Source organism: Phyllostomus discolor, chromosome 7 (assembly GCF_004126475.2).
Source record: "Phyllostomus discolor isolate MPI-MPIP mPhyDis1 chromosome 7, mPhyDis1.pri.v3, whole genome shotgun sequence".
Classification (NCBI taxonomy): Eukaryota; Metazoa; Chordata; class Mammalia; order Chiroptera; family Phyllostomidae; genus Phyllostomus; species Phyllostomus discolor.
Window position 1 is genome coordinate 74,009,171 of NC_040909.2, and position 484,938 is coordinate 74,494,108.

Below are 484,938 nucleotides of genomic sequence, written 5' to 3' on the forward strand. Positions count from 1 at the left end.
AAAGTTTCTAGGATTTCTTACTGGTTGTGGTTAGGTATTGCTCACTCATATGTTAGGGTGGATTGAAAAGTTCTTTCATTTCTAGAATTACGCTATGGAAGAATGGGTGCTAGTCCCTGTTTTTTTTAATCCTCACTGAGGATATGTTTATTAATTTTAGAGAAAGAAAGGAGGAGAGAGAGAGAGAGAGGGAGAGAAAGAGAGAGAGAGAATTGATTGCCTCCCATTCATGCTCTGACCAGGGATTGAACTTTCAACCTAGGTATGTGCCCTGACCAGGGAACAAACCTGCAACCTTTTAGTGTATGGGATGACACTCCAACTAACCGAGCCAGCCACCCAATGGGGGCAAGTCTCTGTTTTTTGTTTTGTAAACTGCCTTTTTATTTTGCACCCAAATGTAAATCATTACAATGGAGATCTTATTTAAAGTCATCTTTTTTTTTTTTAATTGTTGTTCAAGTACAGCTGTCTCCATTTTCCCTCCATCCTCTCTATCCCACGTATCCCCACCTCCCACCCTCAATTCTACCCACCTTTGGCCAGGGCTATTATTTTTTCTTTTTCTCTTTCTCACTCTTTTCAACCCTATGGGTGGAACTCAAAGTACAGTCTGTTATATTTTTTAAAAATAAAATCTATAATGTTCTCAAGATATTAAACTCAATAGTGTAATGCATTTTATAAAATGCATCTCTTAAAATTTGCATCTCCTCTTTAATATACTGTGGTCCAATTCCATTTTTTTTACCTTATCTTTTTATTGTTGTCATTGCCAAGTGATAAATAATAATAGCTAATATTAATTGAGCATCTTCCACATACATCAGTTAATACTGAATATTTTCCATGTGAAATGGGTAAGAATCTCATTTAAACATGCAAGCAATATTTTATACCTTTGTTTTAAATAAATCAATTAAAAATTATTTAACACCCATACCTCTGGCTGGCAGGAAACAGTTTTAGGCAGTGTTGGGCTTTCTCTCCGACCAGCCCTAGAATTTTGATACTGAACCAAGGAAATGGAGTGGGGACCCTTGCTCATCAAGCATATATTTTGACAGGTTCCCTCTGAAACTTGGAGTATCCTCCCAACCCAACTGGCTTCTCAGCTCTAACACTGCTCAGCTGCTTCCAGGCTAGTTTTGGGCCACAAGGAGCCATTGTGGGGTTTCCTGGAATGTCATCAGCCTGCACCCACCCTGCAGCCATTCCTCTCTGGGGTGTTGCTTCCCCAATGGACACTTCCAGAGAGCAGCATGAACATCACCTACATTCAGAATCCATTGATTTCTTTGCTACTCTGGCAGTTGCAAGGTATTGTTGTTTATCAAGGGAAATGCTTCTTCCTCCAAATTTTTTTGGATCCTTTCCTTGTCCACACCATTTCCTCCTCTCCCCTTTATAAAACTTTTCAGTTCTTGTAGGAGCTTATGTTTTTGGAAGAATAAGTCTAGGTAGAGTTGCTGGCTACTTCTGCTTCATTCCTTCCTCACCTGCCAGGCTGCCAAGTGAGCCTACCACTGTGGGAAAGGGAAGCGGGATGAGGAGGTAAAGGTCAGGACACAACCAAGGGGGAAAAGTTAGCATCTCAAAATATCCAGTTTATTATCTAGTCAACCCTAGAATCCAATGAAACATGTGTTACCACCTCAATTTTATAAACAGCAAAACTGAAATTCAGAGTGGTTACCTGGGTCCCATGACTATTCAACAACAAAGTGGGACTATGACTAGGTCCAAATGCCCCCCATAGATTCCACCCACCTAGTGGAATTCTTTGTAAGTGGGCTTTATCATAGAATGGTAGAGTATATTTATTTATAAGTATTTAATTTATTTGGATTATTATAACTGTCTAAATAGTTTTATTATTTTTATTTTATTCAATACTTTTGAATTTTATTGTTGTTCAAGTACAGTTTTCTGCCTTTCCCCCTGACCCGTTTCCATCAACCCAGCCATCCTCACCTCCCTCCCCTGTTTCCACCCACCTTGTTTTTGTCCATGTGTCCTTTTCCTGTAAACCCTTCACCCTTTTATTACTATGGGAGAGAAACTTCTTCAACATTGTTTGAAACTGACATATAAAAGTATATGTTAAATCTTTTGATTTAAAATTTTTTTCCTTATGTACTTGATGAAGATTGTATTAATTCTACTAGATCAACCCAAGAACAACTGCTTGACAAGTTTTCATACTCAGAAGATTTGAATAAGAACAATTACTCAGTGGGGTATTGCTTGCCATGGCTCTCCTGCCTGCTGGGTTTCTGGCTTTCAGGCTGTTTGACAATATGTAGCATTTAATTGACCTCTTTGCAAACCTTCTCCTCACTTTTGGCATTAATTGCTAACTAATAAAAGCATGAAAATGTCAGTATGTCAGCATATGAACTAGTACCTTGATGCTGAGGAAAAACACAGCATTTAGATTTGGAATAGTAAAAATAAAAAAAGTCAAAAGATTCCAGCATCCCTTCTTTTAAAATAATTTTATTATTTTTAATTGAATTTATTGGGTTGACACTCGTTCACAAAACCATACAGGTTTCAAGTCTACAACTCAACAAAATAGCACCTGCACACTGCATCATGCGCCCACTGTCCAAAGTAAAGTCTCTTTCCAACATCCCTTCTTTAAACTTACCCCAAGTGCTTCCCCAGGATCCTCGGGGCCTTTCCTTCCCCAACAAACTTGGATCAGATGGTTCTGGATAACCAAGATGCCACACAAGCCACATACCCACACACCATGGGAAGTAAGGGGAGATTTGTTTGACCTGAAATCGTTGTTGAATTTGGGGTACTTTAGGCACAAATATAAATACATACATGTCACACTTGAGTGTTCTAGTTACTTCAATTTCTTACCTGGGGTAAGATTTGAGCTTGGCCTTAAAATGGGGGAGAAGCTTTCCCCTGGGACATTAGCCTAAGCTGCTGTTCCAGCCCCAGTTCTCAAAGAGCTTTGAATGGCAGTTATGAACAGGAGCCCTTCTGGAAGGAAGGGGCCCTCCAAATTCTCCAAATTCCCACTTGCTAGCATATGGACTATAATTATATCCCTTGGAACCTCATGAGGAAGGATAGGCTTGGAAATATTTCTCTTCACTGAAGTCCACTAAAATATCAGGATGTGGCATCATTGTGAGTTCAGAATGTAAAAATTAGGAAGAGGTTCTGAACAAGAACAATTTCCCACAGCCCTTTTTCCCACTATTCAAAAGCGTCTGTTAAGCAACAAATAGTAAAATACACCTACACACAAAAATAAAAACTGTAAATTAAAATGGGAACAGAGGGTCTGGCATTTCCTGAATATGGTAGGTATTCTAAAAACATTGATTTGCAAGGGGCTTACTTTTATTATCCTGCTTCAAGCACACCCCACCTGCAGGTATCAGGCAGATGAAGACATTATCACTATTGCAAAGGATAATGGGCAGGGGCAGAGATCATTGTCTCAATTCTCTAGTTCTCTCTTTATTTTTTTTTAAGATTTTATTTATTTATTTGTAGGGAGGGAAGGAAGGGAGAGAGAGAGAGAGAGAGAGAGAGAGGGAGAGAGAGAGAGAGAAACATCAAAGTGCGGTTGCTGGGGGTTATGGCCTGCAACCCAAGAATGTACCCTGGCTGGGAATCGAACCTGGGACACTTTGGTTCCCAGCCCGCGCCCAATCCACTGAACTACGCCAGCCAGGGTCTAGTTCTCTCTTTTAAAAAATATATTTATTTGAGAATATTTTTACAGTATGATTTTACGGTATGATTGTCAAAACTAAGAAACCACTGTTGGTACATATTTTTAACTAACTTTCTACTTCTCTACTTTCTACTTTTTAACTAAATTTCTACTTCAAACTTAATTATGACATCACTATCTTTTCCATTAATGAACTTCTGTTCCAGAATCTAATCCAGGTGCCTTGTTTAGTTCTCATGTCTCCTTAGTCTTCTCTGCTCTGTGACACTATCTAAGTCTCCTTGTTTTCATGACTTTGACAGCTTTGAGGAGTAATAGGTATTTTGTAGAATGACTCTCAATTAGGGTTTGTATGATATCTTTTCTTAACTAGACTTTTAACCTCCCCCACCATATACTGCAGATAAATTTAAGTAGTATTAGAAAAATAGTTAAACTCTGTATTTTTTAAATGCAAAGAAAAAAGTCATTTCTACCTCATGCGATTACATGTGTGAATTTAAAGGAGACAACACATTTAAAGGCTTTAGTAAATGGTAAGTTTGGAATAAATACTGGCTGTTACTACTACAAATAATAACCCAAAATGTTAAAATGGAATTATTTATAAATTTATATTCTAAAAATGTAATTTTCTCCTCTACATAAGAACCTGAGGCTCTCATTTAGAACCAACTGGAAATAGGCTTTGAGACCAGAATGGTAGGGATGGTCAAGCTGGCAAGCCAGTGTAGAGACAAAATGCTGCAGTGAGGTCAGGATTCTACTGCTGCACTACCCTTCATGTCTCCCCCTAATATAAGTAGGCCTGAGACTTATGTGAAACCTTATGTTTTCACTAAACAGAAGTTCAGTAAGTACAATTCAGGAGTTAAAGGAACCCTCAAAAATTAAGCCCAGCACCAATGAAGACAGCCCAAGCACAGCTTACTAAAGATAAAAAGAGGAGTCTTATTTTTTAAAAATAGAGGGGACTATCTCCCACTCAGCAGTGTGCAAATGCAAAAAGCCAAAGATATAAGAAAGATTAAAATATAACCACAGGAGATGAAAAACAAGAGCAGATAAGACACAAAGCCTTGAACAGCATTTTGTCTTCTGTGAGTGAGGCTGCAAAGACCCCACAGCCAAAGACTCTAGATATTTTGTCTGAAGCTCAGTGATTCTAAAAGTATGGTTAGTGGTTCCCTGCTGTGAGGGTGTTGTAATAGGCTGAGAACTGATACCAAATGAAAATTCTTTCTTTAGTTTGAATCAGCTAGATGATATACATTTTTATAGATGTTTGTTTTTACATACAATTAAATCACTTCCAAGGAGCTTATTGGGTAAAGATTACATAAACTAACAGCACATTCTTAGAGTTTAGTCTGGCTTCCACAAAAAGCTTGGCAATGTTGAAAATTTCCTCCAGTGTACATCCACATCTGGATAGTTGGATTTTACAATTGATCATTTTCTAAAAGGATCATTCATTTGGAGTTGATCATGGATGCTGCATGAAGGGTAGCAGAATATGCCACCTCAAAAAGTGCTATTTCATCGTGTGACTTACTGAGCTTAAGGCAGTTAATATCCAGCAGATATTAACTCAAGCAAAGCTTTTTACCTGCTCTTTAACTATCTAAAAGAATTTAGAAAGGGGCCCTATATCAGGAAGAGAGCTATTGGCAGAAATAACTTTTTTTTATGTGGCTTAGCTGCATGTCAGTGAAAACATTTGTTTACCAAACATTTCCTTTTCTTGTCTTCCTGTGAATTGTTTTCCTTCCCTCTGAAGTCTTGGCTGCTTTTGAGTCTCAAGTCTTTGTGGGGCTCTCATATGTACAAAATTAAATATGTTTCTTCTCTATTAATCTATCTTTATTATTAGTAATTTCAGTCAAGAACCTATAAGGGTAGATGTAAAATGATTTTTCCTCCCCAACATGTCTTAAATTGATCATGCTTTATTTTTTTAAAGTATATTTTATTGATTATGCTATTACAGTTGTCTCAATTTTCCCCCCTTTGACCATCTCTGCCTGGTTCCCCCCTTCCTTCCAGCAATCCTCCCCACTAGTTCATGTCAATGGGTTATACATGTAAGTTCTTTGGTTTCTCCATTGCCTGTATTGTTCTTATCATCACCCCATCTATTTTGTACCTACCCAATTATGTGTCTAAATCCTTATACCCTTTCCCTCATCTCCCCTTTCTCCTTCCCAGCTGATAACGCTCCAAATGATCTCCATATCTATTATTCTATTTCTGTTCTAGTTGTTTGTTTAGTTTGTTTTTTAGATTCAGTTTTCTCAGTTGTGAGTTTGCTGTCATTTTAATGTTCATAGTTTTGATCATCTTCTTTTTCCTAAATAAGTCCCATTAACATTTCATATAATAAGGGCTTGGTGATGAATTCCTTTAGCCTTACCTTATCTGGGAATCACTTTATCTGTCCTTTAATTCTAAACGATAGCTTTGCTGGTAGAGTAATCCTGGATGCAGGTCCTTGCCTTTCATGACTTTGAATACTTCTTTCCAGCCCCTTCTTGCCTGAAAAATTTCTTGTGAGAAATCAGCTGATAGTCTTATGAGAACTCCTTCATAAGTAACTCTCTGCCTTTCTCTTGCTGCTTTTAAGATTCTCTATCTTTAATCTTTGACATTTTAATTATGATGTGTCTTGGTGTGGACCTCTTTGGGTCTAAATTCTTTGGGACTCTCTGTTCTTCCTGGACTTGTATGTCTATTTCCTTCACCAAATTAGGGATGTTTTCTTTCGTTATTTTTTCAAATAAGTTTTCAATTTCTTGCCCTTTCTCTTCTCCTTCTAGCATCCCTATGATTCAGATGTTGGCCCTTAGAGTATAAGAGTCTTCTTATACTCTATTCATTTTTCGTTATTTTGTTCTGGTTGAATGTTTATTTATTCCTTATATTCCACATCACTGATTTGAATCCCAGCTTCCTTTCCTTCACTGTTGGTTTCCTGTGGATTTTTCTCTTTTTTTCAATTTTATTTTAATTGTTTTTCAAATACAGTTTTCTGTCTTTTACTCCCATCCCAGCTGACCCACCCAGTCCTTCCCACCTCCCTCCAATTTCCACCCCCCGTAGTTTTTGTCCATGTGTTCCTTATATTTGTTCCTGTAAACCCTTCCCCTTTTCCCCTGAAATTCCCTCCTCTCTCCCCTCTGGTCACTGTCAGCCTGTTCTCTGTTTCAGTGTTTTTGGTTATATTTTGCTTTTTTTTTTTTAAATTTTAATCAGTGTTCAAATACAGTTTTCTCCTTTTTACTCCCAATCCAGTCCCCCTCCCAACCTCCCCACTTCCCTACCATTACCACCCTCCCCTTAGTTTATGACTATGTGTCCTTTAAGTTTGTTCCTGTGAACCCTTCTCACTGCCCCCTTAAATTCCCTCTTCTCTCCCCTCCGGTCACCATCATCCTGTCCTCTATTTCAGTGTCTTTGGGTATATTTTGCTTGTTTCTTTGTTTTGTTACTTGCGTTCCTGTTAAAGGTGAGATCATATGGTATTTGTCATTCACTACCTGGCTTGTTTCGCTTAGCATAATGCTTTCCAGCTCCATCCACGCTGTTGCAAAGGGTAGGAGCTCCTTCTTTCTTTCTGCTGCATAGAATTCCATTGTGTAAATGTACCATAGTTTTTTGATCCATTCATTTACTGATGGCACCCAGGTTGCTTCCAGCATCTAGCTATTGTAAATTGTGCTGCTATGAACATTGGGATGCATAGGTTCTTTTGTATTGGTGTTTTAGTATTCTTAGGATAGAGTCGCAGCAGTGGAATCGCAGGGTCAAAAGGCAGATCCATTTTTAGTTTTCTGAGGAAGTTCCATACTGCTTTCCATAGTGGTTGTACCAGTCTGCAGTCCCACCAACAGTGCACTAGGGTCCCCTTTTCTCCACAACCTCTCCAACACTTGTTGTTTGTTGCTTTGTTTATGATGGCCATTCTGTCTGGTGTGAAGTAGTATCTCATTGTGGTTTTAATTTGCATCTCTCTGATAGCTAGTGATATTGAACATCGTTTCATGTGTCTTTGGATTTTCTGTATGTCCTCCTTGGAGAAGTGTCTGTTCAAGTCCTTTGCCCACTTTTTAATTGGATTCCTTGTCTTCTTAGAGTGCAGTCTTGTAAGTTCTTTATATATTTTGGAGATTAAACCCTTGTCTGAGGTATCATTGGCAAATATGTTTTCCCATACAGTTGGTTCTCTTTTAATTTTGATACCGGTTTCTTTAGCTGTGCAGAAGCTTTTAATTTTGATGAGGTCCCATTTGTTTATTCTTTCCTTTATGTCCCTTGCTCTAGGGGACACGTCAGTAAAAAAGTTTCTGCGTGAAATATCTGAGATTTTCCTACCTATGTTCTCCTCTAGGACTTTAATGGTGTCATCTTTTATATTTAAGTCTTTTATCCACCTTGAATTTATTTTTGTATATGGTGTAAGTTGGTGCTCAAGTTTCATTTTTTTGCATGTGGCTGTCCAGTTCTCCCAACACCATTTGTTGAAGAGGCTATTTTTATTCCATTTTATGTTGCTGTCTCCTTTGTCAAATATTAATTGACCATAGAGACTTGGGCTTATTTCTGGGCTCTCTGTTCTGTTCCACTGGTCTATATGCCTGATTTTATGCCAGTACCAGGCTGTTTGAATTACAGTGGCCTTGTAGTATAGTTTTGGTGTCGGGTATTGTGATCCCTCCTACTTTACTCTTCTTTGTCAAAATTGCAGCAGCTATTCGGGGTCGTTTATAATTCCATATAAATTTTTGAAGTGTTTGTTCTATGTCTGTGAAATATGCCATTGGTACTTTAATAGGAATTGCATTGAATGTGTAAATAGCTTTGGGTAGTATGGACATTTTGATGATATTAATTCTTCCAATCCATGAACACGGTATATGTTTCCATTTGTTTGTGTCTTCCTTGATTTCTTTCTTCAGTGTTGTGTAGTTTTCTGAGTACAGGTCTTTTACCTCTTTGGTTAAGTTTATTCCTAGATATTTTATTTTTCTTTTTGCTATTTCAAATGGGATTTCTTTCCTTGATCTCTGCTTCTGCTGTTTCATTGTTGGTGTACAGAAATGCCTTTGATTTCTGGATATTGACTTTGTATCCCGCTATTTTGCCAAATTCATTTATTAGGTCAAGCAGTTTTTTGGTAGAGTCTATAGGATTTTCTACGTATACTATCATGTCATCTGCACACAGTGACAGTTTTGTTTCCTCCTTTCCGATTTGAATGCCTTTTATTTCTTTTTCTTGTCTGATTGCTTTGGCTGAAACTTCCATTACTATATTGAATAGAAGTGGTGAAAATGGACAGCCTTGTCTTCTTCCTGATCTTAATGGAAAAGATTTTAATTTTTCCCATTGAGAATGATGTTGGCTGAAGGTCTCTCATATATGGCCTTTATTATGTTGAGGAATGCTCCCTCTATTCCCACTTTGCCACGTGTTTGTGTAATGAATGGGTGCTGTACCTTGTCAAATGCTTTTTCTGCATCAATTGATATGATCATGTGGTTTTTGTCTTTGCTTTTGTTTATGTGATATATTACATTTACTGACTTGTGAATATTGTACCATCCTTGCATCCCTGGAATGAATCCCACTTGGTCATGGTGTATGATCTTCTTAATCTACTGTTGGATGCGGTTTGCCAGTATTTTGTTGAGGATTTTAGCGTCAATGTTCATCAGTGATATTGGCCTGAAGTTTTCTTTCTTTGTTGTGTCTTTATCTGGTTTTGGAATTAGGATGATGTTGGCCTCATAAAAAGAGTTTGGGAGACTCCCATCTTTTGGGATTTTTTGGAATAGTCTGTGAAGGATAGGGGTTAGCTATTCCTTAAATGCTTTGTAGAATTCTCCTGTGAAACCATCTGGTCCAGGGCTTTTGTGTGTTGGGAGTTTTTTGATTACTGCTTCAATTCCTTTGTTGTTATTGGTCTGTTCAGGCTTTCTGCTTCTTTTTCATTGAGTTTTGGAAGATTATATTTTTCTAGAAAGTTGTCCATTTCATCTAGGTTTTCAAATTTCTTGGCATACACCTCTTTGTAGTAATTTCTTACAATCCTTTGTATTTCTGTGGTATCTGTTGTAATCTCTCCTGTTTCATTTCTGATTGTGTTTATTTGGGTCTTCTCTCTTTTTTTCTTGATGAGTCTGCTTAAAGGCTTGTCGATTTTGTTTATCTTTTCAAAGAACCAGCTCTTGGATTCATTGATCCTTAGAATTGTGCTTTTAGTCTCTATGCCATTTAATTCTGCTCTGATCTTGGTTATTTCCTTCCTTCTGCTTGCTCTGGGCTGTCTTTGTTGTTGTTCCTCCAGTTCTTGTAGACATAGGGTTAGGTTGTTTGTTTGGAATGTTTCTTACCTTTTTAGGAGGGCCTGTATTGCTATGAACTTCCCTGTCAGGACTGCCTTGGCTGTGTCCCATAAGTGTTGGGTTGTTGTGAGTTCGTTGTCATTTGTTTCCAGAAACCTTTTGATTTCTTCCCCAATATCATTCTTGACCCATTCATTGTTTAATACCATGCTATTTAATCTCCATGATTTTGAGTGTTTTTGGTTTTTTCCCTTGGGGTTGGTTTCTAGCTTCAGTCCCTTGTGGTCTGAGAAAATGCTTGGTATGATTTCAATTTTCTTGAAATTCTTGAGTCTTGTTTTGTGTCCTATCATGTGGTCTATCTTTGAGAATGTTCCATGTAGATTTGAAAAGAATGTATATTTAGCTTCTTTTGGGTGGAGGGCTCTGTAAATATCAGTAAAGTCCATTTCATAAAGGGTTTTGTTCAATGCCACATCTTTGTTGAGATTTTGTTTAGAAGTTCTGTCCATTTTTGATAGTGGGGTGTTAAAATCTCCCACTATAATTGTGTTGTTGTCCATATCTTTCTTGAAGTCCTCTAAGATTTTCTTTATGTATTTGGGTGCTCCTATGTTGGGTGCATATATATTTACAATATTTATGTCTTCTTGATGGATTCTTCCCTTAAGTATTATGAAGTGACCTTCTGGGTCTCTCTTTATGGACCTTTTTTGGAACCCTATTCTGTCTGATATGAGTATTGCTACCCCGGCTTTTTTTCCCTGTCGGTTTGCTTGGATGACTTGTTTCCGGCCCTTCACTTTCAGCCTGTGTAGGTCTTTTATCCTGAGGTGGGTCTCTTGAAGACAGCATATATGTGGGTCATTTTTCCTTATCCAATCAGGTATTCTATGTCTTTTGATTAGAGCATTTAATCCATTTATGTTTAAGGTTATTACTGATAGGTACTTATTCATTGTCTTTTATGTACATGTGTTCCTCTCTCTCTGTCTCTCTTTCTTCTCTCCTCCTTAAAGCAGTCCTTTTAGGATCTCTTGCAGCGCTGGTTTGGTGGAGGTATATTCTTTTAGACTTCTTTTGTCTGGGAAGCTTCTTATTTGGCCTTCTATCTTGATCGAGAGCCTTGCTGGATATAGTAGCCTTGGTTGCAGCCCTCTGGTTCTCATTACCTGGAGTATTTCTTGCCATTCTCTTCTGGCTTGAAGTGTTTCCATTGTGAAGTCAGCTGTTAGCCTTATTGGGGCTGCCTTGTATGTTACTTCCTTTTTCTCCCTTGCTGCCTTTAAGATTCTCTCTTTGTCTTGAAATTTTGTCATTTTAATTATGATGTGCCTTGGGGTGAGTCTCTTTGGGTTCCTCTTGATTGGGACTCTCTGTGTTTCCTGGATTTGTGTGACCTCTTCTCTCATCAAATTAGGGAAGTTCTCCTTCATTACTTGTTCAACTAGGTTTTCGATCCCTTGTTCTTCTTCTTCTCCTTCTGGTATCCCTATTATATGGATATTATTACGTTTCATATTGTCTTGCATTTCTTTTAATCCCTCTTCATTCTTTCTGAGCCTCTTTTCCTTTTCTTGCTCTTTCTGGGTGTTGTTTTCTACTTTGTCCTCTAGCTTGCTAATCAAATCTTCTGCTTCATCGATCCTGCTTTTCATTCCTTCTACTGTGTTCTTCAGTTCAGAAATTGTATTCTTCATTTCCTCTTGACCTTTGTTGAGAGTTTCTATTTCCTTTTTCATGTTTATATAGTTTGCAGTGATATTGATGTAGTTTCTCTCTGATTTCTGAAAGCTCATTTTGAGTTCATTGAACTTCCTGGTAATCATTGTTTTGAACTCACTATCTGATAGTTGAGTTGCCTCTATTTCATTTAGCATTTTTCCTGAGGCATCCTCGTTTCCCTTCAATTGGGGGTTGTTTCTTTCTTTTCTCATTGTTCGTGGTTTTCTTCTTTTTTCTTCTTGTTTGTTAGTTTGAACTGTTCTGATTCCCTCTAATTATGGTGTGAACTTCTGTGGTAGAATACTTGTGCGTTTCAGTGGTGCAATCTCCTTCTTGTATCCAGGTGTTCACAGCTTCCCCTTACTGTTTTTTTGTGATCAGTTGGAGGAGTAATGCAAAATGGTTTAAAACAGCAAGACAGTATACTGTGATATTTACTTTAGCAGCCAGTAGAGAAGAGATGGGTTATCCTTTGGCTTCTTATAGTGTTAACCGTGATCCTCCACCCCACTATCCACGTTTTAGAAAGGATGGAAAGAAGGTAAGACTCTTATTGAGGATGAGGATTGTTAGTTGGATCTAGAAAGGTGTGAGGCCGTGGGAGGTCAGCTTCTAAGGTAGGGTTGGACTAAAGAATAGTATATAGGAGTAGTGAGTAAAAGAATAGAGACAACCCCCACAATAGTATAGTTCATAAAATGGCAAAGTGGGCTGAGATCAGGTAGGGGTATTGAGAAGCATTTACAATTGTATAGACTAGGTCTTACTAGCAGTAATAGTAAAGTGACAGTCTTGTGGCAGAATCGAAGAGGTCTAGATAACAAGAATAAAGAGTATAGAACCTTGAGAGGTGTATTCATGGAACACAGATGAAGGATAGTAAATTATCAACACACTGTGACTGAGATACCAGGGGGAACCTATTGAATGACAGTATAACTAGCCAAGCAAAGAAGATTGTACAGAAAGAAAAAGAATACCAAAATATTATTAAAATAAAAAAATGTCGGAAAAGTGAGAAAAAGATAATACAAATTTACAGTAACTTGTAAGATTAAAAAAAAAAAGGAAAGAAAAGCAGAAGATGTAGTGCCGGAGAGATAAATTTGGAGTGGAAAGAATAATATTAGGTTGAATGGAAGAGGAACATAAGGGATTGAGAGATAAAAATATAAAAGTTGAAAAAAAGTTACATAAAACACAAGATAAAATCAATCAACCAACAACAGCCAGAGAAACCACACAAAACCAAACAGAAAAAAAAAAAAAAACAACCAAACAAACAAACAAAAATCTCTTGTTGGTTTCTAACTGGCCAGACCAGTTTTTCTGATCTTGCTGGCTTCAGCTGGCTGAGGGGCCTTTGAAATGCTTCTTTCTCTCTGAGCCAGATCTCAGATCTCAGCAAATCTGTCAGGTACCCTGGGCGCTCCGGAACACACTGGCGCATGAGAGTCAGTCTTGCAACGGTGTGCGAGTCCAGCCGTTTCCAGCTCCATGTTCCCCTCCGAACCGCACTCCGACTGGGTGTTGGCGCCTTTCCCAGCTCCCCCGGTCGGGCTGGCTGGAAATTTCTGAGCCACTACTGTAGGAATGCACCCAGCGCCACGTCCCTCCCGGGATCGCAGCGCGCGATTCCGGCCTCCCTAAGGAGAACAACGAGCGAGGCCCGGCTCATAGTCTCCACCGAACTGCACTTCCACCGGGCTAGGGGTGCAGGCGCTTTTCCAGGCTGCCACTGGTCCTGTCGGCTAGAGGCTCTCACTTCCCTGGGCGATTTTTTCTCAGTCCAACTGGCCAATCTGTTCCTTCTAGCAACACGTTCTCCCCTGGAGTTGCTCCCCACCGTATTCTGGGGAGGGAGAGAGCAGCGACTTCCCTCTCCGGGGAGCCCTGGGGCAGACCCCGGAGCACCGGGCGGGCCTGGGGCCTGCACACCCCTAGACCCTGCGCTGATCCCTGTGCCCCTTTTGTCCTATATCAAACTGCTTACCGTCTGGTTTTCCAGTGAGTGCAATAATTTTTGATGTCCTGCTTTCGAAAGAGGTTCGGTAACCTAGCCCACTTGCTCTGTTTCTCCACTGATCCCTGTTTCCCCCCTCTTCACAGAAGCCGAGAAAAATGCTGCCTAGAATTAAGCCGCCATCTACCTGTTGTAATCGCTTGTTTGTTTATTTTGTTGTTTAGGTTCCTGTTAATGGTGAGATCATATGATATTTGTCTTTTACCACCGCTTATTTCGCTTTATTTCCTTTAGTAGAGCCTTCATTTCTTCTCTTATGCTTTTCCTGTATTCAATGAAATCTTTGAGCATTCTGACCACCAGTGTTTTAAACTCTGCATCTGATAGGCTAGCTATCTTCACGTAGCTTAGTTCTTTTTCTGGGGTTCTCTTTGGTTTCTTCATTTGGGCCATAATTCTTTGCCTTCTGATTTTGGCAGCCTCCCTGTGTCTGTGTACTAGCTAGAGCTCCTTTGATTCCATTTTGTTGCACTGTCAAGTCACATGGGGAAGAACCTTGGGTATACGCCAGAGTGGGACAACCATGGCTTCTTGTGTGGGGGAGGGATTGAAGAAGGGATAATGCTAGTGTGGCTGACTTCTGGGGGGCTTGCCTGGCCCTTGCCCTGTTTCCAGTCAGTTCACCCACTTCCTGTATGCAACTGGTGACCATCTAGCTGCTGTTTTGTTTGTGGTTCCCAGGGTGGGTGTGTTTGCATATGTACTGGCAGTTTCTTCCACTGCTCCAACCACCACTGGGTTTACAGCCAGAAGTTATGAGGCTTTCTTTTTCCCCAGCACTGGAGCCCTGGGCTGTGCAGTCTGGCCTGGGGCTGGGCTCACTCACTCACAAGGTATATCCCTGATTTCTATCACCATACCTGAATGTGGGGCTGCCCATTCCTCTGGCTCCCACTGCCTGGCCACCTCTCCATCTCTCTGTCCTAGGCTCACCACCACACTGAGTCCTCTCTGCCCCAACTCCCTGTCTTTGCACTTGCTACCTGTCTGAATGAATATAGCTTCTTTAAATCCTTGGTTGTTGGACTTCTGTGCAAGGTGTTTGTTGTTTTTAAGTTAGTTGTGCTCCTTCTTATGGTTGTGCAATGAGGCAAGTCATGTCTACCTGCCTCCATCTTGACTGGAAGCCTCTATTGAGAGCTGATCTTGCTTTCTATTCACAGCTACTCTTGTTTCTTAATTAGAAACACTCAGTTTAGTTTCTTCATTAAAATTTTAGTTAGGATTTATTAGGTTAATCTTGCAAAGGAGTACTACATGCTTACATAAAAATTATTTAAGACCTATAATTCATGTTTGCATTGTTATTTAACCATAAATCTATCATCTCATATTATTGAATAAAAAATACTCAATAGTTGCCAATATTGACTCCCTAACAGAAAAGATGTGCTTTGACCATGAAACTTGTTTCCACATAGTATATATATATTTTTTTTCTAAATTAAAAGTGGAAATAGGTGACGTGGTGAGTTTTTTTTTTTTTTACACTAAATTAATGGGCTGGATGAAAATAAGTGAGGTGGTATTGGTGAACTGCATTTCTACTTCATAAATTACATTTTTGCTATGAATGTGTTATAAGTCTGTCAATAGCTGATCATACAGTATTTTTATGATTCTTTCCAATGTTTATTCATAATCAAATTTCAAATGAAGGAAATTTATGTAAGTTATATGAAAGTAGAAACCAAACTATAACCAAGTAGTCCCATAGAACACTTTGGTGATAATCAGAGTCACCAGGCGTGGAGCTCCTTGACTGTATGTCTTGTTCTGACTGATGATGAAGAGTCTTGCCAGGTTCATCTTATAGAAATAGATGGCCTTTTCCTGATATTCAATACCACTTCTTGTTGGAAATAGCTTTTTTCTTTTCTTTTACTCTCACCCAAGGACATTTTTTATTGCTTTCAAAGAGAGAGGAATGGGGGTTGAGAGACAAAGGGAGGGAGTGAAAGAAGGAGGGAGGGAGGGAAAAGGAGGGACAGGGAGAAAGAGAGAGAAACATCAATGTGAGAAACATCATTTGGTTGCATTCTTGTACACACCCCAATCAGGGATTGAACTTGCAACCTGGGTATTTCCCTGACTGGAATCAAACCTGTGACCCATGGGTCTATGGGTCAACACCCCAACCACCTGAGCAACCATGACCATGGCACAAATAGTTTTAAACTTCACAATCTCTCCAATTGACTTTTGTTTTAGAGAGAAAACTGAAAGTTTAAACATGATGTTTTTCTGCCTTTTATCTGTTCCTGTGTGTTCCTGTGTCCTTTTCTTCTCAATTTGATCTCTTAAATGAAAAATTTTAATTTCAATATATATATATATATATATATCATTCTCTAATTTAGATTTTTCAAAAATTAGAGGATCTGAGCACGATAACTTCTGAATCTACTGGAATATTTCAGTTGTGACCGATAAAACTATGTTATAACAAAATCTTAGTTCACATTCTTCCCCCAAATTGAGCCTGAGGCAAGAACTCAGATGCAGGTGCTTTGGAAGTAGGCTGGTGATCCCAGGAAACAAGAATGAGAGAGAGGAGAGGAGGGTGAGATGGATAAGCAGGAAAAGCCATAAAAAAAGACTAGTTATCTGCTGAAAGCATATCCCTCTGGAACCTCTGAAAAGTCAGTCCAAAGGATAGGAAGTGGGGCTCAACCACAGGTTCTGGAACCCATTGGTTGAAGGTTGCCCCCAGAGATATCACTGTCCTCCCACTTCTGGATGAGAAGGCTCCCATGGATTTGGGGAAGACCTGAAGGCAGCAAGCAAGAGATGCTGAGGCTAGGCTAGAGGTGGCAGCTGTCTTCTGAGTCTACTACAAACGTACAGAGAGTGCTCTCTGTCATTTCACGGAGCTGGAATTATTTTACTGTAATTGTTACTTTTGTCCTCCTTTTAGGATGGCTTACTTGTTTTATTCTCACATTCAAGTAGCTAAACAGACCAATATATTACAAAGATAAAGAGAGTATCAGGTAATATTGTATCTTCCTATTTTTTAGATTATGTATCCTATCAATTTTAAAAAGTTGAGAAGATAACCCAGATATATGTAGATTAGTTATAAATGATGCACAGGTACTGCCACACTAATTTATAAATAGTGCAGAATATATTTGAGGTCTGTGCAGAAGGTATCAAGCCATGCAATATGAAAAATAGAGACATTTATTAAAGAAGATGCAAGATACAAGAAACATTGTACAAAGGACAAGGACGCCTTAGTCCCATCCAAAATGGGCACCTTGGGACCTTACGCAGTTCTCCCAATTGCCATCAACTGCCCCATTGTATTTTCCTGAATCTCATCAACAGTCTGAAATATCTTCCTCTTAAAAGGTGATTTTACTTTTGGAAAAAGCCAGAAGTCACAGGGCACCAAATCTGGGCTGTAGGGGGACTGAGCGACCTGGGCGATTTGATGTTTCATCAAAAAACTCTGCATGAGATGTGATGCATGAGAGGGCGCCTAGTCATGATGAGGTGGCCAATCACCAGCTGCCCACAGCTATGGCCTTTTGAATCATCTGAATAGTTTCCAGGGAAGAATGTTCAAGCTTAATGCAAAATTTGATATGGATTCATTGCTGTACTCACTCAGTCATTTTGAACATGACAACCACACATTACTCATGCTTACTCAATGGTGTCTACCATTCCCACTGACTAGTACAGTAAAGTCATCATTGGTCATGCATGTGCATTCCAGTCCATTCTCTTTGGCTGCCAGGTTACATAGATGTTGTGCAAACCATTCTCATTATATTAATATGATTGGACTTTTTCTGGACAGACCTTGTAAATTAAATTAATGAAGTTTAAATACATAGAAATTCTAATCATGTTTTCCAACCTTAATATGTTATCTTATACTATAGTTTTGGAGAGTAGAGATTTTGATATTTATGTTTATGTACACATCTTTTTTCATCATTCAAGTCTAAAATAAGGAAGTTGAGGTTACAAGGAAGTTGAGTATTTAATTTCTATTTATATTTGTGTCTGGTTACTAAAGATCACCAATAAATTTCATTTACATGAGGCTCATTAATGTTATAAGCTCCATAAATATATCCTAATTTTTTAACTCTCTGGTAAGACTATACTGGTAAAGGGAAGTATATTCTTATATTCATTAGATTTACTATCTACCCTGAAGCCAAGCCATTTCCATTAATCAGACATTCTCTTCTTAATGTATGAATGTAATGAAAGCATACTATTTATATCTTTGGAATGTCACCAATGTCTGTGGGTAATAATAATTAAATACTTCGTTCAGGCCTCAGAAGCAAGTTTTAGCATTTCCAGACATACTGAAAATAGTCACTAACATTCAAGCTTATAAGAGGTGAATTCCCACGTTTTTGTAAAGAAAGTAGTATGTGAGCAATGAACATGAATTGTTCTCTTTATATAACTACACCTTACTGAGAGATGAAAACTGCTGATTGAGCTTTTTTGTAGAAGTCAACTCTAAAACATAAACTTATCTGATGGAGAGTTGATGGGAAGTATCATCTGACCTTGCTAATTATTTTATAATCAGCTTTTAGGGAGACCTTTTACTACCCATCCTTAATCTCAAAATTAGTATTTTTTAAAATGTATTGTTTATATTAGGTCATGTGACTGTTTTGTCCTAGTCTGCTTTGTTTAATTTTTTTCTATCTGTTGGTATTTAGCATAGACTTAAGCATGATGTTTCCCTTGGCATCTCATTTTTAAAGGTTATTTAGGAAATGAACAATGTATCATATTTATTTTTTTATATCTTTAGCACTTTTGATTATGAGAGATAATTAATGTTCATTCACTCTCTTGTGGAATAAAACACATTCCACAAACCATGAAACATATTTGTCCTAAAACATATTCACAGGGCTCACTTCCCTTTCTTTTCAAGCTAGTAGTCTGTGTTAGCTGATGGCTGGATTCTCCAACATTTAGATGTGTCATCATTGAAAATTTTCACAAAAATAATTTAAATTATGAATTTATAGTTAAGTCAATGATAATAAAGCAATATTTATACTGATTTAAAGCAAATGTTCCATATTGTTAGGTGAGATAAGTTAATCAGGTATTATGAAATAAGAAGAATGAGAAGGAAGAAGATACTGGGGAGTTAGTATACAGCAGAAGTCTTTATTAGTTAAATTTCCCTTTATTTTTATCACTTTTCCATTCAAACACAAATATGCACACCATGGTTATTGCTTTTGTCCATCATCCTTCTGGAAGAGAGGTATTAATAGGGAGAGCGGGTTCAAGTAGAGACTGAAAGGACCACATGTGTACTAGAGGAAGAGAAGAGGCTGCTCCTGGACATGTGAGGGCCAAAAAAAGGCAAACCACATCTACTGCTTGTTCCCTGAGGATTCTGCAAAACCCTGGAAATTATCTAGGTCACAGGTGGCAAACACAAGGCCCACGGGCCGAATCCAGCCCTAAACCTTGTTTTATCTGGCCAGCACCTTGTTTCTACCTGGTGGCAGTGCTGAGCTCTCACTTATCTGTTAAGGGTAGTTATATTTACACAGTCCTAAAATTACAGTTGGCCCTTTGAAGGCAACTTCAAGGCCAATGAGGTCCCCAGTGAAAATGAGTTTGACATCCCTGATCTAGGCCATGGATGTTAGGTTGCTTAAAAACATGGAGCTTGACTCCCAGGGAGTGTGTAGTGAATCCCAAAACATCACGGGTGCGTCCTGAGATCACAGAGCTGGAAGTCTGCAGGAACCCTGGAGTCTGGAAGAACGTGGCAGTGAGCTCCGGAGAGCGAGTGTGCTTGGGAGTGCCCAGGGTTTCTGAGAGACTTGCTGAGATCTGGCTGGGAAGAGAGAGAAGCATTTCAAAGGTCCCTCAGCCAGCTGAAGCCAGCAAGATCAGATAAACTGGTCTGGCCAGTTAGAAACAACAAGAGGTTTTTTTTATTTTATTTTGTTTGGTTTGGTTTTTTTTGGTTTGGTTTTTGTGGCTGCTGTTGGATGATTGATTTTATCTTGTGTTTTAAGTGACATTTTATTTTTCAATTCTTACTATTTTTATATCTCACAATCCCTTATGTTTCTTTTCCATTCATCCTAATAATATTCTTTCAAATCCAAATTTATCTCTCCGACACTACATCTTCTGCTTTTCTTTCCGTTTTTTTAAAATCTTGCAAGTTACTGTAAATTTGTATTATCTTTTTCTCACCTTTCCGACATTTTTTATTTTAATAATATTTTGGTATTCTTTTTCTTTTTGTATAATCTTCTTTGCTTGGCTGGTTATACTGTCATTTGACAGGTTCCCCCTGGTATCTCAGTCACAGTGTGTTGATAATTTACTATCCTTCATCTGTGTTATATTAATACACCTCTCAAGGTTCTATACTCTTTATTCTTGTTATCTAGACCTCTTCGATTCTGCCACAAGACTGTCACTTTACTATTACTGTTAATAAGACCTAGTCCATACAATTGTAAATACTTCTCAATACCCCTACCTGATCTCAGCCCACTTTGCCATTTTATGAACTATACTATTGTGAGGGTTGTCTCTATTCTTTTACTCACTACTCCTATACACTATTCTTTAGTCCAACCCTACCTTAGAAGCTGACCACCCACGGCCTCACAGCTTTCAAGATCCAACTATCAATCCTCTTGTCCCCAATAAGAGTCTTACCCTCTTTCCATTCTTTCTAAAACGTGGATAGTGGGGTGGAGGATCACAGTTAACACTATAAGGAGCCAAAGGATAACCCATCTCTTCTCTACTGGCTGCTAATGTAAATATCATAGTACACTGTCTTGCTGTCTTAAACCATTTTGCCTTACTCCTCCAACTAATCACAAAAAAAGAGTAGGGGGAAGCTGTGAACACCAGGATACATGAAGGAGATTGCACCAATGAATGCCACAAATATTCTACCACAGAAGTTCACACCATAATTACAGGGAACCAGAACAGATCAATTTAAGAAACAGAGGCTAACAAGAAGAAACCCACGAACAATGAGAAAACAAAGAAACAATTCCCAATTGAAGGGAAAGGAGGAAGCCTCAGGAAAAATGCTAAATGAAATAGAGGCAACTCAACTATCAGATAGTGAGTTCAAAACAATGATTATCAGGAAGTTCAATGAACTCACAATGAGCTATCAGAAATTAGAGGGAAACTACATCAATCTCACTGCAAACTATATAAACATGAAAAAGGAAATAGAAACTCTCAACAAAGGTCAAGAGGAAATGAAGAACACAATTTCTGAACTGAAGAACACAGTAGAAGGAATGAAAAGCAGGGTCAATGAAGCAGAAGATTTGATTAGCAACTAGAGAACAAAGTAGAAAACAACACCCAGAAAGAGCAAGAAAAGGAAAAGAGGCTCAGAAAGAATGAAGAGGGATTAAGAGAAATGCAAGACAATATGAAACGTAATAATATCCGTGTAATAGGGATACCAGAAGGAGAAGAAGAAGAACAAGGGATCTAAAACTGAGTCGAAAAAGTAATGAAGAAGAACTTCCCTAATTTGATGAGAGAAAAAGCCACACAAATCCAGGAAACACAGAGAGTCCCAATCCAGAGGAACCCAAAGAGGCCCACCTCAAGACACATCATAATTAAAATGACAAAATTTCAAGACAAAGAGAGAATCTTAAAGGCAGCAAGGGAGAAAAAGGAAGTAACATACAAGGGAGCCCCAATAAGGCTAACAGCTGACTTCTCAATGGAAACACTTCAAGCCAGAAGAGAATGGCAAGAAATACTCCAGGTAATGAGAACCAGAAATCTCCAACCAAGGCTACTTTATCCAGCAAGGCTCTCAATCAGGATAGAGGGCCAAATAAGAAGCTTCCCAGAAAAAAGAAGTCTAAAAGAATATACCTCCACCAAACCAGCGCTGCAAGAGATTCTAAAGGGACTGCTTTAAGGAAGGGAAGGAAAAGAGAGAGAGAGAGAGAGGAACACACGTACATAAAAGACAATGAATAAGTACCTATCAATAATAACCTTAAATGTAAATGGATTAAATGCTCTAATCAAAAGACATAGAATAGCTGAATGGATAAGAAAAAATGACCCACATATCTGCTGTCTTCAAGAGACCCACCTCAGGATAAAAGACCTACACAGGCTGAAAGTGAAGGGCTGGAAACAAATCTTCCAAGCAAATGGACAGGAAAAAAAAGCCGGGGTAGCAATACTCATATCAGACAGAATAGACTTCCAAAAAAGGTTCATAAAGAGAGACCCAGAAGGTCACTTCATAATACTCAAGGGAAGAATCCACCAAGAAGACATAAATATTGTAAATATATATGCACCCAACATAGGAGCACCCAAATACATAAAGAAAATCTTAGAGGACTTCAAGAAAGATATGGACAACAACACAATTATAGTGGGAGATTTTAACACCCCACTATCAAAAATGGACAGAACTTCTAAACAAAATATCAACAAAGATATTGTGGCATTGAGCAATACCCTTGATGAAATGGACTTTACTGATATTTACAGAGCCCTCCACCCAAAAGAAGCTAAATATACATTCTTTTCAAATCTACATGGAACATTCTCATAGACCACATGATAGGACACAAAACAAGCCTCAAGAATTTCAAGAAAATTGAAATCATACCAAGCATTTTCTCAGACCACAAGGGACTGAAGCTAGAAACCAACCCCAAGGGAAAAAACCAAAAACACTCAAAATCATGGAGATTAAATAGCATGGTATTAAACAATGAATGGGTCAAGAATGATATTGGGGAAGAAATCAAAAGGTTTCTGGAAACAAATGACAACGAACTCACAACAACCCAACACTTATGGGACACAGCCAAGGCAGTCCTGACAGGGAAGTTCATAGCAATACAGGCCCTCCTAAAAAGGTAAGAAACATTCCAAACAAACAACCTAACCCTATGTCTACAAGAACTGGAGGAACAACAACAAAGACAGCCCAGAGCAAGCAGAAGGAAGGAAATAACCAAGATCAGAGCAGAATTAAATGGCATAGAGACTAAAAGCACAATTCTAAGGATCAATGAATCCAAGAGCTGGTTCTTTGAAAAGATAAACAAAATCGACAAGCCTTTAAGCAGACTCATCAAGAAAAAAAGAGAGAAGACCCAAATAAACACAATCAGAAATGAAACAGGAGAGATTACAACAGATACCACAGAAATACAAAGGATTGTAAGAAATTACTACAAAGAGGTGTATGCCAAGAAATTTGAAAACCTAGATGAAATGGACAACTTTCTAGAAAAATATAATCTTCCAAAACTCAATGAAAAAGAAGCAGAAAGCCTGAACAGACCAATAACAACAAAGGAATTGAAGCAGTAATCAAAAAACTCCCAACACACAAAAGCCCTGGACCAGATGGTTTCACAGGAGAATTCTACAAAGCATTTAAGGAATAGCTAACCCCTATCCTTCACAGACTATTCCAAAAAATCCCAAAAGATGGGAGTCTCCCAAACTCTTTTTATGAGGCCAACATCATCCTAATTCCAAAACCAGATAAAGACACAACAAAGAAAGAAAACTTCAGGCCAATATCACTGATGAACATTGACGCTAAAATCCTCAACAAGATACTGGCAAACCGCATCCAACAGTAGATTAAGAAGATCATACACCATGACCAAGTGGGATTCATTCCAGGGATGCAAGGATGGTACAATATTCGCAAATCAGTAAATGTGATACATCACATAAACAAAATCAAAGAGAAAAACCACATGATCATATCAATTGATGCAGAAAAAGCATTTGACAAGGTACAGCACCCATTCATTACACAAACACGTGGCAAAGTGGGAATAGAGGGAGCATTCCTCAACATAATAAAGGCCATATATGAGAGACCTTCAGCCAACATCATTCTCAATGGGCAAAAATTAAAATCTTTTCCACTAAATCAGGAAGAAGACAAGGCTGTCCACTTTCACCACTTCTATTCAATATAGTAATGGCAGTTTTAGCCAAAGCAATCAGACAAGAAAAAGAAATAAAAGGCATTCAAATCGGAAAGGAGGAAACAAAACTGTCACTGTGTGCAGATGACATGATAGTATACGTAGAAAATCCTATAGACTCTACCAAAAAACTGCTTGACCTAATAAATGAATTTGGCAAAATAGCGGGATACAAAGTCAATATCCAGAAATCAAAGGCATTTCTGCACACCAACAATGAAACAGCAGAAGCAGAGATCAAAGAAAAAATCCCATTTGAAATAGCAAAAAAAAAAAAAAAAGTATCTAGGAATAAACCTAACCAAAGAGGTAAAAGACCTGTATTCAGAAAACTGCATAACACTGAGGAAAGAAATCAAGGAAGACACAAACAAATGGAAACACATACCATGTTCATGGATTGGAAGAATTAATACCATCAAAATGTCCATACTACCCAAAGCTATTTACACATTCAATGCAATTCCTATTAAAGTACCAATGGCATATTTCACAGACATAGAACAAACACTTCAAAAATTTATATGGAATTATAAACGACCCCGAATAGCTGCTGCAAGTTGGAGAAAGAAGAGCAAAGTAGGAGGGAGCACAATACCCGACACTAAACTATACTACAAGGCCACTGTAATCAAGGCCACTTGTGCCTGACATAAAAACAGGCACATAGAACAGAACAGAGAGCCCAGAAATAAGCCCAAGTCTCTATGGTCAATTAACATTTGACAAAGGAGACAGCAACATAAAATGGAGTAAAAATAGCCTCTTCAACAAATGGTGTTGGGAGAACTGGACAGCCACATGCAAAAAAATGAAACTTGAGCACCAACTTACACCATATACAAAAATAAATTCAAGGTGGATAAAAGACTTAAATATAAAAGATGACACCATTAAAGTCCTAGAGGAGAACATAGGTAGGAAAATCTCAGATATTTCACGCAGAAACTTTTTACTGACGTGTCCCCTAGAGCAAGGGACATAAAGGAAAGAATAAACAAATGGGACCTCATCAAAATTAAAAGCTTCTGCACAGCTAAAGAAACCGGTATCAAAATTAAAAGAGAACCAACTGTATGGGAAAACATATTTGCCAATGATACCTCAGACAAGGGTTTAATCTCCAAAATATATAAAGAACTTACAAGACTGCACTCTAAGAAGACAAGGAATCCAATTAAAAAGTGGGCAAAGGACTTGAACAGACACTTCTCCAAGGAGGACATACAGAAAATCCAAAGACACATGAAACGATGTTCAATATCACTAGCTATCAGAGAGATGCAAATTTAAAACCACAGTGAAATACCACTTCACACCAGTCAGAATGGCCATCATAAACAAAGCAACAAACAACAAGTGTTGGAGAGGTTGTGGAGAAAAGGGGACCCTAGTGCACTGTTGGTGGGACTGCAGACTGGTACAACCACTATGGAAAGCAGTATGGAACTTCCTCAGAAAACTAAAAATGGATCTGCCTTTTGACCCTGCGATTCCACTGCTGCGACTGTATCCTAAGAACACTAAAACACCAATCCAAAAGAACCTGTGGATCCCAATGTTCATAGCAGCACAATTTACAATACCTAGATGCTGGAAGCAACCTGGGTGCCATCAGTAAATGAATGGATCAAAAAATATGGTACATTTACACAATGGAATTCTATGCAGCAGAAAGAAAAAGGAGCTCTTACCCTTTGCAACAGCATGGATGGAACTGGAAAACATTATGCTAAGCGAAACAAGCCAGGCAGTGAAAGACAAATACCATATGATCTCACCTTTAACAGGAACCTAAACAACAAAACAAAGAAGGAAGGAAAATATAACCAAAGACACTGAAATAGAGGACAGGCTGACAGTGACCACAGGGGAGAGTAGAGGGAATTTCAGGTGACATTGGGAAGAGTTCACGGGAACAAACTTAAAGGACACATGGTCAAAAACTAGGGGGAGGGTAGTAATGGGAAGGAAGTAGGGAGGGGTGTGAGGGGGACTGGCCTGGGAGTAAAAAGGAGAAAAGTGTATTTCAACAATGATTAAAATAAAATTAAAAAAGAAAACAAACAAACAAAAAACATGGAGCTCCATTACTTACGGCTCAGTGACTTTAGGCAAGTTACCAAATCACTTTGTTCCTCAGTTTCCTCTTTTGTAGAATGAAAATAGTAGGAGTACTTATCCTGTAGGGTTATAAATTATATATTTACAAATGTTTCACAAATGCCTGCTATATTTTAAATTTAGAGGCTCAATAAGTAAAACATTACTCTTCTTCTTAAAACCTTCTAATTCTTCTCATTTCACTCAGAATAAAACTCAGTCTTTCTAACATTCTATCCCATGTGATCCGTCCCCTGGTCCTCTCTGACTTCTTTTCCTCTGTTCCAGCACTCAGCTGGCTTACATTTTCGAAGTCCCATGGCATTATGTGAGGTCATGCAGATCAGGTGACTTCTGGCAATGGCTTGTACCACTTTCAGGCAAATGGGCATTCAGATACCCTAACTGTGGCCTGTAAAAACCTCTTCTGATTCTTTATACTCTCTTCAACTGCATACTGGATAACAGTGTTCAGGGTAACCTTGAAAAATCACGTGTTGAAGATGACAGAGCTGGCATCAGCCTGAGCTTTTGAATGAAGGAGTTAATGCCTCTCCTCCCATTAGACTTTATATAAGTATATATAAATTCCTGCTCTGATTAACCATTCAGATTTCATTGCATTAGCTTAACCAATAAACTAATTACCATGCTGGTCATTCTGGTCTCCTCCCTGTTCCCTGAATATCATAAGCTTTCACTGACAGTTTTCCCTGCTCAGAATGCTCCTTTCCAGGCATCTGCATGGCCAACTCCCTCACTTCAACCATTCTTTGCTTAATTTTTGTTTTCTATGGCACCTAATTGACCAATTTACTCAAAATATCAGTGAATTGACTTGCTGTCCTCTTCTTTTTTCCCCGCAGAGTATCATCACCTTCTAACTTATACTGTGTTATTTACTCTCATTTCTTATGTTTACTGTTCATTGTCTGTCTTGCCCCCCCTCAGAATATAAGCTGTGCAAGGGATGAGAACTCATTTTGATTACTGTATATCTCAAGAGTCTAGAGCATTGTCTGACACACAATGGGTGCTCAATAAATATTTGTTAAGTGAATTTCAGAATTTGACAAAAGCATAATTAAATCTTATAATGACTTTCTCCCAAGAAGTAACATTTACAGAACTTCAAAATGATTCCTTCCTCTCATTTCCAGAATATTATTACAGATTTTAGAAATTATTCACAGAATAATCATGCTATTTATTGTATTATTTCACAGTAAGATTTGCTTTCCAATTTCTTGAAAACCAAGAATGTAAATTGAATAGTCTAGCCCTGGCCAGGTGTCTCAGTTGGTTGGAACATTGCCTCATATACCAAAAGGGTTGCAAATGCCATCTCCTGTTAGGGCATATACCTAGGTTGCTCATTCTATCCCATTTGGGGTGTGTTTGGGAGGCAATCTATAGATGTTTGTCTCTCTCTCTCTCTCTCTCTCTCTCACTCTCTTGCTCCCTGATATCAATGAAAATATCCTTGGGTGAGGATTAAAAATAATAAATCAAATAGTCTAAAATCAAATATTTAAGTCAATCAGTAACTATCTTAATACTGATTAGACTTGGCTGTGCCCCAAATCATGTTTCCTACCTTTCTAATGCTGTAGTGATAGTTTACTTTTCATACTTCATCTCTTTCTGCCTTTCTGTACTCACAACAGTGTTTGCTTATCTTAGTAATTTTCTGTGTTTCAGAGAGTGTTAGAGACTTCTCTCATATGTACCTTTATAAATTGTAAACTCTTCTACAAGTTGGAGGCACTGTATCTTTGAGTAAGGTTTGGCTCCCCTATTGTTTTGTTATCCAAAAGTAAAGAACATATTTGTCATATTTAATTTCTTGCTTAGAGAAGGTATTGTGTATCCATCTTTTATGGCAATAATTATAATACAGAGATCCACAGGTCACAGCTTGTGTCTTCTTTTCAACAAACAGAACACAGGGTATCACCTGGTCCATGAGAACTCTTTTTGGTCTAAGTTTCCAGCTAATCAGGATTTGGATTTGGCAGGAATAGCAAACCTGAGTGATTCTTTTCAGAGTGCCCAGAGCTTTTGTGTTCAAGGGAATGTTACAGTGGAGAAAGTCCTCCATGCACTGATATGATTGGTATGATTCCCATTATTTATTTATATACCTCTGAGAATGGTTTTAGAACTGCTGTTATCACTGAAAGGTGCCTCTTCAGAGAAGCTACCTAATGAGGGATAAGGTTTGAATAACTAGTTATAGCTGATACAATCAAAATATTTCAGACTTTTTATTTATTTCAAATTTATTTGCCTATGCACATTTTCAATCAACCTGAAAACTGAGTATGCATCAGGAACTGGGCCATATGATGAACAAGACTCTGTGTCCTCAAGGAGCTCATGGGCCAGAGGCCATGATAGGAGGAATGAACAGGAGAGTATAATTCAATGCCTTTGCATGGTGTGAAAGGGGAAGTGCTGAGCACCATAACCCAGGTTTGGCTTGCTAGAGGAGATCAGTGGGTGGCAGGTAGTCGAGGTGACCAAGCATCTTGTGTGTCAGGGAAACTGCAAATAGTTCATGGTGGTAGTTTCTACTGGGGAGGGAGTGAAGGACATGTGACCAAAGAGATGGAAATGGGGCTTGAGAGGTAAGATACTGTCCACTGTACAAAGCAGTTTGAACTATATTTGAATACAAAGAAAGCCACTAAGGTTGTTAGCAGAGGAGAAACACTCTCTAATGTTCCTCTTAGAAAGTTCACTCATCTGTACAGGGGTAGGGATTGTGAATGGTTAGAAATTTAAAGTCAGGTGGCTTTACTTGAAAATGATACTGGTGACATAAAACGTCAAGTAGTGGCTAAGATAATGGAGGGAAACAATAATAAGCCGGGTGTATGGGTTGGCAGAGCCACTCAGCAAGCCTGGGAACATGGGAAGTCTTCTGAAAATCAGTTTGGGAGATGTGAACATTTCATTATTCGTAGGACAGCTGAATAGACACCCAACCTCTTTGTGTCTGATTCACACCTCCTAGTCTTGTTAGAAGGCCTGCCAATAGGACAAAATGATTTCTTACTTCACAGGCTTTCAAAAATGTTAGTGCAATCCACAATAAGAATTATATTTTACATTGTTATACATATAAACACAGAAATGGAAACAAAAATATCCACAAAACAGCAATTATACTCATTATATGGAAAAGCACTGTGATACTTTCTAGCCTGCTGCCATTTTTCTTGTCTCTTCACAACATAATATGTTTCATGATCATGAATATAAAAGTTCAACTTACATACCAAGAAATGCTCTGAGCACATTTCCTTTGAACTCAAGGCTTACATGGGAAAATATACTGGAAAAATACCTGGACTTTGAAATTAGTCCTGCGTTCAACAATTTACTAATTATGCTGCCTATTATCTCCCTCTAGAGGGCATATGGTAATGCTACCAACTATCACTTACTAAGTATTTTCTCCATACCAAGCATTGTAGTAATCTACACCACCAAAAACAAAAATAAAAAACATAGTAAGGATGCAATAATAATACCAAATAGGAGGATTATTGTCCTAATTAAATTAGATAAGCCCTAACACAGGACCTGAAATCTAGTTGTTTAAAAAAATGAATAAATGAAAAAATATATAATGGAAAGTGTTTATTAAAACCCTTATTAAGCAGAAATTGTTTGATCAGTTTTTTACTTGTTAGAATGTAATAATGACTTCCAAGCTTTTTACGTGCTGGACTGAAAACTGAAAATTCAGACATCTATTATTACTACTAGATAAATCATATGGTATTTATCAATTTACCTATGGATGCTATTTTCATTTTCTGGAGATGCAATCCTATTATCTGTTAACATGATCAGTTTTTTTCCTTCCACAATCTTTTATTTTTCTTGTTTTATTGCACTGGCTAAGAACTTGATTGAGTACACTGTTAAACAGAAATGATGGTATTAAATATGATTGTCTTTTTAAAAAATCTTAAAGAGAATGCTTCCAATGCTGCATCATAGACAAAAATGTTTGCACCCTATTCTTATTTTACTAAGAAGTTGCTTTTTTGTATGAATAAATATGTCTGTTATGCATGTTTTGAAATCTCATATGATTTTTCTCCTTCAATCTGTTAATACAATAATTGATAAAGAATTTCTAATGTTTAGACATCTTTGAAGTCCAGGAATAAACCCAGCTGAGTTATGGCATACAATATTTTATGTATCACTAGCTTGCTATTATTTTATTTAGGATTTTTATATTTTTATATTTTATTGTATTTTTCCATTACCATCTGTCCCTCTTATATCCTTCCCACAATCACCACACTATTGTCCATGTCCATAAGTCCTTTTTCCTTTCTGCTCCATCCCTCCACTCCCAAGGCACCCCCCCTCCAGAACTGTCATCCTGCTCTCTATGAATCTGTCTCTAATTTGCTTGTTAGTTCAGTTTGTTTAGTAGATTCCACATATGAGTGAAATCAATGGTATTTGTCTTTCTCTGGATGGCTTATTTCACTTAGCTTAATTTTCTCCAGGTCCATCCATACTGTCACAAAGAGTAGAACTGTCCTCTTTTTTATGGCTAAATAAGTATTCCATTGTGTAAATGTCCCATAGTTATTTTATCCACTCATCTATTGATGGCACTTGGGCTACATTCATATCTTGGTCATTATAAATAATGCTACAATGAACATAGGTGTGCTTATCTTCTTTTGAATTAGTGTTTTGGATTTCTTTGGAAATATTCCCAGGAGTGGGATCACTGGGTCAAAAGACAGATTTATTTTCAATTTTTTGATATATCTGCATACTGCTTTCCACAGTGGCTGCACCAAACTGCATTCCCATCAATAGTGCAAAAGGGTGCCCCTTTCTCTACATCCTCACCAGCACTTGTTGTTTGTTGATTTATTGATGGTAGCCATTCTGACAGGTGTGAGGTGATATCTCATTGTGGTTTTAACTTACATTTCTCTGATGATTAGAGACATTGAGCATCTTTTCATATGTCTATTAACCATCTGTACGTTCTATTTAGAGAAGTGTCTATTCAGGTTGTCTGCCCATTTTTTAATTGGGTTGTTTGTCTTTTTGCTGTTGAGTTTTATGAGTTCTTTAGAAAATTTGGATATTAACCTGTTATCAGATGTATTGGTGAATATAATCTCCCATTCCTTGGTTTGTCTTTTTAAATTGTTGATGGTTTCCTTTGCTGTACAAAAAGTTTTTAGTTTCATGTAGTCCTACTTATGTTTTATTTCCCTTGCCTGAGGACACAGCAGATAAAATATTCCTATGAGCAATGTCCAAGATTTCACTGCCTATGTTTTCTTCTAGGATTTTTATGGTTTGGGGTTCAACATATAAGTGTTTTATCCATTTTGAATTTATTCTTGTGTGTGGCATAAGTAAGTAGTCTAATTTCACTTTTCTGCACATATGTGTCCAATTTTCCAAATACCATTTATTGAATAAACTATCTTTACCTCATTGTGTGTGCTTGCTTCCTTTGTCAAATATTAATTGACTGTAAATGTGTGGGTTTATTTCTGGGCTATCTGTTCTGTTCCATTGATCTATGTGTCTGTTTTTAGGCCAGTACAATGCTGTTTTGATTACTTTGGCCTTACAGTATAGTTTGATATTAGGTAGTGTGATTCCTCCAACTTTGTTCTTCTTTCTCAGAATCACTGTTTCTGTGTGGGGTCCTCTGTGGTTCCTTATAAATTTTTGAAATATTTGTTCTAGTTCTGTGAAATATATCATTGATATCTTGATAGGAGTTGCACTGAATCTATGGATTGCTTTGAGGAGTACAGACATTTTAATGATACTAATTCTTATCCACAAACACAGTAACTGTTTCCACTTATTTGTATTTTCTTCAATTGCTTTCTCCAGTGTCTTATAATTTTCTGTGTACAGATCTTTTACATCCTTAATTAAATTTACTTCTAGATATTTTATTCCTTTTGAAGCAATTATGAATGTGATTATTTTTTAATTTCCCTTTCTGATAATTCATTATTGGCATATAAAATACAAATGATTCCTGGATATTAATTTTGTAGCCTGCTACTCTGCTGAATTCATTTATCACTTCTAGTAGTTTCTTGGTAGAATCTTTAGGATTCTCTATCATGTCATCTACAAATAAAGGCAGTTATAATTTTTCCTTTCCAATATTGATGCCTTTTATTTCTTCTTCTTTTCGTGTGATTGCTATGGCTAGGAATTTTAGTACTATGTTGTATAAGAGAGGTATAAGCAGACATTCCTTTCTTGTTCCCGATCTCAAGGGGAATGTTTGTAGTTTTTGCCCAATGAGTATGATGCTGGCAGTGATTGTCATATATGGCCTTTATCATTTAGGTATGTTCTCTCTATTCCCACTTTGCTGAGAGATTTTTATCATAAATGGGTGCTGAATTTTATCAAATGCTTTTTCTGCATCTATTAATGTGATCATGTTGTTTTTTATCCTTCAATTTGTTTAGATGGTGTATGACATTTTTTTTTTTTTGATTTGTGAAAGCTGTACCAGGCTTGCATTCCCTAAATAAATTCCACTGGATCATGGTATGTCCTCTTTTTAATGTATTGTAGTATTCAGTTTGCTAAAATTTTGTTGAGGATTTTAGCATCTATGTTCACCAGGGATATTAGTCTATAATTTTCTTTTTTTGTAGTGTCTTTATCTGGTTTTGGAATCAACATAATGCTGGTTTCATAAAATAAGTTGGGAGTCTTTCCTTCTCCTGAAGTTTTTGAAATAGTTTGAGAAGGAGAGGTGTTAGTTCTTCTCAGAATGTTTGGTGAAATTCGCCTGTTAAGCCATCTGGTCAAGGGCTTTTGTTTATTGGGAGTTTTTTGATTATTGCTTCAATTTCACTAGTTCTAATCTGTCTATTCAGATTCTCTGATTTAGTTTTGGAAGATCATATGTTTCTAGAATTTACCCATTTCATCCTGGTTGTCCAGTTTGTTGGCTTATAGTTGTTCATAGTATTTTCTTACAATCCTTTGCATTTCTTTGGTGTTAGTTATTATTTCTCCTTTGTAATTTCTAATTTCATTTATTTGGATACTCTCTCTTTTTTTCTTGATGAGTCTGGTTAAAAGTTTGTCAATCTTGTTTATCTTTTTAAAGAACCAGGTCTTGTATTCATTGATCTTTTGTATCATTTTAAGACTATTTTATTTGTTTTTACTGTGATCTTTATTATTTCCTTCATTCTTTTTCATGTTCTTTTTAGTGTAAAGTTAGATTGTTTGAACTTTGTTTCTTAAGCTATGCCTGTAATGCTATGAATTTCTCTCTTAGGATTGCTTTCCCAGTGTCCCACCAATTTTGGGTTGTTGTGTTCTCACTTTCAATTGTTTCAAGGTATCCTGTGGGTTCTTCCTTGATCTCGTTGTTGACCTATTCATTATTTAATAACATGTTATTTAGCTTCCATGCCTTTGTGTATTTTTCAGTTTTCTTCTTGTGATTGATTTCTAGTCAGAGAGAAGGCTTGATATGATAAATGTAAGAATTTATTTTAAAGAAATTATTGTAATGCTAAATTATTTTAGAATTTGTTGCAGTCCTGGTTTAGTGTTAACAAACTCATTTTGCTTTTTCTTGTCTGGAAAGACCATTTTTTCTCCTTCAATTTTATTTATTTGTTTGCTTGTTTATTTATTTATTTAAATTGTTGTTCAAGCACAGTTGTCTCCATTCACCCCATACCCCCCCATGTCCCACACATCCCCACCTCTCACCATCGATTCTAACCCCCTTTGGCTTTGTCCTTTATACATGTCCATGTGTCCTTTATACATGCTCTTTGACCATCATTCTTCCCCGCTGTTATCCCCTCCCCTCACCCCTCCTGGTTACTATTAGTTTGTTCTTTATTTCCATGTCTCTGGTTATATTTTACTTACTTGTTTGTTTTGTTGATTAGGTTCCACTTATAGGTGAGATCATATAGCATTTGTTTTTCACTCCCTGGCTTATTCAGCTTAGCATAATGCTCTTCAGATACATCCATTCTGTCACAAATGGTAGGAGTTCCTTCTTTTGCTGCGTACTATTCCATTGTGTAAATGTACCACAAATTTTTGATACATTCATTTACTGATGGGAACTTAGGTTGCTTCCATTACTTGGATATTATAAATTGTGCTGCTATGAAGATTGGGGTGCATAGGTTCTTTTGAATTGGTGTTTCAGGATTCTTAGGGTATAATCCCAGCAGTGGAATTTCCAGGTCAAAAGGCAGACATCATAATGCACATAGGAAACCCTACAGACTCCACCAAAAAACTATTTGACCTAATAAGTGAATTTGGTAAAACAGCAGGATACAAAGTCAATATTCAGAAATCAAAGACCTTTTTGTACATCGACAATGAAATATCAGAAACAGAAATCAGAAAAAAAATCTTATTTGATACAGCAACAACAAAAATAAAGTATCTAGGAATAAACCTAACTAAGGAGGTAAAAGACCTGTACTCAGCAAACTACACAACACTGAAGAAAGAGATCAAGGAAGACACAAACAAATGGAAGCATATACTGTGTTCATGGATTGAAAGAATTAACATCATCAAATGTTCATACTACCCAAAGCAATTTATAGATTCAGTGCAATCTCTATTAAAGTACCAATGGCATATTTCACAGATAGAGAACAAACATTTCAAAAATTTATATGGAACCATAAATGACCCCAAATAGCAGCAGCAACTTTGAGAAAGAAGAACAAAGTAGGAGGGATCACAATACTTGACTTTAATTTTAAATGATAACCTTGCTGGGTAAAGCAGCCTTGGTTGTAGGTTCTCACTTACCATGACCTTAAAAATTTCATGCCAGTTCCTTCTGCCTTGAAATATTTCTGTTGAGAAACCAGATAACAATCTAATTGGAGCTCCCTCATAGGTAAATACCTGCTTTTCTCTTGCAGCTTTTAGGAGTCTTTCCTTGCCTTTAAGCTTTGCCATTTTAATTATGGTGTGTCTTGGTGTAGGTCTCTTTGGGTCCATCTTGTTTGGGACTCTCTGAGCTTTCTGGACCAGTGTGTCTTTTTCATCACCAGATTAGGGAGGTTTCAGTCAAATAGGTTCTCAATCTTTTGTTCACTCTCTTTTCCTTCTGGTATTCTTATGATGTGGATGTTGTTGCCCTTCATTTTGTCCCAGAGGTTTCTTAAGCTGTCCTCATTTTTTAAAAAGTATTTTTTATTTATGCCACTCTGCTTGGGCATTTTTTAACCTTGTCTTTCAAACAAACCACTGCTTTGATCCTCTGCTTCATATAACCTATTGTTTATTCTTTCCAATGTATTATTTATTTAAGATATTGCATTATTTGTTTCTGATGGGCCCCTTTTTTTATGTTTTCTGTGTCTTTTTTCATGCTATTGAGTATTTTTTTCTTTTAAAAAATATATTTTATTGATTATGCTATTACAGTTGTCCCATTTTCCCCCTTCACTCCCCTCCACCCTGCATACCCTCTCCCACCCACATTCCCCCCTTTAGTTCATGTCCACAAGTCATACATATAAGTTCTTGGGCTTCTACATTTCCTATACTATTCTTACCCTCCCCCTTTCTATTTTCTACCTACCATCTATGCTACATATGCTCCATACCTTTTCCCCCTCTCTCCCCCTCCCACTCCCCTGTTGATAACCCTCCATGTGATCTCCATTTCTCTGTTTCTGTTTCTGTTCTAGTTGTTTGCTTAGTTTGTTTTTGTTTTTGTTTTTGTTTTAGGTGTGGTTGTTAATGATTGTCAGTTTGCTGTCATTTTACTGTTCATATTTTTTTATCTTTTTTTCTTAGATAAATCCCTTTATCATTTCATATAATAAGGGCTTGGTGATCATGAACTCCTTTAACTTGACCTTATCTGAGAAGCACTTTATCTGCCCTTCCATTCTAAATGAAAGCTTTGAATAGAGCTTTCATTTAGGATAGAGCAATCTTGGATGTAGGCCCTTGCTTTTCATGACTTGGAATACTTCTTTCCAGCCCCTCCTTCCTGTAAGATCTGTTTTGAGAAATCAGCTGACAATGTTGTGGGAACTCCTTTGTAGGTTACTGTCCCCTTATCTCTTGCTGCTTCTAGGCTTCTCTCCTTCATTTTTACCTCGGCTAATGTAATTATGATGTGCCTTGGTGTGTTCCTCCTTGGATTCAACTTCTTTGGGACTCTCTGAGCTTCTTGGACTTCCTGGAAGTCTATTTTCTTTGCCAGATTGGGGAAGTTCTCCTTTATTATTTGTTCAAATAACTTTTCCACTTGTTGCTCTTCCTCTCCTCCTTCCGGTACCCCTATACTTTGGATGTTGGAACATTTAAAGATATCCTGGAGGTTCCTAAGCCCCTCCTCATTTTCTTGTTCTTTCATTCTTTTCTGGTTGGATGTTTCTTTCTTCCTTCTAGTCCACAGTGTTGATTTGAGTCCCAGTTTCCTTCCCATCACTATTGGTTCCCTGTACATTTTCTTTTATTTCAGTTAGTGTAGCCTTCATTTTTTCATCTAATTTGTGACCACATTCAACCAATTCTGTGAGTATCCTGTTTACCAGTCTTTTGAACTGTGCATCTGATATGTTGGCTATCTATTCATCACTTAGTTGTATTTTTTCTGGAGCTTTGATCTGTTCTTTTGTGTGGGGCTTTTTTTTTTTTTTTTGTATTGACATGCCTGTTACATAGTGAGAGGTGGAGCCTTAGGTGTTCACCTGGGTGGGGTAACCCACTTCACTGGGTTGTGACCTGTATGTGGGCAAGGGGTCTGAGAGGGAACAATGGTGCTTTCTCCACTCTCTACAGGATTTCAGTCTCTTCCCTTGCTACCCACAAGCAAACTGGACCCTTTTGGTGTTGATTCCCGGGTGCGTTGGCTTGTGTATGTTCCAGGACCCTGTGGGTCTCCAGTGAATTCTCCTGTGAGGCTGGGAGTTTCTCCTGCTGCCTCAAACCCCACAGGTGTTTTCAGTCAGTGATTTGAGGCTTTATTTCCCTTTGCTGGGATCCTGGGTTGTGCAGTCCCATTCCCCAGTTGTTTCTCCCGGTTTATCTGCTCATGCACGTGGGACCACCCAGTCCACAATTTGCCACCTTGCTGGGTCCTCCCACTGCTGCCTTGCTGGCCAGCTGCAGCCCAGCATGTCCTGCTCTACAATCCACCTCCTTACTGGGTCTGCCAGCCACTGCCTTGCTGCAAGTCCTCTCTGCCTGGCTGCCCCAGTCTGCCTCTTCTAGCGGTCTGGATGAATATGTCTTCTTTAACTCCTTGATTGTCGGACTTCACACAGTTCAGTTTTCTATCAGTTCTGGGGTTTTTTGTTTGTTTGTTTTTAAATTGTTGCTGTCCATCTTTTGGTTGTGTGACGAGGCACAGTTTGACTACCTATGCCTCCATCTTGTCCAGAAGTCGAGTATTTTTATAATCATTACTCTAAACTGTCTGGTAACTTGTTTGCTTCTATTTCATTTAGTTCTTCTTCCGGGGAATTCTGTTGTTGTTTCATTTGTTGTCTTCTATTTTGGCTGCTGGTCTGTCTTAGTTTCTATGTAATAGGTAGATCTGTAAAGATTCTGGTACAGGCCTTCGTCAGACACTGCTGTGACTGGCCCTGCACAACCTGTTTGGAACTATCAGTGATCCATAGCTTGTGGATCCTTCTCCTGGGTTGGGTGTGTACAGAAAGCCAGATGCCCACCAAGGAAAGCTTTTACTAGCATTGTGCCCAGGGGATGGTCAGCAAAAATCTCAGAGCTCCCAGAGCACTGTTCCTACAAGCTTTCTGTTAGCCTTGCTTTCCAAAATAGGCTCCCACTGTCCAACTTAAGCTCCACAGGGTAGCAAGGAGTAATTCCTGTGGGAAAGGCTATTGCTTCCCTTCAGGTTAATATCACTTGGGGTGTATTGCTGTACCTGATAAAGATCGCCTCTTCAGTATGAGGAATGACTCAGCATAGGCATCCTGGCAGTTGTTCCTTCAGTTCCCTCCCCAGAACCACCAAACCACCAAACCCAGACTCTTTTTACATGTCTCTAGTCCACTCAATTTTCCCTCTGCCAGAGCTCAGGGCAAGTGGCTACAAACACAATTTTGTGCATTGGCCCTTTAAAAGGCTCTCTGCATCTCCATCCATCTCTTCCTGGTGGTCAGAAATCCTGCTACTTTTCACAGCCATTATGTTATTTGGGTTCCTTTCTTGGTTCTGGTACTCTAGGCTAGAGAGCCCAGCTTGAGGTTTAGACCCCACAGTTCTCAGGAGAACCCCCTGGCTGCTGAGATATTTCTCTGGCACTTCAGCTGCCACCTGTTGGAGCCCAACTAGCCTGCTTGTGCCTCCTCTGCACTCTGTACCAGTCTTGCTGTGGTGATGTTGTTTCTTCTGTAAGTCCTTGGCTATAAGACTTCTATCCAGCTAGTGTTCAGTTGGTTATTCAGGATGATTTTTCTTTAATTTAGTTGTAATTCCAGTGTGGTTCTGGGAGGAGGTTAGTGTAGCTTCCACTTACTCCTCTGCCATCTTTGGTCTGTCTCTGCATTTATATTAATAATAAAATTTTGCTATATATTTCAATTCTATTGTGCTGTCAATGTATTTCAAGATTACACTATCCCATAGAATGAGTTGAAAAGTGTGTTAGTCAGTATGTTTTGGTAACAAATAACCCCAACAAGGATGACAAATATCAAATATTTACTTCATTTTCAAGGGTCTGAAGACCAGCTTCAGTAAATCTGGGCTAGGATGTGCACAACTGGGTTCCACTTGTTTTCTCATTCCAGGGCTCAGGCTGAGCAGCCATTCCCTGGAAATGTTCACAGAGCCAAGTTCAAAGTCAATTGGAAACCTGCATGAATATAGTGGAGATGTATTATCTTATTCCTGGGAAAGAGGGACAGGTGAGGAGCAATACTACCTCTACCTAAGGGAGTTTCCCCTTTTTCTGTGTTTTAGAAAACCTTGTGAACAATTACAATAATCAGTTTCTTGAATGTATGGTGGTGATTATCCATAAAAACATCTGAACCTACCATTTTCTTTATAAGGAATTTTACATAGCAATTCAATTTCTTTAATGGCTATGTGTATTTTCACATTTTCTATTCCCTCTTGAATCTCTTTAGGTAAGTTACATTTTTCTAGAATTATACAAATTCCATTTAGCTTTGCAAATTTGGAATAAATTATTTTCAATGTTATTGGTTTTTTAAACTTCACTGGATACATAGCTATGCATGCTTGGTCATATCTAATATTATTTGTCTTTATTTACTGCTGCATATCACAGTAAGTTTGTATTTTATTAATTTTTCAAATAAACAACATTATTAGGCTGATCCTTTTGATATTATCTTTATTTCTCATTACAGTGAATCTTGACCTCAATTTCTAAAAAATGTTTAAAGTTATCCTATATATGATGAGAAGCATTAATTTTACTTCTATTTTCTCTGTATAAAAAATAATGCTCAATTAAAACAAGTATCCTTTTATAGTTATTTCAAGGATTGGAAAAGTTGTTAGTAGATTGAATGCAAATATTTACAGTACAAATTGCCTGCAGTTAATCATCTTTCATGCAGCCTGCAATAAAATTGGCAAATTTAGGTAAGTCCTTAGACTAATTAAAAGATCCCAAATAGCATTTTTCTTAGATAAATATTTACCTATTACAGAGATGTTTCTATCTATAGTGCTTGGAGCTTAATATAGTCTTACACATGCTAACACATATAGAGGTATGCTTCTTTTGTTATAGTAAATGTCACTTCTCTATATCAGGGCTGCACATTATGAAAAATGCATGAAGCAAGAATATTTATTGAAAGTATGTGATGAGGATAATTATTTTGAGATTTTTAAAAAACATCATTGTCTACATTAATAGTTGTGTTGCATCAGAGAGAACATTGCAAATCATACAGCCATCACTAAAAATTATTTTAAAAACCATTTAAATATTTCATGGTTTTATATTCATTATTCATATTTTTGTATATTTAAAATTATCACACTCTTATCATGGCTTACTAGTCTAGTTTCTCTTCTTCATTATATGGGCTTACTTGTGTGCTATACCGTTCTAGCTTGTTCTCACTCTTTCAGATAAAATATTTACATTAAAGTATCTCTTTTTTCAGTTCCCTAAAGTGTATAGTAACTTCAATTAGCATTCTTGAGTTTTACAAACTATAGAAAATAAGAAAGGAATACAAATATACAGAAGTGTTACAATTGGTAATTTTCTACCTTATGCATAAGACAATATGATTTCCTTTCTGTTTTGCCTGGAAAAGCAGGAAGCATAGGACATGTAATTGTGAGTATTTCATATAATATTTCTAAGATCTACGTATATTGTGGGTAAAAGAACTCGGTATTTCTCAGCTTAGTTTATTTTATTGCTAAAATCTGATTATAATCATCAATTGATTCATTAAGGATTACTAACATGTAAATAAACAATGAAATTTATATGATGTTTTCTTCTACATCTATAAAATAATGTTCAAAACTCATAGGAGAATTTTTCATTTCTGTCACATATTGAAAATTGCAAAATTTAGATGCACAAGGTTGAGAAAATTTTTCTGAACTAATTAGTAATTTGGTCCCATCAGAAAGGAACAAAAATGAGATGGCATATGTGAATAGATGAATTTAAGATCCTTGAAGATTTTCTTCTTTTACTCAGGGTAAACCTTCTTTTCCCAATACAAAACATACAAATTAAACTCCTAAAAATAAAATAATACAATGTAGAGTATTTTAAAGAAGTACATTAGATTGTATAAAAAAAGTTAATTAGATATTTCAAAAGGAAAGATTGGTGAACTTGAAGACATAGCAATAGAAAGTATTAAAAAAATTTAAAAGTCTCAAAAAGAAATGAAATGAGCATATGCAAACTGTGAACATTTCCATCAGGGTACAAGCAACAGTTCCACTAAATCTAAAGCAAGATTATTACCATTCATTTTGCCATGAGGGTAGACCAAGATATAAAAGCTTTTTAAATTTTTGACTAGAAGGTGAAAAGCAAAGAATGATGAGGTGGGATGTAATGGAAAGAGACTTCTGCAGGTATCTACAGATTTTGGTTCTCGTCCAACACTTCGAGGTCCTCATGCTGATAGATCAGAAAGCAAGTATGCTTACCAAGCAATCAGCCATGAAAATTATGATAAGCGAAGGGTGTTGATATATAATGGGGTCAGTGGACATATGCCTGAACCATGGTAGATTAACCAAAACATCTCTTGTTATTGCCATATGTGTTACAACACCAAGTAGGTAATGGCCACAGACACAGCTGATCAAGGCAAGCTAACCAAAAGCTCAGAGTCCTCAGGGATAAAAGTCTATCTTCTTACACCAGACAATAAAAATAGACCAGAGTAGTCTACGAAGTCAAAAATGAAGAACTTATAAAATGGGCGATAAAAAAGGGAGATAATGGAATATAGCTATGGCTTCTCTGGACCAACTGCAACAGTAGGGACTACAGATTTTCCAATTAATCCTTCTGTCCTAAGCTGTTGTTTTTTAAAAGAGGAATTATGACCCCTTTGAAGAGTCAATGACAGATGGAAATTAATGTGGAGCATAAAATGATACAAGGAACTGACGTATGAGGGTTTTAGGCCCACCCTAAATCCAATGACTGGTATCCTTATAAGAGGAACGAGAGGGAAATTTGAGACACAAAGACACTGAGGAAAGAAGCTATGTAAAGACAGAAGAGAGTGTGGCATGATGCTGCCACAAACCATAGAATACCTGCAGTCACTAGAGGCTGGAAGAGGAGGGAAAGATTCTTCCCAAAAGCCTTCTGAGGGAGCATGGCCCATGGACACCTTAATTTCAGACTTTTGACCTCCAGAGACTGTGAGAAAATAAATTTTTGCTGTTTTGAGCTTATGGGAATTGGTTGCAGTAGCCTAGGAACCTAGTACAGGGGGAAGAAGACGAACAAGTTTCTTCTAGTCCAGAACATTCATGGGTCTATAAAGATGTTGCACCAAGACATTATCTGCTCTATTTTGAAGGAATGAAGGGAAGATGAGCAACAGTGATTCTGATGTGTGCCCTTAGCCATGCTACATGCAGTGCAGGATGAGTATACTGGTTAGGTAGATCTTTGTTCCAGTAATGGAAGTAAGAAAGTTTCCTTGGCATTGTTTAGTGAAGAATATGAAGGAAATTGCCCTGCAAAAACTCAGTGAAGACTACTTGACTCAAAATAGTTAACACAATTTTAAAATATATAGGATAAAGAAAACAGATTTTAGTTTAGTCTTAATGTAGCAGAGATAGAAGACAATGGAAAATACTGATGAGTGTAATTCAAGTATAAAATATAAAGAGAAATGAACTTAATAAACAAATTGGCCTCCAGCCATAATATCAGTTTTCAGTTCTGTAGGTAGAATAATTATGTAAAAATCTTTTTTACTTACTCCTAAACATATTTGATTCTTCATTTTGTTAATCAAGCAGGAAAAGTGGATGTAAAAACTTATTTTACTGGTTCTTAGGCAGAAATGTACAATAATGAACAGGTTTAGAATTTGCATCAGAAACTCAAATACAGAGAAAAACAGATGTTCTAATATTTTTTTTGAACGTTGACATTCAGGTGTAAGATAAGTCCCCTTGCTTATTTATGATTTTATTAACTACACTGTTTTGCTATCCATAATCATTCCCTGGTGAGCTCATCTAGTTTCATGGCCTTAAATATAATCTTGCTGCTTATAACTCCCAAATTTATGTCCCCAGCCCAGACTTCTGCTCTGAAATCCAGACTCATAAACCCACTGCCTCTTGACCTCTACACAAGTGAGCTGAATAAATATCTCAAACTTAACATGTCCCAAATTCCTGATTGTCTCCTTATGCCAGCTGCAACTGCTCCCCTCTGTTTCATTGCCAGTACCTGCATTCTTATTACTGTTTTTCCTCTCATGTCCCACACCCTGTCCTTCATGCAATTTGATTGCCTCTCCCTTTGTAATACATTCAGATACTTATCACTCCCAACATTTCAGCCCTAGGCAATTTCCATCATCTGAACTGGATGTAATAATCTTTCAACTGATAATTTTGCTGCCACCTCTGCACCCCCCCCCCCACAATGTAATTTTCAAGTAGCTGCAGGAAAGATCCTTTTAAAACTGAAGTTGGATCATGTTATCCCTTTCCTCATAATCCTGCAGTTTCTTCCCTTCTCACTTGGAGTAAAGAACCCCTATTTACCTACCCCCGACCTTGCCTGCTTCTACCAGTCCTTACCGCTGCCTCCCCCACTACACTGGTTTTCTTTCTTTTTGTTTACCATTTTTGAATTAATGTTCGAATACAGTTGTCTCCATTTTCCCACCACTACTTTCCCCCACCCCATCCACCCCCACCTCCCACCCTCAGTCCTACCCCCGCTTTGGCTTTGTCTATGGGTCCTTTATATATGTTCTCTTACAACCCTTTCCCTTCTTTCCCATGTTATTTCTGCCACACCCCCCACCTCTGGTTACCTTGCAACCAGAGTACAGCAGGGAAGCCTCCTCTCAAGGCTCTTGCTACTTCTTTTCCCTCACCTGGAATGTTCTTTTCCCAAATTCCATCATGGCCTACTCTCTCCATCTCCTTCCTGTCTTTGCTCAAACATCACCTTTCCACTTAGGGCTTCCTCAACCACCTCTATTCATCTGGATCCTCCAAGAAGTGGACACCAAGAAGGGAGCAGGTGCGCAAGGATTTCATTAAGAGAAATACCTGTGAGGGGAGTTTGGGAAGGCCGAGGGAACCAACTCAGCCCCAAAGGAAGTAGAGAAAGAAGAACATTGGGGTGGAAATGTCCAAGACTACCCTGGCTTGTGGGTAAAGGGCTTTTGCAGCATCTTCAGCAAAACTGAAGTGCTAGTTTTGATTAAGAAAGAGTGGGCTATGTCTGTAAGCCCATAGATTCTGGAGAAAGAGGGTTGTATCCATCACATGTTTCAGGATCCCTTGACTGATGCATGGACCTGCCTTGACCAAGCTTTCAAACATTGCTGTAGCTCTAACAATGATGTCTCCAGCCTTCCTTCAACTGTGTCTTCCCTGCACTATAGGAGGTAAAAGCCTCCTTGTAAGCTATGGAATAGGCCCTATCATCACACTGTTGACAGCCTCATTTTGTTATTGTCCTTCTGTATGGTGTGAATACAACTTAGCAATAACTGACCAACTCTGATGTCATTGTAGGTACAATTGCTTCTACAGTATTTTACAAAAGCCTCTATGTTACAACTGCTATAGCCTTCCCATTCCCACCAGGACATGGTAGCAAGTCACCACAGGTGAAATCTTCAGGAATGGATAGTCCTTTGTGTCATAGACTACTCGTGTCCCATCTGTAAACCAACACAGATAGCATCCTCTCCACCTGCTCTTGGGCAGTGGGTGAGCCAGGTCCAAATGCCCAAGGAAATACTGGTCTATTTTCTTGGACCACTGGTGGTACCACTTTCATTAGTCCAGGTCTTCATTTGGCAGATGCCAAGATGGGACTAAATGTGCATGGATTTTTATTAGGGGAAACTTCTATGATTCAAGCCTGATGCTAGCGAAGGGCACAGGGAAGGAAAGTTGGGTGGAAAGATCTAGACTACCATGCAGGAAGGTTCCACGAAGCCCTCAAAGAATCCTCCCACCAAAGACAGCTGTCTGATGAGTCCCATATGTCCCAGAAATGGGCCTGCCTTGCTGCAGCATCTGGGGCCTTTAAACTTTGTGATAGGCAGAATGTCCCCCCAGAGATATCCACATCCTTATCCTTAAACCTATACATTTTACATTATATAGGAAAAAGAGATTTGCCAATGAAATTAAGGTCAGAGACCTTAAAGCAGTAAGATTAGGCACCACTCTAACACCATAAACCCTTAAAAGCAAAGAAATTTCTCTGGCTAAAGGCAGAACTGTGACAGAAAGATAAGAAGCAGAGAAATTCAGAGCATGAAAAGGGCTTGTTCTGTTGTTACAGGAATGCATGTGGCCTTTATGAGCTGAGAGAAACTCTAACTGATGGCCAGCATGGAAATGAGGATTTCAGTCTCACAACTGCAAAGAACTGATTCTGCTGAGACCTGAATCAGCTGGGAGGCGAATCCTCCTCCAGAGCCACAGTTAAGAGTCTGGGCCTTCCTGTAACAAAATTTCAGCCCTGTGAGACCCAGAGTAGAGAAACCAGACAAGCCCACCCACACTGCTGACATACAGAAACTGTGAGATAGTAAGTTTGCATTGTTTGCACTGCAAGGTTTGGAATAACTTATTACAGGAGCAATAGAAAACAAACACACACTTCCATGAAAGTCTGTGAGGCACCCTGTCCAGTCCTCCACACCACCCTGTTTAAAGGCTCAGCCCAACTCTTTCTTCCCTTGCCCTTGTCCCCGCCTCATTACTCTCCATAGCACATATCACTTTCTGATAGTCTGTGTAGTTTCTGCATTGGTTTGGTTTATTGCCACTTTCCTTCCACAAGGACAAGAACATTCATCTACTCATCCATGTGCTCACTGCTAGGCCTCTAACAGTGCCTGGGGCATACTAAAATGCTTTATAAAATTGAGTGTGTGAATGACTATTAATGCTGCCCATTTTCATTTGGTTTGGAGTGAGGCAATATGCAGTTGAATGCATGAGGCATAGGGCAAGAAGTCTAATAGAAGAATCATTGACTTGCGGCCTTCTTATCCAGGATTTATGTGGTCATAGATCATTTGAGGAGCAGCATGTCCTATGTGCATGCTCACAGATTGATTAATAATTTGTTGAGTCCTTGAAGGATATGGTTAGACCCTTTTTCCTCCTCACACTTTGGATATATACTGGAGATGCCCAGGTAGTTTAAGAAACCTGGTAAACCCTTCCTTTGACATTTTATAGCTTACAAATCATATGAACACCTGTAATCTGATTATTCAAGTGAGGTCATTCATCTGAGGCCCAGGTGACATAATTTTCAATTCAGAGTTAAACTGAGTCTCAGAAAGAGACTCATTTGCTGAAAATATGCACCTAATTAGAAGTGGAGCTTACACGCATACCCATGGTTTTCAATTTCAAATCACTTGTTACTCACATTGTGACATGCTGCCTTTGGCTTTATTGGTTTAAAAATGATGAATGAGAAAGAAGCCATGAGAAAAAGGATGAAGTCCTTTAAGAAATCTGATCATGGGTAGAGTGAGAAGATTTTGAGAGGAGAAAAAATTAGAGCATAATAAATTTAGGAAGAGTAGCAAATAGCTTTATTTTTGAACATGCCTAAAAACAGACCTCATGCATTAAATATTTACATAATCACCGATGGTGATTCACCCAAATATTTCATTAACCTGGATGTAACCCTGGGAAAGTTATAATGAAAACCATGACTCTAGTTGCTCTTTTCTCAGTATGCTCAGTATAAAATAAGGGGAGTTGTAAGTATTGCTGAAGTCAAAGCATCTTAAATTATCTGTCCTCAAGCCCATGGTGGCTTTTAGCTGACTAGAGAAGAGCACTAGGTATTGATGATCAGACTTTCCTCATGTTCCATGCTGACCACCATTCAGTTTTCTCTCTAAAATGGAGCTGTCGTGATTGTTCCTATAACAAGGTGGTTTAAAAAATGGGATGCAGGGGGCTGTGATTATAAAAGTAATACTTGGTGATTTTAGAAAATTTGAGAAATGGAGAAAAATCTAAAGAATAGGAAAACTATTGCCCAAAGTAACACCCTGCAGATTTGCTGTCTATAAACATTGTAGTATTCTCGGTCCAATTCACTTTTGTGGGGTTTTGCACACATTATAAATAAAATATTATAAATAAATTGAACTACTTTAAATTCTCCCTCCTCAGATTCATATTCCTCACCCCCTCTGAGCCAAACACTTTAAAAAATGTGACACATCCTTCAAGTCAATATTTTAGGTTTTTGTTACACATGCATTTGCATTACATTTTCTGTTTCTATTTTTTAAATAAATGCTACCATACTTCTTTAAAGTCTCTTCAACTCAGTTTTTTTCACTTAACCTATTTTTAATCTATCCTATTGTCAAAAGTGGATGCATTGCTCATGAATTTTAACTGCTAGATAATATTTTATTATAAGACTAGACCACAATTTCATTCCCTCTGAGTAACATTTAGTTCTTTTCATTTTTTCCCTTACAATTAAAAAACACTACAATGAATAATCTTGAAATATGACTTCCTGGAGCACATTTGCAAGAATTTATTTGGACAATATTTTTAGAGGAAAAATTGCTGGATTATAGGTATTCATAATAGGTATTTATAATGCCAAATTACTGTCCCTGTAATGGCTGTGCCAATTCATCAGTAGTGTATGAGAGGACTTTCTTCACATACCTGCCAACATTTGGTACACACACACCTACACATACATATATATGTTTGGAATATGAATTCTCAACTATTTTTTCTTTCAATCTGATATTTGCCATTTAAACTGAATTAGCATACAGGTCTTAAATTTGACCATAGTCAAATTTATCAATCTTTTCCTCTAAGAGTTGTTCTCATTTAGGCCTTATTCCAAAAAGCCCTCCCTTGGCAGTCACTGTGTTGGGTATTCACTGTTTGCCCTTCCTAATTTCCCTCCACCCTTCTCTACTCTGTGCTGTCAAAACCCACTTCTATAGACTGTAAGCTGGGCTCCCTTGGCCTGGGAGCCAGGCCAGTTGGGTTGGGCCAGTGGGAGGCATCTTTGGGAAACCACAAGACAGGAAGCAAGGAAAGTCTTGCTGTCTAGATTCCTGACTTCTCTCCCTGCTGTGTGAAGATTTGGCAATGACTGCATTCCCGTACTATGGTCAGTTCAGCTCTGCTGAGAGGCCCTTTTCTGTAGCTGTAGGTCTCTCTCCATCACCACTCCTTTCCCCTTCCTCCTCCAGCATAGGGACTGTAACAGTTACCACTGATTGCTGTTGCCAGCCCCAGAATGTTCTGTCATCCCATGTTGGTTTTCTGTTATAATCCCTACAACTTTGTAAATGGACTAGTCATTAACTCTCTTGAGTTGGTACTTTTGACTGACCACCTGTTTCTTGTCCAGACCCTGATTGATAAATATAGTCATCAATATTTTTCATACATATTCATCTAACAATTTTCAGTGTTTCTTTAGAATGTGTTTATGTATAGGGTACAAGGTCAGAAGCTAATTTTACTTCTTCCCATGTGGAAAACCATGTGTCTAACACCATTTATTGAACAGTCCAGTCTTTGCCCACTGACTTGGAATGCCATCTCTGTCACACACCAACATAGCACAATGGGTCTGTTTTAAGCTACTCATTTCCAGAGAGGCAAGACACTTAACATCTTCATGCAGATAGTACTAGTATGTACTTCACATTGTGATTGTTGTGAGGATTAAGTAAGTTAATATTTACCTGTTACTCTGATCAGTACAAGGCATATAGTAAAAAATTCAGCTATTGTTTTTATTAATATTTGCAGATCTTTGTATAAATTCTGCATTATTTTAATGACTCAACCTTTATAACATATGTTGATATCTGCCAGACCAAGTATTTTTTTCTGTGTTCTTTAAATTAAAAATTCCTTAAATATTTTAAGTATTTTCTTTAAAATTACAAATATTTTCCCATGTCATTAGAAATTGTTGGTAAAATAAATTTTAATGATTATATAATATTCCATCACGTATATATGCTCTTTTTTACCTCTTCATTTCTCTGATTTTGAACATTATAATTACCAAAATGACAATTTTCACTATTGTTAGTAATGTTATTACAAACATTTTTATAGAAAATGTGTGTGTTTTGTCTTATTACTTTAGGGTAGTGCTCTTCAGTAGAAACACTGAATTGAAGTGGGTGGAACTCAGGGAGCTAAGGGCATTGAAGACCAGATATTCTTTATACTTTTGAAATAACAAACTGTTAAAGGAAATATCTGTCAGTCTAGTAGCTTCTGTAGTATTATGAGGTGTGAGTCATGGATCTCATAATTATACCCCACAGCTGTACCACCTTTTCTATAAAAGTTGGAGGCAATGATATATGAAATTCTATGATTTGTCAGTAAACTGGATACTCTACAAGTCCTAGGATTGATCATACAGGCTAAGACAATGCATAGGGAAAAGGAAAATTCATACCTGTAATGAAATTCAATTACAATAAGGAAAAATTATTGAGAGTCTTTTCAGGATAGAAGAGTTCTTTTCAGGGTAATCAACTTGTCACCTAGTGGCTCATTAGTTTCCCCAAAGATGGTAATGTATTAGAGGCTTAAAGTCAGTCTTTGTGGCTCATGAGTTGGACATCTAGCAGCAGTAGTAAATTATTGACCTTAGTAAGAGAGAGCACCCATGGTGGTGAGTCTATGTACACCCTCCTTTTCACCATGGCTACTCCACTGGTGAACCCTCTGCACAGCACTGGGGTAGCCAACAACAAAAGTTGACTCAAAATTGGACTAATTATTCAGTCCACCTGTAGACTAGTGTCTCTTCTGCCTTGGATGCTCTCCAGTGTGTGTTAACATGTGATACCAAAATTCTTAAAATCATACCTACTCCCAGTGGTCTATTGACATGCCTCTTCATATACCTCCTTGTGCCCAATCTTCCAATCTTACTCCTCTGGCCTCCTAAACAACGAGCTAAGCCATTCACCACCACCTGTAGGTGCAACTCAATTCTCACCACAGGCACTTTTATTTCAGCACAGGGTGGATGACCAAATGGCATATAAGAGGCTTCCACTCACCATTATCTTATAGTAGCATCCCTAAGTGGAACTATATTGCAATAGCATTGCATTTTCCATTTTCACCAAAATACTATGCCATGAATCAAGCTGAACTCTTTCCCACCATCAAGTGTATGGCCCCCATTGGGCCACAGACACAGGCTGGGGGAGAAGCACTGGTGCAAGTGATGGGTCTTGGGACTCCTTAAGCCTGAACTCAGACCTGTCACCTTTGTTATACAAAAGTGGACTGCAACTGAGCCCTCCAGCCTTAAGTCTTGGTGGATCTGCAGCACCCATCTCATAACAGCAAGCCTGGGCCACACAGTCACAGGATGTCCCATGGTTCAGACACTCCATCTCTACCAGGGTCTAGAATAATATCACGAGCAGTTTTTCAAATGTTGTATTGTTTCTGCTGCAGATGACATGGTCTTGTTCAGAACCCAAGGGTCTGTGCTGTGACACTCTGATTGTGGCTTCCCAGAGACTCCATGTGGAATTTTTATCTCAAAACTGATCCTTCCTGCATCTTGAGACCTTCCATGTTCTAGGGCCCAAATGACAAACAAAGATGTGATTTCGGAGGGCAATCCCCAAGCTCAGCCTAATCCTGTAGGGAGGTCTAAAGTGTAAATAACAGCATAAAGTCTGTTATGGGGTGGGCTGGAATGGGAATAGGGGGGAGAAAACTGTACTTGAACAATGATTAAAATAAAAAAAAGTCTGTTCTGTTTTGAAGAAGAAAGATATTCTTTGATATTTATGTTTCAGTAATTGGGCTGCTCTAGCTGGTGGGTAGAGTGGTTAAGTTCCCAGGCACTTCTATCTCTAAGACGTCCAGGTGAAACAACTTGAGTTCCTAGTTATGGTTTATTTTTTTTTTAGTTAGTTTTGTATTGTTGTTCAAATACATTGTCTCCATTTCCTCCCCTCATTCCCCACCCCCAACCATCCTCACCTCCCACCCTTGAATCCACCCGCCCCCCCCCCCCGCCCCCCACACTGGCTCTATGTGTCCTTTATAGATGTTCCTGAAAACCCTCCCCTCCTTTTCCCCCATTATCCCCTCCCACTTCCCCTCTGGTTACTGTCAGTTTGTTGTTCATTTCAGTGTCTCTGGTTATATTTTACTTCCTTGTTTGTTTTGTTGATTAGGTTCAACTTATAGGTGAGATCATATGATGTTTGTATTTCACTGCCTGGCTTATTTCACTTAGCATGATGCTCTCTGGTTCCATCCATATTGTTGTGAATGGTAGAAGCTTCTTTCTGCCATGCAGTATTCTATTGTGTAAATGTACCACAGTTTTTTGATCCACTCATTTACTAATGAGCACTTAGGTTGCTTCCAACACGTGGCTATTATAAATTCTGCTACTATGAAGATTGGGATGCATAGATTCTTTTGAATTGGTGTTTCAGGAGTCTTAGGGTAGAGTCCCAGCAGTGGAATTTCTGGATCAAAAGACAGTTCCATTTTTAGTTTTCTGAGGAAATTCCATACTCTTTTCCATAGTGGCTGCACCAATCCACATTCCCACCAACAGTATACAGGGCTCCTGTTTCTCCACAACCTCTCCAACACTTATTGCTTGTTGATTTGTTTATGATGGCCATTTTGACTGATGTGAAGTGGTATCTCATTGTGGTTTTAATTTGCATCTCTCTGATGGCTAGTGATGCTGAGCATCTTTTCATGTGTCTCTGGGCCCTCTGTATGTCCTCCTTATAGAAGTGCCTGTTTAGGTCCTTTGCCCATTTTTTAATGGGTTGTTTGTCTTCCTGGAGTGGAGTCATGTGGATTCTTTATGTATTTTGGAGATCAAACCCTTGTCCGAGGTGTTATTTGCAAATATGTTTCCCCATACAGTTGGTTCTCTTTTTATTTCAATGTTGTTTTGTTTAGCTGTGCAGAAGCTTTTTCTTTTGATGAGATTCCATTTGTTTATTCTTTCCTTTATGTCCCTTGCTCTAGTGGACATATAGGTGAAAATATTGCTCCATGGAATATCTGAGATTTTCTTGCCTATATTCTCCTCTTGGACTTTTATGGTGTCATGATTCACACTTAAGTCTTTTATCCATCTTGAATTTATTTTTGTGTATGGTGTAAGTTGGTAATTGCATTTCATTTTTTTTGCATGTAGCTGACCAGCTCTCCCAGTACCATTTGTTGAAGAGGCTATTTTTACTCCATTTTATGTTTCTTTCCCCTTTGTCACATATTTATTGACCATAGAAACTTGGGTTTATTTCTGGGCTCTCTGTTCTGTTCCATTGGTCTATGTGTCAGTTCTTATGCCAGTACCAGGTTGTTTTGATTACAGTTGCTTTGTAACACAGTTTGATATCAGGTATTGTGATCTCTCCTACTTTGTTCTTCTTTCTCAAAGTTGCTGCAGCTATTTGGATCATTTATGGTTCCATATACATTTTCAAAGTGTTTGTTCTATGTGAAATATGTCATTGGTACTTTAATAGGGATTGTGCTGAATCTATAAATTGCTTTGGGTAGTATAGACATTTGATGATATTAATTCTTCCAATACATGAACATGGTACATGCTTCCATTTGTTTGTGTTTTCCTTGATCTCTTTCTTCAGTGTTGTGTAGTTTTCTGAGTATAGGTCTTTTACCTCCTTGGTTAGGTTTATTCCTAGGTACTTTATTAGGTTTATTCCTAGGTACTTTATTCCTAGGTACTTTATTCTTCCTGTTGCCATATTAAATGGGATTTCTTTCCTGATTTCTATTTCTGATATCTCATTGTTGGTACACAAAAATGCATTTAATTTCTGAATATTGACTTTGTATCCCACTGTTTCACCAAGTTTGCTTATTAGATCGAGTAGTTTTTTGGGGGGAAGTCTATAGGGTTTTTTCTGTACACTATCATGTCATCAGCATGACAGTTTTTCTTCCTCCTTTCTGATTTTTGTGTCTTTTATTTCTTTTTCTAGTCTGATTGCTGTGGCTAGAACTTCCAATACTATGTTGAATAGAAATGGTGAAAGTGGACATACTTGTCTTGTTCCTGATTTAAGGGGAAAGCTTTTAGTTTTTGTCCATTGAGTGTGATGTTGGCTGTAGGTTTTTCATATATGGCCTTTATTATGTTGAGGAATTCTCCCACTATTCTTACTTTGCTAAGTGTTTATATCATAAATGGATGTTGTTCCTTATCAAATGCTTTTTCCACATCTATTGATATGATCATGTGATTTTTTGTCTTTCCTTTTGTTTATGCAATGTATTATATTTATCGATTTGTGAATAGTGTACCATTCTTGCATCCTGGGATGAATCCTACTTGATCATGATATGATATTTTTAATGTATTGCTAGATGGAGATTGCCAATATTTTGTCAAGGATTTTTTGCATCTGTATTCATCAGCAATACTGGCCTGAAGTTTTCTTTCTTTGTTGTGTCTTCATCTGGTTTTGGGATTAGGGTGATGCTGGCTACATAAAAAGAGTTTGGGAGTCTTCCATCTTCTTGGGCTTTTTGGGATAGTCTGTGAAAGAAGAATAAGGGTTAGCTCTTCCTTAAGTGTTTTGTAACATTTTCCTGTGAAACTCTCTAGTCCAGAGCTTTTGTGTGCTGGGAGTTTTTTGATCACTGATTTGATTTTCTCAACTGCTGTTGGTCTGTTCAGGCTTTCAGCTTCTTCTTCATTCAGTTTTGGAAGATTATGTTTTTCTAGAAATTTGTCCATTTCACCTAGGCTTTCAAATTTCTTGGCACATAGTTCTTCATAGTAATTTCTTACAGTCCTTTGTATTTCTGTGATATCAGTTGTAATCTCTCCTCTTTCATTTCTGATTGTGTTTATTTGGGTCCCTCTCTCTTTTTCTTGATGAGTCTGCTTAAAGGCCTAGTTATGATTCCTGAAGAAAGTTGTAAGACCAATCAAGTAGGAGCTAGGCACACTGAAGCAGGAAGATGCTGAAGAGGGTCCAGGGGGATCTGAGTGGAGCTGCAACATAGCCCATCCCAGCAGGGCCAAGCATGGAATCACTGAAGGCATGAGTTGGGGCCCAAAGTCCCAGGAAATGTCAGGTAGCACAGCAAACCCCTCCAGCTAAATCCCTCCAGCTAAATCCAACTCTTGATACCAATAAAAATATATATTATACCCCAAATAATGCCCAACCAGTTTCATATTTTGTTATTGGATGTATATATAGATACATATAATATTTATTAATTCCCTCAGTTCTTATACTTTTCTTTTTTTGAGTTCATCTTTACAGAGGAATTTTCCAAGTTCTAAATGCATTTCCTTTATGCATGGAGTTCATTTTCCTTATTATAATTTAACAGATGACATTTTGTACTAGACTTATTATTATTTAAAACTTTTAGGCCCCATGCTATTACATATTCTAGGTTTAAACCTAATATTCTGGAATAAAGTTGAAATTAATTATGGTATTTTCACCAAAAAACCCTTGTGATCATGGTTGATGTTATGAAGAATTTACAGTGTATGGCTCTGGTTTTAGAATGCTGTTGGGTACTTGGGTGCCATAATAAGAAACTATTTGCGGTGATGGTAACCATGAAGAGAAGGAATATGTGAGCATGATGTCATTATAGGGGGATGAAGTCTAGTTTCATAAAAATAGGACAAACCAATTTGTTAAGTGTAATGGATTCAAATAAATAAAAATAAATAAAATTTTGGTACTAGTGATTTTAACACCTAGAAAGGAAGGAATTCTCTATTTTCATATAACTTGGAGGCAATTATGTTGTTTTAAGGCTCATATACTCAGAAAGGGTATGATAAATATTATGACATTTTAAAAATATTGTTAGTTGTTGGGCCAATTTCAAGTGAATTGAAGTTATTTGTTCCATTAGACCCAAGAGATGACAAAAATCTAATTATTCCATTGCTTCCTCAGGTGTAATCTTCGTGTCTGTTGTGTTAAGAAGCTAATTCTCTGAGGATGCTACTACTAACTCACTTCTGCCCTTTTTGTACCACACTGGAGGTAGTGCAGTTATTATAAATGTCATTGTGTTTCCAAAGCATGAACCTCCATTAATCATTTATATTTATAGTTTATCAGGAAATAATGTCACTAAGTGGTAATTGAATATAATTAGGAGATGGTAAAGAGGGTATTGAGGATACCTTAAGAACAGTGTGTACTTTCATGCCTATGTGCCTTAGTGTGTGCTATTTCCTTGGCCCAGGATCCTCTTTACCTTTTTCTGCTGTTGAATTTGTGTTTGTATTCAATGCCCAGATCAAATATTAGCTCTTCTAAAGTAAGCCTTTATTCTCCCCAGTAAAAAGCATTCTCTCCCTCCCCTTTGCTTATATAAGTATTTTTAACCAATATAATTAACTGCATACTTATCAGACTCTCATTGTGTGTTTCTCTCTAATTCTGTACCTGGTTCTTGACTATCTACTCTTAAAATGGATCCTTCTCATCTTTGTTTTCCCAATACTCAGAAAAATGCTTGACACACAGTAGGCACTCACTGAATGCCTACACCACATGTTGTTTTTTTTTTCTGAAGGGTTCCTTCACTCCACTCATGCCTTCATTAGTACCTGTCAATATGGAATCCTCTTTGCAAATCTTTGTAGAATCAAATAAAATCTATTTGCATATAAGAGAAAAAATTTATTATTTCAATTTTCTTTTTTTTTTAAAGATTTTACTTATTTATTTTTTAGAGAGGGAAGGGATGGAGGGGGAGAGAGAAAGAGAGAGAGAGAGAGAGAGAGAGAGAGAGAGAGAGAGAGGAGAGAGAGAGAGAGAGAGAGGGAGAGAAACATCAATGTGCGGTTGCTGGGGGTTATGGCCTGCAACCCAGGAATGTACCCTGGCTGGGAATCGAACCTGGGACACTTTGGTTCCCAGCCCACACTCAATCCACTGAGCTACACCAGCCAGGGCTCAATTTTCTTAACATTCTCCAAATAGCACTAATAATAGTATTGAAATATACCAATGCTTATTGCTTTTGCTACAGAATATCCATAATGGCACTGAATTAATAATTGGCTTCACCTTTCTTCAATAAAAGCCTATAAACTGAAACCACTATACATGTGTACCGAAACTGGACAATTAAGTAAATGGATAGCAGAAGGTGAGAGCCAGCTTTCTCACTGATGGAATGGGACTTTACAGACAAGCAAGGGTAAAAGCCCAGAATGATTTAAGTTGATAATAGATTAGAATTGGAGACATCAGTATGAAATTAATGTTTAGCATAATATAAATACAGGTAGGTATATAGATACATTTGTATGTGAATAGATATATATTTGTTTGCACAAATGTATTCCTTACTCTGTCAACTGAGAGGTCCTAGAGGTAACAATACCCAGTAGCTACAGGCATACCTAGTGCCCAGATCTTAATTTCCCTGCTTCCATAATACATAAAAGGAACCAGGGAACCTTGGAGAAATGGCCGACTCTAGGAGTGGGACAGAAAATGTGTAAGATGAGCCCAGAGTATCTTCTTGTAGTGCCAGAGACTAAGAAAGTGCTCAGAAGAATCAACAGTGAAAGGGGTGTGCCAAAAAAAATACAGGAGTCAATTGAAACAGCTCCCAATGGCCATAGCTGCAACAATTTGATCAAAAAAGTAAATAAATATTTTATTATAAAATGAGTATGTATGAGTCCATACTGACACAAAATGAATGAATAAATAAGTAGGGAGAAACCCTGGCTGGGTAGCTCAGTTGGTTAGAGCATTGTCCCAATATGCCAAGGTTACAGGTTCAACCCCCAGTCAGAGCACATACAAAAGTCAAGAAATGAATGCACTTAAAATAAGTGAAACAGCAAATCCACAATCCTCTTGTTTTCTCTATTACTTACTCTCTCTGTCTAAAATCAATAAAAAATATAAAAGTATGGATCAGAGACAAATTTCCATTGCAGAATTCAAATAATTTACATAACTACTTCACCCTCAAGATGGTGGAGCATAATACCTTATTCTGTAAGTGTGGGCTCTGCACAGTGACTGCTTTCCAAAGAGTACAGTATGGAAAGGTGAGAAAAGAGTAGCTTTATAGTGTAAAAATTTACAAACACTATTTCCATTAGGTGATTGAGATTCACTTCAACAGTGATGTTGAAGTCATGTTGATATTATGATATGATGAGAATGGTTCTTCTTTAATTTGTTTTGAAGTCCTCTTTACCAAAACCCATAACCCCAGTATAATAATGAAAAAACACCAGAAAATCTCAATAGAGGTACCTTATACAAAATACTCAACCAGAACCCTTCAAATCTTTCAAGATAATCAAAAATAAGGAACTGTCAGAGGCCAGAGGAACCTAAGAGGACCTGACATTTAAAAATAATGCAGCATCCTGGATGGAATCCTGGAACAGAAAAGGGACATCAGGTAAAATCTAGGAAAATTTTAATTTTTAAAAAAGTCCTATAAGAACATAATGTAAATAGTACAACCACAATGTAGGGTATGGACTGGAGTGTATGAACATTTAATATGCATTAGATAGAGTGTGGGAATAACTGGCCCCTCCTTACATTACCCTTCTTCACCTAAATGCATAAGGACCATAATCCTATAAACATATATATTTATATCCATGTATGTCTGTATATAGATATAAACACTAATAAAATAGACAAACAATTATATGCATTTTTGACTGGTGTGAAAAAACACCTGGGGCACCAGCCAGAAGCAAATGCACAACCACTCTTCAGCAAGCTTAAGCCCAAAGTACACATGATTCTCACAGAAAGAAACATTGTCACTAATAATAAACTCACCTTCCAAAATTATAAGATGTACAAGGAAATGATCTGCCTTATGCAACAGCAAATAGAAAGTAGAAAGAGATAGGATAGATTTTCAGAATGTCAGTAGGTATAAAGTCATACAAGTAGTTATATCTAGAATGTTAAAAGTTTTTTAATGAAAACATTATAAAAAGCAGCACATTATGAGAAAATAAAACATTTTCTTAAATACTGAAAAAGTATATTTAGATATGAAAATTTCAATTATTTTTTATTGACAACTTAGTGAATAAATCAGACTGCAGTTGAAACATAGCAGAAGAGAGAATTTGTGAACTAGAATATCATTAAGGAATCTTATTGCAATACAACACAGTAAGAAAATAGATGAAAGTATGAAACAGCTATTAAGAGACATGGATGAAAGAATCAAGAATGATAGTATGAAAATAATGGGAATATTAAAAGAAATGATGACTAATAAATTTCCAGAACATATGTAAAACAAAAACTCTCAGATTAAAGAAAACACACTCAATTTACTTAGTTTGAATAAAAATAAATTTGCACCTGGAAAACTAATAGTCAAAGTATAAAACATAAAAACACTAAGAAGACTGTTAAAAATCAACCAGAGTTGAAATCAAGATTTTCAACAAAAATCATTTGTGTTGATAGCTTTCTTCTCAATGACAACAGAGGCTAAAAACAAAAGGTATGGATATCAAGCTACTGAGAGAAAATAGTGCTCATTTTTGATTTTAAAAATTATCTAAATTATCATTTAAGAATTAGATTTAAAAAGTAAATACATTTTAAGATAAATATTTTTAAATACTAGTGGATGTATTTTAGGAATAAGTAAATTGACATGGAGGGAAGGGGATATAACAAACAGGGACAAACCAAGGCATTAGAAAACATCTAGGTAAATCTAAGTAAACATTAACTATAAGAACAATAGTAAAGACTAATTTGGAGTCAGAAGATTTAGAAAGGGGATGAAACTGAATTATTTCATAGCTATGATATAGAAGATAGGAAGAGCTGTAATTCAAGTCCAAGTATTCTAAGATGCTTCTATTGTTCAAGATGAGGTCAGACCTTTGATTATTGTTAACTATTTAGAGTCAAACATGCATATTTAAATTTTAAGAATAGTTATTGAATGAATAAATAAGAAAAGATTTGATAACACTAACACAGTTGAGGAATAAAATAGTGGAGATAAATACTTTATCTATTCAATTCTAATTGTGAACCTACAATTCCACTTCTGGCTACACAAACTACAGAGACTGGCACATGCCTACAAGAATATATAAAGAATAATATTCATTGCATAATTCATCTCCATCAATGGTAGAATAAAGAAAGTGTGATATGGTTATACAATAGAACATTACAGCAAATTAAAATGAATTAACTACATCAACATGGATAATGCTGGAAAAGAATGTTGAATATAAAAACAAATAGCAGAATGACAGATAAAAATGATACCATATATGTCAACTTAGACACATAAAAAGAGACCTCAGTTGTTTATTAATGCATATATTCACAAGTAAACTATAAAATCATACACAGGAAGGACTCATCTCCATGTGAAGACAGTGATTACCTCTGGGGAAAGTGGGAACAGGGATGTGGGTGAAATGGTTTTAGCTCTGTCTATGACACTTTCTTCCTTTGGTAAAAAGAGAGCTAGAGCAAACATGTCAAAATATTGACATTTGCTATACTAAGTGATGGGTAGACAGGTGTGTCAGTTATATTTTCTCTTATTTTTCACATATTAAAGTTGTTAAAGATATTTTTAAAATTCAATATGACCATTTAATATCTCCATATTTTTATTTTGCTTATGCAAGAATATATACATATATATTTAAATTTTATCATGTTATTCTGGAACTTGCTTGTGACTCAGTAAAGGTACTGAGTCAGTACCTTTCAAGGTACTGACAGTTTCTTTCAAGTCAACACATGCAGATTACCCAATTCTTTGTATTTTTCTGCACTATGGATGTATACTTTGATCCCCTGATTCCCATATTAACTAGATCTTCAGGATGTTTTATTTGCTTGCTGTTTGTTTGTTTGTTGAGAAATTACTACTAAAATGATTCCATAACAAATTGCTCTACTTTTGTTTCTCTCAGATAAATTCCCAGAAGTGAGATTTCTGGGTCAAATAATAAATTCATTCTACATATTAATAACAATTACCAATTTGCTTGCACTAACAGTTGTAATATTTTATAGTCCCACAAATTGTGTATGAGAATGCCAGTTGCATTGTATACTGGACAGCACTAGGAGTTATTAATCTTTTACATCTTTGGCATTCTAAATTATTATTATTTTTAATGTTTTTTGTATTTCCCTAACAATTTATAAATTTGAGCATCTTCATGTCTTTTTAAGATTTATTTATTTATTTTTAGAGAGGGAAGGGAGGGGGAGAGAGAGGGGGGAGAGAGAGAGAGAGAGAGAGAGAGAGACATCAATGTGTGGTTGCTGGGGGCCATGGCCTGCAACCCAGGCATGTGCCCTGACTGGGAATCGAACCTACGACACTTTGGTTTGCACCCTGTGCTCAATCCACTGAGCTACGCCAGCCAGGGCGCATCTTCATATGTTTACTGACCATTTGTGTTTCTTCCTCTAAGAATTGCCTATTAATATTTTTGGTCTTACTAAAAATAATTTGATATATTGTACATAACTCACTCATTTGCTCAATAAACATTTATGAAACAGATAGTGAGGGCCTGGGAATAAGTGAGAATGGCAAGTAAGATACAGATTGTACCTTCTAGGGACTTACAACCTAGTAGAAGAATTTGAGTAATAGACTGTTAGAGGCACAAGAAATGTCTGTTTACACAGAGCACAATGAACTGCCCTTGGGAACCCAGGAAGGACTGGAAATCTATGTTGAGCATGTGAGGCTTCTGATGTTGGGTCTTGCAAATGAGTAGGTATTTGCCAGGTATTTCCTACAGCTAGGACCTGTGTGAGAAAGACAAGTCAAGTAGAGAAAACTGCATAAGCCCATGCAGATGTGAACAGTGCAGATAGAGACCAGGAATTGTGCCACTGGGAGAGGAAATCAGGAGGAATGCAGCTTTCAAAAGAGAATGCAGATGAGGAATTGAAGTGCCTGTAGAATACCCAGCTGGAGACATTCCATGGGTAATTAAGTAAGTATGTCTAGAGCACAGAAGAATGGTTGGAATGAGAAATCTAGATTTGAGACTCATCAACCTATAGGTTGCAATTTGTTATTAGCTATAGCGGTATTGAAGCTGTACCATCTCTCAGGGGTTTCTGGTCTGTGGGGCAGTTTGTCAACAAACTAAATGGCCTCCAATGACTATTTTTTAAAGCTCTTGAAGCTGTTTAATTCTGTTTTTTTTTATGTCTCTTCTCTTGCTTTTAGTAGTCATTCTTGATGATGTCAAATATCTCCTATTACACTCCCCTTCCTGCCTACTTTTTAAAGAATTCTGTGCATACAGATTGGCTAAGTCACACTCCCTATTAAGGATTGTGTATATACATTAATATCAATATTAATCATACATATCTAACAGGAGGGGTCAAAAAGCTTTCTGGGTAAAATACTGAGACTTGGAGATTTTGTCTTTTAAGAAGTTTGTAGTTCATATCCTGATTCTGGTGTGTTTCCAGGATAGATTAAGGGGTCAGACACTTGGGTTCTGGATCAGTAAAATTTTACTATGTTCATAAACTCAGACATAAGCTCAGAATTTTTAACTGCTTTCACTTTACAAATAAACTACTTAGGAACTGAATTTTTAAAGAAAATAATTTAATCAAATGACTTACATTTTAATTTCAGACAGGCTTTCAGATGAGTCTTTATAGCCCTCCATCCATCACTTTGGCTTCAAGACCTTCATCAAGCAGTTCATGCTCGTGGACTAACAATGAAATTCAGATGGCACCTTCACCATTTAAAGAAGCTTATCACTGAATCTCTAGTAAATTAAGTAATATTTTGTAATCAAACCAGTACCATAAATTATTCTGATATATATGCTCTAATCTGATCTTATATCTTCTTTTTATTTGGCATTATATTTTGCATTTTATTTTGTACTATCAGAACAAGATATGCATGTAGCTGAAAATCAAACAGAAGTGCTTATAATGAAGTGTCTGCTACTCCATCATTTCAACCCACTAGTTTGTTCTTTGAGACACAACCCTTTAAAAATGTTTCTTACTCTTTTGAGATGTCTCAACAATCTCTTTAGTTGCTCACTAGTGCTCATCGCTCATCAGTTTGTGGTCTTATAACTTTTTAAGACAGTGTCTACTGACTTCCTAATACTCATCTATATCTCCCTATGCCACCTCCCCTTTTTTCTCACTGCCCCATGCTTTATCACTATTCACATTTCTGTTGGATACCTCTGCAATTTTAAATGGCTCGTTCGTTAAACCTCTACTTCCTAGCCCAACAACCACAGCCAATATCTCTTGACCTCTATTCTGAAAGATCAAGATACTGATATAACAGTTTGCCTCCATCTCTTCAATTTTAACCCCATCTCCTAATTTCTTACATTTTATATTATTAAGGTGGGTAACATTTATATCCTTTCTTATAATACAACTAAGTATCATATTTGTCTATAGGTAAATTTTTGTGATTATAATTTCATTGCTCTAGGGTATATATGGCTGCATGAAATAACTGAGATTTTCCTGCCTATGTTCTCTTCTAGGACTTTTATGGTGTTGTGACTTATATTTAAGTCATTTATCCACCTTAAATTTATTTCCATGTATGATGTAAGTTGGTGATGGAGTTTCATATTTATTTGCATGTAGCTGCCCAGATCTCCCAAAACCATTTGTTGAAGAGGCTATCTTTACTCCATTTTATGCTTCTTTCCCCTTTGTCAAATATCAATTGATCATAAAGACTTGGGTTTATTTCTGGGCTATCTATTCTGTTCCATTGATCTATGCATCGGTTCTTATGCCAGTACCAGACTGTTTTGATTGTAGGGGCCTTGTAGTACAGTTTGATATCAAGTATTATGATCCTCCCTACTTTGTTCTTCTTTCCCAAATTGCTGCAGCTAACAGGGTCATTTATGGTGCCATAAATATTTTTGAAATGCTTGTTCAATATCTGTGAAATATGTCACTGGTATTTTAATAGGGATTACATTGAATTTATAAATTTCTTTGGGTGATATGGACATTTTGATGATGTTAATTCTTCCAATCCATGACCATGTTATATGGTGTATGCCCTGGGGCAAGGGACATAAGGAAAGAATAAACAAATGGAATCTCATCAAAATAAAAAACTGCATTGCTAAAGAAAACATCAGCAAAATGAAAATTGAACCAACTGTAATGGAAAATATATTTGCAAATGATACCTTGTACAAGGGTTTGATCTTCAAAATATATAAAGAATTCACAAAACTCCATTTCAGGAAGACAAGCAACCCAATTGAAAAATGGGCAAAGGACCTAAACAGACACTTCTCTAAGGAGGACATACAGAGGACCCAGAGACACATGAAAAGATGCTCAGCATCACTAGTCATCAAAGAGATGCAAATTAAAACCACAATTAGATACCACTTCACACCAGTCAGAATGGCCATCATAAACAAATCAACAAACAATAAGTGCTGGTGAGGCTATAGGGAAAAGAGAACCCTAGTACACTGTTGGTGGGAATGTGGACTGGTGCAGCCACTATGGAAAAGAGTATGGATCTTGCTCAGAAAACTCAAAATGGATCTCCCTTTTGATCCAGCAATTCCACTGCTAGGATTATATCCTAAGAACCATGAAACACCAATCCAAAAGAACCTATGAACCTCAATGTTCATAGCAGCACAATTTCCAATAGCCAAGTGCTGGAAGCAACCTAGGTGCCCATCAGAAAATGAATGGATTAAAAAGCTATGGTCCATTTACACAATGGAATTCTATGCAGCAGAAAGAAAGAAGGAGCTCCTACCTTTTGCAACAGCATGGATGGAGCTGGAAAACATTATGCTAAGTGAAATAAGTCAGGCAATGAAAGACAAACACCAGATGATGTTACCTTTAGCAGGAACCTAATCAACAAAACAAACAAACAAGCAAAATATAACCAAAGACACTGAAATAGAGAACAGGCTGACCAGAGGGGAGAGGGGAGGGAATTTCAGGGGAAAAGGGGAAGGGTTTACAGGAACAAATATAAAGAAAACATGGACAAAAACTAGGGTGGGGGGATGGAAATAGGAGGGAGGTGGGAGGGAAGGGTGGGTGGGCTGGGATGGGAATAATGGACAGAAAACTGAACTTGAAAAATGATTAAAATAAAATTAGAAAAAAAGAACAGCAAAGAAAGAAAACAATGATTAAAATAAAATTAGAAAAAAAGACACAGCAAAGAAAGAAAACTACAGGTCATCTATTCTGATGAATATAGATGCTAAAATCCTCAACAAAATACTGGCAAACCAAATCCAGCAATACATCAAAAAGATCATACACCATGATTAAGTGGGATTCATTCCAGGCATGCAAGGATGGCACAATATACTCAAATCAATGAATGTAATACACCACATAAACAAAATGAAAAACAAAAGTCACATGATCATATCAATAGATGCTAAAAAAGCATTTGATAAGGTACAGCACCCATTTATGATAAAAACACTCAGCAAAGTGGGAATAGAGGGATGATACCTCAATATAATAAAGGCCATATATGAAAAACCTACAGCCAACAGCATACTCAATGGGCAAAACTAAAAGCTTTCCCCTTAAGATCAGGAACAAGACAAGTGTGTCCACTTTCACCACTTCCTTCAACATAGTATTGGAAGTTCTAGCCACAACAATCAGACAAGAAAGAGAAATAAAAGGCATCCAAATTGGAAAGGAGGGGGTAAAACTGTCATTGTTTGCAGATGACATGATAGTGTACATATTAAACCCTATAGGCTCCACCAAAAATGTCTACTCAGCCTAATAGGTGAATTTGGCAAAACAGCGGGATACAAAGTCAATATTCAGAAATTGAAGGCTTTTTTGTATTCCAACAATGAAATATCAGAGGTAGAAATTAGGAAAAAAAACATTTACTATAGCAAGAAGAAAAACAAAGTACATAGGAACTTAACCTAACCAAGGATATAAAGGACCTATACTCAGAAAAATACACAACACTGAAGAAAGAAACTAAGGAAGACACAAATAAGTGGAAGCATATACTGTGTTCATGGATTGGAAGAATGAATGTCATTAAAATGTCCATATTACCCAAAGCAATCTAGAGATTCAACTGAATCTCTAGAAAACCAATGGCATATTTCACAGATCTAGAACAAATATTTCAAAAATTTATATGGAACAAAACATGACCTCAAAGAGCCTCAGCAATCTTGAGAAAGAGAAAGAAGTAGGAGGGATCACAACACTTTTTATAAAACTATATTACAAGGCCACTGTAATCAAAACAGTCTGGTACTGGCATAAAAACAGGCACATAGACCAATGGAACAGAATAGAGGCCCAGAAATAAACCCATGTCTCTACTGTCAATTAATGTTCAAGAACAGGGGTAGGAGCATAGAATGGAGCAAAAAAGCCTCTTCAACAAATGGTGTTGAGATATCTGGACAGGCACATGCAAAAAAGAAAGAAAGAGAGAAAGAAACTTAGGCCACCAATTTACACCATACACCAGAATAAACTCAAGATGGATAAAAGACTTAAATATAAGTCATGACACCATAACAATCTTGGAGAACATAGGCAGAAAAATCTCAGATATTCCATGCAGCAATATTCTTACTCATATGTCTCCTAGATATAAAGGAACCAATAAACAAATACATCAAATTAAAAACTTCTGCATGGCTAAGGAAAATATCACCAAAATGAAAAGGGAACCAGCCATATGTGAAAACATATTTCCCAATGATACCTTGGAGAAGGGTATGATCTCCAAAATATATAAAGAGCTCAAACAACTCCACTCCATGAAGACAGTCCGATGAGAAAATGAGTATAGGACCTGGTCAGACACTTCTCTAAGGAGGACATACAGAGGACCCAGAGACACATGAAAAGATGCTCAGCATCACTAGCCATCAGAGAGATGCAAATTATAACCACAATGAGATACCACTTCACACCAGTCAGAATGGCCATCATAAACAAATCAACAAACAATAAGTGTTGGAGAGGTTGTGGGGAAAAGAGAACCCTAGTACACTGTTGGTGGGAATGCAGACTGGTGCAGCTACTATGGAAAAGAGTATGGAATTTCCTCAGAAAAGCAAAAGTGAAATTGTCTTTTGATCCAGCAATTCCAATGCTGGGACTCTACCCTAAGACTCCTGAAACACAAATGGAAAAGAACCTATGCACCCCAATCTTTATAGCAGTACAATTAACAATAGCCAAGTGCTGGGAGCAACTTAAGTAAATGAATGCATTACCCACCAGTAAACGAATAGATCAAAAAACTTTGGTACATTTACATGATGCAATACTACTCAGTAGAAAGAAAGAAGGAGCTCCTATCCTTTGCAACAGCATAGATGGAACTGGAGAGCATTATGCTAAGTGAAATAAGCCAGGCAGTGAAAGACAAATACCATATGATCTTACCTATAAGTGGATCCTAATCAACAAAGGAAACAAGCGAGCAAAATATAACCAAAGATATTGAAATTAAGAATAAAATAACAGTAACCAGAGGGGAGGTGGGAGGGGATAAGGGAGAGAAAAGGGGGAAGGGTTGTCAAGGAACATGTATAAAGGATATATGGACAAAGCAAAGTGGGGTAGGATCAAGGGTGGAAGGTGGGTTGGCTGGGGTGGGTGGGAGTGGTGGGGGGGAAATGAAGACAACTGTACTTAAACCACAATAAAAAATTTCAAAAAATATTCTAGGTAAAAAATATTTAACTATGTTATTTTGGGACATGGTAGAACTAAGGATTCTTGGTTAGATTCGAGTCCCTTCTCTGTGATGTATTTGTGTTGTATAATAATAAGTAAATTTTACCAAGGCATTAGTTCATGTCAAGCACAGGGCTAATTTTTTTACAGGGATTAGATAATTTAATCTTTATAATGGTTCTATGGATGTTCTAAGATACTATGGGTATTATTCCAGCTAATAAAGAAAGTAAAAGAACTACAGAGAATTTAAATTATCTATTATTAAATTTAATTTTAAATTACTGGCAGAATTGGAATTTGACCTAAGACAGTGTGACCTTAAAATTTTAGACTAGATTTCCTCTACCTTACCTCACACTGGTAACATTTTTCTTCCTATTTCACTAAATTGTCTCAAGTTCATATAAGGAAATACTGTATAAAATATTTTTTTGAATTTTTAGGATGGAAATCTGGTATGGATAAATGTGGGACTTGCCAAAGACAAGCTACAAAAAAAAAAAAAAAAAAAAAAAAAGAGAAGAAGAAAGAAAGAAAGAATTTGTTGCAGGTCCTGAAGAAGAATGGAGACATGCCCCTTTTGTTTGCCAACAGGTAGATTGACACTGATCCACCCACACCCCTCACCAGTTTTCTGCATGACATTTGTCTAAGATTTGACCTGATAAATATGGGCATGTTTGGGATGAGGCATTTGACCATGGACTAGAATGAAGACTTGCTGGTTACATAGAGAAGGTGCCTGTGTGGACATGATCCAAACAAGGACTAAACAGCTCTGGATTGTGAATATACCACTAGCACAGTGGATCAGAACACTACTGGGTCTCTCAGAATAAGCACATTCTGGGGCTTTTAGAATAATCTCAGTTTTGGATAAATAGCTGGAAATGGATAATCGCCAACAGTAGAGGAAATGCAACCAGTTTCAAGTGAAGGAGCCCTCTTTGCAAATAACAGGGCATTGCAAATGTGGGGCATTATTCTCAGCCCCACATTTCACTTCATTATAAAGCAAAAAGTGGATATAGTGATATAACATGTTCCTCCTGATATAACATGTCCCACTGGACAATGACTTTGCCTGTCAGAAGCCAAGATCACAGCCTCAGTATGCAAAATTAAATTAGTCACCCACAGTCTGTTCTGAGAAATTTCCAAGTGAACCCAGGACTCAACAAAGGAATTGGGTTTAAATTGTGGCAGATAATCTATTAGGGCCTCTGTTCCCTTCTGAGAATGAACCCTGAATTGCCAATGCATTCAACACAGACATATTTCTACGAGGGCCAGCAGTTCTCAGAATGATGACAAAATAATGCTGCCTTTTTTCTTGGTCTTCCTTGTAGTTGGCACTCTCGTGCCTTTAAAGTCTTCTTTGCAATATCAAGCGGGAATATTGATCATTACTAGGATCCATAACGTCATACATATTATTTCTAAGTACTAATTAAAGTTGTGCTTTAAATTTGTTCTAAAGTATATGATGGTAATAAATATAAAATCAGAGCTTTTTAATAGTACCCTGGCATTGTACAGTCATTAAATTTATATCAAGAACTTAACATAGTAGTTATTGAAAAGCATTTGGTATTAAAGATGACTAAATGTGAATGACTAGTCAAAATTGATAAACACAAATAGGAAGGCATACAAACTCGAAAATAAGCACATTTTGCTTATTTTTGAAATGAAACAATGCTATTTTTTTCAATAACACCAACTTTTAGGTTGCTTAAATACTACCAACAAATTTTCAGTTTATGGAATTGAATATGTATGCTAATTATTACACTCATTCAATATTTTACTTTATGTAATATATATTATATAATTTATATTATTTGAGGTAAAATACTTTCAATGTGCATTTTAGGTGTTAGGTTCTGTTTGTTAATTATTCATTTTTAATAAAAAATCAATAAACACAGGTATGCATTTTAGAATACAAGGACAGGTGATTTTGACTGGAATTTATAATACAAAAATGAAATTTTTGAAATGACGATTTCTTACTCTCCCACTTCTACCTTATGCATAGCTAATCCAGACCCAATTTGATTTTAGAATCTATCATATTTTACATTTGACCTAGCAAGTTTACATTTGATCTGTCACTCACAGTGATAACCAGATACGGAAAAAAGGAATCAAACATGGAAAGTTGCCTATTAAATGAGTGCAATTAGCATGAAAGCCATCTAATTGGACTTTCTGTTCTGCTATCAAAGAAATCCTCAAGCTGTCTCAACAATTGATTAGGTCACATGGCACTGTGTTGACAAAAATGTTGGTGTCACTAAAGAAGCCAACCTTCATGATCTCTAAGTTAGCCATGACTCATGCTGTCATATTTTTTCCACCACATAAAAAAATGAGTTCATTAGAAAACTGACCTCTCCTAGGAACAGCAACAAAAATCAAAACCACATCCCTTCTGTGGTTAATGCTAATTGCAGTAGGGGCTTCAAATCTCACTTATATTAGATTTCTCTTTTTTCCTTTTTCACTATTCCTATTTACCTTCAAAACCAGCTCCTGAAATTAGCTGTGGGTGTGCATCACTGGTACCAGAAAGGTTAGCTAGTTATAGCACACACAAAGAGAGTGGCATTCTCTTCTACTGTTTTTAAATGACTGAATGCAACAATTGTGATAATTATTATTTAATAATAATTGGCAGAAAGGAAATCTGATGTAAGCCCCATTGTATTCACTATCATCAATTGCATTGTTTTATAACATTTCTTGTATTCCTATAAGAACGCTTTAAAATTCAGCCTTTTACAGATAATTCATTTGAAAATTTGAAGGGCACCATATACAATATAATGAAATTCTTGTTTGGAGAAGAGTGTGTTCCTTTATAATACACAAAATGAAATTTATCTTTTAAGAACTATAAGCTCAAGAGAGTTTCCAGACATAAGACTTACAACACATTGTCAGCTTATTGGCTTATATAATTTTTTATATCACCCATGGCAATTACCAATGGTTATAGAACTGGAAACTAATGCAAACACAAGTTAACAACAACAACAACAAAAATGGAGTGACTAAATTAAGTTAGTTAAATAGCAAATGTGGAGAAAGGAAGAAACACTTTTCCTGCCTCTTTACAAACTCTCAGTTTATTCCCTGAAGCAGGAGATTTAAGTTTCCATAGACGATGTCAATGCTTGGCTTACTGAGCTGTAAAATATTCCTGGCAACCCTCTTTAAAAAATGTGACTGTTGACATTTAAATGACTCTGTTAAGATTTGACCAGGAAAATTACAGTCGATTCTGTACACTTTATTACCAGAAGAATGTGGCCAGATTAGAGGAAATTTAGAAAAGATTAACACAAATGATTAAAGAGGAAGGTAGGCTCAAAAAATGTTACAATTTTACAACTAGAATAGTAACAAGGAAACATAGTTACAGAAATCTTGTGCCTAAAGAATGATGATGTAAATAGGACTGGAGGTAACATTAAAATTATATTCAATGACTTAAATACAATAAAAGAGTGAGATTAAGTATAATCAAATTTTCTATTTTTAAAACATCTACTTTATAAGATATGAAAAGTTGTTTTAAGTAGCAAATATAGCAAGCCTCCCTTTAAAACAAAACAAAACAAAACAAAACAAAAAAAGAGACTTAGACTTAAAGAATATAACCTGCTCATGATAAAGAGCTACTTTTCCCATACTCTCAAGAAAAATAATGCACATTAGCACATTTTTCCTGATAATACTTGCTAATGTAATGAGCACCTAGGAAATGTGATATTTTATTTGATCATTTCAATAACATGGTACATTATATAATATATACTGGGCCCTCATTTTATTTTGAAAATATATAGTCATATCAAGTCAGAAACATTAATGTTATGAAATACTTGGACTGCCTATTGCTATATCCTAGAGTTATTTATGATTTAGAGAATTAAAATTCTAATAAGCCCTATATCTAAATGAAAATTTACCTATCTCAGAGTAAATGATTTCTGTACAAAGTCATGAATTTTTTCCTTAAGAATTTGCAGATTCAGCAAAATTTAAAGGGAAATGTCCCTTCTTCAACACTTTATCAACAATTTTATATCCAAAAGAGCTAAAGTGGCAGTTTTACTAGCTAAAAAATGCAATTATTTCCACCACAAGTTAGGTTCCCCCTTAGAAAGTTTCATGGAAATAATAAAATTAGGAAAGCCAGAATCAGGGTCGACCACACACTCCTCCCTGATGCTCCTGTCTTTTTCTCCCTTGGTGACCAGTCATTCACCTACGTGCAGATGACTCCCGAAACCACACTTTTTAACCCTTGATAATTGCAATTTATGTTACATTTCCAATTCTTCACTGGATCTTTTCATCTGGATATTCTGCCATCACCTCAAATTAATTCATCTGAAATAGTACCTCTTCTTGATCACTTTGCTGGCTAATGGACCCACTATTCTTTCCTTGTTCTGCATTAAAACCTCGGCAGCCATCTTAACTCATTCTCAGCTCCTTCCCACATTTAGTTACTACCAAATCTTGCTGACTTTTCTTTCATGTCTCCTAACCCAGTCTTGTGAGCACACACAACACACACACAAACATATACACATACTGCCTCATAGTTTGTCTAATTCCCACAGTTCCCTCCAGTGTCAATTTGCTCCCACCCATGTTTACCTTCCCAAAACATTACTATCATCCTGTCACACCTGGGTTTTAAAAATGATTCCCTTCTGCCTATAGAATAAATCCCTAACCCCTTAGCCTGAGGTTCAATCCTTTTCATGGTTGACTCTATCCCATATTTCACACTCATTCCTCACACATATTCCTATAATCACCATCCCTCAGAGAGACTTGGCCTTTCCTGGGTCCACACTGTCAAACACACCATGTTCTCATCTTGAAATGTCCTCTCCTTCCTTCTCCACCAATCTGAATTCCTAAAAATCCCACTTACTCCCTGAAGCCTTCCTTGACTAGTATAAGCAGAGAGTTTCTGTTTTCTCCTCACTGTAACACATCCTCAGCTACTCATTTATCCTAGAAAATGGTAGCATTTAAACTAGACATACTCTCATATATCATGTATTATATTTGACTTCTAGTATAACATATATGTATTAAATTCTATCTCATAATTAGTTTTCATAGAGAGTTTCTCTAATTAGGTGACCAACAACTTGAGAAAAATTTGGTAAAAAACAAATAAAAACCACTACCCTCAAATTTATAATAATCTATGAAATTCAAAATAAGCTCCAGACATTTCCATGTGAATGGGCAAATTACTTATTTTCTTTAAGCCCATGTTTCTTATTTGTAAAAAAGACTAGGATATACCCATCTTTGAGGTCATTTTAAAGATTAGTTGAAACAATATATGTAATAATATCAACCACAGAAGGCACTGCATAAATGTGAGTTCTTTTCCCTTTGTGTCCTCTAGGTAGCTTACCCATAGTGAAGACTGGTCAAAATTAATCAAAAAGTGTTTGTAATTATTTACATTTTAACATTTCTTAGAAAATAAGTTGCTCAGTCTTACCAGAGCAAAGAGGCACACAAGAGATCAGAAAATAACAGGGTTGACATTGTAAGTTGATGCAACGCTGAAGAAAAATTTTATTATCAAGCTATGGACTATTTTTTTCATTTAATATTTAATAAGACATGCTAAAACATTTGACCTGAAGGTCATGTGACTTGTTGCTCTCTTTTTAATTTGTTGCCTTTATAATATATGTGAAATAACCAGTGGGGAGAGTAGGTGCTAGATATTTGCAAAAGCAAGGACTTGGTTTCAGAAGGCTGGGCTAACGTCTTGACCTTGACAGTGAATAGCTGTGTGATCCTAGGCAAATTCCTTTACATCTCTGAACCTCTGTTTTCTAATCTGTAAAATAGAATTAATAATTACCTTCACACAATTTATTTGGGGATTGAATGTGACTAAATATATAAAATATAATTTATAAGATACGAAGTACCAAGTGAATGTAAAATACTAGAAATAACATATTTCTTATTTCATAGATAATAGTGTGCAGTCAGATTTGGTGAAATATACCATATGGCTTGTACCTCTCCACAAGGCAAAGAAAAATTAAGATGCAGGTCTATGTTTATGGTGGAATGGGAGTTTAACAATAAAGTAATGTCAGAGTTGACTCCATTTGAGAGGAGGGCTGACTGCAGCTAGAAAGAAAATAACAAATGCAGTTGATCCTTCTAAGATGGGCTCATGCAACTCTTACTTGTCCTTTTCTTCTTTTTCTGGTCCCAGTACTGGAAGATTTCAAATACCATAAAACAAAATAATGTAATTTGACTCTTTATTAAATGTAGAATACAACATTGACTGCTGGAAAAAAGTAATAGCATTACATCAAGTTAAACTAAATCCAGTAGGCAGAAAATTCAACAGAATGAGGCAAAACAAAAGCATGCATTTTGCCTTGAGCCTAAGGACCAACAAGGGAATGATAACAAGGATGACCCCATGTGGAAATGTTGCTTTGTGTTTTTATATTCAGGTATGGAAACAGTTGACAGTGACACCCTAGCCGGCTTGGCTGCTGGAATGTGGATGCAAAGGTTATTAGGCACCAAGTCTTGTGCGGCTTTAAGGAGCAAAGATAATTCAACTCAAATTCAGATATCAGACATCTGAAATTACCCACAAACATAAAAAAATAAGAAAGAAGTAATCATCATTAATACTGTTTATGGTTCTTGGTATCATTTAAGGGACAGTCATCATTGACTTTTTGGTTGCAGAAAAGATTATGTTTCTTTGGTAACAAAAAGTAAGGCAAAAGAAGTACTGTCTAAAGAAATAAGCTTACAGATGTCTAAACTGCAATGTCTAGTATGTCCATAGAACATTTAACTTCAAAACAAAGGCCATAAAAGAGACAAAGACGATAACTACATAATACTTAAGGGAATGGGCCATCAAGAAGATAGAGCCCTTGTAAACATATATGCACCCACAATAAGAGCACCTAAATATATAAGGAAAATATTGGAGGGCTTCAAGAAGATAGATGGCAGCACCCTTACAGTAGGGGATTTTAACACCTCACTGTCAATAATGGACAGATCTTCCAAGCAAAGAATCAACAAGGATATTGTGGCACCAAACAACATTGGAGATCAAATGGACTTAATCAATATATACAGAACTTCTACCATAAAGAGTCAATATATGTATTCTTTTAAAATTCACATGGAATATTCACTTATTGTGGTGTAGGATATATGAAATTTCACTGCTTGTATTTTCCTCAAGGACTTTTATGGTGTCATGACTTATATTTAAGTCTTTTATCCATCTTGAGTTTATTCTGGTGTATGGTGTAAATTGGTGGCCTAAGTTTCTTTCTCTCTTTCTTTCTTTTTTGCATGTGCCTGTCCAGATATCTCAACACCATTTGTTGAAGAGGCTTTTTTGCTCCATTCTATGCTCCTACCCCTGTTCTTGAACATTAATTGACAGTAGAGACATGGGTTTATTTCTGGGCCTCTATTCTGTTCCATTGGTCTATGTGCCTGTTTTTATGCCAGTACCAGACTGTTTTGATTACAGTGGCCTTGTAATATAGTTTTATAAAAAGTGTTGTGATCCCTCCTACTTCTTTCTCTTTCTCAAGATTGCTGAGGCTCTTTGAGGTCATGTTTTGTTCCATATAAATTTTTGAAATATTTGTTCTAGATCTGTGAAATATGCCATTGGTTTTCTAGAGATTCAGTTGAATCTCTAGATTGCTTTGGGTAATATGGACATTTTAATGACATTCATTCTTCCAATCCATGAACACAGTATATGCTTCCACTTATTTGTGTCTTCCTTAGTTTCTTTCTTCAGTGTTGTGTATTTTTCTGAGTATAGGTCCTTTATATCCTTGGTTAGGTTAAGTTCCTATGTACTTTGTTTTTCTTCTTGCTATAGTAAATGTTTTTTTTCCTAATTTCTACCTCTGATATTTCATTGTTGGAATACAAAAAAGCCTTCAATTTCTGAATATTGACTTTGTATCCCGCTGTTTTGCCAAATTCACCTATTAGGCTGAGTAGACATTTTTGGTGGAGCCTATAGGGTTTAATATGTACACTATCATGTCATCTGCAAACAATGACAGTTTTACCCCCTCCTTTCCAATTTGGATGCCTTTTATTTCTCTTTCTTGTCTGATTGTTGTGGCTAGAACTTCCAATACTATGTTGAAGGAAGTGGTGAAAGTGGACACACTTGTCTTGTTCCTGATCTTAAGGGGAAAGCTTTTAGTTTTGCCCATTGAGTATGCTGTTGGCTGTAGGTTTTTCATATATGGCCTTTATTATATTGAGGTATCATCCCTCTATTCCCACTTTGCTGAGTGTTTTTATCATAAATGGGTGCTGTACCTTATCAAATGCTTTTTTAGCATCTATTGATATGATCATGTGACTTTTGTTTTTCATTTTGTTTATGTGGTGTATTACATTCATTGATTTGAGTATATTGTGCCATCCTTGCATGCCTGGAATGAATCCCACTTAATCATGGTGTATGATCTTTTTGATGTATTGCTGGATTTGGTTTGCCAGTATTTTGTTGAGGATTTTAGCATCTATATTCATCAGAATAGATGACCTGTAGTTTTCTTTCTTTGCTTTGTCTTTATCTGGTTTTGGGATTAGGATAATACTGGCCTTGTATAAACAGTTAGGAATATTCCCTCTTCTTGAACTTTTGGGAATAGTTTGAGAAGTATAGGAGTTAGTTCTTCTTTAAATGTTTGGTGAAATTCACTTGTGAACCCATGTAGTCCACAGCTTTTGCGTACCAGGAGTTTTTTGGTTACTTCTTTGGTTTCACTAGTTGTTATTGGTCTATTCAGGCTTTCTGTTTCTTCTCCATTCAGTTTAGGAAGATTATATGTTTCTAGAAATTTGTCCATTTTCACCCAGGTTGTCCAATTTCTTTGCATATAGTTGTTCATAGTCATTTCTTACAATCCTTTGTATTTCTCTTGTATTGGTTGTAATTCCTACTCTTTTTTTCTGATTTTATTTATTTTGGCCTTCTCTCTTTTCTTTCTTGATGAGTCTGCCTAAAGGACTCTCAATCATGTTTATCTTTTCAAAGAAGCAGCTCCTGGATTCATTGATTCTTTGAATTGTTTTCTTAAGTCTATGTCATTTAATTCTGCTCTGATCTTGATTATTTCCTTCCTTCTACTCACTCTGGGCTTTGTTTATTGTTGTTCCTCCAGTTCTTGTAGAAATAGGGTTAGGCTGTTTATATGAAAATTTTCTATGTTTTTTTAAGTAAGCTGGTATTGCTATGAACTTCCTTCTCAGGACTGCCTTTGCTGTGTCCCATAGGTTTGGGATTGTTGTGTGTTTCTTTTCTTTTTTTTTTTCAGAAAATTGGATTTTTTCCTTGATCTTATTGTTAACTAATTAATTGTTTAATAACATGTTATTCAGTCTCCATGAATTTGACTGTTTTTGAATTTTTCCTTGAGTTTGGTTTCTAATTTTGGGCCATTTTGATACAAAAAGGTGCTTGATATGATTTCAATTTTTTTGAGTGTGTTGAGGTTTGTTTTGTATCCTATCATGTGGTCTCTTTGAAAATATTCCATATGCACTTGAAAAGAATGTGTATTTTGCTTCTTTGGGTTGAAAGTTTCTGTATGTATCAATTAAGTCCATTTGATATAGAGCATCATCCAGTGCCACAATATCTTTGTTTATTCTTTTTTTTTTTTTTTTTTTTTGGCAGTGGGGTTTTAAATCTATCCATTGTTGACAGTGGGGTGTTAAAATTCCCTACTATAAACATGCTGCTGTCTATATCTTTCTTGAAGTCCTCCAAGATTTTCCTTATGTATTTGAATGCTCCTATGTTGGGTGCATATGTGTTTATAATGTTTATGTCTTCTTGATGGATTCCACCCTTGAGTATTATTAAGTGTCCTTCTCTGTCTCTCTTTATGGCCTTTGTTTTGAATTTTTTTTGTCTGATATAAGTATTGCTAACCTGGCTTTCCCCCCCTGTCCTTTTGTTTGGAATATTTTTTCCCCTACCATTCACTTTCTGTCTGTGTAGGTCTTTTGTTCTGAGGTGGATCTCTTGTAGGCAGCATATATGCTGGCCATATTTTCTTATCCATTTAGCAGTTGCTTTCTTGTATGATGATAAACACCATAGTGTTTGCTCCTATAAAAAGAAGTGTAGTGTGGATCTACATATATATTTGGTTTACCATTAAAAATGTAGTGTTCTCATGGTGCTGATACTTAATAAAGATTAATATTTACCCATTTTTTTGTATAACCAGGTTATACCAAATAAAACAGAACCTGCTTTCCAACTTTTTAAAAAAAATTGTTGTTCAAGGAGTTATCAGTCTTTTACTTTCATCCCAGCCCACCCCCCCAACCCTCCCCACCTCCCTCCCATTTCCACCCCCCCAGCTTTTGTCCATGTGTCTTTTATACTTGTCCCTGTAAACCCTTCCCCTTTTCCCCTGAAATTCCCTCCCCTCTCCCCTCTGGTCACTGTCAGCCTGTTCTCTATATCAGTATCTTTGGTTATATTTTACTTGTTTGTTTGTTTTGTTGATTAGGTTCCTGTTAAAGGTGAGATCATATGGTATTTGTCTTTCACTGCCTGGCTTATTTCGCTTAGCATAATGCTTTCCAGTTCTATCCATGCTGTTGCAAAGGGTAGGGGCACTTTCTTTCTTTTTGCTGCATAGAATTCCATTGTGTAAATGTACCATAGTTTTTTGATCCATTCATTTACTGATGGGCACCAACCCTCAGAAATTACTCTTTTAGCTTGTTAATGTATGTACTTCTCAACTACACACCACCCACATTTACATGTATGTTTATATATTTTTCCTTTAATGAAGTTTGAATCATTTTTGACTACTCAGACATGTATTTAATAGTTGTAAAAATCCAAAAGAAGCTGAGCATTAAATCTCAAGAAGATGAGTGAACTGCCTTTGGTGACTTGGCTTTACCAGGCTGGGTATGCTCCAGTCTTCCCTCTGACCCACTGAGGCTGCCTTGACCAGCTTGGGAATGGGGGTCTGATAACTTGTCCAACTTCCACATTCTCTCAATTTCATTTATTGTGCTATGTGTTTGTTTTCAATAACGCATTTGTGGCAATGGCTCTGGAGCTCAGAGTCATGCTAAAGGGATGTATAGGGATTCCTAGTAAGGTGTGGGCCTACATGGAAGACCAATTCTTGGGAGAGAAAAGTCATTGGGCCACTATGGCTAAAAAGCTGGACCCTTCTTCTTTGTCTTGGAACCACGACAGTCTCTTGCTCTCCATGTGGGAGAGGCAAGGAGCTTTCAATCAGGAGATTTCAGTGAACGAGCAACATTGCACTGCCATTTCTGATCCCTTCATCTAGGTGTTGTGAAAGATGAGACAAAGGAGGCCACTGAGCAAGAAAACACTTAGTCTGGCAGACAAGAGAATGGCAGTCCTGCCCTTATTTGCACAAGTCATGACAGTTCCTGACAACTTTTATATGCCATGCTCCTTTTTGATTCACTTCCCTCTGTAGATGTAGTTCTGGATCTAGAATCAAACAATTCTAAACTTCAGCCTCTATGATGCTTGAGATTTCAGGTTGCGTTTGAGATCACACCAACTACTAACAAGGCTGTAACAGTGTGGTTTGCAAGGGTCCACCTTGTATATTGGCAATTGGCAAGTTAATGCTCTAAAGTCAAGGCAAGGATCTTGGACTATCCCTATCTTATGAAGCCACATAAACTGGGCAGGACTCCACAGAAATTGTCCAAGACCCTCATGACTATGAGATTTCTATCTGTGGGCCATGAACCTGTCTCCATGAAAGATTCTATACTCTGTCTGAGAGATAGTCAATTCTGGTATGTGTTCTATTCTCTCAGGACATTATAAGGGGAGCAAAATGATGGAAAGGAAAGAAAGGATACCAGAGTGGAAGTTCAGCTTTCTTAAACTAGCTGGGAGACCATAAGCAAGTCATAGAATGCCTCAATTTTCTCATCTGCAAATGTTCTATTGGATTTGATAGTCTTGAAGTCTTTTTTTGAGATTTTATATGTCATTAAATGTCTGAATATCTGGGGTCCTTCAGGAAATAGGTATGCCCCTCTGTCCCATTTAGGCTAGATTTGCTCAGTATGGTATACCCCTAATCCTCAATAGCACACTCCCTCCTCATCTGCCCCAGATACCCAGGGAACAATGAAAGAAAGGGTTTGTGGCATACAAAAGTATAAATGTAGTAACATCTGACCACTTAGTAGACGTGAGCCTTGCTTTTACATAGTTTTGTATAACAACTAGAAAAGGCTATGTGTTTTCTTCTCCCCGTTTCCAAGCCTATTCCTTTAGGCATGCAGGTTTTTTCCTCTCCCCACCTCCTACTTCTTAGGTCACCAGGGAACCCTAAGGAACAAAGAAACCCTACCAAAAGAAAGTCTCAAGTACCCATCAGCAGCCATTTGAGGTTGCAAGTAGGTCTGATGCTAAGAAAGGGTTGTGTCCAGCAGAACCCACTTCCATAGGAATCCAAGCTCCAAGGCTGGGAGGCAGCAGGTGTTAAGGACAAGCTCACTGCTGATCAGTTTCCCACTGGAGAATATTGTGGCTACACAAACCCAGACCACATTGTTGTAGATGGTGATCATGCTGGTGCAGAGGGGCTGGCTGCATCTCTGTCACCTGGCATGCCACCAGCCTGCCAGCCACATGGCAGCAACTTCAGTACAACTCAGGACCATGTGTGTTTCCAGGGCCCAGAGCTGGACTTTGATTGCTGGGCCCCATTTGTTTGCTTCTCAGGTTTCTTCTCTGCTCTTGCTTAGATGCTTTGATGATACCATACTCCTCTCTATGCTCGCTCCCATAGCACAGTTCCTGCTCCCCAGTCTCCTGGGCTTACTGCTTTGCCTGCTTCTTCTTTGCCTCTGGCTCTAATTCAGCCACTGTGGCCTCTTCAGCCTTCCTGTGCTGTAATTGCTGTCTTCACGCTGTGGACTCTCCCTCTCATCCAAGCAATCCCCTGCCACTTTGGCCAGGATAGGATCCAGGGAGTTGTCCTTCAGTCCAACCACTTCAGGCCCTTGAGCTGAGCAAAGCTGCCAGACAGGTGACCAATCTGCTGTTTAGGACATCCAAGTGCTGGAGGTTAACCAGACAGCCAAAGTCATGGCAGTTGCTGTTTGTTTTAGTCTGGTCCAGCTGTACCGGGCATGCAAGGCCACAGAAATATGACAGTGAAGTAGGCAGTTTATGGCAGGACAGATCCAGTTTATGGTGGACTTTGGGAGAGCAGCCAGCTCCTTGACTGGTAGCTCATTCAGGTCTTTGAGGCTCAGGTGTAGTTCATGCCCAGACAGCTTGTTGTGGAGGTTCATGCCCTTACTATGGGCCCTGGTCATGTTGTCTCTGGCTAAGCAGGTTCCAACTCTGGGACTCTACTGTCAGGAGGTGCACCCAACAGACGATGCCTGTGCTCTCTGCCTGCCACACCTTGTGGAAAACCCTGCCACCTTCCACCTACCACCGCACTCTGATCCCAACGTCCCACTCCTAGTGTTGCCCTCTAGTCATTCTTAAATAATCCTTTTAAAACTGGCTTTTGTTTTTTGTTTGGTTTTACTTAATGTGCCATACCTTTCCTTTCATTTGACTTTTAAAAGTATTCAAATCCATCTCTAATTTTTGAGCCTTCAAAAATTTATAAATTCTTACTTTTATGCTTTTAACATTTAATATATATTCATCCCCTTGCCTTTACTACTTTGTTTTAATCTAGACCACCTCTCTCTGTAAGTCCAATTGCCAGTGAAAATTCCAGCCTGATAAATTAAAGCATAATTCATAATGATATTATTTAGAATATAATAAATAATTTTTTAATATTTTATTCAACAAAAAATTCCAAAAACCTATTATGCTTGATGTTGTGTATGTACATCCACATATATTCCAACACACCAACATTATGATGTATGAGGAAACACATTCTTCATCTAAACTGTATCTACTTATATGCATAAGAGCATTTCAGGTTAAATTTATATTAAATTTGTGTATTTTACCAAGCATTACAAGCAAAGCATTTTGATATACTAAGCAGACATTTCTCCCCTTTATATTAATATAATTTCATAAAATCTAAAGGTAAATCTGGGAAATTGAAATACAAGGAAAAGGAACATTTCTATAAATATCAGTAAAGGTTTTAAAAAGATGGCTTAAAGGAGCAATGCAAAAACATGTCTGTCTTTTCAGCTAGATCATTTTAATTTTTCCTTTGAAGAACAATGGAAAATATGAAATTATACATACAAAGGCAGTGGAACCACATGCTGCTAATCAACACAAAAGTCTTTGAAGGTATCTGGAATTCAAGCTGTGCATAGCTGTACTCAGCTATTTCAAACAATTTGTACACTAAGGGTTATTCTCTGTAACCCATTTGATCTGTAAGTAATTTAGTAAATGGAAGTGGAGTTTATTTATAAAGACTATTTTTCCATATCATCGCATGCTTACAGACACACTTAGGTGTTATGAATAATCTACTCATAACACCCTGCTTTCCAGATCTGGAGATAGCAGTAATGTCTTTTAGTCAACAGATATTATGCTCTCTTAACTAGTGTCCACTCCCTAGGAAAATGGATTCAGATTTCCAAACTCTAGTGGAAATTTAAGGTAAAAACATTTTTTTAAACAAATACTTGTCAAACAATTAAGTTCTCAATAAAGTGATCAGTAATGTTAATGTTTGGCTAGTAAAGAGAGGGGATTTCACCATACATAAAATTAATGAGAGATCATGCTCCTTAAATTCTGGCACAGCTTAAGTTAATCTTAAGTAGTCTGTCTAGACTTTAATTATTTTGTAAATTCCATTCATATAATAAATATTGTGTGCCTGTGAAAGGTTTGATATTTGAATAGGTACCTTTTAACCACATGTGTGGCTCTGGGTTAGAGGTAAGGAATGTAAACAAAGTGATATGGAATCCATCCTGGAGGAATTTATTTAAAGCTGTAAGGCATTTACAAAGAAAGATCATATTCTGTAGAAAGATAGTTCCCATGATGTGCAATAGAGGCCAAAGGGGTGCAGGGTGACTGAGGTTGAGTATGAAGTGGGCCTCAAAGTGCTGGAATGATTTGCACATGAGGCCTGGAGAGGAGCTTTCCAGGAGAGGCTCAGTCAAGTGTGCAGGGGCCACTGGTAGGGAATGGGAAGCAGGCAAATATGCGTGAACAAAGAAATGATATGGAGAGGGTTGTGGTTAGGAGAGAGTAATCTGCAGGAAGTATGTGAAATGAATGAGAGGGTGGAAGGACTGGAGTTGTAGGAGGGGACATCCTGCAGGTCCCTGGAACTGTGGAGCTGAAGCTTGGAAATAGGTCTGGGAATTTGGAAGTTATCTTCCTCTTCATAGTATTCAAGCTACAAAAGCTCCAAGGACTGCAGAGGACCAGAATGGTTCCTGAGCAGTGAAGGCCGATGGCATCTGAGGGCCATCTTCTATACTAAACATCAGGCCCAACTTCTGGTATCTGAAAAAACCACCCAGCACAAAGTAAGGCCCACAGGGAGGCAGGAAGTCAAGGTGTTGAGAACCCTCCATGATAGCACTTTCCAGTGCATGTCAGGGCTGAAAAGAGTGTATTTGGACCTTTTTCAATAGCCACCTTTCTTGACCTAAAGAAACTCAGAAGGGAGCCCCAGCTGTAAATAACAGGGCCTATGTTCTTTTTCAAAAGGTGTTTCAAGTTACTTTGTTTTCCTGAAAGCTGTGCCTGCTGTCTCTACCTTGTACCTGTTGGAGAGCACACAGGTCAGGAGCCTGGAGAGCCCAATGATGTTATTTCAAGTTCATCTTGTGTTTACTGCACCCTAAAGGTGGGGAAAGGTCTGGGTGTCCACGGGAGGCCGAGCCAGGGAGGAACTTGGCACAGTTCTCCAGGTGTTAGGGAGGACCAGCAAAGCAAAGAGAGCCTGAGTATGAATAGCGCCCCCGTGGGAAGCAAGAATTAAGGCTCCCACCGACCTGATTTTTCCCGTAGACGCAGGAAAGTGGGGTTACTGGACTGGCAACGTCCCTGAGCAGAGGTAGAGGTGCTTGGAGGAAAGTCAGGTCCTCTTTTCGTTCCTTGTTTCCCCTGCTCCCTGCAGGAAAATCCTCCGGGCCCTATCACTCAGGAGCGAACTCTTCTCACTGCAATTCCAGGGTCCAGCAGAGGCCCCTTCGTTGAGGTCTTGAAGGGGCTCACGCGGGAGAGCCCACCACTGGAAGCCGAAGGACCCTGGCAATCCTGGGGAACAGTTGGAGCGCATGTCGGTGGGGCACCTTGGGCTTTCCCAGCCGCCTTGTGCGCAGCGCCCGCCTGACAGGCTGCGGACCCTCTTGCTTCCAAGAGCAAGGGCCACACCGGGAAGCAGGTGGGTGTGGAGCGGGGTTGGGGCAGCAGGGAGCAGCAGGCGAGCTGGTGGAGAGGGAGGTGCCCCCGAGGTGTGGGCGGTGCCCTATGGGCCGCGCCCTGAGCTCGGAGGCGCTGTCCTCGGTCCAGCGTGCAGCTCTTGTGCTGCCTGGCTCAGCCCAGGCGTCCCTAGCAGTGCCCGGCCTCCCGCACTGCCTGGCCACAAGGGCCCGCCGCCCACCTCGAGAGCCCAGAGTTCCCTGGAAGAGGAGAAGGAGAAGAAGGCGGTGGCCGCTTCAGCGGGAGGGTGCGCGGAGCTAGGGAGGAGGCGGAGCACTAGGTGGGGTGGTGGCAGGCGGGTGTGCGCCAGGCCGGCGCCCCCAGCGCCCCGCCTCGCCTCCTGAGCCCAGCCTCTTCTGGGCTCCGCCACAGGCACACACCCACCAAGCACCCACCACCCTCCGCCTCCGTCCCACCGCCCCGCGGGCCCAGCAGGAGAGCGTTAACTCCCGGCTGGCGCGTGGAGCTCAGCCCGGCGTGATTTTTCCCGTTCCATCCCAGCCGTCTCTGGCTGGGCGGCGGTGGCAGCGGCAGCAGGGGGAGGGGGACCCGCGTGGGAAAGGGACTGAAGATCGATGAAGATTATTGTTCTTAAGGATTCCTTAGCATACTCCTGCTGTCTCTCCTTTGAGCCTTCCTAGTGGATACCATCAACCAGAGTCAGGGATGTAAGAGGAGGGAAGACGCCGGGAGCTCCAGCCAGCCTGGGAGACCCTCCTCTCAGTGGAGGGGAGGGGGATTTCCAGCGACACATCATTGGCGAAGGGAATCGTCGCAGGGAGAGGAGCCCCAGTGGGAGCGGGGAATCCCACAGCCCTTTGTGGTGCCCGTGCCGTGTCGCCTTCTGAGCGGGTCTGTGGGAGCTAGGTAAGTGGGGGGACTGGGGTGGCATTTCTGCTCCCCAAAGGGGTCTCCCTTTAATAACGAATCATCGCAGGCAGCCTAGCCATATTTGAGTTGCTAAAGGAATTGGAAACTGCCGTATGGCGTCCAGTGGACTTAACACACAAAGATGACTTAGCCCTGAGAGGTGTATTCATGTAAGGCTTCGTCCCCTAGAGGAAGGCGCTCAAGTGTTAGCCCCTTCAGAGCAGCCTGCCTGGGAAATGTTATTTCTAGGAGATGAGCTCTGTTGCCTTCTGTTCATTTGTTGGTAAATGCCACACTCACATGGACACACTTGTGGGACCGGATTTAGGAAATGTGATGTCTCTGATTTATGAACAGCCTTCAGAACACAGAGCCATGCGTGCATTTTATTCTTCAAGCAGTGCACGCTCTGCATTCTGTAGCAGGGTTCCTAGGAGAGAGAAGGAGTCTCTAAGGAAAGAACCCACGGCTGTTTCCAACACACTGGGCTAGGGGACTAGGGAATACAGTCCCAAATGGCACCAACCATTTGCCTCATCATTTGCTTCCAGTACTTCATGACCATTTTCAAAATGATGTACTGCCATCCTTTTCTCGAATTATGAGCGTTTTGTGTATTCATTCATAAAAATTGTCCGTGTGCAATATGCACAAGCATGCCTTTTATATATACATCCTTTATGACTATACAAATGTTATAATAATGGATGTAAGATTACACTGGAAAATTTAGGGTATGCAGATGTACCCTGGCTTAATTTTATGCAGGTTCAAAATTCCTTCTAATCAAGTTATGCAATAATGTCAATATCTTAAATAGCACCTCGCATTTCTGTTTTTTGCAGTGATTGGTTTTTGGATTTTGTTGGGCATTTGATTTTGTAATCTCAGCTCAAAGGAAAAGTAAGAATTTGTTATTGTTTTAAAATATGTAGTATTGTGTAAGACAGAGGTCTCTTGGCATATTTACTAATAAGTATCAGTAGAGATATTACATTTCACAGGACAAAAGAAAGGTAAATTCCAGTTAAAGATCTAAAGTCCAACTTGTCAGTACTAAGAAACTTAGAGGAAAGATTTTGAAAAAGAGGGTAACATTTAAAAAATATATTATATAAAATAAAGTTTTACTTTATCTCACTCTTCAGAGACCTGTGTGTATGTGTTTGTGTGTGTGTCTGCAAATATAAAGTTGTTCACAGCTCACTTGTAATATATAAATACCATCTATAGACATCTAGACCAGAGAGTTCTTGGTTCTTAAATTAACCAAAACTTAAACAGTTCAGTAATTTGGCACATTATGCATATATAATGCATTAATTGTTGCCAGAGGTGATGATTTTTAGTGTGGGTCATATAGTATATGCTTGCTTATGTGGCTCCACAGACTTTCTGAAAAATTGGCATGCATAAATAACTTTTTTCCATACTGAATGAAAATTGTCCTCTTCACTTAAAAGAATTAATATGCCTTCCCAAAGTAAATACTATGATCCTTTCTCTCTGTCAGGATCAGACCAATTGTTCCTCATCACCAATAGAATTCTGTTTTATGTCCTCTTTTGCCTTTCCTGGTTCTGTTCAGACTCTTGGAGAAAGGAGTGAATCACTTGGCAGTTGTCTTTGTTTCTTCTCCCTTTTCACCTTCACCTTTACCTCTCCTTGTTAGTGTTCCCAAATCTCCCTCATACACAAACACACATGGACTCCAGAAGATAACTTTATTGCATGCCACTTTGAGAATGTTAGTGTCTCTTTTCTTTTTCTCCTGATTTTCTAGAATCAACCCAGGCATCAGTTGAAATGATTTCCAATTTCAGATTTCTCCAAATACCACAGTTCACCTTTTTAAGCATATGTGTTTTCTGAATATTCCGAAAGGATTAGCAGAAATTATTTTCTACTCAATCCTTTCTGTTTGGCTTTTAAAGTTTCATTGTGGATGCTTTGGAATCATGGTGAACATGAACTCACCCTTCTAATTTCTAGTATGGTAAGAAAAGTGAGACTTCTAGAAAAACAAAACAACAGGTTATGGGTTCAGTCACATTTGGCCATTTAAAAGCATATCTGTCCAGGTTTTCTGCTTACCTGTTTGCACATCAGTGGAAAATTTTGGTTAAACATAGAAAAAATATATTTCTTGAATTTATAACTGAGATTTTGAAATGGTATTTTGAGAGATTGGCATACATGCATATATATTGTGAAAGTAGACCAAATTACTGATAAAATCTAAGAAACCTACAAGATATATGTTTCATTCTGACCTAACACATTTTTTTTGATAAATTACAAGGAATTAATTAGTTCCTTGAAATCTTCTATCCCATAGAGACTAGTCCTAAGGAACATCCTTAAAGTTGACAGGACATCTTCTTATGTACATTTGATAATAAATATATAAGGTTCAGACATTCTGTTTACTTTAGAATGAAATATTGTTTGAGATTTGCTTTATTTGTCAGGTGGATTTTGCATACAGTTGTGATGCCTCTATAATTTTCACAGGGGCTTCAAAAAAGTGAAGAATATACATGCTTTGTATGTAATTTTTTTAAAGTTTAGAGTATTTTTTAAGGCAAGAGTTTATGGCTTTTTAGTCTCAAAATAATGAAGTCAACTTTATGTAGGAGCACAGTTTTCAATCTTTTACTCATATGCTACAAGTATCTTCATAATCTAGATCTCTAGCCCATTCTTGCTCATTGCTTATTTTCACTTGTGTTTCTTTAATATGTATTTCCACCAACTTTTTACTGCAAGCGCAGGTTGTCAGGCAGAAGGTCAAGTGTGCAAGGCCAAGGGCTCCCATGGTAAGCCAAACACTGCTGTATTATCTTTAAGGGAAGAGTGACTGTTCCTGTAGGTTAAGTGGTATATATCTGTGCTGTCTGGTTTAATGTCATGTATCCACTCATTCATTAATTCATTTATTACTCATTAGTATGTATAAAGAGAAGAGTGCTTGATGAGACTGTAACAAATGCAAAATGGGTAGAAGACATAGTGATTGCCCCTCAAGGATTTTTTATAGTATAGAGAGTAAAACTTGAATAACTATTTAAAGAATCACATACATAGTTTAAAATCTGGGGTCTCTTGCATACAGAAGTGCATTTAACAATGTCATAGTTGATAAATTATTTAAGGCAGATTCATGAGGAGGATCATGAAAATTCATCACAGTCTATGCATTTGGGGAATTATTAGAAAACAATAATAATGATAACTTATTAAAGTTTAAATTGAAACATTGTTTTAAATATTTATGTTATATTTTAATATTATATTTATGTGAATAAATTAATTTATCATTATTATTGTAAAATGTTTTATGTGTTTTACAAATACTAAATATTTTAGTTCTCGTAAACACCCTACAATGCAGCTATCACTAATAGTCTTATACAGGTAGGAAAATTAAAGTACAAAGACTTGTCTAAAGTCACATAGGAAATAAATGGTGCAGTCAAGCTTGAACTCACACTCAGGTGTTCTGGCTCTATTTCACCACTATGATATTAAGAAGTATTAATAAACATGATCCCAGGCAGAATAAGAAAAGATTTGTGCAGCTTTTAGATTTATTTGGAGCTATATCTTCCCATTAAAAGATACCATGGTTATTATTAGAGGGAATACTTGGGAAAGGTCAAAAGGTCAAAAGGGGCTTTATTTTAAATAGGAGAAAAAATCCAAATTTTCAACATGAATTAGAAATAAGAAGGTAGTTTAGTTAGAGGCTGATTTTTAAAAGAGAGGTGAGCTTTTATCAGAATGCTAAGATGTGAGTAAGCATGACCCTTATAGTGACCATGGAGAGCAAGGGTGGCTGAGACAGATGATCTGACTGATCATTTTCTAATGATAGTTGATTTTATTTTCATTTAAAATTTTTTAAAAATGTTGTGCTTACTTTGAACAGAGTACAATATTATAAAATTTTTAAAGTTTATTATTTTTAGAATTATATTTTTACATATAAAGAGAAAATTATTAGTTTTGCAACATAATTTTCTTTTCCTCATGTCCTCATTTTTTCCCTCTGGAAAAAAGTATCCTTGATACATTAATAGAAATTGGAATAGTTACTTAACATATTTATTTCTAGTATATTGTCTAAAATACATTTATTTTATTAAATGACAGCTATAACAAAGTCATATAAGGATAAATCAAATAATTATTGAGCTTTTCATCAAGAAGTCAAGTTCCTTGTAAATAGCTATTGCTGCTTCTTTTTATGCGAAAAATACCATGTGTATTAAATTTAGAAGGTAAAATGGCCAAATATTACCTGCAGGATGCCTTACAATAAAATATTTAGATACAACCTCATAACAGATGACATTTTATTTTTTTTTCGCAGATACTACTAAGTCTCATAGGTTGTCACATTTCATAGACAACTCTCAACCTACAATTGTCTTGCAGCATAAAAGTTGATTTTAATGGCTTGTTCTCTTGGAACTTGTAATGCATTTATAGAAACAGAACTTTAAATGATGTTTAAATCACCAGGCCAATCTACAAATGCCATTTTAATCAATAATATATCTGAAGTACAGTGCTATTAGTATTGAAAATACAACAATTATATATAGCAATATTCCTGGGGAATAATTTGATTTAAATAATACTTATTTCCTGCTTCTTCTGTGCCTGAGTATGGAGGTGACCACAGTAATGCCTGGGCCCACAAGGAGGAGAGTAAACAGAGTTTGGATGTAACTGACTCTGATATTAGGCAGAATGGAAAAAGCTTTATAATATTGGTATAGGCAAAATGTTGAATAACTGATTCAGAGTTCTATCATGAGAGGTGGGGTCTGCATATCTTTCCAGGATTCAAGCCCTCAACTAGGTGTTGGAAACATAATTCTGAGTAAGACATCTGCACTCACTGCCTACACGCATAGACAAATAAATCATAACATGTCGTAAATGCTATTGGAGAAGCAGAAAGGCAATTCAACTGAGTAGTTGCCTAACAGCAACATCCTGTGAGAAAAAAAATGGTCTCTTTGAGTTCCCAGGTATATTCAGTCCTGATCCTCTGCCCAGTCAGACCCAGTGACTCCTTTTCATAAGCAGTGCTTTGTAATATCCCTTTTACTTTTCTGAAATGATTTTGTAGATAATATAACCTATCTACATATGTAATGTTTTAAAGATCAATGCACATGCTCCATCTGTAATAGAAGAAATAAAGGAGAGCAGTAATGAAAACTGTAAGCATAATAGCATGTGTACATTTGAGGATAACTGCACTAAAAGTTGTAATAAAGTAGTCAGATGCTTGCTACTGAATATGTGTAAATTTGGGTTAAGAGAAACTAACTGAATAGTGGTGACACTTTTGTATTTGGCTTTTTGTTACAAGAACAAAGTAAATACATTCATTGAGTGTATGTTGTGTTAGTGAATGAGCAGTTATCTTGAGCAGTGTTATAGTTGGTGATGTGACTTTCCAAAACGGTGGGTAAATCTTGGTGAAGTTCCAAGTATGGTAGTTATATTCCTAGAAAATTCCTATGTACAACAGGGTTAGGATCTAGTTGCAAATAATAATTTTTTCATTTACATACATTTGGTGAGAAGTGTAAAAATCATGTAGGACACAGAATTTCTATCCACATTGTAGAGTTTCTTGCATTCCTGGACCTTGCCTTCCAAATACTTAACAATTTTAGAAAACTCACTCAAATGGGCTGTGTTAATTTCATTCAGCAACACTGATTATGGTTATATCCTCCCATTGAAGGAAGCCAATCTAATTCTAATGTATAATTGGACAATTCTGAAAAGGAAGAGCTCTTAAGTACATAAGATACAAGTAAGTAAGGAAATAAATTTAGAGGCTGACTAAATAATAAAATAAACAGCAACAAAATTAAGCCACATAGATCACTAAACATTAGAAATATCCTAATAGTAGACCTAGTATGTGAGGCTGGCTAATCAGATCATAACTGTTAAAAGTTTCGTTTTCTGTGTGGGAGTGACAGATGAGACTTCACAGATGAAGTGACACCTAAAATAATTTTTAAGAGAATAGTGCACATTCTTGAGGCTAAAAAGGAGGTAGAGGGATGATATTCTAGATAGAGGGAACAGCGTTGGCAAAGCAGTATTACACAATACAAAGGGTGTGGTAGGTAATTAGGGAAGTGAAGGGAGATCAGACCAAAGAAGAAGGTTGGGGATCAAATGTGAAAGGTGATGTACTCAATGCAAAGTCATTTGAAGTTTATCCTGTAAGACAGGCAATAGGGTCAACTGCAATTTTAAATAGTGTGACATGATCTGCTTTAATTGGGGTACAGTCTCTGAGCTGGCATGAGAAAGACAGATTATAAGAATAGAAAAGATTGATGCCTGGGACGCTAGTTGAGAGACCATTGAGGGACATAGGTGGATAAGACACCAGGATTGACATCCAATGAGAAAAGTAAATACCCCAAGTATCTCTAACTCTTCCAGCCCCTAACATGAGTCATAATAGCAGGCTTTAAGCCTCCTTCTTTCTTCTTCAAAGATCATTGTATTAGTTGAGATAACTCCAGCCTCTCTAAAAGGGCCTTTACATTTCAGTGGTTAACAGAGTAGAAGTTTAGTTTTTGCTCATATGAGAGTCCAGTGTGTATGTTCCATGCAGTGATTTGGGGACCCAAATTTTGATTACACTAAGGACGTGGAGTTCTCTGCATTTAGCTGGCAGCTGTGGAAGAAATGAACATAGGGAAGGCACATCCAGGAGGTGCCACACCTTGCTTTTTGTTGGGCAGATAATGATATTGCTCCATCTACATACAAAGAGGGACCTATGTAACCCCTGGCTGGTTAGCCACTTCTCAGCAACATTTTTATATCACAGAAGGAGGAGAACAAATTTTGCTAAAAAGCTATTTCTATCATATTCTCCCTATCTGGCCACATGTAGGAAAACCTCAGTGCCAGGAAACTATCTGAATTTCCCTTGGTCACAGCATGCATCTCAAAAGTCCAAGTTCTATGGGTGATGCTGAATTCTGCATCCCACTCCCACCATTAAATCTGGATATGGCCCCTTGTTGTCCGGAAACCTTTATACTAAAAGGCAGGTTATTGCCCTTCCATCATACAATGATGACCAGATACAGAATAATTGCATTCAAAATTCCAATTTGGAAAAGGGAAGAATGGAGACACAGCAGTCTTTGGTTTATAACATGGAAGAAATCCCAGTAGACATTGCTACAGACCTTTGGCTCTGACAGTGAGGGAAAGTTTTTATTATACCCAGGTTTTGCTGTCTTGGAGGAACCCTTCTGTTCTTTGTTCTTGGTAGCCCTGGCCACCCTGTGGGAGCTTCTTTCTTTTCCATTATACTCCATAGCCACATCCCAAGTGAATATTGGAAAGTATGTCCTTCATGGGAGTTATATAACTTTCCTAGCCCACTGCTCACTGGTCTAAGTTTGGATGCCTTGAGGTTGTTTTATAGTCACTTTTCTGTTCTTTTTTTTTTTCTTAGCTAGGGTCCCAATTTCCTTGTCAATACAATTCCCTCAAAAATTTTTGTAAGTTTCTTACCTATTTGCTGTCAGTTATTCTACTTACTACTATTCATAATTCTTGGACCTGGTCCATTTCTTTGCTTGTGTTTCAATTACCCGTGTCTCAACTTGTAATTTTGCAGTCACCTGTAACAACAGGGTGGGGTGGCATGGTAGGGTAACTTCATTAATCATATTTTTGCTGCAAGGTGGAGTTACTTCATCTAACTGTGAAGTCTTCATGGACATCTGCTATTCAAAGCTTCTTGCAGTGTTATTTATTCCTCAGCATTAGATTCCCTTAAGCAGTGGACTGTTCCAACTTGATAGTCATGCCTTTATAGCATTTGGCTATTCTCCTTTATTTTTGTTCTTAAAGTAGCAAATTCTTTCCTGAGCTCCATCCATTTTCTTGTAATACTTTGATATAGTCAGTGAGGAGCAATCATCACATACTAGTATGCTAGCTCTTGCTAGCCATTTCCTAGGACTATAGATCTACCCTTTAAATTAGTGCAGTTTTTCCAGGGCATAATAGGGTTTCAGACCTCTGGTCTTTTACATCCATTTCCTTGCCAATGGCCACCACCGCATATTTAGATTTTTGTAAAGTCAGCACCCTGTTTAAGGTATCAATTTCAGAACAAGTTAGGATGATGATAGCTGCTGTAATAAACTGAACTACCAGTGGCTTCAAATAATAAAAGCATATTTCTCTCACATGACAATTAGATGGAGAGAGAGCGAGAAGGAGAAAGGTATGTGTGGAGAGAAAGGGAATAAAAAGACATATCTTCTTAAACATCTTGGCTCATAAGTGATGACAACAACATTTCTGCTTATATTCTACTGATAAAAGCTGGTCAAATGCCCACATAGATGCAGAGGGGCTGGGAGATGTCATCCTTGGCTTAACAGGAGCTTCTCAGTGACAACTTTCTCTCACAAAGGTGAAGCATACATTTAGGTAGACATTGAGCCATCCCTGTTGTAGTCATCTTCCTCTAGAATAGATTAGGGGGAAAAAAGGTTTGAATTCCATTCACTGGCTGGTTAATCTGTGCTATGATGGCAGCTACCCTGCTTCATTCCTGCCTCCTCTTTTGCTCTCCACCCAGACTTCTGGGACTACCACACATCTCCTTCATTCGTTGAGTGTCACTTATAGCTCTTGCATGTAACAGACTCTGGCTAAGTGCTTTGGGATAAAGGATGGTAATTATACTATAAACCAGAAGCTAATTCTAATTGAGCGTTAGATGTCACTGCTCCTAGAAATGTGTTTTCCATTTTTCACTGTAATGGTTTGCTCACTGGCCCAAATCTCCTTGGGGATCTAGTCATGTGCTCAGAGTCTCCCTTCCTCTAGACTTTTGCTCACATCCCTTCAATTAGGATTTTCTCTGTACCCTTTTCAAGGTGCCAGTGGACTTGGTGCACAAGCACACAGAGGGGCTTGCCCATAATAGCCAAACAGTACATTATATTTTTCTGAAACAAAGCAGCAGTTATTTGGCTAAGAGGAAGTAATGCTTTGTCATACATAGCCTAACTGGCTAGAAATTGTAGCCAACTTTTTTTTTTAAAAAAAGACATGCACATATTTGTTAAGTATTTTCATATATAAAGCACTCTTCTTGGTCACCAGGTAAACAAAATTGGTCTTGACCCTCACAGGACGTAAAATGTCTCTGAAAGCAAACATAGAACCTCAGTAGCCAAGTGGAGTGGGTCTACCCTAAGCCCAGACAGTCAATTATTCTTTATGAACTATTTGGAAAGGAAAGGTGATGGACAAAGTCAAGGCTGCTGCTAGAAGTGAAAGACAGGAGCATGTGGGCTGTGGTGTGCTAAATTGGGGGAATTGGGGCATTATGCTTCTGGTCACCTGGTTTATTTTTTAAAGACTTCAGGACTTGAACCATTTGGGTTATTTTTTCACTTTTTCCTTTTATTTTTCTAACAGTGGGTACTCAGCAATGTCAGGATAAACTGGTCTTAAATGGAGGAGATCAGCCAGGTAGGCAAACATAGTATCTCAGGAGAATGGAAATGGGGCAGATGGTAATTTAAGGAGGCAGGAAATTAGATTTGAGGAGTATTGGGGTGGGGGAGTCCTGGCTAAATATGGGGAGAGGAGTCTGGGATCAAGCAGTATTTGGAGATTTAGACAGGAAGGGTCAGGTGGGACAGGCAGAATTAGGATGATCCAGCTTCGTAGGCTGAAATGCTATAGTTTGTGGACACTAGAGTTTAGGAAGGTATCTACCCTCAGTAACTAGCAGGGGCCTGTTTTAAGGAAAACTGCATGATGGTGACATTTTCAACACAGGAATTCAGACACGGGGGACAGGCCCCTTCCCTGTGCAAGTACCAAACTACCATCACCAGTTTCTGGACATCCATGAAAGCTTACTAACTGGACTTTTAGCTTCTTTTCTTATTCTCTTAGTCCATCTGCCCTTTGTTTTTGTTTTTACAAAAGGCAAATTTGATTATATTCCTCATCTATCCTGAAATGATTTCCCACTCTTCTTGGAGTAAGGCCTAAATCTTTATTTTGAGGGTTACCATATTTCTTTTTCATTTTCCAAAGCTTCACTAGTGCAAAGGTGTTGTTCATAACAGGCTCTGGTCAGTCTGGCCCTGCTCATCTAAGGCACACTTGCCCTTCGTTTTCTGCTACAATTTCTGGCATTCTTTTAGTTACCTAAGATTCACTTGCCATAAGGCTTGTACATGCACATAGTTGATTGAGATACCCTCTCTTCCCAGTTTCATCTATTTAACTTAATCATGCCTCTGATATCAGGTCAACTGTCACTTGCTAAAAGAAGCCTTCCTGGGCACCTAGAATAGGGCGGGCCTCTTCATTATTCTCATCTCCTAGCATCCTACGTTATCTCTTGCAGCACTTACCCCAATTCTAACTTTAAATTGTAGGTAATTATTTATTTGCTGACATTTTCCTGTGTGTGAATATAAGCTCAGTAAACGAAGGGACTGTCCTTGCTCACTACTTTATCCACCACTTGATGCACATAGCGAATGCTCATTGTATTTGTGGAATCAGTGAGTGAAGGAATGGATGGAGCGGGGACCTATGTCAGGTCCCAGGTTATAATGCAGCACTTGGAGTGCAGTTACCAACAATAGCAGGTGGAGTGGGGTGGAGGAAGGCCAGAGCAAGTTTCCCTGATGCTGGAGTGCCAGGCCATGGCCCTGAACCATTTACACTCACACACTCTTTGCATTCTTCTTGACAAGGGCCAGGATAGTCCTAGATTCTGCAATGAAGCAGAGTTTGTAAGTGCAAGTCCAGGGGCTACCAATGTCAGAATGGAAGCAGCTGGTAGAATGATGTACAGACAAGGCATAACATGGTGCATCCAGTAGAATTTTCCTCCCACATCCCTGTTTCAGAATAGAATCCAGCTTCACAACTTGACAGGAAGGCTGTCTAGGCCTATGCATTCTGACATAATTTAATGTAATGACAGAAAAGTTTCTACGTCTGTGCTCCCCAGTGCAGTAGTCACTACCCATATAAGCTGTTGAACTTGTGAGACTGAGGAATTAAATTTTAAATTTGATTTAAATTTAAATAGACATCTGTGGCTAGGGGTTGTAATACCAGACAGTGAAGATCTGGACTATTACTAACATGAATTACTTTAGGAAGCCCTATGTTTCAAAAGCAGAATGGTGTAAATTCTAGAAATCCACTTATGGCCAATGTTTGCCTCCAATTAACCATATATAAGCATGTAAGCTATCTCTGGAGTCCAAGGCTTATTTTGACTCTGATGAGTATCTCCTAGGAACATTCTAGTGAAGAGATCTGTATGAACTGTGTCTTATTTCTATCCATAGGAATTACTCTTTATTGAAGGCATTTCTTTCTTTATAAGAACTGTACAAAATGTAAAATACACAAATGTAGAACATTATCTTTGCTAATGTGACCTTAAATGCTTTCCCATGCCCACTTTCCCCAAACGGTTTTTAAAAATTTTTCTTTGTTCCCTTTCTCCTCTCTCACCTTCTTCCTCTATTCTTGTTTCCTTTCTAACCTCTACAATAACATGAACCCAACACTGTGTTCTTTTACAACTTCCTATTCTTATGCATATTGATTTCTTTTCTTTTGTGCTTATTTAGAAAAGCTGTTTTATCAGAGCAGATCATTAACAAAAACCAAAAAATTCTCTGAAATGATGATAGCTTTTGACCTGTCAACTGATACATTTTTGGAGATTTATCAAATAAAATAATTTCAATACTTATATAAAGAATGTAAAGTGAAGTATTATATTGTTTTTTAGATAAGTTATCACCAAGATAACATCATGGTTGCTTTTAAGCCTTTGAAAGTTACCCTATCTAGACCTCTTGAATTCTTTGTTTTGCTTTTCACAAATGAAAGGGTTTCCATTCAGTAAGATAATACCAGAATGAGAAAGTGGAGTTTAGAAGGCAAAATTCTGAAATATAACATTAAAGTCACATTTGAAAGAAGGTGGTTCATCTTTAGTCTTTTTCTCTGGTCTGTATAGTTTAGAGCAAATGTGTCTTGGGGCTTTCATGCTAAATGTCTCCAGTTCATCAAATCACAACGATTAATCAGGCTATCATTAAATTTTAATTTACCTTTGAGATAAATGGCATTTTAAATTTGGAATCCTACTTTTTTCTAAATCTAAGGAGAGTATTTTCATTAGGGCCTGCGGAAAGAGTGCACACAGAAAGCTTAGAAACTACTGAAAAGCTACTTTATAACCTTGGCTTTGGTTTCATTCAAACCCAGCAAAATACTTGGTTTTCTGCATAATTAACATAGTTTGTAATCAATATATACAGCTGAATTAGAGCATTATAATAAGGATTTTTGCCAATTTTTTAAAACCTAGGGAGACATTTATTTTTAAATTTTAATTTATTTAAATTTAAGTACTCCATGTAGCTAGTGGGTGCCACATTGGACAACACAACTCTAAACTCTTAGGCATTATTTATGCAACTAATACATTAAAACACAAATTTATCAGGTTAAAGTTTTAGAGACAAATATGTTGATTACAAAAATACTTAATCAGTTTCTTCTAAATATTTATAAAAATTAAATGCTTATATATCATATTTGAAAATGAGCTTTAAATACCTTAAAATCAGGAAAAAGACACAAGAATTACCAAAGTTCTTATGACTTATTTTTATACTTATACTTTATACTTATTATTAAATGAATTATAGAGGTATTTATTATGTGAATTTAAGTTGGCTGCTTTATTAACATTCTTCTTTTCTTCTTCTCCTTCTCCTCTTCCTCCTTGTTCTTGTTATATCTTCCTTCCTAGGTTACAATCCCATCTTGAACATTCTTAGATTATAGGTTCTGAATCATCAAACAACCACTTTTTTAAATTGAGGCATTGAATTATTAGCTTTTAGAGTTCAGTTGTAATTTTTAGACTTATGATGACATGTTCTGACCTGGGTCCCATTTTAATAGAAATAAGCCTGCTATGTCAGTGGGGCTTTCTAAGTTCACTGTATGCTATTTTATATTGCCTTTAGTTGTTTGGATCTTTTTCCTCCAAATGGTATGTTCTTTAAGGTCCATTTAGACAATGTTATATACATTCTCCTGAAATCGATATATTTTGACCTCCTTTGCAACATTGCTAGAAAATTATACATAATATTTATCACCTTATTTTAATTTGTAAGGCCATTGAGTTTTCCTCTCCCAGGAGAAAAGGATAAAGCCTACATAAAAACATCTCCTTTTTAGTGTTCTTGGCCAGTCCAGCACCTTGAAACACAGTTACTCTGTATATGACCAGTGATTCTAATTGACTTTGGCTCCTCTTTCTACCTGGTTATTGGATGTGACCACTTGTGATGGCTTACTCCAATTTCTTGTATCCACTCTCCCTACATAGTACATTTGCATATGTTCATTTGCATAGTTTATATATTTAACAAAGCAGAATACTCACATATATTAACAATTCTCTCCATGTTAAAAATAATACAAAGCAATTTATTCTGTTAGGATCACTTTGCTTCTGTAGTTTTATGTAAATTGTCTCCTTTTAAAATAAAATAATGGATATGTAATTGCTCAATTTGTACTAACTGACTAGCTCTTCTTTGCTATTGGATACTCAAGTAGTTGCCAGTTGGCCATGGGAGTAGGCTCTCTTTAAGCCCTTCAATGTCACAAAGACTTTGAAAATGTTCTTACGTTTTTAACCACAACAAGATGCTACATTCTGTTTATCACAATTTGCTCAGGATTAGTCACCTTGTTCTTTTTGATGGAAAGAAGTGTGTATGAATGTTGATGATGAGCAAACAGTTTGAGTTGGGGTGCTTACAATGATAGAAATGCATGTATAAATATACATATTTATACATATATTTCTATTTAAGGTCTTGGGTTCACACTGTTTTTTCCCCCATTTTAACAATTGTTATTAAATTCTTTAAATTTCATGTCTAACATAAACTTTTTCTTTTTTTTTTAAGATTTTATTTATTTATTTTTATAGAGGGAAGGGAGGGAGAAAGAGAGAGAGAGAGAAACATCAATGTGCGATTGCTGGGGGTCATGGCCTGTAACCCAGGCATATACCCTGACTGGGAATCGAACCTGCGACACTTTGGTTCGCAGCCTGCGCTCAACCCACTGAGCTATGCCAGCCAGGGCTTAACTTTTTCTTTACAATATGCCTTTAGATTTTTAGCCTCTAATTTAAACTGAAATGTACTCTCTTTTTATTGAAAATTTTTGCCTCATTAACTACCATTTTGAATAGGTAGAAGAAAGGGATCTAACTTGAGGAGTCACAGAATGTTGTAGCTGGCAGGGGTTTTAGTTATCATTAGTGTGTTCCTTTTGTTTTACAGGTTTAAAAAAATCAGCTGTTCAGACAGACTGGACAACTTGACCTAAGTTGGATGTATGTGTATATGTGTGCGTGTGCACACACACACACCCTTCTTAAATTGTTAAAACTTATTAGTCATATCTCCTAGGGATTGGGCTTTGATGAGTTCCTTATAAAGTATTTTTGGGATTCTCAGACAGAGTTAGAGATGGATCAGAATGTCTTGGGTTCTGGTTTAGAACTTGATTCTTTTCCCCCAGGATACTCCTCTGAGGCCATAACTGAGTGTAGGAATTAAATCAGGCCTTGCTCAGACCAACCTCAATCAGTTTAGAAACCCAAGGGATTATCAAACCACCCCATAGTTAGAATGGGGAAAAATATGATGTCACAGGGACAGTCCAAGTCTTGGGTTACTCTGAGTTCATACAATCTGTGTGTCTACCATGATTATTCTGTAATTTAAGAAATTTCCAGGATAAATGGTATGCCTATGGCTGAATTCCAGCATGAAAATTAGGTAAATCAGTAGATACTCTGAGAATCTTAGAAGTCATTTATTTCAATTTATTTATTTACAGAACAGTAAAACAAACCTGGTTTAAGTTTTCTTGAATATTAAATTATTGTGGCATCAGAATACATATTTGCTAACATTTTTCAGAGTTAGAAGAAAAATAAGCAACAGTATACTTTAATTAGATATAAAACAGTTTTCTGATTAAAGTATTTTTGGATTACTAGAGTTAAAGCTTTCCACCTGATATTTTAAGCCATTTTAATTGAAATAGAAGTCAGAAAAACATAATATGTGTGCTACATTCATTAAAAACACATCTTGTAATTTTGCTACACAGTGAAAGCTAAGGGTGAACATTCATTATCATTACCATCTTATATCTAATAAGACAAGTTTAACATAGTAATCTAAAATTGTAAGACTGTTATTCTTCATCTATGAAGCCATTTTTTAGGCATTTTATAAGACTTGGAACCTAGTGTTTGACATGTAGTGGGTGCTCAATAAATATTTTTGAACAAATTCATGGAATAATTCATTCAATTCATTAATTCATTTAATTTCTCAAAGAGCTTTTAACATTCAAAGTGGTAGCTAAGGCTGTAGCTCTCATAAATGAGGATTATATTCTACAAAGCCCCCGAATTCAGGCATCTGCATCATTTATTGGTACTTTATCCCTCTCTGTTCCTTTACATCAGGGAGAATGCTTTACATAGGTGCACAAATCTAAAAATTTCTATAATATTCTTTGTAGTATTTCTTTTTTTTCTAAGCATTTTTAATTGTCATTCAAATACAGTTGTCTCCACTTTCACCCCACCAGGCCCCCCCCCCCCGCTCCACCCATCCCTGCCTTCTACCTTCAAACCTACCCCCTTTGGCTTTGATCAGGTGTCCTTTATACATGTTCTTTGATGGCCCTTCCCCTATTATCCCTCTCCGCCTCCTCTGTGGTAACTGTCAGTTTGTTCTTTATTTCAATGGTTGTATTTTGCCACCTTGTTTGTTTTGTTGATTAGGTTCCACTCATATGGTATTCCTCTTTTACTGCCTGGCTTATTTCACTTAGCATAAGGCTCTCTAGTTCCATCCATGTTGTCACAAAGGGTAGGAGCTCCTTATTTCTTTCTACTGTGTAGTATTCCATTCTGTAAATGTACCACAGTTTTTTTATCCCCTCATTTACTAGGTTGCTTCCAGCATTTGGCTATTGTAAATTGTGCTGCTATGAAAAATGAGGTGCATAGGTTCTTTTGGATTGGCGTTTCAGGGTTCTTAGGATATAGTCCCATCAGTGGAATTGCGGGTCAAAAGGCAGATCCATTTTTAGTTTTCTGAGGAAATTCCACACTGTTTTCCACAGTGGCTGTACCAATCTGCATTCCCACCAACAGTGCACTAGGGTTCCCTTTTCCCCACAGCCTCACCAGCACCTGTTGTTTCCTAATTTGTTTATGATGGCCATTCTGACCAGTGTGCAGTGGTATCTCATTGTGGTTTTAATTTGCATCTCTCTGATGGCTAGTGATGCTGAACATCTTTTCATATGTCTCTGGGCCCTTCATATGTCTCCTTTGTAGTATTTCTGTAGGTTCCTTGAGAGCAAGAGCTGCTTTACCCAATTTTGTATCCTCTGTACTTAATGTACAATATAATCATGGCCAAGTAATGCATTGTTTCAGAAGGAAGAGAGGGAATGAGAAAGGAATAATGGCTCTGAATCAGTATGTGTTATTTATAGTTCGTGATCTTTTTCCATTCTGGCCCTTACTGGAATAGCAGAAACTACAGACTGTGGTGCAGTCAGGAATCATTAATAATTAGGTTCAACTCTTCAGTATTTATAGGTTTAACTGGATTTGAGATACAGGTGTCCCCCACTATCTGAGAATAGAGCATTTCTGTGAAGCCTTTTGTAATTCAAAATGGTGTAAAATGAAGGAGCAATCACCTTAGGACACATTTGCTAACAAATACAAAAAATAAATTGAGATAAAGGACAGCTGCTCTCAGACAGTTCAGAGATCCAGTGGCTTGCAAAGTGCATTTTAGGAAAGTAGGGGATACCTGTAGCTCGATTGCTCTTGCTTCACATTTTTTCCTCTTCCATTGTTTTAATTTTATATTTATTTTTGATGCCCTGAGGTGCCAAGGGCTACTGGGAAGAACATGGTTTCAGAAATAGGAGATCTGGTTTCTAGCCCTAATGCTGAATGGACCCTGGGAAGATCATTTGAATCTTCCAGTGTTGTCCTTTCAAATACTGTGAATTTTATATTTTCAACATTTAAAAAGTACTATTTAAGCATGTATCTTTACTATAAATCTCTAATACTGAGGCTAATAGCATTAGTTTTGAAAGTCACATACTAGCATTTATTAGTTTAGTTTAAAAAATTTAGAATTGCCAAAAGAGTTCCCAATGGTACCATCTCTATCCACAGAAAATTATGACCTTTAATATATTTTATGCATGCCACACAGGCCAAGGAATGGATGTAATGGTACAGGAATTAATTAGGTTCATTCTTTCCTTCTATAGCACGCTAAAAAGATTGCTCAATATTGGTGCCATATTTCCATTTATTTATCATTCTGAGGCCTCTAGAATCCTGCCATTCGAGGGAAATTGTCAGCATTATAGGAGGTTAAAAACATGGTCTTTGAATTAAGATAGTGCTGGATTGGATCCTGGAACTGGTACTTCCTAGTTGTGTCATCTTGAGCAAGGAACTTACCTTTCTGATCCTCAGTTTCTTTTCTGTAAATGAAAAACAAAATACTGACCCCCAGGTGGTTGAGAATTAATGAGCATTCTAGTTATGAGGATTAAATGGAATAAGCCCAGTGGCTGTATGCTGTACTAATCATTCATTACGTTGTAGATGGTAAAAATGGTAATTATTAACAAAATTCACAAAGATCACAACTTTGGCTCTCCTTTAGATACAACTCCAGGACTATCCCTACCTTCTAGGAAATATAATTTCTAGTTGTGGACATTTTGATCTTAAGCTGAAGTAAAGTTCAGATCGCAAATCTGAATCCCATAGCCATGGCTTTCATTATGTAGACATGTTCTTTTATTAGAATCCTGACTACAGAGGGCTTGCAGAGTTGAATGCTTCAGATATCACCTTCTCCAAATCTAGAAGAATTTCTCTAAAGAAAAAAAATAAATAGTATAACAGCATTAAAGAAGAACTGAAAAAAAGGAGGAAACATCCATGATTTCTCTGTCTTTAATGAAGCTACTTCTTTCAATGAAAACAATAGCTCTTTTTTATTTCTGAATATTTTCACGTAAGGTCCAAAATAACATTCCCTGTTATACTATTGTAATCATAATTTTTATGATTCTTTCTCAATGTTTTTTGAATTATTTATTTCAAGCCTGTATCATCTGGTACAAGTCACATGAACTTGGGGCTTTAGTCAGTCCATCTGTGGTCCCTAATTTTCACATTTTTATTTTAGAAAATGTTGATGGAATACACTGAGCTCATTTTCCTTATCAAATGCTTTTCTATTTGCTTATCAAATTGTGCTAAATTAGATTATTAGCAGTAAATTTTAACATTCTAAGATTCATAGATGCCAGTAGGTCATCTTATCCATCTGCCTTAATGTTCTTACCATCAATTATTTATTATCATTGTAGTTTCCTAGCATTTTGTCCAACAGAGACACATGGTAGATTAAGAAGGGGGCAGTGATGAGAGGAGGAATATTTATAAAGTGCCATTCACGGATGGATGCTAATAAATGTTGTTTAATGATCCTCATTGATGACAGGGTGAGTGAAAAACATTGTTCCTGAGGGACGTGGAGTTGGATGTCTATAGTTCAGTGAACCTCTTCCCTTTTCTCCTTAATGAACCAAAAAAATATCAAGCGTACAAATACTTGTGACATATTCTGATATTTTAAATTAGTTCCATTAATGAAGGAGCCCATTGGTTTGTTAGACACTATATTTTTTCATGCTGGAATCTAGAAACCATTTTTTTTAAAATATGCTCAGTCAGGAAAGGTACCAATGGATGTGACTACACTGATTATCTTGGGGTAAGTTTTGTCAGCAGTCTGCTTTGAGTCTGAAGATGTGGCCACCTACTTATTGTGATTTGAATGCAGTGGGAAAAATTTCTGCCCTTCACCTTAAGTTATTTTCCTGACCCAAATACTGCTCTGTTTGTATTTCCATTACTGTAGGGTCATTCCTTTGACAACTTTGCTCTTCTTTTAAGGTCTTCATACAGCAATACTTATATTATTTAGAAAAAGAAAAGGTCATTGTTGAAAGATATAAGCTCATCTTTTAAAAAATATTTGGATTCACTAACTTTGACAGTTTTTCTTTATTCTTTTATTGGTAGAAATTTTATCATATTGGCTTTGCTGGCTTGAATATTTTTCCTAGGAGTGAGTAGAAGCTGTGAAATAGAAATTCACTCTTGTCAAATTTTAAATTTAAGAAATTTATAGGCTTGAACTTTTTCCTGTTTGTCATCTTTCCAAGGGAATGTGTAGATATGAGGTATTCATACAAAAATCTCATTGACCCTTAAAATTTCAGTGATAGAAGGGACTTTGGAGGCAATCTTGCCAATATCTTAACAGGGAAGAAGTTGCTTCTGTGCCTCCCTGTCAGTGGTTACCTGGGATCCACTAGAATATTACTGGGTCCAATAGTGTTTTGAGGCAACATATTTCATTTTGGGTCAGCAAGTAATTATTGGAGAGATATAATTCATCACTTCTTCCCTATGTTGTTCCAGTAAATCTAGCTCTTATTTTGAACACAGGCCTTGTTAAAATGGGCAAATCAGGGCCAGCAGAACTAAGCAAATTAGAAGTCACCACAATAAACTGATATTTGATGATATTAACCAAAACAAAGAGGATAATAGTGCTTTGAAATTCATTATTCACTCAATCACTTGTTCTTCTGGGTAGTCCACAAATATTTCTTAAGCACTTGTGTACCAAAGATGCAAATATGGACAAGACATGTTCATCACTTTTAAGTACTCACAGCCAAGAATGTGTTTTCAGTTAAAGCTCACGTGTACCTCCTTCTCCATTGTAGCTGTTGTGAGTCATACTTTGTTGCTGGTATATTTGTATATAGAATGTTTATCTACCTCCATTAGAAAATAAATTTCGTGATGTCAGAGACTGTTCTTCCAGCAGAGTAAGGCTTCATAAATATTTGCAGAATGAACAAATAGGAAAGAATTCTAAGTGAATAGTTATGCTACAATGAGAAAAACACTATAATGGATAGAACAAACTTCTAGCCTATTGTGGCAGAAGAGATTAATTCTCCCTAGACAAGATATTTGTTCTTGACCTTGAGTAATGAGTAAGAGTTCAACATATGGAGAATATAGAAAAGAGCATTTTATATATGAAAGTCATATTGGATTTTGGGAGTGGCGTGTAATGTGAGGTAGCTGGGATGAGAGGAAAATGATTTTTAAGTAAAATAGAAATCTGATCATTTACTTTTTCATTCAACTAATATTTATTGTGTGTCTATTGTATGCCAGGCACTTGGGATAAAATAAGGAATAAGATCAAATGTGATCCGTGCCCTCAAAGAATTTAAAGTCTAGTGGGGAGATTGGATATTAACCAAATAATCAAAATGCTCATCTCCAAAAATATAAAACTACTGTTGTGACAAGTGCTCCAGGTAAAAGGCAGCTGATATTATGAATATATCAGTTCTTAAAACAGGAGAATTATTATATAATCAAGGAAATCAGGGGACTATCTAAGATGTGATCCCTGTTATATCAGCAGATGAAGAGGGGGGAATATAGGTATGCAGATTCCCTATGGTGGGGAGAGCCTGGAACATGCAAAGAAAGAAAAAACTAAAACAGAGAGAGTGAGAGGGAGCAAAGTAGGTGATAGAACTGCAGAAGTAAGTAGAGGACAGACTTTACAAGTCTTTGAATTGTGTCTTTATCCTGAGAGAAGGCAGTGTGGGAGTGTCTTCTACAGGAGATGGCCCTGATCTGCTGGTGTTGGGGCTGCAATGTGCAGAAGTGACTGGAGGGATCAGGAGCAGAAGGAGGGAGCTACCATAAACACTGGTACTAGGGAAGTGGAGGTCATGAAAACAATTCTATGAAGTGCACCTTTCTTCATAAAATGGTCAAGTTGCCGGCCTGCAGCCATTGCTCTTTAAAGAAACAAACAGTATATAGGAAACAATGAAGTTTAATGTGTATAGTTGGAATCAATATTTTAACATGGGGGTACACAAATAAATAAAGCTTTCAAAATTTTTGACTAGAAGGTGAAAAGCAAAGAATAGTAATGGGGTATAATGGAAAGAGACTTCTATAGGCATCTACAGATCTGGTTCCAGTTCAAGTTCAGTAACTACCAGAGGTCAGCCAAGTCACGTGACCTCAGTTCTTAAAGCTGTAAATAAGGAAAGATTAGATACTGGCTTCCTTCTGCCATGATCTGTGACTCTACTTTTCAAAAATGGGGATATGTAAAGCATGGTATAATGTTTAAGTCACAGAGACTAATCTCAAATCAGACTTCAGTATTTGAGCTTCTAAAAAGCCACATGGCCTATAATGTGTTGATTATGGAGAAGGAAGGGGCTGGAATGCAAATGGAAACTGTATGTTTACTGTTAAATGGAACTAAACTGAGAATCATCCCTTGTCAAGAATCCTACTACTGAATGTTCCAGACCAATCATCCCATGATCTAAAAGCTAATTTTATTGGAAGAAACCCAACAAAATGTTCAAATCCTATCCAAACTTCATAAATATTTTTTATTTGGTTTCATAGAGGCCTAATCTAACTAATATGACAAGACATCCAGAAGAATATGAAATTTAAGTTAATTACACAAATAGAAGATTGTGTTATCCACATAGAACACCAGGTAGCAAGCGAAGCTTGTGATTTTTTTTTAATCAGGATATTATAGGGTGGCCCAGTCTTGTTTCACATCCCTTGCAGTGGCACCAATAGTTCCTCTCTTCATTGCTTTTTCCCCTTTTGTCTCATCACCTTTCATCTGTATTTACCCCCTTCACTCCATTGTGACACTGGGAAGACTTTTGCAAAAGGAGACAGTGAAAAGAACACTTCTTGGGCCCCCATGTAAAGGGCACGTTCACCTTCAGAATAGAAAACCCTCCAGCAGCCGAATGGCTGAATGCTCATATAAAAGTTTGAGCTTTTTTGTGTGTGTTTTGAAACAGACTGAAAATTTTCAGTGACAGCTATATTTGGTAGTTTATAAATGTGTAAGATGCATTATAACATCAGAATTATATTTTTCAGAGTACAGAAGGATTTTTTTGTTGGTTATGTCTTATAAAGGTCATTTTTCAAAAGACAAACTGAATGTTTTATTCTGTAATTATAGCAAACACATATAGGATCTAACTCTTTATATAGTTCTCTGTTCTAATGAATAAAAATTATATAATGTATCCAAATAAAATAGTTTATTTATAAATTTGGTTGTTTGGAGACATCTATGCTATTGAAAGATACTCATATTACATATTCTACTTATTACTTGTCATCTTCTCTTCTTACTGCAACACAATGCTTCCTTTGACCACCGAAAGCAAAGCTTTTAGGATTTTGTTTGAGTGTATCTAAAAAAAGCATCGGTTATGTCAAGGATAAAAGTCCTGGACTTTTTTTTTAATCTAAGGAGTAAACAGTTGTGCTAAAATCGAGGAACACATTGATATTAGCAGCCTTTGACTGCAGAAAAATACCACCTACCACCTTTCTGAAGACATGGACAATGTTTTAGTTATCACTAGAATTTGACATGTTAAAAACAATGCACAGTATAAAATTCATTAATATTTTTAATTGAATTTATTAGAGTGACACTGGATAATAAAATTATGTAGGTTTCATATGTACAGTTCTATAATACATCATCTCTGTATTGTATCATGTGCTTACCACCCCAAGTCAAGTTTCCTTCCATCACCATTAATCCCCCTTTACCCTCTTTCACCTCCCCCTTCCCTCTCATAATTACCATGCTGTTCTGATCAGGTTCTAAAGTAATTCAGCAGGTTTGTTGAATTTCTTAGGACAGCTAAAAGTTTCTAAAGCCTTACTTTATGTTTTTAAAGCCTTACTTTAAAATAATACCTACCTTTTTCAAATACATGTGCTTGTTTTTCACTTGTTATAATTTTATAGTTTTTTATTAGTAAATTCTGGAGGTGCTTTTTAAAATTTCAGTGAGTACTTTGTTTAAAACATTGATTGATTATCCAACTAACAGTTTCAGTGCCTTACTCTCCACATATTTACTGCAAATAATCTTTGTGGCTCTCTGAAACAAAAATAGCTGTTAGAAAAAAGATGCATTTACTACTTAAAACCATACATGAAAATTTAAAGAAATACACAGAGTGACTTAGACTTAAAGGTCTCAGAGCTGCTTGTTTGCAAATACTGTTCAGTGTGTATTAGCAACAGAGAAAGGAAATGTTAAACACTTAGATCTTTAGAAAGATCCACTTTTCATCTTTACAGGATCATACATGGGACTTATCCCGCCTTGCCACACTAAGGAAGTGTCAAGTATATGACATAATGGTAGTATTTTTGAGATTATATTACTCCCCTCCCCCTGCTGCCTTCAAACCTGCAGTCTCAAGCTGTAATTATGGTGCCATGATCAGAAAGTTGTGTTTTGTCAGGTTTGGCCCTAAATGGGTGGCAGCATAATTTCACACTGCTGGTAGGAGCATGGTGCAGCTGTGCAAATTCAGAATGTTTGTTGTTGTTTATTGTTTAAGGAGTGGTATTTTTCTCTAACTGCCTAACGAAGGAATGTTTACGCAATTGCACTGGACTCTTGAAAGCTTGACTTTGCATTTCAATGGATCAAATGAAGTGAAATAAATCAACAAACTGCCCAAAGAAAAGAGTTACTGAGATTCTTCCCTTGACATAAAAATGTGTGTTCTATTTATAACTGACTTTATTTATATAAATTCTACAAGTTGTATAACATCTACACAGTGAATTACTACTTTTTGTATTATACTTATGTACTAAATTGAATTACATGATTAATGCTTATGGAATTCGCTTATAAAACTATATGTGAGAAAATACAGCAGTATACCCAGTTTTACTACTAAAATTAAAAACATAATTTTTTCAAGCACTTAAGAATGGCAAGTCATGATACCTAACCCAGCAGAAGCTGACAGATTTGTTGTTAGAAGTAAAATTAGTATGACAGAAAGAACATATATTAAACGTGAAAAGTTAAAATATAGAAAAGCAACTAAATACTAAGTAAAATAAATGAAACTTTTATGATGTTTTAAAGGTAGTCTGTTTCGAACCCTGATAAATTTCAAAGGGTTCTCAAAATGAAATATGAAAACCACCTTTTTTTAAGAAACTACACTCAAAAGAATGTTTTCATGTGCTTTGAGATAGCATGATGTTTATTTCTATCTAAATGAGGATGGTGATTGGTGGGACAGGGTGGTAAAGGCCACAGAATCATAGGGAGGAAAGAATTCAGCAAGTGTCATAGCAAAGCACAGGATTGCAGACATGGAAATGCCCTTGTTTAATGGGTTAGGGAACTGAAGTTCAATCACAAAAGAGACATGGAGGCAGAGGTCAGTCCACCTGGATCCAGGGTCCTGAGCCTCAGAGCAGAGCTCCCTTTTGTGATCTCATATGACCACTCATGAAAAAAGATCTCAGTTTAGATGTTTCTCTCTTTTTCTGGAGAGAGACATGGTATTTTCAGCTCAGGAGGTTTTCATGACAAGGATATAGAGAACTTTATGAAGTATGTATAAGTTTGAATGAATAGAGTTTGGTTTTGTGGCTGGTTAAGGGACTGTGAGGATAGAAAGATTTAGGGAACAGGATAAGAGAGGGAGAGGAATGGAAGAAAGATAAGCAGTGTGTGAAGAAATAGAGACAGGGTAAAGTGGGAGGAAAAAACCACAGGCGAAGAGAGAGAAGGGAGAATAATGACAGGCAGGCAGGTGGAAAAGCCCAGTGAGTTTCAAAGGTACTACTGATCTGGGCTTATGCTGTGGAGCTGTTCACAGCTCTTCAACTGCTCAAGAACTTATGCCTTTGAGCCTCTACTTCTTATCAGGTAACAAGCAGAACATTCTGCCAAGGGAGAATAAGAAAATTTTAGCTACAATAATCAGAGCACATCATCATTAGGTTTTAGGAAAATCAAATCAACAGGCCATATTCTCTTATTCTGAGTTTCTCTACCCTTGCTTTGTAGAAAGGGCATTGAATTTCAGTCTGTCTTTTACTGTGGGTTTTGTAATCAACACTGGATTTCTTATAATAGAAAGTTCTTGATCAGTAAAGAAGATATTTTGAAATTTAACTCTTATGACCTCTCTTCTCTTGAAACACATGCTCTACAGAAAGGAAAATTCACTATAAGTCATGAATGTGAAATTATTTGAGAGAAAGGGTGACCTACCAGTGACTATGATGTAGCATTTATACTTTTAGTAATGACTTATAAGAAAGCAAGTCACACTAAGCCCTTGAGCACAGACATGAGGTGTTTGTATCACATTGGAGATTATTCTCACTTTTTCTGGAAAAACTCTCATCTGATAATATAATCAATTCAAAAACCATTTGTGTTCTTTACATTAGTATAAGATGTGATATTCCTTAAAGAGTAAATTCATTTTATATTTATTTGTAGCCAAGTTAAAATGGATTGGCCTTCTTGCTTACTGTTCACAGAGACTGTTCACATAATTTATAGGGATTGCTGAGATGTTATTGGCACCTACAACCAAGTTATTTAATGGCAGAGAGACATTCAGATTCATCACTGGAATTGCCACCTTTCTAATAGTTTCATCAGTTTTGCCTGACCCTAAAAAAACCTCAGTTTAGAGGTCTATTGCTACTTAATTTTGTTTTAATATATATAGTGCATTGTCACCTGAATACATGGGGATCGGTGGCATTAGAGATGCATGATATGAGGCACCTATTATGTGTAGGTACAGTGCTCAGCAAAGAAAAGGTGGGAACAACAGTTCTTGGCATCAGAGGTTTATAATTCACTTGAGAAGATAGAACATACACATAAGGAAAAGTGTAATGCTAGCATTTATTGACTAGATACTAGTATCACTTTTAACCTCAGTTTTCTGCCAGTGATTAGAAACCAAACTTAAAGGAGAAAGAATTTTCTTATTCTGTTCTGATATACCTCTCTGTGGTGAGCACTGCACATAAACTATCTCATTTAATTGTCATAATATTGCCCGTGAAGTACATACTATTACCCTCATTTTCTAGATTTAGAAATTGAGATTCAGAGAATTTAAGTTACTCAGTCATTGTAATTCTATTTTGTAAAAATAGGCATCTCTGCAACAAACTCTGAATGTATATGCTTAAAATATTTCTGCAAATATTTAGTTGAAAAAACTCCCAATTCGAGTGTATGTATTAACCATATTTGAAGTACTTCTTATATAGTCCATCTATATTTTTCTCATAAATTTGACTTACATTCACTTGAGAGGATACTTGGTTTCTAGATGGAGAAATAACTAGGAGTGGAGAAACCAGAAACAAGCAGAAATTGGCGTGTATCTTAAAAGAGAGTTCTAATTATAAGGAACTCTTAAATCTAAAAACTTTTTCCCTTTGGTATAAGCCATTGACTGTGAAACATTGTGTTTTCATTAAAAGTGGTGTTTTGGATGAACTGCTTGAAGCTCTTTGAATTTCTTTAAAAACCTGTAGGGGAAGACCACATAAGAAGATGCTTTCTGCTATAGATTAGAATAAGGAACATTGGACCAACAAGAGGGAATATTAGAGCAGTAATACCTTAAAGAATTGGTACAAGGTCAAAAGAACTTTGGAGCAAAAAATACACACACACACACACACAGATGCTGACATCCTAAATCCACACAGACATATAAACACAGATGGTTTTTAGGCAAGTTATCCAAATAATTCCATTTATGTGTTTTTCTGACTACATACATTAGTCCTACTAGATATTTTGTCAGCTGTATTCTGGAAAACAAAGAATGGATTCATTATTTAAGATTTATTAACCCCTCACAATATGTAAGTACTGTGCTTAATGATAAGGATATAATAAAACAGAAGATAGTCTTTGTCTTCAAGAGCACTGAGCATCATGTGAGAAAGGGGTTATTGCAGTGGCATGATGAAATAGAAGACACATTCACAGAGAATTTCTAGTGGAGGGATATCATGGAGAGCTTTCTGGAGGAGGTGATGTCTGAGCTGAGTCTGGAAGAGCAAGCAACAGATAGTCATAAAGAGAGGTCAGGAGCTTGAGACAGAATCATGTGCATAGTCTGGGGTGGCTGGCATATAGTGATGAGGGAAGATAAGAGAGAGGGTGGAGAGGTAGGCCTGATCTTATAAGGCTAAGTGGACTTTACACTGCCAGTAATGATTAGCCTTTGCAGGATTTAAAGCATGGTAAGATCAAGTTTGTATCTTAATCATTCTAGTAGTTGTATGAACAATGGGCTTTAGGTAGACAAAACCTGGGTTTGGGATCCAGTTTAGAGGCTGATGTAAAAATGCAGGTGAGAGATGCTGAGAGTTTGAATCGGCATCATGGTTCAAGGGTAACAGGAACTGGGCAGTGGTGGTGGAGGGCTTACCCACTTAGGAGATACAGTTAGCTAACACCTGTTGCTGATTTGGATGTGGATGGCTGAATGGCTCAGGATTTCTCAGGGTTTTGTCTTGGGTGGTTGGGCATGGGGGTGCAGAGGACCATATCTGTGGTGAAGAAGGAAGAGAAACTGGTGTAGCCAGTTTGGAGGTGTGGTTAGTTTAGTTTAAGGTATCTGGTTTATCTAGAAAGAGGTGATCAGCACATGGATATTTTAGTATGGAGCTTGAGAAAGGGGTCTCTGGTGACAAATTTGGGAATTGTCAACCTATAGGTTCATTTAATTGAATACAGCCTGTTCTGCATAGTACATTGTGTTGTCTTTCCCATCTGTCTTGTATCTTAAAACAAAGATTGAGATCCTCATAAGTGCACAATATTATATTATACCTCCTGGTTGTGCATAAATGACAGAGTGATCACATAGAAGAGGAAATGCTTTAGGAAAATTGCGAGTAACCAAATCGTGGTTGTTTTTTTCCAGTGTGGCTGTGGAAATGCCTGCCTCAGAGGGATGTCACTTTCTCTGACTTTCCCACGGCTCATTCTGTGGAAGACGCTGGCTCCGCAGCTGTGTTCAGCTCAAAATGGCTGAAAAGGCTCCCACCGGCTTAAATAGGAAGGCTTCAAGGTCAACACTCTCCCTTCCACCAGAACCTGTAGACATTATTCGGAGCAAAACGTGCTCACGGAGAGTTAAAATCAACGTGGGAGGCCTGAACCATGAGGTCCTGTGGAGAACGTTGGACCGCCTGCCCAGGACACGCTTGGGGAAGCTGCGAGACTGCAACACGCACGAGAGCCTCCTGGAGGTGTGCGATGACTACAATCTGAACGAAAATGAGTATTTCTTTGATCGGCATCCAGGCGCCTTCACTTCCATTTTAAATTTCTACCGGACAGGGAAACTCCACATGATGGAAGAAATGTGTGCTCTGTCTTTTGGTCAGGAGCTTGATTACTGGGGTATCGATGAGATCTACCTAGAGTCCTGTTGCCAAGCCAGGTATCACCAAAAGAAAGAGCAAATGAACGAAGAACTGAGGCGCGAGGCAGAGACCATACGAGAGCGGGAGGGAGAAGAGTTCGATAACACCTGCTGCCCTGAGAAAAGGAAGAAGCTATGGGACTTGCTGGAGAAACCCAACTCCTCAGTGGCTGCAAAGGTAAGAGAAACGTCGCGTTGCTTTCCTGTGTGTGGCCAGGAAAGGTGTTGACTGCATTCTGGAGGGTGTGATCTTCACTGAAGATGTTTTGGTAAGACAGAACAAAATGGTGGCTACAGAGACAGGGAAAGATTCTTTCTAAAATCTTTAGTCACACAGAGTTATTCTGCCTGTGTAATGTCATCAAATGGCATTAGTCTTCCATATGTATTATTATGTAGGAAGAGGTCTGGGCAACAAGTGTTGGGGAGTCTGGGTTCCCCGCACTGTGTGTTGATAACTTGGAGGCACAGAAGTTACCAGCTCATATCTATCAGGCATGGAGTCTTGCAGAGGGTTGGAGCCTGGGCCCCACCCTGAGTAAAGGCAAGGTGATGTCTTTGAAAGTGGAGGAGGTGCCTCCTGGGTTGGTTCTCTAGAGATGCAGGGAGGGAGAGGGTCCTGTAGCTCAGAGGGCTGGTAGCCCATCACAGGAGCAAGGGGCAGCCTTATTGAGCTATGTAGGGCATGAGTCAATGTCCAGACGTTCCCATTGACCTCTCCTTGTGAGGACTAGTCTGACATTATTTCCGCTGTTGGGGTAAAGTTGTTTCCACAGTTGACATATCACAGTATCTCGGAGTTCATAAAGTATTTGCCTGAAATGAAGGTATTAACTTCGTATGCTTTCATTGTGCCTGCATATATCCAAATCTCAGAGTAAATTGTTTTGCTGGTAATTTCAGTATTTAATTAAACTGTGTGATTCTGCTTATCTAACTTTATTTGGAGCTTTGGGAGTTAGCTTAAACTGAGTTTTCATCCCATACATTTAGTTCTACATTGCAATACAAATTATTAGAAAAAGTAAAAAGAGTCACTGTTAGCTGAGAAATATAGTATTGCTATTTTGTGCAGATTATATGAAAATGGAATATAAAGAGTGTGTCATCATATGAATTCTTTAAATTATGGTTTCTTCAATTAATTAATTAATCATTCTTATAAACAGTAAAGATTACAGCACTATAATATGCATTATATACTTTTGGCTACAAATTAAGATTTCACATAATAACCTGGGACAAACAAGTCATGGAAATAGATGATCATAAAACTTCTTGTTTGACATGTCTGATTTTGCATCTTGTCGACTTCTAGACTTCTAATTTTACAATATCCAGCCAGGACATAGAACTAAATGAAATAAACTGTATTTCTGTTATACCAAATAAGGAAATGCACATTTTGCAGCAAATGAAAGATTTTAATCAGGTCTTTTTGTAGCTATGAATAATTTGTTTCCCTGTGTTTTACCTGTAAGAAAGAGATAGATGTACTACATTTGTGGGGTTTGGTTTGAAGGTTACTGCTCTTTCCAATGTCAAGTGTTGAGTTGTATATTTGAGTTACTCTTAAAAATATGGAGTGAATTTTGAAGATGAATAAGATAAGCTGTGGATTTAAAGGAATATTCTGGGTGTTAAATTAATTCTCTTAGCCATTAGGCGGATGAGGGATAAATCATTGTTCCACCAAATGTTCCAGAGGGAGTTAGCCAAATATGTGAAAATAAGCAGCTAAATAAAAGAAAACTGGAAAGGTTAATGTGGTTTATTTGCCTATAACAGCATTGTTAACATATATTTAAAATTAAGTACTATTATAGAAAAAATTTTAAAACGTACATGTATTTTTTCTGAAGAATTTCTAGTAAGGATGGACTATGGTCAATAACTTGATTTCCAGACGAGGGAGTTCATTTAATCCAGAAGTTTTAGAAGAAGCAGCTATCTCTTGATATCTAAGAAGGTAATATTGATAATTGGTTGTTACAATATATCATTATATACCCCTATGCATCAGACAGGTGATTCAAATTGCCTTCAAATTATGTATGCACAAATATCTACCTACAAACTATACCCAGCAGTTAAGGATAGTAGGTTGGAAAATTTTATGTAGTTATATAATTAATAAATTTGTTTCCAAGCTATTAATTGAGATAAGCAAATCTTTGCTAGCATAATTAGAGCCTTTACTAAGTTTTCATGCAGGATTTGTGTGTTTACTTGAGAATCTGAATTTTTCTTTCTGTTTGAATGGTGAATTATTTTGGAAATTATTTACATTTGATTATATAGTAGTTTAGTGAAAGCGCTGTTCATTTGTCTGAGATTTGGAACCTTTTAAAAACAGCTCTGTATGGTGCCTTCTATAATCTACTACCTTTTCCTGTATGCTCTCAAGTCCCATAACTTGGTATTTCTCCAGAATAATTCTTGGTGATGGGGGAGCTAACGCTAGGTTTGTGTGAGTAGTCTTTTTACAATTTAGGAACAATTGGAACAATTGTGGGATGATACTCTAGCCCCCACTATTAATGTTATGGCCACATCAGGATCCTACTTACACTGTAAAGCTCTTGTGCTGGAATGCTTGTAATCTCTGTGTTTTCTTAACCTGCTTAGGACATAAGGTCACTGGAGGAGAATTTTGTTTATTTTGCCCTTTCAATTATTGCTCATTCAATTTGGTAGTTCAGAGGAACATACATAGAATGCTCTCTGTGCACTGCAGACATTAATGTATGCATGTAGAAAGACACTCCCTTCTCTCCAGAATTTAAAAAATATTCTTTTAGCTTAAACAGGGATTTTATGTCCTTGAAAATATTTGCTGCTTTTCTCTTTTGGCTTTTCTGTATTTTATAATTTACCTATAATATCTCTGTAATAAAGTATAAAAGTTATGAGATTACTTGCCAAATCCTTTGCATAGGAAGAAAAACTTCATTATCATTACTCAGTACTCAGTAATCAATTAAGTAATAATTCTTTGGCCATGCTGTGTGCATCCACTATGATACCCAAAGTTATTGCAAGGCTCATTGGCCTGTCATACTTTGTCTTTGGGTGTGATCTTGACAATAACAGTTTGGCTCTTAGAGAACATGTTTCTGGATGTCACTTCTATTGATTGAACTTTCTGGTATATTAGTAACTGAAAAAATCCCAAAACAGAGTTTAAAGTTTGATATATTTGAAATGTCTATATTTAACAAAATAACATTTTTATATAGACAAAATACCATAAAATCTACTTTTTAAACAAAATAATGACAGGGCTATAATAGGAATTGTTATTTCATAATTTTCTGTGGTTTAGTATGATCTGGTTATGTGACACCAGTTTATGTCTGTGTGATAGATAGACTTTGATCCTCACTTCTGTGTGACTGTGTATATTCTGTATATATACCCTCATGTAGAGGTCATGTGCAGAGTTTAAACTTGACTGGCACAGATTTCTGGGTTACCATGACATGGCATTGCTGGCTGTGGTGTGCCTTTCCTGGGAACGTGCAAGGGCAGGAGATGGGCTTACCCGGCTGCCAGTTTCCTAGGCAGTGAGCTAGAATTTGACTCAATTCTGTGAGTCTTCCAGCCCAGGGCAATTTAGTCAGCCTCTGGACTGGAAACATTTTTCTCTCTTTTCTTTGGCCTCTGCCCAAAGGAACAGCAGTAGCTGTTTGTCTTTGAATATTGCCCACAGAGATGTTAGTCCACCAGGTGTTTGAAAGCATATGAGAGGCTGAGCACCATGGCATGCAGTATGATCAACTTGCGTGAGGACACAATTGCCAGGAGGGGCACATCCACCTGAGAACTACAAGGAACTGGACTCCTCGGTATCATACATCACCCTCACTCTGGATCTCTGAAGGTCAAGAACAAAGGAAGTCATCCGGTCTTTAAGCAAATCCAGTTAGGATCCTGGGCACATAAATGGACATGATGTTCAGGACAGTGCCAGCCAAGAGGCCTATGCCAAGTGTCAGATTAGACTATAAGCAGCTCTTACTGGATAAGTACCATATGAGGCAAAATCTACAGAAAGACATTTCTGTTCATCTGAGCCAGTACAGTGAAGGCCACCCAGCTCCTGTGGGCCAGGGGCCAGGGTTCAGTGGGGGGCATTGTTTATTATCTGCTTCCCTCTCCCCAGTCTCCCTGTTTATCCATAGCTACTGCTTATTTACCTAAGGACTCAACTTCCTACATATTTCCCCATTCTCTCTCCCTCTGTCCCTCTCTGTCCCCTCCCTCACTCAGGAAGGGGGCAAAGATTGATAGAGAATTATTTCTCATCTTTTATTCATTAATGGCCCCCTAAGAATAAAAATTAAGTTAAACTTAAATTCTCTCTAAAGAGAGAAACTAAATACTAAGGAAAAAGATTTGTCAGGTGGGGTGGAGTTTGGAGGGCTTCCAACTATTGTAGTATCTAAGATTTTTTTCACCCCTCCCCACAAGAACCAGTTTACTTTCCTTGGCAGGAACAGTCTGTGGAAAATGCATAGAGTGGGCAGGGAGGAATGACCGGGTTTCATACCTCTGGCTCATCACCTCCACACACCCACATGTTCACCACTGGCACAGTGCGGTACAGTACCTAAAGCAAGTGTGGGAAGATGACTAAGGGTTGGAGACCTTAGTCATCTTTGGATCAAGAGGGAAGCTGGTGATGGCAGATGTACAGACTCTGTCCCTGGAACTACAGCTTTCTGAGAGCCAGAGGTCAATGCTGTGAGTTTCCCAGGTCATGGTGCCTGCTTGGGTACCCAACTGAGAACCACACTCCCTCTTCTAACTAAATTAGAGTATGTGCCTTTCAAGTCACCAAAATAGTAAAATGAAAATGAATCCAAATAAAACAAGAGCTCCTGTGTGCTCACCAACAGGAAAAGAATGCAGAACATTCCCATTCTATTTATAGTTAGTGGATCAGTTATTCTAATGCTTTGTGTGAAAAAAGAAAGGTATTGCAACAGAGCCATAAATTATTTCCTTTTAGTCCAAGAACAGAACTTTCACATGTTGTGCATATATATACACACACTGTGAAGCAAGGATGCTGCCCAGTTGAGCTTTCTGATGACTTTCTTAGTGATAAACAATAATGGTAGCCATTAAAACCATAATGGCTCCCCCAAATGAGCCAATACAGAGATGAGCGCTCACTGAGATCTCCCTCTGTTGAGGCACCTCTGGGCTGAGCAGTACCCCAGCTCTTGTCTAGGACTGCCAGTGGCCTAGTGTGTGTGCCAGTCATGCTGTTTCTATGCTGTTTATTGCCTTTCCATCTTGCTCCTTCCTTTCTATAGTCCAGGTGTATAGATTAGGTTATTTATACTCTTTCCATAACATGAGACATGGGTGGCATAATAGTCTAGAGGTGCTCACAGGGCATAGAGTAAAAGGACTGGGCCAGTCTGTGGAGGTTTATTTAGTTTAGAGATTTTTTTCTTTCTAAAGTATGTAATCCATGCAGAAAACTGGTTGAAAGCTTGGAAGAAAGCAAGTATAAAAAATAAAACAGAAAACATAGAAAACATTGGGTTTTGATTAAAATGCCTCAAATATTCTGTTCTTTAGCTCCTGTGGTCCTCTTTCTAGATCCATGCCTCTCTGCTTTCCCTGAATGGCATCCTGAAAATGCACCACTCTGTGCACTTGGCCTTGTGTGATCAGGGAAAGGTGAGGAAAGAGGAAGAAATTGACGAAAAGCTCACCTAGAATGTCCTATTACACAGGGTACCATACATCCTGATTTTACTGATGATGCCCTGGTTAATGCCATTTGTCCCACACTAATTATTAGCAATATTTCCTTTCACTCTCAGAAAGTGTCCCACTTTGGACAATAAGCTATATGATCACCTTAGATGTAGAAAAAAAAAGAATCTATCCAATAATCATGCAGTTTTTATTTCCTCTTTGCTTTTTGGTTACATTTGAAAGGGCCAGTCTTAATTTTCAAGCAATTTTTCCATCTCTGTTAAAAAATCTTAGGTTTTCATTAATATTAAAAGAAGATGTTAATATTCTTTTAAAGCTTGATGTTTAGATCTCAATAAATTATCATTTTCAAAGTAATAAACTAAGGAGTTCTTTCTGTCATCTACTGTTACCACAAAACAGAGTATATTGGCAGTATTGAAGTATTCTGGTTATGAAAATGCATGTACACTGCTTGGGTTATTAACAGATTTGTTTTCTTTATTTCAAGTGAGAAACTTATTAAATGAATAATGTACTATTTTAGGTAAGCATAAGTATTATGAAGAAACAGTCACAATATTTAACACTCTACTTTGGAAAACTCTAGAAGGGTTTGAATAATGTTTTAGATTAAGTGTTCATATCATTATTTCCCATTTTTTAAAAAGAAGAAAACCAAATGCTTTCCAAATTCTAAGAGTTTATAAAAGAAAATTCCCATGATGTGTATGCCTTGACCTTACATCTCAATATTATTAACTTGGATGAATTTGTGTTGTTGAATAGAAATTTGTCCTATAAATTTTGTCTAATAATTGCATGAAAAGTACAGTCTTCTAACTGCTTTGATTATTCAGGGAGATGGTTCATCATTGCCTTATCTGTATTTATTTATATTGTTACTATTTAACTTTCCCCCGACATGTTAGAGAGTATCAGGACACCCTTCTAACTGTCAGTTAGCATTGTAATGTAGTTAGGTGTAGCAGTTAGTTGCATTGGAACTGAACCTGAGAAGATGCTATTTTGAATGCCACTGATCTTTTTCCTTTTACTAGTGCTTTTATACTTTACAGAAATACTTGATATATAGAATGAAATGAAATAATATTTTCCTGTAGAACCTGTTAATATAAAATTATTTGTTATGGAATGTCAAATTAGCCAATTTTATTGAGTATTAAATATTACATACAAAATATTGAATATTGAATGATAAATATTACATGCACTGAATCATCAAGAATAAAAAGCTTTGGGCATTCTCACCCTGGCTGGTCTGGCTTAGCTGATTGGAGCATCACCCCATAACTGAATGGTTGCAGGTTTAGTCCCTGGTCCAGGCACATAGTATCTGCAGTCTAGGTGCTTTGGGAGGCAACCAATTGATATTTCTCTCACACTGGTGTTTCTCTCTCCCCCTTCCTCTCTCACTAAAAGCAATAAAAAATGTTTTCACTCAGGTGAGGATAAAAAAAATAAGCTTTGGGTATTGCATTTATTTTTTATTCTTCTACACTTTTACTTTGTTCCAAAATAGGCAACTCACTAAAAATATTTATACTAATAATTCAAATAAAATAACAGTAGAAGGATTCAAAGCAAAAATTAGAACTAGAAGAAATACATTTTATATTGTCATAGTAATACTAGGGAATAAATTATTTTCTGCAAAATGTTTTGAATAATTTTAATTAAGAATAACAATCTTGCAATTTAAAATGAAGTTGAAATTCATAACAAAGATATATTCATGAATGAAAAAATTTACCTCTTTGCTAACTTTAGTAAACTTTGCTAACTGACACAAGGTAAGAGTCTTCTTTAACGTAGAGAGTCAATTTGTATATCCTTGTGAATTGACCATTCTGATGAAGAATGACATTTTCAAAACAGTTAACAAAGTTGATGTTAAAAGAATTGCTGGAGTAAAAATTCCTTTTTGATCAATGCATGATTACATAGGAAAAAACTCCACTGACTAATATATAATTCATGAAGTATCCTTAGACTACAATAGGCATTTTGGTTTATGCATTGATTTAGCATAAATGGTTTTATTGTATTTGAGAATAACCCCAGAGTTTCTTGACATTCGATAATCTGTAATGTCCTAAGGCATCAATCTGAATTCTGTATAGTGTAGGGTTGGTCAGTAGGAGTCAGTAACTTTGACAGTGAGTAAGCCTAGCTGGCCATCCAGCAGTGTTAGCCTAACCTGATTTGTTGTTTGCTCATTATTGACACATATACCAACTTTCATTAAGTATTTCTGTATTTTATCAGGGAGATTATATGGTATGGTAGAGATTGGTAAAACTCTCAGGGTACACCCATTATTAAAAATATCCTATTTAGATATGCTATGGGTGAGAAAAGTTTTTTCAGGTAGCAGTCAGCCTGAAAATTATTTTTGCCCCTCCCACCAACACCCTGGTGTTTATTCATTCTTTATCCTTCTCTGCAGAGGGACAGAGAAGGATAAAGAGTTCCCATGCTGTGACAGCCAGCATGTTCCACATATGGACACCGTAGGCATGCTGCACTTTCTGTATCTCAGCAATATTCAGTCCTTCACCCAACTTACCTCTTTCCCCTATCCCCTCAAATATAGTTGATGATGACTTCATAGTTTACAATCAGAACTTTGAAGGACTTGAGGGACCAAGACTTCTCTTTACTTGTTAGATAAGCCTTGATACACAGGTATAAACAACCTAGAATAAAGAAGGAGACATGGACCAGTTGGAACATAGAAATATAGTGACCAGCACAGTAGCAGGTAATGGAAAAGTAGAAGAGGAAGATGTTTGCTTTTATCCCTCTAAAACAATTCTAGGAAGCACTAAATGCTAACATCAGAAGTATACCAGATTTGCACATATGTATATTTAGTTTTGTCTCTGCATATATTTATGTTTATATTAAGTCCTTTGCTAATGCATAAAATGAATGGATTTTTTTGGCCTTAAATCATCCCCTTTAATGTCTTTATAAAGCTTTAACTGAAAGGACTCTGGATAGTGCTAAAGCCAGGTATCTGAAGTAGATAGATCTAACTAATAGTATATGTAGTCAAGTTTCTGTGTCTAGTATGGGTGAACCAGGTAGCGGCAGACCTCACAGAGTGGTACTGAACTAGCTCTGTTCCTGTGTGTGCATGTGTGTGTGCGTGTGTGTGTGTAAAATACATGTTACTCATATGCACTGTGTGAGATGCATGCTATTCATACATACTGCCACCTCTCCATTACAGCATATTATATTATTATAACCACCCTGGACAAAAATGCAATGAATTGAAACCTGTGTTTGCTAATTCAGGGTTGATGCGATTTTGTCATCCAAATAAGACAGCTCATTCAGAATATAAACTTTTGGGAGAACCTGTTCAGACATGAAGTCCATGGAAAGTGCTCTAATAGTGCAAAATAGCAGGAAGAAGTATTTTCATTCATCTTCTGGATTTTGTTTCAGGATGCTAGAGGTCATTGCCACTCTCAATTTAAGACTTTTACTTACATCTTATTGAGTCACTCCTGATACAACCACAAGTGTTGAATGCCACTTTTAATAGCTTCTCTAGCTGATACCACAGGAATGCCAAGGACAGCCAAGCAATCCACACAGCTCTGAGTGGGGTTTCTCAGTTGTGCCATCCTTCACCAAAGCCAACCTTGGGATATCTACACCTGACTCAAAGCCAGCCTTTTAATCACTGTTACATCTTTAACTAATACGAAACCTAGAATGCAGTTTTGGTTATTGAAGTGAAGTTGTCTAACTGGTGTCATTTAAATTAAATCCTCAACCAAATTGTGCCTCAAATTGGATTTTTTAATAAAAATTCAAATTTTAGTTTAATTCTTAGAGATGCATTTGTCTCTGGTAACATTTTGTATGGAGCTATCTAATTTGAGCATTGATGTCTGAACATGCAGTTTCAACCAGAATTTGATTGATATGAAAAATAACTTGATACCACTATCTATAAAGAATAGTAGCAGAGTTGTGCTATGATAAATTACAGGTATTTCATCAATACAATGGGAATTTCCAGTTTGGGAGACTAGCAAGCAGCCTTGTACAATATTCTTAAGGTGAGCAACCTATTACATTTCAATGCAGTTTTTAGTATAGAGGCAAAAAAACATTGGTAGGCAACAATGTTTTTTAAAAGGTGGTAATTTGCTATGCCACATATGAAATGAACTATAAATGTAATGAAAGAAAATATGAAATAGTAGGTTAGAATTTAGTACAACATAAATTTGCTGTTACATACTTGCTATGTAAAAAAGCTACCACATTTTACTATATTTCTTAAATGAATTGTGCAAGTATGAAAATTATTGCATTATATAAGTAAAGTAATTGCATTGTGAGTAATGTTAAAATCCGAAGCAGAAGTCTGTTTTATGCACTGCTCTTAATTTTTCAAACTCATGTCTAGCTCATGTGCCATTATAAATATTTTAAGTTGCATGGAGTATTTACAAAGTGTTAATCACACACACTTGTTTTGAAAGTTTTGCATATAGATTATGCATGAGGTATCTTAAAGGTTAGCAAATTGTTAAGTATATTTGAACAATATATGTGCTTAAGGAAAGAAATAAAAAAAATTGTTTGGGGCCCTGGCTGGTGCAGTGCAGTGAATTGAGTGCTGGCCTGCGAACCAAAGGATCACTGGTTCAATTCCCAGTCAGGGCACACGCCTGAGTTGTGGGCCAGGTTTCCAGTAGGGGAAGCTCAAGTGGCAAGCACACATTGAAGTTTCTCTCCCTTTCTTTCTCCCCCCTTCCCCTGTCTCTAAAAATAATTAAAATCTTTAAAAAAATTGTTTTGGGTTTGTGTTTATCTGACATATGCCATTGTGTTGACAAACTTGCCTACCCTGCTTGAACTTTGATGCACACATCTAAAGTTGAGTCTGGAGGTTAGATGACAGGGCTCTGCTGTTTATCAGACATGCTGTCCTAGCTGTGATGGGATGGCCTCATGGAATACTTCTAGTGCAGAAGAGGTTGTACGGGGCATCATACTGATACCAGTGGGTACTTGGAAAATGCCTTTCTTCTTGTAACTCAGCCCAAAATGAAGAAATACTTTTATTACTTCTTCAAGCTCTTCTTTTCTGTCTGTGTGAGGAGGCCCACCTCCTGTTTTTCTCTCCACATCTGTTTTTCAACTCCTTCATCTGGGTCAGCCCTTCCAGAGGATGCAAAAGAAACCCTATCCCACTTCACATACAACCCTCCTTTTCCCTCAAGAGCCCTCCCCATCAGGGAATGTTTTGGTTACACTTCATTGAACAACTTGTTTTTTTTTTAGGTATAACTGAGCTACAATCTTACATTAGTTTCAGGTGTACAACATAATGATTCAGTATTTGTATGTATTTGTTTCAAAATGATCACTATAATAAGTCTAGTTAATATCCATTGCCATATATAGTTATAAAACATGTTTTTCTTATTTTGAAAATTTTCAAGAGCTAGCCTTTTAGCAACTTTTAAATATGCAATGCAGTATTACTAACTATAGTTACCATGCTATATATGAGCAACTATTGATTGTCCATTGAATTTCTTTGGCTCCAACTGGATTTCACATTTGTTTTTAGCCTGGTTCTAAAAATTTTCATGAGATGCTATCTATTTGAATTTCAGTGAAATTGAATATAGTGAAGAGTCCAAATCAGAGAAGGTAAATAAACCTAAAAATCGGATTTTATTTTCACTTTAACTTATAAATAGCCATTTGCTTTTCTTTACCCCAAAGCGTTAGAGTCTAAGAGTAGGTAGACTTTTTTATTCTAGACTCTAAAATCAGTATCTAACTAGTACTTTTCCTCTCCATTTGAAAACATCTGATTCTTTACCCACTGTCATGGATTAAAGGATCCATGAGCTCTGGCTGTGACAATTAAGACAGTTCTGCTTCCCAGACCCTCATAGCTGTCATTATCCCCAGATCCTTCTGTTTTGAGCAGAAATTTGACTCTGGGAAAAGAGACTGTGGTTAATTGATACCTGATACAGTGACAGATGCTTTTCACAAGGCTATATTAGCTTTTGTCTTCAAAGTCCTCTGTGAGGTATAGACATAACTTCCTAACATCATCAGAGTGTTCTCACTCTGTCTTCTGATTCTAAGAGATGTTCTTGTCAAGCAAGATTGCTTCCTTCACAACCTGGAAAAAATGAACTTGTTTTCTGCAGTTCAGAGTCATGAAATAAGAGGCCCATTTTCTTGTCCTTTCTATAAGTAGTATGACCTTCGTAAAAGAGCAGGAGGGAAAGAATTTATATTGAGCATCTGCTGTGTGACATCGATTAAACTTGGGGGTTTTCATATTGACCCTTTACAGCAGAGGTCAGCAAACATTTCCTATAACCTAGGTAGTAAATATTTTCAACTCTGTGGGCCATAAGGTTACTGTTTCAACCACTTAGCTGTACTGTTATACCATGAGTGCAGCCATAGACCACACAGAAACAATGGGTACAGCTGGGTTCCAGTATACCTGGACAGCCGTCTGGATCTGGCCCAGGGGCCATGTTTGGCCTACCACTACTTTCTATCAACTTTTTGAAAAAGACATCATTAATCACATTTTGCAGATTAGAGAGATGATACCCAGAAATATCAAATTCATATCTATTGTCTGTCACTATATGGCATATTGGGGTTTGTGTACACTAGTCTCTCCAAAGCCTGGATTTCCCACAGTTCTTTTCCTCCAGTTGTGTTTAGCATTCCTTTATCATCATTGTCCAATATTCCTGTCACTATCCAGTGTTCACTGCAGACTTTGGTTTATGACTGAAAATCTTCTTACTCCAGTACCCCCTTGCTGTCACACAGGACAATGACCAATCATAAATTCCAGCCTAAGTGTTTTCCATCTTGAACTTAGCACATAGATGAAAGCACCTTTGGAATCTTAAACTCTGATGACAGCCACTGAGCTTCCATTTCCCACTAAATCTGTACTTTGTCTCTGTTGCAGCCTCTTTTGTTTTACTTACCCCATTCTTTTTCTACTCAGTGGGGACTGCTGGATCCCCTGCTGTGATCTAGGTCTTGATCATCCCACAACTGGATTGCAGCAATGTCACTAACTGGAATTTCTCACTTAATTTGCCCCCCCCCCAATTCTAATCTATCCCCCCATGAAGCCAAGAGAATTACCTTTCACAGACATGCCTCTAATTGGGTCACTTCTAAACTATAAAGCTCAGTGATTTCCCATTCCCTGCAGTCTGGTTCAGACTCCTCAGAACTGCATGTAAGACTCTTTGCAACCTTCATGGCCAACCATGTGCCTTATCACTCTTCATACAGCAGGTCCCTGTGTGAGCCATTTTGTCCAATGTTGTTTCATTACAGTGTTGGTGAGAGGCTGTAGGAACTTAACTCTTGTTTATATCAATGAGCCTATGGTAAAAATTTTTTTCATTATATGTTGTTTCACTGCAGTTCTAAAGACCTATTGACAACATTCAGTGAGGACTTACTGTACATAACTCTCCAGTTTTTCTAGATTATCCTGAAGACAGGATTCTGCTTATTTACTATATTCAACAAGCAGTCTTTTCATGAGGTTTTAGCTATACAGAGAGGACATCTTTTTGTCCAATTTGCATCAGGGTACCTTGTAAACTGACTGCAGCCACACCTGCACACAGCTGGCACATACGCAGCTCTGTGGCCACCACTGCTTTCCTGACCTGGATCACCCTTTGCCCCTTTTCTGCCCTTCCTGTCTCTCAGCTCATGTGTCCCTCCTCTATGGTGTCCACCTGATTCTCCTTCTCTGTCTTTACCTAGCTCTTGGTTCAGATTTATAATCTAGAGATTCTCTCTGTGCTCTGCTCATCTCCCCATCTAGGCTGTTACTCTTGAAGGTGCAGACCACGTCTCTTTGTCTTCAATTCCTGCCACTGAGTGCAATTCCTGGAACACACCAAAACAGACACTTAGCACCTGCCATGGAATGGCACCAGAAGGCAGGTGTCACAGCAAGACCAAATCTTTCACAGTATTTCTGTTTCCCAGTGAAAATTAAACAATGTAGGTAGAGGTTGAATATGTCATCCCACTGGTTAGACCTCAGTTTGTTTTAGGCAGTTTAAGGATAGCTTACCCATTTAAAATGGCTTTATGTTTCTGAAATAGGCTGAGAGCCATACATGTGGGTTTTCCATGTTTCCATTGTATAAATTCTCCCTCTAGAGTCTCATGTCGGCTGCTCTGTGTGCCGCAGAGTTTATGCAAAGAAAGGCCAGGTGCTGCTGAAAGGCAAGCTTCAGATGCTGTGTTTTACTAAAATTGCTCATTTTCTCAGAGCTGTGGGTTCTAGGAACTCTTTTTTTAAATTGAATTTATTGGGGTAAAACACTTAATGAACTAGCGTGTACAAATTTTTCAGTTACATACCCACAAGACGCATTGCTGCATCATATGGTAGCTCACAGGTGAAATGTAGCCTGTGTGTCAGTGTGGGGGGAGAAGGGCTCAGTCTGGCCCCCAGGCATGAGCAGTCTTTCTGTCTTCCCTGGAGGATGGACGGGTCATTTCTTCACATTCAACCAGCCACCTTTTGGAGGACCTTGGGCCCAAGTATTGTTATCCCATTAGTCAGCAAAAGTAACAAAATGTGCATAAATCCAAGATTTGAATCAAGACAGATCTACAACAGGGTGTCATTATGTAGAAATAGCATGAGAGTCTGAAAAAATGAATTCTCAATGGCATAATGTAAAAAAGAGAGCTCAGGAACCTTTATTTTTACTACAAAAGCTAAAGAATCATAATTGTATCAACTTACAGGAACCGACTTTTATTGTAACCCAAAGGATATTTTCTGGAAATTTCTAAATTGAGCTTTTTAAATGGAAATGAGGCACTTCTTTTTATCTCAAAATTGCTTGCTATTAGCATGCCAGTTGGTCATCAGGTGTTTTCAGATATTATTCTGATATTTCAAACTGTACTGATGGAATTTTCTAGTGTGATTTTCAGAAAGAGCCTTAGTCAACCCCTTTTAAAATTGCCCAGTTACTTAGGAGGCATTTTTGACATATCAATTTAAAAATTCATAAAATTGCTGTTTGAAGAGCTACTTGGTATGTAAGAAAACTTCAAGCCTTGTATGCATCTTCTAAGAATTTTAATGAGATAACTGCTAAGACTAAAAGAATTTTCCATTCTTAAATCCTTTGATCTTACTATATCTCAGTTTTTAAGAGGTTTCAGTAACATTATAGTATGATTTAATTATACTTTAATTTAATTCTTTTAATTCTACTGCAAAAGGAAATTGTCAAGTTAAAATATATTTTCAGTTTTGCTGTTAATTATTTGTGCATCCACCAGAGGAAAAATAATCTTTGAAGAGATCACAAGATTTTATAGAAGAAATTGATAGATTTAAAATGGTCAGAAAATATTCTTGATACATCCACAAATTTAACTAAGCTTCCATTTTGTGTGTCATTTAGAATTTCAGAGGAGTGATCTAATTATGTGAATTTTTAACAGGTAGGGAAAGCTTTGTAAACAAGAGGGAATCAAATAGGAGAAATAGAAAAACATTTTGAGAAGAGGGAAGAGATATAAACAAAGGCAAAAAGAAAGAGATTCAGTTGCCTGATGCATGCTTGGGATGTTGGGAAGCTATCAGCAGTGGGAATGAGTTGGGAGGGTGAGGGAGGGCCATGTACCACTGGCCCAGCTTGGTGCCTGCCTGAGAGTCTGCACTCCCACAGAAGGTCATAGGTGGGTGACCTTTGGGTTTGTACCTGTCAGTTGCTAGTAGGAAGTTACTAGGGAGATGGGGCAACACAGTGGCGAGGAGCATAGGCTCAGGATTAAGACAAACTTGGAGTGGAGGGCTGGCTTTGCTACTTCACCAATTTGGTGACTTTGCTGAACCTTAGATTCTTAGGGGAAGAGTGGGGAGGATCCTAATCTGCACTCAATACAGTTATTGTGAGGATTAAACAAGCTAGTTAGCTGAATCTCTGTTATACAGCATGTGTGGAAAATACCACATATTAGTGTTATAATTATTATTACCATCGTTACTCAAAATAATTTATTTTAACTATTGCCAAGACTATTTTTCAAATATATTTACTATTCTTTTGTACTTTAAATAATTTAATTAGACTATGAAGATAACATCTATTATAGGTAACAAACTATTTCCATCTTATTTCTAGAACTAAAACACCTTAAAAGCAACTAATTAATGTTTATTCATTTGTCCAAATTTTTGTGACAGTGATACATTACATAAATGGAAGTTGAATACAAATGAAAATTTAAATCTTAAAAATGCCAAATTTTAGGAAATAGATTCTATTAATGGAAACAATGAAATTAAAGAACAAATAGACCATTCCAAAACTTGATTACAGTATAGCATTTGTATTTATTGCTCTTTCCTGATGGCCGCCTTTATGTTAATCACTGATATTACAGTAATTTAACTGCCTGGAGGTTGAGCAGCTATAAATAGCTCTATTCTCGTTCACAAACAGTGCCTTTGCCTTGGCAGAGGGAAGTGATCAAACTATCACCTTGCACTTTCCGGTTGGTCTCATTGGCTCATATTTCTTATCTAAGTATCTATTAGTGGGGTAAGAAATTGAACACAGATCATTGATTTTCTAAATCCCTGTCATTATGATGCATTAACAGTAATGTGTATGATAGTAAATAATTATTTGTCTCAGGAAGAATTGGATTCAAAGTAAATGTAGTTTCAGCTATAATACTTTCCATGCTGGACTTTAAAAACTCTCAAGTTTGTTAGAAATGCTGTAACTTGGAAGTGATTAGAAGAATGTTCTTGCTCATAGAAAACAGGTTTTATTACTAGAGTTTCACAAATAACCACATTTTCTGAACTTAAGATCGAGACAAGTATTTGGCACAGCATTTGTTTCCTGATGTATACATTTTAAAGAAATAAAAGTTCTTGCAAAATCAAAATATCTGATATTTAAAACTGAGATAAGCATTTAAAATTTCTTCTTGACTAAGAACATGTATTACCAAGTATCATGTCTCCTATATTATTTAATGCATCTTACAGAGGTATATAACATGGCAGGATATTAAATGACTGACTGAATTGTAGATAGATAGGCAGACAGACAGGCTACATGGAAAGATAGACTAAATAGGTAGATAGATTAGATAGATGATAGCTAGATGGTAGATGGATAGATTGGTGGATAGACAGATTAATTGATACATAAAAGATGAAAAGTATGGATAGAAAAATAAAGAGGAAATGAGATATTAGCATATAAATTGGACACAAGTGCCTATCATTGGTTGAGGAAGGAAACAGGCTTTGAGCATTCTTTTTTTAAAATTTTATTTTAATCATTGTTCAAGTACAGTTTTCTGTCCTTTACTCCCATCCCAGCCCACCCACCTATCTCTCCCCACCTCCCTCTCATTTCCTCCCATGTGCCCTTTATATTTGTTCCTGCAAACCCTTCCTCTTTTCCCCTGAAATTCCCCTGAAATTCTCTCCCCTCTCCCCTCTGGTCACTGTCATTCTTAATGTTGAAGCAAGTAGGAAGACAGATAAAAAGAACAAAATTACATAAAATCTGAACTTTGCAGGCAAGACTTAAGGTCCTTCACTAGCTAGAGTCCTTTGCAAAAGGAGGAGGTGTGTATGGTCAGCTCTTTAGATGAGCTGGGAATCAAACCTTAAACAGAATAGACACAACCTAGTGCCACCATGGAATTTACATTCTAGAGGGAGGACAGTTAAACAAAACAATTAATAACTGTAACATATTAAAAAGTGATCAATGATATAGAGGAAAATCAAGCAAGAGACAAGGTTAGGTAGTGCTTGAGGACTGTTTGCATTTTAAGTGGGCTTTACATGGAAGGCTTCACAGAAAAGTTTGTTTTTGAGCAAAGTTCTCAAGACGTGAATGTGTCCTGTGGGTGTCTAGGGAGAGGGTTTCAAGCAGTGACGAAAGCTTGACTGGCAGTCAACTTGAGCGATTTTGGCCTTCAGGGAACATTTGCCAGTGTCAAGAGAAGTTTTGGGGGTCAACTTTGGGGGAGGGGTGCTGCTTTCTTCTAGTGGGTAGAGGCCAGAGATGCCACTGATATCCTACAGTGCACAGAAAAGTCCCCATGATAAGGAATCATCTAAGTCCAAAACATCAGTAGTGCCAAGGTAGAGAAACCCTGGTCTACTGAAGGAGGCCACAGTGTAATGAATGTGGGGGCCACAGAGGGGCATCTGGATCCTGGGAGACCTTGTTACCTCTTAGCCAGGCTTGCAACTTTTCCCTGGGAGAGAAGGGGAACCAGGGACGAGTTCTGAGCACTAGTGATCTGACTCAGTGTAATAGGCTCACCCAAGCTCTGGTGTTGAAATAGACTTTAGCAAGAGGAAGAGGTGACACTGGAGACTATTGTAATAATTATGGAGAGAGTCTGAATCATAGTCAGTGGTAAAATTATATAGGATGAATGAGTATCTATTCAACAAAATATTTGGAAGATTTACTTATTGTGCCTTTCATCTTAAAACTAGGGTTTATGGATACATTTTTCTAGCTACCCATTTTTGTAAATTATGGAAAAAATGGCTATCTGTCAATATTTAGGTTTCATCAGTTAATAGATATCATAGAAAAAAAAAAACCCAAACCTCTTTGATAAGTATATACCATTAAAGAATGCTAGTTGTGGTAGATTTGTCTTCAGCAGTCCTTATAATTAATTAACTTGTGTGGAGCTGTCTAAAAAAAGAAGAGTATTTAGAAAAAAATTTAAAAAAACAGGTACATACAACTTCAGATATCTTTTTTTATGGGCATCTAAAAAGGATTGTTAAAAAAAAGTCAATCATTTAAGATAGTCAAGTGCAGGATAAAAAAGAAAAGCAAATTCAGATATAGACAAACATGAGGAACTCAATGAACACAGGAAATAAAATCCAAAATCAAGGAATTTCTGGACCTTATTTGACTCTGGTTCTTAGAGTAAGGCTCTAGGCTTACATGCCAAAAGGCCTCCTCCCACCTCACTCCCAGGACTAAATTTTATTCAAATGGAGGATAAATTTGTTATCTTTTTACATTTATTATAAATAAGTAGAATATATATTTATATTTTTGTATATAAATATACATATTTATAATACTTCACTAATTACAAATAGCAGTAATGATTTACAGGAAGTGAGAAAATATGTTTTTAAAATTCAACTAGATTGAGGCTATCTTGTGAAGGGCCACCTACTGACAATATGATAAGCCACCCCTGCTCACTATAAGGGAGCACGGATCATCTCAAAGGAAAGCCACAGCAAGTATCTGAAGTGTCCGTGTCACCTTGATTCACCAAGCAAGTGAAATATCACTGTTTCTACTGTATAAAAAAGGCATGGTCTTTTACATTTAGTGTTTCAAATTATGAGACACACTTGGTGTTTGCTTTGTGGTCTCTGGCTCTTGACAAAAACTACCATTGGGAGCTCCAGGTTGGAATTGTTGAAGACACAAAAGCTGTGGCCCCTTGTTTCTTGGCACCTACTCTGTATTATTAGAAGGGTGAGCTGGTAATGAGGAGCCTCTGCAGCCTCACCCTTGAAATCATAGCTCTGGGACTCAAGGACTTGTGGGGCCTTCTTGGGAGTAAGCACCTCATGCCTCTTTGCTCCTCATCTGGTGTTGCAGTCATGCTCATGGGGTGTTGCTGGGTCTTGAATGGCTTCATCCATAGACTGTGGCTTTGCAGAATTTGAGGCAGAAAGTAAGCACTCAATAAGGGGGTTTGTTGTCATTGTTATTGTTGGTTTGTGTCCCTGGCCAAGTGGGGTATGATCAAGCTTTGTAATCAACTGCCATGTAAAGAGGAGGAAAGTTGCAAGTGATCCCCTAGGAATGGTGCATAATATTTAAATCAATAAAGTTTCAAGGAATCATCATGCATTTAGTTAATCTGTTTTCTTAATTGAATCTTCTGTCAATATGTGTTTGTATCCCCAGTTAGATTTTGAACTGAGCCCTGTGAGGGATGGAGCTCATGTTGCATATTCTTCTCTCTCTGTAATACTCAAATTACGGTTATAGTGTGGCAAGGTGTTAAGCACATGATCAATTTTTTTAAAACTAAGATTTTTATATGTGAACAGTTATGATAGAATATGATTTCTTATAACAGAGACTTACTGGGTTTTCCTGAGCAGGTTTGGAAGATACCTTATTTCAGCCAAATAAGCTGATATTTGTTTGAATTTGTCATTTGATACTTATTAAATATATATTTTTTAAAAGAAAGGAAACTAACAGTTTGAAAGGCAGTAGTTTGAAACATTGAAAAGCGCATGACATTTCTATCTAGTCATACCTCTTAACCCAGCATTCCTGAAGAGCAGCATACCGATGTTTCTCTGTGTGGAGCATGAGAGTGGTCCACACCACCAGATGCCTTAGGCTTAGCAGCTGAACTCCTACATTTCTGTCCCCTCCCTCCTCACTGCAGAACAAAAAAAAAACTTAAAAAAATTAACTGCTTAGAAATAGCACCCCTATGATCATTGCAGCTTTATTCACAGTGGCCAAGATATAGAAACAACCAAAGTGTCCTTTGATAGATGATTGGATAAAGAAGATGTGTACAAATATACAATGGAGCACTACTCAGCCATAAGAAAAGATGAAACATTGCCATTTGCAATATTTGAAATGGACACAGACAACAGTATAGTGCTTACCAGAGGGAAGGGAGTTGGAGAGCTGGTAAGGGTGGTCAAATATATGGTGATGGAAGGAGATTTGACTATAGGTGGTGCACACAATATGCATCATACAGATGATGTATCATAGAATTGTACACTTAAAACCTATATAATTAGGTTTTAAGTAATCCTGAGAAATGTATCATTTACTTATTACTTATTGATTTGAGAGAGAGAGAGAAACATCACTTTGTTGTTACACTTATTGATACATTCTTTGGTTGTCTCTTGTATGTACCCTGACTGGGGATTGAACCTACAACTTTGACATATGGAGATGATACTCTAGCCAGCTGAGCTACCCAGCCAGGCCCACCTCAATGAATTTAACTAAAAGAAAGAAGAAATACTAGGTGGGACTAATTACCAATGCAGAGCCCATTGCTGTGGTTCTATTCTACTTTGAAAGCCTGTCTTTGAGGAATGGCTCTATTCTATTTGTAGTTTCTTTCTTATTGTTGAGGTTCTGGATGGAGTTCCAGGTAGTACTCAAATTGAGATTTCTGTTTTTGCATATAAGCTGTAAGGTAATTTAACTAGTTCTTCAAAATGATAAAATTTTATGAAATGATAGTGTTTTTGAAACAAATGTGTGTGTTGAGTGTTTTGTGATTTTTACACTCAGTTAAAAAAGTATTGATAGAGAAAACTATGCAAATTGAGGGTCATGATGACATGATAATTCAGAAATAAGAGATGTCTGGGAAATATGCAGGCATTGATTATCTACCATAATACTTTTCACATTCTTTTATTTTAGCCATACAATAATCCTATGAGTTGGATGCTCTTATTCTGACTTTTGAAGATGAAAAAATAAAGCCCAGAGAGTACAAGAAATGAAACTAAAGGCATTTCCAAACTTCAAATCCTGGTTTGAGTGACCCATGCTGTCCACAGAGTATAAATGACCATTGAACACAGAGGCAGACTGTAGTCAACAGTCCGATCATGTCACATTGATTTAAAGTCTCCTTGACTCCTGGGGCTAGGGTCACTTCTACTGGTCACTTGTTTAATTTTCTAGCCATCAGGAATTACCACCCTTATACTCTATAGAATAGGTAACAAGTATCATCCTCTCAAAGGTTGTGGGTACTCTCACTCCTTACTAGACTATGATCTATGGATAGTAAAGATAAAATATTAAATTTTCTACTTGACTAAGGACTGCAGTGCATTGCCTTGAAGAAAGAAACAGTTCTTATTTCTGGAATTTACTCAGTATGTACAGAGTGAACAATGAAGAAATAACAAATCTTGATTTTGTAACCTTGAAAACAGCTCATCGGCATAGCTGCAGTTCTGTATTTCCTAGGTCACATTGTTTTTCACACTGACTGACAGCCTATGTGTGAGAGCCTGTCTGTCTCCAGAGACTGAGGGCTTCTTGAAGACAGGGTTTGTATCTTTTAGTGTATGATTTCCAGCTCCTGCTACAGTGACAAGAAAATGGTAGGTTCTTCATAAAGGTTGACTCAGTGAAAGAATGAATGAATTTGTTACATCTAATACACCCTTTTAGCATTTAGTATATTGAAAATGTAAACCCCCAAAGAGAATGAAACTTTATTTTGAAGTTATTTTGCATTTGCTAAAATTGTTACAATTACAGTAAGAAAAATAGGACTGAATATTATTTTTAGTAAGCTTGTATATATAAGCTAGAGCAGAAGTTAACTTTATTAAAATGGTTCATTTAAAACCCAAAAGAAACCTTGGCCAGTGTAGCTCAGTTGGTTGGAACATCATCCTATAGACTGAAAGGCCGCAGGTTCAATTCCTGGTCAGGGTACATGCCTAGGTTTTGGGTTCAGTCCTGTGTTTCCTATTGAGGCACATCCTGTAAACTCAATAAACATGTCCTCAGGTGAGGATAAAAAAATTAAAACCCAAAAGAGAGTGAATTTTAAAATCCGTCCACATTCAAGAAGGTCCGTGTTATGCTTCATGTGGCTACTTTCCTGGTTACTGGGTTAGAACAGAACTGTCGCTGTGAAACACAGTCACATCTTTTAAACCTGAAAGGTGTTTGTTATAAATTTTCATAATGGAACACATTACAGTTTATGATTTTAAATTTCTAAGTTTTCTTCCAGTCTAAGGTTTCTGAGATCCTCAGGTTTATTAGGCATTAACCTGGACCACGGGACCAGTGATGACAGAGCACTTACTCTCTCCTAGGCACTACATTAAGCACTTGAATGGATTAAGTCACTTAGTCTTCACAACAAGCCTAAGACATTGGTATTTTTTTAAACTTCATTTTATAGGTGAGGGAACAGAGGCACAAAGTAAGAAAATGCCTCAACTCACATAAGAGGTAAATGGTTAAACTGAGGTCTGAACCAATAGTCTGATTCCAGATTCTGTGGACCGCATTACTGTGTGTATTGCCCTACTTAGGGGTCAATGGGAAATCATGAAGACAACATACCCCAAAATAGAGGGCAATAAACTCTAGAAAGGAAGGGTAGCTAAATGGAGTGGTCAGCCAGGGTCAGCACCCTTATTTTATTACCTATAGGCAGCAACAAGATTAGGGAACTCTGAATGTATGAGTAGAGAGTGTTCCTTCCTCAGAATGTATGGAATGGATCAGGTAAATAAATCAATGGACTTGATTCCCTTAGAAGGTTTATTTGTAATTTGGACTGTGTATGTGTCTTTCATCTGCTTTAAGTCAAAAATCTGTGGTATGATAAGCCCTGGAATGTAATATATAGTATGTGAATATAGTTAGTACTGTATTTTATACTTGCAAATTGCTAAAGAAATATATCTTAAGAAGTTTTCCTCACAATGGAATACTACACAGCAGAAAGAAAGAAGGAGCTCCTACCCTTCACAAGAGCATGGATGGAATGGGAGAGTATTATGCTAAGTGAAATAAGCCAGGTGATGAAAGAGAAATACCATATGAATTCACCTACAAGTGTAACCTAGTCAACAAAACAAGTGAGAAAAATATAATCAGAGACGTGGAAATAAAGAACAAACTGCCAGTAACCAGATGGGCGGGGGGAGGGAGATAACAGGGTAAAGAAGGGGAAGGGTCATCAAGGAACATGTATAAAGGACCCATGGACAAAGCCAAAGGGGGGAAGGATTGAGGGTGGGAGGTGGGGGAAAGTGGTGGTGGGAAAATAGAGACAATTGTGTTCAGACAACAATAAAAAATGATTAAAAAAAGTTTCATCACAGAAAAAAATTTAGCAACTATGTATGGTGATGGATGTTACCTAGTCTTACTGTGGTTGTCATTTCACATGTTGTTTCCTTGAAACTAATGTTATATGTCAATTATATCTAAATTTTTTTAAAGTTTGTGGTATGGAAAGACTTCTGAAATATATACTTTTAGCTTTTTAATATATGCTGTCTTTTAATTTCTATGTAATTTAGAGCCATGGTTTTCAATAGGGGAAACCCCTCTCCCTAAGAGGGCGGTGTTGTTGGGGGAGGTTGTGTCAATGACTTTGACTCTGTTGGCACTGAGTAGGTGGGGCTGGGATCCTTTGCCAGACTGGGGAAGCTCTCCTTCTTTACTTTTTCAAATAAGTTTTCAATTTGTTGTCTTCCTCTTCTTCTTCTGGCACTCCTATGATTCGGATGTTGGAATGTTTAAAGTTGTCTCAGAGGTTCCCAAGCATCTCCTCACTTTTTAAAATTCTTGTTTCTTTATTCTATTCTGGTTGAATGTTTATTTCTTCCTGTTGTTCTAAATTGTTGATTTGAATCCCAGTTTCCTTCCCTTCACTGTTGGGTACCTGTATATTTTTCTTTACTTCACTTTACAAAGCCTTCACTTTTTCCTCTATTTTGCAACCATACTCAACCATTTCTGTGAGCATCCTGATTATCAGTGTTTTGAACTCTGCACCTGGTAGGTGGGCTGTCTCTTCATTATTCTCTTCTATTTTTGGAATTTTGATCTATTCTTTTATTTGGGCCATATTTTTTTTTGTCTCAGTGCACCTGTTATGTTGTAAGGGGAAGAGCCTCAGGTATTCACCAGGGCAGGGCAACCCAGGTGGCTGCATTGTGGGGGAGGGGTCCGAGAAGGAACAATGCCACTTGCTCAGCTCTCTGCTGACTTTCAGTCACTCACCCTACTGTCCACAAACAAATTGGGCCCTTCTGGTGTTGATTCCCAGGTGGCTGAGCTTGTGTACTTTTTAGGACCCTGTAAGCCTCTCTAATGAATTCTCCTGTGAGGCTGAGAGTTTTTCCTGCTGCTGCTACCCCCACAGATTTTTATAGCCAGAAGTTTTGAGGCTTTATTTCTCTATGCTGGAACCCCGGGTTGTGTGGCCTGTCTCTCTCCCCAGTTGTTTTTCCTGGTTTATCCAAATGCAAATGTGGGACTGCCTGTGTTCTCTGGCTATTGTCTTGCCACACATCCTCTCCACCCTGGCTGCCTGTCTCCGCCCCTCCTACCAGTTTGGATAAATGTTTCTTCTTTAACTCCTTGGTTGTCAGACTTCCAAACAGTTAGATTTTCTGGCAGTTCTAATTTTTTTGTTTTTAAATTTGTTGTTGTCCTTCTTTTGGTTGTTCAAGGAGGCAAAGTATATCTACCTTCACCTCCATCTTGGCCAGAAGCATGTTGGCACATTTTTAAACCCAGGTTTGTAGGAAAATTTTATTTAAGTTGAGAGAAAGGAAGAGAGAGAGTAGGAAGGGACAAGAGGAGAGAGAGGGAGACATTGGTATGAGAGAAAAACATCAATTTGTTGCCTCCTGCACATGCCCTGATCAGGGTAATGAACCCACAGTCCAGACATGTGCCCTGATTAGGAATCAAACCCGTGACTTTGGTATATGAGACAAGGCTCCAATCAACTGAGCCACACTGACCAGAGCAAACCTTGTTTTACTAAATGTTGAATTTTTCAGAAATACAATGAAGTATAAATCTATATAACTGTACTTTCTTTTGCTCTGAATTTTATAAGAGATGTTCAACACTTCTTCAGGCCCTTGTAACACAGATTTGTAGTTATTGCTTTGATGGTGATTATTCAAGTAAATGCAGGCACATGCCTGTCTCATTCTAGTTGTCCAGCGTGAGCATTTACCTTATAGAAACACAGATTACTTTGTCATAAATTAGTTTCCTTGTGTCTCTTGTAGATTACAGTTGAGTTCTTACAGTGCTTTTTTTAAGTAAATGTGTAAGTAAGTTAAATTACCCATGAATTTTATTTCAGTATTGTAAATTAGGCCACACAAAATGATGTTTCTCAAAGTAGGTGTTTGTGAGTGATAGAATTGAGAATCCTAGGATTAAATTCCAGTATGAGCCATAACTACCCAGTCATTAATTTTACTCTTCAAAGTTTTATAGCAATTTTAACTTTAATATAATCATGTGAGAATTATCTGCTTTTTGAGTATCATGTGGTACAATGTCAGCAGAGTTCAGTTCTATGTTTAGATAATTGAGAATCTATTTTATTATTAGTCTGAATTTCACTAAATCCAAAAGCAATAGAAGAACAGAGGTGTCTGTCTTAGATGGTTTCATTTCCTGCTGCTTTCATTTTCTAGCTCTTATCTGAAACAACATTGGAATCAGAATGGAACTAATACCATTGAGAAAAAGGGCACTGTTATTTCTCTTAAAAGAAAAGCTCATTTTCACCATGGTAACCAGCATATCATGTGACATACACACCACACGGCCCAAGAAATATGCATCCTTTCAGAAATCATTTTCTACCAGAGCATAATGAGCTCCACGTTCATGTAGCAAAGACTAGAATAAGGTAACAATTTAGGTTGATTTGTGTCATATGATTCCTTTGATATCTTTTGGCATTTTCCTTGCAGTTTGTAAGAGATAACATTAACTTTTCATTTTTTTAAAAAAAAGCTTAATGAAAGTGAACCACTTGCTATGGATAAAAGATAAATGCATTTTTATGAAGTCCTAGAAATGGCATGTTCTTAATTCCTGTAAATGTTAGGATCAAGAAAAAACCTTGAGGTTTCATCTTCCATCTGGTTTTCAGGATGTGTATTTGTAGATACTGATATATTCAAGTGAAACCAAAAACAAACATCAAAAACTGCAGCTTAGCATAACATGCCCATCACAATTGCTCTTTATTTATGGTAGCTAAAATCTTTGGTTCTTATATTTAAAGTTAGGATGTTTTTCAAAGGACTAATAAAGAAAAGGAAGAGGAAAACCTTTGGTAAGTATGCATCACATACTTGGGAGGGGTAAAATGAAAATGTTTCACTCAACTTTCAAATAATATCCTTTTGCCTTTTTGCTTAAAAACACTTTTTGTTCAGTTAACTTTTTAGTTAACTTCTCTGACAATCTTCTAACCATTGTACTTCCTAAGTATACTTCTCCAGTGTGAGAAAATTTTATATTCAGTAGGCCTAATTTGGTAAGTGTTCAGAGATTGAGCAGGTCCCTAGGCTGGGTGGTTTCAGATCTGATGACTCACATATGCACACGTTTTATTGCCAGATACTCAACTGTTCCTTTTAGGGCATCCAGTGGGGCAGTAGTAGTTTTGGAACTCAAAGGTTTCTTTATAAGTGTATAAAACAACCTAAAATATCTTCATAGTCTGGAACTGAGCTACAAGTTGCTGGGCATGTAGAACAAGCCTCTTTAGGAGCTTACTGAGAAATGTAATAGAATTAAATATGTTTGTTACTTGCTATGGAAGTGAAAGTTATTTTAGTAACTCTAATAAAAAAAACAGAATCCCATCATATGTATAGTCATCAGTGAAAAGTCAGCAGTTTTGTTTCTATTTCTTGATCCACTTCTTCCTCTTCAAATTTCCCTGTTTGCATAGACTTGAATTGACAAGTTTTTAAGGAGAAGATACAAGAAAGGTAAGAGTCTTATATACAGTGGAAAAAATTCAGTAATGGGTAATTAGACCTGACAAGCAATGGATTGATCATAGTCCTATTTCATTCAATGTTGGACTCCTTGTAGGTAGCATGGAGCTTAGTAGATACTCAGTAGATGTTTGGTGAAATAAAATTATTTTGGTTATTATTTCATGTAAAGCCTTTTCTATTCTAAGGTTAGCCTTTAAATTATAAGAATAGTATCACTGAGAATAATCTTACATAAGTTTATGTAACTAAGAACAAGATAATCTCTTAAAATGAATATTTAGCTACATCAAAGTATATGTCTTAAAACTTAGAGCATAAGGAATTTACATTTTGGCTTAAGAGATTCACATTATTATTGAATTATGCTATGTCCATCTGCTCAAGTACTGGATATATTTAGAGGCTAGTGAGCCAAAGTAAAAGATTCAATGGATTATTCATCTGCCTCTTACTCTGGTATATAGAAATCTTCTGATTTGTAAAATTTACCCAAAAGTCATCTCTCTTTTTTTCATGGTAAGGAAATTATGACATGCATACTTGGGTTAAGAGAGAACCCTGTTTTTATTATTCACTTTAAAAGAGAGAAAATAGAGTTAATAGTAAAGTGAGTGCTTACACTGATACATAATTTGAGAGTGATATTTCTGTTTCTTACACTAATACTGTAATATATGTGTATATGCACACAGTGGGGGGCTGAAGGGAAGAGAGATAGAGAGAGAGAGATTGAGACTGATTTTATTTTTGGTCTACCTAAGATTATGATAGTCATTAGGTCTGTTCACAAATATTTCTTTCAAGTGATCCACGACTGTATGACTTGCATTGGGTGATGAAATGTGCACATTGAAGTGGGCGTCACTTCTGGGCAGACACTGTGCAATATGTGCATTTCCTTTTTGCTGTCTTAGTGAGTATGGAGATGTGTAGTGAGTGAGTCTCACACCAGCCAGGGTCTTTCAGTGACTTTGCTGAGCAGAACACCTTGAAGGCCATGTAAGTCCCATGCAATGACACTTCTGTATTAACCTTCTGAGATTCTGTTGTTTTATTAAGCTTCTGAGATTTCATTGGTTTGGTTTGGTTTTTGTTATAGCAGCATAAGCTAACATACTGAGGCAAGTAGCCACAAAGGTCATTTTTGTCTTGTATTCTTGAAGGAAAATGCAGTTTCTGTCTGTTAATAAGCATTTATAAGAATCTGAAGGAACAAAACTAAATAAAAGAGGTTTTGAATTTGAGCTACTTTGAAATTTATAGATTTTTATTTTAGGCTTCTTTTATAAAGTTGTCAGAAGAGAAGCCAACATGTTATCAAAGGAAGTTCCCTTTGATTGCATTGAGTATTTGGCATGGTTGACAGTTGGTGGTTGTAATTTAAATTAAACAATGACAGCTACTATATTTAGTATTCATGGTTGTTGATATCTTTTAAAGTTTGTATAATATTTCCATTTAGAAAGATGCATATGCTGAGCCCTAAATATCTGTGGCGAAGGAGAAGTACTTTAAAGGGCAAAACACTGAAAGAAATATGACTTATGGAATGGAAACAGTTTCATTAAGTTCTTTAAGTGCATCCTCAAGGTAAACTGGGAAGAAAAAGCATATTACATATATGTGTGTATGTGTGTGCATGTGTATCTATATTTGGCTGTGGAAAGGCAAAAATGGCATCTGTAGTTTATAATGATGAAAAGGAAATATGTTAAAAATTCAATTCAATGGGAGAAAAGATGGACTTTTAAAGAATGTGTTGCTTCTGAGCTGGGTATTAGCAAAAACTAAGGTAGCTGCTTTCTGCTCCTATTTCTATTTTAATTCCTGGACAACTGCAGGGAAATAGTTGAGAATTGACGTGGGGATGGGACTGTGCTCTGACAACTCTGTCATCTGGGTGATCCTTCAGGGGATGGTGTCAGATGTGGGGCCATAGGGGTCAGGGACCACTTCAGGTCTGAGTGAATTTCTAATAACCCCTTCCTGATCTGGAGCCATGATATTCTTCTACCAAGGCTGAACTGATTGTGTGGTGATCAATTGTGAAGACATCTAAAATGATCGAATCTGCTGGGTTATGGTTAATTTCATAAATATTGAATGAGCTACAGGCTGCCAAATGGCTTTGCTCTGTTTATTGGCTTTATAGGAAGCAAATGGAAACTTGTTCTTTTTTTTTATATTGAAGGGAAAAAGAAACCGCTGTGCATAATGTTAGTTAATACAAATGTTTCAGTAAGTTTTCATGAAAATTGTTTCACTTATCTCTACTCCACAGTAATTAATTGAGCAAGATATTATGCCAGACACTGTAGGAAATAGAAAAATAAATAAAATTCACCTTGCTTTTAAGGAATTTAGAGTTTAACTAAGGAAACTATAATCTAGTTATATACTTCATATTGATATTGCATATGACTCAGCTTCACTGATACTTAATAGCCTGCAAAGAATTTGAAAGTGGAAATAAAAAGATAAAATGCATTTCTTATTATTAAAAATTTAAGGTGTTTTCAATTTGAAAACAGTTCAAAATTTAAGTCTATCACAAGAAGCTAAGCCATTTAGTCTCCTTTATCCCTGCTCCCACTGTCATTCAAATGTATATATCCTTTGGTCCACGTTACCAAGAATACATTTTCTAAACCACATATAGTTAGGCAGAAAAAAAAATTTAACTGTTTTGGCTTATGATGAATAGTCTTGGATGTTATGCCTGGGTAGTTGACATTTCAGATATATTTTCATGATTATAGAAATAAGAAAGTATAGTAATTGAGTTTGGTGGTTGAAGCACAGAATTTTCTTTTGATAATGACCAAAATTTCTGGACGAATATGTCAGTAGAACATGTGTACAGATATCACGAAGCTATATATTCTTAACACTGCAGTATTTTTCTTTACCTGAGGATCACTGACTCAGCGATTCTAACTAAGGTAAGAGGATAGAAGTCCTCCATCCCTGCCCTGCATAGTACTTACAAAAGAATTCATTCAGCCAATTTACTTACTCTTTATTTTTTACTTTTATTATTATTTTTAATCTTCACTCAAGGACATTTTTTCATTGCCTTGAGAGAGAGAGAGAGAGAGAGAGAGAGAGAGAGAGAGAGAGAGAGAGAAACATTGATTGGTTGCCTCCTATATGCACCCCACCTGGGGATCAAGCCTGCAGTCTATATATGTGCCCTGAGTAGAGATCAAACCCACAACCTTTCAGTTTAAGGGGCAATGCTCCAACCAAATGAGCCACACCAGTCAGCATTACTTAGTCTTTTTTAAAATAAAAAATTTTAAGTATTTGAATAAATAGTCATCCAGACTAGAAACAGAAAATTAGAAATTAGAAAAAAGTTTCCTCACTGTATGCACATTATGGAGAAGTGATGGTTGACAAACACCTGGACAACAGAGGAGACAGAAAAACTATGAAAAGCTTAGCAACCTGGGACCATTTAACGAAAGGGGGTTGTTCTTTATAGCCCAAAAGCCCCTAAGGGGGCTGCTATTTCACAGAACAATGATTCAGTTTCATCTTGTCATTGTCCTGGATAAATACCACCCTCTTCCCATTAGCATCAATTCCAGATTCCCTGATGCAGACTTCCTGTATTGGCCTGTCATTGCCCACCCTGCTCCAGCCCTTACTAGGTCGTCCTCAAAAGGATCATGTGCTTCTCTTGTATCTGGGCCTTTTTTTTTCTTGTTCCTGAAGTACTTCTCACTAACTTTTGCTCATACTCAGATCCTTACCTCGTATGTCATTCATTCTGAGAAACCTTCACTGGCCTCCCAGAGACTGTGCAGTGTCCCTGCTGTTTGTGTGCCCATAACATTCTGTATATCCAGTGTCTGGCCCATTTCACATTACACTGGAATTGCTTGTTTAACAGTCTTGAGTAGGGGTTGGCCAACAATGGCCCGTGTACCAAATTCAGCTCCCATCTGTTTCTGTAAATTAGGTTTTGTTGGAATCTAGCCGTACTATGTTTATGTTTCCTTTTGCATTGTGATGGCAGAATTGAGTAGTTGAGACAGATACTCTATGTCCCACAAAACCAAAACTGTTTGCTATCAGGGCTTTTCCAGGAAGTTTGCTGTTCCTGGTCCAAGGAATAAGCAATGTGTCTATTTTACTCACCACGGAATCTCTAATATTTGGCACCTGCGTAGTATTACGTATACGGGTGCCTCAAAGCCATTGCTAATAAGCTCAAGAAATTTCATTCTATTTATAACTTATAGTTACCTTAGTTCAAAGAGGATTTTCAGTAGTATTTTGCCTTATGCTCTGCAAACTCAATTCATAAAGATAAAGAAGCAGTCCAAAACGTAGGTTATTAAAAGCAACACAAAGTGTTATGTATTCTCTTCTGTTGGGCTAAGGAACTCATCTGCTCTTGCGATTAGCTGTGCCTGCTTTCTGGAATTTTCCAAGTATTACATACATGATGTTCAGGTATGATGCCAGAATCAGCATGTATGGTAGTTTGCCTCCTGAGGACTTCCTGCTGGTGTTACTGCCTGCACCATTGGCCCCGGCATTGCAGGAACACTTTGATGCAGCCCAAGCTTCCATTCACATTGCCTGCAGTTGGCATGTTTTCCCTTTTATCAATGACAATATTAAGCCACTTCATACAAAATACAGAAGTCTAGAATCTCTTTATTGTTTTTTTTTAGTTAAAGCAGTAACATATTATTAGGGCACCATGAGAAAGTTTTGTGAACATTTTTTAAAAACAAAGATATTTTTAAATGACTCAATGAAAATATCTTTGCCCATGCAATATAGAAATTGGCTTTGCTGTCTTGATTAACATCTGTCCTAGCTCCTTGAATGTTAAACCTAACAGAGAGTTAGACCATTTTCTTCATCAAATCACTGTTAAGCAAGGAATTAACTATATTGGACAGAAAGGTCGAGCTCGGCCCTAATAATATGGTTAGGTTGTTTGTTCTGGTCTCATATGAGAAGATTAAGTTGTGCTGGATCCAGGGTTCTAGAATTCATCCCTAACTTTGCCAACCTGTAGGACTAACCCATAAACACCAAAACACATACACATACAACACACACATGCACACAAGAAACCCAAAGAATATGTTCTAGTCACAACAGATCCTTTATTTTGGTTTTAAAACTGTATTAATGCCTATAAAGAAAAAGTATCAGCAAACTTGTTAATTATTCTATGTATGTTTTAGCTGGGAAATTATTAAGGGCATTTTATTTAATGTTTTTGAATCATAATTTTATCTCTCAATAGGAGTCGATGTACTTGAATTTCACATTTTGTGTCACTTACATTGGCCTTATATTTTACCAGCAAGCAATTGTCCTTAGTCAGCATTTTCTAAATAAAATGACCCAAAGATAAAACTTTGAAAATTAAGTCATCAATTTGCATTCCAGTGGAAGGTACAAGAACTACTGTCATTAGACTTCTGTCATTAGCATTTTACCTCCTGTGACTTAGAGAAAGGAAAAATTGTGAGCCATGTAAGTTTGGAAAAGGAAGCAAAATTGGAGACACAGACATTTTAATATATAGGGAGTTCTGAATATGAACTTCACTGGCTTCTTTTTAGTGGCGATATCTACATGGAACATTAAAGTTCTGTAGGTTGAAAATCTAACCACTTTTGTGTGGAGTTGAAGATTAAACCTTGCATTGATTGTTAGATAATGATTGCACTCATTATAACTTGACTGTTGACTTAACTTCCACTGCTAAGTGTTTAAGGGCAATATTCAGACATCATGCTACATCAGTACCAAATACTGGAAATAGGAGTATTATCCTAGCAAGGTGTAAATCTTAACTCTTGAAATAGATGCCAATGTGGTTGTTGACCTGGGTAGCTGGAAATGGCTGTTCAGTGCAGGATGCTATAACACAAAAACAGTTCTGATCACTCTGTGTGTGTGTGGGCAGAAGCACTGGGAAAGCTTTGTTATCATTCCTGAAATGCAAAATGTTCTATTTAGCTTAGAAGCTCTGTTCTTTGTACTAATAGCTGATATTAGGCAGCTCCAGCCATTTGAAAAACTATCACGAGAAAATGAACCTTGGCATTCAATTCTCAGAATATCCATATCAGAAACCAAGTGGTCTGTTATGATTGTGCCAGACTAACTTTGGGGAGGTACCCTCAATTTTGTCTCTACCCCATCCCTTCCTTTGGGTGGTATAACACAAGAAATAGATTTTTTTCCATTGATACCCATTACTGAATCACTAGTAGAATATTTGCTACCCTACTGAATTTTAATCAAGGGATGAATGTGCATTTTGAGTTACTTAATTTATGTCACCCTTATCAATATTTCTTCATTTTGATTTACATAACATCTGTGAAAGATAATTAAATGAATGATGCTACCTCGTTCTATGGGTTGGTTCCAGCTATCTTTTTCAAACTACCCTCAAATGTATTGGCTTCAGGAATAACCATTTTACTATGACTCACAATTTTGTGGGTTGGCAGTTCAGGCAGGACATGGCTTGGTTTCTTCATTGTCAGGTAATGTAAACTGAGGTCAACTGGTAGAATTTAGCTGGGGACTGGCTAAATTCATTGCTCGTAAGTCTGGCACGTTTGTGTGAGCAGCTAGAAGGCAGGCCTCATGTATTCTTCTCTCCTTTGCCACGTAATCTCTGAGTCTTGCCATATTCTCTATCTAGAGAGAGAGATTGAGATCTCTTTTCTAATAGATCTTAGAAGGCTCACTCCTGGAAACCTGAGTTGCCACATAAAAAGTCCAATTATCCTACTGGAATAGAGATCCTACTGGAAGAGACCCAAGTGGAAGCCACAAAGCCTTTAGTGACCTTCCAGAGCCCCTTTCCAGAATGTCATGGAACACACCAAGGAAAGGAGACAAAAATATTGCCTATCTGTAGATGACAAAGAATTTATGGGCATCTTTAATCTGCCACATATGGGTTTGTCAGCTGAGTTTCCTCTGAGGTCAAGTGTATCAAACAAAGCCAGTATGCTAGTCACTGACTATGATGCCACATCTCCTACAAACCTAATATATATCCCATTCTTCCCTTACTCCTACAGCCAACCAAATGACCATCTTGAGTTTGGCCTCTCAAACTTAGCTTGTGGATATCCTTTCGGTAGCTTCCTGACTGGTGTCCCTATCTTGACCGCATCCTTGCCACCACTACCAAAAGCACACGTCATGTATCACTTCTCATTGATGGCTTCCAGTGCTCTGTAAGGCAAAGTCCAAATGCTTCAGCTTGATACACAGACCCTCCATCATTTGGGCCCACAATCCTTCCAACCACAGCACCCGCCACTCCCTTTGCAGCTCTCCCCCACCCCGGCATCACCTGCTTGTTTCATTGTGCCCCAGGCATGCTGTTTCCCAGGGGCTGCACGCCCTATCTGACTATGTACCTTACTTAACAGTTCTGTTTTCCTCAAGTATGATTCCTTCTTCCCATATCTGCCTAAAAGTAGATGTTCTATTCATCTTTCAAGATTCCATTCCAATGTCACTGGCCCCACACTCCCATAACACTGCCAACTTGGCAGCATTGAAATGCCTTTGCTGATATTCATTCCTGTGTGGTTGCGATGGTGTTGGAGCACAGTGGTCATGAACACAGACCCTGAGCCAGAGGGAATCCGGTTTCACAACTGACTCACTGTGCAGGGTCCAGTAGTGTCATTTCAAAATCCACATCCTTCTGGAACTTCAAATTGTGACCTTATTAGGGAATAGGGTTGTTGCAGATATAATTAGTTAAGATGGGATCATACTGGTGTAGAATGGGCCCTTGATCCAGTATGACCAGTGTCCTTATAAGAAGAGGAGACATAGAGACAGATGAGCACAAGGGAGGACAATGTGAAGAGACACAGAGAGAACCCCATGTGGCAATGGAGACAGAGACAAGACAAGGACTGCCAAGGATTGTGGCAGCATCAGAAGCTAAGATAAACTCATGGAACAGATTTTTCTCCAGAGTATGGTCCCACCATACTCTGACACCTTGATTTAGGACTTCTAGCCTCTAGAACTGTGAGAGAATCAATATTTGTTGCTTTAAGCCACCTGGTTTGTGGTGCTCTGTTAGGGCCTCCCTAGGAATTAACACATTAGCTCTAAGGCCTTGGGCAAATTGCCTCCCTTGTCTCTGTACCTCAGTTTTCTCATCCTTAAAATGGACATAATAATCAACCTTACTTAGTAGAGGGTTTGTGTGAATTAAATGAGTCAAGATGTAGTAACTGCTTAAAACATCACCTGCACACAATAAGTTCTCCAGTCTACTGTCTATAAGCTATTTTGAATGTTTATGTGTGTGTCTTCCCCTGGGCTGGAGATCATGTCCTGCTTAGTTTTTATACCTTACTTTGAGAAACCCTGTGACATAGCAGAGAAAACAAAAACATTGAATTCAAGTTCAAGATGTGACATTTAAGAGCCACTGTGTGATTTTCAGCTTTAGACTCCTCAACTATAAAACATATAAGACATGGCAAATAATAGCAATTTTGCAGGGTTGTTGTGGAAATTAGAATTCATATTTGTCTTACACATTAAATAGGTCCTCAAAAAATGACAGAAGCATGTACTTTTCCTGAAAATCACCCAACAAAGAGCCATGAGTATACTAATTGCTCAAAAGTGGTTTTCAATTGGATGTATTAAGTAATCCCTTAGTACTTGTTTAAATGAACATTTTTGGCAATTAATTTTGTATTTTTTCTCTAAAGTATTTTTGTGGTTTTGATTCTCTGTCTTTTCACTTAAACTCCAAAAGTCAACCCTATCAGGGTTTGGAATGTTGAGTAGAAGCACACATTTTTAAAAAATTGTACCTTTCACTATTTTATGAACTAGCATTCAATCACACCTTCTCTTTGTTTTGTGAATGGGGGAGAAAATGACTTTAACTTTCTTGACCAGCTTTCCATAACTGCATTTTGATACCAAATGGATTTTCTCTTATTCTTATAACTCAGCAGTCTTGCTTAGAATGTTTTATTTCTCTTGGCTGTGTTGTTCCTTTTGAGATAGCCAGTCACCCTATGTGTGGTTCACCATGTGCATGCCTCTGAAATGTGCAGTAAGGAAGTCTTTGCAGCACAAGACTAGGAGATGAAGGTAATTAATAGAAGGAGGCTGTACAAAGTTGTTTGGGGGAAATGTCAGGAAGAAATGCATCACCCTGTCATATTGCTGCTGTGCTTGTTAGCAAGGCTGACACAGCACAGTGGGGATGTGCAGGTAACAGCATTGCCCACACAGTCGTCTGGCTATTAAGTAGCTGACCAGTGTCTCAGCTACAGTGGGGATTCCGCCACATGACATCATTAAGGGTTTTGTGGTGGTGGCAGCTTTTGATTTTGTTCTTTGGGCCCATTTCTGTTATTACTGTATGTCTGAGATGTAAATAATTTTTAAATGTGCAGAGAACTACTGCACAGCCTTAAACACCTTTCTTAGGAAAAGAAGAGAAAAGGATTTCCAGAAAGCCATGTAGTCTTATAAGGACAGCTTTCTTAGACATTGCTAAAGAAAGGAGCATCTTTAAGCAGTTAGATGCTGTGTCCATACACAAAGAGAGATGTATTTTAGTAGAGTATTTTCTAATGCTTTGGGAAATGCTTTAAGAATATTGTGGAAAAACCTTTTATATCACACACAAAGTAATTTACATGCAGACATTGGAAAAAATGTTGCAAGTGGATCTTTTTTTTCTGATTTTAACTTTGTCAAAATGTATGACTCAGTAAAGATGCTAATGATGGCAGGTGAGCATACTGTTATAGACAAGGGTGTTAATTAAATGGGATTTATTTTTATAGCAATATAAAATTATAATTTTTAGACTAGCTTTGTAATAGAAGCTATAAAAATGCCATATTTTTAATGTTTTTAGAACAACAATAGGAACACTATTCCACCAATTGAAAAACAAGATAAAGGCCTCAAAGCCCTGGCCAGTTGGGCTTAGTTGGTTGGAGCACCATCCTGTAACCAAAGGTCTGTGGGCTCAATTCCTGGTCAGGGCACATGCCTGGGTTGTAGGTTCAGTCCTCAGTCCTGGCATGTGTGGCCCCTGGTCCAGGCATATAGGGAAGGAAACTGATCAGTGCTTCTCTCTTGCATCTATGTTTCTCTCTCTAGAAATGAAAAAAAAAGACAAAGGCCTTGAAGACAATTTACAAATTAACCAAAGTATTACCAAAGAAATGTAAATTGAAACAACCTACTATTCAAGCTGTAAAGTAGCAAAGACTACTTTAAAAAAAAAAAGACTTAATGTCGGTGAGTATGCAGCAAAACAGGACCCCTAGAATAAGTTAAGTTGGTATTATTTTCTGGAAAACAACTTGAAAGCATGTTTATATCCTTTGACCCAGTAGCTTTATCTTTAGGAATTTATCCTAAGGAATAATAAGAAATTCACTCAGCATTAGATCCAACTGCTTCTTTCACAGAATTATTATTACAGGAAAAACTAGAAATAGTTGTAGAGGAATGGCTACATAGTAGTGACTAATCCATGGAGTCCTGTATGCTGTTGAGGAATATTTAATGATGTACGAACATATGTATGATCCAAGTAAAAGACAATACAGAATTAGAATTGAGACACTGTAGTATTACAAAAATTTTATGAATTAAAAAAATGGGAACATGCATCAAAATGTTATTGATTGTGGATGGCAGGATCATGGCAATTTATGATTGTATTACGAATACTTATCATGCTAATTATTGTTTATTAGTTTATAATCAGAAACAAATGGAACATTAAATCTTTAACCTGGAGGCATCTAGAGAAAAGTCCTCAGCTCCATAGTCTCTGTGGGTTTGGCCCCTTCTGATGCTGTGGGTTGGTCATTTTGGCCAGCACATGATTTGCAGGAAGGTCTGATACCCGGGGAGGAGAAGTCATGAGTAGACCATTGCGGGTGCTGTCTACAGAGAGGAGATACAAACAAGTGGAGGTGGACATGGACATTCTGCACTTGTGTGAGCACCAAGGGTGCTCTGAAGGGTATCTGAAATGACAGCTGGGTTCTGGGTTCCAAGAGGAATGAGTACCTATGCATGGGTTGGATGTGAGAGAAAAACCGAGGTTTGATGTCTGGGAGAGTAGGCCAAAGGGAGCAGTACTGGTGACAGAGATGGGGTCATATGGCCAAAAGTGCAGATTTGTCTAGAAAAGAGACCAGGGCAAAATTGGTTCTAGGACAATGGACTGTGCAAGGAGGGAAGGTAAAGAACCAGTAACTGTCAACCACTGCTGGTGTTTTCTGGATTTCTTTATGGGTTCCTTCCAACAGAGTGTTCGAGGCAACAAGTGGAGCAGCAACCATTGGAGTGGGTGAATGACAGAGTTTAAGGAACATGGATGCGGCCAAAGAGAGGTATGAGAAAAGCAAAAGGAAGACAGGTGGGCTTCATAAAGTAGAGAGGACAGTCTTTCTCAGGATGTTGCAAGGCTCCCCAAGGACCCCTTGTTTCTAAATGTAGCAATTCAGGGGAGAGAGGTGGAAGGCTGGCATTTTTGCAATGTATTTATCAGAGACTGAGCTAGTGAGTTTCATTGTTACTGTTATAATGACTCATTCTTCGTTACTGCATTCCCGCTGGTGTGACCTGGCACATGCAAAAATATTGAAATGTATGGGGAATAATGAAGATAAAACACTGTGTCACTTTGTCTAACAATAATGCAATGAGCAAGAAAATAGGATTTTTGTGATTTTTATTTTATGATCTATTTAGAAAACAATCAATTTTTTTAAAAAAAGACTTTCAGATATAGCTATGAAAATATTTGTGTTGCCTTAGTCTCTGAAGATTTTTCACTTCTACATTGGATAATTGGTCTTTTTAAAAGTTTATTATTATAAAATGGAGAATACCCATACTGTATATGTACTTCGTGTAGGAATGAAACAAGCTTGAATAAGAATATGACAGTAACCAGAGGGTAGAGAAGAGGGAATTTCAGGGGAGAATGGAAAGGGTTTATAGGGACAAATTTAAAGGACACATGGACAAAAACTGGGGGGTAATGGGAGGGAAGTGGGGAGAGATGGGTGGGTGGGCTGGAATGGGAGTAAAAGGCAGAAAACTGTACTTGAACAATGATTAAAATAAAATTTTTTAAAAAAGTTATTGGTGAAAATGAAAACTGTTTCTTTTATTTTTACCTACAAACTAAGGGAATGTTTTTGCTAACCCAATAAATTTAATTAAAAAAACACAAAGAATATGAAATCCTAGAAATGAAATTTAATCTTTCTTTTTAACACATTTTGAACATCACATATTTACAAAATTAAAATTATAATTATGAAAGAAAAGTGATGTATTTACACTGGTTCAGTAAATAGGCAGGAATTTATTCATTGATTTATTCATTCATTCATCTTTATTAAAGAAGTACCAGTATTTATTAAGCATTTCCTACGTGTCAGTCATTGTTCAAAGAGCTAGTGTTTCTGAAAGTGATGGTTGCCAGGGGAGGTTGAGGGTTAGGTGAAAGGTGAAGGGATTAAGAAACACTAATTGGTGTGACAAAATAGCCACAGGGATGGAAAGTGCAGTATAGGGAATGTAGCCAATTGTTTGTAATAACTACATATGGTACCTGATGGGTACTAGAAATATCAGGGGGAACACTTTGTGAATCATATGGTTATCTAACTACTATGCTGTACACCTGAAACTAATACAAAATAATACTGGATATAAACTGTAGTTGAAAAATAAAATTAAAGAGGAGAAAGAGCTAATGTTTCTGTGTGAACTAAGCAGATAGGACTCTGCTCTGATGGAGATTATATTCTGATGAGGGCAGAGAGACAGTAACCTGAATTTTTTTCAGATAAGGATGAGCTACTTAGTAGTGATACAGTAGAAACTTCTGGGTGGCTGCACTAGATTGTGTAGTTGAAGGAAACCCCTCAGAGAAGAGGCCTGCCTTTTACTTGCAGCAACATGGGGTGGGTATTCCCAGGAGACAGAGGAGTGACTGGGACTGAAAGGTGACAGGAATCAGAGAGAGAGGGGAAGAGGACAGGTGACACAGAGCAGTGACAGCCAGGGATAGGAGGCTGGACTTGGTTTTGACTGCAGTGGGCCGACATAAGATGGTGTTAAAGCAGGGCATAATGAGATCCGATTTATATTTTTAAAAGTCAGTTTGGCTGCTATGTGGAAAGTGAACTGTACAGAGGCAAGAGTGGAAGCAGAGAAGATGTTGGGAGACTATTCAAATAGGAAAGTGAGAGGTTCTGATGCCTCAGATGAGGATAGTGCACCTGGAGATGGAGAAGGGGAAGATGTAAGTTGGAGATGCTTGTTGCTGTCAGCCTGGCAGCTACATGTGTAGACAGAAAGGAAGGGAGCCCAGAACTATCCCTAGGGCATTACCAACACTGAGAGGTTGAGCAGAGGGAGAGGAGAAAGCAAAGGAGACTAATGAAGAGTGACCATTGGAATGTGGTCGAAGATGGGAAAGTGTTTCCAAAAGGAAAGGATGAGACATAAGTCCAGGGGCCAGAAGTAGGACACTATTGTCAGATTAATTAGTCAAAACTGGGAGCCTGCTTTTAGCTTCATCATCTGGCTCAGCTTCCAGTCATTGGGGAAGATCATGTCACAGTCTGGCTATAAACAGGAACAAGATGGGCACACAGGCTATTTTACTCAACAGTTCGCAATTTGGTGCAATTATATATAACAGGTATTTTCTATGATGGAGGTATAACTTTAAGCATGAGTGATATGGGAGGGAATGGGGGAAATATGACAGCATTAGAATGAGAAGAAATCTCAGATGTGAAGGTCTAATGCTTCTTCATTTTACAGATGAGGAAACTAAGTCCCAACACATTTAAGATAATTTGTTCAAGATCACATGGCTGGTTAGTGGAAAAGCCAAAGCTATAACCTGGGTCCATGTTTCTCAGCCCAGACAGGTCTTACACACCACTCACATTTTCACACAGTTGTAGTGCATACTCATATATGATCACACAGTGCTAGGTGATAATTATTTGTTTTTAAAAGTGAGTGAAAAGAATAATGATGAAAATAAACTCATGGATCATTTTTAAAGGTTTATTTGATTCATAAAATTTTAGTTAACATTTATTTTCCTAAAGTTTACTGCTACATTTGCCCTATAAGAAAAAAAAATCTTTATTTCTTTGGTGTCAAAAAATGTTAGCATAATAGATCTCTGCATCAGGGGGACCAAAAAACCAGAATTTATTTATTAAAAATTGTGTATTTTTCTCATATATTTAAACTTCAGTCACCTTCAAAGTACTTTCTATTTGATGCAGTAGACCTATCGAGACATTTTTTCTCCACTGCTCAAAATAGTTTTTGAACTTGTTGATTTTGATGCCTTTTAGTACTTCTGCCATTTTTTTGTTGTTGTTTGTTTTATCTCTTCTACGTCAGCTAAACCTTTCCCCTTGAGGACTTCTTTTATCCTGAGAAACAAAAATAAGTTGCTTGGGCCAACATCTGGTGAATGGGGGGGTGGGGCATAGGGGGTCATGCTGTTTTGGGTCAATAACTGCTGAACACTCAGCTCAGTGTGGGCAGGTGTGCTCATAAATCACCCATCATGAAATGGGCAAACACATGGAAAGAGTCTTCAAAAAAATTCACTGAAGCCGAATGCAGCTTCTCACAACACCAACTGCACACTGACACAGATGGGTTCCTAGAACACTCACCTATTGGGGGAATCCTGTACTACTAGGGGCCTGCCGTCCAAAAGATAATTCCATTTTTTGTGGGGTCTCCTCTCATATTTTACCTTTTTTGTTTTATTAGGTGCAGAAGTTTACTCACAGTAAATATTATTAGTATTTTCTACTGACCCTTTTATTTGTTTTTGAACATAAATTAGAGTAGATACTGATATAGTCAGATTTGGAATATAAACAAAATCTGTTTCTAAGCAAAAAGAACCAAGAAAAAAGTATTTACAATGTCAATGAGGCACAGTTTACTATAATTCTATTTTCAGTTCTTGTAATATCTGTAAAACATTTCAGATCATTGAGCATTAAGCTTGTGTGCATTCAATTAGATCATTTCTCATTATGATCCCTGATTGAATAAAGCATCATCACATAGACAGCTCAGTGCTGCCACATCGCACAGCTGCAGGGCACCAGCTGCCTGGAATCTGGGATCCAGGGCTGCTCTTCTGCTCTTCACAAGGAATGTGTTCCTGGCTCCCTGGGAGTCACACAAGGGATGGCCCTGGATGTCTTCTTATTTCTGAAAACCAGAAATAGCTTTCCTTGTCCCTGTTCAAGTATAATAAATCAATAATATTTGAAAAGAACTGGGTGACTTTTCTAACCATAGTGTTATGATATCATGACAACAGGGGTACAAATCTACACATCAGTGAATAGAGAAAGATCAGAGTGGGGAGTTGTTGGAGGGAAGGGAAACTATGACTCTGAAAACACTGCAAACCCCATCTCATGAAAAGTAGATGTGCTGAAATATAATCCCCTCATCTTCAGGGGTTTAACTGCTAAGACTTCCTGCTTAAGTCAGTGGGGTCTCTTCCATTAACTGATGCACAGGAAACTGCACTCCAAGCTCAGAACAGCTTTAAAACAGAATCTTGACTTTAAACAATTGAATTTATGATGATACAATTTACTTCATATTTTTTCTTGTTTGTGCTCACCAACTATTAACTTCAAAAACATACACATCAATTTATTGGTTTCTTTCTGAAAATTTCAAAACAAAACATGCCTAACCAAAAGAATAAGGATGTAATCTCTTATTACATATTTGTAATAGTACTAGTAAATGAAAATTATATAGCACTTCCTATATGCAAAGCACCATTCTAAACATTTTACAAGTATATTAACTTATTAATCTTCACAACAAACCATATGATGTAAAGTATATTGTTAGCCCATTTTAAAATGTGGATAAGGAATTAAGACATTGTTAAATTAAAAATGGAATTTTTCTGAAGGAAGATGAAGACAAATCAATGATTACACAGGGTAAATTCAGAAGACAAGTGGTTTTTTATAACACAGGATTTTGGTAACTTAAAATATACAAGAATAAGACAGGCAGCTTGGCTCATGGAAGGGGCAACAAACAGGGTGACTTAGGTTAATCCAATGAGATCTGATTTGCCTCAAATTAGTGATGACTTCACAGGATGGCCTTGGGTTGAAGAAACCACTGTTAGAATACGGCTTTTGTCACCAATACTGATTAACAACAGTCAGGCTCAAGGAATCAAGGGGTGTATGTTGAGATTATTATAAATTTATGTATCTTGTCATTTTGTAGTGAGTAAAGAGCACTGGATAAAGGAGAAAATGTATGTATGTTCTATTAATCTTAAAACTGAAACCATATTTCAATTCTCAGAATATTATCAATATTTTCTTAAAAACTTCTGATACTTATGCAGATAGGTGACCTTAAAACATCAGTTTTTTAAAAGATTTTTAATTTATTTTATTTTTAGACAGAGGAGAAGGGAGGGAGAAAGAAAGGGAGAGAAACAACCATGTGTGGTTATCTGTCACACTCCCCCTACCTACAGGGAACCTGGCCCACAACCCAGGCATGTGCCCTAATTGGGAATCTAATGGGTGACCCTTTGATTCATAGACTGGTGATAATCCACTGAGCCACACCAGTCAGGGCTAAAACATCAGTTTTAAATTTGATTGTTATTCCAAGGTAGATAACTCTATTACTTTTGCCAATATCTTCACAAAGGTAACTAACCTAAAGAAGTCTCTCAATATGGTGTCACTCTGTTGCCAAATGCTACCATGGGGTTAGAGTTGGCCCCACTGCTTTCAAGCTTGTGACTCCTGGCTTGTGACCATGGATGTCTGAATCTGTCAGCATCTCCAGTTTTATTTTAGTCACAGATAATGTTTATATTGTGCAATATGCCATTTTTCTGTGGGCTATACTTCCTGTGATAAGATGGGTTCCCTGTCATGTGAATTGCACATGACTTGTTGGACAACAATGATGATGCAAAAGGACACGTATAGACTTTTGCTTTGCTGTGTGGCATGGTGGCTCTTTACAGTGGATGTGGAAGGAATACCTTCTTTTGAATGTACCTTGCACCTTGCAGCACACAAAGACCATGGTAGGGTTCAATTTCAACTTTTTGCTTTATGTTTGTTATCTATGGAAATACAAAAATCAGGCAGTGTCTCCCTCCAATTGGACTTAATATCCTAGGCTGTCCACTTGCTGCCCAAAAAATACATTTATTTTTTTTCAAATCCCCTCATTTGCAAATGGGGACAATTGAGTTGTGATAAGGTTAATTGGTATTAATTACTTAATATATGTGCCTAGAACATGTTTAAAAGCTAAATGTTAACAATTGTTTAAAGTAGAAATCATAATGCCAGATGACCTATTATGGAGTTCAAGTGAAAGAGAGCACATCAACCTTAAAAATGCTACATGGAGGGCATGTAGCATGTTCTCAAATAGTATGTCCCATGTAATGTCTTTTTTTTACTTTTTTATGTTTAATTAATTTATTTTTTAAAATATATTTTATTGATTATGCTATTACAGTTGTCCCATTTCCCCCTTCTCTCCCCTCCCCCCTGTACCCCCCCTCCCACCCACATTTCTCCCTTTTAGTTCATGTCCATGTGTCATACTTATGAGTTCTTTAGCTTCTACATTTCCCGTACTATTCTTGCCCTCCCCCTATCTATTTTCAACCTACATTCTATGCTACTTATTCTCTATACCTTTTCCCCCTCTCTCCTCCTCCCACCCCCCTGCTGCTAACCCTCCATGTGCCCTCTATTTCTGTGGATCTGTTCCTGTTCTAATTGTTTACTTAGTTTCTTTTGGTTTTGCTTTAGGTGTGGTTGTTAATATTTGTGAGTTTGCTGTCCTTTTACTATACATGTCTTTTCTTTATCTTCTTTTCTTAGATAAGTCCCTTTAGCATTTCATAAAATAAGGGCTTGGTGATGATGAACTCCTTTAACTTGACCTTATCTGAGAAGCCCTTTATCTGCCCTTCCATTCTAAATGAGAGCTTTGCTGGATAGAGCAATCTGGGATGTAGGTCCTTGTCTTTCATGACTTGGAATATTTCTTTCCAGCCCCTTCTTGCCTGTAAGGTCTCTTTTGAGAAATCAGCTGACAGTCTGATGGGAACTCCTTTGTAGGTTACTGTCCCCTTATCTCTTGCTGCTTCTAGGCTTCTCTCCTTCATTTTTACCTTGGCTAATGTAATTATGATGTGCCTTGGTGTGTTTCTTCTTGGGTCCAACTTCTTTGGGGCTCTCTGAGCTTCTTGGATTTCTTGGAAGACTGTTCTCTTTGCCAGATTGGAGAAGTTCTCCTTTATTATTTGTTCAAATACATGCTCAATTTGTTGCTTTTCCTCTTCCCATTCTGGTACCCCCATAATTCGGATATTGGAACGTTTAAAGGTGTCTTGGATGCTCTTAATCTTTTTCTCGATTTATTGAATTCTTATTTCATCATGCTTTCCTGCTTGGTTGATTCTATCTTCCTTCTGGTCCACTGTATTGTTTTGAGACTCAGATTCCTTCCTTTCACTATTGGCTCTCCTCCGAGTATCTTCCTGCATGTCTTTTATGGTAACCTGCATCCTTTTATCTAAATTGCACCCCAAATCAACCAATTCCGTGAGCTTTCTGATCACCAGTGTTTTGAACTGCGCATCTGATAGATTGGCTATTTCTTGGTCGCTCAAAAGGATGAGTCCTGGGGGACTGATCTGCTCTGTTGAAAACATATTTTTCCCCTGTCTCTCCTCCTTTTTTTTTTTTCCGGTCTGGTTGCTCTTGTTACGGTGAGGGGTGGAGCCTTAGGTGTACACGGGGGCTGGGGACCCCAGTTGCTAGATTGTGACGTTATATGTTGGGGCGGGGCGGGAGCGAGAGCAGGGACGGGAGAAAACAATGGCCATAGTTCCATTCTCCTGGACTCAGACCCTTCTCTGGGCTCCCGGGCTGCGAGTTCTGCCCTGGTCCATAATCGCTACCCCTCTGGGTCTACCAGCTGCAGCTTGTGTACTCAGGGATCACCGCTGCGTTCTTGCGCCCCGATGTCTGTCGCGCCGATTTTGCCCCAAACTTTCCCGACCTCCGAGCGCCGCGCCCACCTGGCTCGTCTTCTCCTACCAGTCTGGATGAACGCGTCTACTTCAACTTCTTGGCTGCCCGACTTCCATTCAGATAAATCCTCTGACGGATCTGGGTGTTATTCTGACTGTAAATTATTGTTGTAAATTATTGTTGTTCTAATCTTGGTTGTGCGAGGAGATACGGTGCATCCACCTATTCCTCCATCTTGCCGGAAGTCCTCCCATGCAATGTCTTTATCAGCTTCACATTTCACTTAAAACTTAAAATCAATAAATTCTGTGACTTTTCTCAATTCATGCTGTTCCAACAATTAAGTATTATCATGGAAACCTGACTGTTGCCCTACCCCAACTTAGTCTGCTAACAAATACAAATTTATGTATTGTTTTAAGATTGAAAGATTCAGCAATGCTGAGTTATGGGTGAAGAGTGATACATGTCTTGCCTGCAAGTGACTCAATGTTCACTCTCTTGAGCTTTTGATAAATGTAAACGTAAGCAACATAATCTTTGAAAACACAGGAAATAAAACTTTGCTGAAGACTTGCTGGTGAACTTTTAGAATAAGACATCACTTCCAGTTCTTCATCATTTCAAACTGGTAAAATTTTTGCCTTGCTTTCTTTCCCATGCCTAAGTTTCCCATGTCTTTCAAGTAAATTATACTGTAGGATATGATACAGGAGTTAAAAACACGTGCCACTGAAAACCTAATTCTGGTTCAGGTCTCCTTAGTAAAGCTCAATACATTGAAGCAGACAGTGCCAGGAAGCCAGCCATCAGGGTCAAAGTCTAGAACAAGTTAAACAGAGGCAGTTGCCTTGGGCTTTGTGGAGGTAGAATGGATGTCTGAACACTGCTGGATGAAATCATTGATTTTTTTCTGAGGCGGGTATTATTTCAGTCCTTAGAACTCCTAGGCTTTTTTAAGTTTCAACTTACTTGATATAAAGTGCAGTGTGATAAAAGAAGCTGGAGTGTTCTTTTCTGTAGATTTCGTAGTTAGATTCTCAGTGTTTTAACACTTAAAAAAATCTTCACCCAAGGATATATTTTTATTGATTTTAGAGAGAGAGGAAATGTGTGTGTGTGTGTGTGTGTGTGTGTGTGTGTGTGTGGAGAGAGACAGAGAGAGAAAGAGAAACATTGATGTGAGACAGAAACATCTATTTGTTACCTCCCATAAGCACCCCGACTGGGGATCAAACTTGCAACCCTTTGGTGTACTGGATAATGTTCCAACCAACTGAACCATCCTGTCAGGGCTAACACTTTTTTGGAATACTAAACATGATAGTATTGTGAGAAGGTATGATCCTCTGATGAAATAATATCTCTATTAAGTTCTTTTATTCACACATACACCCCTACACACATAGTTATAGAATAAAAGGAAATAAGAAACAGTGAAGCAAGACCTGCTTCATAGTTACTCGTGGACTAACTTGTTTCTGTCCCACTATACCATCACACTGCTTTCAAGACTGTGGCTGGAGTGAATCTGAATTTACAATGATAAGCTGAAAATAAAAGTGAAAATGGTGGATATCGAGCAGGCAGTTGTCTTCCAGCTGAATTCAGTTGTAGCAAGCAAAAAACAGGGCATCACCTTTGGCCTCTGCAAGTCCTTATGGAGTCTGTTGCTCTGCTGATAATAATTATGAATTTACATCCCTCGAAAAATGTTTTAAATACCTTTTTCATACTGTAATCAATATACACTGAGTCACAGACTATGAAGGTTTGTGTTTTGTGGGTATAAAAATATCTCAATTAGCTTCATGTTTCTGCAGTGTTTGACTGAGGGGGAAAAAAAAACATAAAAATAAAATCCTCCTTCCACTGAATCTGTGTTTTACTAGGTATTGCAACCTGGCTATCTGTGGAGGGTGCCCAGCTGGTAGCCAGCAACTTCAATCCACTTTGGACTGTTGCAGCCACTCTGGGAGGTCTGTTCACCACAGACACACAGCTGATGCCCTGGCCATGTGACCTGGCATGGTCAAACAGTGGACTTGTCAGTTGCTGTCGGTGGGTGCACTGGAAATCCCACTAGTAGAGTTCCTTTTCCCGCCTGGTACATTCCAAATGGTCCACATTTAAACTTCATGACCATAGTGAAATAACACCGTTGTGGGTTCTTGAGCTTTTGCTGTAATTCAAATCAGGTCTTACCTGTTCTCAGCATGTAGAGTTATGAGTTTAAACTCTCATACTGCTACTGAGATAGTGATACCAATGCAAAGTGTAGATGTGGATGATCTAATCTGAGTCAGTGGCAGTGAATTCTCCTGTAGAAATGCTGCCTGTCTTTCTGCTAGGCAGCATGCAAAATGTACAGAGTTGCAACCCTGCTGCAGGCCAGCTTGGCTCCTGGGAGAGTGTGTGGGGCACAGTCTGCACTCAGCAGCCCTTGTTTCAGATGACGTCACAGCCTCTTCTCCCAGCACTGTTGATTGGCTAAAAATAGATTTATTAAACATTGATTAAATGCCAAACAGGAAGGAAATGCCTTCTAATTTATATCTAATATAGTTCTTTATTTTAGCTCCTAGCATCGAAGCGTTTGTTGTTGTCTGAAGGGTCAGTGCATGATGGTGAACACAGAATCAGGCTGGACTTGGGTTCACTTTGCACTGTGCCTTCACAGCCCTATGAATCCATGGCAAGTTCTTTACTCAGACACTGGATTTCTTTTGTTGTTAAATTAATACTCTCATCTGACTCCGTTATTGTTACAATGGGATGAGATCATGTGGTAACATGCAGGTTTGGGCACAGAATGGATGCTGCTTCATGATTGTTGCTGTTATTTGTAGGACCTTTCTAAATTGTCATCTTCCATTTCCTGACCATTTAAACTTCCAAATGGAAATTTAGAATAAGTATAAAATTAGCTCTGGAATTGAAACAGAGCTGTAATTGTAAAGTAATATGGATTTTGGTTGTGTAAGTGTCATGTTTGTGAGCAGTGGATGCTAACAACAAAACAATATTGTGTACAACCTCCTGAGTGTTAAGAGTCACTTGCATCAGGATTTTTTTTTACTCCAAAGTTTATTGAGTTTTTTTTACCACCAAAGTCAGGCATATTCCAGTATGTCTAAGTGTAAAATTCTATAGCTCTTGCAGTTTTTTTTATTCATGTCTTCATTTAAATAGTTAATGTTGTTCCAAGAGTTCATTACAAACTACTTGATATAAAGGAACCTCTCTCTATTCAATCACATTATTTGGTTTTATTTTCATAGCAGGTACCACTGTCTGGAATTTTCCTACTTCTGATTTGTTTATTGTCTTCTACTTCTCACTAGAATGTAAGGTTTATGAGAGGAGATTTTTCTGTCTAGGTTACAACTCTTTCTGGCTCCTAATGCTATGCCTGGAACAGACACAAATGTAATAGGTATTTGCATAATGTATGGAGAGGGGGTGATAAGGTGGGCACAGCTTCTGTAGGGCTCTGTCTCCTGCCCTTCATTTCACACTGATGATGGAGGAGGCTTGGGAAGCTTTACATGAATCTCAAAAGCTCTCAGGCAACCCTTATTGACTTACAGAATTTCTTCCTCTCCCAAAGTTCTGTGACTTTACACCTGGGCCAAGTTTTAACTCTAATGTGATTTATGCAGAATGATTCCAAGTAGCCAGTGAAATAGTGACTAATTAAGAGTTTATTGTAAAAATGCCCACTAATCATGAGGAACCATTTTTCATGGTCCATTTTTGTGTTTCCGTTCTTCTAGTATACATTAATCAATGCACTGGTTTCTGCTTTGTGTTGGAAGCAAGGTTTGAACAAAAATTTCAGAGTTGGAAGCTGCACCCGCCATTCAAAGATGAAAGACCTTCCTGCCTTCTCTCGGGTTGAATGAAGGAATCAATTAACCTGATTTGGTCCCAAAGCCCTGCTTTCCTAAAATGATGTTGCCTTGCCTCCATTTCAAATCCTGCCTTTGCTGTCTTCCTCTTTTATCTGTAACACCCATCACTAAACACACATCTTTTCTCTTGGAAACAGAGACAAGGGCGTTATCTTCTGAAATACCATTCAGACACCAGGAGAAAGCCTATGATCTAGGAAAAGTGGAGGATTAGAGCAGCATTGGAACCTTAGGTGACCTGTTTGGCAGTGTGTCTGGCAGCGAGTGTTTCTTACCTTAAAGCAGGAAGCTTTAAGCGGGAGGCTTTAAGGTAAGGTTGGATTAGTCAGGGAGAGGAACGGTGTAGAAAAAGTTGAGGAAACAAAGCGATACCTGCGAAATTGGTCCAAAACAGGGTACACAGGTTGCAGGAAGAAGGTGACATAGGACACCTTGTAGCAAAGAGAGCTGGAGGAAAGGGAAGGAAAGGGTTCCAGAGCTGTGCCTGTCACTGACCCTGTTTGTCTCACTGGTTGGGGTTTCGTGCCTTCCTCTCACTTCTCAACTCTCCATCTAGTGCTTTTCTCAGACTTTAAATTCCCCCACGCACCTCCAGAAATAAATAAACAACCAATTAAAAATAGAGCAATTTTTGGCAAGTGCTGTCTACAGCCTTTTTTTTTTTTTTAAGAAAAACACACACCATAACATTATCTGAGCTTCTTGGGCTCTTTAGCGAGGAATATAAATATGCGGGAGAATGACCTTGGGGCTCCCGGGACAGCACATCAGCAGGGACCCTGGGCACCGGTTACTCTGAGGTCCCTCTGCAGCCTCCACCATGGACCTCCACGTGTGGCTCTTTCTCACACAGCCCCTAGTGCTGCTGCATCTGTGACAAGAAAGCTCAAGATACCTGCCAAGATGGCAGTGTAGACTGACATTATGTCACCAGCCTTGTGAGCTGCACAATGAGTGTCAGAAAATGATCCCGAAGCACTAACGTCCAAACCCTCGGCTTCTGTGGGACTTGGAACAGAGGTATGGGGCAAAACCAAAACCAAAGAGTTTATTTTGCAGTCCCGTGCCCTTTAGGGTAGGAGAAACTCTTCTTTTCTTGGCAATTAATTTACCCTAGATATTAATTTAAATATATGGATGATGTTTGCTGTGTTGTCATGCATTCATCTCACTGATAAAACTAGATTTTAATAAATATGGTTAAAATAACTTTTTATAGTTTTGCAGTTGATACTGAGTCAGTGTAGTGAAAGAATTTTATGTACTCATCTTCCGAAAACATTTTTCATTATCTTCAAATTTTATTTCATCTAAATCATATCCCCACCCCCTAAAAAAGATTTGTTCTATGTTTTCATGGCATATAGGAACAATCAGATGAGTTTTAGGTAACAACTAAAAAAATCTTCAAGACTGCAGTGTTAAAAGTGAGATGTAAATGAATTTCAGAGCCATTTGGTTGACATGCTATATTAAGATTTAATCATCTATTTACTGAATGTGTTGATACTTAGAGCTGTGCTGTCCAATATAGTAAATACCAACCACTTCAGGTGTTGCCAACCCCGAACTGAAGATGTGTTACAAGTGTAAAATGCACATGATATTTCAAAGACTTAGTGCAAAAAGAAAAGTGAAATATCTCATTCAAAAATTTTGTATCAAGCCCTGGCTGGTGTGGCTCAGTGGACTGAGTGGTGGCCTGTAAACCAAAGGTTTGCCAGTTCAATTCCTAGTTGGGGCACATGCCTGGGCCAGGTCCCCCGTAGGGGGCGTGCGAGAGGCAACCACACATTGATGTTTCTCTCCCTCTCTTTCTCCCTCCCTTCCCCCCTCTAAAAATAAATAAATAAAACCTTTAAAAATTTTTGTATTGATTGCATAGAGATAATATTTTAATTTTGTTACATAAAATTAGTTTAGTTGTGTTCAATAAAATACATTATTGAAGTTAATGTCACCTGTTTATATTTACTTCTTTAAATGTGACACAGACATTTTAAATCATATATTCTTATTCAGCAGCCCTGCTTTAAAGTGTTCTTGTTCCTGCACTGGGAAACAGTTAAATACGATGTCACCATGCAAAAGGAAACATAATATGTCCTTTAGATGTTCTGCCCAGAGAGTTCTCCCAGCACAAATTGGTAAGGCATGTCTGTAAAGAAACAGGCAGGTTTATTGTCTGTGCTGATTCAATCCTGAGTCCCTCTCCTGCAGTATAACTATACAGTACCAATTAGTTCTAACTGGAATGAGTGAATGACTCTCAAAACACTGGAAGAAAGGAGTTCAGATGAACTAAAGTGCAGCAAAGGCAGACTGGAATTTCAGTGGTTAGTCTGTGGTCCAGCCCAGTGTCCCTTGTATTTAAACATTTCTCTTAAAATCATTGCTATCCAAGCTAGTTGGCCCTCCAGGGTTATATTTTATATATATTAATTCAGTGGATTGTGCTAGGCCCTTAGACACAGAAGTGGCTGTGGTATCTGGACTGTTTCATTTTAATTGTGGTGAATTACACATAACATACAATTTACCATCTTAACCATTTTCAAGTCCTTTGTTCAGCAGTGTTAAGTACATTCACCATTGTTGTACAGCCAATCTCCAGAACGCTTTTCATCTTGCAAAACTGAAAACTCTGTACCATTAAACAATTCCCCACTCCTCCCTATTTTCATGGTGTCTGGACTTTTGTCTTTCTGATACTTTTGTTTTTCTGAGAAATCTTATCATCTTGTATGTGAATATTCTAGAATAAGAAATATTAATATAAGTGATTCTTTACATATGGGTCTTCCTTTTTGATGAAAGAAATAAAACTGCAGACTTATGCGAATGCATCCTTCAAAAGAATCCCAGTGTAATATGAACATTGTATCTCTTAACCCTTTCTGATGTGAATTTTTTATTTGATCCAAATGATTTAAACCCAGCATGTCAGTGAGGACTTCCCATACACCAAGGAGCTTCTGCCATCTGGTGGTATTGCTAGAAGACACAGCAGTAGAGATACCTGATATGATCACATCCCAGCTTCCAGATATTTCTACCAAAAAGAAATAGAGAGAGGGGATGGATGTGAGTTCAGCTAATGGCTCTTTCTATTGTTTCCCAGAATGTTGTTTTCTGTGGGTGTGTCTTCTTATACCATAGTAACAACATTACTGACTCAAATATTATCCTTCATTCTTTATAATTAAACAGTTTCTTTTTTAATAGAAATAGCCCAGTAGCAACCCCCACAGTTTTAATAAATTTAGACTAAAATCTTCAGTTTAATTATAAAAGTCAAATAAAAGATCTTATGAAGATTCCTAGATCTTATGAAACCTAAATCATAATCTAAAACATCTTTTGAAATTCATTGAAAATAATCTCTAACTTAAATGTTGAAAGCTGGTATTCATACATTTGATAAGACAGTGTTTTTAAAAATCTGAACAAAAATTTGTATAGAACCATAAAAGGCCCTGAGTAGCAGCAGCGATCCTGAGAGAGAAGAACAAAGTTGGAGAATCATGCTACCTAACATCAAACTACACAATAAGGCCATAGTAATCAAAACAACATGGTACTGGCATAAAAACAGACACATAGTTCAATGGAACAGAGTAGAGATTCCAGAAATAAACCCACACCTTTATAGTCAATTAATATTTGACAGAGGAACAAGTACATACAATGGGCTAAAGATAGTTTATTCAATAAATAGTGCTGGGAAAATTGGACAGATACATGCAGAAAAAATGAAACTAGACCACCTTCTTACACCACACACAGGAATAAATTCAAAATGGATTAAAGACTTAAATGTTAGACCCCAAAACCATAAAAATCCTAGAAAAAAACATAAATAGTAAAATCTCAGACATTGCTCATAGCAATATTTTTTTCTGATATATCTCCTCTAGCAAGAGAGACAAAAGAAAAAATAAACAAACAGAACTACATCAAACTAAGACAGAGGTTTTGCACAGCAAAGGAAACCATCAGCAAAATAAAAAGACAACCCATGGAATGGGAGAATATACTTCCTGGTGCATCTAATCTAATGAGGAGTTAATATCCAAAATTTATAAAGAACTTTTAAAACTCAACACCAACCCCCCCCCTAACAAATGAACAAAAAGGGACACAGATGACCAATAGACATGAAAAGATGCTCAATGTCACTAATCATCAGAGAAATGAAAATTAAAATGACAATGAGATATCACCTCACACACTGTCAGAATGGCTATCATCAATAAATCAATAAACAACAAGTGCTGGTGGGATGTGGAGAACGGGGAACCCTAGTGCACCATTGGTGGGAATGCAGACTGGTGCAGCCACTATGAAAAGCAGTATGGAGATACCTTAAAATTAAAAATGGGGCTTCCTTATGACCAAGCACTTCCATGTCTGTGAATTATCTGAAAAAAAAAAAAAAACCCTAAACATTAATTTGAAAAGAACATAAGCACCCCTATGTTCATTGCAGTGTTATGTACAGTCACCATGATATGGAAGCAGCCCAAGTGCCCATCAGTAGATGAGTAGATAAAACAACTATAGGATGTTTACACAATGGAATACTACTTGGCTATAAAAAAGAAAAATTTACCCTTTGTGACAGCATGGATAGACCTGGAGAACATTATGCTAAGTGAAATAAGCCAGTCAGAGAAAAACAAATACCATATGATTTCATTCATATGTGGAATCTAATGAACAAACTGAACTAACATGCAAAATAGAGACCGATTAATAGATAGAGAACAGGTTGACAGCTAAGGGGTGGTTAGGGGGTGGAGGGATGGGCAAAAAGAAAAAGGACTCATGGACAACAGCTGTGGTGATTGTAAGGGTGAGGAGGGTATAAGGGGACTAAATTCTAATGGAAAAATACCATAAAAATAAAACAAAATAAATAAAATAAAACAATTCCAAACATACACATAGGTAATGTTTCCCTCTTCAACATTTTTAATCTGCTATACTTGACCCTTAGACAAATGATTATAGTTAAGTTTACCTTTTTAAACATAAACTTGTATTAATCATCTATAATCTATTATAACAAATCATTTTATTTGTTAATGCATAGTAAATGAATATCTATACTGTGCCAGGCTCTGTGTGAAGTGATGATAAAGTGATAAATATGACATCATTGTGATCCTTGGGGAATATGCAGAGAAAAGAAACATGCCTTAGACTTTTCTTTGGCCATTGTTCTGTTGTGCAAAACAGGAGTAGATTATGTTAGCCTGTTTTCAACAGATTATAAACATTTTAAATATGATTATAAATGATTTCAGAATGAGAAGAGCCTTACACCTCTGTAACGAGTCTAATGAATAATGTCTCACAGTCTCTCATTATTATCCAAGAGAGTTGAGACTACTTGAAGCTTTCTTGATCTTCCAATAATAGGAGGCATTCAAACATGTATTAACATATCTGTCATCATACACAACAGCAGAAATAATGTGATAGTAGATTATGATCTACTAGAAAGTCTAAGAGTAAATAATACCTTGATGACAAGTGACTGAAGAAACATCTTTCTACATATGTAAATTGAAATGGTGATACAAGCCATTTTCTCCTGTGTCAAGCCTTCAAAAATGGTTAATTTATTAATATGAATATTTCAGGAAAAATTTAAAAAATGCATTAGAATCTAATGAAGAGGGACTTGAATATCTAGGGGATTAAATCCCACTGTGTGTTTTTTTTAAAGGTAGTCTACAGTTGATGCACAAGGACTGTGTAAGAACCTAAGAGAGCCTAATGTTGCATTGTTCTGTCCTATCTAGGAATGTTTACTCTGGTGTGTAATTTGTAAGCAGCAGACTTTGATTTGAAGTGAGTTCATCCCAGACCCCTATCTATTGAAGTGCTCGATGCATGTTACTTCATGTCAAAGGAACCAGTAAGAGTCTTGTGTGCAGCTCAAAGAGCCCAGGATCCTAGCATTTTCATGACTAGGACCTGTTCAACCCATACTTGAACTCATCAGGTAGGTTTTATGAGACAATTTATATCCCTGAGCTTGTATTTCCTCATCTATAAAACTAGGGGGTGGGCTCAGTATTCTGATTCTACAAAAATCAGAATGGTGTAAGAAGAAGGAAACTGGAGGTTTGTAGATGTAGTTTGGTGCATCCTCATTGACTGATGGTTCATCATGAAGCCACTGCAGCCTTGCTGGTGTAAAAGGTTCTGTTCCAGTCATCCAGAGTCAGCCATTGTTGAGGTTAACTTTCTCTGGCTGTATTGATGGCTGAGTCTCTTATCCCCAAAGCTGGAGGAAGAAAACAAATTCCTTTTACCAACTTAGATCAAGAGATACTTAGGGCATTTCTCATCATTTGCCCTCCTGAAGCTGACATGACTCCAAGAGTACAGATCTCAACGTTAGCTTCCTCATCAAGGAAGGCTGTTCCGGGCAGTGGGAGGCATCTGTGGGCTGAGGAAGCAGACACAAAGGAAGGAGTGGGAAAGAGGACCGAGGTGTCATTACTGAAATGACAGGTGGGTGGGGAGAAGTGGGGCCATGATGTGCAGTTACTGGCTTGTTCTAATAGAAGACTTTGGAGCCTGAGCCATTTGGACACACTTCAGGGTACAATGAAAACAAAAAAGGGTTTTATAAATGGAAGGAAGGTTGATAGGTTGTTAGGGGAAAGATATGAGTGATGAACCTTGTGAACTAATGCAAGGGAGCCAGGCTTCCCACACACAGAACTCTGAGACTAGATTACCAAGATGACCCATTTGAAACACTTCAGAACAGGGAGCCTATGCTTTGTTGTTGGTTTGGGGAGGGATGGAAAATGGCTCTTGGTAATGATTGTATTAATATAGTTTCATCTAAGGATATCAGCGTGAATTACATTTTCCCTGTTTTGTGTGTGTGTGTTTCTGTGAAAGAAGGTTTTTGCATACATGTTAGTGGTTGGATAAGTGTAAATCTTTTTTTCTAACAAATAATACTAAATCTTAGAGATGATATTATTTTCCTGGCTCTATTCCAAATGCATTACCTGTATTCTGGTTCTCACAAGCACCAGAGGTAGGTCTGTTATTGCCCCTATTTATAGATGAGGAGAAGTCAGGTCCCCAAAGTTCTCAGCTGTGAAGGGTCATACCCACTCTGGCTGGCCCCAGAGACACTCTCTCATTTGCATAAAGTATCATCTTCAGCCACCTTTCCCTCAGTGCCCTCATGATCAGCCCTTCCTTTCATTAATGTATAAGCCTCTGTTCATGACACAGGTTAAGCTGGGCTATAGCTTATCCTGTAAGTCACTAGTAGACACAGAGCTAACCACCCATGCTTCTTACTTTTTCTGTTCATTCTGCTGTAATATTTAAATCAGTCTGATGTTCGGATTAGTAAAATACTTAACCATGAAATATCACAATACATGCTAACCTCTTAAATGTCTTTATTTTATGTGCTGAGTGCTTGGCTTTCTGTACTAGTCTCTGCATCAAAGTCTATGAAACTGTATAATGCAAAGGAAACTTCTCCATGATGTGTGGGCTCATAAAATCTGGGAAAACTGCCTAGAGGAGGCACACATTCTGTGCCTCTTCCTTGACTGAGATGTCACTGCCACGGCACACCATTCCTTTGTGCTTTCAGAAACACTTTCTTCAACAAAAAAGATATTGTTATGGTTCTGTGGTCCATTTACAAATCTTTCCCTAAATGTTTTTATAAGCCTGAGATGGTTTTTAACAAGTTATTTTACTCAGAGATGTGTTCTTTTTAACTAAAGAAGGAATTGAATATTTACTGATTGTAGTAAAATAAAGGACTAAAAAATTTAAACCATACCCCATCTGATCATACTAACTACATACTGTGGTTCTACATTCATTGTTTGATGAATACATCATATGGAGCCTTGGCAGAGAGACTCTTAGGGTGGCCCCATAACTGCCACCTCCTGGTCACCTCATGTCATGTCTCCCCTTGAGTGTGGGCGGAGCCTGGGAGTTGTTTCTAACCATGGAGTACAGCAAGGATGTCCATGTTATGTGTATGTGATTGCATGACATAGCATTGCTGGCTTTGAAGAAGCAAACTTCTATGTTGTAGCCTGCTATGTTGGTGGCTCACATGTCAAGGAGCTCTGAGCAGCCTCTCAGAGCTCAGGAAGTCTCCAGGAGACCCCTGATAAGACACTAAAACGTTTGGTATCACAGTTGTAGGAACTGAATTCTGCCCAGAAAGCAGACCTTTTTACCAATGGAGACCTCAGTACTAGCTTAAAACATTTATAGTACCCTTGTGAGATCCTAGCAGAGGACCCAATCAAGCCATATGAACTCCTCCTGACCCACAAGAACTAGAGATGCTAAGTGTTTGTTGTTTTAATTCCCTATGTGCGGTTATTTATTAATATAAAAATAGGAAACTAACACAAGTCCCCAATTAGATGTTGGCAGTGGGGCAGGGACAAAGTGAGGTCCTGCCCTAAGAAGTGGGTTTTTGAATTAAGTCTAGAACATACACACATTAGAAGCTTTGATTAATCTCAAGTGTAATTTCAAAGTAAAAAGCTCAGTAGCCTTAGCTAAATGAGAAAGAAAATCCAAATTGCTTTAAATCTTATTTCCAATGTGGTAGATATTTTACATTTGAGGATTTTATTTTTGGTCGAAAGGAGAGAAATAAGTTATTCTGAACAAATGGTAGCATTGACTTGCCAGGTGATATTATTCAGGGAAGGAACGTGACAGTGGCATTGTCTGCTGTGGAAGAGAGTTCTCTGCACCTCCAGTTTCAAGTCAGAACTTGCAAGGCCCTGAGAATGTAGTAACACAGTACATGTAGCCATTTCAAGGCAAGATACTGCAAAGCTTATTAATACAAAGCTGCCAAAAGTCACCAGAATAAAAAAGCAATTTTGAAACCAGCCTAGTAATGCTATTTCTGTAGAAAGACTATTGTCTAAAGTAAAATCTAGAAGTATTGTGCATCTTCAGAAGACTGAAATCATATTTATTAACACAGTACATACATTAGTTTGGTTTTTCAGGGCAGAGTGGTATGGAGAGCAAGGTGGTTGGCTTGAATCTCTGCACAAGGCTACCTGGCTTTACGTGCAGCACCAGAATGTGAGAGCACATGGCTATATCCTGCCATAGGTCATTGTCCAGCAGTTTGGGGCTACTAGTCTCCTGTGAGACCAGAAGCCTGTGCTTTATTCAATAAACCACAATGCTGAAGCCACATTCTATGGAATAGACACATGTCTTTTGAAATTGATAAATAACCCATCACATCCAGAACCTATTTGGGCAGCTTTTATACAGGGCCCAGCACAAAAAAAATGCCCCCCTTTTTATTACAAAACCATACACATGTGATTCTGTAACATAAAAATATCACACTCAAGCACATCATATGACATTTTAGGTGAAATGTCCAAATTGCTGTCCGTCTTGTGTGAGATATTTGCACACCTTACCAACCACACTCAAGCAAGCCTTACTTTCTGCTGGACCCTATGTATACAGAGATGTATACATCTCTCTCTCTCTCTATATATATATATATATATTGTTTTGCATGTTGGTAAGTGATATAACATTTATATTTGGTGTACAGAGAGTGTTCATAGAGCTAGTTGTTACTGACTTACTGTTATTGTTATTAATAATACGTAGTGAGCACTAGCTTTGTCTAGACATTGTGCTGAGCACTTTGAAAAGTACTTAATTTTATTTTCTTAAAAGTATTATAATATTGTGTGAATGAAGAATCTGAATCTTAGAGAGCCTGAGATACTCACCCAAGTTCTAACAAAGAGGAAGTTCTGGGGCCAAACTTTAATCCAGGCAGTGTGATTGCAGACCAGGTGCCCTCGCTGTCATGCCTGTTGCCTACTGTTGATCTGATCAGCATGTTGCCAGAGCCACATTCTCTCATTTTTTCCTCATAACAACCCTGTGAAAGATATTTGGGGGTGGTGGAATGGGCCTTGAATGACTCCTTGAAACAAGTACTTTGAAGAGAAACTAAAATTTAGACATGCATCTTCTTATAACCATAGCCATACTTTACACAACCAGTTTAAAGTGAGGCACTTGGGACTTTTGTGCTGAGATGATCCTTATGTGCTGATATTTATGAAGTATTTAGGAGACAATGTACTTCTAATAGGCCCTCATCAGTTTGATATTGTCTAATATCTGAAAATACATGTTAATGTTCTTTACCTTGACGCTTTCATCACCATAAAATTATTCCTAGTCCTTTAACCCTATCAGTCATGTATACTCTAGCATCAATAAGTTTATCTCACTCTATCATAAAAGTGGATTGTTATACAGAAGAGAATGCAAAAATATAGGGGTCCCAGGTGCTAAAGCTAGAGAAGGAGGTCACTAAGGAGTACAGAAAAAGGGAGGAAGGATTTAGCTTAGTGACTAACGGATATTAAAAACACTTTCTGGAGGTTTTAAATTTAGGTTTTTCTGTACTAATTATATTTTTCTATCGTAGATAACCTTATTATGATATGACAACAACTGCAATCCTCCCATAGCCTACTTTCACAAGCAAATTCCAGATAGCTTCAAGATAAAGTATTGTTTACTGTAGTATTTATGAACTATTTAGCACATGTAAAACTTTGCTACCATTTTCTTTAGGTTGACTTTGTTTTAACAGTTGTCTGTTGAAATTTCTGAGCATCTATTTTTCTCATGAGCCCTGTAGGTTTTATTGTGTGATTTTGCATAGCACAGTGATTTTTAGAAGCCCCTGTGTAACATTATGTAGATCTAACTTCGTTGCCCTTTATTGTATGGACTGTGCCCCTGTTAGGGCATGTGTGTGCTGTGTAGTGAAGGCATGGCTGACATTATTTGAAGCACTTCTTTTCACTGTGATTTAGCAGGCTTGTAGGTTTCTCCAGGGAAAAAAAGGGCTAACCAGGCATCAAAATAACACTTTCAGAGATTTCTAAGAATATAGTTCCCAAAGAACTATGCCCACTTGATTCTTCAGGTTGATATCTCAGACTCATGCTAATAGATGCCAGGGCTCCAGCAGCATTCAGACAGTGAGGTCCTCACCTTCGTACCTGCCCTGTATCCTTACATAAGCTAATATTTGGTAGCTGGTGGATTTTTCTTAGGGTCAACATCAGGGAATAGACCTAGCCCTGCTCCCTGAACATATTTGCTGTTGAATAACATCCAAATGAGAGCCCCACTGTGAGGTTAGGGTCTTGGCCTGGTGCACGGGCTGGCTCCAGACTCTCCTAACAACAGCAGTATTTTGTTACACATAATCTCCATGTGTAAATTTAATCTTGATTAATTCAGTTCAGTTAAATTCAGTAGGTTTGCATTTAATCCTTTATGTATTTGTTTTCTATTGCTGCCAGAGTTAATTACCATAAAAATTAGTGGTTTAAAACATCGTCAATTTATCTGAGTTTTACAGGTTAGCAGTCCAGTGGGTTTGGCTGATTTCTCTGCTCTGGGTCTCACAAGACTGAAATCAAGGAGTCAGCAGGGCTGTATTCCTTTCCGGAGGTTCATTCAGGTTGTTGGCAGGAATCAGGTCCTTGTGACTATGGCGTTCGGGCTCCCCCACTTCCTTGGTGTCTGTGGGAGCCTTTTTCAATGCTGCCCACATTCCCTGTCTCAGTGCCCCCACCATCATCAAACTGGCGATGGCTGCTCAGACCCTTCTCCTGCTTAGAGTCTCTCTGGCTTCTCCACCTGCTTCATCTCTGCCGCCTCCAGCCGCAGAAAATTCTCTGCCTTTAAGGGCTCCTGTGATTAGATTGGTCCCTTTCTGACAATCTAAAATAATCCCCCTACTGTTTAAGGTCTGTAACCTCAATGACATCTGCAAAGTCTTTGTCCTGTAATTTAACATATTGAGGCTGCAGGAATTAGAATGAAGAGATCTTTGGGAAACCATGCTGCAAGCACACCTTCTGTGGTTCTCTCTTTCTAACCTGAATGTCTGCATCTCTGTGTTCCTCTTGGAGTGCTCAGGGATCAGCACTTGGCCTTAGTGAGTACATTCTTTTCTCCACTTGGGAGACCTTTTTAGTGGGTCATTTCTTTCTACTGTAAAGTTGGAATTTAAATGTAATCTTTCATCTGGGTAGTACCATATTATTTCCAGATCAAGCTACAATAGCTCAGATATTTATACTGAGTCATTTCATAGACAAACATGCATAAGGTATGCTGTGAACATGGCACTGGAGGCACGTATAGTGCACAACACGCCCAGCCTGATGCTGCAGCCCTAACAAAAGGTCTGTGTACATTCTGGTCACCCACCCTCTCTTCTAAAGTCAAAAGCTAGGGAGCCAGATAGAAAAATGTGGGGACTCTCTGAAGTTTAGAATATATCCATTTTTTCATGACTGTTAAAATTATAGGTAAATTACTATCTTGCTGTACAGTCTAAAGTTTCTGGTTACCCATTTAATCTGGTCCAAGTTTAGAAGAGTTCTTGGGCTTGATCCAATGTTAGAAAACTTGAAGCAAACTTGAAGTTCAGTCTCAAGTATAAGTACACTTAGGGAATGCTATATAACTAACCAAAAGAGATTCCCACTGGTGACATGGGAGTGGGGAACTTACCTTTCTCTTCACAGACTAGATCACAGCACAGAGGCACTCAGAGAGTGGGTGCTAAGGCTGCTTAAACTCTAATGTGTTCATGTATCACCAAGGGATCTGGCGGACATGCACATTCTCATTACCTGGGTCTGGAGTGGGACCTTAGACTCCACATTTCTAACCAGATAACACAACCTCTGCATTCCGTAGGCCACACTTATGTGGCAAGAGTTTAGTGGATGACAGAATGGGTGAAGTTCTTCCCTGAGGATTATTTTCTTTACTAAACTAATTGTAATTTTTAGGTTAAATATATTTATATTCCTGGAAAAGTCAAATAATTCAGTTGTACTTTTCTCTCTTGGCTGGTTTTGGGATTTAAGTATAATTTTCATGATACTTTGTTCCCTCAGAAGGAGAAGCACAACTAGGAATACTGCCATTAGTTTGAATCAACTCAAATTTAATTAAAGAGAATCATAAATTTATAGGACACTATATCAAGTTAAAATTTGGATCCAAATAGGGTCTTGATGTCCGGGTTAGCATAAGGAAGATAGTTTCTTAAAAGTGTTTGATATATAGCCCTGGCTGGCATAGCTCAGTGGATTGAGTGTGAGCTGTGAACTAAAGGGTTGCTGGTTCGATTCCCAGTCAGGGCACATGCCTGAGTTTCGGGCCAGGTCCCCAGTAGGGGCCATGTGAGAGGCAACCACACGTTGATGTTTCTCTCCCTTTCTTTCTCCCTCCCTTCTCCTCTCTAAAATAAATAAATAAAACCTTTAAAATAAAAAAAAAGTGTTTGATATATAATTGGAGAATGAGACAATGCAGTCTAGTAATGTGTGTTGATGGGAAGACATTAGGTCTGGACTGAAATATTCCCTGCATTCTCTCCCTCCTCTACATCTCTTTTAAGCCACCTGGTATTCCTGGGGATCCCAGAAACATGCTAGCTTTTGTTGTATTTGGGACCTGGTCCAGGTAGTGTAAATTAGAATCTTAGCATTTGTGTAGCTGCCCCCAGGTCTGGCTGGGTGTATAGCACAGGTTCCACTTTCAAACCTGTAAAGGAAACCTAATCCCTTCATAATGCTTGTGATGGCTGAAGCTTGGTGTGAGTGCAGGGTATTCCTGGGAGGCGCTGCCTGTCTGTGTGTTGGCCAGGCTGAACCCAAATAGGCCTTCTCTCCCCTAAATCCTGATTGAGGGTAAGCAGAGGCAACACCTGAGGGGCAGATACCATATCATATCTTTCACCTTCAAGATGGAAAAGATTTGAGAGTGCTTGTAAAGTACTATAATTCAGTTTGAGATTCTGAATCAAGATTAGGTTTGGTTACCATCAAAATGAGGGAACTATCCTCCCAGTGACTTTTTATCCTGTCACTCAGCTGAGTTTACCTGATAGACAAAAAAGGCCCCAAAGTAGCTCCATGGGATCCTTCTGGGATTCTGGGAGCCCCAGAATTGAATGAAAAGTGCATCTCTCTCTCTGTCACCAAGATCACACTGTGTGATAGTGGGGAGTGTTCCTGGTCTTCAGTCTTATTTCTTCACTTCTAGTAGTATCAGGCTTGCTTCTAGCTATTTTTATAGGATGTGACTGATTGAAAGGCTGGTAAATACACTACCATGTTTAGCTATGAAGAACGGTGTAACACTTCATTTGGGTGTGAAATATAAAAAAGAAAGATAAGTCTGTGTCAATAAAACATTCAAAGTAGAATGACTCCTGGCTGCTTTCTTTTGACTGGAAGTGTCTTACAATCAGTATCTCCTCTGGGGCCTGATGGTGAACAGTGCAGGCTTCAGAGAGAAATGGTCAGACTCATGACACCAGCCTTCTGCCTCCTGGCTGTGTCACTTTGGGCAAGTTCCTTAATTTCTTTGTGCCTCAGTTTTCTCATCTATGAAATGAGAAGAGTAGTACTTCATACAGTGTTGTGAGTATTTTAAGTTTGCACATCTGAATGATTAGAACAGTACCTGGCACAAGTTTGTGCTCTGGGAAGGTTAGTCTTTATTGTTGTAAGTTTTCTGATGTTCAGAGAACCCAAGGCAAGAGCAGTGAAATCAGAAGACATGGCTTTGAATCCTGGTTCTTTGCACAAATTTGGGCCTATGACACAGTGTATGTGAAACTGCTTCTCTGTAAAACAAGGAACATAGGGCCTACCTCTTATGGTTATAGTTAACTTGGGCAAAAAGACAATTTATGTGAAGAGTCTGGCATTACGTAGTTACTAGGGGAGAAGTGACCAAAGTCCAACTCACTATAGTAAATGTGTACATACTACTAAAAGGTATTAACTGAAAGCAAGCAAACCAGTTTTTTCCTCTATATTAGAAATCTATTTGCAGACAAGCATCCACTGTGAACTATGGAAAGGATATAATTTTCTCTAGTTAGTGCAAATCCTTGCATTTTGATTAGATTAAGTTATAATTTATATTATTATATTATTACAGTGACATTTATTGAATGCTTTGAATACTTTATATCATTAGTCCTCACCACAGTCAGGTAATATTATTATAGGGAATATTATGATCTTTGTTTTACTGTGTATTAGCAATCTGTGGTTCAGAAAGGTTAAGTGACTTGCCAAGGTCACACAGCTACTAAGAAGCAGAGGCAACCTAGTTCTCTTTACTCCAAAGACTGTGCTCTTTATAACTATGATGTTCTCCCTTGCATAATTGAAGTCAAATCTCTTGATCTCTTAGAGACATTTTTGTCATGATAGTTCAAATTATAAAAGATCAGATATTAATTTCAATTCAAAGAAGCAAAGTAGTCAAAATGAGGAAGGAACAAGGAGCTATAAAAATCAGGTATTGACCCTTCTCTGCCACTGACATACTCTGTCAGGCCATAGACTGAATCCCTGTCTTCTGGTACTAAAATATCTGCTTCTCAGATAATTTTCCTACAGGAGGGCCTCATAGACAGTATTGGGTTGGAAGGAGGAGGGTTGGCTGGTGCTGCTGCCTGGAAGGTGCATTTGCAAAGCAGGCACATGGCTTGAATTGCAACGCTATTCTCACTGGGGTAGCTTGACATGGTTAATAGTCTGCCACTGACACTTTTCTGCCAATATCACCAGGTCATGTGAGTGAAAGGCCTTTGACTCAGTAACCAAAGATACTGAAGGTATATCTACTGCACAGTGTGGCCTGGAGTAACCCAGTATATAATAGTGTCACTAGATTAAACCAGTTGCAAAGAACAGTCTTACTCTAAAGAAACTTTATTTACAGTGGCCTGTATAAAGAGAGTTAATCTGTTATTGCTTGACAACTTGTACTAAAGAATTTTATAATTTAGTTCATTGCTTTTATAAACAACCTTTCTTCTTCTCATTCTGAGTAGATCTTTTTTTATAGGGAAATTAGAGCTATCAATCCATCCAGAGTGACACAGTCATGTCACTCTTTTTTCATCAGATAATTCCTTTTAGCTGGACCTGAGTGTGTGTGGGCTGGGAGGCTGGAGGGATCAGAGAAGGATAGGAATGAGGAGACGTGTGCAGTGTTGCTAGTGATGCTAAGCAGAGAGATACGCCCCAGTGTTCATGTCACTGTTAGATCCATTTTCTGCTTCTCTGTCTCTCTCTCCCCCTTTCTTTTACTTTTCTTTTTAAATAACCAATTCTTGGAAGCCTTGAAAGACCTCTCCAATTCCTTCTTCTATCATCTCTTTTATATATAAATTCCAGAGAACCCAAGGCAACACTGAGTTGCACTGTTGTGCACTTGACTGCAAGACTGTTAAACATACAAGTCACAAAGACTGGCCATCAGCCTCATAACCGAACAGTGAGGAGCAAAAGAGAATAGATGCTGAAAAGTCTACTAGAATCCAGATCTCAAGGTAATTGAGGAGGGTAAAAAAGGAAAAAGAAAAGAAAGGAAGGGAAAAATGAACCAACTATGGATTTAAGAGTATATAGAGAGGGTTACAAACTAAAGGGCCATGAGTAGATGTTTTCTCATTTCCCCTCTTACCAACTTGAGTCTTGGGCCAGCTCAAAGAGCCTTTGTGTTCTCACCTGCAAAATGGGATAATAACAATGCCAGTCTCATATAATTGTGAAGAGTGAATGAGGAAACCAAAGGAAAGCAGTTAGCCTATATTAATGCTTAAATCCATTCCCTGTTTAGAATCACCACCCTTTTCCCCACAGTAGGAATTGGAGGTTCCTGACTCAGTTGTTCAGAATTCTGTAAGGGATCATTTAAGATCCTGTGAGGTTCTTAATGGATCAGAACCCATTCTTCTGTTACTTCCCTTTTTCCCTTGGTCTTTATCTTTCACATTACAGAAAAGCTAGAGTGAGTACCCTGAAGTTTTCTCCTGTAGAGACTGTATATGGAAACTTACAAAAGATTGTAAAACTACCAGGAAGAGAGGTCTTTTTGTTCTTTAATCCTCAGAAGCTATTTCCACCAAGGGTACTGGCCACTAAGCTTCATCAGTGTTGCTAATTCTTGGCCTCTCTCCAAAATAACTATGTGACAATCTCATTAACAGTGCCAGAAAACAACTCTTGTAGAAACTAAGTTCTTTTAATGAGTATTTCTTATGGTACAGTTTGTTTGATAAGGCAAATACATATATTCTAAGTCAGCGTTAAAATCTAAACTGCTGTCTAATTTCTGCCTTTCAAACACATGCACACACAAACACGTACACACAAGCAAGCCATCAGTGCCCCCAAACTCCTGAAAAGTCCAGTTTTAATCAGTTTATAGCTTTTTATAGATGAAAGAAACTCAGGAGCCATTGGTGCCATTTTTCTGATTTCATGGTTGAAGAAATGGTATTGGAGAGGTTAGGTGACATACTAGGACATGTGGTTATTTTGAAAGAGACTGGAACTTTCCCCACTACATTTCATTGTTTTCCAAAATGGAAAAACTCCAAGTAGAAGCACCCTACTTGCTCTTAGAGGATAAATGCCTGAAGGAAGTACCTCCAAGGCCAACTGGAGACAGTATTAAATTCATCATCAACTTATGTAGATCACTGTGACTTCTTTGAATTGTCATGATTGGCTCTATGCATGCCCAGTGTGTCCAAATTATCCCCTAGAAATCTTCTTTCCACCTTCACTGATGGCACAGACTGGAAAGATGAATTGGTTTCTAAATTTTGGGGTAATTTTTGGTTAATAAACCCATTATAATACTAAAGGAAGCTAGACATTTCAGGATTAGGTTCCTGATTTTTGAAGCTGATGAACATGACCTTCCCCAGCTGGTCTGTTGCATCAGGCCATACAACCCCTGGTTCTGACCCACGATGACTGTTGGTGAGCTTGCTCTAACCTGCCCCCACAGTGGAAGCTCAGAAATATAACTAGCAGGCTCCCAATCTGCTGATGAGACAGCCACAATCCTTCAGGCAGAGAAACACATTCCTGGCTCTCATGCAGTCATTTGTCATAAAACTCCATAGTATTTCCCATTTTCTTTCTTGGGTTTTAGTTTTTAACCACCTCCCACTGTGAGGGATGCCTTGTGTTATTATTTGACAAACAGCTTCTTTTATCTGGCCTCTTGCCCAGATCTACTGCTCAGTAACTCCTCCTGGGGCAGGGAGAAGGCTCTTTCCTACCTAGGGTTGTGCAGTGTTGCCTGCAAGGCTGTGACTTCATCCAAGTTTGGCTCCTTAAGCTTTATAACTACTGACTAGAGAAGTATTTTGGAATATTGACTGTTTCATAGAATAACCAAGGGAGAATTAAAAACTAAATGTATTGTAGTAATTGTTTCACAATATATGTAAGTCAAGTCATTATACTATATACCTTATATCAATAATATTTCTTTTTTTTTTTAATTTCAATCATTGTTCAAGTACAGTTTTCTCCCCCCTACTCCCGTTCCAGCCCCTCCTCCCAACCCTCCCCCCTTCCCCCCATTACCCCCCACCCTTAGTTTTTGTCCATGTGTCCTCCAAATTTGTTCCTGTAATCCCTACCCCTTCCCCCCTGAAATTCCCTCTTCTCTCCCCTCTGGCCACTGTCAGACTATCCCCTATTTCAGTGTCTTTGGTTATATTTTGCTAGTTTTTTGTTTTGTTTTGTTTTGTTGTTTAGATTCCTGTTAAAGGTGATATCATGTGGTATTTGTCTTTCACTGCCTGGCTTGTTTCACTTAGCATAATGCTTTCCAGCTCCATCCATGCTGTTGCAAAGGGTAGGAGCTCCTTCTTTCTTTCTGCTGTATAGAATTCCATTGTGTAAATGTACCATAGTTTTTTGATCCATTCATTTACTGATGGGCATCTAGGTTGCTTCCAGCACCTAGCTATTGTAAATTGTGCTGCTATGAACATCGGGGTGCAAAGGTTCTTTTGTATTGGTGTTTTAGTGTTCTTAGGATAGAGTCCCAGCAATGGAATTGCTGGGTCAAAAGGCAGATCCATTTTTAGTTTTCTGAGGAAGTTCCATACTGCTTTCCATAATGGTTGTACCAGTCTGCAGTCCCACCAACAGTGCACTAGGGACCCCGTTTCTCCACAACCTCTCCAACACTTGTTGTCTGTTGCTTTGTTTATGATGGCCATTCTGACTGGTGTGAAGTGGTATCTTATTGTGGTTTTAATCTGCATCTCTCTGATGGCTAGCGATATTGAACATCGCTTCATGTGTCTTTGGATTTTCTGTATGTCCTCCTTGGAGAATTGTCTGTTCAAGTCCTTTGCCCATTTTTTAATTGGGTTACTTGTCTTCTTAGAGTGGAGTCGCGTAAGCTCTTTATATATTTTGGAGATTAAACCCTTGTCTGAGGTATCATTAGCAAATATGTTTTCCCATACAGTTGGTTCTCTTTTTATTTTGATACTGTTTCCTTAGCTGTGCAAAAGCTTTTAATTTTGATGAGGTCCCATTTGTTTATTCTTTCCTTTATGTCCCTTGCTCTAGTAGACAAGTCAGCAAAAAAGTTTCTGCGTGAAATATCTGAGATTTTCCTACCTACGTTCTCTTCTAGGACTTTAATGGTGTCACGCTTTATATTTAAGTCTTTTATCCACCTTGAATCTATTTTTGTATAAGGTGTAAGTTGGTGCTCGAGTTTCATTTTTTTGCACGTAGCTGTCCAGTTCTCCCAACACTATTTGTTGAAGAGGCTATTTTTATTCCATTTTATGTTGCTGCTTCCTTTGTCGAATATTAATTGACCGTAGAGGCTTGGGTTTATTTCTGGGCTCTCTGTTCTGTTCCATTGGTCCATGTGCCTGTTTTTATGCCAGTACCAGGCTGTTTTGATTACAGTGGCCTTGTAGTATAGTTTAATGTCAGGTATTGTGATTCCTCCTACTTTACTCTTCTTTCTCAAAATTGCAGCAGCTATTCGGGGTCATTTATGGTTCCATATAAATTGTTGAAGTGTTTGTTCTATGTCTGTGAAATATGCCATTGGTACTTTAATCGGTATTGCATTGAATGTGTAAATTGCTTTTGGTAGTATGGACATTTTAATGATATTAATTCTTCCAATCCATGAACACGGTATATGTTTCCATTTGTTTGTGTCTTCCTTGATTTCTCTCCTCAGTGTTATGTAGTTTTCTGAATACAGGTCTTTTACCTCTTTGGTTAGGTTTATTCCTAGGTATTTTATTTTCCTTTTTGCTATTTCAAATGGGATTTTTTTCTTGATTTCTGCTTCTGCTGTTTCATTGTTGGTGTACAGGAATGCCTTTGATTTCTGGATATTGACTTTGTATCCCGCTGTTTTACCAAAGTCATTTATTAGGTCAAGCAGTTTTTTGGTGGAGTCTATAGGATTTTCTATGTACACTATCATGTCATCTGCAAACAGTGACAGTTTTGTTTCCTCCTTTCCGATTTGGATTCCTTTTATTTCTTTTTCTTGTCTGATTGCTGTGGCTAGAACCTCCAGTACTATATTGAATAGAAGTGGTGAAAGTGGACATCCTTGTCTTGTTCCTGTTCTTAGTGGAAAAGATTTTAATTTTTGCCCATTGAGTATAATGTTGGCTGTAGGTTTCTCATATATGGCCTTTATTATGTTGAGGAATGCTCCCTCTATTCCCACTTTACTGAGTGTTTTTATCATAAATGGGTGCTGTACCTTATCAAATGCTTTTTCTGCATCTATCGATATGATCATGTGGTTTTTGTCTTTGCTTTTGTTTATGTGATGTATTACATTTACTGATTTGCGTATATTGTACCATCCTTGCATACCTGGGATGAATCAAACTTGGTCATGGTGTATGATCTTCTTAATGTACTGTTGGATGCGGTTTGCCAGTATCTTGTTGAGGATTTTAGCGTCAATGTTCATCAGCGATATTGGCCTGTAGTTTTCTTTCTTTGTTGTGTCTTTATCTGGTTTTGGGATTAAGATGATGTTGGCCTCATAAAAAGAGTTTGGTAGTCTTCCATCTTTTTGGATTTTTTGAAATAGTCTGTGAAGGATAGGTGTTAGTTCTTCCTTAAATGCTTTGTAGAATTCTCCTGTGAAACCATCTGGTCCAGGGCTTTTGTGTGTTGGGAGTTTTTGGATTACTGCTTCGATTTCTTTTGCTGTTATTGGTTTGTTGAGGCTTTCTGCTTGCATTTTATTGAGTTTTGGAAGGTTATATTTTTCTAGAAATTTGTCCATTTCATCTAGGTTTTCAAATTTCTTGGCATACAGCTCTTTGTAGTAATTTGTTACAATCCTTTGTATTTCTGTGGTATCTGTTGTAATCTCTCCTGTTTCATTTCTGATTGTGTTTATTTGGGTCTTCTCTCTTTTTTTCTTGATGAATCTGCTTAAAGGCTTGTCGATTTTGTTTATCTTTTCAAAGAACCAACTCTTGGATTCATTGATCTTTAGAATTGTGCTTTTAGTCTCTATGTCATTTAATTCTGCTCTGATCTTGGTTATTTCCTTCCTTCTGCTTGCTCTGGGCTGTCTTTGTTGTTGTTCCTCGAGTTCTTGTAGACGTAGGGTTAGGTTGTTTGTTTGAAATGTTTCTAACTTTTTTAGGTGGGCCTGTATCGCTATGATCTTCCCTCTCAGGACTGCCTTGGCTGTGTCCCATAAGTTTTGGGTTGTTGTGAGTTCATTTTCATTTGTTTCCAAAAACCGTTTGATTTCTTCCCTAATATCATTCTTGACCCATTCATTGTTTAATAGCATGCTGTTTAATCTCCATGAATTTGAGCGTTTTGGGTTTTTTTCCTTGTGGTTGGCTTCTAGTTTCAGTCCCTTGTGATCCGAGAAATTGCTTGGTATGATTTCAATTTTTTTGAAATTGTTGAGGCTTGTTTTGTGTCCTATCGTGTGGTCAATCTTTGAAAATGTTCCATGTACATTTGAAAAAAATGTGTATTTAGCTTCTTTGGGATGGAGGGTTCTGTAAATATCAGTAAAGCCCAGCTCGTCTAGGGTATTGTTCAATGCCACAATATCTTTGTTGATGTTTTGTTTGGAAGATCTGTCCACTTTTGATAGAGGGGTGTTAAAATCCCCCACAATAATTGTGTTGCTGTCCATATCTTTCTTGAAGTCCTCTAAGATTTTCTTTATGTATTTAGGTGCTCCTATGTTGGGTGCATATATATTTACTATGTTTATGTCTTCTTGGTGAATTCTTCCCTTGAGTATTATGAAATGACCTTCTGGGTCTCTCTTTATGGATCTTCTTTGGAAGTCTATTTTGTCAGATATGAGTATTGCTACCCCGGCTTTTTTCTCCTGTCCATTTGCTTGGAAAATTTGTTTCCAGCCCTTCACTTTCAACCTGTGCAGATCTTTTATCCTGAGGTGGGTCTCTTGTAGACAGCATATGTGTGGGTCATGTTTTCTTATCCAATCAGCTATTCTATGTCTTTTGATTGGAGCGTTTAGTCCATTTACGTTTAAGGTTATTATTGATAGGTACTTATTCATTGCCTTTTATGTACGTGTGATCCTCTCTCACTCTCTCTTTTCCTTTCTTTCCTTAAAGCAGTCCCTTCAGCATCTCTTGCAGAGTTGGTTTAGTGGAGGTGTATTCTTTTAGACTTCTTTTGTCTGAGAAGCTTCTTATTTGGCCTTCTATCTTAATTGAGAGCCTTGCTGGGTAAAGTAGTCGTGGTTGCAGGCCTCTGGTTCTCATTACTTGGATTATTTCTTGCCATTCTCTTCTGGCTTGGAGTGTTTCCATTGAGAAGTCAGCTGTTAGCCTTATTGGGGCCCTCTTGTATGTTACTTCCTTCTTCTCCCTTGCTGCCTTTAAGATTCTCTCTTTGTCTTGAAATTTTGCCATTTTAATTATGATGTGTCTTGAGGTGGGCCTCCTTGGGTTCCTCTTGATTGGGACTCTCTGTGTTTCCTGTATTTGTGTGACTTTTTGTCTCATCAAATTAGGGAAGTTTTCCATCATCACTTGTTCAACTAGGTTTTCTATCCCTTGTTCTTCTTCTTCTCCTTCTGGTATCCCTATTATATGGATATTATTACGTTTCATATTGTCTTGCATTTCTCTTAATCCCTCTTCATTCTTTCTGAGCCTCTTTTCCCTTTCTTGCTCTTTCTGGGTGTTTTCTTCTATTTTGTCCTCTAGCTCGCTGATCCGATCTTCTGCTTCATCGATCCTGCTTTTCATTCCTTCTACTGTGTTCTTCATTTCAGAGATTGTATTCTTCATTTCCTCTTGGCCCTTGTTGAGAGTTTCTATTTCCTTTTTTATGCTGATGTAGTTTTCATTGAGTTCATTGTAGCTTCCCTGTAGTTTCTCGTAGCTCATTGTGAGCTCATTGAGCTTCCTGACAATCACTGCTTTGAATTCAATATCTGATAGTTGAATTGCCTCTGTTTCATTTAGCATTCTTTTTGAGGCTTCCTCCTTTCCTTTCATTTGGGGAGTATTTCTTTGTCTTCCCATTGTTTGTGAGACTCTTCTTGTTCACCTCAGCTTCTTATATTGATCTGTTCTGGCTCCCTCGGTTTATGATGTGAACTTCTTTAGTAGAGTAGCAGTGAGTTTCAGTGGTACTGTTTCCTTGACCCCCCAAGCTCGCTGGTCTTGGGCTGTTGTTTAAGTTGGCTTTGTGTTTGCCTTTGGGTTCTGATTGTTGTTGAGTCTTTCTTTGGTGGTTCCTTCCCGCCAGCTGGTTAAATGTGGGTCACTCTGTCCACCACCTTCTGTATTTTGTTGTGCTGGTGAGGGCAGGTTGTGTTGAGGCTGGTTCTTCTGTGTGTACAAGGTTTAAGGAAATCTTGTTCAGTTGTTTGTATTGGGTACTGTCTCTACTGTTTAGTTGTATTTCCAGATAAGCCCTGGATTGAGGTTTGTGTGGTTACTACTCCCTCCTTCACCTTCTTCTGCTGTTATCTGTTAGTGGTTCCTTAGTTGTTGGGTTTCCTCTTCCAGTGGGTATCCTGGTGTTCACCTCCTCCACCTATTCTTTTTTGTCATCAGATGGAGGGGAGGGCAAAATGGTTTAAGACAGCAACCGAGAATTCTATGCTATTTACAGTAGTAGCAAGTAGGGAAGATATAGGAGATCCTTTCACTATGTATAGTGTTAACCGTGGTCTTCCACCCAGCTAGCTGATTTTTAGAAAGGATGGAAAGAAGATAAGACTCTTGTTGTGGGGGGAAGGATTGTGAGTTGGATCTATAAAGCAGAGAGGTTGTGGGCGGTCAGATTCTGGGGTAAGGTGAGAGTAAAGTGTAGTAAATAGGTGTAGTGTGTGAGAGAATAGAGTTAACCACTACAGTAATAGAGTTCAGGAAACTTTGAAATGGGCTACGATCTGGGGGGGGGGGGGGGGCGGGTGTTGTGAAGTAATTACACTTGCATGGAACAGCAGTTATTTACAATAATATTATGGCAACATTCATATGGCAGAGTCTATGAAATCTAGGTAATAAGGATAGGGAGTACCGAACATTGAGTAGTATGCTTGTAAGACACAGGTGAGTTAATGGACAGTAGATTAGTAATACGGTATAGAAAGAGATATCAGGGGAAAGCTGTCAGGTCATACAATAAAACCAGCCTAGCAAAGCAGGCTATACAAAAATAAGAGGGATATAAAAATATTGTTAAAAAAAAAAGATGTAGGACCACTGGAAAAATAATAATAATACAAATTTGCAATAACTTGCAGGTTCTCTGTAATAGCAGAGTGACATTTATCTCACTGTCCCAGCTGTTGTGATGCCCCTTCTTTGGGTTCAACTTTGGTCTTTTCACCGTTCCAGGATTTTGTCTCACTTGTAGGTATTTAGGAAAAAATTTAAAAAAGAAAAAAAAAATAGAGAAGGCAGACGAAGGCAGGAAGAAGAGATAAAATTGGAGGACAGGAAGGAGGAAGGAATAAAACAAGAAATCAGGTAAGAGAGGAAAAAGAAATCAAAAGAAAATAAAAACAATACAACTTAAAAAATTAAAAATTGTTAAAAAAATAGAATCAAATTAAAAAGTCTCTTGATTTCAAAGTGGCCAAACCGGTTTTTCTGCTCTTGCTGGCTGAGGCAGTCTGAAGGATGACTTGTTTGGCTTTTCTTCCTAGGCCCGTGGGGTTCGCGCTGGCTCCGCGGCCCGTCCGCCGCCCGGCGCGGACCGGCGCGACCCTCGCTCCCCGCGCTCCAGTGAGCAGGCGCGGCCCGTCTGCTGCCTGCACGGCCGTCTGCCGCATGCCGGTGCCCCCGCAGGCGGGCGGGCGCGGCCTGTCCGCAGCCTGCGTGCTCACAGCTGGGGAGCAAACAGGCCAGAGCCACTGATCACTTCAGGAGAATTCCCGAAACAGTGTCTGTGTCCATTCACTCCTTCCTCTTGGGAAATTCCTCCCGATCGAGCCCACCGCTCTCCAATGGCCCGGTTTCTCTCACCGCCAAAGCTCCAGCCAGAACGGAGACCCTGGGAGTCCCGGTCCGCAGTGCGACTCGGCTCTGGCGTTCACTGCCTCCAAAGCTGCTCGCCACCCGGTGTGCCCGCCAGCACCTGGACTCCTCCCAGAGCCGCCCAGACCTTGCTCGGCTGGGGAGGGAGCAGCGGACCTGGCTCTCTCCCACTAACCCTACGGCAAACCCAGCCGCGGCCCCCGGGCCTGGGGCTGCAGCCCCGGTACCACACGCCTGTCCCGGGAGCCTACCTTGATGCAGCGTTCTGTTCTTTGTTCTTTCGGTTCTGCCACAATCCTTGGTCCTCCGTTCTCAAAAATACTGAAATATGTTGGTTGCTTGCCTTTCCACTCCAAAGATCGGTCAGGACTCTCTCCCCTGAGCAGAGGAAAGCCAAATCTGCTCCTTCCTACTCCGACGCCATCTTAGATCCACCAATAATATTTCAATAAATCTGGAAAAAAAGAAAAAAATGCCGGCACTGGGGCCATGCTATAGATCAGTTGAAACACAATTTTAGGGGAGAGGTCCTGGTATGGAGTGCTTTTAGGCACTAAGTTAGTCTAATGTGTAGCCAGCATTCAGAACTACTCACAGAGTTTTCCATGTTATTCTCTGTAACAGAGAGTACACCTAAACATAAAAATAAGTAGTGGAAACACAGAAGGGTAGCTAGAATGCACAATGTCAGGTGAATGAGAGATAATGACAGAGAAAGAAGACAGGACCAAGAGTGCATAAGAACATCATGGACTTTTTACTGTCTTTTCAAGGGTAGTTGAATGGAAAGCATTATGATGTAGTTCTAGAGTTATAGCCTCAGTGTGGTGTGGTGGTGGCTCAGATCTGTTATAAAAGGGCTCTTTGGCCCTGCTAGGCAAGAAGTGGAAGAAAAGTGTGGTGTGTACTTTGTTCAAAGAACAGCTAGTGTTAACTCTGATTCTAGGATTTTCTTGCTGGTATACCTATGCGTATTCTTTGTATATTGGTCTCCTGTAAGATAGTGACTTCTCCAGTGGTGAGAACATGTCTGTCTCCTGCACCAGACACATAGGAAGTGCTACACTTGTTCTCATGGAATAGACAAATCAGGGAATCAGGAATGAATGAACAGCAAAATCATACCTATGTGCCAGTCCTTCATCTTGCTGGATTTTATTTCGGTTGTTAGAGGTCTGATGTCAGAGCATGTCATGGAAATTAAGTAACCCATGTCCATCCTACCTTATCTGAGTGAAGTCCTTCAGAAAATTATATCCTGACCTTTCAGAAGTGCTGTTTTCAGTGTGTGTCTGCAGCAGCACTCAGTCCAGTGTGCTGAAAATAATAATGCTGAGGAATAACAATGAAAAACTTCATTAAAAATTCCATTTTAAAGCTCTATAAAATCAGATGCTAGATGAGAAAATATAAGAAAGCCCATAAAACAGATCATGGTAAAAATATATTAGGAAGATGGAATTTAATTACTGTGTATAAACCCTTACTATTACATTATGATGGACTTCACTATAGACCAATTGACTATTCATGGTTTTGGTAGAAAGCTTTATCTTCTAAACCTAAGGTCTTTTAAATGATGCTGTTATCAGCTAATCAATTAATTGAATTTTACATTGCAAATGGTGCAAGACCATTTAAGGAAGGAATAAAAGTAGAAGAAGCTGGTCTTCGGTGCCCTCCCCAGCCATAATCTCTGGAACTTACACAGAATTTATCCTATACATAGTCCTATGTCAAAGGAGGAGATGTGTGTGGAGGGGGTGCAGGTAAAGAGACCATGAAAATTAAAAGAAATTTAAAGGCAGAAGTGCAGGAAATCAAACCAGAGTTACCTTGTATAATAACTCTGATTGATGAAACTGCTTAAATTCGCTTTACAATCTAACAAAAATTTTCTATTCATTAAAAACTTTGAATCAAAGTACCATTGTATGCTTTAATTTGGGGATGGTTGTTTTGATGGTAATGGTTTCTCCTGGTGATAAAAGACTTAACTGCTCCCTTCTTGTACATGAATCATTTATTCACATCCCTAAAGTCCCATTTACAAATCACCTTCCAATATACTTATTTTTCTGTAACTACCCAGGTGGATTAAATCAAGTCCATATTATTAATTTTTTGCTGTTCACTCCAGAGAGAAATATGTATTGTATGTTTCTATGTCAGGCAAAAGAAATGGACATTCTAGATGTCTTGACCTATCATTTCTTTCCTTGTTTAGTTACTCTAAATTACTTATGCTTCCAGTCCTTTAATCTTCACTTTTATATCATGTGCAATTAGAAACCAATGAAATTGGATACCTTGGGTGCTCCTTGAGTCATCTGGATACCGTGAGTGTCTGATGACCAGAGTGCATTATAACTCTGTGATCAGAATGCCTAGACCTGAATGCTGACACAGGTTCTTTCTTGCAGCATAACTTTGGTTAGGCTACCTAAGACTCAGTTTCTTCATATGTAAATTGAGCCCAATTATACCTCATGAGCTAATTGTGAAAGTTGATAAAATAATTTATGTAAAGCATTACCACAGTGGTCAGAGCAAAGAGCTGGATGGGTGTTGAGTACTAACTGTAACACCAGATATGTCATATGAAGCTATGGCAGCTACAGACGTATACTTCTGCAAACCAGAAATACTTAGTGAATTTTCAACTTCTTAAAAATCATGTACTTTATTTTCTTAATGTTCCCATTCTTTTTTAATTATACTTTATTGTTTATACTATCACAGTTGTCCCAGTTTTCCCCCTTGGCCCTCCTCCAGCCAGATGCCCCCCCTCCACCCCACTTCCTCAGGCAATCCTCAAACCATTGTCTATGTCCGTGGGTACTACATACATGTTCTTTAACTACTGTGTTCCCTGTACTTTACTTTGCATCCCCATGACTATTCTCTAACTACCAATTTGTAGTTCTTATAAATCCCTTCATTTTTTTCACCTATCTCCCCATTCCTCCCTCCCAATCTGGCAACATTCAAAACATTCTCTGTATCTATGATTCTGTGCCTGTTCTGCCTGTTTATTTTGATTTTAGATTCAGTTGTTGATTGAAATGTAATGATTGTCATTTTATTGTTCACATTTTTTATTTTCTTCTTCTTAAACAAGACCTTTTAACATTTCATCTAATACTGGTTTTGTGTTGATGAGCTCCTTTATTTTTTTCTTGTCTGGGAAACTCTTTATCTGTCCTTCAATTCTACATTATAACTTTGCTGGTTAAAGTAATCTTGGTTGTAGGCCCTTGCTTTTCATCACTTTGAATATTTAGCCTTTCTAACCTGTAAAGTTTCTTTTGAGAAATCAACTGACAGACTTATGGAAATTCCTTTGTAGGAAAATATCTGATTTTCTTTGCTGCTTTTAAGATTCTTTATTTTTAACCTTTGACATTTTAATTATGATGCATCTTGGAGTGGGTCTCTTTGGGTCCATCTTGATTGGGACCCATCTGTACTTCCTGGACTTGTATGTCTATTTCCTTCACCAAAATAGGGAAGTTTTCTTTCATTATTTTTTCAAATAGATTTCCAATTTCTTGCTCTTTCTATTTTCCTTCTGGTACCCTTATGAGGCAAATGTTGGACCTCTTGAATTTGTCCCAGAGGGTTTTTTTTTTAAGTCTTTTTTCTTCTTGTTCTGATTGGTTGTTTTTTGCTTCCTTTTGTTCCAAATTGCTGATTTGTTTCTTGTCTTCATTCACTCTACAGTTGATTCCCTGTAAATTGTTCTTTATTTCAATTAATGTAGCCTTCATTTCTGACTGGATCTTTTTTATGCTGTTGAGGTCCTCATCAATTTCCTTGAGCATCCTTATAACCAGTGTTTTGAACTCTGCATTTGATAGATTGCTTTTCTCCATTTTGTTTAGCTCTTTTCCTGGACCTATTACCCCAGCCGGGTATTCCAGGTATGCCCACTGTGTGGTCTGTGTACATCCTCCTCTTGTAGTTGAGCCTTGATTGCTGTTGGCGCATTCAAGGTCAGCCACTGCCTGTGTTCTGCCTGGGATCAGCATAAGCTACAAAGCAATTTGCAAATGGCTGCTACCTCTGTTGGGCTTGGAGATGGCCAGGCAAAGCCAAGTTGTGAACCAAGGCCAGCTGCTGCTAGTGGCAGGCCTGGGACCACTTAGCAAGAGGCATAGGACTTGGTGAAGCCAGATGCTGCTTATTTGAGAGAATTTCAGAAAATCTGAAGACAGGCCCTTTGTGTTGAAAAGTCATAGGAAACAGCTTGAATGGGCCTGAAAGTTGTGTGGGGAAGGGTCTCAGGGAATTACCAGGTGGAGCAAAGAGTGAGCCAGGTTGATGGAGACTCAGATATGGTGCCTGCCTCCTGCCTCTTTTGGGGGAGGGCTCAGAAAAGGAACAATGGCCTCTGCTAGTACTTCTGTCTGGGGGAAAGCTGTTCTACAGCTCTTGCCCTGATGACAAACAATTTAGCTCTTCCCCATATGTCTCTGATACCTTTCAATCTGCTGCCCTGGTGCTGGAGCTCAGGGGGAGTGAGTATGAGAAAGTCTGTGCACAGGCCCTTTACAAGGAGCTGCCTCAAAGCCAGCAAATTCTATCTTCAATAGCCTCAATCCTAGCTGGTTTTTACAGCCAGAAGTTATGGAGACTTGTATTTCTGGCACTGGAACCCTGAGCTTGGGTTGCCCCCTATGGGGCTGGGACCCCTTGTTCCTGAGATATCCCTCCCAATTTTTTTTTGATCCACCACACATGGGTGTGGGTCCAGCCCATTCCACATCTGTGCCCCTCCTAACAGTCTTGATGTGGTTCCTTCTTTAATTCCATAGTTGTAGGACTTCCATTCAGCTCAGTTTCTGACAGTTCTGAATGATGGTTGTTCTATAGTTTAGTTGTAATTTTGATGTGGTTGTGCAAGGAGGCAAGCTGTGTTTACCTATGCTTCCATCTTGACCAGAAGGAAATCATGTATTTTCAAAACAGGATTGTGTAAGCCCTATATTTGAATTGAATCTTGATTAGTTTAAGTGGGGTTTAGGTATGTGGAGAGGAAAAACAATCTGTATGGCAAAACAATCATTATGGCATCTCTATCTACATGTGGCTACTGAGCACCTGAAATGTGTCTAGTCTGAGTGAAGATGTCCTGTAAGTGTATAATAGGCACCTGACTTTAGACACTTAGTACGAAAAAGGAAATGTAATGTATCTCATTAATAACACTGGTTAGGTATCAAACTGATAATATTTTGGATGTATTGTGTTAAATGAAATATATTGTTATAATTAATTTCACCTAATTCTTTATACCTTTTAAGATGTGACTATTAGAAAATTTAAATTATATATGTGGCTAACATTCTATTTCTAATGGATAGTACTGTTCTAGATGGTGCAGCCCATCATTAAAAAGAAAGGATTGGAGTATGAAGTGACTTAAAGAACTTATAGTTTTAGTGAGGGAGACTGTCTTAATACACATGAGAAAAGAACCTACGTGTCTTCCTTATATGACCTTATATAAGGTCCTGAGTCTTCCTTATATGATTCAGAACACCTGGGAGCTTTGAGGTCATCTGAACCTTCTATACTTAGTGGCTGTGGAGGGGAAGGGGAGATATAACAATGGCCGTCTCTTCTGAAAACCCACCTAGAAAATAAGGAATTATCTTTTATTTTTTAATTTAAAAAATTTATTATTTTTAATTGAGTTTTGGGGGTGACATTTGTCAGTAAGATTACATAAGTTTCAAGTATACAATTCTATAATACATCATCTATATATTGCATTGTGTGCTCACCCACCAAAATTCTAGTCTCCCTCCATCATCATATATTTTACCCTTTTTACCCTTTGACCTCTCCACTTCTCCTCTTCTTTGGTGACCACCATACTGATGTCTGTCTTAATAGCATCCTGTTTGTCTTCTGCAAAATCAGATGCCAAAATAGCAAAATGAAGATAAAAGAACTCACTTGTTCTGCAATCTCAGAGCCTCTTTGTTCAAGAACATTTTTTTTGGCCTTGATTTGTGTAGTATTTTGGCCAATAGAATTGAGATATATTTTGAAGTACTTTGTCAAAAAAAATGAGATGTGAAATAAGCCTGAATGTAGAGAACTTGAAACCAGAAGAAAAAAGGCACATTTGAAAGCTTTTTGCTTTGTCAAGAAATAGCTATTTTGACTTTCAGATAGATAGCTTTTGAGCCTGCCAAGAAGACAGAATTTCAGCTAGCCTACCAGAACTTTATACTCCTTTTCATATATGCCAAGTTTGAAAGGGCTGTTCTGTCTTCTAGTTCAAGAGCATGCTTTCATCATGTTTTCAGTATCACTGAAAGAGTGCTGTCCATGTACTCTTTCTACAACTAATACAAAACATCTTCCACCCTCAGTCTGAAAAATAGAGAAGGAGAGGTAGAAATAAGGATGGAAAGAAGAACAGAAGGCAGCAGGTTACAGAGTTTCTTCTGTGTGCCAGGCACTGTACTAAGCATCATCATGTTTAATTGAGTATGATGGGCTAGAACTTTCTAGAAAGTAATTTAAAATATGGAACTAGAAGCCTTCTGATCTTTCCAGAACAATAGTGACAGTCTAGCACTCCTCACCCCCTGTATCAGTGTAGACTGAGAACATTTTGTGTTTATCTTAAAGTTCCTTTCTGTTCATTTTGCATATCTGACTCACAGAGTGGCTTGAACTCTCAGATGCACCTCAGGAAGGATGATTTCTCTGCAGTGTGGGGTGTGGCACAGTCACTCTGCTGAGATGTGATCATCTGACCTTTGATGAGGAAGAAGGGCACGTTTCTGAGGTCTACTCATCTTTTCCTTCTGAATTTGTATCACTTTTGATCACTGCTAGAATTTCCTCTCTGGAAAACACTCTTTTATGCTATGAATCCCTAGTGGAAGATACAGACACTCTAGACATTTCCCATACAGAACTGATTTTTGAAGACTGATGGACTTCTGCATGAAGAAAGGAGAGTACATCTGGTGGAAATATTTCTCTTTGCTCTGAGCAGAGGCTTGTTGAGAAAACTTGTTAGGAAAACACCAACCAGATTCAAGGAAAATGATAACCTGGCAGAAATGTGCAGAAAGGGATATCACATAAACTTTTCTCTCACATTCCCAACAACTTGAAATTGACTTAAAATGGGGCAAATCAAGGGAAATAACTTTTTTTCTCAGTAGATTTAGTGCTTTGAACATCTGGGGAAGGAATGGCCTTTCATTCATTGAAATGTGTGTGCAGTGAATAAATAATAACATTAGGATCTGCAACCTACATTTGTGTATAAAATGCCTTGTTCTTTGAAAGTGGGTTTCATGCTGTACATGAACCAATTATTTTCATACTCCAGAAACAATAATTCATACCAGAAACTTAATTACCCATGCGCACTGTAACTATGCCAACCACATTAAACCCCGATTTTTGAAAATCTTGTACCTCCTTCTCTTCAGATGAATGCTACTTAGAGAAGTAGTGTTTTTTAAATTTTGTTTTATTTTCCCCCCAATTATACTATTTGATGGGACTAACAGGTTTTTATCCTATACAATTTAGCCGAAGTTTAACCAGTCCTGATGGTGCAGTTTGGGATCTTGACTAAAAAAATGGGAAAAAATCAAGGGATAAAACTTTTTTTCAGCTTGCACTATAATATGATGGTGCCCCAAAGTAATAATACCATTACTTCTGCAGCATTAGGACAAGCTTTGCCAAATTGGAGTTGCCATATTAGAAACCACACACAGTTGTCTATAAAACATAAACACAGCCTTAGACTGGAATCTTACTAGCAGTACTCTGGATATAAAATAGATAGCTATCACTTTAAATGTAATTTTAAATATGTGTCAAGTGTTTCCTTGGGTCTCTAACTGTATCAGCTCACAATTCAATTAAGATTTGCTGAGTATTTTCTTTGTGCCAGATGCTCACTGAACTGGTCATATACATTATCACATTTTGTCTTTGCAGAAGCCTGTGAGCTTGTTTCTCTTGCTCGATAAATAAGGAAATTTTTATCTAGAGAAATGGACTGGCTTGACCAAAAGAAATGGAAGTCAAGACTCAAATCCAGGTTGACTAACCCCAAGTTTAGTGACAGACTTGATGGTCCTCTGGTAGGCCAAGGGCCTAAGCTGAAGTTATAGAGACAGGAATGCTGTAGGTTACAATAAAGGAAAGCAAAAAGTGTCAGTATTTCATATACACTTGTATGATTAAAAATGAAAAAAATTGTATTCATGATATCTGTGGAATAAAACTGAGGTACAACACAACAATGTGATCCATTGCTGATGGATCCTCAGAAGAGTCTAATCAGGACTGCACCTGTACTGGTACTGTCTTATATGCAATAATGCCAAATCCTACAGCCCATCTCCTACCTAGGAGTGTGGGCTCATCCCCATGGAGACAGGAATTCACTCCCAGGACTTGATGTTTCATATACAGGGTATGTAGGCCAGACCTCCACCCCTTGCTGTTTTACAGGCTCCTTGTCATACACCATATTCCCATGGTTAGACTGTCCCATCTGTAGGAACCTCGGGTCACTGCTGGACTCTTCATAGGAGCAGCTACAAGATGGCAGTGGTGCATTTTATATTCCAAGTGCATCATAGTTTTACAACTATCATAACATCAATTCTATCTTAGCAAGGCCTAGAAATAAAGCTGTTATCTTCCTCTATTGCCCTGAACAAGAATTATATATAGTTTGCTTTTATTGACTTGGCTCAGCTCTTCTTGATATCAGAGCTTCTGGGCTCCTGTTTCACAGTAATGTATGGCTGGCTATGTTTGGCTGGAACTTCTGAATGGGTGTGGGACTGCTCCGTCCTGTCAGCTAAAGTGCCTGGTGGTCTTAGTGTCCTGATGCTGCTGATGGCCAGCCTTGAGCAACCATGAACTGGACCACACCTGTTGGAAAATAAAACATGAAATGAAACATCAGTAATTCTCCTGTGTTTACCAGTTTTAAATCCTGACCCATCAACAGCATTACCTTCTTAATTAGTAGTGACAGAAGGCATTGATGAGTCTTCCAACTATTGTCATTAGTATTCAATATACACCCTGTACCACAGGTTACAAGTTGGTATGTTAGGGTGCAGCTTTTTCATTCATGTTGACAGCAGAATTTTTCATCTTTATTTTATTTTATTTCTAATATATTTCATTGATTATGCTATTACAGTTGTAACAATTTTTCCCCCTTTCCTCCCTTACCATAGTACCCCTATTCCCTCCAGCAATCCCCACCTTAGTTCATGACAGTGGGTTGTGCTTATAAGTTCTTTGGCTTCTCCAATTCCCATACTATTCTTAACCTCCCACTGTCTATTTTGTACCTACCAATTTAGGCTTCTTAATCCCGCACCTTTCCCCCCTTTTTCCCCTTCCCATTCTCAGCTGATAACCCTCCAAATGATCTCCATATTTTTCTATCCCTGTTCAAATTGTTTGCATAGTTTGTTTTTTAGATTCAGTTATTGATAGTTGTGAATATGTTGCCATTTTAATGTTCATAGTTTTGATTTTCTTTTCCATAAACAAGTCCTTTTAACATTTCATATAATAAGGGCTTGGTGATGATGAAGTCCTTTAGCTTTTAATTTGTCCGTGAAGCATTTTATTTGCCCTTCCTTCTGAATGATAGCTTTGCTGGATGGAGTAATCTAGGTTATAGGTCCTTGCTTTTCATCATGTTGAATACTTCTTGCCAGTCCCTTCTAGCCTGCAAAGTTTCTTTTGAGAAGTCAGCTGAGAGTCCTATGGGAAGTCCTTTGTAAGTAACTATCTGATTTTCTTTGCTGCTTTTAAGATTCTTTCCTTGTCTTTAACCTTTTGCATTTTAATTAAGATATGTCTTGGTGTGGTCCTCTTTGCATCCATCTTTTTTGGGATACTCTGTGCTTCCTGGACTTGTATGTCTATTTCCTTAACCAAATTAGGGAAGTTTTTTTCTCTATTTTTTCAAATAATTTTCATTATCCTGCTTTTCCTCTTCTTCTTCTGGCACCCCTATGATTCAGATGTTGGTATATTTAGAGATATCCCCAGGGCTCCTTAGACTATCCTCACTCTTTTAAATTCTTTTTTCTTTTTGCTGTTTTGATTGAATGTTTTTTTCTTCCTTAGGTTCCAAATCATTGATTTGATTATGGGCTTCATCCACTCCACTGTTGATTCCCTGTAAATTATTCTTTATTTCAATTAGTTTATCCTTCCTTTCCTCCTGGGTCATTTTTATGCTGTTTAAGTACCCACTGAGTTCCTTGAGCATCCTAATAACCAGTGTTTTGAACTCTATATCTGATAGATTCCCTATCTCCATTTTGTTTAGTTCTTTTTCTGGAGTTTTGTTATGTTCTGTCATTTGGGCTATATTTCTCTTTCCTCAATTTGTCAGCCTCCCTGTGTTTGTTTCTATGTATCAGGCAGATTTATTTTGACTCTCTGTCTTACTAGGATGGTCTATTGTTGAAAAGGCACCTGTAAATTGTGTAGGTAGAACCTTAGGTTCCATCTGGCAGGTTGCCAGGGTGGGGAAACCTGCTTCCCTGATTTGTGATTCCTTGTGGGGAAGGGCTCAAAGAGAGGACAATGCCACTGCCTTGCTTCTGGAGGTGTGTCTGGGTGGAACTGTCTCCCAGTAGTTGCCCTGTTTCCAGTCACTTCACTTTCTCCTCATATATGACTTGTGCCCTTCTAGCTGTTGCCTTGGTTCTGAATCCCAGAATGTGTGGGTCCTAAGTTAATGCAAGCCCTTTAAGAGGAGTATCCTGAAAATCTGACAGTTTCTTCTGCTGCTCCAACCATCACTGGTTTTTATAGCCAGAGTTATGGGGATTTATCTTCCCAGTGCTGGAACCTTTAGCTGGGCAGTCTGACCTGGGGCTAGGATCCCTCACTCCCAAGGTATTCCTCCCAATTTTTATCCACCACATGTGAATGTGGGGCCACCCATTCCACTGCCGCTCTGCACCACACTGTTTCTTTGTGCCTCTCTGCCTGTCTCCACATCTCTGCCCCTCTTACCCAACTGAATGAATGTGGCTTCTTTAAATCCATGGTGTTTGGACTCTCATACCGCTTGATTTTCTGATGGTTCTGGGGGATATTTGTTTTGTGGTTTAGTTGTAATCTTTTTTGTAGTTGTACAAGGAGGTGAAGCATGTTTACCTGTGCCTTCATCTTGATCAGATGAGTCATGTTCTGTAATTCCAACAACATCCAACCAGACAAAGCAGCTGCCCCCGGTGGTGGCCAGCTGGGCAAACTATCCACTCATCTTTGTTTTAAAACACAGATAAAAGATCTACCAGGTAGAGTTAGGGGGTGTTTTTGAGGTGTGAATCAGTTGTTTCCTTATTATTTTCCTAGATATAAAAGTTTAATATAATTTGATACATATATCAGAAAATTATTTATGTATTTAAATAGTATAATATATTCAAATGTGTTTAACATTTTATAATCTATAGGTAAATGAAAAGTCTAATTAAAAGATATATACATTTTTCCTAAAGTTCTTATTTCTTATGAGGGATATAGTGATAGTGTCTTAGGACTGAACTCTTTCAAGGAACTTAAGAATTGATTTATAAATTTTCCAGCATTGCTTTGGTTACATGATGAAAGTTCAGAAAGACAATATTCAGAAAAGGGTTATACACCCCCCCCAAATAGATCAAAAAGTAATTCTTTAGCTCTCCAGTTGGTACTCTTGTTTCTTTTTTAAATCTATTACTTCATTGTCCAGTGAATCTTATCTGAACAGTTGATACGGAATGAGATGAGATTCCCACCCGTGGGAACATCTGGTGAAATGCTAACAGTCGAGTTCTGCCTTAAAAAAAATTCTTTATTCGGCCTTAACAAGGAAGGAAATTTCCCCCCAAAATGAAATTATCTTCTGGAGTGTGGGCTGCCTATAGTACAGGCTTCCCCCCCCCCCTCCCATTAGGTGAGTGTTCTAGGAACCCATCTATATCAGTGTAACAGCTGGCATTGTGGTGAGAGGCTCCATTCAGCTCTAGTGAATTTATTCTGTAGACTCTTTCAACACATTTGCCCATTACATGATGGGAGATTTATGAAGCATGCCTGCCTACACTGTGCTGAATAGTCAGCAGTTTTTAACCAAAAACATTGTAATCTCTATGCTCCACCCTCCCTATTCACTCAATCTCTCTCGTTTTTTATTTCTCTGGATGAAAAAAGTCCTCAAAGGGAAATGTTTTGCCAATGTGGAAGAAATGAAACAAAAAAATGGCAGAAGCACACTAAAAGGCATCAAAATTGATGAGTTCAAAAATTGTTTTGGGCAGTAAAAAAATGACAGGTGTATTGCATCAAATGGAGGGTACTTTGAAGGTGACTAAAGTTTAAATATGTATGAATAAATACATAATTTTTTATTAAATAAATTCTGGATTTTTGTGGTGTCCCCCCTCATATGCTATAATATGGGTATACCTAGAGGATATTATGCCAAATGAAATAAGACAGACGTGAAAGGACAAATGTGTGTCATTGCATTCCACTCATATGAGGATGTTGAATAGTCAAACTCATGAAGACAAAAGGTAGACTGGTGGCTACTGAGGGCTGGGTGAGAGGAAATGGGAGTCAGTGTTTAGTGGGTATAGAGTTTCAGTTTGGGTTGATGAAAAGTTCTGGTGATGTTTGCACAACATTGTACGTGTACTTAATGCTGCTGAGTAGGTCACTTAAAATGGTGGTAAATTTTATGTTGTGTATATAACACAATTTGTTTAAAAGTCATTCCAACATGTTGCTTCTATACCTTGAAACTGGGGGCTCCACAAGTCCCAAGGGGTTGCAGACAGAGGGAGAGAATTTAAGGCAGGTACTAAGCACACATTTAATAATCTATAGTCTGGGTTATGCAACTTTTCTTACTTTTAAAAAGTTAATGCAAGCTTTGGGAAAATGACCCCTTTTTCTATTTGCCACACTCCAACAGTTCTTAACAGAGGTTTTGGAATTCTTAGAAAGATCACAGAGATACAAAATAATAGTACATTTTTATAAGAAAGTATTTTTTTCTTAATTTCAGTGTCTGGTTATATTTTGCTTGCTTGTTTGTTTTGTTGTTAGGTTCCACTTATAGGTGAGTTCATATGGTATTTGTCAGAACATGTTTAAAAGACACATGGACAAAACCAAAGTGGGGTAGGATCGAGGGTGGGAGGTGGCATGGCTGGGGTGGGTGGGAGTGGTGGGAGGAAAATGCAGACAACTGTACTTCAACAATAAAAAATGTGAGGAAAAAGAGAAAAAAGCTTAAATGTTATGTTATTTTGAGCATTGAAAAAGTATAAAATTTTAATTAAAAAATTCAATTTACTAATATCTCTGCTAAATAAATGTTGAAAAAAAATAAAGCACTTTTTTTGCTGAAGTCTTCTAAGGAAGGTTATAATGACTCTATTTTCTTGGCAAAAGTTCCAAAAAGAAGGAGGTTAAGTAACCTCAAATCACTCAGTAAATAAATGGAAAAGCTAAAAATAGAACTAAGGGTTACCTGATTTTCACAATGTGTCTTCGTCATGAACACACTCACATCCTTCTGCACAGTAATGAGGCTGACAAGGGACATGGGGGCCAGCAGCCTGAAGAGAGCCTTTCATTTCTTGAAATAGTTTCTGAGTTCTAAAAACCTGTAGTGGCAAAGCAAACTCTGCTACAAATGCTGACTCTGCATCCAGCCCAGTGATGTCTAGTAAGGGAGAGGAGTGTGAGGAAATAGCTTTCTTTTTAATAGCCACGCTGTCATTTCTTGATGAATTCCTCCTATTTGGATACTTAATTGTTTGGATAATTTTTAACACTACTTTTCCTCTTTCTTAAAAATAACATCCATCAAGTTTGGTAGAACTTTTTCCATGCCAGGGAAATTAATAGAAATTTAAAAGTTGATTCAGTATTAACAAATATATTACTCTTCAGTTTGTTTTAAAACGCACAGCTCTGACTGAGTGGTTCAATTGCTTGGAGCATCATCCCATACACTAAAAGGCTGTGGGATCGATTCCCAGTCAGGGCACATATGGAAGATAACCAAACAATGTTTCTCTCTCACACTGATGTCTGTCTGTCTCTCCCTCTATCCCTCCCTCCCTCCCTTCCTCCCTCCAATCAGTAAACATATCCTTGGATGAGGACTTTTTTAATCATATACATTCATTAAAGTTTTGGTATTTGCCAAAAAATATATTGAAGAAATTATATATTTTAATGAAAAAACAAGGGCTTGGTATGCTCAATGATAAACAAAGCTGGAGGTTGTTCAAATAGTAAAAACAGATTTTATTCAGTAACTGCTGATGATAGGGGATAGAGGGGTCTCCATTCATTTGGAATCATGCAAGTGTGACTTAGTGCTTTAAAGAGGGAATGAGGGATTTTGGAGGAGGCACACACCAGGCTCAGGCTCAAGGAAAGTCGAAGTTAGGATTCTGTTCTCTCACAGAGACCCAGGTCCTGTCATTCCTGATGGTGCATTTCAGAGGCAAGGCTTTCAATCACTCTCCTCAAACCCCCAATTGGGAACAGCACAGATACATTCTTTTTTTTTTTACATTTTTAAAAATGATATTTTATCATTTATGGTATTACAGTTATCCCCAGTTTTTCCCCCTATGCCCACTTCTAACCAGCCCCTGTCCCTCAGGAAATTCCTACTTCATTGTTCTTATCCATGGGTCTTACACATATGTTCTTTGGCTAATCCCTTAACCTTCTTGCATCTAGTCCCCACTCCTGCATCCCCTCTGACAGCTGTCAGTCTGTTCCATGTGTCCATGCCTCTGTTTCTATTTTGTTAGTTAATTTTGTTCATTATAGATGCTCTTGAGGTGGAGAAATACATCTACATCTCAACGGGACAGAGGAAAAGGGTCAGAATGTAAGTCCTTTTTAGTAAATGCTCCAAGGAAGGGAGTTCATAGGCTTATCTTCAGGATGTGGACTAGAAGAAACAGTAAATTCTTTTAACAGTCTTGAGCTTTTCCAGGCAGGCACTTGAAGGGGGCTGGGTTGTCCCAGGGAAATCACCTTGGGTTGCAAGAAGCTAGGCTAAAGTTTGTCAGATGTCTCAAGCAGTAGTAGAGTAATGGAATGTTCTTGTGGAGGTTCTCTGTACTCATGATGCTCTGTCTCCATAAAAAAGATGTCCTGTCTCCATAGAAAAGAATATAGTATCTGATATAGAGATAGCAATGAAAAGTTTGATTTTAAGCTATTCTTTAGTTCTTGTGTGTCATATTCAATGTGAGCATTATGAGTGAGGTTTGACCTGTCTTTGGCGAACATCTTGTCAATGTTTTCCTGTACTAGAAGAAAATATCAGTGGTTTACTTTGTGATGAAAAGAATGAGATTTAGCTCTTAAACTATACAATAATATTTTTGTGTAAAATACATTTGAGATGCCAGTAGATTCTGACTATATTACGCATATTCTATTTTTTATTTTTTCAGATAATAGAAATTCAGTTTGAGTAAAATATTGACAAATGACTATTAATGCATGGGTATTCATGAATGTGTTCAGTTTCCACCACTTTCAGATCACAAGCCAGAATTTTTCTGATAAGTAGGATAGAAGATTTATTAGTCTATCTAGAAAAACCCAAATGGAGTAATACATATCAGAAAAGGAGAGGTAAATTCCTGACTTAAAAATGACATCTTGTCTCAATAGCTTTCTAAGCAGATAGAATACTAGGCCAAGTAGTAATACCTAAGAATAAACAGAAAATATCTCACAGTATACTTTGATATTAAGTAGCGTGGTTCCTCCAACTTTGTTCTTCTTTCCCAGGATTGCTGTTGTTATGTGGGGCCTTTTGTGGTTTCATATAAATTTTTGAAATATTTGTTCTAGTTCTATGAAAAATGTCATTGGAATCTTGGTAGAAATTGCATTGAATCTACAGATTGTTTTGGGCAGTATGGACATTTTAATGATGTTAATTATTCCTATCCATGAATGTGGTATGTGCTTCCACTTATTTGTATCTTCTTCAATTTCTTTCTTCAGTGTCTTATAATTTTCCAGGTATAGGTCTTTCACATCCTTGGTTAGATTTATTCCTAGGTATTTTATTCTTTTTGAAGTAATTGTAAATGGTATTTTTTTATCAGTTCATTACTGGCATATAATAATGCAGATGATTTCTGGATATTAGTTTTGTATCCTGCTACTTTGCTAAATTCATGTATCAGTTCTAGTAGTTTCTTGGTGGAATCTTTGAGATTCTCTATATAAAGTATCATGTCATCTACAAATAAAGACAGTTTCACTTCCTCCTTTCCAATTTAGATGCCTTTTCTTTCTTTTTCATGCTGATTTCTGTGGCTAGGACTTCCAGTACTATGTTGAATAAGAGAGGTGAAAGCATACATCCCTGTCTTGTTCTTGATCTGAAGGGCAATGCTTACAGTTTTTGCCTATTGACTATGATGCTGGCAGTGGGTTTGTAAATATGGCCTTTATTATGTTTAGGTGTGCTCTCTCTATTCCCACTCTACTGAGAGTTTTTATCATAAATCAGCACTGGATTTTATAAAAAGCTTTTTCTGCATATAATCATGTGTTTTTTACCCTTCATTTTGCTTATGTGGTGAATCACTTTTATTGACTTGTGAATGTTGTTCCAACCTTGCATTTCTGGAATAAATCCCACTTGATCATGGTCTATGCTCTTTTTGATGCATTGCTGTATTTGGTTTGCTAAAGGCTATAAATTGAAACAGCCTGATATTGGCATAAAAACAGGCACACAGATCAATGGAACAGAATAGGGAGCCCAGATATCAACCCACATCTTTGTAGTCAATTAATATTTGACAGAGGGAGCAGGCACATACAATGGACTAAGGATAGTTTATTCAATAAATGGTGTTGGGCAATGGAATACTATGCAGCAGAGAGAAAGAAGGAGCTCCTACCCTTTGCAACAGCACGAGTGGAACTGGAGAGTATTATGCTAAGTGAAATAAGCCAGGCGGTGAGGGACAAATACCATATGATCTCACCTTTAATTGGAACCTAATCAACAAAAGAAAAAAAGCAAACAAAATATAACCAGAGACATTGAAATTAAGAACAATCTGACAATAGCCAGGGGGGGGGGGGTAGTGTGGGGAAGGGTTTTCAGGAATTACTATAAAGGACACAAGGACAAAACCAAGGGGGAGGGTGGAAGCAAGGGAGGGAGGTGGGTTTGAGGGGAGTGGTGGAGGAAAAATGCAAACAACTGTAATTGAACATCAATAAAATAATTATTAAAAATAAATGGCATTGGAAATATTGGACCAATAACAAGCAGAAAAATGAAACTAGACCACATTCTTACACTACACACAAGAATAAATTCAAAATGGATCAAAGACTTAAACGCTAGACCCAAAACCATAAAAATAATTGAAGAAAACATAGTCAGCAAAACCTTGGGAGAAATTTTTTATCAGATCTATCTCCCCAGGCAAGGGAAACAAAAGAGAAAAATAAAGAAATGTGACTCTATCAAACTAAAAAGTTTTTGCACAGCAAAGGAAATCATCAACAAAATAAAAAGACAACCTACAGAATGGAAGAACATATTCACCAATATACCTGATAAGGGGCTAATACCCAAAATTTATAAAGTACTTACAAAACACCAAAAAATAAACAACCCAATTAAAAAATGGGCAAAGGACCTGAAGAGACACTTCTTCAAAGAGGACATAGAGATACATGGCCGATAAACATATGAAAAATGCTCGGCATCACTAATCATCAGAGAAATACAAATTAAAACCACAATGAGATATCACCTCACACCTGTTAGAATGGCTATCATCAATAAGCCAACAAATAACAAGTGCTGGTGTGGATGTGGAAAAAAGGGAACCATCTAGCACTGTTGGTGGGTATGCAGATTGGTGCAGGCACTGTGGAAAGCAGTATGGCAATACCTCAGAAAATTAAAAATGGATCTGCCTTTTGACCCAGCAATCCCACTTATGTAAATATATCTAAAAGAACCCAAAACACTAATTTGAAGGGACATAAGCACCCCTATGTTCATCACAGCATTATTTACAATTGCTAAGATATGGATGCAGACCAAGTGTCCATCAATGGATGAGTGGAAAAAAAACAACTATGGGACATTTACACAATGGAAGTCTACTTGGCTGTAAAAAAAGAAGAAAATTTTAACCCTTTGGGAGCAGGCACATACAATGGACTAAAGATAGTTTATTCAATACATGGTGTTGGACAATGGAATACTATGCAGCAGAGAGAAAGAAGGAGCTCCTACTTTTTGCAACAATATGGATGGACCTGGAGAACATTATGCTAAGTGAAATTTGCCAGTCAGAACAACAAATACCATATGATTTCACCCACATGTAGAATCTAATGAACAAACTGAACTAACAAGCAAAACCAAAACAGCATCATAAATGCAGAACAGATTAACAGCTAGTTGGGTGGGGAGGAGGTTAGGGATTGGAGGGATTGAGCAAAAAGGACTCATGGACAACAGTGTGGTGATTGCTGTGGGGAGGGCAGTATAAGGGGACTGAATGGTAATGGAAAAAATACAATAGAAATTTAAAAAAGAAAAAAGTAAATACTAAGATAAATATTCATTTATTTTGTAAGAAATGTTTGCTACCTAATTAATTTGACATTGTCTCTCCTATGAAATTTTACATTATACAGGGTTTTTAAAATTTGTTTTTTCCTCACATTATATACTTTTTTTTGTCTTTACAGATAGGTACATAATATAAAATTGTGTCTGTTGTGTTTTTCTATTAAAGACAGTTTTGTTGTCTACTTTTAAAAGAATAGGTTTTTACCATATCCAATGGCCTAAGACTAATATTTTTTGCTATTATTCCTCTGTATTTTACAGAATGGAATAAATTGTGCTTTCTTTGACATCTTCTCACTCATAATTTCCAGAACTACACCACATTGGACTTGTAGGTATGGGTTTCTATTGTGAAGTAACTCAATACCCAGACTTTGTTGTTTATGTTGTCTAAACTCTGAGATGCTCCCATTCACTTAAAGGATTTGATAGTGTTTGATTTGCAAGAGGGAGATTGGAAAATGAGTCATGGGCCTTTTAAAAGCTATATTTCCTACTAACCGTCAATGAGAATAAATGCTTCAGTGAGGGAGTTGTGGAGTCAACAGTGCCGAGCAGGGTATGATGAAAAGCATCTCAGGCTTGCATCTAGACTAGATCCCATTAGAATCTCAGCAAACCTCCAAGCACTGTGATCTTTTCCTCCTTGTGGGTGTATTGAACAGTCCTCAATATGACATGATCAAATAAAATGATTAAGTTACCTGGAATGACTCCAAGTGGCAGAACATGATTTGCAACTGAAAGAATTATTTATATCTGAATTTCACTAAACAAGTAAACAAATAGTTGTTCTGATAGTGGCAGGTCTATTCTTCATTAGTTGGTCATGAGAAGGCAATGAACCTGGAAGGCCCACTAAAGGAGGAACTAAGTAAGAGTGGTCCTGGCTTCTAACCCGTTTCATGATACCACGGATTATCTAAATGAATAGAGTCATTAAAAGGAAAAACAATATTTAGGAATCCTTAAACTAAAGTAGTCACATGAGTATTAAGTTCCTTAAATGTGTATTTTTCATGGGGAAAAGTAGGTAACATCTCATAGTTATTTTTAGCCTCTGCCTATAAATCATTTTTATACATAGCCTGTTTTTATTTTCCAAAATCCATTGAACCAGCAATTCCAAGTTTCTTAGCTGACTGAGACCCTTTTCTGTAATCCAAACCTGGGATTTGAATCTCCCAATTGCCTCAGGATCATCCCCTAGCTCCCATTTACTGAATGCCTTCACCTAACAGCTCTGCTGCTGCCCATTTGGCTCTTTATGACAAAGAGATAGAAATGATGTAGGAAGAGCTTTGACTTTGCATTAGGCACTTTCAGTACATTTTCTCATTTAATCTTTGCAACAATCTCCATTTTACTGATGAGGACACTAAGATTCAGAGAGTTTAAGTAACTTGCTCAAGATCATGCTGATGATGACACTTATCAGAGCCAGGGATTGCCACCCAGCAGGTCCCTCTAATGCCACCCGTGCATCCCACATCCTAAGATCTTGTCACCAATTTATTACCCACTGATGAGTGAGTTAACTATAGCCATCTTCTTGAAAAAAAGAAGTTTGAGGACTTAGAGGATATTTTTGTTGCTTATGTCAAGGGAAAGTCAACATTTATTTATCTTGCTTTCCAAAGAGTTTACCTGTCAATGTCTGTAACATGTAAGGGAGTCATAGAAATTAATGTAGATGTAGATGTAGAAAGGACCCAACCCTAGTAAAAATGTCACTGAATTTCCCCAGAGACACTTTTATATTTACTGTACAGCAGCCAGGACCTAATTAGTAGACTGATACATTTAGGAACTTCAAGGTAGGATTGGGTGTCAAAACTGACATTCATTTTCCCAACCCTAGAATTACCATGTCATGAGGCTGTGGCAGGCACTGTAGAAACACCACTGGGTTCGCTGAGAAAACTTCAATGAAGAGAGTATAGGGAATGAGAAAACAAAACAAAACAAAACAAAAGCTTAATGCTTTTCTTTCAGTATAAACATAGATTTTACTCAGGAGACATATTATGTGTTGTATTTCATTTTCTACAAGGCTTATACAAGTAATTATATTAAAAGTTTATGTTAATATTCACTTTGACCTATGGTTGATTATATCATTATTTCCATAAGTAAATAATTTTTCAGTAAGGGCCAAGGGAGGCTACTTGGGCAAAGGAATAATAAACCATTTTCTCTTGAGAATTCTTTCAAAAGTTGCATTTCAATTAAGATGGTGTTGGATAACAAAGGCGGGGTGAACTGAAATTATGGATTTGAAGTACTTATCATTCAACACTAAAACAACTCATTAAACCCCTACTGTTAAAAATTACTTCACATTAACATCCACAGAGACTTTCTGCCCCCTGAAGTCAATGGAGGCAGCATCGAGCCACACAAACCTGTGATGAAAGGCTCAGCAGTGACTTGGCTGGAGGCCCAGATGTGGTTCATCCACTATAAATTTTACTAGATAATCATCATCAACTCCAAGCACCTTTTGAAGAATGCTTTCATTTTTGTCTTTGGGCATTAGATCTGCAACCAGTTTATCCAGTCAACCGTACACTATTAAGAGGAAAAATAACATCAATTTATTGCATTATTTCTTGATATAATAATGCCAGGGAAGAGCCTGTCAGAAATAAACTCCCAGTTCAGTCTATGCACCTGCTTACATGATCTTTTGGATGTTTAACAGGCATTTCAAAGGTAATAGAAAAAAAATAACTCTTGAGTCCATTCTCTACTCTATACAAACTCACCTGTTTGTCCCATCTGGGTAAATTATATCATCCAGTGACTCACATCAAAAAGGTAATGTGTTGTCCTTGACTCTTCTGTCTATCTCACTCCCAACAGCAGCAAGTCCATCAATTCTCCCTCCATAATCTACTTTGAGTTTGACCTCTTCTCAGTACTTCTCACCACTAGTTCAAGGCTCAAGCATCATTAGCCCCCACAGTGCTCTTGTGCAAATTTGGAAAAGTCATTACTTTCTCTAGACTCAGCTATCTCTTGGAATATTGCCATTCTATACTGTTTTTTTTTTAAGAAGACATATTACTGCCTCTGCTGGAAAACAATTGTTACACATATGTATGTCATGTGACAAACATACAATATTTACATTGTGAATGGCACCCCTGAGATTGTGCTGTGCAAAGCCTGTAGAATCTTGTGTGGCAACCCTGAGTCAGTAAAGAGCTAGCTAACTATCCTACTTCCTCCCTTATCCTCTTACTTTGGTCATTTTTCCCCACAGAGCATCTAGAATGATCTTTTTAAAATCAGACATCAAATCATGTCCCTCCCCTTCTAGGAACCTCCCCAAAAAGTTCATTTACACTCCAAGTAAAATCCAAACTCTTTTCTATGGTGTACAAATCTCATTAAAATCAGGCCCCTGGCTGTCTCCCCAGCCATTCCGCCAAGCTCTCAGATTGAAAACATATCCATATGCACAGGCAGGGCCTAATGACGGTCATCTGTTCTGATTGATGTGTGCCCTTGTCAGGTCAGGCATTAAACATATGAATATCTGCCCTGATTACCTCTTTTGTCTCTGCCCACTTGGCTCTAGGTAGACACATTGGTTTTCTGTTCCTGGAACAGACCACGCATATTTCTATCTGCATTCATCTACTAGAGCTGCATTAACAAATTACCACAAACTGAGTGACTTAACAGAAATTTATTCTCTCACAGTAGTGGAGACAAAAAATCTGAAATCAAGATGTTGGCTGGGTTGATTCCCTCTGGAGGCAGGGAGGGTGAATGTGTCCCATGCCTTACTCAGAGCTTCTGGTGAATGTTGGCAGTATTTGATGTTCCTTGGCTTGTAGCTGCATGACTCCAATCTCTGCTTCTGTCCTCACATGGTCTTCACCCTCTTTTCTGTGTCTTTTCCCCTTTCCTTCTCTTATAAGGACTGGTTATTATATTTAGGGCTCATCCTAATTTAGAATAATCTCATATCACAATCCCTTACTTAAGATCATCTGCAAAGATGCTTATTCCAAGTAAGATCCTATTCTAAAGTTCCTGGTAGACGTATCTCTTAGAGAGCCACTACTCAAACCACTATTATCTATGACAGCTTTTGCATCTTCTGTGTTTTCCTTGAATATTTTTTCACCTGGCAGACAGGACATTTCTCCTTCACTTTATCTGAGTTTCTTCTCATGTAACAATTCTTCAGAGAGGCCTTCTCTGCCTGCCCATCTATACTATTAATAGCTTCTGCCCTGGCTGGTGAAGCTCAGTGGATTGAGAGTGGTCACTGGTTCGATTCCAGGTCAGGGCACATGCCTGGGTTGCAGGCCAGGTCCCCAGTGGAGGCCATGTGAGAGATAACCACACATTGATGTTTCTCCCCTTTTCTTTCTCCTTCCCTTCCTCTCTCTCTACAAATAAAAAATAATAATCTTTAAATTATAATAAAAATAAAATATTAATAGCTTCTCCTCATTCCTCTTGATTCACTTATTCCACTTTCACTTTTCTTTGTGGCATTTTAATAACATCTTCCATTTTATTGTATATTGTTTATTTTTTGTTTACTGATTATTGTCCCCACTAGAATATCCAGTTCATTATATCAGGGACTTTGTCTTCTTCATCTCAGTATCACCTAGCACAGATGTTAGTAAACTATGTTCTATTGGCCAAATCCAGGTTGCCATCTGTTTCTGTAAAGTTTTATGGGAGCACAGCCAAGCCCATATGTTTGCATATTGTCAGCTGCTGCTTTTGTGCTATAATAGCAGAATTAAGGGTCATGACAGAGACTGTGTGTCCCCCATAGCCTAAAATCTGTACTACCTGACCCTTTAAGAAAAGCTGCATGTGTATGTCATATATGTGTCTGGCGTATAGTATATATTTGCGGATTTATATTGCAAAGGGTTATTTCCAAACAGAAAAATTTAATTTGGTCTTAGGGTTGACATTTTGAAGAAGATATCTGGGTTCTTTTTCCCTGTTTCTAACTTAGAATAATTCATAAATGCTAATTTGGGTAGTTACAAGAGGAAGAGGAAATTCTATTAAGATAAGATTGCAGAATGCACTTCTTAGATCACAAATTACTTTGAAGAGTGTGCCATCTTGTTTAATTTTCATAATTACCCAATTAGGTCAATATAATGCTCTCTATTTCATGGGCAGATAAAATGAGGTCACTCAGCTAGTAAGAGGCAAAGCCAAAACTCCAATTGGGCTCTAACTTTAGGTCCCGATGTCTTCCTTGTGCTTCTGTCCCACAGCTAATGTCATCCTCCAAAGAGAGAAAATCCAGACATTTCACTGGGACCACTTCATATTTCCAGCTGTCTCTGTAGACATGTATATCATCATGAGGCATAGCTCAGGCTTCCCAAATTATAAGTATGATCTTACATTTTACTGTAAAAAATAAAGATTAAAGATTATCATATACCTCAGAACATAAATAATACTATATATTTTTGTATCCCCACAATATCTAGAAGAGTGCAAGGTACAAATTGAGGTAAGTAGTCAATACTAAGTAAATGTAATTGGATTCTGATACACAATACAAAATAAAAAGAAGTGCTATTTAAAGGCCTAAGTGACTTAAAATGTTTTTGACATCTCAAATGGTCATCGAGAGGATAATAGATACTTGGGTTTGTTAATAATTTAAATTTTTGTATCATTTCCTGTTTTTTCAGGTTCCTCAGCCATTTGCTTTAATAAATAAATTTTATATTAAAAGGAAGTAAACTAAGAATGCATGTTTTTTAAACAATTAGTGAGAGACTTCCTGTCAAGATGGAAGTATAGGTAGACACACTTCACCTCGTTGCACAATGATAAGAAGGATCACAATTAACCTCAAAATAAAAAATACCTATAACTGCCAGAAAATTGAACTGTATGAAAGTCTGACAACCAAGAATTTAAAGAAGCCACATTCATCTAGAAGGATAGGAGGATCAGATATGGAAAGCCGGGGCACAGGGGACATGGTGTGGTGGCAGTGAGGTGCCTGGCAGCATGGTCCCACATTGACTTGTGGCAGATAAAATAGGGAATACCTTGGGAGCAAGTGATCCCAATCCCAGGCCATACCACACAGCCCAGGATTCCAGTGCCAGGAAGATAAGCTTCATAACTACTGGCTATAAATATCAGCGGAGATTTGAGTGGTGGGAGAAACTGCTGATATCTCAGGAGCATCTGTTAAAGGGACAGCATGATCCTAGAATGAACACAAACTCACCCACTCTGTGAACCACTACTGGGGCAGAAGCTAGACAGGCTCCAATCACATACAGGAAGGGGGTGAAGTGATTGCAAATGGGACAAGTGCTGAGTATGCCTCAGAAGCAGGCGTTGTCCCCTCTCCAACACCTCCTCCACATACAGCACCAAAAGCAGTGAAATATGTTGTTCCAACCTGTTGAATACCTAAGGCTTTTCCCCATACAATGTAACATGTATCCTAGAATAGGGAGACCAAGAAGGTCTACCTAATCCACAGAAACAAATATAGGGAGGCTGCCAAACTGAGGAGACAAAGAAATATGGCCCAAATGAAACAACAGAACAAAATCCCAGAAAAAGAACTCAGCAAAATGGAAATAAGAAATCTATCACATGCAGAGGTCAAATCACTGGTGATCAGGATGCTCAGAGAACTCATTGAATATGGCAAAAGCATAATGGAAGAAATGAAGGCTACACTAAGTGAAATAAAGAAAAATCCACAGGGAAGCAACAGTGAAGGAAAGGAAGCTGGGGTTTAAATTGATGATTTGGAACATAAGAAGGAAAGAAACAATCAACCAGAACAAAATGAACAAACAAGAATTCAAAAAACTGAGGAGAGCATAAGACAACTTTGGGACATCTCCAAAAGTTCCAACTTCCAAATTATAGAGGTGCCAGAAGGAGAAGTGGAAGAATAAGAAATTGAAAAACTTATTTGAAAAAATAATGAAAGAAAACTTTCCTAATGTACCAAAGGAAATAGTCATACAAGTGCAGGAAGCACAGAGAGTCTCAAACAAGTTGGATCCCAAGAGGACCACACCAACACACATCATAATTAAAATGTCAAAGGTTAGCGATAAGGAGACAACCTTAAAAGCAGCAAGACAAAAACAGAGAGTTACCTACAAAGGAGTTCCCACCAGACTCTCAGCTGATTTCTAAAAAGAAACTTTGCAGGCTAGAAGGGACTGGCAAGGAGTATTCAAAGTGATGAAAAGCAACAGCCTACAACCAAGATTACTCCGTCCAGCAAAGCTGTCACCTAGGACTGAAGGGCAGATAAAGTGCTTCCCACACAAGGTAGCACTGAAGGAGTTCATCACCAAGCCATTAGTACATGAAATGTTAAACAGACTTATTTAAGAAAAAGAAGATGAAAATATTAAAATGGCAACAAATTCACAACTATCAATAACTGAATCTAAAGAAACAAACTAAGCAAACAACTAGAGCTGGAACAGAATAATAGATATGCAGATCATTTGGAGGGTTATCAGTGGGAAGGGTGAAGGGGGATAAAAAGGGAAAAGGTGCAGGGATTAGGAAACGTAATTGGTAGGTACAATATATCAAGAATGGTATAGGAAAAGGAGAAGCCAAAGAACTTATATGCAAACCCATTTACAGGAACTAAGGGGGTGGGCTGCTGGAGGGAAGATGGGTGCCCAAAGGAGGGGGGTAAAGGGGGAAAAATTGGGACCACTATAATAGCATAATCAATAAAACATACTAACAACTAGTAAATAAGTATACTAACATGAATAATTCTTCTATAACATGGAATAGAGCAATAATCTCAAAAAACTATTGAGAGAAAAGATGAAAAGTATGGAAGGCAGAGTGAGACATTAAGTGTCTATATAATACAAGTTTCAGAAGAGAAACAAATGAGATAGAGAACAAACTATTATCAAGTAAAGACTTGAGAATCAAATTAGAAAAGTTTCAGGGACTAACAGGATTAGTGAATGAAGAAGAGACATAGCTATGTCCTGAGAAATTACTAAAACAAATAGAGGATCTGTAAACCAACAATAATTTTCCCTTAAAGGAAAGGTAATCAAACAACAAACACAGTTTGGCCACGATTATTGATAAGCTATTTGCAAGATTATTTAAGGGATCAGAAAACACTCATAAGACTTTGAACAGAAGGGTGGAAATTTCACTAGTCATATCACATGCATCATTTCACATATCACTCTAAATGACAGGATGGCTGTATCAACCTCAGACTTATTCCTTGTTTTTTTATTTATTCACCCACTACCCATAGTTGCTGAGCCTGCAGTGCTAGATGCTGGGGATACACAGCTGAATAAGGTATACTCCCTGCACACAGGAAGTGGGGAGTCAGGTGAGAGGCAAATAATGGCAATAGATATGGTTTGTGAGAGATCAAGGAAGGCTTCTCAGTGGCAGAGATCTCGAGCTGGAAATCAGGAAAGAAGGGGTGTTATGGACAGAAGCAGCAGCATGTGCCAGAGTACAAAGGCAAATTTGTTTTAATTTAATTCTCATAGTCATGGCCTTTCTTTCACTTCCTCGCCCCTGTGCTTTTAGTTTTGCAACACTGGAACACCAGACCAACTATATTTTAGGAAAATTAACATCTTCATTCATAGTTTCAGTGAACTTCTCCATATGAAGAGGTGCCCATATGAAGGGAAAAGGTTAAAAAGGATAAAGAAAGAAAGAACAAGTATCTTTTCTTATTGTTGTTCAAGTACAGTTGTCTGTATTTTCCCCCCACCACTCCCCCCACCCCAGCCATCCCCCACCCTCCCCTGATCCCACCACCCTGGTTTTGTACATGTGACTTTATAGTTGTTCTTGAAAACCTTCCCCTCTTTCCCCCTCCATTATCTCCTTCCACCTCCCCCCTACTTACTGTGAGTTTGTTCTTAATTTCAATGTCTCTGGTTATATTTTGCTTGCTTGTTTGTTTTATTGATTAGGTTCCACTTATAGGTGAGATCATATGGTATTTGTTTTTCACTGCCTGGTTTATTTCACTTAGCATAATGCTCTCCAGTTCCATCCATTCTGTTGTGAAGGGTAGGATCTCCTTCTTTCTTTCTGCTGCGTAGTATTTCATCATGTAAATGTACCACAGTTTTTTGATCCATTCATTTACTGATGGGCACTAAGGTTACTTCCAGCACTTGGCTATTGTAAATTGTGCTGCTGTGAACATTGGGGTGCATAGGTTCTTCTGGATTGGTGTTTCAGGGTTCTTAGGGTATTATCCCAGCAGCGGAATTATTGGGTCAAAAGTCAGTGCCATTTTTATTTCTCTGAGAAAATTCCATACTGTTTTCCACAGTGGCTACACCAGTCTGCACTCCCACCAACAGTGCACTAGGGTTCCCTTTTCTCCACATCCTTTCCAACACTTATTTGTTGATTTGTTTATGATGGCCATTCTCATTGGTCAGTATCTTAAAGACAAGGCATTGTGCACCTCTGGCAGTTCACTATCTCCCAAGTTGAAAGTTTTTATATGAAATATATTCACTGTCTAATTCATTCAATAAGCACCAAGGCAGAAACCATGCTTACTCTATGGCTTATGCCTTGCTGAATTGGCTATCAACATTCAAGTCACAAATAATAATAATGGCACACAAACACCAGGAAAGGCAAGAATGCAAAAATGTTAACTTACCCAAGTTGTGCACAGATATTTTCTCTCAATATCTAGATAAACTCTCCAAGATTGTTTTATGATCTAAAAAAGGTACTATATAGTCAAGTTACCATTAAAATGAGAACCATAGACTTTCACAGTTTGGGCTTTTCCTAAGCATTATGGCTTAAATTCATCATGTTGTATTATAGGAAGTTTCATATTAAGAAATAGAAGCAGATTGTCATTTGCATTTGTGAGTAATTCTTTTCCTCTGTGGAAATAGGAAAACATACTATGGAAGCAATCTTTCTGTACAGTTCATAGATTTCCTTGTTTCCCCTCATTCTTTCTCATCAAGTCCAGCTTAGGACCATCAGCTCACTCTCATTCTGAGGATGTCTGAAAGAGTCACACTGCCTGAGACACAGAAGCTGATAGTCTGTATGTGTGAGCACATATGGGACAGAACCCCCAGCCTCTAACTGGTCACTAACTATGGCCTCTATTTTATTATGGTAGAAGACCACTCTGTATATTTTCAAATTCACTTAACTAAAACTAAATAAATCTGTACTGACCACCTTTGATGTTCCTGTGTAGTGTGCCATGCACTAGGCACACTACAAAATGCATAGACTGAAGCATAATCCCTACCCAAACACACAGAAAGATTACAATTTCCTGGAAAAGTGGTCAATTTGACAAGGATTTTGCAAGATAGTGTACAACTAAAGAAGTACAAAGTATTTTGAGGGTTTATGGGGAGAAATTACAGGAAAGAATCAAAAGCCAGTTTTTACAAAGGAAACCAGTAAAAGATAAGATTTTACAGATGAACAGGATTTTTTTTTAATCAAAAGTTATTTAGTTAAATATATTAATTTTGAGTAAATTCAACCCCACTTACATAGAGATAGACATCAAGTTTCAAATGTCTCCAGTTCTAAGTTTGTTCCCTGTCAGTGAGTCTTTGTGAAGCTGCCCCTTCTATGCAGGAGGGAGAGAAGAGACTCTTCAGGAAAGCCTCCTGGTTGTCACAACTTACCAGAACCACAATGCAGCTCAAGATCCATTTCACTTGGTTGATCTTATCTCCACTTGCCTTGTGAATTGCACGTGAATGGCATTTACATTTTAACAGAATCAGTGCTATTTATAGTATTTGGTAGAATTAATGTATCACAGGTCAGTAAGACTTCAAAGTATATGTAATATTTTGTTTTGAATGTAACAAAAATGTTTAATAATGGTTGTAGAAATAGCTGAATAAAAATATATCTTTCTCATTTCAAAGAAACCTCATACAAAAAATAGAGAGATAAGTAATACCCAAGAGACTCTGGTTCAGAGTAATGTGTATAATTTTGGAAGTGTCACTATTATAAACAGAAACTTCACTCAGTTTTGAAAAAAATTGAATTGCCTGTGGCAATTTTCTAAGAATTTGCTGTTTCATATAGTGGAATCATGTGATGTGTATTTCATTGAGATTTTTTATAAGAGTTTAAGATAATGTAGTACTTTTTTAAAAATATATTTTAGTGACTATACTTGTCCCATTTTTCCCCCTTTGCCCCCCTCCTTTGGGCACCCATCTTCCCTCCAGCAGCCCACCCCCTTAGTTCCTGTAAATGGGTTTGCATATAAGTTCTTTGGCTTCTCCTTTTCCTATACCATTCTTGATATATTGTACCTACCAATTACGTTTCCTAATCCCTGCACCTTTTCCCTTTTTATCCCCCTTCACCCTTCCCACTGATAACCCTCCAAATGATCTGCATATCTATTATTCTGTTCCAGCTCTAGTTGTTTGCTTAGTTTGTTTCTTTAGATTCAGTTATTGATAGTTGTGAATTTGTTGCCATTTTAATATTTTCATCTTCTTTTTCTTAAATAAGTCTGTTTAACATTTCATGTACTAATGGCTTGGTGATGAACTCCTTCAGTGCTACCTTGTGTGGGAAGCACTTTATCTGCCCTTCAGTCCTAGGTGACAGCTTTGCTGGACGGAGTAATCTTGGTTGTAGGCTGTTGCTTTTCATCACTTTGAATACTCCTTGCCAGTCCCTTCTAGCCTGCAAAGTTTCTTTTTAGAAATCAGCTGAGAGTCTGGTGGGAACTCCTTTGTAGGTAACTCTCTGTTTTTGTCTTGCTGCTTTTAAGGTTGTCTCCTTATCGCTAACCTTTGACATTTTAATTATGATGTGTGTTGGTGTGGTCCTCTTGGGATCCAACTTGTTTGAGACTCTCTGTGCTTCCTGCACTTGTATGACTATTTCCTTTGGTACATTAGGAAAGTTTTCTTTCATTATTTTTTCAAATAAGTTTTTCAATTTCTTATTCTTCCACTTCTCCTTCTGGCACCTCTATAATTTGGAAGTTGGAACTTTTGGAGATGTCCCAAAGTTGTCTTATGCTCTCCTCAGTTTTTTGAATTCTTGTTTGTTCATTTTGTTCTGGTTGATTGTTTCTTTCCTTCTTATGTTCCAAATCATCAATTTAAACCCCAGCTTCCTTTCCTTCACTGTTGCTTCCCTGTGGATTTTTCTTTATTTCACTTAGTGTAGCCTTCATTTCTTCCATTATGCTTTTGCCATATTCAATGAGTTCTCTGAGCATCCTGATCACCAGTGATTTGACCTCTGCATGTGATAGATTTCTTATTTCCATTTTGCTGAGTTCTTTTTCTGGGATTTTGTTCTGTTGTTTCATTTGGGCCATATTTCTTTGTCTCCTCAGTTTGGCAGCCTCCCTATATTTGTTTCTGTGGATTAGGTAGAGCTGCTTTGACTACCTGTCTTAGAAAACGTATCTATAAAGTTTGTGGGGCAAAGCCTTAGGTACTCGACATGGTGAGGCAACCTACCTGAACACTTTGTCGCACTGTGTAGGAGGAGGGTTCAGAGAGGGGACAGTGCTGTTACCTGGCTTCTGGAGGTTTCATGGCACTGGCCCATTTCTAGTCACTTCACCCAATTCCTGTATGTGACTGGCAACTTTTTAGCTGTTGCCCTTTTGTTTGAGTCCCAGAATGGGTGGATTTGTGTATGTTCTAAGTCTGTGAGGACCCTTTAAATGTACTTGCCTGAAAACCTGGCAGTTTCTTCCACCATCCCAATCTCAATCCCCACTGGTTTTTATAGCCAGTAGTTATGGAGCTTTATCTTCCTGGTACTGGAATCCTGGGCTGTGTGGTCTGGCCTTGGGCCAGGATCACTTGCTCCTAAGGTATCCCTCCTGACTTTTTTCTACCGCATATGGATGTGGACTGCCCATTCTACTGCTGCTACCTCTCCAGGCCACACCACATTCCTGTGCTTTTGTGCCTGTCTCCGCAACTCCACCCCTCCTACCCATCTGGATGAACATGGCTTCTTTAAATCCTTGGTTGGACTTCCATACAGGTTGATTTTCTGATAGTTCTGGTTGTTATTAGTTTTGAGATATAGTTGTAATTATCTCTGTGGTTGCATAAGGAGGCTAAGCGTGTCTACCTATGCCTCTATCTTAACAGGAAGATCTGATATAGTACTTTTAAATAAAGTACAAATGTGAAACCTTCCATGACTCCATGATTTCATATAATTTATTTCAAGGGATTTCAAATCCCTTGCTTTGTCATTCAGGCACTGCCAATGTTTACAGCCTCCTCTTTGATCACCTAACTCTTCTTCATACCATCTTTACCATACTACCTGCTATTTATTGTCCTCAAGTATTTTATTGTGTAGTTGAACATGTCATGATTGAGAATTTTGACTTAAACATACAAACAGCTATGAGTGTACCTGCTGCTAATTAGTATCCTATAAAGAGGCCCAGATGAATGTTGAGGAGAACTAACTGGGCTCCAGTCTCAGTTCTACCACTGATTAGCTGGATCACTAGACTATATCACTCACTAAGCTTCAGTTTCCTTATTCTTCAGATAAGGAGATCACACAAGATGACCTTGAAACTGCTTGTGTCTCTAAAAGCTTGGATTCTATCTTCCTTGTGTTGATGGTCCCAACTCTAGAGCATGTCATTAATAATCAAGAGATAAGATTCTACTCAACCAGTCAGGTGGACAGTTCAGCCTGCTAAAAAGTGAAAGACCAGTAAAGTACTTCTAATGGGTGGTTACAGCTTTTATTGGTAAGTCAATTTGTGCTTCTTATGACTCTGGTGACACTTTCAAGACTAATTAGTATGACAATGTCTCTGTTCTTGGCAGAATTTGGATTTGGAATAAATTCATTCTAATGGAAAATTTGGGGGAAATTTTGAGAACTACTGTTTACTGTAGAATATATAAACTTGGCATGTAATTGAGCTGCCTTCCTATTAAAAAAAAAGTTTAATGGGTAAGACGTAGGGTTATTCCTCTTACCCACAATTCTTTCTCTGTCAGAGCCTCTCCATTCACTGCTATCCCCTTAAGTCCTCTCACCAAGACAATTTCAATAACCTCCACAGGTTATTGTCTTCCCACCTTCTCTCCCTATACAAGTCAGTTCTGCACAGTACTATCAGATTAATATTTCTAAGGCAGGGATGTCTGCAGAAATAGCTACAAACTCTTTGACTTGTTATTCAAGGCCATAAAAAATATAGACCCACCTTTCCAGGTTTATCTCCCACCAATTGTTCACATTTACCTCCCACCTTTGTTTCAACAAAATTGGATCACTCCCTGGCCCTATTTATGCCCAGCCTCACCTACCTCTGCACCTGCACTGCTCTCATTGGTTTTTAAAGTTTTGCAGGTACTTTACATGTTCTTACATGTTACCTTTCTCATGAAGACTTTATTCTCCAACCACAAATGGATATGACCTTTTTTCTCTTTAAATTCATCTGTTGTTCTGGGTTCCTCTGCATTCTATTATTTGTATCCAAAATAAAATGGTGGCATTTCAGAGTTGAATGTAACCTTACTTACACAGATCATTCTCATCTGAAAGCTATTTTATGCATCCTACAGAGTTCCAAACAGGTATGAAGAGTGGTTTTTCACCTTACCCTTTGAGTTTTCACTAGAGTGATAAGACTCATATTCCTAAGTTCATCCCATAGTGTTTTGCACAAGAAATGCACATTTCATATTTGTTGGCTAAAACAGAGGCAGTCACCTCAGCATGGAAAAATAAGTATTGATGTAGAAAATCACAAAACACATTCTTCTTACCTTAATTAACAATGTTACAAGTCGCTACCATGTAGAATACTACAGACCTCAGAACTTTTTATTCTTCCTTTAATCAATTCATTCAGGGTTCATTGAATAGCTACTCTGCATTAGTTCTTCTAGATTAGCAAGATACTTGCTGTGGGACTTGTGACTGGGCCAAAGAGAGAAAGAGCCCTGCTCCAACTACTATAATAAGAAAATTCCATCATAGCCTAGGAATATGAAGGTGAATGTGGTGGACTGTTAGCCTAATGACTTCATCTTTCACCCCTCTTTGTATAGTTTCTTTGCATATAACCCACAGTTTTCCCTTCAAAAAGTAGAGTACAATTTCATTGCTTTTGATGCTGATAGCCTGTAGACTTGCCTTGGTCAATGTTATGTTAGCAGCTCTGTCATAGGCAGAAGCTTGAAAATACAGTGACCTGACTTCTAATCAAGATAATAGCATAAGTAAACATGGTTTACCTCCTTGTACAACCACACCAAAATTACAACTAAACTATAGAACCACCATCACTCAGCGCCATCAGATGTCAAGTTGAATGGAAGTCTGACAATTATGGAATTAAAGAAAGCACATCCATGCAGACTGGTAGGAGGAGTGGAGATTTGGAACAGGCTGTTCCCTCATCCACATGTGGTGGATAAGAATTCAGGAGGGATATCTCAGGAGTAAGGAGTCCCAGCCCCACACCAGTTCTCTAGCCCTTGGGTTTCAGTACCAGAAAGATATATCCCCATAACTTCTAGCTGCAAAAACCACTGGGGATTGAGCCAGTGAGGAAACATCTGGAGTCCCAAGCAGTTCCTCTTAAAGAACCCAAACACAAACTTACTCAGATTCACTCCTTCTGAGTTCCAACACTGAGGTAGCAGTTGAAAGTCACCATTGATATATAGGGAGGAACTGAAGTGGCTGGCATCAAGGTGAGAACTGGGGGACAGCTTTCTCCCAGAGATAAAAGCAGGCAGAGGTCATTGTTCCTTTTCTGAACCCTCCCCTAACAGAACCACAGAGTCACAAAGCCAGGTATGGCCAGGTACCATATCTGAGACTCCATCAACCTGGCTAACACAGTTTGCCCTGCCCTGGAGACCCTCTGAGACTTCATCCTACCCAACTTATGTTAACAGTGACTTTTTTATATGAATGACTGGTCTTGGCTTATGCTTCACAACTCCCTAAATCCTCTCAAACAAGTAACAGGCAGCCTCAGAGAGCCCCTGGGCCCCATACCTCTTGCTAAGTAGCCCCAGGCCAAGCACCAACAGCAGCTAGCCTAGATTCATGCCTTGGCTTTTCCTGGGAACCTCCAAGCCCAGTGCGAGTAGCAGTCATCTGCAGATTGCTTTACAGCTCATGTAGGGTAGCCCTGGGCAGAACACAGAGGTGGGGACTGACCATGGCCAGCACCACCAGGGAAACCCCTAAGCCTGCACACCAAGTGGACAGCTACAGACCATGTTGGAGCATCACCACTCTGCCCCTGCAAGCTAATCCTCTAAGTGGGGGAAGATGTTGGTGTTCAGTGGTTATAGCCAATCCTTGCAGCTGACTGGCCTGGGTAAATCCCTCTCGTCAACTGGCTCAAGTACAAGAGGAGGTTGTACTCAGCCCATACAAATGGCACACCTCTAGCCCCCAGCTTGGGTGATAGGGGAGGCTGTGTCACTGGACCCCACAGGACACCTACTACATTAGGCCATGCTACCAAGACACAGAGTCAAAGGATCTCTACCTGACACATAGAAACAAATACAGGGAGGCTGCCCAAATGAGGAGACAAGGAAACATGGCTCAAATGAAAGGACAGATCAAAACTCCAGGAAAAGAACGGAACCAAACAGATATAAGCAATCTATCAGATACAGAGTACAAAACACTGGTTATGAGGATGCTCAAGAACTTAGCAAGGACTTCAACAGCATAAAAATGATCCAGTCAGAAATGAAGGATACACCTCAATTGTTCTTAATTGAAATAAAGAACAATTTACAGGGAAACAAGAGTAGAGAGGTGAAGCTGAGAATCACATCAATGATTTGGAACATAAGGAACAAAAAACAACCAATCAGAACAAGAATAAAAGAGTCCAAAAAAATGAGGATAGCGTAAGGAGTCTCGAACAACTTTAAGAGGTCCAATATTTGCATCATAGGGGTACCAGAAGGAGGAGAGAAAAAGCAAGAAATTGGGAATCCATTTGAAAAAATAATGAAAGAAAACTTCCCTAAGTTGGTGAAGAAAATAGACATGCAAGTCCAGGAAGCACAGAGAGTCCCAAACAAGATGGCTGCAAAGAGGCCCATTCCAAGACAGATTATTATTAAAATGCTAAAAGTTAAAGAGACAATCTTAAAAACAGGAAGAGAAAATCAGTAGTTACCTACAGGGAGTTCCTACTTCCAGCTGATTTCTCAAGAGAAATTTAAAAGCTAGAATGTGTTGGCAAGAAGTGTTCAAAGTCATGAAAAGCACAGACCTACAGACAAGATTGTTCTACCTATCAAAGCTATCATTTAGAATCAAGGACAGATAAAAAGCTTCCCAGACAAGAAGAAATTAAAGGCATTCATCATCACCAAACCACTATTATATGAAATGTTAAAGGGACTTATTTAAGAAAAAGAAAAGATCAAAACTATGAACAATAAAATGGCAATAAATACATATCTAGCAACAGTTGAATCTAAAAACTATATTAAGCAAACAAAAAGAACAGACACAGAATCATGGATATGGAGAACATTTTGATTTTTGCCAGATGGGAAGGGGTGTGGGGAAATGGGTAAAGAGGTGAGGATATTAAGAAGTACAAATTGATAGTTACAGAATAGCCATGGGGATGTAAAGTATAGTATAGGAAATGGGGTAGCCAAGGAACTTATATGCATTGCCAACGGGCATAAATGATGGTGTGGGGATTGTCTGAGGGAGTGGAGGGTGTTGGGTGGAGGGGGGTGAAGGGGGAAATATTGGGACAACTGTAATAGCACCCTTTGGGTTCCAGACTTTATATCAGCTGGGATTCTGTTGACTGTCCACTCTGTTCTTTAAAAGATCAGCTAGGTATGCCAGTTGGGTGCACAAGCAAGTGGGCTCAGCCTCCACCTACATCACTGTCATATTCCTCCCCCTTTGATAAAATATTATTTAAAAAATAAACTCCCACTAAAAATCTACAGTGGTTTGTCTCTTTCCTCCCTTACATCACTGCCATAATCAAAAGAAAAAGGCAACACTTGCTTACTGGAGGGTAAGACAGGGCCAAATACCCCATATCATTTGAGTGTGGCTGTCCTGGGGTAGCCAATAGTCAGGTGATCCTTAGATAGGTGAGCGAATCCATCTCCCATCAAATAAGCCTCTGCCAGATGAGTCATTGCAGACTCATGGGCTAAATAAATGGTTATTCCATTATGCTGAGGTTCAATTATTGTTTGTTATGCAGCATTATATGAGGTCAGTTCTCAGATTCATACATTCCCTGGTATTGAAGTATGTGCCACGTACTTCAAGTGTAGTAGTTTTCTGTTTGCTTTATGTCTATGGGCAGCTAAATCCAGTAGTCATTGAATAATCAAAGGTATCCTGGGAAGTTTACTTTGCTATAATGTTATTATTTTAATACAGTTAAATGAATTAGAAAAATAATGGTATGTCTTTATTTAGAACCATAAAAGAGGTAGTGCTCAATTCACTCATTTCCCTCAAACTCATTAGCATAGATTATTTTCACCACAGTTGCAGGAAATTAACATGGGCTATTTCTCCAAAGTAGCAATTATCAACATGCTAATGCATCCTGAATTATGGATGGTTTAGCAAAATTTAACAATGGCACATTCCTCTTTGAGAGACAATTCTAGGGACACCACAATGCATTGGGCATTTGTGATCAATCAAGATAGTTGTATTTTTTTGTCATAATTGATCCTATTACTATTCACTGACATTATCTCTAGTGAAAGATGTTTTTTTTTTTTTTTAATGACAACTCTTTCCAAGGTCTCTAAAGTCTTCTGTTTTTAGAAAAGGTTTTTTGTTCCTACTGGCATTGGGGTCCTCATAACCTTTTAAATTCTTCATGTTCTTATAGTTCATATCATAAACACTGTGATCAATGTAGTGCAATTTAGAAATTTGTTAGTAGCATTAAAAAAAACAACTCAGAGGATGAGTGTTGGCAAGGATGTGTACAAATGTGCACTGTTGGTAGGAATGTAAAATGTGCAGCCACTGTGGCATTTCCTCAAAAAGTTAAACACCAGACTACCATATCATCCAACAATTCCACCTCTGGGTATACATACACCCAAGAGAACTGAAGGCAGGAACTCAAACAGATATTTGTATGCCAGTGTTCACAGCAACATTATTTATGCTGGTGCTATTCATGTAACAACCCAACATCCATAAACAAATGAATGGATAAACCAAATGTGGTATATACATACAATAGAGTATTATTCAGCCTTAAAAAAATCATGAAATTCTGACACATGCTACAACATGAATGAGCCTAGAAAACATTATGCAAAGCAAAATAACCCTAGCACAAAAGGACAGATACTGTACAATTCCACTTAGAGAAGGTACATAGAATAGTGAAATTAACAGAGACAAAAAGTAAAATAGTAATTGCAGGGGCTTGGGAAAGGGGAGAATAGGGAGTTAATGTTTAATGGAGTTTCCATTCTAGAACTTCCAAAACTTCTAGAGGTGAACTGTGGTAATGATTTCACAATAATGTGAATGTACTTAATGCCACTGAACTATAAAACTAAAAATGATTAAAAGGGTAATTGTATGTTAGGTATATTTTATCAAAGTAAAAATATGAAATAGAAAAACCTGTTAAAAATAGGTTAATGAGGTTGGTACATTCCATGGTTGTTCTGGGATATTTTCTCTCAGCCTCTGGATTTCCCATCTCTACAGAAAAATAAAAAAAAATTAAAAAGAAAACAACTTACCATGAAGGTAGCATAATGTGGTATCATAATAATAAGGTCATGGATTCCAAAGTCAGAGTCATGTGTCCAAATCTCCAGACCATCTATGGCTGTGGGGCAAGTTAATTAACCTTTTTTATCCTTAATTTTTTTTCTTTAAATGGTCATAATAGTATCTACCTAGAAAGGCTGTTTTAAATAATTACATATCTTAGAATTCAAAAGTAGTATTCTTTTTTTCACTGAAGCTTCTGAGTTTTCTTCATTTGGCTTGCCAGATACCACTTATATTAACAACATTTTAAGATTCAAGTTTTGCCCAAGGTCAAGAACATACCAAGGTCTACTTAGGTTTTGGAAGAGTTATATAATGGATATGAATCTAGTTATTTCCCATTTGCAACTTTAGGGTCTTGAGGACATGTTGTACAATAATTTGACTTTACAAACATACCACTTTTTATTCATCAGCATTGTTAACTTATCAAAGAAAAGCTCAGTATAAATTTGAAGATGGTTTACCAACATCATCATGATAAATATTGTAATTCTCTTTATGAATAAGGACAACAGTAGCTTAAATCACTGGTGCTGGATTTGTAGTCCTAGCATTTGGCACATATTGAGTATTTAATACATGTTTTGAATAGAAATAAGCAACCCTGACTTCTGACTCATAGAGAAGGATGTTTCTAAGTTGAAAACTTTAAGGGAATAGCTCTAAAACTGCTGGCAGCACAGAGGCATCAGAGGAAGATTGAAGGGTTGAAATAATTGTTAGAAAAGTTTATTCATTGCTATCATCAAGCATTGGATGAAGTCATTGCAAAGTAAAAAGTAATTTTTTCTGGCATATAAGCAAAAAATTGTATTATATGGGTATGAGAAATCAAACAGGCTCAGAAAACAACTCAGGAATAACTGCTGTGGTTTTACTTTGCTGGAGGAGTTGACTTCTTTTTGTTCTTTTAACCATTTCATTTCCTTGCACACAACAAAGGTAGAAATGACCACTGGGGGATGCAATGCCAGTCAATGCATTTTGGAAGAGAACAATGTGAAAAAAAAGATTGTTTTTTTTTTTTATCAAAAAGCAAGGTTGCATAGGTAGGTAAAGTGGTGGGGGACTTAATAAAAGGTGTTTAAGTATCCTTGCAAAGAATTTTTTTTAAATCAATGCTCTTATGTTTATGAATTTCCAGATAGAACAAATGAACACAGTCTTTGCTCAATGTGTTTCAAAGTAATACTGAGAAAAATTGAACAAAATATGAAATAAGAAAAATTCTTTGCCAGGATATGAACAGGCTGACACTATAATAGATGTTTTCCATTTCTCTGTGTCTAAAGTTTTAGGTGGTTGCAGGCCATATATTACCCTTGGTTTACTCCCACCCTTTCTACTGACATTAATGGGAAGCTCATTGCAGAAATTATGTAATCTGGAGTCTTGTTTTTATTTATGGAATGAGATCCTTCTATGTGGTATAAGATCACCAGTGTCTCTCATTACACAACAAGATAACACATGCTAACAACAATTATGTGAGTGTATTAGAGAAGAATTAAGCCTCAGAAAAGTGTAACATTGGAAACATTCATTTAAAGGAGGGATGTTGTCAGTAAAACAGCAATACAACTTCCAAAACAGTTGCATTGTCTTTGCTCACATCATCTATCTCCTTTACTTCCCCAACCTGATCTTCACCTATGCGTGGAATTTCTTTAGATTTAGAGGTTCAGAATTTGAGGACATGACAGTATTTCAATGGCCAGTGTCTCTGTTGCAAAATCAAATGCAACAATTGCCTAACATGGTGAACTTGAAGACAGTTCACTTAGATCATGAAGTTACTGAGGCCAATGATCAGTATCCTCAATTCCCATGGATAATAAAATTGTTGTACCTATGTTCTGAGGCTATTAAAATCCACATTAATATTCCACCATATTTTTCCTGAATAGAGTTTCTGTTTCTGATCTGTTCTTTCTGCTTCCTATATTCTTGCACTTGTCTTTCCCATTATCTGATGTATACACATCCACTCATGTACCATTCTAGGTAGTATAAGACCCTTTTTCATATTCACACTAGATCATAATTCCTTATTTCTTGAAATCATAATTGCAGCTAGAGCTTTGCTGAATTGCATAGATTTATTTTGTATCATAGAACTCACATTTAAATGTAGCAGAACTCATAATTAATTGGCTAGTATTCAGCAGACTTAGGTTAGTTGAGCAAGTAGAGATTAACCTATGATGTCGACGTTGCCTTTTATTTCCCTGAGAAAATATCAGCAATCAGAAGAGGACTTCAACAAGCTCCACCACCACCACAGCTAATCCTCTACCTGCATCTGATTCCATAAACATTTTCTGCCTTCCCCATCACACTCTTATGAACACCAGCCTCTCTACTTTGCACTGTTATGGGTTGAGCTGTGTCTCCCCAAAATTGATATGTTGAAGTCCTAGCCCTAGTACTTAGAATGTGCCCTTATTTGGAAATAGGATCATTGCAGGTGTAATTAGTTAAGATGAGGTCATGTTAGATAAGGGTGGGATTCCAATCTAATATGATGAGAGAATTTATAAAAAGGGAAAGTTTAGACACCACTGCCCAAGGAGAATGTACTACAAAGATTGGATTCATGAGCTACAAACCAAGGAACTAACAGAAGCTAGAAGAGAAGCCTGGAATAATAGGGACTTCCCTACTGAGCAGAGGGACATGGCCCTGCTGATCCCCTGACTTGGACTTCTAGCCTCTAGAATGGTGAGACAACACATTTCTAACATTTAAGCCACTGAGTTTGTGGTACTTTGTTGTGGTTGCCTTGGGAAGTTAATGAAGATTCCAACCCCTCTCCCTATGAAGCCATTGCCTTCTCCAGCATTATGACATCTTCCCTTCCAAGTGGACTATTCCCATCAGCATATAGGCCTACTGTAAGCCTCCTTCAGCTATGCCTGTTTCTTTGCTCCCTCTTACAGAAAAAATCATTGAAGATATTGTTTACACACCTTGTCTCTACTTCTTTTGCTCCATCCTCTTTGGAACTCCATTTATACTTTTATCAAACTGCTTTTGACTTCTACATTGCTAAATCCAGAGCACATAGCTCAGTATGTAGTTTTTGCCATGTATAGTACATACCTTTTTGCCCAAATTTTTGAGGGAAAAATAAGGATGCACATTATACATGAGTAGTACTAATTCTGTATCTATATAAATGTTTTTAACTCTTTTGTTTATGCTTATATGTTAAAAGTGTGACTCTAGAAAGCAATAATGATGTCCATATGCAAAATAATACTCTGGAGTATGATAATTGATTTTGTTGAACTTATGATGAACTTGCAATGAAAGCAGTTTTGGCCAATGATTCAATGAAGTGAAACTAAGAGCTACATACTGTTATCCACTTGATAAAATAGATGATGCTGACTCTTATCTACTGGATAAGATAAATGATGCTGACGTTATTACCAGAGGGTAAACAGGGTGACATTTCTCTTCATACACTTTAGGTGGGAGAAATTATTGGAAAATCTCTTGGAAAATGTTGAAACAGTTTTCATACACTGCAAGCTTTAAGCTAAAAGTATTAAATATGCTAAAAAGCATAGCAACAGAACTTCGGAGAGACACTTTGGACCTCCTCTGATAGACAGTGTCATCAAATTGTGGAGGCAACAGGAAGAAAAGCTTCTTCAGATGCCAAGACAGAAGAAGACAATGTGAGGGGAACCTCCAAGGTGGCTGAAGGTGGAGCAAGATGTGAAGACCTGGACTCTGGAGCAGCATCAGACTGGAATCTCTGCGTCAACCAAGATGATACAAGAGGAAGGTAAAAGGATTACACAAGAAAAAGTATTGATGATTTCTCAGGGACACCTAAATGGTGCTTCAACTTTATAAAGGGAGAAGGTTTGAGCATGAGGGCACGAATAAAACTTGCCCCAAAACTTCACTAGCCTATGAGAATCAAGTTTTGAAATTTCTTTTTTTTATTATTTTATTTGTTTAGTTTTGAGAGAGGGGAAGGGAGGGAGAAGTGGAAGAGAAGTATCAATGTGTGGTTGCCTCTTGTGTGCCCCCAACTGGGGACCTGGCCTGCAACCCAGGCATGTGCCCTGACTGGGAATTGAACTGGTGACCCTTTGGTCCTCAGGCTAGCACTCAATCCATTAAGCCACACCAGACAGGGCAAGCTTTGGAATTTCATTCTTATATTACAATCTTTGAAAAACAACTTTGAGCTGTTGGAAATCGCCAGTATGGATGAGGTCCCACTCACATTTGATGTGCCATCCAACAGAACTGTGAACATCAAAGGTGCAAAGACCATGGCTGTTAAAAGTAGTGGTCATGAGAAAGAAAACACATTTCACTGTTGTTCTAGCCTGTTGTGCGGATGGGACAAAACTACCACCTATGATCATCTTTAAAAGAAAAAACATTTCCAAAATAAAACATTCCAAGTGGAGTTAATTGTCCACATGCATGAAAAAGGATGGATCCATGAAGAAGGCATGAAAATTTGGTTTAACAAAGTCTGATCACAAAGGCCTGGAGGATTACTTTAAAAACCAGCTTTGCTTGTTTTTGATCACTTCAAGGCCCATGTTTCACAAAGTGCAAAAGCAATTGCAGCAGACTTGAACACTTAACTTGTTGTGATACCTGGTGGGCCAACCAGCCAACTGCAACCTCTTGATGTATCAGTAAACAAGCCCTATAAGGCCCTAAGGAAGAAAGAGTTGACATCATGGATACAGCCAACTCATAATAATTTAACTCCTAGAGGTAGAACCAAGAAAGCATCCATTACCCAGGTTTGTGATTGGATCCTAAGATCATGGAATGTTGTCAAGAAGGAAGTGGCTGTGAAATTGTTTTAAAAATGCAGCATCAGCAATGCTATGGATGGAAATGAGGACGATAAAATTGATCAGGATGAGGAAAGTGACTCTTCAGAAGACACTGGTAATGTAGAAATTGAAGATGATACTTCTGATATTGATAATGATGAAGTGATGATAGTTCTTGGCCTTCTGTGATGCATAAATATCATAAATTTGCTACCAGTACATAAAGTTTTTTGTGCCATTTATCTGTTCTTGTGTTTTGTAATTATTTGTTATACTCTTATACCATAATATGTTCAAAAATAAATGCTAAAATTCCTTTAATGCAAAAAAGTATCTAAATATAAGTAAACAAATGGAATTAGAAAATTAAAATGAAAGATTTTTCCCCCTGAAAGTTTGGGCCAAAAATGTGGGTGTGAATTATACATGGCAAAATACAGTATTTCACTTCATCCACCAGCAGCATTCACTTGGCCTCCAGGACACCATTCTATTTGTTCTCCTAACCACTGACCACTCTTTCTCAGTGCCTTTGATACTTCATCTCATTGCATTGCCCTTAAGCATTGTGTTTCAGTTATAGCTTAATAAAACTGTAATAAAAACAAATAGTAGAGTGTTCCAAGTCTCAGTCATCAGACCTCTTAAGATGATCTGAGTCTACATTCATTCTTAGGTGATTCTTATCCAGTCCTCTTGGCATTAACTAAAATATCACTATATTGAGACTTCTGTATTTGCCATTGAGTTGGACTTCTCATCTCTGAAGTCAAGAATTGTGTATCCAACTGCTATGAAGCATCTCTTAAGCTTCTCAAAGTAAACTCATATCCCCGAATCTGTTCTTCCCCAGTCTTATAAATGGCAACTCCATTCTTCGTGTAAACTAAACATTTTGAAACATCCTTAAGTCCTTTCTTTTTCTTACTTCCCACATCCATTATACCAGAAAATCCTATTGATTTACCTCTGTAACAGCCAGAATCCAAGCACTTTTTACCACCTCCACTTCTTGTGCAAGCCTCCCCTGTCTCTCACCTCATTTATTGCAAGAGTCTCCTAATCAAAGACATACTGAGTTCATAACTGCCCTGTAATCTACTCTCTACATCACTGCCTAGATGATCCTTTCAATGCATACCATATTTTATATCATCATCTCTAATGGTTTTCAACTCACTTTCATTCAAAGTCCTTACTATGACCTACAGGCTCCATGTAATTTTCTCTTCACTCATTCTGTTCCAGCCACCCTGGCCTTCCTTTTTGTTTGGTTTGTTTTTTTTCCAAGCATGATCCTGCCTCAAGACCCCTTCATTGGAAGTTCTCTTTGCTTTGGAGGCTTTCCTGCTAGATGGTAACATACTGTCTTCCTCACTTCCAGTCTCTGCTCAAAATGTCATCTAACTGGAGAGTCTTCCCTGACCAAATCCTTGCTCATCACTTTCTGTTCCTCTTAAATTATTTTATTAAAAAAAACACTAAAAAATTCATGAAGTCAGGAACTTCATTTTGTATCATGATCCATTAAAACAGATCCTAGCTCACAAACATAAGTTGAATGAATTGTTGATTGATCCAGGGTTAGCCTGATAAGGTCACACTACCACATGTAGCCTGGTGTTTCTGTATTCCATTTGATGCTATGCTATATCCACCTAGGCTCCTGCCATGTGTCTCCCTTTACCTTTGGTGTCTAGATCAGTGCTCATCATATGATAAATGATTTTGGATGGCTAAATGTACAGCTGTTTTTAGGCCTTAGATTTTTAATCTTGAGCTATCATCCTGACCCAAATTGATTCTACTATAATATTTTCCCATAAGATTTGTTATAAAGAAATTGAGATTACACATCCTACAAAATATGATAACTAAATTATTACTTAGAAGATCCGTGGTACATTATTAAACCTCAGTTAAACAAGCTAAAACAGCACAATACAAGGAACATCAGCTTTTAAGGCATGGACAATATTCTTATTTGTTCACAGCTCACATAAGACAAATACAATTTTTTTCTTTTAATATTTAATAATGGGTCATGCTTTCATGTCTGGCAAGAGCCTTTCATCACATGATAACTAGATTTCTCTGGGTCTTGGCCCACAACATGTAGTGCATTACATTAGCCTTCCTCAAGCTTTTCGATTGAAATACTTCTAATACCAGAGAATAACAGCAGATAGTCCCAGGTGTCTGGCTGTGTAGACCAAAGAAGTCAACAGCTGTTCAAAAGTGGTTCATGTTTATTATCCAAAATTATGGAATTTTCCATTCTACTTTGTAATAAGCCTATGGAATTTTTATGTTTTGTCATAGAATACTGTGAAATGCATTCAATTTAATTGTTCACATTTTTTTTTTCCTGAATCCTCAAATGTAAAGATGAACCATGTTAATTTTGTGACTGAGTAGCCCCTGGGACTGGGCATCAGTTTCAGTTCCTGATCTGGGACTCACTACACAATTTCTAGAGAACAGCAAAATTGACCTTCCTTGTTAGATATGGCTCTGACAGCTATTGAACGAACCCAACTGCCTAGGAAGGCTACTCTCTGAACCTATAGATGCTTTTGGCAGCTGATAACTTCCTGTTTGATCCAGTCCTTGTCTCTAATGGAATGATGCATCACTGTGTAATGGGTCCTGTTTTATTCATCCTATTCTATTAAGCCAAGATCAATAATGCAACTAAATCCTGAAAGCTCTTATTATACCCAGGTTTCACTATGGCGTCACCCACCTTTGCACGAAACTTAATTTAATAATATCGAATGCTTAATAAGGTTTTAATTACCTGAATTTTCAGAACACTGTAGCACAGTTTCAGCTTTAATATATTTAGGGGTTTACTGAGGCTTGTACTCCAAGGAATTAAGCCTGAGGACACTTAGAAACACCTACAAAAAGAGGTTAAAGAGGAAGAGCTGGCCTGAGTAAAGGCAGGAAGAAGAAATGGACAAATGTTTGCAAGGATACAGCTTATTATTTCATTGGTTGTAAACCATGTGACTCTTTTGGTTCTTCATTTAACATGTTATGGATATACAATAAACATGAAACAAACATAATTTCTACTATTTGGAAGCATTATCTCTATGATAATATTTTTGTCAAATCTGCCCAGATGACAATTAGAATTCATATGAATATAATATACAATAAATATAATAATTAAAAAAGTAAGAAGTTAATATGTAATTTATGAATGTATAAGATATTCTGTTGCTTTGGTCTGTAACTGCCCAGTAAGCTGTTTGGAGATTTTCAGGAGACTATACGAGGTGTGTTAGGTGGTGCAGCTACTTTCCAGGCAACATTTAAAATCATGGACCAAACTCAGTATATTTGAAAAGTTGAACCTTATTTATTCTCTAAAAGGAACTATGTTTCATATAAAAATTATATAATCAGACAGGTTAATATTAACATATTTTTTCAAGAACACTAAATATACATGTTGATGTTGAAAAAATAGGAAAATCAAAGCCCTTTTCATTATAGCCTGTGAGTTCCAATATGCTGGTTAATTGACCAGAAATAAAGACTTTAGAATATAATTCTTAACCCCTAGATTCAGATTGTTTTCAAGAGTACTGCCTAAAGGATCAGGAATCTTGAGTCACTATATTCTAGTCTCAGGCTTCTCTTCAGTAAAAAGGTCAGCTTTTCTCGTGGCCCAGGACTATCTACCACGCCAAACTTGGTACAACCCTGCTGATGCTCTGGGAAAAGATGCAATGCCAAACATCCATTTATCTGCCTAGGAAAGTCTACATTCCTAGTGAGCTGCCTCTCTGGCTTTCTAAGGTGTGGGCATTCATGTTCTTCCTTGTGGGCTGAGAATGAGGAGAATTAAGGGTACAGTTGAACATGCTGAAGGTAAACTTCACCTACAGGACCCCAGAAAAAGTAAAGAATCACTGGAGACTTTTGGAAAGCAGAGACAAATGGGGAGACCTCTTTAACATCAGTGAAAAGGGAAGATCTAAGACCTGCAATCTGGACTTAGGAGCCAGGATTACTGGACTTAAGAGCCAGATCAGGGAGAGCAACAAACAGACCCAAGAACCACATTCCTACCTTCTGTGCAAAGGAGACCATTGCCATTGACTTTTCATAAAGCCTGTGCTAGCACAGAGCATAAACTGCCTGTGCTGGAACCAGAAGGGAAAAGACTCCCAGAAAACTCTACCTAACTGACCCATATCTACATATATGTAGCCAGAGATGAGGGAAACACTTGAAGCCCAGGGGCTATTTCTCTAAAAATACATACAGATACATTTCACTGGGGATTAGAACATGGGAATAGCCAGCCTTTCTTTCTACAACCACTGGTTCCTTCATCCCAGGATGGTATACTCCAATTGGGAGAGTAAAAATTACTGGAAGGTTCAGTGCTCCTATCTTGAAGGCTCTGCTTATTGCTAGGAGAATTGAAAGGACACAGAGCTCTCCTCCAGAATTAGAAACAGAATTTTTCATTGTGAAAATAACTCTCATTTCTGAAAGCCAGACACTTACACTGGGCCTTTCTCTCAACATCTACTGCCATGGAGTACTATATCTGAGACACAGGTGACCCTGGAGTGATTAATATCTATATACCTAGTCTAGGAGATAAACACAACTTTTGTTGATATTGTTGTTTACTTCTGGAATCTATCCAACAGTAATAAGTGAATAAGCAAAGAGCCAGGTAAAAAAGGCAGCAAAGTGTCATCTGAGATTAAGCAAGGGGAACCTGGGGACAAAGGTCCCACCTGGCTTGTCTGTTCATCAGATGTATGTCCTTGAGGAAATCACCTGTTTGACTTTGGTCCTCATTTACTTAGCCAAAGAATGAGGGCCTTGAATCAGATGATTACCCTCAGCTAGAAAATTTAGTGAATCTATATCTATATACACACATATATATATATATATATATATATATATATATATATATGAAGGCTGTCCAGAAGGTATCAAGCCATACAATAATGAAGTAGAGACATTTATTGAAGAAGATACAAGATACAAGAAGCATTGCACATAGGACAATGATACCTTAGTCCCCTTCAAAGTAAGCACCTTAGAATCTTGCACAGTTCTTCCAATCACCATTAGCTGCCCTGTCATATTTTCCTGAATTTCATCGACAGTCTGAAGTCTCTTCCCTTTCAAAAGTGATTTTAGTTTTGGGAAAAGCCAGAAGTCACAGGGCACCAAGTCTGGGCTGTAGGGGGACTGATTCACCTGGGTGATTTGATGTTTGGCAAAAAAAAACTGCACGACATAATGCATGAGAAGGCGTGCTGTTGTGATGAAGCTGCCAATCACCAGTTGCCCATAGTTGTCACCTTCTGAATCATCTCAACAGTTTCTGTGGAGGAATGTTCAAGCATACCTCAAAATCTGATGCAGATTTGTTGCTCTACTCACTCAATCATATTGGATGTGACATTAACATAGTATACATGCTCACACTGGCATCTACCACCCCACACTGAGTAGTACAGTGAAGTTGTCATTGTTCATGTATGCACATTCCAATACACTCTCTTTGGCTGCCATTCTCATTGCAAACCATTCTCATAACAATGGCTGAACTTTTTCTGGACAGACTATATATATATTCTCTCTCTCTACATATATTCCTTTAAAAGCAGCCTCATGTGAAGAAGGTCTTTGAAGTTTCATTGCCCCTCAGAGAGTATGACTGGCAACTTTGGTGAAAATGTCAACAGCCAACTTCAGTGCTTGATAAAAGAAGAGTGAAAATAATAAATAATAATAAATGTTCATTTGAACTTGATATTAGTGTAACAGAAGAGCTCTTTTGATATCTTTTTTTATTGTTGTTCAAGTAAAGTTGTCTCCATTTGCCCCCCACCATTCCGCCCTCCCCACCCATCCCCACCTCCCAACCTTGATCCTATGTCCCTCTGGCTTTGTCCATGTGTCCTTTATACATGTTCCTTGATGACCTCTCCCCTTCTTTCTCACGTTATACTCCTCCACCCTCCCCTCTGGTTACTGTAAGTTTGTTCTTTATTTCAATGTCTTTGGTTATATTTTGCTTGCTTGTTTGTTTTGTTGATTAGGTTCCACTTATAGGTGAGATTATATGGCATTTTTTCATTCACTGCCTGGTTTATTTCACTTAGCATAATGTACTTCAGTTCCATCCATGCAGTTGTGAAGGGTAGGATCTTCTTTCTTTCTGCTGCATAGTATTCCATTGGGTAAATGTACCACAGTTTTTTGATCCACTCATTTACTGATGGGTACTTAGGTTGCTTCTAGCACTTGGCTATTGTAAATTGTGCTGCTATGAACATTGGGGTGCACAGGTTCTTTTGGATTTGTGTTTCAGGATTCTTAGGGTATTATCCCAGCAGTGGAATTGCTGGGTCAAAAGGAAGTTCCATTTTTAGTTTTCTGAGGAAATTCCATGCTGTTTTCCACAGTGGCTATACCAGTCTGCATTCCCACTAAGAGTATACTAGGGTTCCCTTTTCTCTACAATGTAGCCAGCACTTGTTGTTTGTTGATTTGTTTATGATGGCCATTTTGACTGGTGTGAAGTGGTATCTCAATGTGGTTTTAATTTGCATCTCTCTGATGGCTAGTGATGCTGAGCATCCTCTCATATCTCTATGGGCCCTCTGTATGTCCTTGGAGAAGTGCTGTTCAGGTCCTTTGCCCATTTTTAATTGGGTTGTTTGTCTTCCTGGAGTGGAGTCGTGTGATTTCTTCATATATTTTGGAAATCAAACCCTTGTCCAAGGTGTCATTTGCAAATATATTTTCCCATATGGTTGGTTCCCTTTTCATTTTTTTTTTGATGTTTTCTTTAGCTCTGCAGAAAGTTTTTATTTTGATGAAGTCCCATTTGTTTATTCTTTCCTTTATGTCCCTTGCTTTAGGGGACACATCAGTCTTTTCCTTTTTTCAGTTAGGGTTTTGGGGTGGGGGCTATTGTAAAAAACTTAAATAAAAATTAAAGGGTCAAAAGAAATAAATTTTAGGATCAGTTCTAGGATCTAGAAGTGGAACTAGTGGCAGTTCCACCAAGGCACTGCTGCCAAAGTGAATAATCATCTTTACCTCTTATCTATGTGTGGTCATTCTACTCAGGTAGAATTCTAGGAAAAGCTTCCAATTGACCTGACTTAGGTCAGGAGTCCATGCCTTGGGTAGGGAGGGCGGGGCACTTTGATTGACAGGCCCAGTGAAGCCCTCTGTAGTTCTCTGAGCAAAAAAAGAGAGACTGGACTCTGCATCTTTATAGCAGATGCCTGCTATAAAGGGAGCCAAGTGAGTGCCATTCCTCCTACAGCGTGAGGCACATACTATTAGAACTATGGACAGGGTGCTGGGGAGCACAGAGATGGAGAGCATAGAGAAGGAGGAAATTCACATATTAGACAACAGAAACGGCAATCCCTGGCCTAAGAGCAGCCGTAGTATAGTTAAAAGGAGACAGATTCTAGAGATATTCCAAATGTAAGGGATTTGGTGCCCAACTGCCCATGAGACATGAAGGAGAATTAGGATTCTACATGGCTGTCAGGTTTCTGGCTTAAGCCAGCTATGTGGTCACTAAGAAAAATGAAAAAATAGGGTGCTGCACTTTTGACATGTTGACTTGCTATTTCTCTGGGACGTTCAGGTGGCTATAGCCTAGGAGGCAGTGCTGGGTAAGGAGCAGAGGTCAGGGCTGGGGAGGTGGCAGTTAACTGTGTATATAGGAGATGCAGGCAAGATTACTTAGGGAGAAAGTGACAAAGGGTAGGAGGGACAAGTCAGAGTCTTTGGGAATCCCAGTATTTAAGAGGCAAGAGAAAGAAGAGAAGCTATGAAGAAGGACTGCCATCCGTCCCTGCCTGACCCCTACCTACCCTCAAAGTACAAGTAGGTTTGTTAAATCTGGAGCAATTCAAATAAACCTTTTCTCTAAAAAAAGCATGTCCCTAGTACAGTACATCCTGGTGCCATGGGGAGCTCTTTAATATGAGATTTAAAGAGAATATTTGATCAGTGACCAACAGCTGAAACCAGCCCTCATGTAAAGGCTTAGAATTTATTAAGAACTGGACTGGCTGAATTATGTTCAGAGTGTGCAAATCAGGAAGTCACTGAGTACATTTAGGAGATATGTACTTCCCACCAGATACTCACACATTTGTATTCAGGTTTATTTTTTGAGGCCCACACAACATAATTTAAATATCACTTTTTAAGAGGTAGAAGAGTGTAAAGAAGGGGGAAGAAGACTGAAACGACTTTGAGGGGTGAACACGCAATACAGTATACAGATGATGTATGATGGAATTGTATACCTGAAACCTATAAAATTTGCTAACCAAGTCACCACAATAAATTGAATAAAAATTAAAAATAAATAAATATCACCTTTATTGTACTTCTATCCTATGAATAAATACTTTATTGCACTTCTACCCTATGAAAATAAATATCACCTTTATTGCACTTCTACCATATGAACAAATGTAGTCATCTCTATTCCTTTGCATTCTGGGAAGGATTCTTCATCTCTAAATAACTTATGTCAAAACAAATTTAGGAAGTATCCAAGTTACAAAAAAATTATCATTTCACAAAGGTAAAGAAAAGCAAGAAACATTTCTCTGAGGTATGATAGGACTCCATTGCTGTTCTGAAGCCCACATGTTGGTGTTAATACCTAATATGCTCGTCTTACAAATCAGGAAAAACTTCTGACTGAAAACCAGCTGTGACAGGCTGTACAGATATGTATATATCTCAGGAGAGAATTACTTGGGCTTTTGAAACCTCTTATAATCAGCACCCTGTATTCTTAGTGTTTTTAAATTAAATTTATTAAGGTGACATTGGTTAATAAGATTATATATGTTTCAAATGTACATTTCTATGATACATTATCTGTATATAGTATTGTGTGCCCACCACTCAAAGTCCAATCATCTCCTGTCATCATATATTTGGCCCCCTTAACCCTTTACTAATCCCCCACCCCCCCTTCCACGTGGTAACTACCATACTGTAGTCTGTCTATGAGTTTTTGTTTGTTTTTCTTGTTTATTCATTTGTTACTTTCAGTTTTATATACCACATATAAGTGAAATCATGTTTGATTTCACTGTCTGATTCACTGTCTGATTTTTCTGTCTGATTAATTTTGTTTGCTCAGTATGATATTCTCCAGATCCATACATGTTTTTGCAAATGGCAGAATTTCATCTTTTCTTTTGGCTGAGTAGTATTCTTTTATGGTGTTTTTGACCATGTCATTTTTTCTTTTATGTTTTAAAAATGGTATTACAAAATGCATGTTCATAAAGACTGGGGAAATTTTTAAGAATTCATTAAGTTATTTATTTGAGGTCTTGCTCTATTTCATGTTTTGTCCTGGGAAATGAAGATACCGTTGAATGGGACAAACATAGTTCCTGTCTTGCCAGCTTGTAGCCCACAGGGAAAGATAGATGCACAGTATTAAAAATGAGGAATAGCGGATGTTCTGACATTAGAGGTCCAGAGGGCCATGGGGCACATAGCAAGAGCACCTAACTAAATGTAGGGTTCAAAGAAGGTAACCCAGGAGAAAGGATGTTTAAGCTAAGAACTGAGGGTGAGTGGCAGAGGGGATGAGGCAGGCTCAGAAAGAGAAGGCTGAGGGAACAACAGTGTAAGGAGGTCCAGATACTAGAGAGATCATGGCATCTGGGTACGTTTGTGGAAACAAAAGTAGTTCGAGATGCTGGAAGTATAGCCCATGAGAGAGAATTCTGATGTCAGTCCTTTTTATTTGATACTTTATCTATAAGATTATATTTTTCCTATTTGGAACTCAAAATTTTTCCACTTACTGATTTGTTAAGACCTTGATTTTTCACACAGAAAAATGCTGTATCCCTTAAATGGAGTTTGTAGTGTGAGCCCATTGTCATGTAGCCTTTTCCACAAATGTCTTGATCATGGTACTGTAACTTCTGTTTGGCTTTCTCTGAGTTAGCAATGTATGATCATTCTTTTTTTTGAGATTTCTTTTTTTTTTTCTTTTTTTTTTTAGAGAGAGAGAGAAATATCAATGTGTGGTTGCTGGGGGTCATGGCCTGCAACCCAGGCATGTACCCTGACTGGGAATCAAACCTGTGACACTTTGGTTCACAGCCCGCGCTCAATCAACTGAGCTATGCCAGCCAGGGCAAGATTTCTCATCTAAGAAACTTGGAAGAAAATAAGAAGCATAGCTACAGGGCAATAAGTTGGTATTAAAAAAGCAGTCAATAAGTTGCTTTGCCAGCATAATAAATGACCTAAAAACAAGCGTAACCTCAAACACAGTACATCATTGAATGTTCTGTAATGACCACTAAGAAATTGTTTCTTGTCACTGGGTAATAAGTAATATTCTGAGGCTGAAAATGATACCCCCAAACTTGTCCCCAAAAGAATTACATATCCCAAGGGGTTTCACTTAAAAACAGAGCCCTACAGCACAGAACTCAGATATTAAACCCACATCATGTTTACCCAGATCAATAATTAGAATTAAATGTATATCCTAAATAGCCATTTTAAAATTGCTTTAGTCTCCAGGACACTGGTCTTCTTCCAAGTTTGATGGCATAGAAAAATGAGGAGCTGATGTCACAAGTTTTCAGTGGAATTCCCTTGAGAGGTCTGATCCACATGAGTGCTTACCTCATGGAATCAATTACTGAGGAAGCTATGTGTGGAGTCATTTGAGCTTGCTATTTAGAATAATAAAAAGCATCCTTTCTCAGTGACAGAAAGCTAATGATGTCTTTATAAATTTTGGAAATGAATGAATATGGTTCAATTCACTCTTTGATGTTGATGGTCCTTGATAGTAACATATTGGAATATCTGTTCCTGAAAACAAAGCCACTTTTAAAGCTGATTAATCAATGCAGCTGTTTTATGGCATTTTCTCATGGCTTTATGAGCATTTTGTGAAGAGTAGAATTAGTGTTTTTCCTCAGCTCTGTTGTCATCAACCATTGGGAATTTTAGACAGCCCATATGACAACAGAAAAGGTCCCTCACTAAAACATAATTTTATTTCGTGTATATATCAATTTTGGCCAGATTTTGAGCTTGACCTGTCATCTTTCTCCCCCAGTGAGTGCTAAGAAAGCTGTGTAGGACATGTATTCTTTGTCATTTCCAGTGAGTGTGCTGCCTTGGGGTGGGTGTGTGATTTTCTCTTTGGGGAGGGGCTGCAGCACTGGAACTCATTAACAGTAAGACTGCAGAAATAAAAGCACAAAAATAAGCCATAGTCTAAATATTTGTGCCATTAAGTCTAGGGTCACAAATTATATTGTTCCAGATAGTTAAAGAGTTCACTGGTTCTTTTAGTTTCCTAACTTTATTTTGACCTCAAACAGTAATGATTCTACAATATTGTATTCTAGAAAGATGTTAATGGTCTTGGAAGTGGACACACTGGTCCACTTTCTTATACTTCAATATATTTTAAAATAAGATGTGTGATGCCTTCATATCCCCTGGCCACCTGGCCACCCTGGGAGCCAGATGAGCAGCTATTGCTAGGAGCTGGGTCTCTCTACCAGAGGTGTCCAACCTTTTGGCATCTCTGGGTCCCACTGGAAGAAGAAGAGTTGTCTTGGGCTACACACACTAATAAAACTGCTAGTAAAAACTAAAAAAGGTTTTAAGTAAATTTACAATTTTGTGCTGGGCTGCACTTTTGGCCATCCTGGGTCACGAATTGGATATCCCTGGTATGCCTAGGGAAGAGCAGGATTCCTATGCAGGGCAGCTGAAGAAGTCCTGAATGGAGAGGGCATGAAGGCCAGAGTCTATGAGAGGAAGTTTGCAAATATCAAAAGCCAATGGAAACCTTGGTTACTGGAGATGGGAGCAAAGTCTGGAAACCTGGGAGGCTGAGCCCCAAGAGGTGGCGGAGAGCTGCTCTTCTTGTGTAGCTTCTCCTTTAAGGTGTGTCCTCTCTGTCTTCCACACTGATACTGAAATGACCTTTTTGAAATTCACCAGTTCAAAATCCTTTATGGGTCCTAAAACTTTCAGGCTAACAAAATGTAAGACCTTGTTTTGAGATCCTTAGCTTGACATGGTAGTTCTCTTCTGAACTGGTGTTTATCCACCATTCTGGCTTTGTTTCTGGTTGATCTCTGGGGTGTACCCATCACTCTAACCCCAGAACCTACTCAGCTTTCCCAAGTCCATCCTGCTGTTTCTTATCTCCATGTGGTTCCTTCTGCTTGAATGTCTATCTTCCTTGACCTATGTCATCTCCCTAAATGCAACTTAAACTTCTTAGGTTGGCTGAGTTGAAAATCATTGCCCCTGAAATATCCTACATACATCTTCATCATAGTTTTCACCATGTTTTACTCTAATTCCTTACTATATGTCTGTATTTCCACTAAACCATAAGGTTCTTGAGGGCAAAGACCAGGGCTCATTGTACTCTGCATTTCATTTAATAAATATTTAAATAAATATTGAATAAATGAATTAATTATTGACTTTAGACTGTAATTACCATAGGAAACAAAGAAAGGGGGCATTTCATTCTTTAATTTATTCTTTACATTCATTCTTAATCATTTGCATTGATTAATTCAATGCATTCATTCTTTAATTCATAGTACATTATGTTTGTAAATAACATTAACTTGAGGAAAGATAGATATATAGATGAATACAGATACAAATTCATCTATAGAGAAATAGATTTTACTTTGAAAGTGATTCATCTCATGTAATTGCTCACTGAAAAATACATATTGAATGACTGCTGTTATTCAGATAAAATTTACATACCATAAAATTCACCGACTTTAAGTATACATGTCAATTATTTTTAGTTCATCTGCGGAGATATATAACAATTACTATGTCATAATCTTGGAGCATTTCCGTCATCACTAAAAGAAAACTTGTACCCATCTGCAGTCACTCTCCATTCCTACACTTGGTCCTGAACAACTACTAATCTACTACTTGTCTCCATAGATTTGTCCTTTTTTGAACATTTTCACAATAATCATACAGTGTGAGATCTTTTGTGTTTGGGTTCTTTGACTTAGTATAAAGTTTTTGAGTTCTATTCATGTTGTATAGATTATATCAGTATTTCATTCCTTCATTATTGAATAGAATTCCATTACATGAATATAACATGTTTTGTTTATCTGTTCACTAGTTGATGGACACTTGGGCTGTTTCTTTTTTTTTAAATAATATTAACTTTAGAATTAAGAAAATGTTTCTGATTGTGAGTCTTGCTTATGTTTTGCATTGCTACCAAAAAAATCTATCTTTATTTTATATTTGGAAACCAGACTGGGACCCAACTTCTTTTATTTGTGACACTAAAACAAAACTTACTTTTCTTGAAATTTCTCATTCTATTAACAAGTATACATTAAAGCTCTATCCAGCCATAAAAAAAGAAATTTCAACTTCTTACCAATTTAAAGCTACATAGCCATTGTAGGACACTGTAAGAGAGATTTTTCTGAAGCCAACTTTTCCTATTTTCTGCATTCATTGAGCTTTGACAGATGGGAAGAATTTCTTTGCAAGTCACTTGCTCCCACGAGTGGTCACTGTGTAGAAATGGGCATGAGTGGAACATGTTGATTCCTTTGAAAGGGGACTTATCAATAAGAGCAGCCATATGATTCAGTGATTAGTTTCCTTCCTTCCCAAGAAGCAAATCACTGTCATTACCAATCCTCATCAGTCAAATTAACTACCATCACAGCATCTGAAGACTAGTTGAAGCTGAAGAACCCTCCATTAAGGGAATAAAGCCAAAAATGTGTCCTCATTTCCTGTTAGCACAATCCTAAAAAGTCTGTCTTTTATACACACCTGCATCTCTTAAAGCACGTGGCATTTTCTATAAATATTGATTTGTCTGTCAACCCCACTGGACTTGAATCTTTGTGAAGCCAGTAACCAAGCCCTACTGGCCTGAGCCATCATTTCTGGAAATACCTAATTTCATAATTTGACAGGACTTTTAACAATTTACCACACAAATAGAATGTGACCCTTTTATTTCACTGTGTGAACAAATGCATAGCTGTACTTCCTTAAATTAAAACTATAAAAGGATACTCTGATTATTTGTTTAATTCAGATGCCAAGAAGCATCCCAAACTGTTTAAGTGTCTTTTAAAATAATAGGTAGGGGTCTCACAAAATTCTCTCTGAGAAGAGTGGTTGAAGCTCACATTTGCAAAAGCTTATGGTTTCATCTTCCTATAAATAACACAACTGAATGTGTAGGATTCATGAGGGTAGTAGGATGCCAGTTGTGTGTGAAAGATCCATGACAGACCCTGAACTTGCTACATCCATGGAACTGGTTCAGCTACCCCAGGACAAGGGGCATTTAATCTGTTTTCCTTTTGAGTTAAATGCTTATACAACTTGATATTTTAAAAAATAAGCTTAGTCTTCCCTATTGCCTGTCCGTCTCTGTTACATATTAATTTGAGCCCTGTGCCTCCCTGAGCACCTAAATTTCTCACAGAATAAAAATGAAGGACACATTTTATCACTTTGGGTGGATGACCAGTTGACTTAACTCCTCTCACAATGCCAGTGCTGAATTTGCAGTAAGAAGAAAAGTCCTACCTACTTGAACTAATATCATTTTACTTGAATTTAATGGCAAAACCCTTTGTTTTTAGATCCTGAAATCATAGTAGTAGTAAGCCTTCTAATTGATCTAGTGAACCTCTTTGCTCCTTGTATTCATGCATGAGGAACTAATCTGTTTGCTGCAATCATTTTCACCTTCTGCAGGTGCTACAGGTTAATTTACACATTGCAGCTTACAAGTACTGCAGCTCACTCATCATTTGTTAGCCTCAGAATTCTCAAGCTCAGTGATTTCACAGGAAACCTGGAAGTGTCTTGAGTCTCCAGAGCTGGTCTTCAACTTTATTGGCAGCTTATACTGTTACAATGTCTTCATCTTCTCATGAATATTTATATATGCTGGGTTCCAGCTAATTTCTGTCACTGCCTTTTTCCTTCCGTAATTTTAGTATTTCCACATGAGATGACTAAAGATCCCTAACTCCTTGTTTTGGTGCTACTTAAAGTGAGTTGTTTGTCAGTGGTTTGTGATGAAATAATATAGGAATGGACAGTGAGTTTAACCATGTCTGATGAATCTAATTATAAAAATTGGGGGGGGTTAATTTGTATGTCTCTGATTTTTAAAATTCGTTTTTCTATTAATTGAAAGTATCAGTTTGCACCCTGGCCAGGTGGCTTATTTGGTTGGAGCATCATCCTGTGCAACAAAATGTTGTGGGTTCAGTCTCCATTTGTGGTGTATATGGGAGGCAACCAATCGATAATTGACATTTCTGTCTCACATCTCTCTCTCTCTCTCAAATCAGTAAATATGTGCTCAGGTGAGAATTTAAAAAATAATTTTAAAAAGTATCAGTCTATGAAAGACTGGGGTAGGGGGAAGCATATCCTTTACCAGAAGTAGTTTAAGAAACTTTGTCCCATTCTGGCAACATCTGGTTGGTGGGGAGAATGGACAGGGGTTACCAAAACAAGTTCCCTCCTCCAGGGTCCTTCTGTACTATGGTTTTTGCTCACTGGCCAGGTGTTAGTGTCACAGGTGTGCACAGGTAACCAGGTTCTTAGTGATCAAGGACAAAGAATTGAACTGAACACACAAAGTTTATAGCATAAAGAAAGAGGGAAGATTTATTAAGTGATAGTACACTCCACAGGACACGGGAGTGGGCCAGCTCTGAGCAGAGAAAAAGGGCATGTGAGCTGGGGGATTCTATTCTTATAGGGCAGAAGCCCCCTTGCTAATCTTTGGCAGGCTTTTTCTGGACAGGTACAAGGAGTTGGATTTCAAAGCTACTGTGCATGTATGGTTTCCCATCATTTTCTTGATTGGCTACTGGAGAAGGGAGTCCCACAATGTTAATTCATTATAATGATATTATAATGAATCAGGGGTAGCGCATTCTATGATTCAGAGTTATCCCAGAAAACAGGAACAACCCGTCTTAGGGGGTCTTTGTCATGTATAGATGTTTTCTACCTCAGCCCTGCAGGGGCCTCTGGAGCTTCCTTCCTGACTATCTCCTGCCTCATTAGGAATTGTGGTTCTCAATGTCAGAGTTTGGTGGAAAGGAAAGGAACTATTTATTCAAAAGTTGTACAGGTTTAGAGTAATGGTGGAATGTTGCCATTAAACTTTAAAGTCACTTTAAAACACTCACAAACACACACAATCCTGCCTTCCCCTCTTTACCCAATTAGGCCAGAACATGACAATCAGAAGTACCGTCCCCTAGAAGAAAAAGAACAGACATCCACAGCTCACTTCTCCCAGGTCCTCTCAGTAATCACTGCTCTGGTGGGCAGGTCTCCCACAGTTCCTGGCATCATCAGCTGTGTTGCTGCAATCTCCAGTTCTTAGTCCAAAACCACGTGGCACCTTCTCATGGCCCACCAGTGAGCATCCTTTTACCCCCTCCTTTTTTTTGAAGATTTTATTTAGTTATTTCAGAGAAGGGAAGGGAGCGAGAAAGAGAGAAACATCAATGTGTGGCTGCCTCTCATGTGCGCCTTGCTAGGGATTGTGCCCCCTGGCCTGTAATCTAGGCATGTGCCCTAGACTGGGAATCAAACTGGTGACCCTTTGGTTTACAGGCCAGCACTCAATCCACTGAGCCACACCAACTGGTGTCTTTCAGCCCTTTTCTTCCCACATGGTCTCTTATTGTCTCCCTCATGGGGGCCTGCCTTTTAGGTTAATCCCAGCCTGAAACCTCCTCTGTAACTACATTTCCGACTCCTCCCACAATGAGCTACACCTGCTAGTGTGCGCACATCTTTGTGCCTTTGTTAGCTGCCATAGTTAGTCTGGACAGGTGCAGAGCAAATCATCTCCAAGCTCTTGCGCAGATGCTATAATGGGGAGGGAGGAACTGCCTCCCAGTTAAGTCATGGGTCAAAATCATGCCCCTGTCCCTAGCTAGCCTGCTGTTGTTGATATGCAAAATGACCATTTTACATATGAATATGAAGCTAGCCTTCTGTTGATATGCAAAGTAACTCTCAATGGCCTGGCTCCATGTCTCCCATCCCCCAGCCAGGCTTGTGGGGGTGAGGGGTCTCTGAGACCCCTTAGCCTACACCCTGTTACACAGGTCCCCATGTTTCCCCTGACAGTATGGTTTATTTTATTGTGAAAATTTTTCACCCCCAGTGGTCTGTACTGTCCTCTGCCTAACATTAATTATGCTGACATCTAAGGATTGTATTTTGGGCTAAAGAGACACTGGGATTTTTAAATGCTTGGCTTATACCCGCAGTGTTCCCCATAATACATGTCATCCCACCCTACATACATAATCTCACAAATTATATAAAACAGTTTTCTGTTTTATTTCTGATGCTATATTCCATCTTCCTGTTTTTTTCCTAATTTGGGGGTTGTTGGTACTAAATACTATATTATTTGCTGGATTTTAAAATATACTGATGTTTTTTGTTATTGCAGAGAATTTTTTCCCAAAGGTGTGAAATAAGAACAAGCCTGGTTCTTTGAAAAACCTTAAACTGACTAGTACTACCAGTGATGTGCACCTTAGGAGTTTTGTTTACTCTAAGGCTTTCTGTGGGTATGAAATTATGTAACTTGCTTTTGGCAATGGAAAAATGAATATTGTGATTATCACAATATTATGATATCATTAGCACTGACAGCCCTCTTTTGGTCACCATAATTAGCTGTCTTGTTTAATTTGAACAAATGAAGAGCAATGTACCTTTGGCAGCCCCTGCATCCTGTTTGCCACAGGCTGATCCTGGCACGGCAGAACTGCAGATGACCAGTGTATGGATCTGTGTTTCCTTGGGCAGGGTGGGCGGGTCAGGGGAACACATGGCTGCACAGCACTTTCCTAACCCCACACTTGCACCTGTTTTCTGCACAAACTGGAGATCACTTCTTTTGTGCCTGGCTATTTCCCAGAACCCTGCTGTCATACCTGTTGTTGCATCTGAGGGTACACCTGACTATGCAAAACTTTGGCCATCCTGTGCCCTTGGTCAAGGTTCTTTGGGACTTGTTGAGAGAACATGTCACACAAGAAGCATAAATCATACTCTCTGTCAGACTGCTGTCCAGCCCACAGCCAGAAAGAGGGCAAGCTCTAGTTTCTAAAAAAAGCATCAGCTTCCTGTACAAAATGTCACTCATTATGTCTCAGATTGGGCCCAGGCTCAGAAATATGTAGGCAATCCATAATATTTCAAAAGTATTCTCAGAATGACTTAAAATTAAGCCAGTTTAACCTTATGTGGGGAAGCCTACTTCTTCCAATAGTAGCAGGGTTTCAGTTCAGGATGTCCCCAGAGAGAAGAGAAAGGGAAAAACAAAGGACCATGGAAGGGAGAGAGTAAGACTGTCTCTTGTTTCTGTCTTCTGCTACATATAAGAAACATCACCTCTGCTTACCTGAAAGTCAGCAGTTTGTCCTAGATTTAGGTTTCCCCCTGAAACATTACTGCAGTTTACAATTCAACATTCTGTTTTCCCCTTTCTTGAACAACAGTAAGACTTGCATTCAAATTGATCATTATTCCAAACATAACATAAAATGTTTATCCTGAGGGTCAAATGATATATGTATATTAGGAAAGAAAATAGAAAAGTAGTATTAAATTCATGCATTTTTGTTGTCCTCATGAGAGGAAGAGGAATGATTATAGCATAACTCAATTATGAACTATTAAAGGATATGGCAGTACTTTAGGCCTAATTTAATTTTTGTTTATTTATTCTGTAAAGGTCATTTCCTAAAATATCCTCTTGCAGGCATGCAAAGCCCTTTGCTTTGCATAAAGTGACCAGGAAGAGACTGCTTTTAGAGTCAAATTGGCAAGTTTGCATGAGTGACATGACCACATCTGTCTGCTCAAATAGATGTGTTTCCTTTTACCTTTCATATAGTCAGTTTACTGCAGTATTTAGAAATCCCAGGACTCAAGTGTTGCATGGGTCTGTTCCCTTTATGTGTTCCTACAAGTTAAAGAGAAACCTGCCTTAAGCAAAAATTCTAAAGACCAAAAATAAGTCCATCATTCAGCAGCAGTTTTTAAATAACATTTTTTTGTGTGTGTATGGAAAAATTCTATCAAAGCATTCCAGAAGACGGCAACTTCCATGTAGACATAGACATTAAAAAATTAGAGTGTTTTCCAATCTTGTCAGGTATAACAAAAGAGGATATTACATACTAATCCAAGGGTATGAGCCATTGATAAATGTATTTTTTAACACTGTATACAGCATGTTACCTACATTATCAATCTGGATCAAGCAATCAGTAACAGAAGTGGCTGTTTTTACTAAAAAGTTTTATAATATCTGTGTATCCATTTTCTAAAAAGATAAAATACAAGTTTTTGAAATGAAGTAAATAAATATTTCATTCATTTAACTTATTGAACTATGTTTCAGGGTCATAACTGTATATTTCCCCCCTGAAAATACAGATACAAATTTTTGTGCCAGTTGTCATTAATTTTACGGCATAAAACTGAGTAATTAACTTTATCTTTGTGAGCCCCTATTTTATCATCTGTAAACTGGGTTAATAATATGCTTAGTTTAGAGAGTAATGGGAGGAGTAAATGTTATACTCAATGCTAAAGAGTAAATAGCACAGGTCTTGACATCAAGTGTCCAACATATGTAGGTCGGTAGTGTTAGAGAGTGTTCAGCCTCTCTTCTACTGTGTCCACTGTTTTTCTCCTCCAACTGTGATAAGGAACTGAGGAAATAAAGATTTTACATTTTAATGAAGGTAAAAGAATATTTAATGATGTTCCTTTTACCTGGAAATTTTACCCTATTAGCACTAGAAATAGTTTACCTCAATAACCATGAAAATATCTGCTTCAAAAAGTAGAGTCCAGGTATTCAAGTAGCTATATACCTAGAGAGTGAAAGAATTTTTCCATGTGCAAGTGATTATGAGAATACAGTCTGTGTTTTCAAAGATGATGGATTTTAAAAGTTAATCAAGTAATCTAATAACTGAGCACTTTTAAAAATAGAATCCTTCTTAATCTGTACTGGATGCCTCTTTTCCTTCATCCATGCAAAGATCTTATGTTCAGAGGAAATGTTATATTAAGCAACAAAGGCAGAGCCATCAGCAAACTAAACAACATTACCAAATAGTCTTTTTTTTTCTGGTATAATACATCTATTCTTGACTAATTCAACTCATTCAGTATATTTCCTAGAACCGATTTTTGACACATCAGTGTATTCATAACCCATGAATGAAGCAGAACTTTGGTCATTGTTTAACATAGACAACCAAATTATTCCAACAATTGCTTCATCCTAATTGCTTAATACTTTCTGTGTCTGTTTTGTATTTTCCAAGATCTCTTGCAAAGTCAGTATTAATGATACAAGGTGACACATTAAATTAGTGGCACAGAGAGACTGTAGATTGGGTTGAGCTGTGGTCCTACGCTGAAGGCAGTGAACTGCACCAAGAAAGGGATGTTTCTACAGTGATTTGGCAGCTGGCACTTGCAGTGTTGTCTGTTGGAGACAGTTCAGTATGAACTTGTCAGGGGAGGGAAATAAATCTGACGGTCTTTGAAGTTTCTCTTGCTGCCTTCTACCTTTACTCTTTCCTACCTATAGTAGATATTTATTAAGGGCTTTCTCTGTGCTAAGTGCTTTGGCAAGAACCCAGCTGCAAATCAGATGGGGACCTTGACCTGAAGGGGTTTAGAATCTAGCAGGGAGCCTGAGCAGGAGTAACTAGACTACATATGCTAGGTGGCATGAGAGTTGTCTGACATGATAGGAAAGGGACAGTTTTGGAATTAAGTACAACATGAATTTCTTGGAGAACCTGATAAAGACTATAGAAGTTTTTCCAGAAAACCATGTCTTCTATGAAGCATTCTATTTCAATGTGTTATGAAACCACTGGAGGTGTGTGTGTGTGTGTGTGTGTGTGATGTGTGCTGTGTGTGTGTGTGTAACATGTGTATGTGATGTGTGTGGGGGCTGTGTATAGGTATATACAAAGTCAGTCAGGAAAAAGTCCAGCCATTTTTAATATAATGAGAAGGGTTTGAATGACATCAATGGGGTCTCTTTCATAAAGACATTAACCCCATTCATGAGGACAGTGCCCTCAAGACCCAATCACCTCCAAAAGGCCCCACCCCCAAACAGCACCCCTTTGGGGATTTGATTTGAATGCATATATCTGTAACCTTGTATTTGGAGCTGGGCAATCTATGTTTTAGGAAGCCCTTCCTCCCCAGTGATGCTGAGGTCTGAGAACCACCACTCTAGCACATTTCAAATTAAAACTAAACTTCACTGTGGAATAGGCACTGTTAGCAGCACATTAAAATGTGATTATAACCATTTTCTTTACATTCATTAAGAGATTCCACTTGCGTAAAATTAAGCATATCTCATAAAAATGGAAGCCATTCCATGACCAAGTTATCTGTTAGTAACACCAGCCTCCAGAATCCTCACTGCCCTTTGTTCAAGAGCATGTTTGTACTCCATAGATGCAGGGTGAGCTGTGCCATTTTACTTTATACCTGGCCTTGTTTGTAGGTTTTTAACCTTCCTCCTACTTCCATTTTTCATACTTTTTAGACTACATCAGAGGATAGGACAGAGTAAACAGAATTAAACATTAAAAGGACCTTCTTCATCACTTCTCCTAAGAATTCATTCTAAGGAAATATGCATGTCTATGTTCACATGTGCAGATTCAGCTACAAGGATGTTTATTGATGGTGGTTGTCATAGCAAAAAATGGGAAACACTAAATGTCCAGTAGTTGAGGGAATGGTTAAATAATTTATGAAATAAACCTAAGAGGGAAAACAGAACAACCACTTATTAATTAAAAAACTTACAAAGCAGTACTTTTTCATATAGAATAGATATATAGTATTATACACACAAACATCCTACATGTTATCCAAAATATTAACAATATTTCTGAAAGATGAGATTATAAATCATTTAAATTTTCTTGTTTTCTAAGGTGTTCATTTTCTATTTTCTTTCTTTTTTTTTTTTTGGTGATCTCAAAGTAACATAATTTATCCTTTATATATTTCTTTTGCATTTTCCTTTTTTAAACTTTTTTTATTGTTGTTCAAGTACAGTTTTCTGCCATTTCCCCCCACCCCTACCCCCACCCCAGCCCTCCTCACCTCCCTCCCCTGTTTTTACCCACCCTTGGTACTGTCCATGTGTCCTTTATAATTGTTCCTGCAAACCCTTCACCCTTTTCCTCTATAGTCCCCTCCCCTCTCCCCTCTGGGCACTGTCATTTTCTATTTTCTCAATAATTATCCTAATATGGGTATGAAAATGCCCAATGTCTAGCAAATGCAAAACATTAGGCAAACTCTCATCTTGGCATTTGTTATCCATGAGGTCAAAAGCCCAGCCTGCACTGCATTGGAACATGATCTCATTAGGCGTATACATTAAAAAAGCAAACATAAGTTAACTTCCCTAGATTTAGGTTTTATGTACACACCTGTCTAAGATGGAGGAACTTACTCAGACTGCTATGATTTCCAATTAACCCGCTTTCTTCCTCACCCTCCAGCTCTTCATCTTACAGGGAACTCCCTTACTGAGACAAAGAAAGAAGTTTCTGAATATGGACAGAAAGGTGCATATTCAAATAACACCAAATACATTGTGCCAGCAGAATAAACTGTACCTGTTCCTCTTGTTGGTGTCCTAAAATTATGAGTGTCGTCTGTATGTGGACTGGTTGCATATTTGTTGCAGGGATAAGTTCGGTTTTCTTTCTGTTTTGTGTTCTCTTCCCCAGAGCCTGAAAAATAGGGCATTCAGTCAATTACTTGGCTAGTGGCAGCTCAGAAACATTGGCCTCCCTGCACATCACAGAGGAAGAGAGGGCTGACCTTACCAGGCCAACGCTCTTGGAGGGAAAGAAATGATGTGGAGAAATTGAATCATGATGTGCCATCCATGTACTTTAAAAGCCGGCTTCTGCCAAGAATCTGCTAGAAAAGTAGTGAGCTGGAGCTGTTAAATGTTGAATTCTGTTCTAGGAGTCTCTTCAGTCTGGTGAACACAGCCCTGGATGAGAATCGTGAGGCAGAGCTGTTGTTACACCTTAGAGGAGATTTCAGAAGGTATCAGGAAGGAACTTGGGTCACCTGGTTTATGGAGTAATGGTAGGGGATCCTGTAGGAAGCGTACAGAGGTTTCCAGGGAACACTCCCCCAAAGCTACACTGCCCTTTTGGGGCTGTCTTTCCTCCCAGGTGACCTGGCCCCTTCTCTGGGCCAGTGGAGAGCATTAAGGAACCATTTCCCTGGCTTGATTCTACCAAGTAAGCTTTCAGGTTTGCTTATCATCATGCTGGGGCAGCAATTGAGAGCTCTTAAGTAAATATCAGTAAATGTTTCATCCTAAGCCAGTGAGAGAAGGGTATAGAAACTAAAGGCATTTTCTTTTCCTAGCTGCACTGTTTATGCATGAATCTAAGCTCAGTTGTGGTGCTATTGGAGGGAGAGAGCTTAGCATCAGCTTGAGCAAGGATGCCAGACACACTGTCTCCTGTCTTAACAAGAGCATCTGCAAGATGGAGATTCACAAGCACTAACTTATTAGAAGGTGACCCTGGGCCCAACACTTGTGGGGAGCATGGAAAGAAGGACACCTGCTATATTCCTCAGCTAATCGTACTGGTTGCTCTGGAGCTGGATGACCCTCCAGTGTTGTCAACAGTTGGGATGAGGGACAGAGCCTTTATACCTCTACTTGGATCACTCCTTGGGTACAGGCTGTCTGCAGAAGAGACATGATCTTGAGCCAAGCGACTGTCTTCAGCCTACATACCCCCCCAGTGAGAGTCTGAGCTGAGAGCTGCTGCTGGCTGCTATTGCTTCCAGCATCTGAAGGAGGGAGTATGGGGGAACAGCTAGGCGATGCTCCTGCACTCGCTACAAAGAATAGCCAAAAAAATCTGACTCATAGGTAGTTAAAATTGTTTATGGGGGTAGTTCTGGAACAAGAGGTATGATGTTATCAAACTCCCTGAGAACTACCCATGAAAATGTGCTCCGGGAAGGAGCATTGGTTTCAAGTTTGTTATTCATTGAAAGAAGATAATGCTTCTAAACATAAATCCATTAATGTCACTCTAAGAAGTATATTGTGTTTGATTCTATGTTTAAAACTTTAAATATAGTAGATAAGTTTCCAGAACTAGGCCAAAGACTGATGCGTGCATTTGAATTCTCAGTGTACAGTTACCGCCATAGGGGAAGCATCCCCCATGTAAACCTTACAGCTGGAAAATCTATTCTTGGATAATGTCAGTGACTGTGAAAAACAGACCTTTGCTACTAGAGTTAATTGGGGGAGTTCAGGTTCAAATTACTTTATCAGTCATTTAGTCGATGGCATTTATGGAGCAAATAACTTTTTGTATGAAGATTGTAGGGCAATACCAAAGTGGAATGCAAATAATGACTACTAACATTTGACTCATCCTTTATTGTCTGTAGAATATTTTAGCATAATATTATCTCATTTAATGAGTTGTATTAGTGTCCTTATTTTATAGATGAGGAATGTAAAGTTCAGAAATGGAAGTAAATTGCCCAATTTCAAGCAGTTAATAATTAGATGGTATTATTATATGCTAGGAGACTTCAGTCCAAAAGGAGGTGCTGAAATAATACAACTATTATATCTCTGTTTCTAAGAATCAGAGAAAGTTCTGTGTATGTGTAACAGCTGAGCAATATTGAACTTGGGGTATAGGTAGGACTAGCACTGTGTCCCCTAAAGGACCTCAACCATCAGAAGGATTCTCCTGCCCAGCACCCAAAAATAAGGAGTAAGTTTCAAGATAAATTTACTCTTTTAAGTGATCTCTGTAAAGATGAGGGATCTAGCAGGACTCTCTGGATCTAAAGACATGACATGAAAGGTAAGAAATCCAAAGGTGATTTAAATACTAGTTAGCTCAGAAGGACTCTTTTTATCTATGCCGGTGAATCCCTTTGACATTTTTTTTTTCAATTCCTCAGTCTGTCCTTTATCTAATAATCCATGGAGCCCTGGCTGGTATATGTCAGTGGACTGAGGACAGGCTGCGAACCAAAGGGTCACTGGTTCAATTCCCAGTCAGGGCACATCCCTGGGTAGTGGGCCAGGTGACCAGTGGGGGTCATGTGAAAAGCAACCACACATTGATATTTCTCTCCTTCTCTCTCTTCCTTCCTCTCTCTCTAAAAATAAATAAATAAAATCTTTTAAAAAAGATAAAAAATAAATAATCCATGGAGATTGAAGCTCTGGCTATTTACCAGTGAAGTATTAGCTGAAAATGCATTACCCCTGGAAACTGTTCCTTTATCTGGCCCCTCTCTGTTGCATATAGCCTTCTAAGGTGGTCTAAGTCATCTGGTGATCCTCTCACTAGATGATATAGATAGGAAACATTTCCCATCCATCAACTCCATTACAAAATTCCCACACAGGGTACAATTCAGTTTTTCTGATAGACTGTAAAAACAGAGTAAAATGAAATATTAGAAGGGATTTAAGGTAAGTCTTCCTAATGGAAATAAGAGAAGAAAAGACCAAGAACCTCTGAGACACTATATTTGCAAATCAATAAATCTCACTAGTACGTCATTCCAGTTTCTCTAAAGATGGCCGTGATGGACATGTGTCACTTGTGATAGACATGTGAACACTGGGTATTCTGGTAGGAGGGTGGCTAAACAGACAGTAAGAGCCCACTAAAGCAGAGTTTGTTTGAGGGTGGAGGAAAGCAATGAAGCCATGTAGACCAGAACACCCATGGGTGTCAGTAGACAACATAAGGTCCTGACCAATGTGGAGGAGGGATCTTAAGAGGCATCAGGGTGGGTTTGTCTGGTGTATGGAGCATGGGAATGAGGTGTTTGTTACCAGGATGGCTGACAGCAGATACTGGCACCCCACCCTCCTTGACAGGAGGAGTACAAAGAAGCAGCTTGGTCTTTAAAGACCAAGTCTGAGGGACTATGCAGAATCACACCCACAGGGATAAGACAGGGACCCAGTGTCTGACTGGGATATATGTATTTGTGGGGCTTGGTTAGAGGATGGGGAGAAAGTTCACTCCTATTATGTTGTGATTCCCCAGTCAGTCAGGAGGAGCCAAAGCTGACGTGGCCAGAGAGGGAAGTATGTCAGACAGAGACTTCTAGTGGAGGACCCTCCACAGCCAGGGCAAACTGGAAGACAGGCATCTAGACTAATCTGAAGGAAGCTGAGGGAGAGCTCGGCTGGGGATTGAGAGCACATGGGGCTGGCAGCTGGATGCTAAGCCTCCTAGAAACGGAAAGGAAAAGAGTCAGCCTGAGGGCTTCTGTTTAGGAAAAAGGTGGACACAGTGGTGTCTGTGCTTCTGGAGTGTCCAAAAGAGGACTGACAGGACCAATCACCAGTGCCCAGCCTGAGCTGAGCAGTGGGGCATGTGCCTCATCAGCACGGGATGAGGGATCCATTGAAATGAGCCTCAAAAGCCTTCTGAAGACTCTGCCCCTTCTCTCCTCTCACTAGTTGAAGTTGTGGCTTTAAAATTAAAAATAATATGTAGTGTTGGTTTGATAGCTAAATATTGATATTTAGTTATGATTATAGATGAAAGTGTATCAAAGATTTTGGCTCAAAGTGTGGGTTTTAAACTACCAACCACAATTTTTTAAAAGTAAAAAAATAAGTGTAATCCACAAATGACCCATATTGAATAAATTGCCTTTTTTTAAGGTGACTGAATTCTTCAAGCATCAGGATCACTTCTTAGTTACCCCCAGAGGGATAAATTTCCAATTAGTGTCATGGTGCCAGCTTTGTCCTCATGCACACAGGCACTGGGATTTATAGTGTTTGTTTCTGTTGTTGTTTTTTTTTTCACCATCCCCTGAATCATAATGTTTCCATCTGTGCACAATATGATTAACACTTCATGAGTTAGGAAAATAATAATGACCTGTCTTTCCATAGTCTCATGCATAGTAAGAAAATACACTGATAATTTTGTATCACATAAAGCCCCCCTTTGAAGGAGAATGATGAACAGAGTTGCCACAAATGTGTTAAAATAACAGTTGGATCTCATTGCTTCACAATCACGTACACTTTCCAAAAAAATTTCAAATAAAATTTTAAAATAAATAAATAAATTTAGCAATAAGAAAAAAAATGAAAGAAATGACCCTGCTTTGCTGCCGTGTTGCCCACAGCGCTTGTCTCTGTTCACACGTGAGTCTGTTTGTTTCAGATGTGTGCTGCTTGTTATTCAGCTGCCTCTGATGCAGCTGTCGTCCCATGATTGCCTCCAGGCTTCTTTGTTTAGTGCCAACTTGGCACCCCTTTCTGCCATTACCTTGTAAATGTTGGTGCTTTCTGATTAGTACTTTATGGACTAAGAAGGGACCTTGACAACTTGTTTGATGTCAAACCTTGCCTTCAGAAAGGCAGAATTAAACCTTCCCAGAGACGGAAGTACCTAAATCTCAAAGACATCCAGAGAAAGTAATTCACAATTTTCTCTACTAAACCACTTCAGTAGGTTTTTTCCTGTTTTTTTTTAATTTTTTTAATTCAAGTACAGTTGCCTCCATTTTTCCCACTACTTCCCCCACCCTACCCATTCCCACCTCCCACCCTCAATCCTTCCTGCTTTTAGCTTTGTTCATGTGTCCTTTATACATGTTCCTTGATGACCCTTCCCCTTTTTTCCCCCATTATTCCTCTCCCCCCCCTCTGGTTACTGTCAGTTCGTTCTTTATTTCAATGTCTCTGGTTCTATTTTGCTTGCTTGTTTGTTTTGTTGATTAGGTTCCACTTATAGGTGAGATCATATGGTATTTGTCTTTAAAGATGGTAACTTTCATGGACAGAAAATGGCTTCTTTTGAAGGCTCTAATTTAGGTTCTTCATGATGCCATTTAAATTCTTCTTGGGAACTCAGGAAGGAAGAATAATGGTTGGTCAATGTTCTGTAGGAGCCTCCTACTTGTTCCTGTATTTCTCTTCTTTAGCTAACTGATCATTGATCCTCAACCATCACTTTGTCGTTTGGTTTGGTTGCTTTGCTTCTTAGCTCCATTTCACAGAATGCAGAGTGGAACAAGAGGGAGCATGGTGTATTGGTGATATGAGAGATTCTCAGAAAACCTAACCCCCTTCTACAAGCACATTCCACATGGGCACACTTGTCACACATGCAGAAGTCCCACCAACAGTCCACGTCCCATAAAGAGATCATCCAGACCTCAACCAGTAAAAGCAGCATGTCTTGTGTAAGAAAGGGCACAAATGAGGTTTAATTTTTTTTCCTGTTCAGGGTTATTTTTCTCCCATTTTCCATATTATCATGATGTGGTTAGGGAAATGCACTTTTTTACTTTCAGAGAAACTAAAGACATCAGCCAGCAATTTGAGGACAACATAACAAAGGGACTTTCTCCAAAGGTGGAACAGCATGAGGGGGACCCCAGGAGGCAGTAATAGGGGGGCTCTGTTCCCACCCCAAGGCCTAAAGAGTTGAGAAAACCAGAACCCAGACACACAGAGGACTGTGTGGAGAGAACCACCATCAGGAGCAGAGTCCCTGGTGAGGGAATCAGCAAGGCCACTTGTGACATCACAGACCGCCTCAGCTAGGGTCCTGCCTATGTGCCCCATGGGCCAATCCCAGCAGGAACCTGGAGGATGAGGGAACCTATTGCTTTAGTCACTTCATTCAACCTTTAAGGGCCCAAAGCAAAATGGGGAAAGGTGGAGAGTGGACTTCGGGGGCAAATGAAAGACTTCCAGCAGAGAGAGTAAGAAAAAAGTTATCTTCTGCTGAAAAATAGAATTTGGGTTATCTATTTGGTTTAGTTTCTTCTTTGTTTGGAAAGCATATATTTTAATAGTGTGCCTATAGAAGAAACAGCTAAATGATGGTGGAAATGAACCTACAGTTCTGTTCTAATTTGCTATAGTCACCTAAAATAACTTATCTTGGGGCAGTAAAGAATCAATAGTTGAGTACAGACTGCAAGTTGCCATTGACTTCAGGGAATGCCATCTGCTGTGTATTAGAATTATGTTTCTGTCATCAAGGGTTGGAGCAAGCCTCAAATCTCCCCACAATCTTTTCTGCACCAGTGTTAATTATTCAGACACTTTAATAGTGGGAAGGGTGATTACATCTCAGTCTTGATTTCAGTATCTCCATGAATCTTCCCTTCTCTCTCTCCCCCCAGTCAGGAAGCAAATACAGACTTGTTTTATATCAGACTCATAGGGTCCAGTGGTTTTCCTGGTTCCAGCCTTTGGACTTCATAATGTTCTTCTGCCTTTATGCTTCATAAAAATGGAAGCAGAGTGTTTCCAAAATTCAGACATAGTTTAAGGAATGAGAATCTGGCATAAGGTTATTTTAATCCCTATCCTATTTTTATTCATAGGCTTAGTGACCTGAGAGGTTTTAGAAATTAGACTTTCTCCCAGGATCACCTTTCTAACTTGCAGACATCAGTTGCAAAACGTGACATGGAGAAACCCTGCCAGGTTATTGTGGAGCAGCTAATAAAAAGTGGAAGGCACTGAAAAAATAACACATCATTTACCTTTGATAATATCACTCTCTCCAAGTTCTGATATTATTTACTGTCTCTTCACTGTTTTCATCAAGCAGCCAGTGGTTTGAGCTTAACTATTCTGGTTAAACATCTAGAAGAACAGAAATATGAATAGTATTTTCTTTTCTACTGAAAGAAAAAGAGAGAGAAAGAAAAATCTCATTTTAAAATTTTTCATTGGCCTGCAGTAAGGACAAAAGAAGATACCCAAACTAATTTTTTTAATTGATTGAAATTTGGTTGATTTCCTTAAATAACTAACCAGTCTCTGAGCTGTCTTGTCACCTATGGTTCTTTGATGGTAGTGGAACCACTCAGCAAGTTACTTTGTACCCAAAGTGGTCTAATGTTTCTTCCAGAGATGCCTCTTGCAGTTCAGTGGTTCCAATGGAAATGGCTCTAGTGACCCTGGATGAAGCTATAAGTAGAGCTTTCGGCTTTGCTCCCTTTCACCCTATTGATAACCCAATACTTAGATGTTCATGGCCTTGACTCTGAGCTTACCTGTCCAGAAGTCTATTGAAACCCCTCCCCACCATCCAAACATTTTAATCCTGTGCCCCAGTGTACTTGGGACCACATCAGCTGGCAGATATTTAGGGCAATAATTGATTAATTTTACTCTATCCCCAAAAGACTTGCTTAATTTCATACAGACCTCTCAGGGATACTAACACAGAGGAATGTGGGCCATTTAAGGGCAGTCGTGCCTTCTGGCTTCCTTCAAATCACATTCCACTATGCTAATACTTAGTTTCTCATATGTAGTCTCTTTCAAGTCTTATCATAACTCCAAGTGAGAAACCAGTATTTAGAAAAGATAAATACTTCCAAAGACATGGACAATTGCAGTCAATAAAGGCCTGGCATGGGAAATGTGGGCTTAGTTATTAGCAGGCTCTGCATTTTTTTTAATGATAGGGAAAGAGCAGTGTGCATGTGTGTATTCGTGTGTGTGCATTGAGAAACAGCAGGCACTATGGGGAAAGTGGATGGGAACAGTGCAGTTCCTAACTCAGCCATAGGGACAGTCGGACTCACACTAAGCTGAGTTGCCAGTGGCTTGGCCATCGTGTATCAGAGCCCATTGTGCTCACAGTGACACCACAGAGGACCCTCCACTATTTCCAAGGACATGCATATGTCACCCCCCTGGCTAGATACAAAAAAGAATTCCCTAATCGAGACATTATTAAACAATTCATGTATTCCTGGTCATCTCTAGAGATTTTAAGGAGAGACCAGATTTAAATTATAGGTTTTCCCAAAAGAGAAGCAATAGATTAGAAGGTCTCTCAAGGCTATTTGAGCAGATGGAGAAATCAGAGTGCTTCTTATTTGTTTTGTTTTTTTTTTTCATTAATATTATGGACTTCCTGAATCAGGATGGGCTAAGGTACACTAATAACAAACAATGCCACAATGTCAATGGTCTGCAATGACAAGGATTCATTTCTTGTTCTTCATCCATCATATCAGCTAAGGGCTCTACTTGGCACCCTCCTTATACAAATCCTGACTGATGGAACAGCTGGGGACTTGGTGCCATTGGCAGAGGAAAAAGTGCCATGTAGGGCCACACACTGGCAATCGATTTCTCTGGTCCAGAAGTGATGCCACTCACTTTCACTCCCTGGTAATTGGCAAGAACATGTTCTGTGGCCCAGCAGAACCACAAGTGGGCCAGGAGGTGCCATCCTACCATGTGCCCCGGAGGCAGAGGTCCAGGAGTATCTGTGAACAACACTAATGGCTGCCACATGGCCTCCCTGTACCAGGCCCTTGATACGGCTCCCCTTGTGGTCTGTATGTTCACACTGAAGAGTCAGGTCTATAAATGGGCAACTTCAATAACTTTTCATAAGGTCTGTGATAAAGTTTTCCCAGGAGTGTATAGGAAGGGAACACTAACTCATTCTTAAAGAGCCACAAGAGACCCTTAGAGGAGAATATTTTTGATGTGACCTGAGGGATGAAGAGGCACTGGCCAGGCAAAGAAGGGAGGTGAGTGGTGCTTCTAACAGAGAGAACAGCACAAAGACCAAACACTGTGCTCTTGAGAGGGTCATTTTAGAATTTAATTAGCTTGACTTTTGTCCTAATTGATTATTTATATATTACTTATATTATTGTATGTGCTCAATTCTGCTTTTAATTGGCTTTTATTTAATGATGACTGCTATTCATAAAAGGAAGAACAAATAATTCATAATATATGTTTCATTCTGTAGACTCATATAAGCAAGTTCAATCTAGAAAGGAAAGTGGAAGAGAAGGGGAGGAAGAGAAGGTCTACATTTTTAAAGACATGCCCAGTGTGCCATCAGCTATAGTGTTTCCCCATGGTCTTGCTGGTAGAATGCATCATAATGTTTTCCTCACTAATTCCAACATTGCAGTGGGAAGTTTGTAACCCTCTTTTATCTTGTGACATGCATTTAAAAAAAAAAGAACAGTTGACCTAGTGACTTGACTCAGAAAGCCAAACACTTCCATAAATTGTCCTGTGACCTGGGCTAACATTGTGTCAGATAATGAGGTTTTCTTCTGTAACAATAATACAGCAATAGCTGTCACTTATTGAAAGTTTATTAAATGCCAGAGGTGATACATGCACTAGAGTTTATGTGCTTCAGTATTCTAATGTTTAATAGCCACCTGGTCAGGAACTTATTCATTATGACAACAAATCTATAGGGTGAGCATTGTTGTCGATTTTTCCCCTTTTTTACAAATAGAAAACCTGAGGTTCAAAGATAAGAGTAAATGGGAAAGGTCATAAGTTGAATTTTTCCCTGCTTCTCGGTGGATTTGAGCCTAACATTCAAATATTAAGATACGGATTATGGCAATAGTCGTAATATAAGACATGAGATGTGTGACAGGCCTCACTGTTCTTCTTTTTTTTTTTTTTTGACTGATGTAGCATCCACCTAGAATAATGCCTGGCAGTGAGGAATAAATGGAATATTCTCCCAAATCACTGTTTGAACTCCTTTTTATTTTACTCTCAAATTTTTCATAACCCATGGTATCAGCCAGGCCTTGTGGAAACAAAAGAAGACATGACCCTTGCTCTCTTATTCCCTGGAAACGAATTTTCTTGGTGATGCCAGGCATAAGACCATGTAACTTCTGGTTTCAAAATATGGAGGATAATGACATTCTTCTCATCACAGATCTCTTGTGCTAAAAATATGCTGTTGTATCTATTACTAAATAAATTTATTTAATAATTACCAGTTTGGTTCATAAAGTGACTGGGGTTTTCCATGAAAATACATTTTCTTTAAGAAAAAACAAAATTGTCCTTTGATTTTCTGTCTGCCTAAGTCATTATAAATGTCCTGTCATAGATTTCATTTTAGTTGAAAAGCAGAAAGAAGCTTTGGAGCCTAAGGGTTAAACACTTTCCTCCTTTGCTCCTGCTCAGTCACATTATTCCAGGGAGAAGTCATGAGGAGGTGGTGGCAGCTGGCATTTGTAGTACTTTAGTTGCACAAAAGAGTCAGAAGGAAAGAAGGGCAGAAGGGAGGGAAAGTAACTATATAGAAGAAAGAAGCCCTGGCTGGTGTAGCTCCGTGGATTGAGCACAGGCCTAAGAAAAAAAGGGTTGCCAGTTTGATTCCCAGTCAGGGCACATGTGTGGGTTGCAGGCCAGGTTCCCAGTATGGGGTGTGCATATAAGAGGCAGCCACACATTGATGTTTCCCTCCCTCTCTTTCTCCTTCCCTTCCCCCTCTCTAAAAATAAAATAAATAAAAGAAAAGAAAGAAAAGGAAAATAAATTCTAATGGAAAAGGGGTGAGGTAAAAGACAAGGGGAAAACCCCAGGAAAATGAATTTTATTAGACAATATAACAGGAATACATATTTAAAGGAAATAGTCTAAAAGATGCCCAATCTTCCCATTCTATACTCTGAAGCAAGCATTTAGAGCATTCTTTGCATGATATTTATTATTTTAACTAATACATATTTAAAATGAAGTAAACCTAGAGCTGAAGAAACTAAAAGCCTTAGAATTCATTCAAAAACTGAGCTTCACTGCCCCAAATCATCTTGATTTTCTCAGTGTCCATTATAAAAACTGTCTCTTTACAAACCTCAGTCTCTGCTCCGTCCTCATGGCCCCAAAGAAATGATTGGATAATCAGGAAGTGAATGTCCTTACCACCGCCCACCTGAACCCAGAGCCCTGGAACCTAGCACCTGGAGCCCCAGTAGGGTCTGCCTTCTTTTGGGTAGCTGATTTGGCTTCCAGATGTCAGCCCCTCCTCTGCGTGGTAGCTAAGCCTGTGGTACACACTAAGTCTTGGATTCTGCATGGGATTGCTTCCCTGTTCTCACTGTGTAGCAGCCCAACACACAAAAGGCCCAGGGTCCTAGTATGTTTTCTAATCCCAAGTCAGTTGCACAAGTGCTCTTGAGGAGAAATAACGAATGGCAGAATTTCCCAAGCCCTCCATAGCACATTCAGCCATGCAACATGCTGAAGCAGGTTTCTATCACTGGGAGTTATCTAAAGAGGCCACAGGGCTTGGATGTGACTTGTTAGAGTCCCCTGTGTGCATATATTTATACCTTGATCACTCCCTGTGTCCATTCACTTGGGTAGTTTAGGACTAACTCCTCACCCTCTGATTACAATGTTAGCATTCTGTGCCTGGGGATAAGGCTTTTTTTTCTTTCTTTCTTCAGGTTCCAGTACCTTTCCCTTACAAGGCAGAGCTTCTCCTTTTCTGCTCAGAATTAGCCGCTTGCCTTGTAACTTGCTCTCTGTTCTTGTCATAGTGTTGTGGTTATATTCCATAATCTTGCATGAGGATATCATGTGTCACTGTCTTCTTTGCATTGTTATGTGTATCTGCAGTTCTATAAATTAAATATGAGTGAGTGGTTATGGCCAGGAAAATCAATCTTTCAACAAATTAATATTTCAATGCCAGTTGTGCAGCTATTTCTCCATTTAATGTGAGCCTTGGCTTAGAAGTGGAAAACAGGATGTATCATTTTAGAGAAGTTTAAATCAAAGTGAAGACAAAGAAAGCAAGCCAAATATGTTGTCAGATTTTAAAACTGAATGTTGGAGGGGAGCTAACACCCCTTAATTTGTGGAGTCTGGATTTTTTTTAAGAAAAACAGTGGCATCTTTATCAGATTTCTTTCCTGGCCATCTTATTTCCATAGTTTGGAAAGTAAAATGTGAATTACCATACTTATCTCTGGTTGCCAAATAACATATAGAATGCCAAGGTAAATTTGAATTTCAGATAAATAGTAGTGTTTAGTATAAGTATGTCCCAAGTATTGTGTGGGACATACTTATACTAAGATATTATTTGTCATGTATTGACATTCCAATTAACTGGGCATCCTATATTTTTATTTGCTAAATCTTACAACCTTACCACAAGGCAGTTGTGAGAAATAAAAGCAGTTTATTAAGATAATATAAATGAAATAAGCAGAATACCCAGCACACAATAAGTAAAAGAATATTATTTTCCCTTCTCTGTATTGGAAAGTCACAAGTTATCATTCTCACAAAAATCTCCCATTATGCAGAGAAATGCTTTAAGTTTGAGAGCTTTAGCACCAAAGACATGTTCCTTTTTTCTTTTACTTTTGTAACCCTGGTGATGTCATGATTACTTCCTAAGATTTATATCTCTTAATATCTCTAAAAAATCAACCACTTCTCTATTTTAAAAAACCATATTTTAGAAAAGAAAAGTGTTTGGTTGCACCAATATTTTCCTCTACACCAGATTTTCCAAAATTAAAATGTAGGCAAGAAATATTAAATACTTTGACATGTTCACTATTTCTTTGTTTCTAAGAATGGGGTATTTGTGGTGAATGCATATATTGTGTCTTCTTTCTCTATTTAATGAAGGATATTTTCATTGTCATTTGAAATAGTGCCAGGCACTGAGCCAGTGACTTCATGACTGACAATGTAAAAGAGAAGAGCAGGGATTCCGGTATGGGGCCAGCTGAAAGTCAAGTTTAGTCCTGTAAATTCTGAAAACTCAACTGGCACTTGGAGAAGTGGCCTCACTCCTCTGCTGGGAGGAGCATTATAAGCTTTCTAGAAGGAAGACAGGCAATAGGTATAAAAAATAATAAATTCATGTATCCTGCTGAATGAACTGGCTCTGTAGAAGGCAGGGGGAAAATAAGTATGCTTTGACCCTCATGGTTGCTTTACTTGACCCTTTCATCATTATTGCCAGACTTTTAACTCCTTGGGAGCAAGACTATCTATATACAGTAATACACACTTCGTAACCACTTAATAATTATTTGTGAACTGAGCTGCTTTTGAATGGACTGAAGATATAATTTGATTACCCTAAGTTAATTTGAAAAAAAAGCTTCTGAAAGCACATGGATTTCTATCCAACAATTCTATGAACTTATGCCAAGGAAAGAACTCTTCATATTCACAGATATATATGCCCAAGGATATCTATCTATCACATTATTTTAGTAGTGCAAATGGAAAGCAAATGGGATTAGTGACCTTCTAAGAAGGGACACCAGAGAGCTTGCTCTCTGTGTCTCCCTCCTGCCATGTAAGGATGCAGCAAGAGGGCACTATCTACTAGGTGCACTGGCCAGGGGGAGCCTCGCCAGAACCTGGCCAGGCTGAAACTCTGATCTCCAACTTGCAGCATCCAGAACTGTGAGAAAGTCAATTTCTGTAGTTTAAGCCTCACAATCTATGATATTTTGTTATGGCAGCCTAAGTGGACTAAGACAATACCCAAGATTATGGTATTGGTGAAATAAATGATGGTGAATCCATATGTAGATTATTGTGTAGTTGTAAGAGATTTGTGTTATAGGGAAATTCTCATATTTAAGAGGAAAATGCAATCTATAAATTATTAAATATGGTACTATTTTGATAAAAATTAATACATATACATGTATACCTTTTTGAAACATGTAAAGGCATATACCAAAATGTGAATAAATGTCTCAAGTGATTGATACAGGTTATTTTCTTTAATTTTTCTTTGTAAAATTAAATTTTGCAAGTTCTGGGGTTTTGAATGTATTTTACTTCTGTAATCCAAAAAATAACTTCAGAGATTTTTGTTGTTGTTGTGCATGAGCAGACACCCACCCCCGGGGAGTGACATTGAAAACGAAGTGGCCGTGCAGGAGGTGGGTTCTCAGACCTGTAGTCTTTCCCCACCTCACCCAAGAGCTCTACAGCTGTGGCTAGCAGACTCTGATATTGTAACAGAGTTCAAAGCTCCAGTAGCAACATGAACCCTACCTAATGGAAATGCTCTCTGTTTTCCTCTCTTTCTGCTTTTGGTCTCATTGCTGTTCACTTGCCAACTTTCCTGGTATTTTTGCTCATTGGATGAAAAGACTAGTAAGCTAAAAAAGAACCAGGAACTATGTAACAAGGAGAAACAGAAAGATTTTTTAATGAGCTAAAGAGAAATCTTTAGCAATTGAAATGAAATGAAAAGGAATATTTTAAACAGAAATGAGTCACTTCAAAGGTATGACTTGGCTTCTCTACACCTCCCCCTGGACCTACTTTAAATCCCCAGTGCACTCACCCATTTACTTAGTCTGTGCACGATTTGAAAACTTGTCTAGTTATCAAATATTTTAGCAATTACACTGCAAACTCAGAAACAGGGACATGTACCTTATCTTCCTTTGGCTCATTAACCAAGACTTTTGCCCTCATCTGTGTCTTCTTTTTGTCACACAGCTTGTTATGCTAGGACACCTGTGTGACTGTGTTGTACCATTTTCAAATGGAAGCATTGTTACAGCTTTCATTCAAAAGCCTGATGAAGCTTCCAGTCTCTTCATTTGCTAGGTGACCTCCAACCCTTAGCATAGGAGAGGTTCTCATATCCTGCCATCTTGCTTGAAAATATTGGCAACATCTGTACCCATTTAGCAAGGCTGTGGTTGACATTTTTGTGGGGTAGTTATCATTGTTTGCTTGCTTTGTCACAAGCTATATAGAGTGACCGTAAACCTGGAGAAATGCCTGAGTTGCATAAACTTTGTGTGACATGGCTAGTAGCATACAGATTCAGAGCAGACTAAGTCACAAGAAAAAATAGGCAAGAGATCCTACACAATGACTGGAAAGCATACAGCAGAACACTAAACATGTGTTAGACCCATAATGTAAGAAGTAGCTATTTTAAAGCAGTTCTTTTCTATCACGCACATAAATAATCATCTTAGCAGTACCTTTTGTCCATTTCTAGACTTTATTTAAATTCCAAGATTATTTATCCTCAAATGCAAGGAAAACTGAACTACTTCGGGAAGCATAAAAAAACAGTTCAAAACTGTAGAAAATAGAACACAGTCTCTTTCTTGAGGCAGTTGTCATTGTGAACCATGCTGCAGTTGAGAAACCACACCAAAGAATGGAGGTCAGTTCTTTTCCCATTTCCCTTGGACTTCTGGAAATGTCTCTGCTATACACTATACTCTGTTCTCCTGAATTACTGCTCACTTTTAAATCAGGAGGGAGGTAGTAAACATTAATTCCAATTACAGCTGACTAAGTATTGGGGTGAAAAATCTATATGATTTATACTGCTTTCCCTTAGCCTGGTGGTATGAAGCTTAGGTATTCCTCACAAACAGACTGATCAAGAAGTGTCATAAATGAAATTGTCCCCTGTCACTGTCAATATTGCTTTCTGGTCTTGTTTCCTTGGTGTAACTCCCTGCTACACTTATAATGTGTTCTGTTTTAAGAGCTAGGTGAATGGATGATCGATCACTTGGGGCTAGTTTAGAGAAAGACAAACATTTGATTGAACAAACCCTTACGGCATACCTGCATGTATCACATTGCAAGCACTGTGCTTTTCTGGAATACAAAATGAACAGCAGTCTCAGAAGACTCTATAGTCTCTTGGAACCAACAGATGTAGACAAATAGCTAGGATGTTATGTATAGGGTGGGCCCTTCCATAATGGGGGCATAAAGGAGCACCATGGAAAAAATCAGTTGTACCTCAGTTAATACCTGAATTAGTAAGAATTTTTTAGCTGTGAGATAAAGGGGGTGTGGGGAAAGAAGGAAAGTAATACAAGAGAACTTACAGAAAATAAGTAACATTTAAGCTGAACTTGGAAATAGCATGAGTTTGCCAGATAAAAAAACAACAAAGAGCATTGCTGGAAGAATAACAAACCAACTCTTTTACCTTGTGTTATTCAAAGAATTAGAGGTGAGTACCATTGCATTGGTCCATTTTCTATTTTTAAATTGTAAGTGTTACTGTGGACTTCAGTTCCAAGATTCTAGGCATAGAAGAACCTGAAGGTTAAAAACGGATCTTAATTGCAAACTGGAAAGGAGGCCATTATCTTGATCAGCCGTGGGGACTCTGTGTTTCTTTCCACTGACAGAGATAGATTCCCAGTGAACTGCAGTCCTATGAAGTCTCAGTTGAGATACCAGGATATTTTGGAACACTCCCTCCCTTACCAAACTTCTCAGGAAGAAAAATTTTTATGAATTACAAAAATGTCCAGTGACTCTATCTCCTAAGAATATTTGGATCTTAATGGGGTTGGGGCAAAGAATAAACATTTAATATGGTAATTTCAACCTTTAGTAACCAAGGGGAAAGAAATTTTGCTGTTGGCTCTGCAGGTGCTTTTTTTTCTGCAATTGATGTTGATTAATCCAAGTTTCCTCCTTGATGCCCCCAGACATCACCCCACATAGGCAAACCCTGAGTTCTGTCTACTCCTGCTAATGTATAGTATACATTACTATACTCTCTATATAGTGTGTATACACACACACACACACGCTTTGTATACTCTATAGTGTATATTAATAATGTATAGTAATGTAATGTATAATAATGTATACTATACATTAGCCATAAAACTTTCAGAATTGCCTGAACAGTGGGGGAAAAGTTGAACTTATTTGGGGCTGGCTGGATCCCCAAGTACACTCATGGGTTTGCTTTTGACACATCTTTCCTTCAGACTGGCATTATTTTTAAGCACCAACCAACCATTCCAAACTTATTTCAATATGTTTTAAATTGGATGACTAAAATAGCCTTTGAGAAACTCTAGATTAATTTGTATTAATATCAAGTGAAATGTCAATTGAATGCTAAAACCATATTAAGAAAGAACCAAGTGTATAATGCTTATCTTAATGATTGATTAAATTTTACCTATTGTGATTGCCCTTTTATTAATCCAGCAAAGCCTTACTGAGTGAATAATAAGGCAATAACTCACAATCTAATTCGTTTGTCCTGGTTTCTTCACAATTAATGTCATTTTTTTCCTTTCTACTGAACAGTGAAGTTTGAAGAAAAAAGCAATTAGTTCTATTTTAGATATTTTTCCTTTCAGTACTGAATCTCCAAAGATAAAATGGCAGTGTTAAATCATCTACATAAAATACAATATGTAGAGAGAAAAAATAGAGCAGATCCTTTTCTTTAAAACATCAGAATATTAAGGTATAATCAAGCTCAAATTTGATTTTTGATCAAATTTGATCAAAAGAATAGCCAACTAAAGAATAGCCAACTTTGTCAATTTCTTAAAATCATGTTATCAAGAAATTATTTAGGTAACTCTATCAAAACAAACCACTTTGAACTATGAACAATTTGGAAATTTCATATCAAAAGGGGATGCTCTCTTTTATAAAAACAATGATGCCAGATGGAGGTTTTCTGACCAGGATGCCAAATTTTCCCAGCTGTATTTCCTGATGTGGAAGCCTCCCCACCACATCCATCCTTCTATGGCGTTCCATCCTAGTTACCCCCAGAAAATGGCTGCCAGAGTGACATGTGCTACTTGGGCAACTCTGGTCAATGGTCAGAGGCTTGCACTTTAAAGAATTGGGCTATAATGATGGATTGGATGAAAGGGGAAATGAACAGGAGAGAATAAGAGGAAAACACCTTGCATTGTACATATATTATCCTACATTTTTAGAGAATGAAATATTTCACTTGTAGGAAAGTCATTTTATATATCAATAATGAGCTATTCACTTACTAATTAGTATACAATACATGGCACAAAAGACAAAAGCCCATAGTGGGCAGAATGTAATTTTCTTTTTAATGATTCAAAGGGCATTTTAGGATCTTGTGGTACTCATTTTGAACATCAAGCATTGTTGTATGCTAAACATGGGAGTAACTGCCAGGAGAGTTTTCCTGTTAACCAAGTATTACTATGTTTTTAAAAATAATTCACAAACAAGGAGAAGACAGATGCTTCATATAAAAGGTACCTGTTTAGGAGCAGATTTGAACAAGGCCACTTGCTTGAGGATAGATACTGTGTTGCAGTGTATCACTGCAAGTGAGAGGCAGTGATCGATTTGAGTGCAAACATGCCTTTTAACCTTTCTCAGCCTCTGGGTGGTGTGAGACAATAAGGTCAACTCCTCTCAGGACAAATGTAAGAAATGAGCTAAAAAGAAGAGAGAAAAACACATCACAGACAAGTATATGTCACAGAACTTCTAATAGAAAGTGTTCTGTGTATGAACAGACCACTGACTTTAGAAATCGATTCCTTAATCTCACGCCTGGTAAGCTGGATCCTTCCTTGCTGATCTTGTTGGTCTGGGGCCACTTTGGCTTACTAGGAACCAGTTGCCTAAAGACAGTCTGCTGAAGTCACATGGCATCGGGTAGTGTCATTGAGTTTAGTTAATTCATCTATGTGGAACAGAAGTTTTCACACAGACTTGAGCTCCCTGCTGATTCTTCTTCCCTTTCAGATGCCAAGATGATGCCTCAGTTGAAAGTCGTGGCAGCCACACTCATGAAGTTGATTCTGTCTGGTACAAGCTGTTTTCTTTGTTTCCCACAAGTTTCTTTTTCTTTCATTATGTTGGCCTTTGAATTGTTTTTTCACTTGCTCACACAGTTGTCTGTTCAGGAGCAGCTTACTCTGTCTCAAGTTGCAGGTCTTTAGTTAGAAGGTGCTACTCCTTAGCTAGAACTGTGAACAGACAGTTTATCAGTCTACCAACTCAAACTTCAGACTTATAAGTGAATGTGGGGCAGAGCTTCCTTTGTGTGACAAGCTACAGTCCCACCACGGCCAGTCTTGACTCTGACCTGACTCTAACTGTGGGGAGCAGCCCACAGGCCTTCGGGAAACATCTGCTCACATCATGATGGTCAATCTCTACCTTTCAGACATTTAGACATTACAAGAAAATATGACTAATAGAATTGAGATGCCTACTAGATAACTAGATTTTATTTCAAAAGATTTTAACCATAAGGACTGATTAGCTAAGGTAGTACTTAGAACCTCTTACCAGGCTTATACATAGAGCAACTGGGATGTTGATCTGTTTTTGATGATTCTGTAGACTTGGAGGAAGAAACAGGTTATGTAAGAGTGACTTTCATCTAATGATTTTTTTCCACCATGCTTGAGAGTAAACATAAGGCATATTATTAAAATATATAACAGCATTTTGTACCTTCTAAGTCTGGACTGACCACCCATCCTAGGTGCCAAGACAGAACTCATTTTGATGTCCCTGTCAAAATATATGTCACCTGTTACTTACCTGTCTTCCCAACTAAAAAGTGAGCACTTGGAGAGTAGTATGTTATCTTGTATCTCCAGCACCCAGCACTGTGCCTGATTTGTTGAAGGCACTGAAGGAAGAATTGAAAAATAAATGGATGAATAGATAAATGAATCAGTAAGAGATAATGGGGAGGGAAAATAGAGAGGAAGGGATGAGAGAGAGGTGAAAAGACAGGCTCTACAAATGCTAAAGTTATTGTTGTTTAGTGTGCACAGGTGTCATACTGAGAGCTCAAACTCCATTCATTACCTGTAAGCCATGTGTTTTCATGGTGTATTCAGTTTCTAAATAAATGAGGGCTTAGCAAAACTGTGTCCCTTTATTTCTTTACCTTTGTCTTATATTATCTTTTAAAAATACAAGTCATTTATACTGGAATTTGAGGTTTGGTTTTGAGGTGGGGGATGGAATGGGGCTAATTGGCATATCCATCCCTCAGGGGGCACTAAACCAGACATGTGAGAATCTCCCATTCTTGACCACAGTGGGAGACAGGAGAGAATAGTGGCCCAGGGCACAGGCTCTGCCGTCTGACATAGGGTTAGATTCTGCTGTCCCACTAATTAATGCACGACCTTAACCAAGTTATTTATCGAAGCTGTCATTTTCTCATCAGGAAAACAGTGGGTAGGATAATAATGACAGTGTATAGGGCTGTTGGAGGGCTCAGTGAAATTGAGTATTAAAGCATTCAGTTCAGTGCCAGGCACCGTGGACCCATTCTACATGATAGCACTAAAAAGCCATCCTTTCCCAGGAAGGTGGTTGTTAGAACAGCCAGGAAGGAAGGAGTGTTCTGAGCCTGCATCACGCAGCAGCCTGCATCTGGTGTGATGACTCTAAGGCACCTGCTATGAACACTGAACACACCCCAGAAATCATTTAAGGAGCTGAAGGGGTGGGAGGCAGTGTGGTTGGAGGGGGAAGCCTGACATTGAAGTGAACTGAATCTGTGCGTGTGGCTATTTTTGTCAGCCCAACCACAGTGGGTGTGTGATCAGCGTCTACTTTTGATTCAGCTCTTTTTATAGATGCCAGTTTTTCTTAAAGGCAGCTCTCCCCCATCCTGTCACAGGCTGCTGAACTGACTTCTAAGATTGCTTATGGAGCGTTTGTCATTTGCAATCTGGAATAGACAACATTTAGATTAGTAGTCAGACATTCCTTTAAGGTGTAAAAGTGGTGTCATTATCAGCTGTAGCCTAGACTCAGCATAATGGTGTTTTATCCATCACTGCAAACACAGCATTACCATTTCAAAAGTGCTTCAGATGGGCAGTCTAGGCTTCATGTGAACCTGGACAGGCTGCTTTGAGGAAAACAAGAGTCAACATAAGTACACCACAGCAGCCTGTCCCCTTTATTTTTAGGATGAAACCTTGACTTTAACCATTTCAAACATTTTCCCATTTTTATCACTTGGACTGGTTCAACTACAGTTTCCTGGCTTCAAAGAGCACTTATATGAAGTTACAGACTGATATAAGAGTAGGATGTCTGTATCATTTGGTGTTTTTAAAAATATTTTTAAAGGATTGTCTGAACATTTCCTACCTGTATTGTCATACTGAAAAGTTATTTTTAAGAGCCTACAGGGGACTATTACCATCCCAACACTTGACTACAGCATCTCCAATGCAAAGCCAATGCACAGATACGTGAATAGGTGTCTCTCAGAGAGGAAAACTGAATGAAACTTGTGGCAATCACCTCTGAGTCTTCAGGACTAAACACCTACACTGGGGTGGTGACCTCTTAGAAGAGGAAATGGGTGTAAGCCTACTGGGTGTGCTGGAGGAGACACCTGGCTGCACAGTGTACACAGCATCTTGCAGTAGCAAGATTTTTAATAGTTTCAGGTAAAGGCCAGTATGGAGTTTTAGAAAAGTATGGAGTTTTTCTCCCTTGTTCTTCCCCCAAAAGGCAGACAGGTTGGTCCACATAGGCTTGTGATTATGAATTAAGTAGCTTATACTGTACCAACTGCATTTTCATGACTGTGAACAAAGCCGGCTGCAGGGGAAATTTGATAGGTGGCTTCTCCTCAAAGGACAAGATGCATTTATCTGAAGGCAATTTAGTGATTTATAATAGACATCAGGGTGCCTTTGTCTCCTTGTCACACTGTTCCTGTGAGCATCACCATGATTCATAGTCAAAATTATAGTCACTTTCTACCACACCAGCAGCTTCCCCAACCTATCATCTTCACAGTGTTAAGTAGCATCCAGGAGGGCAGTTGCATTTTTTTAAACACAATATTTTGCAAGTGTTCGAATTAGAATCAGTCACCAGGAGGTGACTTTTTCATTATTTCTGGGCTTTGCTATAGATAAGTACTGAGGCTTTTACAAGTACTTTGATTACAAGCAGTTGGAATCACATCATTTTCCAGCAACATTTATTATACTACTCATGAAAGTCATTGTGTATCTTACTGAAAAATGGCAATCATTTCCCATTTTCCACAAGAATCTGTACATCAGCCTATACTCAGCTTCAGGAAAAGTCACCCACACAATAAAAGAAAAAGAGATGAGGTTATAATGTAACAAGGTATTATTGTCTAGATGGGGAATTCTCAAGCTTTACTGTATATCAGATTCTTCCAGGGTATTTGATAAAAATTCAGAGTCCAAGGCCCATTTCTACTCCAATGAGGCTAGCTTTTGTATTCTTTATGGTCTCTCCACATGCTGATACACACTAGACAAGATTATTTTATTCTTTAATTTATTAAGGAAAGAAACAACCCTAATGTCTTCTGGGAGCAGTAATGACACTGTTTGTCTGTGATTAGGAATAGTGTATGCATGGAATGCATAGTCATCATTTACTATCCCTTAAGGGATAGATTGCCTATCCCTTTATTGCCTGGTTTACTCAGATGCCATCAAAATTGTTCTTAATGGTTGCCATTAAGATATATTACAGAAATTGGGCAAGACTGACTGAAGTTCAGGTCTTACAGAAATCACAGTGTTACCAGCGTAAGGGTGTCCACTTGCCTGTGTGCATCAGAGCCCAATAGACAGAAAAAGGAGTTTGCAGCCAAGAAGGTAGGGGTTTATTAGTTGAGAAAATGGTTTGATGCCTGGAGTCACAGGTGAGCTAGTACTGAAAGACCTAGCTCCCTGATGGCTCTGGGGGATAGGTTATATAGAGGACTAAAGGAGTTAGGATGATGTTCTCTACTGACTGGTTGCTAGGATGGGGGTAGTCGATCAGTGGATCTGGTCCTGATGTCAGCCATGGCATTGCTTCATGCTTCACAAGGCTGTGGTCAGTAGGGTAGCTAAAACACAACAACTGAGACCTAGATGTTATCTTTAGTTTGACCAAAACCCTGTCTCTGTGGTCAATAGGTTTAGTTCCTAAAATTGTTAATGCTGACCAGGGCCTTATTATCCTAAGGGCTTAATGATTAAGGGAGTTGTCAAGCAAGGGAGAAGGAGGGCATGCCCTCAGGGAGATGGAGATGAGGCCAGTTTGAATCAAAAGGAAAGAAGGAAGTTCATATTAAAGAAATGAAGTTTCTGCATGGTTAAAACAGCTTCCCAGTATATCACACTGCAAGTTGGTAGATAAATTGTTTGATCATTGACTCTGCTTAGAGGAAACATTTCCATGTTTCCATACAGAGCACGATACTTAATCTGCAAATTCCAACACCCCAGCAACACTGAAGACTGAAATGGTTTCCCAAGTTTTGTGCCAAAACTCACTTGACAACATAATCTGTCCTGAATTGATGTGAGGCTATGCATAGCCTTTCCTTACTGTATAAATGCACAATTTAATGTGAATATGGAAAAATTTCAGTGCATAAATATTATTGATTTGGATTTCCTGTCGGCAGTGTTATGCTGCATTCCCTGTATGTACCCTATTGCCGTTCCATCATTTAAAAAATTTTTGAATTCTGAATTATATTTGCCCTTGAGATGTTCAGATATGGGGTTGTTAACCAGAATTGTCTTATTTCATATTCATGAAGGAGAACTGAGTGAGGACTGTTCAGTTACCTTGGGTCAGTCCCAAGAGTTATTACTGGCAAAATTCAATAAGATAAGATTCATTTATTCAAACTTAAAATGGTCCACCCTTTTTATTAAGGAACTATGACAAATGTTAATGCTCATTCTCTACTGAACCATGGATTTTCCTTACATTTTTTCAGACAAAATGCCCTGCTTGAAACAAATAGAAAGATTTTGTTTGTTGTTTGGATCCACATCCTGCTGTCCCCCTGCTTCTAGACAGCACTTGCAGTCCCCCCTTCTTAAGTCTCTGAATGACAAAATATAGGGATAATATGTTCTAAATTAACTTAGAGTGTATGACTAAAATTTGAAATGGAGGTAAAATAATGGTCAAAAAGAAGCCAAATTAATACACTGTATATAGGTATTTCTGATTAATGTCAGAGATTTCTGTGAGCAAACTCAGCTTATGTGAAGTCCAGTATCATATATGTGTGTGTATAATATTTATTAATATACTTGTATTTAAATATATATAATTTTATATATTAACCTAAACAATTTAATAATTGTGCAATATTTGAAATATAGTTATAATTGGGTTTTTTTGATATGGTGGTTTGTGTTTATTTGTATAATAAGGCATAAAAGAAACCACAGTGATTTAAAATATATTTTATAATTGTAAAAAATTATTTCCTCAGGATATTTAAGCATCATAGAAATTTTATGAAAAAAAGTCAAATGGTGCTTCTAGGCAATTTCTATACAAGTTTGGATTATAGTTGAGTTTGCAAGTAATTTGGGGGCTAAATGAACAACAGTGTGTTTGCTTTCCAAATGAGGACTGTTAGTTGTGATAGCTAATATCTGGATTTTGCCAACTATATTAAGTAATGAAGCCTCTTTATGGTCAAAATTAATTGTCTGTTTTGCTTAAAATCTTGGCTCCAACTCTGAGTTACTATGGGAAGAAGTTATACCTTTACAGTTTGTAAACATGCCTACTTAGCCAGTGTTTATTAATGCAAATTAGTTGCAGACAAATGTTCTCAGTAGCAATATTTAAAGAGAATGGAGTTCTTTCTGTGATGTTTTACAGGAGATAGCCAGATTCAATATTTAGGTTCAGCTATTATAATTGCCACCTTGATGGTAGCACGGAAGTTGTGGTGATGTAAATAATGAGTCATAGATCAGGTCCTCAGCTGAGAAAGGAGGAAACAGACTTGGGACTGGCAGGTGTTACCTTAGAAGACAACTTAGACAATTGCCCTTTACGCATATGGAAACAATTTGAGAAATTGTTTCCAACAGAATGAGCAATCAAGCAAGCATTTGACAATCAACTCCCAGAAGGACTTCCTGCCCAGAGGCAGAGTTCAGGATGAGTTATACAGATGGGTACAGACTTCTAATAAAACAAAATGATTTATATTTTTAGTGTAGGAACTGTAGATAGTTATTCTATAAATGAAGGCTTTTAACCTTTTTTTGAGGGTTAGTGGAGCCTATGAGAAGTTGATGGACATCACAGACCTTTTTCCAGGAAAAATAAACAATATCCACCCATACTAGGACTTTGGATAGATACCCAGTCTCCTCTCCTCAGAGTGCCCTCAAGTTGAGAACTCTTTAAGGAATCTCTGAAGAATATATTTGTTTAAAGTTTGCCAGCTTGAATAAGGGGATAGATATATGTTTGGTACAAACAGTCTGAAAATTCTTATTTCTGTATATGTGGTCCAAGTCTACAGTGGGTAGAGGGCTGCCATTTTGAAAATCAGGAAAATCCCTCACCTCTCTTAGATTTTTGAGGTGCACCTGATAGAGGTATTTCTAAAATGCAATAAAAGTGTCACTGAAAGTAAGGAACTGAAAAGCAATGCTATAAGTTACTAGCTATGTAACAATCAAGTGCTGAGATTTCTTCTGAGGAGAGGAAATCCAGGTTACTGTGTGTCCTTAAGACTGTACTAGAACAGTTCTCCTCACCTGTCATCCATCCCCCGCTCCACTCCCACATACATCTACCAGCTGCTCTCTCCAGTGGTTACTTCTGCACCCCAGAGTTCAGCCCCTGGTCATTTGACATAAAGGCACATTATGGTGTGGTGTCACAAACAACCCACATGACCTCCATACCAATCTCTGGGAGAAACACAAACAACTCCGTGCTCACTGCTGTTGTCATTGTGCTGCTGTGATTGTGCACAGCTGATATATGGCAATTCAAAGTAATTGGTTGCTCTGGCATCAATTGTAACTCAGTACCAGGGCAAAGAGAGTCAATTCTGAGCATCCCTGGCAATAGAAAAACACAAAGAACCAAAACTTAAGCTAAAAATAGTTTTATCATATTATTAAATTATATCTGTGATCAAGCCAGCAAAGAGTATTTCTTCAATAGAGGCATCTAAGAACATTATGGCAAAAGATGTGGTTTCCATTTTGACATCACTTTGGAAAGTAAATGATATAACCTTAAAGTGTTCTTTATGGATAATCATTTCTAACTTTAATAGTTTTTTTGAAAGAAAAAATAGATTTTCATGTTAGTTACATATTCCAACTATACTACTTGTTAAAATTTTAAAAATCCATTTTCCATTTTTTAAATTTTTCCTTCAAGTATCATCAGTGACAGGTCCTAGCTTTAGAGCATATTGTGGGATTCAGTGGATAAGTTTATTTCACCTACCTCCCATATGGTTTCATAGGTATCATTCCATAATCATTCTACCTACCATGCTCTATAATTTCTTTTTTTATAGTCACTCTTTCAACTGTATGGAAGAAAATCTACCTGCTATCTGCCATCTTCTCTACTGGAATTTATTCAGCAAATATTTATTGAGCACTTATGTATGTTTAGGTTTCAAATTAAGGACTAGGGACACAAATGTAAATGAAGTATAGATCCTCATCCTCATTTAAAAAACTAAGATGATGAGGGAATTAGACAAATACATAAAAATACCAATATAATGTGAAATTGCTCTCATAGGCTTAAATACAGACATATGATAGAAACAAATAAGAGGGGCACAAAACTCTTTAGGGATTAGAGAAGACCTCCCAGTGGAGGAGGATAAGTAGGAATTAAGCTAAAGAGTGGGAAATGCCTGGCTGGCGTAGCTCAGTGGATTGAGCTCGGGCTGGGAACCAAAGTGTCCCAGGTTCGATTCCCAGCCAGGGTACATTCCTGCGTTGCAGGCCATAATCCCCAGCAACCGCACATTGATGTTTCTCTCCCTCCCTCCCTCTCTCTCTCTCTCTCTCTCTCTCTCTCTCTCCCCCCCTCCTTTCCCTCCCTAAAAATAAATAAAAAAAATAAAATCTTTAAAAAAAAAAAAAAGAGTGGGAAATGCATTTCGGGCAGAAGACATGGCCTTGGGTTTAAAAAAACAAATCCAGAAAATTGTGTATGATCTGATAGAGCTGAGGCTATGAGTTCATGGAATTAAGTGCTAAAGGATGAGCCTGGAAAAGTAAGCAGGGGCCAAATAGAAAGCTCCCTTAAAACTGGTAAAAGATTTGGACTTTGTTCTAAAGATAAAAAGGGAGCCTTAGAAAAAAAAACAGAAAGGGCCCTGGCTGGCATAGCTCAGTACACAGAGCACAGGCTGCAAACCAAAGGGATGCCAGTTGGGTTCCATCAAGTCACATGCCTGGATTGCAGGCCGGGTGCCTAGTGGGGGCCATGTGAGAGGCAGCCACACATTGATATTTCTCTCTCTCTTTCTCCCTTCCTTCACCTCTCTAAAAATAAATAAAATAGTTAAAAAATAGTTAATTAAGTTAATGATGCTTTAAAAAAAGAAGAAAAAAAACAGAAAGGATAATCAATCATCAGTTCTATCTCTATCACAAAGACCACCCTTAATTTACTTCCCAGTTGTTTCACAGGGATCTTGTTTCTTCAGCCAAAGAGGAGAGGAACCACATCACACTGTTGAGGTACAATACAGTGCACAGAACAGGCATTTAACAAATAAATGCTGATTGTTTGATTGGAATAGCACACCTGCTTCTAGATAGCTGTACTTTGGAACAATTTAGGGACACTATGAGTAGCTTTTTATGAATACTCATCTTCTGAAAGTTTTAGACTCTGCCTGTTTACAAAAGAAAACAAAATATGAAACTTCCTCATGAGCTTATGTTTTTCATTTTTTTTTCTATTTATATTTGTTAGATATTGATGCTCTTTGAGGCTAGATAAGATTCAAATGGTGGGTTAATTCAGATCAGGTTGAAATCAGCATATTTGTATGGTATTTGAAATTGTCACACCAAACAGGTAACATTCTTATGGACACTGATCCAAAAGAGCAAGTAGGTTATCAGTTTCTGAAACATAGGCTTAGAAATAGATTTATGTCCAGAAAATATAAGTAAGGATCTATGTGCTGAACGCTAGAACTGTTGGAATGCCCCAGATCAAGATTTAACTCCCAGCCTAATGAGATAATGCCTCAAGTTCTTCAATAAGAAACTGAGCCCTGGCTGGCGTAGCTCAGTGGATTGAGCTCCGGCTGCAAACCAGAGCATCTCAGGTTCAATTCCCAGTCAGGGCACATGCCTGGGTTGCAGGCCACAGCCCCCAGCAACCACACATTGATGTTTCTTTCTCTCTCTTTCTCCCTCCCTTCCTCTCTAAAAATAAATAAATAAAATCTTAAAAAAAAAAAAAAAAAAGAAATTGAGACTACTGTCCACTACTACAAAGTGAATATGTCAGGGAAAGACCCTTTATTGAAGCCTTAGTAGTCATTCAGAACTAATAAAAATATGTTAGAAAATCCTTCTTAACAAATTCTCCTTGGGAATATTTGTGAGGCCTGTAACTGATGGCTGCCAAAAGGAAGGCATAGAACAGAATAAGGCTCACAAGAGAAGCACAAATTTGACCCTCCTCACAGTGTGCTCAACCAGTCCTGTACTTTCCTTTGAATGCTTCTATAGCTAAAGAAAATCCCTCAGCCTGTCTTTAAATCCTAAGTCCCTACCTTAATTTTCTCCAGATCTAATATTTGCCCATCCTTCCAACTAAATAAAACATTTTAGAATTTATGTGACTAAGTATTTTTTAATCTAAAAGGTAGCATTTGCAAGAAGAGGGAAATGAATTCTGAACCGTTCACTCGGCTATTGCATTCTGTATATTATAACTTTATTTTAGGTGTGTTATTTGATATCTTGGATTGCTCACTATTTTTTTTAATTTATTGAATGAGAGAGTGAGATTTGTTGGTCTACCTGTTTATGCATTCGTTGGTTCATTCTCATATGTGTCCTGATGCTGACTGAACCCACAACCTTGGCATATGAGGATGATGCTCTAACCAACTGCGCTATCTGGCCAGGGCTCTCCCAGTTTTTAATCGATATTTTTTTCTTAAGATATGTTTACTTTTCAGATCCATTTTCTGACTGTAAGCTGCAATAGTGCTGGTTAATAAAACAGAAAAAAATGCCTCAGTAAATGAGATATTTCCTCCCCTTTTTTATTTTATTTTTAATGTATTTTATTGATTATGCTATTACAGTTGTCCCAATTTTTCTCCCCTCTATTTCCCTCTACTCTGTACATCCTCTCCCACCCGCATCACGTCCTTAGTTCATGTTCATGTGTCATACATATAAGTTCTTTGACTTCTACCTTTCCTATACTATTCTCAACCTCTCCCTGTCTATTTTCTACCTACCATTTGTGCTACTTATTCTCTGTACCTTCCCCCCCCCCAAAATCCTCCACTGATAACCCCCCATGTGATCTCCATTTCTGTGATTCTGTTCCTGTTCTAGTTGTTTGCTTACTTTGTTTTTGTTTTTAGGTTTGGTTGTTAATAACTGTGAGTTTGTTGTCATTTTACTGTTCATATTTTTGATCTTCTTTTTCTTAGATAAGTCCCTTTAACATTTCATATAATAAGGGCTTGGTGATGATGAATTCCTTTAACTTGACCTTATCTGGGAAGTACTTTATCTGCCCTTCCATTCTAAATGAAAGTTTTGCTGGATAGAGTAATCTTGAATGTAGGTCCTTGCCTTTCATGACTTTGAATACTTCTTTCCAGTCCCTTCTTGCCCATAAGGTTTCTTTTGAGAAATCAGCTGATAGTTTTATGGGGACTTCTTTGTAGGTAACTGTCTTCTTTTCTCTTGCTGATTTTAAGATTCTCTCCTTATTTTTAATCTTGGGTAATGTAATTATGTTGTGCTTTGGTGTGCTCCTCCTTGGGCCCACTTCTTTGGGACTCTCTAGGCTTCCTGGACTTCCTGGAAATCTATTTCCTTTGCCAGATTAGGCAATGAAGTTCTCCTTCATTGTTTTTCAAATAAGTTTTCAATTTCTTGCTCTTCCTCTTCTCCTTCTGGCATCCCTGTGATTCAGATGTTGGAATGTTTAAAGTTGTCCTGCAGGTCCTAAACCTCTCTTCAGTTTTTTTAATTCTTGTTTTTTCATTCTGTTCTGGTTGAATGTTTCTTTCTTCCTTTTGTTCCAAAGTGTTGATTTGAGTCCTGGTTTCCTTCCCTTCACTTTGGTCCCCTATACATTTTCCTTTATTTCACTTTTCATGCCTTCACATTTTCCTTTATTTTTTCAACCACACTCAATCATTTCTGTGAGCATCCTGATTACCAGTGTTTTGAACTGTGCATCCGATGAGTTGGCTATCTCTTCGTTGCTTAGTTATATTTAGTTATATTTTTTCTGGAGCTTTGATCTGTTCTTTAATTTGGGCTTTTTTTTTTTTGGTCTTAGCAGTCCTGTTATGTAGTAAATGGTGGAGCCTTAGGTATTCACCAGGGTGGGGCAACCTACTTGCTACATTGTGGTGCTGTGTATGGGAGAGGGGTTGGAGAGGGAACAATGCCACCTGTTCAGCTCTCTGCTGGCTTTCAGTCACTTCCATTGCTACTCACAAGCAAATTGGTCTTTGTGGTACTGATTCCCAGGTGGGTGGATTTGTGTATGTTCTGGGACCCTGTGGGTCTCTCCAGGGAACTTTCTTGTGAGGCTGGGAGTTTCCCCTGCCGCTTCAACCCCCACAGGTTTTTTCAGTCAGAGTTTTTGATGCTTTATCTCCCTGCACTGGAACCCTGGGTTGCACAGTCTTTCTTGCTCCCCAGTTGTTCCTCCCAGTTTTTCTGCACACAAATGTGGGACTGTCTGGGCTGCCAACCATCATCTTGCCACGAGTCCTCTTCACCCTAGCTGCCTGTCTCTGCCCCTCCTACTGGTCTGGGTGAATTTTTCTTCTTTAATTCCTTGGTTTTCAGATGTCCATACAGTTTGATTTTCTGTCAGTTTTTGTTTTTAAATTTGTTGTTGTCCTTCTCTTGGTTGCTCAAGGAGGCACAATGTATCTACCTATGCCTCCATCTTGGCCAGAAGTTTCCTTCTCCTTAAATAGAATCTCAGTGGTCATAAAACCCCATGGGATCTAGAGGAAAGGAAATGAGCTGAGCTGTGTTTAAAAGAATAAATTTACTATTTAAAGTAATCTTGGCAGTGAAGCCCTAAAATAATGAAATTTGGTATTATTGTATTGCGATTTCACATTTTCTATATCTCCCCAAGAGTTCTGGTTATAATCTTGATTTTTCACACAAACTGATCTGATTACATTGGTTTGAGAGGAAGAGACCAGGTGTAGCACCTGCCTTTCTCACCTTTCTTCTACCACTTTCTCAACAAAGGCCTGGTTTGTACAATATGCCATATACTTTCGTACTTGGGAGATTTACCTTTAATATCCCTTTCTCCTTGTTACCTGCTAAATCCCTCCCTATTCATCCCTCAATCCTCAGTCTCCTCTTTCTTAACTCTTCTAATGGAATTAGTGACTCCTGTCTGTGCTTCCATTTATTTCATATGTTCATATGTTTATTACTCTGTGTTTACATTGCATTGTGATTGTGATTTCAATTAAAACTTCTTTAGATCTTACATAGTTTAAAATGAATTTGTTCACCACGGATCCTTGAATCTTATTTTTTCATTATGTGTTCAGCTTTTCTTTTCTAGATGTAAATTCTTTAGTAATTCTTTCAAGTACAGGCCTATAATGATAATTCTTGTGGACTTATTTTTGTTTTCACACTTGAAAAATAGTTTAGCTAGGTAGAGGTTGTCTTTCCTTAGGATTTCTGACACCATAAGGGTATTATAAATTAAGACTTTATACCCATGGTTGGTACAGCCTGGGAACTTTTATTTAGTTCCCATATGAGAGATACTTCCCATCCTACCATACCAAATTCTAGAGCCAACAGCAGAAATAACCTGGCCTGTTGCTTCACTGACTAGCTGATCCCCCTTTCTGCAGTGGGCATTGAAATGGCCTCTATGTCCCTATACCACAAATAATTGAGCAATCAACATCCTCACACATGCCCTCTTTGGTATTTGTACAGGAAAAGAGTTTCTTGTCTTCCCATGTATACAAAGGACTTTGTTGATAGGAGTCTGGCTTTATGTAGGGTTCTTTGTCCCAACTCGAATTCATTCCTCCCCTTCTTATCAGGGATGTCTGGGCTTAGTACACACTATATTCAGCTGGCAACTTTATCAATGTGACCATAAGCTCTTCTTTCAAATTTGGCTATACATTTTTCAGAAAATATAGTTATATTTTCACAGCATTTATAACTGCATGCCATTGGGTTGGGGTGGAATCCAGCTCAGTTGGTGTGTTCCTAGGACTGAAAACATGGTATGGGATATGTGTCATTCTGCCATGCGCACCTTTCAGGCAGATAACATATCTTAGCCATATTTTATTTCTTAAATTTATTTCTTAATTATAGTTGACATACAATATTACATTAGTTCCAGGTGTATAACACAGTGATTAGACATTTAAGCAACTTACGAAGAGATTACCTTGATAAGTCTAACAGCCATATGACAGCCATACACAGTTATTATGATGTCATTGACTATAGCACAGTTGGCAGCATATCAGTCTCATAATCTGAAGGTCCCAAGTCATATTTTATTTTGAATTAAGTGCAGTCTATGTTGATAAATATTTGTGAAAGGAATAAATGAGGACATGGTGCCAGGTAAGACCTGGGGGGAGTCATCACTAGTATTAGAGTGAATCTCTTGGTCTGTTCATTTGTAAAATGAAGGTCTTGAATTACAGCTAGACATTCTAAAAGGTCTCTTGTACCTCTGACATCCTGCAATTCTAAGAAATATTAAGGTTCTCTCCTATGAAATAGTAAGCTCAAGTTGCCTATCCACAAGTTATAACTGTGGCAATATTATAAGCTGTTATGGCCCATAGTGAAAACACCAAACACCTCACTGCCCGTTTTTATGTCCTCCCTAACTGTGACTCGTACCTTCTCATGTACACGTTGAAATATTGAACACAATGTTTTGCTTATATAGAGAATAAATATTCCAAGGAGGTTTTGTTCCATCTTTCAGTTGGAAGGTCGATTTCCCTTTAAAATCACAGCCTCTATTTTAGAAGGTTATACTGGATGGTACTTTAAAAAGGATTGCAGCTGATTAAATTTAGGGTGTTGAACAAATGCCAATCCAAGAATATGCTTTGGCACTGGGCCTGTGACATTTTTATTTGATTCTAAATTGGATAAATTTTAATTCACTAAGTTGGATAAATTTTTTGCTTTCTGCATTTTTTTTCTTCTGAGACAGGCAAGCAATTATTGGTATTTATTCTGTCTCTCACTAAAGCTAAATTATGGCATACTATATACATACTATTCCCTTATCAAATAATCATTTTTACTTATTAGTACACAGATCCAACTCTATGTTAAAACTTATCGATCATATCTAATAAAAATCATGACAAAACTGTGCCCTAAGAACAATACAAGAAAATAATTACACTATAAGCCTTTTTCCCCTCGCTAATATGGTTTTATATTTCATGTTGCAATGTGAGTAACTTTTGAAGCCCTGGATCTTGATTTCCTATACTTTTTTATCAGTTTGTATGCTATTTTTCTTTTTAGTATTCAGTATATGCTTCCTGGGAGGCAATGTTAATTTTTAAAAATAAAAGAAAGAAAGAAACAGCCCTATTACATTTTAGTTAAGACTGTAGGGAGAAATTTAGGGATCAGCCACAAAAGGGTACTGTTTGAAGTCTTGGTATGGATAAGTCCATCCAGCAGGAAGAAGAGAAGGCCAAGGCAGGACCCAGAACGACACCTGTCTGAGAACAGAAGCGTCCACAGAGATGGCTGGGGTGCTCTCTTTTGTGTGTGTATGAACTCAGTTTCCATAGCTCCTTTACAGAGGATATGAGTCTTACATGCTTCTTTTAGGTCTCATACCACTTTCCACAGTGATGAGCACTTGGTGAACGCTTCTTATTCTGCTGTTTATTTACTAATAGCTGCCAGTTGCTCTTCTATGAGTCAGTTTCACCCTTATGTCAGGGGTGTGGGGGGGGGTAGAAATAGGAAACAAGATTGTAACCCAATAAATAACTACTATAATATCTGCAGCACTAAGTGCTCCAAAGAAAATAAATCAAGGAATGGGCTAGGAAGGTGCTCCAGGGTGGGGGTGGGGCTTTACTAAGTATGGCCAGGTTACCCCCCAGGGAGGAAGTGATGTTGGAGCTGAGATGGAGCAGCCATATGAGTTACTGGAGAGAGAGCATTCCAGAGAAAAACCAAGTGCCAAGGACCTGAAGCAAGAACAAAGTCAGGTGGCCGAGGAGTAGGAAGAAGGCCAGTGTGGCTGAACCTAATAACAGGGAAAAGTCACAGGGGTAGGCAAGATGGTGGCCCCTTTGGCCATGAAAGTTATTCGAATTTCTTTTGCTTGTGATAGTCTTGTAGGCTGGTCCATAGGATCCTTCTCAATTTGTGTGTCTCCTGCTGTTGCCCCCACCAGCATCATCCAGCTCCTCATCCTCATTAACAGGGTCTGAAGAAACTCACAATGCAAACAAAAGTCAGGCAACATTGTGCTAGCACAGCTTTAGCTTTTACCTTCTCAATTAATGTGCAAATTGGGGTCCTACTCAGCTCCCATCCAGAGAGATATGGTGCCAACTACCCACCCCACCTTGAGAAAGAAACTAAGCAAGTCCTTGGCAAATCTGGAGTGAAGTAAGCAAGAAAACTGTAGTAGTAAAATAAATGTACGATAAGGAATTTTCTATCCTAAAAATACGTGCTGCGTTCATTAGCAGGGAAGAAATGAGGGAGAGAATAGATATGACCATATTAGGGCATGCGTATTCCTAGATGCCCAGAGGTTAAGGGCAATGTCCTCCACAGACTGCCCTCACTTCAGACACCAGCCACAATTTTGGGGTCCCCGGGGCCACTCTAGTTCTGACCAACTGACTACAAACTCAGGCAGTCCCACTGCCCTCTTAGGTTTGATAATTCACCAGAAAGACTCACTGAACTCACTGGAAGCATTGTGATTCTGATTCCAGTTTTATTAGATCAAAAAAATACAAATTTGAAGAGACACATAGGCGATGTCTGGGAGGATTCCAAATTTGAAACTCCCATTGTCCTCAAGGATGCATTTACTCTCTTAGCATATTGATATGTGACAATATGCAGAGAAATGCTAACTAGGGAAGCTCACCTCAGCTTCACTGTCCAAAGTTTTTTATGGGTTTTGTTAAGTAAGCATGACTGCTGGAATCACGGGCCAGGAAGTTGAACTCAATCTCCAGCCCCGCTCTTAACTCCCTGATACCACCTGGCTCAAAGCCTAAACCCCCTAATCAGATGGTTGGTCTTTTTGGTATAGTCAGCCCCCCCATTCCGAGCCCTCAAATTTTTATTACATGCTAGAACTCCTCAAACCAGCTTTGTAACTAATTGTTTATTCTGTGTACAGTCTTGTGTAAAACTGAGATTACAGTACTTTAGTCAGGAAGAAGCAGTAGTTATTGCTTGAATTTCTGTAGCAAACTGGAGCTGTGGAGTTTCAAGCATTGTTGTAGAGGTGTTACAGATTCATGTTGCCCACCTCCAGGGGTCACACACCCCTTCCAGGCAGCATTTCTGTTTGCTGCTTACCTCACTGACAGATGTCACGATTCTACTCTCTCCTCTCTCTTTTCTCCTCTATCAAGCACATATTTGTCTACACTTGACAAGTGTTAACTGGGCAAGTGACATAAATATTATGAAAAATAGTGGGGCAAAAAATGCTTATTCTTTTGTCCAATTGAGAGTGGTCATTAATAAAACCTCAATGTCCTTAACATTTAGAATCCAAGGCTGCTGTCAACTTTTCAAAATGTCCTTTGTCTACTAACATAAAAAGCACCAAAAGAAAAAAAAAAACAAACTGGGTGATTCAATGGGAAGGTCATGTAAATAACTTCTTGTCTGACCACATAATAGGCTTGGAGATGGATGTCCTCATGTGCTGGTTTTCCAGATGACCTTGAACAGTGCACAGAAAGTCTGCCTTCTTCATGTCTCAACATGTGTGACAGCTGTGAAGTGTAGCCTCAAAATCATTATACCACTCTCTGAAGGAGCTGCAATAGGTCTTTGGATGATTGCTGGGCCTCCACTGACCTGAAGAGCTCTGTGGGAGATGATGGCTGCGTGACAGCTGACTTCTGAATAAAAAGTCACAAAATTAAATCACCCAAATGTTTCCAAGCATTGTGTAGACTCGCCATCCAGAAAACTGAATTTTCTTGTAGCTGAAATCTATTATCTTCGAGCCTCAGTTTGATGCCCCTTCCCACCATTCCAGTACATTCCAAGGGAAGCTTGATTTGATCACAATTCCAGGGAAAACTTGATACTTTTACTGTGTTAGTGGTGCATGTTTAAAAGGTTACCTGGGATTTGTTTAAATCAGGTATGGCAAGACATGCAGACACAGAAATGCTTGTCATAAAAGAGCAGTTTTTTTTATATTCACAGATCTCTAGAAACAGGAAGCATAGCATAGCATGCAGGGCCATAGGAGGAAGCAATAGGGTCAGTCAGGAGGCAAAGGGCATGGGAGGAAGTATGATCAAGAGTCTTTATTGTGATTTCTACAGGAAGAACTAGATGAGACAGGATAAGCAGGCTTAGAATGGCTGCTTTGAATAATTTCAGCTGACTCTTCAGAATAGAGGCTGCTCAGAGTTGTCTGGGCCCTGGCCCTGCAGTGATGAGAGCAGAAGGGTGATCCAGAATGTGAACCCTGGATAATGAGGTGGCTGCAGGTGTGCTCCCTGGATTGGTTACTTTGTATGTAAAGGTACACTCGTAGACAAGTTGTTTGCTGCTTCTAGGAATTAGCCAGCCCTGGGAGGGACAGCCCTCCAGGGTCAGCAAGGCCCTAAAGTCAAAGTCAAAGCATCAAACACAGAAGCTAGAAAATTCAGTAGGCTGGACGGGTATAAGATTCTACATTTCTAACCATTTCACAAGTTTCGTTAATACTGCCCTTCCCTGAACTACATTTTCAATGGTAAAACTCTCCTAGGCACCTCAGGACTGTACTCAGTGTCTCACAATAGAGAATGGTCAACAAATGCTACTGACTAAATAAATGGAATTTAGTTACCTTAAGTTCTACAGCATAAATGGGTTGATTCTCTAAAGGACACTGCTTAATTATTATTAATGCATCTACCTTCCTGTTTTGCCAAAAAAAAAAAAACCTAATTTATTTTCTGAATTAGAGATTATATAGGTTCTGATTTATAAATAAAATTCTTTGAATATGCAAGTCCAAAGACTTTGAAACCATAGTAAGAAATTTAAACTTATTTTTGGAAAAATATAGAAATTATTTTTAAAAGTAAAGGAAATGATCTTGATAGTTGTCAGCCAACTATAATATTCTCATTCTTAGTATGAAGCTCAGACCTAGATGCTATACTTTTTATTTTAGAAAGCAATTGAAATTATATATTGCGACATTCATCTAAAGCAACTGCAATTTTTCTTCTGTTCAGAAACAATCTGGTACTTGCTTCTTCAAAGTTGTTATTTACATATCAACAGTTTTGTTCACCTCCCCTTCCTTTGGTCAAGTGTGAAATTACAATGAAAAGTAGAGAACAGGGTAGCACCCATAAATAATAAGATTTAAAACATTAAGGAAAAGAGTGAACGGAATATTAGAACAAATAAGCAATGCTGATTAATAGTACATATGGATTATCTTAATTTAAAATGAATTGAGTTATGCTATTTTTATTTTAAAGACCTATAGACCTTCTAGGGGATGGCTGTGCCTTGAGGGGTAGCTTCTAAGCTGAAATAAATAATATATACATATTTGAATCCTACTGAATGTATGCACTCACTTTGGTTTATTTTAGAAATTAAAAGCTAAATAAATATAATACAAAGTTTTATTATAATGGCTTATTATGATGTGTAAAGTGCTCCTGAACCTAAAATCACCCAGGGCCTTTTCTGGTTCACTTGTAGGTTATAGTCTGACCAGGCATTTTCTGTGCAATTTCATGAAAACATGATTTTTTTTAGTTGGTGGATATGTATGTTTTATAATAAGAAATGAGCCCTGGCTGGTATAGCTCAGTAGACTGAGAGCAGGCCTGTGACCAAAGGGTCATTGGTTTGATTCCCAGTCAAGGCACATGGTTGGGCTGTGGGCCAGGTCCCCAGTGGAGGACACCTGAGGGGCAACCACACATTGGTGTTTCTCTCTCTCTCTTTCTCCTTCTCTTCCCCCTCTCTAAATAAATAAATAAAATCTTTTAAAAAAAGAAACAATGACTGCATTTTTATGGATGCCATAGGTAATATTATTCTCCTCAACCCCATCCCAATAAAGGAGCCAAAAACTATTTTAAGTATAAATAGAAATACTTAGAATCCAACCTATTATTTGTTTCCTGGAACTATTTAGACAAGAGAAGTAACATTTTAAACCTTAAAACCATAATATAACTCAACATATTTTTCTGACTATAAGACGCACTATTTCTTCCCCAAATTGGGAGGAAAATGGGGGTGCATATTATAGTCCAAATGTAGCTCACCTGGCTCGCTGTGGTGGGGGTGGTGTGGGGGTGGAGCAAGGTCACAGGTTATTAAATATTTACCACATTTTTTGCTTCAAAATTTTTTTCCCTATTTTCCTCCTCTAAAACCTAAGTGCATCTATCTTATGGTCAGTCTGGTGCATCTTATAGTCCTAAAAATACAGTAAAAAGATTTTTCTAATATGTATACATACAAAAAGGTGACATATATATATACATTAAAATCATAATAAATTAACTCATTACCCAATATGAGATTTAGAATATTAGCAATACTGCATTAGCAATACTTATGTGTTCCTTCCCTGCCTCCCCACATTCACAGATGTCCACTATGGTGAATTTTGTGTTCATCAATGGCTTTGTCATCTATAGCCACATCTCTAAACCACACTGCTCACTCTTCTTGTTTTGAGCTTTATAAAAGTTACACCAGCTCTGGCCAGTGTGGCTCAGTTGGTTGGGCATCATCCTACAAGGTGAAGGATGGCCAGTTCACTTCCCATCAAGGGTACCTGCATGGGTTTTGGGTTCATTCCTGGGTTGGGGTGCATGAAGGAGGCAACTGATAGATATTTCTCTTTCACATCAATGTTTCTCTCCCACTGATATTTCTTTCCCTCTCTTTCTCCCTCCCTTTCCTTCTCTCTAAAAATAAATAAAATCTTTAAAAAGTGACATTATATTGTGCATAGCCTTCTGCAACTTGCTTTTTCTTCTTCAACATTATGAATCTAGTATTCATCCATTTTGTGTAATGGAGCTGAACTTCATTCATTTTTCTCTGTTGTCTAGTATTCCATTGTGTAAATATACCATAATGTATTTATCTGTTCTTCTAGCAGTGGACATTTGTGTTGCCTCAAATCAGTTATCTTATATCCTGGCACAAGTGTATGAGAGTTTCTTTCTTATATCCAGGAGTGGAATTCCTGGCTCACAAGACATGCTTATGCTCACTTGCACAAGCGAATTTCAATTGTTTTCCAAAGTGGCTATACCTTCTCCATCACAGCGTGTCCCATTGACTTTTGCATATCACTCAGAGATCTATGGAATAATTAGTATTGGCATCATCACTGAACTGATTTGAAATACTTATTTCTAAGTTAATCATTTATTTTTTCTAATGCACCAAGCCCTTAGTCATTAGTTCTATAATTAGTCCCATTAACAGTTTATGTTTCTTATTTCCTGAATAAATTGACATTTATTGTCCCATATATTGCCCTACACATGATGAATTGGTTGGAAGGGGCACCCATGAGCCAACTAAACCAAAATTAGGCAAAGAAACCTAGAAGAGAAAATTCATGTATGGTCACATTATTAAGACCTGAAGTCCCTCCTGAAACCTGGAAAAATTCTTCTAGAAGAGGCTCAGTGAGACCACTCAATGACGGTAAATCACATCATGATTGATTTTTTCCTTTTGTGGGCACCCGAGTCTATGCAATTCCCAAATGAAATTTTTTCAGTATCCAAATATAAACCAAAAAGTGTGTAATCTTATGCTAGCAGGGTTTTCATGAGGTCATTATCAGCTGATAATTCAGAATCTATCAAAATATGGCAATTTGTTTCTCGAAGAAGTTTGATCCAGATGTTTTAATACTTTTGGGAGAGTTTTATATCCACTCAACTGTGAAAAATATTCCCAGCTATATTTAGGGGTGTCTGCACTGAATTTTGAGTGACACCATATCAGCATACAGGTGTATAATGGTTACTTACCTCAGTTCAATATTGGTGTTAAAAATGTGTGCCTGCCTGTGGACCAGGTACAGGTATTATTTAAGATAAAATAAAGAGAGGAATGGACATGTAACTACTGCAACTATTCCTTGGGAAAGTGGCATTATAATATAAGATAAAACAAGCTTTTTAAAATTATTTGAATAATATGAACTGCTACAGTATCTAGACTAATTACAGACTGATCTGGACAGGAATTAAAATTTAAAATTTCACACTTCTCGCCAAGATGGAGACATATAGATACACTTTGTATCCTTGCACAACCCCCAAAAGGACAACAACAAATGTAAAAACAAAAAATAACCAGAACTGCCAGGAAATCAAACTGTATGGAAGTCCAACATCCAAGGAGTTACAGAAGAAACATTCATTCAGACTTGTAGGAGGGGTGAAGACAGGCAGCCAGGGTGAAGAGGAGGCACAGCAAGGCAGCAACTGGAAGACCCAGTGGTCTCATATTTCTGTGCAGATAAGCTGGGAGGAACAACTGGGGAGTGAGACAGATCACACAACCCAGGGTCCCAGCATGGGAAAAGAAAGCCTCAAAACTTCTAGATGTAAAACCTGTGGGGATTGTAGCAGTGGAAGAAATTCCCAGCCTCACAGGAGTGTTCCTTGGAGAAACCCACAGCGTCCTAGAACATTCCTGTAGGATCCCATAGAACCCTCCCCACTACATAAAGCATCACAAAGCAGGAATGTGGGTCGCCCCACCCTGGTGAACACCTAAGGCTCCGCCCCTTATACATAACAGGTGCCCCTCCAAGAGAAAAAAAAATTGTCCAAATGAAAGAACAGATCAAAGCTCTGGAAAAAATACAACTAAGCAATGAAGAGATAGCCAACCAGATGCACAATTCAAAACACTGGTAATCAGGATGCTCACAGATATGATTGACAAGGGTGGAAAAATAGAGGAAGAAGTGAAGGCTATTCAAAGTTAAATAAAACATACTATACAGGGAACCAACAGTTACAGGAAGGAAACTGGGACTCAAATCAATGATTTGGAGCAAAAGGAAGAAAGAAACATTCAACCAGAACAGAATGAAGAAACAAGAGTTCAAAAAAATGAGGAGAGGCTTAGGACCTGCAGGACAACTTGAAACATTACAACATCTGAATCATAGGGGTTCCAGAAGGAGAAGAGGAAGAGCAAGAAATTGAAAACTTATTTGAAAAATAATGAAGGAGAACTTCACTAATCTGGCAAAGGAAATACACTTCCAGGAAGTCTGGGAAGCCTAGAGAGTCCCAAAAAAGTTGGACCCAAGGAGGAGTACACCAAAACACAACATAATTGCATTACCTGTTGGGGACTGCCCTGCCTGGTCTCAGGAAGCTGTAACCCCCTGTGACTTAGGCTGAGTGAGAGACCTCCGAACCAGGAGCCACTAAGGAGACAAAACTTATTTCCCTGGCATGAACACTGCCTGTTCTGTGCCTGACCTCCTAAGCTTGATCAGTTAGCCAATGACGGGTAAGATTTCCCATGGAGGGAATCGCCTAAGACAGGCATGATCACAAGAAGGCCTCTGGGAAGAGATTCAGGGCTATGGAAATGAAGGAGTGATGGACATCAACGCCTGCCCCCTCGGCTTTGTCAAAGCCTTAGTCCTTGTTCTTAGATGTGAGAAATCCAAGTCTCCTGGCTGCCTTTGTCTCCTCTGTTGATGCAGGCCTGCAGAAATAACAGGGGCAGTGCAGCCCAGACCAGAAATGGCAGACCCCCGAGGTAATCAGACCTGGGACATAGAATATGCAAGATTACCCAAGATTAAACTAAGGAGAGAATCTTAGAAGCAAGAGAAAAGGAGACAGTTACCAACAAAGGAGTCCCCATAAAACTATCAGCTGATTTCTCAAAAGAAACCTTATGGGCAAGAAGGGACTGGAAAGAAGTATTCAAAGTCATGAAAGGCAAGGACCTACATCCAAGATTACTCTATCCAGCAAAACTTTCATTTAGAATGGAAGGGTAGATAAAGTGCTTCCCAGATAAGGTCAAGTTAAAGGAATTCATCATCACCAAGCCCTTATTATATGAAATGTTAAAGGGACTTATCTAAGAAAAAGAAGATCAAAAATATGAACAGTAAAATGATAACAAACTCACAGTTATTAACAACCAAACCTAAAAACAAAAACAAAGTAAGCAAACAACTAGAACAGGAACAGAATCACAAAAATGGAGATTACATGGGGGGTTATCAGTGGAGAATTTGGAGGGGGAGAGAGGAGGGAAAAGGTACAGAGAATAAGTAGCATAAATGGTAGGTAGAAAATAGATAGGGGGAGGTTAAGAATAGTATAAGAAAGGTAGAAGCCAAAGAACTTATATGTACGACCCATGGACATGAACTAAAGGGGGGAATGTAGATGGGAGGGGGTGTGCAGGATGTAGGGGAATAAAGGGGGTAATGGGACAACTGTAATAGCATTATCAATAAAATATATGTATATATTTAAAGATTTTATTTATTTATTTTTAGAGAGGGAAGGGAGGGAGATAGAGAGAGAAACATCAATGTGCGGTTGCTGGGGGTCATGGCCTGCAACCCAGGCATGTACCCCGACTGGGAATTGAACCTGCGACACCTTGGTTCTCAGCCCGCGCTCAATCCACTGAGCTATGCCAGCTGGGGGTAAATAAAATATATATATATTTTTAAAGGAAAATAAAAAAAGGAACAATGGCTTCAGGTTGGCTAGGCCACAATCCCTTGGGAAAGGGTACCCTGACCCCAGTCATAGGGATAGAAGGAACAGAGCTGAACTCAGAATGGCATTTTGTCTTCTGTGAGATTATAAGCCCCTGTAGGTCAGCAGACTCTTTCTCTTGGGAAAAAATATTTACAATCATCAACTCTGGCAAAGGACTTGTATCTAGATTATGTAGAGAATTCTTAAAACTCAATAGTTAGTAAACATATTCAATTAAAAATGAGGTAGAATGGAGAGAGTTTGGGTCCCTTGAGCCTAGAGTGGGATCATGGCTCATTTACCAAGTAAAACGGCTGCAAAAAAGATCCAGCTGGGGCAGAAGGCCCCAACTAAACCAGAGAGCCTGTGCCTAAAAGCCCGGGGTCATTGGTTATTCAGCAGAGAGATGCCCACAGACCTCTGCTGCTAAAATCTGAAGCAAAGTTTGTACTATCGCAGGCCTGGAGAAGTTATCAGGCCCAGGAGGCAGCATGCCATGGTGAGGCAGGCAAGCTCTTAGCCACCAGGTTGTCTTGGGCTAGACTCCAAGGCCTGCCCAGCCCTGTAGTAGCTGGCTACCGTGGCAAGGTTAATGCTTCTGAACCTCAATCAGTATCCTAAAATGAAGATGAGACTACCTATGGCCTAATGTGGAAATGAAAGTGATAATATGTGGGAGATCTAATGCATAGTCACCAGGCATTAAATGGTGGCTAGGATCATTTATAAGGCAACAGTCCTGTCTGCAGAGACTAATGAGTAAATCTTTGAACCTGTACTCCACAGATTTCTGCCAAAGTGCTGAAGAGACTGTGCATGGGGTAGGAAGGTAACTCATGTCTGCAGAGAACAGCCTGTGGAGGAAAGAGGTCAGGAGAAGGTCAGATGATAGAACAGAACACCTAGCTCCAGATGGTCCCTGAGCTAGAATAGATCTCAGAGAGCCCACATCTCTGGTTATGGATAGTATTACCTGTTATATTTGTTTCCTAAGGCTACATAACAAAGTACCGCCAATTGTGTGACCTAAAACAACATACTTATTTTTGTGTGGTCCTGGAAGCCAGGAATTAAAAATCAAGGTGTCAGCAGAGCCATGCTCCTTCTGAAACCTGTAGAAGAATCCTTCCTTGCCTCTTCCTAGCCTCTGATGGTTTGCCAGCAAGTTTTGCCATTCCTTGGCTTATAGATGTATTATTAATTCTTCATCTACACATGGCCTCCTCCCTGTGTATCTTCATAGCATTTCCCCTCTGTGTGGGTCTGTCTCTGTGTTCAAATTTCCTTGTTTTTTTTTTAATAAGGACATCAGTCATATTGGATTATAGCCCATTCTAATGACCCATTTCAGCTTGATTACCTACATAAAGACCCTTTTATCAAATTATGTCACATTCTTGGGTAATGGGGGTTAGGACTTATATATGTCTTATTTTAGGGGACACCAATTCAACCTCTAACACCAAGTCAGTATGAGTTAGAAGTCTTCATTGTCATTTTGTACTCAATGTGCTTACAAGACAGATGGCTGCTTGTTTTATAAAGCAAACGTTCTGGCTTTCTTGATGCACGAAGATGCTTCCATTCTTGAGAGCTGAGGGAGAAGGCAACTGTTCTTCCACCTTGCCTGGCTCCTCCCTTACTACAGCAGCTGTGTGTCTGCAGTGTAAAGCCAAGGAGGGGTGTGGGTGAGCAGCACCTTCAGTCTGCAGAGGCTGGCTGAGGAAACCTGTCCCAGGGTCCAATCCTTCTGAGGAAAATTGTCTTCTGTAGCCATCAGTAGTTGTGCACAGGATGCCACCTTCCAGCTGACTGCCAGAAAATTCTGGATCTTCCCACAATGGTCTCAGCCCAGAAGTGGACTGTGTAAGTTCCCTGTAAGTGCCAGGAAAAGGCCCAGCCCATCATGGTGTGGAGGCACTGCAGGGGATTTTCCCTCATGGCCACACCCTGAAGCATCTGGGAAGCAGGCAGCAGCCTTCTAGGAAGAGGAGTCAGTTGTGCTGGGGTCAGTGGCTCCCCCTCACTTCCTGTCATTGCTGCTTTCTCCCTTTCTCTAGCCCTTGTTCCCATTCCGTCCCTCCAGCCCATCCTGTTATCCTCCACCCTGACTGTTACCTGTGGAATATCTTACACTAGTATCTGACATGCATGTAGGCTGGGGTTTTTGTGTCCTTTACATGAAAGGACACTCATGTGGAAAATGGCTAAGAGTCATGACTCTGGATCTTGATTGAACATTTAAATTTCACCCGGGAAGTTTTTGAAATTCCATTGGCCAAGTTTTCCCTAGACTAATTACAATAGAATGTTTGGGGAGAGGACCCAACATCAGAATTTTTTTATTTCAAATGTTTGATTCCAATGTTTGGCCAAAATTTAAAACCACTGACTTAATAGGAAGCAGAGTAAAGGAGTTATGTTACTTATCTGGCTATCTCACTTGGCCCCATCTATAGCTAAGTTATAAAGTCACTGCAGTAGATTGGGAAAGAGAGGGTAAGAACAGTTAGGTATGAAGAGGTAAGGCAGCTTCGAGCAATCATGAAGGGTGAAATCATCACAGCTTGAGGAAATTACAGGGAATAAAAGAGGGGGGAGTCTAGATGAGGCCCAGATTTCAAGTTCTATTAAATAAGTATAGGAAAAGGAGGAGGAGGAAAAAATGATTTGAGTTTTGGACATGTTTAATGTCATGGGCTTCTGGAGCTATGGAAGTGTCGGGTGCTCAGGAGTTCATGACATTGTCTCAGGAGAGCATCTAGGGTGGGACGAACAGAGCCATAGCCAGTGCCATGTGTATGGGGCAAAGGAAAGGGGCAGAGGAGTTCCAATGGTGGAGGGAGATCCAGGAGAGTGTCACAAAATACAAAGGAGCAAACAGTTTCAGGAAGAAAGCTAATGAGCAGGTCAAATGGTGATGCTAGATCAAGTATCATGTTTATTGAATTTGGCAGTGTGGAGGTCAATAGCGACTTAAGCCAGGTCAATTTAGTGGAGCTCTGGCAGAAGAAACCTGACCACAATGAGGCTGAAGAGAGGAATAAAGACACAGAGACAGCCAGTATAGATGACTTTTCTGAAACATTGGCTGTAAATGGAAAGAGTGGCTGGAGGAGAATGCAGAATTCAGGGAAGGAAGTGTATATGTGTGTGTTTATAAGCCATGAGGGAGGAATCACTACCAAGGATGAGAGAATTATAATTGATGCATCACAGATCCTGAATGAGAGAGGGAATAGTACCTAGAGATGGTGGAGCTCCGAGCCAGAGTGACTCCTTTGTTTTGTTTCCTTTTTGTGTGAGAGCTTAGAGAAACAAGGAAGATTTCTATAAGGAAGGCTATGGTATAAGGACATCTTCATCCAAACCTGTCCTTGTAGGAGGCCAGGATGGGTGCAGTCGAGGCTGGTGCTGTAGTTTGGATGCTGATCACAGAGGAAAAGTGAGATTTCCAGGAAAAAGATCCAAGGGGTGCGTGTGGGCTGGATCCTGAGAAGTTTTGAGTTTCAAAGTTAAAGAAATCAAGACTAGTCTTCAAGTTCAAGTTACAGGTAGGGCCAAGACCACTCTACTAAGCCAAGATGTGCAGCCCTGTGGGATGCACATGGTATGAAAGGACAATCAAAGATACAGTGAGGAGAGTCCTGGAGCTGAGCCTTTCTTAGCCATCACCTGGGCCAGTCATAAAGCTGCAAGACTGCCCACTGCAGAATTACTCTTGCTTTCTGCTCTGAATAAAGCAGGCCTCATGGTGACTGTTAAGCAAAAGGGAACAGGATTTTAGCAAAGAGGCTGGTGGAAAACAGTAAAGTTTTAGAATGGCTACTGAGGAGAATAGAAAAAGAAGCTGATGAAGGACAAATAAAAGAGTAATCCCATTGAAATCAGAAACTAGAAATTTGTAGTGGCATCAACCCTTGATTCTGGGTTATTGTCTCCATATGTGCTTGGCAGCCTGGGCATAAGAGCACACCAATAGCCTTGTAAGGTTAATCTTACCAGGCAGGTGTGGCAGAAGTCCTGTGTCCAGGTGGCTGAGGAGGCTGGAGAAAGAATGAGCCAAATGAGTGCAGAGACAATGTTTATAAACAGAGGTATAAATATAGCTATCCAGTCATATAGCTAATGAATGACTCACAACTATGGAAATTAACCCAAACCTAGATGGTACTTTCTACTTTCAGAGAGTGAACCCTTCTGCTTCTTTCACTCAAGAACATCATTCTTCTTCCGAGTTCCTTCCTCTCAGTTTCCACTTCCTTCTTGCAAGAAGAATGTTTTACTCTCTTTTCATTGTGGGAGCAGCTGAGGTTCCAGAGGTACTGGGGCTGTGAGAACATATTTCAATAGTGATTAAATTGGCAGTCGCTGGAAAAATCAAGGCCCACAGTTCCATATTTTTTGAAGAAAGAACATTGGTTATTTCCCATAGGCCTTCCCTTAATGAAGAAAATGCAGAACTTCACAAACTAACTCGGTTTGACATTTACTTAAAATATGCCAAGTGCTGTTAACTGGACTACCTGATTACATGCCCTGGGTCTGCCAGATCATTAGAGGGCAGCTGGAGAAGGAGGATAAAGTCGTGTCAATATTTTACAAGAAAACTTTTAGGGCTCTCTCTCCTTTGTTCTAATGAAGTTAGTCTAAACTAATGAGACTGTCATGTTGGGGCTAGGTGGATATAGTGGGGGCAGAAGGAGAGGCTGCTTTTTTCTTGTTTTAAAAACAGCCTTGTTTATCCTGCTATATGTAAAAAAAGTTGGCAGGATAGAGGGGGGATATGAATCTTTTTAGTTTTAATAGAAAATTTTTCATTTTAGGTGCATTTATTCTATTTTATGATGTTATATTACATTATAAAATATGGGAGTGAAACTCACCCTGAGGAATAAAGAATGCCAGCCCCCTATAGTTTTATTGGACATTAAGACATAAAACATCTTAATGAGAATTTATGAGGGAAAAAAACCTGGATAATCTGTGAAGAGTCATGCAAAGGAGCCTGCCTCCTCTAGATGTTCAATAAATATTAATAGATGGTCGTGAGAATTTAAATTTGGTTCTCGGCTCCAACTCTGCTGTCTTCTTTCTCCTACCACGGTCACCTAAAGTTATGCAACCACAGTGTGCCAAGCTTTGAACAGAACATGTATTTCTGTCTTTGCATAGCGTGAATTAGCCAAACTATAGTATGGTTGACCTGGAATTCTGTGATCCACACCATTATTACAGTTAGCAAAACACCATTCTTGTCTTTGGAAGCAGTCAAGGTAGGGAGGCTAGGATGGAGCTTGGGGCTTTGCCCCAGCTCTAAGTGGCATCATCATGGGCAGGTAGTCCATTGGCAGGTAGCCCATTGGCAGTTATATTCCTGAGAGTGTTCACCAGGAGGTTTTTTGGGATAAGTCAGTTCTTCAAAGGCCAGGGGTGATTACTGGATGCCTGAGTGAGACCAGATCAGTGCCAAGGTCCAGAGGCAAAGCAGTCAGATTTCAGATAAGGTTACCAATGTTGCAGGCAGAAACAAGGCAATTCAGGATGGCTGGGCTGCAGCACTGGAAATTTGGACAGACTCTGTCTAAACAAATGAATCAGTGGTCCACGCATTCAATTCAGATGCAGGCCTTGACTTAGTCTTAGCCTTGACTTTTCTTCTCTGGGGGTTTTATGTGATCCTTCCTAGTGTAACGAGAGGCCTGGATGTCATGGAAGTTCTGAAGCCAGACTGATCCAGCCTGAATCTTAGCCTGAGCATTTCCTACCTTCATGGACTTAAACAAGTGAACTGACCTCTGCATGCCTCTATTCTCCTAACTAGGAAGTGGAGATAATAATACCTATATGTTCAGGTTGTTGTGAGCATTAAATGAGGTAATGTATGAAAGCATCCAACACACAAGAGTTTTTGAATAACTGTTTCTCTCTTTCCCTTTCATGAGTAAACATTCAAACAACTTGCATCTTGTAGGCCTTTATAGAGATCCTCATTTTTTTTCAAGTAGGGCAAGGAAGGTCTCAGGATGTGATTCTCAAATTTGGTCCCTGGACCAGCAGCAACAACATCACCTGGAAACTAGGGTTCCAACACACACCTACTGAGTTGGAAACTCATGATTAGATATCAGAAATCCAGCAAGCTGTTTACCAAGCCCTCCAGCAGATACTGATACACAATGAAGCGTGAAAACTATCCTATTAGGATAAATCAGGTCAGTAACTCACAGTATATGCAGGTGTTGCACAGGCCTCAGGTGAACATTTTATACTGAATACAGTCTCCTGTTTACCTCCCCAGATTCACATGGTGTTGGCAGTACTTTACTCTGAGCTGTACAGGATTGGCCTAAAGTGGACTTCTAAGTGACGGTACCCAAGTCCTGGACTCAGGGACATCAGTAATTTCTGTCAGCCCATGTTCAATTACATATCTTAATCAGATTGGGAAATAAATATAGAACTTATCACTTCCCTTTGCATGAAGCCATTTTTTTTTAATTAACAGGAAGAGAATTTATTTTTTCCAGTTTTATTGAGATATAATTGACATAGAACTTTGTACAAGTTTAAGGTGTGCAACATAATGATTTATATATGTCTATAATAGGAAACGATTACAATAGTAAGTTTAGTTAACATCCATCATCTCACATAGTTTCAATTTTTTTCCTGGAGATGTGAACTTGCAAGGTCTACCCTCTTAGCAACTTTCAGGTACATAACACAGTATTGTTAACTGGAGTCACCATATTGTACAACACAGAGCTGATTTTTAGTGGGACCATCACCCACTCTTCCCTTCCTCCCAACTGTATTTGGTGGCCAGAAATCAAATTGTTCACTGCAAATCTGGGGATGTTTCAACTATTGCAAAACCTCAGAGTCTCAAAAATAGGCTTGATATTAACAACATCAGCCTAAAGAGTAAGCTTCCAAGTGGCTGTGATAGTTCAGCTGTGAGGAGTGTGGTCAATCTGTAATTTCTGGCTTCTACCATCTAGAGCAGAAGTGGACCTGAAGGCTCTGTGTCCAGTGCTGGCTCACTGAGTACCTTGAAATGACTCCTCAGAAGTGTGTGTCATGATTTGGATTAACTGCACACTGGCTTCCTTTGCCTCACTGCCTGTCCATGAAAGAGAAATGCAAAATACAGCCTTGAGCTCTGTTGAAGTGCATGCATTCATAAATGAGCCCCTTTCATCAATGCCTAAGGAGATCTGGAAAACAAAACCAGTTCTTTCTCTTTTGCATATACAGTGGCCACCAAATGATAAGCATTGTTTCATCAAGGTCCAACACTTGCTAGAGTGATTGCTGGAAACTTCAGGGGATACAGTGTTTATAATGAAAGGAAAATGGATTAGTCAATACTCTAGCCTTCAGCTGTCAGCCCTAGAATGCAATGCATCAACTGGAGTGTGAGGTGGCTTTGACAAGAATGACATCTTGCTTGCTTTAGTCATTCCTCTTTGGAGCAACCTGGTTGAAGCAATGATTTTCTCCACAGCTGATGAATGCATACCAACAGAATCCATTAGCTATGAAAGCTGTGGCTTTGATTTTAGAATAAAATGCTGTTGCAAAAGAAAGAAATCATATTCTGATATTTCTACTGTTGACAGCCTAGCCTGTATAACTCTCAGGAGAGATCTACTTGCAAAAGTATAATCCCTTCATAAAGCCCAAATAACCTGTTGATTCAGTCATCAGCCTACCAGAGTCAATAAGTCACCAGAAGTTAGATTTAAATTACACATCTAAAACAAAAATTTGTCTACACCGGCATTAGTTCCTGCATTTATAGGTGTTCATACTTCTGTAGGTTCTCAATGGAATGCATTGTAGTACCAGTGAGTTTGAGTAATGCCATCCCCCTGCATTAAACTAACATGTACAATCATGTCACCAGAGTTGTGTTAGGAAACCATTTCAAGATTCTGTCTGCTTCACAGATGTGACTTTCTGATGCAGAAAGTGGTCAGGAGAGGGGCTCTGTGTTTCTGAGGCCATAAAACCTTTATCCATAACTTTTACATTTTGAGGCACAAAAGATGTGACATCTGCACCCATTTCAGTACAGTCATATCAGCAATATGAATGTGATCTGCTGACATGTTTGGATAAATTGTCTTAGTAGTACTCAAAGCCAAAACTGAGAAGAAAAATCATTTTTAGCAGAATTCCATTGTTTCAAGTTCCCTTTTCCATTTAGTCCCTCCCTTCTCCTCCAGGTACCCAGGGTCTTCCACCACTGTGCACCTTACTCTTACTCAGAAAGACTGTGTCCTTCAGCTTCCTCATGTGTATATAAGAATATACATCATTTGTTTGTATAAATATGCATAGAGTTCTTAGAGGACTGAATCAAATAAAGATATATTGGGTACTTAGTCTATAGAAAGTGCTCAATAAAGGTTAACTATTATTATTATGCTTATGCTTATCTGCTCCAGGAGGCCTAAGGATACATAATTTGGTGTTTATGTTTCTTCAGTTGAACACCAAAAAGTTGACTTTGTTTCCTGATAGCTAAGGGAAAAAACTGAGAAAAAACAAAAAGCAAATAATGAAAGCATAGGTTTGGGGTATAAATATACACATACATACTTACAGTGGGTAAAATTTTCATTTTAATGGCAAAAGAAAGCTTATCAATTTATATGCAGGAAACACTTTTTTGAATTATGTTTAGTATGAGGTAATGTTTGGAGTCTGTGTACAAAGATTGTTTGGTAACAGTAAATATCTTCAGTCAAGGCTTTGCGAAGTGTTTTTTAAAAATGCTCTTCAGCAAGCCATACTTGGAACTCTGCTGCCCTAAAGCTGAGAGTCTGCTACCAGGAAGTAACTCGAAAAGGGTTTTTTTCTCACTGATGGTATGTGTGAGCATGGGAGTAGGACCTAAAGGGTCTAGATCTGTGCATCTCAAAATACAGACCATCAATACCCACTGCTTATGAACATGCAGATTCCTGGGCCCAGCTGACACCCACGTTGTCAAAACTTTTAGGGAAGCTTGTTAATCTGTGTTTTAAAATCAGAATTGCCCCCACCAAGACAATTCTGATTTTAATATAAAACTGAATAATTAGAAACACTGATTTATTGGCATACCTGGGAACCTGTTTACAAATGTACCTCTCCAAAACCCAATGCCTTAGCTGGGGTTGAGCAGATTTGAATATTCTAGGTCTATAACTGAATCATATGGCAGAGTCTACCATACAGAGTGGTTAATGAAACAGAGAGCCATGAGCCTGATATGAAACCCAAGGAGAGGCACCATTTAGTTATAATTATTTACAAAAAATTATTTATTTCTGTCCAATCTCAGTCCATCTGCGAAGACAGATAGAAAAGTCAACCAATACAGCAATATGGTAGATGTTCTAACAGAGATATGCACAGGGGTGGGCAAAAGTAGGTTTATAGTTGAGAGTATATGAAACAGAGGTTTATTTTGTATTATTTATTAATTATTGTATTATTTTATTTGTATTGCTTGTCATATTATTATTATTGTTATTATTTTATATCCTTATTATTTATCTTTTAGGTAATGATGGCTGGTAATTTAACCTACTTTTGCCCACCCCTGTACAAGGCAAAATGGAAACATAGCAGCCCAGATGCTTAACTATGCCTGGCAGGAAATTTGAGCTCAGCCATGAAGTTGGGAAGGGCACTCCAGGAAGAAGGTAAAGGGCAGTGGAGTGGAGGGGGATAATCTTCAGTAGGAACCTTGTTGGACTGGAGGCTTGGAGTGTGTGTGGAGCATGGAGAGTAGTTGAAGATGAGATGGAAAGGCAACCAGATTGTCAAGAGCTCTGCATGCCCATTGTGGAGTTTTCAGCCCACAGGCTGTGGGTAAGAGGCAGCCAGTGAAGGACCTTAGGCAGAGGTGGCTTAGCAAATTCCTGAGAGGTTTCAAGTCCTCTTTGGGAATCTGCTTTGGCAAGAGGTGGTCCTAGGTCTGGTGTCATTGGCCAGAATTATAGACCTTTTACTTTCTCCATGCCTCAGGTGCTTACATTTCTCCTTAAATGGGAAATTTTCCACTTTAAGGGACCTAATCACAGCACACCCTTCCTTCTTTATACTAGGTACTTGCCCTAATAAAAATGGAAAATTATGTAATATAAAATAACTTCTCCAGACATTATTACCAGTACCTCATCAGAGGCCAACCCACTCATCACTTGGGGGTCAGTTGCCTTATTAGTTACCCTTAGGTGAAAGGGGGTAGCCTTTGAAGCTCTAGGAGCACTGTAGCTACAAAAACCCCACAGCTTACTCTCATGGTTACATCTCAAAGATGTCCCTTCATTGGCAGTCCTGGGATAGCCAAAAAATAGTAATAAGCATTCTTCTCATGGTAATGGAGTCAGAACACAGACACCTACCTATAAGTGCATACCCCATATACCATCTATGTGTCCAAACACTTTAATGATAGTTAATCATTTCTAGTATTAAGACATAGGTGTGTGTGTGTGTGTTCTAACTAAAAAGATCTCTTAAGAGAATAATCTGTAATGCCTGATCTAAGCTCCAAGAAGGAAAGTTTGAGCACTGTTATTTGTTAAACAGAGCAAGAAAGTGTTCCCAAACACCATGATATATAAATGAAATCCTCAATATTAATGGCAAGGGAGGTAGCATAGCAGTTGCGTATTGGAGCTGAGTCATAGAACTGAATTTAAACCTGTCAGTGTCTGTCACTCAGCAGCTATGTGATCTTAGACAAGTTACTTCTTGAAGCTTTACTCAATGATCTGTAAAGTTAAGATGATAATAATAACACCTACCTCATAAAGTCATGATGGAAATTAAATGAGATAATCCATTTAAAAGGCTTTACTAGTCTGCACCAATTCAGTGCTCAATAAATGATCTCTGTTATTATTACTAGAGCCAGAGAGATTGCCTGATTCACTTCAGAAATCGATATAGATGCAGTACACTGAAAATAATCATGTGTATTCATTGTGTGTAAAAGCTTCTGAACTGGGTCCTTGGCTAAATCACACAACTATGACTTTCACTTTCAGCATATATGTTAACTTCTGAGGAAGTTGCATGTTCTTATGTCTGTCCAAATGATATTTTAAAAACATTTCATTGTGATAGGAACTCAGCTGCATTTGTGTCTTAAAGAAAAAAACTCCTAGACTGAGAGACAGGAGCAGAACTAACTTTAGCTAGTCTGTGGTTTCTCTAGAAATGACATCTCTGATGGCAATTACTACACAGGAGATGGACATAAGGTGTATAATTAAGGAAAGGATACATTACCCAAAGTTATGATGATAAAAAGGGGGAAAATGATATATAATTAACCTTTCCAATGGTTAACATCAGTAGTTACCTAAGCCTCTTTTCACGGAACTACTCATTTAAAAATCATCTAGGTTTTTTTTTCCTGTAGCATGTACTTAAATATTTAATTTGCTTGCTTGCAGATAAAGTGATTTTCTCTATTTTTTTGGTACTGAAGATTCCTACTTTTACCATATCAACATTCAAAATTGTATTTTATTAAATGAATTGATTTTTAAGGAAGCTTATTTTTCTCTAGTTTCTCTAAATAGAAACTAGTATCTGATATATATTAATTATGGGGAGGTCAGCATAAGTTGCTGTATGATTGGAGGATGAACTTGAGATGCAGATTTTAGCACCTTCAATAGCAGGTTTCAGTGAGTGGGTGATAGGGCAGGCCAGGCAGGGACAGAGCAGGACAGAGACCATGGAGACCGTACGTATAGGCAAATATAAGCATAAAGATGTTGGTGGATTTGGGTTGAAGGAAGTCTAGGCATGGTCAAAAGCCAGGCATTCTGAGAGCCAGCAGGAGTAGACCATTTGACATAATATTATAAAGAGAAAGCTGAGGCCCTGACATCTAAGAGATAAGCCTGTTTGTTCAATCATCGCAAACTTCAGGAAGGTCCAGGAGCAGAAAATGAATCAGGTAAGTAGGTGGCACCAGGAAGATCTCACAGCAGTCCCCAGATCCCAGACCAGATGACTAGAGCAGCAGGATCTGACTTCCATCCCTGAAGGTCTCAGAGAGAAGTTAAAACCACATTTTCTGATGAGCCAGGTAGAACATCAGACAGGAGATCAGAGAAGGAACTCAAGGACATGGGATAGGGAGAGAGGTCAAGAGCCAGGCACTGGGGTTCAAGGGCAGAGCAGATGAAGTTGCAAGGCAGATGCTCTTGAGCCACTAAGGTACTGGCTAGAGGACCCTGATCAGGACCAGCATTAGCCCAAATCTAGGACAGGTCATACCCATGGGTAGGAGTTAAGGCAGGGTTTCTCAGCCTCAGTATTATTACTGACATTTTTGACAAGGTAATTCTTTGTCATAGGGACTGTCCTATGCATTGTAGGATATTAAGCAGCATCCCTGGCATCCAGCAATTAGCATACAATCACAACAATAAAAAATGTCTTCAGCCATTACTAAGTGTCCCCTGGGAGGCAAAAATTTCCCTGGTCCAGAACCACTGGGTTAAGTGGGCAAGGCTCCCAAAGGTTGAGGAATGCTAAGATGAGAAGTAGATGATTAGCCATTCAGTGCTTCAGTTTTACTATTGTTATTGTTTATTAAGTTTGTCTTATTTTTATTCTCCCTCTCTAGACTTCTTAGAAATTCCTTTTTGTTCTTAAGCCCAGATTATTTTCTCTCATATTTGTCACTGTTCTGGACTCTTCAGTAGTGTGCTAGTGGGACATAAATACAGGATTCACTTTTTGCCCTAAACATACAATGTCTGTCCAAAAAAAGTCTAGCAATTGTTAATATAACGAGAATGATTTTCGCAACATCAATGTAACCTGGCAGCCAATAAGAGTGGACTGGAATGCACATGCATGAACAATGATGACTTCATTGTACTAGTCAGTGGGGGTGGTAGATAACATTGAGTGAGCATGTGTACTGTGTGGTCATCACATTCAAAGTGACTGAGAGAGTAGAGCCAAAAATTTGCATAAAATTTTGCATTAAGCTTGAACACTCTTCCACGGAAACTATTCAGATGATTCAGAAGGCCACGGCTATGGACAAAGGGTGATTGACAGCTTCATCACGACAATGCACCTGCACATCATATCGCCTGAAGAGTTTTTGGCAAAACATCAAATCACACAGGTGACTCAGCTCCTCTACAGCCCAGATTTGGTGCCCTGCAACTTCTGGCTTTTCCCAAAACTAAAATCACCTTCAAAAGGGAAGAAATTTTGGACTGTCAATGAGAATCAGGAAAATATAACAGGGCAGAGCTGATGGCGACTGGGGGAACTGTGTGAGGTCCCAACGTGCCTACCTTGAAGGGTTCTGAGGCATTATTGTCTTATGTACAATGTTTCTTGTATGTTCAATAAATATCTCTATTTTTCATAGTACATGGCTGGATACCTCCTGGACAGACCTCATATTTCATACTTGCATAAGTTAGGAGGTTGTAGTACAGATACATTTGTCTGTCCATTTAACATAAATGCTAGGGTGAGTGATATTCTGTCCACACACATCTGTTTGATGAAGCTCCACCCCTGCTTAGCTGGATCTGTGACAATGACTGCCAGTCAGTGCCTATCTCTAAGAGGTCAGTCAGCTAAGGTGTTTTGAAAACTCACATTTCAAGAATATCCCTCTCATTAGCTTGAAATGAGTGCTTGAAATGGCCACAGGTCAGGTGTCAATGGTGGTTAAGTCTAGAGTTACAGTGTGCAGCCAAAAGGGGGGCCACAAATAGGGATTTGCAATGGGGTCCAGAACTCAAGGTGTCTAGGAAATATTAGAAAGACATATAAGATGTCCTCACCCCTTCCTCCTCAGGTGTGAGTTGGGGCAAGGGACACATGGAGCAGGAACATGCAGGGCTGTTTTGCATAGCAACAGCTTTGCAGGTAATCCAGGCATGGTCATTTAACATATCTATAGCCTTTGGCTGGTCACTTAGGTATGTTAAATAGCTGTGGCCATGCTCTGGGGGGGGGTGGAAAGGGACTCCCCCCAAGATGTAACTGGGGGGCAGGTCCTCTGAGTTACAGTGCCTGTGTGGGAGCTTGGAGAAGATTGGCTCCATGACATGGGGCCATACCTGCCCAGAGTCACGATGGCAACCCAGTGTACTGGAATAATGCAGGAATGCTGGCAGGTGTAACTGATTGTAGGAGGAGTCAGAAATGGGGGTACAGAGGAAGATTGGCACAGGGATTTAAACCCAGACATGGCAGCCATTAAAGGGAGATCCACGTGGTTTTGCCAGAGTCCAGACCCCTGCAGCTTTGGTGGAGAGAAGAACCATGCGGCTTTAGCAGGGAATCACCACTCGGCTTTGGCAGAGTGGTGACCCCCCCACCCCTTCCTCCACGCCCCTGTCCCCCCCCCACCCACTTCCCTCAGCTTTGTGGGGGAGAGCCATGGACTTCTGGCAGAGTGGGAACCCCTTCAGCCATGTGAGAAGAGAGCCACAAGGTTTTGCCAGAGTGGGGACCCCTACAGCTTTAGTGGAGAGAAAAACTATGCAGTTTTGGCCAGAATGCAAACCCCCGCAGCTCTGGTAGAAGAGGACCACGCAGTTTTGGGGTGCTCCCTTTGGCTGAGTGGCCTGGGAAGCAGGAGAGACTTTGCCTGGAAGAAGGGTGAAAGAACTCTTGCCAGTAGGCCATAAGAAGGTGCCGCATGGCTTTGGATTAATTAGAGATCCTGCCTGGACGGTGACTCAGCTGATGGTGTCAGGAGCCTGGATCCCAGACATTTGCTTCTTTTCCTGAGTTACAGTACCTGGAATTAGGGCAGGGGGAGAAGGAAGCACTGTGGGTGTCTATGGGTATTCTAAAGGACTTTGATATCTTAATGAAGACATTAGGTCACTACTCTAAGTCTGTATAGCATTAAATAAATGTTTCCTTTCCTTTTCACAAACCTCTAGCATTGAGAGATGTATTTCCTATAAGGTGGCAGACATAAAGAACCTGGGGGGTTCCTTTTGGTAATAGTATATCGGTGTGCCCTCCCCCCCGCACGCTGGCCCTGTGTGTTCTGTAACACTAGCTCATGCTGCACTTTAAGGGAAGTTCACATTACCTTCCTCTTCAGTCAGTTCTCACAATCAGCCATAATTAATGAATGGAAGGGGGACCATGCTATGTTTTGATCTGGAAGGGGAACACAGGAGATACGAAGTTTTAACATCTTTCCTGGCCCAAGTGTGTTCACTACTGAACAAGCTACATGAACTCTTTGATAGTTAGAGCCAGCAGCTCAGTGGCTGCCCTGTTGAGCTGAGCATCATAAAAATTCCCCAGCCTGTGTGATACTGTCTGGCCTGCCAACTACGCCTCTCTCTATCTTCGCCTGTGTGGTGAAAATGGCTGAGTTTTTATTAGAGTGGAAAAAAGTATAATCTAACCCAGTCTTGCCAACTGTAATTAATAGGCTGTCAAAGATCTTCATGAATTCCCAGAGAAAGGGAATTTCATAGGAAAGATCTTCCTATTTGGGCCTCCTGAGGAGAACTTGATCCAAATTTTACTGTATAATTACTCATTCATTTTCTTATTAGCACATATTACATGAGAGTGGCTCCAGAATTCCTCCATAGAGAAATTATATAAAGATTTTACTTTAATTGATTATTTTTTATGTGACATGGCTTTCAGAGTGCTGATGGAAATTGGGAAGAAGGAACTAAAGCCTGCCCAAACCATTCTTGGCAATATAATCTTACTATTTGGGTAATAGCTGGGATGTTTGGTAAAAATCTTTCCTCATAGCAAATATTTTTGAGCTGGTCAGTTTCATTTTATTTTTCCAAAGGTTATTCATCTTTACAATTAATTTTGTACCTAATAACTTTAAGACCTAAACTATAGAGCAATATGCTAAAATACATTTTTATGCTAAAGTAATTATTTAAAGTATAAATCAAATCATTCATTCCTTCCAAGGTCTGAGCTACTATTGATATGAGACAAGAGAATTAGTGAGAAATTGAAGAATTCAGAGTGGTAATTTTGTAAAGCTTCTGAAATTCTCAAAAGTCATATCATGCAAGTAAACTTGTGAGTTATACTAAATATTAGCAATAATCACAATAATAAAAAATGACCAAATGCTTATTATTACTACTATGCCAAGGGTTTTTACATGGATTTTTAATTAAGTCCTTTATAACTCTATGAAATTGTTACTGTCATTATTTCCGCCTTATAGATATGGAAACTGGGGCGTCAGGAGTAACTCGCCTAAAGTCAGGCACAGGTTTAATGGGTCTTTAAGCCAGAATTTTCACCAGGTCTGATTACAGAGTCTGCACTTATGATGACACTGTTCTCTCTGCTTTTCTTGTATGTGAACCAAAGGAGACTATTTCTGCTGTTTTACTTACCATTCCTTTTTCATATTCATCTCACCTTCTGTCATTATAATTATATATAAAAATTCATTAATGTGCAGCATGGTGACTGTAGTTAATAATACTGTATTACATATTTGAAAGTTGCTAAGAGACTAAATCTGAAAACTTCTCATCACAAAAAAATTCTGTAATTATGAATGGTGACAGATTTTACATAGACTTACTGTGATCATCTTCCAGTATATACAAATATTGAATCATTACATTGTGCACTTGAAAACAATATATTGTACATCAATTACATCTCCATTTTTAAATTCATATTAACATATAAATGAGAGAATTTTCATGCTCTAGAATACATTTTTATTTCCCTGAGTTATACTTGACAGTGTGTTCGGGAGAACACCAAACTACAAATATATGACATTGTGAGATATTACTAATGTGCAGTGTTAATTCACTTTAGGGCCTCCTCTGTGGAGACCTGTTGAAATTTTCATCATTGTGGCTCAGGGAATCCACTGTACTGGGCTCTAGAGGCAAAAAACAACCCAGACCAGTTTGCATTCAAAAGATAAAAGAGAAAGAAGGAGCTCCTACCCTTTGCAATAGCATGGATGGAACTGGAGAGCATTATGCTAAATGATATAAGCCAGGCAGTGAGGGATAAACACCATATGATCTCACGGTTAACTGGAACATAATCAACAACAACAAAAAGCAAACAAAAATATAACCAGAGACATTGAAATTAAGAACAATTTAACAATAGCCAGAGGGGAGGGGGGAGAGGACTGTGGAGGGAGGGTTTTCAGGAACTACTATAAAGGACACATGAACAAAACCTAGGGGGAGGGTGGAAGCAAGGGAGAGAAGTGGGTTTGGTTGGGGTGGGAGGGAGTGATGGGGGGAAAATGCAGAAAACTGTAATTGAACAACAAAAAAGTAATTTAAAAAAAAAGAAAAAAGAGAAAAGGAAGTAGTAGCCCATTAACAACTGCTGAGCATTTAAGCACCTGAGGCCAACTTAGGGAGAGGTGTCTAGGGATATGTGAAGTCCCTCATCTCCAATCCTGACACCAAGTAGGGTGTTGTCCAACAGATCTCACCTCCCTTCCTGCCCTCACACAAGTTCCCTCACACAGAGGAGAGCAGGGAGGAACATCTCACCTGGCAGAGAAGGGATGGGGAAGGTCTGCCCTCCCCTGCTAGGGGCCAGGGACTTCTCAACCTCCCTTCCCTTCCAGGAACAGGATCTGAAACAGTCCTGCAGGGGCTGGCCCAGCTGACATCTGGAGGTGGGGGTGGACCCCAAAGAAAGGGAGGGAATGTGTGCAATGCCAAAATCAGTCAAATTCCAATTTTTAAAAATACTGTGCTAATGGAACAAAGCCACCTGCTGCCAGACTGTGGCCCAAGGCTGCCAACTTTTGAGCCCTGTTATAGCCTTCCTTATGACAAGGTTCAAGGCATGCCTTCAGAGTAGGAATGGTATGACCTAAGAAGAACTGTGGCTCTCCCTTCAGTCACAAGCTGTGTGCATGTATTTTAAAAAACATGTTCTTTATTCTCCCTTTAAGTAAATAGATATTTAAAAAACACAGATGTGTGACTTGGGCTTGTGACTCAACTTTGTGACTCACAGTAAACAACCCAGTGGCAACGCCCCTCAGCCTTGGAGCAAAAGCACAAAACCACTGTGCCTTCCTCCTGCCCCCCAGCCTTTTATTAATAAAAAGAGCAATGAAAGTTGTGTCTGTTCGAATGGGCCTTTTTAAAAATGCCATACAAGTGTGAATAGCCAGGTAAGGCCACAACTTAGACTACAGACCAGTCTGTGCCCTTCTTTAAACACCATTTAATTAGTTCCTTTGTTTTTGAAAACATACTGCTCTTTATTCATCCTCATTCTTATTTACATGTATTTGGTTTATGTGGGCACTGGGATCTCAGGAGGATGTTACCAACTCTACTAGTGAATATTTTTGACTTTTCAATGTAGGACCGCTCATTCACTGCATCTTATTCTGCTTCTAGGATTGCTGCTAACCAGTATCCTTTACAAACCTCTGTGGGGTGGGGATTTGGGGGCTAGGCCTGAGGGAGATAAATGTAACATGGCTAAGAAAAGAGTCCTGGGGAAATAGGTGTGACATACTGTTCAGAGATCAGTGTGTGTTCATCCAGGTTTTAGAAATCAGTTCTAGGTCATGGCCTTGGGTCAAAGACCTATGGTCTATGGTTAAGGAGAGACACCCCCCCCCCACCCACCTGCCACCTGCCAAGCCAGCTGAGCAACCTTGAAATGACAGGGAATCAAATACATACACACACACACACACACACACACACACGTGTGTGTGTGTGTGTGTGTGATTTTCAACCTCTTTCATCCCATGGCACGCATAAGCTAATTATTAAAATTCTGTGGGACATCAAGAAATATATTTTTTGCCAATCTAATGAAAAAATGGTATAATTTTGATTCATTCACGCTGGACAGCTATTGTTGTGTTGGCTATTGTCATTTTTTTATTTGATAATCTAAGGGAAAAGAGGTCAGTGCCCCTGACTGGAAAATCAGACATTACATGTTTTAAAAATTCTTGCAGCAGATTGGTTAAAAATTACTGATGGCCCTGGCTAGTGTGGCTCAGTTGGTTGGAGCATCTTCCCATAAACTAGAAGGTCATGGATTCAGTTCCTGGTCAGGATGAGTATGAGAGGCAACTAATTGATACTTCTCTCTTGCATCGATATTTCTCCTCCTTCTCTTTCTTTCTTCCCCTCTCTCTAAAATCAATAAACATGTTCTTGGATAAGGATTTAAAAAAATAGCTAATGTATGTGATTTAAATGGAATAGATCTCAGATGATTCACTGGAAATGTGGAAATCATGTTAAAGCAAAGAAGGTGAACTTATTTAATACATTAAATCTGCATTGCACTGGGACACTAAAGAATTCCTGTTCTAGTCATTGAAGTAGCATCTTCTCTCTTCCTCTTTTTCTAGTGCATTGTTATGCCAATGAGGCAAGGTCCTAGAGGTGACATAGTGCTACATAAACACAAAGCTCAATAGTCTGCTAAAGAATGTTGTGTTTGTTATCATTTTAGCCTTGTATATTTGCAAAGTACTACTAAGGCCTTGTGTAAACCAGTTTAATTTGGCACTGGGCAAAGTAGAGAGTGAGACTCTCAGATTTGGGGCATATGGAGGAGGGGGGATGAAAGTTCTTGACCCTCTTGGGAACTGGAAATGAGGGAGATTGATTATGAGAGGACTGAGATGTCTGGACTCACAGGCTGAGTCATTCCAGGCAGCCCCCAGGGTCTGGAAGTCAGGGACCCATGCATTCACTGTTATCTTCTTATAAGTCACCTACATTGAGTGTCTCTGGTTCTCAATTTATAAAATTGGTGTTATAAAAAGTATTGACCCAGTTCATTGTTGCCACCATGTTTTTTCCCAAGAATTTCTAGAAGCCCAGATTTTTAAAAAGTGATCAGTGAGTATACAATATGATCATATTATTAGAAATACTGTTAACAATAATGTGTGTGTGTGTGTGTGCACATGCACATTGCATTTAAAATATCTGATTCACTTCTTAGACCCAGGTTCAGTGGTCAGAGTACAAATGACAAAGTAGTAATACATGGTGTTCTGCCTAATTTTAAGACAAAAAACAATTACACTTACAACTCTTCAAAATAGTTGACTGGTATAGTCTTTTGAGAATTTCTGTAGCCATTGATTAGTGATTGGGCATGTCCTTTGTTATTCCTTCTGAAGGAAATTCCAATACTGCACTTTCATCTGAATTCATCTCCTATACTAAAAATCATATTTCAAACATCTGAAATAAACTTGGCCTTTTTTCCTGATTCCCTTTCTCTCTCCCACCCTCAACACAGACTATCATCAGCTGGTGTTCTCATGCTTTGTACTTATAAACTAATGTTAGACTAAAAATGAATTGTCTAAAATAGTATCTGTGAGAGTTACTAGCTCTCAGGGGTGGGCCATATGATAACTCCAACATCACTTGCTGTTAAATATTTATAACTAATACTCTCTCCTTTCCAGCCAACAGTTAAACAGCTTAGTTTTCTAATTATGGAAACAAAGAATGAAATTTTCACCCAGAGATAGTATTGTTTTTGCTGCCCTGGAAAATGAAGATTAATGAAGAGAAACTAATTTCCATTGGTTTCCTGCCAAAGCTTTGGTTGGGTTCAGCTGTGTTATCTCACCTACCTTGAAGGATGGTGAAATACACATCTCTTTGTTTAAGGGATATTAAATGATGACTAGTTCAGCATCTTCTTTCTCTAGAAATAATTCAGATTCAGTCAGGTTCACAATAACAAAATAATATATTCTAATCCTGACCCAACTTTGTAGCCTAATTTCCCACTGAGTCACTTGAGAAGCCAAGTGTAGAGTTCAGCTGACACCTTCCCTTTTAAACATAGATGCCAAGACTACCTGCAGAGCAGGTGATGCTAAGCAGCCTTGTCCTACTTGGGCAGCCCATTGTAAGTAGCTGGGTTGCAGAGCTCTGTGGTGATTCCCTGTGCCCCAGACAGCAAGGACACACACTGCTGGAAAGCTTCCAACACCTACCTGGCTGGTGGCTCAGTCACAACTTGGCTTGTTGCTTCCTGAGTAGATGCAATAACAATTTTTAAAAAATGATTTAATTTTAAAAAAGACTTTGGTATAGGAAACTCAGGAAGAGAACAGTGGGCTTCACCCTCAGTATGCAAAACAAAGGACAACACAGCATTTTCATTACTTGTCTATTCTGTGGAGAAGTGATGAAAATAAATTTTGCTTCTATTAATTAAAGGCAATGGTCCCTATGAGAGAAAGACCCTTGTCTGTACCCACAGTGGTGACCATAGGAAGAAAGGATAAAATTCCAGCCACACAGAGATTTGCACAGAGGGCACCTTCAACACAGAACATTCCTGTTTCCCAGGCCACCAAGACAAGCAGGCTGGCACCCTGTCTTCAGGCTGAATTAAAGCCAGTTGCCTGGCCTCCTTGAGCAGGACATGAAAAGGAAAGTTTCCAAATACATTAGACATGGTGCTCCAATTCTGATCCTACTCATTTTCCTTTATCCTTTTCCAGAATTCTGTCCATAGATTGGATGTGAAAGCTCTGAGTTGGTGACTTTTATGGCTCTTAGAAAATCTTAACCATTGGTACGGGTCTTCTTTTTTAAAGTGCTTTGACAATTTTGGAATATCAAATTACAGATAAATGAGGAAAAGTTGCCAGAGCAGGACATGGGAAACTGCAGTGATGGAATGATCTAGAGGATAAGTCAAGCTGAATATTCTCCTTGGCTCAGCACAAAATTAAACATATGAGAACTACATGAAAATGGACTACTGCTTCCTAGTGACCCAGTATTTCAGTGTCCTCCACTACTTTTCAGGGTTATGTGTTTAGTTTGTGAATGTTATTGAGATTCATGTAGCACCGTCTTCCAATTACTGTGGGTGAGAGGATGGACATACGTTTCTTCTGAGCAGTTGCTATGGATAAAGCTGCCATTTCACTCTAAATCAAAGCCTTTGTGTGTGAAATGTTACGTTATCATATCCAAAGCTATAAGTGGAGTCTAGTCTTTAAAGTCAAAGCTGGAGCCAAATACTTTTTATCCCCCACCCAAGCCAAACATTCTTACTTTATTGTATGACTTCTGACTGCCTGTACATTCAGAAGGAATTGAAAATGTAAAGCCAGTTTGACTAATAAAGACTAAAATATCTGCAAGTTCCTTATGTTCAAATCATTTTATTTTAAATTACACAGTTAATGGATCATTCTCACTTCAGTTTTCATTTCTTCTCTTCTATTTCTTCTGTAAAATGACTGGAAATATCACTTAGCTCCTGGAAAAAATTTAAATATTCTCAAGTAGAAAGCCATCTGTAAATTTAAAGCATTCAAGACAAAAGAGCTTCCCAAACTCGGGACTAGGTTTTAAACCTGTTTGCATTAGTGTTTGAATTAATTGTATATGTCTCAAATAATTAAGAAGTTCTTTTTTTTCCCCTTCAGACTTAAGTTTTTTAGCGATTACCATTGTGTTTAAATCACAACATGTTAGTGTAAGATGTCAAGAAAAATTTTAATGTACTTAGCCCCCTTGTGTCTGCTACTATTGTTTACTGAGATTTCTAGGGCAGTCTAGTTAATTATTGAGATTTGATTAAAGGGATCGGGACTGTGTGTGAGGAATGCTTTATTTTCATTTTGTCTCTCTAACCCTCTGAGAAGACCCCAAGCCTGGAATACTTTGTTATGACCCATTGCTTTTATGAGATGGCCATCCTTCCAAGAGCCTAACTGGCTTTTCTCATCCACATTTTCTCTGTATAATTTATGGTTAAGACCCATTTCACATGGACAAAAACTAGGGGTGGGGGGTAATGGGGGGAAGGGGGGAGGGTTGGGTGGAGGGGCTGGAATGGGAGTAGGGGGGAGAAAACTGTACTTGAACAATGATTGAAATAAAAAAAAAAAGACCCATTTCACTTAAGTAATTTCCCCAATATTTGTCTTACTGGTTAGCAATGATGTTCAAGTTGAAGTTCAATTTCATATTGAAAAATTTCTGTTGACCTTAACAGGAGTGTTTGAGGAGAATGTTTAGTTATAAATTTGATTTTCTCCCTCTAGGACTTATTTTTCTGCTGTACATTTGAGTTTACTACAAGTTTTAGTTTAAGAATCCTTCAAGCAATTGTTATCATTGTAAAATAAGAGATATAATGCTTCAACTATGCATAAGAATGGGCATGGATTCAGAGCTAATGAACTTCTAAGAAAGTTTAAAGTTTACATTCCACAATACCATCTGATGCTTAAATCTACTCTGTAATATAGATACATCTGACATTGTGTCTTACAGAACTATTTCCTGCACTAGCTCTAAGAACTTTACAAACATCTTGTGGAGATCCATTGTCCCCACTTCACAAAAGAGTCGAGCCACCATCATTTGTAACCTCTGACAAGGGATCTCACCTTCTACTTTCCAACCCTCCCCCATAATTTATTCCCCACATGACAGCCATTGTAACCTTTCTTAAAGCATAAATTAGATCATATCACTCCCCTTCTTAAGTGATTTCCTATGAAATCCAACCCCTTATCCTGGGCTATAAGGTCCTGAAAGTCTCCTATCTTACCATCCTTGTCCCTTCTTACCTCTTCTCACTGTTTTTCAGATGAACCACTTATCTCTCAGGTACTTGAATGTCCAGGATCATTCCTACATCAAGGGCTTTACAATTGCTGATCCCTTCACTTCCAGTAATCCAGGGAAATCCCTGGGTCTTCATGATTCACTGTCTCCTCCTCAAAGAGGCTCTTGCTCGCCCACTCTCTAAAAGTCCACTCTTCTCATATCCCCTGACTCTTTATCCCATTAACGGTTTTTTGTTCTCTTCACAGACTCTATCACTATTAGAAGTTACTCTTTTGCTTCCACTTGCCCCTAAGAGCAGGAACCTGCTTCTTGTTCACTGCTGTAAGCCATGCACATAGTAGTATGGCCAAATGAGAAATGATGGCCCAAAGTTTTTTAAAAACTTGCTTGTAGTTTCACTCTGAATAGGAACAAACTCCTGTTTCTATGAATACATCATAATGTTTCTGGTTCCTTGACCTTGTTCATATGCTATCTTTTACCCAGAAGATTGTCTGTCTCCCAGAAAAGCTATAGCATCCTTTAAAAGTCCAGCCACTTGCCATTTAGGAAACCTTCCCTCACCTTCCCAAACCAGGTTAGGTAATCAGTTCTAAGCACTGTAATATTATAATGCTTCCCGTAGTCTCCTCCAGTGGACTTACCACATTGTTTTATAAGTATTGGTTTGATTGCTGGCTTTTCTAGGAAACCGGGATCTACTGCAAGGAAAGACAATTTAACTCATCCTAATATTCCATGTCCTGAGCATGCCACTAAGTAGATGCAGAATTCAAGTTTGATTGAGGGGACCAGAACCTTAAACTTCTGACTGTGTTGAACTATATTGCCAAAATACACTGTGTGCTGTACAGATGGAAACCATCAATATGTTAGCCTACATTTCATTACTTATAAATACTTAGAGCTTCAGAGTATTAAAAAAGACACCATCATAATCCAATGTCACTCAATTTAAACCACTTTCAACATGAGGGGATTGTGGCTTGCTGCTATACTTTTAAAAACTATCTGAGTAGTTGCTAAGAATTACTTAAATTTACAGAAAATCCCCAAACTCACTGTAGAAATTAATTACATCAAACATTTGATCAAAGCTGCTAACTATAAGGAACTCCATTGATAGGAGTTTAACTTCCTTGAATTTCTCTTCCTAAGAAAAACATGTGGGAGAAATGTAGGAATAAAAGGAATTATAAACAGCCCACATGTTGGATAATGAGCTCTGAATAATTGAGACCTAAATTTGTGTTAGCCATTTCTTGCATTTTCCAAGGACTGTCAAGTTTGTCTTGGAGGATGGTGGGAGGCACTGAAGAAATATGAGAAAGAGCTTTGCTCCCTTTTCTCTATTCTTAGGGAAGAAAATAACATTAATCCAGTTAACAATTCAGATAAACCAGAAAGAATAATGGCTCAAATTTAACCCTGTTCTTTAATTGAAAGGTGTTTTTGCCCTAAGGAAAGATGTCACCATTTAATCAGGTATTTTTCCTGTTTCATGTAATCATTGATACCTGCCATGAATAACAAGTCATTTGTTTTGTTGGTGTATTTCCAAAATTTCTGGTCTATTGTCTCCTCAAGCAAAGTAACTTCACTTCGACAGACCCTTCCCCATAATGATTTCCCTTTGCCAAAGATTTAAACAGCTTCTGGGACTTAATGTAGAAGATGTGACACATTCTGTCAATGACTGTTGAGTGCCTCCTATGTGTCAGCCATGGATTTAGGTGTCAAATGAGACACAACATGGAGTTTATATTTAATGAGACCTTTCTCCATAACCAGCATATTGAAAAGGGCAATTTCATTTTTAAATTCATAAGTATTTCCATATTGAAATGTGACTTACAGACACAAAAAGGTCACTAATTTTCTGCAAAAATAATGTTGTTCATAATTAAATGTGAAAGGGAGTTTAAAAAACCCTGAAAACAAATAAACAAAGAAAGAAAGAAAACTTTATTCACACTTTCACTGTGTATCTGTTCAAAAAAATCATAAATTATCTTTAATTTTAGTGCCAGCAGTGCAAGCACAAAAATAATATTGTAGTATAAGTTAACATAACCATATTATTTAAAATGTATTCATTTGTCCCTGATGATACACAGAGCATGACCTGTATAACACACTATATTTTGTATTTTGGTAAATATATATATATATGTATATACATGAAAAATATATAAACTCACATTCCATTACTAATAATTATTTAGATAGATATTCAGAGTTTTTTAAAAGGCTTCATTTTGCCTCTGAATCCCTGAAATAAATCCTTAAGGTGTTTTATGACAAATGTATTAGCTATAATTTTATAATGAGTAATATATATTATATGGTTTATCAAAGGTTGCTCAATGAATTTGAGACACTCTGGGGAAGAGTACCAATGTGTTAGAATCTACCCAACTCCTTACTCCTTATATATGTAGAGAAGATACTGCATTCTCCCTACATGTGTAGTGAGTGTTCAAACAACCATCCTAAGTTTCTGTGTAAGGCAAGACTGGCTGCAATGTTTTTTTTTTTTCTGGAACTGCAGCATTTTTCATGGGTCTTATCTCCTCTTGCCCTACAATTAGATAAACTCAGCTGTGGTTCAGCTCTGAGATTATGAATGACCACCAAGTGTTGCTATCTCCACACCTCCTGTGTTGAATTCACTGAGCAGATTATTTTATGTAATCAGACAGTCAGCTGGGCTTCCTCAGGGCCAGGACAACTTGAGGCTATCTCCTGAGAGCCTAGATTTGCTTAATTCTGAATATCTTACAATGATTATGTCTGTCCTAAAATAAAAATGGTCTTGAAGGCACTGGAATAAAAATGGATGAAAGTAATACTCCATCATTTGAAAAAGAGACTGCTAAAGAACAGGCATCTCATTTCCCCTTTTCCTTTTACTGTGTCTACTGAGCACCTCCCCTAGGGATCTGAGATGTAGTATTTTATATTAATTCCCAAGTGAATATGATAGTAAATCAATGCCTAAGGCTTATACTTCATTGCTGCCTGATAATACTTTCCACACTAATCGTTTGCTAACTATAAACTATCCCATTCCACTTAAGAAGTACTCATCATTTTTGCCTCTAATCATAGTTAGAAAATGAATCTAACTTTCCATTGACACATGAACTAAACTGTGAAATGATAAATGCTTTGTCCAAGAACAGAAAATCTTGAAAACACTGTCATGAAAACACAGTAACTCTAAACATTAAACTTAAAACCTAAAATATGAAGTTTAAATGAATGTGGTACTATTTTCCAAGAGTATGGGGTGGGGAGGTCATATCATTACAGCAAAAGCTCTCTTAAGCTACTCCATTTAACCCAGTAGCTAGATCAACCAAGGCTCTCCATTCCCTTCTAACAGACACTGATCTATCCCAGATCATACTGACCACTCACCTCCTCCTCTCCCTGAATCCATTGTTTGATTACTAAGAGTCTGTTGTATTTTCTCCTCAATATATTAATTCAGTAGAGAATATTGTATTTGTGCAACTTAATTCAACAGAATATAAACCCATGAAATACAATTACAGCAAAAATGGATTGTTGCATTTCTGGAAACTAAAGTGAGTCTCTTAGAGGGCTTCAGTAAGGGTGTGTGGCTAAGAAACATCCTTTGAATTGGGTGTGGGTATGGCAACTTTAAAAGATTAGGGAGAGGAGGAGTATAAAAATTTAGATAGACCTTCACACAAATTGCTTAGCAGGATTTTTAAGGATCCATTGCACTTGGAAGGAATTCAAACTGGACATTGTCAACAACGCATTAGAAGTATGGCTTATGAATGAAAGATAATGCAGAATTGCATAATCTATATCAAAGCAATGAGCGTTGCCTTGACTCCTCTCCCCCACCCTTAGTGAAATATTGGCAAATGAATTTTACATTAAAATGACATTTTAAATTACATATTTTTTCTGATATTCTTTCTTTAATTTTTTATTGACCATTAATGACTGTTCTCACTCATGTCAGGTAATTTGGTTTTACTATACAGCATGGTGGTTGAACACATAGGCTCCGAAGACAGACATCCTGAAGTCCAGATCTGACATTTCTTATTGTCTGTGCCTTTGGGCAAGTTGATTACTCTGATTTTTGGGGGGGTTTTGATTTGTTTGTTTTCGTCAGTTTTTTTAAGGTTTTTTTTTTCAAAATGGTGATGATAATAGTATTTCCTTCTTAAATTTCTTGAGAGGATTTAATAAGAGAATTCATATTCAGAACTTGACATAGCATTAGTGTCTGGCATATTAAGCCCTTGACAATATGAGTTTACATATTTTTATTATTATAGCAAAACTTGTAACTCAGGTGCTATTAATCAGCTCATGCTGCCATAACAAAATACCACAGACTAGGGGCTTAAACAACAAAAAATTAATTTGTCTCAATTCTGAAGGCTGGAAGTCCAAGGTGCCAGCAGAGTTGATTTCAAGTGGGGTTTCACTTCTCAGCATACGGATGGCACCTTTTTGCTGTGTCCTTTTCTCTATGTGTGGGTGGACACAGCAAGGCCTGGTGTGTCATCTTATAAGGAATAGGACCATCTCTTTGACCTCACTAAACCTTAATTACCTCCTTAAAGGGTGTGACTCCAAATATGGTCACATTTGGGATTAGGGCTTCAACATATGAATTGGAGGGGGGCACACAATTCAGTTCCTAATAACTGGTGTATTTATACTCTAACTATAACAAGTGGGACCTAGAAGTGGTTTTGGATACAGAAATGACCTGTCAGGTAGGAAGAACCCCAAAGAGAGAACATGTTTCAGTTCACAGTGACAGATTCAGGAGACAAACAGAACATTTAGCCCCCTGACTAACTCTACTGATCCACTGTATAAAACTGTAATTGTTATTTAATTTCTTTTCCCTAAATCCACACATAAAATCTAATTATAAATGAGCCCATCATCTGCCTGCTCCATGAGTATGTATTAAGGACTAAATAACATTGTTCACTAACTAGTATGAGATTTTTGGATAAGGTAAATATCAAGGAGCAAAGGGAGGCTTGTTCCACTTGATATTACATTCATTTGTTCTATTTATTCATGAAAAACTCATTGATTACTTACTATATACCAGCCCCTAAGCATTCAGAGGAAATAGTTCCTAGAACATAACCTTAAAGCAGCTCACAGGCTTTGGGGAAAGGGAAGACCTGTAAATAAGTAATTATAATAAATAAGAAACATAGTACATAGTTGTTTGTTCTTAGATTAAATGCCATGAAAATGTAGTAACAGCTATCATTTATTGTGTGTTCACTATGATATTCCAGCTCCCATGTCAAGTGTTTTATATTCATTATTCTCATCTAACATTTATAAAATTGCTTCATTAAGTACTGTGGTTGTCAACATTTTACAGGTCTAGAGAGATTAGGTATCTTGCTGGGGGCTTACAGCTGTAAAACTAAGCCAAGACCTTGGTTGGGTCTCATTTCGGAGGGCATTTTTATGACCACAGTCTGTACTGTCTCTTTGCCCTGGAGCACAGAATATCCAAATCTCTCTGAGCCACATAAGACTTAATAGAAAAAGTTACTGTTGATCTGGATCTTGAAAGATGAGTAGAAGTTGTCAAGGTAGAGGAGGAAGAAACAGGAATGTAGGAAAGCTGAGAGACATGAAGGAACACAGCATCCCCAGGAATGGAGAGTAGGACACGTGTTGGGAATGGCCCTATGTGAGGCCACTTTAAGGGACAAGGACCTAGAAAGTCATGCTTTAGCCTAAAGACAGCAAGGGACTGTGGAGATTTTTTTGAACAAGCTAGTTAATGTAAAATTAGATAAGCTTTTCATTTTGTTAGGTCACACTAATGAAGGTATGTATGCTGGGATGGGGAGGCTTTTATCTCAGAGAGCTGCGACACTCTGAGAGGAAGACCAGTTTACCACTACACTTATCTGAGCAAGAGGTGGTAATGATTTGAACTTAGGAAGTAGGAGTTTGCCTGGGAGAAGAATGTTGAAAAGATATGTTTAAGAGTAGTTGGTAGTAGTTTGCAATTAATCAGATATGAAAAATTAGGTCAAGTGAAAAAGCAAGACTGACTCCCAGGTTCCTAGCTCAAAGAAGTAGGTGAAATATGGTGCTGTGAACCAAGAGAGGGAAAAAAAGGAGGTGATTGGGCTTGGGCTCAGGCATTGGATGGAGGACAAGTTCCATTTTGGAAGCCCTACTTTGAGTTGCTTGTGGGATATATGAGTGAATGTCACCTGTAGACAATTTGAAATGCAGTTCTAGAGCTCCAAAGAAGGAAATCCATGCTAGAAGTGGCATTTGGTCATCTATCATCCCATGTGTAGGCAACAGTTCAAGTCAGGGCAGTAAACGGAAGCCAGCCCCCAGGAAAACAGATCAAGGGAAGAGAACCCAGAGTGGATGGAGAAGACCCTCAGGAGGTCAGAAGGCAGGAGGAGAACCAGGAGAGAGTAGCATTCTGGAAGCCAAGAAAATTCAAGAAGGATACAGGATTCAGAGCCACAGAGGTTAAGTGAGGGTGATTTCTTAACTATTCCTTGAATTTAATAATTAGGAAGTCCCTAATTATTGCTGGAATGGCTTCAGTGGAATGTAAGAAGAAATACAAACTTGAACTTGCAGTGGATGATGGAAAGTGAGGAAATGGAAGCCTCTGATGAAGAACATGTTCTTAAGAACTTGGGCACCGGGGGAAGCCTAGTTTCATTGCATTAGCCAGCAGGGAGGCAGGATCAAGGAAGCACTGTTGGGTTTTTCCCCATTATACCTAATGTTCCTAATAATATCCTAAAGGTCAATATCCTTAGAATAATAATATTCTAAGGATCAAATAACCTAACTTTTAAGGCCTTTGAAAAGCACTTACAGAAATTCTTTTTTTAAGTTTTATTTCATTTGCAATGATAAAATTTGTCCATATTTTTCATCTGTATATGATTTTTCTAGGTTTATTATAGGTCCAACTGATATAAAAGCCTTAGTGAAAATATTTTTTAAGTCTTAATAAAAATATTTTTCTTAAGGAGTATCAAAATCAGGATGTTTTTATAGATGCTTTTCCTGTCAATGTCAATTAAAGTGTCCTATAAATCTGTTAGTTTTCTGATTTATCCTACCAGATGATCAGAATAAAGAAAACATGTTGTGGGTGCATTTTCATAAATAAACAAAGAGCAGGTAAGGGAAGAAATAGGAACCAAATGATTCCTCCCAAGGATTTGCATGTCTGGGGTGTTCAGAGGGAGAGATCCCCAAAATTTGACTGAGATGTTCAGAGTGGCTAATATAAGGCAAAATGTTAGACTCAGAGGCTCTCTCTTTAAGTTTCAGACAAGAGAGAGCTAGAGTACTGAAACTAAGCAAAGAAGCAGGAAGAACCCTTTGCATGTAGCATATCTGCTCATGAGTGGGATGCTGACAGATGCAAGGAGCAGCTGGATCCAAGCTTCACTTACTCCTTAGAGGAAACACTGTAGATTGGGTAGGAAGCCATCCCCAGTGGAAGGACAGAGGCCCTTTCAGTAGGCAAAACTACAAGGCTGCTCCTCTGATTCACGCACTGCTGACTGATAATATTTGAGAGACAGCAGCATATTCACCAGTCTTTCACTCTTCACTTTTCTGGTTTGGTAACTTGTTCTGGAGATGACAAAACTGATCCCTGTTTCCCTGCAAAATGAGAAAAAGGACTAAGTTAGAGTAACATATTTAGATGATAACTTATAGGGCTTAAAATAAAATTTGTCCACCTCAAAAAATTGATCAATCACAACAGACATTTCAGATACTTCTTTAGCACTGGCTATGTGCCAGGCACAATCCTACCAAGGGGTATAACTGTAATTCAGGGAGAGAAAAGAAAAAAAGAAGCCACCAGGAGTGTCTGGCACTGCACACCTACCTATGTTTACCATTTTGCAACAGAAGTCAATGAGGTTAAAAAAGCATGTCCCCAAGACAGCAATGGGCTCTGTCAAGGCCATTGGAGGTAGACATCAAGAAGGAAAGCAAGAGTCAGAAAAGACATGAACATAGAAGTAGGCAGACAACCAGTTACGTAGGCAATGATTTCTACCCTGGCTGTACAGTCTAGGGCACAGGTAGCAAACAGAAGGCCCACAGGCCAAATTTGGCCCTCTTCCTTATTTTATTCAGCCTGGCACCTTGTTTCTACCTGGCAGCAGCACCAAGCTCTTGCTCTCGCTTAACTGTTAAGGAGTAGTTACATTTATACAGTCCTAAAATTACATTCGGCCCTTTGAAGGCAACTACAAGGCTGATGTGGCACCCCAGTGAAAATAAGTTTGACACCCCTGTGCTAGGGCATTTAAAAAAAAAAACAGAGCTTAGGCCCTCACCAGATTCACTGATTCAGAATCTCTGGGGTTTCACCATTAGTTTTCTCCATGTGTTCCTAATGTGCAGATTAAATTGAGATCCACTAAGTAAGGATTGAAAAGACAGAGTAAAGAGACATGGAATTTTACTCCACATGTAATGAGAAGTCACTAACTAAATGACTTTAAGCAAGGAGACAACACAACTTAGTGGAAAAAGGATTGGAGATAGGCACAGCAAGATCAGAAGGAGGGAAATCAGTGAAGAGGCAATTGCAATACTCCAGAAAGGAGAGGGTGGTTCTTTGTCCTTGTCTGGAACAAGTAGAAAGATATGGTCGGGCTGGGCATATTACAGATTTATGGTATGGAGTCAACCACACTTACTGGATTGGAGGAGAGGTGACTCCTAAGATTAAGGTTGCAAAGATGTGGATGGAGGTATACTTTATCAAGATAGAGAAGGCTGGGAGAGGAGCAGGTTGAGGACACAGTGACTATAATATAGATATGTAAACCCTAAGAACTTGTTCAACTTGTCTTGTTGGTCAGATAATGGACAATATCTGGTAGACAGTTAAATATAAGATTCAGGAGCTCAACTCCAGATGGACACTAGAGATGCAAATGTAGAAGCCTAGAATCCTGTTGCATAGAAACTATTCAAAATCATGAAGACTGCCTGAGAACATCTGGAGAGAGAGGAAACAGCCAAAGTGGATCAAGAGAAAGAAATAGCCAGGTAATTCAAGTGCATTTGGGGGTGGAAGAGAGAAGGAACCACTAGAAAAATCTTTGTCTGATTTGGGCTTTGTGAAATATAGTTACAAGAGATAACACTGCTAATGACATTAAGATTCTTGCTCCAAGTTCATGGGTACATTTGGCAAAATAGATCTAGACTGAAAATATCTAAGTGGTGTTAAAGGGGTGTGTGTGTGTGTGTGTTCAATGCAAGGTCATTAAGATAAGTGAAATTTAGAGCTTTAATACCACCACAGAAAAAAACATATGGATCACATTTCTTTGCCAAGTAGAGTAAGTGGATACATCCCAAAGTAGACAAACAGTAACTCAGTAAATTTTACATATTTTCTACTTCCCTTGTTCTTTAAAAATTCAACAGGGCCTAGGAGAGTTGATCTGTAAGAAAGAGCAGTTATGGGCTAGGCTAGAAATTTTAATCCATTAAATGACCTACTTGAGGACCAGAGGAGACACTCTACCGAAAGACTTATGAAAAAAGTAATCTGAATATTTTCTATGGAGAGTCTGAGATTCCATCAAAAATTGTGTAATGTGAATGGGATAGATATTTTTAAAGCAATATTACTTTGTTTAAAGGAGAGTACAATGCATGAAGTAACCCACAAGCCACACAGAGTATTTCCACAGTGACAGGAAATCAGACAGACCACAGTTATCTTGAGTTTAGTCATTTAGTCATCAGAAGTCTTCAGATTCAAAGCAAACAAAACTAGAATTTTATTTCTCAAATGTCCTCAAATGTTCCGTATAAAGGTAAACTGTGTAAAAGGTAAGGTAATGCAAATTTCTGAAGATGACTCTAAAGCAGTGATTTTCAACTGGTATACTGCAAGAATTTTTAAAACATGCAATACCTGACTATTTAGTCAGGGGCACTAACCTCTTTTCCCTCAGACTGTCAAATTAAAAAAAGACAACAGCCAACACAATAGCCATCCAGTATAAATGAATTAAAATTATAACTATTTTTGTCAGATCTGCAAAAAATACATACCTTTGTATGATTCAGAATTTTAATAATTAGTTTATGTGTGCCATGAAGTGAAAAAGGTTAAAAAGTGCTGCTCTAAATATATACCATGTAGACTTCCAGCCAAGATGGAGGCATAGGTAGATATACTGTGCCTCCCCACACAACCAAGAGAAGGACAACAACAAATTTAAAAACAAAAACCAACCAGAACTGCCAGAAAATCTTACTCTGTAGAAACCTGACAACTAAGGAGTTAAAGAAGAAACAATCATCCAGACTGATAGGAGGGGCAGAGATAGGCAGCTGGGCAGAGAGGACTCATGACAAAGCAGAAACTGGTGGAGCAGGCATTCCCACATTTGCATGCAGATAAACCAGGAGGAACAGCTGGGGAGCAAGACAGACTATGCAACCTAGGGTTCCAGTGTGGGGAAATAAAACTGCGTAACCTCTGACTGAAAAAACCTAGGGGTTGAGGTGGTAGGAGAAATTCCCAGCCTCACAGGAGAGTTTGTTGGAGAGACTCACAGGGTCCTAAAACATACACAAATCCACTCACCTGGGAATCGGCACCAGAGGGGCCCAATTTGCTTGTGGGTAACAGAGGAATTGACTAAAAGCCAGCCGAGAGCTGAGCAAGCAGCATTGTTCCCTCTTGGATCCCTCCCCCATATATAGTGCCACAGTGCAGCGATGAGGGTAGCCCTGCCCTGGAAAATACCTAAGCCTCTGCCGCTTACTATGTAACAATTGCACCAAGACAAAAAATATGGCCCAAATAAAAGAACAGATCAAAGCTCCAGAAAAAATATAACTAAGCTATAAAGAGATAGCCAACCTATCAGATGCACAGTTCAAACACTGGTAATCAGGATGCTCATGGAAATGGTTGAGTATGGTCACAAAATAGAGGACAATGTGAAGGTTATGAAAGGTGAAATAAAGGAAAATGTACAGGGAACCAACAGTGATGGAAAGGAAACTGGGACTCAAATCAATGGTTTGGAGCAGAAGGAAGAAATAAACATTCAACCAGAGCAGAATGAAGAAACAAGAATTCAAAATAATGAGGAGAGGCTTAGGAACCTCCAGGACAACTTTAAATGTTCCAACATCCAAATCATAAGGATGCCAGAAGGAGAAGAGTAAGAGCAAGAAATTGAAAACATTTGAAAAAATAATGAAGGAGAACCTCCCCAACTGGCAAAGGAAATAGACTTCCAGGAAGTCCAGGAAACTCAGAGAATCCCAAAACAGTTGGACCCAATGAAGCACGCATGAAGGCACACCATCATCATATTACCCAAGATTAAAGATAAGGAGGGTGTGTTGTCACACTTCAAGGCCAGGCAGGTTCATGGTATTCATGCAGATGGAAAAATATTCATGGAGCTGTTGGGATGTCTGGCATGCCTTTATTCACAGGTGGGTGAGTCACACACACAGCAACCTGCATGTGTGTCTGCATGTCTCATGTAGTGGCCCTTGCTACCCAGTTTGGCACCCATCATGGCACCTGTCCCCTTGTGTGTCTCTCATTATCATCGCCCCCAGCAGGGAGTCCCTACCTGTTTAAGTACTAGAGGGGACAAAAGTCAGAAAACTGCCAGAACATTACGCAACATAATGTAACATAATTCCGCCCATGAGAACTCACCTCATGTTATGGGAACAGTTTATTGGACCCAATCTCAAGGCTATGAGAACACTGGTTACCAGGCCCCTCCAAGGCTATGGGAACACTGCTCCTCTTAGTTACCCAGACACCTGGGTAAGGAAGCAAGACTGCTTCTACTTACCCTACAGAGTGAATTGTAAAAGCAGCAAGAGAAAAAAAGACAGTTACCTAAAAAGGAGTTCCCATAAGACTATCAGCTGCTTTCTCAAAAGAAACCTTACAGGCAAGATGGAGCTGGAAAGAAGTATTCAAAGTCATGAAAGGTAAGAACTGATACACAAGATTACTCTATCCAGCAAAGCTATCATTTAGAATGGAAGGACAGATAAAGTGCTTCCCAGATAAGGTCAAATTAAAGTTCATCATCACCAAGCCTTTGTTATATGAAATGTTAAAGGGACTTATCTAAGAAAAAGAAGAAGATAAAAACTATGAACAGTAAAATGACAACAAACTCAGCTATCAACAACTAAACCTAAACAAAACAAAACAAACAAAAACAAACTAAGCAAACAACTAGAACAGGAACAGAATCACAGCAATGGACATCACATGGAGGGTTATCAGTGGGGAAGGAGAAGGTGGTAATGGGGGAAAAAGTACAGGGAATAAATAGTATAAATGGTAGGTAGAAAATAGGGGGAAATTACAAATAGTATAGGAAATGTAGAAGCCAAATAACTTATATGTATGACCCATGGACATGAACTAAGGTGGGGGAATGATGGTGGGAGGTAGAGTACAGGGCAGAGAGGAACAGAGGGGAGAAAAAATTGGACATCTATAATAGCATAATCAATAAAATATATTTTTAAAAATAAATATATACCATGTAAAGCCAAAACCAATTGTGCAACCATTATTCATATTCACAATAAAGAGTAGCACATTTCTGTTACTCTGCATGCAGCAAGCAAGCAGGAGTCTCTCAGAGAGGCATAGGATGATGCATCAATAACTAAATTAGTTTCTACAATGTTAGAGTAGGAAAGAAGGTAAGTATTCTATTCTGAATGACTGAAATGGGAATATGGAGCCCTAAGAAGATGTTGTTCAACTTGCAGTCTAGAGTGTAATGCCCGCAAAAAAAGCACACCTACAGTGAAGCTCCCTCTTGGCAGTAATAAAGAGATCATCAGCAGCACCCTTTGATGGCTCCATCTGGCATGCCTTACATTAAGCAGTCACATTTATGATCCATGATCTTTTCTGCCACCAGGAAATATTTACTGAAGGAAATATTTGTTCAGGTTTGTTTGTCATGGGATGACCACCTGTTTGGAGCTATTGAGCTAAACAGTATTTGAATCATTACAGGTTCTGGTTCACTCTCTACAACTGAAATATGAAATTTCTCATATCTTTCTGGATTTTCATCACAAATACACAAGGGCTAAATGCAAGAGATGATCTAATTTATAAATGGATATAGAGATAAATGTGTTTGCTCCTTTTTAATTGAAGCAAACAGCTGGCTGATGATAATTGTACATCCAGCAATTGGTAATTTTCCAAAGATACAGAAAATAAATTTGTTATTTCATCACTATTCCTGTGACTTTAGGACAGTTTTAGAAAACTGATTCATATCATATTTTAAAGTAATTGGGGTTTCAGTTTTTCACTATGGGAGAATTTATAAATATTCAGGACATTTTGTTGAGATAATAATGTTAGTATTTATGTACCTTGTCAATGTAATCAGATTTACTCTAACTTACTAAAAGTTACACAGTCAAAATAGCCTATTAAACTCCCTTGTAAATGAATACTAGGGAAATAGTTCTTTATCTCTTTTACTGAATAAACAGGCCAAACAGAAATATTTTAGGTCTTACTGTGGCTAAAGTAATTATATGAGAAATTTGGTTTGCCACCAAATTCTCATCAACTATATACTAAAAAGTGTGCTCTTAAGCGTGTGTGCATGTCTTATATAGAGAATTCCAGTTGCCCTTTGCAGTGTCCAGAAAGTTCTTTTCTGACATTTCCTGAGCAGAGAATTTCCAGAATCTTCTTGGAAATGTTTTTAGGTGAAGCTGATGGTCATTTGGGATTGAGTGTGTGAAAGTGCTTTATAAGCTACAGATAGTTCTAGTTATCATGGCATCATGACTTCTCTAGGTTAGTAATGATGATATAACAATGAAAACTTCAGGTCCTACTGTGCTCCTTATTCATGATTCAGGTGATGCTGTTGATGACCTTTGTAACCTCTAAGGGAGAATCCTTGTTTCCCTGAAATTGCAAGGATTATTATTAAACGTGCCTTGAAAAAATTTTGAAGATTTTATTAGCACAGTCCCTACAAAGGCTTCAGAGAAGCAGCTATACAGTAGAATAAGTTTGCCTATTTTATCACCTCAGAAACCCAAAGTTCTGGTCTCTATCCCTTCCTGATCTGTGTAAGATTGACAATAAATTACCCCAAAACTATGAGTGTAATAAAAAAGTAACGTCAATTGCAATCCAAGCATCGGTAGCGAGGCTCCAGGACATGTGCTCAAGGGACAGGCCACTCCCCTGCAGCAGAGCCTGCATTCACTAGAGACCTTGAGAGATCAGCTTCAAACTTCTATCAATTTGATCAGTTTATTTTTTCACTTATATTTTTAACTTTGTCACCAAGAAAATGTGCTACAAATGGGAGTAGCCTAATAAATGCAATGAGTTTTGTGTGATTCGACATCTAACACCTACCAGGTTTAGAGTATTTTTCCAGCTATCTAGGATAACCCATGCTGACAAAGCTTAGTTATGTGAAACCAATTATCCATATGGCTTACAATAACACGACCTGAACTAGATTATGATTATGCCAACTGCTGCGTGTACATGACAGCTCCCAGGGGCTGTTTGTGATGCTGGTGTGGCATATCTCATGGATATCTTCTGGGACATTGGGGAGGAATGGATGGGTTAATAGCTAAAAGAGAGCTCCCTTTGTCTTCCAATTTTAAAAAATGTTTGTGGTCAAAACTTTCCAAATTTTATGTCTATGTTTAACCATTTTAGATCCCTTTTCCTTACCCCTTTGTTGTCTACAATATCACTTCCTCCTTTCCCCCATGTTTTCCCTTATTAATATGCATACACTGAACACTTTCAAAGTATTTTCTTTAGAACATTTTTTGATGGGTTAAGGTTGGAAAACCTGTGTTAATTCTGCATTTGCCCTTGATCCTGAGAAACAACCTCTATCTTTTACATTTGTATAAATTTGAAGAAAATAGCCCTCGGCTTTGGAACCCTGCAGGCTCTGTCTAAATGCATCTTCCCCACAGAAACCCCAAGTCTCTACACCTCAATGACTCGGTAATCCAAAACAGGCACTCAGTTCTTCAGTGAACTCACCAAGAATGCCCTGACACACCCACTGAACTTCACATTTCTTGAAGGCAGTGTCTTTCTGTATTGTTTTAACCATATCTACCATAGCACTGACAATAATACATTGTTCCTCAAATTGTTCAATAGCTCAGTAAGTGCTCGTGACAGTGGACTTTTTCCTTTATTCTGCCTTTCACCTGAAACCTCAAAATACCTAATGCTAAAAACCAGCTCCGCTAACTTGGGAATCCTGGTGGTCAGAGATGCTAATAAATAGTGGGTTTCTTTTTGGTGGAATAAAGAAGGTCTTCCCCTCCTTGTCCCTGATTCATCTGTACTCCTCACCCCTACCACATAAACCCATTGCTATTCCATTTCTATTTCCCTACATTATCCAACCCCATAGTGCGGTGTGACTTGCCCTAGCAGCAGAGATGATCTGGTAGGTTTCTAGTGGATTGATATGTAGGCCAGATTCCTACTAGGAATGGTCTCTTAGGGGAAGAGGCACAGGATGAGCATTTCCCAGATGATTATCCAATGGGTCAAGGAAGTGACAAGTGAAGAGAATCTCTCACTGTCTCTCTTCTTGCAGCCTGTTTGACTGCAGAGCTCCTCCAGAGCCATATTTACCAATATAGTACCATCTCTGCGGCAGCTTTATCTTAGTGTTAGGCATCCCAATGGGGGTCTTAGGCACAACTCTCTAAGTTATAGGCCTTAGTTTCAAAATGCAGACAGACACTCAGGCTACATGTACCCTGAATAGGCCAGGAAAGAATGGCCCAAAACCATCTTCTTAGTTTTTATGGATGGCCCCTTAGCCACATCATCCCACTTGTTTTGCACAAGTTACAGAACCAGATGAAATATACTAGAGAATAATTTTGACCTTAATGCAAACTTAGTGCTGATATATGGAACAAATCAACCTTAGTTCCTTAACTAAAATATGAAAGTAACAATACTTTCCTCCTGATCTTCAGTTTAAAAAAACTAAATAACTAGCACATATGTGGAAAGGACTCAACTCTTTTCAACTGAAACACACTGTCCGAAAGCATATTATTATAACTCTCTGATACATATTTGGTTTTCAGAACTTCACAAAACCTAGTGATATTCAAACAAAAATAATTTACAGTAGGTTCTTGAATTATATCATCTTGTTCAACATAATTTTATTATCATGTTAATGAGATGCCATAGGAACTTAACTCTTTTGTTTACATCAGTAAGCCTATGGTGAAATTGTGGGGGCTTTTTTGTATGTAATTTTGCTTTAAGTTACAGAACCTGTTGATGGCATTAAGTGAGGATTTAGTGTACTTTCAAAACACTGATGACACCAATTTCTTTAGCACTTCAAATGTTTCAGAAACTGGAAAATCACATTGTAACTTATAAACAAATGGTCAAGGGATCAGCCAAGAGAGTGACTTTTATGACCATAAAGTCCTAGAGTATTAGGTCTGTCAAGTATCTATAGAGATAATAACCTATGAAAACCTAGGAAGAGAAGGGCAGTGATATGAAAGCAACAAATATGTACTCAGACCCATGGCCAGGCACTGTGCTGGGGTGGTGTCTCGGGACATAAACATACACAAATAAAATTGAAAAAGAAATTTAATGTTGTGGGAGGATCGAGATTAATTTTAGTCAGACTTCCGGCCAAGATGGAGGTGTAAGTAGACACACAGTGCCTCCTCCCACAACCAAGATAGGGACAACAATAATTTAGAAACTGAATAATAACCAGAACTGACAGAAAATTGAACTGCATGGAAGTCAGACAACCAAGGAGTTAAAATAGACCCATTCATCTGACCGGTAGGAGGGGTGGAGTTGGAGAGGGGTGGAGGCACAAAGAGTGGTGGGACCAGGTACTTAAGGCATCTTGGGTGTGCAAAACTACAGCGAGTGGACCCTGGACTCGAAGGAGGTGGTTGGCAGACCCCGGGCACTGGATGGCTGGGTGGTAACAGGCAGATCCAGCAAGGCAATGATTGTGAAGCAAGGCACTGCATGCAACCCAGGGTCCAAACACCAGGAAATAGAGCCTCAGGGCACTGATTGAAAACACCTGTGTATGTTGAGGTACCGGGAGAGACTCCCAGCCTCACAGGAGAGTTCATTTGAGAGACACACGGGGTCCTAGAACATGCACCAGCCCAGCCACACAGGAATTAGCACCAGAAAGGCCCAGTTTGCTTGGGGGAAGCAGTGGAAGGGACTGAAGCCCTACAGAGAGCAGAGCAAGTGCCACTGTTACCTCTCAGACCCCGCCCCCACATACAGCTTCACAACACAGAAACTGAGTTGCCCAACCCTAGTGAACACCTAAGGCTCTGCCCCTCATACATAACAGGCACAATAAGACAAAAAAAATGGCCCAAACAAAAGAACAGATCAAAGCATCAGAACAAATACAACTAAGCGACCAAGAGATAGCCAACCTATCAGACGCACAGTTCAAAGCACTGGTGATCAGGATACTCACAGAATTGGTTGAATCTGATCACAAACTAGATGGAAAATATGAAGGCTACTCTAAGTGAAATGAATGAAAATGTACAGGGAACCAATAGTAATGGGAAGAAAACTGGGACTCAAATCAATGGAGTGGACCAGAAGGAAGAAAGAAACAATCAAACAGAAAAGAATGAAGAAACAGGAATTAAAAAAATGAGGAGAGGCTTAGGAACTTCCAGGACATCGTTAAATATTCCAACATCTGAATTAATAGGGGTACCAGAAGGGGAAGAAGAACAATAAGAGGATCAGTCATTTGAACAAATAATAAAGGAGAACTTCCTCAATCTGGCAAAGGAAATAGACTTCCAGGAAGTCCGGGAAGCTCAGAGTCCCTAAGAAGTTGGACCCAAGGAGGAACACACCAAGGCACATCATAATTACATTAGCCAAGGTAAAAATGAAGGAGAGAATCCTAAAAGCAGCCAGAGATAAGGAGACAGTAACCTACAAAGGAGTTCCCATCAGACTGTCAGCTGATTTCTCAAAAGAGACCTCACAGGCAAGAAGGGGCTGGAAGGAAGTATTCCAAGTGATGAAAGACAAGGACATACACCCAAGATTGCTCTATCCAAGATTGCTCTATCCACCCAAGATTTCATTTAGAATGGAAGGGCAGATAAAGTCTTCTCAGATAAGGTCAAGTTAAAGAAGTTCATCATCACCAAGCCCTTATTGTATGAAATGTTAAAGAGACTTATCTAAGAAAAAGAAGATCAAAAACATGTATAGTAAAATGACAGCACACACAATTATCAACAACCACACCTAAAACAAAAATGCAAGCAAGTAGAACAGGAACAGGACCACAGAAATGGAGATCACATGGAGGGTTAGCAACAGGGGAGTGAGTGAGAGGAGAGAGGGGGAAAAGGTATGGAGAATAAGTAGCGTAGATGGTAGATAGACAGGGGAAGGGCAAGAATAGTATGGGAAATGTAGAAGCTAAAGAACTTATACTAAAGGGGGGGAATGTGGGTGGGAAGGGGTGTGCAGTGTGGAGGGGAATGAAGGTGGGAAATGGGACAACTGTAATAGCATAATCAATAAAGTATATTTTAAGAAAAGATTAATTTTAGTCAGAAAGGACTCTTAGGAGAGGTTACATCCAATATGAGCCTTGAAGGATAATAGAATTTCAGTAAGTGGAGCTGTAAATACTATATGCTTAAAGCAGGGAAGTTTATATGTTGGGATGCTTTTCTAGAAATGCTACGGTCTCTCTGACTGGTTGCAGTGGTATCATTGGGAGAATATGAGGGCACTGGGACCAGTGTGAAAAACAAACTAATGAATTTAGAGTTCATGTGTAGGCATTAGACTGAGGGATTTTGAGCATGGAACTAAAATGATCAGAGTTATCTGTATTTAGGTATAGAACCAAGCTCTATCCAAGTGCCCATGGAGCACCTTGAGTGGTGTGCATGTGTGTGTGTGTATTTTGTTTTATTTTTTGTAATGTCTTCATAGGTTTAAGAGGGCAGTATAAAAACAGACCTTTAGAAACCTAGCTTGGCAGAAGCATCATGTCATTGGAATATAAACACCTGCCTTCAAAAAAGCAATCCAATTTATTCCATGAAAAATACAACGCTGTGTTGCTACATTTTATTCAACTATAATTCATTAATGTTTACAGGGTTCAGCCCCTAACTATGGGACACTATGTCCTTGGCCAACAATTTTTAGTGATCGAGTAAGTTTGAATTTTGTATAATACAAAGCTTCATGGGGTAGCTTGTTTATTCCCAAATAAATGCTTATGCAAGTTTGTAAAGACTCCCCAATGAGGCCAGTAACTCACTTGAATCTATGTCCCTTGCTCTCTAAGGCTGCATTTTTGAGAAAATATGGCCCTAGAACTCATAAAAGATCCAGTGCCTAATTTGTCTGTTGGGAATCAATTATTAACTCTTGCCAATGACACAATCTGTACCACCTTTTTAATAGATTTTTTTTTTGGTTGTCCAATCCCCAAATGCAAGATTGCAGTTGGCTGCAGTTGTATTTATTATTGTAACAGATAGAACTTCAGGTTCTCTTTCTGAAATGACACTTTGTAGAATGATGTGGCTTTTAGAGTTACTGGTAATAAACATAGCTCCTGATTCTCTGGTATTTGGCTTCCAATAATAAAAATATGATCTGAGTGAAAACTTCCTTGCAGGTTCAGTCTTCCTAAAAGAGTGAAAGTTTTATTCCAACTGAGATTGATGCAGGAAGCTCTTTGCAAAGTGTCCCTCACATTACCTTCACTCTGTTCCCTGAGTGAGATGGTTTCCCACCAGTCTAAAACACAAAAGGGCAAAATCTTGCCTTGAATCCTGGGATCCCTATTGTTTCTACTCAGGTAAAAACAGTGCAAACCTGATCCCTGTTGCAGCTGGAGAGGATGAGACCAGTACTGATCCCTGCAGGAGTACTTTGATTTTAAAAGATGCCATTACTTGATTGAAAAAGAAATATTACATAGCACATTGGGTAACCATATATACCCTATTGTAGATGCTTGTCCCCCAAACCTAAAGTATCTTTACTGAAATAAGTGCCCATTTTTGTACATTTGTAAAAAGAATAGATCACAATCACTGATTTCCTCTGAATCCTGTTTAGATGAGCCCCTCAGGAATATGGGTATTTTACCCACTCTAGTTTAGATTTTAGAACCTAAACTTTGAAGGTCAGATAATAAGTCATCTCACTTTTGTAGATTATTTTGTTGTCTTACTATTTTTCAGGATTCCTTTTTTTTTTCTGGATCGTGTCTTAACTTCAAAATGTACTGATTGAGCATAAATTAAGGCACTGGATATGTAAAAATGAATGGCATGGCTCCTGCCCCCAAGTCTAGTGAGGAAGACAGTTGGAGTAAACCATCTCCTAGAGCGGATACAATGAGGGTTTTCATAGAGGTGAGATCAAGACAGTAAGACCATCAAGCAGGAGATTCTTTATCTGAGCACATCAGAAAAGGTATCTAAGAACATGCAGCTGGTAGTCAGGCTTGAAACAAAAGTTTTTCAGATGGATTGAGTGAGGGCTATGATAGAGCAAAAAAGCAGCGTGCCTTGTTTTCCATCTCACACATTTGCTCAAACAAGTGCAAAAGCATCTTAACCATTTCATCCAGCCTCAACGGAGGCCAAAACCTAACATGTAAAAGAAATATTAAGTAACTGATTTCCTTATTAGATCTGTGCAAAAGATGAGTTTATTATTAGCCCTGTTAGCCTGCCCAGATCTGTTTGGATAATTACATTCCTCCTACCTAATTTATCCCTGTTGTTTTAATTGGCTTCAGAATTCCATGCACTTCTCTTCAGTTGTTGTGTATTGTTGTTATTTGGTATCAAACAGCTGTTAGGTTCCATCACAGAGCTGAATATTTTTCAGCAGCTGATGCAGTGGTTTAAATCCTCTAAGGCAAATAAGGCAATTTGCAAGGACTTTGTGATGACAAATAACCCCTACATGTGTAGATCTGTGGTCTTAATTACTGATAGTGATGGTTACTACCCACAGAGTCACTGCTATTAGAATAACACAGAGTATCATCTTTGGTCTACAAAGTCATGTATGCAGAGGAAAACCCTTGTTTCTTTTTAAATATTATCTCTGGGTTGACATATACTCAAAAGTGTTGATGGTCTTCCTTCTATCATGCTGGGATTATATTGGTTTTAATTAAATACATTCTGCAGTGTACTGAGAACAGATGTTCATTTTGTTTTTTAATCAACTTTGAGGAAGTTTGTTAGGTCATTTCTGTGTTGGGCAATATGCTGTGGGGCCATTCCCCCTCCGTTCGATCCTTATGTGTTTATATTTGACTGGGGATGACAATGATTGAAAGCCTGAAACTAAAAGCTACTCTGAAGTCTGACATCAGCGTGTTAATGAATTCGGTCCTACTCTCAGGGACCCATGTTATTATTGCTGCTGTTGTTAAGTGCCACGTTGCACACCTCTAATGGGGATGAGTCGTCCATTATGCCTTTCACTTTTGGTCAGCGCTTAGACCCAGGGTAAGCAATAATGACCTAACTAGTAGAAATGTCACAGCTTCCTTCTCCATCTTTTTCACATCAAAAACGTTTCTCTTTGCTCTTTTGATGAACATTGTAGATCATCTGAAACATCTTCCACTGAGAATTAACGTTTACTAAGAGATTCATCTCTCCCCAGATGCCCTTAAACTTTATCACCCAAATCTTTGAACAAAGTCACGTGACCTAGAAAATGTTGTCATTGCCAAGATGCACATGCTCACTGCTGACAACTGTAGCCCTGGGTCAGTGCCCTTGACTTATGGAAATAAATAAGCCAGGAACCTCTTTGTTCACTTTAGGGCACATGTGACAAGCAAGGGCAGCACACAGTAGAAAACATTGACACCAGGCAGGTCAGAGCAAGTAGGTGACTCCATGTTCTCTGTTTAAGTTTTTGGGGACAGCCCACCCCCTGTGACACACCCTGTGTTGCCTGCTGTTCTCTCATCTAACTGCACCAAATATCCATACTCTGTTTTGTGACTGTAGTAACTCAACAACATTTTTCCAAACTTCCCTAATGGCTGAAAAATCCAAGAAGTATGACAGCCACTCTAGATAATTCATAATTAGAAATCCAAGGTAGCACCCTATCTGGACTACCAACATCACAGCTCTGTAGATCAGGTAAAATGATACTTTCATGACAGCTGTGAAAGCTAAAAAGCATATCAAACTTCCAGAAAAGTCCTGACACTTGGCACTCTCAAGTGAATATTATTTCTCTCTTCTGACTATAATCCTGTGAGCTCACAGGTCTAGAAAACAAGGAGCAAACCTCGAGTGCCTATAGATGTGACAGCAGGATTAATAGTTGTGGTGTAAGGACAGGTGGACACAATGCTGAGAGACATGTGAATGATAGCCAGGTCCTGGAGGCCGATGGGGTATTTGGCAAAGGCAGAGTAAAGCAGGAAGCATGAAGGAGTGGTGGCAAATTGTGTTCCCAGCAGGCTGCTGTGATAACAGGGTTGAAGGGGCAGGACAAGCAGGAAGGAGGAGCTGAGTAGGTCTGATTCTGAGCAATAGCTTTCTCTTTCTGTCCTAGCTGGAGAAGGATGTGTGTTCTGGGAGGGAGGCATTTTAGACAGACATGACTCAGTGCAAAGGCATATGTGCATGGCATGTTCCAGGAAAAAAGCAGTGACTGGTATGACCAGGGTTAGGACAGAAGAGTGAACATAGTTCCAGGAAGGTCTGGAAAGGAAGTTGAGTCTAGTTGAGATTTGTGGGCCACTTTATCCACCTTTAGGATATGGAGTCACCCTTATCCTAAAGGCAGTGGGGAGCCGTTGAAGAACTTTAAATGGAAAGAAGGGTGATGTGATCAAATGTGAACTATAGCATATATATGTAAATAGGGAAGAGATGGTAGGGAGGAAAAAAATAAATATATAAATAAATGTTTTAGGAAGCTTCTTCAGTAGTTCAGGGAAAAATCTCAGAAAAGCAAGTATACCTGCCTTGCTCCCTCCCTTCCTTTATTTTAAAGCCTACATATCTCTGCATATTATTCTCTTTACTCACTGTTCTGATGGAATATCAAACCTAGAAAGTCTAGTCTGTTTGAATTATAAAGTATCACCAGGACACAGAAACTGTTGATGGTCTCTTGGAAGTAGGATCACAATGGGGAACAGTTTGTGCATAGGGACAGCAAAAATAAAAAATCAGTTCTCCTGATGATGAAGATTGGTGTTAGTATTTGTGCTCTCATCAAGGTTTTAACTAATATTGTCCTTCCTTTTCCACTTCCTACTCTTCATGCTGCCTTCCTCCTCCCAGGTTAAGTCAAATTAACTACTAATTAAACCATAACATTTGAAACTGACTTGTGAAGCTTTGCTACTTTATTAATAAAATCAAAGGAATTGCAGTTAATTTGAAAAACTCATTAACTCATTGAACAAACACTATTTGAACATCTGTTAGTTGAATGCTAATAGTTGGCGATACCAAGATGAAACCCAGTGGCACTGCTTCCCAGAGCAGACCAGGGGAGGGGTAACTAAGGATCTAAGCATATGGGAGGATTGGAAAGTAAGTACTGGATCCCAAGGCTGCACAAAGGACTGGATCTTTTGCTTCTTAGAATAAGTGTTACAATGAGAATATCAACTTTAAACCATTAGGTTAAAGGTGAGACCCTGCAGTGATTATGTTGCTGGGCACTGACCAAACTTCTTGGATTCAAATCTCAGCTCCACTGCTTACTAGCTCAATCTCTTTATTGGTAAAGGGGGATCCTTACCTCACAATAAGGATAATTGTGAGGATCATGCAGATCAATACCTATGAAGTTCTCAGAGCAGTGCCTCACACATTTTAGCTGCTCAATCATTGTCATCTATTTATCTGCCTATCATCATAATCATCATCATCATCAAAGGCAAGCAACTTACAATCATAAAGTAGAAAAATAAAGTTCAACAGACAAACTATATTAAAGGAGAGCTGTCTTCCCCTGAGTAAGGGAGAGAGTGGATATCTGTCCACTCTCAAAGGTAAACTTTCTCCCTTTGGCCATGGTTCTAATTAGAATTATCATCTCTGAAATCAAACAGCCATGCAAAAGAGATTATTACTGTTCTTGCTGTCCAAGGGTGACATGGGGTTGTGGGCCCCTAAGGGAATTAGAACACAGAACTTAAGAACATTGTCTTAGATTACAGATCTGTTTTCCTGCATACTGCTATGTTTTTAAGAATTATTCCTGCTGCAAGTAAAGGTTTTAGAAAACAGTAATATGTAGAGTTGGCCCAATCTATTGACCTGCTGCTGTTTGAAATTAGCTCTTTTTACTCCTCATTTATCAGATTGATTCATGCTCCTCTCAATCATAAACCCATTTGCTGTCTGGTTCTTTAAATAACATAACCAACCAAAGTGCTGGTACATGTTTTCATGGTCTACCAACATCATTATGTCCTCTGAGTTTACAAACTACTCCATGGAATAAATGCTTTCTCTTTAGTCCACTTGCATGAAGCTGACAAGGGTGACATTTGTGCAAAAGGAGATTGACTATTGGAACTGTTACAAATATTGTCCTTCTCTGTGAGTGGTCAAGGTGTGTTAGGAACAGTATTGGACTGGATGAGGAAAAGTGATCCAGCTCTAGTCCTGGCTCTGACCTTGGGTAAAGCACAACTTCTGGGTCTTCAAGTTCATCATTTGTAAAATGGCAGAGAGAGATTCTGTGCACTCTATGGTTTTACTTTATTTGGTTTCCAACTAATGAAAAGTGATGAATGTTTTAATCAAAGATATACTTCAGTGAAATCCTTAATAGAGAAATATTAGAATATTTTATTCATTCATTCAATAAGTATTTATTGATTGCCTAGAGCAGGGATGTCAAACTCATTTTCACCGGGGCCTCGTCAGCCTTGTGGTTGATATGGCTAATGCACCTAGTGCATCTAATGCAATTTTAGAACTGTATAAATGTGACTGCTCCTTAACTAGGGGCAAGGAGCTCTACATTCAACCCTTTGAAGGCAACCACGAGACTGATGTGGCCCCCAGTGAAAATGAGTTTGGCACCCCTAGCCTAGAGTATACCTATACCAGGTACAGTAATCGGGGCACAATGGTGGGCAAGGATTGGTCCCTACCTCCATGGAACATTTGGGGGAGACAGACAATAAACAAAGAGATTAGAAAAATAATTTTAGATTATTAGAAGTGTGTTGTGGAAGTAACTGAGTAATGAGAAAGAGAATAGCAGAAGGAAGCTCACACTCGAAAGAGAATAATCACAGATCTCTCTCTTTCTCTGAGGCCGGCATATTTTAATTGTGACCAGAATGAGGTCTGCCACAAGGGAAAAGGAGGAGTGATTTCCAAGAGAGGGTACAGCCCACTTCAAAGACCCCCAAGGAGGGAAAATATTTGGGAGTTTTAACACAGCTACCAGCCTGCATGTGCATACACTAACAGCCAGTTGGAGATTTATAGCTGTTTTTGGAAGCTACAGAGATATGGTTTCACAGCATGCAGATGGTGTAGGTTATGTCCTATATCTCAAAACATGCCTGCTCCCAAAAGAGCTCTTGAGATGAAGTATATGAACCATATACTGTGTGCAAGCCAATATGAGCAAGCTGTTTTCTGGGCTCCAGGGTAGTTCAGAGAATCATACAATAGACTCTTAAGTGAGTAAGCCCTTGAAACTTGAACCACCCTGCAGGTGTGAGTTATTATTATGCTTTCTGCTAAGATAGACCTTACAGGTGGCTTCTGCAAGCACCGTTTACTCCTAGACATTTAGCCTGATTCTGTGGGCAGCTCTGTTCTTTCCTGCCTCTGTCAGACTACCATACATAGACTAACCTTGCACATATTAGACTAACCTTGTTTGAGAGCCTACTCAGAGCATCACAGAGGTGAGGTGTGACCTTTGAGTGCTTGTACAGACAGATTTGTATTTGACTTGCTCACTGTGTCCCAGGAAACCACCATCTAGATAGCATCTGGGAAGGGGAAAAGTAGCCACTGTGACTTTATAATAAGTGAAAGAAAAAAAATCTAGGTAAAAATGAGGGGAAAGAAGTATTTCTCTAAATTCTCTGTTGAGTTAGTAAGAAGCTCTGGGAGAAATAAGAGGGCAAAGAGAAGGGAACAGAAAGGGACACCCATTTAGTAAAGCAGAGGCACTAATGAAAAGACCGAAAATTGCTAAAATATCCTACCATGATAATTCTCCTGACGCTAACCTTCCCAACTGTTTTAATGAAAGTTCCACAAGATCCAAGAATCTTCATGTGTCAGTGTTCCTTGATTTGGCTAAGTACAGCCTTCCATTTAACCTCATGAAATCTTATACAACCAGGGACCAGTTCTGCACTGAAACAATCATCTAATATGAGCTCCAATAGCATGAATAGGATGAATTCTATCAGATGAATTCTGTTCTCATTGTTGATATATTTCAGGATATATGATTTGATCAGAAGTATATCTAAATCTAAGCAATAATAATATCAATATCTTTTGAAGCATTATGTTTCTAAATAAAAATCTTTAGATTACAACAAATGTTTGAACTATCAAATAATCTGTTTCATGTCACTGTTTAAAAAACTGCCTAGTATGGTGCCTGAGAACACTCATTGTTATCTACTCCTTGTGCTAACCTTGAATGTGATCTAGCATACAGATGCTTCATTTATGAAGTGGGAAAGAGTTTTGGAGCATGGTTGCAGTTAGAAAATATTAGTCACTATATACTTTTAGGATCTTTGAGAGATATTTTTCAACACCATTGAGAATTAGATTATTTAATGGGAAAATAGAACCCCCATGTACTTGACATTTCCCCCACCCCCACCCCAAGCCAGCTCTTCACCTAGGTGATGCCTACTTATCCCCCAGGCCCAGTGTCATGTCCTAAGGGAAACTTTCCGACTCTAAATCTACATCAGATGTCCTTTTATACCTGTATAGTGCCAAGTACATTGGCCTGGAAATACTAGCCTTGATGAGGATCCTATTCACAACTTCCCAAAGGTCAGGTCTCTTCAATTGTTCACACAGTTATAATTTTATATCTGTTTGGATCACTACTTGATTAGTGTCTATTTTGCACATTAAACTCTAAAGTAATTGAGGCTAGTACCATAACAAATGTTGCTTGCTATTCTAGCACAGTGCTTGACCAAAACTGAGTGCTCAATAAATATTTGTTGAAAAATGTTGTATGAAGTGGTTTTCTGTCCATGACCTGTGTGACCCATCAGACATCTTAAGCAATCAGAAAAGCAGCCTTTAAATCTACTAAATCACAATCCAGTATTTTAATCTAAATCCTCTAATCTACATAAGGGGGTGGGAATGATACTATATTCCATGTGGAGATAAAGCTAAAAACTCAAATATTCTTTCTTTTCCGAGATGAGCATTTTCACCAATATCCCTAACCAATTTCTCCTCTAGTAATATGAAAATCCATTGTCCTTCCTACTATCACTCTTATTTTTCCCCAATGGTGCATTTGGCGTCTACAAATTATCGTTGAATTAAATTAAATTAAAAAGAACAAAAAGGAAAAACTAAACTTGGACTAGCTATAACTCCTGTCCCTGGCAACACTATTCAGCAAAAGCTTCCATTACCCTGGAGAAGGAAGTAAGGCTGATTAGCTCTGGGACATTGGTCTCTGAAATAAACTCAGACTTCTCCTTTCAAATTTCTTAGAGAAATATTTTTTCAAAATGAATTCATAATGCTAATATTGCCCCTCGAATATGCCCTCTGTCATACCTCTGGCAAGGACAACCAATATGCAAGCATGTTTCTTCCTAAGGAAGTCCCCAAGATCCCCAAAGCCTAGATTCTCCACTATGTTGGGGTTTCCCAGGGCCGCAATCAAACCTTCCAACTGAACATTTACTAACAAATGCCAGTCTTCAATTGTAACCTGTATCCTTTTTTCTTTTTGAAGAAATAATTGCCTAATGCCTTTTCCAAGGGTTATTAGCTTTTGTTTCTTATCTTTATTTATATCTTTTATTGTCTGTCTTAGAATTGTTTTAACATTTTTTATTTTTAAATTACAGTTGACATTCAATATCATTTTATATTAGTTTCCAGTGTACAGCATAGGGATTAGACACTTATATAATTTACAAAGTGACCCCCCCAATAATTCTAGTATAAACCTGGCACCATACATAGTTATTACAATATTATTGACTATATTTCCTGTGCTGTGCTTTACATCCCTATGATTATTTTGCAACTGCTAATTTTGTAGTACTGATATTAAGTACTACTTTGTACTTAACATTAGTATTCTTTACTCACTCTTTTAATTACTGTCACTGGGACCAAAACCCTAAAACCCCATTGGCTCATGTCCCTCTCACCTTCATGCCTATTTTGATGGTTTTCACCTGTGCAATAGACCTGTCTCCTAAGCCTGGGATCTAGATACCTGTGGGAGGCATACATTATTTACATTGCAGATGCCTTGGGGGAGGAAGAATAGCTTGGGGAAGTGCCAATCAAAAATCAGAATAGACCATATACTCTGAAGGAACTTAGCAGGGAAGGTTCAGCACCATGGAAAACAGGTGGGACTGAGAAGGCTGGAAGTTTATGGACAGTATGCCCATATAATGTATCATCCATTTTATTTTGAGAATGAAAGGAGGCACTATAAATAATTACACCAGAACATGAGGCATAAACCAGGACTCGTGGTTGTCATCATCAGAGGGAAAGGAACCCAGAGCAATCTCAAAGTCTCTGTTCTGGTGCAAACTTGATCTCTTCATCCTTCTTTATTCAAATGTCCACTGTTTATAGTTCCCCTCTAATGGACACATCAGTTCCTTTTCTTGTTTAGATAAGGAAGTACCTTCCACCAGGTATGGTTAGGTCTTGTCTCTGCTCCACTTGTATCTTTAATATGATGCACCTGGATGCTGGGACCAGCTGTGTTAATTTTATAGTATACCTAGCTATTAAAAAACAAACATGTTCTTTATTTCCAAGTTTTTGAAGAATGTCCTCCAGTGTAGTTATTCCTGAAAATTTTCTGCATTTATTTAAAAGGAATTCCATAAGAAAAATTATTTTTCAAATTTTTGGTATGTACTTGACATCAAACAACTTTGGTGCTTGGAATAGGGAAAGCACATCCCAACCTAAAGCCCAAATGTCTCTTGTGAACAATCTTAAATATTTAAAATTCAATGGAATCTGTCAAAAGGGCATGACATCAGCTGTGTAAGTTGTGATATGTAAAATGACGGCCTGATTTCTTTTGTTGTATAACTGTCACAATTGTCAAACTAGACCATAAAAGCAAAGAGAAATGACTTGCATCGTCGTCTCGTGAAAAGAGACTGTCCAAACCGTATTTATGTTACCTATTCTACCTTTTTAACCATTTCTTTTTCAGATAACATCCTACTTAAAGAAATTAAAAAAAGAAACAGCTTCAGTTATGTGGAACAAGTCACACACACATTGCTGGATATGGAAGGGATTTCCATCTTTTTTTTACCTTCCTGATTTTGAGTCAGTTTAAAATGTATTTTCCACGGACTCAAGGACACAGACAACAGAGTGGTGATTGCAGAGGGGAGGAGGGTGGGCGGAGGTGGAAGGGGATATAAGGGGAATAAAAGGCAATGGAAAAAATACAATAAAAAATAAAGACAGTCATGGTCAAAAAATAAACAAGATGTGTTTTCCCTTTCTGAGGTATTTTGACCTTTTCTTACAAAACTTTTATGGTTTCATTTATTTTTAACACTTAAATCTTTGATCCATGTGGAATATATTCTGCAATAAAAAGTGGATAAAACTCTCCTTTTCCTTATGGCAACTCCTTATTCCAAAGATGCCACATTTATCATATATAATGACATATAAGTAATAGGATCTGGGTTTATTTTAACCTTCTTCCATTGGCCTATCTATTCATGTGCTTGTACTGTTACTGGACAGGGTGTGGATCTGACTCAGTCTGGCCAGTGGTATCAGTTCTTGACTTCTTGCAGGAAAGATTTCACAACACAAGTTCAGGTGATTTTGAGAGTATGGTTTTTTCAAGCTGGGTGATCGAAACAAGGAAGAACTTGAGGCAGAAGAAGCAACAGGCTGCTGTTGCCTCACTGGAAAGTCAGAGAAAAGGGGGCCTGGGAGACAGGTTCAGGGAGTAAGCCCAGGATGAGCTGCCACTGCCCATTGCTCCCCTGGTAGCATGCCTCATGGAGTCCCTTAGAATTAGGAGAAAAAGAGCAGAGATACAGGGTATGGGCATGCTCTAGCAAGGGTGTGCCCTGGATCCTCTTTGTCTAGAGGCTTTTTACTTTCCTTAGTCAGCAGGAATCCTAGGGGACATCTCAAGGGAGGGTTTTAACAATATTCATTAGCTTTCCAGGTATGTCCTTCAATATATTGATTCATCAAAAGGTGTATAGAAGGGTCAGGGTTAATTTCTGGTGAGTTTTATTTTTTATTTGTTTTATTTTTTAAATACTTTATTGATTATGCTATTGCAGTTGTCCCAATTTTTCCCCCTGTGCACCTCCCCACCCAGAGCCCCTTACCCCCTCAGGCAATCCCCACATCATTGTTCATGCCCATGGGTCATGCATATAGTTCTTTGGTTACTCCATTTCCTACACTATACTTACATCCCCATGGCTATTCTACAACTAGCTATTTGTACTTCATAGTCCCCTAACCTCTCACCCCTTCCCCTACAATCTTTCCCATCTAGCAACCATCAAAATGCTGTCCACATCCATGATTCTGTCTCTGTTCTTCTTGTTTGCTTAGTTTGTTTTTTGGAGTCACTTGTTGATAGGTTTGTATTTTTTGCCATTTTATTGTTCATAGATTTGATTTTCTTCTTTTTCTTAAAGAAGATCAGTAGTATTTCATATAATAATGGTTTGATGATGAATAATTTTTTCTTGTCTGTAAAGCTCTTTATCTGTCCTTTGATTCTAAATTATATCCTTGCTGGGTATAGCAATCCTGGCTATAGATCTCTGCTTTTCATGACTTTGAATATTTCTTGACAGTCCCTTCTAGCTTGCAAATTTTCTTCTGAAAAATCAGCTGAGAGTCTTATGGGAACACCCATGTAGGTAACTAACTTCTTTTTTCTTGCTACTTTTAAGATTCTCTCTTTATCTTTAACCTTTGGCATTTTAATTATGATGTGTCTTGGCGTAGGCCTCTTTGTGTCCATCTTGTTTGGGACTCTCTGTGCTTCCTGAACTTGCATGTCTATTTCCTTCACCAAATTAAGGAAATTTTCTTTCACTGTTTTTTCAAAGAGGTTTCAAATTTCTCGCTCTATCTTGTCTCCTTCAGGCACCCTTATGATGCAAATGTTGGAACACTCAATGTTGTCCCAAAGGCTGCTTATACTATCCTCATTTTTTTAGATTCTTTTTTCTTCTTGTTGTTCTGATTGGTTGTTTTTTATTCCTTATGTTCCAAGTCATTGATTTAATTTTTGGCATTATTTGCTTTAATGTTGTTTCCCTGTAAATCCTTATTTCAATTAGTGAATCCTTCATTTCTAACTGGATCTTTTTATACTATTGAGGTTTACTAAGTTCCTTGAACATCCTTCTCACCAGTGTTTTCACTCTGCATCTGATAGATTGCTTATCTCCATTTTGTTTAGTTCTTTTCCTGGACTTTTGATCTGTCCTTTCATTTGGGCCATGTTTCTTTGTCTCCTTGTTTTGGCAGCCTCCCTGTGTTTGTTTCTGTGTATTAGGTAGAACTGCTTTGACTCCGTGTCTTGGTAGTGTGGCTTAAAGTACTAGGTGTCCTGTGGGATCCAGTAGCACAGCCTCCCCTATCACCCAAGCTGGGTGTTCCAGGTGCACCCTTTGTGTAGGCTGAGTACACTCTCCTCTTACAGTTGAGCCTTGGTTGCTATTGGCAAGTTAATGGGAGGGATTTATCTAGGCCAGTCAGTTGCAAGGGTTAGCTGTGAAAACACCACCAACCTCCACCTCCTATGGAAGATCAGCTATGCAGGGACAGGGTAGTAATGCTCCAACATGGTCTGTAGCTGTCCACTGGGTGTGCAGGTCCTGGGGTTTCCCAGGTGGTGCAGGCCAATGTCAGCCCTGACCTGTGTTTAGCCTGGAGCCACCCTGCCTGAGCTATAAAGCAATCTGAGATGGCTGTTATTTGTGCTGGGCTTGGAGATTCCCAAGCAAATCCAAGCTGTGAATCCTGGCTGGCTGCTGCTAGTGCTGGGCCTGAAGCCACTTAGCAAGAGGAATGGGGGCTGGGAGCTTACTGAAGCCAGCTGTTGCTTGCTTTAAAGATTTAGGAAATTGCTAAGCTTGAGCCATGATCTGCCATTTGTATGGAAAAGCTACTGTTAAGAGCTGTAAGTTGGGTGGGATAGCCTCAGGGTATCTCCAGGGTAAGACACACAACTGTTAGCCAGGTTAATGGGGGTCTCAGATATGGTACCTGCCTGCCAGCTCTGTGGCTCTGCCCACCTTTCTGTCTGGGAAAAGCTGTACCCCAGCTCTTGCCTTGATGCCACCCACCTCAGTTTCTCCTTGTATGCCACTGGTGCCTTTCAAGCTGCTGCCTCAGTACTGGAGCTCAGAGGGAGTGAGTCTGAGTAAGTTTGTGTATGGGTGCTATAAGAGGAACTGCTTGGGACTCTAGGAGTTTCTTCCACCAACTCAATCTCTGTTGGTTTTTTCAGCCAGAAGTTATACAGACTTATCTTCCTGGTACTAGTACCCTGGGCTGGGGGCCCTATTGTGGGGCTTGGACTTCTCATTCCTGAGATACCCCTCCTGAATTTTTATCTACCACATGCGTATGTGGGACCAACCAGTTCCGAGTCTCCACCCCTCCTTCCAGTCTGGATGGATGTAGTTTCTTTAATTCCATTGTTGTCAGACTTCCATTCAACTCGATTTCTGCCAGTTCTGAGTGATTGTTGTTCTATAATTTAGTAATTTGGATGTGGCTGTGTGAGGAGGCAAAGCCAGTTTACCTATGCTTCTATCTTTATCAGCAGTCCATTAGTTTTATTTTTTAAAGAACATCATCAAAGGGGGACTAAGGCCAGTCTGCCCTGGGATGGTCTGGAATGTGTAAAATATTTGCTTTTAAATGTCCCCGTTAGGGAAAATAAAGCCTTGTGAGCTTTATAAGCTGGCTATAAATTGCTCAAATTGTTTGGCCTTATTTAGTTATTTTGTCTCAGTTTCCCTTATTCCACTTGTCAAGAAATTTCCCTCACTTCTTCCTACCCTGACTCAGTACCACCTTGATTTAATTATGAAAACTTTATATATGTTTTAATATCTAGTAGAGCTAGTCCATTTACTGTGTCTTCTTTATCAGAATTTTCCTGGCTCTTCTTGTTTATTTGTTTTTCTATATGAACTTGAGAATCAGCTACTTTCGTTTCTTTAAAAACACTGATGTTTTGTTAGGATTATATTAACTTTATAAATTGCTTATGGGGAATAGACAACTTTCTATTGCCACATATGGATCTTGACAATATGAGATGTCTTTTCATTTGTAAAATGTCTTGAAAAGACCTTGTCTTTTCAAGGTCTTACTTTGTGTCTTTCAGATATGTCTTAACATTTTCATATACCTGTTCACATTCCTTGTAACTTTCATCTTTGGGAGAGCTGTTCTAAATTGGGTCATTTTTTTGTTAATCTCCTAACTTGTATTTATATATAAAGATTATTAATTTCTGTTAATTGACATTGTGCTTTACTGAATTTTCTCATTGTTTGTATGCTTTTTCCTATTGATTATTTTGGCTTTTCCAGGTAAAAACTCTTCTCTAAATGTAATAATAGATTTACCTTCTCCTTTCCAATTTCTATACTTCTAATTTCTATAGCTTGTCTAATTTTGTTAAACAATAGTGGTAACAGTGGGTATTTTTTTATGTATAACATTAGCAGGCATGCTATTTATGTTTCTCCATTAATTTTGATGCCAGATTTTTGGCTGACATGGATGAAGGATGGATGGATGGATGGACAACAAGGTACAGAGATGTTATTATTTCAAGGAAGTATCTATCAATTCTTACTTTAATTAATATTTTCTAAATAAGAAATACTTGCTGTACTAGGCTACCTTTTCTAGGTCTAGGGAGGTGACCATATGTTTTTCTCTTAAGTCTGTAAATATGATAAATTAGTACATTTCCTAATACCAACACAATAATCTCTACTTAGTCATGGAGTTTTATTATTTTAATGTGTTGCTGGATTCTTGTTGCTACTATTTAATAGAAGATTTTTACATTGTTCTGCATACGTTTCATTGTGCTGTGGGTTTGTGTGTATGTGCACTGCTTGTCAAATTTTGGTATCAATGTTGTATAAGCATCATATAAAGAATTTGGAAGATTTATTCATTTTTATGTCTTAGAGAAGTAGAAATTATGTGGGAACTAGATGGTCTTTGATGATGTGGTAAAATTCTCAGCAGGCTTGATTGAATGCCTACTTGGCATCAGCGTGCTTGGTAACTGGAGATAAAGAGGTGAATGACACATGGTCCTGGCCTTCAGGGAACTCATGGCATAATGTCAATGATGTATTTAAAGTGGAGTTATATGTTTCTATAACAAAAGTATGTAGATGAGATTCTATGATAATATAAAGAATGGCTTTTTAAAGAAAACAGTGAACTATGCTCCACCATTGTTGAGAACAGCAAGCAGGTGCCTAACCAGTGTGATTCCAGAAGCCCTGTCCCCCAAAACCTGCCTCCAGCGCTGAAGTTCCTTTACCAGGTGACTCAAGACTTGTCATTTCACATGAGAAACATTGTAAGGCTTAAAATGCAGCTGCCTCCTGGAGAGCTGAAACACCCATTTAAGTTTATACTGGAGAGCAGTGCTTGGTGTTTATCTGTTTCTGATGGTAATTTGAATGCAGAAATACAACAAGTAAAGGTTGTAAGATTCCCACTTGTGAGTGAGACTAATGAGGAAGTCACAAAAGGGAGAGAAAGGTCCATCAAAGGTAAACTTTGTTAAATTTACTCATTTGCCTGTGTCTACCCATTACGCAGTCAACAAAATTAGGGGTCTCATCATCAAGTCCTCTCGGCCTTTCTCTCGTACTCTTTCTTTCCTTGTAAATGTTTAATAAAGAATTATACACATATATGAAAGTAAAACAGATTAAAAAAAGGATAGTTGTTAATTTTCACAAATTAAACACACTCATGTAAACATCAGCCCCCTCAACCACCTCCCCAAGGTATACTCTCCTGACAATTAGTTTACTTGTTTTTGAACTTTTTTTTGTATCTGGTTTCCTTTTTTTTTTTTGGTATCTGGTTTCTTTGTTCAATATTATCTTTGTTCAATAGTTAGGTCTGTGACATTCAACCATGCTGATGCATGTTAATTCAGTTCTCATTGTAGCATAGTATTACACTCTATGAAAACACCACAATTTATTTATTTACTCTTATAATAATGAGCGTTTAGATAGTTTATAGTTTGGTATGATTATGAATTCTTTTACTGCTATAAGCATTATTTTCTGTGATGTTTGTTATCCTCCTGTTGGGTAGATCCCTAGGAGTGGAATTACTAGGTTGTAGGACAGACAAGTGTTCAGCTTTTAGAAGTACTGATAAACCATGTTGCATCCAGCAATGTAGACTGTTTTGCTATATCATCTTCATCTATACTTACTAATTCCCATCATTACCATTATAACCATTCTGTGCAAACCACAAATGAAAGTTAGTTTCACTGCTTATTAAACCTTTGACTAATTTTGATTAAAAGGCTCATCTTTTTCTGAAGAAAAAAATAGCCCTGACCAGGTAGCTCAGTTGGTTAGAGTGGCATCTGATATGCCAGGGTCACAGATTCAACCTCAGGTCAGGGCACATACAAGAAGCAACAAATGTATACATAAATAAGTAGAACAACAAATTGATGTTTCTCTCCCTCTCTCTCTCTAAAAGTTAACAAATAAAAAATAATAAAAGGAATAGAAAGTTTTTTAATATATTTTATTGATTATGCAATTAAAGTTGTCCCATTTGCCCCTTCACTCCCCTCTACCCTGCAAACCCTCTCCCATCCCCATTTCCCCCCCCTTTAGTTCATGTCCATGTGTCATACTTATAAGTTCTTTAGCTTCTACATTTCCATACTGTGTTTACTCTCCTCCTGTCTATTTTCTATTTAGTATCCATGCTACCTATCCTCTATACATTTTCCCCTCTTTCCTCCTCCCACTCCCCTGTTGCTAACCCTCCATGTGATCTCCATTTCTGTGGTCCTGTTCCTGTTCTAGTTGATTACTTAGTTTGTTTTTGTTTTAGGTGTGGTTGTTAATAATTGAGAGTTTGCTGTCATTTTACTATACATGTTTTTTATCTTCTTTTTCCTAGATAAGTCCCTTTAACATTTCATAAAACAAAGGCTTGGTGATGATAGACTCCTTTAACTTGACTTTGTCTGAAAAGCACTTTATCTGCCCTTCCATTCTCAATGAAAGCTTTGCTGGATAGAGGAATCTTGGGTGTACGTCCTTGTCTTTCATCACTTGGAATACTTCCTTCCAGCCCCTTCTTGCCTGTGAGAGCTCTTTTGAGAAATCAGCTGACAGTCTGATGGGAACTCCTTTGTAGGTTACTGTCTCCTTATCTCTGGCTGCTTTTAGGATTCTCTCCTTCATTTTTACCTTGGCTAATGTAATTATGATGTGCCTTGGTGTGTTCCTCCTTGGGTCCAACTTCTTAGGGACTCTGAGCTTCCCGGACTTCCTGGAAGTCTATTTCCTTTGCCAGATTGAGGAAGTTCTCCTTTATTATTTGTTCAAATGACTGATCCTCTTATTGTTCTTCTTCCCCTTCTGGTACCCCTATTAATTCAGATGTTGGAATATTTAACGATGTCCTGGAGGTTCCTAAGCCTCTCCTCATTCTTTTTGAATTCTTGTTTCTTCATTCTTTTCTGTTTGATTGTTTCTTTCTTCCTTCTGGTCCACTCCATTGATTTGAGTCCCAGTTTTCTTCCCATTACTATTGGTTCCCTGTACATTTCCATTCATTTCACTTAGTGTAGCCTTCATATTTTCCATCTAGTTTGTGATCAGATTCAACCAATTCTGTGAGTATCCTGATCACCAGTGCTTTGAACTGTGTGTCTGATAAGTTGGCTATCTCTTGGTCGGTCGCTTAGTTTTATTTGCTCTGATGCTTTGATCTGTTCTTTTGTTTGGGCCATTTTTTTTGTCTTGTGCCTGTTATGTATGAGGGCAGAGCCTTAGGTGTTCACTAGGGTTGGGCAACCCAGTTTCTGTGTTGTGAAGCTGTATGTGGGGGCGGGGCCAGAGAGGGAACAATGGGGCTTGCTCTGCTCTCTTTCGGATTTCAGCCCCTTCAGCTGCTTCCCCAGGCAAAGTGGGCCTTTATGGTGCTAATTCCCGTGTGGGTGGGCTTGTGCACATTCTAGAACCCTGTGGGTCTCTCCAATGAACTCTCCTGTGAGGCTGGGAGTCTCTCCTGGCACCTCAACACCCACAGGTGTTTTTAATCAGTGTCCTGAGGCTTTATTTCCTGGTGCTGGGATCCTGGGTTGCACAGTCTGTCTTGCTCCCCAATTTCACCTGCTTTATCTGCACATGAATGTGGGACCGCCTGGTCAGCCAGCTGCCTGGTACACAGTGCCTCGCTTCACAATTGCCACCTCACTGGATCTGCCCATTGCCACCTCTTGCCCAGGGGCTGCCAGGGGCTGCCAGCCGCTGCCTGCGCACCCAGGGTCTGCCCACTGCTTTCTTGGTCACCCGGGGTGCCTTGTGTGCCCAGTGCCTCTGCTTTTTGTGCTGAGACCCCTCTCTGTCTGGCTGTCTAACTCCACCCTTCCTACAGGCCTGGATGAATATATCTATTTTAAGTCCTTGGTTGTCCAACTTCCATACAGTTCAATTCTCTGTCAGTTCTGGTTGTTATTTGTTTCTAAATTGTTGTTCTTATTTTGGTTGTGTGAGGAGGAACAGTGTGTCTACCTATGACTCCATCTTGACCAGAAGTCAAAAATGTGCACTTTAAATTGTGGAATGTCTGCCCTGGCTGGTGTGGCTCATTTTGTTGGAGTATTGTCCCATGGACCAAAAGTTTGTGGGTTTGATTCCCCATCAGGGAAAAATAAGAAAGCAACCAATGTATGTTTTTCTCTCACATTCTCCTTTTCTCTCTCTCCCTTTCTCTCTCTCTCTCTCTCTCCCTGTCCCACAAAAGAAAGTGGAAAAAAATGCCCTTGGGTAAGGATAGAAAAATTAAATTTGTGGGATGTCTTTTCCACCAGGATTCAGGAACTCTTTAACAGAACCTCTCCAGTAAAAGTGACAGTCATCTCTAGCCACTAAAGCAATACTGAATGTATCCTCCTTTTAGACTGTAGAAGAAAGAAAATGGAAATGAGACCCAAGAGGCAGAGGAGTTGGAATGTTCTGAAATTATTTATGATGGATATTTTAACTTCTAGTGTCAACCATCCTCAGAATGTATTCAGATATAAGAGATAAAAAGAGAGGAAAATTATGTTTTACCCCTTCCTGTTAACTCTTAAAGTATTAACTATAATACAATAACATGTACTTTCTCTTTTAGTAGCATTTATCATTGTTATGCTGTTTATTTGTTTTTATCTCTCATATATTATGTACTTACAGAAAGCAGGGACCTTTAACCATTGCCCTCTATTGTATCTCCATTTCTTGTCATGGCACCTGAACCATTTATTAAGTATTTGTTGAATACATGATAAATGAACAAAGAGAGACTGAATCTAGGTTAACAATTTTCTTTTCCATTTATTGACTAATCTTCAAATCTTAACCTTCATATCTTATGTTTTAAAATAAAGGAGGCAACCCAATTAAAAAATGGGCAAAGGACTTGAACAGACACTTCTCTAAGGAGGACATACAGAGGGTCCAGAGACAAATGAAAGGATGCTCAGCATCATTAGCCATCAGAGAGATGCAAATTGAAACCACATTGAGATACCACTTGACACCAGTCAGAATGGCCATCATAAACAAATCAACAAGCAACAAGTGTTGGAGAGGATGTGGAGAAAAGGGAACCCTAGTGTGCACTGTTGGTGGGAATGCAGACTGGTGCAGCCACTGTGGAAAACAGTATGGAATTTCCTCAGAAAACTAAAAATGGAACTGCCTGTTGAGCCAATAATTCCGCTGCTGGGATTATATTCTAAGAACCCTGAAACACCAATCCAAAAGAACCTATGTACCCCAATGTTTATAGCAGCAAAATTTATAATAGCCAAATGCTGGAAGCAGCCTAAGTGCTCATCAGTATATGAATGGATCAAAAAACTATGGTACATTTACATGATGTAATACTATGCAGTGAAAAGAAGGAAGAAGCTCCTACCCTTTGCAACAGCATGGATGGAACTAGAGAGCATTATGCTAAATGAAATAAACCAGGCAGTGAAAGACAAATACCATATGATCTCACCTATAAGTGGAACCTAATCAACAAAAGAAACAAGCAAGCAAAATATAACCAGAGACATTGAAATTAAGGAAAAAGTGACGGTAACCAGAGGGAAGGTTGGAGAGGATAATGGGGGGAAAGCAGGGAGGGTTTTCAGGAACAACTATAAAGGACACATGGACAAAACTGAAGCAGGGAGATGGGGATGGTAGGTGTGAGCTGTGGGGATAGCTGGGTTTGGGGGAATGGGGGACATGAAATAGAGACAACTGTACTTGAATAACAATTTAAAAAAGAAAAGAAAAGAAAAGAAAGGAGGTGTTGAATCTAGTCTTATTCTACTAAATTTCTTGATCAAAAGGAAAATTTGCAGGAAGGATTCCATAGAGCAGAGAGGGAATGAGGCCAACTCTGTCCTTGAGGAAGTTCAGGAAAGGACATGAAGAATTCCCTAAAACCTTTACAGTAAATCCAAACATGGAAAACTTAATATTGAAAGTTTGTGAGAAGTAAATGAAAGTACGGAGAAAAAGATTTAATGTAAAAGAAAAAAAGATTTAAATACACTTATTTTGAATTTACTGTAAAAGACAATAATGACAGCAGGAATATAAGGAAGATAATGTTGCCATAATTAAATGACTCAAAATTATATCAGAATAACAAAGTCAAATTTTAGAATATTTTATAAATAGGAAAAAACTTAGAATCAGCAGTGCTTGAGACCAAGAAGGGAACATAGGATAAGATGGATCCTTCTAAAATGAAAATAGATGTCCTTAATGAGAGAAGTTTGGACAGATTTCTGCAAAATGTGATGAATATATAGTTATGCTCATCACCATGAGAAGTTAGTGAAGATAAGCCTCTTGGATTTGAGCTAGATCCATGAACCTGGGTCCTTTGCAAATCACACAGCTGCCAGTGCTGCCGGGTTTTATTTTAACAACATTTACAATTTCCCTTTCAGCTGAAGCAAGGCCGAGGGACCATCTGAACAGATAATGAAATAACTGTGAAAGTTCAGAGCAGGCTGAACAAAACAAAATATGTTTTGCCTGATTTATGCAAACTAAACATATTGTCAGGATTTCAAAGCAGTTAGTCCAAAATATGCACCAAATACAGCAATTTCTCAAGTAGCCTGGCAGCAGATGAATTCAATGGAAATATGCCTGTGAAACAGTTTGATCCGACTGTATAGATGTGCCAAAGATTTTGATAGTTTTGTGATATGAATTCATGAATATTGTCTCTTCCTTAAAGTATACTCTACCAAGTTCACCTAAAACCACAACTCTTGCTTCTTGTTAATGGAGTTCTTCCATGACAGATTCTGGGAGCATCTTAATTTTAAAACCTCCGCTAAAGGAGAAATAAAATTAAACATGTGGCTTGCTCATTTCCTTATGGGAAACAAGCCAGATTGACAGGGACCTTTCACACAGAGAAGGCCCAGGACTTTGTATTTCTGCTGAAGGCTTTTCTACTCCCAATCATGGCTACAGTGAAGAAGTCAACAAATTCAGCAAATATCAAAGTTAGAGGATTCTTAAACCCAATTTTCATATACCCTGGTATGTTAGATCCTAACAGAGGACATAGTCTGTAAAAAAAATAATCTTCCAAGGGGAAAGAAAAACATTATCCCTGGAGAAGATTGCAGAGGGTTTTAAATGAATAAAGGAGTTGATGCTTATGTCAATTTCTCAGTGGCTTTATGTTTCCGAAGAAACAAGTTGTGATTCACAGGGTAAAACCTTGGTTGACTATGGCAAGTGGTGCTTAAAATAGCCTTGCCCTCTTCTCCTCCGACCTCCTGCTCACCAAGCGGGTTCATTCAAGGCCTAGCCTGTAGAAACTGAAGAACAGGTGGTGCCTACTCTAACTGACATCTCAAAAAGATGTGGCAGAATATCCCAGGTAAGTAGCCATCGATTTTTCTGTAATGTCTTTGGAACAAGCAGAGTAATCCAACTCTTTATTCAATATTATCTTAGATTTTGGTGTGAAGGGTTTCTGGTCTTCTGAAAAGCAAACTATCATCATTTCTCAACTTCTTTTATGGTGACTGATCAGATTTCTAAGCCTTTTACTTTTCACCTTTTCTCATTGGATTGTGCAGTGGTCTATCTCTGAAGTGTTAACCTTTCTTTTAGTAATTTTCTCAACAACAACAGGAATTATTTCTCAGAGCAGAACAAAGAAGGTTAGTGACTTTGTCCTGTTATGACTTACTTTGAACCATGAGTCTTCACTGAACCCTCCTATTCACATTCTCACCCTGTACCAGGAACCATCATCCTGGCCTCTGAACTCATAAGGTGGGGGGTTGGGGATAGTGCTGTGAAGATTGCTGAGTTTATGTATGGCATGACTTGATCTACTTGTAAAAACTCTTAAATAAATATATAGTAATTCTTTTGATATGACTAATTATTAGTCCTGTTAACACTGTTAGTATTCTAACGCATAACTAAAAAGATCTGTATCTTTGCTGCTCACCCCCACCCTCAAACAACAAATTCACATTCTGATTCCAACTCTTAAGCCAGATGACTTTGGATGATACTTAGCTACCCTGTACATCAGTTTCTACTAAAAAGTAGAGGTAATAATAACTATGTAATACAGCTGTTTAAGTTTTACACAAATGTGAAACATCAGGAGAGTTTCCAGTCAAGATGGCGACATAGGAAGACATGGCTCACCTCTTCACACAAGTGCATCAAAATTACAACTAAAATACAGAACAACCATCATCAGAACCATCACAAATCGAGTTGAATGGAAATCTGACAACTAGAGAATTAAAGAAACCACATCCACCCAGACTTTTAGGAGGAGTGCAGATATGGAACAAGCTGATCTCTCATCTACACGTGGAGGATAAAAACTCAAGAGGGATGTCTCAGGAGTGAGGAGTCCCAGCCCCTCAGCCCAGACCCCCCAGCCCAGGGTTCCAGTGCCAGGAAGATAAGTCTCCACAACCTCTGGCTGCAAAAACCAGTGGGGATTGAGTTGGTGGAAGAAACTTCTGGAGCCCCAAGCAGGTCCTGTTAAAAACCCCACATATGGACTCACTTACTCAGACTCACTGCCTCTTGGCTCCAGCTCCAGGGTGGCAGCTTGAAGGGCACCAGTGGCATACTGAGAAAGGCTGAAATATCTGGCATGGGGGTGAGTATAGGCCATTGTCCCTTTTCTGAGCCCTCTTCCCATGGAGCTGGCAGACTAGTGCCATATCTAAGATTCCATCAACCTGGCTAACACTCTTTGACACACTTTGGAGATCCCCAGAGACTCTGACCCACCCAACTTATGGCCCCACCCAAGCTGCCTTTCCATATGAATAACTGGTCATGACCCATGCTTCATAACTTCCTAAAATCCTGTGAAACAAGCAACAGCTGGCCTCAGTGAGCTCCACGCCAGGCAGTAGCAGCAGCCAGATCAGTTTCACAGCTCAGTTTCTCCTGAGAATCCCCAAACCCATCATAGCCAGCAGCCTTCTCAGAATGTTTTGTAGCTCAGGAAGGATGGCTCTGGATAAAACATAGGTGGGGGCTGAACTTGGCCTGTACCACCCAGGAAACCCCAGGGCCAGTACACCCAGTGGACAGCTACAGACCACTTTGAAGGACTGCCACCCTGCTCCTGCACAGCTGATCCTCCACAAAGGGCAGAGATTGGTGGAAAGTGGTCACAGCCAATCCTTGTAGCTGACTGGCCTAGATAAATCCCTCCCATTGATCTGACAATAGCAACCAAGGCTCAACTACAAGAGGAGGGTGGACTTAGGCAACATAAAGGGTGCACCTGGAACACCCAGCTTGGGTGATAGGGGAGGTTGTGCCACTGAACCCCACAGGACACCTACCATATTAGGCCATGCTACCAAGACTTAGAGTTAAAGCAGCTCTACCTAATACATAGAAATAAACACAGGGAGCCTGCCCAAGTAGACAAGAAAATGTGGCCCAAATGAAAGGACAGATCAAAAGTCCAGGAAAAGAACTAGACAAAATGGAGATAAGCAATCTATCAGATGTAGGGTTCATAATACCAGTTATGAGGATGCTCAAGGAACTTAGTGAGGACTTCAACAACATAAAAAAAAATCCAGTCAGAAATGAAGTATACACTTCAATTGTTCTTAATTGAAATAAAGAACAATATACAGGAAAACAAGAATAGAATGGTGAAGCCGAGAATCAAATCAATGATTTGGAACATAAGGAACAAAAAAGAAAAAAACAACCAATTAGAACAAGAAGAAAAAAAGAATCCAAAACAATGAGGGAAATATAAGCAGCCTCTAGGACAACTTCAAGAGGCCCAACATTCACATCATAGGGGTGCCAGGAGAAGAGAAAGAGCAAGAAATTGGAAATCTATATGAAAAAAATAATGAAACAAAACTTCCTTAATTTGGTAAAGAAAATACATATCCAAGTCCGAGAAGCATAGAGTCCTAATCAAGTTGGACCCAAAGAGAACCACAAGACACATCATAATTAAAACATCAAGGATGAAAGATAAAGAGAGAATCTTACAAGCAGCAAGAGAAAAGGAGACAGTTACCTACAAATGAGTTCCCATAAGACTGTCAGCTGATTTCTCAAAAGAAACTTTGTAGGCAAGAGGGGGCTGGCAAGAAGTATTAAATTGGTGAAAAACAAAGACCTACAGCCAAGATTACTATATCCAGCAAAGCTATCATTTAGAATGGAAGGGCAGATAAAGTGCTTCCCAGATAAGGTAAAACTAAAGGAATTCATCATCACCAAGCCATTGTTACACAAAATGTTAAAAGTACTTATTTAAGAAAAAGATCAAAACTATGAACATTAAAATGACAACAAACTCACAACTATCAACAACTAAATCTAAAAATATAAACAAAAACAAATTAAGCAAACAACCAGAATAGGAACAAAATCATAGGTATGGGGATCATTTGAAGGTTATTAGCTGAGAGGAGAAAGGAGGTGAAAGGGGGAAATGGTATAGAGATGAAGAAGTATAATTGGTAGGAACAAAATAGACAGGGGGATGTTAAGCATAGTATAGGAAAGAGAGAAGACAAAGAACTTACATGTGAGATCCATGGACATGAACTAAGGGAGCAGGATGATGCTGGAGGGAAGGGGGATACCAGATGGAGGAGGGCAAAGGGAAAAAACTGGGACAACTGTAACAGAATAATAAATAAAATGTACTTAAAAAAAGAAATAACATCATTTGTTAAAGAATTTAAAACTAATGATCTCTGTTTTCTGGTATACTCATTCTAAGTAGCTACACTCCACCAAACTTATTACCCAGTTAAAACACATCACACACAATATACTCTGAGCCCCACAGTGCATGGAATTGGAAAAACTTAGAAATGTTTAATAAAGAGTAACGTTTTTTGCACTATAAGACACACTCTTTCCCCCCAAATTTGGGAGGAATAATGGTTGTTAATGCTGTTATTGAGTTCTGTTTACATTTACATTGGTGAAATATTATGTTATTTATGTTATTAAATATTTTACCACATTTTTTACTTCAAAATCTTTTTTCTATTTTCCTCTTCTAAAACCTAGGTGTACCTTATGGTTTGAAAATATGGTAGTTCCATTAAATGTGCCTTCTATAAGCAGTCAATGATGTTTCTTTGCAATAAGTATGTAATTGTACTTGTGCACTATGCTGTACACCTGAAATTAATACAAAATAATATTAAATGTGGATTATTGAGTGTGCCTGTGGTCCAAGCAGAAGGTAGAGTTGCTGGATTTTCTTAGATACCACAGAGCAGGACTATCTCAGAGGCAAGAAGACCCCAACAGCAATGATCTGCAGATACACCACATGAAGTGGGCAGATGAAGGAAGCCTGGGAAGTGATCAGTTGGCCACCGCAAGAGAACCCAGCAGGGGTGCTGCAGAGTCATGAACACACCAAGTGAGAGTTGGCTTTTAAACACCTGCCAGGCCAGGGAGAACAGGCCAATTTTCAGGGGAGTTAGTTCCAGTAAGAACTGCCTTATTCCCTTGCCTCCCTCCCCATTCCAGAGGGACAAATGGAAGAAAGAAGTGGGGCAAAGGTGGCCCAAAGCAAGCCAAACCCAGAAAGCAGATTCAAGCAACTTCTGAGGTTCAACTGATACATTGGATTGTACATTTTAATGTCTCAATTAAGTTTGCTGAATGAAGTGGCTACCTCTAAATGAGCAGAATATCATAGGGTCTGTGGAGAGGATGAATATTACTTATGTTGCATAAAATTCAAAGGAACTTCTGGAGGCGAAAATATAGCTTCGTTTGGATCACCAACCACCAGCAGCTACAAGATGTGAGCTCCCCTGGGGTCCTTAAAGAACTGGTGTAGGCTTCATGGGAACCTCTAGGAGTGAAAATGAAGTCACTGAACCCCCAGGGCAATGTCTGGGTTTTGGTCTGGTCTTATGTTTGTGTTCTCTGCAGTAATTGACTTAACCTCTTTGAGATTCCATTTCTTCATTTGTAAAATGGAACTAATTATAGTACCTGCCACCTTGATGGTTCTTAGAATTACGTGAGACAGTGAATGTAAATATTAATAAATATGAACTATAATTGTTATTATGGGTAGGAAAAATTACAGGTGTTTGCCTCCTGAGAATTTAATTTCTGACAAAGAATATTGTAAACCTTCTAACTGAAATCCTGGAAACTTGCATTTGACAAGGTCCTTAGAAGCAGAGCATTATAAGTATCAAAGTCCAAACTCAAATGAAATCCGATCCATGTTAACAGGGGGCCTGCCATGAGCAAGGTCCTTTCCTGGGTCCATGTAGGGGGCGGTGTCTGTGCAGAAAGTTTTGGAGCAGTGGAGAAACCATCCTTCTGTGGCTGGGTTTTATTTGCCATGGCAACAGGGAATCACTTGCATAAAACTTCAGCTGACCCTGTGAAAAATATCACCTACTCTCAAGGTGCTTGGAATTGCAGAGCATGGCTCATGGTAGCAATCCCTGAGTCTGCAGGATCATGAATGATGAGCAAGAGTGGAGTATTAAAGGGGTTCCTAAGTTGTAGAGATGCCATATAAGGGAGAGACATGTTCATGAAAGTGGAGATGAAGCATTTGCAAAATGACTTGCTCAGAATGTGAGGGAGTACTTGTGAAGTCAACAAATACTCTTTGCCTGCTTTTTAGGAGCCCAGTATTGGTCTAGGACCTGGAAAACAATTGTGACTTAGATTGTGACAGGGTGCCATATTCCAATGGACTCACAGTGGAAGGGTGACAGTAGAGACAGACCATACACACACAAATGCATTAACCAGAAATTATCCCACAGTGATAACTCTCATGAAGGGTTGTCTTTGGGTGGTCAAGAAAATGAGGTGGTGGCATTTGAGCTGAAATGTGAATGACAGGAAGGACCTAGGATTTGGGACAATCCTGGCAAAGACCATTCCAGTCACACAGAGGAGCTAGAGGTCAGAGGACTAGGAAGGTGTCTGAACTTGGAGGACCCTATGCTAAGTTTTGGGTTTATTCTAAGTTTGATAGAAAACCACTAAAGAATTTCAAACTTGGAAATGATGTAATCTGATTTACAGTCACTTGAAAAAGTTCATTGTGGTTGCTATTGGAGACTGAACTGGTAGGAAGGAGATGAAGGGCAAGGTGGTGAAAGGGAAGCCGGAAAAGGTTGAATTGTCCAAATGATGAATAACAGTGCTTGGATTGAGGTGGGTGGTAGAGGTGGAGAGAAGATGAGAGACAGCGTCAGTGCTCAGTTCTTTCCAAGCAAGAGAAGAATAGCTCACACAACAACTTATACAGCCTGTGCCACAAAATCAGTGGATTTTGCCTCAGACTTGTTCTCCACTTCTTTATGTCTGTATTTTATCTTTGCAAATAGACTGTTACTTCTTTCAATCCATAGATAGATACCAAGCACTCACCATGTGTGTGGCATTGGCCCACCAACGTATTTACTAGAAGAGAGGGAATATAAGGCGGATTAACCAGCAAACAATACAGAATATGGCAAGTGCCATAAAAGCAAAGGTGTCAGTGTTATGAAAAGAGAATACACAGCTCTCCTTGAAGAAAGGCCCTTTACAATGAGCTGGGAGTCCCCAGGGAGTTTGAAGGAGGGTGGTGACATGATCAGATCAACAAATGGATTGCAATAAGGAAAAATGATGTAGAGAGACTGGTGAGCAGGCTGGTGCAGTAGCCTAGGATGAGATGCTGGTAGGAGGAGTGGGAATGAAGCTAGAGGAAAGGGCACAAGTGTGATATATATTTAGGAAGGGAAACTTGGAGGCATTGGAGTTGGTACTTGACTGCATGATTTGTGCTGAGGAAGGAACACAAAAAAAGGATGATTTGTATGGCTTGTGCTCTCTTCCTTTCTTTGAAGTTCTTAACTACTATATGATTCTTGTCCATAAACATACATAATTTTTAAAGTATTTGAATTCTAATTTTTATCACTTAACATTATATCACAAACATTTTCCATGTTTGCTACACAATATTCTTTTAAGTGTACAGTTGTATGGCATTAGGTACAGTCACTCTATTGTTCCACCATCACCATCATCTATCTCCAGAACTTTTTCACCTTCCCCAGATGAAACTCTGTACCCCCACCCCCTGGTAACTACCACTCTACTTTCTGTCTCTGTGAATTTGTCTACTCTAGGAACCTCATATAAATTGAATCATACAATAGTTGTCATTTCTGTGATTTAAGCACGTCTTCAAGGTTCAGTGTTATAACATGTGCCAAAATTTCTTTCTGTTTTAAGGCTCAATAGTATTCCATTGTACGTATATGAGGTCTGTCTGGAAAAAAGTCCAGCCATTGTTAATATAATGACAATGGTTTGCACAACATCAATGTAACCTGGAAGCCAAGGAGAGTGGACTGGAATGTGCATACATGAACAATGATGACTTCACTAATGTAGTCATAGATGCCGTTCTGTACTGTGACAAATTTTGCATTAAACTTGAACATTCCTCCATGGAAACTACCTGGATGATTCAGAAGGCTTTCAGGAAAGATGCAATGAGTGCACTGCAAATAAAAGTGTGGCACAAATTCTTTAAAGATGTTTGAGAATCTGTTGAAAGTGATCCACATTCTGCAAGGCCTACAACAAGCAGAACACCTGAGATGTTGAACATGTACTGGCTGCAAACAACAAAGATTGATGACTGACAGTGTGAAAACTAGAAGCTGATTTTGGGATTCCAAAAACTACTGCATCCAAGATTTTGATGCAGGATCTTGGCATGAAAAGTGTCACGGCAAAATTTGTTCCATGGCTTCTGCTACCACCTCAGAAGGAACATCGTGCTGGAGTTGCTAATGACGTGGGGAGAACTGTGTGAGGTCAAAAGGTGCCTTCTTTGAAGGAGACTAAGGTGTCATTTTCCTATGTACAATGTTTTTTGTATCTTGTAGCTTCTTCAATAAATGTCTCTATTTTTCATAGTGCACGGCTGGATATCTTCTGGAAAGACATTCTTCATATGCCACATTTTTTTATCCATTCATATATCAATGGACATTTGGGTTTCCCTCACCTCTTAGCTATTGTGAATAATGGTACTAAGAACGTGAATGTACAAATACGTTTTTAAGTCTTTGCTTTTACTTCTTCTGAGTGTATACCCAGAAGTGCAATTGCTGGATGGTATGGTAATTTTATTTTTAATTTTTTAAATAATTGCCATGATGTTTTCCACCATTTCATATTCCCACCAACAGCAGACAAGGTTAGAATTTCTCCACATCCTCCCTAACACTTCTTATTTTCTGTTTTGTTTGTTTTTCTACAATAGCTATCCTGATGAATATAAAGTAGTATTTCATTGTGGGTTTGATTTACATTTCCCTAGTGACTGCTGACATTTTCATGTACTCACTAGCCATTTGTATACCTTCTTTAGAGAAATGTCTATTCAAATCCTTTGCCCATTTCACATTTTTTAATTGGGCTTTTTTGTTGTTATTGAATTTTATGAGTTCTTTATAGATTTTAGTATCAGATATATGATTTTCAAATACTTTCTCCCATTCCATCACTTGTCTTTTAGTTCTGTTGATAATGTCCTTGGTATACCAAAGCTTTTAATTTTGATATAGTCCAACTCATCTTTTTTTTGTTTTGTTTTGTTGCCAGTGCTTTTGGTGTCATATCTAAGAATTCATTACCATGTTTAATGCCACAAAGCTTTTCCTCTATGTTTTTTTCTAGGAATTTTATAGTTTTAGCTCTTTTACACCTTGATTCATTGTAGCTTTCCTATATGATAAAAGGCATGACTTTTTAAGAACTTTTTTAAAGTTTTGAAGATTTTTGTCTGCTATGGACCTTAGACTCATGGGTTTTCTTTAGAAATTTAACATGCAAATTTTTCCTATGCTTACTTTGATATCAGTAGTTATAATTTTGGTACTTCAGTCATAGCTGAGAAGAGTCTAATTCTGACATCTGCATGTGAGGAGCCTAGAAAGTAGAAACTGCAAATTATCAACTGTTCCCCAAATAGATTCCATGTAGCACAAATCCTACCAGGGCAGCACGTCCACACATTGGAAAATCCCATCCTAACAAAAGAGAAAACAGAATAAAAATGTTGATATTTATGAACAATAAGGAATGACAAGGGGAATGTTCAACTGAAGAAGAGAAGACTGAGGGGTGCTAAGAACAGTTTGCAAGCGTATGACAAAGGTTGCAGACAGCTTATTTCACTGAGGAAACAATAAAAGGGAATAAGTTTAAAGTGTAGCTTGAAGGAGTAATTTAGATATTTCCTGGGAATGTGTATCTAGGTTACCAAGGATGGTAAATCTCTGCCCTTAGAGATTTTTCTTTTTTAAACAAAATAAAAGACTGAATGAGGATGGGTGAAGAAAATGGCTCCTTGAATTCTCTTTCCTATTAGGTAATGATGTTTTTGGGGGGAAACATGTTATGAAAGGAATTAATTTTTTTTATCTGACTAGTCAGCAATTTTGAACACTGAGAATTAAAACCCAAAGTGCTCTAGGATATAACTTGCACGTATGTTGCTGCCTATTCCCTTTATACAGTTTCTCTGCCATCTATAGCTAATTGTAAGCAAGAATAATAACTACATAGCATGTTTGTGTTAGTTTTGCTTTTTCATTCTCTGCTGTATTTGTTTCATATTGGAATGTTTCAGGGAAAAGATCAAATTTCAGGGAAAAGATCAAACAGCTTTAAACGTTTCTCTGCTATTCCGGGCATATTTTGGCTGGCCACTGTAACAAAGGGAACCTGGCTTGTATATCTCTAACCATCTGATAACCTACAAATCAGTGTGGTGTTAGAATATATCACCTAATTTAACAGGGAAAGGTGGACTTTCTTATGATAGCTGAAGGGGAAGGAAAGCTGGTTATTTGTGAATTTAGTTTTCATCCTCTGAGCACATAGCAGCTGCTCCAGGGGAGAAGGGAGAGACAAGAAATAACTTGAATGTATCTTGGGAAATCAACTTCACCCTGAGATTTTTTTCTGTAGGTAATCCATTAAATAATTGATGGGTGGGTTGACCTAATAACATTAGCAATCCCAGACCTCTTTTTACCCCCTAGCAATTTCAAGGCACTTCCACCTAGGTTACACTGGAGAAACTCAAGCTTCATTCCCTGTCCATGAACAACCACACCATTGCATTAGTATTACTTTCTCAGCAGTGCAGAAGGTGAACCTCTCAGATGTTGTTACCCTGCAGCTCATCCCTGCCTCTTACTTTTGCTGCCTGTCTGGCCTCATCTCCTATCACTTGCCCCCTGTCTCAGCCCCAACTCTCTCTCCTACATGTAAGTCCTCTACTCTGTCCATATTGCATATGTCTCCTTTCAGGATACACCATGCTCTCTCATTCTTTTGCCTGAACATATGGTGATTTTATTCTTCAGGCATCTTTGAATCCTTCCTGCTTCTCGCACTTAATCCAAGTAGAGAGATATTTTTTCACAGTTTCCAGGGTGTCTCCCATCATAGAACTTACCACCTTGTTGTCCATATACAGGCTAGTTCCAACATTTTCTCCAATGTCAGCTTCTCAGTAGAAGAGATGTGACATGTTCATCCTTGAAACTCTTGCATCTGGCATATAAATGTCTGTAGCCATTAAATGAATAAATTATTATCCAAACAGTAACTAGCACTTCTAAAGCATTTAAACAGGTATTCATAGTCTTGGATTTGTTTAAGCCAGTAAATGGAATCTTTAAAATACATCATAGAGAACTTTTAAACCTATGTACTCTGCCATGATGAAAAATTCCAACCAAACATTTTCTTAGCCATGACCTTAAAAGAAATGAGGACAAATGAGATAATATCTTTAATTGCTATACCAACACCCAAGAGTGGCAAAGAGATCCTAACCTCTAACTGTTTATTCATTCATTCACTTAGTCATTCAGCAAACACTTATGAATGTCTACTTGATATTTATAACTAAGCTACAGTGCCAAATGGTGGGGATACAAGCCTAAGATGGACCTTGCTTCTTCCCTAGGTGAGCTTACTTTCTCTTCCATGTGCTCATACGCCAATGGATTTTATTCTTTCTTCAACAAAATACCTTTTTAATTGCAACCATATAAAAAAAAGAAAAATGTTGACACGAGAAATAATATAAAATATATGAAAGACAAACAAGATCCAAAAAGTATGCATTTATTTCTAACCAGTTTTCCATGAAGAGGTTTAAGTATTATTGAAAAAACATACAATCAAATTATATTCATGGCCTTAAGTTTTTATCATGTCTTGTTAAATAATGTGATGGGACCATATGGCAAAATAACCTAGTTTTTACAGTATTTCAGTACAATTTTCACTTTGGTCTAAAACCCTGAGTACTTGGATTGTTGTAGTAATAAGCATCTTGGAAGTATTATGCATATTTTCATCAATAAAAATGGATTACTAACCATACTCTGAGGCCATTTATCATATGACCCCAGCAGAGAAGTTGGAAGGGGTTCAATAGGTTTTCAATGTGCATGTTTGATTGGAGCAGCTCTCCTGATCTCACAGGATTTTATTTGAGAAAGGACAGATTTGCTCCTGCATGGATTCAGTGTTTATCTGATTTTAAAGCCCTGGACATGTTACAAAACATGCACATGGGCTTCCATCTGTTTGCTCTTTCTATGGATCTATTTTTTGAAAGGTTTAGAAAAATGTATTAGGTTAAAAATATATTCTATTCTATAGTTTTCAAGTCAAGCTAAGATCATTCATTTTCCAAACTCTCTAAGAATGGGGATGCTATTGTCACCCTTTCTGTAATACTTTAAGCCTAGTACTACTTAAGCAAAAGTCCCAATGCTTAGCATTTTAGATAGTTCAAAACAGTTGTTTATACACACACATACACACACACACATATGTAGTATTAAACATTAATGCATGGGTGCTGTACCTGCATGTATGCATATCTCCCGGTGATGGCAGCATTTCTCTGTCCAACTCTAACTCTGAGGCCATTTTATGTTGGCTTCCTCCTGTGAGTCACTGTAATTTCTTTTCTTTTCACTTTTTAAATTGATTTTAGAGAAAGAGAGGACAGGGAGAGAAAGACAGAGACAGAGTAACAGAAACAGAGAGAGAGAAATATTGATGGGAGAGAGAAAACATTGATCAGTTGCCTTTCATGTTCACCGCACCCCCCCGCCCAGGGATCAAACCTGCAACGTAGGTATGTACCCTGAGCTGGAATCAGACCTGTGGCCTTTTGGTGTACAGGATGGTACTCTAACCAACAGAGCCATCCAGCCAGGGCAGTCATTGTAATTTTATTTGCCTCATCATGGTTCTTTACAGAGAAGGTTCTGAATATCTGTCCCTGTGACTGAATTGTATCCATTGAAAGTAAAGAGTTGTGTCAGTCATTTATTTTAGATAATACTGCCCAGATGTATTCCCCCAAATTTGAGGAAGTTAGAGGCCTACATTATTATTACTGAAGGTAGTCTCAGAGTACTTACGTACATGGCAGTCCTCACAAAATATGTTACATTTAGCTGAATTTAGTAACTATCCAACTCTTCACGTTACTTTGAAAAAGCAGTCTAGACTGCAGAAATGACTTCATTAGTAGATGATGGATAGACTGGGCCCCATCGAAGTCTTCGGAATGATGGAAATCTGCTAATATTGTCAGAATTGTATTCCTTAGTGCAGTACTCAAAGATCCTCTGTGTAATGAGTATATAAAATAATGAGGGGCAATTAATATTTGCACAATCCTTCATAGTTTCCAAATGAATTTTTAAAAATATTTTCTCATAAGCTCTCAGCACATCTTTATAAGGAAAATCTTGCTTTTCCCATCACACAGATGAGCAGTATGAGAAGTGCAGAAACGAGGTAACTTGCCTCAGGTCACAGTGCTGTTAAATGATGGGTGGGAACTGCACCCCAGGGTTGCTGCTTCTAGATTACTCATTCTTTCTACTAAAAATACATTAGCTTTTAATGTATTGTTCCATCTGGCTTTGTAAACCCTTTTCTAGGCCTTGATGATTTAAAATAAACAAAACCAAAATAATGTGTCTGTTTTAAATTAAAATGTCAAAATGATTCTTTTTATGTGTTGAGCCTTTGTCATCAATGATATAGATGTACATCCTTAGATGAATCCCGAAGAGCAGAAAGTGAGAAATTGCATCAGGAATTCTTATTTTTTGTGAGGGTCGAGGGTAATAAGAAGGGAAAGGGAGGTGGAAAAGAAACTGTTGCTTAAAACAAAGCAAAACAAAAAAGAAACCTAGTCACTCCATAATCTATCACCAAAAATTGCTACTATTCATCAGCTGAGACTATCCAGTGTTCTTCAAAATCATATTTCTTCTGTTTCTCACTATTTCTTCTGCTTTTATTGTAACACAACCCACCCACTTCATCATAGTCTCCTTGCCTTCAAATGACATACTCCCACGCATGTTGCTGTAACTGTAGAAATTCTTAGAGCTGAAAAATGTCTTTGTACATATCTGTTGAAAAGAAGGTTGGGGAAGGGAGGGAGACCTCAACTTTCCTGCTCAGAAGATAACCAAAAACATGGGTTATGCGCATGAGTGGAAATGTGCTCGCTTACCCGCAGGTTCTTTCATCACAATGCACCTTTCCAAAGAGTGCACAGGGATGTTCAAAACCTAGCTTAGTGCTGATTCACACTGATGAAAGGGACTCCAGGGACATTATATATGAACTAGAACAAGCCAGCCAACCCCTTGTCAAGAACTACTTGTCAAGTTCTCATTACTACCCATCCCACTCATTCCAAAAGTAACTTCTTCCATGTTTCATTTTATTCTCCTAAATCCAGATATGTGGTAACTTTACATTTTGACATATACCAATGATCCTTCTTGGTTTATGGACTGGTTTTCAGTCTTCTCTGTACCTGGGCAGGCATCTGGCCCATCAACAGGTACCATGCACACCTCTGTCCTGCCATGGGTCACACCACAGTTGATCATCAATGCCCAGTCTTGTCTCATGTTTCAGACACCATTTAATCTCACCCAGACAATGGCTTTTCTTTCTGCTTGGTGACACTGCAGGAAAGAAAGCAATGAAAAATTGAGTGGCATTATGAAACTCACTGCCTAACAGCCTAAACTTCATTTGGAGAGAGGTGGAGATCAGAAATTCTATGACTTCAAATAAAACCCCCAGGTGTCCCAAAGCTATAATTCAAATATTGACCCATTTGGGTTTGGGTTTCAAGCAATTTCTGTTTTTCTGTCCTTATTATATACCAATGTCATAAAATAAGCATCAATTTTAAATATAGTAGAAGTCCTCTTAACCTTCTTCTGCATTGACAACTGACCAGTTCACAAATGGTTCTTACCCCTTTAGTAGTCAGGCTGACTGTGTTGAGTGGTGAGCCATGTGTTTCAGGTTATAAGCCACCCTCGTGTGATCTTGCACTTTCCAGTGACAGCTATGTACTCACTGAGAGTCACACTTGATCATTCCCAGAGATGGTGGTCTCCAAAGTAGCAGCATTTGCTGTACTTGTTTCCCTGGGCCCAGTTCCCACAGGGAGACATGGGAGAAGGCCAGGCAATGCATGGATTGTACTAGGGGAGAAGACCCCTAGGTTTGAGGATCCCAAATATTTTATAATAAACAGTTAGCAATCCTATGTGTTTTTTTTAGGGGAGATACTCTCTATCTTCCAAGGCTGTATGCTCTACAAATATCCTTGGGATAATAATCCAGAACAGGGGCAGCTGTGCCTCTGCTCAGAGATGTGCAGAGACACAAGAGGCCCTTGGAGAATTGTTTCCCAAAAGTAAGTAGAAGAGAGGTCAATCTTAGAAGAGGAAATATTGAATATCATAGAAAATAACTAATGGTAAGTTTCTTGAAGGAGTTGGATAAACTAGAATCAAGTGTGGTGAAGGAAATACTAGTTTGGGAAGGGAGAGGAGATTGTTTCTATCTAGAACAGAGGAGTAGAAGAAAAGAATGGGCATAGTATGGTAAAATTTTGAAGAAGAAAGGTAGAAAACTTCAGGAACTTTGTCTGGAATGTTCTTATCTTGGGGCAGGGGAGAAGAGATGAGGTCAAGTGAATACCTACCTGGATGGTGCAGGGCTGGAGGATGGCAAGGTGAGATGCAGAAGATGTGAAAGGTTTCTTAAGTTTTATAGAGCTACATGGGGCATGCAACACACTGCCTACAGGGAGTGGACAAAAGAATTGCTTTAAGTGGGAAGTGTCCAGCTGAGAGCAGAGAGGTTTCATGACTTCATGGTGGAACAAATCAGAACAGTCTATGCCTCTGACTTGTGTCTGTCTGCTCTATGAGAGCTGGAACAGGAGAAGCAAATGGCAGAAATTATTCAGGGTAGAAGGTAGGATAAGGTCTAGCAGGTAAGGAATTTCTAAGCCACTGACATTTTTAATATAGTTTCAGACCTGAGGACAGTAATAAAGCTGAAAAGGCTGCTGGACTGAGGGGTGGGGGTAAATAAGGAAGTTTATAATTACATTCAAAATTGGGAGTTTTGTGGAGTTCAACCCTGACCATGGCTCGTATGATACCCAATGTGGAGTGGGCAGTGCTTCAGAAGATGACCAATACCTTGTGTCTGGGTGAGGTGCCCACAGAGCTGATTCAGGGGTATGTGCAAGATGACACATTTCTGAGGGAGATGTACCACATACTGCTGGAGGTAGAGGTAATGAAGGGCACTCTACAGTGCCCAGAGTCTGGACATGTGTTCACCATCACCCTCGGGATTCCAAGCATGCTGCTGAGTGATGAGGAAACCAAGGCTTAATTATGCCAGGCATCAGTTTTTCATACTGTGACTGCATATATCTTTGTTTATGTATATTCCTGTTTGTTAATTTTATAAAGTGTATCCCCAACTTTGACCCAGTGACACACCACACAGTGTTCTTGAGCTCCATATATATTTTTTTCCTCATTAAAGGTCCAATACCAAAACAAAACAAAACAAAAAAAACCAAAAAATCATGTAGAAGGCAGGGCGCTATCCAAAACAAAACAAAAAAAAAACCCAAAAAATCATGTAGAAGGCAGGGCGCTATCTCACAGAAGTATAGAAGGACAACAGCTGGAACATGGAGATACTGTAGTTGTCGAAGAGCAATTCTAAGTGAGAAGAAGACTTAGGAGTCCCTCCTGGGCTGGTTGAAGTGGAGCTCAGAAGAAACCCTCAGGAGATGAGGAAGTAAGGAATTGTGCAGTCAGGAAGCCAAGGCCTGTCAATCAATGGAGTTAGAATGATGGCAGAAGCAGACTGTGTGGACAACCCAATGATCTACTACCCCTTAATTTTGGGTCTTTTCTCAGACTCTCATTTGACCCTTGTATTCTGTCATATCAGCACATGTGGTTTTACCCAAGTGATCTCAGTTACACATTTGATAGAGACCAGCTATTTTTTTACACAAAAACATTTTTCTCCCCAGAGGGTTTTTAAAATAATACCTGAGAAAGACATATTCATGCCCTTGTAAATCATTCAGTTTCCCTATATTCTAGTAATTTCTAATTATCAATTTATTTATGTGTCTTTGTGAAACATCTTTGAATTGTACATAAATCAAGTATCTTAAATTTTGTATTGATCCCTTTAGCATCTTTGAGTTCCTCCCTCCATCAGGTGTCAAGGTGGTAAAAGTATCTCATGATAATGATGAGAAATACAAGAAAACACATCTGATTCTGCAGATTACGTACTATGAGATGACTCTGGAATTTTGATTGGGGAAATATTGGAGGAACATTGCTACAGGAAAGAAACACAATTCATATGAGGAAACATCTGAAGTAGACAGGGCATGAATTCAGTCAGGTCTGAAGAGATATAAGGGCCAGCCTTGACTTGACCTCCCAGGAAACATTATTCTGATGGACTTGCTATTAAGCCCAACTGACAAGAACTCACCAAATAATTTAAAGTCTTTGATGTGGAGTGGAAGCAAACCAAAATCCTATGCTGGAAGTCCTCAGACACAAACTTCAAGCCAGTCCTAGAGCATCTTCCAAGGAGCTATGACTTTCCTGAGGCATCTTTGGTACACTCTTTGGCCCAGGAATAATGAAGTGAGCTCAGAGTCTAGAACACTGGTGGATATCAAGGATGCACCCAACATACATCATGAAATTCTATGAAGGGAAATGAAGTGAGGTGCCCCCAGGGATATTTCAGGGAAATATTACTATGAGTATTTTAGAAAAAAATATCACCATCTTTGAATATAATTCAGGGAGTCATGCAGAAAAAAAGTATAGCACTGTCTTCTTGTTTATGCCACTCTGCATCCTGCCAAGCTAACAGGACAATTAATTCCTCCAAATTATGCCAGTGTTGATGAATGGAGCATTGGTAGGACAAAGGGGATCCTACCAGTCTTTAGTGATTATTCTGCTAGTGAGAATCATTGCTCATGTTCTAAGAACAATTGTACCTTTGAAGAGTAATTGAGAGCTCCCAAAATACTAGGAGGAAAAAATTAAGGAGTGAAGCATGCATGCAGGACAAATTAACCAGGTGAATGCTAAGCAAAACCACTTTGTTCATAATATTTCAAATTCTAAGTATGCTTCTGAGACTTCACATTAAAGCAAAGTGTAATGGTATTTCAAGTGTTTTAATTTAATTTACAAATAAGATATTGTATTATAGGAACAAATAGCATACCTCACCCATCTCAAAATGAAACTAAAACCACTTTGCCTTGTCAGGAAGAAGAAAGCATAGAAAAAAATAAAAAGCTAAGCATAAGCTCCAAGATGCTGAGAGAAAGATGGATAGTGCCCAGTGGGGGGGGTTCTGAGAATCATGTTTTCTTTATCACAACTCAGGCTGTAAACTAATAGCCTCTGTCTTTTACTGTGGCACTGAGAGTCTTGAGAACTGGACTTGAAGGAACTTAGAGCATTTCCAAATAAAAAACCTGTACTTCCTCTGAAGTTACCCATGCAAAGAGTTCCCATATATGTGACTTCCAAGGACTTTGGAGGTGTAAGAGAACTAAAAAGGACAGATAACAACTGGCACAAGTTGAAATTTCAATTATCTGATTAGTGGGATTTCTGTAGATTGCCAAGCTGCATACATCAAATCCAAAACTTAAACCTTCTCTCCTAACCATTGCAAGCTCACATCTGGGAAACAGCCATTCACTCATACATTCATTCATTCATTCCTTCAGCATCCTATCATTAGTCACTATATTCAAACGGTGCTGTGCTGTGAGCATTAACAGATCCTCAAATATCCAAGTATCAAATATTTGGCCTTGACAGTGTACATTGACCTCCGGCTGGCTGCCTTTTTGTCTTCCTTTAATAATTTATATTTAATATCCCATCCTTTATTAATTTTGGAGTATAGCAGCAAAATTTTCAATTGGGATGTTTTGCTCAAAGAATTCTCTAAATTTTAAGTTAAAATGTCAACACCAAATTTATTCCACTTCTATTAGCCTTCCATTCATTGTTTCTCATCTTTTGAATTTTCCACATACCTTTGAAAGAGGTACACAACCTAGTATTCAAACAAAAAGTACATCATGAGATGTTCAAAATTGTCACATTGCAGTTATAATTTTGCTTTGCTTTACCTGACTACATTTGACTATATTTTTGTTTCACTTTTTTAAAAAGCCTATTTTATCATTACCTTATAGCAAAGGAAATACAATGACAATGAAAAAGCCAGGAATATAATATTTCTTTAGGAAAAGAATCCAAAAATAGAGGTATTTCACACAAGGCATGGCATGCTTGTTACTATGGTCCAGAGCAGACAGGTACTTGTTAAATGTGGCAGTGCTAACCTAAATTACTCTTTCTTCTTGGACTTTTCATTGTTTCCTAGAAATTTACAAGTTAGGGCATCCCTTTTGCACATGGCTACCCTATGCCTGTGTGTATGAATGTGACTCTGTTGCGTGTTTATCACCTTATTCTGCTTTCACTACCCAAAACATTGCTAACTGCTCTCTCATTTTGGGGGTACTTCACATTCAAGTTAGGCCTCAATAAAACACTTCTCCACAGTTGGCACTAACTTAACACTGGAACATTTTCATAGATGGTGGCTTCTAGTTCTATAAAAAGGGGTCTGAGCCCTGCTTTATCAGTTTGATGCATCTAAAACTGTACACTCCTAGTACTCTTGGAACTAGGGAAAGCTTTACTGATAATTAGCCTCTGGGCTGCAGATCTCAAGGACAACACCCTATAACTACCATTTCCTCACCATCTAGGGGCCATCTGAGGTCCATGGGTCTTTTTCAGAGCAGCCACATTTATTACTTTACCTACAGCTTTATGGCAACTGGCCCTTCTGAGGTATGTCTTCCAGCTAGGAGATCTTGTAGCTCTGCTCATTGACTGAAAAACCATCATGCCTAGGGTGACTGCTGGCATAATTTGGATGCTCTTGGCTTTTAAATGTATTTCTTCAAAATCTGGAGTTTTAACAATCACCAATGGTTTCTCACACTAGAACCCCCTGGTCCCTGGACAAATTCTTCAATCAAATAGACAGGCACCACCCTTAGAAGTTATGCCCTGACCTTTGCATTGGTCAGACTTTTCTTTTTTTTTTAATATTTTTAAAGATTCTATTTATTTTAGAGAAAGAGGAAAGGGAGAAGAAAGAAATGGACAGAAACATCTATGTGCAAGAGACACATTGATCAGTTGCCTCTTCCACGCCCCCAATCAGGGACTTGGCCCACACCCTAGGCATGTGCCCCAACTAGGAGTGGAATCAGCAACCCCTCAGTTCACAGACCAGCACTCAATCCACTGATCCACACCAGCCAAGGCAGACTTTTCTCAGTCTTCCAAGAACCCAAGTTATTTGAGGGGAAGATATGAATTACACAAAGTGAAATCTATTTAATTCATAATCTCACCAATAAAGAATTGATGATTTTTAAACAATAAAACACTTTGAAGTTTAAAATTTATCATCTCACTCCCTAGTCCAGGGGTGTCAAACTCATTTTCACTGGGAGCCACATCACCCTTGCAGTTGCCTTCAAGGGGCCAAATGTAATTTTAGGACTGTATAAATGTAACTACTCCTTAACATTTAAGTGAGAGCTCAGAACTGCTGCCAGGTGGAAACAAGGTGCCAGGCCAGATAAAACAAGGTGGAGGACTGGATTCGGCCCAGGGGCCTTGTGTTTGCCACCTGTGCCCTAGTCCATATAATGTTATTGAGCTAATTAATAGCATAGCAAGATCTACTAATTCCATGATAATCCCATAGCAAGGAAAAATGTCACAAACTTTGAAAATCAAATATTTTCAGGTACTTTCAGACATTTGCTGTGCTTATTTCAAAGCTTGTTTGTTTTTTTTTAAATTTAGTTATTAAAGAAGCCACTTACCAAGAATCAACCAAAGCTGTAAGATATTTTATTAACAAATTTTGGACCCTGACTGGTATAGCTCAATAGATTGAGTGCTGGCCTGCAAACCAAAGGGTTGCCCATTCAATTCCCAGTCAGAGCACATGCCTGGGTTGCAGGCGAAGTCCCCAGTAGGGGGCATGTGAGAGGCAACCACACAGTGATGTTTCTCTCCCTCTCTTCTTCTCCTTCCCTTGCCCTCTCTCTAAAAATAAGGAAATAAAATCTTAAAAAAAAAAGTTTGGGTCTGGAATGATATTTAAACAACATGGCTGCATTGTTTTAGAATTATTTATGGGGTTTGATTTATACATTCATACTGGCCTTCCCTCTTTAAATTATATTAATTAGTGGTATTAATATTATCATTAGAAAATGTACTCATCATGCTGACTCATCAAATACTTCAGAGTAAATGCCATACCTATTTATGGTACAGTAACTTCACACTAAATTTGTAGATCTAAATTAAGTCTACATGTACAATAAAATGGATAATATATAAAATGAAAAAAATTTGCATACATGTAATTTTTCTAAAATTTTAATGGAAGGAAAAATTTCTCATTCATATGAAATTTCCAAATTTTTGAAGCCAATGTGAATTTGGAATATTGATTTGGAGGACAATCCTCCCCCAATATTGATGCTTCAGATTTTCCTAAATTATCTCAAACAAGCAGTGTCTGGCTTCGGTGAGCCCAGTACCCTCTCATTAAGTTGCCTCAGACGTGGCACTGGCAGCAGCCATCACCTGGCCTCACCTGCTTGGCCTCACCTAGACACCTCCAAGCCCAGCACAAATAGCCATCTGCAGTTTGCACTGTAGCTTCTGCTGTATGACCCTGGACAAAACACAGGTGGTGGCTGACCTTGGATGTGCCAACAACAATCAAGGCTCAATTACAATGGAAGTGTGTATACAAACCCTCACAGTGGGTGAACCTAGATTACCCAGCTTAGGTAATAGGGGAGGCTGTGCCACTGGACTCTACAGGACACCTACTATATTAGGCCACTCTACAAAGTCTGGGAGGTGTAGCAGCTCTACCTAATACATAAAAACAAACACAGAGAGGCTGCCAAAATGAGGAGACAAAGAAGACACGGCCTAAATGAAAGAATAGAACAAAACTCCAGAAAAAGAGCTACACAAATTGGACTAAAGCAATCTACCAAATATAGAGTTCAAAACACTGGTTATAAGGATGCTCAATAAACTTAATGAGAACTTTACCAGCATAAAGAAAATGGCATGGAAACCATAAAAAAAAAGTCAGAAATAAAGGATACACTAATTAAAATAAAGAAAAATTTGCAGGTGATCAACAGTAGAGTGAATGAATCCAAGAATCAAATAAGCAATTTGGAATATAAGGAAGCAAAAAACACCCAATCAGAACAGCAAGAAGAAAAAAGAATTAAAAAAATGAAAATAGTGTACGCAGCCTCCGGGATGACTTAAAGTGTGCCAACATTCACATCATGTGGGTGCTGGAAGGAGAAGAGAGAGAACAAGAAGTTGGAAACCTATTTGAAAAAATAATGACAGAAAGTTTCCCTAACTTGGTGAAGAAAATAGACATACAAGTCCAGGAATCTCAGAGAGTCCCAAACAAGATGAACCCAAAGAGATCCACTTCAAGAAACATCATTATTAAAATGCCAAAGGTTCAAGACAAAGACAGAATCTTAAAAGCAGCAAGAGAAAAGCAGTTAGTTACCTAAAAGGGAGCCTCCATAAGACTTCTAGCTGATTTCTCAAAAGAAATTTTGTAGACCAAAAGGGATTGTTCAGATATATTCAAAGTGATCAAAAGCAAGAACCTACAACCAAGATTACTCCACCCAGCAAAGCTATCATTTAGAATCAAAGGACATATAAAGGACTACCCAGACAAGAAAAAGCTAAAGGAGTACATCACTGCCAATCCAGCATTATATGAAATGTTAAGGGTCTTTTTAAGAAGATGAAAAATATGAAATAATAAAAGGGCAACAAAGACATATCTATCAACAATTGAATCTAAAAACAAAATAAACAATAAGGAGGACAGAAACAGAATCATAGGTACAGAGAACATTTTGTAGGTTGCCAGATGGGAGGAAGTCAGGGGGATGGGCAAAAAAGGTGAAGAAATTAAGAAGTACAAACAGGTAGTTACAGAATAGTCATGGAGATATAAAGTACAGCATAGGAAATGGAGTAGCCAAATAATACATATGCATAACACATGAACATGGACAACAGTGTGGGGATTGCTTGAGGATGTAGGGAAAGCTGGATGGAGGGCAGCAAAGGGGTAAAATCTGGGACAACTATAATAGCATGATCAATAAATTATAATTTTAAAAAAAGAATAAAAAGTCATTTTAAGTACAAAAAGAACTAAAAATTTAGAAGAGTAAAAATAATATTTTATTTTTCTCTTTGAAAAACTTGCTGAATAAAACGGAGAAAGCTGTACTTGAGCAATGATTAAAATAATAAATAAATAAATAAATAAAAGAAAAACTTGCTGAATAAAAGTGATGACTTGGAATAAAATGATGTAAAAGAAGATTTTTACACATAAAAATGTCCTCCCCTACTTTTTAAAAATTGCTTATTGACATCAACTGTAAAATATAGTGTTTTTTAAATAAAATAATATTAGCCAAAAATGATTTTCAAAGTAATTGAACTTTTTAGCATTATACTAGGATTTCTTATTTTTTAATATTTTTTACATTTTTTAAAATATATATATTTTTTTATTATTTTTTTAATATATTTTATTGATTATGCTATTACAGTTGTCCCATTTCCCCCTTCACTCCCCTCCCCCCTGTGCCCCCTCTCCCACCCACCTTCCCCCCCTTTAGTCCATGTCCATATGTAATACTTATAAGTTCTTTAGCTTCTACATTTCCCGTACTATTCTTGCCCTCCCCCGATCTATTTTCAACCTACATTCTATGCTACTTATTCTCTATACCTTTTCCCCCTCTCTCCTCCTCCCACCCCTACTGCTAGCCCCCCCGTGTGCCCTCTATTTCTGTGGTTCTGTTCCTATTCTAGTTGTTTACTTAGTTTCTTTTGGTTTTGCTTTAGGTGTGGTTGTTAATAATTGTGAGTTTGCTGTCCTTTTACTATACATGTCTTTTCTTTATCTTCTTTTCTTAGATAAGTCCCTTTAGCATTTCATAAAATAAGGGCTTGGTGATGATGAACTCCTTTAATTTGACCTTATCTGAAAAGCACTTTATCTTCTCTTCCATTCTAAATGAGAGCTTTGCTGGATAGAGCAATCTGGGATGTAGGTCCTTGTCTTTCATGACTTGGAATATTTCTTTCCAGCCCCTTCTTGCCTGTAAGGTCTCTTTGAGAAATCAGCTGACAGTCTGATGGGAACTCCTTTGTAGGTGACTGTCCCCTTATCTCTTGCTGCTTCTAGGATTCTCTCCTTCGTTTTTACCTTGGCTAATGTAATTATGATGTGCCTTGGTGTGTTTCTTCTTGGGTCCAACTTCTTTGGGGCTCTCTGCGCTCCTTGGATTTCTTGGAAGACTGTTCCCTTTGCCAGTTTGGGGAAGTTCTCCTTTATTATTTGTTCAAATAACTTTTCCACTTGCTGGTCTTCCCCTTCTGGTACCCCTATAATTCGGATGTTGGAACGTTTAAAGGTGTCCTCGATGGTCTTAAGCTTTTTCTTCGATTTTTTGAATTCTTATTTCATCATGCTCTCCTGCTTGGTTGATTCTATCTTCCTTCTGGTCCACTGTGTTGTTTGAGATTCAGATTCCTTCCTTTCACAATTGGCTCTTCTCCGTGTGTCTTCCTGCATCCCTTTTATGGTAATCTGCATTTTTTCATGTAATTTGGATCCAAAATCCACCAGTTCCGTGAGCTTCCTGATCACCAGTGTTTTGAACTGTGCATCTGATAGATTGGCTATTTCTTGGTCACTCAAAAGGATGAGTCCTGGGGTCTGATCTGTTCTGCTGGACACATCTTACATCTTTCCCCGTCTCTCCTATTATTTTACTTATTTATTTATTTTTTCTCCGGTCTGGTCGCTCTTGTTACGGTGCGGGGCGGAGCCTTAGGTGTTCACCGGTGCTGGGCGCCCCAGTCGCTAGCTTGTGACGTTATATGTGGGGGCAGGGACGGGAGCGGGGACAGGAGGGATCAATGGCGACCCTTCCGTTCTCCTGGAGTCAGACACTTCCCTGGGCTTCTGGGCTGTGAGCTCTGCCCTGATCCCCAGTCGCTGCCCCACTGATTCCCCCAGCCACCGCTTGCGTACTCCGGGATCACCGCTACACCGCTGCGCTCGCTCCTGTGTCCCGGATTGCTGTCGCGCCGATTCTGCGCCAAATTTCCCCCAACCTCCGCGCGCCTGCGACCCGCGCCAGCCCCACGCCTGCTCGCTCGGCTCGTAGTCCCCTACCAGTCTGGATGTGCGGGTCTACTTCAACTTCTAGGCTGTCCGTCTTCCTTTTAGATAAATCCTCTGACAGTTCTGATATTATGACTGCAAATCATTGTTGTAAATTGTTGCTCTGTTCTTGGTTGTGCGAGGTACGGTGCGCCCACCTATTCCTCCATCTTGCCGGAAGCCACATTTTTTAAAAATATATTTTACTGACTTTGCTATTACAGTTGTCCCATTTTCCTCATTTCACTCCCCTATACCATGCATACCCCACCCCACCTTCATTCTACCCTCTTTATTAATGTCCATGGGTAATACATATAAGTTCTTTGGCTTCTACATTTCCTATACTATTCTTACCTTCCCCCTGTCTATCTTCCACCTACCCTCTATGCTACTTATTCTCTGTACCTTTTCCCCCTCTCACCCCTTCCCACTCCCCTGTTGATAACTCTCCATGTGATCTCCATTTCTGTGATTCTGTTCCTGTTCTAGTTGTTTGCTTAGTTTGCTTTTGTTTTTGTTTTAGGTGTGGTTGTTAATAATTGTGAGTTTGCTGTCATTTTACTTTTCATATTTTTTATCTTCTTTTTCTTAGATAAGTTCCTTTAACATTTCATATAATAAAGGTTTGGTGATGATGAACTTCTTTGACTTGACCTTACCTGAGAAGCACTTTATCTGCCCTTCCATTCTAAATGAAAGCTTTGCTGGATAGAGCAATTTTGGAAGTAGGTCCTTGCTTTTCATGACTTGGATTACTTCTTTCCAGCCCCTTCTTGCCTATAAGATCTCTTTTGAGAAACCAGCTGACAGTCTAATGGGAACTCCTTTGTAGGTAACTGTCCCCTTATCTCTTGCTGCTTCTAGAATTCTCTCCTTCATTTTAATCTTGGCTAATGTAATTATGATGTGTCTTGGTGTGTTCTTCCTTGGGTCCAACTTCTTTGGGACTCTTTGAGCCTCCTGAACTTCCTGGAAGTCCATTTCCTTTGCCAGAATGGGGAAGTTCTCCTTTATTATTTGTTCAAATAACTTTTCCACTTGTTGCTCTTCCTCTTCTCCTTCTGGTACCCCTATAATTTGGGTGTTGGAACATTTAAAGATGTCCTGGAGGTTCCTAAGCCTCTCCTCATTTTTTTTGAATTCTTGTTTCTTCATTCTGCTCTGGTTGGATGTTTCTTTTCTTCCTTCTGGTCCACTCCATTGATTTGAGTCCCAGTTTCCTTCCCATCACTATTGGTTCCCTGTCCACTTTCCTTTATTTCACTTAGCATAGCTTTTATTTTTTCATCTAATTTGCTACCAAATTCAGCCAATTCTGTGAGTATCCTGATCACTAGTGCTTTGAACTGTGCCTCTGATAGGCTGGCTATCTCTTCACCACTTAATTGTATTTTTTCTGGAGCTTTGATCTGTTCTTTCATTTGGGCCATTTTTTTGTCTTGACATGCCTGTTACATAGTGAGAGGCTGAGCCTTAGGTATTCACCCAGTGGAGTAACCCACATTGCTGTGTTGTGATACTGTATGTGAGGAGGGTCCAAGAGGGAACAATGGTGCCTGCTCCATTCTCTGCCAGATTTCACTCACTTCCCCCACTTCCCATAAGCAAATTTTTTTGCCTTGACGTGTGGGTGGGTTGTGTACATTCTAGGACCCTGTGGATCTCTCCAGGGAACTCTTCTGTGAGTCCGGGAGTTTCTCCCGGTGCCTTAACCCCCACAGGCATTTTCGATTGGTATTTTGAGGCTTTATTTTCCTGCTCTGGGGTCCTGGGTTGTTCAGTCTGTCCCACAGTTGTTTCTCCCAGTTTATCTGGGCATGAATGTGGGACCACCCAGTCGGCAATCTGCTGCCTCACTGGGTCTGCCTGCTGCTGCCTTGCCAGCCAGCTGCAGCCTTGTGCAATCTGCTGCACAATCTGCCACCTCACTGTGCCTGCCAGGCACCGCTTTGATGTGAGTCCTCTCTGCCTGGCTGCCTGGCTCTGCCCCTCCTACCAGTCTGGATGAATGTGTCTTCTTTAGCTCCTTGGTTGTCTGACTTCCATACAGTTAGATTTTCTGTCGGTTTTGGTTGTTATTTGTTTTTAAATTATTGTTGTCCTTCTTTCGGTTGTGCAAGGAGGCACAGTGTGTCTACCTACACCTCCATCTTGGCTGGAAGTCTCCTCTTTATTTTTATTATAAAGGTAATTTAATATAACTATTTAAAACAATTGAAACAATGTATTATTTTATATACATTTATGTTTTCATATAACATAATTTATATCTATAACTATATGCTACATAGTTATTGATAGGTCATATAAAACATGTATATTATAATAGTATATATACTATATACTTGTATATATAAAATAATGTATTATATAGAATTATATAGATAATAGTAAAAAAATGACCCTTCACAATAAGATAATACAGATACAATTATTCTCCATTTTGCATGATTTCTCCTTCTTATTACCAAATGAATATATTTCCTAGGTAAATCATGATTTGCATGATTTCTCCTTCTTATTACCAAATGAATATATTTCCTAGGTAAATCATGATCACTTTGAATATTTTTGTTCTGTTTTCTCTGATTTTTATAATAAACATTTTTCACATTTTTACATAGTCATTTTGTTTTAAAGTTAAATGATTTAGTATTATTTAAATGGCAAAAAAAAGATTTTCCAACATTTGTCTCTCCTGGTTTTTAAATCTCAGATTCCACTTCCATTCAACCAACATCTTTGGAATACCTACTGTGCGCACCTTGCCATGTAACTTGTTAGGCATTACAAAAGAAAGATGAGTAAGACATCTGCGCCTTTGAGGAAATTATAATCTAATAAGGAAAACATGAAAACACACCTCAAAAATGTTCAATAATTCATGCAGGTGCTACTGAACAAATTATTCATTTTACTTTACAGCGAGAAGGCTAAGAAAGATAAAAAGAAGTCATCCTGAGCTGAGTTTTAAAAGGCTCCTGCTTAAAATCTGAAGTGATTCCATGAGTTGGATTAGGGTTCTACTCAAGAAACAACATACAGGTCAGCTCCCTGGGGAAGAGACTGGTGTTAGAAGCCACCTTCAATGATCTCTTGCCATGGCCAAGCACTCCCCCAGTGCCCTGTATAACATCACCCCCAAGTGGCCTTTCAGCCTCTGATCAACATGGGACCTCCCAGGAGGTCTACCTCCCAGGCATTATCCACTAGTCTTATTGCTAGCATTTCCCAGAGCTTCTGCAAACAAGAGCTTCCAGCCCTTGGTTGCTATTAACTGTTTAGTTTCCTAGATATCTGTGAACATGTTCATAAATTCAGTATTCTTACATTAAGATTATACATTTCCTTTCACATCTGTACAACCAATCAAGGTAAGGGAGATTATTTTGAATATGTAAAATATGAAATTTTCATTTCATATGATAGAATCATCTGCTGTTACTGACCTAGAAATCTCTGGTGTCCTGAGAGGTCACTAGGATTTATCTTTGCTCAAATGGAAGAAAATGCAAATTGAAAGTGATTGTCAAGCATCCTGGCAGGGTAGCTCAGTTGGTTAGAGTGTCATCTCTATATGCCAAGGTTGCAGGTTTTATCTCCAGTCAGGACATGTACAAGAAGCAGCCAATTAATGCATAAATAAGTGGAACAAAGTCAATGTTTTTTTCTCTCTTTTTTCTCTGTCTCTAAAATCAATAAGTAAAATATTTTTAAAAAAAGAAAGTGATAGTCCAAAAAAGAGAAGGCACAAAATAAGAAACAACATGTTTGCCATCATGTCTTGGAGATTCCAGGCAAATGAGTGCCTTTCATGTTTTCCCCATGAAGCCCAGTTAGTTGGCTCAGTCCACATCTTACTGTGAATGGACAGACCCTCTGATCTTTGCTGCAGCCAGAGACTGAGGGTAGAACAGAGGTCTCTGTGGGAACTGAAATTCTCTACCCCTTAACATTCATTCTCCTCATCATATATCAAAAGTCAGGCCTGCCCCACTGCAGAAAACTTTCCCTTTCCCTTTATTCCATGTGTATGTTTCTTCCTGCACTGCATTGTTTCTGGCTTGAATCCTAAACATTGCTGCTGCTAGGGAAGCTGTTATTGACCCCAGTGAGGTTCAATTTCTGTTTTGAATATAGAAAAATGACCAGATGCTTTCTACTTTCATTTTATCAATAAACATAGGTCATAAAATCAAGCCTTTAACTAGGAGATGTATGTTTTCCAAATATGAAAGAGATTGGAGTTTTCAGCTCCGACAATGCCATCCTCTACTAGTGACTTGACTTTTCAACCTTGGTTTCCTTTTCAGTAAAGTGGGGGTTGTAGTACCTACTGTAGAGCAGTGCTCTGCTGAAGGACCAGTTTCGGATTTTTTTTCTTGTAATATCCAATTTATTGTGGACTGACACTTTTGTAAATAACAATAAAAATACATTGAGATAAATATGATCGTGCCCTTTGGATATTTGGGCATGTCAGAATGCTATAAAAATCTCAGTGCTTATTCTTAATTTCTGTACTTATCTGTCTTGTCGTAAATTGGTGACAGTTTGTAGATAGGCACAGAGAGGCACAGGCTCATGGCCACACTGCCAGCTGTGCTGCCTTAGGGGACTGACCTGTGACTTACCATGGAAAGCACCTAAAACAAGACAAGGCATAACACCTAATAGGTATAAAATAATACCACTTTCATTTCTTTTCTCTCCAAATGTATCATTCAAGTCATTTATTGATCAATTCATTCACCTAGTCATTCTATGATTATTTATTGAGAACTTATTAAAAGTTGGACACTGTGCTAAATGTTGGAGATACAGTAATGAAAAGAACCCTCTTTCTACCCTCCAAAAGCTTACATGTTACAAAAAATGTTTTCACTACACTGTCCCAAAAAATTGATATTAAAAACACCTAACATTATAAAATCATTACACATGTTTTACTTTTATGTCTAATATTCTTTTGTAATTTTTCAGCATTTTCATTATCTTTGTCATTAATATATACCCACAGTACACACACATATATTTTATTTTAAAGCCCAACTTAGTATTTATTATTCTCAGTTTCTTAGCCACAAAAAGGGGTTTTCCCACACCAGCCTTGTAATTCTTCCTTACAGTATGTAAATCATAATTTTTTTCAATGTCATTGGAATTAATTGTGCCAGTCTTCTTTCTAATTCTAAGCACATATATGATATGACTATAAAATCCATTTTCCTAAATACAGCTCTCTCAATCAGTCTGTCAATCATCATTTAAAATAGAGTATATAAACCAGCATTCTGCTTATTTTTTAAAATCCCCCTACAGTGAAAACACATAGACAATTAAAGTAAGAAAGTTAAATCTCTTGATTGCTTTGAAGAAGAGTTGGCCAAAAATGCTTTTTAAAAGTAGGAGCTCTGCTGGTATCCACTTCCAGTAGTTCTTCAACAGTGCAAAAAAAATTTGTCTTTCTAGTATCACCACCATGAAATATGAGGATTGGGGGCAGTCTTCAAAAAACCTGAGACTTCAAATCTGCAACCTAATAACTAACAATGCTGTGTATTCTGGTGAGCAAAGCCCACCCATTGAGGTACACTGAGATCTAGTTATCTACAACACCCAGCACTTTTCAAAAGAATCTTATGCATCTTGAGGGCAATGACATTAATTAGTCTGTCTTTGTGTCTCAACATAGAGTACCATTATAGACACCAAACAAATGTTTATTGAGTAAATGTTAAATGCAATAACAACACATTTTCACATATAGTTGCATATACATCTAATTTTGCATAATCTAAAGGCTGTACATATATATATGATTCTTCTGGCCATTTCAACTTAATAAATTACAAAAATCCCCTCTGTCTATGGGAGCCAGTAATGATGGTACAAAACTCAGATTCTGTTTTATAAAAGGAAATTATTTGCTGGAGACTTTGATCATCTCCACGCAATCTTATAAATGTCAGGCTCTAGTTAATGTGTGGTGCTAGTGAAGAAATTTTAGTGGCATTGTTTTATAACCCTGGGTGAAGGAGGTGCACAAGTTAACACACGGCATGAATTGGAAAAAGCTAATATTCAAATCACTTCCCGTGTTTGTGTCTGTGATATAATATAAGGCAGAATCCTCTGTGAATGTCAATCTTAAAAACTCCTTCTTTACAGTCATTTGCTATTGATAGAGTCACTTGATTATCATTTGACTGGGAAACCTGTATTTGTGCCTGTGTCTAATTCTGTATCCCATATGGCCCTTCTCATCATCCTCCAGTGTAAGTCTACAATAAATAACTCTCCCCTGTGATTGGCACTAAACCATGGCAGCCAGACTCAGACAGTAAAGTGCATCCCATAAAAAGTGTCAGTGATCACCAAGCTTGATGATCTTCCTAGAAGCTGAAGCTAATGCAACAGAACCTACAAAACATATTAATATACTGTTTTTTTAAAAAATATAATAAGGTAGAACATCTCTAAAAGTGAATGACAGAAAATTCTACTTCCTCCTGTTTCTACTAACATCTGCAGAGAGGACATTCATTGTGCCCTGGCCAGGTAGCTCAAATGGTTAGAGCATCATCCTGATACAGCAAGGTTGTGGGTTTGATCCTCGGTCACTGTACATACAAAAAGCAACCAATGAATGTATAAATGGAACAACAAATCTCTCTCTCTCCTTCCTCTCCCTCTAAAAATCAATAAATGAAAGAAAAATTTAAACAGAGGACATTGTCACTATTACTGCCTTACATCCTTGAATACTTAGGGTACTGAGCCCTGGGCAGGATGGGTTATAATGAAGTCTAGTTAGCAGACAAAAGATGTGCTATCTGAAACAACTAAAGACAGGACCATAAATGATAGTGTCTGCACTACATTAATTAGCACTTTATTACATTTATTCATTCATTTTACATTGTTCTTATAATTCAAGGTTCAGAATAGATTTTGACGTGGAGGATTTGAAGTCACCTTAATCTCCCTAAAGAATTGGACAAAGATACCAGAGTCAGATCTTTCCTCCCAAAACTAGCCTTGGCTCAACTGAGCTCTGGTCACTTTCTAGTAAGTGACATGAACCCTCCTGGAGCAGACAAGTTGATGTCCCTCCAGGGATCCCCTTGAGCATCTCTGCACTGAGGCTCTGTGGCTCCCAGAAGGCACAGTGCTCCAACAGTACTGCGGTGTGATTTGTTCAGAAAGTAGTTGTCTGCCAGGAGGAGAAAGCTCATATCCGCTTGACGGAAGCCAAGGCCTCTTCTTTCTCTTCTTTTCTTTTAGTAGAGAGCCACATGATGCTGAGTTCTAGAACTTTTCCCACTGTCTTTACAGACTCTTAATTAGACAGGAGAAAATCTGGTGTGTGTGTGTGTGTGTGGGTGTGGGTGTGGGTGTGGGTGTGTGGGTGTGTGTGTGTAGAGGCTAACAAGTGATATAGGAAGCAAAGAACTCATTTTCTTTTTATCTAATGTTAAAAGAGTACATAACCAGCACCCTTACTTGTGATAGGGGGGGAAGAGAGCTATCTTAGGTTTAATTCCAGCAGATAATGCCTCTGTTCCCCTTAGTCTGGTACAGCAGCTGCTGCCTCCGTGGTTACTGTGTGCCTGAAATGTGGCCACTTCACACTGAGGTGTATGGGAAGTGTAACATGTGCACCAGATTTTGAAGACTTAATGGAGAAAAAAAACAGGCTTTTTGATATCTCTTTAATAAATGTTATATTGATTATATGTTTAAATGATAATATTTTAGATATATTGGGTTAAAATAAAATACATTATTGAGTTTTATTTCACCTGTTTCTTTGTACTCTTTTTCATGTAGCTACTAGAAAATTTTTAATTACACCTGTGGCTCACGTTATTTTTCAACTGGATGTGATGCGTTTGATAATGTAAATTAATATAAAATTTATTCCAGATTTCTCACCTCAAAATGTCTTTATTTTTGGAATCTTGTCAAGAAAACCATGAAGAAAGATCTTAATTCCGCAACAAAGCTTAATGCTCACCATACATCTTAAAATCTTATTCTCAAGATAACTTTCTGCTCCTTAAAAACTGAGTGAAGGAGCAATATCTTGTTTCCTTCAAGGTTCCCTAGCATGGCACTCAAAAATATAACTAACTGATATACACTAATTTAAAAGCTGTCAGTTCTTACAGATTTAACTTAAATGAAGACAATATTTTAAATACTTTTGAATGAGTTTTTCTGCCCAGATGGGACTTTTAGAACAAACATTGCTCTCATTCCCTTATTATACCATGCTTTTCATGACCATTCCCATTACTTTTCTACTATTCAAAAAAGAGATTTATATTATTTATTAGAAATATTACATATTCCATTACATTTACTGCTTTGTTTATACTTGTGCTGCTATGATACAAACTACAATTGAAATATTGCAAGCCCTATAGGTCTATTACATTAATCTTAGTTTTATAGCAGAACACATTATTAAATATTTATGCGGGAATGGAAAGCAATCAATAGCTATATTCTACAGTGGATAGTCTACAGCTGAATTGGTTCACTTGTAATCCTCTGCACGGAATGGTGGAGATACTGCAATAGAATTTGATGGTTAACTTTTCAGTCTTACTTATCCATGTAAAAAAGGTATTCTATAAATGAATGTACAACAGTGAGTCAGTATCGATAAGTTACTTAGTCACTCTTCATTTTATAAGGTTGAACATTTGCAATTTTTAAAGTTCAACTTCTTGTTTTATCAGGTAGTTTTTTAGGTAATATGGATTAGTCACTTCTGGATTTCACATCCATAGAATTCAGAAAATAAATCTATGATCAAAATGTTTTCTCATTAACACAATGTGATCAGTAGCATCAAAAAACTATCTGGAGAGTGTTTGCACTAGCGTATGGTTGATAAATTCCACCTCTGCATATAGCAGTAGGCTTTTTTTCTTTTTTGTAAAGTGACATCATTGGTTTCTATTAAGTTCTATTGAAAGGGCACTAAATTTGGAATCAGTAGGTTTGGTTTCAAAGCATATTTGACACTTAAAATCTGTGTTCTCATGGGCAACCTGCTTGCTATAATAGACACTGTTTGTCCTCAACTAGATCCCCCTTCCCAGGTCTGTGCAGCCATCCTCTGCTGCTCTCAGTGTCAGCTGCTAACAGGGCCAAGCTCTCCCCTATTTGTAGAAGGCCAAGAGGAACTGCTTGCCCAGGAAGTCATGCTTCAGCTCCCCATCTCCACCCATGGCAGCCTGTGGCCAATGACAGCCTTGGCATAGAGTGGAAAAAACTAGCACCTGTGCTCAAGGTGGGACCAACTCAGTGATCATAAGCTCCAGAACTTTCTGTGGTCTCAGACTGAGGTGCTGTCCTGCTGAGACCATGTTCTCACATGGTTTTTCCCTTGCTTTCTCCTGCTGTCCTCACTCCCCTTCTGAAAACCGTCTTCCAGGACATCATTGGACAGGAAACCTCTCAGCCTCAGTTTTTTCATTTGTAAAGTAAGAATAATAGTTAACCCATGAAATGATTGTGAGAATTAAGTGTTCTATCATTACATAAAGTACTTTGTAACCCAGAAAGAATTAAACAAATGTTAGATATTGCCATTGTCGATGTTATTACTAAAACCAACAAGAACAAGCTGATTTTTAAAAATTCTCTGGGATTTACTATACCAACTCTTGCAACATGTGCTATAAGTGCCCCAAATTTTTCTCTGCACCTTCACATAAGCCTGACTTGAAGAGAAAACTTCCCAGTTTTCCCTTGCTTCCAAGGTCTACTTATCTTTTACATTTGAAGTTGTGTTTGTTCATCTAAGTAGATAGATGAACAATATTCAGCTTCCTTATTTCACTGTCCTCACTGTCTATGGGTGCTTCTGTTTTACTACTAATTAATATTAGTCTCTTATTATGAAGAGAATATTATAAAGATAATATAAAGAGAATATTATTATAAAGAGAATACAAACAATAAGGAATATTATTCTCTTATTATAAACAGAAAATGACAACAACTCACCTGTAAACCTAAGACATTTTATTTCAACTAAATTAAAAATATTTAGGGCTATTTGCTTCAATTCTGATGAGATGTTTACTTATTTATTTATAGGGTTTTTATTTAGAGCATCTACTTGCTTCCTGGACTGGTAAATGTTAATCAGGAAAGCTATTAAGGCATTCCCTAAACTGAATCTTGCTACCTTTTGAATGTTGTGCAATAACAATCAAAATGAGGAAGATCTCAGGTCCCTACACATTCATTAGGAAAATATAATTCAGTAATATGCAAGTGTCAGTTATATACTTTTTAAAGTGTTAGGATAAAACTATTTAAAATTTGGCTTTTTATATTCCTTTTCAGCCTGGGGACTATGGTATTCCATAAGGACTAACCCAGGATCACTACTTTTTCAGATTTCCACAATGCCTTAAACTAAAGAGTGAGAACTCACTGACTCACTTAACATTTATCAAGTTCTTGCCAGGTGCAGAAATGCTGTGCTAAGAATGTGGTTAGCAGAAACATAAAGCGTGCCTCCCCCTTTAAAGTGCAATGTAGATAGCAATGTAGAGATGGGTTTTCATCAGAGAATGAGTATATGTCACTGAGACAGGTGCCATGAGGAAAGTGAAAATTGAGCAACTCCAAGTCAACTGAGAAGACTTCCCAAAGAAGTGATCATTAAGCTGACATTGAAGAGGAAGTAGAGAAGAAAGACCATTCCAAGTAGAGGGACTAGCATGTGTAAAGGCACCATGGCAGGAGGGAACATGATCAATATGTCACAAGTAGGGTTAGAGGGTCTAAGATGACAAGACAAGCATTAAATCTAAGGGCGACAACCCAGAGAAGCTAAGATAGAAAAAGGGCAGAGGTCACTCAACTAGGAGTCATCTTGATCCAATGAAAATGCATTTTGTGTCCACTGCATGCAAGGGGTATGCTCATTTTAGGTCCATAGGAATACCACCAAAATCTCTCAGCTCCATTACACTAGTCCCTCTATCACATCTGCCTCTCAAAGGCTACCACCTTTGGTCAATCTTGAATTGCTCTTCCACCAGTTAGAAACTTATCATACAGCTGCATTTATTAAAACTAAAACCTCTTCTCCACTGTAGCTTTCTAGGTAAGATGCCTGACATTGTTATGCTTTAAACTTTCAGAATTTGATCCTATCTGCAGGACATAACTTGGTTTTCCATACAGAACCCTCCAAGATTGAACTCTCTCATTTCTTCTACATCTTTACATTTCAGCAACTCCAGAATGCTTTAGGTTTCACCAAAATTTCCATCAAATTGGCACACACCATAATGTTTCTAGCTTCTGGCCCCTCCTCACCTTCCTCAGCTCAGAGAACCCCTCCCCAAGAAAGCCTTTTCTAACCTCTCACTGCCCGCCAAAAACCAGCTATCTGCCCTCTTCTGTGTCCTGATAACATCTTTCCATATTCTTTGTTGAATTTTCCATGTTATTGAAATTATTAAGTTATCTATCAATAGCCCCACTAGACTAGAGTGGGAGTTTTACAAATGCAAATACATGATCTGTATTTTTTCTCTCTATATATGTAGGGGATAGCATAACTTTTGGTAAAGAAAAAAGATTATTGGACATAACTAAGCAGACAGGGGGTCAGTTTGCTCTCCAGATCTATTAAAGGAACTCTGCAGGAATCTAGACCATTGCTGTCAAATGGAAATATAATAATGCAAGCCACCCTTTAAGCTTTAAAAAAATAAAAATAAACAGGTGAAATTAACATTAATAATATATTTTATTTAGTCCAATATATAGAACATATTATCATCATGTTTTACATTCTTTTTTCATACTGTGTCTGAAATCTAGTGTATATTTTACACCAAAAACAGATTTCAGTTGGGACTATCCATAATTGAAGTCCTCAGTAGCCACATGCAGATTACACAAATCCTAATATGACTGCTCCTGTAAAATGTCCTCATAGGTGAGCTCTAAATCCTTTAATTCTCACAATAATGCCTCCATTTGTAAAGCAAGGGTCTCCTAAGGAAAAAAGCAAAATCGCATCAAGAGTCTGGGACACAAAAGTGTTTGGTCTCTCCAGGTCCCTAAGGAGAAAGAAACAGGATAGAGAGGTTTGCCAGCCAGAGATTCCTTGGGGGATGGCAAGAAAAGAGGAGAATGCTAGTGTGGAATATTATCAAGCAGTACTGCTTTCTCATAAGTTTTCAATATACTTTGGTGCCTTTTTAGTTCTCAGTTCTCAAGCCAGCACTCAATCCACTGAGCCATACCAGCCAGGGCCTTTGGTGCCTTTTTAAATAACTTTATTGAGGCACAATTCACATTCCACATAATTCACCCATTTAAATGTACAATTCAGTGGTTTTTAGTATATTCACAGAATTGTACACCCATCATCATAATCAATTTTGCAATATTTTCACCACCCCTAAAACAAACTCTGTATTCCTTAGCCATCATGCTCCAATTTCTCCACCTACCTCACCAGCCCTAGGCAAATACTAATCTACTTTCTTTTTTTCCTCAGTTAAAATATTTTTTATTGTTGTTCAAGTACAGTTGTCTCCATTTTCCTCCCATCACTCTCCCCCACCCCACCCACCCTCAGCTCCCACCCTCAATCCTACCCTCCTCTGGCTTTGTCCATGGGTCCTTTATACATGTTCCTTGATGACCATCCCCCCTCTTTCTTCCATTGTCCCCTTCCCCCTTTCTATCTCTATAGATTTGCCTATTCTGGACATTTCATATAAAAGGATATACAATACTATAGTCTTTTGTGACTAGATTCTTCATGTAGCATAATGTCAAGATTAATTCATATTGTAGCATGTATCAGAACTTTATTTCTTTTGATTTCCAAATAATAATTGCATTGCATGGATATACTACATTTTATTTATGCACTTCTAGCTAATGGAAATTTGGGTTGTTTCCACCTTTGGGCTATTAAGAATAATGCTGTGATAAACAATTGAATATAAGTTTTCATGTGGATATATGTTTTCATTTCCCCTGAGTATATACCTAGAAGTGGAATTGCTGGGTCTTAGGGTAACTGTAACCTTTGAGGAGCAAAAGGTGCTCATCTTTGGAGCAAAAGGAGTACATCCATGGATGGCTCCATCCAGGCCCTTCAAGATTGAAATGTGATTCCTCCCTATATCCAATATCATCACCACCCATCAATAACCACATCACCCTTCAGTTGGACATTGTCTCTTTTTTCCTTCAAAGTACTCACTTACTAGGCAGGTGGCCAAAAATGGGGGCAGGGAGGGTTGTTCATGGTAGAAATTGGTCACCCTGGAAGGTGACCCTCCAATCTAAGCTAAGACCAGTTCTCTTGCTGTCACAATGAGGAAACACACCCACTCAGGGAGCAGCCCAGAGAGAAGAACTGGGTATGGTTAGTTGCCTGTTCTGTAGGTGATGACAGCGACAGTTTTAGGGACCTGGGAGACAGAGAGAAGTGGGTGTGGTATGCCTCTGAGCAAGCTATGGGGTGTAGAGGGAAAAGCAAGCACAAGGAAAACTCATAGACCCTCTTGGTGGGTTTATACATTTTGAAGGGGGCAATGAAGCAGGGCTACCTTTTGTCCCTCATGGGTCCTAGGCATTTTCGCCTTGGTGAGCTCCTTCCTCCACTGAAAAAATATCAAAAATTATATTTTACAACTGTATTGGAATAATCCTGTCTGGATCATTATTATATATTAGTTAATATCCATTTTTCTTCCAATTTTAAATGAACTTAAAATAAAAACATTCAGTGGGCCCCCAGAAGTATCAGCCCTGGGCACAGTGTACACAGTGCCTAATGGACCAGATGGCCTCATCAGGGAGAACTTGAACATTCCCTGTATGATATATTTATCAAAAGGAAACTGGGAATAAGTAGCAGCCATCCCAGATTGCCTTACAGCTCAGGCAGGGTGGCCCAGGCAAAACACAGGAGGGGGCTGACTTTAGCCTACACCACTCAAGAAACCCCAGGGCCAATGCACCCAGTGGACAGCTACAGACCATGCCAGAGCACCACCACCCTGCTCCACCCTGATCCTCCACAGAGGGTGAAGGTTGGTGATAAGTGATGACCCCCATTCCTTGCAGCTGACTGGCCTGGGTAAATCTTTCCCAATGATCTACCAATAGCAATCAAGACTCAACTACAAAAGGAGGGTGTACTCAGCCCACATGAAGGATGTACCTCAAGTGCCCAGCTTGGGTGATAGGGGAATCTGTGCTACTGAACCCCACAGGACACCTACTACATTAGGTCACACTACCAAGACTTAGAGTCAAAGCAGCTCTACCTAATACATAGAAACAAACACAGGGAGGCTGCCCAAATGAGGAGACAAGAAAATATGGCCCAAATGAAAGGACAGATCAAAAGTCCAGGAAAAGAACTAAACAAAATGGAGATAAGCAATCTGTCAGATGCAGAGTTCAAAACACTGGTTATGAGGATGCTCAAGGAACTTAATGAGGACTTCAACAACATCAAAAAGATCCAGGCAGAAATGAAGGATACACTTCAATTGTTCTTAATTGAAATAAAGAACAGTTTACAGGGAAACAAGAGTAGAGAGGTGAAGCTGAGAGTCACATCAATGATTTGGAACATAAGGAACAAAAAACAACCAGTCAGAACAACAAGAATAAAAAAGAGTCCAAAACAATGAGGATAGTGTAAGGAGTCTCTGAGAAAACTTCAAGAGGTCCAACATTTGCATCACAAGGGTACCAGAAGGAAAATAGAAAGAGCAAAAATTTGCAAATCTATTTTAAAAAAATAATGAAAGAAAAATTCCCTAAGTTGGTGAAGAAAATAGACATGCAAGTCCAGGAAGCACAGAGAGTCTCAAACAAGATGGCTGCATAGAGGCCCATTCCAATACACATCATTATTAAAATGCCAAAAGTTAAAGAGAGAATCTTAAAAGCTGCAAGAGAAAAGCAGTAGTTACCAGAAGGGTGCCAGATGGGAGTGGAGAGTAGGAGAATGTGTGAAGAAGTGAGGGGATTAAGAAGTACAAATAGGTAGTTGCAAAATAGCTATGGGGATTTAAAATACAGTATAGGAAATCGAGTTGCCAAAGAACTTATATACATGACCCATGGACATGAGCAATGGTGGGGGGATTGCCTGAGGGAGTAGGGAGCACTGGGTGGAGTGAGGCAAAGGGAGGAAATCAGGACAACTATAATTACAAAATCAATAAAATATAATATTTTTTAAAAAAAGGATACTGGGTGTCCCAGAATGGGAAGCAGTATAGGGTAATGGTTGCAATGTCACTTATTTTACCTTTAAGCTATATGACCTTGAGCAAATTAGTTTATCTTAGTCTTGGCTTCCTCATAAATTGTCATTATGTGGATTTAAATGAGATACATACAAAATACTTTGCCTATTGCTTGCTTCCAAGCATTAAGAAAATGATAGCTATTAATAGTAACAGCAAGTTTGTGATATATAGAAAAACTTTAAATAGAGTCAAAGAGGCTTCTAATTGTTTGTTTGTTTTTTACACACTGGCTTTGTGATCTTGAGCCAGGCAGTAACCTTTCTGAGTTTTCGTTTCATCATCTATAATATCTGCCCTGCCAACCTCAGAGGACTGCTGAAGGAACAAATGAGATAATGGATGTAAAAGCATATCTATTACAGCTAAAAACATTATATGAAGGAATTACTGTATGCAGGAACCAAAAAAGCTGAAAATTATGTCAAGTGTCCAGTGCCTGGCAGACAAAGGCTGTTTGGTGGATGTTTATTGAATGAATGAATGCCTGGCGAAGCTTTCAACAGTTGAAATGCTATAGTCTCCACTACTGTACGTAATGGTGAGAAACATCACAAACACAGCCCAAGACAAAAAAATTGAATATTTTATATGAGCAGGAGATTGTAGCCAATGATTCAGAACTTTCACCAACATGTGAGTGTCTTAGATTGCAGTCTTCCAGAAGGTACCTTGTGTTTTTGTATCCACAACATTTCCCATCCCAGTGTTGATACACAGTAGCCTCTGAGTAAATGCTTGGAAATTGAGTCGGGTTGAATTTATTCAACAGGACCTGCTCTTGTAGCTGAATCTCTCTTCATGCTGAAACATTCTTAATTCCATTCTTTCCCCTAAATTCTTCCTTTCCTATTCATACCAGCAAGACTCTCAAATTAAAAAGAGCTATATAAAAAGAGAACCAACCATATGGGAAAACATATTTGCCAATGATACCTCACACAAGCATTTAATCTCCAAAATATATAAAGAACTTACACGACTATACTCTAAGAAGAAAAGCAACCCAATTAAAAAATGGGCAAAGGACTTGAACAGACACTTCTCCAAGGAGGACATACAGAGGATGCAGAGACACATGAAAAGATGTTCAGTATTGCTAGCTATCAGAGAGATGCAATTAAAACCACAATGAGATACCACTTCACACCAGTCAGAATGACCATCATAAACAAAGCAACAAACAACAAGTGTTGGAGAGGTTGTGGAGAAAAGGGAACCCTAGTGGGAATGCAGACTAGTACAACCACTATGGAAAACAGTATGGAATTTTCTCAGAAAACTAAAAATGGATCTACCTTTTGACCCAGCAATTCCACTGCTAGGGTTATGTCCTAAGAACCCTGAAACACCAATCCAAAAGAACCTGTGCACCCCAATGTTCATAGCAGCACAATTTACAATAGCCAAGTGTTGGAAGCAACCGAGGTACCCATCAGTAAATGAATGGATCAAAAAACTGTGGTACATTTACACAATGGAATTCTATGCAGCAGAAAGAAAGAAGGAGCTCCTACCCTTTGCAACAGCTTGGATGGAACTGGAAAGCATTATGCTAAGTGAAATAAGTAAGGCAATGAAAGACAAATATCATATGATCTCATCTTTAACAGGACCTAAACAACAAAACAAACAAACAAGCAAAATATAACCAAAGATACTGATATAGAGGACAGGCTGACAGTGACCAGAGGGGAGAGGGGAGGGAATTTCAGGGGAAAAGGAGAAGGGTTTACAGGAACAAATATAAAGGACACACAGACAAAAACTACCCGGGGGCAGGGGGAGCAGTGGAAATGGGAGGGAGGCAGGGAGGGCTGGGAGGGTGGGCTGAAAAGGGAGTAAAAGACAGAAAACTGTACTTGATCAACAATTAAAATAAAATAATTTTTTAAAAGGGGCTTTCGATACAGCTTATTTGAATGAAGTAATTAATAAGCTATGCACCATATTTTTATTTTATTTTTGTATTTTTATTTATTTGTTTTTAGAGAGAGAAAGAAAGGGAGAAAAAGAGGGAGAGAAACATCAATGTGTGGTTGCCTCTCACAGACCCCCTACTGGGGACCTGGCCTGCATCCCAGGCATGTGCCCTGACTGGAAATCAAACCAGAGATCCTTTTGTTCCCAGGCCAGCGCTCAGTCCACTGAGCCACACCAGCCAGGGCCATGTTTTTATTTTATGTATGTTGCTGAACATACAGTTAGCAAATGCTTTAGAAAATATGTGTTTGTATTATTGGAGATACAGCTGAATAAGATCAGATGGTATCTTAATCAAATCAGACTTCAGAATTCCACTCCTGATTCTTCCTGATATGAATCATCCTACAAGCCCAGTGCACCTGGAAAGAGAGTCATTACCTGATCTAGGAGTTTCTATTGATGGGATCTGTCCTTCACACTCTTCCCTTGGCTTTGGAAGGTGTTCAAAAACATTGTGCTTGCGTGTAAAGAACCCTCAGGCCATCCTGTTGGCATCACACAGTCTGTTGAGTCTTTAAAGCTGTGACCATTTGCCTGTTACAACAGTGTCTTTGGAGAATTAGTGTGGGTACATTTTGTGAAAATTGCTTCTTTTGGCAGTGTCTGGGAATAAATTGGCACCTAAGTGGTGCAGCTATGGTGATAATTGACTGAAGTTCTCAGCGGAAAGGGCACTGACCATCTTTCTTAGGCAAATAGCTCTATGGAAAAAGCACTATTCCAAAGATCTAATCACCCCTTAAAAGGTATATGTCTTTTGGTGCCTTTCTTTGATGTGCATCTTCTGCTCAGTTTTATACTTTCCCTATCAGTTTTAATGTGGTGGTGGTGTATGCAGTTGGATCCTGGGTACTTACTTGTTGGCATGTTAATTGGCTTTATTTCTGGGAAAATAATTTATAATTTGTGAGATTTCTGTGACTCTTATCTCCATCCAGAAAATGACTGTTACTAGTAAATTGTCATGAGTGGTACATAACAGTTGGTAATAGCAAGATGTTCTACATGGAACAAAGGACAGCTTTTTAAAACAGAAATGTTTAGTCCTGGCCAGATAGGTCAGTTGGGGGAAATATTATTCCAACACACCAGTGTTGCTGGTTCAACTCCCAGTCAGGTCACATACAAGAAGCAACCAAGGAATACATAAATAAGTGGAACAACAAACTGATGTTTCTCTCTCTCTCTCTCTCTCTCTCTCTCTCTCCGCCCCCTCCCTCCCTCCCCCTCTATCTCCACCCTTCCTCTCTACAAAAATCCATAAATTTTTTTAAAATGTAATGCAGAAATGTTTACCTATGGTGATTGCAGGGGAAAGGAATATAAGAGAATTAAATGGTAATGGAAAAAATACAATAAAAATTTTTTAAAGAAATGTTTATCTGTGCATGAAAAGACATAAGCAATTCAACTATCAGGAATAAAAGACGGTCTTGGCATAGAATCTTCTAAAATATCAGGGGTGTGGGAGCTTATCTGCCTAGCGCAAGTCTGCATGCACCAGCTTTATTCTGTTCTGGGTCTGTTTGAATGCTCCTGTATCCTCCAAACAAAGAAGGTGTCTACATATTCCTTTCAAAGCCCCAGCACCTCTCCAAGCACAGAATAGAGCCCAATAAATATTCATTGACTGAGTGAACCCCTCAGGCTAAGCTATGTACACTGAATGGGTAGCACCCATACCTGGCCCAGCACAAAGCAAAGCTCTGCTGTCTTCCCAGACACCCCAGCCATTTCCACAACCCACCATGCTGAGATAGTGTTCTCAGTGTTGACTTTGTCTTCAAAACCTTCATTTCTTAAAATCCAAACTTGAAAGTATGAAGAATGGGGAGTAAATCAGTATATTCATTTCTTCTTACTCCTTAGAAGGAGACCATGTGGCACGTGGGTTAAGGCAGCTTCATCTCTTTGTGGACCACAAGGCCATGCCCAAATGTCAGGGAGCATTCCCTTTAATGTTTCACAGAGCCAATAAAAAGGACACTAGTCTTAGAGTCAAAATGACTTTGAAACCTGGCTGTGACATGCCAGGCATGCCAGGCAGCCTTTGACTTAAAAATTTAACCTCAGTGCTATTTTCTTATAGTTGGAATACTTAAAACAGTGGCCCCTAGCCCTGACCATTGGAGTGAGATCTGATAAAATACACAGAAGTGCCTGGGACAGAGAAGCTTCTCACAAATGTTAGTGAGGACCTCTCAGGGGCCTCTAGCAGGCCAGGCTAGCCAACAAATCAATGAGAACCTATGACTCTAGGTGACTGGTGCATGGCAGAAGAGAATGAGGTGACATTGGGTGACACAGTCTTAGGGAGGGAGATGATAATGCAAATTCACAATCCTCAGAATGTGATGGGGAGTCCCTGCCTGAAGGGTCTTTTCATTTAGAACAAAGGCCAATTCATTCTTCCTCTTAGGTCACATGGCAGGTGGTACAGTTGGGGATTTGGAGGCTTGCGTCAGTCCCCAGTACCTAGCCAAGTGATAACTGTTAGCCCATCTACCTTCAGATGAGCCAGAGTCTATCCTCCTACAGACTTAAACTTCTCCCCTAGAATAACATTTGTTGCATTTCCTGTTTTCTGATAGCAGATTGGGTGTTTCTTACAGTTTGGACAACTTTGGTATTCCACGAAATATACATAGCACATGTAGTATTGCCCTCATTTTCAAAAGCAGCATCAAGAGGCAAGTGTGGGCTCGCCTACTTATGCTTATTCATGACTTCAATTTAAAATGAATTAGGAATATTTGTTCTTTTTTAGGTAGAGACCACCTTTTCATTTAACTTTTTCTTCCTGAGTTTATATAGGATGCAATTCTCATTTTTTAAAAAACAATATCTTTGCCACTGCCCAAAATTACTTAGGAAGAATCTTGAGCAAAGTGCCTTCACCCTAGGGAGTGATCAGAATTAGTTGGAGACATTCCATAATTACTGATGGTGTCTTAAAATGAGGCCACTAATGAACATGGACTAAAAGGCTCTCATGGTATGTCTGAGGTGCTGCTGAGCGGAAGTCATCCACTCAGGCGTCCTGACTGTCAGCCAGTCTGCCGTCCACCCAGGTCCTCATGTAGGGCCTCTCCAGCTGCATGTAATCGCAGGCAGGTCCAGCCCTGGGAGCACAGCACGGCCCTGCCCATCCATAGCTTATCATCTGAAATAGTCAGAGGTGGATGCAGAGCAGGGATAGGATCAGTTGTGCAGATCAAATGTTTACATTGTGATGAGGCTCTTGTCAGCTGCTGGGAACAAACAACATCTCTCACAATCCTGTGGCTAGAGGCCCTCATCACCTTTCTGTCACAAACAGGAGGGGGTGGGCCTAACTGTGACAACATCTGTGTGCCAGTGACTCAAGCCAAGAGGCCTGGCCCTCAAGGACATAATTTTACCCCATCCAGTCTACAATGAGGAAAACTCTTGGGACAGACAGCATTTGTATCCTTCTGTCACTTGCCTAACCTGCAACAGCCTCAAAGCAAACACACAACTGATAATGTGATGAGTCCAAGGAACTTCTTCCAACCAGCACCCCTGATACAATATTCAGTGCCTCCTGAGCTGTCATCCTGAGAACAATGACTGCTGACACTCATCTTCTTCCAGAAGGGAACGCACCTGTCCTTCTCCTGGGGTCTTGCTGCATCTTCAGCCACAGCCAGATGAGGAATGTCCTCCCACCCCTTGCAAGGCTCAGACAATAGATTATCATCTTAGGCAAGGAGAGGACAGTACATCCTCACAGTAATGAGAGGGAAGCTGTGTATTTTCCCTCCCTCCTTCCCCTCCCCCTCCTGGCCTTGACCCTCCCTTGCTTCTCAAGGTGCAGTCCATAGACCAGCAATATCAGCATCACCTGGGAGCCTGACAGCATCTCAGGCCCACCCACACCCACAGGATCAGAATCTGCATTTTAACAAGAGCCCCAGATGACTCCTATACAAGGTCGAGAAGCCCCACTCTGAGTCTTAGAGGAATGATCAGGTGTAAAATCATTTTGTATTAACACCAAGTGGAAGGAAATCTCTGCTCATTCCAAATCTAGAGGAAGACATAATGGAGACACTCAGACATCGGTAAACCAAAAGCACAACTCCACAGAAGTTCATGGTTAATATTGGCAATAATACCTACAGGTCTGACTGCCTTTGCTGGCCCTGAGCTCAGAGGTTCTGGCTGTCAAGTGGCACCAGCCACACACGAGAGGGGATGCTTCCTCTGCCTGCCTGTCTGCCTCCAAGCAGGGAGCCCTGGCTCTTCTCCTTCTGCTGCAGCCAGAGAAGAGCCAGTGACAGCAACTTGGAAATTCCCTGTCACTCAGAGGGCATTAAATTTTTACAAAATGAAAAGTACTTTTTCCAGAAATAAAACTCAGTTATCATTTCAGTAGGCTGGAGAAATGTGCCATTCCTTTTTATAGCTTCGAATAAGACCAGTTCTATAACAACCTGAAATTTCTTCTTCTGATTCCACAATCTCCTCTCTTTAACATAAAAGCATTTAAAAAATAACATTAGTAAAGCATCCAGGTGTCATTGAGACACGCAGTGCATGGTCGTCAAATTCCTGAGGCACCACTGCCCTCCCCAGGTGGGATGATTTCTCAAATGTCACAGTGTGGTGTCACCTTCACCACTCTGGTCCCCAGCTTCCCCATCTGTAGTAAACTGTTATAAAGAAACTGAAAAGCTCACATGCCTGCAGGGGTCACCCATGGAATGAAAGTGAGTGAGGGGGTGGGAGGGGGCAACAAAGGGAGGGTGTAAAATGAGGTCACAGCTATCACAAGGTGATGACCACAGCTCCATCCACCTCACTCAGTAATCGTGTTTGGATTTCACTAAGTCACATGGCCGATCTTTGTCTTATTTTTGACCATACCAACTTTTGAGAGAGATTGCTTCATTACTGCCTGCACTTATAGTTCCTCTTCAGCTGGGAGCAGTAGTGAGATCAGGTCATGGATCCAGCAACCCCTGCTTTCTCTGTGGATTCCAAGCACCATAGATGATTGTCTGATGATGGTCTTCTAGCAGAGACCCACAAGACCTGGCTTGCTTATGTTTTGTTGTTGTTTGTCCTACACAGTATTTTAAGAAATGTTTGAAACATTTCAAAATTGGAAAATTTTACATTGGAAAATAGTCCACATTTCTGTCTTCCTGCAAATTGAAAAATCTGAGGATGCTCACCATTATTGCACTGAGTGGCAACAATCACTAAATCACTTCCCACTCCAGAGGCCTTCTCCCATTCCCCACCGTCACCCCCACTTCCCAAAGTCTTGCCTCTGCCCTTGCTATACTTCTGATAGTGATCCACTGGGTGGTAGAAGGAATTTTTGTTTCCAACCCCTTTTTACAGCCTGAAATGAAGCTAGGTTCCCCATCAGAGCTACTCTCTGAGAGGTCAGATCATTGAGAACGTGGCTGGTGGGAGTGTCCACTTCATTTAGTTTACAAAGCATAAAAATGTTTCTTTATCTCAGAATACCAGATTTTAAACAGTAAATAAAAACAAAGAAATGCACTGAGAAAAAAGTCAGACCACTACATGGTAAAACAAGAGAGCAATGGTTTAATGGGGTGCAGTCACCAGCAAGCACCTGATGGAAGTTAGGCAGGTTCCTCTGTCTGGCAGTCCTACCTTGGGCATCTCACTGGCCCTAGCCAGCCTCACAATCTTCTGCAGTCTGTGCTCTGTATTATCTGGGTGCAACCCCTGCATCCTCACTAGCCTGGCTGCAGGGTCACTCTCAGTCTCAGTTTATTTGATGCCTTGGTTGCTGCGTTTCACTCTAATTGCATAAAAGCTACTCATTTGTTACTGCTCCTTTGTTTTAATTTTTTATCAGTTGTTTCAGATCTATAGAAAAGAACTGAGGCAACCTGAGTCATTCACCCTGTTTTTATTGAAACCTTGCTACTCAGCCCTGTGTCTTCTTTTCCTAAGGAATTAAAATAGTACAGTTGTGTCTCCTCGATTCCATGCTCTTCTCTGACTTCCCAGAGGTAGTCAGCAGCCTAAATTATCTTTCTCTTGTATCATTTAAATACATTTTTAGATTTAACCATTTGATACAGGTTCATTTTTATTTTATATTTTTATTATTTTTTTTACTTTTAAATTATTGTTGGCATACAATATTAGATTATTTTCAAGTGTATAGCATAGTGGTTAGATACTTATATAACTTATGAAGTGATCCCCCAATAAGGCACCATACATAGTATTATAATATTACTATCTTCCCTATGCTGTATTTTACTTCCCCATAGTGATACAGGTTCATTTTTAAGTGCTTAGTAGTGTTCCACTGGAAGACAGTTGTAATTGATTTTTATCTGTTCTTGATGGACATTTAAATTGTTCCCAATTTGCTATTATTACCAACAATGCTGCAATGAATGGTCTTCTATCTCTCTCCCTACACTCATATGTGCAACTCCCTTTATACTTCTAGCAGTGGAATTACATGTCGCACACTTTTTCACTTTTATTTTATTGCCAAATCCTTCTCTAGAATGTTCACATTGTTTTGGCTCTTCCAGCAGCCATAGAGCAGAGCTTCCTCTTTCTACATCCTTCTCATTATTGGCATTGTCAAGGCTTTTAACTTGGGCCAATATGAGAGCAAAGTGATATCTCATTGTTTAAATTTCCCTTTTTCTGATTACTAGAGAGGTTAGCATCTTTTCCTGTGTTTATGGACCTCGGGAATTTCTAGGATGGTAAATTACCAGTTCACTGGCTCCTAAGCTATCTGCTTTGGAAGAAAAATTCTTTATCCTTTCCTGTTTTCCTATTCCACAAATAATATTTTCCGATATCAGAAATCATTTTAATTGCTAAATTTTGTTTATTGTTAAATGTTTAGATTAAACTTACTGAAAGAAAAACTTTTTAGATATGTATTCATATATTCTTTTGTTTAACTCTAGAGAAAGCCGGCAAGCTCTTTCACTGGCCTCCTCATTTTCACACCCTGCCCTTCCAGCCCACCCACTGTCCCCAGGTGTGCATTATCACCTTGCAGAAATTGTGGACTTGTTGTTCCTCAAAGCCCCTGACACTTTTTGGTTATCCTAAAGCCCTGTTTTAGTCTCTCTTTCTCTTTCCCAGAGCATAAAGATCAAATCGAACAAAAAACCTTCCTGTAACAATCTTCTGGATCCTGGCCCTAAGTTCTATATCAAAAGATCCCTTCCTCTCCTAGACTGCCCCAAGAAGTTAGATTTAGACATAAAACATCTTTCTAGCTGGAAAGCATAAATCCCCACCGTCTGCTTTTCGCTAGTCAGAAAGAGAGATTTTTTTCCAAAGCGGGTTCTTGAAGGAGGCAAACAGTGCTGCCGGAACCTCTGAGCTCATTTGACTTGTCTCTGCAAAGCCTAGAGCTGGCACTACCCTAGGGGAGTAATTGCCCTTGGTTCTAGCCTGGGGCAATGACATTCAGACAGCCTCAGAAAGTTCAAGTAGCCCAGACTATTTCAGCTAAACAAAGTAACAGCAATTTCCACAGATAATCAGCTACTTTCATCACAGTGGCAGCTGACACATTGTGAACTTTAGGTAAATATTAATCAATACCTATGTAGTGATACTGAAGAGAGACAAAAGAATAGTCTGACAGCTTAACCAAGGTTGTACTAAACAGACACTGGGTCCTGATTTTTAAGGGAAGGTACATGTTCCACCAGCTAGAGCTGCTTGGACCAGAAGGCTCTGCCCAATGCCAAGGGCATTTGCTTCTACGTGCAAGCTCTCCACGGCAGAGGACATGGTCTGCCTTTTGTTGATCTGTACTAGCAACAGAGATATCCTAAGCCAGCCTCATGAGAATTTTCTTAACTGTTTTATGAGCCATCGAATGAGGGAGCTGAGTTAGATCCTGACCATGACCCTGAAAACAAACAAACAAAAAATACTTTGCCATATCCTCATTCCACCCCAGAAGGACCTATTTGTCGAATACTAATGCTATCTGGTATCATATCTTACTGAGTTTTCTAGATCTGAAAGTTGGTCATGCTGGTGATGAATTTTGACTATTTAGTGAACAACCTTACAAGAACTAAAACAGGATGAGAAATATTTTTTTAAAAACACAAAGGAAGGGTAGTTTATCAAAGTGCCTAATAAGTTTAATCTACTGGTTGCATTCCTGATCTTCTTGGATGGCCAATTGCAAACAAATGCCTGCTTTTAGCAGATCAAAAGATGGGCTCAATCTGTAGCCAAGAGTGGGAACAGAACTTCAAATCAAAAGCCACTGAACTGGTTCAGTGAATTTGCTCTGGCCCCTGCCTATGGGCAGAGCTGTCGTCTTCTGATAAAAGGCTTCCTTTCAGAGCACACTGTCACTCCCAGGGATATTTCCAGCTCTGCTTTCCTAAGCCTTCACCCTCTGACCTAATTGGCCATCCCTCTTAGATTTGCCCCATGCCCACAGTCAGGACCCAGCCTAATGCTGCCCCAAGTCCCTCACCCAGTCAAGTCTAACTCTGAAACCCAGACCTAGACCAGGGCCCTGGACTTTCTCTCTGCTCAGAAGGGAACTTGGATGTGAACAGGCAGGAGGGAGGGACACTCAATCACAATCCTTCTTCAACCTGTTCCCTGGTTGCTGAAAATATGCTATTTGGAAGACACACCCAGTAAACATAGCTTCACACCAATTGTGTATCTCATCTCCCCTGATTTTAAGCTCCTTCAAAGAAGGGCCTTAACACTTTAATCAAGTGTTTTGCAGAAAGAAGTATACTAATAAAGATTTCTTGAATGATTTCCAGGCAATTTTCTAATCTACTTAGAATCACAGTCATGATTATGGAAGGTATTTTTTATTGTTACTCAATTGCAGTTGTCCCCATTTCCCCCCACCATTGCTCTCCCCTGCCCCACCCATCCCACCACTCCCACAGTCAATCCCCCTGCCATTGTCCATGTCCATGGGTCCTTTATACATGTTCTTTGACTTGACCCTTCCTTTTCTTCCCCTCATTGTGCCCCTCTCCCCTCCCCTCTGGTTACTGTCAGTTTGTTCTTTATTTCTAAGTCTCTTATTCTATTTTGCTCACTTTTTTGTTTTGTTGATTAGGTTTTTTTTAAAGTAGCTGCAGAAACTTGGCTTTTGATACATAAGATTCATGGAGAACTAAGGCAGAAGTAACTTGTTAAGCTTTTGACTCAAGCTAATTATTGCTTTTGACACAGCTATACATTTTTAAATAAGAAAATAGTCCAAGGACATAAATGTAAACTATACCCACCTTGCTATCACAGAAACTTCAGACTTGAAAACAGTAAAACGAAGCTCCTTGTGCCTCAGTAGCAAAAGCTTCTATTATGATTTCCTTGTTAAGCCCATGGAACAGAGACTGCCGTTGCCTCAGAGCACAGGTAATCATGAGCTTGTCTCTCCTCCTGTCTTCTATGTCTTCTTACTTAGAAGACATGTATATATAGAAAAATAGCAATGTGATTTTAGTACAATGAGTACAGGGAGAACTCATTTCTTGGAGCAAGTTTTTAGTGAATTAGAGATGTATTTTGGCCATCTGCTGCTTCTACTGCTCTTATGAAATCTGGGATTCACACATTGCAGTTTCTATAACACTAACTCTGGGACTCAGAAAATCTACTCAGGATCTATAACCTGATGGGAATGTTCTGGGTTCCTCTGAAAGCTCCACAGCACAATAGGAATCATTGTCTCTGAGGGCTTCTCGACACATGACAGGCAGTGCCACATGCTCCTGGTGGGAAACAGAGGCTGAGGGCTGTGTAGTACCGAGGTCTGTAGCACATTTCATGTTTGTAAAATCCTTCACTACATCTCACTGGAACTATTCCCAGCATCCCTAAATGCAGATCTTCATTATACAGCTAAAAATACACACAGGACACCAAGCAATAAATAGAAATTTACACTAAAGGTACAATTTCACCCAGCCTCACTCAATATGGAAAACACATATCTCTCTAAATAAAAAGAAAAAATTAAACATATGAGCAATAAATAAAATAAAGAGATAAATACAGAACTCTTAACCAAAGAACCCTAGTATTTTTTTCATCTTTCTTCTTCATAAAGCTTGGAAAGGGGAGGAAAAAGGATGAAGAGCAAGTTCTCTAATCAACTGCAGATTCAGATTCTACAGTTCTAGAACATTCTCTGTGACAAAGTAACCACAAATGGCCAATCTACTCAAACACTAATACCTAGAAATCATTTCATTCATCCTTCCAACAGTGCCAGGCACTGGGACTACAGAAATGAGAAGAGGAGGCACTGAAGGAGCTTTGAGTCTGTGGGGAGGCAGAGACATTGGCAGTCACAGCAGACATGACCACACTTTAGTGGAGCAAGGTACAAAGTGTGGCAGGGCACAGATAAGAACTCAGACCAGTAAGTCTCAGCCCACCAATCCAGTGCCCCTCATTCCCTGGGAAGCTCAGGCCCTCTGCCCAGTCCTATAATACTACCCTAAAATCTGTTACCACCTGCCACACCTGTTGCCAGCAGTCACCACAGGAATCACAGCACCAAAACTGTGCAGGAAAAAGTGGATATGTGTCAACTTTGAGCACCTACTCTCTACAGAGGGTGTTATTTTACTTAATCCACATCACAACCCCACTTTCCAGATGAGAAAATTGAGGCCCAGAGAAGTTAGATGTGCCAATATCAAACAGTAGGAAGTGAAGGAGCCACCTCTGACTTTCAAGTCAATGTTCCTTCCATTACATTTCACTGCTTCCACTCTTTCTGCCCATAAATAATGTTGGAAGCAGCCTTGTTTCTGTCTACATAAATTTAAACCCTTTGCTGTAGATTATAATCCACAGCAGAAAAGTAACTCACAACAATGGCAGCCCATTATGTGCATTTTAGTATGGTACTGGAGAACCCTCAGGAATGCCAAGCACAGCTCTCTCACCTGGAGACTCTTGGCACAAATCCTGTTGTATTCAGTGCCAATGTAGGTATGTAGAAGGAGACAAAATCCATATAACTGAGAGTTCAGCAGGAACACCAACCAAGATCATCACCTCTCCTTAAGGCTAATGTGTCATGTACAAATACAACTTCAAACAATGAAACACTAATTTCATGCATTGATACAAAAATCTTAGTGTTGGCACCAGAGACTCGGACATTGCCAGTGGAGGAAACACTCTAGTAGCTACCTGGGAAAGGGTATTTGGAAATAATTTTCAAAAATCAATTTTTTCAAGCTCTGACTGGTGTGGATTGGGCATTGTCTTGCAGACCAAAAGGTCTCTGGTTCCATTCACAGGTTCACGGCCAAGTCCCTGGTTAGGGGCATGAAACAGGCAACTGATCAATATTTCTCTCACACATCAATGGTTTCTCTTCCTCTCTTGCTCCCTCCCTTCCCCTCTCTCTAAAAATAAACAAAACCTTTATTTAAAAAACTTGATCAAAGTATCATTTACCCACTATAAATACATCAATTTTAGGTTTTAATGGGTATTGTTAAATTTATATCCTGTATAAAATAGCCACATGAAGAAGTGGAACTTTTCCATCATTCTGAAAAGCCCCCTTGTGCTCCACCCCAGTCAATCCTCACCCCCACCCCCAGCCATAGACAATCTTTCTGTTTTCTGTTATTATATATTAGATTGTTCTTTCCTACAGTTTTACATAAATTGAAATCAAACAGCATGTAGTCTTTTGTGTCTGACTTCTTTCATTTAGCTTGATGTTTTTGAGATTCACCCATATTGTTGTGCATGTACTAGTAGTTCACTCACTTTTTTAAAAAGCTTAGTTCAGGTGTAATTGACAAACAATAAACTGTATATAATTAAAGTGTATTATTTAATAGGTTTATACCTATCCATGAAGCCAATGGTAAGTGATCACCATCACTCAACATAATTATTCTGAGATTCATCAATGTTGTTACATGTTTCAATAGTTCACTACCTTTTATTGATGGGTGGTACTCCATTGTGTGAATATACCACAGGATGTTTATCCATTCATGTGTTGATGAGCATTGGGATGTTTCCAGTTTTGGCTCTGACAAATAAACTGCTACAAACAAACAAACAAAATCTTAGTGGTGGTAAAACCACATGCTGCTTACATATTGTTAATGTAAGATGCATTTTCTTGGAACTGTATGGAGTGTGGCAGTAATAGCACAGGGGGAATCAAGGAGTACAGATGTGGAGCTAGAGATGATAATGTTACTGTTTACATTGGCAGTGTAGTTGTAGGTACGAGGGAATTGTCAAGATCCTGAGTAAAGTTTCATCCCTACCTTAAAAATGGTCATATGTGCTTAGATAGCAAAAATTGGAAAGGAGGAAAATTAATAGCAAAAGGATATGCTAACAGAAGTATTAATAGACAGGGTTTGTATGGTGCAATTCTCTGAAATGATAGCCATTCAGCTTACATTAGACAAGACCTACCTCCTTACCAATGTGTGTGTCGAAAAAGCCATGGCTGAAAATTCAGGCAACCTGGGGCCTTGTGATCCATTTTCGCACTTCAAATGCAGACAAGCACTTCGATGAATAAATGACTGGTGGTTATCAATGACAACAGCTGATACTATGACATCCTGAAACAACTTACCTCATTCTTAGATCAAAACAACTTTACTTCTAAGAAAAACTTTTTTTGGTCTCTGTCATAAACAAGTAGATTAAAGAATTTTATTTAGGAGGAGTTCTAGCCAAGATGGAGGCATCGGTAGAGACCCTCTGCTTCCTCGCACAACCAAAAGGAGAAAACAACCAATCTAAAATCAGTAAACAACCAGAAGTGCCAGAAAATCAAACTGCATGGAACTCTGACAACCATGGAATTAAAGAAAAAATCAACCAGGACAACCAAACAGGTAAGGCAGCTGATGGAGAGAAACCGTGGTGAGGTTGTAGACTATGGGGGCTGGGCTGGATGTGGCTCAGGGGGTGGGCTGACTTAAGGGGAAACTGAGACTCAGAGGGGTCTATGGACTACAGTGGTTGCCACAGTGGGAGAAACTCCCAGTCTCACACAAGAGTTTGTGTTGGTTGAAAAGTGCACTAGAGAAAAGCAGGCGAGCTTCATTGTTCCCTCTCTGGCCCCTCACCCACAGGTAATGCTGCAGTGGAGCAAGGAGGCTTGCCCTTCCCCAGGTGAATACCTAAGGCCCCACCCCCCCCTTACAACTTATCAGGGGCCCTGAGCAAAGAAATAGGCCCAAAATGAAAGAACGGTGCAAAATCTCTGAAAGAGCGGTAAGCGAGGAGGATATAGCCAACCTATCTGATGGAGAATTAAAGCCCTGGTAATTAAAATTCTTACAGATCTGACTGAGCTTGTCGAAACATGAAAGAACAAATGAAAGATACCCAAAATGAAATAAAGCAAAATATTCAGGGAACCTGCAGTGACAGGGAGGAAACCAGGAATCAAATCAACGATTTGGAACAAAAGGAAGAAATAAACATCCAAGCGGAACAGAATGAAGAAACAGGAATCCAAAAAAATGAAGAGAGGCTGAGGAATCTCTGGGACAACTTGAAACATTCCAATATCAGAATTATAGGGGTAACAGAAGAAGAACAATAGCAAGAAACTGAAAACTTATTTGAACAAATAATAAAGGAAAACTTCCCCAATCTGGTGAAGGAAATAAATTTCCACGAAGTCCAGGAAGCCCAAAGAGTCCCAAAGAAGTTTAACCCAAAAGGGAACACAGCAAGGCACATCATCATTAAGTTACCCAAGATTAAAGACAAAAGACGATCTTAAAAGCAGCAAGAAGGAAGAAAGAAAAGAGTTGCCTACAAAGGAGTTCCCATAAGACTGTCAGCTGATTTCTGAAAAGAAATCTTGCAGGCAAGAAGGGGCTGGAAAGAAATATTCCAAGTCATGAAAGGCAAGGCCCTACTTCCAAGATTGTTCTATCCAGCAAAGCGTTCATTTAGAATGGAAGGGCAGATAAAGTGCTTCGCAGATAAGGTGAAGTTAAAGGAGTTCATCATCACCAAGCCATTATTATATGAAATCTTAAAGGGACTTATCTAAGAAAAGGAAGATCAAAAATATGAACAGTAAGATGACAACAAACACAACTATCAACAAATGAACCTAACAAAAATAAAAAAAATGAAAACAAAAACTAAGCAAACAACTAGAACAGGAACAGAATCAGAGAAATGGACATCACATGGAGGGTTTTCAGTGAGAAGGAGGAGGGGAGGAATGGGGGAAAAGGTACAGGGAAGAAGGAGCATAATTGGTAGGCATTAAATAGATGGAGAAAGGTCAAAATGGTGTAAAAAATGGAGAACTCGAAGAACTTATATGTACAACCCATGGATATGAACTGAGGGGTATGCTGGAGGGTTTGGGGGTGCAGGGTGGAGGAGGGATAAAGGGGGAAAATTGGGAAAACTGTAATAGCATAATCAATAAAATATAATTTTAAAACATTTTTACTCGAGCCATAAACAAGTGATGTTGAAATCACAGGAAACCAATATACAACACCTAGTGTGTTTGGAAGAGGGTTCCAGAAGTGGTGACCACAGAACAGGACTCACATCATTGGGAGTGTCAGCCAGACAGAGAAGCCTCCAGCTGGGCCACCACTATGGAAAATCAAAATGACCTCTTTAGCAAAACACCTTGTCACAAATATCTAAGCCTCCTTGATGATCATTTTCTTTCATTTTTTGCATGGGAAAACCAAGTATATGGAACATGTCAAGTGTGTCACATAAATCACCTCCTGAACCCCCAACAGTATGAAAAGTTGGCAGACCACCCCTATTTTATCAGTGAGGAAACTGAGGCTCTGGAAGGTTACATAGCTTGGCCAAGGCTTATATCATTGCAAAATGGCCAAGCCAGGATTTGAACCTATCTGCAAAACTTCCCAGCCTCTGCTCCCTTCTGTCTCCTACATCCTCTCATTTCCTAACTCTATGTCTCACTCAATTCTTGTTTAGTTTTTTTCTAAACCCCCTATGAAAATTGTTGCCTATAAAAATTTTTCTACCATTTTAAAGCCTGGACACACAGCCATTCAGCTCTAAATTAAATTAAATTACAGTTTAAATGAGTATGCAAAATAATCTTTAAAAGTAGCCAATGTGCTTAAGAAAATGGTGTGATAACATCTCACTTCTGAAATGATGAGCTGTGCCAGCTGATCAACCCTAGGGAATGCTTAATGACTCTGTCCTGGACTACTGCACAGCCAGAAAATGTGGTTTGGCTTTAGGATGATGAATGTGTGCGTTTGAGATCTGAGGGCTGATAAAAGGAAAGAGGTTTATGCAAGTTGACAAAAAACAAGACAGCCCAGGCTCAATGTCATTTGATATTTATGAATTCTGTTCTCTTTTGTGATAGATTTATCTGCCCTGACATTTATTCTTCTTATTTAAAAAACCTCACACTCATCAGTTTGCTATCTGGGCATGATAAATATGTTTCATGTACCAATTCCCATTGTGTTAAATTTATTTTCCATTCTAGCATGGGGCAGAAAATATATCTTTGATTAATTCTTTCCAACTCTGTAGAGTGTTTCATTATGTGATTTTATGCATTTCATACTTTTAGATATTTTACCTGCATTTCTGAGACTCCTACCTCTTAACATAGAAAACCCACGATATTAGTAAGCACAATTCAGACTAGAAATTTAATAATATTGTAATACCTTTCACAAAATAATAATAGCACTAAATGAGCTGTGGAAAATATTTTTATGTATGCATCACCTTATTCAATCTTTGTGTACCTTGCTTATCACAATTAATTGAAACAGCTAAGGTCAAAGTAACTTATCATGTTATTATTCCACTTTTTTTGGCCACCTCACAGATAACACAGGAAAAGATGTTGAGTTTTAGGTAATGTCTACACAACACCAAAATATCTAACCAGTTTCTTTTTAATTCATATATTTGTTATACAAACTTAAAAGCCAAATAGCTTGATTGAACTGTTTTGCTATATTGGTGTTGAATAGAAATGTTCACAGAGCACAAAGTAAATATGCCAACATTGTAAAATCAGTTTTGAACCCAGAGGTATCCAAGCCAAATGACACAATACTAAAATCATGTATAAACCCAGTGTCCATTTTTTCATGCTACCCATAATTATTGAGCCCTCCCTCTGACAGACTCTGTCTGGGCACTGAGGATAAGGCAGTAAGCCACTTCAGCACTTTTTCATTGTTTTCTTGGAGCTAATTATCTGATTAACAAGAAAAATCTCAGGGAATGATAAGTGCTCCACCAGGAATCGAAATAAGGGGTTGGGGTAGATGGATGATGAAAGTCTCACTGGCAAGGTAACATTAAACCTGATATCAGAATGACAAGAAGGAGCCAGTGATGCAACAATCTGCAGGACAAGCATTGCAGGTGTACAGACAAGCAAAGATGCCAAAGGTGGGAAGGAGCCTGGCAAGGGTCTCTATGGTGAAGACAAGGGTTACGGTGGAGAGTGAAGGAGATGGGTCAGGGAGAGCCCATGAAAGGCCATGTGGGACTTTGCAGGCCTGGGTAAGGAATTTTATTCTGGATGTGAAAGGAAGCAATGGAAGCATTTTAAGAGGAAAGACGTGATACGCTTGACATTTTTTAAAGTTGTAAGTGTATAGAGTTGTGACTGTGCACTATTTCTTAGAACAAAGAATGAAGGAAATACTTGCTGGTAATATAGAGTTGTATGACATCACATCACTCCTCACTTCACGTTTCCCCTTGCAGTCTGACCGTAAAGAAGCCATATTTCGATACTTTCCTGGGTCTTTTCAAGGACCTCCCTTGTAAAGCACCTGCAGCAATGTCCTCCCCAGTTCCTCTTATTCAGATGTTGGCTGGTCTCAACTCCATTTGCCAGTAGGCTCAAATGTGAGCCAAGGAGGTCTCCTTCACTTTCCATAAGTTCACAAAACTCTGACTCTTTCTCAAGAATTTTAAGTTGACTTTAAAGTAGGTTTGCATTGTTTATTTTGGAGCACCTGGACACTTGGTGAGGACACAGGTTTGGATAGAACCTAGAGTTGAGGAGAGACATTTGTGAAGCATTGTAAGCATTCAGGCGAGCATCTTCACATTTGGTTTTGCTACATCTTTTAGCTGCAAGGACTAAGATAATAAACTGCCCTATAATCCACAAGACCCTGCCCCAAACACCTTTAGAAAGTGCTTGGAAGTGATACTTACAAGGCTTCTATGATGATAAATGTGATAGGAAGAATAATAGCCCTCCAAGGTGTCTATAGCCTAATCCCTAGTACATGTAAACATGTTATGTTTTATGGCAAAAGGGAATTATAGCTGCAAATGGAATTAAAGTTACTAATCAGCTGACCTCCAAATACGGAGATTATCTTGAATTATCCAGGCGGGCACCGTGTAATCACAAGAGTCCTTCAAAATGGAAGACTCAGAAGAAATTATTGTCCCCTAGAGTGTCCTAAAGGGACACAGCTATGTCAACACTGAGATCTTATCCCACTGAGACCTGCGTTGAACTTCAGAACGGACAGATAATCAATGTGTTTTTTAAGTTGGTGTAAATTGTTATAGCAGCAATAGGAAACCAATAGACTAGAATAAAGCTCTACCGTGTGAAGTAAGTTAGGAAGTCCAAGAGGTGAAGATGAGAGATGAACATAGAGCCACAGGCTGAAGGTTTCACAGAGGATACAAATCTTGATCCAGAAAACCTATGATAGGAAACCTTCTGCAGAAGATAAGATGAAACAAAGCTGGACATCTTTGGGGCCAGTACTCATGGCCGGCAGCCTGCTAAATTAGTACAGGGGACAGAATGTTTTTGAGTGATTTCTGTATAAATTTTAAAATGTTTGGGCTAATTAATATGGCTGCTGATTTTGATCCTAATTTGAAGCAATACCATTATGTTGTCAATTACAACTCATAAAATTAGCAGGGTGCAATGTCCTTGAGCTTTTATTTTTTCCAAGTTTCCAAAATAAGTTTCTGTAGTCTTCTTTGGATTTTTGAAAGGAGTTATAATGACACATAATCTATACTCTGGAGGAGTTTTGTTTTGCTGAATGCTCCTAAGAAAAACTTAGCTCAAAAATCCTCTTAAGTGGCTATTGATATTTAATAAGCTTGCCTGTGATGATAAGTTTCAGCTCGTCTCTCTTCCAGAAGGTCAACACTGTCTCTGTTTTTCTGGGATATAAAATAGTTTGGGAGGATACCATTTCCTATATTCCTTGCTCTGGGAATTGCTTGTAAGTTTGTCATTTGTCCCTCTGAAGTTTTTCCTTCCTTGGGACAGATATGACATGTATTTTTCACCTTTGTGTCCACCCCATCTACAAGCACAGTGTTTTTCACAAAGTCAACACTAAATGATGTTTCATGAATGAAATAAATGAAGCACTCTGATGATCGCTGAGATGTTGAATAAAGTGGCCTTTCTGATTCATAATTATGTATGAATCTCCATACTTACTTATGAAATCTGCATTTATACATGAGTGCAGATGTGTGTTTTATGGAAATATACAAAGTTTATCCTAATATATTGATTTTTGTCAGCCACAAAATTATTACACTAATTTCAATGACCCCGAAAATATTTCAAAAGAAAGCAATGTATTTAAGAGTTAGATATTCTTTTTTGTAGTACTTCTTCCAAATGACTGATGTTGATATAGTGTCTTAATTGAAGGTTCTTCTAAATCTTGGCTCTGTCACTATAAAGAAAAAGTCAAGATATGAGTCATTCAGAGAAATGCATATTGTCAGTCTGGTACAGACATCAAGACCAGAAAATTCCTTTTCCTTTTTATTGTCTATCTGTTCATCTCTAAAGGGCATTTTCAAAACTTTTTTTTTTTGGTGTGGTTCTGGATTACTAGGAAATTAGAATAGTCTTATGGAAAATGAGCTATGGCTGTGCCTATAAATGAATAGATTTAAGTAGGAAAGTTGTATTATCTAAATTCTAGACAATTCCAGACCAATTTTTTTCATTATGTCATTTTAATATAAGAGATTACCTGGTCTTCCTAAATATGCCCCTATATTATGACAGACACCACACCTGTCGATTTTATAAAATTCCTTATACCCAAAATATAGTGCCCCTCTAAATTTTTGTTGAAGTTTACTCTATAGGTAATAGAAAACTAACAAAACATAACAAAATCAAGTGAAAATAAGAAAATTATTCATTATAGTGTTTGACACAGGAATAATCACAATAAAGCTAAATGATTAAGCCCTCCAGATCCCACCTTATCCAGTTCAGCAGGTAGTAGAAAAGGCAAGACATTACCTAAACATCAAATTTGGAAAAACACTTTTGCCACTATCCAAATAGTATAAATCATCTTCAGTTTGAATTATCCATGGAATATTCCAATTCTCCCCCCTTGTTTCACGTGCATATTCATAGATCAAGATTAAGTGTTTTATTTAAGAACCTATTAAAAAACAATAGTGGCTAATCACTGAAAATTAGCTCCCTTAACCGGAACTGCACAGCCATGCAAAACTAAAGCTTGGGACTTGATCCGAATTGTTCAGATTAATCATTTGCTGGACCCCAATTCATTAATTTAAAACTCCCCTTTCTAGCACTTTCTTTCATTTTGGCCGCCTTGACCTCACCCTTGAAAGCATTATTGCTTGAGGAACAAGGATGGCTGTTTTATATGAATCCTAAGCACAGAAAATCAATATAAAAATCCCATAAGGCCCTGGCTGGGTGGCTTAGGTGGTTGGAGTATCATTTCATACAACAAATGGTTCTTCTGGGTTCCATCCCTGGTAGCCCATTGATGTTTCTCACATCCATCTCTCTCTCTCTGTCTCCCTCCCTCCCACCCCCTCTCTAAAATCAATGAACTTATCCTTGAGTGGGGATTTTTTTTTATCCCACCAGTAAAAGAAATTCTCATCCTGATACTGTATTCTTCATTTGTAATTTGACTTCTTGGATGCACACATTCTCAGATATGGGAGGACTTGATGGGTCATGGAGGACACTATGGACAGACCCTGGTTGAAAGACAGAGGTGTTCTGGCCTGTGTGTTTCAAAGGCAGTCACCTCTGACAGCCTGGGCTTCCAAAAAGCAGCCTTTGGACCTTGGGAACTGTCTTATCTCTTTTTCATTTCCTACTTCAAGTTCTCTTTTTAATGGGGATTTTCTCTATGGGAATCAAGAGGATTTGCATGTCTAACAGGGACTCACAAATTAGGAGGGAATTGAAGAGGATTCTTTTGTAGCTGCTGGGTGTCTGACAGATTACAACTCCAGGCAGAATGCACCATTGCCATGGAAAAGCCGACCACTTATTTTGTGTGGAGTAATTATTCCCTGGACTGCATTATGGAGGCCAGAGCAACATTAGTTTAAACTATACTTATCGAATGTATTGAAATTAAGCAGGGCTTTTATCAAACCAAGCCAGAAGTTTCTCTTTCTCATTTACATTTCTTTTCAATTTTGCTGATCTTCATAGAAGTTTATTTAAAAGGTTACTTCTCCAAGGGCTCTTGAACATTACTTTGCTTTTCAGACAAATTTACAAAAACTATAGAAATTCAACAAATACTCATTAACGATTTCCTAAAGATAAACTATAGACCCAGCACTAAGCCAAGCCAACAGAATTCTAAGGGTTTTTCTTTCATGTCACAACGAGCTTGGCTTCTGATAAATTTATCCCAGGCGTTCTCTAATTTACAGACTTCAAGTGAAAGGCTTTCTGCTGACTTTATCTTCTTTACTCCAGGAAAGTAATTTGCCCGAATGAAGGGAAACTGCTTTGGCTAAGAACTTCTGTGCTGCAGTGCAGGAAACACAAAATATAGGATTCGTTTGTAAGGACTTCATTTTAATAGTCCTGAGTGCCTATAGGTTGCTTTTGAAACAATTACTCATTTCATTGTTTCTGCCCTGTGCACTGCTTTCATCTAGAGCAGCAGTCAGAGAGGGCTGGGGAAATGCAGAGGGCAGCCATGTGTGGACAGAGCTGGCAGGTTTCCAGAGTGGCACAGACCTCTGGAGATACAGCGAGGAGGGTGCGGCAGAATACCTGAGGGGAATGGGAAGATCGAGCACATTTCGGCAAGTGACTGGCAAGAAATGTAGCAGGGTTTCCAAAAAGAAAAAAAGGGTGGAACCCTGCCCTGGGACATCCAAGCAATAGTTCATGTGGGAGTCAGAACAACACCCATTGTTCCTTTTTGAAAATATAATCAAATACTTATAGATATATAGATGTCTTCCTATCCTCACCACCTTTAAGAAACCAAAGTAGCATATTACAGCTTTCTTTTGCATCCTTCTGCCTTTTATACTGAGTGGATACTGAGGGTTACTTCATTGTAGTTCATGGAAAGCTGCTCCATTTATTTCTTTTTACAGCTGTCTGGGGAACCATTGTGGATGTACCATAGTCTCTGGTCCTAAAGGACATCTGGGAAGTTTCCAATCTTTTCTTCTTCTTCTAGCAGAGCTAGAATGAAGAGCCTGTGTTTAGTTCACTTTGTATTTTTGTCATTTTATCTTTAAGATAGATTCCTTGAAGTGGGTTTGCTGATTCAAGGTATATGCACTTTTTCTGGGTATTGCCAAATTTTCTTTCAGAGAGATTGTACCACTGGGCTTTCCCAAGTGCAGATGGTGTTATGGAGAAGGTGGGTGAGCTTTTGAGATACTTGAAGCCTGGTGCTTCCTTATTCTGTGGAAATGGAAGACAAGGTCATCAGTGACTAGAGAAGGAGGTAGGTGTTCAGTATTGTCTTGAGGGAAGCACCAAGAGGTGCTTTTGAATAGCTGAAGAGGGAGCTGAGATAAGATAGGACTGTTGGGTGGTGTTGAGGGCTCAGCCTAGTCTCTGGTCTTCAGCTTTCTCTGAGCTATCAGTCAAGCAAGTTTCTTCAACAGGGGTCCATAGGCCAGGTACAGGACATTACAAGGACAAATTGTTGAATGAATCTATGTCAGGGTAAGGGTGACAGTGGGGAGGTCAATGGAATTGAACATATAGGCAAGAGAATGGAGTGTAGGCTGGATGAGGGAAGAAATAAAGCTATGAAAGAACTAAGCAGGAAGAAAGGGGCCAAAGACCATGATGCAGCAATCAAAGATAGTTGTTGTGGGAGAAGAGTAATGGGAAAGCTAGATGGAAACAAAGCTATGATCATAGTGGAATTTTAGAGTTTGAGATTTCAGATATGGAGCAATGCCTAGTGATAGCAAGGTCCCAGCCAAAGCCATGGGAGTTGACAGATGAATTGGAAGAGAACTGAAGTTAAGCCACAAGGTTGGGAAGCTGAAAAGCAAAGACATTAGAAGGGAAAAGGAAATCCTCTGGAACAGGTCTGGAATCAACTAAATTATTTGGTTACTGGAGGAAATGTCTGCTATTATTTCAATCTGATAGAGCCCATTATCTAACATATAACTGAAGTTCATGAGATAATTATTAAAGGAACAAATGAATGAGAAAATGAATGGTGCTATAGAGAAAAACACCAATTTTTAGGTGATAATGTGGTTTGAAGATACTAATGATATCTATTGTTAGCATTTGGGATAGTATTCATGACTTGTTTTGTGATTTTGTCTCTGGTGGCTGATGAGTAAGAGAAACTGGCATATTTATTTCCCTGTATCTTATATTTATCCATCTGTGAAAACTATATAATAGAAAGAAATATAAAGGATAAACTGAGAAGTCAGAGTTTTTCAAAGTTCTAGTACTTATGTTTATTGCCTGTGACCTTGAGCAAGCTCCTCTTTCTTCATCTTTAGATGTAAGGATGGTTCTGGATTATCTCTTCATTTACTTCTAGCTCTAAAAATCAGGTTTCTGTGTCTAGGGAATTTCAAGTAACTCAGATATAATCACCCATCTAGTCTGAAACTATTTTGGTTTCAAATTATTTCAAAGTAAATAATGAAACTCCTGAGTTGATCTTTTAAAACTACTTAGGGAAACCCATGCAGTTTCTTGCCACAGAATGAGATTCAAATGATGGCACCTCTCTCAAATATTTTGTGACCTTAAATCAAAGGTTATCTTTAAAAGACAATCTTCCCCATGAGAGCTAGACATCTAAGAAGCTAGACCCTTCACTCTGATCAGGTGAATACCACATCACTTTCTCTTTTTATTCTTGATTTAAGGATGAAAAATATATCTTTTATTTAAGAAAAACTTAATTTTATATAGTATTTGGATACATAAGCTACAGTTCTTTTCCCTTCAGGAGACATTAATAAGGAAGATAAAACCATGTGGAAATAGAAACAACCAAGTCTAAAACAGGCCTAATCCCATATGAGTAGTATAAGTAAAAATAGATCTGCAGGTTATTTTTAAAAGGTGTTGAGAAGTAGAGAGTTGATGAGATATTTTCATTTCTTATTTTATACCATTTTTTCTATTGTTAGCTCTTTCTATGTATATATAGAAATGATTTGCTTTTGTATACATAAGTTAGTTTTATTGCTAATTATTTTTACTCAGTATTGATGTGCTTACAGAGAAGTATAGTATTACTAATACACATGATTAAACTGTGACTTTTAAGTGTTTATAGATAGTTTGAGATTCTGTAATTCAATTATCCCAAGTGGATTGTCCACTTTCTGTATAATATTAGCATCTCCCCATTTTTCTTCTGCACCTTGAAATGATCCTGGGCACTTCAAAGTTTTTTTAACAATTAGACAAGAGAAAGAAACAAAGAAATAAATTTAGTTTACCTGGTTGCCTCTAAGCAGCTTTGATCTTTAAAAAGAGGGACTTCTTCACCAGTGCTCCCATAGTATTTTATGTGAATTTATACTTGAAAATGTGTCACATTATATTGTAATCCTTTGCTCGAATGTCTCCTACACCTTTCCCCTTACTGTTACCATATAGCCACATGGGGTTCTGCTGCCTGCCACCCATAAACTCCAGAGGCAGAGGTTTGGTGAAAAACCTGTATAGCCTCTATATTAGAGGCTATACAATTTTGAAAGAATAATGGGGTTCTACCTCAAAGCCCATTCCCTTTAAAATACTCCAAAGCAAATATCCTCCACCATCTGCCAGATCAGTTCAAGACTGCACCTGGAATCCCTTCTGCCATTGAAAAATACCATCCTTTGCAGTCCACAGGTGGCCACAGCATGATCATCCAGGAGGCATAGCTGGTTCCTGGTCAAAGTCCAGCTTCAGCCATCTCTCTCAAATCTGTGTGTACCTGTCTGGGTAAGGCCATGCAGTGCTATGCAGGTCAACAGTTCTGCTACTACCTCTCACACAAGGAGAGGCACAGGGTTTGCTGCCTGGCCCCACAGTCACCTGCTGTTCTGGGAACACTCAGACCCCTGACACTAACTACACTAGCAAGAGGGAAGAAAGAGTGTAAGTTTCTATACACACTTCGCTTTTAAGGTCCCAGCCCAAAATCCCACACACACTGGAAGCACATAGGTTGGTCTTTTTCCCTGGTTCACTAGCTGGACACACACTCTGTGCAAACCTCCTTCTGTTGCATCACATACTGGCTAGTGCTGCTCCATTGCCAAGGCAACAAATACTGGCACTATAATGTTTGCTGTTGCTTTGGGCAGTCTCTACATATGGCCCCTCCCTTATCAGGGGAAGACAGGCTTTTGCCACCTGAGGGAGTCTCTCTGCCCTCCAGTGGACTAGTCAATACCTCCCATTACAATTTCCCCCTTTAACACTCTAGGCCCTATAATCTTACAAAAACAAATGGGTGAAAGTCTTGTTTTTCTGAAACTACTTCCTGTTAGCCAAGGACATAGTCCTATCTATGCCCTTATCCAGAGGTTTGTAACCATAAAGGGGGTTTGGGGTGGAGTGAGGCCTTCACGTGAGGGAGAAAGATCTCACAAAGTCCAGGTCAGTGGATTATCCCTGGGAAGCAGCATGCATGATGTCCAAAGGATGGCATTGCTGGATAAGTTAGCATCCTTGTAATATTCTGGAGGTCACAAATTTGGCAAGAAGGTTAGAAGCCACAGTCAGAACCATAACCAAGGTAGGGATTAACTCCATAATGTCCCAGATTAAGAAAGAGTGGCTTTTGGAGGAAGGTATGCAAGGCATGTCACAACTGTCCAAAGCCCTTTTACCACTATATTTAATGCAAGCTGAGGGGAAATATTCTAGGACTTCCCCCCTTTGACACTTCAGGCCCTTTTCTGTCTAAACCATTAGGGCAGAAAAATAAACAGTTTTAAGCAAAGCTGAAAGACCACCCCATACTTCACCAACTCAACCATTTAGTCCAGCCAAACCATTAAGTCTCAGGAGGTGGTGATGCAGATGGGCTTCTTAAGTGAGGTCTATACTGTGTAAACAGTCACCCAAGTAATGAAGTCATAGGCATATACCCTATAAAAACAGAAGGAAGAACACACAGGTTAATTTACACAACAAATCATAAACCAGTCTCTGAATCCTCAAGATTGTCTTTCAAGATGTCCCACTGCAAGTCCTTTGCTGGAATGACATTAAACAGTGACAATTTGACAAACTTTTCTTGCCTGTCAATTGAACATCTCTATGATGTTCATCGGGTGTTGAGGTAACATAGAAACCAGTTCAACTTCATAGTGAAAACAAGACTTTGAAGACAGTTTGCTGCACTAGAGTCCAATATCCATAATTGAGCATTTGACTTCCCTTGAAACATGATTTTTCTCCTTAAGCTCACCTTCATTGTCATCAAAGGGGCTGCATTAAATCTGGTTTTAATATTTCCTATTATTCACATAAACACAAGAACAGCAATTGATCACATAGTTCTCTAAATATGATTTGCTGGAATTCACACAAGAAATTTTTAGATTGCACTTTGGTCAGCCCTTCCAGGTACAGAAGCCAAGCCCCACCACTGCCATCCAGCTTTGCCTGAAGTACCTATATTTTTCAAATCCTTCAGGTTCCCAATGTGGCTTAAGGTTCCTCTTTGCCATCTTTCAGGAAAGAAGTGTTCATTCCTTCCCTGGAAAGACTGCCATGAACCACACAACCAAACAAGGTCCCAGGCCATTTCTCCAGTGGCCTTTCATTAGCTTTGAAAGTTGATCTCAGTTCCTCAAGGATTTCTGGTAACTACCAGAGTCCAAGCATGCCTCCTTCAGGCATGACATTCCACTCAGAGTCTTGGTTAACAAAACCACCATTGGTAACTGGTCTCATTCACTTTATGCAAAGAAACTTTGTGCCATCACTCACTTACAAAAAAATGCCAGAATCTGGAGGGATGGTTAGGGAGAAAAATGCAAAGTAAAAAGGAAGATTCTTGTCCTTCAAATATCCACCAATATTGTATCTCCGTGCCTCATACCTTCTATTACTTACTTTCCAACTTAATGTGGAGTTTGAAGTCTCAGAAACCTCAATTTTAACCTAAAGAAAAGACAGGGGGAGACTAGACCTAGCCTTAGAATCTTGTCTCACACCAATTAGTAACACTAACTGGTCACACAGATAAACTTTCCTAGGTTCAAATGGCCTGAAACTCCATTGATAGAAACATTCTCTTGCCTACCAGTGTGCCAACTGGCCTCACAGCAGAGACATGACCTCTTACCCCAGTATGTATCCCAGCCAATACCATGACACAAAGCCCCAAATGGTGGAGACAAAAGATTCCCATTGTACACAAAACAGCAAAGATTAAATCAGGTCCCCACAAGATCAGAAAGCAAGCATAGAATAATTGTAACTAAGAATTGAGGTTTCTTTCCTTTCTAGTTTAAAACTTTCATAACCTTCTATATACCTTATACACATTCAAAAATAACCACAAATCACTTTCAGTCCTTGTCCTTTTTAACAATTGGAAGGACCATACTTTAACTCTATATCAGGCACCTAAAGTCCCTAGATCGGCAAACACATTCTGTAAACACAGGCTTTTGATCCTATTCCTTGCTAAATCCTTATTATGTAATAGGGTTTTGGGTGGCAGCTAGCCTTCACCCCAGCACAGTAAATTTGCTGAGGAAGCCACCCCCTGGGAAATGCAAAAAAAAAGAAAGAAAGGACTTGGCTTTGGGAGCTGCTGTCCCTTTCCAAAACAGAAACTCTAAATCTCTTTCAGGTGTGCATGTCCAGTTTTCCCTTCCAGTATCAATTACAGCAGCAGGGTCCAAGGCCTCCTCAGGCAGTCCCCATTTTATCCATGTCTTCTAGGTCTGTAGTAAAACTTGGTCTCCCAGCTGGAGTAGGTGTAAGGGCTCATCAGATGGAAGACCCTCAATGAGCAAACTTATGCAGAATTGTTAGTGTTTGCCCTAAATGTACATATTGCTTAATTTTTGACTCACACTCCAAATCTAAAGTGGGCACTCCAAAAAAGAGATTTGGAAGGGTCTTTCATAAGCTCTTTCAAAAAGGCTAAATTTAAGCCCACTTCTGGGTGCTTCCCTAATTCAGAGCAAGGCAATAGGGAGTGCCTGGTCTCATTTCAAGTGCATTTCCTGGCATATTTTTGCCAGGGTCTTCTTTATTGTGTGATTCATTTTCTCAATCTTTCCAAAGATCCAGGTCTCCAAGATGCCTCTCTAATCTTCTGAGAGATCTCTGAAGTGAATGACAGTCCATTCTCACCTTGGATGCTGTGAGGAGAACCAAACCTAGCTCCTCCCTGGCCATTCTCCATGAAGCTGCTCCCATCTCTATGGGAGTCCTAGTCTGGTGCTGTCAGTTGCTGGCCCAATACATCATGCCTGCTGGAATAAACTTGGTCAATGATTTCCAAGCAGTCATGCTGGATGGCTGAGTCTCTGAGTCTGGGAGCAGGGCGACCAGGTTCAAGGGAGTAGTAGTCTGTAAGGCAACCTTTGGGTTGTCTAACAGAATGGCAGGGTTGGACACCACAGGATAAGTATCCTGTATGGGTTAGATGTCAACAGCACCACCTGTGGTTCTGTCCACCCAAACAGATTGACCAAACTGTTCATTGATTTGATTGGGGAGAGTTTACCTCTGGGGCCTTCGAGGCCAGTCAGGAGTGCCTGGAGCTGGATAGCATTTTCCAGCCAGACTTCTACACACAATTGCTGCTTCTCAGGAGAAAGGGCCACTTGTGCATGCAGTTTACAAAGAAATTCTCACACAGCCCGGCAATGGAATGGGGAAGTCTGGCATGCAGAAAAAACTACACATAAGCTTTTGACCCTCAAGCTGGCATTCCAGAGGTTGAAGAAACACCTGTTTTGTAATTGTGCAGTCACTCCAGTAACCATTACTGCATCCAAACTTTTCTTGGTTATCTTTGTTATTTAGCACTGATTCTGTAGCTCCTGTATCTACAAGGGAATCAATTAGCTTGTTTCCCACCATCAAATGTACCCAGGGCTTCTGCAGGGAAATAATAATTGGTTTGGAGAGGTCTAGGGGAGCCCTTAGGCCTCCCATTCATCATCAGACTCCCCTTTCCTTTCTAGCATTTCTTGGTGAGGGTTTTATCCTCTCTATTTTCCCTTTTGAGTTACAGGCAGTCCATTCTCCAAGGCCCCCCTCTTTGCAATGGGCACATTGATTGGTGTCTAGTAGGTCTTTCCTCCTTCCTCTCAGGTTCTATCTCTCCTGTTTTCTCCAAACTGTTCTAAAAACACCATGACCTGTTCCAATTTTCTTGCTTCCTGGGCATTGTAAACTTTAAAAACTATGTCCACCATTTGGGAGGGCTTCGTTCCCAATGCTCCATCTAAATGCTGGAGTTTCCTTCTTATATCAGGGGCACTTTGCCCAATAAAAGTCATGTTCACCATCTGGACATTCTCTAGTGCCTTGGGGTCAGCAGCATCAGTGTGCTTTCTACAGGCCTGATAGATCTTTTCTAAAAATTCAGAAAGATCCTCATATGGTCTTTGTTGAACAGCCAATATCATAATCGGGCTCATTTGCTTGGGCACCCCTTTCTAAGCTCTTCCAATATGCACCTTCTGTAATGTTCCAGGAGGACTAGGTCCCCACTATTCAGGTCCCAGTTGGGATCTAACAAGTGAATTGTCCCAGCTGGGTTGGGGGTCCCTTTGGGATTCTCTTGGTGGAGACATTGAGCTTCTTCATTAGCCTTATTTATAACCAACTCCCTTTCATCCACTGTCAGCAGGATATTAAGGAGAGCCTGTACATCTGCTCAGTTTAGGGGGTGAGTGGCAAAAATGGAGGTGATTAAGATCTGCCATTTCTGAGGATCCTCTCTATATGAGGGGTTAGAATTATTCCAATTCAGTATGTCTGAAGTGGAAAACAAAGTATGGGCCCAACAGTATCCAGCAGCCTGGTCTGCTTGATATATTCTGCCTATAAGATATTGCCTCAAAAGGAACTGCTCCAGATGAGGATCTTTCCTATATTCCCTGGCTATATTGGGTGCCCTGTTGGGTCTTTGATGGGGAGATCTGACCCTTGTCATATAGGGTTGGTCTATTGACTCTCTGGGCCCTATTTCAGGGGTAGCAGTGGAGGGGTGGTAACAGGGGAGGTCATCCTGCTGCCAACACTGTGTCCACTGGGTTCAGGACATTATCAAGATTTATTTCCTCATTCTTCTTTCTGTGTCTTACTGTCAGGAAAAGGTTTTGAAGCTACTTCCCTTCTCTGCACCATCAAGCAGCTCTTTGTCCCTAGTGAAACTCTATTATGCAATGGCACAAATGCCTTGACATAATGGATTTTATCCCATTTGTCTAACCATTGGCAATACTGTTCCAATTGCATAATGGTAGAGTAATTTAGAGAACCATCTAAAGGCCATTTTTTCATGGTCTAAAATAAACATAGGACACACAGTGTTGCAATAATAAACCAATTGCTCCTTAGACATTGGATAATGACTGTACATACTCCAGCTTGCTAGAATTCCACTCAGTGGGCTCCCCCCAGGAGCCAACACGCCACAGCCCCTATTGGCCTGGAGGTATAGCAGGCCTAATGTTATGACCAGGAAAATCCAGGCAAACTGGGAACATATAAGTAGAACCTGATCTCCCAGCTCCATTATACAAAACAAGTGACCACAAGCAAGTTTTCTACCAACTGATCTCACAAACAGTGGTGCCCAGGCAGTGGCCTCACCAAAGCTCAGCCAGTCCTCACCAAGACCCTAGTTCACAGCCCCAAAACTCAAGTGATCCTCACCCCTTCTTAGAATCTATCATCTTGCCAGACCCATTTTCTTTCCACCTGCTAGGTATGTCTAATCAGCCAATGCCTTGTGCAAGCATGCAGAGAGAAATTCCCAGAGACTTGGAAACCCCACAGTTCCACTCTTGGGGGAGGGTGGGGAGGGTGGTCAACCTGCCACGAGCAGGTAGAGCCACAAGTTGGGCACCACTAATGTTGCTGTACATCCACATGGGGTTCTGCTGCCTGCCTCCTATAAACTCCAGAGGCAGAGGTTTGGTGAAAGAGGAAAAAAGAAGTCTTTTGTTAAAAGGCTATACAATGTTGGAAAAATAATGGGCCTCTGCTTCAAAGTTCATTCTCTTTTAGACACCCAAAGGCATTTGCCTCCTACACCCTCTGCCAGATCAGTTCAAAGCTGGGACTGGAATCCTTTTTCTCATTTAAAAATACCATAATTAACAACAAAAAAATACCATCCTTGTGATACACAGCTACATGCAGCATGATTATCCAGGTGGCATAGCTAGTTCTTGGTCACAGTCCAGCTTCAGGCATCTTTCTCAAGTCTGTGTGAGCCTGGCCAGGCATAGCCATGCTGCCACCACCTCTTGCACAGGGTGGGGTGTGGGGCTTGTCACTTAATCAAGAGGTCTCTAGGGCCCACCATCTGGGAACACTCAGGTCCCAGACCCCTGACCAGGCTAGTAAGGGGTAGAAAACAGCATGAGTTCCTGCACATGCTTCATTTTTAAAGTCCCGGCCCAAAATCCCATGCATGCCAGAAGCACTTAGGAAAGTCTTTTTCCCTTCTCCAAATGTTTTGCTAGCCAAGAGCCACTCTATACAAACATCCTTCTGCTGTGTCAAGTGCTGGCTTGCACTGCTCAGTTGCTGGGGCAATGCATGCTGGAACTAGCTTATTTACTGTTGCCTAGCAGTCTCCTCCTATGGCCCCACCCTTCTCTGGAGAAAGCAGGTATTCACCACCTCAGGGATTCTCTCTACCTCCCAGTGATCTGGCCAGACCTCCCTGTTACGTTACCTCCTGTTCCCCTCCTTCCTCCTTCCTTCTCTCTCACCAGAATAAAGCATCTAGAGAAGAGGAACCTTGGAATATTCTTTTTTGTATTCGTTGTATCTTGTAAATACAGGAAGGAAGGAAAGAAGGGAGGGAGGGAGGGAGGGAGGGAGGGAGGGAGGGAAGGAAGGAAGGGAGGGAGGGAGGGAGGGAGGGAGGGAGGAAGAAAGGAAGGAAGGAAAGAAATTTTATGTAGATGGATGGGTGAGTGGATGGATGAATGGGAGGCAGCTATAACTGAACTCATCCCCAAGATCTGGAGAATCACTCATGATTGTCTTTTAACCATGAAACATCTGCCAAGTGTAGACTTCAATTTCAATGGATTTCTGACTCCAATTGTAACAAATGGTTTATTTAAATGGTCTAAGACATAATTTTAAAAGTTCTCTAAACCTCTTACAAGTTAAGCTAATTCTCTGAAAATGAGGGTATTTCCATATGTGTAAAGCTCAGTGCAGACTGATGAAATGCACTCTTAGGCTGAATTCACAGACCCTTATTGAAAATTCACTCCTCTCCTTTTTCTCCCTCTAAGCCAGCCATCTATATCATTTCCCGTTATCAGGATCCTGCAGTTCTCTTCTCCACATTAGCCACCAAGATGGAAGTTAAGGAAAGCTCTTGGAAGTGTAATGCAGAAAATAAAAATATAACTCTGAACATTAGGGAAATATTTACATGCTAAAATTGTAAGTGGAGTAGAATGTTAAATGAATTTTAATGACTTGAGACATTTTATAAAAAAAGAAAACTTCCAGCAGAAGAAGAATGATGACTCCTGTGGGGAGTGGAGGGACGGGTCAGGGCAGTTGACTGCAGCCCTCTGCTATGGCCTCTAATTACCAAGAGCACAGGCCTTGCATGCCATTGACTGTCCATTGGGAAGTGGATTTTTCAGCTGCTCTGTGTGTGAGGTAGGCTGGCTTCTAGCAAAAGGGCCTTCAGTCAGATGCCTTAGTCTGTTGCAACAGCCCCACCTTAACCTAAATCCAAGAACTTTAAGAAAACTGATTATTCAGCTCAGTGTAAAAACTTGTGTGGTATCCTGTGCTCGCCAAAAGTCACCAGACCATCAGGAATTAATATAAAATATTTGAGATGCAAATCAAGGGGTTGTTGTAAAGGAGTGTGGAATCCTTCAGGGCCACTGTCCCTAGTGCGGGCAATTCCTGGCCAAATCCACAAGATTCACCCTTAGCAAGACCTTTGTCCTCCATCATGATAAGCTAGATGCCATTCAGTTTTCTCTCTTCTTCCCTTTGATGCTTTTATTAGTTGTCAGGAAGTCCTCCAGCTACAATTTGCATTTTCATGTAATTGCCTTGGGCTTCAGGTCTGTATAAAGTAACTGTCACTGTATTTAAAGAAGCTTTAGGGGAGGAAAGAAAAAATAAAGAACCTGGCATTATGCCTTTTGCTGGTTCTTTGCCACTAAATAGCATTCATTTTTGTTGCCTTAATTTCTTGAGCCTTTTACAGTTTTTTAACCTAAGCCTCCTATTTTAAGAAGCCAATGAATCTTTTGCCTTTTATTCCCCTATAGATCTTATGACACTAGCTAGCATCTAAAACAGTTCCAGGCAGAGGTTCAGATTATCTTTGTTAGTTATTGGATTAGGTCAAAGTAAACAAGATAATTTAGAAAATTATGTGTTCCAGCTTCTTTACAACTAAATATTCAAGAGTTTAAAAAATACTTTGTAGAATTCAAACTGTATAGTGAAAGAAAACTGCTCCAGTGCTTTTATGTAAAAATAATTTCTTCTCCCAGAGTAGAAGTGGTTTGCAAATTAACCAGGTAGAGACAAAACAGAATTGCATTGTAAGAGAGTGACTCACAATGTTTTGACTTTTTAAAATATATCTTTCCTGACAGCAAAGACTGCCTTGTCATTTGATTACTTTCTAATTAATGTTAAGCTTTCCATTATAAACATCAGACTTTTGCCACGAGAACTACCAGTCATGATTTCATATTTCCTGTACTTGAAGGACTTCCTAGCAAATTATGATGACTGGTGTCCATGATTACAAGAACATAGCTCCTTATATTCTAACCCTAGATATAATCAGTACCACTATAAGAATGCTTCAATTAATAGCAGAGAAGCAAACCATGTTTCCTTGCTTGGAAGTGAAAATAGGTAGTTGATAAGTATACGCGTATGTTCCTTGCTACTTTTATTTACAAAAACTGAACCAACCATGAAGCACTTTCAATAACTAAAAACAAGTTGCAATTTTAATAAACTATTTTAAATTATATTTCAAAAAAGTAACGCTGTACTTTCTGCAAAGGGAGAGGTGGATTGAGCAGATAAAGTCAGTCCAGGGCACAGGACATGCCCTGCTTGAAGTCCCTGCCTGAAGAAGGTGTCATGCAAACTTAAAAGAAATTTGACCTGGAGGAATCCAGGATTCACCGAACACAGAAATTTTCGTGAATAGCAAACTAAAGCTGTGTGTAAAGGGCTGCAAAATCAGACTATGCCAAAGGTAGGGCCTGAAAGCATCAGGAATTCTCTGCTCACATGCCACTGGATTTGGTAATTTAGAAAGAAGGGTAGCCCCAGGTGGCCTCCCTACTGTCTGTGCACCCAATGGACATATTGTAAAGTTTCATCCTAGTGTACCCTGGATGTTATGTGATAAGGTGTACATCTGGAATTCATGAGTTCTTCATTTAACTTTCAATTCAATTTTACCTTCTCAGTGAGTTGAGGTGAGAAGCAATTGTTTCACAGCCTGCTGAGACCCTGGACCTTGTACTCCTGTCTAGAGGAACTGTCATCCTCCATGTGAACAAAGAATATTCATCTCTTCTTCTGGCACATCCCGGAATCTCACAGCACAACTTGGTTTATAGGACAGAGTCTAAACTGGTGTTTTCTTAGGTGTTTTTTCCCACCATTCCTGATTCATTCAGCAGATATATATGAGTGCCTCTTCTGTGTTGTGCACTGAGGGAAAAGCTCTTAACAGTGAAGGAATATAAACTTGTCTCACATGCTCCCCCTACTTAACCCCTCCTTATCCTTCATATAAACTATCACTTCCTCAGAGAAGCATCCCTGACCCCCAGTCTAGGTGTCTTCTTTGTTCTATAGAGCCTCAGCCTTCATAGAACATGTTTATTTATAAATAAACTCATTTATTGATTATTTTATTAATGCCTATCTCCCCAGCTTGAGAATAAGAATCATGTCTGACTTTGATCACTGATTTATTCTTGTGCCTGGCACACAGTAAGGCTTATCTAATTGGTGAATTGATTGGTGGCTGATGAATGGATGGATTGATGAATGAGGCATTGTTTCTTTCCTCCAAGAGCTCATAGCTTATTATAGGAAAATGAGCATAGATGGGCATGGAAAATTAGGTTTTGGGAAGAATTATCAATAGCCTTACTAAAGTGCCGCAATGCTATCTTGTAGGCAACAGGAAGCAAACCAAGATGCTGAAACAACAATGATCAGCCTAGTGTTTTCAGAAGCTCCACAAGGTAACAGGAAGGAGACAGCCTAGGAAAGGAGAATCTGTAAGCAAGAAAAGCAGGAGAGTGCTGCAGTGGCCCCCATTGTGGTCATGGATGATGGGGTTTACAAAGGCAGCAGGTGCAGAGCAGTAAGAGTGAGGGGCTGAGTCACAGTGGCTCAGCCATCCCTATGCTTTCTGAGAAGATTAATAAGTTTTACAAGGAATACCTTCCAAAAGATGATCCCCCTCGTGTAGAGAGAGTGGGGCCTGGCTCATAAAACTCCCTTACCAAGGGACCCACACAGCAAAAGGTTCCTTGAGCCAAGGGCTGATCCAAATGGACTTGACATGTGTGACAATACAAGCTGAATACAGTTTGCTATGTTCCTTTCCAGCCATTTTTCAGACAGTGTCAGGAAGATTAGCACTCCAGGTTTAGTCAGACAGTCAACCAATATTCATTCAGCACTTGCCATATACCAGGAAGTGGGAATGGAAGGATCAGAAAGGAGGACATGGACATGGCACTATCTTTGCAAAGCTCTGGGGCTCATGAGCAATCAGCAGCAGATGAGTAGGGGTAGCTCATTGTGGTAAGTATCCTGCTAGGAGAGCTACACAGAGCTGTGGGCACACAGGGGAGCCACATCCAAGCTGGTTCTAAGGGACACATAGTTTCAAGGAACACATGACCTAAACTACAAACCACATAAGGAGATGAGTTAATGGGGGAGAGGTAGAAGAACATTCCAGGCAAAGAGACCAGCATTTGCACAGCCTCCTAGACAAGGAGAAAGCAGGGTTGTGAGAGGAGGAGAAGAATTCTAGAGCAGAATGTAGGGGATGAGAGTAGAGGGTGAGGCAAATGAGGCAGGAGGTAGGCAAGGGCTTAGACAGTAAGCCAGAACAAGATCACACAGTGCCTTACAGTCCATGTCAGGATGAAGCTTTACAGTGAGGGTTTTAGGAGGATGGCTTTGCATTTAAGAACACTGATTGGTACCCATGTGGAGAGTACTCAGAGGAGCAGGACATGGGGTTCCAAGGCTGAGGCATTAATTTGGGCAAGAAATGATGAGGACCCACACTCAGAGAATGGCAAAAGGGGTGAAGAGTAATGAATATATAGGAGAGGTAATTAAGAGATCAGTTGGCAGGCTTAGGGGACTGATTGGGTGAGAAGGGAAGAAGAGAGGAGACATGGAGAATACTGGCATCACTGCGGGATGGAGAAAGGGACAGAGGAGAGATGGTGAATTCAGTCTGAGGGATGTTTGTTAAAAAGTAGCCATGGGACAGGTCTGGAACTAAAGACAGAGATTTCAATAGTCTTTGTGACTCCTCTTGTTGATGGCCATTCACAGGTAGCATGGTCCATAGCAACATGGGCTTTTGAGTCAGGGGGCCTAGGTGCAAGTCACTTTGGGGCTGTGTGAGCTTAGACATTACATTACCAAAAATATTTCTTCATCAAAAGCTAGGGTAACACTATTACCTACTTAACAGGATTTAGAGGAGATATAAAGGAAGTAATGTTGTAAAGCATTCAGCCTCAAATAACTCATTAGTGGTGAAGGCAGTGGCAGTAGGAACATGTGCCTTGGAAATGTAGATTCAAAGACTACCAGGGCATAGATGATATTTGGAACCACTGGAAGGAATGAGACTAGACTAGGATAGAATATCAGAATGGAATGGAATGGAATGGAAAATAGAATAGAATAGAATAGAATAGAATAGAATAGAATAGAATAGAATAGAATAGAATAGAATAGAATAGAAAAAAGAACACCAACATTGAAAGGATAAGTAAAGAACATACACGGTGGATATTGAGAAGTAGCCAAGAAGGTAAGAGGAAAATGAAGAGATGCTGTAACATCATGGAAACCCAGAGAAGGGAAGGTTTCAAGAAGAAAAGCCATCAGTAGAGTAAAATTCTACTAATGAGTCAAGAAAAGTAAGGACTGCAAAGTGACATTGAATTCTGGGATAGGTAGGATCAGTGACCCCTGAGACAACAGCTTAATTGAAGGGCAGGGCAAAAGATACAGCAGGCTGAGAGAAGTTGCTAGATATAGGTCATTACTTAGTATTCAAACACTTTTTATTAAAAATAGCACAGGGCATAAGAGCAAGTTAAAAAACGTTTCCTGACAGTAGAAATTAGATTTTGCCCCAGAACTCTGATTCAGTATGTAACAAAAAGACCTTCAGGGTCTCAGGTGGATGCCCCATTCTAGCTTTTTACTGGGCATTGTCAGGTGCTGGCATAGGAAAGGAAAAATGATCATTCTAAAGTCGTTTTCTACAGAGGAGACTTCTCGAATACACCATACGAACATAATGTGTTTATTCTGTTCTCAAGATTGTTTTGAAAAGGAATTAAACCCAATATAGCATCTGTGGCAGTTTTCTGCATTGCATGCATATTCACATGGAGAATTCACTTTCCCACTTAGAACATTAGAAAGTCTCTCTTGAGCAGAAATTGACAACAGCCTTCATCTCTAAGCCCAATTTCAGGGTCTTCGCAATGACTTCTGTGGATTCGAAACCAGCCATCCTTTCCCAATAACACTAACACAGAAAGCACACAGATTCAGGACTGGCACTCAGGTTTACTTATCATTGCGTGGACATGTTGGTTAATCTGGGCTAGGGCCTTTACCCTGAAACCTAGCAACAATTTTTTCCCTCAAACACACACACTCATTCATACACAGGTACACCCCATTCAAATCCTTTCACCTGGAAATTTAACAGTCAAGGGAACAGGCACCAAATGATTCATTTTTAGACAAGAGTATATAGACACATTATTCATCAAACCAGAGCCAGGTCCCTTCTCCTTGGCCAGCACTGCCTTTTTATCATGCAAATCATTTTTAATTATTATTTTTTATTTTTAATTATAGTTAATGTACAATATTATATTATTTTCAGATATACAACACAGTGATTAGACACTTGTGTAACTTACAAAGTGGTCACCCATCTGATACCACACATGGTTATTACAATATTATTGACCACGGTTCCTAAGCTGTGCTGTGCATCCCTGAGCCAACACTGCTGTTCTAGCCAGGTGCTCCCAGGCAATCACAGTCCTCTCCAATTCTCAGCTTCTTCTCAATAGGATAACTTTCAGTAAGTGATTCTTCTTGCTCAATCTCAAGTTTGAGAACTGCTGCACTAATTCTTTCTTTAACAGAGCTGTCGTGGGGCCAGACTAGCTGGCTTCAAATCCTGGCTCTGTCACATGCCAGCTGTGGGCAACTTACTTAATTTCTTTGGGCCTCAGTTTTCCACTTTTTATAATGAGGACAACAGTACTATCAGCTGATATTGTAATGAGGAGGGCAACATGAATCAACATATGCCGAATATTTATCACTGTGCATGGCCTTAACCATTGTGCCTTTCATCTTCCCCCTGTGAACTAAGGATGATAATAGTACCTATCCTAAAATGTGTGAGATTCAAGGAGGAGCTGATGCATGTAAGTGCTTGGTTGTTACTATTAAACATCTCTCTCCATATAGTTTATACCATCATCAAATCTTGCTTGGAAAATCAGGATAGCTGCTGGGCTATTTCATCAAAATTTTTATGTATCATTTTGTGAATCTTCATGGTGGATCATTTTCCCATTGATTTATTTCCTATTAATCTCGCTTTCTCCATTTTTCAAGTTGTGTTTGGAACATCCCAAAGCATGAAATCCAACTCCACATGGAAAGGAGCTTCCTGGGTTGTGGTGGGTGGAAGCTGGCTGATGGTTCTCTCCTTATGGGAGTACTGGGGCAGTGTGAACAACTTACTTTAGGAAAAACCTCTACAGTATTTGTAGTTTCATAGCCTTTGAGAAACAAGTCACAGAGAAGGTACACATATGCCCTATACACGGGGGTGTCCAACCTTTTGGCATCTCTGGGCCACACTGGAAAAACAGTTGTCTTGAACAGCACACTAAATATACAAACACTAAAGAAAACTGATGAGCAAAAAAAAGGTCGATGCATAAATTTTGTGATAGCTGCCACCACTGATAAGCAAAAAAGCCCTCACATATGGCCCTCGAGCCACAGGTTGAACACCCCTTCTAGTAACCTTATGAATTCAGTTCAGCTAAGCCAAGTGGGAACTAGCTTTTATTGTCATGGTTATGAATATGTATCATATATATCCTATATATATAAAAGATATTTATGTACACTATCGCATGCCATGCAGTGTTCTAACCACTTTAGACGTATCATATTTATTCTTTATAACAACTTTGTCACAAAGTACTAGTATCCTCCTTATCCCCTTTTATATATGGGAAACTAAAGCACAAAATTAGTAAGTAGCTCCAAGAAGATCAATCAAGTAATAAGAAGCAGAGCCAAGACTTGGACCCACGTAGTCTGGAGCCTGAGGGTACATAGTTACTTTCAGTGCTCTCATCTCTGGGAAATTAACACAGGAGACAACTCCCAAGGACATTCAAAGCAGGGCTTCATTTAAAGGGGAGGGAATAAAATGTTTAAAAGAAAGAGTCTGACCTTTGAGAAGTCTCACATACCTAGAAACTTAGTTATTGCTACTTTGCTCCAAAATGAACCACTAATTGGAGTGAGATGAAGCCTGGCAAAAAAGCTGATTTAAGTACCAAAGAATGAAAAGGGAGATTATCTTGAAAACTCCTGACATTATCAGCAACCAGTGCTGCAAAGTAAGTCCAAATTCAGAGTGAAAGTGGATACAAATAAAAGAGAAGTCATTTTATCTTCTCTTTATGTAATTTCTAAAGAAAAGATGCCTTTTATGTAACATCTGTATTTCCAGGAGAAACCTAGGCAAATTTGGGGAGAGCATGATGGAACAGAGACACCTACTGGTAAGAATGAGCCTCGCTTCATAAATTTCCATCATTTCTTTTAAGATGGTGATTCTCATTGTTATTTATATGTATTTGATAGGAACAGTATGATAGTAAGATACAGTATCTTCCCTCAGAACATTACATTTTAAAAGGAAAAAAGTGACCCCTGACTGGTACAGTTCAGTTGGTTGGACATCATTCCCGCAAAGCCAAATGCCATTGATCTGATTCCCAGTCAGGGTATATGCCTGAGTTGTGGGTTCAGGGCACATACAAGAGGCAAGCGATCACTGTTTAACTCTCACATCAGAATTCCTCTCTCTCTCCTTCTCCTTCCCTTCCATCTCTCTAAAAAATAGATAGTTTTTAAAGGAAAAAAGTGAGATGTATCCAACAACTCAAGCACAGATCTCTACTCATCTTTATAGGAATACCAAGCTACTTTTTAGCATCCTGCATCATTCACTGTGCTTGAGTAAGGCAAACACCAGGCTGGGCAAAAGGTCCCTGGGGCCCTTCATTACTTACATTTCAAGTCAACCAACCTTGATTAAACACCTGCATTCCAAGGATAGGTGAGGGAGAGTCCTCTCCCACAAGGCATTCCCATCTCGGAGGTCAGGAGCCAAAATGCTCATCCTTCTAGTGTCTCAGGGTACCTCTAGTCAAATACTTCCCATCCAGTCTGGATGCTCCTAGGAATCAGACCTTGTCTGCTCAGATGGCATATTTTTGTCTCCTCTGGGGAACTCAGATGTTACTTTGTTGCCTAGAGGTGACACTCTTCCTTCAAAAATTTTGTGAATGTGTACTCATTTGAATTCTCTCCTACACCACATCCATTGGTTGAAGGTGGAATTGTATTTTGAAAATAGTACTTTTCTAAATTTTGTCTAGGAGAAAGGGTTCAGAGAGAAGAAATGCAGAAAACAAATGAAAGAAAATAAAGTGTAGGAGAAGGAGAAAATTTGCTGGGGGATGGCAACATCACCCATTTGCTTTAGTGTCATCAGTTAAAACACTTTGGATTCTGTTCAAAGCTGCTAAACTCCCTAGCCATACCCATGTATAATTGAAAAACCATGATAGCTTTAGGAGAAACAGTTCTCAGTTGGGTTGTTGGTGTGCAATTGTTTATTTTGCTTGTTTTAGTTTCAATGTAGAATCTGGAGTTACAGAAAATTTGCCTACATGGGAAGTGCAGTTGGATGACACAAAAGTGACTCAGCCATCCAGCAATCCAAACAGAAGAGTGTCATCTGTCGGGGTGAGAGAATTTAGAACAAGATGATGAGATGTGTATCAATACACATCTGGTGAAAAAAAATGAACTAAATAGAAATAGAACTAATACTAATACAAATAAAACAGTCAAGAGGGATTTGTTGCAGGAAGGTGGGGTGGAAGGTGATGTCATGAATTAGAGGGACCAGTGGACATGTAGGTGGAAATATCACCCAAGAGGTTGGAAATGTGGCACTGGCCCCAGGAAACTCTTACTAAATCAGGAGACCCATTGGAGAGAATCCATGAGATCTTGTGAACCCCTCAAACCTTGTGCAAAGAAATCATATTAATTTGTTTACATTACAGGTTAATTGGAAATCACTTTCATTCTCATGTGCTTTTATAGAAGTTTAGTTTAATATAAAAGATTGTTGATTGCAATGGAAGCATCTAGACATGAAAAACAGTAAATCATTAAGCTAATAAGGAAAGCACTTCCTTGTGAGACATTTTTGATGAGTGCTGACGTTGAGAAATGATTTAACTGTTCAGAGAGTGAATAAATCAAAGTGAAATAAACCCATCTATGCTAAGAGAAACCAAGAATCAAAAGGTTGAATTTAGAACCAAATATACTTTCAGTGGAATGAGAGAGTAAATACTATAATCAGTTAGCTAAAAGCAGTTATTAATATGTAAGATCTTGCCCTTATTATATTGTTCAGATTTTTTTTAAAAAGCCAAAAAACAGACAATATAAATGACAGGGAATTTATTTATACTATCCTTAAATGAGAATATAGTCATTTTATTGAAAATAAAGAGTAAATCACAAAGTTAAAAGCCTGAGACCTAGTCAATAAATCAAGTCTATTTAAAATGTCCTTAATTGATGACTATATGCCACACGAGTAAGGCCAAGTATTCAAGTTTCAGTTCAAGCAGAATTTTTATTCTGCCTATGGGGTTGAGATGATGAAAAAAATATGTACATTTTATACCATTTAGTTAAGTGATAAATTTTTGACAGAATGATGGTTTCTTGTACCAAAACATATTTTTCCAGTAATATAAGCATAATTGAGCATAATAGGTGAATGTTTTGTATATAATTTAAAGGGTCAGCAAATCAAAATTATTCTCATTGCCAGAAATTCTGTTAGTAAGAATACATTCATTTGCAATAAGATATTATCTGACCCTCACAGTAGAATCAGGTTGGTAGACCAGGCAGCAGAGGGAGAGGCTGTTGGACAGATATTTCAATGGAAAAAGAGGGGGGACAGGAAGTAAGGGGAGCCACAGCAAGTGGTATGCTGGGGAGCCCTGAGCAGCTCCAAAGAGTCTGAGAACTTGGCCCTGGCAGGCAAGAGGCACAGAAGGTGCAGGGGGGCAGAAGGAAAAGCAGGCTGATACGTACCCAGGATACATAAAAGCTGCCCTGCTATGTCTCGTCTCCCAGACTGGCCTGGGATGCTAATGTACATACAATTGGGCAGTTACGTTCTTATTTTCAACCTTTCTCATCACTGTTTTACAGAGAACAAATTAGCTCTCTTCAGCCTATCTCTGTTGTGAATGTTGGTGTTTTTGTTTCTCTGCCAATTACATGGTACCTGACAGTCTCCCAACCGTATCATTAGGAGATGAGCTTTATAGCAAAAAGATCAAGGAGCATCAAAGTTGTGTCTTTTGCAATGGAACTAACTCATCATCTGTTGGTGCTTTTGTCCTCGTGTCTGCTTAGACTTTCAGAAGCAAAACACCTTCTATTTATGCAAAGAGAGGATGGGCTATGGGAATGATACCATGGAGTTTTTATTACTATTATTATTATGTTAACTCTTTTATCTATCTGGAAAGCTTAAAATTTGTTTCTCTCAGCTTAATGTCTCAGGAAATCAGATCGAGAAACTCTAAGGGCCACAGATGGCATTTGTTGGGTTTGCATTTGCATACATAAAAATTTTATGAGGATAACACACATATTCAGTGGACACTCTTTGGGTTGAGTACTGAGACCTGGACAAAATCCTAGAAAATGCTTTTTGAGGAATTCTAAACCAGTTTGCAAGTAATGTGGGAAAATGAATTTTGTGTATTTGATTATGCTTATGTAAATGATCCAAAACCATAAAAGAGTACTCTGGTACTATGAGAAAACTGATGATTCTGTCTCTCCTGGTACCCAGACCTTCAGCCTCCTAGAGGCCATTTAATGTGGTACAGCTGGCTGGAAGCAGCGGGGCTCATTGGATTGCTGTTTTATGTGCTATCTGAATATAATGTGTTTCATCATGCCTTCTGCCTGTTTGGGGAGGTCAAATTTTAGCACCTTGGCATATATAAACTTGCCTGGTGCTTAGAAGGACTAGAAGTCTAAAACAAAAAGCTGTGCTCAATAACCAACTCTGCAAACAACAGCTGTGGTCACCGATAAAATAGCCCTTTATTTGTGACTAGTGGAGAGAGGGCTTTTGATCAGTCGATGTAGGTCCTTTCTACCAGACCCTCAACCATAGCTAGCAATATTTATCAGTATTATCATCTACAAAGGAGAGATATAGCTGGTTATATATACATATGTATGTATTTGTATGCATGCATTTTTATGTGTGCACATGTTCCACCAGACTCAAAATGCTTCTATGAAAAATATTCACTTCTTCATGTTAGCATCTGTAGCACTGCATGGAAGGATAGCTCTGCCTGATCTGGGGCACAGTTGGGGTTCCCACGGCCCTGTCCACTATCACCTTTCAGTGCTGGCCATCTAAGGCATTTCACAGAACCCAAGGCTCCAGAAAACCCATTCTGAAAACCAAAGAAGGAAGTGATTCCACTATGGAGATCAAGAGAGATTTCTCTTTAGAAGATGATTCAAAATAGTTGTATGCCACCCAGAACATAGACATGTGAGCAGACACTCTTTCCTGCCATTGGAAGGAGAGGGTGTGGGGCAGCTTTCACACCTGACCTCCCACTGCTCTTTACAGCTGGTGAATATTTCATAGATGATAGGAAATGAGCCATGGCTAGAGGTTGTGACAAGGTGACCACATGTAAATCAACCACTGACAAACTGCTACCAAAAAAATATGAAATTTAAACATGAGAATGCTTGGGCTATATATAAAATTTATCTGGACATGTGTCATAATATCATCAGTATATTTTTATATCTTTAAATATTCTGGTGGTTGAATTTTGCCTTACTGACCAGGAACCACTGTAGACATGTCTTCTGTGGAAACTTGAATATATGCAGTAGTCATCACTAAATAAGCTTCTATTAGGTGCTCTCTATATTTAAGCTCTAATCTTAATTTTTATCAGCTCTACTGCCTGAAGAATAGATGTCTCATAGCTGGGTGAATGACAGAACTGGAATTTGAATATAAAACATGACCTATAGATTTTTGTGCTGGCAGTCTCACAGACATGGCACCATTACTTGCAGTTAGGCAGTGGTCCAGGTGGCAGTGCAGCAGCACCAAGCCCAGTGCACTCTGCATGTTGGCCACAGCATCAGCAGCAGCAGTGGCATCATTTCCATCACAGCCCCTGCACTGGTGCAGCCACCCTACCTTCCTCTGCTCTTCCCACCTTCCTTTGCACCATGAATGATCAGCTGAGTGAAGAACAGATTGCTAAATTCAAAGAAGCTCTTTCCCTATTTGACAAAGATGGTGATGGTACCATCACAACCAAAGAATTTGACACTGTTATGAGGTCACTGGGTCAGAACTCAACAAAAGCCAAATTTCAGAATATGATCAATGAAGTGGATGCTGACAGTAATGGCACCATTTACTTCCCAGAATTTTTTACCATGGTGGCTGGAAAAAGGCAAGATACAGACAGTGAAGTAGAAATCCACCAGACATTCCAAGTCTTTGACAAGGATGGCAATGGTTACATCAGTGTGGCAGAACTATGTCATGCCATGACAAACTTAGAAGAAAAACTAATAGATGAAGAAGTCGATGAATGCATGTGTTTGTATGTGTGCATATGTTTCACCATATCAGGGAAGTAGATATTGATGGAGATGGACAAGCCAGCTATGAAGAGTTCGTACAGATGATGACTGCCATGGGAAGACCTACTTTCAACTCCTTTTTCCCCTCTAGGGGAATCAAATAGAATGTTTTACTTACCGCTTGCAAAAAAGATAATTTACTCATTCTGTTTCTATGTAGCAAAACTGAATGTCTTGGGTGGAGAGTGGTGCTCTGCCCACAGGGCCCCCAGCCACCACAGATGAGAATAAGTCTACCAAGACATGATCTGCTTGGGGAGGAAAGGTGGCTGATCTCTCAAAGGAGAAGGACCAAGAGCCTTTTCCTCAATGGGCTTTTATTGGGTTCATTTTGCAAAGGAATACAGGTAAAGCTCATTAATCATTACCAGGCAGTAAGAATCAAACAATAAATAACATACAAAAAATTACTAAGGCTTATTCTGAGTCAGGGTCTGTTAGCTAAGGGGCTACAAAACTTTGGGAAACAAACTCATTTCCTGCCCAGATCCTTATCATTTAATTGAGAGCATTCTTAGCAAAGCAGGTTTCACAGGATTTTTATATATTTTTTTTTAGGCCTTATCACCTGGGAACCCACCCTTTCCAGCATAGGGCTGCACTGCCCTCTGTCATTGTTTCAGCCTTAAGTCACACAGGGGAAGTAAGACAGCCAAGAGATTAAGAGACTTCTCACACACAGAATGAAAACTCAGGCTATGTCAAAGCTGAAGGGCGAGGGCCCATCACCCCCTTTCTCCATAGCCCCCCAAGTCCTTCCCTGGGGCCTCTCCATGATCATGCCTGTCTTAGGTCGTTCCACCCTTGAGGAATCTTACCCATCATTGGCTAGCTAATCAAGCATTGGGGGCCAGGCAGGGTGAAGAAAAAGGAGCAGAAGTGGCACTCCTGCCAGGGAGATAAGCTTTGTCTCCTTAGTGGCTTATGGTCTGAAGGTCGCTCACTCAGCCTTAGCCATGGGGAGGTTACAGCTTCTGAAACTAGGCAGGGTGGTTCCCAACAAATGTCAAAAATACCTTTTGTCCACACACACATAATATCTGCATACATTGGTTGGTGGTCCTGTTCCCTAAAGATCAAGCTACACATCAGTTTTACAGTATAAATCCTTGTATTACCTTAATGATAAGGAAGCACTTAGTGGACTCCTTCTAGTTTCATTTGCTAATGATGAATACACTGTCTGGGCTGGCCAGTTTCTCATGCATGCTGGTTGACAACATAGTCAGGCATTTGTATTAAAAACAAAAAATGAAAAACAAATTCAAAACCTATTCAAATGGGTTCTAGTTCACTTTATTAATATAAATCATCATAGTTGGTTTACTGAAAGCAAACACATTTCAAATTGGTTTACCTCAGGATGTATGTAGAGTTCTGCGTGAAGGATAAACTATCTAGATGTAACCCTAGACTGGCAGGATGGTGCTCTTGTGCTTCCATGTACCCTGACCCATGGTGACACTGACACATGCTTGTGGCATGCCCACATGTGTTGGCTTAGTGCTATCTTCCTCATACTGGAGTGACATGGGTGTCAGGCTGTCTTCATTTATACCAGTTTTTAAAAAGAAACTTTACCAAGGGAGCATCTTTGGACTCTCTGTTTCAAAACCTTCTGAACTGTGACTTGGAGCCAGCAGAAGTAGGCAGTGGCCATGGACTTCAGCACAACCATCAACATTGCTGTTCAAGAAATTGCAATTTACATCCATTCCAAGTTGTAAATGCTGATTGTTTCATTTTTCTTTCTAATACAAAGTCCATTAACTTGCCCTGGCTAGGTGACTCAGTTGGTTGCAGATTCGATTCCTGGTCAGAGTACCTACAAGAGGCAACCAAACAATGTTTCCCTCTTATATCTACATCTCTCTCTCTCTCTCTCTCTCTCTCTCTCTCTTTCTCTCTCTTTCTCTCTCTCTCTCTCCCCCTAATCAATAAACATATCCTCAGTGAGCATTAAAAAGAAAAGACCATTAACTTAAAGAAATAACATGACATACCAACTAAGGTTTTAGTTTAAAAAGATGGAATCAATCATTTTAATGTTAACTATTTGTCATATATCACTCTTATGTGATAAATAAACATTTACCTAATCAAAAGTTGAGTCTTTTTTTTGAGACAAATCATATAATTGAAAATTCCACATAATATTTAGAAACCAGTATCAATCAATGGTCTATCAATAATTTCAACTTCTTTTAAATTTTTTAATTGTTTATTTTTTATTATATTTCTCCCTTATCATTTATCCTTCTTATACCTATTCCACCCTATTCATTCCAGTCCCCCCATCACCATATTGTTGTTGTATGTCCATGATTTTTTTCTTTCTCATTCAATTCCTCCACTCACCAACCACCCCCACTTACCCCACCCTGTTACCAGAGGTGTCAGCCTGCTCTCTATGAGTCTGTCTCCATTTGGCTTATTAGGTCAGTTTGTTCCTTAGATTCCACTCTAACTGCTTATTTCACTTAGCATAATATTCTCCAGGGCCATCCATGGTGTTGCAAAGAGTAGAATCTTCTTTTTTAACAGCCAAGTCGTATTCCATTGTGTAAATGTCCCATAGCTGCTGCTTCCAAATCTTGGCTATTGTAAATAATGCTGCAATGAACATAGGGGTATATTCATTCTTTTGAGTTAGTTTGCAGGTTTCTTCAGATAAATTCCCAGAAGTGCAATCACTGAGTTCCACTTTTAATTTTTTGAGGAAATTCCATACTGCTTTCCACAGTGGTTGCACCAGTCTGCATTCTCACCAAGAGTGCAGAAGTGTTCTCCTTTCTCCACATCCTTGCCAGCACTTGTTATTTGTTGATTTATTGATGGTAGCCATTCTGACAGGTGTGAGGTTATATCTCACTGTGGTTTTAATTAATATTTCTCCAACAATTACTTCTATAAAGATTTAATATTTTAATTCAGAAATTAATTAAAATGTACTACAATGGTAGTAATGACTGGGCACAATTTAGTATATGGCATTTTCTTATAGCAAATGCTTATAAACTTAAAACAAATATTTGCTAAATAGATTTGCTAGTAATTAATGAAACTTCATCATCCCAGCTTATAGCATAGGAAATATCATGAATCCATTCAAAACCCAAATAACAACAGCAGTGTAAAACGTAGTAAATAATAGGTCAGAAATCTAAATATCAGAACTGAGAAAGGATCAATGTGAATGTAAACAAAAGCTATATGTAGGCAGATGACTCATCAAAGTCCTAAGTCAAAGTAACGTTGAAAGACTAAGAGTTCTGTCCTTTGGGAGGATATAGAAGGAAGCCTATCTTCTCTTCCATTGATGGAAATTATCCAAAGCTTGGGAAACACTAGGATCAAGTTGTCATTGTATGGATCATTAAAGTAAAATAATAATTACAATTTACTGATAACCATTCTTGTTATTATTATATGGGTGTAGGAATTATGGTCCAGTGTGTATATATATCAAGAAGCTTTTTACAAAACATTACTTACCCTTCCTGGTATTTTCTGTTATATTCTTACTTATTCTTTTCCACTTTTTTTTAAGTACTGATGATGACTCTCAGAACTGATTTATCACCCACAAAGGGGTTGCTACTCACAGTTTGAAAAGTGCTATTCTAACTCATAGATAGAACAGATTGATGGTTGTTTGCTGGAAGAAAGGGGTGTTAGAGGACTGGGTGAAAAAATTGAAGGGATTAAGAAGTACAAATTTATAGTTACAAAATAATCATGGGGACTTAAAGTACCACATAGGGAATACATCAATAATATTGTAATAGCTATGTATGGTACCACGTTGGTACTGGAAATATCAGGGGGAACACTTTGTAAAGTATATATTATCTAACCATTATGCTATATACCTGAAACTAATACAGAATGATGCTGAATGTCAACTGTAATTGAAAAGTAAAAGTTAAAAAGAAAAATACTATTCTAGGAGCTCTTCATAGATACCTGCCACCAAGCTTAGGTAGGACCTGCGTACTAGGGGCTTGAATAACAGAGAGACTGGGATACACAGTACACTCACTGGTGCTTTTTATTTAATAATTCATTTACATAGACAACAGCAAAAGGATCCCCCAACACTTTTAATTTATAATCTACCACCAGAGGAAGTGTTTTAAAATTTGAGTTTTTAAATTTGCCAACACCAGGAACTTTCTTGTTGCTAACTTTACCATTTTAATCTGTTACTTTGTAGTTTTTCCTTATTTATTTTTCTCCTACATTTCTCTGGTATAAGTGACTTTCACAGCTCGTGGATCCACGTATTCTAACCTGTATTGGGCTGCTAGTTAGAATGCAGGTATTAATTACCTACTTAACAAATCATAACTACTTACTTGCAACAGTAAATCTCCCAATTTAAACTGTTTTTCCTGCTGACTAGGGCTCAAAACCTCTATGACTTCCATCTCTTTTTCAAATCACATTTACTTTTGAAGAGTGTGCGTGCATTGGCTCTGAGCATTCTTAGCCCCAACCCTCATGAAAGACCAGACCATGTGTCAAGTTATACAACCTGACTGAATTCGTTTTCTAGGATTTCGCTAACAAAATACCACAAACTAGGTGGCTTAAAACAACAGAAATTTATTCTCTTGCAGTTCTGGAAGCCATCAAGGTGTCAACAGGGCCACTCTTCCTCCAAAGACTCTAAGGCAAAATTCTTCCTTGCCCCTCCCCAGTTTCCAGTGCTTACTGTCAATTCCTGGAATTCCTTGGCTGCTAGGGGCACCACCCTGATCAATCTCTGCCTCCATTGTTACATCTTCCCTCTGGGTGTGTCTCTGAGCTTCTCATAGCCTTCTTTTACAGACACTGGATTGGCAGCCACCTTAATCAGATATGACCTTATCTTAATTAATTACATCTGCAAAGACTTATTTCCAAATAAGTTCACATTCTGAGGTTCAGGATGTACATGAATTTTGGAGGGACACTAGTCAGTCCAGAATGCTGACTTTCCAAAAGGACTAGTCATTAATCTAGTAATGTAACTTGTAGGTCAGTTACCAGCATCCACAGAAATGGGCCTAATGGACATTTTGAAGGAAAGAATGCACTAATTTCCAACAGGAAGTTGTAAGAATAAAGTTCTTCAACCTGTAAAATTATATTCTAGTTAATAATTCTGCCCCAAACTCTGTAATTCATATGAAAATATTGGCATTTATATAATTATATAATTTACAAAACACTTTCACATGCATTAACAACCTCATCACTACAGTCTATTCATGTAAATAAAATTGTCATAATTACCCCTAGTCATAAGTGAAGAAACCTTGACTCCGGGTCTTGACTCGGGTCATGCAGTTGATATTGTAACACAGACCCAGACAGAAGGTCAAGTCTTCTGACTCCTCATCCAGCATTCTTTGTACTGCCAAGCCAAATTGTTTTATGTGCAGGTGTTTAAAGCAATAGCTGTCAACCCCAGGCTGGGAGAGGAGGTCTGTGTGGGATTAGAGACCACTCCAGCATCACCTGTGAGATATTTTTCAGCTAACTGCATCTGCCCACCCAGAACCTCTGAATAGTGTTGAAAAAAACCCACAAGGCCTTACAGTAGACCCCGTCTCAAGAACTGAGATCCACAGGTTAAAAATTTAGGAAAGAGCCTCTAAATACATTTGTGTCTGAGGACAGAGCTTCTCCAACTTAACTGTGTGTAAGATCCCTCAGTATTCTTGTGAAAACAGACTCTGATTCGGCAGGTCTGAGGTGGGCCTGAGGTCCTGCGTTTCCAACAAGCTCCTCAGTGCTGCTGCTGGTTTGAGGATCACACTCTGATTCACAAGGCCTTAATTAAATGGCCTTCATGATAGAAATTAACTCTATACAGATAATGGGATATGTCTGTGTGATTGTAGAAAATGTCCCCATTTTCTACAGCTGTAAAAAGCAGGACCTCTCTGTCTAGTAAATGCCTCCTCAATCCCTGCTAAGTACAGAAACTCTGGAGACTGTTGAAATCATGGTCCCCAACTGCAGCTGTCAAAAGGAGCCAAACTGGACTCCGTTAAAGACCCTTGTTTGCGATGTTTGGCTTCCTATCACAAAGAGCCCCTGTCATCCATGTGACAGAAGCCCTCAGTGAGCTGCGGCTGCTTGCTGGCCCTGGGACAGCACAGCAGCCCACCACTACAAGCAAATGTAAAGTGAATCACAGGTTGTCTTCATTGGCCACTGGGCTTGGCTTCCTTCAAACGTTTCCCTCAGCAGAGATGCTACATTTCAGCAAGGCCCTCGCAGGTCTTCTGTTTGCTGGTGTTTCTGTAATGTGGTCTTAATGACGTTGACCTCAAAACTATTTTTCAGAAGAGGTTTACTGCAGAGATTCATTAAAAAGAAAAATAATGATTGCATTAGGGCTTTTGTTTTTTCTTTCTTTGAAGCTGCTGAGACATTGTTTTTAGATATAGGGATAATAGTGGAAATAAATTCTGGCAATTCTCTGTTAATGGTGATTGATGAGCTGATGAGTCCAACTAAGTGTCCGAGGAACAAAGCCAGTTTTTAATGGCACTTTAATTTAGGAAATTTAGAAGACTTCCTTGCAGAAATTGGAAGTTGGAGTGGATTGGAAAAATAATTCAACAAATAAGCATGCTTTCAAGGAGCAGCTAGTATAAATGGGCTGTTAAACTTGTCTTTGGCCCATGTGATTTCTGAATATACATTTAAGGTAACATTTTATAAAACAGACTAGTTCCGGCAAATAATAGAGCATGTGTCATAATGTTTTCATGGATAATGGACTGTTGTTTCATTCCAAGACAGAAAAATCTCTATTTCTTCTTTAAAAGACTATTTTTAAAAGATTTTATTTATTTATCTTTAGAAAGAAGGGAAAGGAAGGAGAAAGAGAAGGAAAGAAACACCAGAGAAAAACCAGTGTGTGGTTGCCTCTCACATTCCCCCTACTGAGGATATGGCCTGCAACCCTGGCATGTTGTCCTAACTGGGAATTGAACCAGCAACTCTTTGGTTCTCAGGTCAGCACTCAATCCACTGAGTCACACCAGCCAGGGCAGAAATATCTCTATTTCTATTTCAAAACCTATTCTTATTAGAATATCTGTAATATGAAGAAATATTACTCTCAGAAATAAATGATGATGCAAGTCAAGGATCATTTTGAGTTTTCTATCTGAATGAGATAGTAATGGAGATATGTGAGAGCTACTTAATCTCCCTGGTAAACTTAGTCACAAACATGAGAGACTCCCGGACTCTCCATCTCCATAGTGAGTAAGGTTGAGATTCCACATCATGAATATTTTTATAACCTATTCTCTTTTTTACTGCATTGCAGTAGAAACATCTCTTGTCTTCCATTGCACCCCTATCCCAGTCAGTCACACATGTTGCAGTCAGTGATCTTTCCAAAATGCAGATCTGAGCGGCCATTCCCTTGCTTAAAATCGGTTGGTGGCTTTTATCCCTCAAGTTTTAGCAAGCATTGGAGTCACCTGGAGGACTTGCTAGAACACAGATTGCTGGACCCCTCCTCAGGGTTGCTGACTCAGTAGGTTGGAGCAGGGCCTGAGAATTTACATTTCTAACAAGTTACCACATAAGTCAATGCTGTGAGTCTGAGGACCACATTTTTAGAAAACTGGTCTCTGGAAGAAAGTCCACCAAACTCTTCATTATCATTGCATTGAGTATTCTTCAGAATTTATCCATTGCTTAATTTCCCAGAAGGGCCCCAACCACACTCACATTTGTGCCTCTACCTGCATGCCTCCACCTGCATACCAAGCTACTCAACAACTTGAAACCAGGGCTTTTGCAAGGATGTGAAATTTGTGCACTGCACAAATGGAGTCATCCTTCACATTCTTTTATCTCTCTTGGTACTCTCCGGAGTTAACCCTGGAATCACCATGGACTCCTCCATGCCATGGCTCCTTATGGATGGCCCAGTCATGCAAAACTACTTGGAACTTTCTGAGCAAACCACGTTCTGGGCTTTGAAGCCCTTGGGTACCTCTCCTCTCAGCCTTGATCCCCTTTTCCGGGTAGAAACTTCTACCTATCCTTTCAGGTCTCCCCCTCAAAAAGATGTACGATTTGAATTCTTCTTAGAGCAATGAAAACATTTTTCCAAGAGGAAAAGGAAGACTGTTATGGATTCTGTATAAAACTGTAAATACTCTAAGTTCAAAACACTAAGTTTTCAAAATCTGTTTCTCCCTGAAATTCTCATGAATTATCATTTTAAAGAACTAGAAAATTGATAAGAACTGAAGAAAGAAGGGAAGCCTCTTTTGTTCTAGGTCTGAATGAATCTAATATGAGTATTTATATAGACAAGGTATTTTAACAATTACACTTATAAATAAACGTTAAATGGATTATGCAACATTCTTAAGTATATATTTTAATGACATGTTTCATTATTTTTTTGTGATGCTTTACTTCTGGCTGCATGAAAGAGTGATAAATGAGTATATTTGTGTGTATTCCTGTGTGGGTGTGTGGGTGTACATGCATGTAAGTAATTTTAAATAGATAACTTATATTACTAATTCTTTTGGGGGGCTTCACATTTAATTGAACAAACTTAAGTCTACCAAGATCTATACATGGAACTATCACTGCCTTCTCTGGTTGGATTAACTGCAGGTTCCAAGTCATACTCAGGAAAAAAAAAAGTGATATAGAATGAATAGAGCACTTTTTCTCTCTTTCTTTCAGTTCATTAAATCCTCACCCAAGGATATCCATTGATGAAAGAGAGAGAGAGAGAGAGAGAGAGAGAGAGAGAGAGAGAGAGAGAGGGAGAGAGAGACATCAATCAGTTGCCTTCCATATGTGCCCTGATGGGGAATCAAATCCACAACCTTTCGTTGTACAGGACAGTGCTCCAAGTGCTCCAACCAACTGAGCCACCTGGTCAGGACTACAGCACTTTTCATTAAGTAAATATACCCTTCTATGAGGGTGAAATCCCAAACTGATATGCAGTCAAAAGCAGGATTCTCAGAAAATAAGGTAAAAAAGAAAAAAGCAATCTTCTCAGCATAATGAAAAAAAGAAAGAATTAAGAAAAAGTATAGAGCTCAAACCTTCGAAAAGATTATGTTACTGGACTGGACTTGAAAAGATTATGTTATTGGTCTGTTACCACAAAATCGGCAATTTATAATATGAATTTCTACTGTTAAAAATTCTATTGGTGGTTAAACCTTTTAGGCTAACTTTGGGCCATTTGGAAGCAGCAGAAAATAACTGAAAACCTGTCTTATTTTCTTGGGTGATTAAAAAATATTTGGATTCTTCAAGGTCCATTCTCATTTTCTCTAGGTCTATGGACTTTTCCCTTCTTTTTGGGTTATTCTTTTTTTAAAATATATTTTATTGATTATGCTATTACAGTTGTCCCACTTTCCCCCCTTCACTCCCCTCCACCCTGCACAACCCTTCCCACCCACATTTCTCCCCTTTAGTTCATGTCGATGGATCATACATATAAATTTTTTAGCTTCTACATTTCCCATACTATTCTTACCCTCCCCCTGTCTATCTTCTACCTACCTTTTATGCTACTTATTCTCTGCACCTTTTCCCCCTCCCTCCTCCTCCCACTCCCCTGTTACTAATCCTCCATGTGATCTCCATTTCTGTGATTCTGTTCCTGTTCTAGTTGTTTGCTTAGTTTGCTTTTGTTTTTGTTTTAGGTGTGGTTGTTAATAATTGTGGGTTTTTACCCACAATTATTGCTGTCATTTTACTATACATGTTTTTGATCTTCTTTTTCTTAAGATAAGTCCCTTTAACACTTCATATAATAAGGGTTTGGTGATGATGAACTCCTTTAACTTGTCTGAGAAGCACTTTATCTGCCCTTCCATTCTAAATGAAAGCTTTGCTGGATAGAGCAATCTTGAAAGTAGGTCCTTGCCTTTCATGACTTGGATTACTTCTTTCCATGCCCCTTCTTGCCTGCAAGGTGTGTTTGGAAAAATCAGTTGACGGTCTGATGGGAACTCCTTTGTAGGTAACTGTCTCCTTTTCTCTTGCTGCTTCTAGAATTCACTCCTTCATTTTAATCTTGGGTAATGTAATTATGATGTGCCTTGGTGTGTTCCTCCTTGGGTCCAACTTCTTTGGGACTCTCTGAGCTTCCTGGACTTCCTGGAAGTCCATTTCCTTTGCCAGATTGGGGAAGTTCTCCTTTATTATTTGTTCAAATAACTTTTCCACTTGTTGTTCTTCCTCTTCTCCTTCTGATACCCCTATAATTCAGATGCTGGAACATTTAAAGATGTCCTGGAAGTTCCTAAGCCTCTCCTCATTTTTTTTGAATTCTTGTTTCTTCATTCTGCTCTGGTTGGATGTTTCTTTCCTCCTTCTGAGTTACTCCATTGATTTGAGTCCCAGTTTCCTTCCCATCACTATTGGTTCCCTGTACATTTTCCTTTATGTCACTTAGCATAGCCTTCATTTTTTCATCTAGTTTGTGACCAAATCAACCAATTCTGAGAGCATCCTGATTACCAGTGTTTTGAACTGTGCACCTGATATGTTGGCTATCTCTTCATCGCTTAGTTGTATTTTTTCTGGAGTTTTGATCTGTTCTTCCATTTGGGCCATTTTTTTTTGTCTTGACACACCTCTTAGGTAGTAAGGGGTAGAGCCTTAGGTGTTCATCAGGGCAGGTCAATGCAGTCACTGGGTTGTGATGCTGTATGTGGGGCAGGGGTCTGAGTGGGAACAATGGCACTTGCTCCACTCTCTGTTAGATTTCAGTCACTTTCCCCACTACCCACAAGCAATTTGGGCCCTCTGGTGCTGATTCCTGTGTGAGAGGGTTTGTGTACATTCTAGGACTCTGTGGGTCTCTCCAATGAACCCTCCTATGAGGCTGGGAGTTTCTCCCAGCACCTCAATCCCCACAGGTGTTTTCAATTGGTGTTTTGAGGCTTTACTTCCCCTCAATGGGACCCTGGGTTTCATGGTCTGTCTTGCTCCCCAGTTTCACCTGGTTTATCTGCATTCAAATGTGGGACTGCCCAGTCCACCAGCTGCCTTGTGCGCTGTCCCCCTCCACAATCCACCAGCTGGGTGGGTCCACCAGCTACCGCTTTGCCATGACTCCTCTCCACCTGACTCTGCTCCTCCTACTGGTCTGGATGAATGTGTCTACTTTAACTCCTTGGTTGTCAGATTTCCATACAGTTCAATTTTCTGTCAGTACTGGTTGATTTTTTTCTCTATATTGTTGTTGTCCTTATTTTGGTTGTGCGAGGAGGCACAGTATGTCTACCTACACCTCCATCTTGGCCAGAAGTCTGGGTTATTCTGTTATTCAAAGTAGATTATGAAGTGCCTGCTGTGTATGAGGTACTGTAAGAAATTCTGTAAAAGAGATGTAATCATTTCCTCCCATAATTCTAGGATTGTGTTTGAGAAACACAACTATCTCCTATGAAATCATCAAATTATTATTTGAGAAGGTTGTAAGGTTTTATGGTTGGAACAGAACTGATCAAAACTCTGGCCAACTTAAGCTAAAGGGTTGGGTAGAGACACTGTACTGAGAAGTACTATTCAGGCAGAAACTGAGACTCCCCATAATGCAAGCATGTCACTCCTCCTTCTGGAACACTGCCATAACGTGCACTCATCCCAGCAACACCAAATCTCCAGGTCTCTGAGATCAAACTGCAGATTTCCAGGAGAAGGAGAATCTGCCTGGGTCAACCTGAAGCAGGGATTGTCCTCTGGGTCAACATGCCATGGAGGTAAGGTTGCCAGACCAAGTACAGAATGCCTGGTGAATTTCCTATGAACAGCAAATACTTTTTTACTATAGGCTTGTCCTGTAAAAGAAATTGATTCAAATATAACTGGGCATCTGTATTTTTATTTCCTAAATCTGACAGTCCTGCAAAGTGGCAGCTGAGCACGGGCAAGGCCACCAAGGGAGACTGTGTGAGTTCCAATAACCATAAGAACTGTCAGTGACACCTTCTGTGCATTTGGTCAACCCAGGAAATAAAGGCCACAAACATCCAGAGAGGATAGGCCACGTTGGGATCTGGAGGCCCAGGGAGGGCTGCATGGGAAGTGGCAGGATGTGGGCAGATGGAGGACAGTAGAGGAAGTAGTGACTGGTGGGGTGAAGGGGAATGAGGGCCAACATGCCCAGGAAGCAATGAAGGTCCCAGCCTGGCTAGAGGGGAAATTCAAGCCAATTCAACCACCAAGAGTGATTGATAAGGAATAGAATGATTAAACTAGCTAGAAAACACATGGAACTAAAACAAAATCTTTACAAGGGTCTCAAAATCAGAATCAGTTACCAATTCCCCACACTCCACTGGGGATGAATCCAGATGGCATATAATTAACATAAGTTAACCATTTATGTATGACTTTAGAAAGTAATATGTGTTGATCTTTATTTTCCTTCTGCTCACCTTCTTGAGTTCACTTCAGCTCAGCTAAGTAGAAGAGGCAGCATCTTAGAAGGTAGGCAGCTGTTAAGAAAAGTCCAACTTGGATTCTTCTTGACTCATTTGCACCAAGTATGCACCAAGGAAGAGAACCATCTGTCCTTATGGCCCTCCTAATGATGCCATGCACATGAATGCAGGATGTTGAAACAACCACCATCTAAGCATTGGGGTCACACAGAATAAGGAACTGGATTCTTCTTATAGCCCAACAGGAGTAGATGTATGAATTGGGAAGTTCTCAAATAACTTAATAATTAACATTTCTAGAAATTTATAGCTTGCAAAGTGTGAGCATGTATTTTATTTTATTCTTGTATTAGAGTTATCTGGAGAAACAGAATCAATATAGTATATAATATATAATATGTAATATATAATATATGCATGTACACATACATAAAATAAATTAGATAGATAGATGGATAGATAGAGCTAGATACGTAGGTGTACAGAGAGAGGCAGACAGACACTAAGGAATTGGCCATGCAATTGTAAAGGCTGGCAAGTCTGAAATACACAGGGCAAGAAGACAACAGGCTGGAAGTTCAGGTAAGAGTTAATGTTGTAATAATCTGTAGTCCAAAATCCACAGAGCAGACCAAGCAGACTGCAAACTCAGGGATGGTTTCCATGCCAGTCTTGAGGTAGAATTGCTTCTTCTCTGGGAAACCTGTCTTCATTCTTAAGACCTTCAAAACTATTCTATGAGGCTCACCTGAGTTATGGAGGGAAATCTGCTTTACTCAAAGTCTACTGATTTAAGTGTTAATCACATCTAAAATATACCTTCACAACAACTTCTAGACTGGTGTTTAAAAGCTAACCACCAGTTTGTTTGCCCAGAAGCTAAGTCCCATATTACAACCATTTCCCTCCCTAAGCACTTATTTAGACGCCCTGAAGCTTCATTTCTTTATCTATAAAGTAAGAAATGGAGTATTCAAAGATTTCTTATACCTTGAGTGCTCTGTGATTTTTTATGGTCGAGGTATCAAGTTGAATTAAATTCTGTTGAAAGGATGCATTCCACTCATTCTGTACTGTGTCCTTCTCCCCAGGCCTATCATTCATACACTGAAGAGAAGAGTCTAAGCACTTATGTTGTGTTTCTTGGAAGGGGAGTTAAACAGTCCACAGAGAGGCGAACCATGATCCCTGCCCTTCAGGGGCTGGCAGAGGCAGTGATTTCATGTTCCTCCAAACTGACCCAGTCTCTGTTTCTTTGCTCTCTGGCTTCTGAAGACTTCCATAAGACAAATTAACTAAAAAGAGGTTGCCTCATCATTACAGTGTGTGTAAGATTAAAGGTCTCCCCATGCCTCTGTTGGTCCCTTCTTGTAGAATTACTATGAATATTAAAGTTCCCATAACAAGCCTCTGCCTAATGATTTGCTTCCTAAAATTGAATCCTTTCAAATACAGAAATATATTGTAAGTGGTGAAACAAAGCTTGTTTCAGGATATACTGAGAAAATATCAAAGCACTATCTTTAGTCGTAAGATAACCAGAAATGCTCCTCTCAAAGAATTGTTTTTGTATGTGAGAATAAAAAACAAAAGAACTTGGTAATATGTAGAATTGGGTTCATTCTCACACCACCACCACCACCACCACCACCACCCACCTCCACAAATGAAAGACATTATGCAGGTTTAGGGCTGAATTAACTTGTATGAGGATAATTAAGTCTTTGCAAACCCCTCATTCAACAGCCCACAAATGGGGAGGGGGGAGGAGAATTGAATTCCTGGGTTCCTGTTGCCCATAGGGCCAGAATAATTAAGTCAGCTGAACCTTTCAGTAATAATCATTCTTCATATGTGTAATGTTATGCAAATCAGCTGAGAGTTCTTAAGCATGGAGTCTCATTTGCCCTTGTCCAGGGAAACATCTGAGAGAAGAAAGGACTAGTGGCGAACCAAGGTCCACCAGCCTTAGAAGAGAACATGTGTGTTCAAGGAATCCAGATGCTAGAACTACAGTGAAAGATGGTTCTTCCTTTGGTGCAAAGCAAAGCATTTACCTTCTGGTTTGCTGCATCCAGAAGTCTGCTGGGAAGGAGCTAGAAATAGAAGATGGGTAGATGCAAATTATGAGATTCTTTTCTTTTAATTTAACCTTTATTGTATTTTTTTCCATTACCACTAAGTCCCCTTATACCTCTTTCCCCAAAGCAATCACCACACTGTTGTCCATGTCCATGAGTCCTTTTTCCTTTTTGCTCAATCCCTCCACCCCCTAAGCTCCCCACCAACTCCTCATTTCTTCCTTCAACAAATGGTTTGGCTTTTGGTTTATAGGCTCAGAAATGCCACTGTGCTTTTTGGGGTTTTGTTTGTTTGTTCGGTTGGTTGGTTGGTCGGTTTTTAAGTAGACATGATACTTTTTGCAGGCCTTTTCCTTCCTGTCAACTTAAATAAGTTGATTTTCTCCTGAAAATTCTTGTTGCCTTGTTTCCCCATGTTCTTTTTTATTGCTGATCAGGATTTTTTTTAAATGTATTATATCCCACTAAGAAGATAAAGCAGGAATTGCTGAAGAGTTAAGAGTTATAACTCATTCACTGTCACTTCTCAGCATGTATTTGGGAAGGAAAGAAGGAAGGAAGCAAGCAAGCAAGCAAGCAAGCAAAGGAGGGAGGGAGGAGAGGTTAGGGGAGAGGGATGAAACTACCTGCACCAACTTTCATTGCAAGGCACAGAAGTTTCCATGTGGTTTTGAGGAGTGCTGAATGTCAGTGAATATAAAGCAGATTATCACCCCAGAGACCCAAGCTGGAAAACTTTCTGCATATTTGAAGACTCAAGGCAGGTCAAGTTTACCTGAAGCAATCTCAATCCAAAGCTATTTTTAATTGAGATATAATGGACATATAACATTGTATTAGTTTCAGGTATACAACACAATGATTTCATACCTGTATGTATTATGACATAATCACCATAGTAAGTTACCATCCATCACCACACACAGTTATAATTTTTTCTTGTGATGAAAACTTCTAAGATCTACTCTCTTAGCAATTTTCAAATATATAACACAGTATTGTTAACTCTAGTGACCATGTGGTACACTATATCCCAAGAACTAATTTCTTTTATAAATGGAAGTTTGTACCATTTGACCCCCTTCACCCATCTCAATCCCCACCCTTGGTCCAACTCTTAAACACTATTGGCAAACTAAACAGTTCCAAACTAAGGTAAATAAACTACAGTCATCTGGGTTTGGCATGGAAACCACTGCTTAGGTGAGAGAATGTGTTTGAAAGTGTTGAAAATATGAACATTAAAGAGGTCTGCAGTTGTATTTCAATGGGGAATAAACAGTTTGTGTTCTTTATTTTGTCCCAGTTATGGCCAAAGCCTTTTCCAGACACATTCCCAACTGTTCTTATGCTCATCCCTCTTTCCATATAATAGGGTGCCTCACGTGCAGGATCTGGGTTGATCCCTAACAACCTCGGAGGCAGGCAAGCAAGTGTGAGGCACCTCATTTTGAGGGTATGGTCACTGAGGCTTGAAGTGGGAGCTAGCTGGTCCCGATGTCCAGTGGTGCAGAGCATGCATTTTAATTCCTTGCCCTGCATTCTTTCCTGCACAAAACACCCATTATCTCGAAAGGAAATAAAATCAGCAAGTTGGTAAATTGAGACAACTGCCTCAATAATACTACTGCCTGACTTCCTGTCACAAACAGAAATCAACGCAACCAACTTTTGGAACCTCTTAATATAAATGCTGGGGGCCCTGTTCCTAACCCCCAATGACCAGGAATGTCTGTGTCTGAGGAAGGAATTTAAAACATTATCAAGACAATTCAAAAGGGAAGAAAAGTTTTATCCAGAAATAATATCTATTCTCAGTAACTAATTGCTTATGTGTATGGAACATACACAGTGATATTTTTCAAAGCCTTGCCATTTGAATTTCTTAAGCAACGAAATTGTATTTTGGCAATTCAGTCTTAGTGACAGGACTAGGTGTGCATTGTCCTGGGTTTCGTTTTCGGGTGTGACTGGGATTAGCAAAAATGCTTTAGTTTATAAGCAGAATCACCAAATGTTTGAGGTAAAAGGAACCTTGGAGATGATCTAATCTGGATCACCAAGGGGGCTGACTAGCATCACACAGATAATTGTTTGGAATTTCTGCTTCATTTGCTATGTACAAACAGAAGTCTATTTGCTAGAGCTGAGAGAAACCACCAACTCTAGAGGCCAGTTGTTGGAGGTAACAGAATTAAAAACCTAACTTCTGCAAAGTTATGATAAATGAAGCAATACCTAAATTCCATAAGGGTTTGCTGTACTAAAGTAAATCCCCATGTTGGGAAGTGTATCCTGTAGCCTAGAGCAAAAATTCACATTTGTTATATTTATTGTGTTTAAAAAAATGCAATAAGCAATAAACTTGCATTTGGGTTATTACATCACATATCATCCTTGGTATATATTGAAAAAAATCTGTCTAAGGGGTTGTTTTCTGGAAGAACTCTAAGTTTCACACAATATTTAAAATAAGCCATTTCTTTATGTTGGGAGCAAGTGGATTTTGACAGATTGAATGTGAGCATGAGACAGAAAGTATTGTACTTTAAAACCTTATGGTTTCTTTAACATGAATGTGGAGTCCCTAATGGCTGGAGTGTTAGTTTTTTGCTTTAGCAATTCTTTTTCTTCAAGAATATACTCCAGTACATTTTCAGGTGTTGAAGGCATCCATATTTGTGAAGTTGCCATCAAGTAGACCACAGACTGCATTATCTTTATTTCCCAAAATTAGCTACCAAAGTAAAATGACCTATAATCTAGCTCTGTTTGTTGAGTCAAGGGAATCTGAAGGTCCACCTTGGACCGTCCACTTTGTTTTGTGTTCAAAAGGTTGAAAGGTAATAGAATGGTTTCATTCATATTTCTCCTTTTCTTCTTGCTCTGTGAAGTGATAAACATTAGTAACATGCATCCAAAATGGTCAGGTGAACAAATATGATATGGGAAATCTAGAATATGGATTATCAGTACAAGGGTGATGGCAGTCATCCCAGTACTTAAAATACCCAAAGTATATTAGCAACAGTGTGATCTCTTAGAAAATACAGAAGGATCTAGTCCTTTATGGCAAGAGTTTAATGAATGGATAGGATCTGACCAGTGCTTCCTAAGGTATATTTCAGTAATAGAATATTATAAATGTCACCTTGCCATTGGCTTCTGAGGGTAGAAATTCAAGGTGAGCATTCCTAACTTGCCCTTAGTAAAACCTCCAAGTCCATTATCTATGGGTTTACCTAAACCTTCAGTCTCCTAGGGTAGGTGAACAGAACCTTTATTGTAATACATTGATCTACATTTTTAAAGGAAGCCCTGAAGTATGCTCAAGTAAAAAGTACTTAACTTAGTTTTGTTTGAAAAGAAAATATAAAAGAACTAATAATTAAATACTGTTCTTTAACTTAAAGAACAATAAATCTGTATTTAATATCTGCAACACATTCTGAAATATATTTTCCCATGGTTTTACTTTATAGCAATTTAAAAAGAAAGTTAGCAGCTGGAAGAAAAAAATGAAATCTATAAGTAAGGCATAAGAGGAGGAAAGAGGAAAGGTAAGAAGAATGGCCCAGAAGTAGAGAAACTTAGAGGGATAAATGGAAGAGGGAGAAAGAAGAGCAAGAGAAGTTCAGAAGTCCTGATGTCAGTTAGAGATAAACTAATTTTTTCACAGTCTAATTTTTATTAATCTATGTGGCCTCAAGATGTTTAATCATTGTTTTTTGAAATGTGTACTAGATATTGAATCTCTAAGCAGTCACTGTCAGAGGTACAAACAATAACTGAGATCAATGACCTCTCCCAAGGTCATTGGCAAAGGTCAGATGAAACCAGGCCAGACCTGACTAGGTAAGGGAGGTCTACCTAGGTAAGAATTGTGTGCTCTAGGTACACAATATTTTCACTAAGCAAATTAAGTGTTTCCTTCCACTGCCTTCAAACCTTGATCTCCACACCTATCTTATCCACCTAGAACACTGGGTTCCAGTGAGGAAATCTGAAATGGGCTGTCAGAATCTCACATGGTTTTACAGATTTCCCACATATCTGTTCTTGGCCTTCATCTTTCAAGACCAAAGTTCTGTTCATTTCAGCCTCTAATAATGGGAGGAACTTTTATAACAACCATGACATAACTATGATTGTTGGCTTCATTCGATAGACGTGTAAACTGAAACGCAGAGGTTAAATAACTTGCCCAAGGTTACACAGTAAGCAGTAAAGCCAGGTTCCGAGCCAGGAATGTCTGACTGTAAAACCCAGTCACTGGACCCTCATTTTGCATATCCTGGGCCGTCCTTTTTCCTTCCACATCTGGCTTCTGGCTGCTGCTCCTCTGCCTACAGTGTCTGCCCCACACCCAGATCACCATGGACAGTCTTCAAGCTCTTCTTCATGAAACCTTCCTGGACTGAATAAGTTGGCTCATAATCTTCCTTCCCCACATGAGGCTGCCCAGCGTCCATATATCTCAGGCTCTCCTGAGTCAATTTTGCCATCAGTGCTAACCACATAAACAGTATTTGTTCTAAGAGAAACACTGTTGTCCCAAGTGCCATTATTATCTCTCCATGTGTAGGTCTGCATTCATGTCTTTAGTTACAGAATAAAACTTCTAGAAATCATGAATCCCTTCCAGCTTATATAGCATGTATGGTGATTCATTTCAGAAAACACAAAGCAAGGAGTTAGGAGAAAAAAAATTACCCATAACCAAGACAGGAGAGATTATTGCTCCCCCAAAACTATTTCCAGTGGTGGTTACTCCCAGAAATATGCCTAAGAACACTGGGCAATGAAGGGAAAAATGGATTTTTTTCAAATTATGTAGGCCCTAGAATTTAAATGTATGTACTACATTAGGCTTCTGAGTGAAGTTAAGTGGTAAAAAGTGAATATTGGTATTGGTTAGGGAATTTCAGGTTGCAAAGTTACCTTCTTGGAATATCTTAGAGCAATCCATATCCTTTAAAGAATGATAAATCCATGCTTCCTAGCTGCCCACATAACCAAGAGGATTCACTCACTTGCACTTTCTTCTCTTTTCCAGATCTTGGCCATTGTGTCTATCCTGTTCATCGTACTCTCCACCATTGCCCTGTCTCTCAACACCCTGCCAGAGCTTCAGGAAACAGATGAATTTGGACAAGCCAATGACAACCCCCAGTTGGCACACGTGGAGGCAGTGTGCATTGCTTGGTTTACCATGGAATACCTTTTACGCTTCCTATCCTCACCAAATAAGTGGAAGTTCTTTAAAGGCCCACTCAATGTCATTGACTTGCTGGCCATCTTGCCATATTACGTCACCATCTTCCTCACGGAGTCCAACAAGAGTGTCCTGCAGTTCCAGAACGTGAGGCGCGTTGTTCAGATCTTCCGTATCATGAGGATCCTCAGGATTCTGAAACTCGCCAGGCACTCAACAGGCCTACAGTCTCTGGGTTTCACCCTCCGACGGAGTTACAATGAGTTGGGCTTGTTGATACTGTTTCTGGCCATGGGGATAATGATATTTTCCAGCCTGGTGTTTTTTGCTGAGAAGGATGAAGATGCTACGAAGTTCACCAGTATCCCGGCATCATTTTGGTGGGCCACCATCACCATGACTACTGTAGGCTACGGTGACATCTACCCAAAAACTTTACTGGGGAAAATTGTGGGTGGCCTCTGCTGTATTGCTGGGGTTCTGGTGATTGCCCTTCCTATCCCAATTATTGTGAACAATTTTTCTGAGTTTTACAAGGAGCAGAAACGCCAAGAGAAGGCAATTAAAAGGAGGGAGGCTCTTGAGCGGGCCAAAAGGAATGGAAGCATCGTCTCTATGAACTTAAAAGATGCCTTCGCTCGCAGTATGGAATTGATTGATGTGGCTGTGGAGAAGACAGGAGAATCAGCCAAAATGAAGGACTCCACCGACGATAATCATCTGTCTCCTAGCCGGTGGAAATGGGCCAGGAAGGCTCTGTCAGAAACCAGCTCCAACAAGTCTTATGACAATAAGTACCAGGAGGTTAGTCAAAAAGACTCCCATGAGCAGCTGAACAACACTTCTGCCTCCAGCCCACAACATCTGAGTGCCCAAAAACTGGAGATGCTATACAATGAGATCACCAAGACACAGCCTCACTCTCACCCCAACGCTGACAGCCAGGAACAGCCGGAGAGGCCATCTGCCTATGAAGAAGAGATCGAGATGGAGGAGGTGGTCTGCCCACAGGAGCAGCTGGCTGTGACGCAGACCGAGGTCATCGTGGACATGAAGAGCACCTCCAGCATCGACAGCTTCACCAGCTGTGCCACCGACTTCACCGAGACTGAGAGATCGCCGCTGCCACCACCCTCTGCTTCTCACCTGCAGATGAAGTTCCCGCCTGACCTCACAGGGACAGAGGAGCACCAAAGAGCCAGGGGCCCTCCTTCCCTAACACTCACCAGAGAGAAAGGCCCTCCAGCCCTGGATGCCACCCTAGAATATGTCCCAGTCAATATAACTGGGAACCTCGATGCCAGCAGTTCCCAAAGTGGGCTCCACGATGCTGTACCGTCTGACAATACCTTGGAGAGCCCTAAGAGCTCACTGAAGGGCAGCCAACCAATGAAATCCAGATCACTCAAAGTGAATTTTAAGGAAAACAGAGGCAATGCCCCACAGACCCCACCCAGCACAGTCAGGCCACTGCCAGTCTTGGCAGCTGACTTTCCCATCACCACCCCACAGCTCATCAGTACCATCCTGTTAGAAGAAAACCCCCCACAGGGAGACAGACCCTTGCTGGGTGCTGAGGTCTCAGCACATTGTCAGGGACCTTCCAGAGGGCCAGCCCCTCGGGTTCCCAAGCAGAAACTCTTTCCTTTCTCATCAAGAGAAAGGAGGAGCTTCACGGAAGTGGACACTGAGGAAGACAATGACTTCTTAGAGCTCCAAGGAACCAGGCAGGACATGCAGGCTGACTCCAGCCCTAATTGCTTTGCAGATAAGCCTAGTGATGGAAGAGACCCTTTAAGAGAAGAGGCCTGTGCAGGCTTTTCTTCTCCCCAGGACACAAGTCACAACTGTAGACAAGACATTTACCATGCTGTGGCTGAAGTTAAAAAGGACAATAGTCAAGAAGGGTGCAAGATGGAAAACCACTTGTTTGCCCCAGAAATTCATTCCAACCCTGGAGATACAGGTTATTGTCCAACACGTGAAACCAGCATGTGACTAGTTACAAAAGCAATAAAATTTAAAAAAACTTGTTTCTTAAAAATGCAGTTAATAATACCTGTGAACTAAAACATGGGAAGCTCCCCCTCCAAAAAAATGCATAAAATGTTATTTTTTGCATGGCATGAGCAGTTTAGTTTAAGTACTATTTAAACAAAGAGTCAAGACTGCATTTTGTAACAAACAAACAAAAATGACTGAGAAACAGTGACCAAATAAAGAGGCTCTGTTAGAAACCAGTATTCTGCAATGTCTGACATTTGTGATCCTTTCATTTCAAATTGTAGACAGATTTTCAACTTTCTACTTTTCTGTTACAATGAATTTTAGAATTTGCACATGAAAGGATGAAATGTCATTGCATGCATTCTTAATCACGAGGAGCAAGGTGCTCTGAGCTTGCAAAATGCCTAACTTTGTGAATATTGGGGCCTGAGATACAAAAAGTGTCAAGAACCTATGGAAAGAAGTTTCTGAGACACGGGTACTTCCTTCATAGCTACTAACTGGAGGAGCTGTACAGACTTCTTGTTGCAAATTTGCAACCTTTTTTTAAACCATCTCCCATATCTTGCTTTGGGTTTTAAAGCTCTTCTAAGTACATCTGTGGAAAGGAATACAGTATTTTTATTTCCTTGTGATATAATTCCCAGAGCGCAGTTTTCTTTTCTGCTCCTGCTCTTGTGGTTTTATTTATAAATCATGAACACAAGAAAGATTTAATGACCAGATATCAAAGCTTTTGGAATTTAAGCTTGAAATTTTGACAATCAGTTGTATACCATGCCATAGCCTATTACCAAAATGCATTTTATAAAAACCTGAAAACATGGAAAAAGTTCTATCATACAGCTAAACTTCTTTTTTAATGGCACCCCACATTTGGAAGTCAGTTTTGGGTTCTTTTTAAATGTATAGTGGCCATCTAAAGATGATTGTATGTTCCACTTGTATCCCAGCATAATCCCTTCTAGCTAAAGATCTAAAGATAGAATGTAAATATGCCTCTTGGGAATTGCAAAAAGTGACTTTAACAAACTAAAAGCAGAGCTGCTTAAGTGAGAGTTCCACCCCCTTTCTCCCCATACACAAAGTTGGGTTTAAAAAAGATTCACCATAAAAAGCACCCTGACCTGGTAATGGGTCCCCAGGATTTCCCAATGGGGGGAGGGCACACTCCACTTTGGGAGGGCCACAGATGCCAGCAGCACCCCCCAGTAACTGGAGGTGCAGGAACTGGAAACACCCTTCCACATTTCCAACAACATCTCCAAGGGAGGTCAGGATTACCCTTGTGAAAACTGCTTCCAGAATTTCCTACTGAGAACGGTGAAATCCAGAGGAGAAAGGCACTTGCTGGTGGTTGCCTTGCTGGTAAAGTCTGTGCTAGGACCTGGGTCATCTGAATCCACTTTGTTTCACAGGAAACCAAGGCTCAGGCTCCAGATAATACAACTACCAGAAGTGTGATCCTGGACAAGCCTCAGAAACCTCTTCTTGCTCTCAGTTTTGCCCCAATAAAAACTAAGACACAATTATTCCTAAGCTCCCTTAAGCCTTCAAATTCTAATGATTCATGGGTCTCTCAGGAATGCTGAAGTTTTTCCTCAGCATAATGTAGTGTGTATGTGTATGCAGGGAAACAGGAAAAATCTGGGCCAAATTTAAAGCACAACCTTTTGTTTAAAGGAAGAAAATATTCTAAATTTTATTCTATTTTTATAATTTAAAAGGCACTGGAAAAAGTCAACCAATATATTTAGAATCTAACTTAAAGAATAATATTTCTTTATTAACAGAATCTGGTCATTATATCTCAGTTAAGAAAATAAATCTTGATCCTAACTGAAATCCAGGCAGTCCTACTTCTAAAAAGGATTTTAAACATTTTTTTTACTGTGCTTAGAATTTCTAAATGGCTTTCATGTTTGTTTCAAAACATAACCTTTAAGAGTTTATGGCCCTTAATCATTGATATTTATATTACTCATACTTAGTATTTCAGTGTCTAAAACTAAATGTTGGTCAGTTTTTTAAATCTAGAGTGTTTGAATTTTATATATATATACATAGTTTTTCAAGTCAAACAGGTATATCTGCTGTTAGAGGAATAGCAAATAATTTATGCAAATCATTTTTATATCAAATCTCTTGAAGCAATTATTTTCTAATGTCTCCATATTGTCGAGTCACAAATTTTAAAAATGTGTCTGTACAAGTGGACTGGTCTTACTGCCCTGACAATTCACTAATGTCCACTTTTCATGTGTCCACTAGGCCGCCTTGTGAGAACCCTGCTCCAGAATGTTTCATACTAGAAATCTTCCCTACATTAGGAATCCTAGGCATTCCCCTCTAGAAGCATTTCTTGCTAAAAGCTTTTTCCCCTTTAATATTTTTTAAGTTTTAAAAATTATCAAGAACATCCTATAGAAAGCCTAACCTTCGATTCTTAGCCCCTCCAAGCCAAAGGTCTTTAGCTAGGAAAAAAATAAAATGCTCCTCTCAAAACACTTTGACTTTGGTGTTTTACAGGGAGGCAGTTCGAGAGCTGAGGGCTCCCAGAATGCACTTGGGCAGCGCTTCCTAAACCTTGTCAACAAACTGCACTCGACACAGAGGATGAACGTGAATGCCTGAGACAGTCTGGGAATGTACCAAGCACAGAGTTCTTTTAAAATCTTATGTTTTACATTAAAAATTCATGGAAATACTACTGCATTTCGCTCTATAGCATATGTTTCAATATAAAACAAATCATGTTTTACATTACTTATCAACTAGTAAAATTGATACTCATAACTTCTAGTACCTCTTTTGCACCCCGAGGAAACTGTTCCCCAGCTGGAGAAACACTGCCTGGATGGGGGAACATAAATTGGTTGCCTGAGGGGTTGAAGGTTTCTGCTGCTAGAAAAGTGCACTCATCAGTACTATGTCAGTGACCAGGGACAAATGCCAATCAGTAGAGACCATTTGAATGAACTCAAAATAATACAGTCTCTGGAATGGTTACTTTGATTCTTTGGGCTGTTTTAACAACCAGTGCAAATTGCCCCAAGTTTATTTTAGCTCCAAGACTGAGATCAATCTTAAAAGGATAGAAATGGGTACATAGATAAATGTCTTTGGTTAAATCACAGATACAGGAGTGACATACTGAGTAAGTCCCTGTACTTGACCTAGTAAGTCTATAAACATTTTCACTAGAAATGTCTCCACTCTGGCACAGCTAACTGCTTTGAAGTAAGAATTTAAATAACAGTTATCCTGATGTCACTAGGTGTAGTAACAAGGAGAATATGGTCTAAGTGTCTGTCCCCATTAATTTCATGTCAAAACAGTCTCACACGTAGACACAGGCTGAGGAAAGATATCAATTCAACTATTATCTCTCCAAATTTGAATAGTAAAAAATGTCTTATGTATGTAAAGTACTATAATTTCTTGTTGCTCTTAATCACCATAACAGCCTCCTGAAATATATGTAATATTATTTATCCATAAAGGACCAGAGAGGTTATGTATCTTGCTCAAGTTCACATAGGTCACTGGGAAATCATAGACCTTAGCCTCATCCACACCGTCTGGATTCAAGTTAGGCATTCCGCTGTAACACAGTATGTTTGATTAGGGTTTTTTTTCCCCCTATTAATACCTGAAATTATATAAGTAAAACTAGAGGTGCATTTATAGTCAAAAAGTTTGTTTAAAGCAACAGTGAATTGGACCAAGTGGTAGTGACCGATGATAAATGCATCTTTAGCACATATGTTTCCCACTTCAGAATTTTGGTCATAAGATACACATCCCTGTTAAAGAAGAGAATTCATAGCTCATGATGTAACATGACATGCACACTAGGCAGAGGACTAAAGGAACCACTTGGTTTTCTGAAACAAAAAATAAGTAGACTTTAGAACTACCTCTAGTCTAATTTCAAAAATAATCAAATTTGTCATTTCACTGTTCATTCATTCAGCAAATATTAGATAAGTACCCCTATATTACTAAACACTAGGTGAACACCCCTATATTCTACAGAAGGCACTATGCTTGGTGCTAGGGTACTATCCCAGCCTCATGGGGCTTCCTGACTGTCCCATTTAAAACCAGACTAAGGATCATTTCAGTTACTGAAAAATATCTCTTCTGACTATGGAAAATCACTCAGTTTTCAAACCAGAAAAGTGCATGACAGGAGCAAGTGAAATGCATTTCCAACAAACTTTTCCTAAGAAAACAATGGGTGATGTAAATGAAAGTCAGATCCAGAATTATTTTTGAATCACAGTTTAGATTTACACTTAAGATAAATTGTTAGTCTGGTTGAGTGAGGTTGTATGTTGTCCTTTTTTATTCTGATAAGTTGAAAAGTAATTTTTATTGTTTTATTTTTTAATATATTTTATTGATTGTGCTATTACAGTTATCCTGTTTTCCCCCCTTCACTCCCCTCTATCCTGCACAACCCCTCCCACCCACATTCCCCTACTTTAGTTCATGTCCATGTGTCATACTTACAAGTTCTTTGGCTTTTACATTTCCCATACTATTCTTGCCCTCCCCCTCTCTATTTTCTACCTACCATCTATGCTAATTATTCTCTGTACCTTTTCCCCCTCTCTCCCACTCCCACCCTCCTGTTGCTAATCCTCCATGTGATCTCCATTTCTGTGGTTCTGTTCCTATTCTAGTTGTTTGCTTAGTTTGTTTTTGTTTTAGGTGTGGTTGTTAATAATTGTGAGTTTGCTGTCATTTTACTATACATGTTTTTGATCTTCTTTTTCTTATATAAGTCCCTTTAACATTTCATATAATAAGGGTTTGGTGATTTCTCAAAAGAGATCTTACAGGAAAGAAGGGGCTGGAAAGAAATATTCCAAGTCATGAAAGGCAAGGACCTACATCCAAGATTGCTCTATCCAGGAAAGCTTTCATTTGGAATGGAAGGACAGATGAAGTGCTTCTCAGATAAGGTCAAGGAAAAGTAATTTTTTAAATTCAACATGTTGCTTGCCAAATAGCTAGTAATAATCTATAACTAATAACTAGAATGAAATTTAATACCAGTTAAAATCTATAACAAACTTTATATTTTAATAGTGTGTTGATGGTTATGTGGTTAAAAACAACATATTGTAATGGTTTTTCTTACTTCTTATTGACTGTGGGCAACATTTTAGCAAAGTACCACTATTTTCTATTTAGCCCTCTGAATTTTACATGGAAAAAGTTTAAAATTCAGTATCCAAAAATAATTTAGCTTGACTCAAGGGATTTATTCACTAGGTCCATGTGAATTTGAAAATACATTGGGTACTTTTCCACTGTCACCATCCTCACCAAGAAAGGAGGGAAGGATACGAAATCTAAGTTTAAAAATTTAAACATTCAAATACCCATCCCTAATAAGAAAGAGGAAAGGCCTCAACTCCAGAATCTTGGTGAACATTCTATATTATTGAAATTAGTGCTTATTGTAATATAATACTACTCTTTAGTGGTTTTAGTAACCTTTTTTTCTGCTGGCCTCTTGAAAATGGTCTGATTTAATTGCATAAATCTTAATTTACCATTGCCATTAATGCATAATCTCTTCCTTGGTAACATATAAAATGGTTTAACTTATAAGTATATTTAATAATGAAGGAGGGTGTGGGGTATCTCTTTAATAGTAAGATAACCTAGAACCAGCAAAAAAGAGTAGCAAAAAGGAAGAAAAACTAAAAAATATGTAAGTAAATTAAACACATTGTTAAGCAGAGAAATTTATATTACATATTTGTATATGCTTGTGTAAAATTTAGACCAAATACTTACTATTGATATGAAACTTACAACTGAAACCATAATTCCAATTTTAATTTCTGTCCTGAAGAAATTATTTTTTATCATCTAACAGATGCTTCCAGATTGCTATGATAAAATATTTCATTCAGCAAACATTTGTTGTTTATCTACCAAGTTCCAGAAATTAATTTATGTACAGTTCATTTCTTCAGTTCAAATCTAGCAGAGGTTTCATATTTAAAGAAATTACATCCCAACGTGAGATCCAGTTCCACAGGGTGAACTGAGATAGTATGACAATATGTTTGAGTTTGTTGTCTGAGAATTTCTATAATTCACCCCTCTCCTCAGGCTCAAGTGATATATTTTAATTCCTTAATCTGGAATTGGAATAACCACCACATAAGATTTCCAAATATCCATGCTTAAAATTACAGCGGCTGTCTGAAATCTAGTGACAACTTATTTCAATGTAGGTATTGCCCGCTTCAGCCAAAAGAAATATGGTTCTAGCAAAAAATGATGTTGAAAATAATGGTTTTATACTCCCATAACTGGTGTATTGGATTTTTCAAAATCTTAGCCTATGTGCTGTGACAGAAGCCATACCAGCCTGGGTTTAGCTTAATACCAATCTGAGCCATTCAGTTTATCTCGCCTCCACTGTGAGTGTTGCTCAGTCCACACGATATAGCTGAGCAGTTTCTTTCAGTTATATTTTTGCTCTGTTTCAAACTAAAAAGGATTTGCGATAGCATGCAAGCCAATAAAAATAGACTTTTAAAATCAAGACTCAGGAAAACAGACACAGAATATTGGCAACAGGAGGATGCAAACGCATAGATTCAGAAGTAATTTCAGAAGCCTGCCATCCCGTTTTTATGATCCGCGTTGAGCGTCCTCTAGTGGTCAGCCTGAGAGACAATGGAATTGTCTGCCGAGAAAGGATGTAGTAACAAGAACGTGCAAGTTCTCTACCATTTCCCACCTCCTATTATGCCTGTGTGCAGCCAAAATCTCACATACATCCCAGACTTTTTTTTAAGTGATCATTTCCAGGTTTTCTTTTTCTTATTCCAAAATGTCTGATAAAACTGTTATTACCCCCCACAGGGCACTTTCAGGATATTCCTGCCTGCTGCCTCCATTAAAAAAAGAAAAAGAAAAAAAAACCCCCACAAGGTTAGCTAAATATTTAAAAGCACCCTATTCGGTACTCTAGATACACAATATATACTACTTTGACCTTTCTACCACTAATGGGAAGCTAGAAGAGAACTCAAAATAGTGATATTCTTAAAAAAGAATCATGTACCTGTCAAAACAAAGCTATTGGGTTGATTAACTACAAAACCCACAATCTCCATTCTAACTGGAGATTACAAGTAGCAGCTGAAATGCCCCTGAATTGACCCTGAAAGATAAAACAAAAAGAAACAGATGGTTTCCAAACTCCCAGGAGACATCTGTGGGTGCTAGCCAGAAACTCTATTACAGTCAGATTTCTACCATATTTAAACCAAAATGCTTCTAACATTCTTATTTGCAGCATATGGGTTAGGCTATGATTTTAACCTACAAATAACAACCACATCATAATGTTTAATTGAAATTAGGAGCATTTTAATAAAGAAAACAAATACACAGAAAGTAATATGTACTAATATTACCTATCCAGCAAAATGCTATTGCCAGAATTAACAGATATGTATGCTATGAAGATATTACTAAAGAATTGGTAGTATCTTCACATTTAGTTCCAAATTAAGGGACAGGGGAAAAAACCTGCAACTTATAAAACTCTAGGTTTGTCATTTAATAGCCAAGTTTCAAACTTACGCAATTTTAAAGAGGTATGATATTAAACCATTAAAAATTAAACAGTGAATGTATGAAAAAGGTTTACTGAGCAAATATAAGGTTCCATTAGCACACTGAAGCATTTTTAATAACCTTGCATTTAACTGGTAATTACTATGCCTTTTCTTCACACCCTGCTTTCAGTCTGAAAACTTTTCTGTTTTATATCATTGCCGTGTGTCAGCTTGCTTACTTCGTTATGTTTGAAGAAGTGAGGATAAGTGGGCAATGTGTTTAGAGAACACAGTTTTGGGACAACTCATTAATATTACCTACTGTGCCCTGGGGTACCAAGGAAACCATTTGTGGAAATGGCCTGGGCTTCTCTCTTCCACCTTCTTTTCAAGTGTCACCATCCTGGTTTTGAAACAGATTCTTTTGATTAAACCTCAGATCTTGATCATCCAGATTTTTGGTTCCTCACCTGTCTGCCATATCCACCAGTCATCTTTCCCTAGGGTCTGCCTGGTCATAGTGTTTCAGGTTTCTAGTCAAGGGCAGGACCAAATTGAGCCTTAAGCAATGGTTCAATGGTAACAAAAATTCAACTGGGGGAGACAAATACTGCCCTGGTGGTTTTTATATGGTTCATGGCCAAAACTATAATAGCAATTTAAATAGAACTTTAAAAAATAATATCTTAAATAAACTTTAAGATGTTAGGGATGAAGAGAAGGCCATATTGAGCCCTGGCTGGTATAGCTCAGTGGATTGAGCACAGACCTGCAAACCAAAGGGTCACCAGTTTAATTCCTAGTCAGGGCACATGCCTGGGTTGCAGGCCTAGCCATCCCCTGTTGAGGTGTGTGTAGGAAGCAGCCAGTCAATGTTTCTCACCCTTTCTTACTCCCTCCCTTCCTTTCTCTCTCTAAATGAATACATAAAATCTCTTTTAAAAAAACTTATTGACCAAGAAAAGGAGGAGGCTCATTTTCTATTTCAATTTGGGTAAAATGCCAGGTCACAAATATTTAGCTAGAGCCCTGATTTCTTAGGAAAGCATCAGAGAGGGGTGATGACCCAGGACAGTCTCTAACGCAGCACACTATAGACTCCTTGCACTGACTAAAAGCAACTGCTCCAACCAATCAAGGGGTCACTGTGGAGCCTGGGGGCACAGCTAACTATGATATTAAAGACAAACTGACTTTGAGAAGATCTTCCATTGAATCTGCAAAGGAATTTCAAAGATATACTAAAATTTTACCTTTACAACATCCAGTATCTATCACTGGTAAACTGAAAAGAAGACTTTGATTTTAATGAGGGTTTTCTGGGTTTTGAGTTTTTTCTTTTTGTTTTTGCTTAGGAATTCTATGAAAACTATTATAACACATTTGGGGGTTTCAATAAACATTTTCCTTTAAAAAATAATTCATGTTCTAAAGCATAATTGCATGACAGTTTAGATCTCATTACCATTTAGTTATAGCCTAGCAAATGCTGTATTCCTACTCAATTTCTAAAAAAAAAAGTTTCTAACTTAGTAAATAGTGCTCAAATAAAGCATTATGCTGCCCACCCAGCTCACTACATGTATTTATAACCCATCTCTACATAGCTTATATGAAAATTCAACATTGACTGTCCATGTCTGCTGCATTTAAAAGCTGCCAGCATGACTGTCTCATCTTACTGTCAACATAGTGCGTTCCAGTATCACGTACACAGACCATGGTACTAAAGTGACTATGAACTGCTTAGTTTACATCTCACCCTGAAGAGGTCTGAGGTAGCGCAGTCATGGCTTTAGTGCAGACTGTTCACTGTCTCAATCATTTTTATCCGTGTGTTTTTCATCATAAGTACTGACATAGTATTTTTAGCTGTTTTTTCAAACTTGTACTGTAAAGCTCTATATCATATCTACAGTCTAAATATGTCAGATAATTCAGTTTAAAAAGTGTTGCCTACTAGCAAAGTGCATAGAAATAGCAACTGGTTTTCCCAGATAGTGGCTGAAATTATTTCCCATTGCCAATGGAGACCTGCCTTAAGTGGTTTCTTTCACCACTACTCTGTGTAAAACACATAGGGTACAGTGGCAAGTGCTCAGCTGTCCGACATGAGCTCTGTTCGCTAGTCAAAGGATATATGTCCCAGAAGTGATCCATCCAGTGATGTCCAGTTGTCAAAATATATATTATTTTCATTCTGGCCTCCCAAAACTGAACTTGGGTTATGCACAAAATTAATACATACAGAGTTTTAAAGACCAGCATTACGGGGAGTAGGGGAAAGTGATAAAGGGAGAGGGGAAGAAAAAGAAAAAAGAAAAGGTCATCGAGAAAGGCAAATTTCCAAATCAGTTAAATGGGGAACTGAAGTTTAAGATGTATTTTTAAGTTGGGTGGCTTTGGGAAGGCCGTGTGTGTGTGTGTGTGTGTATGTGTGTGCGCGCGCGTGGACAAGAGTGTGTTTGAGATCAGGAGAGGAAGCCTGAATGATCTGCTTTTTTGGTTAACTAGAGTCATGTATTATTAAAACAAATATGCATAACTCCAAAAACTCATTAATTCAATGTTTAATGTTAGAATTATAATCTTATTGTGAAACTCAGGAAAACTCTGTGACGATTCACAAAGTAACTTTACAAAAACTTATGATGAAACTATAAAACTGAGTAATTGATGCACATAAGAAGCCTCACTGGGAATAATCATGGGTGATTTCTCTATAGAAAAGGTTGATATACAACCTATTTTTTCTCAAGTTGTAGAGATTTTTGATAGCTTCTATTAAGTCCCTAACATCTTCCAGATTAAAAACAGTTAAACCTATTTTTAAAACCTAGGGAATATAGACTATCAGAAATTAAAAATTAAATTAATAGTTCTTAGAACTTCTATATATGTTAAGTAATACAATTTCATATTTCTAAGTTACATATGCTATTAGATTTATAGGTACTGTCACATGAAGTATCATTTACTTTTATTAATGTTTGAGAGGGTTTTCATACTACTCTGTGAATGCTCTGAATGCTGCAGGGGAAAAGAAGCACAATGAGTATTTATTTTTTAAGATTTCTCATTTGAGTTATCCTGTCCTGACCACTCACATAATGCATTAGTGTTTCATCTTACACTATGTTGAAATACTTTCAGTACATATCTTCAGTAGGAGCTACAGCTTATTCATAAGTGGTAAGTCTTGTCTAGTCTCATTCATCTGCCTGAACATACTTTATCTCATTATATTTGCAAACAAAGTGTTTTGATTTCACTTTTGTAAAGAGGATATGATTTAACACACTGATGTTTGTTAAGCTGTCCATCCTGCACCATTAATACGATGCCTTTCTCTCCCATTTAATGGTGTCTGAATCAATGTCCCCATATCTGCTGCATTTTAACTCCATAAAAAGAAAATGTGATTTGTATTAGTAGTTTTGCTGATCAACTCAATATTTCTGCACCAATCAGCATAGTTAAATGCATGTGGTAGTCTGTATAATTGTTCAACATCAAAATACTTGTTTACTTTATGTCAAAATGTCTATAAAATTGCTGGCATTGTTCTCCATTCCAGTCTGGTAGAATAAGCAAGATAGAAAATAAATGTCTAAATGAATCATCTGTGTCATTTCAGTTCTCTGCATGAAGTCACTTCACGTTAAGCATGGTATATGTGCCCACCACCCAGCAACCGTGGCTCCTTCACACGGCTTTACTGACTGTTGAGCTGGGAGCTTTTGAAGAAAGTGTAGGAGAAAACTTCTAAGTCTGGAAAAACTGAAAATTAGATGCACTGCCATTCAAAGTACTGTCTTTTTCAAATGGACCCTTTTAGCCAGCCTATGGATGAACATCACTCAGTTCATATTTTTTAAAAATTTAGGGCAGACCACCTTGCCAAAACTCCGGGATGGGCTTATCAAAGAATTTTGAGATAGTCTCACTGTTATTCCTAGAATCAATTAGGTACAGTCCTTGTTGGGTAAATTGAGTCCTAACTCCTGACCCCAGTGCCAACTTCTTGGGTATGTGACCTGTGCAGGTACACAGAAATCAGGTGCTCAGGACAACTCATACTTAATTTAATGCCCTGGTGTCAACATCTTGAAATTCTTAATGATTTTTTAGCAAGAAGCCTGGTATTTTCATTTTGCTTTACGTCACCAAGTATATACCCAGTCTTGCCTGACCAGTGAGGCAAATGAGAAAACTGCCAATTGAGTCAGGCTCTCCCAAGTAAGAGGTTAGCAGATGGTGATGCAAGAGGCCTATTTAATGAACTCTTATCGAGTACTTACCATGTGCCAAGTCCTACACATATATTTGCTTATTTAATCCTCATGCCAGTATTATTGTCCCCCATTTCAGAGATGAGGAAATCAAGGCACAGAGAAGTTGAGTAGCTTGCCCAAGGTCACATAGCTAGTAAAGCCAGGATTTGGACCCAGGCAGCCTGGCTACAGAGTTTGGACACCCAACTGTTTAGGTCAATGCTGGCTCTTGCTTTCCATCAAAGAAAATTCTCTCTCTCTCTCTCTCTCTCTCTCTCTCTCTCTCTCTGTCTCTCTGTCTCTCTCTCCGCCCCCCCCCTCGTTAATAAAGTGCTGGGAGTGTGCATTGCAGTCTTTAACTTAGAGACTTTGGCTTAATCACTGAAAACTTTCCAGGATGATACTTTCAGAAAAATTGCAACTCTCAACAGCATTTCCCTGCTCTTCAGGCCAAGGATACTTGCCTGAGTTAAATTAACAAGAGATGGCTATCGATGTTAAGTAAAATGTAGCCAGTGTATTTGTGGTCCAACACAGCTATGACTACAGACTGACTGGTCTCTCTACACCCAACTCCTGCACTAATGACAGAGGGGAAAGTACTGACAAGGACGAGAGGTGTACTCTTGGCTCTTTGACACTGTCCTCCATTTGTTCCCTCTGCCTTCCTAGCTCAGATAGTGCCAAGCATCTTCCTAAAGCAAAAGGGCCCCATTCTGGTTATTGTTTCATTAAAAGAGAAAGATGCACATAAAGGATGCATTTTTTATGTACATAAGAGTTTAGGGCTGGTGATGTAGAGAAATTCAATGCTGGATTCTGAGAATTAGAAAAGAAACAACACGGTTCCGACCCATTCAGCCACAGGAGCCCTTCTGCTGAAGGCTAATACTCAAAGTTGAAAGCCATAGAGGAGGAAAGAGGGATCCCCTAAAGCCTACTACACCCACACCCTCCAGGCTTAACGGCACCACTCAGGAGCAGCCATTCCCATCAAAAAGTTCGTAGGATTTTCTGGTCATCCCAGAGAGTTGGCAGCACCTGTGGTAGGGGTGATCTAGCCACAAAAGGGAATGTAAATCTTCTCCCACACAAGGTTCTCCATTCCACTCACTACATCCCATTTCCCAAACCCTGTTTTCTAAAAGTTCAGGACACAGAGAAAAAATAATTTGGAGAAGTTACCCATTCTTACAACTCCAACTAACCCAAGAGAAATGGAATAAAAGCAGCCTTTATCTCCTTCCCCGTTTTGACCAGGTTGAATTCAAAATTCTTGCTCCTTTGGTATGGTCTCCTCTTTTTGCTCCATCCTATCTATCCTATTCACCCTCCAGCCCTAGATTCCACAGTGCATGCACAGTTGGGGCCACAGAAAAAAATGGAGGTGGGAGAAGACTAATAGCATGGCATCTACTCTAAGGAGAACTAAAAAAAGATTTTTTTTCCTCCCTTCCCACCTTCTCCCATATTCAACCTCATGTCAACAGATGGGTTTAACAGTGTGACTCAGGCAGTTGCAGAATAGCAGAGAGAGTGCTGGAGCCAAAACTGAGCACATCCTTACTTCAGCCCCAGAATTTTCATTTCTTAACCCTCATGACTCCTCTGAGAGTCTTCTATGAGCTAAAGAGTATAAAGTTCCTGAAACAAGAACTTTAGAGCTCAATTTGCAAA

The 484,938-nt window shown here is 38.6% G+C and overlaps 2 protein-coding genes, 2 long non-coding RNA genes and 1 pseudogene across 4 annotated transcripts; 3 read left to right on the plus strand and 2 right to left on the minus strand.

The window, feature by feature from the left end:
* Positions 1-79,104: 79,104 nt before the first annotated feature.
* Positions 79,105-79,934, minus strand: LOC114501378 (annotated as a pseudogene).
* Positions 79,935-83,339: 3,405 nt separating this feature from the next.
* KCNB2 (potassium voltage-gated channel subfamily B member 2) lies at positions 83,340-471,409 on the plus strand. The gene is made up of 3 exons (XM_028518565.2): positions 83,340-83,871; positions 112,048-112,729; positions 469,221-471,409. The coding sequence occupies exons 2-3, from the start codon at positions 112,151-112,153 to the stop codon at positions 471,375-471,377; spliced, it is 2,736 nt and encodes a 911-aa protein (XP_028374366.1). The 5' UTR covers positions 83,340-83,871; positions 112,048-112,150; the 3' UTR covers positions 471,378-471,409.
* Positions 438,912-451,351, minus strand: LOC118501682. The gene is made up of 3 exons (XR_004904316.1): positions 451,184-451,351; positions 442,193-442,197; positions 438,912-438,922 (listed from the first exon to the last, which is right to left on the minus strand). It is a non-coding gene; the product is annotated as an uncharacterized LOC118501682 (long non-coding RNA).
* On the plus strand, positions 449,171-449,799 carry LOC114501791 (calmodulin-alpha-like). Its single transcript, XM_036031022.1, has one exon. It carries the CDS (start codon positions 449,203-449,205, stop codon positions 449,620-449,622), a length of 420 nt encoding a protein of 139 aa, XP_035886915.1. The 5' UTR covers positions 449,171-449,202; the 3' UTR covers positions 449,623-449,799.
* LOC118501683 lies at positions 450,637-464,752 on the plus strand. The gene is made up of 3 exons (XR_004904317.1): positions 450,637-450,999; positions 458,701-458,705; positions 464,742-464,752. It is a non-coding gene; the product is annotated as an uncharacterized LOC118501683 (long non-coding RNA).
* Positions 471,410-484,938: the final 13,529 nt, after the last annotated feature.

Coding starts and splice junctions, on each gene's coding strand:
- KCNB2 (XM_028518565.2), top strand. CDS start 112,151: ATGGCTGAAAAGGCTCCCACCGGCTTAAATAGGAAGGCTTCAAGGTCA. Junction 112,730..469,220: donor ACTCCTCAGTGGCTGCAAAG/GTAAGAGAAACG, acceptor TCTCTTTTCCAG/ATCTTGGCCATTGTGTCTAT.
- LOC114501791 (XM_036031022.1), top strand. CDS start 449,203: ATGAATGATCAGCTGAGTGAAGAACAGATTGCTAAATTCAAAGAAGCT.